At 43.7% G+C, this 576,716-nt stretch overlaps 10 protein-coding genes and 1 long non-coding RNA gene across 35 annotated transcripts; 5 read left to right on the top strand and 6 right to left on the bottom strand.

Moving 5' to 3' along the window:
• Positions 1-19,587: 19,587 nt before the first annotated feature.
• On the bottom strand, positions 19,588-32,992 carry SHQ1 (SHQ1, H/ACA ribonucleoprotein assembly factor). 2 transcript variants are annotated; one of them, XM_061551970.1, is made up of 13 exons: positions 32,836-32,992; positions 31,034-31,196; positions 30,107-30,171; positions 29,160-29,282; positions 28,339-28,508; positions 27,153-27,265; positions 26,459-26,538; positions 24,811-24,965; positions 23,819-23,872; positions 23,526-23,649; positions 23,215-23,335; positions 23,001-23,118; positions 19,590-21,428 (listed from the first exon to the last, which is right to left on the bottom strand). In XM_061551970.1, the coding sequence occupies exons 2-13, from the start codon at positions 31,174-31,176 to the stop codon at positions 20,730-20,732; spliced, it is 1,965 nt and encodes a 654-aa protein (XP_061407954.1). In that variant the 5' UTR covers positions 31,177-31,196; positions 32,836-32,992; the 3' UTR covers positions 19,590-20,729. The 2 variants fall into 2 exon arrangements, with proteins under 2 accessions (XP_061407953.1, XP_061407954.1); XM_061551969.1 differs by lacking the exon at positions 32,836-32,992 and having other exon boundaries at positions 19,588-21,428; positions 31,034-31,213.
• Positions 32,993-37,333: 4,341 nt separating this feature from the next.
• Positions 37,334-48,441, bottom strand: TAMM41 (TAM41 mitochondrial translocator assembly and maintenance homolog). The gene is made up of 8 exons (XM_061551968.1): positions 48,191-48,441; positions 43,791-43,973; positions 42,192-42,284; positions 41,934-42,084; positions 41,268-41,413; positions 39,941-40,106; positions 38,250-38,312; positions 37,334-38,166 (listed from the first exon to the last, which is right to left on the bottom strand). The coding sequence occupies exons 1-8, from the start codon at positions 48,323-48,325 to the stop codon at positions 38,090-38,092; spliced, it is 1,014 nt and encodes a 337-aa protein (XP_061407952.1). The 5' UTR covers positions 48,326-48,441; the 3' UTR covers positions 37,334-38,089.
• Positions 48,168-78,316, top strand: LOC133342659 (uncharacterized). Of its 2 annotated transcripts, none has more exons than XM_061551966.1 (19): positions 48,168-48,277; positions 50,140-50,217; positions 53,451-53,565; positions 54,268-54,442; positions 55,177-55,288; positions 55,709-55,815; positions 57,293-57,419; positions 58,028-58,148; positions 59,764-59,849; positions 60,972-61,111; positions 61,566-61,625; positions 62,030-62,096; positions 63,395-63,489; positions 65,209-65,337; positions 66,816-66,930; positions 67,561-67,698; positions 70,745-70,947; positions 71,793-71,875; positions 75,922-78,316. In XM_061551966.1, the coding sequence occupies exons 2-19, from the start codon at positions 50,145-50,147 to the stop codon at positions 76,118-76,120; spliced, it is 2,145 nt and encodes a 714-aa protein (XP_061407950.1). In that variant the 5' UTR covers positions 48,168-48,277; positions 50,140-50,144; the 3' UTR covers positions 76,121-78,316. The 2 variants fall into 2 exon arrangements, with proteins under 2 accessions (XP_061407950.1, XP_061407951.1); XM_061551967.1 differs by lacking the exon at positions 48,168-48,277 and adding an exon at positions 48,549-48,696.
• Positions 78,317-79,812: 1,496 nt separating this feature from the next.
• On the top strand, positions 79,813-87,519 carry LOC133342516 (uncharacterized). The gene is made up of 4 exons (XM_061551668.1): positions 79,813-79,907; positions 81,864-82,313; positions 83,625-83,754; positions 87,375-87,519. The coding sequence occupies exons 2-4, from the start codon at positions 81,900-81,902 to the stop codon at positions 87,464-87,466; spliced, it is 636 nt and encodes a 211-aa protein (XP_061407652.1). The 5' UTR covers positions 79,813-79,907; positions 81,864-81,899; the 3' UTR covers positions 87,467-87,519.
• A 1,051-nt stretch (positions 87,520-88,570) lies between these two features.
• Positions 88,571-97,001, bottom strand: LOC133342656 (5' exonuclease Apollo-like). Of its 5 annotated transcripts, none has more exons than XM_061551960.1 (7): positions 96,836-97,001; positions 96,196-96,329; positions 94,968-95,028; positions 94,116-94,306; positions 92,422-92,587; positions 91,015-91,197; positions 88,571-90,523 (listed from the first exon to the last, which is right to left on the bottom strand). In XM_061551960.1, exons 4-7 carry the CDS (start codon positions 94,302-94,304, stop codon positions 89,259-89,261), a joined length of 1,803 nt encoding a protein of 600 aa, XP_061407944.1. In that variant the 5' UTR covers positions 94,305-94,306; positions 94,968-95,028; positions 96,196-96,329; positions 96,836-97,001; the 3' UTR covers positions 88,571-89,258. The 5 variants fall into 5 exon arrangements, with proteins under 5 accessions (XP_061407944.1, XP_061407945.1, XP_061407941.1 ...); XM_061551959.1 differs by lacking the exon at positions 94,968-95,028 and adding an exon at positions 95,087-95,147 and having other exon boundaries at positions 88,572-90,523; positions 96,813-97,001; XM_061551958.1 differs by lacking the exon at positions 94,968-95,028 and adding an exon at positions 95,087-95,147 and having other exon boundaries at positions 88,572-90,523.
• Positions 94,102-100,811, top strand: MRPS33 (mitochondrial ribosomal protein S33). 3 transcript variants are annotated; one of them, XM_061551965.1, is made up of 3 exons: positions 94,102-94,182; positions 99,774-100,014; positions 100,512-100,811. In XM_061551965.1, the coding sequence occupies exons 2-3, from the start codon at positions 99,791-99,793 to the stop codon at positions 100,615-100,617; spliced, it is 330 nt and encodes a 109-aa protein (XP_061407949.1). In that variant the 5' UTR covers positions 94,102-94,182; positions 99,774-99,790; the 3' UTR covers positions 100,618-100,811. The 3 variants fall into 3 exon arrangements, with proteins under 3 accessions (XP_061407949.1, XP_061407947.1, XP_061407946.1); XM_061551963.1 differs by lacking the exon at positions 94,102-94,182 and adding an exon at positions 97,217-97,273; XM_061551962.1 differs by lacking the exon at positions 94,102-94,182 and adding an exon at positions 97,436-97,484.
• Positions 100,812-101,755: 944 nt separating this feature from the next.
• Positions 101,756-146,664, top strand: VGLL4 (vestigial like family member 4). 3 transcript variants are annotated; one of them, XM_061551955.1, is made up of 6 exons: positions 101,756-101,844; positions 102,191-102,267; positions 121,140-121,326; positions 136,896-137,115; positions 138,903-139,014; positions 141,383-146,664. In XM_061551955.1, the coding sequence occupies exons 2-6, from the start codon at positions 102,201-102,203 to the stop codon at positions 141,739-141,741; spliced, it is 945 nt and encodes a 314-aa protein (XP_061407939.1). In that variant the 5' UTR covers positions 101,756-101,844; positions 102,191-102,200; the 3' UTR covers positions 141,742-146,664. The 3 variants fall into 3 exon arrangements, with proteins under 3 accessions (XP_061407939.1, XP_061407940.1, XP_061407938.1); XM_061551956.1 differs by lacking the exon at positions 101,756-101,844 and having other exon boundaries at positions 102,074-102,267; XM_061551954.1 differs by lacking the exons at positions 101,756-101,844; positions 102,191-102,267 and adding an exon at positions 110,918-111,638.
• ATG7 (autophagy related 7) lies at positions 141,635-185,991 on the bottom strand. Of its 6 annotated transcripts, none has more exons than XM_061551953.1 (20): positions 185,750-185,991; positions 183,385-183,578; positions 182,841-182,895; positions 182,295-182,412; positions 181,845-181,922; positions 179,819-179,935; positions 176,906-177,052; positions 175,240-175,328; positions 174,128-174,249; positions 172,952-173,042; positions 172,268-172,412; positions 170,933-171,091; positions 168,986-169,180; positions 166,785-166,988; positions 166,338-166,453; positions 164,632-164,707; positions 162,173-162,253; positions 154,521-154,643; positions 150,385-150,463; positions 141,635-141,772 (listed from the first exon to the last, which is right to left on the bottom strand). In XM_061551953.1, exons 2-19 carry the CDS (start codon positions 183,536-183,538, stop codon positions 150,431-150,433), a joined length of 2,103 nt encoding a protein of 700 aa, XP_061407937.1. In that variant the 5' UTR covers positions 183,539-183,578; positions 185,750-185,991; the 3' UTR covers positions 141,635-141,772; positions 150,385-150,430. The 6 variants fall into 6 exon arrangements, with proteins under 6 accessions (XP_061407937.1, XP_061407931.1, XP_061407935.1 ...); XM_061551947.1 differs by lacking the exon at positions 141,635-141,772 and adding an exon at positions 147,648-149,793; XM_061551951.1 differs by lacking the exon at positions 141,635-141,772 and adding an exon at positions 147,648-149,793 and having other exon boundaries at positions 185,795-185,991.
• Positions 185,992-187,247: 1,256 nt separating this feature from the next.
• LOC133342653 (uncharacterized) lies at positions 187,248-196,388 on the top strand. The gene is made up of 3 exons (XR_009755174.1): positions 187,248-187,394; positions 188,057-188,275; positions 190,111-196,388. It is a non-coding gene; the product is annotated as an uncharacterized LOC133342653 (long non-coding RNA).
• A 7,190-nt stretch (positions 196,389-203,578) lies between these two features.
• SLC6A1 (solute carrier family 6 member 1) lies at positions 203,579-227,357 on the bottom strand. 2 transcript variants are annotated; one of them, XR_009755173.1, is made up of 15 exons: positions 226,928-227,357; positions 224,140-224,271; positions 222,810-222,910; positions 221,421-221,530; positions 219,250-219,382; positions 218,461-218,595; positions 218,181-218,284; positions 216,667-216,791; positions 215,775-215,887; positions 215,261-215,392; positions 214,073-214,175; positions 213,128-213,228; positions 209,815-209,982; positions 205,428-208,364; positions 203,579-203,745 (listed from the first exon to the last, which is right to left on the bottom strand). XR_009755173.1 is itself a non-coding variant. In XM_061551946.1 (14 exons), exons 1-14 carry the CDS (start codon positions 227,190-227,192, stop codon positions 208,281-208,283), a joined length of 1,806 nt encoding a protein of 601 aa, XP_061407930.1. In that variant the 5' UTR covers positions 227,193-227,357; the 3' UTR covers positions 204,987-208,280. The 2 variants fall into 2 exon arrangements, 1 of the variants encoding a protein (XP_061407930.1); XM_061551946.1 differs by lacking the exon at positions 203,579-203,745 and having other exon boundaries at positions 204,987-208,364.
• Positions 227,358-236,485: 9,128 nt separating this feature from the next.
• On the bottom strand, positions 236,486-526,633 carry LOC133342651 (IQ motif and SEC7 domain-containing protein 1-like). 9 transcript variants are annotated; one of them, XM_061551935.1, is made up of 17 exons: positions 526,167-526,633; positions 406,715-406,774; positions 345,725-345,817; positions 344,158-344,220; positions 282,458-282,758; positions 278,172-279,445; positions 266,298-266,459; positions 265,052-265,174; positions 256,531-256,697; positions 253,800-253,939; positions 251,911-252,036; positions 251,054-251,153; positions 249,321-249,482; positions 248,386-248,568; positions 243,945-243,994; positions 242,926-243,634; positions 236,486-242,448 (listed from the first exon to the last, which is right to left on the bottom strand). In XM_061551935.1, exons 1-17 carry the CDS (start codon positions 526,409-526,411, stop codon positions 242,387-242,389), a joined length of 4,020 nt encoding a protein of 1,339 aa, XP_061407919.1. In that variant the 5' UTR covers positions 526,412-526,633; the 3' UTR covers positions 236,486-242,386. The 9 variants fall into 9 exon arrangements, with proteins under 9 accessions (XP_061407919.1, XP_061407922.1, XP_061407920.1 ...); XM_061551938.1 differs by having other exon boundaries at positions 243,239-243,634; positions 526,167-526,632; XM_061551936.1 differs by lacking the exon at positions 406,715-406,774.
• Positions 526,634-576,716: the final 50,083 nt, after the last annotated feature.

Genomic DNA, 576,716 nt, shown 5'->3' with positions numbered 1-576,716 from the left:
CATTCTTTGCCGGAATAAAAAAATGGTTCGGCGGCGTCATTGTGTATTTAATGCGTGCTTTAAAATAAATTAGTTTCGAGGTCCATCGTTTTAGTTTTGATCCCAACGCTGACGACACGGACTCAGGACAATGTCTCTGCAGCAGCGGGAGATTCTTGTGTGCAAGCATTAGTCATTGTTTGTGGGGGGGGGGGGGGGTGAAATAGAAGTACACACTATCGTATCATATTTCACCTACTATTCCATGCGTTTGCAGAGTTTTTAATTTTGCACATCCTGCTGTCAATCCACTACTGGATGAAAGGCTTCCCATGCTATGCCAGCCTTGGCGTTTTTTAACCATACTTCACCAGGCTGATCAGTGCTGATTGGGTGAAACGTGGGGGTTTGGAATGGAGGGGTGTGTGAGAACCGGTTCAAATATCATTCACCACCGATCAGCTGTGGCTGGCAATCGAACTAGAGTTGCTTGCTTCATAGCGCAGCGTGCTAACGAATGCGCCCATCTCTCCACGCGAAAAATATATATTTTAAGTGTCTTAGAGCCTTTTACTTTCCTTAAATAATCGTTAAACTTCCAAGGCAAGTCAGTGTGATACTGCCCTTTAACACTATCCTATCCACACTTTCAACAAACAAAGTGCATGTTAAATAGATGGCAGCCAGCGATACCGTGGATATATTTGTGCAGCTATCTTAAGTGACAGCATGCATGACCATCTTTGCGAGTGCTTTCATCGTTTTATATTCACATGACTAAGCGAGGCAAGAGATTGGAGGGGGGCAAGGGAGGGTGTATCACAGTAAAATTGAGAACATTTGCTTTCAGCACACAGATAAGTAAAATGAATTTTACCTTCTTATCTGCATACATTTTCTCACTGCATTGTTTAAATTATTAACATTTACAGTCTCACAAAAAGAAACACAAAGGGGGGAAAAATTGGGGGGGGGAGTAAAAATTTAGAAGCAGATTAACCACAAAAGAGATTATTCATTTGCAAAAATCAATGCCAAGTATGGTTATTTTTTGTGGCCCAAATGCTAATGTGCCTCACATCAGTGATTTTTTTTGCAGCCTCTACCGAGGAAGAAAAACAACACCCCATCCTACCAGGTTGGCTTGTATAATAAGGAATTAAATTATAAATCAAGGCAATGGTCTCTTCTCAGGTAATGATCATGCCCGTGTAAAGAAAATAACAATAGCAACGGCATACAATTTCGAGCAGTTAACGAGGTTGCTGTCTGTGTAGTAACTGCCCAATGCTGCAAGCAATGTGCCAATTTCATGTGGGGATGTGGACAAAAAAGAGAAGAGAATGGGCCCTCATTTATCCTGATGGTCTCGATACAAGCCGCAAAAATAATTCCGAGCCATTTGTTAGCGCCCGCGAGAAACAATCTTGCCTTTCGACTTTTTTTTTTGTTCTTCCGTAAAACATTACTCGTCTAATAGACGGGGAAATTGCTGCAATGCACACGGCACCGTGAGCTGTGAAACAGAATTACAGCAATGCATTCATTTTGGCGCCCCCTGCATTGATTAAGCTTCAGCGGCAATCTTGATCTCAATTTTGGGTCCCACTGGTGCATCAGGAGCGGCGGCGCGATTTGTGAAAGCCGCTGTGATAATGATATTTCGTGAGTGAAATTTTAAACCCGATCTGTCAGGCAGTCGCGTGCATTTTTTCTACCTCGTGGTGGGGTTTTATTTAAAAATGAACGTAACCGCCGGTTGCGATCATTGTTTTTTTTGCGTCCACTTTACCGTTCATCGCCCATTTGAAATATAATGATGAATGAGCCCTCATTCTATGACCCATGGTTGCATTTGATCCCATTTGTGTAAATATTTAGGAAATCGGTCGGTTAATTTTGTTCCAATGACAACTGGTTCCTTTCATCATGTCCAAGTACAGACACATTCCTTATACTTTAAGGTGGCACCATAAGATCACATTTCATTGAATCGAGTATGTTTTTGCACAGTATATAGATTGCTTATGAAATTCAACGGGAACAGAATAATGGACAATTCAGAGGCCAAACAACCACATGAGTGAGCTGGGTTTATCGCAAAGGGGTTTTTTCTACTCTTGCACATACAAACAATAAGGTTCTAGAAAAAAAATATTAGCAACACCATCATTGTAACCATGTGCGGACAATGAAAATGTGTTTCACCCGGTAGAAATTGATGCAGTCATCCAAGCTCTCACAAACCAAGGCCAAAATCTAAACTATTTCAGAAGCACCGACATTGTATGGGGAAGAGTAACACGATGCACAAGCTGCAGTCGTCTCATCCGTGGAGACGCGATTTTTGTTAAAGCTATTCACAGCGACGTTCAAATAAGCAATCTGATATTATTCGACGAACATTAAAATCAACGTGTCAAATATTAACCATCTGAGATTTGCTGATGACAGTCATTGTAGCAACCAACGCAACAACAACAAAAACCCAATCAACTGCAGGAACGAATTGAAGTGCATAGTTAAGAAGGCCGTTAGAGTTTGGGCTCAAGATAAATGCCAGTGAAGCAAAAGGTCACGTACGACACGTTTGCCCAACGACTGAAGATGTCGGTTGGAAGGACACAAATGGGAAACACATCGGAGTGTGGATACCGAGGGCAGTTACTGAAGGTGGACTGAGATCGAAATGCAAAGGTGGACGAGAGCGGGTGACAGTGCTTTTAGAAAACAGATTATAATCCCTCCCTCGCTCCCTATGTCGGGATTGTTTCTCGCGAATGACGCTCTAATGGGTCCCAGCGAATTTTCAATATTAAAAAAACGGATGCTTATCATGAAAAGCAACATATCAATGTGCACAAATATGGAAGTTTTCAATCAGCGCATATTACCTGCTGTAACATTATAACGTATCAGCATGGAAACATCAACATTTACAAATTAAATTAGAACAAAAAACTGAACAGTGTGGCAAGAAGTATGGAGAGGTGCGTGCCTTGAATGACTCTGAAAGACAAATATGAACACACGGATCAGAGAGCATAGACGAGTCAGAGACATCATATTGACGAGTAATATAATCAAGTAGGCTTGAGTACAACACGCGACTATGAGGGATGATAGCTTAATAGAGTATTCAAGACTAACAACCGAGTTGCAGCCAAAGGAGAGAACATGCCCAAAAGGATACGGAGCGATACAATCAGCTCGTGTGTAGGAGCTTCATAAAACATTGAATGGTGAAACTGCGATGGGTGGAAAATGCATGTGGAGCAGTAGATAGATCATGGCTGATGACGACGCAATGATGCCATTTGTGAATGGTATATTGTGACATGAATGTATTGAGGTTATACGGTCATGTAATACATTCATTTACTTGGGGAATTTATAAAATAAATAGTGTGTCAAGCCGCCCTTCCTCCTCCAACCCAGCTTAAATATACGCTGCCAAGCTTGGTGGTGTTCATTCAGACGCTGTCTTTCCGACAGACCTGTTCTTCACCTGTGGGCGACTGCTTGCGTTGTGGCCGAAACGTCGTGAGAATTGTATTTTATAATGTTTTATTTTTATTATTTTATTATTTCCCTTCTACGTGACTTTACCGATAGAACCAAGAAGATGAATCCCTGCAGTCACGAAAGCTTTAAATCGAAAAATAAATAGTGTGCTGTTGTATTGATGCTCCCATGCAGTCAGCTCAGACATGCTTGTTAGTTCAAGTTTATTTTGTTTAACCAGGTCAGAGCTCAAGAGGCCAGGAGTCTCGTTTGCGAGAGTGACTTTTGGTAACCAAATTGACAAAGGCAAAGACCAACAAAAACAAAGCTCACTTCGATTTAAAGATTTCATGACTGCAGGGATTCATCTTCTTGGTTCTTTCGGTAAAGTCACGTAGAATAGAAATAATAAAATAATAAAAATAAAACATAATAAAATAATTCTCACGACGTTTCGGCCACAACGCAAGCAGCCGTCCTCAGGTGGAGAACAGGTCTGTCGAGAAGACAGAGTCTGAATGACACGCCCCAGGCTTGGAGCGTCTATTTAAGCTGGGATGGAGGGGGGAAGAGCGCCTTGACAAAATAATTTGCATATCAAGAGGAATTTAGCATATTTATGGGAAATGCAGATATGCGATTAGTACTAATTGTGAAATGACTTGTGAAATGACTCACTTCTTCAGCTCGACATTTAACCGACGCGATCTGACAACTGCTGTTCGGCTCCACGCCTCAGAATTGCGTCTTCGGTCCGCAACATTGTGCGCGTTATGAATTGTATCATTATTATTATTAAACAGCAATCAGAACAACAACAAAAACTTTCACACGAGGAATACAAAATATTGCACTCGTAACCCAACGTTCGGATTACGTCCAGATAGGTCATGGCACGAATTAATAAAACGAAGCTACAGAAACGTTGAACATGAAACCGATGTAGGGTGACTATCGTAGTGAATATGTAAACAATCGGCGATACATGCAAGAGCAATCGCAAGTGAGGTTATCACAAAGACACAAACATTTTGAATCAAACTGTGAACATTTGGAATTATAATGAGCTCGCGCGTTCAATTAACCGTGAAAGCTTTGCTGGCAAATGCCGACTACTGCTGGCCCTACCAAGCGGTGTAGCGCATTACGAAATTAAGCGTTTGGCAGAAGACAGCAAGTGAGTTCAGCAATAGCTGCAAGCAACAATGTTGAGACAACCTCTACAGGTTCGTCGCATCATGAAGCCGCCACTCGATATTGCTTTCGCAAGAAAGGTCAGCACATTTTTTTTCTCTCCAGCATTGACTTCGGCATTCTTGCCTTTCAAACAGGGGTCCCCAACCCCCGGGCCACGTACCGGTACCGGTCCGTGGCCTGTTAGCAACCGGGCCGCACAGCAGCAGGAGGTGAGAGCGGTGAGTCCGCACGTGGCCCGCCCACCCCATTGTTTTATTATTTACCATAGCCAGCCAAAATGAGTAAAAAACAAACGTCGCTGGAGAGATTCTTTGAAAAGGGGGAAAGACCCAATGATGACCCCCCCCCCTCCCCCCGGTCCGTGAAAAAATTGTCTTCCACGAAACCGGTCCCTGGTGCCAAAAAGGTTGGGGAGAGCGCTGCTTTAAAAGACCTGTCTTATTAAATATTTTTTTACTCACGACGATCTGCGCGTGACAAGATATAACTTGATATGCTTCACACAACAAAATAATGAATGTGTTTAATGTAAAAAAAGACTGTGGATTCACTTTTTTTCTTACGTTGGCCAAGCCATCTGTCCAATATGCCAATACTACTTAAGCAAGCCATTTGTATCGTTCGCAATGTTTCGTCGCAAATTCCGACCTACTTTTCAGCTATTGGCGACGGGCTGTGTTTTAATCTTTGAGAGCGCTCATATTAAAAAAGAACAAGAGCAAACGAGAGACATGTACAAAACTCAGATTTTTTTTAAGTGTCTACATACTCTTCTTGGTTCTTTCGGTAAAGTTACGTAGAAGCGTAGTAATAAAATAATAAAAATAAAACACAACGAAATAATTATTTTATTATTATATAATAACAATTATTTTATTATTATTTTAATTTATTATTTTATTTATTATGTTTTATTTTTTATTATTTTATTACTTCCCTTCTACGTGACTTTACCGAAAGAACCAAGAAGATGAATCCCTGCAGTCACGAAAGCTTTAAATCGAAATGTCTACATACTACAGTATGTCAATGTGTATAATATGCATTATGAATAAAGGTGAATCGTAGAAGAAAATTAAATCTTCATCGCAGTGGAGTTGAGAATAAATAAGCGTTGGATTAAGGATTAATAGTATCAGTAATATTGTTTCTAAGGCTCATGGTGCATGCACTGAAATTCACATGTACGAATGGATGTTTTCTGGTTTATTTATTTGTGTATGTCGGAGGAACAGTGTGGCAGTGGTTAGCACGGTGTCACGAATCTGATACCTGAGTCTGATTCCCAGCCACGGCTAACATCGGTGACGATGTTAGCTAACATCGGTGAAGATGATTGTTGTAGTACAGAGTTAGACTGATGGCCTTAATTTAAGTTGTCTTGTGGTTGTTGTTGGTTGTTTGACTTGCATCCCACTGGGATTTTTTGCACACAGCGTTGGTGTACGGTGTTTTTTCTGCAATATTTTGCTGTCTTTTCTTGAATTTTCTGTTTGCACTTAGTCACATATTCACTTTAACATGTTTTTTGTTCATGTTTTTGTTTTTTGTTTGTTGTGGTTGCACCCGATTCAAGAGCCGAATGGCTCACAGGGCTATACCTAATAAATGAACTTGAACTTGAACGAGTGACATCTGAACCAGTACCAGGGAGTCACCTTCACCAACCCGTGTGGTCGAGCATAACCCGTGACTGACACGGCGTGATGGACCAGGATAGCCACTGCAGACCAAACCCGGACAAATATCTCAGTCGGCCAAATCTGTGCAGTAAACTAATAAAGTTCAACGCGATACCGGTGCCATATCTCTGTGCAAATCACTCGCTGATCCTTGGACACCTGTCGAGGTCAGGGGTCAGCAACCCGCTGCTTCCGATGCGCGCGCGGCTCTTGAAGGGCTTGCTACGTCACGACGTCTCGTGTTCACCACCACGCAGTGCATTGGCGGCTGTTGAAATATTGAGTTGTTCAGACTCTGTCTTCTCGACAGACCTGTTCTCCACCTGAGGACGGCTGCTTGCGTTGTGGCCGAAACGTCGTGAGAATTATTTTATTATGTTTTTATTTTTTATTTTTTTATTTTCATTCTACGTGACTTTACCGATAGAACCAAGAAGATGTTTTTTTCTTTGTTACTACCAAATCCGAAGGAAATGCCTCTTCTTGTTATATTGGTTTCTGACTCCTGGTCTAGGTCACTCGTGAACTTGTGGCAACCCGAAAGCATGGGGTGGTCTTAATGAAAAAAAAGTGGACTTACCTATGGTTGTACATTTTTTCATTATCATTATTATGTGTTGTTGTTGTATGTAATGGATGCAACGATCCCCACCAGACACTACAGGTTGCCACACTCATCACTGTGTAAAAAAATGAAATGTTCTTTAATTAAATCGTGACAATCAATTGAATCACATGGGGTGAAATTTCACAGCAAAGAATATGAGCACTATACGTACGGACTTGCAAGGGAGGGGGAGATGGGAGAAGGTGTCAACAGACTTAGACAGCCATGAAAAGAAAATTTTAGACTTTAGGAGCAACAGTAGATGAGAATTTACCTCCATTTGGTAAAAAAATCATTTTGTATGCTGGAAATTGGTTGGCGGTTTCCAGCAAATGACACTCTGACGAATCATGTCAAGGCCTGCATTAGTTTTGATGTGCCTTTAAAAAAAAAATCTCAGCACACAACGAGCACGCATGACAGATGCATAATTTCACGTTGTCACACAGGTGTGTTACGACTTGATGGGCGACGATTGTTCAAAGGCGACAGAGCTGACATGGTTTGCACCTCCTGAAAAGAGCCGGCATCGGGCTGCCCGGTCCGAGTATGGCGAGTTAAGAGCAAAGATAAAAAATAAAACGATCGGTGATACAAACAAAAATTTGAGTCGAAGAATGTCATCGCTGCCTAGCATTCTGGGTGTCCTTGGTTTTGCCACCCGACGATGACATGGCAGCACTTTAAGGAAGATGCAAGCTTGAACAAACAAAGAAAAAAAATCGCTCTTATTTCACGGACGTGCAACGCAAGGCCTCGTGTCTCTGGGCTGTCTGACACGACTTTGCTCACCGTGAATGAAAAGAAAAAGAAGTGAAAATCGCAGTAAAGCGAACGTCAGTGACAAAACTGCAGCATCACTCTCGTACGCCTTAATAGACTGTCACTGCAGTGATGTCACCAGCGAAACTCCTGTTATTTTCAAGAAAACAATATTCCATGGAGTAATTTCATATCATTTGAACTTGTAACGCACCACAGTACCGTATTCGCTCACTCTCATAGAGAGAGATCGACTCAAGTGGTGCGAGGAACCACAGACAGGCAGGGAGGCATCAAACCATGCGATGAGTCAGTGCCAACAATTGCCCAAACTCTGCCGTCCTGTACATATTAAGGTGTTGCTGGCTAATTCTATATTTAAAAAACTAGTTTCTCTCGATTGCAAACCCAATTATTTTGAACTCTATTTTGTGTTTGGTTTGTTGTCTCTCCCCCGCACCTCCGATTAGCACGGTTGGCGACATACGGTGTGAAAGAAGTTCCAAATCCACACACACATAATTAATTGCTGATAACATGTGGGAGGAAGCTGGAACACCCACAGACATCCCATGTGGACGAGGGATAAACGCGGTATCCCGTGCAAATGGAACATTTCGATTTAAAGCTTTCGTGACTGCAGGGATTCATCTTCTTGGTTCTTTCGGTAAAGTCACGTAGAAGGGAAGTAATAAAATAATAAAAATGAAACATAATAAAATAATTCTCACGACGTTTCGGCCACAACGCAAGTAGCCGTCCTCAGGTGAAGACCAGGTCTGTCGGGGAGACAGCGTCTGAATGAAACAGCATCACGCTTTGAGCGTATATTTAAGCTGAGGACGGCTACTTGCGTTGCGGCCGAAACGTCGTGAGAATTATTTTATTATGTTATATTTTTTATTATTTTATTACTTCCCTTCTATGTGACTTTACCGAAAGAACCAAGAAGACAAATGGAACATGTGAAATCTACATTTTGCCGTTCTGACTTCTCCTGGCAAGCCAGGGTATGATTCCTCGACGTCCACGGGAAGGGAGTTTGGCAACATGCGTGTGATTCACCAACCCTCTCTGCCTCCACCTGTCCAGGATTACAGGCGTGCGTCTGGCGGAGTAAAGTGTCGGTACACCTACCGACCTCTACCGAGGATCTACCCGGGGCTCCCTCTTGTGGAGCCTGCCAACAGTGGCATGAACAAGTCGTTTTCAGGGCCGCGCCTTTATCTCTGTCGTTTGTTTGTATCTTGCAGAACGAACCCTCTCGTGCTAATGCAGACAGGATTCCTTGCAAAGGTTTCTGTTTGGTGTTTTAACATATTAACACCTGTTTTATTACCAGAAAGGGGTAAACCTTGATTTAAAGCTTTCGTGACTGTAGGGATTCATCTTCTTGGTTCTTTCGGTAAAGTCACGTAGAAGGGAAGTAATACAATAATAAATAATAAAACATAATATAATTCTCACGACGTCGAGGCGACAGACCTGGTCTCCACCTGAGGACGGCTGCTTGCGTTGTGGCCGAAACGTCGTGAGAATTATTTTATTATGTTTTATTTTTATTATTTTATTACTTCCCTTCTACGTGACTTTACCGAAAGAACCAAGAAGAGGGGTAAACCTATTGTTATATTTTGATACTGGCAAGAAGGTCCCATATTGTAGCTGCTCACCCCGAGCTATAAATGCCCTGATAGTGGTATTGTCTTTGTGCTGTTCGCCTTTTGACGTTCTCTAGCATTTTGAGACTAGGCCCTAAAGAAAGCTGTCTCTGGTGTGGACCAATCAGTTTCAAAGACAATGCAAATATTATCAGAGCACGTATTGTGTTTGCGTGCTCAACAGAAGTTCGTGTGGTTAATGCAGACAGGATTCTGTTTGTTGTTTTAACATATTAACACTCGTTTTATTGCCAGAAAGGGTAAACCCTATTCTTATAGTAATGTGCAATGTTAAAGTATTTTTTTTTCTCATTAACAAAGCTTCGAACTGACGTTCGACAGTTCGGAAACACAACAGCTTGGGTGCCTATCCACAAACGAATTCCGAGTCATTTTTTTTGGCGTGGGGGTTGTGTCTTCCTTTAATGAGCGCGAGAGATAATTAGCACTGACGCTGATGTAGTGTTGATGATGATGATGATCTGTACACGAACGGGAATCTATCTGCTCTTGAGATTGGACTGCAGAAGGCGTGACATGCAGTTTCAAATTATTAGCACATTGCAACACGGTAGACGTCGTCTTAATGATAATGAGTTATTGAATAGTAATACGCTCAACTAATCAACATTATCCATCTCTTAACTGTCTATGAATGTCATATTGTATAGAATTAGGTGTTCATTCATTACCAGGGATGTAATGATTCATTCGCCGGAAATGTAATGAATTGTCACATTTCGAGGTTTGTGTGTCGGTGATGTTGGGTGCGGGAGTTCAGCTGTGACCAGTAATTCAACTCAGGTAACCAGTATGCTAACCACTGCCCCAGTGCTCCACCACCACCATACGCATACTGGTTTCTGCACGTGTCTTGTTTGTTTATTCATAATCATTAGTCTCAAAATACTTGCATGAGGTTACTGACATATGCAGGATGCGGAACATGTCAGGCACCATCTGTGCACATTTTTGTTTTGAACCGCATTTGAATGTATTCTAGAGCTGGGATATCCAATTATTTAAGTGATCAATTCCTGATTGCTTTTATTAATCTACTAATCGGATAACGCGATAAGGGGCCGTCCATAAATGACGTCACGCACCTGGGGGGGGGGGGTCAAACATTTGTGACGATGTGTGACGAGGGGGTTGGGGGTTGAGAAATGTGACGTCACATCAAAATGCGCAACTTTAAATAAATATAGACAACATGTTCTACTTAATTAAATAGACTTTTTAATAAATGTTTTCTCCTACAACATCAGAGTGCAGTGCCACATTAAATACGCACTACAATGGCAATAGTTTAAAGCGATTTGAAGCATGATTTATTTTGGGGGGGGGGGGGGCAGAGCTTTGTGACGTCATATTTGAGGCGGGGTTTGACTTTTTGTGACGCCGCGTGACGAGGGGGGGTCAAAAATCGTCCAAAATCGCGTGACGTCATTTATGGACGGCCCCTAAGAGGTCAACAAAAAAGTCTGGCATGTGTACCGTCGTGTGCCGCTGGATGGGTGGTGATCGGTGGGGCCTGGTGACGTCATAATCGTCAGCAGCGTCACCATGTGTGCATTATAGGGGGTTTCCCGCCTTCTGAAAGCAGGATGTGGGGGGGGGACATCCACTATTTGTAAAGGGGGCCCAAGAAAATCTACCACGACGAATGTAGTCGATCACAACATCTGGTTGATTAATCGGCTTAATCGACAAAACCCTGGCTCCAATATGTCTCTGAAACATGTTCGTATTCATCTACGGACAGCTTTCCCACAAGCCACATATGCGTACGGCGCGGTCACGAAACGGTTCCTGCTTCTAAACCCCGAACTAAATTCTGCTCGAGTGATCATCATGTCAAGGCAAGATCGTGCTTACTATGGCGTTAGAAATCAGCGGCGGTCCCGAGGGAGTGGAATCTTCGCAGGTGAGACGCGCATGCATTCAGGTGAGCCCTCCTCCTGGCCAATCAGGTGAGCCCTCCTCCTGGCCAATCAGGTGAGCCCTCCTCCTGGCCAATCAGGTGAGCCATCCTCCTGGCCAATCAGGTGAGCCCTCCTCCTGGCCAATCAGGTGAGCCCTCCTCCTGGCCAATCAGGTGAGCCCTCCTCCTGGCCAATCAGGTGAGCCCTCCTCCTGGCCAATCAGGTGAGCCCTCCTCCTGGCCAATCAGGTTAGCCCTTCTCCTGGCCAATCCGGTGAGCCCTCCTCCTGGCCAATCAGGTGAGCCCTCCTCCTGGCCAATCAGGTGAGCCCTCCTCCTGGCCAATCAGGTGAGCCCTCCTCCTGGCCAATCAGGTGAGCCCTCCTCCTGGCAAATCAGGTTAGCCCTCCTCCTGGCCAATCAGGTGAGCCCTCCTACTGGCCACTCGAAACTCGCAATTCCCTCCGATATGAACCTTTTTGGGATTGAGCACGAAACAAAGGAGCGCGTCCTCATTTCTCGCACTTGGGTGCAAGAAGATGAGATGCAAATGAACGTCGAGACGAAGATTCAGTTGGCTTTGCAGACAAGAAAAGCACAGGCAAGAGTTGTTTGCGGGCTACAGAACTATTTAAGACCCACAACTGCCCCCCCCCCTGTCCCCACACCTCACCCCCCAAAACACCAAACTACGTCTGCTGCATCCCCTCCCAAAATATGAAAAACCTTCATCTTTAGCTCTGTAAGTCATCACAGCCTCTCGAGGAGCTCCTTAAAACGGAAGGTGATATCGATTGCGTGTGCCCTTCATTTGAAATGACTTCCACTCCCGCCCCCTCAAGCCAAAGGAGCGCTGCATTATCTGCCATCAATTCAATCTCTCCCCATCCCTTTCATATGTGCACCATGGTCACATCTCAACCCACCTTTCCCGATTCTCCCCCATAAAGCCAAGCCCCATCAAACAGAGGATATGGCATTTGCTCCCGGCGGTGTTTGTTCCACCGGGTGTGCCACTCAGGAGCATTTGAGACGACAATTCTGACGAGCGCATATTAATATTCGGTCTCTTTCTACAATTTCACGTCAGGTGTGCCACTTGGCGTCATATCACGAGGTGAAGTGCACGCTAGGAACTTTTGGCTGAGCAGTGTGGCCGCCTCGTGTTAGCGAAAGGGCCGAGCTAGCAGAACTCCAGAATATTTGGCTGCGGCTGTAATTGTCCACGTGATAAGCCACGTGGTTGAGCTGTCATTTGTGATAACCAGGTCGCTTCTGAAACAGAGCTGTATAGCTCAGTGCGCCCTGGCTGGTAAAATAAAACTTGTTTTTTTAATGTATGACGGATTTGAAATCCCTTCAAGTGACTTTTTGGTTTCCACACACCAAGCGAAACACTTACCCACACACCCTTCGAAAGAGACGAGGTAATCGCACTGCCGTTACACTGATACACATATTACTTCTCAAGAGCTGGAAATTAACCAAATTTAGTTACATGTGTGTTTTTGCATGTGTACTGTAATCACACTGGTCAAAAAAAAAAAACATTTTTTTCTGGCCTGGACTTTTGCAGCTGTTTTAGACTAATTTCAGGGTGCTGATTCCAAATCTGATCTCAGATTTGCTCTATCACATCATTTTAATGCTATCGGCATACCCCATTTTCATTGATTTTACCCGAAATTAACTCCGTCACTTATGATTGCAAGTTGTTGCGAGTCAGTGACTGCTTTAGTGTTAAATATGGTGCTGTATTTTTAGGATAGTGTGTTTATAATATCATTTCATGTAGATATCCACATTTATTTAATATTTTTCTTCTGCAGTTTTTATTGAAAATGCAATATTTGATATCTCAAAAATCTGATGTGATAGACAAAAACTGATGCCAGATTTGGAATCAGCACCCCAAAATTACCTTAGACCCAAAATCAGACGCTGTCGCCTCGACAGACCTGGTTTTCACCTGAGGACGGCTGCTTGCATTGTGGCCGAAACGTCGTGAGAATTGTTTTTTATTATGTTTTATTTTTATTATTTTATTACTTCCCTTCTACGTGACTTTATCGAAAGAACCAAGAAGATACCTTAGACCCGTTGGAATACCTTATGCCAGAAAAAGTGTGTTGCCCAGTGTAATGTATGGCCAGGCTGAGGCCATCAACTGAGAATGCGGTTCAATCACAGGTGGCTGCTCAGATCTAAACACAGATTCGCACCCAGGATCTCAGCTGCGCTGGCTCATTTCTCTCGTCACGACTGCTCTATACATAGGCAGTGAGAGCAGGTCAACGAAATATCTGACACACAGTGGCAGTACATTCTCCATTCTAGAGATGAGAGAGTCGAAGAAGAGGAAAGCAAAGCTCGGGGCGTGACATTTGGAGAGAGAATTTGCAGTGACGCGAAGGTGACGTAAATAAATGTATGTTTACAAGTCCAGCCGTGTCGTATTCTCACTTTACTTTGTTGGCTACGGTGATGGTGTGACACACTGCCGTGATTGATAATGATGGACTTCGAGTGATGACGAAGGCTGCTGCTGCGGTGGTTATGGGGATGACGGATGGCTTTGAAGCGGAGAGGGCCTATTTTCATTTGTTTTTGTTTCATTTTGGAGCCGCATTTGTCTTCATAGTGGGCTGACTCTTGCGTTATACGCAAGCCAACGACGATGAGAACTTCTGCACCAACCCCGAGCATCGCTCTGTGCCCCTAAACGGGAGATTAATTCCTGGGGTGTTTACATTTTCCGTGAATGTGCACGTGTCTGCATGCGTTAAGAGTGACTCAACAATGCACTTCTCTGACAGGCCACTAAAGGTGATTTATTAACAAATAATGTTGGGGCCAAGGCTACAGTTGGGACCACTTTGTGCTTATTGCTTTGGTTGAACGTCAGTGAATATATCTGCTCGTGTTGCAGAATTCGGAACGCAACAACTCATGGCACCGTGCATAACTTTCGCTTAAAAGCACGTCTCGTTGTGAGATCGCTACCAATATTGCACTATTTTGTTACTTGACGCAATCTCAGTACTGTTTATAGCTCTTACATTTTCAAAGGGGGTTTTTTTTATTTGTCGAACGCCTCTTAGAAAACACGTTTTCATTCAGCGCTGGCTTTGTGAGACCTTCAACGACTGCAGAGATTTGCTCGGGAAATAAATGTCCTCCCGAAGTGTACAAAAGAAAGGCATAATGGTTTTTAATTTTCACATATTTTCCAAAGAGCTGATTGATCACGTGTACGTGATAGCTCGTAAACCTTTTCAGAATCCCAGCCTGCTCGTGTGTGGTTTGTTGGTTCTCTACATTTTCAATTCGTCTGTTTCCCTCCCCCAACGTTCTTTGTGAACAATATAGATTCATGCAATGGCTATAAATGTAAGTTGAGAAAACATTAACCACCTCCGATTTGCGGATGACGCATGTCTTCTTCTTGCGTGTGGCGATTGCTGATGACTCATGGTGACAGGCAATGGAAATGAAATACGTACAATGATCGAAAAAAAACGTTATAATGAAAGCATAAAAGTGAGATTCAAGATAAAATTTGCAAAAAACATGTCAGTTCACTCAACAGTTGAAGGTACGTCACGGAGGGACACACGTGGAAAACACATTCGAGTGAAATTTCGATTTAAAGCTTTCGTGACTGCAGGGATTCATCTTCTTGGTTCTTTCGGTAAAGTCACGTAAAAGGGAAGACATGTTCTTCACCTGAGGACGGCTGCTTGCGTTGTGGCCGAAACGTCGTGAGAATTATTTTATTATGTTTTATTTTTATTATTTTATTACTTCCCTTCTACGTGACTTTACCGAAAGAACCAAGAAGACATTCGAGTGAGTTTGTGTACCTTGGGCAATTATTGAAGGTGGAGCCAGGATTACATTTATGAAGTAGAGGTGGACAGCGGCAGTTTGGAGAGCTTTTGGGAAGCTGAACTTAATGAAAAGCAATGCCTGCCCAAAGAAGAAACATCCGAAATCCGTGCGTATTACCTGCTTTGACATATCGATCATAAACGTGGACACTGACACACGTTTTACAAAACTGAACAAAAAGCTGAGAAGTGCGAAAAAGGAGCATTCATAGGATCACATAGCCAAGACGAACATCGAATTGACTGTTTAGGGGCTTGAGCACGACACATCACCAACAGGGTTGTAGGCCTGTGGTAGAGGCTAACAACGGAGCGGCAGCTAAAGGAGAGAACACGCCTGGCAGGTCGTGCACTGCGGAGACGGAGTGATGAAAATCAGCTCGGTTGCAGGAGCTATATGGATTGTTGCATCACAAGACCTTTATTGATGGTGATGATTTTGGTAAGGCCTTCATCCAGCAGTGGACAGATAATGGCCTATGCCGATGGCGATTGAAGTACAGTTTCCATATGTTTCGCCACTCACTTCTTAAGAACCATATATAAAGTAATTATCTATAAGTGACTCGATTTCATTTACCATATTACACTGCCATTTCAACTCTACCCCCCTAAGTATTCTTTGGTGGAAATACATGCTCAAAATATGCTAATTCTTGCAACCAATACAAGATTCCCCATTCTTTTTCACAACTCAATATTAATGAATCATTCCAATTGCTTTTTTTTTGCAGCACACCACTCCAGGTGTTACGAGTGGGTGCTCAGACATTCCCTCCAGGATTAAGCCTCCAAATTGATGACAGAGCTTGGGACGAAGGAACCGCTATTATCCTTATTGATCGCACCCCCAGCCGTGGCCGGCAGACGTTCCACAAGGTATGAGTGTTTAAAATCAAAGCCAACTAATGCCACCGGTGAGTAATGCATCCATGAGCCCCAGTGGACTGTGGCTATGGTTTAAAGGCGCGGCTTGGACAAGGCGACAGGGGACAGCGTTGGATCACTGGCTGCTCGTTGACCTTTCTGGAGCCCATTCTTACAGGCAGACTTACTTGATAGAATTCAAAGTCAAGCAGTCATGTTGATTTATGGTCCACCCTTCACCGACTTACTCCATTCACTCGCTCACCAGTGGTCAGTCCACCTCCTTATCACTCTTGCATTCGCTACTTAAATTGTTACTGCTCCCATGAACTCTTTCGTTTCTTCACCCATGTTCAAGACTCAAAGTCTACCAGACTGACCATTTTGTCTCATCCTCACTGTGTTCAACCACCATGCTGCAGGTCTAAACAGTTGTCTTTTGGCGTTTTTTGCAGTGCGTGCGTTTGAAATTCACTCCCATGATCTCTCTTGACAATTTGTCTAACCTTGCTCAATTCGACAAAGGTGCGAACTCATAAATATTGCTGTTCGGTGTGGACTGCTGGGCATTTGGGGCTTTTGAGCCTGTGTTCAGCAACTGTGGTATAAAACACAGCAACCAGTGTTTCCATCCTTTGAGATAATCCAAAAACCATGCCATATCTATTGCATTATATTCAGTGATAGAAACGCGTGAAATCAAGGCCATGACCATCGTCTATTCCATGGATGCATGGTAGCATTTAACATGCAACAGAAACTGCTGAGGAGTCAAAAGCAGTCCAGTTTGGCTGCTTAAAACCCCCCAAAATCAGCTGGAAAGTATTGGTAGGATAATAGATTAAAATAATTGTTTATTTCCCTTATACGTGACTTTACCGAAAGAACCAAGAAGATTAATCCCTGCAGTCACGAAAGCTTTAAATCGACAAATTTTTATTGTAGTTTTCACGTAAATAAATACCTCCCATGCTTGTTTTTATTTGAGTAGATCCGGCGCTTCTTGGAGAAATGGTAAACGGCAAAAAATGTGAGTAAGCTTCTTAAAATCGAGCGGTGCATCTTTTAATTAATTTTAGAGATTCAAATAAGGGAAGTGGGCAGGTGGTCATACGGGTCAGAGCACAGAGGCTGCATCGGCGAGATCCTGGGGGTCAAACGTGGGCAGCCACTCATGATTAAAACCGAGTCCTCAAGTGTAGGCGATGATCTCAACCCTGTCACCAATAAGCGACCACAAAAAAAAACAAATCTCATCACGGTTTTTTTCCCCGTCACAATTTGGATAAAATACAGCGAGAAGGATAACAAACATCGATCGTCATGTACACACGTTACTATTTAGTAGGCTGCGTGGCAAAGTGCTGCCCCCTAGTGCGTTGATTAAAATAAGTATAACCCGTAAAAACAAAGTTTTTCAATCTAAATCCTTTATATGCGTGGCGGCTAGAGTCCTCTCGTCCTCTGGCTTGAGATGGCTGCCACCTATGGGTCAGATGATTGTCTGCAGTATTAAACAATTGGTAATTAAATATTTAATTTGTTTTTCCTAGACAGTGTAAAATTTTGGAAAAAAAATTTCACGAACATTAATTGTCTCGCACAACGAGTCTGTGTGCAAAATGTCAGCTCGATTGGATCACGGGAAGTGGGTTAAAAAACGACCGAAAGGTTTGCACGGTCGTAAGCAAGCAAGCAAGCACGCAAGCGAACTTAATATAAAGGATTTAAAAACATAATAACGTCGCTGGGTTTATATCGCTGAGAACGGGCAGGATTTCAATGCAACTTCAAACACATGGAGAAGCTGCATGGTTCCATAACCGTTCCAATGTGATTTCCTGCTCAAATGGTCACCGAGGCGGGACTCATCCCCTGCTTACAGCTAAGCCACTGCTGGAAATGCCACACTCCCGTGGCGAGGGGTGGGGTGGCAAGTATATCCATAGATCCACCGCTGTTGACTTCCCCACGAAACGGAACTGTTTTTTGTCAGATGGACGATGCGCCGAGTCAGATCCCCAACCTTCCGATTGCATTGTAAGCCGCTCGCTCTACGAGAGACATCTCGCCGATCATTCATGAGACCAATCATCATCAATTGCTGTAAAACCACACAAGCGGTGATATTGTAGCACCACGAAACACCCTTTGCGATCTTCTTCTTGGTTCTTTCGGTAAAGTCACGTAGAATGGAAATAATAAAATAATAAAAATACAATTATTCTCACGACGTTTCGGCCACAACGCAAGCAGCAGTCATCAGGTGGAGAACAGGTCTGTCGAGAAGACAGAGTCTCTGTCTGCAATCGGAAGACAGAGACTCTGTCTTCTCGACAGACCTGTACTTCACCTGATGACGGCTGCTTGCGTTGTGGCCGAAACGTCGTGAGAATTATTTTATTGGTTTATTTTTATTATTTTATTATTTCCATTCTACGTGACTTTACCGAAAGAACCAAGAAGATGAATCCCTGCAGTCACGAAAGCTTTACATCGAAACCATTTGCGATGTTTGAGGTGGATGAGATGGCTTGTAGGTCAGGTTGGAATTCTGCTCAATCTGCCCACTTAAATGCTATCACTATTTTTATTCTGTCCTAACGCGTGTTTATATTTTTACACGTGCTCTGTACAGGTCACACAGCGTTGCTTGGGTATTTAGTCATAACGTGAAGGCAAAAAGGCAAATATGTAGCGCAGAAATTGTGTTACACTGCATGTGGTGGAAGGGCCTCCAATGAACGGAATTTGGCCTCCTCTCTCGTTCACGCTGGAACCACGGCTTGGTGGAAACGTCCACACTTTAAACCTAGCCACACGTGGCCTGCCAATCGACAGCGTGATGTACCCGTTGACACGACTGAGTGGACCGTAGGCGGAATTTAAATTGCCTATTGTTTCAGCTGCCATATCGGAAGATCAAACCGGCAACCTCTGGATGCATCTATTAAAACGCCATATGAATTCAAATATGTATTATATAAAACCAGCACTTGACTTAAAGCTTTCGTGACTGCAGGAATTCATATTCTTGGCTCTTTCGGTAAAGATGAACCCATCTACGTGACTTTACCGAACAGACCCAAGAATATAAGCGAGTCTAGATTTGAAGCTTTCGTGACTGCAAGGATTCATACTTAGATACAGAAAATCTGGCTGTGACGGTCCCACCTGACGACGGAGACTTGTGTTGCCTCCGAAACGTCGTGATTTTTATTATTTTATTTTTAATTTCATTTTTTACCTACGTGACTTTACCGAAAAAACTAAGAGCATAATATAAGCGAGCACTATCACTTTTGTCCTCATTATATACCTCATCTCTCGACCACTTTAAAAGGTATTACACACGATTCTTTAATAAAGAGCGGTAACATTAAACTGAAGCCAATTTAATAGCGACCTTTTCAAGAGGATTTGCTATGTTAATTTACTGGCGGTGTAAAACCAAGCAAGCTCTGATTTAATGAAAACGAGTGCAGTGGCTTTCCTGATGTGACAACACTCCACTCTGGTGGCTACTGATACAGAACATCGCCTATTTGCACGATGCTTTGGCTCGTGATATGACCGATCACACACAGATTTTCATTGGCAATTTATTAAACGAAAATACAAGTTTTATTACAATACAATATTAAACGGACGTTATCATTTTTATTTCACAACACACCAGGGCAATGAAATATAGCAAACCCGTGTCTCGCGGCTTAAGCGACAGTGATTTTGCACCAAAATGTATTGTGGGGCACAGTTCACTGATTGCGCCCCATGTGGATCGACCACGAGATTCCTACGTGCATCATAACTGTGCTGCTCGCGAAGATGCTGCCGAGTAAGGGGCATACCATAAATGACGTCACGCACCTAGGGGGGCGGGGGTGTCAGACATTTGTGACGAGGTGTGACGAGGGGGGGGGGTGTTTGGAAAATGTGACGTCACATCAAAATGCGTAACTTTAAATAAATATAGACAACACGTTCTACTTAATTAAGTAGATTTTATCCTACAACATCAGAGTGCAGCGTCACATTAAATACGCACTACAATGACAATAGTTTAAAGCGATTTGAAGCATGTTTAAAAAAAAAATTTGGGGGGGGGGCAAAGCTTTGTGACGTCATATTTGAGGGGGGGGTCTGACTTTTTGTGACGCCGTGTGACGAAGGGGGCGGGGTTCAAAAATCGTACAAAATCGTGTGACGTCATTTATGGGCGGCCCCTAAGAACAGTGCCATCTTGTCTCCATCTTCCAAGGCCAAGTGGTGTTTTCCAGCGTCCAGTGGGGCTAAAGGGGTTAAACCACACAATTGTTTTATCATGCAGTATACAGTATTGTACGTGGATACGTGTACAGTACTGTACACTACAATTCTATACATTTACCATCCAAAGTTATATTTTACACAATAAAATATTAATCGCATTTTTTTACACTCAAAATACCGTTTAATGTTTGGGTTTATATCAGGTAACATACAATGAAAGGGGGGGGGGGTGTCATATTACAGACCGTGAATCAAACCCTCGTTTTTCCCATATGCCTCCGAGCCTGCAGATTGCGGATTTGCCGATTGTAGCTCCTGTCAAGAGCGTAGTAACTCCGCGCGACGAGCAAGGCTTTTTTATCCGACGCTATTTCCATGCAAATGTCACAATTCTTCGATGAGCGGTCGTCTCCTCGGTTCCTCGCATCGCTCTGCCTCGTACCCCTCCTCCAGCTGGCCCAAGGCCACAGGCATTTCGACCAACTTGAGGAATTCCGCTTTTGGTTTCACTTCCAGAAACTGGCGTACCTCCGGTGGGGGGCCAGCGCCGATGCCTGGCTGCCTTTGGTCAATCCCGGTCGGGTTGCGAGTGTCCCGTGGACTTCCCTCGTGCATACGGCTATTTTTTTGAGTCGGGGGAGATCGTGCGAGCACCGCAGACTCGCGCGCTTCACCCAACGCCGCCCGGTTCTCTGCCGCTCCCCTTGCCTGGATGTCCAGAGAAGGGGCCTCACCCTGATCCGAGACATCCGATGCCGACATCGCAGCCTCTTGATGTTTCATGGCATCAAAGTTGGCCTCGGTAGTGCCAACAGCTTCGTCCTCACATTCGCTACTGCTGCTGCTGCTCCCGTCTGTAGATTCACTACTACTGCTGTCTGAACTTTCGCTGTCAGAAGACTCGCTCTCGCTTTCCGAGTCCGAACTGCTGCTACTGCTGCTGCTGCCGCCATTCTCGTTCTCTGCCCATGCATCGTGTTGGATGTTGAGACGCTTGAGGTCAGAGGAGAGTCCTGACACCGCACCACTGGCTGCACTTTCATCCGCGTCCTTTATTTCTACTTTCAACTCCTTCTCCTCCTCCTAAACGGATAAAAGCAAGGAATATTACAATGTTACGATGTCGAGGAGACGAGTAAACGCCTGCCAACGGCAGTGCACCACCAAGTGTCAGAAAACAGAACTTCAAGTGACCTATTAATTCAAAGAGTGGTTTTTGCTGCATCTCCATCAGGGCTGATTTATCATTTCAATTCTCAAAAAGCTGCAATGAGGCCAATCTAAGCAAACCAAACATTTAAAATGACGGGTTTTTGTACAGACCTTAGTAAGCCCATCAATTGCCACAGTTGAGGACCTGGTTGGTTTACGGGTGGCTGCCGGATGTGACCCCCAATATATCAGCGCTGCTGACGGTGCTTTGTCCCAGAGCCACCCGGTCACTTAGTACACAACACAGCTGACTACACAACACAACTTGCTACATAACACAATACAACTTACTACATAACACAATACAACTTACTACACAATACAACTACACAATACAACTTACTACACAATACAACTTCACAATACAACTTACTACACAACACAGCTGACTACACAATACAACTTCACAATACAACTTACTACGCAATACAACTTACTACACAATACAACTTACTACACAATACACACTTACTACATAATACAACTACACAATACAACTTACTACACAATACTACTACACAATACAACTACACAACACAACTTATTACACAATACAACGTACTACACAATACACACTTACTACATAATACAACTACACAATACAACTTACTACACAATACAACTACACAATACAACTTACTACACAATAAAACTACACAATACAACTTGCTACACAATACAACTACACAATACAATTTGCTACACAACACAACTGACTACACAATACAACTTACTTCACAATTAAAAAAAAGACACCGTCGAGTTTTCCCCCCAAAAGTTGACTTCTCAAAAGGATGCAGCAACGCCCTTCAGAGTTTTGGCAACCGGTGAATGCAATGTCGTTTACATCAACAAGAGGGGGTGACGCACGGGGGGGTCACTCACAGGGGGTCACTCATAGGGGTCACTCACGAGGGGGTCACACACGAGGGGGTCACTCACAGGGGGTCACTCACAGGGGGTCACACACAGCGGGTCACGCACGAGGGGTTCACTCACGAGGGGGTCACTCATAGGGGGTAACTTACAGGGGGTCACTCACAGGGGGGTAACTTATGAGGGGGGGTCACTCACGAGGGGGTCACTCACAAGGGAGTCACTCACAGGGGGTCACTCACAGGGGGTCACTCACAGGGGGTCACTCACAGGGGGTCACTCACGAGGGGGTCACTCACGGGGGGGTCACTCACAGGGGGTCACTCACGAGGGGGTCACTCACACGGGGTCACTCACAGGGGGTGACGCACGAGGGGGCAGAGCTGTCCTGTATCTCGCTTTTGTCATTTTGACGACCCAGATCACTCTTGCAAAAGGGAGACTATCCCCGGGTCTGTTAAACAATTAAACGTGATGTCTGAGTAGGCTCAAGACATGTATTCTAGCTTTCATTTGACGCCCCCCTAAGCAGTGAATGAGGGCATGCAGCATGGCTGCTGTAGGCACCTGCTCCTTCTGCACCATGAGCGCGATCCTTTCCTCCTCCAGCAGATCGAATCCCAGCTCTTCTTTGCTTATCTTAGCTTTCCTAAGGGCGTCGGCGAGGTTCAGGAGGCGGTGAGGTCTGTGGCAATGAAGGAATTACAAGCAGATCGTCAAGTGGCAATTATAGCAACACTCAAGATTGTGGGTGGGAGAGACTGCAACTTGCACTGCTTACTTCGTCTTCTGGACCCAGATGCAGTAGTCGGTGATGTAGATGTCATTCAGGATGTAGGCAGGGTCATTCTCACGGAACAACTTGTGTGTTGCCAGAAGGCACTTCATCACACCCTGTCTGCCTGCAGGCAAACGACAACGCAAGGAGTTAAAGAGCGACGGCAAAAACGTACACAACACACGCACGCTCCGGTGAGTGGGAGACCAGACATTTCATCACGTACTACATGTGGTATTTGACATCACAGAGTTGAACGTGCATAGGGATACAGTGTTCATCGATTAAAATGATCACCGAACAAAATTCCTTACCCAGAGCAAATATACGAGCTGCATCTTCTACTACCTTCGAGACGAGTCCAAAGTGCCTGTAAAGTGGATAGCAAAGCGCTCTCCTTGCAAAGGACACCAGGACTTCTTGTAGAGTCTCATAAGTCTGAAATGATGCGTAAACAGAACGTCAGTAATAAGCGTGTATGCTCCCTTAAGAGATTGAGGCATCTAAGCATGACAAGATATGTGCACACCAAACTCGCATTTCATCGCAAGTGAATATTAATGATTTTACAAATATATACATATTCAAATGTGACTATATTTCCCACCTCGAACCAGCACAGAGTTCCACTGAGTTTGCGGATGTTCCAGGGTCCCTCCACCTGTGGAAAAACGCCCTGTGAAGAACAACTCATGGGCAACAGAAACCCATCCCGACTGGCCCAAATAATCCCAAATGATAAACACGAAATTAACTTCCCTCATTATTACCACTTAAAATACATACTTGCTACAAGTATGGGCATAGGCCTTGGTTTTTAACAGAGGGAAGGGCAGATTGACGAACAGTTGGAGGTGCCACATTGCACTTTAGTACCATGAGATGCATTGAACATTCAAACCAAGTTGATAAATTACTTTGTTTGATATGAACAGTTCTACACTGGAGGACATGGCGTATATCAGACAAACCCTAAAAAGTCAAACGTATAAGGGGGTTAAAGCGGTAGCAGTGGCAAGTGCACTGCACTTTGAATCCGGCAACCTGAGTTCGATTCCTGGCCACGGATAACATCTGTGGGAAGCGATACCTGAACTTATTCTGGGGCCACCCCTCCTCAACAACCCCCACTGACCCATGACCAACACAGCATAGGAAGGCATTCATCCAGCAGTGGACTGACAAAGGAGAGACAAGTTATTTTATGTATAAACTGTTTGGTTTTCAAATGTGCTTGTGCACTACTGCCCGAGGCCCATATTCTTACTCTCAGCTCGGCTCAGGATTAACTTTGGCACAAATCTAAGTAAGCTCAAAGCCACGCTTCACCTGAGCAGGCTTCAATCATGGTTCCAGCCATGCTCAAGATTTCCATGAGCTAAGCCTGAGCCAAGCCAAGCAACAACAGCTGAGCCACTCAAGCATTTTTGGAAGCAACCGAGTGGCTCAAACTTGAACTGAGCTCCGTTAAGAGGCCAAGCCCAGCCGTGACTAACATTACGGCCCTCAAAGTCTCGTCTATCTAACTAACGGAGCAGAAACACAATGGGATGGCATAGTCTGACCGGCGGAGTCAACACTGCCACTGAGCACCCTTACATGGCTCTCGCCGCCTGTGATGCGGACATCGTAGGCGACGGCCAGGATGATGTCCACCATGCCCAGGTAGGCCTGGCGTCGAGATGTTCGGTCCAGCACAAAGCTCTTGTTGGTGAAACGTCTGAGCTGCTCCTTATCCTCCTCTGTGAAGGGAACTGAAATGACATAAAATATTTTTTAAAACTTTCTTTTTTTAAACACGCTTTAATTAAATGTACTGTCCGAGCTGCCCCTCCCCCTGCCCCCTTCCTCCATCGCCCCTCCCCTCCTTCCACATACCCCGCCCCTGGGCATGGCTCCCCGAGGCTTTCCGTGACGTAAGGGACCACGTGGTGATTTACAGGCAACGTCAGTTGAGCGTGGACAATTAGAGCCGTTAAAAAGATCGTTTAAAAAATATATTTTTTATTTTCAATGATAGAATATAGTATTGTCATCAGTATGACATAGCTATACGAAGTTTGCAGTCGATACGACATTGGCAATACGGTTGAAATTGAGTTACAAGCGTTTTGGATATAACAACACATACAGTAAGTTAAATAAAAGCGTGTAAAAAGTTTTTTAAATATATGTTTTGGATTTTTTATGATAGAATATCGTGTTGTCATCAGTATGACATACCTATACAAAGTTTGCAGTCAATAGCACATTGGTTAGTGTGTAATAATTGAGTTACAAGATTTCTTTTTTGAGGATACAACAGACGAAGTGAGTTAAATAAAAGCATGTAAAAACCACAGCACCTTAATTATTTCCATATTCTTCTTTACCAAGTGTGGGATTCCAGATTCGACCATGTTTAGCATTCTTTTCTCAAGCTGTCCGCCACGCACTACAGCACACATCTTCAACTCCCTAAGACGCTGCAGTCGTGTGTGGAAATGCTTAATACGCGCCCTGACCACACTTGGATTACGAGTGGCTGCGAAAAACCTCCGTGCTAAACTCCTCCTCACCTTCCCCAAGCTGCACTGACCAGCGTGGCGAAGTATGTTCAAACATACCTCATGACCCCCACGACGTAAGGGAGTTCCCCCTCGGGGTGGGTGTACGTGCATATTTTCCTTCACTGTTAACATAGCACGACACTGGCAAAGACATGTTTACCACACATATGCGGTAAACGTCGCACCAATGTCTCTTGGCACTGTGCAGATCAATGGCAGAGCCAGGATTTTCAGGTAGGGGGGCAACCCCTCCGGCAATGAAAAATGATAGGAGTTGTTAGTAAGTAAGGACTTGTCCCTTGCTTTTTATTCGACGCGTGTGCGACGGTGGTGCAACCATCGATCGAGGGTCGAATTCGAACCGTGTGTGATCGGCATCGCGCTCGCTGAAGGTGTTTGCCTTCAGGGAAGTCGTGTACTGTATACGCAACTGCACACAACTCTGTGAGTCACTTATAACTGCTTTGCCGTTACTTATTGCCAATTATGGACTCATGCGATTGTCCTATCATCTCATAGAGTCCCTGGCACATAATAATACGCTACACAGTAGCAGTGAGGGTCGCAAAATGCCGATATATTACTAATAAACCCCAATGATCCGATCTAAATTAGGGATTTCGATCGGATCATTGGGGGGGGGCACGTGCCACCCCCCTCCCCCCACTGGCTCCGCCAGTGGTGCAGATGTTTCTCACCTGCTCCAGCATCGCAGCCGTCCCACCAAGGCCGGTAGCTCAACATCTCCATGACCGGCTCGTCTTCAAAGTAGTCGGCTCTGACAAAGCAGCACATGGCAACCACATGGCAATTGATGGCATTTTACACCACGTCACTGTTGGTAATTACCTGCTTGCTCAATACACCAGGCACGTGCTCATTAAAATGAAGCATCTGCATATTAATGACCTGGGACCTGTGGTGGGAAATGACCTAGAAAATAAATGCTAATCCAGTGCACGTCCACAACAATGCCACGCAATCATAAATAAACACCACCCCCTCTCCTAAGGAATGTAATGAATATGCACTCTACAACGTAATCTCCATATAATTTTAAATATGGATATTTGTAACTACAGTATAATTAATTCATTGAACAATATACATTTAAGGATGTAGCATTTCGCAACCATTTCATAATCATTGTAGTCGTCTGGGTTAGGCTGCGTATTGAATATATCTACTCTCAAGCTTTTGCCATGCACGAGTGTTGGAATCTTAACTTCATCTCCTGATGATGCCAGCAGTAGCGAGCAGTGGAAAAAAGTCGAGCAATGTGAAAAAATGAGTAGCACTATAAAATGAACTCCTATACAGAAGAGTACATTAAAAACTTAAGGATATATATTTATCTATTTTTCTATTTTACACACAGGAACAGCAACTCACAGGTAATGATCAGCGTCAAACTTTGAATCCTCCGCTTGCAGACGGAGTGCCCTGCGCTGTGCCGCTGTGGAGCTCTCTGGACTCTGCAGGTCGATGACATCGCTCAGCTCTTCCTGCATCCAACACATGTGACCCCCCCAACCCAATGGCATGTTAAATTAAAAAATTAACCCGTAAAAACAAAGTTTTTCACTATAAATCCTTTATATGCGTGGCATCGGTTTTATTTTATTATTCATTTCTGTTTTTCTTGAGTAAGAGTTTCATTTTTATCACATTGGTATTTTAAATTAAATATGAAAAAAAAAATTTCCTGAAGTGTCAAATTTTGGAAAAAAAAATTCACGAAAATAAATTGTCACGCACAACGAGTTTGTGTGCAAAATGTCAGCTCGATTGGATCACGGTAAGTGGGTTAAAAAACGACCGAAAGATTTGCACGGTCGTAAGCGCGCAAGCAAGCAAGTGAACTTAATATAAAGGATTTAAAAAGGGCCCAGCCTATGACAATGCTTGCACTGCACTCACATGCCCAGAATCTAGGGGAATACAAAACTTGCTTCTGCACGTGGCAGATTTGTTTTGCAAGAGATTCAACAAGCAAAAATCATACAACCACTCCCCTATCGAAGTCATGAAAAATGCATGGGTAACGCAAAATGTACATGAAGAACCTTTTGCCAAGCCACTCGACACACCGGGTATGTGGGTGGGTTATTTGGTCAGTGTGGGCTGGAGAAGGTTGGAAACATGTGGGAGCACTGAAGTACAGTCAAACAATTTATTGTGCTGGACTGCTCTCTGCTTCCCACAACATAGCTCCATAGCCGATAACAACTATTATACATTGTGGTCGCCCATCCAAGCGGGGTTGAACTTGGATTTGAAAATTGTGAGTGTAATGCAAATTTTCAAATACGAAAAAATGCAATGTACTAGACATTTTGCGTAATATTTGTTTTTACATTTGTCCCACAATTCTCCGTACACTTATGTATTACTAACAGATGCAATGCATGTCTTTGTCTAATAAAGATTATTGTGCCCATCTCATGTGACACATGGCTCCCTTAAGGCAGGCAGTCGTTGCCCTCATGCGCACGCTTTGAAAATCCCAAAGTTGTCTCACAAATCCCGACGGGGGATTTGTGTTTGACACCATCAGCTCGCTCAGTTCTCTCCGGACCTGCAGTCGGTGGAAGACACCAGTGCGTGATCCCCCAAATCCGTAGCCAGTGCCGCCCAAGCATGCCGGCTCCTCATACGGCTGCTGTTCCACCTGCCAGTCAAACTCCTCCTCGTCATCCTCCTCATCGTCATGCTCCTCCACACCCTCCTGGCTCTCACCCAGTGTCCCTGGAGCAGACGGCACAGCACGGCAAACCATGTACTCACTTCTGTTGCAGAATGCGATCAACGAGATGGACTCATTTAACAATGTGAATGCCATGTACGGCCCTTTTGAGAAACCACTGATGAATGGTGATGGGGGATTATGTGGCAATACTTCGCCACGCTAGTCATTGCGGGTTGAAGGCAGGGACTGTAGGCATTAGGTAGAGCACAATGGAACTTTCTGGACTGCCCTCAGGTGACAATACAGCGTCGCAGCAGTTCATGACAACAATTGTAAGCACGCTGGTCACCCATACAAGCATTATCCAGGCACAAGCGTGCTTAGTTTTAGATATCTGAAGAGATTGGCAACAGTGTGGGTGATTTGGTCTCTTCTGTTACTGTAATACTAGATAACATTTTCATGCAGGGATGAATAGAAGCTGACATATGGAAGAGAACAGTCACATTTTTTTCAATCCCGTACAAATCTCCCACTCTCACATCACATCCTGCTAGATTCGGACACATGCATCCATCCAATGGGTATATTAGAAATAAAACAAACTAGCATGCCATTCTGTCACGCCCACAGGTACTACGTTACAGTCGCGCTGACCATGATCATACCGCTTAATTAAGTTTGTCATGTGCTTGAGTTACTTTAGTTACCCATCTCGTTGACAAGCGTCTTGGCTGAGCGGGATCCTCTGGGAGCTAAGAGTGCCGTTAGCATGTCCAACCCTTCAAAGTGCTCCCCCGGGCTCTCCTTGGGGACTCGTATAGTGAACACGCCTGGCAGTTAGAAAACAAAATAATTAGAAGTGACACTTTTACTCATACAAAACAAATTATTTGCTAAAGCTGCACTGACAGTGGTGAACAAGCACAATTCAAAACAATATCAGCAAATTCACATTATTTTGCATTCTATTAATAAGGCTTGTTTCCTGAAAAATCGTCTATTATATATTTTACTTCCAATGCTGATGAATGTGTTGAGTTTTTCTTTAACCCACAGTTTTACAAGTTTTCATGCATATCATGCTATTGAACTCTGGTGGATTTTATTTGAAGACATGTTAATGAATTACACCCAATATGGATGGAATATATCGCATTGAAGTGATACTATTTTAGGTTTAATTGAAACATTTTTTTGCATTAGCTTCATCCTTGAGCTGGATTGATCAGCCAAAGAGTGTTTTTTATGGTAATGCAACCTGGGATCATCTGCATGAAAAGCAATATATAACAGCAAAATGTAAAGTTTTGAATTATTTGGGTCTTTCGGTAAAGCCACGTAGATACGCATAGGGCACGCGAATTGTCACTATCTACATGACTTTACCGAAAGACCCAAGGAATATGAATTCCTGCAGTCACGAAAGCTTTAAGTCAAGATGTAAAGTATTGTATTAGACATTTTACACTATATATGTTATTACCGCTAAATCTTTAATTATGTTAAGAAATATTTCCACTGTAAATGCACCATGTTGCTTTGTGATCAGATCCTCCTTTGACAAAGAGATGTTTCGTTTCCATGGGCTCTCCCACCTGGTTTAACATTAATGGGTGGAATAAATTATTTGTATAATTTGAGTGTAACACCGCACCTTTTTCTGCATCATAGGAGGCCTTTTCTCGTCCATCTTCAATTATCCGTCCTGGCAAATTCAACCTAACAGAGCATTTCAATTTATGAATGAAAATCAAGGGTAGCATTTTTTGATACTGGCTTGAATGTGGAATTTGCAAATATGTCCAAAGAACATAGATAACAAGGGCAAGATGTCACCCAACAAAAACGTAACCTGTTAGTTCATAAAATAATGTCAACAGCTATCATACTTCATTGGAACCTCATTTGCCAGTAAAAAATATAATTGTTTTTTTACCCTTTTATCTGGCAACAAAACTAACACCTTTTTTTACAAGGAGTCATGTTTGTCATGTTTGTATAGACCACAATACCTGCAGTCATAATGCAAACAAAAAACATAACTCTGATCATGTATGCACTGTCCTTGAAGTTGATTGGTCCACACCCGAGACAGCTTTCCTTAGAGCCTTAGAGCCTAGTCTCACATGGGTTGGACCAACACCATGTGAGACTAGGCTCTACGGAAAGCTGTCTCGGGTGTGGACCAATCAAATTCAAGGACAGTGCATACATTATCAGAGTTATGTTTTTTGTTTGCATTATGACTGCAGGTATTGTGGTCTATACAAACATGACTCCTTGTAAAAAAGGTGTCAGTTTTGTTGCCAGATAAAAGGGTAAAAAAACAATTATAGCTATGCTACTTATTGCATATGCTTTTCTGGTTGTGCTGTACAGCTTTCCCATGTGTTTTTGGATTGTACCGCATGTGGTTCGGCACGATGTTCGCCTTCCTGAAGATGCTTCCAGGGTGTGCAGTGAAATGTCGGACATATACCGCACGCACAGTACAGCCCGAAACACATGGGGGAGCTGAACTGCTATCATCCGGGTGTATTTGTGCTCCGGGCAAGGAACTGTGTTGTGTGGCAGCACTTGCCTCAAGAAGTAGGGCTTGGCGTAAAACTTGAAGTCGTGACCATCGATGTAAAGGTCCAGCTCTGAGACACGTGCATAGGGCACGCGAATCGTCAGTGTCAGGTGATCGGTGTCTTGGCTCAACTCGAATGCCGGAGTGAGCATGGTTAGCTTTCGATTCGTCTCTGGGTGAAGTACAGAACAGAGAGGGGAGCCGTTTAATGAACGAATGTGGGTCATCATCAGCCATGTTCTTTTGACTGCTGGATGTATGACTACCAACACTGCCATCAACCTATAAGTTCAGCAACAATCCATCTTGCTCGTAAACTTTGAATTCCACACAATGATAAACAGCTGACATTTCCAGCTGTGCTGTGACAAACTACACGCGCATATAGTAAAACCCACTTGATCAATGATGTCCATCTTTGTTGAGAATCATTTATTTAAATTAGAAACCTCCTTTACAGTATTTATTAGGTCTTTAATTAAATGTACTTTAACAAATAGTTGTCTCACTTGCTCTGCAATAAAATAACACATTACTTAATTTTGGAGCTTTCGTGACTGCAGGAATTATTATATGGTTCTTTCGGTTAAGTCACGTCTAAAGCTTAACCGAAAGAACCAAAGAATAACACATTACTTTATCGAGAAAACACACTTTAATTGCAGTTTGCATTCATCATTCAAAATGCCTTCTCCTGCATCCTTTTAAACTTGACTAGCAGCTGGCACCGGTGTACTGGCATAAACCAATAATTTTGCATCACCAAACCACAATGCATGGGAAAACTTTGAGTGGCAAAGGGGCACGGGACTTTCTGCCCCTGTTAAAACTCAGGGCACTCGATTGCTGACATGGTCATTGTAAATGTCACCATGATTGACACTAGGGGCTATAGCCCAGTTTTTATTATTGCGGAGAGGCCACCGTCAAATTAAAAGCAATGGCGTTTGTTCGATATCCACATGATGAATTACATACAATAGCTAGAGCACAGTTTCCTAGCCATAGTTTCTGCTCCATAATCTCGGTTCTTTCGGTAAAGTCACGTAAGTATAGACAATAATAAGTTAAAATAAAACAAGTAATTTTTTTTATTTTAGGTAAAGAAAATAATAAATAAAAATGTAATAAACTATTATTTCTATTTTAGGTAAATAAAATGAATTAAACTTAATAAACTATTATTTTTATTTTAGGAAAAGAAAACAATAAAAGTAAAATATTTCTTATTTTATTTATTATTATTTTTACCTACGTGACTTTACCGAAAGAACCAAGAGTATGGATCCTTGCAATCACGAAAACTTCAAATCTCGATAGTTTCTGCTGATCACTCACGTTATTACACTGCCCTCTGCTGCTACTCACAATGTACTGTATTAGACATTCGCTACTGTGCATGGACTACGCAGGGGTTTGAGAGGGCCTTGAATGGGTTCTTAGAGGGACACACACGAGCTCAGTAAAGTCCGTTGTACTCGTGCAGGCATCTTCTGCCAGCAGTGGCATGAGGACGTAATTGCAAGGCTGCAACTTTACCCGCCCTATGTACAGTATTGTGATCATACTAAAGCGGCCGAGTACTGTTCACACAAGTACCAAACACACGACTCACGCCTGTCATCCGTCACATTAAATAGTACATTATTACATACAAAAGTAGCAACAACTAAAAACATAAGCAAAGGCAAAAGCACCGCATGGAAATGAATCTGCCCATCACCACAACAACACGTGGTGCCAGTCTGAATGCACGCACGGAGGACGATTTTTTGTTTAAAAACCAACCCCAGATATCAAAGGCTACCTACCCCACGACTTCTTGAACGTGCTGTTGGGGGCAGAGGCAACAGCCCAAACGGGGGCGTGAGCGACAGTGGCAGGAGGACGCGGGCGGCTTAAGAAACGAGGCGAGAAAGCGAGACGCGTGGTGGTGGTGGTGGTGAGCGACTTCGCCTTGGCGACACGTGGGGCGCGGGGCAGGAAGTGACGACACGGGGGGGAGGAGGGGAGAGGAAGGGAGAGGGGAAGGAGGGAGGGAGAGGACAGGGAGGGGAGAGTGGGGGAGGAAGGAGGGAAGGAGGGAGGGGGAAAGGAGAGGGGGGGGGGGAAAGGAGGGGGCGGGGAAAGGAGGGGGGGAAAGGAGGGGGAAGGAGGGAGGGGGGGAAGTAGGGAGGGGGGGAAGGAGGGAGGGGGGAAAGGAGGGAGGGGGGGAGGAGGGAGGGGGGGGAGGAGGGTGGGGGAAGTAGGGAGGGGGGAGGGGAAGTAGGGAGGGGGGGGGGAAGTAGGGAGGGGGGAAAGGAGGGAGGGGGGAAAGGAGGGAGGGGGGGGAAGGAGGGAGGGGGGGAAAGGAGGGAGGGGGGAGAAAGGAGGGAGGGGGGGAAAGGAGGGAGGGGGGGAAAGGAGGGAGGGGGGGAAGGAGGGAGGGGGGGAGGAGGGAGGGGGGGAAGGAGGGAGGGGGGGAAGGAGGGAGGGGGGGGAAAGGAGGGAGGGGGGGAAAGGAGGGAGGGGGGGAAAGGAGGGTGGGGGGGAAAGGAGGGAGGGGGGGAAAGGAGGGAGGGGGGGAAAGGAGGGTGGGGGGGGAAAGGAGGGTGGGGGGGAAAGGAGGGTGGGGGGGAAAGGAGGGTGGGGGGGGGGGAAGGAGGGTGGGGGGGAAAGGAGGGTGGGGGGGAAAGGAGGGTGGGGGGGAAAGGAGGGTGGGGGGGAAAGGAGGGTGGGGGGGAAAGGAGGGAGGGGGGGGAAGGAGAGAGGGGGGGAAAGGAGGGAGGGGGGGAAAGGAGGGTGGGGGGGAAAGGAGGGAGGGGGGGAAAGGAGGGAGGGGGGGAAAGGAGGGTGGGGGGGGGAAAGGAGGGTGGGGGGGAAAGGAGGGTGGGGGGGAAAGGAGGGTGGGGGGGAAAGGAGGGTGGGGGGGAAAGGAGGGTGGGGGGGAAAGGAGGGTGGGGGGGGAAAGGAGGGTGGGGGGGAAAGGAGGGTGGGGTGGGAAAGGAGGGAGGGGGGAAAGGAGGGAGGGGGGGAAAGGAGGGTGGGGGGGGAAAGGAGGGTGGGGGGGAAAGGAGGGTGGGGGGGAAAGGAGGGAGGGGGGGAAAGGAGGGAGGGGGGGAAAGGAGGGTGGGGGGGAAAGGAGGGTGGGGGGGAAAGGAGGGAGGGGGGGGGAAGGAGGGAGGGGGGGAAAGGAGGGTGGGGGGGGAAAGGAGGGTGGGGGGGAAAGGAGGTTGGGGGGGAAAGGAGGGTGGGGGGGGGAAAGGAGGGTGGGGGGGGAAGGAGGGTGGGGGGGAAAGGAGGGTGGGGGGGAAAGGAGGGTGGGGGGGAAAGGAGGGTGGGGGGGAAAGGAGGGTGGGGGGGGGGGAAAGGAGGGTGGGGGGGGAAGGAGGGTGGGGGGGAAAGGAGGGTGGGGGGGAAAGGAGGGTGGGGGGGAAAGGAGGGAGGGGGGGAAAGGAGGGTGGGGGGGGGGGAAAGGAGGGTGGGGGGGGAAGGAGGGTGGGGGGGAAAGGAGGGTGGGGGGGAAAGGAGGGTGGGGGGGAAAGGAGGGTGGGGGGGCTCACATTCTTAGGTTTCAACGCTTGGGGGGCACATTTGCGTTGCCAGTTGTCCGCACGCACGCTGAGTAACGCTCGCTAAGTGCTAATTGTTCACAATGTACCGCGATTTTCTCGTAGGCATGGCCGACTACTTAACTGTTTACAAGTTTTGGCTCAAATCCCTCTCCTGCCTATGACTCAAACTTGGCCATCTATACACAAACCTGTCAACCCATGTGGGTTGTACAGGGACATTTGAGTTTTCAGGTCCATACGGCGTACAGCTGATTCAATACGGGAACATTTTAATATTTGTTTGTGTTTCTCCCTTGTGGTGGAACTTTGTAGGATGAACATTGAGATGTATAAGGGCACGGGGTGACCAATAAGGTCTGAATTGTTCTGTAATAAAATATTACGTGGTGTGCATTCGCCTATTGCTGCAAATGCATGATCCCAAAGATTGTTTCCCACTAATCCGAGCCATGTGTGGGTTGACATGTAGTTGCACGGAGTTCTACGCGTCTCGTTTTATTTGGGACTATAAAATCATTATTTATATCACTATAGTATTCATCTTCACACGTGTTGTGCAATAGACTCACGCGGATACGAGGAATACGATAAGGGCTGTTGCCGTTCATTAAAACACTCTCACACTCAGCATTCTACACAGTGTAGGTGCACTCCAAGGCCGTGGGGACCACATCTTCCAGGGTGTCTGGGGGTCCCCCAACCCAGAAACATATCTAAAATTGAAAACTAATTTCCTGCCTAAAATATAAAAAAATTCACTAACACATGGGATGGACTTTTTTTTTTACAATAATGTCTAATAGTGTATTGTATTACATTGCTCTGTTTTTCCTTTTTGCATTATATGTAATGGCAGATTATGGATTAATAAAGTACAATTATGCCCATAACCACAATCATATAAACAGTAATCTATGCATTGATTTATATGAAGACAAGTCCAGATATTGTGGCCAAGGTTTAGCAAATTGTTGTTTTTATTTACATAGCATAGCAATTTATTATAGCAATATATTGGGAGGGACATTTTGAGCATATTTGAATATTGGGGGATGTGCCCCCCCCAATATATATTATAATTATTATAATTACGGCCTTGGTGCACTCTATCTTGGCCCTTTACCCCGGACACTGAATACTATTTGTGTCCTACCCTCGTCTACCCTTTGGGCTCTCTCACTCGTCTGCCCGGAGCGGGGGGTTCAGCCAACACCGCTCCGCGACCCCCTCTTCAGCCGATCCTTACCCTGGCTCCCCACGACGACCCAACCTTCGTCTGACACGGGGGCCCCCTAAAGAACCCTTTGGGCAGCTCCTCCCTCCAGCTTGGCCCTGCCCATGTTCTCGAAGGTGCTCTCCGAAGCCCCTGACACAACCCGTGACGTTACGTCATCCTTGACCGTCAACCTCCTCGCAATTCCTTCTGTTCGCACCCTCATTGGTTACTCACAATACCCATCTCCACGTGTTAATAATATACTGCAGCATGTGCTCTTATACTGGTAGGAACCTCTTGGTTACACAGCCCACAGGGGATTATTGTGTCCGTCCGTCGTGCAGGGAGGGGCTGGGTGGGGAGGGAGGGGCTGGGTGGAGAGGATGGGGAGGGTAGGAGGGGTGGGGCTGGGTGGGGAGGGGCTGGTCACCCCGTGGTGCCCTTATAAAACTCAACGTTTAACCTACTCACGCCGGCTTGTGCCCGCCCTCACAGTCGGCCATATTTGCGGAATACACCACGCCGCCGTTGACCCTGGCCATTGACCGAGCAACCCAACTCCCTCCGCATGAATGTGTTAAGTACTGCATGCGATGTAACATAAAGCACTTCCATGCCACCTGCTGTACAATATCGTGTACTGCATGCTATGTGCATAGCTATAGGGGAATTAACTTTGTATTAAATATTGAGGTTTAACCTAATTAAATTCGATATAAGGGGCCATAATATCCAATCAGAGGGGAATGTTTAGACTTCAGAGTGCAGTATTCACATGCCCCACACATTTACTCGTATGCATTCGTACTTGGGCATGAGCCCCTTCTCACAAATGTCTGGTCCACAGTAGGAACAGCTACTTATCAATGCACCCTCCCACCAATGTAAGCAAGATCAAGTGTTGGCAGCATCATGTTGTACTTCTAGCAAAGCATGAATAAGTTCACTGCACCGTATCAAACAATGCGTATTCAAACTTATATGTAAATGGTCTCTATATGCTGCGATAGTGTTTATCTTAAGTGGGTTATTTGTGTGTTAAATGCAGACAGTGCAAGATATATTCATTTCAGGTATAGATTATGCAAAAACAAACTGCGGACGGCCACACATGACAAATATTTGTATATTTAATGTGCAATCAACAACACAGGCACCACAGGGAAGGCATACTGTGAGGCAAACAATAGGCAACAGCTACCGGACTAACACTACTTTGGATGTAGAGGCATGAGTCGAGATACTTACTTTTAACAGCAAGATACAAGTTAACATATAATTGTACTGTTAAACATCATGTACGCAAAGCGCCTAACAAATGTAATGCACTGTATTGCAGATGGAGCAATGTTAAAGACCCTCAGAGGGGGATTGAAATTCGTATCCTTTGCACGTGAAATTAATCGGTGTCGCGTTCCGTCTCCTCGGCAAGATTTCCCCACCCCCGACTTAACATCTGCAACGTCACCTCAAACCCACCCCCTGGTCTTTCCTCCCCTGCCCGCGCATGCACAATCCCACCCACCACCTTTTTCTTGACATCACACCCTCCCAGTGAGATGTAGCTCCCGTCCACCCCCACAATTGTAAAGCAGTGGTGCCCGCCAATGTTCACAGTCTCAATATTTTCAACCTCCCATTTCACAAATACAGCACGGTCAAAAGGTGTCATTGTGCCGCGCAAGGCCCAAATACAATATAATGTACAGGTTTAAGTGCAAAAGCACATTGAAGGAAATTTTTCTTAAAACAAAAAAAATCCTTTATGCGTCACAATGGCACTTTCCTTGAGGTTCTGTCAACTTTCCAAGAAAATTGGCCAAAACAAAAACACTCGAAACACTATTCCCATCAGGCAAAACCAGAACTTGACACCCATGAAACATAACACGCAAAAACATCAGCATGAGAATTCATCGTGGCATGCTGATCAATAAACATGTGCTTCTTTTTATACAAGTACAGAATATGAACCATGCAAAATATACAAAACCACAACAGTAAATCAGGGAGGCACATCATTATTTCCAGGTCAAGACACATTATATGATTCTTTTTTAATTCGTGGCAAGACTTATGTACAAAATAATAAAACAAAACTTACAAAATATTGCAACGTTTATACAAGATAAATATTGGCAATTGACTATTTGAACGTTTTGCAGAAGATCGTGAGTGTTCAGCGAGTTATTGAAATTGTTCAGTGGGAAGTTCTTCCGGTGATGTTACCCATGACGGATGACCTCTTGAAGAAACTACAAACTTGCGCTTGTGCCTTGAGGTCATTGCAACGAATCATTTCGTTTTGTTGGAAAAGCCCTTCAACATCTTCCCTAATTTTGTCGCACTGTATTTAATGCTTTTTAACAACCCTGTAAAAACAGCACTGTATTACAATAGGGCATCACACAAAAAAGAGCCTTAATAGTGACTGTGCTCAATTTTCACAACTTACCTGCAGTTGCAATGCCCTTGATGCTTTGAGATAGACTGGAAGATTTCACAATTTGAACAATGCCTGTGAATTTAAAATTAACAAGAGGGATTGGTCAAAAAATATTTTCACTTTCACAAAGCCTTTCTCACCTCACAGTTGCATCATTATTATTTCTGCAATGCTTTCATTTTAAAAGCGCTCTACAGTTTAGCCTAAAAATCCCAAAACAAGCAGAGGATGCAGACGGTCCCTCATCCAAAGAGCTTACATGCTCAATGTGAAGGGGAATGCAAGCTATAGATGAGAAGTAATTATTATTTTTACAGGTACTTTGTAACTTTGAGCCGTGTTCTTTTCTCTCTTAAGCCAGTGTTTCTCAAAGTTTTTGGACCCCGGACCACTCAGCCGATGCAAACATTTCCGCAAACCATACAGCCCCCCACTCCTTGGGACAAAATGCATTCACTTATCTCTAAATAATCTAAGTTGTCTTGTGATTGTTGTTGGTTGTTTGACTTGCATCCCACTGGGATTTTTGCACACAGTGTTGGTGTACCGTGTTTTTTTCAGCAATATTTTGCTGTCTTTTCTTGGATTTTCTGTTTGCACTCAGTCACATATTCACTTTAAGATGTTTTTTTGTTCATGTTTTTGTTTTTTGTTTGTTGCGGTTGCACCCGATTCAAAAGCCGAATGTCTCACAGGGCTATACCTAATAATTGAACTTGAACTTGAAATACCAGTAAATCAAAATGATTCATATTACCGGAACATAAAAAAGTTTTTTTGTGAACACGGCTATCAGGTTTGGGTTTTGTTTTGTTTTAGAGGGGGCATTTCGATCTTTGGGCTTGGGTCGTTAAATCAAAATAATTTACCTAACTTCATTTCTAAATTAAATATTATAAGTAAAATATAAATGAATGTCCGAAACAAAAGGTATAAACATTGCCATTATTTCTGGATCAACCTGTATTTGTGTCAGCCCGCGGACCACATGGAGAACCGTCGCGGACTACCGGGGACTACTCTTTGAGAACCGATGCCTCAAGCTATCTGCTGAAGGGCAGGTTCATGGATTAGGCTCCCTTCATCTTATCCCATCGCACTCCCCCTCTTCACCTCGCAACACCACGTTCCATAACACTACGGTTCTTGAGCCATTACAAGGTTGGTGAAGATGGGGGTAGGTGCATAATAACATTTGATTTTGCTGCACTGGCCCACTACTGACTGCAATGGCATTACACTATCCAGGCGCAATTCTGCTTAGCTTCATTGGAACCTCATTTGCCAGTAAAAAAGTATGATAATTGATTTTTTTACCCTTCTATCTGGCAACAAAACTGACACCGTGCGCCTTTTGGCGTCATCTGGTCCAACCCATGTGAGACTAGGCTCTAAGGAAAGCTGTCTCGGGTGTGGACCAATCAACTTCAAGGACAGTGCATACATTATCAGAGTTATGTTTTTTGTTTGCATTATGACTGCGGGTATTGTGGTCTATGCAAACATGACTCCTCGTAAAAAAGGTGTCAGTTTTGTTGCCAGATAGAAGGGTAAAACAAAAAAACAATTATCTGCTTAGCTTATTAATGAAATTGGAGGAGGCATTCTACATTATTTGGTCAGCGACTCTTTTAAATCCACCAATTCACTCTTTATAATTACACGCCGGTGTGACTGGAGTGTGTGCACCCGAGACAGACCTTGCAGCACCAGACTTCCACAGTCAGGGTTCTGCGCCACCTGCAAGAGCACCTCCTCCACGTCGCGGTTTCTCCCCGGGGGATCCACAAGTAAAGTCACTTGCTGCTGCAGCGTGCGCGGCAGTGACATGAGCTGTAGGAACTGGCTCTCCATGCTCTTGTCAAGCTGTGACGCAGCCACACACAGGACACATCATCATCATCAATGAGTAATCTCTATGCTGGAAATAATAAAATAATAAACGATAAAACATAATAAAATCATTCTCACGACGTTTCGGCCACAACGCAAGCAGCCGTCCTCAGGTGGAGAACAGGTCTGTCGAGGAGACAGAGTCTGACAGGTCTGTCTCCTCGACAGACCTGCTCTCCACCTGAGGACGGCTGCTTGCGTTGTGGCCGAAACGTCGTGAGAATGATTTTATTATGTTTTATTTTTATTATTTTATTATTTCTATTCTACGTGACTTTACCGAAAGAACCAAGAAGATGAATCCCTGCAGTCACGAAAGCTTTAAATCGAAATTTTATCTCTATGCTGTCAGCATCTTTTATGATCTTGTATTGTAATAATACATTCAGCAATATTGAATAATATTAATTAACACGTAGGCTTTAGCGACCAATATTATGACTCAGAATATATTTTTTGGGTCAGATCGCGGAACATTGTACTAATTTATTAAAAGTTGTGAGATTACTCTTGAACATGCCTGTGTGCTGCAGCAGTAATCATTTTTTTACGTGACAACTTTATTAATTGGCTGTGTTGGGTGAAGGAGGGTTTACAACACATATTGTACTTGTGTGATCGGACCCAAAAATACATCTATTATGAATCACAACATGAAAAGAAAATATTTAATTCCTAGATGCATGATTTAATGGATTACAAGAGGAAAAAAACGGACTTAAATTGATTTATCATGTCTATTAGTTATATCACACACATTACCATTACACTTAGGCCTGCTGTTTCAGGGACATTTTTAATACTTTAAAGTCAGGTGGCTAAGTGGTGCACGAGTCATAGCACAGAGTTTGTCGAGCTGTAATCAAGATATTTGGGTTCTCAAAACTGGGATCTCAAGTGCAGTGAGTTTGCTGGTCTCAGACTGGTTTCTAATGACTGCACACATAAAAAAACAAGAGAATCAAAACAGAAAATTGTTGGCCTGCCTGTAATAAAATAAACGCCACGATTGTAGGGTGTGTGGATACAAGGTCAACTGAAATTCAGTTGAATTGGACAGACGCGCTAACCCCACCAGAGAGGCTCACACACCACTGCTAAACATTTGCGTGCGACTGGAGTGCCGGACTGCACCTCGAGCTTGCCCTGCGTCTGCTTGAAGACCACGTGTGGGTTCTCGTGTAGGAGGCGAGCATAGAGCCTGCGAAAGTGTTCAACGTTCGGCTTGACGATATTCTCCACTTTGGACCTGTCCTCTCCCACAGTCATCCGGAAATCGCCTGCAGGAAGAATAATATTGGTGAGAACCACTTAACTCATTCCACTGATGAAGGAAGAAAAAAAATATCAGAGCCAATAAACTATGGACAAAATGTACACTCTTCTAAAATACAATGTTCATCGATATGTAAACTGAAAGGAAGAGCTTGGGTATGGTGGAACACAACTGTAATCCAGAAGATTCCAAGCAAGAGTTGGTAGGTTACACAGGTTTGTCAAAATCCCAAACCCACATGGCTCTAAAGTGGTCAAGAACTGGCAGTCAAGGAAATGTTTGTAAATCGATCTTTGTAAGAAGAAGAAATTCCATCTGTAAGGCACATTTCATCCCTAGATCCCGAAAGGGCTTTTAATGTTTTCCCCCATATGCTTAGACTTTCACTGGGTAGGTAGGCATTTTCTCCTAAAAGCAAAAGCACTCCTTTAAAAGGAAATGGACAAACATTCAAATGCAATACCCTTCTGAAAATGAGCTTCGAGGCTCAATGAGGCTTTTTTTAAGTGATAGTATTCCCATACCTGCATAAGAGAGCCTGGTTATGGCAAGATACAACTCCTCCTCATTGAAGGACTCGGGCAGCATCAGAAAAGCACAATTGATGGCACTCTTCAAGTTGCTCAAAAGCGCAGCTTCTAGTCGGCTATCACTGCTTTGTTTCAGAACCTTCACCTGTGGAATCAATTACAAACGTATTTTGAATCAAACTAAGACAACGCGTTAAATATAATGGCAGTTCCTTTAAAATTCGTACATTTTTTTTTAACTGCACCACTTACTGGTTTATGAAGTCTGCCACTAATGTACATCGTCTTCCAATGAATCAGATCATCGATCAGGTTTTTGGTGCTTATAACTCCATATTTTATCGTCTGAAAAATATATAAAAAAGAACACCATCAGTCACATGGATGCCTGCATTTATAAGACATAACACTTTGATTACAATGTTTTTTTCCCCACTTAAACAAGACCTTGCAGGCCTAGTATAGCTTGAAAGCAGGCACTTTTTATATTTAGCTTTGCTTTGAGGCATTATTTACATTGCCTGAAAGTCACACCATTGTCTGAAAGTCACACCACTGACTTCACTCATTTACCTAAACAGTTGAATAAAAGCTCATTCTACCCATAAGGAACCACAAACCGATGGTATTGATGAGCTACATACACCCCAAGACCTTCGGCACAGGTCAACAATACATGTGATCAAGATTTTTCACCATGCAAATATTAAACAGTCTTACCACTTCTCTAATTTCATGAGCTCGAGTAATGTTTTAAAAAAATAAAATTATGAAAAACCCGAGTAACATGTGCAATAAAATTAAAAATAACCCACAATATAGTTTTTATTTATTGGATAAACTTGAGGGGGTCAAACGTGACTGGTTGATGGAGGGCAAAGCTAAACTTGGCTTCACGTCACTCATGCAGTGCAGTTTTATCAAAGATTGTAGTTTATCAAGAAATTCAGTCCGCCTTACAATGGCACTTGACCGATTTGTTTAAGCATAATTTTATAGTCTTGATTCCTGGATTCTCGCAATATTAAGATGCATCTTAAATATAAAATCTGCGTTAATCTTATCATCCGTTTATCAAAATTCAATTCTATCTTGTTTGTCATTGCTCATTCTACTTATATCAAATGGTAATTACGTTTTTTTTTTGTTAAACCAACGACATGTGCATTATAGCTTATATAAGCTTTATAGATTGTAAAATCCTTTATATTAAGTTCGCTTCTTCTTGGTTCTTTCGGTAAAGTCACGTAGAAGGGGAGTAATAAAATAATAAAAATAAAACATAATAAAACAATTCTCACGACGTTTCGGCCACAACGCAAGCAGCCGTCGCTTGCTTGCTTGCGTGCTTGCTTACGACCGTGCAAATCTTTCGGTCGTTTTTTAACCCACTTCCCGTGATCCAATCGAGCTGACATTTTCCACACAGACTCATTGTGCGTGACAATTAATTTTCGTAAAAAAAAAATTCCAAAATTTTACACTGTTTAGGGAATTTTTTAAAAATATTTAATTACCAATTGCTTAATGCTGGCAGACAATCATCTGACCCATAGGTGGCAGCCATCTCAAGCCAGAGGACGAGAGGACTCTAGCCGCCACGCATATAAAGGATTTAGAGTGAAAAACGTTGTTTTTACGGGTACAATTTTTTTAGTTTTTTACAAGGAAAAAAAAAGGTGTCAGTTTTGTTGCCAGATAAAAGGGTAAAAAAACCAATTATCATATTTTGCTACTGGCAAATGAGGTTCCAATGGTGAAATAATTGTCATATCGTGATATTTCACACACCATCGTATCTTGAATTTTTTTACTGCGGCAACCCTACGTCCTACAGCACGGACGACTTACCCGCCCCTCGCAGGGCACCAGGGTGTTGTAGTAGACGTGGGCTCCGTACTTGTCCTGCAGGTGGACCACTTGCCGTGGTCCCAGCCAGCGCAGAGCCGAGTAATGCTTGGGGTTGCTCTTCAGGTTGGCAGTGTGCCAAGTCAGAGGATTGTCCACCGCCAGCACAAAATCCAGCATGGTGTTCTGGGGAAGAACAGGCATTGCATTGCTCCACTGCTTTAAAGCTTTAAACAAAAGAACTCTACACAAAAGTGAGATTTAGTAGCATTCATAATCATACTGGTAGGAACCTCCTGGTCACATCAGCCCACAGGGGATTATTGTGTCCGTCCGTCGTGCAGGGAGGGGCTGGGTGAGGAGGGAGAGGCTAGGTGGGGAGTGGAGGGTGGGGAGGGGCTGGGTGGGGAGGGGAGGGTGGGGAGGGGCTGGGTGGGGAGGGGCTGGTCACCCCGTGGTGCCCTTATAAAACTCAACGTTTAACCTACTCACGCCGGCTTGTGCCCGCCCTCACAGTCGGGCATATTTGCGGAATACACCACGCCGCCGTTGACCCTGGCCATTGACCGAGCAACCCAACGTTCCCACCAGCTCCCTCCGCAGGAATGTGTTTACACTGGCACTAAGGTTATGCATGTTAAAACCCTGTAACCAGGACCCCATATTTGTGTGTGTGTGTGACCTTCATTCCGGCATCGCTCAGAAGCCATGAGGCCATCTCCCCTTTCTTTGTCTCCAGTGTCCCCACTGCACCATTCTCATATTCCCCTTCTGTGCTCCTCATCACCCACATTGTATCCCCCAGTGTCTCTGTATCCCTGGTGCCACAGTGTCCCACGACTACTCATGCCACACAGTGTCTCTCTCGGTACCCATTGTACATCTGTTGCCTCTATTTGACACTCAATGTGTCCAACTGTTGACGAGTCAACCCATTACCCACCCGGTGCTTTTGATTGCATCTCAGTATCCACCCCAGTCTCTCACACATGGCCCCACTGCCTCTCGCCAATGTCACTCGGTGCCTTCAAGTATCCCCAAGTGTCACCTCGCCTCCCTGTTTTCAATCTCCGCGTATTCCCAGTGTGACGGTGTCAACAATTGCCGATCACTAGAGTATCTATCACCAATACCATCCAGTTACCATTGCACGCGGAATGTCTCTCAACATCTCTCCGTGCCCCCCCCCCCATTACCACTCAGACATAGCAATGCCACAGTTGCCCCCCCCCCCCCAGGACCCCAGTGTCTCCCAAGTCACCAGCAGTCCCTTAAAGCCCCCCCCGCCACCGTCTCTCAATATCACCGCAACGTCTCCACGTCCCCAGTTCAGTTTCTCTCTCCTCTCTCTGTCGGTGTCCCCCCGTTGCCTCATTAATGCGAGCTGTGTGTGTTAGTGTTAATGCGAGCTGTGTGTGTGTTAATGCGAGCTGTGTGTGTGTGGGGGGGGTTAATGTGAGCTGTGTGTGTTAGTGTTAATGCGAGCTGTGTGTGTGGGGGGGGGGGGTTAATGCGAGCTGTGTGTGTGTGTTAATGCGAGCTGTGTGTGTGTGTTAATGCGAGCTGTGTGTGTTAGTGTTAATGCGAGCTGTGTGTGTGTTAATGCGAGCTGTGTGTGTGTTAATGCGAGCTGTGTGTGGGGGGGGGTTAATGCGAGCCGTGTGTGTGTTAATGCGAGCTGTGTGTGTTAATGCGAGCTGTGTGTTAATGCGAGCTGTGTGTGTGTTAATGCGAGCTGTGTGTGTTAATGCGAGCTGTGTGTGTGTTAATGCAAGGTGGTGTGTGTTAATGCGAGCTGTGTGTGTTAATGCGAGCTGTGTGTGTGTTAATGCGAGGTGGTGTGTGTGTTAATGCGATGTGGTGTGTGTGTTAATGCGAGCTGTGTGTGTGTTAATGCGAGGTGGTGTGTGTGTTAATGCGAGCTGTGTGTGTTAATGCGAGCTGTGTGTGTGTTAATGCGAGGTGGTGTGTGTGTTAATGCGATGTGGTGTGTGTGTTAATGCGAGCTGTGTGTGTGTTAATGCGAGGTGGTGTGTGTGTTAATGCGAGCTGTGTGTGTGTTAATGCGAGCTGTGTGTGTGTGTTAATGCGAGCTGTGTGTGGGGGGGGGGGTTAATGTGAGCTGTGTGTGTTAGTGTTAATGCGAGCTGTGTGTGTGTTAATGCGAGCGGTGTGTGTGTGTTAATGCGAGCGGTGTGTGTGTGTTAATTCGAGCGGTGTGTGTGTGTTAATGCGATCTGTGTGTGTTAATGCGAGCTGTGTGTGTGTTAATGCGAGCTGTGTGTTAATGCGAGGTGGTGTGTGTGTTAATGCGAGGTGGTGTATGTGTTAATGCGAGCTGTGTTAATGTTAATGCGAGCTGTGTGTTAATGCGAGCTGTGTGTGCATTAATGCGAGCTGTGTGTGTTAATGCGAGCTGTGTGTGTGTTAATGCGAGCTGTGTGTGTTAATGCAAGCTGTGTGTGTTAATGCGAGCTGTGTGTGTGTTAATGCGAGCTGTGTGTGTTAATGCGAGCTGTGTGTGTTAATGCGAGCTGTGTGTGTTAATGCGAGCTGTGTGTTAATGCGAGCTGTGTGTTAATGCGAGCTGTGTGTGTTAATGCGAGCTGTGTGTGTGTTAATGCGAGCTGTGTGTGTGTTAATGCGAGCTGTGTGTTAATGTGAGCTGTGTGTGTTAATGCGAGCTGTGTGTATGTTAATGCGAGATGTGTGTTAATGCGAGCTGTGTGTGTATGTTAATGCGAGCTGTGTGTGTGTGTGTTAATGTGAGGTGTGTGTTAATGCGAGCTGTGTGTTAATGCGAGCTGTGTGTGTGTGTTAATGCGAGCTGTGTGTGTGTTCATGCGAGCTGTGTGTTAATGCGAGGTGTGTGTGTGTTAATGCGAGCTGTGTGTTAGTGCGAGCTGTGTGTGTGTGTTAATGCGAGCTGTGTGTGTATATGTTAATGCGAGCTGTGTGTTAATGCGAGCTGTGTGTGGTTGTTAATGCGAGCTGTGTGTGTTAATGCGAGCTGTGTGTGTGTGTTAATGCGAGCTGTGTGTGTGTGTTAATGCGAGCTGTGTGTGTGTGTTAATGCGAGCTGTGTGTGTGTGTTAATGCGAGCTGTGTGTGTTAATGCGAGCTGTGTGTGTTAATGCGAGCTGTGTGTTGGTGCGAGCTGTGTGTGGTTGTTAATGCGAGCTGTGTGTATGTTAATGCGAGCTGTGTGTTAATGCAAGCTGTGTGTGTGTGTTAATGCAAGCTGTGTGTGTGTTAATGCGAGGTGTGTGTGTGTTAATGCGAGCTGTTTGGTGTTAATGCGAGCTGTGTGTATGTTAATGCGAGGTGTGTGTGTTAATGCGAGCTGTGTGTGTTAATGCGAGCTGTGTGTGTGTTAATGCGAGCTGTGTGTGTGTTAATGCGAGCTGTGTGTATGTTAATGCGAGGTGTGTGTATGTTAATGCGAGCTGTGTGTGTTAATGCGAGCTGTGTGTATGTTAATGCGAGGTGTGTATGTTAATGCGAGCTGTGTGTTAATGCGAGCTGTGTGTGTGTTAATGCGAGCTGTGTGTGTGTTAATGCTAGCTGTGTGTGTGTTAATGCGAGGCTGTGTGTGTTAATGCGAGCTGTGTGTTAATGCGAGCTGTGTGTGTTAATGCGAGCTGTGTGTGTGTTAATGCGAGGTGTGTGTTAATGCGAGGTGTGTGTTAATGCGAGCTGTGTGTGTTAATGCGAGCTGTGTGTGTGTTAATGCGAGCTGTGTGTGTGTTAATGCGAGCTGTGTGTTAATGCGAGCTGTGTGTTAATGCGAGGCTGTGTGTTAATGCGAGGCTGTGTGTTAATGCGAGGCTGTGTGTTAATGCGAGCTGTGTGTTAATGCGAGCTGTGTTTTAATGCGTGCTGTGTGTGTTAATGCGAGCTGTGTGTGTGTTAATGCGAGCTGTGTGTGTTAATGCGAGCTGTGTGTGTGTTAATGCGAGCTGTGTGTGTTAATGCGAGCTGTGTGTGTTAATGCGAGCTGTGTGTGTTAATGCGAGGCTGTGTGTTAATGCGAGCTGTGTGTGTGTTAATGCGAGGCTGTGTGTGTGTTAATGCGAGCTGTGTGTGTGTTAATGCGAGCTGTGTGTGTGTTGATGCGAGCTGTGTGTTAATGCGAGCTGTGTCTTAATGCGAGCTGTGTTAATGCGAGCTGTGTGTGTTAATGCGAGCTGTGTGTGTTAATGCGAGCTGTGTGTGTGTTAATGCGAGCTGTGTGTGTGTTAATGCGAGCTGTGTGTGTTAATGCGAGGCTGTGTGTGTGTTAATGCGAGGCTCTGTGTGTGTTAATGCGAGGCTCTGTGTGTTAATGCGAGGCTGTGTGTTAATGCGAGCTGTGTGTTAATGCGAGGCTGTGTGTGTGTGTGTGTGGTCGTCTCGTCACTCACCGGCGGCGAGGCGGCATCTGCGGTGCGGCCCCGCTGCTGGAAGACGCCCGAGCCGTAGGCGACTGCGAAGCTCACCTCGTGGGGCAGGTGGGTCAAGATCCTGCGGTAGACGCCGCCGCTCAAGGACAACGACATCGCGACCTCACGACCTCACGACCTAATGACCTCACGACCTCACGACCTCACGACCTGGCAACTTCCACGCTCCGACAAACCTTCACCGCGCAATTCGCCACCGCTGCGCCGCTTACAAAAACCGTAGCCCGCACGCGCGACCGACCAATCACGATCGCCTTTACGGCGGCGGCCGTCCAATGGGAAGCGCAGACGCGGCGCGCGCGCGCTTATCCGCTGTACGGAATGCAAATGGTGCGAGGGCTGTTTTCGTGGTAGCGCGGGTGGATTTTGTGTTCGGAGTCCGCGAGTTTCGTCGAAAATTGCGACGAGTTCGTGTTTTGGGTGGAGTGGGGGGCAGTCACTCATTACAATCAACTTTCTCTCACAAGGCAAGGCGTTGTCGATGTGCTGTCTCGCATTTGAGGGATGTGGTGGGACGGTGGTTGCCGCTGCCGAGTAGCACGCCACGTGGTTCGCACGTGGTTGTCACTTGGAGCAAGCGCGTGGTGCCTGCACGCTTGGGGAAGGTCGCCTTGACCGAGATAACGAATTGTTAAGACGCTTGAAAGTTTTGAAGTGTTTTATACTCTTCGGTTTTTTCGGTAAAGTCACGTAGGTAAAAGTAAATAATAAAAAATACCGAAAAAAAACTAAATATGAATCTTTGCAGTCACGGAAGCTTCAAATCTAGAACTGTTGCACTTTGTTGTGCGTGTTTTCATTTTTGTACGGTGCTGTAGACGTATGCTAAGCATGGGGTGAGCCTGGGTCGTGCTGGAATAAGTGGCTGCATGCATAACAGCTGATATAGGCTGCGATGCTACGTGATGCGCAGAATAGGGGGCAGTTCAGCAACTTAATTCTGTTCTTGGTTCTTTCGGTAAAGTCACGTGGAAGGGAAATAATAAAACATTATAAAATACATTGTAAATACATTGTATTTTATTATGTTTTATTTTTATTAAAAAATTAAACAATAAAATACAATGTATTAAACAAATAAAACAATAAAATACAATGTATTAAAAAATAAAACATAATAAAATACAATGTATTTACAATGTATTTTATGTTTTATTTTAAAAAAATACTATTTACAATGTATTTTATTATGTTTTATTTTAATTATTGTATTATTTCCCTTCTACGTGACTTTACCGAAAGAACCAAGAAGATGAATACCTGCAGTCACGAAAGCTTTAAATCGAAATGTAACTTAATTCTGCTGTACTAAGCTCACATCTGCTACGCTCCTTGGCTTTACCAACTCGCGTTAACCAGCGTGGTGAAGTCATTGATTCCCACGATCTGTACCGCGTCGGATGAAGGTTTCCATGCAGCAGTGGATCGATCCCTGTGCCATGGTCCCAGTGAATTAACAGCACAATTGTCTTGCGTTGCAGATGCTCATAATAGCTCTCATTTGAGGACAAAATGACAATCATGGGCCAGTCACTGATAGCCATCGATGTCATCGAATTTGGTCAATGGAAGCTTTACATCATTCCGATTTATATTCTTGGGTCTTTCGGTAAAGTCACGTGGATAGTTTCAAAGAAAATACAAAAAACTACGACTTTTCGATCGCAACACAAGCGTGCGGGATCAGGAAGATGACGCCCGCTTGTGTTGCGATCAAAACGTAGTTTTTTTGTTATTTTCTTTGAACCTATCTACGTTACTTTACCGAATGACCCAAAAATATTCATTCCTGCAATCACGAAAGCTTTAAGTCATCATTCCGATTTGTCACCTGGCAGATTGAATACACATCTGTTTTTTGGCATGCCTCCTAACATGAACTCCCCCCCCTCCATGCCTTCAAAACCCAGGCGTCATGTTCGTGACATCATTCATGAAATGCCCAACTGCACACAGAGTGCTGAAAATTGTTCACAGGCGATTGCACGGTAAGCTTTCGTCAATACTACACTTGCTTTGAGCTGTATCAGATGCCACTGCAAAGAGCACGGGCTCGTTTAAAGATGTTGCTTTAGATATGATCACGATCATGTTCCTGCAATGTTTATTTTCGGTAATTGTCACTCTTTATTCTGATGCCACAGTCCTTTGCAAACCGGCATAGAAACATTTTATGATGTAGGTGATGGATAAGAATGTCATTGTTTCCTCTACAGATATTCGATGTAATCCCCCCCCCCCTCTCCCAAAATATTCGATATATTGCCATGATTCAAAGTCGTGCTTAAATTGAAGAATAATTTGTACATTTTGGTGAATGTAGTTGCCACTCGTGGCTGCATGGTTAAAGTTTTGCAACGTGTACCAATTGCAACATGTACCAATAAAAAACATTCACTACACGTTATTTTATGCATGTATCAGTTGCTTAAGTGATATTAATCGAGTTGATGCATTATTGCATCCTTCGTAATTCAGGTGTATGCCTGAGATGATGTATTGTATACTGCATCACTAAAAAAGCCTACGCTCGAATCGCCCAGCAAAATCCATTGTAATTTACCACGTAGATCCTCCCCATCTTCAACACGCACTGACCAGCATGGATGACATTGTTTCGATGGTTGCTGGCCACTCCACTGAAGATTTGCACAGGATATTACAAAGCGATTTTAATACCTTTCAACTAATCCCACTTAAGCTGGTTTTAAATGCCAATACATCAAAAGTGATTTTTTTTTTTTTACCTCCAGGGAAAAGGCAACCGGCAACTTTTCCTTAACTATGTACGCTGGAAAACAAACAAATTGAACAGGTTGATCAAATAAATTACCTTGGGGTCATCATAAACTCTTAACTCACTTTCCAGGGTCACATTGAACATACTGCGAGGAATGCAAAATTAAAAACTAACTTTCTCTACAGACATAAACATTGCTTGCCAGCTAAGTTTTTGTTAGAATTGGTAAGGACTACCTTACTACCATTATTTTACTCATGTGGCGTTGTGTATCAAGCCGCCTCCAATACAACACTGAATAAGCTCATTCCCACTTATAATTCTGCTCCAAGATTTGCTCCGGATGCCCATTATAAGTCGACTCGTCATTGTGACGGACAAAAAAACGAAATTAACATCACTCCATGATCGCAGGACGATTTAGCAGGCGTTTATTTACAATATCCTTAATGGTAATTCGGCAGAATATTTGTTGGATTTGTTGACATGACCGGAGGGCAGACCTAACCTGAGGAGTTCATCACTCGTGTTGAGCGTTCCCAGACATAAAACAAGTTTTGGTGAACGAGCGTTTATGGTGGCTGCCCCTCCTTGTCTGTGGCACAATATTGGCACAAAATTTGGACTGCAAATCGCTACTTTCATGTGAATTCGTGCCCTGCTGCCAATGTATAAAGAGTTCGACGAGCTGCAAAATATGAATTTCCTGTAAGCGACCACTTTATCGCATTGCAGGTTTTTTTTATAGATGCTGTTTTATTTATTCCTCACTAATGCCATCGTGTTTTATGCCAAATCTGCATTACAATTATGAATATGGCAGATTTTAATTAGTATTTTTTTAGATAAAGCATGCTATTTTCATAATACATATTTCACTTGTTTTTGTTTCTTTTTTTTTCTTTTTTTCATTGCGATTATGATTTGCTATATTTTTTTTTTCGCTTATCTGTTCATTAATATTTTCTTTTACTCTGACTTGTTGCATATGTCGGGGAAGCCGGTGGTGTTACTTTTTGTTGATGAAACCCGATTTAAGAGCTTATTGGCTCACAGGGTAATTCAAAATAAACTTTACTGAAGAATGTTCAATTAATCTTAATTTTGGAGCTTTCGTGACTGCAGGAATTATTCTTTGTTTTTTTCGGTAAAGTCACGTATAAAAATAAAATAATAAATTAAATAATAGCATACGACGTTTCGATTGCAACACAAGCAATCATCATCAGGTATAATGAAATAGCGACATAGAATATAACCAGAAAACTATAGACAGACATATAAGCAGACAGATATCACCAAGATACATAGAGAGAGCAACCCAGGTACAGAGAGAGGTGATCGTCTCTGTGGGGTGGCCTTAAATAGACAGAGGGGGGCGGAGGCAGAGAGAGGGAGGGGGTAGGGAAAACATTTACATGTCAATGAGTACGAAGGGAGGGGAGTAAGGTAAGCAGGCTTAGAGGGAGACAGAACACACTAAATTAAATAACCTAGCAAAGTATCGAAATGTTATGTAAAACGACACAGAGAGTCGGTCAACACACAATTAACGCATTGCCTGGTCGATTACGTATTTCAAAGATTGCTAAGTTAGAATTTAAGTGTGAAAATTCCAAAACATAAAAAAGAGGTTCTGCTCTGTCTGTGTGTCTCCGTTCCTCTTTTTTATGTTTTGTCTTTCTTTGGAATTTTCACACTTAAATTCTAACTTAGCAATCTTTGAAATACGTAATCGACCAGGCAATGCGTTAATTGTGTGTTGACCGACTCTCTGTGTCGTTTTACATAACATTTCGATACTTTGCTAGGTTATTTAATTTAGTGTGTTCTGTCTCCCTCTAAGCCTGCTTACCTTACTCCCCTCCCTTCGTACTCATTGACATGTAAATGTTTTCCCTACCCCCTCCCTCTCTCTGCCTCCGCCCCCCTCTGTCTATTTAAGGCCACCCCACAGAGACGATCACCTCTCTCTGTACCTGGGTTGCTCTCTCTATGTATCTTGGTGATATCTGTCTGCTTATATGTCTGTCTATAGTTTTCTGGTTATATTCTATGTCGCTATTTCATTATACCTGATGATGATTGCTTGTGTTGCAATCGAAACGTCGTATGCTATTATTTAATTTATTATTTTATTTTTATACGTGACTTTACCGAAAAAACCAAAGAATGTTCAATTAACCCCCAGGGCCCACATGGCGTGGGGAGACCCTCATCCAGCAGTGGATTTCCAAAACAGCTGTACACGTACATTACTTTAAACCCAAACTGTCTTTCGAGTACTTATTCTCTCATTGAACAGGAGTGGTTGTGTAAACAAGTCATCAGTGATCGTATGAGACCAAGAGCATCTTAAATTGGTTCATCATAATTAGAAGGCTAGCTTGACCATTTGCTCAGTCTAAATCCACTCTACGTGAATTAAAATTATGATGTGCGACGTTACGGAGCTGACTTGGAGATGCGTGATCATTGCAGGTGATGGGGTCAGGGTGCACCCCCATGTGGCGGACGCCTTGGCAAAGCAGCAGCCGGTGGTTGCTTTGGAGAGCACCATTGTCACCCACGGCATGCCCTACCCACACAACCTCAGGTGCTTCACGATCACACAATACGCAACAATCCGCAACAATCTCACCTGCAACCCATGTCGGTCACGGAGGGTCAAACAACCCTCCCTCCGTGACGAACATGGCGTGGGGAGGGCCTCGTCCAGAAACAGCACTGTCAATAAGCGTTTCATCATCAGCTCCCATGGTCAATCCACTGCTTGATGACCGCCTCCCCAAACCTTTACCACCTCTCACTGTTGCGCAACGGTCGCCAACGATCCTACCCCGCCTCACAGCACGGAAAGGCCTTCATTAAGCAGTGGACTGACACAGGGCTGTATACTATGAGACCTCCTTTACCAGTGACAAAATATAGTAATAGGTTTTTACCATTTCAACTGGTACAAAAACTGACACCTTTATACAAGGCATCATGTTTGCAATAACTACAACACAAGCAGTCAAAATGCAAGCAAGGACAGTGCATATCATTATCATCATCAGAGTTGTTTCTTTTTGTTTGCATTTTGACTGCTTGTGTTGTGGTTATTGCAAACATGATGCCTTGTATTAAGGTGTCAGTTTTTGTACCAGTTGAAAGGGTAAAAATCTATTACTATAAAGGGCTGAATATTATATTTTATTACTTCAATTAATAATGCGAGCTCAAGAATCAATTTCAAAGGATGTACCGTTACGCCCGAGCTGCAGGTACTGTAATGAGCGTCCGCTGGCGAGTGCAGGACTGCGCTGGAGGTGGAGGCGATTGTGGCACGGCGTGGCGCCGTGCCGGCCACGGTGGGCGTGCTGAGCGGCAGGATTCACGTGGGCCTGGAGGAATCGGAGCTGGCTCAGCTGGCGCAGATTCCCGACGCCGTCAAGGTGTCCCGCCGAGACCTGGCCTACGTCGTCGCCCAAGTACGGAGAGCAGTGGACGTGTAGCAGTCACAGTGTAGCGAAGTGGTGCCGTGGCCAGAAAAACAAGGCTTTGTTGGGTACAGGCCCACTTCCAGTTCGTTTCAGATGGGGGGCAGGGCCCACCAACCCCCCATCCCAGTACCCACCTCGTGCTGGCCCTGGTTGGGTAGGAGGTGTTTTCAGGACGGTGGAGGGCCGGTTAACAAGACACACATTGGAACTGTCTTCACAAATCCGGCGATCAAGGGGAAGACCTAAGAGCAGATGGTGAGATACTATTCGGATAGGTCTTGATGGTCGTGTGTCTATTGTGCAGCAATGGTGGCATCTGACAGAGTAAAAAACGTTGGAGAGGTTTGGTGAGATCAAAGGCTTTGACCATTTCCCGCACCTCTGATTAGCATGGTTGGCTACGTACAGTGGGAAATAAGTTCAAGATACGTACGTTGACATCTTGATCTTCATAGATATTGATAATGCAAATAATCTACGGGTGGGGAATTTTTAACTTACTTAGGGCTGAATAGAAATGGCAGGCGACATACTTCTGTCACTGTAAGCAGTCCTTGCAGTGACAGAAAGTGACTGAGTGTGCTACAATTATAACCGTCATTGTTCTGGCAACTTTTCATTGATACCTGCAGCAACAGATATAGATTTAATCGGTATAAACAAAATGCTTTGTTCACACTGGATATTTCTTGCATGTAATGTGCTGCTTGTGGAATCGGCAGGGATTGTCTGGAGGGACCACCGTGTCTGGTACGATGATAGCCGCCCACAAGGCAGGGATCCATGTCTTTGTGACGGGCGGCATCGGCGGTGTCCACAGAGATGTCCAATCAAGTGAGGCTTTCTGTGAAATTTTCCTAAAGCACCTTTTCGTGTAATAAATGGTAAAAGTGTGAGTTTATTAATAATTACTGTTACGTTTTCTTGGTTCTTTCGGTAAAGTCACGTAGAAGGAAAATAATTAAAGAATAAAAATAAAACATAATGTTTTATCTTTATTATTTTATTATTTAAATAATAAAATAATAAAAATAAAACATTAAAACAATAAAAATAAAACATATGTTGTATTTTTATTATTTTATTATTTTATTGTTGAAATAATAAAATAATAATAAATGCATGTTATGTTTTTTTATTATTTTATTATTTTCCTTCTACGTGACTTTACCGAAAGAACCAAGAAGATGAATCCCTGCAGTCACGAAAGCTTTAAATCGAAATTTATACTGTTACGTTGTTATTTTCCTGCAGGTCTTGACATAAGTGCTGATCTCACTGAGTTAGGAAGAACACCCATTGCTGTTGTGTCGGCCGGCATTAAATCGATATTGGACATTGGAAGGACACTTGAGTATTTGGTACGTTGAATATACCGTCAAAGATCCAACATTATCACATGACATGACCGGGTAGCTCAGGGGTCAGCCATGAGCCAGCACCACCGAGACGCTGCATGTTGATCAGAGGTTTTCGCTACGCAAGTTGTAATGAGTTACTGCATCTCAGCCCAGTCCCCCATGTATGTGAAAAAAAATTTACCCGTAAAAACAAAGTTTTTCACTATAAATCCTTTATATGCGTGGCATCGGGGCGGCTAGAGTCCTCTCGCTTGAGATGGCTGCCACCTATGGGTCAGATGATTGTGTGCCAGCATTAACCAATTGGTAAATAAATATTTATTTATTTTTCCCTAAACAGTGTAAAATTTTGGAAAAAATATTTCACGAAAATTCATTATCACGCACGAGTCTGTGTGCAAAATGTCAGCTCGATTGGATCACGGGAAGTGGGTTCAAAAACTACCGAAAGATTTGCACGGTCCTAAGCAAGCAAGCAAGCGAACTTAATATAAAGGATTTAATAACGTTTTTTCACTTAATTTGGCTTGATTGCCATGTAATAAATACTACAGTGTGCTTCAAAAAATTATATTAGCACTTCCGAGAATTTGCAACAATACCACAAGAAATGTGCACGTACATTTGTTATCATGTTTCAGTGTATTATCTGTACTTTTTCCATTAAAAACGATAGTCTCATATAAGTGTTGAAAAAATGTTTAAGCACCCCGTATTTGCAGGGAGGGTTAAATATTGCACCTCTAGTGCGGATACAGAATTCAGAAGTAGTTTCATGATCCATAATAAAGGTTTTTGGGTTAGATCGCGTAAATATATAAATGTGTCGTTAAAACCCGCCACCACCCGACACAGCCAACTAGTAAGGGTTGTCACGTAAACAGAACGTGGCCAATTCGTCACTAGTACAGCACTAGTGTGTAGTTTAGTAGTGTATAGTGTAGTATTGTAGTGTATAGTGTAGTGTATAGTATACTAGTACAGCACTCGTGTATACTGTAGTAGTGTAGTGTATAGTGTATAGCGTACTAGTACAGCACACCGGTGTGTTGGAGAGCCAAGCCACAACATTTACAATCTGAGTACGACGTTTCACCAGTAATTACAACTAGCTTCATCAGGCGACAGCCAGATTTGTGGAGAAGTCTTACTGTTTCGTTCCTTATATAGAGGCGTAGATGTGTTGACCACGCAGCTGCGCTCTTGCACAATGTGGCGGGTTTTAACGACACATATATTTACGCAATTTAAACCCAAAACCTTTATTATGGATGATATTGGTCGCGAAAGCGTACTACGTGTTAAACTAGTTTCATGATGCCATCATCTGACAGGGTGATGCAATGCTAGTTTCCAGAGTTTCGAATGTAAATGTCATCACTCATTACTGTGCACCTCCCATAGTTTTAACAAATAGAGTTGTCTAGTTTCTGACCGCATTGCAGCCTTATACCGATGTGTGCATGCTATTCACCAGGAAACTCAGGGCGTCTGTGTCACTACATTTGGATCATCCAGAGACTTCCCTGCCTTCTTCACACCAAGAAGCGGCTTCCTATCTCCGTATAATGTGGAGACAGAGGAGCAGGCCGCTGAGCTCATAGGTAACGGGCCACGGAGATGAACCACAATAAAAATTAACTCGTAAAAACAAAGTTTTTCACTATAAATTCTTTATATGCGTGGCGGCTAGAGTCCTCTCGTCCTCTGGCTTGAGATGGCTGCCACCTATGGGTCAGATGATTGCCTGCCACCATTAAGCAATTGGTAATTAAATATCTTTTTTTTTCCTAAAAAGTGTAAAATTTTGGAAAAAAGTTTTCACGAAAATTAATTGTCACGCACAACGAGTCTTTGTGGAAAATGTCAGCTCGATTGGATCACAGGAAGTGGGTTAAAAAACGACCGAAAGATTTGCACGGTCGTAAGCGCGCAAGCAAGCAAGCAAGTGAACTTAATATAAAGGATTTAAAAATCATCGCTCAGTGGAAGGTCTCTGTTGCCTGGCGAGCAGTATTGCCACTCCACCACCAGCAATCACTGCCGGTGTAAATTCGGTTACCTAGAACTTATACCTATGTGACTTTACCGAAAGAACCAAAGAGTATGGATTCCTGCAGTTACGAAAGCTTCATACCTAGAACTTGTTATTCCTGTTGACGGTATGTCATAACCACTGGTCGAGGGTGCATGTCCCGTGTGCTCTGTGCAGCGAGCGGGCTGAGGTTGGGGTTGGGCAGCGGAGTGCTGATTGCGGTGCCCGTGCCAGAGCGTCACGCCGTGGAGGGGCAGCTCATCGAGGCAGCCATCCAGCAGGCCCTGCGAGAAGCCACGTGCGTCGTCTGTTCCGTCAGACATCCCTCTGACGTAGCTCTTCGATGCGTTTTCCGATTGTACCGCGCGCCGTTCGGCACAACGTCGGACGTTTCGCTCCACGTGCTGGCAGCTTCCTCAGGAACGAAACAACAGCTCACGTTATTCCTCGATTACGCAGGGCGTGAGCTGCTCTGTTCAGGTCCTGAAGAAGCTGCAAGCATGTCCCGTGAAACGTCGGACATAGTGCTGAAGAATACACATTACAACCTAAACACTGCAGACCTGCACGACACAACCGTGCAAAACTTATGTAGTAGTTTCCCTCTGATTGCATGACAGGTAATTAGTCATAACATCGATTCACTGATTAATATCGGTTCTTCCACTCACGATATGTGCAGAAATGTGTACGCGTGAGAAGACATTACTGACAAATTCGGATAATTATATCCATGTTACATTTACGATAATGGAGCAGAAACATCGGTTCAAATTAGATAAAAATTTTTACAACCGATACAAACAAAATGCTAAAAGTCAGACATAACAGTAGATTATATTTATTTGAATCCAAGTTGTGACTATGACTCATGGTAATGCATAGCATCACTGTGGGAAATTTTTAATCTTAACATGTTTACAGTTTCTGTAATTCTACATTTTTGCCAATGGCATCTTGTCACGGGACATAGAAATTTGCATTGTCAACATCTAACATTGCATCGCCCTGTGTCAGAGATAGGCCCCCGGAAGATAACGTCAAATTAGCTACTTCCGAGAACACTTCAGTCGGCCTCTATATTCACATTTGGGACGCCCCTGTTACATATCCTGTAAAGTTTTTGTTTTGACTTGCAAAGTGAAAAATGTCTGACAGTGACTTTTATGTATCTGAGCTAGAATTTTGCCAAATTTACTGACAAAAACATGGGTATCAGCTTGATGCAACATATGTTGTGTATTCATTATATCGGTTTTTGGGTTAGATCGCGTTATTTATAAATGTCTTCTTGGTTCTTTCGGTCAGGTCACGTAGAAGGAATGTAATAAAATAATAAAAATAAAACATAATACAATAATTCTCACGACGTTTCAGCCACAACGCAAGCAGCCGTCTTCAGGTGGAGAACAGGTCTGTCGAGGAGACGCCCCTGTTACATGTCAGACTCTGTCTCCTCGACAGACCTGTTCTTCACCTGAGGACGGCTGCTTGCGTTGTGGCCGAAACGTCGTGAGAATTATTTTATTATGTTTTATTTTTATTATTTTATTATTTCCCTTCTACGTGACTTTACCGAAAGAACCAAGAAGATGAATCCCTGCAGTCACGAAAGCTTTAAATCGAAATTTATTTATAAATGTGTCGTAACCCTCCACCACCCGACATGGCCAAACAGTAAAAAATGTGTCACGTTTACAAAGGACAAAATAATTAACTTCTTTAGCCCACCGGTGTGTTGAAGAGTGAATCAACATCATTTAAAATTCGAGTACGACGTTTCGCTGGTAATCCCATCCAGCTTCATCGGGCGATTTGCCAGAATGGTGAGGCTCTCCTCTGGCTCCCGGTCTTAAATGTTGTGTAATTCACCACAGGATAAATATGACCGTTAATGTTTTCACCTTTTACAGGGAACAACAGATCGTGGGAAAGGAAGTAACACCCTTCATCCTGCGACGAGTTAACGAACTCACGCAAGGGCAGTCTCTTGAAGCCAGTATCCTTGTTGGTGCGAAAGAAGTTCAACATACAGTGCATAGAATCTGGCCAACCTTGTGCTCCATGCCAGATGTAAATCCGAAACAAACACAATATACAATGCAATTTGGATTTACATAGCATCCAAATGCAGCTGAATCTCAGGATGCTCTATAAAAGTAAGACGTTCATTCTGGGGAACTGCTGTATAAAGGTATGTTTAAGACATTTCATAGATAGGACACATATATGAGACGAGGCAGGTCTTGAGCTTTGACTTGAACATGAACAGGAAGTTGGCAGCGCTGATGACCAGGGAGAAGGAGTTACAGACCCAGAAGCAGCAGCAGAGAAGGAGGGACCTCCCTTTGAGCAGAGCTTGATGAGGCGATTTTGAGATAATGCCTCGGCTACTGGAGCACAGAAGACGTGAAGGGGAGTGGAGTGAAATGAGAGGGAAAAGTTATGCAGGAGTGAGTCCATGAAAGATCTTGAAAATAACAAAGCACTTGACAGAGAGGAAGTTAAGAGAAGGGGGGTGAAGAGGTTAGTGAAGACATTGAGGGTGATGTAGTGCTCGTGTATAAAGTGTACGCACATCTGCAGCCGTCTGGAATGCTCTTTTGTCCGATATTAGGAAGCCACTGGAGTTATGTACTTTTAAATCATCTGGATTGAAAACTGATTTTTTCAGAACTGCTTTTTGTGTTTAGTTTGTTGTCCTTCCCCCACACTCCGATTAATACGGTTGGCTACGTACGGTGCGAAAGAAGTTTTAATGTACATACAGCTCGCCCTCTGCTGTTAGAGCATCATATTGCAGCGCTCCCAAACGCGAAGTAAGTTCACCACACTTGCGTTTAATATTTGTGTGAGTTTGTTTAAAATTGGGTTTTTCTGCCTCCCCGAGTGTTTGCACCCAGTCTAAACAAGGTGCAGCCACACGGGCAATTTGGTCGCTCGCCGCTGTGTGTGTCTTCAGGGTGCACTGTGCCTCGTACGGTTTTACGTCCCGACCATTCGCTCCGCTCGCTGGGAGATCTTCTTCGGGAGAGCTACACGGGCACAACCACGGACGCAGCAGCGGCGCGGCCATGCTCTACGTGAAGCGTCTCGTTTCTCTACCCTGACGAGCGTTCAGACATCGCGCTGATAAAGAACAATGCGGATGTTGGAGCCGGGATCGCCTGCAAGCTGTCGGAGAAGCAGCATGGGGCACCCAGTGGACGGAGCACCCTCCGCGCTCTTCCTGAAAAGCAGGACAAAATGGAGTTGAGGCCGGTGCGTGCTTTAAGGGATCGATGAACGTTGTTTACATGTTTCTTTATTAGACTCGTATGCGCATTCACGATTTAATAGCAATGATGTTTGCCCCGGCGGATAAATCGGTGGTGTTTTTGTAGTTCTTATGAAGGAACTGCATGTGATTTTGTATGTGCGAGTGTGTGTGTGTGTGTGTGGAAGGTGGTTATTGGATAAATCGGTGGTGTTTTTGTAGTTGTTATGAAGCAACTGCATGTGATTTTGTATGTGCGCGCGTGTGTGTGTGTGTGGAAGGTGGTTATTGGATAAATCGGTGGTGTTTTTGTAGTTGTTATGAAGCAACTGCATGTGATTTTATATGTGCGCGTGTGTGTGTGTGGAAGGTGGTTATTGGATAAATTGGTGGTGTTTTTGTAGTTGTTATGAAGCAACTGCATGTGATTTTGTATGTGCGCGTGTGTGTGTGTGGAAGGTGGTTATTGGAGGCTGTAATGTGGACTTTGTTGCAAGAATAAAATCCAGCAATATTCAGGTGAGCGTGCTTGTGAGCAATGGATAAATGTTAATACCTCACAAATAATCTTTTTTACAGATCTTCAGCATGTTATTTCTAGATGTGGGGAATGTTGTTAGTGCATTGCGCAATCTTGTTTTTGTCCGTGATCACACGCAGATAAACACAGATGATTTGATGCATTTAGCACATGTGTGAACCTACTTTTCCGGGTCACCTTATCTGTGGGTAATTGTGGATAATTGTGAAATTCATCACATCAGATAAATTGAGTGCCAGTGGTAACCACTACTAGATTCCTCTCCTATCAAAGGCAATACTAGGATAGAGTTTGCCATCTGTAAACTCGGCGTTTTCCTATTGGTCATCAGCTTGCTTACCTGTTGCAAATCCTTTCCACTGTCGTGCACGCATGCATGCAGTTTGGTGGCCAAACGAACTACGGCACGGTGCGCCAGTCGTTTGGCGGTGTTGGGAGGAACCTTGCAGGTGAGTTGGCAGGACTCTCCAATGTCTGTGATCCATCCCTGCAATAAAACTCTGCCGAGACAGGTCAGGGGCATTTCGATTTAAAGCTTTCGTGACTGCAGGGATTCATCTTCTTGGTTCTTTCGGTAAAGTCACGTAGAAGGGAAGTAATAAAATAATAAAAATAAAACATAATAAAATAATTTTCACGACGTTTCGGCCACAACGCAAGCAGCCGTCCTCAGGTGAAGAACAGGTCTGTCGGAAAGACAGCTGTCAGACCACAACGCAAGCAGCCATCCTCAGGTGAAGAACAGGTCTGTCAGAAAGACAGCTGTCAGACAGCTGTCTTTCCGACAGACCTGTTCTTCACCTGAGAACGGCTGCTTGCGTTGTGGTCTGTCTTTCCAACAGACCTGTTCTTCACCTGAGGATGGCTGCTTGCGTTGTGGCCGAAACGTCGTGAGAATTGTATTTTATTATGTTTTATTTTTATTACTTTATTATTTCCCTTCTACGTGACTTTACCGAAAGAACCAAGAAGAGAGATCAGGGACACTTATGCCACATTCCAATGAGCAATGCAATTAGTAAATCAGACAGGTGGGTTTGGCCCCCATTTCTCCTCCAGCCGTACCATACCTGTGCCCGGGCTAAGCCAGTCCCAACTGGGCCATGTCACACGGTGGGCAGTGCGTCTCACTTTCCAAAGGAGAGATTTAAGACCTTCACCTCAGTCACCCTCGAAAACAGTCATGTTACATCAGAACGCCGACGTGGAAATGGCACGAGTGTCCGACGACGTCTTGTCAATTGGGCCAACTTCAGGGGCATGTTTTTCGTGAAAGAATCACAGCGTAAAATATATATATTGATCGTTGTTTGAGTTGGCATAATAGATTTTTGCATTAGGCCAAGTTTCTGTCGAAAGACCGTGACCCAAAAATGTATTATGAATCACAATATTAGCTGTGAAAACCTACATCTTAATAATACATATTGCGCCCATAATGTAAAGAAATGTTTTAAAGAATTTTGTTATTATGTCAAGGGGATCCCCGTAATGGGAAATTGTCCCTCAAGTATATGTTGAATTGGTTTTAAAAATATATGATGACTTCCCCTCCGGCTGCACAGGGTAAGGGATAGGGAATTGGGTAGGAATGGGGGGGGGGTATAATGGGAGGGTTGAAGTTGATGGCACCACAAAGCTCTTAAAGCTATTTGGACAGGAAACGAACCAAGCTGGGCCGTTCCTGGCTCGGGTCTAGTTTCTCTACTGGCAATGGAAACGTAGCATCAGGCTGTGTGTTGTGCAGATGGGCTGGCACGGCTGGGCACGAATCCCCTGTTCATCTCGGCCGTGGGCGAAGACGCTCTCGCCCGCACGCTGATCTCCAACATCAGCCACATGGTGCGTGATGGACTGGCTTCCTCCAGCAGTACAGACGCTTGTCAGCAAATGAGAACACAATCCATCTTATTGGTTAATATATTTAATCATTATTAATACGGCATTAATAGGCATACACAAGTTAACCAGAAAAATTGACATTTGTAAAAGTTTGTTGAGAGAGCAACGAGGATGTTTAATTGTTTTTGCAAAAACCTAATCAGCTCTGTTAACTCAGTTAATGTGAACCATTTATATACAACATACACAAAAATGATTGATTATTATACTCACTATGAATGCATGGATTGTGAGAGTGAAAGTATAGTCATATTAATGAATCCATGCATCATGACCACTCGTAAATAGTTTGCACATCACATGTAACGCCTCTGCATTCATTTTGATCCATAACATAGTTTTTTTGGGTTAGATCGCGTAAATATAAATGTGTTGTTAAAGCCGCCACTACCCGGTTAATTTTGACATTGGGCATGTGAATTGTATTGGTATTCTAATTTGCCACACGGGCTCTCTTGTTGGCAGCAGATGGCAGTACCACAAAATCAAATGTTGCAATTGTACGCTCCCATGTCTATGCCCTCCGCCTTCAACTTCCACTGACCGACGTGGTGAAGAATGGTTGACTAAACCCATGGACCCGATGGGATGAGGAAGCCTTCATCCACCAGTGGATTGACAAATGGATGAATACTTATTTTCCATGCAATATTACGTTATAATCAGCTTTCGAAAATGTTAAGTATATACTGTGCTGTCTGAACACTTAAATAGAGCCCTGTGCAAATGGAAAAAATGACCCTTGAGCCCTTGGTCCAAAAATAACTTAGCGGTACCGCCCAGGGTGACAAATGTCAACAATGATTTTCCTGAAGCATTTTAAGCGTAGATTACAAATAGGTTTGATAGCAAGGTCACTGTGGTAGCTGGTAATAGTAAAACAAGGATACCATGACAATATCATAGTTTTTTTGAAAAAACATTTTGGAGAAATGTGTGCTATGACACGGCTACGGAATACAAAGTACGTATGAAATGTGTTTTTTAAAACAGACCGTGAACGGTATATGGTAACACCATTGGAACCTCATTTGGCAGTAGCAAAATATGATAATTGTTTTTTTACCCTTTTATCTGGCAACAAAACTGACACCTTTTTTATGCAAACATGGCTCCTTGTCAAAAAGGTGTCAGTACTTTGCTACTGGCAAATGAGGTTCCAATGGTGTAAATGCTTACCCCGAGCTCTCATACTCTGATGGTGGATTGTCTTTGAGTTGTGCGCCTTTTGGCGTCATCTGATCCAACACCATATGAGACTGGGCTCTAAGAAAAGCTGTCTCGGGTGTGGACCAATCAATTTCAAGGACAGTGCATACATTATCAGAGTTATGTTTTAGTTTTTTTGCATTTCGACTGCAGGTATTGTGGTCAATGCAAACATGACTCCTTGTAAAAAAGGTGTCAGTTTTGTTGCCAGATAAAAGGGTAAAAAACCAATTATCATTATGGTATATGGTAAGCTTGCATTAAATTGTAGCTATGAGTAGCATTTGCCACCCCAGTCGATTATGGTACCTACCGACCCTCTTGGCACATGGGCTACAGACACGTATACACGCGAGAATTAGACACCCGCGGAAGGAGAGCGACGGGCATGCAGCTCTGCGGACGCGCATCCTAACGCGAGCCCCTTAACGCCCGTGCGTGACGGCGCAGGATACGAGTGGGATCGCGCGGGTGGCGGGCGCCAGCACAGCAACGTACTGTGCGGTGCTGGACCACGCGGGGGAGCTCACCGTGGGCATCGGCGACATGGACGTTCACCGGCGCATCACCCACGACTACGTGAGCAACGCGGCGGGGGCGGGGTGGGGGGGCCTGCACTCGTTGGGGCACGGCCTTCATGAGCCGGCAGGCAGGCGGGCGGGCCCCGCGCTGGTGCCCGTCATCGCTGCCCGGCTGGTTGAAGGGACGGTGTAGAGATGGCCAGCTGGGTATTTATGCATGTGACAATGCACCGATTTGAAATCGAGTCATGTGTGTAAGAATTGATGTTCATAGACTCCCGTTTTCATTTATTTATCTTTTTCCATCGATTTCATCACCGATTTCGCAAATCGGTGTCTCTCGAAGTTTTGAACGACCTTTTATTGGAGAGAACAGCCCACAGAAGTTGATATCACAGAGCTACCTCTTGAGATCCCTTCAAGTGACTTCCGATTGACCCAGTTGGAGGCAGCACTTTTCCACCCGCCCTGTCACCCAGACAGGATGGTCAAGCGATATATTTTTCATTCTCCGAGCTGGAATTTAGTGCGGATCCAAATTGCATGTGATGGGTTTTTTGTGAAGTCTTTCGTGACCGGGCTGAGACCGACCATCAACTCTCTATGCTTAAAAACCAAGTTTAATCACAGGCGGCGGCTGCCACGATTCGAACTTAGAATCTCGGCGATGCCGGCCTCGCGCTCTGACTGCTAAACGGCCACCTTTGTTTTTCACTTCTTGTATGTTGTACAGTATGTTGTCTTCAGTCCACGTGACCCCGACAGCCACGAGGGACGTAATACTCGCCACAGTGTCAAAGCAAAGTCGCTATTCAAATCGAATCGTGACCCCAAAATCGTGACAATTCGTCTTACCTTACGTAGATTTATATAGCGTCTTATTCCAAGGTGCTTTTCAACAATGATGAAATTGCACATAGGACTATAGTCGTTGAACTGAAGAGTTGGGTTATTCAAAGTGGTGGAGTCGTTATGGTGACAGGAGAACAGGTGGGAGCGGTTAAGGTGAAGCGAGCAGCTGGTAACCCGAAGGTTCAGATCCCGATTGGGGTTTGACTCAGCCCATCATCCCTCTGGGGGTCGATAAAATAAATACCAATTATCAGGAAGTCAAGGGTGGTTTTCCTATGGATAGGCTCACCCCCATCGTAGGAGTGTGTAATTTCAACCACTTGACTCAGGGCTATACATGAGAAATGAGGACCAGTGCCCCAATGATTATTTGAACAATAAATCTCTTGTTTATGTATGTATAACTTTTGGCACTGTACGTAGCCAACCGTGCTAACCGGAGGTCTGGGGGAAAGACCAGGACGTGGAGAGAGGTTAAGGAAGGGTCGGGGGAAGGCCTGGCTGTAGCTGGAGGGGCGGGGGCATGGAGTAGCAGTAGCAAGATGGGCCTGGGAGAACAGATCGGTTGGGGGGGGGGGGTGAATCGCTGCCCACTTGTACATCCAGCCATGCCTTGCACGGCTGCGCCTGTGCGTCGTCATTGCGGTGGCTCGATGCGAGCGCGTCTGTTCCCCGGGGGCGCAGGTGCAGGGGTTCGAGCAGCAGATCGGCTCCGCCTGCATCGTTTGTGTGGACGGGAACCTCCCCGTCTCCACCATTGACTACGTGTGCGGCGTGGGCAAAGAGCGCGGCGTTCCAGGTAGGAACCGCCAGCGTGCTGTGTGCTGGGAGATTTCGCGGTTAATGACGGAAAGCTGGAGCGGGGAAATGTACATTTCGGACACCAGTAAAGATGCGGGCGCCTATTAATATGTTCAAGAATTGGCCTTTTACTTGGACATAGTATGCCAATCGATTAGAATGCCAATTTAGTTACAAATGTATTGTCCACCTTACTTGGTAAGGGATAATTGCTTTTGAAATACACTGTTGGACAAATTCGGTCGAACTGACTCTTCCACCCGATGTGAGATGGCGATGTCACAGTTCATTTCACTAAAGTGTCAGACCGCTGACTTATTCGATAAAGAAGCCACATTTTACGAGCGGATGGATATTTTTCTGAACTGTTTTTGGGTTGTGCGGCGTGTCGTTTGAAAACAACATCACCGAGCCATACAGCACAACCGTGGAAACCTACATGGTTCTATTGATAACAATCGGCAAAATAATAATGTATTGTTAGGATTGTTTTGGAATGTTGACTGTGTGCTTGACTACTTTGTGAAACTGCCCCTATAGCATTACCCCTGCCCTTATTTATATCCCATGAATTACCGTGGTGCGCTGTCGTGATGACCGATGTCCACTCCACTGCCTCCTGGTGTAGTCTGGTTCGAGCCGACCGATATCGACAAAGCCAAGAAGCCATTCCTGTCCGGCAGCTGGAGGGGTCTCAGCGTGACCTCTCCAAACCTCGCTGAGCTGCTGGCCATGAACAGCGCACTCGGTCTCGCTACACCTGACGGTGAGAAACTCCTAAAATATCTGTCATTAAAACTGAAAAAATACACAATAAGGGAGACGTTTTGCCCAATGGTCATCTTCTTAGCGGACAGAACATTCCTCCGGACGAATGTGAGTTGTTGTTATTTGTGTCAATGCAGTCACAATTTTTGTTGTATAATTTGTACAACAATCCAGGGCCCAAAGCAGTAATTTTTTTTATTTTACAAGAACCCAACCATACAGTCCTTCGCGAGGTATACCTGAAAACCAAACGAGCAGCGATACCAAGGCATCACGTTTACGGGTATGAGACCTATAAGGGGAAGGTTGGATCCGTCACACCGCCACCGTGGGGGCGACGATCATCGTGTGTCACGTATTCATAAGGGGGGAGGGGGGGGCAGGGGATAATGTAATACGACAAAATCGAAAAATAAAGTAACATCAACACGATGCTCGAGTCTAACCAACGATCATTATGCGTTTGCGGGAATGTGGCTGCGTCTCAAGTCCACCTCCGACCCTCAGCTCCCCGTTTGTCCGGCTCTTCATGCTGGTTTAGCAGAAGCAGTGACTATTTATCCTCATATTCCAATTCCTTCCCTTTCAGTTAGTGGCTAAGGTGCTCCATTCCTGCTCAGGTGAGGTTTCTATGCCAGAGTTCCCAAGGAGTGAGTTACGGATGAAAACAATATTAATGAGGCAGATTCACGCACATGTACTTCATTTCATGTCAAGATGCCAACCGTGATAATCGGAGGTGCGGACCAGAGTTCCTTCTGCACCTCCGATTAGCACGCTTGGCTCAGTGCGTACATTGCGAAAGAAGTTCAACATTCATAAGCAGTTATCTTTGTAATTTAAGAAATGTGCCTCATTGAAGCTTTGTTTTAGTAGTGCTAATCATCTGATGAGCTGAAGGAACGTTCATTTGGAACTCAGAGAAATGCATCGCCCCCTGTTCGAGAATGGCCCGCAGAAGTAGATATCACACAACTACTTCTACGATCTCTTCAAACGACCACTTACCCATACTAGGGTTGCTATACATTCCCAGTTTTAGTCCAATAGTGATCATTTGCATCTTGGCATGAAATGAAGTAGCCATTCTAAACTCCCGCAGCACAGTGCGACACATTGTTAGAGAACGGCCTGTGATAAAGAGAGACCATGAAACGACATTTCAGAGCCCTCAAAGTCACCACTTTTATCCACACACCAGGGGAAGCACATTCTGCGAACCCTGCTGCAGAGAAATGTTCATCGCGTGGCAGTCAAACAGATCATTTATTTCATTATCACAGCTGGACATTCGCTGTCGTTGGTGACCTGGCTGAGCCCATCAGCTCACCGCACTTGAGAACTCGTTTTGAATCATAGGTGGCTCAATCCTGGACTTGAAGTCAGGGACGCCGTAGTGCCAGCGCAGTGATGAAGGAGGAACGCAGCACCAGTTCAGATATCACTCGCTGCTGAGGTTAAACCGTGGCCAGGAATTCAACTCGGGTCACCAGTAGTACTAACCATTGCATCAACACTGACAGTCACCAATAGGGTTTTATAAACATGATATGTGCGAGTTAATATATGCACATGTTTAGGAGTATATTTGTACACATGTCAGCGAGTCGTAGGCAGATTCATGATTAGTTCACGAAAGAGTTTGCGGCAACCCCATTGCAAGGCATTTGATTTTTTATTCTTGACATGTAACCTTTAACTCCCATCGTAGGAATGTATCGTGACTGCCGACTATATATTCAACATACTTCAACCGCATTAAAGTGGTTTTGTTTAAAATGGCAAACCTAATTCATGCTGAGAGGCTGTACTTTCGTTTGTAAGTGACAGGACCGTTGTGGAAAAACCGTTCACGTCTCTCTCTTGCGCTGACGAAAGGTTAAGATAATTTCTGAGGCGGGCTGATGACAAACACAAGCCAATCAATGCGGGGCCCTTTTGCAAAAAATCGTCCAATTCTAAGTGTTGAGGAATGTGAACTCAGCTCCGGCTTGCGTGCCGGTCATCCAATTCTGATGTTGCACTCACCTTCTGTTGCGAGGGAGGCATTCCGGTCAGCAAGCACAGGAAACGCTTTTGACAGTAATTGCACGATTAAAGTTGCTCTCTCGCACATAGCAGATCCTGCGCCTATTTGTCAGTCTGTGTCCGTCTTATTATTGAAAAGTGAGTTTGCCGCAATATAATTTTTCGCCAAACTATTCCATATTCAATGCCACAATGTGACGAGTTTCACGCTATCACTTTCCCTTAACACTTTTTTTTTACGTATTTCACGCGTTTATCTTTATTGTTTTTGTGCTTTGCTGTACTTCAAGAACAAAATTGCTTAAGCGTTCTTCAGCCGCAATTGACACATCATAAGTCCGCCGTGAGTCTTCTAATTGACAAGGCTTGCGGAGGCCCTCATCCAGCCGGGTGCTAGTGGTGCGCACACCCGTAATCTGCACCGTGGAGGCAAGGGTTGGTGGGTCACTCAAATTTTTTTAAACTCCCTACCCGTTGTCGTCGAGGTCACCATCTCCTGGCTTACAAGGGCATGGCAGTACAGCACGTGGATACATTTCCGGGCCACTCAGGTTTTCTCTCACGAGTATAAATGCTCGTTAATGGAGTTGGCCAATCATCCAAATATAGAACCACAGAGGTTGGGAAACGACTGGCATCAGTTTTGGCTGCCTTGCCGCTTGTCTGTAGAGTGTTTCAACAGGCACGGGGTGCCTGTTGAAACACTCTTTCTGTTGAAACACTCTTTCTGTTGAAACACTCTTTCTGTTGAAACACTCTTTCTATTGAAACACTCTTTCTCTCCGAGCGTGTACAAGAACTGCGCCCGTCCATTACAGATTCTCAATCATTATTATTGACAAATCACCCGATCTCGCTTGTAAAGCATTGCATGAATCCTCATTAGCTGTGTAATGAGTGCTTATTACACCTGCATGGCTGAGACGGGTCAGGTGCTTCACGTAGCGTTCAAAGACTCGACCGTGTCTCTTCTGCCCCCCCCCCACCCTCTCCTCGCCCAAAACTTTAACAACCAGGGCCGCCCCCAAAGGACACGAGCGCTGCGGTCGCGCTCGCACGCAGCCTCTGCCGCCCGCTGCTGCGACACCTGGCGCTGGTGTTGGTGACAATGGGGCGGCATGGTGTGCTGCTGGCGTCACGCCCGGGGGTCGCCACTCCACCGCTGCTGCAGGGAGCGCTCGGCGCCGCCACAGAGGAAGATGGGCCACGAGGAGGGCAGGTTGTGGAGTCGTCGTTGTCATCGTCATGATCATCAACAACATTGTAACTTCTTCAACGGGGGATCTGTTTTTTTCTTCTTGGTTCTTTCGGTAAAGTCACGTAGAAGGGAAATAATAAAATAATAAAAATAAAACATTATAAAATAATTCTCACGACGTTTCGGCCACAACGCAAGCAGCCGTCCTCAGGTGAAGAACAGGTCTGTCGGAAAGACAGCATCTGAATGAAACACCACCAGGCTTGGAGCGTATATTTAAGCTGGGTTGGAGGGGGAAGAGCGCCTTGACAAAATAATTTGCATATCAAGAGGAATTTAGCATATTTATGCGAATTGCAGATATGGGATTAGTCACTCCTTGGTCTGTTGTCAATCCATTGGTGGACGAAGGCTTCCACCCCACGTTGCCTCAGTCTCGTGGGGGTTGTTTGACCATACTTCATCGCGCTGTGTGTCAGTGCCGGCTGGCGAAGAGAGAGTAGATAGGGGCGGGGGGGGGAGCAGGAGCAGTTCAGTTCAGATATTCGCCACCGATGTTAACCGTTGTCAGGAATCAAATTCGGGTTAATGGGTTCATAGGACATTGCACGATACATTGTGCCACTACACCAACTCATTGGTAAAAATTTTTTTTTAACTAAATCTCTTCTACCATTGTTGGGTTTTGTTATTCTTATTTATCACAGCAGTATACATTTTCCATGCTTATACTTATAAAGGTTCATGTTTGACTTCAGAACAGTCGATACATTAATTGGAATGTCTAATCTATGTCAGGTGCGTGACTTTGGACACATTCGCAGATGTTCTGATCGACGGGTGCCCCGGGCTGTGTTGTGCCACAGGTGGCGGTGATGCGGTGCGTGCATTACCCGGCGCTGCCCGTGTGTGCCGGAGACATCCTCAGCGTGTCTGGGGCAGGAGACAGGTGAGCCCGCCACTACCGTCACCACCACCGACAAATATCTCCATTAAGAGCCTTTTTAACAGACTGTTTAGGCAAGTGCTGCTCGCGGGACCCTAAGAAGGCCGGCACGGCACACACACATGACGGGGTGGGTGTCCAGCACCACGCTCGACCACCTTTGTCTCCCCGGTGTTGACGCTTACACAGCGTTCCAGGTACTCATTTTAGGCTGAATCGACCCAGGGCTGGCCCCAGCACTGGTTCAGATATTCATGACTGATGTTGGCCGAGAACGGGAGTCGAACCTGGATCGCAGGGTTCGTCGCGCTGTGTGCTGACCACTGCACTACCGCGTCATCCACCGCCACCCCTCGCACGCTACCACTACGGCGTACACGCAGCGTGGAGGCCACTCTGCACACTGTGCCTATGCCCAACACTTCTACTCCGCACGTGCTGCTGGCCAATATCTGCCAGGCCACCGTATGTCCAGTGAGTAACAAGGTTAGGTTGGGCGTTGATTATTTGACTAGACGCCATGTGTACGTTGTTAACCGGCCAGGAGCGAGCGGCTGGTATTCCGAAGGTCATGAGTTCAAATCCTAGTTGGGGGTTAACTCAACCCATCATCCGTCTGGGGGTCGATAAAATAAATACCAGTGATGGGGAAGTCAACAGTGGTTTTCCTATGGATAGGCTCACCCCCCCCATCACAGGAATGCTGGGATTTCAACCACTTTGACTCAGTGCTGTAAATGAGAAATGAGCACCAGTGCCTCAATGCTTATTTGAACAGGAAATCGCTTGTTTACGTTGTGAAAAGTTGAAATTGGTATTTAAGCGAATGGTGTCGTACTCTCGGTAATCTTTCTGGGACGTGCGTGCGGAGTCGGACCACGCTCAGCAGCCGCAGCGAGGGGCTGACTGATGACTTCGCTCTGCAGTGCCAAGTAGCCCGCATTCCTCTCCTCGACAGAGGCTGCAACCGGGTACCCGATACCCATACCCTACCCGATACCCGGCTACCCGTACCCGGCCGGATACGGGTACGGGTTCCCGTTTGCGACCCTGGTGCGGCCGGGTATGAGTACGGGTAGACCGTGAGTCACTGGTGAGTAACTGTTTGTCACTCATTTCCCAACGTCTTGTCTCTTCTCACAATTCAAGTTCCTAGAATCAACCCACCCACGACTGCAACATGGCTTCATCCCAGAGGTCGCAATCAGGTACCCGATACCCGTACCCTACCCGTACCCGGCCGGGTACGGGTAGGGTACGGGTACGGGTACGGCCGGGTACGGGTACGGGTACCCGTTTGCGACCCTGGTGCGGCCGGGTACGGGTACGGGTAAGGAATCAAAACCCGTTTGCGACCTTTGCTCCTGGGTATCGCCACCGCTGTTTACAGCTGGGGCCCTACGGTGCCACTGCCGCCGGCAATCCGAAACGGGTTGCTGCAAGGTTTGATGGCAGCACCAACTCTGCCGTGCATCGTTTTTTATTTTGCGCACTTTTTCTAAGCGGTTTGCCTTTGGGTGCCTGCTTCAGACATTGCCCCAATGCAACCGTCAAGATGCCTTTCACTGAAAGAAACGTGCAGATAATTTAGGCGACGTTTCATTTTTGTTATGGCGACAGAGAATAGCGGACCGGGAAATGAGGTGCCCTGCAAATGTTCGTTTGCTCATATAATGTGCTCTCTTAAGACATCTGACATTCGTGTTGAATAAACAAGCAAATGATATTTTAGCTCCAAAAAAAATCCATTTCAAACAAATCACCAGCATGCGTTTAGAGATTTTATTATGTTTTCTTTCCCTCTTTGATGACGAAACATGATGACACACAGCCTGGCCGCCTCACTGCCTCAACGCATGCCGCCGCAGCGCTCGGACTTGCGCCAATGCACATGGTGACGTTGAAGGGTTAGCGCGACGGCGATCAGATGCAAGGGCGCCCCTATGTTGCGCCATGGCGCAGGTGGCCCCACCTCCGTGCCGAGCAGGACACGTGGTTTCATCGGTTGTGTGCTCAGTGCTTTTTCCTGTGCGCGGCGCGCGAAACAGACCCGCTCACACGCATCCTATTCGTGCCAGCAGCTGACAGAGCAGCCACTGCGGCTTTTCTCAGGCACACTGCACGTAGAAATGTTTGCCTGGCCTAATATTTACATGCATTTTCTGATAATAATTGACTGCATTCTTGACAAGGGTGTTCCTGATTTATGTTCAGAGGGAAATGTTGCTGTATTTAAACAGTGCCCTTGCTTAGCTGTGAAAAGAAATAGAACAATACCCTGCGACCCGATAACACATAACAACGAGGTTTGCTATGGCATCTGCAATCATTGTTTTGTGTGTTCAATTACGCGATATCTCATGAATTATTTTTTTCAAAGCTGATTTCTCAAATGAGCATTGAGGTGGTACTCATATCCTGTTTACAGCCTTGGGACAGTGGTTAAACTTCCACATGTCTATGAATTACTCTTTGGTTCTTTCGGTAAAGTCACTTAAAAAATAAAATAATAGAATATGACGTTTCGGTTGCAACACAAGTAACCATCGTCAGGTAAGAATGAATGATAAAACACAGACACGGGAACAGCATAGGCAGACACACACGCAGAGCGAGACACACACCAAGACAAACATGTTTTATCATTTATCCTTACCTGATGATGGCCGCTTGGGTTGCAACCGAAACGTCGTATTTTATTGTTATTTTATTTTATTTTCTACGTGACTTTACCGAAAGAACCAAAGAGTAATTCCTGCAGTCACGAAAGCTTCGAATCTAATGTGTATGAATCTTACCTACAAAACAAGCACTGTTGACCTCACCACAAAGTGGTGCCTACTTTATCAACTCCAGAGGGATGATGGGCTGAGCCAACTTCCAAGCAGAATTTTAACTCGCAAACCTTTCCGATTATGAGCGACTCCCTCTACCGCTGAGCCACCTCCAATTTGCACGGTTAGCTACATACGGTGCGAAAGAAGTTCAAAGACGTTCACCTGGCTGGATTAAAATAAAGTACTAACAATAATAATTCTTCACTTAATAAAGAAAGCCTGCCTCATTAAGTCTCAAGGTCACTTTTAAGAAGGATCCTACATTGGGACTTTTCCTCAACTCAATAGTGAGTAAAGCACACCCTATATAAGCACAGCACTGATGTCAGCAGTACATCCTTACATTACATTGTGAGGGTTAGGTAAAAACCAGAATAACTGAGAAAACCAACGCCTATGAGAAATTAATATAAAAAAAATGTCACACGGACCGGTCCAGAACCCATTTGCTGTACTGTCATCTTGCAGCCACCTTGCAGCGCTGAAGGCTGGGATTTGCACGGCGTATGAGTCGTCTGCATTATTGATCACCTGACCTCAGATTGTTGCACTCCAGTCACGCATCCCCTCATACGGCAATATGTTTTAACCGGAAGGTCACGTTGTTTAGACTAAGTGTAGGATGTGTGTTGCGCAAAAGCATTCCCGTAAAACTTGAGGGTACTTTTTGCCGGATTTTCCTCACACTTCATCAACTTCTCGGCACTGAGCTTACAGCGATGTCTGCAATGGTGTCTCACCAACCCTGAGTCAGGAGCTGACTCTCTTGCAGGCAAAACAAACAGCGTTTTTTCGAACTCGCCTCTATGGCACAAGCACCGTGACTCATTGCACGCAACTTTTTTTTTATTTTTCTTGCTCCACACTGGCTAAGCCGCGGCATTAAAATTGTTTCTGTTCACCAGCGCTCAACGTAACCCACACTGGCCGTTGTGGTCAGACAGCACCCTTGACAAATGATGGTTGATTGAGTTTCTGCGGACGATTATGATGGAATTAGTGGATGTTGATGATAGAGCTGTGGTAGTGGATGATGATTATCGTTATTGATGATGATGGAGCTATGATGGTGGATGTTGATGATGGAGTTTGTATCAGCGGATGATTGTGACGATTGAGTTGGTGGTATTGGATGATCATCATGATTATCGCGGAATTGGTGGACAACGATGATGATAATCCCTCATTTTGCGGTGTATTTTCTTCCGACAGCCTGGTGGCAGGTGTGATCGCGGGGCTGCTCGCACAGAGGGATCTCGACTCGTGCGTGAGAATGGGGCTCATCGCCGCCTCCATCTCCCTCCGGTGTCACGATGCTGTTCCACCATCGCTGCAGATGAATTCCCTGGAGCAGCAGAGCCTCGGTGCACTGCAGTGGCCCCGACCCACGTACTACAACGAGGAGCTGTAACACTTTCAAAATCGTTGATTAGGAACCAAAATGCAGAGCAATTCTCTGCATGGAATTTTACAATCAGTGCCTTAAGCTTGACGACAATCTTACACAGTGTTACATTTTTTATCTCTGGGGTTAGGGGGGCGGGGGGAAGGATTTACAGTGTTACAATTATAAGTTGTGATGGTATACGTGAGAGTGGTGCTCAAAAAGCTTTGGGAATGGATGAGATCCCAAAAAATAACATTTTAAATGTGATTATAGTGCTGTATGAAACTTCAACCACCTTTATATGCTAAAAAACCCGACGTGTAAAAAAACTATCTATCGATTCATTGATTAATATTGATTCTTAATACTACATTGCATTCATCATGATAATAACGTGTAAGAATCAATACTTTTAAAATGATATGTATGTTGTATGCAATGGGAACATGGGGGCGGATCTGTGGTGCAATCGTTAGCGCACTGCACTCTGGACCAGGTTGATCTGAGTTGATTCTCGGCCACGGTTAACATTGGTGGCACGTTCTGAACCTCCCCCTTCACCAACCCACATTGACCAGTGTGATGAAGTGCTGTCTAACAACCACCAAGACTGACACGGCTTGGGGAGACCATCCATCTGTGGCTTAAAGGGATGCACATTCATGGGTTACATGACCCCCCTGCGGATACCAGTGGCCCGCTACATTCAACTCTGTGCAAAAACTTCTTTCAGAATCGAATCGTGTCTCCGAAACGTTCATCAAATCACCGTGGGGGAGGGCAGGAATTTGAATCGTTTTCACGCCTACAATTAGCACAACACATTCGTCAATGCCACAGTTCACTTTCAGCAGTTCTGCTAAGTGTGCGGCATTAAGTTGTGAGCGTGCACTGATTTGTTAATATCTCGAGCCCAAACGTGTTGCCTGGCCGCCGCCACCGTGCGTGCAGCGTAGCCGCGTCATCGCCAGTGCCTGGATGGGCGCGGTGCACCCGGCTTCGAGTGCGGCACCGACAAAACAGCGGTGCCAGTTTGCCAGAGCCCTCCGTCGTGGGCCCGTCGCCTTACCCGCATTTGCCGTGACTGGTTCACGGCACTGGGTCATTCAGCCAGGTTGCCCCCACTTTGAAATTATTCATTGTCGCCCACCGTGTGTGTTCAAATCTTGACTGAGAGCTTTCGCGGCTGCAGGAATTCACATTCTTTGGGTCTTTCGGTAAAGTCACGTAGATTGGTTGAAAGAAAATAACAAAAAACTACGACGGTCATCATTAGGAGGAAAAAAAAAAGTCGTTGTTTTTAGTTATTTTTTGTTATTTTCTTTGAAGCTATCTACGTGACTTTACCGAGAGACCCAAAGAATACGTATGCATTCAGGCGTGTTGCACCTATGATCAAATCGCCTGCAATGCGCCCCATCCCGTCACATCTCTGAATCTAAGCGCCAATTTGTGCCGGGATAGTGCTTGGATGGGAGAACCACCGAGCACAAATAGGTCATCATCGGGGCTGCACAGTGCATTGTATGGCGGTGTTGTGATGCTCTCACGTCAGTTTTGCCCGACGCCACCAACGTGGTGAAGTAGGGTCAAATAACCCTAATGACATGTCGATGGCCTCATCCAGCAGTGGATTGGCAGGGCTGTACGCATGACGTAGGCGTGGTGGAGCACTGTTCCTCAGTTTGTGTGCTCTCCGTACATCGCTCGCTCCCACGAGCGACCGAATATCATGCACATTTGCGTCTCACTTGTGAAGAAAGGCAGCCTGAAAGAAGCCAAATACTAATGTAACACTAATGTTTACCAAGGGTTCTGCAACTTGAGGTGTTGTCTTGGAACATTAAGAGGACTAGAGAAACAAACTTTGCTTTGGAGATTTCTTACACTTCTTACAGTATGCAGATTTTGTTTACAACACTATTGCCAATGCAACGGTTATGTGCCTTGTATTCCTGAGACTTAAAATTGTATTTTCAACTTATCCCTATGCAGTATTTCTTGACCTATAAGCAAAATTGCTCGTCTTGAGAATCAATGCAATATAATTCTTTAAAAGCTGTGAATTGTAATGTACCAACCTAAGTGTGAAGGTTGTTATTTTATTATATTGATTGTGTTTAATGGTGACGTGTTTAAATGAAGGCAAATATACATCTGAAGCACAAATGACTGTAATCTAATTATCTAATAACACGGGGAGATTTCCTTGAAATAAATGTGAAAACAATTTCAACGACGTATTAGTTTCATTTTTTTTATTAACAACAATGTCATCTTCTTGGTTCTTTCGGTAAAGTCACGTAGAAGGGAAATAATAAAAGAATAAAAATAAAACATAAAAAAATATAATTATTTTCCCTTCTACGTGACTTTACCGAAAGAACCAAGAAGATGAATCCCTGCAGTCACGAAAGCTTTAAATCGAAACAACGTCCTTTATTTATAAAAAGAAAAAAGCGTCACTGAAACTCGATTACTTTATTTCTTGGCAGGGGCCCTCCTACATTATCGGGTTGTTTGGACAATCCTATTAATAAGTGTCCGGCTTGTCGGAGGAAACCGGAGCACCTGGAGAAAGACCGCGTGAATAGGGGACAGCACCCAAGGCTCTGCACAAATGAGGTTGGCAATCTTTTTGCCAACCCTGCAAACCGGGGCGACTTTTAAGAGTTTCGCAAAAGTGTATTGTCCACCAGCCCTCGCCTCCAAAGTCTTGAATCACAAGTTGTAACCCACCACAGATGACAAAAATCTCCACTCATCAATTACACTGTCCTAAAGAGAGATATAAAAAAAATATTAAAAGGAATCCGCGATGTTTCGGGCAATGGGCCCATCGATTAGCGCGGTTGGCTACGTGCGGTGCGACAGAAGTTCAACAACACACATCGCAGCAGAGAGACCACTGCAGCAATACATTCAAGAACACTTCGTGGATTTTTTTCAACTGAATATTTTTTTACTGAACTTTGTGAGATTTTTTTTTTTTTGGAAGCAAGCAAAACCCTGCGTGCCCCCTGCACAACGCGGTTGGCGTGTCCATCTCGGAGCTCGACTTCAAACGGGGGTCACAAGCTGTCACAACCGCCAACGCCGCCCTCCCTCCCTCCCTCGCCAGCGTTCGAATCGGTGTGCTCCGTTAGCGAGCGCGCGTCTTTTGGCTCCGCAAATTACACCTGTGGTTCCGCACGTTCCCCGGCCACACATCACGCGATTTCAAAGAACCAAACAAGCTCCCCGTAGCCAGGCAACCGCGGCATAACACGTGTGAACGTATGACTTAAAAAAAATTCTCTCTCGCTAAAATTAAATAAAAACCCCACCCTGCACTTTGTGTGTTCCCTAGCTGTGCATTAGCTGGAAAATGTGCTCAAGGAGTCCGAACCACTGCATCACTTCTTGACCGTTCATTGACACCACCACCCCCCACGCGCCTCGCTGCGGCATTTCGACACGGTGGTGCACCGCTGGTGATAAAGATGTCCAGGAGCATGCCTTCATCCCCCCACCCCACCCCACTCCCACTTTACTAGCGACTCAAATCACATTGGGGTTGTGGCAACAGCAGATTGGGGTCTTTTTTGTTGTTGCGTGGGACCCTGCATATGACAAATAAGTGTGTGTGGGTGATGTGAGTCGTGGTTAGGCGGGGGGGGGGGGGTGTGTGCACGTATATATACGCGGTATTAGAGAGGGTATATGATGCTGGTCTGAATCACGGAGCTCCGGCTTGTTTCTGCAGCAGCGGTAGCACCAGCGGTTGGTCATCACGAAGTGCTGTCCTTGAGGATTGTGTCAGGTCCATCAGGTGAGTGTTACAGACTGGCAAGGATTGTGGATATTTCAGATTATTTTAGGCGTACTCATGAACATTTGTGTCAGTGTTAAATTGGTCCGAATTTTTGTATTTAGTAATTTTAGTCAAAAAGTGTTGCGAACAAAAACCTGGGAATTTTAAAGAGTTTTGCGTGTTGAATTTCAATCAAGCTTGTAGATATCATTCAGTTATTAGTTAAGTCTAAATAGATCAGTAGATAATGTCTCTTTCATATACGTATCTATCTCTCCACATAAAAAATGAAAGTATATTTTACACAGCCCATCAGCCCCACGTCCTTCTGGTAATGGGCAATTTCAGCAACATTTCATTACTAACAGCACACTGATGACCTGCCAGATGTTATAGACAATGAACCTCTCTTTAAGATATGGGTCTCTTAGTCTAGTCGACTAAAGTAATTAAAAGATATACTTCAGTCCACTCTTCAATTATTCAATGTTAGTGCACGTGTTCCCCCAGTTTTATCAGGTCACCAAATTGGTGAACTCAATAACTGTCTTCTATGGCTAATTGCCATTGTTAGGACTTCCTCTGCGTGCTGCAGTCTATAACGTTACAAAATTACAGTATATTCGTCTGCATCTTGAGCCTAGTTAATTTATGTCTCGTCACGTTCAGTCAAGCGTGAGTCTTTGCTGCGGAGTCACGGGCATCGTCAAGCCCTATGATGTTCGTCCAGTCAGTCAGTCAAATACGAAATAATTAAAACCTCAATGACGAAATGTTTCCCGTTGATAATATCACAAGTAATGTTTAAACCGTTTTGCTGTGCTGAATTTCAATATTTTTCATTTTAAAATAAGGCGAATGGTAGATATCTGCTGTTAAGTCGATGGCCCGTGATGGGGATTGTAGACGAAAGGCCACTGACCACTAACATCCGGTGAAACAGAAGTTTTTGCGTTACATTCCTGACTCTACTGATGATCCGCAGAAGGTCAAAACGATGTCAGTGTGTTTACACAAATGGGTGATTAATTTAAGTCTTACTCTAAAAGACTGAACCTTATTTTATTTTTACGCGGTTTTTATCGAGGAGAATGCGCTTTAATGTGACATGTTTGAAATATCTAAATATCTGTATTGCAATCTATTGACCTACACATATAGCATACGTACATACATAAACTGCATCTGCAACCAAGTGGGAACTCATTAAGACCAGACTCATTTGCAACTAATACTCGGATATATTGCTTGACATTATTACCCATACTGTCTCTGATTTATAAACATCTTTAAAATGTTGAAATAACAATAATACTGGAAATACATTCTAACAATATCACAACGAATTAAACTCTGTTTAAAATTATATGATATTCGTGCATATGGGGAATATATTCAGGACCTAAAATGTCAGTATGTTGAACTTCCTTCACACCGTACGTAGTCAACCGTGCTAAACGCCAATGTCGAGGTCTGCTATACAAATACGGTACATTATTATAAATATACATTACTGCTTTATACATATGCATTGCTATAATAACGCACGTAACATCACATCCATTGCGGCAACCGCGTAAGTACATTGTTGCGTCGTTCACCCTACGCCACCCGACGCAGCCAATTAATAAAGTCGTCACTTAAACAAACGTGCCAATCGATGACTGTTGAAGAGCTGTAATAGATTGTTAAATTCACTTCTTTTTTACAACATGTAACAAATAGGTTACGACGTTTCACTGGTAGTAGTTACAAGCTGCATCATAAGGCAGTTGCCACATTTGCAGCGGACATTATTAACTGTGGGTGTACGCGATTGATCCGAAATCAATTATCAATTATATTGATCGCGAAAGCATACGTATTTATGTATCCAACGTTTGAATATCATTGATCACGAACAACTGGCATTGCTCATCACGCTGTGTGTATAATTTCACCGGTGACAATTATCGTTCACCTCTCTATCGGCAGGTGACGGGTGTCGAACCGTCGTTGACTTTCAAGGTGATGTGGCAGCTGGAGCAGCAGCGCGCACAGAGACGCCTGGTCCCATCCCCCATGTGCGCTCTTCTCATCCTGACGGTGGCGGTAACGGTGGCGGCGGCGTCGATTCCTCAGCATGACGACGACCAGCACCACCACCACAAACGTGGTGGCTCGGGCAGGGTCGAGCAGCCACAGCTACAGCCGTTGTCAGCTCCTCCACCTTTGGCGGCGCGCAGCCGGGCGAGCGGCCCAGACTCGGGACCCGGGATGGCGCAAAGTCGCTCCTTGCATGTTCCGCGTCGAAGTCGGCAACCCAACCACCACCAGCAGCAGCAGCAGCAACTTCGAATGGACTACGAAGAGGACCAAGTAGCCCCGAGGGAGCTCGGCTTCGCACCGAGCAGCAAGCACCATGGAGGGTTTAACACGGACGGGGTAACGAGCGTGTTCGTGTCGTACCTTGCACGTGCGTGAATTGAATGCGTAATTGCGCGTTGGTGGCTAGAGCTGCTGCTGTGCAGAGTTCGAATAGAATTGAGATACAATGATAGTTGGTGTGTAGGTGGTGCTGGATGGATTGCCGACATCGCATGACTATGTTGAACTTCTCTCGCACCGTACGCAGGCAACCGTGCTATTCGGAGGTGCAGGGAAAGGAAACCAAACTAAACACGTAAATAAATAAGTTTTTTTATTTAGATTTAAAAGCGCGCAGCTTCAGTGGCTTCCTAATATCGGAAGGAGGAGCGTGCCAGACGGCCGCAGAAGCGCGTCTGAAAGCGCGCGATGCGGTGACTTCATCCAGCAATGGATTGATCGTGGCTGATAATGATGATAATAAATTGATAATCATGATGGGAGAATTTGACGATGATAATTTTGATGACGAAGATGACTTATTTTTTTATGATTACTTGATGTAAAGATGTTGACGATTTCATAATTGTTGCGAAGTTTTGATTACAATTAATATTTTATAGTTACATCCAGTAAAATCACACGACATTGTCAAACGCATTGCAACCGAATGCGTTGTGGTGTTTATTAAGTATATTTTTTCATACCCGATCTTAAAGAGGCGAATTGAAATTCTAGCCGGGGCGTGACTCGGCCCATTATTCCCAGTGGTCGGTAAAACGACTACCGCTGTCCGATGGATGCACACAGCCCCGCCATATGAATGTGGAATTTCCACCACTGTCTCGCGCGCTTTTAAACAGGAGAGAAGCAGCACACCGATGCTCATTTGAGCAGGGAATCACTCTTATCGAGGTCCCAGGTCTCGTGGCTAATGAGTGTTCTCCATGCAGGACCGGATGAAGGCGTGGGCGCTTTCGGGGCTGCAGCTTAGGGGCCTCCCCCAGTTATTTCATTTGTGAATGCTGAATTGTATTCGTTGTTAGCCTTGTAAAAAATACATTGTACTGTTTGGTTCTTTTGGTAAAGTCACGTAGGTAGCAAATTAATAGATCACTACGTTTCGATCGCAATACAAGCAACCTGATGGCGATTGCTTGTGTTGCGATCGAAACGCCGTGATCTATTAATTTGCTATCTACGTGACTTTACCGAAAGAACCAAAGAGTATGGATTCCTGCAGTCGCGAAAGCTTCAAATCAAAATATTTTTTTTATTTTATTTTGTTTTCCTTTTGAAAATATTACTGGGCGGCTCGCAGTCACCGTAGCCCATGTGGGCGTACAAAATGTTAAATCCGGCCCTGTCTCCATGTCTCCGTGAGCGCAGTCCGCGTGTGCCGAGGTGGAGGGCAGGCCTTGTGACCGGGCAGCGCAGTGCGGGGGCTGCTACGGCCTGTACACGTGCTCTCACCTGCTCGGCGGCACGTGCACGCTCAAGAGTGTGTCGAGGAACATCGGTGAGAGGGCCTACACTTGCGTGACCATGATTATCATCACCGTCGTCGTCATCATCATCATCATAACATTCATCCACTCCCACACTTTAAGATGTTTCTTGTTTCTAGATTTGAAGCTTTCGTGACTGCAAGGATTCATATTCTTAGGTTTTTTCGGTAAAGTCACGTAGGTAAAAAATTAAAATTAATAAAAAGTAAAATAAAATAAAAATCACGACGTTTCGGAGGCAACACAAGCTTCCGTCTTCAGGTGGAACCGTCACAGCCACGACAGCTGTATCAAGTAAATGAGAGATTACAAGAGCTACCACTCCGTATATATAATGGTTGAAGAGGGGAAGGGCCAAGCACGGCACACTTTTTTCATGTTTTTCTTTGTTGCGGTTGCACCCGATTCAAGAGCCGAATGGCTCACAGGGCTATATACCAAATAAATGAAACTGAAGCGTCGTCATCATAATTTTCATTAGTATCCACGATCACCAACTTCGTTGCCATTACTCAACTTGGGTTACACATGGCACCAATCATCGCCCCTTACTGGCAGACTAATGCCCGCTTGCAGGCCAGGTACTGAGTTACCTTGTGCCCTCTTGGAAAGCTGCCACTGGTGGTGCCCCCTTTCATTAGTGTTGAGATGAAACGTCATGTCAGTCGTTTGTTGCGTATAAAGCGTTTCTAGACTCAGCAGCGTCGAGGGCACGATATAAAAAAAAATATTGTAGAATTTATCATAACAATCATCCACTATAACCAACTCCTGAATCATCGTCATCACGTTCACCAACTCCATCCGTCATTAGTTTATTGCTATTAGCGCTGAGCAGCTGAAATAGCCACTATCATCAAACGCAGCGAAATTATGGTCAAGAGCACTAATCATCATCATCAGCAGCAGCAGCAATATCATCGTCATCATCCGGGAGACTAATGCCCATTTGCAAGAAGCCGGTGTGCTGAGTCCGTACACATTTTTGCTACACAGGAACAACAGCTGAAGCGAAGGGTGGGGGGGTGGTCTCTCTAGGCAAGACTGCATTCAGAAAGACATCGGAATGGTTGACGTGAGATGTCATGATGTAAGGTGCTATGAGTTGTTGCGGCATTTCAGCAAGCACCCTACAAGTACATGCAGATCCGTACGTATCCTTAGCATGATCATCATCAACAGCAGCAGCACTATACGTAATCCTTGTTCTTCCATATGACGGGAAAAGCTTGGATGGGATGTCACGTTTTGGCCGCCCACTTAATGGTTTCCTGCGCTGCTAAGTGGAGAAATGCAGCGCCTCCCGCGACAGCTCTCAAAGGGCATGATCATCAGCAAGTCAATTAGTATGTATCTCAGAGGAGAGTATCTGACATGAGTCAACGTGCGTGCAATTATAAATATGTTTGTACCTGAATTGGCGAGCACTGGGCATTTTGCGCATTGACCAGTTTCATAAGGACCAGTTTCATAACCCTGATTAGGAGAAAGCAAGGCTTACAACAAGCGCAGTCACACGGAATGACAAGGGGCCGTCCAAAAATGACGTCACGCACCTGGGGGGGGGGGGGGGGGGTCAGACATTTGTGACGATGTGTGACGGGTTTGAGAATTGTGACGTCACATCAAAATGCGCAACTTTAAATAAATATAGACAACACGTTCTACTTAATTAAATAGACTTTTTTAATACATGTTTCTCCTACAACATCAGAGTGCAGCGCCACATTAAATACGCACTACAATAATATTAGTTTAAAGCGATTTGAAGCATGTTTTTTTTTGGGGGGGGGGGGGGGACAGAGCTTTGTGACGTCATATTTGAGGGGGGGGGTCTGACTTTTTGTGACGCCGCGTGACGAGGGGGGAGGGGGTAAAAAATCGTCCAAAATCGCGTGACGTCGTTTATGGACGGTCCCCAATCACATTTTGACTAAGTTAAATCGAGCACTGTTAAACCCTAACCCGCAACGACACACCCCAACTATCTCGTGCATCGGTGCATGGCGAGACAAGATGATATATAGATTGTTTTCGGTAAAGTCACGTAGGTAAAAAATATAGAATAATAATACAATAATAATAAATGAAAATAACTAAATTAAATTACTGGGGCAGTTACACTTGATGGCGGATGCTTGTGTTGCTTCTGAAACGTCGTGATTTAATTTAGTTATTTTCATTTATTATTATTTTATTATATTCTTTTTTTACCTACGTGACTTTACCGAAAAAACCTAAGAGTATGAATCCTTGCAGTCACGAAAGCTTCAAATCTAGAATAATATGTACAGCAGAATATTGCAATTCGCACACCTGTTTGATGTCACGCGATCCCGCCGTTAAACATCACACCTGCAGAATAAATTGACAAAATAACAATGTTTGCTCATTGAGCTTCTCGTGGTATGTTTGGTTGTAATTCAAGAATTCTAATTACTTGCCGTAGCGAAAACAAAACCACATGGAATGCGCTAGATTCCGTCAGACGTTGAATGCTCAGCACAGATTTAAGGTGAGTGTGCCTGGATGGGCGATGTCCATGAATAACACATTGTGTGCAGCAGAGGGCAGTGCTGCAAAGTATTGTTCTGTACTCCCCGCACCTATCAGCATGGTTACGTATGATCAAATACGCCCTCTGACTGCGCGGCATAGAGGCCCTCATCCAGCAGTGGATTGACAAACGGGCCGTGCATGTACATCGTGATTACTAAATGTGTTGCGTGTTTTGCCTTTTTGAAGTCGTAATGCTTGAGTGCCAAATGAAGAGAGACCCCAAATTAAGCTCCGAGTTTTTGTGCACTCATTATTGACTGGGCTCAGACCGTCAACTCTAAGCAATTGTTGAACCGAGTTTAAACACATTCCTTGCGGAGGGAGCTGGTAGGAACGTTGGGTTGCTCGGTCAATGGCCAGGGTCAACGGCGGCGTGGTGTATTCCGCAAATATGCCCGACTGTGAGGGCGGGCACAAGCCGGCGTGAGTAGGTTAAACGTTGAGTTCTATAAGTGCACCACGGGAGGACCAGCCCCTCCCCACCCAGCCCCACCCCTCCCACCCCCCACCCAGCCCCACCCTACCCCTCCCTCCCCACCCAGCACCTCCCTGCACGACGGACGGACACCATAATCCCCTGTGGGCTGGTGTAACCAGCAGGTTCCTACCAGTATCACAGATTGGTTGAACCCTGGAATCAAACTCGGGACCTCAACAGTGCTGGTCCAGTGGTCTGGCTCTTGAGCCACCCAATCGCTTCTAATGTACAGGGCGGTCCAGATATCTTGTGACCACCAATTCTCCAAAAAGTCACGTCGATATAAAAAAAAACATTCTATCTACATGACTTTACCGAAAGAACCATAGAATATGAATTCCTGCAGTCACGAAAATGTTAAGTCAAAATTGTATTCTCTAAAACTTTATATATTTTAAAGATTTATTCAAAACAGAAATGAATATGCAATGGCAACACTAAAATGAGAGTTCACTTAATTTGGGGCCACAAGACATCTGGACCAAGCTGTACATTCAATACGTTACTGTGAAGACTCACGCTAAAGCAACACAGCGGTTACGTGCGAGGCTGTTAAGTATTATGTGGCTGATGACTGATTCTGATGTCCTGCAGGTGCGTTCCGGGCGAGTTTGCGCGGCTCATCGCACATCCTTCACAATCACAGGAGGCAGCGCACGAACAACAGCAACCGTGAAAAGCAGTAGCCGGATGCAACACAGCCCTGCAGAAGACATGCCACCCTATTTAAGCCATTACATAGAAGGGAAGTAATAAAATAATAAAAATAAAACATAATAAAACAATTCTCACGACGTTTCGGCCACAACGCAAGCAGCCGTCCTCAGGTGAAAACCAGGTCCGTCGAGGCGACAGAGTCTGAATGAAACAGCACACGGGCTTAGAGCATATATATAAGCTGCGCCCAGCTTATATATATGCTCTAAGCCCGTGTGCTTCCCTTCTACGTGACTTTACCGAAAGAACCAAGAAGATGAATCCCTGCAGTCACGAAAGCTTTAAATCGAAATCCATTACATAGAATTATAAACATCTGTACGAGAGCTTTATCGTATGCTGGTCAATGGCAAGCCTCGTGAATCAAAGTCCACGATTTCATGGATTAACCGGACGTCTAATTTGTCTTTTAAGCTGGACAATATGCATACGTTTTGATAGGAGAAACATGCGGTACATTAAATTAAATCGTTCTTGGGTATATTCCTCTTGGGTGTCTGCAAGCTTCCAGCACCTGACAGTAGAAATGTTTAACAAGGTATGAACTAATTGGGGTTTCTTTTTGGATTTGATTTTGAAGGTACACCAATTTGTCGTTAAAAAACTGGCATACCTACAAAAAATAAATTATTAATTATATTGGTCGTGCAAGCCTACGTATACAATTAAACGGTGCACTGTTGTCAGTCGCCAAAACTTTATAATTTACTGCCATTTTTGTGAATCCACTGCAGAATATCTCCAACACGTGCCGGCCATAGCCAGGAATTTAACTTTTTAAAAATGTCTTGATTCATAGCGTCGTTCGCGAATCACCGAGCCGTTTCACCCAGGCATAGGCATCATGTCGGTTAAATGCACATACGTTTGGAATGTTTTCATAATTTATTTTGTTTTAGACATCAATGCTTATTGTGCAAATGTTAAATTTACTGTTGTGTACATGGAGCATTTCCCACGTTTTATAAGGTCGTATGGCATATATAGAACTTTGTAATTCGTTTCGGTCTTTTTTTAGTAAACTTTTTCACGTCAACAAGTAATTTTGAAATTGTTTTCATTTTTAACTGGACATGGCACATTGAAGATTTCACATACTTTTTGAGCCATCCCAAATGTATGGCCCAAAGCAGATATACAAAGCATTACATGTTTTAAAATCACAGTAGTTGTAGAGAAGTTCCAGACCCGTGTTTATTCTTTTCAGGTATTTATTGAACAGACCAACAAATGCAGTGACCGAGCAAAAACGCCCCCTTTCAACGTTCCACTCGGCACCCCCACCAAATCCCTCATGTAATGTGGGTGGCTATGTTACGTGAAACATGAATACACCCGGGCGAGTTCTATATTGACGATGGCCAGACTTGTGTCCTTTATGATGATGAAAGACGTGTGTACCTCACACCCCTTTGTAAAGGAGAAATTGGTGATTCAAGCATGTAACCATTACCTACCCCTGCGTGTGCTTCTGTACCAGAGATGAGCGGGTGAATTATGAAATTGAATTCGGGAAGCGTTTTGCAATGACCCTTCAGTGTGAACAAGTCCTTTAATCCCCACAAATACAACTTTTAAACGTGTAAAAAAAAACAAAGTTATGCTGTAAATAATGCAAACAATGAAAACAAGTTTAAAAACAAAAACACAGTTAATAATTTAATTACACATGTACAGTATAATACGTTTATAGAAAGTTATGCTAGTTTCGTTTGCAGAATTAACCTGCTTGCTCCAGCAAGACGCCACCTAACGGTGCGTTCATTTCCTCTGCTGCATGCACTTCTCCACAAGTCGATTAAAGCGCAACCTCTTCTCCTTTTCACTCAAAAAGGCATGAAGTGGGGACAATATGAGGTTACATTTTCCAGCCTGGGTCTGGCTGCAGCTCTGCACTTTTCTCTTGAGAATAACAGAAAGTCTGCCACCCATCAATGGTGTGTGAAAGTCCACAGGATGGTCCTCACTCTTGCACGAAAGTGCACCAACAAGACAGGGACCATCAGCGGATTTAGGAGAGTTTGTTAAAACGCGCGCTTCGCTCGATGCACCTTGCCGGTCGCCTTTGCCGTCATACGGCCGCCGTGAAGGGGGAGGCAACGAGTCAAAAGAGCATTTATCTTCGACGCATGTTGCATGCTTTGTGAAGGACTCCGAGCTCAGACTTTCTGCACAATCAAGTTTCCTTTTCACTCTAGATTTATGGGCATGTGAATGAACTGAAGCCTCAACAGTTGACTTGTAGAAAGACTTTGTGTCCATGATTACTTTGGTCGATTTTGAATCACTTATGTTACCATTCTCAAAGCTTAACTGGATTGCAATAGATTCAGAAGGCAAGGTAAAGGACTTGTCATCTTCATTTTTTACAACACGCATGGAATCATAATCGCCAGCTTCATCGTCATCCTCAGAACTTGAAATTATGACACGTGGAGGCGAATGTTTTGCAATTGAAGATTTTGGACTGTCAAAGCAAACCCCCTTGGGGATGTGCGTTCTGGAGGTCCGAAAAATCTGCGCTCTCCTTTTCGGCAAACAATTATTACTGCAGGCAGAAACCCCGCCTTCCTGCATGAACCTCTGCACCGACTCCGGAATAATGATACTCTGGCTGCTCTGCGCGGTGCTGAGGAACTCCCTGAAGTATCCCTCGCAACTGGGCCCCTTGACGATGGGCACGATGGCTCGCGGCTGCAGCCCGGCGACAAATTGGCGCAGCTCGCCGTAAGAGGAGTGGTCCGAGTAGGGTACGATGAAAATGGAGTCGCACGACTGGCGGCCGGCACGGTTGCCTGAAGGCAGCACAGCGATGGTGGGCCACTCGCAGTTCCAGTGTGCCACGCTGCGGCTGTTCAATTGGTGTGCGTCCACGACCCGTAAGCGGCACTCCTCTATGGCCGTCGTGAACACGTTGGGCAGGCCAAGCAGCTGCAGCGTCTCCATGCGTTCTGGACTTACCCCCAGCCACCCAAACTCCATTGCCAGCTCTACCAGCAGAGACTCTTTCCCGAGTGAATATATGCCTACACAAAAGAGAATTCGGATCTTGAAGAAGCTCCTAGAACGGACAGTGAAATGTAGGACATTGTGCTGAACAATACACACCAAAGGGCTATACAGAACAACCGTGAAAAGATGAGTAGTAGCAGAAAGGAATTTGTGTTTTAAATTATGCCCTTTTCATCGATATACTGTTTTTCATATCCCAAGTTTCTACTGAACATGAGTAGTGTTTTTAACATGGATGATATACTAAGGTAATGCAATATCCACCCATTGTCATTAAGAAAAAGATAATGTTATACAAAGAGTCACTCATTACTGATATAATCGAATAACCATATTTCATAACAAGGGGTTTATAAAAAGCACTGGAACTCAATTCCCACCAGGTAAGAACCAAAAAAGGTGCAGAAATAAACCTAAGTCTCCATGAGGGGTGAATAGTGGCTGTGTGTGTTGCAATTTCATGCATTGAAATGAAAGTTGTTATATGAAGAAAACCAAGTCATACCGATGACAACCTGATGGTCTGGGTGGTTTCGTATTATTATCTTGATCTCTTCTGTGGCATCTTCTCGTGAAGGAAAGTGCCACTTTGAAGGGCAGTATGTGTTATCCAAGTACAGAACATCGATGATAATATTGGTTTGCAGCAGAGGCAGCTTAAGCATCTCTGGAATAAACCTAAAATCACCTGCAAAACGCCAAATAATCATTTAAATCAAGAGAATGAATGCTCAATGTACAAGCAGTTTTTCTTATCTACAGCAAAGGGCCAACATTCAAAATAGAGTCACTAAATAAGTCTCGCATTTGTAAGTATACAAACTCTCATTAAATTAAACACATTTTGAGTCTATAGTTTGAGCACCAATCAGAATCCATCAAATGAAAACTTTAATTCATGAACATAAGAGAACAAGAAAAATATTTTGATATATTTGTATCATTGCTTAAAAATAGAGCTTAATGAGTGCTCATGTTTCTAAATTAAATATTTGATATGTGTAGAAGCATAGGTTCACACTTTCCAGACATAGTTGGTATCTGAGGTGTAACCAGGCTTTGATATATCAACGTCGATTGTTAAGCTAAAACGATATGCATTGTATAACATGATAATAGGTTTTTCCTCTTTTTTCTGGCAACAAAACAGGTGTTAAGATGTTAAAACACCAAACTGAAACCTTTTACAAGGAATTATGTCTGCATTAACCACAATGCTTGTAGTCAGAATGCAAACAAAAAAATACTCTGATAATATATGCATTGTCCTTGAAACGGATTGGTCCACACCAGAGACGGCTTTCTTTTGAGCCTCGTCTCAAACGGTGTTAGACCAGATGACGCCAAAAGGCGTCTAACACCTTTTGAGACTCGGTTCCAAAGAAAGCTGTCGCTGGTGTGGACCAATCCGTTTAAAAAACAATGCATTTCTTATCAGAGTATGTTTTTTCTTTGCATTCTGACCACAAGTATTGTGGTTAATGCAGACATGATTCCTTGTAAAAGGTTTCAGTTTGGTGTTTTAACATCTTAACACCTGTTATGTTGCCAGAAAAAGGGGAAAAACATATTATCATATTTTGGTACTGGCACAGGAGGTCCCATGACATTTTATAACAATTTAAGTGTATCGATTTCAATAGTTGTATGTGATGTGATTCATATAATCACTGTGGTCATTTGTGTCCATTAAATGTAAAAAAAAAAAATCTTGAATCGAATCACTCATCTTCTTTCGTATGGCTGATGTAGATGCAGAGTAACAACTACAATTTCACGAATTATTACAATTGTTGTCATGCAGTCAATCGTACCTCCACTAGTTAGCACCACATGAATTTAACCAAGCATGTGGGGTTATATTCTGGAAGCTATTAAAATGTATTTCTTTCAAATCACACACCACACATACCTGTGTACAGAATGTTGCCAAAGTAACCTTGGAACAGAAACATGACGGCACCCGGGCAGTGGTTGGCATCAATGAGTGTCACCGTCATCGTCTCCTTGCCCACTCCATCTAAGGGCACACAGTGGCTCTCTCCCAGCTCCAGCGGGCGAATGAACTTGTCAGCAATCTAAACAGATCGTTTTAACATCGCCGTCACACAATGCTCGATTATCTCTCACACACGTGCAGTGTATGTACAAACACGTGTTATTTTCATGGTGATGTACTGTAATTCATGTTCCTCCTAGAAAACACTGCACTGGCATTCTCATCAATTTATTTATTGTATCTTACCTCATCTAACGACTTTTTTTTAGGAGGGTCCAACGTTTGGCCACTGCCACATTAACGAAATATTTTTTAATGTGGGTAGAAACTGGATGGAGTAACCAGGGAAATCCCATGCTTATAATGGAGAAAATACTCAACCTTCTGCACAGATGGGTTCACAAATCATTTTCTCAACTGCAACCTCATGACCAACACACAGTTCAGCGAGTTTGGGAGATTTCACAAACCTCCACAGCATTATAAATACTTGTCACCATGCCCAGCTCTATAAATTATGCATTTTTTCACGAAATGAATTTCATGCACTCACATTCTATTTTGATAAAATGGCATTTAAATCTGTTAATGGAACTCAATTTTTTTTATTTTAGTCCCAAAATTATAGAACATTACCTCTAATTATACCAATCATCTGCCTCTGAAAGGCCAGTGTCCAAGCTATTTGTTATATATATATTTGTATTTATACATTAATAATGGTTTATGTGGAAAAAAATAATTCGGAGGCTGCACCTAAATATTCCTTAAATACCATAAGCAATGGCGCAGCCAGGATTTTCAGGTAGAGGGGGCAACCCCTCCGGCAATGAAAAATGATATGAGTTGTTAGTAAGTAAGGACTTGTCCCTTGCTTTTTATTCGACGCGTATGCGGCGATGGCGCAGCCATCGATCGAGGGTCGAATTCGAACCGTGTGTGATCGGCATCGCGCTCGCTGAAGGTGTTTGCCTTCAGGGAAGCTGTGTACTGTATACGCGACTGCTCACAATTCTGAGTCATTTATAACTCCTTTGCTGTTAATTATTGCCAATTATGGACTCAGACTATTGTCCTATCATCTCATAGAGTCCCTGGCACGTAATAATATGCTACGCAGTGGCAGTTGGGGGTCGCAAAATGCCGCTTTATTACTAATTAACCCCAATGATCCGATCGAAATTAGGGATTTCGATGGGATCATTGGGGGGGGGGGGGGGGCACGTACCACCCCACCCCCCCACTGGCTCCGCCAGTGACCATAATCATCAGCCGCGATTAATCCACTGCTGGATGAAGACCTCAGCAGGCCTTCACCATAGCTCATGGTCCTGTACTGAAAGAACCCAACTAGCACCTGTACACCAGCCAATTTCATTGCTCCATCTCCGCGCTGGGACTTATTCTCCAAAGTGTTCTCTCCATTGGCTGCGAATGCATTGTTAGTCTTAACCAATGACCATCATTCCTTAACCTAACGTTATAAGCTAAACATAAAACAGTCCGTTTGGCTTTCGTACATGACTAATATCAGGTGACCGCCTGGGGCACATTTAAAAAAAGACAGACCGCCAACTTCTGTGAGCAAGTGAGGCGCGTGCGCGTACGTTAAATTTGTGTTTGAGGAGCACGGCGGTGATGGGAGAGCAGTAGATTGGCCGGCTCCAAGTCGGGGTGAGTCCACTTGTGTGATCGGCGTGCATATGGCTCAGGAAGAAAATCCTCGCCTCGGGGAACTTGGCCACCCGCCACAAATCCACAGCCAGTGGCGTGTATGGTATGAGCTTGCCATTCATCACTGCAGCCAGAGGGGAAGACGGGGCAAGGAATTGAGTTTCATACACCATTATTCGCCTTTTTGTTAACCGCCATTGTGGCGAGTGTTGTGGAGATGTGACACCACCTAATTGTTGTCACCACCTGCATAAACAAAGGCGTGCAGGCTATTTAAATAATTTAAAACAGGAACAGTTGAAAAGATATAACTGCCAAAATCGCTGTCCGTGGTGCTAACGTTAAGAAAAAACCGCCACTTTTTCTTGCTGTTTTTCACACCTGATGATGATTGCTTGTGTTGAAGTGGAAACGTCGTGAGATTTATATTTTTTATATTTTATTGTTTCCCTTCTACGTGACTCTACCGAAAGAACCAAGAATATGAATCCCTGAAGTCACGAAAGCTTTAAATCAAAAGATAGAACAGGTTTATTCAAAGTACTAAGAATGTTTACTCTCAATGGAAGCCAACTGCAAATCAGGCTATCTTGGTCTCTTGCTTTCTCACCTGGTCTAACAACAAAACAAACTTGAAACTTGGCCTTCATGGTTTGGTGTTGGCGAATACATAAAGTAATTTCTTTCATGGATAATAATTGTTTTTAGTTGAATTCAAATCTCATTTTAAGTGTAACACATAGGCTTTCTATTCTGGCAAATCGCCCGACGCTGGATGCAATTACCAGCAAAACGTCGTGCTCAAGTTGTCGATGTCGTGGATTTACTCTCCAACACACCCGTGGGCTGAAGTAGTAGAGGAGAGCGAGTTAATGCACACGGCAAATGAATGGGATGTGTTTACCTGTGAAGAGTGTCCTGTCTCCACCACTCTGCAGGTAATGCCAGTGATGATGGGTGCATCACTGCCAAATCAAAAACAGTAGTCATGACGTGGAGAGTAAAATGTATTTAAACACATTCCTAACCCCACCAAATATATTCGGCGTGTATGCACATTAACAACCCTTTGGAAAGCCAGCGCAGGACGAGGGCCTCCTCAAGCCTGCGGATCGTGGTTAGCTTATTTGACCACACCTCACCACGCTCAATATAATCTACTGCAGTAATAAACAATACAACAGGGTGGTCCAGATGTCGTGTGATCCCCATTTAATTATCTAAAACGTAATCTTTTTGAAGGAAGGTTTATTTAAAACAGAGATGAATATGCAAAGGGAGAAACACAATTTGGGGTCAATTAATTGGGGGGGGGGGGGGGGGGGGTCACAAGACATCTGGACCGCCCTGTAAATGTAATCTGGTGTACTAAGAATATAAGTGAGCTCCTCGACATAACCTACTTTCTGTTCCTCACTTAAAACCCATCTCTTCTCCCAGGCCCATCATGCTTTCCACCTGCCCCCCAGCTGTGAGCAGGTCTAACCCCAACCCCTCCTTAACCTACGTAGTGTGCAAAAGAAGTTCAACATACACACAGTACATACATACCTGCTCTCATACCCGCCAACCCACGGTTTACCCCGTGTTCTTGTACAGGGAAATTGCGTTTTCACGTCCATACGGTGTACAGCCGTTTCAATACGGGCAAAAACTATTGTTTTGTTTGTTTGTGTTTCTCCCTTGTGATGGGACTTTGCAGGATGAACGCTGAGATTTATAAGAGCACAGGGTTATCAATAAGGTCTGAATTGATCTGTAATAAGGTAGCCACTGATCAAGGGGTTGACAGGTATTGTGTTCTCCTGTCACCACGACCACTTTTAAAAATCCCACCCATTATCTGAACCACTATCATTGTACATACAATGTGAAAACTGCTGCAAAGCGCTTTGGAATAAGGCGCTAATTATACATCTATACATTCTCTAGAGTATACGACACTAGGGCTCCTAACCCTCCTTAGGGCTTCATCCTCTATACACAAGAAGCGTTTCGTCAAGGCGACCTTACCTCTAACATCAGAGGCGGTTCATTGGCATCGATTCAACCAAGCCCGACTGCTGATGAGACAACCGAAGGTCCAAGCCGGTCAAGTTTGCATGTCCTGTGCTCCACGCCGTCGAAATTATGCACTCACTGATGGTCTGTGTAAAAAAATGTATATTTTTTAAAAAATGCGGACAGATACATAGTCTGCTTATCGATGTCTGACCCATATATTCGATAAGCTATGTTCGAGCAGCTCACACAATAGTCGATATCAAGTTCCTCACAATGGTCCACGCTCACCAAACAACGCCTTACGCTCTTCACAAAGCGCCTCACCAGTGAGCTCCTCTCTATTAATCTCACCACACCACCACGCACATGGAGAAAAGCTTCTCACCCTGTACTCTGGTAGTAAGCAAGCTCACACACACACACAAGAGTAATAGTCTCACTCAACCCGTGCCACCTGTGGCAAGTTCACCCCACCTACAACTGTGTTCATCTCACCACACGGTGAGCTCCACACCCACAACTGCATTAATCTCATGCCTACTAAGTAAGATAATTCATGCCTTTACCGGATTTAGTAAGCTCATCATCTCGCAGTGTGAGTGAGCCCTTATGTTGCGTAAGCTCACCTGTACGCGTTATATAAGCTCACCTGTACGCGTTATGTAGGCTCACCCCAACACAGGGAGTCACTCATCCTCTATTAACAGGACTATGTGTATATATAATGTTAGAATGGTGACGTTTGGGACGATCTCGCCGTGATCGCGCAGCAAAATTAAAACCTCAACTCGCGCGCTTTTCTCTTCACGGAATCACGACCGGGGTGGGGGTCGGAGGTGAAAGGTCAAACACGGCGCACGACTCTTAAACAGGAAGTTTTCGAAATAAAAATTTATTTTGTGTTTGTTTTCTATCCGATCGATTAATTATCGTCTGGTTTGGTTGAGAAAATAAAAAAATATCCACTAAAATTTTAATCTAAAACGAAAAATTCCGTGGCGAACAATTTATCGCGGAAGTGTTTCGCTTCCGGGTCGTGTCCGCACGTGTGGAGGTCACCGCACGCCCTCACCAAGGCCGTCATCGGGTAAAGTCGGGGGGTAACGAGACGTTAACGATACGGATAACCATTACCATTATCGTTGTTGCTAACGTTGAATTAGAAAATTAAGCTAAATATGCACACCGTAGTTTGTCAAAGTATGCTCTCAGGGCTATACCAAATAAATGAAACTGAAATTCGTGCGCGTTGACACCAATTGGTATGCGCTCACCGTTCGCACTGTTTGAGCTGCAGGGTATTATTACTTTTTAACGTTGAATAATCTTAAAGGTCTAATGTGTGCATCTTTCGATTTAAAGCTTTCGTGACTGCAGGGATTCATCTTCTTGGTTCTTTCGGTAAAGTCACGGAGAAGGGAAGTAATGAAATAATAAAAAATAAAACATAAAATAATTCTCACGACGTTTCGGCTACAACGCTTGCGTTGTTTATTTTTATTATTTTATACTTCCCTTCTACGTGACTTTACCGAAAGAACCAAGAATGTGTGCATCTTTATTTGCTGCTGCGTTTATGTCTTCGTTTTGTTATCCGAGTGAGCGATGTCAATCTATTGTACTGTACCATGCTTCCTCCGCCTTTAGTCAGCATTGACCAGAGTGGTGAAGTATGGTCAAATAACCACCACCACGACCGACACTGCGTGAGGAGGCCCTCATCCAGCAGTGGATTAACAAAGAGGCTGTGTTTGTGCAACCCGGGGAGTGTGCAGCTCATCAAGAGGTGGCTCAGTGGTTAGCACACTGCGCAACTGAAACTGCCCCACCTGGGTTGGATTCCATGTCCACTCTGCCTTAAATGAGCAGTGGTATCTGCTGCGACTTTGTAAGCGTCAGCACTGTGGGGAGACTCAAAGGCGGCGATGGAACGTGGATCTGTCCACCCTTCCATGGGAACCTCATTTGCCAGTAAAAATATGATAATTGGTTTTTTACCCTTCTATCTGGCAACAAAACTGACACCTTTTTACAAGGAGTCATGTTTGCATAGACCACAATACCAGATGACGAAAAGGCGTCATCTGGTCCAACCCATGTGAGACTAGACTCTAAGGAAAGTTGTGTGGACCAATCAACTTCAAGGACAGTGCGCATCTTCTTGGTTCTTTCGGTAAAGTCACGTAGAAGGGAAGTAATAACATAATAAAAATAAAACATAAAATAATTCTCACGACGTTTCGGCTACAACGCAAGCAGCCGTCTGTTTTATTTTTATTATTTTATTACTTTCCTTCTACGTGACTACCGAAAGAACCAAGAAGATGAATCCCTGCATTCACGAAAGCTTTAAATCGACAGTGCACATTATCAGAGTTATGTTTTTTGCTTGCTTTATGACTGCAGGTATTGTGGTCTATGCAAACATGACTCCTTGTAAAAAGGTGTCAGTTTTGTTGCCAGATAGAAGGGTAAAAAAACAATTATCAGTGTTTCTGCTATTTAAATAAAAAGTTCATTGGATAACCGATTAAGAATGCTGTACAGTAGTAATTCAGATTTTGCATAGAATACTGCATTGAGAATACATTCTCACCAATACGAACCATTTTTCGATTTAAAGCTTTTTGTTGACTGCAGGGATTCATCTTCTTGGTTCTTTCGGTAAAGTCACGTAGAAGGGAAGTAATAAAATAATAAAAATAAAACATAATAAAACAATTCTCACGACGTTTCGGCCACAACGCAAGGACGGCTGCTTGCGTTGTGGCCGAAACGTCGTGAGAATTGTTTTATTATGTTTTATTTTTATTATTTTATTACTTCCCTTCTACGTGACTTTACCGAAAGAACCAAGAAGATGAATACGAACCATATTACAACAAAAACAAGCATGCGAATTTGGAATTCCAAATGTAACCTGCCATGTTGAAATGTAAAGTTGATGCTTTCTCAGCCCTCAATGCTTAGAGCAACTGCCTTGCAGTCGAAACCCTGCAGTTGAGTGCTTTGCCGAGTTATATAATCTTTGGTCCAGATCAGAAATTTGACCTGCCATTGTCACTTGAGAAAGCAAACCCTTAGTTAGATTGTTAGATCACACTGATTTACATTGCAAACCAAGTGACACTGAGGATATTTTATTCAACGAACCACAGGCATCTGACTGGTTGCATAAAAACACATTTCGTGATTTAATACTGTGTATGGCAAACTAAGGCTAAAATGTGTCATGCAACTGGCCACCAAAGAATATGTCCACCAAGTGTTATCGTAAACCTAGGAAAGCCTCACTGTGTTAAGACCTTTCTAGGAAGGTCATGTTATTTGCATTCAGGGAGCAATGATTGATAAGTGTTTCCCAGTTAATGTAACTAATCTGCGAGTAATTAAAAAAAATTGGACCATAATTCCGTTACGAGATCTTTAACACCCACTCTAAAGCCGACTGAATCAGGGTGGTCTGTCAGTCGAACCGTGTGCCTCTGCAGCAAGTGGCAAACACTTCCGCAAGAGCCACTGCCCCATGCGTGCCCCATGCGTGCCCTGAGCATGACTCAATGTCCATCTGTGTCCATCGAGTGCAGACTGGCTGTCAGGACACATGGCGGCGATTCCAACCTTGAGCAACTATGCGCGCCGCATGGCAAGGCTGAGTGCACGCATCTTCGGCGAGGTGGCGCGGCCCACCGACGCACCCTCTATGAAGGTGGTGTCATTGATGAGTGAGAGGCCCATGGCCAAGCAGCCGGACGTGGTCAACTACTATCCAGCGCACCAGGAGTACTCGCAGCTCATGCGTACCCTGCGCTTCCATGGCCTCTACAGGTGGGCAGCTGTCCTTGTCTTAGCTCACGGATGAACCATTTGTTTCACACCTTTGGTCACATAGTTACTAGCAGCAAATTTCGATGGGATGATAGACAATGGTCGAGAGTAACAACCGAGTGGTAGGCAACGGAGGGAACATGCCCAAGAGAATCAAAGAGAACATCTACTGTAATATATAGAGTGATTAAATCAGCTTGTGGCCAGGTGCTCGATGGGTTGTTAGATAGCAGGATGACTTAGACCAATGCGTTGAACAAAATTATACAAACGAGACTAAAAATAGAAACAATGCAAATGTGGTGGTAAAGAGACAAAATCATCTATTGGCAGCCAAAGATTTTACAATTTAGTTTGAAAGTAGGTTCATCATAACATGTCTATTGTTAACACTTTCCTTTGGCTTTCTTTGAGTGATGTTTGTAATGTTTGTAAATCTGTAATGAGTATGTCTGAGACATGGTTGATGGTCCTACGGTGAAACTTTGTTGTTTCAGAGATGAACACGAGGATTTCAGGGAAGAGATGAAGAGACTCAAGAAACTTCGGGGGAAAGGGAAGCCAAAGAAGGGAGAAGGAAAGCGGGCATTACAGAAGAAGTGACCAAACGTGTTTCTAACCACGGTGTTATTTTGTGCCAATAAATTACATTGGCATCTGTGAATTCTCAATGATGTTTTCTTTTTTCCAATGGGGTTGGCAAATGTTGTAGTGTTGTGATATACCATATATTGTATTTACCTGCTTTTGCTTCAAACTGTAAATACTGTCATAACTGAATAAAATTATAAAAATCATGGTGTTTAATGAACAAATGGTTTCCTGTGAACCGGTACATCAACTGTATACAGTGCTATATAGTGTTTGGTGTTGGCGAAACACAAAGAACTGGAGCAGGGTATAATATTCAGTGTTCCACAAAAGGGTTCAGTCGCAATGCCTTTTGAAAAAGTGAGAAGATTTATCAGTGTAAATACAGCAGGGTAGGTTACCGCAGTTGTACGGTATCTTGTGATGTGTTTTTTCGTGGTACAGCAAGTTGCACTTCTGACATTTCGGTTAACGTGCTGGGAGTTTCTTGAATTCAGTTCAACACGTGTAGCGAAACATGCCGTGGTACAATCTGAAATACACACTAAATACATTGGGCAAAATAATGTTTCATTGGATCACGTGAGATTTTTTTCAATTGACTAAAAGCTTAATATTTACATTACTGTGCTTTATAACAATAAATGTATAATCCAGCTGTACTAAAATAAACCGAACACTTTTATGTGCCTAAAATAATAGACATTAACTTGTTTCACGAAGCAATACGCCATGACAGTCTCTTTTTGCAATGGTGACCAAAGAAACATGCAAATCATGGATGTTACACGACTTTACTGTCTTAAGATCTTCGTCGACATTTCAACCTCGCAATCCACTTTCAGATGTAACATTCGTCCTCGGGAAAGCGAACACTGCGGTGACATTTTGTAGGGGGCCTCACTAAACCAACCACCCCTTGCAACAATGGTCACGCTGTGTGATGCTGCCATGGCTGTGTGCCCAGTGTGGCCCTGCCAAGCACCCCGTGGTCCATCATTTGCATGCAGCCAGGCACAATAGAAACACTGGGGCAGCCAATGGCGGTCGCCTCTCTGGGTCACCTGCCCTAGGCATCCCCGCATTCCATGCATCGCTCACATCGCAAGCCGTGCCGTTGGCGGGGAGTTCTTTCTTTCTCTCTCTCTCTCTCTGTCTCCTTTTCTTTCCATCCCCCACCATTAATTACGGTCTGCCAACTTTGGGGTTTTGTGGCCAAGGCATCAGCAGCAGTAGCAGGTAAAAGACGTGCTGCTTGGGACTTTTGTCCCCACATCTCAAACTCTGGTGTGTGTGTGTGTGCGTGCGGATATTTACGTGGTTACTGGTGCCACTTTGGGTGGCAAACGAATTAGTTTTGTGTTCTGACAAAAGGGTCTGGTCCGGTTGGAAGTTTTGAGATCCGAGTCGATGCAATGGGCTGCTTACTGAGTAGTCCTGAAAAGAGGCCAGGAGGGAGACTAATTCGCAGAGTGATGGCGCATACGAGACGATGAGTGGGATAAGGAGAGGTGACAAGACGAGTTCTCCGGCTACTTTGCTTGCTACATCGTGAGTGACAATTCGCCTTATTTGAATGTTCTAGCCGATGAAGGATGACCGAGACACCACTGGACGTTTTGTCTCAAGCAGTGACGCTACTTACGTCTGGTTGCCACAGAGGTGAGTACACGTTTTGCACAACCACTCACTGTCGTTTATCTGTGACATCGTCATAACCGTGGTCAATCCACTGCTGGATGGATGTCTTCCCAAGCCATGTTAATGCTCCCCACCTAACACCTGCACACGAGTTGATTTCGTCACTCCGTCTGAACATTGCTACTATACTGACACCTGAGAATACGATATGCATTTTACGGGCATATACGTTCACGAACATTTATAACGTCCTGTGTGCACAGAGGATTTGTTTAATTCGGTATAGCGGTTTTGGTTGTCATACGATGAGTTTACCACCACTAGAGGTCACTGTAAGACCTAAATAAACAGATGCCGTGTGCTGTAAGTAATGTAGTGTCGTGCAGTTTAGCACGACGCATAATTTACATCATAGTCAGACCCAGACATGTTTTTCCTCCAACGTGTGTTGGATATTAACAGTTACACGGGTGATAACTCAACCTGCTTCTGCGAACGAGACAGAAACATGTCCAATACCAGTCTAGAGTGTTGTTTTTTTTTGCCTTGCATATTAAATCCTGTTGGGTAATATTGGTCTGGAAAGCCCATATATGCTGATGGACTGATAAATTACAGTATGTTTAGTCAGGGTTACTCAACAAAAGATGTTGGTATGCCACATTTTATCGGTGGGTGTAGTCCGTGTCATGGCACTTCAGGGCAGTCCCTGCCAATACATCTGAAAAATCTAGAGAATGAGTCCCCGTAACACTTGCCTAACAACAACACGTTGAAGCAAGTTGTGACGTGGCTAGGTTCTCGTTTTTTGCCAACTTCTGATTTATTTCAAGAAATGAACCGACAGCGCACAGCTATCATAATACAGGTTTTTTTGGGGGGATTAAATCGTGTAAATATATGTGGCGTTAAACCCTCCACCACCCGACACAGCCAACTAGTAAGGCTTGTCACGTAAACAGAACGTGCCAATTCGTTACTAGTACAGCACACCGGTGTGTTGGAGAGCCAAGCCACAATATTTACCATCTGAGTACGACGTTTCGCCAGTAATTACATTTACAATCTGAGTACGACGATTCGCCAATGTTGTGGCTTGGCGAAACGTCGTACTCAGATTGTAAATGTTGTGGCTTGGCTCTCCAACACACCGGTGTGCTGTACTAGTGACGGAATTGGCCACGTTCTGTTAACGTGCCAAACCTTACCAATTGCCTGTGTCGGGTGGTGGCAGGTTTAACGACACATTTATATATTTACGCGATATAACCCAAAAAAACTTGTATTATGGATGATATTTTTCGCGAACGCCTACGTGTTAAAGCACACAGCTATTTAAAATACACACAAAAATCCCCACGCCCTCCTGGACTGAGCCAGTTTTTCTCTGGCTCAACCCAGTTCTAGCGGTATTGTCAAAAGAACTCGTGTCCAAAACAAATACTAGATATCGTACTTTTCCGTTTACTTTTGTATCTCGGCTGTTTTAAAATTGTAAGGGGGTTGTGGACATGCGTCCATGTGTACATGTACAGCAACTTTGCCAATCCGTTGCTGGATGATGGACCCTTCCTCCACGTTGTGTCGGCCACGTCTCTCATTATTAGCCTTTTCTGGAACATTATTAGAGTTTACATCTCGATTTAAAGCTTTCGTGACTACAGGGATTCATCTTCTTGGTTCTTTCGGTAAAGTCACGTAGAAGGGAAGTAATAAAATAATAAAAATAAAACATAATAATTCTCACGACGTTTCGGCCACAACGCAAGCAGCCGTCCTCAGGTGAAAAACGGCTGCTTGCGTTGTGGCCGAAACGTGAGAATAATAAATGTTTTATTTTTATTATTTTATTATTTCCCTTCTACGTGACTTTACCGAAAGAACCAAGAAGAGGACCACCACTGTTGACTCCCCCACAATGTGGCACTTAAAATGTAGGTTTTTAAAATATAGGGCTTTTTAATACGTAGATCGTGGTATCTATTTTAACGACCCCTGAAGAGATGATGGGATGAGTCGACCTCCAACCAGGAATTGAACTCGCAACCTTCTGATTGTGAGCCACGTGGTCTACTGCCACCTGGTCGGATTTTTTATAATAAAAATAAAACATAATTATTATAATTATTATTTTATGTTTTATTTTTTATTATAAAACATAATTATTATGTTTTATTTTTATTATTTTATTACTTCCCTTCTACGTGACTTTACCGAAAGAACCAAGAAGATAGAGTTTACATAATTCACGTCCGTCTATATATTGGAAGATATATGCTACATGTAGAAAACCTACAGTCTATGTAAACATCAGTAATTTAAATCCGTTTGTCAATCCACTCTGTAATGCTTCCAAGCGTGTGTTTGTCCTCGAAAGCAATTAATTTTGCGATAACTCGATACATCAGATATTCTTGGTTCTTTCGGTAAAAGAACCACGAGTTTGAATTCCTGCAGTCACGAAAGTTCTAAGTCAAAATTCGATACATCAGGTCCATAATATCAACGCAACTTTATAATGCTAATATTTCATTTATATTGGCCCATCTTTGCGAGCGTCATCGTGGTCCTCCTATGTTACAGACAGACGGACAGACAGACAAAACAGATGGATAGCGCTAATTCATTGATGCTTATGGCTTGAGAGCGTTCCAACAGATGTTGATACGTGATCATTCTTACAATACAACAATGGCGTATTTTTATTTATTTATTGACTTCTTGATAAAATGTTTGTGTTGGAGCCATTCATAACATTGGCTCTTAATTGTTCACCAGAGGCTGGAAAAAGGGTTGGGTGGGTGGGACGGGGTATACGGAGGGGCGGGCAGCCAAATCACCTGCCTTAGTGGACTTAGGGCCCTAGGGGCTGCCTCGGGCCACGTCCCACCTCGTGTCTCGGCCGTGCCTTTTGTCACGGCGGGGGCTGGTGGGTTGGGGGTCGTTCTTGCCAGCCAGCTGTCACGGAGAAGCTATTTAATGGATGCACGTCACCACTATTCGTGCACAGGCTGTTGCGTTGTAGACTTTGCGCATTGTATTATTTCGTTGCAGGCAAAAAAAAAACCCATGGTCACATTATTATCATCATCAAAGTGTGCCATTGTCTTCCCACTGTTGGATTCTTTAATACCTCCCCACGCTGCGGTCGCCATCCCTCGTGTCACTGCGATGTCATAATGCATCTCACACTCCTTGCACACGAGCTGATTTCACTTCATCTTATATATACACATTACGGTAATAGTCTTAGCTACGGTAGTTTATGTAAACACATGCACGCACACACGCATAGATACGCATGTGAGCTGATCTCAGTGCTCGATGTCCGCCGCATTAGTCCTATTAGGAGTGTTCTTTCCTTTGGCTGTCATTCCGTAACCCAGTCTTGTCCACTGGCCATCAACATGGCCTGCCCCAAGCCCACTCAACTTTCCTCAACAGTTAATGTGATCCGTGTGTTCATCCGTGTAATTCCGTTGTAACATATAATTTATCATAAAACGATATCTTACAATCTTCCGTCATATTTATTTTATATAATGTGTGGTATTAATATATAAATGCGACGTGGAATCATTTAACATTTCGCTTTGATGCGTTGTGGGGGCAATAATATATAGGTAATACATTATCTATACACATTTATCTTTGCCTTGTAAGCTTGTACTATGTACAGATTACACGTTCAGTAGGCTGTGACATCTTTAATAGATATGAGCGTACATCAACGTATTTCCACATTAATATCAAGAAAGGTATTGCATGTGAGTTACGATTCTTGGCCACGTCTAATAACAGTGGCGAGTGACATTTGAACTGGCCCTGGAACCGGACCCCTCGCCCCCTGCCTCACCAAGATGCCACTGGCCAGCGTGGCGATGCATGGTAAAGACAAGCCTCATGGATCGATACGGTTTGGCGAGACCCTTCATCAAACAGTGACATTGGCACAGCTCGCAATTGTTGTTATGATTATTTAAGCCACAGAAAGGGCGGTTATGTAACGGACGCATGGAGGAGGACGCGATGAAACGCGTTGTTAAATGAAAACAAGCTCACGAAAAAAAGCGTGAAAATTCTATTGAATTAATGAGTCATACTTCCTCTATGGCCATTGCATAAACGCGCTGCATGCTTTGTTGGCGCATGTGTGTAGTTTATTCATGTGACCTTTGCGATTTTGAGCACTGTTAATGTGGATCACAATTATGAAGTAAGGCGGATTATGAAAATTACCTAGAATTGAATGCTCTCAGAGAGTTCAATTTGAACAGAACTGGATAATTGATGTGCAGCGTTGTGGGATGCAATTGCATGAATGACGCTATCTAAAATGTCATTATTATTACTGTTTTAATGCCAAGGGAAAACACGAATGTTTACAATCAGAAATATGGACACCGTGGTTGAAAATAGAAAACAGATGAAAGTAGGTGCGCAAATATGCATGGAGAGATGCATGATTGAAATTACAGAGAAATGAACACCTGGATCAGGAAACGGACTCAAAACAGAGACAATACGTTGACTGATAATTGTTTTTTTACCCTTTTATCTGGCAACAAAACTGACACTTTTTTTTACAAGGAGTCATGTTTGCATTGTTGCCAGATAAAAGGGTAAAAAAAAACAAGTATCATATTTTGCTACTGGCAAAGGAGGTTCCAAATGAGTACGCTAACTGTTAAGGAAAATAAGTGGGCTTGGGTAGGACACGTTATGGCTGGAAGGAATAATGTCCAATAGGCGAGACTTGTGAATACATTGGGTAGACAAAGAAGAGTATTTGCCCCAAGGACAACCGCCATTTAGACAAAGTAATACGATCACTTATTGTGAATTTGGCATGGCAGGAACTGTGACGAATGTTGACGGGTTGGGGAGGGCGTCATCCAGCAGTAGATATATCATGGCTGATGATGTGCAGGAGTGAGATTCGTTGTGGAGTTGCAGAACCACGAGGGATGTACACGGCTTATGGGGCTCTTCACCCAGCAGTGGATAGACAAAAAGGCTGCGAATGGTGAGATATCCATCGCCTTTGCGATGCGAAAGGAGCATAAAGTACACCCATCGCTTCCCTTAGGGCACAATTAGAGCACCCGGTCACAAAAGCACCCACGTAGTGCATTATTAAAAGTGGTGTTGGCGTGAGCAGGCGGGATTAAGGGCGTCTGTTGGGGGGGGAAGGGTGGGGGGTGTTGGTCTGTTTTTAGCTCGCAGCCTTTCTGCGAGCGTCGTGGGTTTCGTGGCCAGCTGCCGCGTTCCCTCCGGTGTGGTATGCGGAGCAAATATCCCACATCATTCATTCACTCGGCATTCCAGGTGTCCCCGTGCGTAAAGGACACGGTTATCGCTCAATGGGCTCTCACCTGTGCTCATGTACGCGGGATGCAAAGCAAAGTGCCGTAATTCGACAAGCTTGGAATTTATTTTCCACTATTCTTTGTGTGCCATGTTCTATCCACCGCTTGATTAAGGCCTCCGTACACCCGAGGCAACCCTCAAACTCCTGCGATGCTAGAATGTATTTCAGTCCTGCACATCATCATCAGCAGCTATTGTTTAGCCACTGCCGGATGAAAGTCTTCCCATGCCGTCGCCGTCATCCCTGTCGATCGTGTATGATGCCACAATCCATCTCACTGCTGCACATGAGCGGATCTCATTGCTCTACCTCTAAGGCGGTGGATCTACTCTCGGGCAAATTATCCCTTTCGGTCATTGTTCATTCGCATCCATTTGTCACCATCCTCTTGCTTTACGCAAAAACAACCCTTTAATGCCGATATTTGATCATTTTACTGCTGGCTATTCCAAGTGAGTCATATTGTCCCGTCTGCTGTAATCATTCCAGAAACTCAGTGTTCTATTAGCCTCAATGACTTTCTTCCAACTCTCCTGGGAGTCACATTTGTAAAACAGGAATGACAATGACCACATTTTCAGCTGGTCACCGATTAAAATAAAAAAGGGATCTGCTGATGACAAGTTGTGTGCTACTGGAAGGCAGATGGTCCTTTATGCAATCATGTAGCATGTATATATATGCCGCAGACACCATATGTTGGTGCAGGGCTTAAGTTCATAAACACTAAAGGTAGAGCTTGCATTACAGCACGAGAGAAAAGTATTCCTTGGCATCTGGTAAGAATTCCAAAGTTCTCGTGTTATCAATCATGCCTATATTTTTAGAAGCTATTGCGCAATACCCAGAATGGCACGCATCTATAAACACTGTCCATGACGACACGGTTGTGGGTAAAAGTGTTCTTTCCAGGACGTGTCATATTTGGGGAAATATGAAATATGACCCTTGAGCAACAGTGTGCATGGACTTTTGGGGGAGGAAAATGCTGTTTGCGTACAAAACTCCGACAGTGACGTAGTAAGTGTTTTCGGTAATGCAAGCCATAAACATGCGCAATACTGTGAAGGAGACGCGCATGCTTGTAATGACACGAACAGACATACAGAGGAACGCATGAGTCAATGGTAAAAAATAAGTATAACCCGTAAAAACAAAGTTTTTCACTATAAACCCTTTATATGCGTGGCGGCTAGAGTCCTCTCGTCCTCTGGCTTGAGATGGCTGCCACCTATGGGTCAGATGATTGCCTGCCACAATTAAGCAATTGGTAATTAAATATCTTTTTTTTTTCTTGAAAAGTGTAAAATTTTGGGGGGAAAATTTCACGAACATTAATTGTCACGCACAACGAGTCTGCGTGGAAAATGTCAGCTCGATTGGATCACGGGAAGTGGGTTAAAAAACGACCGACAGATTTGCACGGTCGCAAGCGCGCAAGCAAGCAAGCGAACTTAATATAAAGGATTTAACAAATGACAGACACCATATTGACTGTAAGGGAAAAGTGAGTGTGTTTGGGTAGAACACATAATGGCTTTAAGGGATAATGGGATATTGACAAGACTGGTGAAGGAATGGCAGTCAAAGGAGAGAAACACAACAGCGAGGAAGACCACCATGGAGAAGAATCGATGGGCTAAGCTCTTGTGCAAGAGCGAGACGAGTTGTGGATGGAAACGACTGTGAGAGGCCTTCATTCAGCAGAGGATAAACAATAGCTGATTATAGTGTTAGTTCAAGGACACATTTACTGTTATAATACTTTAATATATTGATTACGTTCATCCAAATGTATCGAATCGCGTAATAAATGTATAGTAATCGGTTCCCATGATCTCTACGGCCACTCATGGCCACACACTCATTCCAGTGTAAGGATAAATCTTTTATGGAATTGTAGCCATCAAAATGGGGCAATTAATTGCATCGAGTGAGGATTAATCTCTAAATGTATATAATCATAGCAATCATAAATTAATGCCCTTTATTTATCCAGGAACGCCTGAGTCTTAAGACTGTTTTTCAAGAGGGTCTTGCAATTGCGATGTTTGGCCAATCTCATTAAGGAGTGTGAGCATGACATGGGATGAAACCAGAGCTGAGTACACGGAGAATACCCACACTTACGAAGTGATAGCTCTGAAATAACCACGTACCTAAGAGGTTTATGAGTTATGAATACCCATAATTTCTAGCGTTATCCTGCATAAGTTAAACAAATTAAATTCGTTACAGCCATGTGCCAATATATGGTGAACTTGATAATTGCTTTTTTTGGCGTCATCTGGTCCAACCCATGTGAGACTAGGCTCTAAGGAAAGCTGTCTCGGGTGTGGACCAATCAACTTCAAGGACAGTGCATACATTATCAGAGTTATGTTTTTGTTTGCATTATGACTGCAGGTATTGTGGTCTATGCAAACATGACTCCTTGTAAAAAAAAGTGTCAGTTTTGTTGCCAGATAGAAGGGTAAAAATCCAATTATCATATTTTTTACTGGCAAATGAGGTTCCAACGGTATATGTTGAACTTTTTTCGCACCGTATGTAGCCAACCATGCTAATTGGAGGTGCGAAGATCTCTGCACGCCGGTTTGCTTGGCAATACTTCACCATGCTGGTCAATGAGGGCCCATGAAGTGCGCGTGTGTGTGAGTGAGAGAGGTTCAGTTATGACCGGTTGACACATCACTCGATATTGATGTTAGCCACGTTCAGGAAGCGAACCAATGGAGCCAGGTCCATAGCGCAGTGGGCAAAGCCACCGCTCACCTCCCTTCCACCGTCATTCGTGATGAAAATCTGTCACCTGTACCAACAGACAGAGAGCCCAACCTTGCCACACCGTTGTCAACTATAAATATATACCATTGGAACCTCATTTGCCAGTAAAAATATGATAATTGTTTTTTTACCCTTCTATCTGGCAACAGTTTTGTCAGTTTTGTTGCCAGATAGAAGGGTAAAAAAACAATTATCATATAAATATATAGATTTGTATCAAACGTAACTTGGTAAGCCGGCAACTTCCCTTCTGTCACGTGGACTGCAGAGCAGCCACCGCGTGCGGCAATGCAGCACCGTGCGTGCCCTCTAACCCCGGCCCTCACCACTGCCAACCACCCCCAAACCCCCTGCCGAGAAGCAGGAAAAGCCAACGGGCTGACATCAGAGCCGAGTGCTGTTTGCCCTCCCCATCCACATCCCCTACGACACTCCACCCACCCACCACACCGCCCTCTCTCTCTCTCTGCTTTCCTCCCCCCACCACCATCACCACCACCACCATCTCCCCCTGTCCCGGTCCGCCCCGTGGTACAGCCCCCTGCTTTTTGTCCACGCTGCCTTTGGAGGCCCCTTCCATACTGCTGCTGTTGCCGTTCTGCGTTCTGTGATCAGCCAAGCGCACGGGGCCGTGGCCATTAAGGGCGAGACAGAGAGAGGGACTGCAGAGAGAGAGAGAGAGAAGGGGAGGAGGAGGTGGAAAGGGAAGAGAGAGAGAGAAAAAAAAAAATTACATCACTGGGCGAGTCTTAATTTGAAAAGGGTGGAAGACGCCGAAGCAGAAGATATTTTAAAAAAGCGGAAATAAATTAATAAAGTCGGGTTTTTTTTGGGGGGGAGGAACAAAACAAAACAAGGAGGGAAGATCTTGGGAGATCATTTCCTCCAACAAAGACCACGGGATTTTCATTCGTTTTGCAACATTGTTCTTCGGAAGACCCCGGCTGCTGCAGCTCCCACTCATCACCAACAACCGGGCCAGCATCTTCATTCAGTGGCTCTTCCAAGACCGTGTTCGGAGTGCCAGGGGTTTCTTTATTTGTATATCTAAATAACAAACGAACAACCTCCCTACACTCCTCTCGTCTCGTTCCATCGATCATCCAGAAGGACACCTAAATCCCTCTTGCTGTGTGCGTCCTTCCACCCAGAGCGATGATGCACCGTTTACACTTCCTAAGCCTCCAATACTTTGACGCCGTGAACAACAACGGGACGCTCCTTGGTTTCAAGGGTGAGTTTTGATCGGCGATTTGTGCTGTCACTTTCTCCCGTGGCATTTTAATTTGTGTTCTTCTTCCTCTTCTCATCGCGTTGCGATTGCGGATTCATTTGTCGTTGCACGTTCGTTTTGGTGTGCGCGAGATTTGATGATATTTCATTAACAACAGCATTTTCCTTGTACGATGTTACGTTTTGCTAGAAAGAGTAGATGATTCTAGATTTGAAGCTTTCGTTACTGCAAGGATTCATACTAAGAATAGATGATACCAGAGTGGATGTCCGGGGGTGTTTAACCATGGGATGAGTGAGTAAGGGTGGCCACAGTTGTGGTTCTTCACCAGACTTTTCATTCTTTTGAAGTTGATCACCGCGTAAAGCGGCGTCCTTCGCTCTGTCTCCACGAGATTTGCGACACTTTGAGATCACCAAACTACTTGCACCGTCGTGTGCATCATTAAGCTTTTCGGGATCCTTGTTTTAGATGTTTGCGACGTTTACACCGCAGGGTTTTAAACACTTTGCTGCTGCTGCTGCTGCTGCTGTGGTCGTGTCGCATTCAATTCGGAACGTGCGCGACATTCAGAACCGACTTCCCTGCTGCCACATTGAAGTCAATGTGATAAACACACGGCTGGCATGCAAAACACCAGCAGCATTGTCCACATGTAGACTTTATTAACAATACTCAAGTTTCATAATAAGCAGTCGGCAGAACGGAACTACGATATCAACCCCGGCGATCTGAGCTCGACTCACGACGAACATCAGTGGCGATTGATATCTGAACCGGTCTTAGGTACCGCTTGCCAACCCGTTAAACAACCTTCATTGTCCAGTGTGATGAAGTATGGTCAAACAAGGCCTCTTAAGCAGTGGTTTTACAAGGTGCACTATTTTTAAAAGGCATAATGGATACATCTGTTCAAGATAATCGCAATTGCTGAGGGTCCTAGGTTAAACCATAAAGGGTTAGCCATTGTGGGCCTTATCTTGAATAAATGTTTACCTCTGAACAACAATTAGGTTTCCTCAGCCACCCTCAGGGTTGCCTCCTACAATAAGAGCCCCCCCCCCCCTTCATTCCAGCCAGGCATGTTGTACCTTTTAAGTCATTAAAGGTCATTTTAATAATCTACAATTCTCAATTGAAACGCGATTATATGCAATTAACTATGAAACACAATTCCATTATGTTTCTAAATATATACAGTTAAATATGTACTGTATAGATTATGAGCCTCTAGGTGTTCACCTGGTTAATTAAAATAAGCTTAAAAGCATTGGCATTATGAGCAAGCACAACTTTGGACCGGTTTTTGGCATTTTGGGTCTCATCGGTAGAGTGAAAGTTGTTATGAAGGGCTGCTGGTTTTCCAGTTGTTATTAGCAGCAAAGAGCACTCCCTCTGAACGACAAGGCCCTGCCACTTTCAGAGATAGAATATAAACCAAATTACCGGAGTGATGTAATGTAGATACAGGCAGCCAATAACCAGCGTTGCATGCACTTTATATACGAGTTACAAATGTATAGGAATTAAATTTGAATTCACAATCTCTGCCTGTCAGCAAAAAAAAAACGTTTATGTAACAGTTTGGTTATATGATTTGTTTTATTTACCTAGCATAATCATAGTTTTGTAATTACTTTTGGAATGTGGGACCTGGTCTGTTAACTGATTCATTATTTGGTTCCGAGACGTTACATTGATCTTTCAAATCCACTTTACAGGGATATTAACAATGTAGGTTTGTAACTGTAATACGTGGATAGTATTTATCTGTTTTAATCTCTGAAATAACTTTGCATTCGAGTCCGTGCCATTATTGAGGAACAACAAACGTTTCCTCTCCATACATTTCCCATAACGGATGCACAACAAGGCGTGTGCAAGAAACCTTTGGGTCATTTGCCGCTCTATTTGGGAGGAAACATTGAAAAATCACTTCAGGAAATGTAGCACTTTTTTTAGATTCACAAGGTAAACATGTTCGTAAGATAAACACGAGTGGGTGGGAAGTATACGATGTCTTAAAGGCACAAGAACACACGCTTGACGATCCTATTCTCCACCAACACGCTCTTAGAGTCTCAGTAAACCGTCAGCTCTTGCGAATGGCTACATACGCAGTGCACCATGAATTTTCGAAATGTAAACAAATCTATTTAGTGTTTTTAATTTAGCGTTGAGGCTGAGGATTGCGAGGGGGTGTTTTTAGAGTGGCCTGGCATTCTTCGCATGTTTGCACATTAAGAGGAACGTGACTGGTTCGTGCTTTGGCGTCACGAAGTGTGAATGAACGGCACAAGTGAGATGTGACAGGAAGGATGTCCGTCACCTCGTGCGTACTTTTGTTAGAGAGTCATTTTCCAAAAAGCTGGTGGGGGGGGGGGGGTGGAGGGTGCAGACACAGGGTATGGGGGGGTCTACTTTCAGGATGCTGAGAGATCGTGCTTAATGGCTGAGGTCTTTACAGTATTTTCAGAAGTGCCTCTGGGTTTTTTGTGTGTGTGTGTGTGTGTCCCTTTCGCCCCCCCCTCCCTCCCCTGTCTCTCTCAAGATGCCCTTTAAACTTTGACCTGACCGGCCGTGAAAGCAAGCAGGCAGGCAGGCGGGCAGTAGCTTTTTCTTTGATTCCCGCTGGCCACGGCTCAGGTTTCGGTGTGGCTTTACGGAGGCAGACGGCCTGTGGGGTTGAGAGGCTTTGGGGGAGCCATGTCCACCTGCTTTCATCGCTCTTGGGATGCGCTGCAGCTTTCGCTTCGGCCAGCCTCAGGAGTGTCGCGTAGAGGTCTCTCTGCAGGCGCTGCGTCTCCATCAAGCGGTGGTCCGCCCCCCTACCCCCGGTTGCTGTCATCAAGCTCTAGGTTCTAAAAGAAACCTCCAGGAGATTCTTCTTTAAGAGTAATAATGCACACAAGGTGATTTATTCAGACAGTAATATGCCCCATTGTGACCATAGGATTATTCCCCCCATCATGCCTTGCATGCTGTGTGACATCACTTGTTTGTTCTCCTTGTCAGCCTGTATATTTCCACTTCTACGCAAAGGTCTCCCACATTTTCTTCCAGCCCTTCCTTTCCTTAGTTGCTCCGGTGCAGTAGTGGCCTCCAAAAATCTTTTGATTTCATCCCGCCATCTCCTCCGTTGTTCATGTTTTTATTTGTTGCGGTTGCACCCGATTCAAAAGCCGAATGGCTCACAGGGTTATACCAAATAAATGAAAACACTGAAAAACTGAAACTGAAACACTGCCTTCATCTGCTTCTTTTGCCCTCTCGCGATCTCCACTCAGTAGAACGTCACGATACGACATGTTTTGACGCACACAGCCTTGTTTTAGACCACTGACTCAAAAGAGTCAACACTGCGGCCATTCTATGTTATACAGCAGCACGACAACGAGACAACTGTGTGGCGACTTCATGCTCGTTAGGAATCACCAGTGCCACTATAGCATCGTTGCTTACTGCTTTGCCGCCTCAGGGGCTTGATGTTGACGAGCCCTCACCAATTTACTGCAGAGACAAGTTTGGCCCTGCCCAAGGGCGACAACATACCGACTCTTAACACTTTCTATGAATGATGAGACATTCGTCAGCCAGTTCTTTGCAGCTGCGATATCAGTTTGAAATTGAATAGCTTTACAACCCGCAGGCCACAGAGAGAGAGATGACACCTACCTTCCAAGTGCCGCCACACTCTTGTGGGCTCCGTGTGGTATTTTGCAGTCGCCTCGTAGGCTTGGCGAACCACAATGTACCTCTTATTCACCGCGTTTGAAGCATGGCGATAACTAGTGAATTGATTAGTCGTATCGCGAGAAACCATGTAACCCAATGTGTAATGGTGTTGTGTCTGTACAGATGATACACCACACTTAGTCAAATCTGCAGATTGCATGTGGTGGTGTGAAGTGTGGCTACTCCCACCTCTTTCAAGATGTCTGGTGAGTGTGGAAGAGTAGGCCAAATGCCCTTTAGAGGGGCTCTCAACAGCTGCCTCATGTGGAAGCCCTTCCGCTAGCAATGGCGTGACAAAGCGATTGTAGGGCTGTATCTTTATCCTTTTCAAAGACAATTTCTTCCTTCTGAATATTTATAAAGTACCATTTCCAATTCGTGCCATGATGGAAGAAAAAAGAATACACCTTAAATGTTCACACAATGGAATAACCCCTCCCCCCTACAACCTCTTACACATTAAAGTTGCCGACTAATCATTTTAATTTGAAACCATGAAACATTCACTTTCATCACTAAAAGCAGCCCGGGCCAGGCATTCGTTCATAAGTGTCAGTTCGGGGTGTAACACTGAGCGTAGATCAAACGGCCACGTTAAAACCGCAAACCAGTTACCCAAGGAAGGGAGGAATGTCTGGCATAGCTGCTACTGCAGAGAGTGCCACCATGGCTGCCACGGGTCACTTGGGCCTGAGGGCCTTTACTGATGGCACCGCCATTGTGGAGCGTATGCTCCTGACAAATGTCCGCGTTTGGCTTTGAAGCTGCGTAGCGTTACGGCGCGAGGGCAGACACGTGTACAGTTACTCTGGAGGGAGAAGAAAGGGCCCGCTGGATTTGATGAGTCTGCAGGGCCTCGGGGCCCCATCGCGTCCCCCCCCACACACACCGTGATTCCAGAACAGGGTTCACCGCGCGGGGCTTGGGACTCATTTTTCGTAGCGCTTTGCTCGATCGCGGTTCTTTTGCCAAAGGTAATGTTGTGGCTGAGTTTCGTATGGCTCGAGTGTTGCCTAATTCCGACTGAATATAATGAAGCCACTTTGTGTTGTGTAACCAGAATGAATTGGGGAGGCAGCACTGGCGGCAATATTTGTTGAGCGCCGCGTTGTTGTGCTGCTGGCTCTTCATACACACGTTCTTCCAGTTTCACTAACTCGACCACTTCAGATGGACACAAGGTCACCCTGGTATTATTATATCTGAGGAGGTACACACAGTCCGCAGTGATCATGAAGTGACACGCACTAAACACAGCATGTGCTGCCAGTCGGTGACCTTTACATTGCAGGGTCAAGGAAAAATCCACTGTAATGTTTTAAGGTCCCTTGCTTGACTAAATTAACAACGCTTATTCAGGCTGTGCCCTGGCAAAGGATATGATTGTAAGTTTCACACCACACCCTTCTCCCTTCCTTCACCTTCCTGCCCACCCTGCTTCCTCTGCCAGCACTGCTGAACAATAGTTCAGATCCTCTTGTGCCCAAATAAGCATCTTGTTTCATCGCCCACGGCTCTCGCTTATATTATATATTTTTAATTCGCTGTAGGATCGGTCCTCATGGCGAACTTTGTCCAGCAAACAGGACCTATATTTTATGAAAAAAGAATTGGCTCTACTAACCCTTCTTGCAATAACACAGGAGGTGTTAAGATGTTCTAACACCAAACAGACACCTATTGCGAGGCATCACGTCTGCATGAACCACACACGCTTGTGCTAAGGCATGCAAACAAACATGTGCTCTGGTAGTATACGCATTGTCTTTGAAACTGATTGGCCTACACCAGGGACAGCTTTTTATATGGCCTTGTTTGACCAACGTCAGACCAGAGAACGTAAAAAGGCAAAGAGCACGAAGTCAATGCATTCATAGCTCGGGTTGAGCAGTTTTATCTATGGGATACTTTTTTGCCAGTATCAAAATTATGAAACAAGAATTATCTTTACCCTTCCCAACATGTTTTACCACAAGCATGTGTGGTTAATGCAGACTTGGATGCCTTGCCATAGGTGTCTATATGGTGTTTGAACATCTTAACACCTGTATTATTGCCGAAGGGTTAAAGCCAATACTTTTTTCACCATTTAGGCACTGCCAAAAAGGGGTCCCATAGAGAGGAACTAAATTGCCAGCATCCAAACACTCTCCGCAAAGCCCCTATTCATGTGTGCTGAGCTGTAAGCAGTTGGGCCACAGTGTGCGACGGCCGGGTACCCAGTGCACCCTTCGCTTGTTGTGAAGTTTTGAATGGGGTCGTATTGAGAGCGATCCGAATGTGAAAACAGAGCCGTGGATTCCCGGGCATGATAAATCGGGGAGGCAGTGAGCTCATGCGCTTGGCACGGGGGACCGGCCTGTTTCGGCGCGTCTGTGGCTGCTAAAGAGAGCAGTGGCCACCGCCAAGCTCGCCGTGAACTGTACGCCCGTGCGGTATCCCCGACGCTGGCGGCTATAAACAAAGCCCCGAACCTCGGCTCAACGCAAACGGCATTCTCTCATTCGCCAATCGTCCGTCCAAAAGTGTCCGTGGTGCCGTCTGGTATGGTAAAGATTCCCATCACGCCCCCCACCCCACCACCACTCTCTCGACTCTCTCGACAAAGTTGAAATCTGCTAATAATGGTAGCGTTATATACGGACAGGACAATGCCAAATGGCCGGGGGTGGGCATTTGAGCATCGTTTTGCTGATGTGGTTTTTGGTGTCTCACGGTATTTGGCCGATCGTGCATGTGTCAGCGTGCTTCAGATATTTATTTTCACTATGAGCATCAGCTAGTTTTGTGTACGCGGTCTTTTCGTTACGTTCGAAATATATGTACAACCATTAGCCACACACTGCGATCCAGAGCCCAATGAATCTGCATGAAAATCTGCCTTAATCGGTTATCTGTATGGTAACGGTATGTATATGAACATACAAGCACAACGTACGGAAATGTACGCGTAGTTATATCTACAATACATATGACAGTGAATGAAATGTAGACCAAGTATTATGCTTTTACGATGGTGGAAAATGAAAGTGTGGTGCAGATTACGACCATTTTTTTTGGCTTCAAAGGCAGGGAACAAAAAAGCCCTCCCTCCACCGCAAAGCCCCGTTATGTCCAAACACTGCCGTGCCGTGCTGTTCCTGCCAGAAATGATGGTGCCGGTTGGGAGCTGCTGAGGAAACACGAGAAATGTTTGCGCCGTGCGTGGCTAGAGGCACGTACGTCTTCTCCCCGCTTCCAAAACGCCCGGTGCTTCCTTGTGCTCCGTGGAACTATTGAAAGAGTTCTGTCCGTTTATTGCTTTCTGGGAAATAAGAGCACTCGTACCACTGGATATGAGTGGGAGTTCAGTGATAAACACGCTGCTATGAACTCGGCAACCCAAATTCGATTCCTGGCCATGGTGAACATCAGAAGCGAGGGATATTAGAACCGTTCCGACCTTCCGTCCTCGTCACCACCCTGTATTGACCAGTGTGGTGAAGTATGATTTAACAAAAAAAACAACAACCCATGACTGACCTAGTGTTAGGAAGGCTTTCATCCATTGGTGGATTGATTATGGCTGTATTTTTGTTTGTTTAATTGAACAAATGTTACTTTGACAATGTTTTGTGGAATCCACCGACTAATAACTGAAAGCACGAGTACTGCAATAATAGTACTAATACTTTCAATTTATATAGGGCCTAAATATAAAAAAAACATTTCCAGATGCTTTACCTAGTAACCCACCCAGCACAAACACAAAAACAAACGTTAGCTAAAGCAAAAGGTGTGGCCCATCTCCACTGCCATTTCTGAGTCGGTGATGATAATTCCACATTCCTATTGAAGGCATCATTGTTGTCAATAGGATAATCACATTGGTAAACAGTGTACTACATCCTATGCTGTACACTATTTAAAAATACATGATCTCTGCAGACATGGGGCTCCATTCTCCAATTTTGGCAGAACGTCATAGCAAACAATTTTACCACTATGATCTTGCCAACAATTTGCCCTGGCATAAACTCCCAAAGTGGCTTCATACTCTCCTTGGTGGGGCCAGTGATCCATTAGCATTTTGCCCAGACCATTGGTGTGAACATGATTTATCTGGCACCATGACATCCCAAAACGATCAGGAGCAAGTATCAGCCCTTGAATATAAGATGGAAACAAACTAACGGTCCGGTCGCCCTCTGTACAGAAACGGGCCAAATAAAGCAAATTGTGCAATTACACAAACTAACGAAATGTGGTTTGAGTTTATTTACTATTTGTGAAATTTTACAGACCATAGCTTTTCAGAAATATTTGAATCTGGGTCATGGTTGATTTTGTATTGTATAATACACTTTTCTGCCAAAGATACATACTTCCTGACTGTCATATACAGTGCAGCATTGTGCGTACGTTCCAAAGCAGTATGTACGTTCTTAAACGTGTTTATACTTTAATACGCAGTATATGTGTCTGAAAATCTAATGTTTAAAATATGATTAATATTCGGAATCCGTATTGGTTCATCCCCTTACATCAATCACAAACCAGCATTGTTAATGTATAGTCACACAATCCCCATGGCTGATATGGGAAAGGGATGTGAATTATTACCGCTACACTGTATATGGATGGAATATATTGAGGTTTATTTCAAGTACTGCACTTTTAAACAATAGTAAACCAAATGGAATTAAGTTTCATGTTGAGAAAAAAAAGTATAATGTTGACGTTTTAATTGTTTTTGGGTTTAGAGCCGCAGTTAAGACTGCTTGAGCATGGGTAATTTATTTTCTGCCCAAGGGTGTTTTTTCTCTTCTGCTGGTGCTGGAGAAATGGGTGAGGCATCATTACTTCAAACAGATCGTGCCCTATTTCCCTGAGGACAGTTATGAGGTGTGGCATTTCTTTGAGTAATGTTTTCAAAAGATTTGTTTAAAATAAAGCCGATCTCGACAGAACCTACACCTTGTAAAAACGCAGCGGCATTAACGCGTCTGCAATGCAGCATTTAGCAATTTTTCGAGCCGAAATTTGGTGGATTGCACGGAAACTTCCGAACCCCCTCTGAGCTGTCAGATGGTCATAAAATGGCAGTGCAACAAGTAAGACCTTTAAGTCCATCTCTGCTGAGTGTTTTACCCCCTTGTCTGTGGGAATTTTATCTTGAGTACTCCAGTTCGCTCCCACATGCCAATGCTCATAAATTAAAATGTATTAAACATCCCAGAGCAGAACACCTTCTTGAAGAAGTGTCTTGAGACTCACTGACGATTTCCTAAGTGAGAGGGCATTCATATTCTTGGTTCTTTCGGTAAAGTCATGTAGAAGGGAGGGCATTATTATCATTTGCTGGTAACTTAATTCGTTTTTCACTTGCTTTAAATTGGATTCCAAGGTTACCTTGTATCTTTATCAAGTTGCAGCAATAACTTTTTTTACCCTACTCATTTAATGGGCAGGCTTGTTGATCTCTAAACCCTTTTGCCACATACCGATTTTCAAAGCAATAATTGCATCTTTTTTTCGAGATTTTATATTGTTATAAAGCTGTGCGATTAGCTTAGAAAATCGGTATGTGGTAAAAAGGGTTCAAAGAATGGCAGCCTACCGCTTAAATCGCTCGGGTTGGCAAGCATGTTCTGCGAACCTCCGGCAAGGCCTGCCAACTCGAAGGCGGACTCGACCGGGTGGTTGCGATTATTTTGATTAAAAACATAATTACAATCAAACGTTTGTGATGGCAACTGCAGCGCTGTGACGCATTATCTCGCGCAGGCGAAACCCTGAGCAACGGTGACCTCCGGCAGGCCATGCGGCTGCCACCACTGCTGCAGGACCCCAGGGCTGCCCTGCAGCCCACCGGCCTCAAGCGCAAGTACAGCGAGGAGCTCTGGCACGAGTCGTCGGACGCCTCCGACGAGGAACAAGCGCCTCGGAGCAGCAAGGTCCCTGCCCTGCAGCCGTAAGCAATGCGAAATCGAATGCCCTTAGCGATCCGCGATGCCGGCACCGCAACCGCTGGTTTTACCCAGGGTTCATCCTGCTATTGAGGTGGCTACTGTCCTGGGAAATCTGTTAAGTCTTTCCCGTGATGTTTTTGTCAGATGCATTATAATACACCATTACCTACTATAATCACCCAGTGTGACGTCACTCCACATGAGGCCCACCCCGCCGTGTGACGTCACTTCACATGAGGCCCACCCCCCTTATTAATATTCATGAGTGGGTGGATTTTTACAATAACGCAGAGGAAGGTCGAGCTGAATTAAATAATTTATTCCGCAAAGTCGCTTCGAATGTGACGTTTCTTTACAGAAAGTGACGGTAAAAAAGAAATCTACGCAGCACAGTGCTACATCCGTGCGTGACGTCACTGCAAAAGAGCCCCCCCCCCCTTCATTAATATTCATGCCCGCGTGGAAATTTACACTAATGCACAAAAAGGTTGCGCACTCCACATGCCGCACCCCTCCGCAATAACAATGAGGGGGTGACGTCACTCCACATGGGGCAACCCCCCCCCCCTCATTAATAATCAGGAGCGGGTGACGTCACTCCACATGCCGCACCCCTCCCCTCATTAATAATCAGGAGCGGGTGACGTCACTCCACATGCCGCACCCCTCCCCTCATTAATAATCAGGAGCGGGTGACGTCACTCCACATGCCGCACCCCTCCGCAATAACAATGGGGGGGGGGTGACGTCACCCCACATGGTGCAACCCCCCCCCCTAATTAATAATCATGAGCTGAACAATTTTTCTATTGAATATTTTAGATTTACTGTAATTTCCACCCGTCCTTGGATGGGCAAAAAAAGCTCATTCAAGATGATTAATTCACATGTGGTTCTCTCTTCTGGTATTTGAGATATAGCTCGTATTTCCATGATACGTCCCGGTTTTCTTGTGCCTCACAGCTGAATATCCTGACATCCATTTACCTCTAGCTCTCACTGCAGTTTTGATCAAAATACACAAGGTTTGCTTCCCACTGCGCTCCTCAAACCTTGTCGTACAGAATGATGAAGTGAAATGGCGTTAGTGAAGGGCAGATGGTGAAGTGTTATATCTTATATAGGCAGAATTCTATTCTTTGGTACAAATATGTTATAGTCCATGGCCTATTGGTTTTTCAGACCAATATCTAACAGCATTTGTTTAAGCAAGCAAACTCTGGACCAGTTTGGATCTTCTGGGTCTCATCAGCAAACTCAGCTTTGCTATAATGAATGCGGCTGGGCTACCAGACCTTAACAGCAAAGTGATCCATCTCAACAATGGGGGCCTGTTTAATTAATACTATTGGTCTGCAAAACCAATAGGCTGATGGAATTTATTATTTTATCATGAGTGGATGCGCAGAAAGGGGTTCCGCTTTTAAGTTATTTGACACGTAATGCTCTGCAACAACTTAGACTGAGTTTGTTAACACCGTGACCTTAACGCACACAATTATTGAGCTTCACTGTGCGGTTGCTGGTGGACTTTAGCAACAAGAAACCTGTACGCGCTGTAATAAGCAGGGCGTCATTTTGCGTGAAATATTTTCTGGGTCACTGGTAAAATGAGAATAGACACATGTGTGTGACGAGTAGCCACGACCAAAGTGAGAGGTATGGTTATTGTGCTGGATGTGGTCTGCCGGGTATGGAAAAATTTTCTGGGTTACCTGACCCAGAGAGACCCAGATGAAACCAAGCCGCAGTAATATGGCTCTTTTTGTAATTGAGCATCTTTATACAGTACTGGGGAATTGTACTTTGCATTTAAGACATACTTTATGCATAGTTTACATGAACGCCTTATCTTCTTGGTTCTTTCGGTAAAGTCACGTAGAATGGAAATAATAAAGTAAGACTAATCGCATATCTGCATTTCCCAAAAATATGCTAAATTCCTCTTGATATGCAAATTATTTTGTCAAGGCGCCCTTCCCCCCTCCATCCCAGCTTAAATAGTCGCTCCAAGCCTGGAGTGTGTCATTCAGACTCTGTCTACTCGACAGACCTGCTCTCCACCTGAGGACGGCTGCTTGCGTTGTGGCCGAAACGTCGTGAGAATTATTTTATTATGTTTATTTTATTTTATTATTTCCATTCTACGTGACTTTACCGAAAGAACCAAGAAGATGAATCCCTGCAGTCACGAAAGCTTTAAATCGAAAAATGAAAGTCTCAGTTTTTTTCACGTTATACATCTCCAATCAAGCTGCTTTATCCCCTGTTTACATGGACGGCAGCTTTTGTTTGTATTCCCTGCCTGAGAGCGGTTTGTGTATACATTTTACTGTCTATCCTATTCACAGTCAGTCAAGTTGTTTTTGTGTCTTGGCTGTTTAGTGAGATGCAGATTGTTGGTCTATCTTCCTGGTTTTATATCTATGGCAGGTTGCACACTGCTGGGGAGATGATTGATTTAGTTATTTTGCTAACGGGGCAGCGTTAAGGTGGTGCTCTCACCATGTTGGGAGGCTTTCATCTAGCAGTGTGTTAAACACGGTCGGAAATAAATAGTTGTTTGCAGACATCCTTTTTTCTGCTTAACATTGAAGTTAATAGGTCTCGGCAAGTTCTTTTTAACTGTCAAGCAGTTGTAACCAGCATATTCTTCATCAGACAGTGTAAAGTGTTGAGGAACATTTCCACCGCCCTAAACGGGTTTGTTATTGTGCACATTTGAATTTGAGATAGCTCTGTTTTTCGCCGAGTGCAAGCTAATTCACAGGCAGGGCAACCGTTTTGTTTCTGGGTTCATTTTCTATCTGGTGCAGCCCGACCCATATCGCGTGTCGTTCAGTCGTGACTTCTAACGCGCTCTTGCAGCCCGACAGAATGTACATTGAGCCGGCTTAAAATCAGCTTAACACCTTCTTCCACGTATAAAACAATGCTCCTTCCATGGCCGCACAATAACAAGTGGGGGGGATGCGTTTCCATTTTGCAAAGCAGTATGGTTACGAACCTAAAATACCTGGATTGTCCTGTCAACTGCTGAATAAGCTTGTGTGCCTTGAACACATTCTCATTTAGGAGATTTCTCATTCAGAAATGCCTCTTTCCCAGTCAGGTTCCTTCCCCCCCCCCCACTATTCTTTACTTCACCACGCTGGCCAGTGTGGGTTGGGGAGTGGGTGGATGGCAGGCCCGGTTCTGAGATCACTTGCCACCGACAGTAGCCGTGGCATTGCGTAGAACTCTGGTCACCGGGTTCACAGCGTTCCGCGTTAACCACTTTACCACCGCTCCGTCCCATTTTTCATCGCTTTACCCGATGTTGTACTATATTGTAAATGCGAAACAGAAAGCTGCTGCCGACTTCCTGGGACATCGTCTGCAGCTCGTGTACGATAAAAGTAACATGATGTTGGCGGTGAAGAACAAGCTGCTTGCACAAGCAGTCAAAAGTTAGACCACGGCTAACAATTTAAAGGTCCCCATTGTATACTGTTTATGACAACAAAGCCAACTGAGCTCACCCTGGCAGGATTTTGAGCAACATTGCTAGGAGGCGAAGATAAAGCAGACTGCTGTCGCTGTTAGTTTTGTGAGAGTGTAACGAATGCCATATATAGTGGCCTTGGCTATCAGCGGGTTTCTGTTCAAAAACATAAAACAAAACCACAATGTTTTTGGATTACGCGAGGCCTGACGAAAAAGAATACGATCATTGTCGGATAAAGGTTTGGGAATTAACAAAAAAAATTCAACATTTTAAAAATGAATCAATAATGAAAAAGGCGAGGTTAAGTGTGTACAATGCATCGCATTCATGCTCAAAACAGCGGACCCATTTCTCAGTGGGCTAGCATCACCCTTTTATGCTGCTGCATTCAGTCTTCGCTTGTTTTACCCTACCGCACGGATTCCGCATGCTTATCCATTCCACGTGCCATATACGACAAATATCCCAGCCAGCTTTTGGGTCATGCTGATGCATTCCTGAGTCCATTGTCAGGGTCCTCTACTGGGGGAGGGATTCTTGACAGCACTGCACTGCGCATTCCACACATGCCATGCAAGCCCAGTTTACTGCTATGTACTTTTTTTTCTGTCCTTTTTTAGGTACTTAGGCCTCTGGCCTTACGTAAGGCCCCATTTTCTACTCATAAAACTGCTGCCAGAACCCGGGATATGTTTACAATCCGCTATTTTGGCTTCTGACCGGAATACCAGAGGGGGGGGGGGGGGTATACATCCAAGAAAATGGTCCCTTAACATTAGGGGCTTCACGTTTCGTTTTTTGGTGTTAGATAGCCATCTAGAAAAATGTAAACACGGTGCTGTTGAAGAAACACGTGCGGGTTCACGTGAAATGCCAGAAACATAAGCAAGTTATTTACCAAAGACAGCAAATTGGGTCATAGATGTTGGGTAATAATACGACTACTGCGTAGGCTGTGCTACACGGCTCTCCGATGTGTTTTCGTGTTGTAACAGTGTGCTGTTCGGCACCACGTATGACGTTTCGGTTATCTGAAAAGGCTCCTAGCACGTGACGCGAAACGTCGGACATCATGCCAAACAACAATCCGAAAGTACATCGCGGATACGTTTCGGAACGTCGCTTATGAAACCTCTAACTCGCAATACAATCCTTGCGCCGTGCTTTTGGGGTGATCCTACGCGGGATCCTCCTTTTTACGCGGCAGTAAATCAGTTTCATGTTTCGGAAAGTTATCTTCCGAGGAGAGCTCACGCTAGTCACCAACTCCCTCTTCAGAGCTCGGTGAATACTCCCTTGTCGTGTGTGTGTGTGCGTGTGGGGGATAGTCGGGCAGCGATGGTGTGGTGGCTTAGCGCTGCTGCACTCCGCTACGAACCTGGCGATCTGGGTTCGAGCCCCGCTCGCGACCAAATAACAGTGCTGAATATTTGAACCGGTCCCGGGCCTCTCCGAGGTCCATTCAGCCTTAAATATGTACCCTGGTGTGTTGCATAAACATCAGCACTGGGCAAGATGGTAACGGTGGCCGGGCGCATGGTGCTGGTCACGCCACGCGCTCGTGTGCCGTGCCCGCTTTCGTAGGTGCCCTCCAACAGCACTTGCCCCAAAAGTCTGTTAAGGCTATACGGGGGGAGGGGGATCTTTTGTCTTGGTAGGGATAGCCGCGCCGGCAGACCGTGGCGGCTCCGTTGCGTGGAAAAAGCGTTGCGGCGAACTTGTTCACCCCCCCAACACCACGTAGCCACCCCCCCCCCTTTCCCGGGCTCTGTCCTCTTCCCCCCCTGTGTCTGTCCATGGTCAACAGCTGTGGGGCTCAGGGAAAGGGTCTCATCCGTGCGCCTGCGTGCCTGCGTGCGTGCGTTCGTGGGGGCGCAGGCCAAGCGATGAAACGTAACCCGTGGCACAGAAAAAGAAGTGCTTTTGCAGCAACCGGCCATGCAAACACGGTTCGGTGTGGGGGAGGGAACGGGAGCGGTATAAACAGATTAGAGGAGCAGCGGGGAACTTGTTTAGCTTAAGCGGAGGATGCGGTCTTAGCGATGTGATGGTGGTGGTGCACAGCACCGCCATGCGGGACGCGAAAGTTAAGAGGACACCCGCCAGGTGTGGCTCCAATACGTCCGGGAGAGGCGCCGAACGTGGCTTTTACACAATTGTGCTGGCGTGTCTGTAATTCGAGTACAGCGGAGGAGACGGACTTTTCGTGGGTACAGAGCGATCCATTTATAGACACCCCACTGATTTCTGATATCTCCCACCCCCCACGGGCCCTCGTGCAGTGTGTGACCGGTCACAAGAGACGTTTGTGTGTGTGCGCGTGTTTTTTTTTAATGGGCCGAGGTGGAACGATATCGCCGTGACCCCCTTCCACCCCGTCCGCCCGCCCCCCCCCAATCCCACTCGAGTTCGCCTGACGTGACCCGGCTGAATGCTCTATCTTGTCGGGTTGGGATGGAGGGTCGCATCACAGCAAGTCACACACAAGGTGTGTCGGGAAAGTGAAAATGTTTAATACCTGTTGTTGAGATTGGTGGAGAGGGATGCTTTGAAATAACATTGTTTTCTGCATAATTCCTCCTCCATTATTGTTGTGGTGTATCTCAAAATCGGATCACCCTCTATAAGTCGCATACGTTTCAATTCACTATGAATTTGGCAATTAAGAAATGTGGCCCTTGATTCAAGTATTTGGGAAATACACATTTTATTGTCACGTTATTGGCAAAAATTACAATGTTTTCCCGTCACCGACACATGGCTCACCTTGACCAGTTCTCATTTGAGGAGCACGAAGAGTGGGGGCAGCATCTCTAAACGCGTGTGCAGGGAACTTCACACCGGCATACTGGAATGTCTGCTAGATGTGCAGCCCCTATGCCACATTTGCCAGGTCACAACAAGACCCATAGCTGCATTTCACCTTCACACGGCCATTGCCCTTGAAATGCTACATCCGTTAAACTCCTCCTGAATAGAAAACACATGTGCCTTGCTGTTCGTGATGTGTTGCTGCTGCTGCTGCTGCTTCCGTGAAGATACTTCCTCAGTTCCTGTACATTCCATTCCTCAACCGGCCACCTACGTTGTGCAGGGCGGGTGAAGTATGCACGGTTAATAGGTTCCTTAATCATCCGCCTGATTATTGCACCCTGGCGCCAATGTAATCCCATTGATGAAAGGTGCACTCGGCACTGCTTGTGCTTTTTGTGAAGCAAAAAATGCCCCTTTCCCAAATTTGTGACTGATTGTGCTCTCGGTGTCATGTCATGAGATGAAAATTCCATGTGGATCTCTTGCAGAGCAGTGCAGCCTTTCGTGTTAGACACGAGCCCTTAGAGACGGGTATCACAGCGCTACCTCTGAGATCCCTTCGAGAGATGCATCTAATCGACACAGTAGGCGGGCAGCACTTTCCCCCACCCACTTTGCCATTGAGAGCAATGTTCATCGCCTGGCAGTCAAACCGATCATTTTGATTTTCAGAGCTGGAATTTATCAAAATTAAGCGCAAAGTCAAATTTTATGTGATGTATGTTTTGTAAAAGTCAATGGTAAAACTAAAAAAAGTATTTTTTTTACCAGGGACTGAGCTATATAACTCTTTTTTTAAAACAACCTGGCCACAAATGATAGCTTATAATGTAGAAATGTATAGAAGCCAAATACTCTAAGTGCACGTTTCTAAATGTGTATGGAAAACCCAGAGAACCCGGAGAAAAATCCATATGACCACGGGGAGAACATGCAAACACCAATTATACAGGTGTCAGGATCAGTATCGAACCTACGACCTCCTGTAAACCAGGCGAGGTAGTTAACATCTCGCCACCGTGGCATCCGTGATTAGACCAGCAATGGTGTCTGGGATGAGACCATCAACCCTCTACATTTGAGAACCCGATTTAATCACTTATGGCTGAAACCTGGATTTAAACCCAGAATTTCAGTGGTGCCAGCTCAAAGCTCTGACCCTTGAGAAACCCGGGCCAACTCAGCACTGCCGATGCATTGGTGCCAGGAAGCGGCATGGATATTTCCATGTGCGCCTTGTCCGGCCTGCAGAGCCACAACGCTGTTAATGTTCTCAGAGTGTGGGGGGTTGACACAGCGAGATTGTGCATTGGCACATGGTTGGCACTGTGAGAAGTTCACGTTGTAAAACTCCTCGCTTTGCACTTCTCCGATCGCCTTATCTTGACAAAGATTTGTTTCTTCGTATGCTGTTTGAATAAAAAAAAAATACAGACTGCGTTTCACATGTAAGTGGGGCATTGAAGGAATGGTACGGCAGTGGTTGATTTAATAAGTTAAGCAAATTATTTGGTTTGGCCTGAAACATTGCCGAATATATCTCCTTATGTGTTTATTTAATAAGTTATTTTCTCACCGTACGTGCATCGAGTCACATGTAAAACCCATCTTTTTAGACGTACGTTGTCATGTTGAGTGAACTTCCTTTCACTAAACAATTGAAGATCAATTCAAGAGAAAACGGAATCGGTCTGTGTGCCTAGGGCAGTGAGTCAATGTGGATAAGGATCTAAATTATTAAATAAAGGAAGCGGACGAGAGCAGGTCTCGGTGCTTTTGGGAAATTGAAGCTAACAATGACAAGTACTTAGCATGTGCCTTGGAGGGAGCATGAAATCAGTGTATATTGTGGTCATCCAGAACAGACTGTAGTACAACATCTAAAGACCCGATTGCCCGATCCACAAATACGACGCAGACATCGCAGCGATAACACTCCGCTATTCCTGACGCGGTTATCTGGCTTGACCGACCTGCATGTGAAATTGTAGTTGTTTGCTCTGCATCTACATCAGCCATACGAAAGAAGAAGTGGAAATCACCTGCCGTGTAACGTGGACCAGAGAGACACGGGGACATTGGCAAAGAACAATGAAACGAGAGCCGAAAAGTGTACAGAGAAGCCCGAGGAGAGTTGCTTGCTAGGAATTACATTGAGAGATCGGCAGATAGGAAGATCACTCTACGCCTATCTTCTGGCTACGTCACAGCCTAAGCCGACATCACCTGTTGTGCACAGACCTCCCATCGTAAATACACTGCAGTCTCTTAAGGGGCCGTCCATAAATGACGTCACGCAACTGGGGGGGGGGGGGGGTTCAGACATTTGTGACGATGTGTGACGGACGAGGTGGGGGGGAGGTTTGAGAAATGTGCCGTCACATAAAAATGCTCAACTTTAAATAAATATAAACAACACGTTCTACTTAATTAGACTTTTTAAATAAATATTTTCTCCTACATCAGAGTGCAGTGGCACGTTAAATCCGCACTACAATGGCAATAGTTTAAAGACATTTTAAGCATGTTTTTTTGGGGGGTGGGCAGAGCTTTGTGACGTCATATTTGAGGGGGGGAGGGTCTGACTCTTTGTGACGCCGTGTGACGAGGGGGGGGGGGGGTCAAAAATCATCCAAAGTAGCGTGACGTCATTTATGGACAGCCCCAAATCCTGCTTAGCTGCCTAGACCTGGTGACATCAGACATTCCCGTGGTGATTGAATGGTCTCATTGGGGGGGGCGGGGGTTGCTGGCTTCTTGTCGCATCATCATCACGAGTAGCCCATCACTGAGCTGGTAATCTTCCGAGAATGAACGTGGAAAGCATCTGAACGCGTGAACGCGCACTTGTTCTGCGTCTCATGTCGCAATGTATTACCGCCCCCGATTGTTTCCAGTGTCCTTTTAGCAGCAAATAACGAAAATTATGGAATGTCGTAATTGAGCAGTGTGTACAATGTGCACATTGCATTTGAAATACCGGGCAGCTTGTTAATGAGAAAAGTTGAGGCTGCACCTAAATCATTATATACGTCAAGTCACAGAGGTCAATGGAGTGAACAATGAGACATGTTTAACGTTGTTGCCGTCATTTTAAACATAGCCAAAAGTTAAATATGGGGCAGTAGTGATTCCTGGCAGGTTCCCAAACCTACTCTTGTGCCATTTTTCCAAAGCACTTACCCGCTCTTACAAACAAAAGAGTACAGTGCGTGCTACAGCGCAAAAACACACCGCTAATGCACACCACACATAAAACAAAGCAGGTCTTCTGTAAACTTTCACTGTAAAAAAGATTAAAGGTGCCACTCTGAAGAAGTTGATGTCTCGCACCAATGCTGGTGGAAGGACCTCCATTCGAGGGAGCTTGAGAAAAAGCCACCTCCTGAGAGGGCATTTGGCCTACTCTTCTGCACTGGAAGAGATGGAACTACCTACATTCTAACCCCCCCCCCCCCCCACCACACAGCATGCTGATTGACCCTGGTGTGTCCCATAATACTTCTGGGTGGGACAGAGGTAGTGCGGGTGGAAGATGGTGGTGGTGATGGGGGGGGGATTAAGAAACTTGCACCAATGTTTCATCTGCCGTTCGATTGAAACGAATCGAATAGCCTTCTGGGATAGCAAGCGCTGCCGTGGCGCTTGCCCCGTACGCCACTGCAGCGTCCCCGACGTCGTCTCTAACTGGGCAGATGAGGCTTGTCGCGGTGAAAATGCAGACGCGCGCAGTGGGTGTCGGACTCGCGCGCGCGCGCAACGCGGAGAGACAATGCGACTGGGTCTTAAATGGGGGATCCCGTTAATGAGATGACCATTGTGGCGCTGGGTCAGGGGAACGTGAGTGAGGGCGAGCGAGGGGCCATTTTCTCATTTTCACAGCTGAGCTGGAGCACAAAGGCTGCCTTTCATTCCCCCCGTTGCCCTCCCCAACACAAGCCCGCAGCTCAAACCCTCTGCCGGGGTTTTTGGCGTCAGCTGTGGCTGGCAGGAAACCTGCCCCAGCCTTCCTTTTCCCCACCCCCCCCTCCCACCTCTCTTCTGCCCCCCCCCCCCATCTCCGCAACTCCCAGGCAATGTCCATCGCAGCCCAAAAGCCTGCTCCAGTTGCATCGGGGAGTGGGGGGGGGGTTGGAAGGGATGCATCACTTTTAGGATGTGAGAAAATATATAATTTGGAGTCTGTTTAAGCGATTGTTGTGCAGCCATGTTGGTGGGGATGTGCTTTGTCGGGTGAACATCACCCACCACGTTCAGCCACAGCCTTCGTCAATCCATGCAAATGGTGATTTTGTATCATCATCATCATTAGGTGTCCGGCTTTCTGGAGGCAGTCTGCATGAAGGGAAATCATAGATAAAAACCTGGACTGTCTTGGAATCAGGTTGTAGTTAATGCTTCTATCTCTCCGTTGTGTTTTTGGTGCTGTGCCGTGTGTTGTTTTTATTTTTTCTGGAGAAAACATCCCGCGTTTGGAGCGAAACGTCGGACGTCATGCCCAAACGACATGCACGTAGGATAATGGAGTCGGGCTCAATAAAGAATTAGCCAGCGGCTCTGAGTGAGTGGGCAGATCAACAGAGGGACCATTTTATCAAAAAGGAAGGCATTAACAGAAGCAGCCAAGGACGCTTTGGTTAAAAAAAGCCCCTTGAGAAAGCCGTAACCGAGCCTGGTTCTAATTACCGCTAATAAATTACACCTCTCATAAACTCAGCTTTCTCTCTTATAAATGAAGTTTGGATATTTTTTTCACATCAAATCACAGATTGTGGAAGTTTCGTGGCCATCCATCTTCATAGGCAAATGTAAAAAATGGCACACATAGCTTCGATGAAGCATTCAAACGTTATATTTTTTGGGAGCAAAAGTTCTGAAGCAAATATATCCATAAAAGCTAATCCCAGGTTGATGAGCCAGCACTCACTGATTCACTCGAGCACTCACTCACTCATCGATGGTCAGTCGAATCGCTGCCACTCCTCTATTGCTACTGCCATGGTTAATGTTCCCATGAACTTAACTCATTGATTCCTCCACCCATGTTGAGGCCTCGGTCTACTGAACACCGACTCTTTCATCTCGTCCACCGCATTGAGTTCCACCACTGCCACACAGCAGGTCGCACGACTCCACTTTGGAATTCCATCCCATCGTCGCTTTGCAAGTTCTAATCACAACCTCGCTCAATTCAAGAAACGTGTTACCACTTTGTCTTTTACAACTTTAATAGTACAATTTATTTGCGAGCCACTTGGCATTTGGGGGTGCGAGATGGGGCCCTGTTTACAGCAACCGCGATTTAAACGAAATCTCAGCTTGAAATAACGGAAGAAATGAGAGAGAGAAACTCACTGCGTTGGCTCGTGCACACACACTGCACTGGGTGGACTTTTATTTTGACAGGGGCCTCTGGATTAGGTCCGAGGAGTGTTTATCTTGACAAGGGCCAGGGCCCCGGGGGTAGCTCGGAAAGCCAGGATAATCATCAACTTTCCTCCTCTCCCATGTACACTGTACAGCGTGGCAGCTCCGGGAAGCACGTCAGCAGAAACCATCGAGGCCAAGTCGTTTTGAGTGGGCACAGTTCGCCCGGTGGGATTCGGTGCCGCGAGCCTTTTCCCGGAGTTAGTTTGCGGGAAATATCACGTTCATGCAACTCGCGGAGTCGTGCGGTCTTGACCGAGTATCCACTGCACTCTTCTTTTGGGAATACACCCCACCGTTGTGACAATGCGTGCGCACGCATGGACCTCGCGTCAATCCACTGCTGGATGAGGGACTCCCCCGCGCTGTGCGGGATCGCCACACCGCTCTGTGTGGGTTGATGAAGAAATCGTCGACATAGGGGCCCATAGTAGTGCTGTACAACAGTGGAGTTTCATATCTTGCCCTTGGCTGCCCCACTACATGTTGGTCACCTATCCGAGTGCTATCCAGGCTGAGTACTGCATAGCTTCCGAGACCTGGTCATAGGCTGTTAAAATAATAATGATAACACTTTAATTTTTTGACATCAAGGAGTCTCAATTATTTTTAGGACTACATTGGGTTGTTTAGCCATTTCCATGAAATGAGCGTTTCATACGTGGGAGAAATCAGGAGTGTCCCGGAGAAAGCCCACACATGCGAGGAGATAACACTCAAAGCTCGTCACCACACAGCGCAAGTCTTACATTACTTGGTACTTAGTCTGGCAGTCTCCCATCCAAGTACTTACCAGGCTTAATCCTGCTTAGCTTCTGTGAGAAGCTCAAGCTCGTTTAGGATTATTTAGCTGTAGACATGAAACCAGCTATAAACCATCCTGCAGCACTTTTAGCTAAATATATATACACATTTCCCCAAGATAACATGCGTTCCATATTAGAGAGGGAACTGATTTATATTTTTTACGACATTCAAAGACTGTTGACCGTTATCAGCTTCGGGAGTCCGCGCCCTGTGATTCTGAGCCAGGGCCATGGATAACATTTTTTGTATCGTGCAAGAAATTCTGTAATGGGGAGGGGAGAAGTCGTAATCGCGGGACAGTGCTGATAACCCTGTCCAAGTGTCAGGTCAGCCACAGATTGTCAAAAGAGGGCTTCCTGCAAACGGGGTCAAACTGGATGCATCCATGTGAGTGCCAGATGGAGGGGGGGGGGGTCGGTGTTAGGATAAAGGAAAAGGGTTGCAAGGGAGAGGTTGGGGTTGGAGCGTTGCTGAAAACACAGCTGTGTCCGTTTATAAAAAAAAACTGTACCCTCTAACACCCCCACCCTCGTTCCTTGGTTTGGGTTACCCCACTCGGTTGTCTGGACAACTTTTTCGGTTTTTTTTACATTGGGATTTTCCACTGTGAAATGGTGGGGGTGTGTTATTAATGTTAAGGGGAGTGGGTTTATAAAAACAAACGCATTGCATATGTATGCACAAAAGCACACTTACCTGGTACACATACCTGGTACACGTAGGGCCCTCGGTTCAGGACCTCTCCATGCTGTGCGGGTCATGGGGTTTTTTTGACCATACTTCACCATTCTGCGCAGTGCATAGGAGTACAGCGCAGCAAGCTACACTCTGCGCTCTGTGGTCCCATCGCACATCCCTATCACAACGTGTCTATGCATGGTTGTCACACAGCCCTATCACAACGTGTCTATGCATGGGCGTCACAGCCCTATCACAACGTGTCTATGCATGGTCGTCACGCAGCCCTATCACAACGTGTCTATGCATGGTCGTCACGCAGCCCTAGATTTGAAGCTTTCGTGACTGCAAGGATTCATACTCTTAGTTCTTTCGGTAAAGTCACGTAGGTAAAAAATGAAATTAAAATTAATAAAAAATAAAATAAAAATCACGACGTTTCGGAGGCAACACAAGTCTCCGTCATCAGGTGGGACCGTCACAGCCAGATTTGCTGCATAACTATCACAACGTGTCTATGCATGGTTGTCACACAGCCCTATCACAACGTGTCTATGCATGGTCGTCGATAATCCAAAGCTCTACCCAGTCTCGAACCTCTCTAGCTTCCAAGATCTGACAAGCAGGCACATTCCAGATGTGTGTATAAAAAATATATATACTTTTCTTTAATGGGCATAGACATACCATGTGCAAATGTAGCACCATTTCTTCCAACAAATTACAAGAGATATTTCATTTGGGCCATGACATACGTCAGCATGCTGATGCGTTGGGAGTCGTGTAAAAGGTGATAAAACTGAAGTGCTACCCAGTCCAAACAGATTTCGGTTTTGTTACAAGTTTACAATGCGACGTTTGTAAATTAAATCTTAACATTTGCAAGGGTGAAATACAAACATAACTTAAAAATAATTATTGCAAAACAGAGCAGATTTTATTTTTAAAGGTGTAATCTTAACAAAAAAATATTCTTCACTGTAACTTGGAGACATACATGCCTAGACCTGTCCCGAACTGTCTGGCACACGTTTTACACTTTGTTAATGAGGGGAAAAAATCATTAAAATCCATGGTCAGTAGTAGGGCTGAACGATTTGGGGAAAATATCTAATTGCGATTTTTCTGACAGATATTGCGTTTGCGATTTGATTTGCGATTAAAATTTTGAAAGTCAAGCTTCAGTTCAACATTCACTGTGTAATAGATTTAAAACATGTGATGGTGCATTACCACGTGATACCATAAAAATATGAACTGCTCTATATATTATAATGCAAGGATGAGAACTTAAAAGATATGAATTGCTTGCAACATATTTATTAAAATGTTTTAATTGAAATAGAACAATCAAACACAGAACAATTGTTAAGTTCAATAAAAAAAAAGTTATAATAATAAAAAATAAAACAATTCCAACAAGAAGGTAATAGGACTTTTCCAATCGCAAAAAATCGCAGCCTTTGCGATTTGCTAATCGCATTGTTTAATATTGCGATTTCGATTTGAAATCGATTAATCGTTCAGTCCTACTCGGTAGCACTCCAGTGACATCACTGCAGTGATATTTTAAAATGTAGCAGTGACTTCATAGTGCCATTTATTTGACCTCTTTTGAGGTTCAATTTGAAGTCTTCATTGTTAATGAAGCTTACAAACTCATGTCAACCAACCCCCGACACCCGGACACGTCTTAAAGATAATGGCAATACTATTTTTGCATCATCCTTTAAAGCAAAGCTCCGCCATTCAAAGTTATTATTGTTACCTATGACCAGAGTTGAGCCTCAATAGTGCTTGTATGGGTGACCACCATACATGCCAGGGGTTATAGGTTGCTTTGGGGCCTACATTTCGGGCAGCAGATGGCAGAGCAGCAGAAACCATTGTTGTATTATTCTTTTATGCTCCCATGTCTATGCGGTCTTACTTCACGAACCTACACGCACACAGGGTGGTGAAGTATGGTGAAATAAGCCTCAAAGCCTGCATGCCCTGGGAAGGCCCTCATACATTCGTGGATTGAAAAAAGGACCAAGGACACATCTTAATAGTACATACGGGATGTTATTTTGAAGATAGTTATCTACAGTTTCCGAAAATATACCTTATTTATTAGAGTCACATGTGCATGAAACTGGATCCACCATCAATGCATCAGCGTGGATTAAAAAGTCAGTCCGAGTACATCCGGCATTTCACGAGCATCTCTCCCGCTGTCATGGAAGGTGGACAAATCACTTCTACCTGAATCGCAGTTTTGATTGATTGACACACCTGGCCGCTTGACGTTCACTCACTCACACGCATGCCCCGCCTCTCTACTTGTACCGCTCTCTCCCCGCCCCGCGTCGGCAGGCGGCCGGGCAGCAACGGGGAGTACGGGCGTAGCTACCCGCTCAGCGGCAGCCCCGGCGAGCCCCGGCGGGCACCGTCGCCCGCGCCCTTCGGCTGCCTGCCCCACGACCTCTCCGTGCAGCCCATGTCGGTGGAGATGTCGCGCCCGTCCATGGGCAGCCCTGGCTCGTCGCCCGGTGGAGGCCCTATACCGCTCCACAGCACCATGCTCCAGCAGCAGGTGAGGGGAGGACGCGCGTGGTGGTCCCAGTCGGTCCGCTGCTCGCCTGGCCCAGCCTCGCCAACAACACTGCTTGCAGGCCACGAGGCATTTAACTAGACGGGTCGAACACCAAAGTGATTTCCTGCTCAAATGAGCATTGACGTGGTGCGAGTCCTGCACTTACAGACCTGAGCCCATGGTGGAAATTATACATTGCTATGGTGGGGGTGAGTCTCTCCATAGGACAACCACTGTTGACTCATACTCTTAGGTTTTTTCGGTAAAGTCACGTAGGTAAAAAATACAATAAAAATTAATAAAAGTAATAATAAAAATAAAATAATAAATCACGACGTTTTGGAGGCAACACAAGTCTCCGTCATCAGGTGGGACCATCACAGCTAGATTTATTGTATCAAGTGAGGCTGTTGACTCCCCCACAGTGGCACTTAAAATGTAGGTTTTTAAAATATATGGCTTTATTTATACGTAGATTGTGGTACCTATTTTAACGACCCCTGAAGAGATGATGGGATGAGTCGACCTCCAACCAGGAATTGAACTCGCAACCTTCTGATTGTGAGCCACTTGGTCTACTGCCACCTGGTCGGATTGGTATTGAACTTTCTATTCTTTTGCAGTTTTACTTGACAGCTCTCCGATGTCTTTTCGGTTTGTACCACCGGCTGTTTGGCACGATGTTCCGATGTTAGTTTTCACATGCGGGGAGCTTCTTCAGGAACACATTTCTCAGAATTAAATTGACAGATGGATAAGACGGTAACATAAAAATATCACAATTAGATGAATGAAATGGACTTTACAGAACGTAGGAGACCATGCAAATGGAACGGTACAAACAGGACAAAAATAACTGATTATCAAATAGCATTGTGAACCCAAATTGTGAAAATTAATCGATTCTTGAGACAGCAGGGTGACACATTACATATGTTGTACAATTACAGGTCACCTTTAGACAGCAGGTGTGAAGAGCACAGTTATATTACAAGCAGACCCACGCCACTATACATATGAACTGACTCATTACTAGCCTCCTGCTATTTCAGCTGCCACGGTTATTGCTCTGGAGAGCTGGTACACCTCATTCTCCTGAGATGTGCGAGAGCTCAGCTTTACTTGCCCTGCTGGGACACCTTAATCGTACCGTTGTGCAGGCTGCTTGTGTATATTTCACCGACTCGCAGTGGAGATATAAATATATGTATATTTATACAGAGACGATCTCTCTCTTTGTGCCGATACGTGTTCTCTCTCTGTGTATCTTTGTGATATCTGTCTGCTTATATGTCTGTCTATAGTTTTCTGGTTAGATTTTTGTTGCTATTTCTTTTATACCTGATGATGATTGCTTGTGTTGCAATCGCAACGTCGTATGCTATTATTACATTTATTATTTAATTTTTATACGTGACTTTACGGAAAGAACCAAAGAGTAATCCCTGCAGTCACGAAAGCTCCAAATTAAGGTTATATTTATACAAATTTAATAAAACGAAAATTTCCTGCACAGCAAGGTGGTGGTGGGGGAGGGTAGATCGCCCCCATCACCCCTACAATTAATTGCGTCCGCCACTGTCTGCAGCAAAGTGGGCCAACCGCCGCGCCACCGCTCCACCCCGGACGGGAGAATATAGATAGCTGCGTGTAAACACACGCAGGAAAACACACGGGGCGCGTAACAGCTGTGAGATTGCCGCGCCATGAGGTAAGGGCCCCGTGGAAAGTGTTTGCCACGGCCGCCGGTGCCACCGGGGATGTGCTCTTCTCTCGTCCGCCCTCAGATGCGACCTTCAGTGATCACCTGCGCGCCGCCATCTCGCAACGCGGTGCGGAGCCAGCCCAAGAGCAGCCCGCCCCTCAAGCTCACCGGCGACTTCGGCAAAGAGGCCGGCTGTGAGTAGGGGGGAAACGAGCGGCTACCCCGCTTCCTCTGCAAAAAAAGTTTAGGCAGCTCCATGGTAAAAAAAAAAAGCAAAAAGCCATACCCATAGTTATACGTCGAGGTATCGGTGTTGGCACGCACGCAGTTGTGGCGCACGAGCGCAAACGACAAAAACTCAACACGGTTGTAATTGTCAATAGCGCTGCTTTAAAGGGAAGCAAATATATAATGGGCGACGTTTTTTTGGCAATAGCCATTCTTCATAGTACGTGAAGGGCTTTTACCCTCTTGGCTATTACCTGACACCGTCACCTGTATAGTTTTTTTTCCTTTTAAGGCAGTGTTATTGATCGATGTGTTTAGTTGTTGCTAATAATACATGTGGGCTGTCATTGTGCAGGTAAATATCTCTGCGCACGTACAGCTTTTTTTTTTCAATCCACTGCTGAATGAGGGCTTTCCCACCCCTCTGTGGGCCATGGAGGTATAGACATGGGAGCACAGAATGATCGTACAATATCATGTTGATGCCCTTCCCTCTGCTACCCACCTTATTGCAGCCTGTGTATGCATGACAGTCACCAATCCAAGCACTTTCCAGGCTCAAACCACCTCAGCTTCTGAGATCTAAGATTGGGTGCACTTTAGGTGATCCGATCAGTTTTTCGTTACAGGAATTACAGATTATATTATTCATTGCACAAATGAACGGCGCGAGACATGCGCAAATCGGAACGCACCATCATTGTTCCGGCATAGATGAAAAAGTCAGTTCGTCTGAATACATAATATAGGTTTTTTGGGTTAGATCGCGTAAATATAAATGTGTCGTTAAACCCGCCACCACCCGACACAGCCAATTAATAAGGTTTGTCACGTAAACAGAACATGCCAATTCATTACTTGTACAACACATCGGTGTGTTGGAGGGTAAATCCACGCCATTTAGAATCTGAGTACGACATTTCGCCAGTAATTATAACTATCGTCACATTTATATTTACGCGATCTAAGCCAAAAAACTTATATTATGGATGACATTGGTCGCAATAGCCTACGTGTTCGTCTGAGTACATCTGAACACTGCAGTAGTTGATGAGCATTCTCCTGTATTAAGAAAGGTGGACACTTGATTTGAATCTGAATTAGAGTGTTAATTGGTTGGCATACTATGCAGCCACTTAATGCTCATATTTAAGCACACCTCCTAACGGTCTGAAAAGTACATCTGAAATCGTGGAAACTAGCCATATCGCGCAATCAGAATGGGAGACGTCAGCAGGGCTTTAATCCACATGTCAAAATAATCGTCATGAAAAGGAAAGGCGTTGACTTTGTGGCACTTTGGACTGGAGTCGTTGACTTTCCCCCACCCATGGCATGGCCCGGAAAGGACCGAGCAAATTTTTTTCACCTCCGATATCGTGGAAGTGACTGGAAGTGCTGTCTGCCAAGAGGTCGTCCCGTATTATTTATCGCGCTTCTCATCGCCACACAAAGCGAGCCCTTGGGAGATTGAGCTATGTAGCCCCGTGGCCACCCGAGATTGAATAAGTAAAATAAGCACTCGTTGCGTGGCAGTATATATATCTTTATTTTTTTACAGTGTCCTTTAGGGAGGCAGCGACAGGAGCGGGTAAATATAGTGCCCCGTGCACTTGTGAAAAGGGTAATTAGGAACATTGCCATGTTAAAAGCGGCATTAGTACAGCCAATGTCGAAAAGTTTTCTTCCGTGGTTTTTTTGGTAGGTTTTGCTTTTTTTATTTTCAAAAGTTGTGACATTTTACCGTTTTACGACTCGTTTTAATTATGTCCACGTAAATATAACCAGGGGTAGAATTGATCATCACTCGTGCTACTGTTAATTGCGTGTTCAATACCGACATTTTCCACTTTGTGTAGCATTACAAAATCACAATGTCCCACAGAACAATATAGTTATAAATATCACACCACAATGTTCTATTCCAGCTGTATGTCATCCCATTTAAAATTAAGGTAAATTACAAAACAATTATTCACTGCTTTTTACAATGAAATCTCCAAAGGGAGATGGAATTTATATTGTTTTAAATCAGACCTCTGCTTTTAATTATGTTGAATTCTTACTTTTTTAAATTGCCACCTCCAAATTCAATCGTGATATCTTATTCATCATCGACCGAAGTCAAATACCTAATTCCTTCATGAATTATGCGATTTTTAATATTTCCTCTGTCCTTTATTTAATCCGACTTACTTATTTGGCTACCGTTCGAGCAACTCACGTCCCTACGACGACAGGAGACTCAAACACAAACCGCAGAGATGCGACACGCCGTGCGATCGACGAGCGATCGTTATCTCAACGATCTTCCTCCCCATTCCCCCCTCCCAGCGTCGGCGCCGTACGACCCGGTGGTGGAGGAACACTTCCGGCGGAGCCTGGGCCGGCACGGGGGCCCGGGACCGGCCGCCCGCGAGGCCGAGCCGGCGGCGGTCAGCCCGTCGTCCTGCGTGTCGGTGACGGGCTCCGTCGACGAGCACTTCGCCAAGGCGCTGGGCGACACGTGGCTGCGCATCAAAGCGGCGGAGGGCGACGCCGCACCGCACCCGGCCGCCCAGTCCTCGTCCTCCTCCTCGTCCCTGTCCTCCTCCTCCTCGTCCGCCTCTTCCCCGTCGTCGTCCGCCTCCATGGGGGGAGGCCGAGGAGGCTCCCCCGGTTCCCGTAACCGCTCCCCGTCCGTCATCTCGTAAAGAGTACGGCGCCTCCGGTCGCTGTTGGCGCCTGCGCAGAGCGTGGCGTTGTGTTTTTTATTTTATTTCTGTGCTGCGGTTATCACAACGCAATTGCCCCCATTGTTGGTTAAACACAAAAAGCCTGTGACGACGATGATGACAATGATGATTTCACTAAGTATGCACACACGGCTGCCCTGGTGGCAGATACTAGGGCACATTTTTATTTGTGTTTATACCAATGTGTTACGCACATTTCGCATTGATTGCCGCCTCCTAATGTATGAGTGTCAAACGTAGGTTTGTACGCAAAGGCCCCAAGGTTAACCTACATGCATTATGGAAAGTGTTAAATACATTTAGCTTTTGTGGAACAAAATGCTCTAGAAAAGTTTATACTTTGAACGTTCTGAGAAAAATAAGGTTATTTTTTACATGCAAGCTATTTTTTAAGAAATATAGTTTTAATAAAATCGGCATGTTGAAAGACGTATGTCTTCCGTATATAGCACATTGCCCTTTCGTCCCGAGTCAGCGATGTCAGTCGCCTTTAGTGAATTGAAATCGCTATTTACGTAAGCAGGTGCTACCGATAACCAGCACAGGGGAATCTGCCCGTGCCTAAGAGGTCTTCTGTGCTGCACTGTGCATCCAACATCCTCCTGTGTACTGCATGGAGCACAGCTGGTCTCTGCTGTTGGTTGGAATGCCGACTTCCATATAAGGGACATTGCTCAAAGGCGTGCATTAACCAGATAAGGTAGTCGCGCTCTAAATAAGGAGTGCCGAGTAAATCGCTGGCGGCTAAAGCTCTATGACGTAGAAACGACAACTCTTGTATCCCACATGTTTTTTGCAATGTTCCCCCATTGCCTAGACACACACACACACAGTCAGTCATTATACGTTTTTTTTATTGCAGCAGGCTGTCTTATCATATATATGAAAACTGCTGGTAACAGGACATTAAGCAACGATTGGCATCGCGAGCGAGTTTGTGTGTGTGTGCGGTTTAACTTTAGCTGTGGCACGTGGGTTTTTATATGTTATAATTTTTAAATAAGATTTCCTTTGTTCGACTGCAAAGCGGGAAATTTGCAGGAACAACATTTTGTAGCGCAGATTTTTTTTTCCTGGTAGAAAAAAAATTGAAGGAAAATAACAAAACGGGCTCTGGGAATCTCTACTCCCAGAGGAGTTTGTATTTCTCTCTCTCTACGGTTCCTTCAGGCATTGGCGCTGAATACAATCACCCCCATGTCTAAGCTTTAAGGGTTCCCTTTTTAAAAAGGGGTGGCCCACTCGCACAGGGTATTGACTGTTTGGGTATCGGGAGGGCAGTTCTTCCCCTTTCCCCCCTTGACTTCAAGGAAATATATACTGGGAGTGGCGGAGGTTGGTGAGGTGGGCTGCAATGTACCTTTGCTGCTGGTTCAGCTTGGTTCAGCTAGGTCGAAACGTGTACCCCCCCCCCCCTCCATTGTTTTGGAACAGGTGTCTGGACACAGCCAACATTCCACCTGTACTGTGCAAAAGGCAGGACCCATAACACTTATACTTCTGCACAACACTTAGGCGAGTAGCTGTAAACGAGAGCATACTAACACAGTGAGGTGGCGTAGCGGTTCTAGACTGAGATTAACTTAAATGCGGCGCACGGTTTGGTTGTGTTGAGAAGTAGTCGCGGGATGTCTCGCGGCCGATAACCCGTACACGGCACACGTCTTGTAGCGAACACTGCGAGTGATTTTTTTTTTGCTGCTGGTGTTGAACAAAAAATAAAATGTAGGACTGGATTTCCTTATTTTTATTAAAATAAATTCCTGAAATTCTAATTGTTTTATAAATCGGAATATTTTTTTTCTTCTAAATTTACGGTAAAATCGCGGCAAAAAAAAAACGGGCTTTGAGTCGAGGGACAGGTAAATTCGCACTGCACGTGAGCCATCAATGGTTCCCCGCTTCAGCCCCTTTTCTCGCAATTGCACCAGCAGTGCACGGTCCCATTCCAGAATAAGCAGCGTTCATGAAGTTACTGCGCACTCGTTAATGTTTGCGTTCACATCTGCTTTGGTTATTTTCAAAATGTATATTTACGAGGCATGTAACGTAAATGCATCGGATTAAACTGGTTCTTACGCCCGCGATATATGTGCTGGCTCGCGCGTCTAAGAATTTGTTGTTTACGATTCATGAAAATTAATGTCCAATGTTATCTGTGGGCTGCTAGAAGCAACAGCGCTGCACAACATAGAGAAAATGCCACTACAAACGAGATGGTTAAAACGGACAAAAACTATATTTTTTGAAGAAGAAAAAAAACTCAAGCGGAGCCAGATCAAGAAACCTATAAGGGGTAGGAAGTCCTGAACATTGTAAGGTTTTTAAATAGGCCATATGTTCATTAAAAAAAACATTGTGTATTTTCTCTAGTAAATATCAATACAAACTCTAAACGTGTGTTTAGAGTATTTGGCTGCTATAAATTTCCAGATGATGAGCCACTTGGTTGAGCAATCGTTTGTGACCAGGTCGCTTCTGAAAAAGAGCTAATTAGCTCGGTGGGCTGTACCTGCTAAAATAAAAAATAGTGAAATACTAAATTTGGGGCCTCAATGGGGGGGGGGGGGGGGGGGGATCGCCTCCCCCACACCCCCCTCCTTGGATCCTCCACTGGTGCAAAATATTCGTCAATAGCCCTGCCCAAAAAGAGGAAGAATTACATAATAGGCGACATTGGGCAATAGGTCTTTCTTCACAGCAGCGATGCGCCACTGCCCAAGATGTCGCCTGTTATGTAATATTCCCAAAAGGGCAGTGTTACAGATCAATGTGTTTAATTGTTGTTACTTGTGCACCACTGCCATCACAGTATGACGAGCAAAAGCATTCTCCGAGTAGAATCAAATCCTTTTGAGTCGTGACAATTCATCAAATTACTCTGGGCAAGAAAGGTGGTTTAATCGTTACATGCCTAAAATTTACTCACTGCTGCGGAAGACCAGACTGTGTGCTGAAGTTGATCTTATAACATTTTGTAAGCAAAAAATGATCTACTTTCCCCCACACAGTTTAGTCTACCTTAGTCTACCTCCACTTCTCACGGGCCATTTGCATGTTTTTATTTTAAGTGGTGGTCTAAGAAAATGTCCTTTGGCAGTGGTGAGTGTTACTCAATTTACGTTACACAATGAGTAAAACCCAGAAATTTCAAATCAATATTTTTTTTCTCTCCACTTTTACAATTATTCGCTTAGTTAAAATATTTTGTAGTTATTTTATTTCTCGTGCAAATGGAATTAAGTTTGCCTTCAAGCTAGTATTACGCTGAGCGTAATCGGTCGCTATTAGATTTTTGGTTGAAGTAGCTGCATTAAAAAATAAACATACATTATGTATTTAATTTCTTTTATTACACTTCTGTTTTGAAAGTTGATTCTTTCTTACAGTTCAGTTATGAGGTATTATATAGTGCAGGAACACAGTATTATTTAGAGTAATGCATGCTATGTACGACGTAACCTGTATACGTTTGGCAGCCACTGTTGTCGCTTGAAGTAACCTGCATCGTAGCTGCGAAACAGTAGTTCCTTCCGAGAGCATCGTTCTTTTAGAAGTAGCAACACGCTCAGGTGTGCTGCTCAAACAGCATGAAGGCACGACTCCCATCCATACGCCTTGCGTGCAAGTCACGTGATCACCACGTTGCATGTACAACGCTCTCAGCCTTGTCCAAACCACCAGCTTCAAAAGCTGAATGTGTGGTCGCATTGTTGTTTTCGAGTCGTTGCTTTGTCGCCGTTTGTTGCGCCTTTGCGTGTCGTTATTTCTGTCTCACGGCCTAAACGCATTTCTCCTTCGCGATGGGGTTTCTCTCATCATGCACAGAAAGTGTGGCATCCTTCTTTGTAGTGCATTTCTAAAATGACTTGAGTGCATGAAAAACTGTGCAGAATGCAGCAGTCAGGCAGGCTCTGGTGTAAAAAGCACAGCCCCCGGGGCACTGCTGGCGTCTTAAGCGATCTGAGATCCGCATCCTTCACGCATCTCTGTAGGCTGGCCCTATGCGTCACAACTAGTTCTCAGTTATGTGGCATATATATTTTTTTAATACACATTTTTCGTGGTCATGTTTGCAAAACGTTTTTTTTTGCAGTAACAAGTGAAAAAAACGGTTAGCAGCAGAGCGACAGGAACAAAACATTTACCGATTTACAAAGCATGGGAAGGGAAAGATAATTAATTCAGCCTCACAACTCCAATGATCAAAACGTGTGCACACCTTTAGGGGTCAAAAGGTTGCGAAGCATCGGCTACATTTTGTATGGTTTTTCCAAACTAAAACGTCCTCAGATATTGAAACCCTAGGGTTGTTCTAGAGGACTGATCACCAAAAAAACTATGTATAGATCATGTTATTGTCAAAGACAAGGGTTTTGTGAATTTAAAATCTGACGGTAGTAATTTAGGATGTCCAAGTTTGAAATGTTTAGATTTGGTAAAGCTGGTCACTGACGTTTGTATTTTAGCAAATTAGGTGAAAAAGTGTGCAGCGTTTTGTATATCGAAATAACAACACCACCAAGGTGTGCTCACAAACAGCAGGTAGACAACTCCCATCATGCCTTGCATGCTCGTTGACCACCACATTGCATATACAATGCTCTCAGCCTTGCCCACACCACCAGCTCAATAACTGAATGTTCAGAGTCCTGCCTTCCCGCTGTTTGTGAGCCAGGGCACCATTGTGTGTTGTTACATCCATTTGTTTCCAGCCTGCACGCATTTTCCTGTTGTGATGGGATGTCCCATAACTTACAGAAAGTGTTGGATTTGAAGTTTGTATATTACTTTTAAAAGAAGGGCTTGGAATGTAAAATCTGTAGTAATGATTGCAATGTGGTCATTTCTCTAGCAATAAAATTCATTTTTAATGCAGAATTTCTCATCGTTTTTTGTTTGCATCCAAGGCGACAACTCGCAAACGGTGTTCCTGGAGGTAATACACTTGGGTAGGTGATGAGAATGTAACCTCCTCTAGGTCAGCCATTCCCTTTTCTGGACCCGTAGACCACTGAACATTCAAGAACTGGTTGCAGGCCACCATGCACAGATAAAAAAAATACTTTCAAACTGCTGTAAAAATTACCGGTACAATTTAACACCACAAACGACTTGCTTTTAATTGACAGTTTTGCAAGAGGAAGATAAAAAATAATGTTTAGTGACAAAAAAATTAAAAGATAATTAGGTTCATTTGCATGCTTGCAATTACTTGCTCACGCCACTGCTGGCGGAAGGGCCTCCACCCCTCTTCAGGGAATTTGGCCTAAATCTTCAACGCGAGCAAACGCAGCCTACCGACTGACTTAACCCTTTCCCGTTCCAAGGTGACTGAAAGTTGCAGGGTGGGTGCCCCGTCCACTGCTGAATCTCGGAATGCGCAAGTGGTTAACGTTAATTTTATTTAGAGTCATAACGCCGTTGTATTTTAAGACATTGTACTTACCGCAGAGAACTGTAGCGATACGACCACACTATATGATAGCTGGCACCAAACTGTGCCACACGCCCTCCCGCATGGCCATGTGGGAGCCTTGGGACCAATAAAAGTTATTTTATTTTAGGTTTTCTTCCGGTTCCGGCCCGATTACGTTACACATCCGTTATTGGAACGGGAAAGGGTTAACAGTGGCATACCCATCTCCATTGCTGGGTGGGCAGAGTCGAGGGGAGGATTCAATAAAATTGCCCAATTGTTTCAACTGCCACCCCAGAAGATCAAACCGGCGACCCCTGGATCGCAAGTCCAGCGTGCCAACCATTACACCGTGGCAGCCTCGCTTCTGTATTATCTTAAAAAGATGGAATCTGTGACCAAACATTAACCGATGATGAAACATAAAAAAACTGCACATAAAACGTTCATGCCATACATTTTAATGACCACATTAACACATTTCAATATCAGACCTTCAAGAGCAGCAAAACCGCATCATTCCATATCTTTCATTTCACCTCATACGTACCAATTAGGGTGTCAATGAATATGAAAATTATAAATTGTGTACCTAAAACAGCGTTTGGTGAGACATGAAACGATAACACGGTGTAGCAAGGCTCATCTCTGGCCACTACTTGTCAGCAACAATGCTCTTGTAGGACAAGGGAGTGTTTTTTTTGTAATCACTACAATGGTATACAGCATTCGCTCATTATTCATGAAACTGCTATCCGCGATTTTGGCTATCCGCAAATCGCATCTGTAATGCTGCACGACTGCATTGAGAGAAAGCGATGAGCGAGAACGTGATGCGAGAAAGTAATGAGATACAGGGATGAGAGAGATAGAGAACTTATCTAAGCTTTAAAAGCATCTGCAGACGCGCCAAAATCATCATCCATTAAATTTGCTATTCACGACCATCTCCGGAACAAATCCCTCGCAATTAACGCAGGAATATTGTATATTTCTTATAGGCAAGGAAAATTATTACAAGCAATAAAAACACCTCAAAGGCAATCCCAGAGAGGGCTTGTTCCAGGTTTCGTCATTGCCCGCGCATATAAATATTGGCAGTGGCAACCATTCGTTCCATCAATATTTCATGGTAGAAAAAGCCAATGCAACTTGGGTTTATTTTTCATATGTTTCTGCGTGGGTTCTGCTTTTCGTAATACTATAAACTGGCCGTTGGCTACCTTCCGCAATGTATATATTTTTTTAAAGGTCAGTCCTGTGAACCCCGCACACCTAAACAGTGGAGGAAAACAAACGGCCACCTCGTGGTGCAACATTAATAAATGTGGGAGGATGAGAGAGAGCGTGCGAGAGACGGGCAGTCTTGCTTCCCCGCAATGCCTTTGAAAAGAAATATCTCTGGCGGTAAACAAAGGCCGCCACCAGCATCGTAACCGTTGATATTTCCAACAAATATATAACGAGTCTTAAAACGCTTCCCTTGAAACCGGAGAGGCGACGGAACTTGTTCCAGACAGACGCATTGCCTCGGCAGTCGCCTCGCACAATTCCGTGACTTGGTAAAGCAGACCCAAATCCACATTTAAACATCGGCAATTGCACAGACTCATAAAGGATAATGGTGCAGCCCTGCAATTGCTTGCTCACGCCACTGTTTGCAAAAGACCCTCCACGCGACAAAGCTTCAAACAGGCCCTCTTGAGGTGAGGGACAAACTGCCATTCGGGGGGTTCACCAAGGCAAAAAACCCCACACTGCACTCTTTGAGATGTTGTGTTCCCCTTCTGTATAACATTAATGGTATTATTACCATTAATGTTATACGTTCAGATATGGCCACATGCCTTGGAAGAGCTCGGAGTACCCACACTTTACCCCAGCACGTGCGAGCTGCCCATCGACGAATTGCTGCTGGGTGGACAGAGGCGGGAGGGGGGGAATTAAAGAAAACTCGCGCCACTGTTTCAACTGCCGTGCCCGGGAGATGGAATCGAACCGGTGACCTTTTGTCCATTACACCACGCCAGCTTCCCATTACATACAGTGCATGTGCTGAACCCAACGAATTGCGTCTGGGGTTGCCTACACGCTTGGCCGCTGGTTTCGGGATCGACGCTTGTTGGAATAGGTGGCTTTTGCTCCAGTTATTGTTTTGTTTGGAAAGAAGGCAGTGCAGATTTGTTTGGTCAGTAAAAAAAAAATTTACATCCCCCCCCCCCCCCACTCACTCATAGGCCATAACATAACCTTCCTACATTACTGTTTTCTTAACCAACGATAACACCGTGGCTGCAAATGGCGCCGTTAAGAAAATAGGGGGCAGCAATCTCCAAGAAAGCCACGTACTGTACGTGTACAATGAACCAAAACCCTTATGTTAACGTGTTAAAATATACATGTACATTCTGCTTCCAGGAATATGAAAAAGAAAACAAACCCAACGTTTTATAGTCAAAACACAGACGAACGTGTGCAGGCATGCATGTGCAGTTCACCCACACACAAGCAATGAGAACCACTCCTGTTGGCTCTTCAACCAGCAGTGACCATCGCCAGGCCGGACCCTCATACACCAATGCTTGCCTAACCTTGAATAAAAATATAAAAAAAGCAAAAAAAATCATCTTCCTTTGAAATATGAACATCACCAAACGCAGCCACTTGCAATTACAAGCCAGGTTGCTCAGCGGTAGAGCGAGCGAGCGGCTCAGCGATGTCAAGGTTGCAAGTTCAAACCCTGGTTGGGCATTGACTTAGCCCCATTATCCCGCTGGGGTTGATAAAACGAGCTCCACTTTGTGAGGAAGTCTACAGTGGTTGTCCAATGGATAAACTCACCCCCACCATATAGGAACGTAAAATTACCATCGCTAGCTCAAAACTGTACACGTGAGATGAACACCGCCGCAATTCTCTTTTGAACAGTAAATTACTGACCTTAAATTCGAATTTTTGCGATTTAAAAACAAAAATCTACAAAGAATACTCACGTTCTGTTTTCTTTTTATTACGGTTTAACATCGTTAATTTATTTTTAAACTTGTTAAAAGGCCGACGACGTTCTCTTGGTTTCAATGTAAACCATGTGTGAAACAAACATATGATCTGAGGGCTCATTAAAAAGTTTAATAAACATCGTAAAAGGTTAAGCACTTGTTTACTTCTGCGATGTCACTGACCAATGTTTTCGTGGTGTAAAGCCGGAGCCTTTGCAGCGCTGCCCTCCTAGATGCTCTCATCGTCGCTGATGTCCCAGATCTAAAAGAAAACAACAGTGAACACGACACGAGGCATCAACAACGACTTCACCATCGTGGGGTTACAAACGCGTTTCATTGCGTCCCCTGTGGCACTTCTTATTTTTTTTACCGCCACCCAATGCCTGCCGAACGTTTTCCATGAGTTGAAGTTGATTTAATTTATTACACGGATGATGCCGTTTAGCCAGTTGCCCAGATGTTTTACAAGGGAGATCCGTGGGGGGTGAGCACAGCAACAACAAAACAAAAACATCGAGATTGCAGAGAACGAGTTCAGGGTCCATCAAGAATATTGCAACCACTGACAAACGGTCATGAACGAAATACACACGAGTCAAAAACAGTGCAAGTGTAACATGAAAAAGTTCAATACAAGTGTAACGGTGACATGAAAGTGACACAAACACACTCACATCCAAAGACACAGAGCCAAACATGTGGGAGCAAGAGGCGTCGAAAGACGCTGAGGTACATGTGCAAGTTAAGCTCTGTGTGTGTGGTTTAATAGAGAAGTAAAGATGGGGAGTGAACGGAGGAGACCAATCCGTAGACTTCTTCTTCTCTGTATGGCTCAAGTAGGTGTAGAACAACAACTTAAATTTTGACATTGAGGTGGCTGAGCCAGATAAACTTGTGTCAGGAGAAGCGGAGGGGGCATCTGTGTGACCACGCGTCCCCATTTCGTATTTGTGAATCCGGGCATTATGGGTGACAAACAGTGGCGCATCGAAGACTTTTCAATATTCCATTTGTGCATCAAGCGCACTGATAAAATGGTCACCGTGCTAGGTTTACATTGCCACGATGCCAAAGGAGCAATTGTTGAATTGTCGTGTTGCACGACCTGTATTGCTGTAAACAACAGAGGCAGACGCGCATTCCGCATGCAAAGAAGAGGGCTCCAGGGGACAGATAAATGCCGAATTTCCCGTGAATGTCATACCAGCAAAAAAAAATACCAATCAAGCAGTTTCATTCCAACATAACAATGCCCTTATTCTTTGGGTCTTTCGGTAAAGTCACGCAGATGGTAAAAAAAAAAGTCAAAAAACTACGACGTTTCGGTCGCAACACAAGCGATGACGATCGCTCGTGTTGCGATCGAAACGTCGTCGTTTTTTGTTATTTTCTTTGAACCATCTACGTGACTTTACCGAAAGACCCAAAGAATATGAATTCCTGCAGTCACGAAAGCTTTCAGTCAAGATTAAACAATGCCCTTTATATGCAGAAAAGCCTCACCGAGTCTGAAAAGCATGGAACCTGACAAATCATTTCGAAATTTAGCGAGAGAGAAGCGTGAAGAGGAATGCTTGGGGAGGCAATCATCCAGCAGTGGATAGAACATGGCTGATGATGAATGCCCAGTAAACTTCATGAGGCTGGTTAGGCACGAGAGACTTGACCATGGGGGTTGTGGAGACAATATTGGAGCGGCATTACACTATATTACACTGTTGTGTATTCTGGATATTACGTTTTAAAGGGCACGGAGATAATAAATAGGCACAGATGGGGATTTAACAGAAAACAGAACCGAGCATCGTAAATATTGGCTATACGGAATACCTAAGGACAATAACATTTAAAAATTACTTCTGCCCTATTACCTGATGCAATCAAAATGATTTTGGCAATATGAAGTTACCATTCTTTTGAAAAAAGACATTTGTTCTACCAAATGGTATTGTGTTACTCACAGAGTAAATTGCCTCTCAAAATTGTGATAACCCAAGACCACCACTTATTGCTTTACAAAAACACGGCCCTTTCTATGTTGGTCAAATGTCATCGTATTTTCGGGACGCGCTGCACTACAAGGCAAAATAAACATTCGTGGCTCGTCCTGGGATTAGTTAACACACAAATCACGTGACGACCACATCTGGCTTGATAGCTTACAACTCTGAAAGCAAGCGCATGCTCAATCGCAGGGGATGGGCTGTGCACATGGGCAGGCTAGCTGGCTGGGCTGGACATAGTCTTGGCCAGAGCAAATGCCCTGCTGTCAAGTGCATGTATGTTTGTATGCTGAACTTCTTTCATACCGTACAAGGCCAACTATGCAACTTGGAAGTGCGCGATAAGGACAACAAACTAAACACAAAAAACAGTTTTGAACAATAGAGTTTTCAATCTAGATTTAAAAGTGCACTGCCCCAGTGGCTTCCTAATATCGGGAGGAGCATTCCAGATGGACATAGAAGCCCACCTAAAAGTGTGCGATCCAGTGATCGTCTTTGTTCGATGGCCAGCCAAAAGATCCTGCGAGAATGAAGGGCAGCCGTTTTTCCGAGCACTTATCGCCAGAGCTGCATCTATCTTCGCACTCAGATAACAAGTCTAAGTGATGGTTTGCTGAAATGAGCATTGTGGCTGTGTTCATCTCCTGTTTATAACCCTGGGTCAGCAATGGAAATTACACATTCGTATAGCAGCGGTGAGTCGACCCACAGGACAACCACTGTTGACTTCTCCAACAAAGTCATACTTGTCGTATCGACCTCAGGAGGGATGATGGGCTGAGTCAACCTCCCAAACAATGTGATTTTGCAAGCTTGTGACTGTGAGCTGCGATCACTTCCGCTGGGCCACTAGGCCCAGATGGAGCATCTCATAGCCTTGACATGTGCCATTATGCCCCCAACACGCCCTCGAGACCTACGCCTTGCCCTTGCGCCCTGCTGTCACCCACATCCACACTTGTGCCCCTAAACAATCGTCCATTAGAGGCCACTGAGAGATTAAAATGATAAACAAGAGATGTGGGTGGGTGGCTCAGAGGTCAAACCGCTGAGCCAACACGCTCAAATCCTGCGTTCGAATTTGGGTTTCAACCAACTGACCGTGATTAAACCGGGGCTCTCATGTTTAGCGAGTTGTTGGTATCAGTCCGGTCATGATATGCTCCATAACAAAACAACACATTATTTTTTTAAACTTAATTTGGCAAAATGCCAGCTTTGAATGGGAAAAAAATATCTCATTTTGACTGTCCTGCCATGAACATTTCTTCATAGCAGGATATGTGGAAAAGTGCCCTGTCCCCATGTGTGTGTGGATAAACAAAAAGGGTCCATCGAGGAATCTCAGAAGTAGTTCGGTGACATCTGCTTTCATGGGCCATTTTATAATACGGTGTGATGCAAAGCTCTGGGAGTTCAGAAAGGACACTTCGTCTCAGAACAATGAGGCCTATGCCACAATGAAAATGAAATTGAGAAAAGGACAACAAATAAACGAAACTGTTGACAGGGTACAACAACTTTACCCTAAACCCCGAACTCACATATTCCTTTGTACACGCTTACGAGTTTGCAGCTAATTTCTGATCACAAATAAAACGAAATTTTAAGTAATTTTGTCGAAAATCGTTTGTAAATCGAAAACATTTATAGTTGCAAATTAACATGGCGAGACTGGCAGGAAGCAGAGAGAAGTGTGGAAGGGAGGTGCCACATGCTGCCAGCCATCTGAAAACTGGGCCGCACTAGACGAAAGATATGTGGAGCATCACATTTGAACTTTGAATCGATAATCGATAAACGATAAACGGCGGCTGTCGTCTCACGCGGTCCCAGCCCAGACATCTTATGGGCAAAGTGACTCGGTTGCCGATGACACATCTCAGAAGAAATTGGCGCTGGTACAACGACTATATGAAGCCAGGGACCAGGGGGTGGGGGGGCTGCGGAAAGAACGCCAGGCACGTCCAGCCAGGCACGACGCGGGAGAGCGTTAGGAGAGCGCGATGGACCGCCTCACCCAACGCGAACTCCGGTCGTCCTTGCAGCAGCTCTTTGCTGGGCACATAACAGAGACGGGTTACCGCAATCACGCGCTTTCAGATGTGCTTCTTGCGGCCGTCTGGAACGTTCTTCCTTCCGATATTAGGAAGCCGCTAGAGTTGTGCCCTTTGAAATCGAGATTGAAAACTCATTTCTTTCGAACTGCTTTTTGTATGCAGTTTGTTGTCCTTTCCCCGCACCTCCGATTAGCGCGCTTGGCTATGTACGGTGCGAAAGAAATTCAACGTACATACGCAACATACATACCTCGGCCGCTTGCGTCTCCTGGTGCAGCTGCGTGAGGCCGGTGAGGTCCTCAAGGAAGGAGTGCGACGAGTCGAAGACCTGGCGGAGGAACGCAAACCCCTCCCGCTCGTAGTGCTCCAACACCTGGCGGAAAACGCAGAAAGCGCAAGGGCGAGCGAGTGGGCGAGCGAGCGGATGAACGGGGGAGCGAGCGAGCGGGTGAGCGAGCGGGCGGGCGGGACATTGTTACGGGCGAACGCCGCCGCGTCGTGTGGGGTGGAAGCCCCACGCTGATGCAGTGTCTGGGTGGTCCGGCACTTAATGTAACAAAGGCCGGAGCGGAATTAACGCTCAACTGCCCCACATTATTGAAGGAGGCCCCTCGCCGATTGTGCTTTTTTTTCGTCAGGAAGAGAGGAGGGGGGGGGGGGCCCTCTCTCCTTGAATTTTTCAAAAGAAAAAAAGGGGGCTTGGGTCAACATTATTATTTTATATAAAAAAATGTATACCATGGTATTGTAAAGCTGCATAAAGGAAAGTAAATGAAATAAAAATGTGGCTTTGACAGACACCGTTACTTTTTGTTTTGTCGTTGGCTAAAAACCAAATGCAGCGTTGTCAGTTTCGGATGATATACCGCAAGTACGATTAAACACGCATTCCTGTGAATAACGAAGGCAGATACGCATTCCACCGCGTGCAATGAAAGTGGGCTCCAGGGGACAGAATAATGCCGAGTTTCCTGTGAAAGTCATATCAACAAAAATGCCAGTGCAAGCAGTTTTCTTCTAACATAACCATGCTCCTTCCACCGAGGATTGAAAGATTCTCACAGACACTTTTTTTAGTCGAGTTCCACATGGGATGTTGAGGAAATTCTACGAGTGAAAGCGTGGCACTGTGGGGAGGGGGGGGGGAACAAGGTGCCAGGAGAAAACCATACGTACGAGGGGATAACACTCAAATAGCCCTACGTAAATAGATTTAAAACTTCTAGATTTGAAGCTTTCGTGACTGCAATGATTCATATTCTTAGGTTTTTTCGGTAAAGTCACGTAGGTAAAAAATAAAAATTAATAAAGTAAATAAAAATAAAATCGTGCTGTGACGGTTCCACCTGAAGACGGAAGCTTGTGTTGCCTCCGAAACGTCGTGATTTTTTATTTTACATTTATTAATTAATTTTTTACCTACGTGACTTTACCGAAAAAACCTAATAATATAGATTTGAAACATTTATTGCCGAATAACTAACGACAGACCACCTTGGCACCCAAATACTATGACAACCTAGCATTCCTAGGTAGTCTCTCATCCATGTATTAACAAGGCTCAACGCTGCTTTGACTCCAAAGATCATGTGCAATCAGGGATATTTTGGTATAAATGCGTTACCTTATTTTTTAAGCCCCCATTGCCCCACTCATCGCATATTTAATCACGCGAAAGTACTACGCGTTAAAATTCACATTTCCATAAATGTGTAATGTATACGTACGATTTTTTTTCGTTATAAATATTTCACTGCAAAAATAGAAAAGAACACCGAAAGCCAAAGATGGGGTTGTGATTTATTCCGAGCCACGTGCAACACAGCTGCAATCGGGGCCCTTACAATTATTCACGGTGTGGCACGTGGTGCGGGTTTACGTGTGCGTCACTCCTCAGCCATCACAGAAATTCTCCCACTTTTTGGCAAAACAGGGCAGGTTCCAATTCCACGTGCACACCAATATATATATTTTTGTATACGTACGCTGTGCGTGTGTTTTCTTCGTTAGCCAAATTGACTCAATTAAGAAAATATTTAATTTACGAGCAACGCTAACATTTGGGATGAAATACAAATAAAAATAATTTGCTTTTTCTAAAGCGCCCTTTAAAACAACTGACCTATCCAACCAACACACTTGCAGCAGTTATGATTTTCATCAACTAATAACTGAAATATACAAACTGCGCACACACACGCACACCCGCAAGTGCGCGCGCGTGTGTAAATACGCGCAGTTCACGTCACACCGTAGAATGCTTTTTGTTACGTACAAAAAGCATTCAACAGTAGATCTCTGCAGAAACAATCTGCCATTTAGTAAGCGGTCAGACTTCACTCGTCAATATATATTTTTTCCTTCCGCAAGCGTCTCTCTGGTGAAGACAGCGTTTAACTAAGCGACTGCTGTCCCTTCACCAAGAAGGCGCCCCGTGGAACTCGAGTGGAGTTTCTTATTCTCATGGGGGGGGGGTCGGCAGTGGACGCCAATATCACTGCCAAAACTAGCGCCAACTCCATACAGTGTGACCAGTCTCCCAGCGCCAGCTCTAGGGGGGAGGGGGGAGAGGTTTTTTTGTAAAAAGACCCCAGGCTCATTGTGTATTAAGCCCAAAACCCACCGGGTATTACGGCAAGGGGATTATAAGTGCAGCTTTATTAGAACGTGTCCACCGATGTTTGTTTTACTTGGGTCGGAGTCTTGTCTCTCTTGTCATGTGGCGGAGCATAATGTAACATCTTAAATTTGGTACTTCCATTGCCATCAAAGTTATGCCCCTCATCCATCATCCATCCACAGTTTTGGGGCAGAGGCGCTATTTAAAACGCCCACACGTGGCCCACTTAAGTTGCGCATGCAAAGCAGCGAACAATGCAAATACAATGCAGTGTGCCTTTATAGCACCTAAAAGTGTGCAGGATTGTGCACACAATGTGCACACGGCAATAGTGTACGCGGGCGTTGTAAACGATACGCGCAGTCGTTTCGCGACGCTGAAGGCAGCGCTCCCGGGAGCACCGCAGCAATAGCGCCAGAGCCCATCTGGTTTTAATTAATGCCCTTGTGCTCGTGAAAAATACTCCGCATTTAATTTGCGGGAAAACACACTGGTCGGGTGCTGTCCACGTTACGGCGTGCTGCAACCATACGGAGATTCTGGGCAAAACGTACCAAGGGCTTGATTTTTCATTGCAACCTTGCCCACGAACGCATTGAAGGGATAAAGTTTCCCTGCTCACCCCCCCCCCCCTCAAGGATGCCCCTTGGACTCGTCACAGCCCCTGGATCTCCACGAGGAGGGTGCCCTGGCTGTCCCCGTGGTTCATGCAAAATCCGGTCATTCTTCGCAGCGGCGGCTTTTGGCTAACCATCGGACAAAGACGGTCACTACGCCGCGCGCTTTCAGATGCGCTTCTGCGGCCATCTGGAACGCTCTTCCTTCTGATATTAGCAAGCCACCGGAGCAGCGCACTTTTAAATCTATATGGAAAACGAATTTCTTGAGAACTGCTTTTTTGTGTTTACAGTAGTTTGTTGTCCTTCCCCTGCAACCTTCGATTACCACGGTTCACTACGTACAGTCCCAACTAAGTTCAACATACATACGTCGCTGTTGGCCCTATGGATACAATTGCTTATCCAGGAGCCATGCCACGGAGTTTCCCTCCAATTATGTCTACCACGTTACCCAACTCTAATCGCTATCACCAAATACCATCCAGCTACCCCGCCACAATCTACCCTAATGTAGCTTTTTCCAATTCTCGTAATTTGCCATTTAGATGCAACATAAACTGTGTTGTTGCTTTCGGTAAAGTCACGTAGAAGGGAAATAATAAAATAATAAAAATAAAACAATACAATTCTCACGACGTTTCGATTGCAACACAAGCAACCATCATCAGGTGTGAAAACCACAGCAAGAATATTTGAAAAAACCGCCAATTTTTTCAAATTTTCTTGCTGTGGTTTTCACACCTGATGATGATCGCTTGTGTTGCAATCGAAACGTCGTGAGCATTTTATTGTTTTATTATTTCCCTTCTATGTGACTTTACCGAAAGAACCAAGAATATGAATCCCTGCAGTCACGAAAGCTTTAAATCGAAATTTGTGTCGCTGTTGTTATAGGATTTGTTTTCTCCCCCTTCTTGGAAGAGCCCCTGACAAGGAGCTGTTGCCCCAATGCTACAGCTGGTACGCAACAGGCACATGACTCTCCTCAAGTCGGTCGGTTTGATCGCTGCCCACACGTACAGTTGCTAAAGCGAGGCCAACGCGGGCATCCATCGATTGCTCTCTTCGGCACGGAGGGGCGCAAACCATTTCCACGTGCACACCCACGGATTTCTCGGCGCACTCCTCAAATTAGCCACCCAGCTATCCAAGCGATTGCCTTACTGTAAGGTTGGGTGCACCAGCACTTGAATAATGAGGGTGCTAATTCTCAGGGGTTGTGGGAGGTGGTCGTGGTGGACGAAAAATAGCCCCGTGTATTTATAGTCCCTATAACAGATGGTACCAGGGAGCGTTTATTTATTGGCGTACCGACAGGTTGTGTGGCCAGGGTAAAACCTTTGCGGATCATAACCGGATCCAGTGACAGCAGCAACAGATACGAATTTCATGGCAAGCTGAGCTAAGATTTATTTTTTTAAATACGTTTCCTCTTTAGCCAGTCACTGGCTCATCGCATCATTATCACCCCTCTATCGCTACTGCCATGGTTACTCGTTCCTGTAAACTGTACTCTTTGATTCCTTCACCCATATTGTGGACTCGGTCAATCACGTGGACTGTTTGATTTCAACCACACTGTGTTCAACTACCACGCCGCAGGTCACAAGACTTCTCCTCTTTCTGCTTCTTGCTCAACCTTGACATTCTCACCCATTGTCCCCTTTTCCAAGTTCTTACTGCCTTGCTCGATTTAGGAGGTGTGTTAACACCTCGTCACGGTGGTGAAGATGTTAACTCCCTCGCCTGGTATGCAGGAGGTCGTGGGTTCCATCCCGACCCTGACACCTGTTGTATGTTTGGGGTTTTGATATTCTCCCCGTGATGGCATGGATTTTTCTCTGGGTCCTTCTATTTTTCACTCGACATTTAGAAACATCGTTTAGAGTATTTGGCTACTATATATTTCCACATTAAAGCCACTTCGTTAAGCTATCATTTGTGGTTGCTTCTGAAAAAGAGCTATGTAGCCCAGTGGGTCTTTTTTTGTAGTCTTAGTTTTAAACTCTTATGTATGAATCCTTCAGCAGCGCTGTTTGCTTACTTGGCATACGAGGCCTTTGGGCCTGTGCTCATCACCCATGATAATAAAACCAAGTGCAACAACAACTAAATTCGATGACAGTGTAGCGATAATTATGAAAATAGAGAGAATATATTTATTTCTCAATCTAAAGCTGGGTCGAGGTCACCCCACGGTTCATATAGCACTCGTCACCGATGATAGCCGTGCACTGCAATCAAAACCAGGTTGCCGGGGTGAACATCGCCGCGCGGTGTGCTAACCGTGGCGCCACTAGTCCACCCCTAATAGTGCAACGGCTTGTTTTGTAAAAGGAAAATAATGCCCTCACAAGGGTAGTGCCAGTTGAACATTATCAGCACATTACCGCTAGGCACAAAGCCAGACATTGTCACTCGAGAGATTGTACACAATAGTACAAAAAGCTCTACGAAATGCGAGTTTTGTAACTTAAATTGAATGGGATTCCCCACCCCCCGAACCCCCCCCCCACTAAATTCACAGCACGCTCCCCTGTACAGCACACACCTGCCCACGCACAACAGCGACCTTATTCCCCTCAAGCTATCCCCCTGTTTCTGCCCACGTGAAACGATACAATGCGTCAGGTTGCCCAAGAGACTTGCCACTCAATGGAAATGCCTACTCTATAACACAGCCACTGAACACCCGGCGAAAGGCACGAATGCACGCACAGCATGGCTCAAAACGTACACTTGCACGTATAAGGGATCAGTTTCAGATTTAAAGGCTTTGTATTTTTGCATGACAATTTGGGATTTTATTCGTGTGCTGGAACAGTGTTTTTGTGACGTGCCAGTTTAAAATGTCTCCGCGTTAACCGTGGTGACATCACCTGATGTCACGTAACATCATTTTGGCGAGAAAACCACAGAAGAGATGGCCTGAAAGTGACTTCAGTTCCTGTGATGGCACGTAAAGGTACGTCACTTCCTGTCAAGGCATGTTTTTGTATCATTTAAAATGTTGTACCTAGGCTCGATTTTTGGATTGTTTGGATTAAAACCTAGAGTCGCAAAACACATCCCCGACATGTTCCTATGAACCAATTCACCCCGAGTATGCCCAGTCTTCAGGCTTTGGAAGCTAAACAGTGTTGAGCCTAGAAAGTGCTTGGATGGGTGACCACTGATACCCCAAAAAAACAGGTGCAGTAGTTATTACGGGCAGCAGAGGTCAGTGCAGCCAAATCCACTGCTGTTCTAATCTCTCCCTCACTGATCAGTGTGAAGTAAGGTCAAACAACCCGGACGACCCGATGCTCCGATGTTTTCACATTGAATGTTTGGGATTAAACCTTTATTGTGTCCATGGCGAGATGAAGATAGGTACTTTCACCCGAAGTAAAGGTGCCACGCTGCAATGGCTTTCTCACACCAATGCTGGTGGCAGGGACAGCACCTCCAGTGTATTTTGACCTACTTTCTACACTGGCCAGGCATCTGAGAATATGTGAAAGTACCCACACTCTATCCCAGCACACGCAACCTGCCGCTCAAACTAATTATTGAGCCATATTCTTGATTCTTTCGGTAAAGACACGTAGAAGGAAAAAAAACTAAATAATAAAAATAAAACAATAAAATTCTCATGATGTTTCGATTGCAACACAAGCAATCATCATCAGGTGTGAAAACCACAGCAAGAAAATTTGAAAAAAGTGGCGGTGGTTTTCACACCTGATGATGATTGCTTGTGTTGCAATTAAAACGTGGTGAGAATTTTATTGTTTCATTTTTATTATTTTGTTTTTTCCCTTCTACGTGACTTTACCGAAAGAACCAAGAATGTGAATCCCTGCAGTCACGAAAGCTTTAAATCGAAATTTAAATGTTGAGCCGTCGCACCTCTGATGAGCACGGTTGGCTACGTACAGCGCAAAAGAAGTTCAACATACATGCATACAACTGTGGCGAGCCCATCAATACTGCTGTGTGGGCAGAGGCGGGGAGGATTTAAGAAAGTGTTGCCATTGTTTAAATTGCCACGCATCCGAGTAACAATTCCAGTGGGCTAACCATTACACAACAGCAGCAGCAGCATCCCTTTCGCCAACGGGGCCCAGGGACAAAATGTAGGGAACAATTCAAACGCCCTATCGGGAATAGTCTCGCAGTCGCGCAGAGCGCCGTGAATAGGAGCAGAAGAACATCGATGCTGACCCTGGTTCTAGTGATAGAATAGCACCAAAGTAACCCAGATTACCGTGTGGGCCAAATGGGACCACCCTGCTTTTCCGGGTGCCTTGCAAATGCACCCGCGCAGGGGAATGAACGGAGACTCGCAGGGTCCGATTCGATGCATCGGCAGTAAATTTTTTGCGCGGTACTTTTTTGGAGGCGGCAGAGATGGCCAGGGAGAAACGATGCTAATTATAGAAACGGAAATGACGGTAGTAAAATGTCCATTAAGTACAATTTTAAAACATCTGTATGTTGAACAGCGCAGTTTTTTCATTCACAGGAACAGTTTTTTTCGTCTGGTTTTACACTTTGTCAAAGATTTCACAAGTTAAAAAAAACCCACCAAGTGAAAATGTGCACTGGCAGCAAAAGTTCGCTGTCGTGCTCGTGCGTGTGTGAGTGTCTTTTTCTTTCTCTAAGCCCAGATTTACTTACTGTAGCTGAACAGGCAGTGCATTTATCAAAGGCCAGGCTGGCAGGGAGCACGTGGTCAAATCTGGACAGAAAACCACGAATCTGGAAACGAGATACAGAGAGCAACGGTGATCCAAACATTGTGCTGTGTCCTTTGTATCGCACTGTGTTGATGTCAGCGACGCGTCACTACAAGCTCATACATTCCTTGACTTTGTTTGACCAGAGGAGATACCTGTTGAGACCTCCCAAGTCCCTGGTGCAAGGAAACCATGGGAGGGAAGTTAAGTGACATCACAAGCAACGGTGAATACATTTCAATATTTCACTCTGTTCCCATATACTTGTTTCATCGATATATTAAGTTAATAACATAATTCAGTGGCATGACAATCCACAGCAAGACGAAGCCCTGTGCTGGCCACGAGGGTTATTTTGGACTTACCTCACCACGCTGCTCGGTGTGTTTTGGTGATGGGGGGGGGGGGTAGCTGCCCAGGAGGTGCTGGTTTAGATACCACTGGTGTTAGCTGTGGCCAGGAATCGAACTCAGGTTTATGGCTTGAAAGCGTTGGGTGCTATCCACTGCACCACCACTATCCCTGAATTTATATATTGCCAAATATAATTGTTGAGAAAACAAAAGACGAAAAAGTTTTGACCAAACCATCGTGAAGCTTTTAGCTGTTTTTTTCTTTCAGATATCAACATATTCATGTTACCGCACTTGGGACTACAGTGCAGTGAAAAAGAAAAAACTGCACGTACAATTCTGACGCACTCTCTTTGCCACACTCTTAGCTGCCTCTTGTGTATTTATATATAATCGCCATGGTTGTGCACGCATTTGCGTGCACATGTTTTTTGTTGTTGTAAAGCAGCCAAAGTATTGACAAAAGACACACGCCCCTTGTACAGTGCTTCGTCTCTGTCTTGGCTGTGGCCGACATCGCCACCTGGCGTAGAAACAACACCGCCCCGATTCGGTTCGCATGAAATCCTTGCCATTCCGTGACACACCACCACGGGGAAGAGGAGTAGTGAAAGGAATGCTGGGACGGAAGTCCACAAGAAAAAGAGGGGCACGGTTCAAGATGAGCACCAGGAAGAAAGAAGGAATGCCAGACGCAAGGGGGAGGTGGGGGAGAAGGAATGACTGGGCCAATGTGTCGGGGATGAGACAGTGATGGGAGGGAGAGGCAGAAGGTACAAGCAGATTTGCTTTTCACAGGGGGCGGGGACAGGGGAGAAATCCAGAGTAGTGGTGGCTACGCATAAGTCATATGATTTACCGGAGGCTTGTGCTTACTATAGATCTAACCCAAAACAACCTGCGTTATGGATAACATTGGTCAACTATATATGTATAGATGGTCCTTGGACCAGAGTAGATATTGGTACCACGTAAGGTCGCAAAACTTTAGCAATTCCACTTTATTTACGTGGCTAATGAGAGTCGATTATTTAATAACCCACTGATTTCAAATGGGAATCCGATACTTCATTGTTATTGGTCCCAACGACATTGGAACCGCTAAAGTGCTAGTTCAGGTGGTACTGACACGTGAAACATCTGGTCAAGGCTCATGAACTCGTACCGCGTTCCAAGCAACACACAGTTACGTGTGCAAAAAGCACTCAGCCGTGTGCATTGTGCAAAAGCCACCGAGAGGTACTGGAGAACTGCATTGTGGTCCTCATGTCTTCGGCCGCCATCAAATACATTTTAGCAAATGTGACAGACTGACAGGCAGCAGCGAGACAGAGAGATAACTGTACTGCGTTGTTCAGAGTTACGTCCGATGTTTCGCTTTACGTGATCGGAGCTTCTTTATGAACTGAAGCCGAGAGCTTCTTCAGGAACTAACGCTCCCAGCGCATGAAGCGAAACGTCAGACATCGTGCCGAACAACACGCGGTAAATTCCGCAAACGCATCGGAGACCTGTACAGCTTCCGAGAGCTGATCGGGCTCACTTTGGTTCGTTTTATAATTTTACATGGCAGTGTTATCAATGAATGCACAGTAAACATAGGTCATTGATGTGTGTGTGCACAAAGATAACAAAAAGATCCCCCGTATAGCCTTAACAGACTGTAGGGGCAAGTGCTGTTAGCGAGCACCTATGAAGGCCGCAACGGTACACGAGGGGGTGGGTGGCCAGCACCACGCCCGACCGCCTTTGTCTCCCCAGTGGCGATGTTTACACACCGTACCAGGTACTCATTTAAGGCTGAGTGGATCTAGAGGAGGCCCAGAACCGGTTCAGATAACTGTCACTGGTATTGACCGTGAACGGGAATCGAACCCGGGTCGTTGGGTTCATAGCGCAGCGCGCTAACCGTGACACCGCCGCTCCCCACCAATTTCTTTTGCACGTACGTATACACACGTATGTACGTGCGCAACTCCGATTAGCACGGTTGGCATACGTATGCGTGCGCACGTCACACAGCAAGCCAAGCAGACGCGAGCGGCACCTGGTGTGGGATCAAACCCAGCGGCGTCGGGGGCTCGTTCATGCGGTCATCTCCCACACTGGCCGAGGCGTAGCCCCTGTAACGGCACGGAGATCAATTAGCGACTCACGTCCCTTCCCAGATGGACTGACGTGAAAGGCTCAGATGCACGAGGGGTGGGCGATGACGCGGAGACGGAGGGGAGGGGAAGGGTCGTCACGAGAACTCACACACTGCGGCGACACCGAGAGACATGTCGTACGATTTACACCATTGGAACCTCATTTGCCAGTAAAAAATATGATAATTGGTTTTTTACCCTTCTATCTGGCAACAAAACTGACACCTTTTTTTTTACAAGGAGTCATGTTTGCATAGACCACAATACCTGCAGCCATAATGCAAACAAAAAACATAACTCTGATAATGCAAAAAACATAACACAACATAACTCTGATAATGCATATATTATCAAAGTTATGTTTTTTGTTGTTTGCATTATGGCTGCAGGTATTGTGGTCTATGCAAACATGACTCCTTGTAAAAAAAAAGTGTCAGTTTTGTTGCCAGATAGAAGGGTAAAAAACCAATTATCATGTCGTACGATATAACATAATTGGACCGCCCAATTTGTTAAATGTCATTATGACGTGGTGACCGTTGATCGATTCAAACATTTTATTTCCCCACAAAATATGCATCAAATATTAGCAAATGCATTTCTGGGAGAATTACCGGAAGTATCTCAAAGCAGTCTGAGCGGAATGTCGTTGTATGTTGTTGAATTCGGGAACAAAGAGTCTCAGGGCGATCGATTAGGAGGAGCTGCATCGGTCAGAATGTGACCAATGCACTGGCCACGTGTATATAATACGGAGTAATAACAATATCTGCGTGAAGGCGGTAACATTCTTTGGTTGGCGGAGAGTTAGCGACAAGAATTGTCAAAATAAATATGTGGCCTGAGCCAAAACAAATTTGGATCGTACATAATATTGGCTACAAAAACCCCATAGTTTGCATTAATAATAATGAAATAACACAATAATCAAAAATATAAAGCTTATGTTCGTTAAGTTAATGCATTTTAAAAGATTTCTGGAGTAATTGTGCTACTGGACATCTGTTTTCTCCAGTCTAAATAAAGATCGTGATTCTGATTCTGCATGGTGGTTATATGACGCCATAAATTTTTGGCAGAGTGTATCATTATAAGTGTTACAGATTGCAAAGTTACAATGATTTGACGACTTACGGGAGGTTTATGTCGCGTGAACTGCAGCAGAATGACTTGGAAGCAAGTATTTATTTGCACATAACGTGCAACAAAGCACAAACAAATCATTGCAAGATACGTGAAAATACAACGTAACCGAAAACCGCTATCACTATAATCGCCGGGCCCAAAGGTCTAAGATTGCCAAGCGGACAGCAAGGACCAGGGACTACTGTAAGAGCATGCAATGTGAGTTAATACGTTTGTTGTATTGAGCGAGGTTGTGTTTAGTTTGTTGTCCTTCCCCTGCACCTTCAGTTTGGCTACGTATGGCGCGGAAGAAGCTCAACATGCAAACACATACATTATGGGAACATGGGAAAAGAGGTAATGATGGGAGGGACGTTACAATGACGGTCATGTCGTGAAATGCACCGCTGTATCGCGTTTTGTTCCGTGAAGAACGCTGTCGGGCCGAGCCGGGCTGACCAGCCGCAGCGCAAGGGCGTACCGCTCTGGATGCTGCAGCACGGAGACCATGAGCTCCACAGCGAGAGCTCCGGCCATCATGGCCAGGCCCGGGCGGCTCACTGTGCACTGCTGGTCCAGGGTGCGGTCTCTCGTCGACTGCTCGCGGATAATAATAATAACAACAGGAATGACAACAATAACGACAATTAATAACGTCGTACACTTGATATTGGCGTCATTATTAAAGAGCAGAGCTATGACGGAATGAAAACGGTGCTTTGTTTATATAACAAACCTTACCAATTGCCTGTGTCAGGATGTGCCGGGTTATCGGCACAATTATATTTACGCGTTCTAACCGATTTTTTTTTTTTAATATCAGAATCAGAATATTGATTTACACCGGAGCAATCCGATGAGCTATAAAGCTCTTTTAATTTCGACACTCATCCCCGTCGCGTTCTCGCTTCACGAGAGAGCCTCTCACGTCTCCAGGTGCCACCACGTCGTTACAGAAGTAGCAGCCGAGCCGGTGGCCGGGGATGTCCGAGAAGAGCGAGGAGGTGGTGGTGGTGGCGGCGGCGGCAGCGCCGAGACTACCGAGTGCGTCTCCCGGGTCCTCCCTAGCTGCCTTCAGGCCGTGCCTCATCACCACGAACGTGTCGAAGCCAAGGGCAGCGTTGATCACCAGCTACGGCACACGAAAGCCGACGACACCGCCACCGTTATCGTCATTGGAAAGGGTCGATCGACTAATGGGTGAAGGCCTCTCCAAGTCGTCCATCATGGTCCTGTGACGATTATGTAGAATGCAGACGAGAGCTGTGGATCCATGTAGGGTGAGTGGGGTGATAGGGGTGATTATACACCCTCCCCCTCAACTTGAGTCCCTGAAAATGTGTTATTTTATTTAATATACATTTTAAAATAATATTCAAGTAGGATACATTTTCAAAAAGTTTCTAGTTCCGCCCCTGCGCATGGGACGTTGTGAACAAGGACATTTACAACACAGTGAAGGTTATTTCGGTTTGCTTTTATGGAATGGGTTCATATAAAAAAAAAACAATCACATGGATTTATTTTCTTGTTTGTGTTCTTATATCGTCAAAAAAAGAGGGGGGGGGAAATTTTTTGAGGTTTTAACTAATTGAGTTTTGACTAATTATGACTTCATATATATTTTTGAAGGCGAGAATAAAATATTGGTTATGAATGACATTTTAACAAGGTACAAAACAACATTGCAAAGTTGATTCTATTTATTTCACAGAAATGTTGAAATTTCAACAGACTGTGACGATCATTATTTCCTCTCAGCAATTGTAAAAACAAATCGCTGTTATTTTTAATTAACCAGTTATTTATTGTCCACGTTGACGAAAGCGGTAACTTTATAACTTCATAGTGTGCATTTTTTGCTTTTTAGTTTCCCTCAAAACTGCCATCAAAGAAGAAAACTTTGTGCGGGGAGATTGGAAGAAGCATAATTGGATATCGTCATTTGTAATAGAGACATCGTGGCTTGTTTTAAAAACAAACGTCAAGACGGAGGAAGGCATAGACACAACAAGTTGTCTTGACAGGGCGAGCAGGTGCAAAGGCACAGTTGACTTATTTCAACGGCTCGACACAGCGGAAAGACACGTGGAATCGCCAAGGATGAAGAGACGGGTAGCTGTACACGAGGCATGAGGCGTGTAATTGACAATGCGTCAATTGTTGGATTAAACCAGATTCTTACATCCACAATACATACCTCGAAGCGTGCATATGAGAAGAGTTTATTCCCAAGTTATGAGAGTATGTTGATTATTTCATTTCTTATGCATACAAGCTAATGAAATGAACAAAAATGTACTGAGTTGAAAACCTGTAAAGCGGGACCATGTTACTTCAATCAAATTATTTTTTATGAAGTCGTTCAGCAGGTCACGTTTGGCGAGGTAAACTGCGGGTACTCCTATCTCTTCAGAGACATCTGAGCAGCATGGAAGAGTAGGCCAAATACCCTCTCTGGAGGGATTCTCCACAGCTCCCTCCAGCGGAGGCTCGCTCTCCCGCATGCAGCGGTGTGGTGAGGCAATTGCAGGGCTGTACCTTTCCACTTACCTTAAATCTAATGAAGCAAACAAAACTGTACGAATGAGATAGGAAAACACGTAAAATGAGACTATACTAACCAGACAAAAAAAATTGTTTAACATATTCGTGGACCCCAAATGTTGGAAATTCAACAAATTACTTCATGGGGGAGGGGGAGGAGATGTGAATTTAACCAAGCATAGCGAACACGTCTAACCTAAGAGCTGGTGGACATGGGACTCCCCGCCCGCGATGGTGGGTATGTGGCGCCACTGTGGCGAGATGTTAACTACCTCGCCTGGTATACAGGAGGTCGTGGGTGCCATCTCGACCCTGATGCCTGTATATTTGGAGTTTGCGTGCTCTTTCCGTGGTCGGGTGGATTTTTCTCCAAGTCCTCCGGTTTTTCCCTCCACATTTAGAATCAACATGCCTTTAGAGTATTTGGTTGCGAAAATGTTCCACATAAACCACTTCATTGAGCTATCGTTCGTGACAGCCAGGTTGCTTCTGAAAAAGAGCTACACGGCTCAATGGGCTTTCCCTGGTAAAATACAAAAATTGTTTCACAATAGTTTAGTATGCGTGGGGGTGGGCACGCACCTTGTGCTTGCTCGCGGCCAGCACAGTCGGCAGCCAGCGACTCTCCCGCGTGTCCATGAGCAGGAAGACGATGTCGTGCTCGCTCACGAGCCTCTCCAGCACCGCCGTGTCCCTGCGCGCCTGCTCCTCAGCCTCCGGCGACGAGCCCACCGCGTGGCCAGGCATGGGGATGCTCAGTGAGAGACCCTCCGACACCTGGGCAAACGCAAGTTGCAGGGAAACCCATCCTCCTTATCTATGGTGGTTTTGCTTGTGTAATGTGAGGATATATCCGGCTCACTGACGTATCACAACTCGTCATGATGATTGGCTCTGCCGGTCCTGGTCTATAGCCAATGGGGGGAAGCCTAGGGGCGTGGCCCTGACGTAATGGAAAGGTGACAGCTGTAAGTAGAGGATTGGTTCTGCTGGCTTTGGCCACAGCCAATGGGGAGATGAGTCAGGGGGCGTGGTCCCGGGAGCTTACGAGGGAGCCTGGAATATTCCATGGAGGCTAACCAGGATTGGTGGAAACGTACCACGTGACCCGGGTATTAAATAGGGGTCGAGACGAACGACACGGGGTCAGAACGGGAACGAACAGAGGAGGGGGGCCACGCGGGAGCGGGGCTCCGAGTTGCCACGTGGCGGTGCGTCTCTCTATCTGTCCCTCTCACGCTGCCTGTCAGCAGCGTGAAGGAAAGCTGTAATACAAGTTGAATAAAAGACGGATTCCAGAAGTCGCCTCAACGACCTTTATTACACTTGGATGCTAATGGTGGTTCCTAAATATACTTCAATACTCTATTGCTTTGTGACACCCAGTCACGGTGGCGCGATGTTATTTCCCTCGTCTCATTTACGGGGTTCGTGGGTTTTATCCCGACCCTGACGCCAGTATATTTGAAATTTGCGTGCTCTCTCCGTGGTCCTCCAGTTTTTCCCTCCACGTTAAGAAACTTGTGTTTTAGAGTATTTGGCTACTCTAAATTTCCATGTGATAAGCCACTTCATTGAGTTATCATTTGTGGCCAGGTGACCTCTGAAATAAGTTTAGTCTTCTGTGAAAGTGAGACTTTTATATATCTTTTTCCACTGAACACCGTTTTGAGACGAGGCTCAAAAGAAAGCTGTCTCTGGTGTGGACCAATCAGTTTCAAAGACAATGCATATATTATCAGAGTATGTTTTTTGTTTGCATTCTGACCACAAGTATTGTGGTTAATGCAGACATGATTCCTTGTAAGAGGTTTCACAGTTTGGTGTTTTAACATCTCAACACCTGTTTTGTTGCCAGAAAAAAGGGGAAAACCTATTCTCAAAGACCATGTTGTTTTACTTCTGCAGGATCCAATCTGTGTTTATAATGTCACACACAACGAACAAGGAGCCTGTCGATGCAACCCATGACGAACATGTAACATGCGATCAAAGTTCTTAAACCCCTCCCTTGCCCTGCTTGGCCACCGGGACAGATACTGATGCCAGGTGAACCAGACTTTCACGGTTCGCTTCTGGCTCGACTTGGCAAAAAGACCTCGTGTCAGTGGGGCTCGGATGTGCCAGAGGGTATATGTCTCAACTGGCTCTCACCTGGGTAAAATAAATCACATATACGCATGTGTCTACGTGTGTTTGCAGGAGGTGGGGGACTGGTAGTGTCGTGGTTAGGGCACTGCACTGTGAACACGGCGATCCGAGTTCGATTGTCGCTCATGACCAATGACGGTAGAAAATGTTTGAGCAACTTCTGGGCTTCCCCTACGTCAACTCAGCCTGGAGTGGTGTGCAAACGACAGCACTGGGGGGACAAAGGCTGCCGGGCGCGGTGCCGGCCTTCATAGGAGCTGGCTAACAGCGCTTGGTCCAACAACCCGTTAAGTCTTTACGGGGGGGGAATCTTTGTATTTTTTGGAGGAGGATGGAGGTGGTAGTGAGAGAGAGGTGGCGGCGGGAGTCATCACGTACGACGCCTGGGAAGATTCGGCGCAGTCGCTCGGCCGCAGCCTGCGCCTTGGGCCTCCCGCCGCCGAGGCAGTCCTCAAACTCGTAGAGCGTCTGCCGCACGGGGTTGGAGTACGACACCCGGGCGTTGTCCACGAAGGTGATGTGACGCACGCCCCAGCCCTGCACGGCAACGGCCAGACACATGCGTGGGGTGGTCAGAGGGCGGAGGGGGAGTGGTGACCAACTGGCGCCATGGCTGTGGGGAACAGACCCAGGTCATGGGGTAACAACAAGGGCATCTAACGGAATGGATGCTTCTATTCAATTGGTGAAATTTATTCATTCAATCACGATGCATACATTGAATCGCGTGTGTCAGAACCGATTATTTAGGATTCGTGTAGATTATATGTTGATGTTGCTAATGTAATACATCGAAGAATACATGGGAAATTTTAAAGAGACTGCAATGCATTACAAACGAGACAGACAATGCAAACTAGACAGTTAATGTAACTGGAACTGTATAAGCAACACAGACCGTACCAACGGGATGGGCAGTATAAATAATAAAGACAATACAAATGAGGGAAAAGATGTACAAGGCAGGTTGCCTGTCCGAGACTAAAAGTTCGAACGAGACGAATAACACAAACGACACAATACAAACAAAATATAAAAATTATTAATCCTTGAATCCAATCATGCCCTCAAATAATTGGCAATCCATGGAATCGCTGTGGGTTGGGGAGAATCCTTAAATTCCTCGCAACAAACCCCCACCCATTCCGCCCCATTGGTTCGAATAATAAAAACAACCTCCACATTGTACACCAACAGCGTGAACCACATGTGCGTCGTTCAATCGAGTTATTTGGTACGGATGTAATAATACTTGGAAGAGCAAAACTAAAGTCATATTTTTAAACAAAAAAATCCGAAATGAATACAAAGGCTTTCGTGACCAATATTATGATTCGTAATTAGTTATTTTGGGTTATATCGTGTATGCTTTTCCACATTTCAGTTTCGCTGATAAACTAAATCAAGTGGCACATTTGCCCATGACGTGACAACTTGATTTGATTGACCCAATCGGGTGGCGGAGGGTTATAGTTAAACACTGACATGAGCATGGTTGGCTAATGGAACACACCGAATAATAAACGGAAAATAAAAAAAACGATTGCAATGCAGTGAACATCAACATACGCACACGCGATCCAACCCAAAAGAAGACAATTATGAATCACGCAACCTTCAGTAACAAGACTCTGTGAGCGGCGCGCACGATGCACGCGAGCATCGTGCTGCACGAGGGAGCGGGTGGCAGCGTGGGTCTGGGGGCTACGGTACCAGCAGGGTCCTGGCCACGTTGCAGCCCAGGGTTCCCGCTCCCAGCAGCAGGCAGCGGGCAGTGGACACGGCCTCCAGGTCCAACGAGGGGACCAGCCGCCACCGCATCAGTTTGAGGTTCAGGTCAACCGACGACTCTGCCAGCCTGGAACGCGCGTGTTATAACCTTACCCGACGCCAAACCCCCGGTACAGCGCTAGCTTTGCGTGGCGAGGAATTGTGGCTCTGGAATGCGACGGCGTCGTGAAATGAACAGCCCAGAGATATCAGTGGTGACACGGCCAGAGCATGTATGTTATTGTTGTTATTATTTACACTCGCGATAGATTTGTGGGGCCGCAACGATTTGGTAGAATTTGGGTTGTTTAGGCCCTCTACCACTTGACGAGGCCAAACAAATGTAGCTGTCACGCAGCGTACAAGCGATTAACTACATACACATTATTATTGTGTCAGCTCAGAAGTTAAGTTGAAGAGAATGATTTGCATGAATATGGCGGAGTCTTAACGAAACAAATTTCTCCGCACCATTACGCGACCTTACCCAAAATAATGTATGAAACATAATGTTAAGATAGTAATACTGTATCGGTCAGGATCCTTTATTTAACCAGCAGATGAAATTAACCCAGTGGGGACCCGTGAAACACTGCCCCTTTCGCAAAGGCAGAAGAGGTGCTGTACCTCTTTGGGTCCATGGAGTCGCTCAAGTTCACCATCCTCGGGGCAAGAACTCCCTTCTGGTTTTTCTCCCAGCCAACACACTTTGGACCACCTGACCCCAAATCATTAAAAATACAAGATGTCATACCCGATTTCCATTCTCACTCACCAGCCCATACAACAGCCTTCTGTGCACAAAAACCTTATATTTGTGTGTACTTTACAAGCAAAAACTGTTCAGAAAAGGAGCTGATATCTACTTGAGTGTTGCAGCGAAGGCATCAAAGTTGGCATTTCTGTAAGCGTGTACACGATTTTATGGGTTAACAGTTTAAATAGCATCAGGAGTCCTTCACTGTTACTGAGAAAAAAGTAATATTTCGACGTTTTGGCCGACTGGCCATCTTCGGTAAATACCTAATTATTTACATTTTAGCAAGTGAAGACCAGTGAACTGTATAGCTCTTTTTTCAGAAGTGACCTGGCCACAAATAATAGCTCAAAGAAGTGGCTTATTGCGTGGAAATTTATAACAGCCAAATACTCTACGAACATCTTGCTAAATGTGGAGGGAAAAACCGGAAGACCTGGAGAAAAATCCACGTGACCGCGGGGAATACACGCATACTCCAAATATACAGGCATCAGGGTCGGGATTGAACCCATTACCTCCTACATACCAGGCGAGGGACATAACATCTTGCCAACGCGGCATGCACATACTCTCACAATCATGCCCTCTCATAATGTAAATTCCTGGTAGTTGTACACATTTAGGACATAGAGTACTGAACTTTCAATGAAGGGGAGCATGACTCAGAAATGAGGCAATCTGGATATCCGTGCCCTCTGTTCTCACTGTACTCCTCTCCACTATGCACTATTCAATCTAGGAACCAAGATTATCTGACCAAGTCCCTGATCGACATTTCTCTCAATGGGAATTCTCTCATTCCCCCACTGCTGTCCCCATAGCATGGAATGCCCTTCCCCCAATCACCTGTGCTGTTTACTCCCTGACTCTATATTTAAGCCCAGGCTGAAGACCTTCCTTTTTCCCTCTGTCCATGGCATGACCATCACTCTCTATAAAATAAATATGCCCGATGTTTCTGTAGAGTGCACCGAGATGTGGCGGCATTTTTAATATACATAAAGAAAACTCCAACTTTAATTGTATAAAAGCATTGTACATACCTGGAATATCTGCAATTGAAGTCATCTTAATGGTGAGGACGATGCTGTGAGTGATGTCTCGGACACCTTGGGTTATTCGGTCCCGAAAGCACAGCACTTCCAGAGACTCCAGAGAGGGCCCCCTGCTCAGAGGCAAAGGTCAAGGTCAATCAGTCATCATGACCAATGCAATTCATGACACTTTTTAAAAAAAAATTATCCTGCAAGTTGCTGCAGCTGCTACAAATCTATACCAACCCTCCGAGGTCTGTTCCATCAATCCTTGTTATTGGGGTGAGGCAACATTATGAGCAGAAATCAAATTGAAGTAATGGCGACAGAAGCGTAGTCTGAAGGTTGTTGGATATCTAGTGTGGTACAACTTTCAAAGGCAGATGAGCCTCCAGTAGTGACAAAGTGACAAGGAAATCCACAGAAAGGTACCTGGACCCAGGGTAATGACAGCACTACCAAAGGCTTGTGAGCATCTCATTGGTCAATGGTATCAACTGGGCATGTGATGATGGACCGACTCATTGATTGCAGTGTATTCTATGGCTGAAGTCACATTCGTTGAATTGTGCATCAAAATAAATTATTTACAAGTTATACAAATTACATGCAACTTTGGGAAATTATTTCGTGTGTAAATGATATGCTCAAAGTGTATTTGGGCTATGGGGGAAAAAAAATTGTATGGAGGAAAAAAAAAACTACAAACATAAAAAATATGATGGTAAAGATGAGACAGAAATTTCTCTGGAATAAATGTTCTGGCAGGGGTCGAGGGGTGGGGTGAGGTGGTAAAACGTTGAATGGAGAGTATCAACAAACACTGGGAGGTTGTTGTTTCTGCGTGTACCACCAATCGCTGTGCAATGGCATGGCAAAGGCCAACAGTTATTATTAAGGAAGTATGGCATTCCCGACAGCTGACAACTCCAGTTCTTGAAGCTCCCAGCACGTGGAGTGAAACGTCGGACATCATGCCGAACAACGCTTGGTGCAACTCGAAAACATATCGGAGAGCCATGCTGCACAACCGCGAAACTCTACGCAGTCATATTCCCAACGTCTGTTAACACTATAATAATAACAATGACAATGCATTGCTGTTTACGTTTGTCTCATACCAGTTGTGTGCCAGAAGAATGAGGAGATTCCTGAGTGGCCATCCAGGGTGCTGCTGGAGCGTGCACGGATCGTACACAGCCACCATTGCCTGCAAACAGTTTTCAAAATCCACAATCTTAACATTACTTACATACAGCAATATTGATAAAATACTGGAAGTGAAATTCCATAATGGCAAATAGTGTACATTTTTTATTATTTGAGAAGTTGATAACATCAATTTCTCTCAGTTTAACACGTAGCCTTTCGCGACCAATATCATCCATAACAGAGGTTTTTTTTTGGGTTAGATCACGTAAATATATAATGTATCGTTAAAACCCGCCACCACCCGACACAGCCAACTAGTAAGGGTTGTCACGTGAACACAACATGCCAATTCGTCACTAGTACAGCACACCAAGCCACAACATTTACAATCTGAGTACGACGTTTCGCCAGTAATTACAACTAGCTTCATCAGGTGACAGCCAAAAAAAAACCTCTTGTTAATTTCTCTCGTTTACAGATATCTGGAGATGCAGAAATACTTTTTTAGGGATTTTCAGAACCAAATTTGTAAGAAATAATCATATATCCAACAAAACAATCATATTTCTCACACCTCCCATGAGCACAGTGGGCTACGTACGGTGCGAAAGAAGTTCAACGTACACACACACAAAACAACTGCAGCAGTTAGCATTACATTGAGAAGTGGCCATATGGCTTAGATAAACCTTGCCCTAGCTATGGAACCCGTTTGCGAGTATCCAGATATAGAATGCTGAAGCATTTTTTTCGTAGCACTCAATATGTTGATATTGTCAAAATGGTCCCATACTATAACTGCTTAACCTGAGCGATTAATGCTTTGGTGTTTGCACTGTCCATGTACTACTTGGCTTTTGGTGGCCTTTGGTCAACAGCACGAGTGAGACAAAGCCATAAAAGAGGCTCTCTGTGCCACAGGCTAATCAGTTTCAAGGGCGGTGCGCACATTACAAAAGCATATTTGTTCGTGTTTTTCTAACCACAAGTACGTGTGGTTATTGCAGACATGATGCCTTGCAATTGGCATCTTGTGTTTGAATGTCTTAACACCTGTATTGATGCCAGTTAGGGTAAAGCCATTTTTACACGCTTTTATTTAACTCACTCTCTGTTGTCGTATCCTCAAAAAATCTTGTAACTCAAGTTTAACCCACTTCCCAATGTGCTATCGACTGCAAACTTGGTATACCTATGTCATGCTGATGACAAGGCTATATTGTATCATAAAAACATCTAAAACATATATTTTAAAACGTTCTTTTACACGCTTTTGATAAATTCACTCTGTCTGTTGTATCCTCAAATCTTGTAACTCAATTTTGACCCACTTCCCAATGTGGTGTCGACTGCAAACTTGGTATACTTATGTCATACTGATGACAATACTATATTCTATCATTCAAAATAAAATATAAAATATTTTAAGCAATCTTTTGTATATCTTATGTTTCGGCTTGGGTCTAATTGTCCACGCTCAACTGACGTTGGCTGTAGTTGGCCAGAGTCCTTTACGTTGTGGCAAGCTTCGGGCCCACTTCCTGGAGTCGTGGAGTTCTTCCATTACTAGTACGGTACATTTCATTAAAGCGTGCTTTTAAAAAAGTTTTTTCAAATATTACTTATCATTCAAACCTTGTTCTGCTGCGGCCAGAAGGTGTCCCAGTCGCGTAATGGGGCAACGCAGACGTCATCCCCAGAGAAGCCCACGAGAAAGCATGGCAGAGCAGTCACACTTTCTTTGGCGCAAAGTCCATCGTAGGAGGTCAGCAGAGCCTGGACCTTTAATCAAAAAACCACAACACTCACGTGAGACTTCATCGCAAATTCACTAATGGCTTTCCGTTTAACTTTTGTGTGCAAATATACGTGCTATTTGTCCCGTTCAAAAGCATTTCGATAAATTACAGACAGCACTTTATTCATTGACTGCTGGACGTGGGTAAACTCTCGCCGTGTAGGTCACGGGGAATTTATTTAACCATGCTTCACCATGCTGGTTGGTGCGGGATGTTGAAGACAAGGAGCATTGATTTAGGGGTAATAGATCTACAATACAACAATGTGCTGTTATGCACCACTTTCTACTGGTCACTCCATGTAACCATGCAATCTGTACTGTGCATGATGATCACTCATCCAAGCACTATCCAGGCCTAAGTCTGCTTAGCTTCTGAGCTATAATGGGATTGGGTGCAATTTGTACGATTTGGTTATTGGTAGAAACATTGGATAGAAAAATAAAAAACAGTACATCCATCCAAAAAACATACCGACTCACAAACAGAATACAAATGTGTGCGTCCTATCATTTATATATATTAATGTACGTAGGGTTCAACAAATGATTTGTAAATAAAAAATCATATTCACATATTGCATTCCATCCAAATCTACGGCAGTTCTAACAATTGCTAATATAATGAGCCAAGAATGTCTGTTTGTTTGTCCCACGCGTGACGTCACTCCACATGCCACACCCCCCCCCCCCCCTCATTAAGATTCATGAGAGGGTGGATTTTTAAATCCTTTATATTAAGTTCACTTGCTTGCTTGCTTGCGCGCTTACGACCGTGCAAATCTTTCGGTCGTTTTTTAACCCACTTCCCGTGATCCAATCGAGCTGACATTTTGCACACAGACTCGTGCGTGACAATTTATTTTCGTGAAAATTTTTTCCAAAATTTTCCACTTTTTAGGAAAAAAAAATTTCATATTTTATTTAAAATACCAATGTGATAAAAATGAAACTCTTACTCAAGAAAAACAGAAATGAATAATAAAATAAAACCGATGCCACGCATATAAAGGATTTATAGTGAAAAACTTTGTTTTTACGGCTTAATTTTTTACACCGACGCAGAAGGTCGAGCAGAATTTTTTTTTTCGCACATTCGCTTTAAGTTTGATGTTTCATTATTGAAAGTGAATCTAATAAATAATGCTACGCAGCAACAAAGTGGATTTGGTGTCTTTATTTATTTCTTCAGCACTTGAGACAAAAGGTAAGTCTCATTTATGCTTCTACATTATGGTGAAATAGACATTTCTCAGCGATTTTCCAGATATTGTATCGATTTCTAATTTATTTCAACCCCAGCAACCGAAAGCAGAAGAGCAGTGAATTTGAACAAATTGAAGGTCAGTTATATACAGTGCTACAGTGACATGAAGCGAGGTGTTTTATGACTTCATTTTGTGCAAGAATCACTAGAATTAATACAGTGCTACAGTGAACTGCAGTGGAGTGTTTTATGACTTATTTTGTGGCAGATTTACTGCCATCAAATTTACACAAGATACAATTATACTCTGCTCAATTTTTTCTAAAATATTACAGCTTACGTCCTAGGACAGGCAAAGAAGCTAATGTGTAAATAAGAGGACATTATGCCAGTCGTGGCTGTTAGAAATAGAGAATTATGTTCTGGAAACACGACACTCAACTTATACAACCAAATAATCCTGAATGGCCCAATTTCATCATATATCAGAAGGTAAGCAGAGCTGAGCCCAATTAGTAGTTGGATGAGTGATACATCAGGGCTATCCATGTGTTTTGTACGCATGGGGGCTACAAAGTAGCCAGGAGAGAGCAGTGTCGAGTGTTTAGCACTAACGCCTCGGATGCGTGAGCTTCTCTCTGGGCACTCTGATGTCCACCCCACATTCCGGACACTGATTAATTGTTAATTACCAAATATCCTAATCGAGGTTCCTCCTAAAAAATATTTTTTTTAGAGTCAACGCTAGTGTCATAGGGAATGAAATAGCATTATAAATTATTAGAATTTGATTCGAATAACCGAAGTTAGTTTTCCTACTTCCTAACAAAAAAATCGGGTAAAATTGGAGTCATATTTGTGTTGCCAATTGGCTGAACTTTGGAAACAACTGTATAATATCAATTGTGCTGTCAGTTATTTAAAGTAAATCATGCTCGCAGAGAGCACAGCTTGTCAGCTTATGGCAATAACCAACATTTTTTCGACTCTCTGTGTCTTTCTCTCTATGCCTCTCTCTTAGATCTCTCATGCTCACATGTCCTTTGCATTGCACTCTCATGCCTTTGGATTGCACTCTCATGCTCACATGCCCTTTGGATTGCACCCGTTGGGTTGCACTCCCTCGTAAAGGAGGCCGCTCTTCTAGCGTACAGTTACATGCTAATTTCTCACATTAACATCATGCTAATCCCTCACATTAACATCATGCTAATCTCTCACATTAACATAGCCACTTCCGTGCCCTCGTCGAGGAGGCCGCTCTCCTATCATACAGTTACATGCTAATTTCTCACATTAACATCACTAGCCCCGGCCACTTCTTTTTGACCCTTGGGCTACACCCATTTAAAACCTTTTAAACAGTCTGCCTCAGCAGCAGACCATGCTTTCCCACCTGATGACGGACGCTTGTGTTGCGTCAGAAACGTCGTGATTTATTTACCTACGCGACTTTACCAAAAGAACCAAAGAGTAAAGAACCAAAGAGTAAAGAACCAAAATGTTCTTGAAAAACAGTCGCATCGCTAATATTCAGAGGCACCTGGGCAGTAGAGCATCTCTCGCCGAGGGGGAGCGAAGGCTTCAGAAGAGCGATACCATCAGGGAAGCACAAAGCCGGGAACGCGAACCAGTAGTAGAAATGGTACTTCTTCAGGTCCTGGAAAACAGACGCGGGGAGATAATTTGAACTTGTTACGAGAATATCGGTGGAGACAGGGAAAAAATGAACAACACACAACATAGAATATGCAGCAGAGCAGAGAACAGGATTGTATTTCACATGTTCACACCAGTTTGGTATCCCCCTCAAACGTAAACATAGGATGTGTATGATTTTCACAGCTCGCTGCACTGCAATGGAAACAAAAAACTATCCCCGGTTTTTACAACTCGCCCACGTCGCCAACGTAGTGATTATAGTTTATTTTCCAAAACATCTGCCCGCTTCACTAAACGGGAGGTCGGAAGGCCGTAAGAGCAGCTGTGAATTTTTGTTCTCACTTAAACACAAAACACAAAGATACCCACACATGCGCACACAAAACAAAGGAAAATTAAATTCATACTGCCCTATATAGAATTGTTGCTAAGTGTTGTCATGGGGACGAGACAAGACTGAAAATGTAATGAATGTTGCTGTGTTCGTAGTGCAGTTCTCTAACCAGTTAGAATATAAGGACGTTAAATACCTCGTTTGTTAGTTGTGTGATATTCCCTATGGACCCTTTACTCGATTTCTGCAATGTTGATGTGTTTTTAGTCTTTGTATTGTTGATTCTGTGTTCACGTGCCACGGATCTCCGTTGTAAAATAGTCGGGCAACTAGCTAAACAGGCACATCCGTGTAACAAATAAAATAAACTTAAACACAGTGCATCACAAGCTGCTTTTACGCACGACCAGGGTGGTGTGGCCAGCACCATGAACTTTGCCTCTCTGGCGCTGATGTTTACATACTGCAACAGGTATTCATTTAAGCCGACATCAAACTATTTGAGGTGCTGGACAGGTTAAGATCTGACGAGCCATGACTGAGAATCATATCAACCTCAGTATTCCAGGAACCACCACCACTCACATAAAAACACAATAATACCCCTTTGAGCATTATAGACTGTTGAGTTAGCCAGCATGACAGATGGAGGGAGTGGTGTGACTACACCCATGTCGGGCCTCCTTTGTCTCCGCAGTGCTGATCTTCAAACGGTGCACCAGGTACCAGAGGTCGCAAACGGGTTTTGATTCTTTACCCGTACTCGGCCGCACCAGGGTCACAAACGGGTACCCGTACCCGATACCCGGTCGGGTACGGGAAGCCAGGTATCGGGTAGGGTACGGGTATCGGATACCCGATTGCGACCTCTGGGATGAAGCCATGTTGCAGGCGCGGGTGGGTTGATTCTAGGAACTTGAATTGTGAGAAGAGACAAGACGTTGGGAAATGAGTGACAAACGGTTACTCACCAGTGACTCACGGCCTACCCGTACCCGTACCCGGCCGCACCAGGGTCGCAAACGGGTAGCCGGGTATCGGGTAGGGTACGGGTATCGGGTACCCGATTGCGACCTCTGCCAGGTACTCATTTGAGGCTGGTTTAGATCACCACTTGCCACTGACGTTGTGCATCATAGCTGGGAACTGAACCTCGGATACTTGGATGGTTGAGCAGGGCACGAACCAGTGTGTAACCACTCCACAAGGAGAAAGATCGCCTCTATAGCCTTTAACAGACTGCTGGGGTAGATGCTGTTAGCGAGCACCTATGATGGTCGGCAAAGCACATGAGGGGGTGAGTGGGCAACACCATGTCCCACCATCTCCGTCTCCCCAGTGCTCATGTTTACACACCGCACCAGGTACTCATTTCAGACCGAGTCATCTTACGGGAGGCCCAGGACCAATTCAAATATTCGCCACTGTTATTGGTTGGGAGGAGGAATGAAACACAGGTCGAACGGTTTTGTAGCGCAGTCCGTTAACCACTACGCCCCCGCTCCCCATCCACAGCCACTCCACAACGTTTATAAGGACGCACGGACAGAGAAATCTCTATGGCCACACTCACGGCGAACGTGAGCAGAACAAACTGGTTGAGGAGGGTGGGGTCCTGCAGTGCTGCTCCAGACGTCACGGCCTCCCAGATCTGCAACAAAAACAAAAGGAAAGGTCCACTCTCAAGGACCCTTTCACCACTCTGTTTGCACACCACCCCCAGGTGGGCTTTTAGAGCAACTTTTTTTTTTATTTTACAAGCAAGAACCAATGACTTGGGAAAAAAATAGTGGGCAGACCTGGTGAACAAACATCGCTGGAACGTAGCATCTATTTTTTTTTGTCTCCACACTTGTGAAAGTTAACGGTTGTTTTAATAATAACAATCATGCAGAATTGCGGCATCATTTATTTATTGCTTGACGGAGCCTGAGCAAGTGTAATGCAGTAAACGAAGGTGTACAAATCCGTGTACCATGAAGGAGGATGAATAGTGAATGGTGTTAACAACTCATGCGTAAACCTTCTGCGCGGCTTGATCCAAAAGCGCTTTCTTGTCGCACTTCTTAAAGGTCTCCAGCGTGTTGGTGTTGTGGAGAAAGCCTGCAATGGGGCAATTGCGGGCAGGCGTGGGGGCTTGCCTGCCCGCGTGCCAGAAACATTGCCGTACAACCCCCGTATTAAAAACACACCATTCAGGGCGAATCAACACCATCAATCAATCCAAGATGTATAATGCGTCACGTTCAGCAAACAGCTGAGATGGAATTGCAGATGACACAGAGGAACAAAAATTAACGAAATTAAACTAAACAGGAGAAAATAAATGTTTTAGTTTGGTCTTAAAGGCAATGACTGTTATGGATGAGTGGACCGTGACGTTGGGAAAACAAACTAAGCTAATAAAAACCAACCTGGCACAGTGCGCAAAAACTAATCCGGCAAAGTATTTCAAAATACGCACCTTGTTTGAAAATATCCCGATCGCCGAAACCAAAAGAATCAGTGTCACACATGCGTACGTGTTTTCCTTAAGAGGATATGTTTGAAACAAAACAAAATGCCGTACGGGTCAAAAGAGTTGAACTCCAGCATCATGCGAGCAGGAAGGCCAGGAGGGTCTCCTGGAAAAACAACCAGCGAACAAGAAAATGTTTAGAGAATTCCAGCACGTCGGTTCAAGCCATCAAAACAACGGCTCTTCAGAACGTGATGATCGTGTCGGCGCGGTTGCATTGCCGATTCGGTTTGATCTCTTACAGTCTTTTCTCCTATAACACGGTAATAGCGATCCTGTAGAACGCCGCGTTACGGAAAAATGCGTTATAATAAATAACATATGACATAGGGTAAAGCAAAGTCCCCGATAACACGTGAGATGCGTACGCAGGCTGAACTAAGGCTGAGGCACGTGGGTAACATCTAGAAGCATCCAGCTGTATCCCACTGCCTTGTGTGATGCTACGCCAAGGCAGCCCGCACAACCGCTTACTCCGACCACTCAACCGCGTTATATCCAATTCGCATCCGCGTTATATATCATTGACAAAAATGCGTTCCCGAATACATTAATCCAATTCGCGTTCTGAAACCCGCGCCCAGACCGTACGAACCATTGTAGAAGAAGCCCTTGAGTTCCTTGGCCGCTTCATCTAGCTTGTACTCGTTCACCTTCTTTTGGCTCAGCGTGTGCCAAAAGCCCGAGTCGAGAGCACTGCTGAACGGACAGAACTGCAGTGGTGCTGGCGCTCCTCCTCCGCTCGCCATTGCTCAAGAGAGGTGGGTTCCGACGAGGTCCCGTGAACAGCTTGCGCACAGGGAAACAACAAACGCAGACATCGGATTTCATTTTGTTGAAACCAGGTTGGGAACTCAAAAGGGGTGTCTGTCTCAATTGCTGGAGTGCACCATGGGAAAATGCAGTGGGCAGCTTTGGCAGGACACGTCACCGTAATGGATGACGGTCGAAATAATAAGAATAAGTGGCAGCAAAGAGATTCTAGATTTGAAGCTTTCGTGACTGCAAGGATTCATACTCTTAGGTTTTTTGGTAAAGTCACGTAGGTAAAAAAATAGAAAATAAAAAATAAATAAATACCTAAGTTATTTTCATTTATTTTTATTTTTTTACCTACGTGACTTTACCGAAAAAATCTAAGAGTATGTAGCAAAGAGATTGTTTTTTTTGACAGGTAAGGCTCACACTGTCCTATGTAGCTCTTTCTTTCAGAAGCGACCTGGCTCTCGCACATGACAGCTCAACGAAGTGGTTTATCGCGTGGACATTTATAGCAGCAGCCGCGTACTCTAAAGGCATGTCCATTCTAAATGGAACTCGTCCGAGAGGACGTCCGGTCAGGAAGAAAGGCACAATGAAGTTGGTTCGTGTGCAAATGCTGGGTGGATTGTTCACATCCCAGGATCGTGAGAGATGGTGGCAACTTGGGGAGGTTTTCATCCAGCAGTGGATTGACCATCATTGACGACGATGATGATAAACCCAACTAAACAACAGCCTTAAACTATTCAACAGAATTGCAGCAAAAGTACCACAACAACCATCTGCTCAACACAACCACCAGCTCAACAACAACACAACCATCAACAACAACACAACCACCAGCTCAACACAACCACCAGCTCAACACAACAACACAACCATCAACAACAACACAACCACCAGCTCAACACAACCATCAACAACAACACAACCACCAGCTCAACACAACCATCAACAACAACACAACCACCAGCTCAACACAACCATCAACAACAACACAACCACCAGCTCAACACAACAACACAACCATCAACAACAACACAACCACCAGCTGAACACAACCACCAGCTCAACACAACAACACAGCCATCAACAACAACACAACCACCAGCTCAACACAACCACCAGCTCAACACAACAACACAACCATCAACAACACAACCACCAGCTCAACACAACCACCAGCTCAACACAACACAACCACCAGCTCAACACAACAACACAACCATCAACAACAACACCACCACCAGCTCAACACAACCACGAGCTCAACACAACAACACAACCATCAGCTCAACACAACAACACAACCATCAACAACACAACCACCAGCTCAACACAACCACGAGCTCAACACAACACAACCACCAGCTCAACACAACAACACAAACATCAACAACACAACCACCAGCTCAACACAACACAACCACCAGCTCAACACAACACAACCACCAGCTCAACACAACAACACAACCATCAACAACAACACCACCACCAGCTCAACACAACCACGAGCTCAACACAACAACACAACCATCAGCTCAACACAACAACACAACCATCAACAACACAACCACCAGCTCAACACAACCGCCAGCTCAACACAACAACACAACCACCAGCTCAACACAACAACACAACCATCAACAACAACACCACCACCAGCTCAACACAACCACGAGCTCAACACAACAACACAGCCATCCACAACAACACAACCATCAGCTCAACACCACCACCAGCTCAACACAACTGTCAACAACAACACGCGGATTCGAGTAAATGTCCTCCCCGCCCACCACGTGACCACCACGTGACCCGGCAGGTCCCAACCTCCTCCTGTGTGTGGCCAAAGGGCCCACCGAGAATTCTACTTCAATAAAGTCATCATCGTCGTCGTTGTCGTCAGCCATGGCCAATCCACTGCTGGATGAAAGCCACCACCGCCGCCGCCGCCTCTCACACGACCCCCCCTCCCCACGATGTAATAATTCACCAAATCCACCCAAACGTCGCTCCGTCTCCTCGAAGTTTTGCTGCGACTTCCATTCGCGGATGAGTCGTGTTGTTGTGGCTGCCCTTCGCACACACACAGATCAGCAGCAGCAATAACAACAGCAGCAGGAGAAGCAGCAGCAGGAGCAGTGAGGCTCCTCCACTGCCCTCTGTGGCCGCCGCTGTCGGGCTGGGGGACCTACACGATTTGATGGCCGATCAGAGGATGATGTTGCTGCTGCCACCACCTTGCGCCTTTCGCACGCCGCGTGTCTCCACCACCACCACCACGGGGTTGATGTCCCTGATCACGGAAGCGAATGGTGGAACCACAACCAACGTCACTTGACATCTGATGGGGTGTAACAAAAAAAATACCACCCACACGCAAGAAAAACCCTCCGTTCTCACAACCAACTTGCGAGAATTCGCAAATAAAAAAAAGATTGAGTGGCAATTGCGGCTGTTTCCGCAACGATAGCGCCCCTGGTGGAGGCGATGAGCCGCTGGGGGCATTTTTTTTGGGGGGTGGTTTGTGGATTGTGCGGTGGCTTTTTGGTTGCTCTGTTGAGTTGACACAAGCGATTGTTTGTGCGGTTGTGGCGTTGTCATTTATCCGTTTCGTTGTTGTTTGACTTGCATCCCACTGGGATTTTTGCACACAGCGTTGGTGTACGGTGTTTTTTTCTGCAATATTTTGCTGTCTTTTCTTGGATTTTCTGTTTGCACTTAGTCACGTATTCACTTTAAGATGTTTTTTGTTCATGTTTTTTGTTTGTTGCGGTTGCACCCGATTCAAGAGCCGAATGGCTCACAGGGCTATACCTAATAAATGAACTTGAACTTGAAATCGTCTTCGTCATGAGCCAAACATAACAACAAACGACATCAGGAGGCATTCACCCAGCAGTGGATTGACTGCTGGGTGAATAACTTCACATCAATGTATGAATTATCGTCATGTAACGAATATCACGCCATCATCAACGACAACATTTAACCATTAATCGTCAATAATAATAATCAAATCTTAATAATTAAAATGTAACAGAAGCAAACTAAGCAAATCGTTGGATCCCAAGAAGCTCAAAGGACCCAAGATGCATGCGAAAAATAGTGTAGAACAAATTGTAAGCAGACATTGAAATCCTATTTAACGTAAAAAAAACATTTAATATACAGTATATTAACCAGCTAATCTCTCTCATCCCTATCATATTTGTGTCTTCACTTATCTAACTCAAATTTCATACCCCCTGATTTAAAGCTTTCGTGACTGCAGGGATTCATCTTCTTGGTTCTTTCGGTAAAGTCACGTAGAATCATTTTATTATGTTTTATTTTTTTTTATTATTTTATTACTTCCCTTCTACGTGACTTTACCGAAAGAACCAAGAAGATTCATACCCCCTGTCTCTTCCATCATCTCAATAGAAGTTTATACATTTAAAGGATGGCCCACCCTCCAAAATCATTTCTGCTTAAGGTCCCCAATGGACCAGCACCACCACTGATGAAAGTTATCATTATTTTGTGTACATTACAACAAGTGTGATAGTGAGCATTACTGAATATAACAATGTCCGCTGCTGTGTCACCTATAGTTTCAGTTTTCATTTATTTCAGTTTCATTTATTTGGTATAGCCCTGTGAGCTCGTGTTGCAAGACGGGCATCTCCATGCTGTGCTCGAGGCTCTGCTCTCAAAACAATGACGAAGTGAAACGCAAGAGCGTGAAAAGTGTCCGCTGTTATTAAGAGCAGCCACGGCCACTTGCCTCCCATTTGGTGTGGACCTGGGACGGCCAACGCAGTTGGAAGACCATCATGGGTGGTGCATGCTGCCAAAGTAAGTTGTTGTTTTATGCACATGCATTTTATATGAAGTATTTCGATTTAAAGCTTTCGTGACTGCAGGGATTCATCTTCTTGGTTCTTTCGGTAAAGTCACGTAGAAGGGAAGTAATAAAATAATAAAAAATAAAACATAATAAAATAATTCTCACGACGTTTCGGCCACAACAGCCGCTTGCGTTGTGGCCGAAACGTTATGAAGTATTTGTTACGGTTTCAAATCGCTGCTGTATGGTCCTAAAGTTTACCACTTACCGCATCGTTTATAGCTGCTGTCAATTTTTTAATTTCCTAAACTGACCTCCACTAGATCTGAGCCATCGTGTGGCTTCATTTTAGTCGAATTAAAATGTAACTATAGTGATAATCTGCAGGATAAAGTGTACGTGCACTGATGTCACTGATACTGACCGCTTGACTCTCTGAGTTTTGCCCCGTTGGCAAGCATTTTGTATGAAAACGTACTCTGTTTGATATACAGTAAAACTAGCTAATGCAGCAGTGAATGCAGCAAAGCATAATACGTGGCGTGCAGTCCCCACTCCCTTTGTCAATTCCCCTTCGCTACAGGGTTGCCCCTTAGACCAAAGGATATAGATTGCACGACAAGCCACTTCCATGTCTTCACACCACAGACAATCGCTCTGTCTTGCTCAGTGATGCGAGGCCCTGGGAGATCCAGGTGCTGTGTACCGGAGGAGGGGACGCAGGGCAGGTTGGATCTGCACATTCGGAGCCCCGAGGGGCAAGTGGAGTCCACGAAGCGCTCCGGTGAGATGTCCCGGGAAAAGGGCGTGTGGCCCAGCCCTCGGGAGGAGAGCTGGAGAGGCCCTCAGCGAGGGGGATGACGATAAGCTGGATGTCTTCACCTGCCCGGTAATACAATAACTATGTACATAGTAGTAGGTTTTTACCTTTTCAACTGGTACAAAAACTGACACCTTTATACAAGGCATCATGTTTGCAATAACCACAACACAAGCAGTCAAAATGCAAACAAAAAGAAACAACTCTGATGATGATAATGATATGCACTGTCCTTGAATTTGATTGGTCCACACCCGAGACAGCTTTTCTTAGAGCCTAGTCTCCATTGGTGTTGGACCAGATGACTCCAAAAGGCGTACAACTCAAAGACAGTTCATTATCAGAGTATTGAGAGCTCGGGATAAGCATTTACACTATGAGACATCTCCTATACCAGTGGCAAAATATAGTAGTAGGTTTTCACTGGTAAAACTATGTACACGTACAGCCAGTGGTCGACATGGCTTGGTATACGACGGTATACAACACCGGCACTTCTTAGGACACCAAACGTGCACAAGGGCACGTTTCAGAATGGTTACTCTTCTTATCTGCTAAAATGTTTCTGCATAGGGGAAGCATCAGTGAACATGGACTGAAAGGCTAAAGAGGTTTCATATCGGGATTTTTATATTTCGGCCGTTGTGGACAGCCCTTTTGTCAATCCACTGCTGAATGAGGGCATCCCCATGCCATGCCGGTCTTTTTGGTTATTTGTCCATACGGCAAGTGACCATGCTGTTCAGCGTCAGTTAATCCATGGGGGGCCCAGGATCATTTCATATCTTATTCACCACGGATATTAGCCATCCCAGGGAATTAAACTAAGGTTACCAGGTTCATTGCATGAAACGTGAACCAATGTAGTACATCAAATTGCGACAGACATTACATTTTACCACAATATTAATTTTGTTGCAATACAGCATCTATATAAATAAATACCTTAATCTGTATGTACGTCTCATAAAACTCTAGGGTACTCACCGATAAGGTAGAAAAATAAAATTTGGTACGTTTAACATGTAGGCTTTCGCGACCAATATCATCCATAATACAGGGTTTTTTTTTGGGTAAAAATTTACGAAATCTATCTAAATATTTATGCGATTTAACCCAAAAAAACTTTATTATGAAATTCGGAACATATGTAGCTTTTAGGACACAAACAACAGGAAAAATCAGAAAATCCGAGATTTTCTATGTTCAGGCTCCCAAATCTCAATTTTAAGTGTCCCATAATCATGTTTGCGTGTGTCATTGAGAAACCATTTACAATATAAAATTGGGGTTTTTTATGTTTGATCGAGCGTTAAACAGTAAATAAAATGAAATGGAGAACCATTGTTCTATATTTTATTGTTTTGGAAATATTTCGGTTTTAAGCGGTTTTGAACGAAAAAATACACATTTTATGATGGTCAAATCTAAATAATTCGAAATCGGTAAATGATAGACCCTTCACCTCAGAGTATTCAGTTCATAAATTGTTGTTCTTTGTCATAAAAAAGAACGGAATCTTTAAAGTGAGCGGCTCCTGATGGATACGTCTTTAAATATAAGAAGTTGAATTAGGTTGTAAACAATTTTTGTCTTTTTTGCAGAAAAATATACATTTTTGGAGTAGTTGTTAGTGTTTGATTGTAGATAAAAAAAAATTCATATAAAGTTAATTATTATATCTATTGAAAACGTTTGCCTGGAAAAGACATGCTTTATGAACCAATATGTGTATAATTCCCAAATCAATAATTTCCTCTCACGAGGATGCTATGCTAAAAATTAAAAATCGACCTTTGAATCCCTCAACCGGGGCTTTAATTTTGCGTGAAATGTTTTAGCAGTGAATGTGTTAGTTAAAAGAAAAACTACGTTTAACTGTGTCGTGCATTGCTGTTTTTCAGCTCTTGGGGCTGCAGTGAAAACAACCGGGCTTTCAGAAGACTCTGGCAGTCCCTAAGAACCATATAAAAAATACAGGGGTCAGGTCTTGCATGGTATTTCAAAAATTCTGTCTCTGTGGTGGTTTTCACATAAAGAAACTCGACATGTCGTTATATTTAACTGCACACGTGCAACACAGCCAGAACTGCCTCTCGTATGATGACAAAAAACTCATCTTTGTAAAAATCTAAATGGTGGCGGATTTAAAATTACTCTTATGTGGAAGGTGTGAATTCCCTAGAATCCTTTCCGTCTTCGTCCATCGGATTAGCATAAGACGGGAATATATGGACATTATGCCAACACCGTGTATGATGCCATCACACGTCTGTTGTGATGCAGCAATGTCACTATAACCACATGTATAGAACTCTCTTGGATGAACCGTCTTACTTTAATTTATGACGTGGATCTCATAAATATAAGCGAGGTTTTACTGATGCAAATAAATGTAAGATAACCCACAGCAGCAGAGCACATTGTCCCCCAGTGAATTGTGACTGCCCCTTAAGAAAAGGGGCCATGAGCAGAAATTGGTATGCATAAGGTGTGGTAGAAGTTTGGTCAAACAAGCTGCCATGTGATTTTGGCGCACACATGTTTATATATAAATTAAGAAATCTACTCTTGTCATCTCGAGGAGGTTTTCCCACTGTAGAAATACAACACGCATTTGCGAAAATGTGCTAAAAAAAGCCTACGATGTTTTTTCTCCCGTTTTGATTATGGCTGTTCCTATCATTTACAGAAAGCGTTGGAGTTGAACTTCCAATTCCATAATATAGGTATTGTTTTTTGGTTAGATCCCGTTAATATAAATGTGGCATTAAACCCGCCCACTGTGGTTGTGCATCTGTCTCAACGCACAAGAAGAATTACTGGGGTTTGAGTTTGATTTATTTAAGCCCGATCTCCGCTGGCACTTTTATTGCTGTGGTTTAAACGCGTAACGGTTAAGCTAAAGTCGGGATCGGCTTCGGTGGAACCCGGCACGTGGCCTCAATGCCTGACGTGGCCTCAAGGCCCCGTTGCCTGTGACTTTGCAGATGGGAAGAGATGGGCTTATCTGTAGGAGAGTGACACCGCCTGAATGGGTTGGAGATGCCTCTTATAGAATTCCTCATGCTTGTCCTTCTCATATTAGTTGCGGTGAACAAAAACCTACACATTTTTATGAAACACCTGGAAGCATGTAATAAAGCTTAAGATGTGATGACATGCTACTGATGATTTCATGGTTAAAGAAATCCACGTGGATGTGATTTTCAACTGTACACATGTACAGGGTCAGGCCTATACAGGTGACGGAATTTACAGTTTGAAAAGTCGATAGGACATATATACTGTTGTAGAGCCTGGATATAAATACATATTTATAAGCACAGTTCTGCTAGAAGGAACATATCCTTACATTACACTCGTGGAGATATGACTTGGGATTTTTTTCACAGACGGGTTCCCAAACACACTTATTGTACTGCAATATTTTGCCACTGTGCGACCCAGCTGGCTTGAGAGTTTCACCTGTAATCCAGCATCGTAGGCGAGGGTTGATGGAGTACACAAATGTCGTGGAGCTCCTTACCGTGGCCGTCGAGTTCGCCATACCCTGGCTTGCCAGCCTATGGCAGCAACGCAAGCGGATTGATCTCCATCTATGTCCATCTATACGGAGAGTGTCGCTACCCCGGGCACGCGTGTTTTTTCTATGACGATTCCGGACCACATAGCTCGGGCAATCATTGGCATCGGCTCCCCGCCTCGCTGCCTTCTCACTTATCTGTCGTTCCTTGTGCCTCCGAGTTCTCTCTCTTCAAGAGAAAATGAGCACTGTGCACATGACAAGTCTAAATGGCACTGTATTGTCATCGTGACCATTGCTTTTGATGCTACCGCACATCGCCAACGTTTTCTATCCTCGGCCAGAGCCTGCAGCTGCTCAACAGTAGACACACGATCTCCAAAATCTGCCCTAACAGTATCCCGCCATCTGGTCTTAGATCTTCCCCTTGAGTTGTCAGACCCATGGACATCACTCGAATGCCTGTTAGTCCATGGGCCCAGACCAAAAAAATGACTTATTGGTACCACCTGAGGTGGCAAAGTCTAGTGATGATCTTTGTAATCCTCCACGTGTGTGGGACATATTCTGATATGATAACTTTTGCGGAGTGGCAGCTGAGTTGTAGTTACCATGACTTTTATACCCATGCCCTATGACAGGCGTCCGGATGATGAAATGGGCATTATTACTGAAAAACTACCTAGACCAAAGCCAGTTAGGTCACAAACTGGTCTTTATTGGTTTAAATACACAATGAAAACACAGGATAATAAGTAATACTATAGTGAGGTAAGGAACTACTGTACTTGAATATTGTAAACATTGCCATTTGCATATAATTAGTCAATGGTACATGTTATCCGATATATATCGTTAGTGATGGGTATATGTATACTATTACTACCACAGTAATACCATCAGAATCACCACCCTGTCACTCATCAAACTGCTCGTCTATCTCGTCATCTGACTCCCCGAGTTCAAAGTCAGATTCTGGATCATCCTGCAGTTTTTGCTTACTGCAGGTCTGTAACCTGCACATGTCTGTGCATGTCAGTCCATTTGACAGGCACGTGCAGCTTGGCATTTTGCATGAATGCACACACTTGCATGCTAGCAGTTCCAAGACCACATCTGGTGCGAGTGGGGAGCGCATCCAGTAAATGGCCAGCTTGCCATCATCGTCTGTCCATCCACACTCAGCAGGGCTTGGCACCACAGGGTTAGCCTGCAGACAGCACTTCCAGATTGCTGCCTGATAATTGGCTCGTTGAACATGCATGAAGATTGAAGAGACAATCTCTACATGGTGGCAGCTGGCTGGACTCAACTTCTCCCCTTTTAGTGCAGAAGAGCTGGTAGCGCAGTTCGTTCATCTCACCAGTGCTGCTATTAGCAACGTACAGGCGACAGGTGAACTGCTCAATTGTCTGGAACAGCTCATCACTCACATTCCATAACTGCCCCAGTCGAATAAAAGTCTCTTGGCAGGAAGTGTTCTTTCTCACCATCTTCAAGGCATTGAGCTTCCCTCGATCGGCGAATGCACTGACAGTGCCGCAGCCTGTGAAAGCCTGTAAGACAATTAGGCTGTCACAGATGCTGTCTCCAAGTGACCTTGCCAGTTTGCTGATATCGACAAACCGTGTGCGGTTCTGTGTCCCGCACTTTTGGTAGATGGGACAGGTGATGTCCTTCTGGAAGCCAAGACAAAGCACCATGACATCCGTGTCCTCAGCTGTGATGATAACTTCCTTTGAGCCCACATTTGCCGCATGCAATGCATGCAGGAGCAGACGGGTGTCAGCTTCTTCGTGCGTGGAGTGCAGCTCTGCTACCTCCTCACACTCATCTTCTGTCAACTTGTAGCAGGTTTCCTCACAGCTCATGTACAACACCTTGCCATGCAGCATCTCTCTGTATCGTGTCAGTTTCCACTCTTCCACCAGAGACTTGATGAGACTGGCCTTGTTGGAGTGACTGCACAGGAATTTTCTCCACTGCTGGACGTGGTGTCCCCCTCCAAGGTTATTGTACTGGAGAGTGGTGTCTGGACCCCGGTTCAGTCGTTCAGCATCTAGCATCTTTGATCGAAGTCTGTCGGTAGACATAAAAAACATCAATACTCTCACTCTGTGCCCCCTCGTGGTGGACCTGGGTCAAGGCTGACTCTGCCACCTGGGCAAAGGTTTTGTTTCGATGTAAAGCTTTCGTGACTGCAGGGATTGATTTTGTGGAGCAGGCTCATCGCATCAATGATGGAAGTAGATGGGGTTGGGATGTCTTCTGCAAGAGACACATTCTTTTCAAGCTCTCTGGCAAGTGCGGCCTTGTTTGTTTTTCGTAGGGACCCAACAGCATTTGCCAGTGCCCATGGCTGTGAGCCCAGTGGGTGGGCAAGGACATGCCTTCATATTCACCTTCCTGCTTTCAGCCACCAGGATCATGTGACTGAACAGGTTTATATCTGCCTTCATAACCACATCCTGTCCTTTCTTTCCACGTGCTGTTTTTGTGCTGATATTGGAGAATGTCTTCAGACTTTGCTTGGTCATCTTGTCGTGGAATTTCACAGATGGTGGGTCCTCAGCTAACCTTGTTTGCTTGAATACCTATTAAACCTCTTCTCCTATCTCAAGAGCTATCAAGAGATCCCTGGTCACATCAGATGGAGCCATGGTGCCAATGGAGAGGCTAACCAGATCTGTCTCATCAGGGGACATAGGATTGATCCAGTTATTCTCCATAAGGTCAATGAGAGACTGGACATCTGCTTCATCTCTCTTGATCCTTGGACCCTGTAGATCTGGATGGGACAGTTTGGACCTGCCATGACCTATCATGTCTCTCAGCTGTCTGAGGTACATGCTTCTGTATTCAGCTGTTAGGTAATATTTGGTCACAGCTCCTGGCTTCAAGCTGAAATCCCTTTGTCCTTCCAGCTGTCTATGAGTCTTTGTTCACCGTCTCTTCTATAGCTTGGATTTGGCCAAAGTGATTGTTGGAGTCCAGTTGAACTAAGAAGCCTCCTTCCATGAATTCCGTGTACACATCTGGGTGTGTGATGGGCAGCTGAGACATCTGGGCGTAGTAGTATATTCAGTCATATTCAGTCAGTTTTCACCTACACCATACAGTACAATCAGAAATCATCATTACTTTCATACAAACCCTGAATTAATCTGTCAGTACTTTGGTTACACATTGACAGCAGCAGAGAGTTACAACGCAAAAGCAAAACTAACATTGATAAAGGGTAAAATTCATCTTAACTAATCTTAACTAAATTAAGGGGAGGTACTACAGGTGAATAGGCAAACAAATTCCTGACCTTGTATCAGAATGAAAAATTACCAGATGAATATACACAAAAATATAAGATTTTTTGTATTGTGACTTCCCCCGATTCATGTATGCATATGCTGTGTTATCGCATTAGATATGCACAAATGTGCATATTATGTAAAACACAATATTGACTTAGTAGATGAAGTTATAACTTTTTGGTTTGTTTTAATTGTGATCAATAACTAATTGGTTGGTAAACTATAGAGGCTTTTGTCAAAATATCGTTCTTTCAGTTAATTATGTTAAAATACACTTGACACGTTAAAAAACTACATTTTCATCAACATTTTTTAGATATAATACCACATAAAATGAAAATGACAAAAGACATAAAAAAATCCCTCAACATTTCTAGCGATTACAAGTAGGAAGCAGTATTTAGAATTATGTGTCTTTACCTAGTATGAAACATGAGTTGTCAAACTCGGCATGCAAAATGTCATTTTGAGAAAAACGCAATGCCAGTTCTGGCATTGTGATGCCCGTAGCAATGATATTTGAGAGTTCTACTTGTGTGTCCCCCCTCGTATTGCCATGACAGCAAAGTAAATAGCCATATATGGCTGAGCTACACATCTGCTCCAAAGAATAAGCTTTTCAATGATATGCAATTCAACTAGGTTATTTCTTAAAATGCGGAGATAAATTGCGATGAAAGATGCTAAAAAACGCTAATTTAAGGCTTTGTTTACTTGGCGAAGTTTGTTTAAAATCGTAAAAACTAACTATTCATAAAATATGAATAGTTATTTTTATGATTTGAATCATCAGTTATTACCAACATCAAAGTTATTGGTAATAAAGGTTATTGGTAATAATTGTGTGCATGTTATGAAAGTTTACAATTTATAGAAGCAAAATATAAACAAATATATAAAAATTGACAAACTGAACAAAAATCATTATATTTGCCTGTAGGACCTGGCCCTAACTAATAAACTTAACAGGTACATTAACAATACATTGAAGGTAAAGTTAGCACTTTAGATATCTCCTGCCAGTAAATTATCATGAGCAAACAAGCTGCTAGGAAGGAAATCAGATGGCGCCAAACTATCCCAGACTGAACTAAGTCACTGAAATTGAAGAACAATCGTGAATAAATGCAAGAATATGTATAAAATACATGCCTTGGGACAAACATCCATTTTGTCAAATTTGTATTGTCTTAATTAACAGCAGAGGTGTTGGAATGTTTTATTTGTAACGTCCGGGCAAATAGGCGTGATTGCGATAGATGCAAAAACAGGTTGCCTGCGAGAAAAATTCAACAGCTGCTGATTTGGAAAGGTAATCATGTATTATTTTACTTGTGTTGGTGTAACAAATAAAATGGCACCATTGAAGTTTTGCTACCTTGGGTGGTACCGATATCTGGTATGGGGCCGTCCATAAATGACGTCACGCACCTATGGGAGGGGGGGGGGTCAGACATTTATGACGATGTGTGACGAGGGGGGGGGGGGTTTGAGAAATGTGACGTCACATCAAAATGTGCTACTTTAAATTAATATAGACAACACGTTCTACTTAATTAAATTGACTTTTTAATAAATGTTTTCTCCTACAACATCAGAGTGCAGCGCCACATTAAATACACACTACAATGGCAATAGTTTAAAGCAATTTTAAGCATGTTTTTTTTTGGGGGGGGCAGAGCTTTGTGACGTCATATTTGAGGGGGGGGTCTGACTTTTTGTGACGCCGTGTGACGAAGGTGGGGGGGGGGGGGTCAAAAATCGCCTAAAATCGCGTGACGTCATTTATGGACGGCCCCAAGGACTATGTCTTGGGAACTAGCCTTCCCCCATCCTGCACACGTATCCCACCCAGTGCCTCATCATGTCGACAACACTCACCTGCCACGTTATTTTGCGGACGTCCACATCGCTTCTCCGTGTCTTGCACTAAAGTTTCGAGCATCCGTCTCAGACACATGTGCTCGAATGCCAAAAACTTTTTTTTGTTTCGAGAGGCTCAATTGTAAGTAAATCAACCGCGTACCAAGTAGAGCCAGATGTGTGCCCACCTCGTGCTGGGTTGATGATGGGAGTCGTGGGGAGTTGAGGAGGAATATGGGACAGGTGGCTGAACGTTGAAGTCAGCAGAGATCCATTTCACTGATGCATTATTGCACCAAAACAACATGGTCAGACAATAAAAACAATATATCATTCTTTATTGCCGATTGTTTTATTTTAAGAATGATGCATGCATATGTTCTTACATTGGATACGTACGATTCAAAGGCTCATGGTACATGCACTGAATCATGTGTGTGAGAACATATATTGAGTATATGCCCAATTGTATATTAAAATACGAAACTGTAATACAACCGTTGAAAAATGAGACAGAACAAATAAAAACACAGTACAAATGAGATTGAAAAATTGACCGGTGAATTTTAAATCGAATCTTCACAATTCGTTGAATCGCTCGAGGGCTGAATCGTTGCAACACCTAACATTTTATTTTCCAATTCTAAAAACATGAAATTGCATCTCAATACTTTTTTCAGGAGAATGCTGAATTGGGATGTCGTGCCAAATATTTTTTTTAAAAGTAGTATTTTGTTTCGTGTAGAATTGGCTAAGGTATTGACGAGGGGCATTGAGGCTTCTCCTGAATAAACGGTGTGTGTGATTGGTGGTGTCGGGGGGGGGGGGGTCACCACTGAGGTCACCTCATACCATGGAGATGGTGGCCACTCACATTCACCCCCTCCGTGTAAAACTCACCGCGTGCGATGGTTAGGGAGCATAACTCAGAGATCAGCCGCTGATTCCATTTGAAACGTATTGACTTTAGTGACAAACTAAGGCAAAATGTAACGCCAGGTGTGTTGTGGCATCAGTTGTGTCTCCCTGTGTGTGTACCTCGGGGTCTGTTTGCCCAACTGTATTTTAAAATACGAAACTATTTATTTTTATTCTGCTACTCATCTTGTATTTCAGTTTCTCTAAATGCCAGACGTTGGGAGTCATATTCCACGTGACGTAATTCAAGCACTCTCTGGAAATGTGTAACAAAGTTGATGTTAAATGACACATCACTTCCTCTCTTTGTTAATGGTAAGGGATTTAATAAAATGTCGTTAAGGCCGATCAATGGATATTAAGAGTTACTGTTCTTTCAACATGAGATGTCAGCTAACATTGTTAGGCCGATAGATACTCGAAAATAAATCGTTTCATAGTTTAAGCTATACAGATCAGGCCCACTCAGCTATATAGCTCAGGCCTATTGAGGTATACAGCTCTTTTTCAGAAGAGACCTGGCCACAAATGATAGCTCAACGAAGTGGCTTATCATGTGGAAATTTATAGCAGCCAAATACTCTAACTGCACGTTTATAAATGTGGAGGGAAAAACCAGAGGACCCGGAGAAAAATCCCTACGACCACGGGGAGAACACGCAAACTCCAAATAGACTGCAGGCGTCAGGGTCAAGATCAAACCCACGACCTCCTGTATACGAAGCGAGCTAGTTACCTCGCTAGCATGGCGCCCATCACCATGTGAGCTGTACTCTTAACACCTTCATACAAAGGTAGGCTCCTCTGTTACCCACACCTTTGTTGCTAACATAACTTGCAGAATGTGTAAGATCACCCGCCCCTCCGTCCTTGGCAAGGGTTTGTACTTGTGCCTCTCCCTCTGACTTAAGATGTCACCAGCCTCTACACGCACTGTCTCACTGGGCATGGGTCACCACATAGTAATTTGACTACTCCAGTGAGTTGTGAGTTGGGGAAGTTTGGCAACCCCTGTAGGATGCAATTGGCCTCATGGCCATGGCATCTGATAGGTGGCGAGGTGTGGTGAAATCAATGACGGCTTTTGGCCATAACCACCACCTTTACTTTGGACTTGGGTGCATCCCCACAGCCACCCTGAAGAGCTACCTCTGAGTGGGGGCGGTGGTACAATGGGGGGGGTGACCTCTGACCAAATCGGGAGTCGTTCGCTTCCCAGACACCACACCGAGAGATTCCCCCACTGCTCACATCGCTGCCGCGACGTCTCACCCCGCGAGACGTCGCATTCGGCGGCACCGCCAGATGTAGCAAAAGAACACGGCCCGGTGCAACGTCGCACATCCTGGTGTGAAGGACAATGTAGGCGGATATGTGAAAAGGTTATATACGTGAACATCTAAAGATAATGAATGACACCATGAAGAAAAAAACGTTATTTGACAAGGATAAAGCACAAACTGCTTTCAACGTGGGAAACGAATGTGCTTATAAGCGAATCTACATGATTCTAGATTTGAAGCTTTCGTGACTGCAAGGATTCATATTCTTAGGTTTTTTCGGTAAAGTCACGTAGGTAAAAAATTTAAATTAATAAAGTAAAATAAAAATAAAATGAAATAGGCATTTTTATTTATTTATTTATTGAACTTTTATTAATTTTAATTTTTTACCTACGTGACTTTACCCAAAAAACCTAAGAATATGAATCTACATGAGTTTAAGAACACAATACTGCAAGTGAAAAGATCATATTTGTGAACATTTATAGAAGATTACAATTGCACCGTGTATAAATACTGCTGCGGTTTGTCGGCTGTTTATTTTGCCAGGACGGATATGTGACGATTGGATACGTGACGTTGCACTGTCGCATTTTAGCTGGTGCATAATTACTACAATTGACTGTGGTTCATTAATAGAATGCGTTGAGCTATGTTTTTTCTCTCTCTAAAAGCCATAACAATTCGCATTTATCACTTATTTATTTGTAATGGGGGACAAGGTTTTTTTGGGGGGGGGGAAACCATAAACATAAGCCATAAACACAAACCATAAACAATAAACAGACCCCACATTAAATGCTGTTTAAGTGGCAACCCGATACTTCATGCAGAGATCCTGGTAAGGATTTTTCCTGATGTTTTTTTGTAAACAAATTTTAAAGTCTGCTTTTAGAGGCACATGACGTATTGAATGCTGACATTTCCTTCCTGCATTCCTGTGAAGTAATGGCCGTGTCTCACCGCGTTATGTCCAAATGTGACACAAGCCCGCATTTTTAGTGTTCCCTTTGCAACAAAATGAGTTGCAGATGTTTGGAACAATTACCCTCCGATGGTAAATTCTGCATACCAGCAAAAACACCTGATTTGTATTAGTGCCACTGAATTGTGCATTGCCTTGCACAAGTAAATCTGGGAGAGGGGGAAAAAGTTGGTGATGGTGACGAGCAGACATATGGGCAATTTCAAGCAAAAACGGTTGTGAAATGAAGTGTCGCTTTTAACCCTGCGTCCTTATTTGGCAAGAGAGTCGTGGGGTGAGGTGGTGCGTGAAAGATGTTGGACTAAAGTCAGTGATCGCAGCGGTGAATATTTCTGGGATATTCCATGAGCTGTGCAAACCAGATGTGTAACAAAAAACTCCCCAATAGCCTAATAAACGGCAGACACGTGGCTTCGTCCTCCGTATCGAGTCAGTGATTTAAAATGTATTTTTTTGGGCAAATAAAGTTACGGATGACAGATTCATTGAATAAAAAGTGATATTGAAAACATCATAGGTATTATACGGTAAATAATATACTCTTACAGGATATATTTTCAAATGTAATAGGTTAAAAGTGCTCTTTTAAATCATATTCTTTCACTACTCATCTTGTATTTCAGTTTCTCCAAGATCTAAATGCCAGACGTTGGGAGTCATATTCCACGTGACGTCATTCAAGCACTCTCTGGAAATGTGTAACAAAGTTGATGTTAAATGACACTTCACTTCCTTTCTTTGTTTATGTAAAGGGCTTTAATAAAATGTTGTTAAAGCCAATCTGTGGCATTAATGGTTACTGTTCTTTAACACGATATGTTAGCTAACATTGTTAGGCCGATAGCTACACAAAAAACGTACAGCTTTACTCAACACATAAAGAATTCCCTTCTAATAAAGATCATATAATCGATAAAGGACACTCCAATAAAGTATTGTTTTGAAGATAGTTTGAAGTTCAGCCCTAATCAGGTAGAACAATGTGTTTTAATCATGTGTAACTATGTTACCTAACCATAAACGTTTCTATATTATAATCGTTAAAATACAACTGCAGGCTGTATGAAAATGGGGAAATTAAGCCAATTAAGGAAGCCCTTTGTAGCACGAATTATGCTTGGAAACCTTTAGGTAAAACACCATTGGTTTGCTTTATTTAAAGTTATTTTATTTCCAATAGCAGATGTGCCTGTCAAGGCATAGGGTCAGTGATACACACGGCTATACATGATGCATAAATGTGTTTAGATAACATAGGTGTGCGTTTTTTTGTAACTGGCAGTAAGTAAAAAAAAAACTACCCCACCAGTGTTGCACTCAACAAGAACACTGGAGTCAAAAACATGCGTTATTCTTCCACAGAAACTTTTTCCCCATCGGCAACTTTTTCAATGACTAAGTGTCCCTGTTCATCTTCTTTAACAGGGTTGGCAATGTCCTCCGGTACGTGAAAAACCCAAGGCGCTTCCAAAAATTCTGTTTTGGAAAGAGCATCATTCCCTAAAAAAGAAAAAAAACACAGCATATGCAGTTTTCATTTGAAGAACACTGGAGAATGCGCAGTAAATTATTAAAATACAATGCTACGGCCTTTGAAGTTTTATGAAGAAAAGAATGTTATATATGTTTCATTTATAAATAATAATGATGATTCATAGCACTTGTGACTCCATTGCTGGGCGAAAGTATCCCTATAATGTGTCAGGTTATGGGGGGGGAGGATTGTTTGACTATACTTCACCATGACAGTCCATGTGAAGTGGGAGGCCCAGGACCAGGGTAGATACCACTCACCGCTGACGTTAGGTGTGGCCGGAAAATCCAATTCAGTTCATCGGGTTCACAGTGTAGTGCGCTAACCGCTGAGCCACCGCATCCCTCAATACAAAGTTAAACACTTACATAATCGTTAAATTAACTAACGTGTTGTTAACCAATCTTGACACATCACTCAGGGTTTTTCTCAAGTATTTTTTTTTTCTCTCTCCAGTGAACAGATGTTCGGATCGTTGTCATTGGGCTCAAACATTTTTTTGTTATATAAGCCTCTAGCTCAATGGTCGGGAACCTATGGCTCGCGAGCCATATATGGCTCTTCCAGTGACGGCATATGGCTCCCAAACAATTTTGAGTTGAAAAAAAAAATCAGTTTGGAACTGATTTTAAAATACTTGTGATATTACTTAATAATACTGTGTCATTTTAAAGTAAACAGAAATTAGTTTTGAAGATAAATTTCACGGGTCACGCCTGCATGAAGCTCAACCTCACCACGTATGAACCAGACTACAAGGCCATCAGCAAAACCATGCAGCACCAGAAGTCGCATTAAAAGTAAGACATATTTAATTTAGTACACGTTAAAAATACTATATGGCTCTCAATGAAATATACTTAGAAATATTTGGCTTTTATGGCTCTCCCAGTCAAAAAGGTTCCTGACTCCTGCTCTAGCTGGAGCAACGTTGCAGTTCAACTGCTGGCACAACAGCTATCTTCCTTACCATCGACGTCCGCACTCTCAAACGGCTTGATGGCAGCGTCTTCGCTCGTCTCCGTCACATTTGAGAGCTCAAGCAATGTTATTTTCCCGTCACCGTCAATGTCAAAAGTGTTGAACTCTGTTGGAAGGGCTGTGTGGAGGAGAGATCAAACGTCGCATTGCACACGCTCAGCAACAACAGCGAAAACATTTACAGTTCTTAAGAAAGATAATTTCCCCGATGTGGATTTTTTTTCAGTGGGAACATGTTAATACCATTTAAAGAGTCCACATTAACAACGCTGCATCTCAATGATGAAATGATGGGGCGATATGATCCAGTGCCCAATGCTGTAGTTACACGGCTACTTTGTGAAGCTCACAAGCTCAAAACATATATCTTTAAGTGTATAAATTATACATGTAAATAAATATAAATTATATCTTCCAAATTATATTTTAATTTGTGATTTCTGCATCATTGATGGCATATTTCAAATGTAAATATAGAACCCTACAGATCGGCGTACATAATAATAATATCATAGAGTTTACAAAGTCGCTTCAAAACGAGCACAACTTTTATATTCCCAGCAACACGTGTCCGTCACGTGTCAATGCTCTCACATCTAAGAACTGAAATAAGCCAAATGAAGTGAGAAAAAAACCTCATTTAAATTCTACCGATGGTACTCTTTGGTTCTTTCGGTAATGTCACGTAGCTAGTCACGAAAGCTTCAAATCAAGATTCTACCGACGGTGTGTGGTATTAGTGACCGCCCAACGTACCCTTTAGCACCCCATTGTAATCACGGGTCGCTTAATCCCGGATTCAATCTCGGGGTTCTCACCTGTTGCCGGCCTCAAGAGCTCTGACCTCCTGAGCCACCCGGGTTCACCCTGTCCCCAAACTTTCTTAAGGACACTCAACACTGAGCTGTCGTGGAATTCGCTTTCTTTAGGTTACTCTCAAAGTAGGGCGGGCGTGGAAGGGGGGATGCCGGTACCTTCCATGTGAAAGTTGTTCACGACTTGCGGTTGTGTGGACACCTCGGGCAGGTCGTCGCCATCATCGTTGTCATCGTCCGCGGCCGGTGGTCGAGGGGAGGCGCACACGAGAAGGAGCGACAGGGAGGCGACTGCCAGCAGCACCTCGAAGCGAACCCAACCGCGCCTGACGGTCGAGCGGTGTCAATGTCATTCACCGTTTGTGTTCGCCGAGACGCGCAAAGCTCGCACCGTTGTGTGCCAAAAAAAAGCTCTCCGCCTCTCAACCGTTATGCAGAAAAAAAAACACTGGTTCCATGATGAACTGCACTGTTGGTCATCTTGTCTAAAATGATTATAGGTTTTTCCCCTTTTTTATGGCAACAAAACAGGTGTTAAGATGTTAAAACACCAAACTGAAACCTTTTTACGAGGAATCGTGTCTGCATTAACCACAATACTTGTGGTCAAAATGCAAACAAAAAAATACTCTGATAATATATGCATTGTCTTTGAAACTGATTGGTCCACACCAGAGACAGCTTTCTTTTGAGCCTCGTCTCAAACGGTGTTAGACCAGAGGACGTCAAAAGGCGTAGACCAATCAGTTTCAAAGACAATGCATATATTATCAGAGTATGTTTTTTGTTTGCATTCTGACCACAAGCATTGTGGTTAATGCAGACATGATTCCTTGTAAAAGGTTTCAGTTTGGTGTTTTAACATCTCAACGCCTGTTTTGTTGCCAGAAAAAAGGGGAAAAACCTATGATCATATTTTGGTACTGGCAAAGGAGGTCCTATGATGTGGCTACCATCAATGGTTCGAGCAAATGTTCGTAATCAACAGGCAGCCGTGGGACACGGAGACAACTGTCGAGCAGTTTTGTTCTTGTGAGTGCTCATCAGTACGGCAGTCACCGATGCTTACTGCTGCCAAGTCTGCCTCTTCTTTAGTGATGGCTTTTCTCATCATTTACAGCTTTGAAATTGAAACCTCTGCATTTTAGTCATAGTCTTAGCCTAGTCCATAATAACATGTGGAACTTGAATGACGTCTTAGATTGTCTTTTCTTTAAATCATACTTTCACCACACTTGTCAGCGTGTGTTGATGAAGGGAGAGGGAGATCGATCCCAGGACTGGTTCGGATATCACTCAAGCTAGCTGTGTGCTGGGTATCGCGCTCATGTGGCTTAGTTCATAGTGCAGTGCGCTAACCACTGTGCCACCACTCCACCCGATAAAGACACATTTCAACGAAGAATGTGACTCAATATTGTTTGTAATGTATCAGACCAAGCAAAAGCCAGCCAGATACGACAAGTTCGGCAGTTTACATTTGATGAATGTAAAGAAGAATGACCAGATAATGTGTATTCTGCAGTAATCCGAATAGCATTTGCAAACAATCACATTGGCAACACCATGTATTGACGTTCACATGTATTTATCACTTTATTCCAAGTGTCCTAGCTATGGTGCGCGTGCTATACGCAGGGGTGATACATTCAGAGATATGTCACTGATTTCTAATGACTCTTTAACTTCTCAACAGCTGATCGAAAATCGTGAAAGCTCCATATCTTACAGAGGAGTGCGTTCAAATGAGTTTATTCACATTGGTTTGTAAGGGGACATGCGACGAGGCTTGGGAATTAAACGTTGTTTCCTCAAAATGTATCCGTTGTATTTTGTATATACACACACGAAAGCAGCGGACACAAATGCTAAAAGCAAAATGGGTTAAACGAAACGCCTATTGCCTCGACATAAAGCATGAAGCCAGTCCAAACACACGCGGGCTGTCTCTAACAGTAACACAAGTGGCTAATAACAGTAACACAAGAAGAAGCCTTAACATACTCACATGGTTATGACCTTCAAGCGCACGGACGGAGACTTGTTATGGAGATGTGTCTTACCCAAATTCCGAGGCAAACTTTCTCAGTTCTTTAAATGGTTCACTCCCAGGTTTTTACGCCGGACGGTTCAATTGAGTGCGCATCGCCGTGATTTCGTTACGCACAGAGGGGGTGGAGGGTGGATGACGTTCAAAAGAGAGGCGTTCCGTGAGTTTTTTTTTAGTGGGTTACTACTTAAATAACACAAGGGCGAGGCTACCATCTCTCGGACGAAATGTATCATTGCAATTTCACGAGTGTGCATAATGCAGGTTTTGTTCGGGTTAGATCGCGTAAATATAGAAATGTGTCGTTAAACCCGCCACCACCCGACACAGCCAATTAGTAAGGTGTGTTACGTCAACAGAACGTGCCAATTCGTTACTCGTACAGCACACCGGTGTGTTGGAGAGTAAACCCACAACATTCACAATACTTACTAATTGGCTGTGTCGGGTGGTGTTGGTGATGGGTTTAACGACACATTTATATATTTACGAGATCTAACCCCCCCCCCCCAAAAAAAAATTTATGGATGATATTGGTCGCGAAAGCCTACGTGTTAAACTACATAAGTGTCGTGGGAAGAATTACAGTTTGCCAAATGCACTGCCCCCATCATCAACTTGCACTGGAGTGGACCGGCGATGGTGAAGAATGGTCAAATGCCCTCCCCACCAGACCCACCCATGGCGTGTGCTGGCCCTCGTCCAGGGGACCGTGTGTGTAGAACACAGTAGTAGCTACTACACATGTAGTAGCTACATATGTAGTAGCTACGGGCCACGCACTTTCAAGGGCCCCGCGCTAAATGCTTTCAAGCTATCAATTCCAGTTTAGTGATTCTGCACTTGCTCTATTACTATAGTACTATACTGCCTTCAACTTTTATGAACGACTGGGTGTTTAAGGTTAGCGATTTATCGTATTATCTGGCTGTATGGCAAATGAAAAAATACAATTGCTTTACTATACAAGTAAAACATTTGTGTTTTAATATTTACGTCTTTTTAGGGCCCCTTTATAACATATGCTACAGGCCCCGTACTAGCTTAATCCGGCACTGATTACAAAAAAGTAAAATGAGGTTGTTCCCGAGATTAACCTTTCAGTTTACAAACATATTGCCTCTCAAAACAGTCTCCGTGATGTCCTGCTCAAATGAGCATTGGATTGGTGCTCATCTCCCATTGACAGCCCTGAAGCAGTGGTGGAAATTCCACATTCATATGACCAGGGCAAGTATATCCATAGCACAAACACTGTTGACCCCCCCCCTCCCAAAAATTTGTTTTACTTATTTTATTGACCCCAGCGAGGGGAACGATGGGGCTGAGTCAAGCTCCAACCAGGATTTGAATCCGGAACCTTCCAAATGTGAGCCACTCGCTTTACCGCTGAAGCAGCAGGTCTCAACTCATTAAAAACACAAAAGTAGCAATGGAAAGAGAGTTTAAATATTTCTAAAAACCCCATAGCATGTTGAAAATGTTCTATTTTGTTCGTAGGTCACACGTAACTCATCATCGATACAACACTTCCCTGCCCGGTTAATTCCAGGCCAGAATTGAATATTATTTGAATCCGCGTAAACATTCATTAAAGTGCCACGACTGACAGTGCATGATGCACCCTGTAATTTTCCACTACTGCACGTGTCAGTTAATTGTACTTGGTAATCGATGGTGGCCGAGTAACACGGAGATTTGAACGTCACAAATTTGTCATATACATTCAAAGTCAGGTACAATACATTCCAATAGCTATCACTGGCATAAATATGCATTTAAAGAAACTATACATCTTGCTAATACAATTTTCTTAATAATTTATATTAAAATATGGAATATATAGAACTAGTCAAATTTTATATTGCTAAAGTTACTGCAGTAATACAGACTATCACAGGCAATATGAACCATCAAATTGACATTGAATTGGTTGTGGGCACTGGAATCAGATCACTCACATTTGCCGTTAATCATAATGGATTTGTTTATCCCACTATCATGGAATCTCAAGACTAATTTAAAGGAGGGTTCTGCTAGGGGATGATAGCCAAAATTCCTCGTGTTGGTATTAGGAGAATGGGAAAATTAAATACACTGACTGCTTTGCAGCGGTGCACAAGCACAAAGGAAAAAAAGTGTTCGTTACTTTACCTTTGTTATTAACACAGCATTCTACCAGAAAAGTACATCGCAATCTAACATGCCATTGGTGGAATTATAGCTTACAATGGCATAGAGCTGGGACAGTTTAATCGGATTAAAAAATAAGTTGACTACTATTTTGTCATCGATTACTTGGGCACTTTTAAAAACGCTGGTCACCCTCCACATCCTGCTTGTGAAAGCAGGAAACCCCCTGGAAGCCACGCCCCCATCGTGACACACCACCTCAAATGTTTTCGTGTTATCCAATTAGTTAAGAAATTTTACCAATGATCAGTAAAGTAATGTATGCCTTAAATAATGTGATAGTCCAGCTCTACTCTAGCATATTTCCTTCATAAGGCAGTGTTGATGAGGAACGTGGTGCATTTTTTAATATTGCTTATGCTACCCATGGCTACAATTCAATTTCGCCTGGGGGGTATTACAGGGGCTAACATTGCTTCTTCAGTATATTTTGTAAATTAAATGCTGCCTCTTGCCAAAACACACTGTGCATACTGAATTGAGAAGCTCTATGCTCAAACATAGTACACATCACAAGGGCTTCAGTTATACAACACAATGAAAGGAGACCACATTCTCGGTCTGAACCAAATGCACATCAAATTTTGAACGTATATCAATAAATGTGTTGACGAGCGCTCAGAACGTGACTTCATTTTCATAGCATTCTCCTCCATTGTCTTGGCGCTTGGTGACTTGAACTCTGGACATTTGGTGCCATCGCTGCCAAACGAAGGAAACGAGAGAATATTAAAGGCAGTACACGTTGCAATACAGGGGAAGAAACTGCGACACAGTGGTCAGTGCGGCGTTGTTCTGAATCTGAGAAAACGAGTTCGATTCCTGCACCAGTAGCTAACTTACATTGTGAGCGATACATGAACATGTCTGGCCCTTGCCACCACCCACAATCCCCAACCTGCATTGACCAGCATGGTGAGGTATGGTCAAGCCACCCCAATTATTTATATGATGGGGGGGGGGGGGGGGGGCTTCAGCCAGCAATGGCTTGACAATGCATTGTATATTGTTACTACAATAATTGTTTTTTAATAAGTACATTTAATAATACATATCGCTTAACATATACGCCTGTATGGCTCACGTAAAGCCACATGTGTGAAACATTTGACAATCTGCGCACACGTGAAATGTGGCACTTTCCTGTATGGAAAGAGAAGGCGCATTTTCTACCCGTTGTCGGTATTCGGTGGTAAGTGACCACGTAAGGCAGGGTTTTAGTCAGACCCGTGCCTCATAACCGACTAATGCCCACCTTTCCATACCCACCAAACATCTCCACTCAAACAAAAAAAATGTAGTTTCTAACGGTGCACGTACATGATGATTGTAAATGCCGATCATCATGCATGTACGTTGAACTCATATTCTTGGTTCTTTCGGTAAAGTCACGTAGAAGGGAAATAATAAAATAATATTAATATATTTATATTATTTTATTAAAATAATATAAATATATTTATATTATTAACTCACGTAAATATATGTATATTATTTTCTTATTTCCCTTCTATTTCCCTTCTACGTGGTGACTTTACCGAAAGAACCAAGAATATGAATCCCTGCAGTCACGAAAGCTTTAAATCAAAATTTGCGTTGAACTCCTTTCGCACTAAGCAGCCAACCGTGCTAATCTCTTAATTTGAATCGGCACTCACTGCGTCAGGTGGGAGACACCACGCGTGCCCACACACTTGTACAACATAGACAAACGTCTGTATCGCAACGTGAGTCAAGCGTTCTCCCCGCATCATGCTGGGTATGTTCATCGGTGTCCACGTGCGGCCTGTAACGACTTCAATATTCTAATAGGGGTTTCCCCTTTTTTCTGGCAACAAAACTCACACATTTTGCAAGGAATCATGTTTACGTTAACACAAAATATTTGCAGTCGAATGCAAAAAAAAGATCAGAGTATTGTTTTTTGTTTGCATTTGACTGCAAGTATTGTGGTTAATGTAAACATGATTCCTTGCAAAAGGTGTCAGTTTTGTTGCCAGAAAAAAGGGGAAAACCCCTATTAGTATATTTTGGTACTGGCGAAGGAGGTCCCATGATGACTTCAATATTGTTCAGCGATTCATATGGCTTAATAGCTCTTGACTACGACCAGCTACAACGATGAACTGCGGTGTGGACATCGCTTTAGTACCTGTCGCAGAGTTCCCTTGCTGATCAAGAAGAGGTAGACCATGTATCCAGGGATGAGGAGCATGGACGACAACGCCATGAACCAACCCATGCCCTGACCCCACATCGGGTACGTGTAGCTGCCCAACGTCAGCGGAGTCATCTCCACGACGCTGAACATGAACACGCCCTGCAGTGGCACCCGGCATACGGCGCGGTTAAGAGAGCGGTGGAGAATAAAATTCAATTTCTCAACGATTCATCTCGCGAGAGACGGTCGCGTTTGTTGCGATGACCCCGCGGTGACCCCCGCTTCTCGCTTCGGCTTCCGACCACTTAATGACCACAAATTAATGGGGTTGTCCATCGAGAGGGCCTATCTCAAACCTAAATAAATAATAGTCCGAGGTAAGGTAACAAAAAATAAAAGGGTGCAGCCCTGGAATGTGTCGCTTACATCACTCCTGGCAGAAGGGCCGTCCGCTACAGAGGCTCCAGAGAGTCCCTCTTAAGAATATTTGGCATATTCATATTCTTGGTTCTTTCGGTAAAGTCACGTAGGCAAAGAAAAAAATAACTTATTTAAAAAAAAAATATTTTCTTTGCCTACATGACTTTGCCGAAAGAACCAAGAATATGGATCCTTGCAGTCACGAAAACTTCAAATATAGAATATTTGGCATGCTCTTCCATTCTAGTCAGACGTCTCGAAAGACGGTGGGAGTACCCACGCTTTACTCCACCACAAGCGACGACCTGCCGATTGACTGACTCGTGTACCCATTTATGCTACTCGGTGTAAATGTTGTGGGTTTACCCTCCAACACACCGGTGTGCTGCACGAGTAACGGATTGGCACGTTTTGTTCACGTGACAAATCTTACTAATTGGCCGTGTCAGGTGGTGGCGGGTTTAACACTAAAATCATATTTACGCGATCTAACCCAAAAAAAATTCGGTTATTTTTTAGAAACCTATTTATTACACAGTATTTTATTTATCCTATCAGTTACTGACAATTTCTAAATTTCCGAGGGCGGTTTGGAATTGATTTCATACCAAGGAACCAAAAACAATGGTTCTTGCTAGAAAACGGCTCGGCTCACCACGTTCATCGATCAACAACCAAATGCGCCACTTAGGAGGGAGAGGCCGCATTGTCATTCCCTGCAAGAAAAACAAAGTGTTTCTTGGAAAGACTCTTTGTTTACAAAGGTCAAACCCTTTAAAATGCCCCATCACCACCACCACCACCTGCACTTGCAGACAGGGCAAATGGGGACCCACAAGATGCCATTTGTAAAGGGGACAGTGTTTGTTTCTTCATAAACAGCAACACTGCTGTCAGTGTTCCGCCACGGAGGAATGTGCAGAGTAAACACCGTGACGAGGTTCACGGCTCAGACTTGTGGAACACCCAAGCTGTGGTGGTTTTCTGTATTGTGCTTTATTTATGGATGCCAACATTCTTCCTGATGATAAGATGCAATGGAGGAAAACATGGGTATTGTACACAACGACTAGATCAAGTTCGATGTAAACAAAGTGTTTAAAAGGGACAGAATGTGCTGCTATTTTGCAATGTGAGTGATATAATATGAATAATCATCATCATTATCAGCTGTAATCAATCCAATGTGGGATGTAGACCTCCTCCACATTCTATCGCTATCTCTCACGCTTCTGCCAAATAACAATTCGCATAGCTTCTACACATGAGCTGATTCCATTGCTCCATCTCCTCTGTAGATGTGCTCTTGGAATGCGTTCCTTTCCTCGCTGTTGTTGAACACTGCCCATCATTTGTTTTAGCGGTGTAACCTGGCCCAAGCCCACTTAACTCTCTCCTGAACGTTTTTAACGAAGTCTCTAGCCTGCCTGCGTTCTCTATTTTGTCTTTCAATCTAATTCCGATCGTGAATAAAATAATAACGTCAAGATTAGACAACAGAGTTGTTCCACCACAACGGAACAAAACGAAACACAATCCAGAGTTTTCCAGCAGTATTCGCTGCATCGACTTTCTCAGCCTCACGGTATGTCAAATACATTCTGCTTCGTCGCCAGATGTTATAGCCAACAGCTCTCCGAGTCGTGTTTATTTGACCCTTGTCCATTTTTAATGTTGCTATTTTATGTCCCACAACCGACCGTGACAGTGCATCATGATGCTCTCCGTCGAGCCTTAAGCTCATGGAAAGCCCCTCCCTGGGAAATGAGAAAAAAGCAAACCACTTGGCAGCCTTTAAAACTGGACTGCGGCAAACATGTTTACTTGTGAAAATGCATCGGTCAATCTTTTAAGCAGTATTTGATTTTGTTTTAAATCCCAAAATAATTGTGCAACTGTTTAGGTTTTCCGCGGTTGCGATGTTCTCGCCCTCCGATGTGTTTTCGGGTCGCACTGCGTGTTTCTCAGCGCGGATGTCCGACGTTCCATGTGCTGGACGTTCAGCGTGATGTGCGACTAAACGTCAGATATTATTTCAACTCTGAACAACACGTCGGTGAGCCAGAAAAACTTGGCCTTCCTTGATTTGAAGCTTTCGTGACTGCAGGAATTACTATTTGGTTCTTTCGGTAAAGTCACGTAGAAAGAAAATAAATTGGTCTTCCCTATTTTACTTGTTGATGTTCAGCATACTGTATATGTTTTATATACCTCTTGCATTCATTACTTGTACTATATTAATTAACAGGGGTTATATATTCAATGTACTGTTTTATCTGCAAACGGATGACTGGTTCATGGAATATAAAACGTAAAATGGTGGGGTTTATGGAGCTTGCACATTGAAACCTGTATTATTAAATGTTATTATAAATAATGTCGATGACGATAATATATTTTGAACAATTCTTCTATACTTTGGAATCAAGTCATACAGTTTGGAGTTGTGCGGCATTAATTGTACAGCAGAACATTGCATATCTGATTCTTGGGTACTGTGACAAGGTCAGATATCTGAACATCCAAAGAAAAAAAGACAGTTACAGAAACCGTGCATAGAGAGTTTACTGGACAAAAATGTACTCTAGGAGTGAGCACATGTACACGAGATTAAGAATACATTACAGCGTGTGAAAAGGTTAGATTTGTGAAAACGTAGATAATAATGGCTACACCATGTAAGAATATTGCACTGAGTGTGGGCGGTTAATTGGTCAGGGCAGATGTGTGGTGGTCAGATATGCAATGTCGTGCTGCGGCATGATGTGTAAAATAATGATTTGATATTGGAAAAAACACATTCTAAGTTGCTATGCTTCTGTGTGCTTAATGGACAGAAAATAAATTCCATGTTCTGCATTGCAATTAACCCTCATATCCTCACCACGACCACGAGTGGAGTGAAGAAGACCCAGCAAATATTCCACCATTTGTGGACCTTGTGCCCAATCATCTCGCAAATGTTGTCGTTGAACCTGTCAACACCTGAAAAAAGATTCACGCATGCTCGTGAGATGAAAGTGTTTTCGCCTGTCACTGTTGTGTTCGCTTGAGCAGCAATGTTTATTAACGTAACACAAGCCTCCGTCATCAGGTGAAACTGCCACAGCAAAATTACTGTAGTGATCAAAATTAATGTAGTGAGTAATTTTGCTGTGACAGTTCCAACCTGATGACAGAGGCTTGTGTTGCCTCCGAAACGTCGTGATTTAATTTAGTTGTTTTCATTTTTATTTCATTTTATTTTCACCTACGTGACTTTACCGAAAGAACCAAAGCGCATGGATCATTGCAGTCACGAAAACTTCAAATCTAGAATTTATTAACGTAGGTGAAAATGTTTTGTCGCGAGGAGACAAATGCAACGCCATCTTACAAAAAAACATTCAACTACGGTGTAAGTGTGATGACACATCGTAATTTTTCAATATTCAACCGGTTTATCTTATTTTTCTTATAGGCAGTTTATTTTCACGTGCATGTTTTATTTTAAATTACGGTTGCCTAGTAAAGGCGCAAGATGTCAACTTGCCAGCAACAAACAGCACTCTTGAAGGTGTAATAGATGATGATTAATACTGTAGAGTTATTAAATTGAGTGACGTCATAAGAATTTGCGAAAACAAGAGTGCATGGAATTCCTGCTTTTGTGCTTAGATGGCTGTCCTTCCCCTGCACCTACAATGAGTACGGCAGGCTACGTTCAACATAATACCATTCCAACGCGAAATAAAAGTTATGAACATCTATTAAAACGAGAGCTCTACTGCGCCACAGTGTTCTTTCTCAAAAGCCACTAAACAAAGATTCAAATGTTTAAACAACGTACCGTAACACCAAGATATGGCTATCGTTTCAAAGAAGACAAGGAAGAGCAGGCTCATCCCACTTGCCGAGTAATAGTCAAACATCTTGAAGACATACAGCCCGCCCTGTGGATCGGCAGGCAGTCAAAGCAAATTCACGTCATTTCAGGGTGGCGACACAGGCCAGCGGTGACGCGTTCGTGGCTTGCTGCGAGAGGTTCAAGCCTCCTAGCCCGGCGGCCACCCCGGTTAATACTGCAGTGCGTATTAACCGCTGAAAACACGCGTGCCGTCTGCTTCACGGTGGGCGCTTAAAAAACCACGTGACATGATTTGTGGGCTATTGTGTGCCGGTGTCACAGTCCTAATCATTGACAGATTGCGCCCCAAATTCCTCAGTTTGAATCGCCGCAGCGAAATCTTGGCAGTGCGAAAACTTGGCAGGACCCTCCTGAAAAAGAGTCATGAGACTCACTGAGGCTTTCCTGGATTAACAAGCACAATACATGAAAGCAAATTGTCAACTTTTTCGAGATAATACAAAATTCACTGCATTGTGTTAACGCTGGTCTATGTCACCCATGAAGAACAATGTACTGCTAAATTTACCAACTAAAAGCCACAACATCGCTGACATATTTATCGAGTATGACATTTAAATAATACAGAGCAGGGCTTACTTTTAAATGAGACACTGAATGTCGAAACTGGTCCACAGTGTGTTTGTGCTGCTGACATTATGCACTCCCAGAAGGCCGTGCGGCTGATGAGGTGTGTAAAAATAACTTCCTGTATTTTTTTTACGTGAAGGGACGGATATGTGAAGGTGTAGAAGTAGAATTTGCTTGCTTCTTTATTTTTGTTATTTGGAAACTGAGCATCTAGTCGGCACTGTTCAGATGATTCTAGGCTTGAATTTGGGTTTCAGCCACACATAATTGTTGATGATCTTAATCACCAATCAATACATCAAGTTAAATGGTATTAAAGTAGATTTTTTTGTTAGTTATTTTGGGTGAATTCCTCTTTGCAATGGTTGTCAGATGAATGTTGTGGCATGCACTTTTCGTGGGCTGTTCTCTACCACACAGGGTGATGTATTAGTACTCTGAGAAAGTCCTAAATGGAAACGTTGCTTTTTATCATGACACCGATAGCGCAAACGGATTTAAATTGTAAAAAAAATACAACAAAATAGCATCGCACTTAACCTGTGTGATGTTGGCGAGTCCGATGATGTAGGAGATAACGCAAATGACGGCGATGAAAATTTCCTTATGCCCACGGAGGTACTGAGGATATTCATCAGATAGGGCTGTGACGAAGCCTTCCACCGTGCAAAACTGCAGGAGAAACGTAATTTCACAGCACTTTCAGTGTCAAAAAAGTTAATTTACGGCTCTGTAATGTCTTTCTCGCACCCATGCTGGAGCAAGGGGTGTCCACTAGAAATAACTCTGTAAAGTCCCTCCAACAGGGTGTGTTGGTCTACTCTTCCATGCTGTCGACACATTATCACAAATAGTACTTTTTTGTTTATTTCGTTCAACCGGTAAGAACATAAAATTCAAGGATAGTCTCATTTGCATGAGTCGCATGGGTTATAAAAAATTACAAATTGGTAAATAAACACAATTTTTTTGTATATTAAATAAGGACACATTGAACAAATGTATGCACACCCCAGTGGGCAGGTATTGCCTGATAAAAAGCCCGAAAAATTACCTGACTGTCCAGTCCAAGCATGAGAAGCATGGAGAAAAAAAGAATCGACCAGAGAGGCGATATGGGAAGTTGGGTGACAGCCTGTGGATAAGCCAGGAAGGCAAGGCCTGGACCTAATCACGCAAAAGAGAAGCACAAAGGAAAAGAGTAAAATAATCCACTTTATGTTGTAACAATTGACAATAACACGAATGACAGATCGTGGTGAGTAGAATAAGAAGTACGGCTATACTCGGCTTATTCACAATTTACATGATGCACGTTGGCTTGGTTATTTTCCCTCTGTTCTGGTTTCCCAGGATCAGCCTCTTTGCTGAGGCAGACATTTTGGAAAATGTGTCAGTCTTCCTGGGACATGAAAAATCCTCGCTTTTGTGAGTTGCGTAATCATGATAACAACATGCCACTCTAGACAATGCAATTAAAAGTAGTTCTCGCATATAGTGGTATTGTGAAATATTTGTCTTCCCAAGATATGTTGTGGTGTTTGTGTCTCAAGAGATTGCAGCCCTATCTGATGACAATCACAAAAATTGGCACATTTTCACCAAAAACGAGACGAAGAAAAATTGAACACATTTGTCAAACAAACAAACAAAGAGGAACGCTTGCCAAAACGTGAACGAGACAATCAAATCTGTAAAAGATTGAGAATATCCGTCATAAGAGAAACATTGTGAAAAAGACACTTTTTTTGCAGCAAGGCCATTCAAAGGCGGTGGGGGCAAAAGTGGCGGGGGGGATTTGCCTCCAGGCCTCACACAAAAGAGGGCTCCACATGAGGCCTGTTTTTTTTGTAGGTGTCGGTAATGGTCATGAATAAGTATGCCCCACGTGGCATTCTGCCCTGGGCATCCAGGAATATTGTGTGCGGCACCCTGCGTCTGTTTACCCGATGCGGCCAGCTCCTTCACAGGCTTCTTTGTGATGTGAGACATGAAACCCACGATGGAGAAGATGACGAATCCAGCGAAGACGCTGGTGACCGAGTTGATGCAGCACACAATGATGGAGTCCCTGCCGATGGAAAACAAAGAATTGTTGTTTGTCGCAGCCCCATGCCCTTTAGCGTAAATTTGAAGTGATCTCCTGCTCAAATGAACTTTGTTGTGGTGCGTCATCTCCTGTTTGCAGCCCCGAGCTGGTGGTGTAAATTCCACATTGATGTGGCGGGGGCGAGTGTATCCATAGAACAACCGCTAATGACTTACCCAGAATGTGGTACTTATTTTATTGATACTACAGGGATAATAGGCTAAGTCAAACTGCAACCAGGATTTGAACTCATAACTTTACGATTGTGGGTCGCTCACTCTACCACTGAGCCACCTGGCCAGTTCCTTTAGCCACTTGTTTAACACTTATTAAACTGTCAAGCTTTCATAAATAAATGCAACAGTGAATGGTAGTTTTTCCAATGGGTTAGCTAATCAAGTCTCACAGAAAGGTGTCATCGGACACTTTAATGTAATCCTCGTAATCATAACATTGCGGTTTCCGACGTACTCCTGCAGCCTCCAACGCCCGTTAACAGTTACGCTTGGGTTATATTGGAACCATTATGCATGTATCCAATTTTTAAATCCACAGCGGAATAATAAGATAAAAGACACCACATGACCAGATGGAATCTAGAGCGGATGACGTCACAGCAGAGCGTGCTCTACAAAACAACTAAACAAAATCATGAAAGATCTTGTGTCGCCACGTGACAAGTAATCACGATTTCGTTGCGATGGCCTTTGCTCCTTCTAGATTCCTGTGCTCAGCAGCTTGCGGTCTGCTCAGCAAATGCTCGCAATGCACCAACAAAGTGAATCGTCAAATGTGAACAATGCTGCCGTTGCTCCACAAAATGGGTCTCAAGGTGTTTGTGCGGAGCAATTCTTTCTCGCTTACAGCATCAGGGATAACACAAATTTGAACGGGCCACGCACACCTCAGACGAGACAGGCAAAGTAAAAAAAAACCTGTCCAATGTTTGATTCCGCTTAAGCAAAATTCTGCTCGAAATATCACGACCCCCCCAGCTCCGACAAGGCCTCCCTCAACCGCACCTGAACCTCTCCCACCTGTTCTGCCACCATCAACTATACCGGCACTCCGTAATAGAGTCCATAATAGAGAAATATAAATGTGTCGTTAAACCCGCCACCACCTGACACAGCCAATATTAGTTAGGGTTGTCACACAAACTAAGCATGCCATTTCCTTACTAGTTCAGCACACCGATTGTGTGTTGGAGAGTAAACCCACAATATTCACGATCTAACCCAAATTTCAGGGCTCCACCTCTACATATAAATGTTGTTGAACCATGCCCTTTTCCGATACTTTTTCACCACAATTAACCACGACAGCACGGAACACATTCAGTGTAATTCAAATCAGGGTACGGCCGCTCACTTGTAAACGTTGTTGTGGAAGGGGTTGTAGCTGCCAAGAGCGACCAGAGAACCAAGGCCAAGGCCGTAGGAAAAAAATATCTGCGTCGCAGCATCCAGCCAGACCTTGAAAATCAATCAATGAGTTATCTATATGCACAGCTCACACACACACACACATGCATCACCACCCGCGTGCTCTTAATTCTAATCAATACTTGGCCTTAATTGGAGGGCAATGAAGTGTGATTAGCATGATGTACCCTGCTATGTGTGTGCGTTTGTGTGCTGTGTTTAGTTACCACGGAGTCTGTGAGCTTGCGGAAGTCTGGTGTGATGTAAAACAGGATGCCCTCTTTGGCGCCCGGCAGGGTGATTCCACGGAAGAACAGCACAATCAGCATGACGTACGGGTACGTGGCCGAGAAGTACACGACCTGCACACGGCAACCCAACGTGGATTCGAGATTCTTGTGATGCCACCCACCGCATCGTCATGGTTACCCAACACAATCTGTCAGAGCAATGCCCGCAACGCTTTGTTAACCTGTTCGCGAATTACCGCATGTTGCGTCGATGAAACAGTGGAGTGCGGAACAATTTTGGTTAAATAATAGTAGTGCTAAAGGGAATGTTTAGCACTCTGCCAATCCACTGCTGAATGAGGCCTCCTCTCCACGCCATATGATTCCGAACCCGATTCAAATATCGCTGCCACTGGTGTTAGCCATGGCCAGGAATTGAGCTCAGGTCATTGGGTTCAAAGTGCACCATAATTCCATCTTTACTATAAAATAACAAGTTGATAGTATTAGTGTGCTCTAAGACGTGAATTAACAAATGTAACCATTAAACATACATTTTAATCAACAAATGCACTGTTTACGATTAACCATTTAGAATAAATAAATCTGAATTTAACACTCGCAGATTTTTTGTTCCACTAAATTTGCTAAATTTAGATATCCGCAAAAACCAGAGAACCGCTACGACGGCCCGATGTTATATAATCATCCCTTGAATGGCAGAATGCTCATTCTAAAGTCATCCATCAAATCCAGCAACATTTGGAGAGCTGAGACGCCGCATACCTTGCCAGTCCACTCAACTCCCTTCCAAATGCAGAAGTAGACCAAGACCCAGGAGATGGCGAGAGTGACGGCCAGAGGACCTCTCACTTCACCTGGCTCATCCAAGCCACTGGACAACTGGTGCATGTTCCGCCTGCATTCGTGGAAATGCAAGGCACGCGTCGTCTCTGCGCAAGTTCAACAATTGGCATTGTGCGGTTGTGGATAAAACAACGAGCCGATGGCATCACGGGTGTACTTATTAATACGACCATTCCTTACTAAAATGGCTCTCGAAGTCGTTGATGTCAGTATTGGGTCACTGTAGCCGAGACGTCACCCCCAAGATTTAAATTGCGGACATCTTTGACAAGTACAGTAAAACCTTGGATTGCGAGTAACTTGGTCTGCGAGTGTTTTGCAAGACGAGCAATTTTTTAAAATAAATATTCATTTGATAAACGAGCGAGGTCTTGCAATACGAGTAGTAAGTGTACACGCTTTGTCTGCCGAGCGTCACGTGATCACCACTGATGTACGAGTGCTTTGGATTACAAACACGTTTCCGGAACGAATTATGCTCGCAATGCAAGGTTTTATTGTATATACAAATGAGTTAGGACGGGATGGCAGCGGTGGCCATTAAAAAGTTAGTTTTCATTTATTTATGGGGCTCGTTCGCTTGGATCATTATACAAATTTATTATGTTTTAAATCAGTAGGTTACGGACTCGTGAAAATGTCAAAAGTGGCCCAATGAAACCCCCCTCTCACATGACTATAAACATCTTTTTAGAGTCACTTTCTGTCAACGGATGTAATGCTTAGCCTCCAATGTGTTGTCGGGTCGTTCGCCATGGTACCTGACGTTTCACCGCACGTGCTCAAGAAGTCACCAGGACGTGGAGCGAAACGTCGGACATTGTGCCGTACAACACGCGGTACGTTCTACAAAAATACGTCGGAGAGCTGTACAGAACCATCGCAAAAACGACGTAGTACATTTAAGACTTTGTGTCAACCCCAATGAAGCTGCGTGAGGACCAATATCTCCCTCCGAAATCAACTTGACTCAGTTCTAAGTTCATTGGTATCAAAAGATGAAAACCAAAGGTCCCCAACGTTTGCTCAAATTCGCAACATCAGCTTGCTCATGCCACTGTTGGCAGAAAGGCCTCCTTAAGACAAGAGTCCTGTTGAACACCTCGAGAGGGTTTTTGGCCTACTCTTCCATGCTGGACAGATGTCTTAGACGAAGTGAGAGTGACCACACACTTTGCCTCGCCATACACTATCTTCTGATCGACTAATCGTGTGATACACAGATATACTGCTGGCTGGACAGAGACGAATTTAAGAAACTTTGCCATTGTTTAAACTGCCACACCGGAGATTAAAGCTCTGGATTAACACATTCCTGCGGAGGGAGCTGGTAGGAACGTTGGGTTGCTCGGTCAATGGCCAGGGTCAACGGCGGCGTGGTGTATTCCGCAAATATGCCCGACTGTGAGGGCGGGCACAAGCTGGCGTTAGTAGGTTAAACGTTGGGTTTTATAAGGGCACCACGGGGTGACCAGCCCCTCCCCACCCAGCCCCACCCCTCCCACCCCCCACCCAGCCCCACCCTCCCCACCTAGCCCTCCCCACCCTCCCCACCCAGCCCCTCCCCACTCTCCCCACCCAGCCCCACCCTCCCCACCCAGCCCCTCCACCCTCCCCTCCCCACCCAGCCCCTCCCTCCCCACCCAGCCCCTCCCTGCACGACGGACGGACACAAGAATCCCCTGTGGGCTGGTGTAACCAGGAGGTTCCTACCAGTATAAAGACAGCAGTCAAGCACTTCCCTGCATGAGCGCGTGCTACACATTAGGGGGCACAGTCGCTCCACCGAGGCTGCTGCCACTGTGCAATGATTGTGAGATATCACCGAGCTATGCTTTTGGTTTCGATTTAACTCCGCAAGCACTTGTTTAGGTACACTGAAGGTACTCGAACTTTACACGAAGTGACTGCTCTATTATTTACACTTTAGATTGCTTTCCAAATTGGACGGAAAATCTATGTAATGGAAGCTTTTTTTCACAAAGTGTTTTTTTTATCATTTCCAAGTGGCAATAACAAAAAAATACTGCTTAGTGTATGTATCGACGGAAACGCTAATGTCTCTATTGACGGAGCTGTTGGCCACTCACTCCCAGAACTCCACAACGGTGCTTGTGAGGTTGGTGGTGTCAAGGATGCTGTAATTCGAGAAACATTTATCTGTGTTCCACGGGTTATTGCAGTCTTGCCATGGCAGCACCTGAAAACACGCAGCACACAGCAGTTGGAAGATACGCACTTAAAATAGAATCAGAATCATACTATGTGTTTATAATGGAGGGAATCCGACGAGCTATAAAGCTTTTTTTCACAAAGCACAGCTGCTTTATTTGTGATTATTAAAATAATGCATATTCATTATACTAATTGACAGTTCTACTAACTGTGCTGGTGAATGCAGGTTCGTAAAGAGGTGGGGGTGACCACAATCAGTTAATTGTTCACTCACCCACTGCGGTTAGCTTTGAGCAGTAATCATACCACGTTCACAGAACAATGCGCTTACCACAGTGCCATCACTCCCTAGCGCCCCGTTCACATTGCAACATGTGGAAACGTCTGATAGCAGGCATTAATGCAGCTGGTTTAATTATGAAAACGTCAACAAAATTTGTTTGCATTGCATTTGATGTCTAAGTCGCTAATGCTATTTCAGTTTTTCTGTTGGTGCTATGTTTGTGAGCCGACGGTATATCCAGCCAGAACTTTCGCAGAGCAGTGCACCGTCCCCTGGTAGAGAGGCCTGCGAAATTGAAATGTCATAGAACTTCTTCTGAGACCCCTTCAAGCGACCTCTTATCCACGCACCCGGCAGCAGAGATGTTTGCAGCGTGGCAGCCAAACTGAAACCGATTCGATGTGTCGGTCTTCGCGGTGCAGTCATTGGCGACCAGGTTGAGATCATTGACCCACTGGGCTTGAGGTCATTGATTCATCACGGGTGGGCCAAACCCAAGGTCAAACTCGGTTCTCAGTGGTGACGGCTAAATGTTCCAAAACTTGGAGCCAACAGGCACCCTCTGGCTTGAACAAGTAAAAGATAATATAATTATTTCGCATGACACGGAACTATGATGCGGACAACATGAATATGAAGTGGAGAATTTAACTTGTGGCGTATGCTACCGTTATACACAACCCTTTGTCAACCCAGTACTCTCCACGCTGTGTCGGTCGTCAGGGTCGTTCGATCATTATTCAGTGTGGGGGTTGGTGAACAGGCAGGGAAGAAACCAGTTCTGGTTCTAACATTACACGTCACTGATGGTAGCCGTAGTCAGGAGATTAACTCACGTTAGCAGTACGCTAACCACTGCGCCGCCGCCCTGCCCAAATGTCACGTGATTTTCCATTGCACATGTCGATGAGTTTGATGATTACACCTGGCACGTGGTATTCTGTGTGCTACTTTGCTTAGTTTTTTTCTGCCTCCTCTACATCAATTGGTCAACGCACAGCACCACACGCGCACTACTCACAGAGGTGAAGGAATGGTAGAGGTAGTAGATGGCCCAAGAGATGATGACGATGTAGTAGATGTTGAGGTAGAATGAGATCACGACTGAAGCAAGCCCAACTCCTACATGCCAACACGAGTACAATGACATTTGACCGTGGCGAATATCATAAACGAGCAACAAGAGAGGGAATTGAGGAAGACAGTTTGCTGTGGCATGGTCACGTTATAAGAATGCCACCGAATATGAATGTCCAGCAAAAGCAATGACAACGCTAACGGAAGGCAATCGAGGGAGAGGTGGGCGGAAGAAAAAAAAAACCGCTGGGCTGATGGAGTGGATGAGGACGCGCTAAGGTAGAGAGGAATGACACGGGAACATCAGCAGCAGATGGGATATGAGACGATGGCGATTGCAACAGTGGAGGGCGGATAGGGAGAAGAGAAATAAATATCGTAGACAGTAGATTATACATTCGTCAATAATTTATGTGTAAATATTTAAAAGAAATCACGACCCTTAACCACCACACATTGAAAGTCGTCGGCGTACAATATTAGGACAATATTATCATTGATTTGATTTATCAGTGGATGGTGCAATAGCTTTTTCAAAATAAAATTGTCAAGATAAATAATTGTATTTAGCAGACCACATAAATCATCCTTGCAATGTCACACTTGTGATTTTAAAGCTGTCCTGTGAAAGGATATATGAAATAATATTTTTATGATTTTGATAAAGGGTCGAGACCACTGAAGTACTGGGCTTTGGAACAGATTGGGCTCACAGCAGAACTCCATCTACTTATCTGCGAAAACAATTGCAGATAAAAGTAATAATGACAATTTTCTGCAGTGATTGCCAGAAAACTGCTGTTCAATTCCTGTGGATAACCCGCAGATAGTAAAAGGAATTCGCTGCGTGACTCAATTTTTCAACAACAAATTTCGGACAATAGGAAGCCATTCCGTGGATAATAGGAGTGGTGGATAATAGGATGGCAGATAATAGGAATTCGAATTTAGAATTGAAAAATATATACTTTATTAAGAAAACCAAGGGGAACATTGCCCCTGACTTCCAGACTAAATTCCAATTGCAGACAGGAGCTTTTCCACCCTTTGCCAAACAGGAAAAAATACCACCAGGGGTCCCCTAGGAAGAGAAAAACTATCGAAATATACAGCTGGGAAATGAAATAATTGAGATGACACGTGATGTCAGGCACGTTGAGATTCTAGGGCAATCTAAGCGTCCAATATGTGCAATTCTTTATTTGTTTCTTGCATCGCACAACCTGGTGTCCACTGCTCCTCGGTAAAAGGGCAGAGTCGTGACCGCCGGTCACCTTTAAACATGGGAGCCAGCTTCCAGACTCCCAGGCCGCCTACGGAGGTGTACTGCCCAAGGGAAGTCTCCAGCAGGAAGAGCGGAATTCCAGCAAACACCAGCGTCAGGAAGTACGGGATCAGAAACGCCCCTGCAATGTGTCAGATGTGAGCAGCATTCACATTCGGAAGTTGTCACATGGCAAATTGCACAATTTGAATAAGTGCCCCGTACTATGGGAACCTCATTTGCCAGTAAAAATATGATAATTGGTTTTTTACCCTTCTATCTGGCAACAAAACTGACACCTTTTTACAAGGAGTCATGTTTGCATAGACCGCAATACCGGAAAGCTGTCTCGGGTGTGGACCAATCAACTTCAAGGACAGTGCATATTATCAGAGTTATGTCTTTTGTTTGTATTATGACTGCAGGTATTGCGGTCTATGCAAACATGACTCCTTGTAAAAAGGTGTCAGTTTTGTTGCCAGATAGAAGGGTAAAAAAACAATTATCAAGTACCCCGTATTTTAGCTGAAAACAACGCGCAAGTTTCTTTAAATCCACCCCCGCCTCTGTCTGGCGAGCGGTATAAAAACGGGTAAACCAGTTCGTTTATCGGCAGGTCCGCGTGTGGTGAGGCAAAGTGTGGGTGCTTCCACCTCACCCATGATGTCTGGCCAACGTGGAAGAGTAGGCCAAAACACTCTCTCGTGGGACTCTCTGGGTCGAGAGCTCCCTCCAGTGGAGACCCACCGGCCAGCAGTAGCGTGTGTAAGTCGAGTTGGATTATTCTGATTACGATGTACATGCGTTACGACGGCCCCATCGTAAGTCAAAAATATCGTAAGTCGAAGATGGCCTAGCCTACAGTACCGTACTGTATAAACTATATACTGTATGTATTTATTAATTACAATACTGTATTGCACAGTAAAATGTAGAGTAATAAAAACCAAAGTAAATTCTTAGCCTGTCTATATGAACTGCAATTTAATAGAAAGTTGTTTCAGGAAACAATCCTATCTGCTTTAAAAACTTTTAATATGCATTGAAGGTATCGTATTGTGGTAATCCTGAAATAAAATCGCTAAAGCTACGTATCATAGTGTAGTGTATAGTGTAGTGTATAGTGTAGTGTATAGTAGTGTAGTGTTTAGTGTAGTATATACATACATTGAACGTATTTTAACGTATCATATTGTACTGTACTCACCAAGATTCGTATGCTGCTGCGTTTACCTGCCGCGCGAAATTAAAAATATTTTACAATTTTGTCGTATTGCTATCGTAAGATCGAAATATCGTAAGTCGGAGCATCGTAACTCGGGGACTATCTGTCCACAGTTGAAGGGCTGCACCTTAACGTTTTACATTTACGATCATGAGTACCACTTGTTGAGAAATCAACAGTGATCATCCATGGATCGATTGGCTACTGCCATGGAAATGTGGAATCTCCACGACTGCCTTTGGGCCACCAACAGAAAATAGCATCATCCCACTGTTAATTCGAGCAACGGAGACAATTTTACTTGAAGTTAGATTGGACGAACAACTCGCATAAGTGATTGTTAAAGCAGAAGAACACCCTATGGGGACCTCATTTGCCAGTAAAAATATGATGATTGGTTCTTTACTCTTCTACCTGGCAACAAAACTGACACCTTTTTACAAGGAGTCATGTTTGCATAGACCGTATTGCGGTCTATGCAGTTTTGTTGCCAGGTAGAAGGGTAAAGAACCAATTATCAGAAGAACACCATTGGAGAATCATCCAAGAAGCGGGTACAAGATCACTCTCAAAAGTCTTAATTTACAACGGGTTAAAATACATGTCATTCAAAAGTTCTTGTTGCTACATAATTACACGAAATGTGTATTCCCTATTTTGTCTTGTAATAGTTTGGTAAAACGTATTAATGAAGCAAAGGAATCATGGATGACGTAAAATTCAATGTTATATCTTTTCCGTGGCAATTTTGGGCCAGAAAACTTGAACTTTAACGCGTATATTTTAAAGGGAACATTCATCACCACTTCACAATCTGGTAAGAATCCACTTTTGATTCAATATTTCTTTCTCAGAAACAATTTTGCAGAAAAAAACAAAAAAGTCAAACATCAATCACAACCGCAATTGCAAGTCGTGATTTGACAAATGGTGAAATGACTCACGTAATGGGGAAAGAACTCTGGAAGATAAATGCGCACAAAACACTTTTTTTTTACATTTATGTACCCAGGAAAGTCTCACTGAGTCTCAAAACTCTATTCTAAGAGGGTTCTGCTACGTTTTGCAGTAATGGGGTAATGATTACTACGTATCTTTCCAAAATAATAATTTGCAGGTAGGGTATTTGGTTTATGTATTGGGGCGTATTGGGGGTACACCGTTGCAGCAATAACTCACCGGTCCTCATAAAACAGTCCAACATCAACATTTGAACTGACATTCGTTTTCCGACTGCTTCGACATCACGAGAACTCACTTTGACGCATCCCGCAAGATTTTCTGACGGCGTAAAAAACGTGCTTTAGTTTAATACTGCACACCGGTGTACCGTCACAACACGTTCATTTTGATAATTTGTAACACAACGTCGGCACACGTGGCCTCGTCTTATTCGAATGACATCACTGGATCATTAACGGCCGCTGTGAGAGCAGACGGCGCTTATTTGTTTGACGCTTCATGCACCCACAGCATTGACCAGGGCCGCCCGCCCGGTCTCAACCCGTGAACCGTTCCACAGCGAGCAGCAACACTTTGTACGAAACGCTCCGACTGTCTCACGCCCGCTCACCTCCACCATTCTTTCCACACAAGTACGGAAAGCGCCACACGTTGCCCAAGCCGACGGCGTAGCCCACGCACGACAGAAGGAAGTCAAACCTTCCCTTCCAAGCACCTCGCTCCGGGAACTGTTTCTTCTTGGCCACGGGAGCATGGCTGCTGGTGTCATCGACTCGCTCCAGATTTGGTAGAATCCTCTCGCGGCTGTTGAGTTGGGACCCAGCTCCAATCTCAACCGCAGCGTAGCCCTCCGCGTCTGAAACGGTGTTTGGCATCTTGAGGTCGCCTTCGTTTAAGCTCAACAAATCTCGCTCACTAAAGCGGAGTTTGAGGATGGGTGGGACAAAAAAATGTAATCACAGCGGCGCTCTCATCTTAGCGGTGCTTCAACTGATGCCTTGAAGGTTGCTTTTGTTCCTGGTTTCTCTTGGGTTAACCGGTGCCTGCAAGACATAGGCGGTCAGTAAACATCGAAACAGAGCGGTATGACTGTTTAAAATAAAGTTATTTGAGCAACAACTTGCAATTATATTACAAAAAACATCATTACTTGAGCAACAACATGCAATTATATTACAAAAAAACTTCTTCAAAATGCTCATTCCAACGTTTTGCTCAACGTTAGACCTGATGATGTATTTGACGTTTAAACAAAAAAAACATTGCGCAAGTATTTTATTTGTCCTTTCTTTTTTTTAAAGTCTCATCATCAACCTAGTCTGGTGCCTCGATTGCATCAACAGCGGCAAGTCCAAAGTGGGAAAGCCAGCAGCTCCCCCCGTGGTTGGTGCTGGGCCCTCCGTGGTGCCTCACCTCTGTGCCACTCGTTGGACAGGCGTTGAGCCGGTTGGAATTCCAGAGTCAAGTGGGCAGAGTCGTGGTGAGCTGGGGTGGTGGGGGGGAGGTGGTACGGAGCGGGCAAGCGAGAGTTTTTTTGTTCTCGAAAGTTGCCATTCATTGCAGGAGTGGGGGGGGGGGGGCGTCCATAAATGACGTCACGCGATTTTGGACGATTTTTGACCCCCCCCCCCTCGTCACACGGCGTCACAAAAAGTCAGACCCCCCCCTCAAATATGACGTCACAAAGCTCTGTCCCCCCCCCCCCCAAAAAAAAAACATGCTTCAAATCGCTTTAAACTATTGGCATTGTAGTGCGTATTTTATGTGGCGCTGCACTCTGATGTTGTAGGAGAAAACATTTATTAAAAAGTCTATTTAATTAAGTAGAACGTGTTGTCTATATTTATTTAAAGTTGCGCATTTTGATGTGACGTCACATTTCTCAAACCCCCTCCCCTCGTCACACATCGTCACAAATGTCTGACCCCCCCCCCCCTATGTGCGTGACGTCATTTATGGACGACCCCAGGGGACGGACGCGGCTTGCGGGGCGACGATGCCCGCGCGTGCCGTGCGCGCAATGGAAGTTCAAGTTCATGTATCAGGTGTAGCCCTGTGAGCCATTCGGCTCATGAATCGGGTGCAACCGCAATAAACAAAAAACATGAACAAGAAACATCTTAAAGTGAATATGTGACTAAGTGCAAACAGAAAATCCAAGAAAAGACAGCAAAATATTGCAGAAAAAAAAGCACCGTACACCAACGCTGTGTGCAAAAATCCCAGTGCGATGCAAGTCAAACAACAACAACCACAAGACAACTTAGATTAAGGTCATCAGTCTAACTCTGTACTACAACAAACAAACATGGCTAAACCAATACAATTGAACCTCATGGTGTGACCCCGGGGCCCAGCCACGAGGTTCAATTGTCGTGGGTTGTGACGTGGAGAGAGGGGGGGGCGTTTAAAACGATGCGTTTGCTTGTCAAACCGAGGCTCCCTTCGATTAAAAAGCCACTCGGAATGAAGTAAGCCGTGGCGATGAGGCAAAACGTGCGTGACTTGTGAACTTACCCTATTTCGATTTAAAGCTTTCGTGACTGCAGGGATTCATCTTCTTGGTTCTTTCGGTAAAGTCATCACGTAGAAGGAAAATAATAAAATAATAAAAATTAAACATAATAAAATAATTCTCACGACGTTTCGGCCACAACGCAAGCAGCCGTCCTCAGGTGAAGACCAGGTCTGTCGGGGATGATGATAGTGTTTAGACCTGGTCTTCACCTGAGGACGGCTGCTTGCGTTGTGGCCGAAACGTCGTGAGAATTATTTTATTATGTTTAATTTTTATTATTTTATTATTTCCCTTCTACGTGACTTTACCGAAAGAACCAAGAATAACTTACCCTATGTCGGGCCCGGCTAAAGGTCCTCTCAGATGGGGGGGGGGGGGGGGGGGGGGTACCAGTGGATCTGTGTGGGGAAAGGGGGGGGTGTAACAAGGGGACCAGGGGGGGGGGGGGTAACGGGGGGTGGTAACCAAAGAGTAATTGATAGAGACAACATTTCAATTAATTATCAAAGCTACGTCGTCATGCATGTGACACCATTTAACTGATTGAAACATGCAGTGGGGATCTATATACAGTCACCAACACAATGCAGACATTAAACAAAACATGCCTTGAGCGTGTTTGGCAGCTGTTACAAATGCAGCGGATGGGTTCTTTCATTACAATTTGTAGCTGATTTGTGGCATTTTTAAGTTGTCGTATTTGCATACCGATCACATTGCAATAAAAACAATAATTGAAATGCAATCGTAAGTAATGAGAGTTAAAAGACTGGAAATTAATGGTCTGATGTGAACTGTATGATCTAAGAATGACCGATCCAAGACTGCAATATAGGACAACGCACTTTGGATGTGTGCAGCGTCCAAGAAGACCTTTAAGGAGGAGATGGAGTAATGAATCAGCTCGTGTGCAGGCGATATGTTGAGTATTACATCCCCAGACCGTGAGAGATAGTGACGGCTTGGGCGGTCTTCATCCAGCAGTGGATTGATCATGCCTGGTGATGATGATGATGATTGTGTTTAAATGCAAGTGCCTCTCAAAACCAGGGGCGGTTCTTCATTAGGGCGATTGGGCGACGCACCACCAATCTCATTCAACCACAGAGTTTCGCGAGCCGTTACTGTGCCTCTGGATATAGTCCAATCAGCGTCATGCTACGTTCTGTGGAGTACCGCCTCTTTTTGGGCGATTTCCCTCCGGCTGAGAATCGCCCAGAGTGGCCCCATAGACTTACATTCAAATATGTTTTTTTTCGAACGGCGGGCGCTGCAATGCATTCTCTATGGCTTCCGGGAGGGCTCGCACTAACGTGCTTACGTCATCATACGTAAGCACGTTTCATCCAACAATATTATTTGTCGCCACCTAGTGGAATCTTTAATAAAAGAAACTGAGTGGATTGTAATAATAGTGAGTATAGAAACAAACAAGATGTATTGTAAGAGTCACTTTATTTAGCATTAATATTAAATAAGTGAAGTTGCCTTTACATGGCTTACGCTGTTAATGTATCCATTGCATGGGTGGACCTTATCCTTATCAATCATCCAGACATTTGCCCCCCCTGAGAGATTTTGCAGGAGCCGCCACTGCTCAAAACGTTATCCGGAAGTCGTGGGAATAGTTCTTCCACAGAAGGAGGCGGTCAGTTGCAAGCAGAGGGAACATCTGGTCCAGGAGCCTGCACCTGAGCTGAGCTAGGAAGTTGACAGCACGGATGCAATGGGGGGGGTGGGGGGGGAGTTCCTGGCTGTGAGGGGAGAGTGGTGGGAGAGTGCGTGGAGGGGGGTAGAGCGAGATGAGAGGGGAGAGGTAGGAGAGTGAATGGAGGGAAGTAGAGTGAGATGAGGATAGGGCAGTAGAGTGAGATGAGAGGAGAGAGGTAGGAGAGTGCGTGGAGGGGAGTAGAGTGAGATGAAAGGGGAGAGGTAGGAGAGTGCGTGGAGGGGAGTAAAGTGAGATGAGAGGGGAGAGGTAGGAGAGTGAATGGAGGGAAGTAGAGTGAGATGAGGATAGGGCAGTAGAGTGAGATGAGAGGGGAGAGGTAGGAGAGTGCGTGGAGGGGAGTAGAGTGAGATGAAAGGGGAGAGGTAGGAGAGTGCGTGGAGGGGAGTAGAGTGAGATGAGAGGGGAGAGACAGGAGAGTGCGTGGAGGGGAGTGGAGTGAGATGAGAGGGGAGAGGTAGGAGAGTGCGTGGAGGGGAGTAGAGTGAGACGAGATGGGAGAGGTAGGAGAGTGCGTGGAGGGGAGTAGAGTGAGATGAGAGGGGAGAGGTAGGAGAGTGCGTGGAGGGGAGTAGAGTGAGATGAGAGGGGAAAGGTAGGGGAGTGCGTGGAGGGGAGTAGAGTGAGACGAGATGGGAGAGGTAGGAGAGTGCGTGGAGGGGGTAGAGCGAGATGAGAGGGGAGAGGTAGGAGAGTGCGTGGAGGGGAGTAGAGTGAGATGAGAGGTAGGGCAGTAGAGTGAGATGAGAGGGGAGAGGCAGGAGAGTGCGTGGAGGGGAGTAGAGTGAGATGAAAGGGGAGAGGTAGGAGAGTGCGTGAAGGGGAGTAGTGCGAGATGAGAGGTAGGAGAGTGCGTGGAGGGGGGTAGTGCGAGATGAGAGGGGAGAGGCAGGAGAGTGCGTGGAGGGGAGTAGAGTGAGATGAGAGGAGAGAGGTAGGAGAGTGCGTGGAGGGGAGTAGAGTGAGATGAGAGGGGAGAGGTAAGTCCATTCCTGAGTATAGTGAATACGAGCATGAAATTAATCCAATACTTGATTGGGAGTCGGTGGAGGGATTGTAATATGGGGGGAGTCTTGTTTATGGGTCTTGGAGAGAAATCTAGCAGCAGCGTTGCTAATTATCTGGAGGAGGTAATGATGAGGAATTTGTAGAGTCTGTTTGAGAGGGCTGTAGTTAGGTGCTTGGCATATGTGGGAAACTGGCATCAGATCACTCACAAACCTTGCATGAGAATGAAGGCATGTCCCCTGATGCCACTGATATGGCAAATCCATAAATTAAGTTTGTCATGTTCCACAAAAGCTTTGATGTATTGTTTGTTCAAAGTAGATGGTAGTAAGAAAATACCGCAAATGTGAACTTGTGATGTGGAATGAGGGAATTTAATGAAATAGCTATTTTCTGTGCCGAGCTAGTATACTCAATCAGGGTTAACTTGAGATCAAAATATGTATTTGTAAGTGTTCCTTGTCTACAATACCGTACAATGTATAAAAGGTAAAATTATACATTACGTAAGAATAACAATTTGCATATATTCAGAACTTATATGCAACAAGTGATAGTAATAGTTATTTGTCAAACCACCGCTGCATGATGGTCTCATTCCATGTGTCTCAACCACAGATGTGTTTGACCAAAGTTTACCACCATGGTCAGCGTATGTGCAAATATTATATAACTCAAAATCAAATTGTGGTCACCGAAATTCCGCATGTGTTTGTTGTTGTTGTTAAACAATTCTGTATACGCTATATATAAAAACTCGTGATGTAATTTACCCAATGTGACCTATTGCGTAAACATATGCATTATCGGCAATCGATAATTAAGAAATCATTTTTCAGAGCGCACTGATGAAAAAGTAATCACATGTCAGAATGATTTTAGAAATGCGCACACGTTGTACATACGCGGTGTGGTGTTCATGGCCCAGGGAACCAAATGCCATTTTCGTTCGTCTCTTATTTTATCAACGTGGCAGAATGTCGCAATCCAACCGCAATTTAATCATTTAATTATATAGTTCCATATAATTTGACGTATATTTGTTACGTACTATTTTTGCAGTGTTCCAACAGATGGCTCGCGTTTCATAATCAAGGTTTTTTTGGGTGAGATCGCGTAAATATCAATGTCGTTAACCCACCACCACTGGATACAGCGAATTCGTAAGGGTTGTCACGTGAACTAAACGTGCCGATTAGTTACTATACTCTTTGGTTCTTTCGGTAAAGTCACGTAGGTGAAAAATAAAAAAAATAAAAACCAAAAAGAACCAAAGATTCTTGAAGTCACGAAAACATCAAATCTAGAATGAATTAGTTACTACTTCGCCTACCCGTCACATATATGATAATGAGGTATCATTGGATACCTCACAGGTTTCATCCAGATGTTGAAATGTCCACAGTGATTTGATGTTGCGAGGCATCACGTTGCTTGTCCATGTGACAGATGGGTGTGCTAAACAAAACCCTTCTGCTTCGATTTAAAGCTTTCGTGACTGCAGGGATTCATATTCTTGGTTCTTTCGGTAAAGTCACGTGACTTCAACGAGTGCTGACCAGCATGATGAAGTCGCGTATAAAACAGACTTCCAAGGCCTGCATGGAGTGGAGAGGCCCTCATCTAGCAGTGGAATGACAAAGGGCAAAACATTTGGATATATATCTGTAATTGAGTCGACCTATACTGAAATATATGGGGAATTTGGAACACACTGCAAAATTGATTTTCTTACCTCCATCAATAATATTCATGACTTTTCCCATGGAATTATATAGCAACCCAATTAGAGCCTCACTAATGACAGAGGAGAGTAATTAAAAAGCAAGGAGCCCCAATAAACGTCATTAGGTTACAGAATTCAGATAAGGTGATGAATATTGCGCTGCGGTCTACGTGAAATAGCTTGCGCTCAGAATAAAAACAGCGCGTGAAAATATGCAGTGTGGGGTGAGTGGGTGAGTGGGTAGGTGAGCGGTTGGCTGAGTTGATGTGACCTGCAGGGTGGTGTGAGTGGGTGAGTGGGTAGGTGAGCGGTTGGATCAGTTGTTGTGACCTTCAGGGTGGTGTGAGTGGGTGAGTGGGTAGGTGAGCGGTTGGCTGAGTTGATGTGACCTGCAGGGTGGTGTGAGTGGGTGAGTGGGTAGGTGAGCGGTTGGCTGAGTTGTTGTGACCTGCAGGGTGGTGTGAGTGGGTGAGTGGGTAGGTGAGCGGGTGGATGAGTTGTGACCTGCAGGGTGGTGTGAGTGGGTGAGTGGGTAGGTGAGCGGTTGGCTGAGTTGTTGTGACCTGCAGGGTGGTGTGAGTGGGTGAGTGGGTAGGTGAGCGGTTGGCTGAGTTGTTGTGACTTGCAAGGTGGTGTGAGTGGGTGAGTGGGTAGGTGAGCGGTTGGCTGAGTTGTTGTGACTTGCAAGGTGGTGTGAGTGGGTGAGTGGGTAGGTGAGCGGTTGGCTGAGTTGTTGTGACTTGCAAGGTGGTGTGAGTGGGTGAGTGGGTAGGTGAGCGGTTGGATGAGTTGATGTGACCTGCAGGGTGGTGTGAGTGGGTGAGTGGGTAGGTGAGCGGTTGGCTGAGTTGTTGTGACTTGCAAGGTGGTGTGAGTGGGTGAGTGGGTAGGTGAGCGGTTGGCTGAGTTGTTGTGACCTGCAGGGTGGTGTGAGTGGGTGAGTGGGTAGGTGAGCGGGTGGATGAGTTGTGACCTGCAGGGTGGTGTGAGTGGGTAGGTGAGTGGTTGGATGAGTTGTGACTTGCAGGGTGGTGTGAGTGGGTGAGTGGGTAGGTGAGCGTTTGGCTGAGTTGATGTGACCTGCGGGGTGGTGTGAGTGGGTGAGTGGGTAGGTGAGCGGTTGGCTGAGTTGTTGTGACTTGCAGGGTGGTGTGAGTGGGTGAGTGGGTAGGTGAGCGGGTGGATCAGTTGTTGTGACCTGCAGGGTGGTGTGAGTGAGTGGGTAGGTGAGCGGGTGGATGAGTTGTTGTGGCTTGCAGGGTGGTGTGAGTGGGTGAGTGGGTAGGTGAGCGGTTGGCTGAGTTGATGTGACCTGCAGGGTGGGGTGAGTGGGTGAGTGGGTAGGTGAGCGGGTGGATGAGTTGTTGTGGCTTGCAGGGTGGTGTGAGTGGGTAGGTGAGCGGTTCGGCTGAGTTGATGTGACCTGCGGGGTGGTGTGAGTGGATGAGTGGGTAGGTGAGCGGTTGGCTGAGTTGATGTGACCTGCGGGGTGGTGTGAGTGGGTGAGTGGGTAGGTGAGCGGTTGGATGAGCTGTGACCTGCAGGGTGGTGTGAGTGGGTGAGTGGGTAGGTGAGCGGTTGTCTGAGTTGATGTGACCTGCAGGGTGGTGTGAGTGGGTAGGTGAGCGGTTGGATGAGTTGTTGTAGCCTGCGGGGTGGTGTGAGTGGGTGAGTGGGTAGGTGAGCGGTTGGCTGAGTTGATGTGACCTGCGGGGTGGTGTGAGTGGGTGAGTGGGTAGGTGAGCGGTTGGATGAGCTGTGACCTGCGGGGTGGTGTGAGTGGGTGAGTGGGTAGGTGAGCGGTTGTCTGAGTTGATGTGACCTGCAGGGTGGTGTGAGTGGGTAGGTGAGCGGTTGGATGAGTTGTTGTAGCCTGCGGGGTGGTGTGAGTGGGTGAGTGGGTAGGTGAGCGGGTGGATGAGTTGATGTGTCTTGCAGGGTGGTGTGAGTGGGTGAGTGGGTAGGTTAGCGGTTGTATGAGTTGTTGTGACCTTCAGGGTGGTGTGAGTGGGTGGGTGGGTAGGTGAGCGGGTGGATGAGTTGATGTGTCTTGCAGGGTGGTGTGAGTGGGTGAGTGGGTAGGTGAGCGGTTGTATGAGTTGTTGTGACCTTCAGGGTGGTGTGAGTGAGTGGGTGGGTAGGTGAGCGGGTGGATGAGTTGATGTGTCTTGCAGGGTGGTGTGAGTGGGTGAGTGGGTAGGTGAGTGGGTGGATCAGTTGTTGTGACCTGCAGGGTGGTGTGAGTGAGTGAGTGAGTGGGTAGGTGAGCGGGTGGATGAGTTGATGTGTCTTGCAGGGTGGTGTAAGTGAGTGAGTGGGTGGGTGAGCGGTTGGCTGAGTTGTTGTGACCTTCAGGGTGGTGTAAGTGAGTGAGTGGGTGGGTGAGCGGTTGGCTGAGTTGATGTGACCTGCAGGGTGGTGTGAGTGGGTGAGTGGGTAGGTGAGCGGGTGGATCAGTTGTTGTGACCTGCAGGGTGGTGTGAGTGAGTGGGTAGGTTGAACACAGTGTAGATGAGGCGAGACAGTCGGTCTGATAGACCGAGTCCTCAACATTGCTGGAGGAATCGAGTGAAGTTCACGGGGCACCGTGATCGTGGTAGTAACGATAGAAGAGCAATAGGGAGGTGACTGACCACCGGTGAAATAATATTCTTAGGTTTTTTCGGTAAAATCACGTAGGTAAAAATTCAATTAATAAAAGTAAAATTAAAAAATCACGACGTTTCGGAGGCAACACAAGCTTCCGTCTTCAGGTGGAACCGTCACAGCACGATAGCTGTATCAAGTGAGAGAAATTCCAAGAAACGATATTTGTATATATACTGGTTGAGGGTGGGAAGAGCCAAGGTAGGCCCTGAATATTATTTTTGTTCGGTGAGATAATGTTGCTGGGAAATCGCCACCATCACGTGTTGGTCTTGGAAAGTAGCACGGGAATTAATAGTTTCACAAATATTAACACACACACTTGTTTATTATTGTACGTCTAATGAACCAAATTGGTAATATTTGCATAGTGGTTACATTTCATTGACGATCATGTATTATACATACAATATATATCCACAGTTACTGAGTTGAATTAAATAATAGGTAATTATATCATCTTCACCACAGATAAAAAAAAGTGTTGGAATGTTAAAACGATTCAGTCGAACCGACAAATGAAAACCACATGATGAGCGAATGTTTTAAATAAGTAAATTTATTCGATTACTGTACATTACAGCTTGTAACGTTTTGTGCTATTTGGAATATCAAAACAAGATTTGAGATATATTTACGTTTATCTGTACACATTTTTGTCCCGGCATTCTAAATCTTTCCAATGTGCTTCACACGGTGTCTCCTCGCATGTCTTTTTCTCTATGGCACAAACAAACGAACGCAAAAGACTTTGCCGGCTTGACGAAGAATCAGGTCCCGGGCCACGTGAGCTCGTATTGCACTGTGGGACTGACATTTTTCACGGCAGCATACTAACGGAACCCCCCCCCCCCTCGAATTATTTCTCGCCTACACAAACCAAAAAAACCGAATGCCCCATTGTTGGCTGGGATACTCAATAAATTAATGGACAATAGAGAAGTCAAAAAAGTTCAATCGTTTCAGAAATACAATATTTTTTTAATATGATTTTAAGCATTAGCTTGCATCCATTGTACATATTCACCAGATTGACTTGATATTGCTAAATAACGTTAATCACTTCTGAAGTTCATGATCGGTACGCAATCGATTGAGATTTCAATAGTTTGAAATGATTCTTTAACGACGGTATGATTATCTGAATGCAATGAAGGAATTAAATCGGCTTGGTGAGGACGTAGCGACGTGGTTGAATTTGCGCACACCAATCACCCCGACCTCGTGTCGGTGGCACTCAACAGGCGTTTGACGCAGTCCTCCATCACCATTTAGTCATTTTAGAACAAAGTGTGTAAGCAACTCGAACATATTACCTTCAACCTTTAACAGGCCTTTCACACAGCTGGAACCTTCCAGATTATACTTTGGTTGGGATAACACTGAATGTGGCTCTTCTTTGTCTTTCTATACGCATAACCAACCATAGCACACACTTTGACAAAAATAATAATACGTATATAATACAAGTGGACAGAACATTTGAATATAAGAAAACATCATTCCAGACATATGCTTGCCATGTGGTACAGAAAAAACACATTTAATACAAATATCTACTGGCATCAATTGAGTATGCAAAAATGTGTTGTTTTTAATACTCTTATGTATTGCACACAATATAACAAGCATCACAAAGCTATACATTTTTTGCTAGGGTTTTTTTTAATCTACAAAGTGCTCATATTTCTCATGTTTTTGCACATTATTGCAATATTCCAAAAAGTCCACTGCTCCCGTTCGTTGTTGGAAATGCAACGTGCAAACTCAGTGAATTCAAACTCCTTTTATTTGAAATGCTTATGTTTTGTACGGCTGTTGCACTCCGTACGATAGAATGTCCACGCGTTACCTCTTCCCTTAAATTGAGCACCAAATCAGACGGCCAACTTCGGCTTTAGACACTGTTTTTGGAATCTCCCGTCTCTTTATAAATCACTAAATATCATCACTTTGCAGAAAGGAATTGTGAAGATTATCAATGGTGTTGCCAACACAGCTATGCACGGTGTTGCATATCTTAGGTCAGCCTACCAGGCCATTGCACCAAACTACAGCAGTACGTTCCGTGTTTACTTTGGGCCAGCAATTCTCAAACTGCACAACCCAGGATGATGAATTCTCACCTTACTTTATTTTACACATTCAGTCGTGTTTCACATGCCCACCGCTCATCCTCACTAATAACAATTATAACACAATTTTGATGAATGGTAAACATTGGAATTTGCAAGATTGGTATTTGGGAAGTGTAAAGGGCTTCATTTGCTATGGGCAAAAGTCAGTCTGAAGATGTCCTGATTTCATTTACACCAAATTCCACTTGGTAGTTGGAAGTTCCTTATTCCACTTGAAAAAAACAATGTGTGAGCCCTGTTTGCTAATTTAAAATAAGTTATCTCGACAAATGTGTCTTTGCTAGTCACAATCGTTGCTGTACTTAGTGGACGTGTGACGTTTGCAGTCAACAATTTGTAATACATTTGCCACGAAAAGGTGCGGGGACTGTTACCGCTCAGCGTGTAATGTATAAAGTGTAGATAATTAAAATGCCAGAATTTAATTGTCCCGAGTTGAACAATTGATGTTCTTGGACTCAAGAAAATAATGATAGACATAAATACGCTATACACATCCCAATTGTGTGGTACTGTACACACAACATGGCTGGAAATGTGTCATTTGCAGTCATGATATAGGAGAAGGCCTTCCACTGCCCGATGATATAGGATGTATCCAATAGAGATTAAGTACACCTGGAGTACTGGCAGGTGTGCTTTATTTTTAGTTCAGATAAAATCCAAACGGACAGGGCGATTTAAAATAGCGTAACATTTAATAACATCATACACCACAATACTGTACGGTATTTGGTAGTTTTGGTAAACAAACAAAAAACCTTACCGTCACGTGACTAGCTACTGTCTAACGCTTAAATAAACGTGAAAAAATTAATTAGCTTATTTTATGCTCAAGGCAGAATCACCATTCAAAAAGGTAATTCCCTACTCAGCCAGCTGAATAAGGTATTTACCTTTAAAATGTAACTGTGTAATCATTTCCTCTTTAAAACAGGATACACTTTATTTGGATTGCGATGCATCAGACATGGACCATGTGCTTGGAATATGCTGCAAAGCAATTTCTTTGCAATGCTGATTTTAACCTTCAATCAACTTCGATTAGCATGGTTGGCTACGTAGGGTGCGAAAGAAGTTAAACATACATACAGTATCATATACATAACCCTCCGTATAACCATTTCAAATGTGATCAGCTCCACTCTGACATTAAATGTATGCGTGACACATTGAATCTGTGACAGTGTAATTGCCCGTTAATGTGATTTTTGAAGATGTGATATAATAGATTTATAAAAGCATACTGTGGTGAATTTCAGCTCTCTTTCTACGCCTCAAAGACAAAGTTCCCCCGTATAGCTTCAACAGGCTGCTGGGGCAAGTGCTGTTAGCGAGCACTTATTAAGGGCGGCACGGCACACGAGGAGTCGTGTGGCCAACACCACGCCCGGCCGCCTTCGTCTCCCCAGTGGCGATGTTTACACACCGCACCAGGTACTCATTTGAGGCTGAGTCGACCTAGGAGAGGCCCAGGACCGATTCAGATAATCGTCACCGGCGTTGTGCCGTGAGCGGGAATCGAACTCGCGTTGCCGGGTTCGTAGCGCGGCGCTCACCCGCTACTCTACCGCTCCACATCTTTATGCCTCACACACGTGGACACAGTCCCATGGGGGCCCGCTTGCTGTTAGGTCAGGTACGTGTGTTGCAAAACGATGTCCATGCTGGACTCCATCACGCATCGCACAATGCTAAATGCGTATAACCCCATTTGCACGCACGCCACGTTTCAGATCGACAAAGTAAAAAAAACCAAAGCGAGCGGTTTCACCAACAGAGGTGAATTTCCCAAAGGTAGGCGTTTAAACCACGCTACGACTAATGTGCGATGCACAATGATCAAGCCAAGGGATGGAACTCGCCCAAGGGACGTACACTGAAGAGATGGAGTGATGAAATCAAGTTCATGGATCGTTTCATCGCAGGATCGCGAGAGGTTGGCAGTGGCTTTGGGATGCCTTCATCCAGCAGCGGGTGGGCTACGGCTGACGATGTTGGTGACAATGGGATTAGTTTAAATTCGAATCCCTTTTCTGCCTCCAAGGCATTGCTACGTAACGTCAACCGGAAGCATTGGCTTTCGGTTGCCGAACAGATACATTGGAAGGTCGCACTCATTACACACAAAGTGCTCGCCACAAATGAACCACAATACCTTGCTGGTCTCGTTAAAGAGCACACACCATTACGCAAACCTCAGTCATTCTCGCAACGGCTTTTGGATAACCATCGAACAAAGACAGTCATTCCCGCAGCGTGCTTTCACATGCGCTTCTGCGGCCGTCTGGAACGCTCTTCTTTCCGATATTAGGAAGTCACTGGGGGCTATGTACTTTTAAATCTAGATTTTATTTTATTTAGAACTGCTTTTTGTGTTCAGTTTGTTGTCCTTTCTCTGCACCTCCAATTAGCACGGTTGGCTATCTATAGCGCGAAAGAAGTTCAACATACCTACAAGTGTCTGCTATTTTAAGCCTCGGACACGTAGCTGAGCATTTGTAAATGTTGTGGGTTTACTCGCCAACACACCGGTGTGTGCTGAACTAGTCGCGAATTGACATGTTTTGTTTACATGACAAACCTTACTAATTAGCTGTGTCAGGTGGCGGCGGGTTTAACGACACATTTATCTTTACGCGATCTAACCCAAAAAAAACCTCCATGGATAGCCGAGCATGATCTGCTAGCGACTGCAATCGTTTTTGTTGCTGTTGTTGCGTCTTCTCCAGAACTCGTACCAGACCTGAATTAATCTTGCTGACTTCTCAGCGAAAGCAGTGGACGGAGAGGAAAGAAAACAGTTTCATCAACACTCTGCCTGCAGCGCGGAAAGTAATTACATGGAAACGTGTACGCAAATGTACGGGGGGGGGGGAAGGCTTTTTGTTGCTGCGACCACGGTGTGTGCCCTGTGCGAATGTCTTCCGCGATGACCTCGCGTTGTTTGGCTGTCGACATAACCGCAGCGTTTTTTTAATTTATCTGGACTTGTTATTCATTTGTGACCGGACCACAGCAAAGGGGGAATACATTCGTGGCATGGGTGTTGGGTAATGTGGCGGGGCTTCCGTAAATGTGTGATGGTGTTTCAAATATATGGATTTGAACAAAAATTAAACCCCAATGCAATAACGACACAGCACTGTACTAGAGAAAGTTTACAAAGGTCCTCGAAAGAATAATGAGACCGGAATAAAGAAACGTCAAATGCAAGTTCTTTAGTAAGATACCGTATACTGTATTTCCTTTAGAACACATACCGTAATAGTTCAATAGACATTAAACGCGACCTCTCATCTCATGCTTTAGCATTTTCTGGTCATATCAGGACCATGCAAAAGGTTGCCTTGGCTGAGTGTGAGCCACTAGCTCTTTGACCTTTGACCTCACACAACGTATTTGTGGGTCCCGACTTCGAGTTTGCACTCACGCAAAGATTTCGTGAGACACGACCGCCCGTGATAAAGTGCCCTGCTTGAGCCCTTGGCCTTCGATAAACCTTCTGCACCTTCCTGAGCTCTCGCCTTTTTGTTGTTGTTCAATTTCCAGCTGAAGAATATTATCAGATCACCTTTTAAATTAAGAGTTTTTTTTTTATCGTTTGTAATATAAATATTCCCAGCCACTTTAAAATGATTTAAGTATTCGCTACATTTTTTGTCGACGTTGAAATTTTTAACAAAACATATATTTTCATGACGTATAGCTTCCTCGTTGATGAGCCCGAATGTATCAACACCGAATGCACCTTTAGGTTGTCAATGTCCAGCTGTTAATCAAACCACACACAAACACGCCATCATTGCCACCGCTAACTTCAGCCACAACGCAAGTGGAGTTTAACCGAGGCGTCCGTCCTTGGGCAGTGGAACGTTGGAGTGCGCTTGAGGAAAGAACAGAGGCGTCGTTCACGGTCAGGCTCTCTCTTGCCCCCTCCACCAACCCGACCCTCCTCGCTGGACCCAAATTGACGGCACCTCGACGTCAAAATGTCAGGACGGATGCCGTGAGTGCAGCCGCTACACAAACATCGCTTGTCATTCGAGACCGGTTCCTTCTAATGCACAGCGCATCATGTTGTCTCTCCTCTTGCGGGCGGCTCTCACTGCTCATCCTGGCATGGCAGCCGATGATGTAACTTGGTCGACGGCAAAGGATATCGGAAGCAGGTCCCTATGCTGTGAGTGTACGCACATCGCCTGGCTTGCACCATTTTTTTCCCCCTGCCCGATCGCCTGACGACCGGCACAGGGTTCTCGCTGAGGATTACACAGAGACAACTTGGCCTTCCAAGTCCTCTCTTAGCTCTTTGGGAGCTTATCTTGTGGTTTCATTCTGGGTAGAGTGTTGGCCTTCGAGGACTCTGTGAAATACAACACAATAAACGAGTATGTTTCATGACTGGCTGACACAGAATTCCATAAGAAGTTAAAGGGCATCTTTCTCCAATACAAATTCAGTGTGTTATTATGAGCATTTTAAATACAGTAATTGGCAATAACTACAGCGCAGAAAAAATCTTTTGAAAGAGAACAATGTTCTGGCTTTTAGGATTGTGTTTATTGGCAATGAAACTGCAGCATTATGTAACTTTTACACCATATTGCATTTTCTGCATCTGATGTAGTACTTTGGAGAGCATAGCGCATGCATTTTTGTTAAACTTTCATATGCCCTCCGCGAAATTACCCTTGCTCTGACACTGTCTCGAACCACGGTAAAACTAAGCCACTTAGGCGAGAACTAATCCATATCAGCAGGAAAGGGTTACGGCGCATTCCTGTAAGCAATAAGAGCATTTGCCATTGTGAGAAACAAATATGAAAGTGGCTGTTTGTACCCAGGAGCGTGGAGTTGGTTGGCAGGGGGAAGGGTGGCAGCTGGCCTAAGCCGGGATTCTGCCGGGTGGTGGCGGCCGCGGCGGCGGCAGAGTTGAGGGGAGTGGGAGGGAGGGAGGAGGCGGTGGCGGCAACAATGCTGACGATCGGGAAGGGATGCGGGGGGAGCACCCGCACGGCGTCTACGGGAATGTGCGGCTTAGCGCGCGAAGGCGAGGAGCAGCCAGCGGCCCGAGCGAAGCCGCCGCCCCCCTCCTTAGCTAGGACCGACGATCGCTCGCACAACTGCGGGAGGGCGTGGGTCCCCTGCGGCACCTGCTGCTGCTGCTGCGGCGCCGCCTTGTGAGCGTACTGGCGCTGCTGTTGCTGATGATGCTGCTGCTGATGATGATGCGACGGCGGCGGCGGCAGCCGCTCGGCCCGAGCCGACCGGGGACTGTGCGGTGGCGCCTGGGCCGATTCTGCCGGCGACGCGGCGAAAAGCTGCTGAGGTTGCGCTACGAGCGGGGCGGCGACGGCCGCCGCCGCCGCGCACGCGGCGATTGCCGTCTCGGATTGCTGGGAGACTGACTTTCCGCGCAGCGAGCCGAAGATGGTCCCTAGTCGGAAGGAGGACGAGTTGGACAGGCGGGAGTGCGAGGAGGCCGTTAGGCTGTCCGCGTCTGCCGTTGATGCCTTCCTTGGCGGGGTTGGGCTACTCATTCCAGGGCTCTACAGCGAAACAATACAATTGCACTACTCTTAGAGGTGGCCCAGCGCTTATGACCGTGGGCAAAAAAATAACAGATCAAGATTTCATGACTGACGTTAACCAATTACTGCACCAGTCCTGAGGAAGTCTTGTCAAAGCCATGCTAAAATACATGTATTTGATGCACAGACGTGACGAACAATGGTTTAAAAATCGATGCTTCCAGTCAATACGTTAAAACGTCATCAGAGTTCTTCATAAACTACCAGCATGCAAGCATACGTTAGGGATGAAATGTGTTGAACTTCAGCAGAGCAGTTAAGTCCTTACCTCTGCTTGGCCATCAAGTGTGCTTATACTTCCATGCCGTCCTCGCTTTCCTGAAAAGGTAGCACAGAATTCGCTCTTAATGGATTTCATCCATAGGATTCTGCTGTGGTGTAACGGAGGAAATTTCACCAAAAAGGGTCTTTGGACCTTCCACTGCAACCAGGACCATCTCCAGTCGTCTTGACTACGTCTTGCCACTGGGTACAGATGGGGCTGGTCGAGAGAGTGAGGTTGACGCTGCGCAAATCACCCTCACTTAAATCCAAGTTCTCTGCGCAAGTCATGGCACTAAAGGCACTCATCAAAACCCAACAAAATGACAAACGTGCCATGGTCATCATCAACTATGATGGACGAACAAAATAGAGAGAGTGCACCTGACTTGCAATGCAGAGGTTGCCGGTTTCATACTCCAGTGCAGGAGTTGAAACAATGGACAGGCAAGTTTCTTAAATCCCCACACCTCTCTCCACCCAGTAGAATAAACGGGTAAACCGCAGTTAGGCGATCGGCAGGTTGTGTGTGGTGGGTTTAAAGTGTATGCACGTACATCGCACTTCTTTCGCACCGCACGTAGCCAAACCTCGATAAACGAAGTGTGGGCACTCCCACCCCTTTAAAGACATCTAACCAGCGTGGAAGAGTAGGCCAAAACACATTCCCTCCAGAGAGGCTCTAGAGGGAGCACTAGAGAGCCCCTCCAGTGAAGGGACCTTCACATAGCGGTGGCGTGAGCAAGCAATTGCAGGGGTGCACCTTTACTTTTTTACATCTTGCGTATTAGCACCGTCTTGTGGAATTCATTTTTCCATGCTGCAGCATTTAATAGCTTTCTTTTACTCATTGTATTCTAACTAATTTTACTGATCCTCGTTTAGTTTTCTTAACTCTGCATTTTGTATTTGTTGCACTGGATAAACTGACATTTACTCTTTTTGCCTTTGTTCTAAAAATCGTATTCCATCTGTGGTTTTTGGCATCATGTAATGAGATGGATGAATCGGGATGGGTTATGGAATCTCTGCGGCCTCTGATTGGATGATTATTTGGTTCTCTACGATCGTCATGACCGTTTACATTCATGCGAGACGAGAAGAGTACGACAATAATTCGTCAAATCAGTGTTGTCTCCCTTTTTGTACAGATGAATGAATGACGTATTATGCTATGAGTGAACCACTTAATTTATGTGTATACAGCAAAAAAAAAGATGGGTCTGCTAATTTTCACCAAACAGCTGGTTCCACTTCCTTGGCGATGTCTATATTTATTCCATCTGGTCTGGAAATTGTCCCTGATTTCACTGCGAAAGGGCAGCAGATACCTCTTCAAGTGCGATGAATGGAACACCCTCCTCACATGAAAGATGGTCGATTTCCATGTGTATACGATATGCATAGAAATCCTACAGTAGTATATTATGGTTCCATCTTTCTATCCAATGGCTACTCTGAAGATATTTAACAATCATCAAGTCTCTTTTCGGCTTTCATGCTCAGATTAAAGCAATTTTATTGCATTATTTAAAAATGTTCTCAATGATTTCCTTCACTCTTTCCTGAGTGGTTTTCAGAGTTTGGTGTCTGATATTTTAATTTTACATTTTTTCATTTTCACATCTCTTCTTTCTTCATCGTGCTGTTTGCGGTTTGAGATATCTTGTTTTCTATTTAAACATTTTTTTAGTGATCTAATTATTGAAAGTGATGATAACCATTCCATCATTTTAGTTTTATATTAATTTTAAACCTTGCTAAGGACCAGTCTAATCCATCAGCGATATCTTTGATGAGAACTGTCTTTGCTGTAACTAATTCTGTCTTACATTAAATCAAGCAAAACGAATTTAATTCAACTTAAAAACATTGTATTCCGACCGTTTCAAGTATCGTATATCAAAATATTAATTGGCAAAGGCGATATACCGCAATTGTATTTAAACCAGCAGTACCTTGGCATTCAAGGAATTTATACATTCACTTGCTTAGCAGCGTTGGGAATACATCTGCAAATTTAATACTGAGGCACCCATAGGCCAGAAATGCTCATCTGTACAATCGATGATCACCTTGCTACCAATTAATGCCCTGGACAGCCCCATTCAGCCAGCCAGACAGCAAGGTTGCATTTGCTTCTCTTGACTGCTAATGCACAGCAGCGCTGCAGGAGTTGTGACACTTGCAATGTCCTTGTCGAACCATTCTTCATCACATGTGCGGGGCAATGTGCGTTTTGCTCATGCCTGGGGGGTTTTTCATCACACCCCATGGGATTCTCCTCCAGAAAACAGGGAATGCTTTTCGGAATGAATCTGCTGCAATACGCAGGAAGAATTGGATTAAATGTGTTTCAGATAACAATTTAGTGTTTATTTATTATCATTATTCGGCATGATGACTCCGCGCTAGAACAATCGGACGGTTGTAACTTCAAATCTCGGTTTTGGAGTTGTCTCAGCCCATCATCCCTCTGAGGTCGATACAATTCGTACGCACCGCTTTGTGGAAAAGTCAACAGTGGTTGAAATAGACTGCCCCCACTATGAGACACCTCCTTTACCAGTGGCAAAATATAGTAATAGGTTCTTACCCTTTCAACTGGTACAAAAAACTGACACCTTTATACAAGGCATCATGTTTGCAATAACCACAACACAAGCAGTCAAAATGCAAACAAAAAGAAACAACTCTGATAATGATAATGATATGCACTGTCCTTGAAGTTGATTGGTCCACACCCGAGACAGCTTTTCTTAGAGCCTAGTTTCCAATGGTGTTGGACCAGATGACGCCAAAAGACGCCTTTTGTTTGCATTTTGACTGCTTGTGTTGTGGTTATTGCAAACACGATCCCTTGTATAAAGGTGTCAGTTTTTGTACCAGTTGAAAGGATAAAAACCTATTACTAGACTGCCCTCCCCACCCGCAAGAATGTGGGATTACCACCACTTCCTCAGGGCTATTAAACGAGATGTGAGCTACACCTCAATGCTCATTTGAGCACAGGGCATCACGTTGATGTGACCAATATGTTGGCACGTAGTGTCACGTGCCATTAATAAAAAAAAGGAACAAAGAAAGGTGCATTTCCAATTAAGGATAAAAAATCTGACGCTCATATTGCAAAAATATGTTTATTTAATAGTCTTATTATTTTATTCAGCTCAAGTGCGGAAGCTGGGTGGATTGTTACATCACAGGATCGTCAGGGTTGGTGATGGCATATGGAAGCCTTCATCCAGCAGTGGAGTGGCCATGGCTGATGATGACGATTGTTTATTTTATGCTATTCCAAGTAATGCCTTGTCGGAAATTGCCATAACATCCTCAATATCCATCGCATACAGCCACGCACAATCACGCTTCTCCCGTATTGCACCCAATACACCCTGGAGACAACATCAGGCAACCCGCCAATGAGCCACAGGGGTTGATCAGTCACCACCTGATGTGTTTTTTTAGTAAATGCACAAATGGCTGAGCTTTTTTTTTACACACTTTGAGTCTTGTTCAAAACGATTAATAATATTGCAAACATTGTATGAAAGCTTACCATCGAATAGAACTACAAACGACTTTCCCCAATTATCATAAAAGCTTTCTCTTAACTTGGCGTAAAATATGAATAATCATTGAATGAATATTGGGCTCGTTGTAAAATACGCTTAAATATTATGAATGCAACGTTGCATCAATGTATCGTTCACATGTATTCTTACACTGAAGACACGTGCATTTGTTTGTGTAAGAATCGATTATTTACCACGTAGTTCTCCTGGATAAATACATTTTTAGATAAAAAATAAATCACACCTGTGCATATATTAAGTGTGCTTATATGCAACTTCAACTGTACTATTTATGCATCGTGTATGCACATTTTATATTAATGGCACATTCGTTCACATGAAGCGTCCACTGGTACTATTTGTGCACAGCATGTGCAAATTACATACAAACGCTACGCGAGCAAAAACCTTACAGACGAGATGAACAACGGTCGAGAAACAACACAAATGATGCAGCAAAAACATGACGGAAAGAATGGGTTCTTAATTTCGACCACGACTGGCACTTCACCGAATCACTGGTAAAAAGTCAGGGGAGTAGAGGGGGTAGCATTTGGCTGCTATAAATTTCTGCACAATAAGCCACTTCTAGTTGAGCTATCGTTTGTGGCCAGGTTACTTCTGAAAAAAAATCTATATAGCTCAGTGGGCCTTACCTGGTAAAATAAAAACAGTTTTTTTTGTTCAATTGGTGGGTTGGGGGTTTGGGGGAAGAGTGGTGGGAGGGGTAGCTGGGTGGGGGGAGGGGAGACATTACTATCATTGAGGAAAGGAGTTTGGGGGTAGGGGCATGATGATGTTATAATTCAGAGGCAAATTGGCATTAGTGTAGGATGTGGGATGTCAGCTTTGCGTGACAGCAGGTGCTGTTACCTCCGTCAGTGAGGTCTCGCAGAGAGCTGCTCAGTGCACTCCTCTTGAGGCCCTCTCCGCCCACGATGCAGCTGTCATCCAGGCTGCCTCGGGGCATGCCCCCATTTGTCGCTTCCTTCCTCTTCCCAGCATGCCCCTGTGCTGACGTCTGCCTCATGATGCCCTTCTGCTTCTCCAGCTCGACTAGACGGATCGGTTGTCATTTGTTTTTTGTTTCGTGGAAGAGAGACAGAAAGAGGGAGAGAAAGAGAAATACAAAATCCACACGGCCAAGTTCACACACAAGGGCATTGAATCGTGCCGCTTTGTGTGGGAGCGCTAATCCAATAAGCCGTGTCCCTGTGAGCCGGGTCAGCACACGGGAGCGCGTAAGAAACTGCGCACTCATTAAGTGACTGTTGTGTTTTGCTGTTGCCTGCAGCATTCTATAATTGCAGAGGAAATAATATATATTAAAAAAATACACGTGAATTTTACCAAAATTGAGAACTATTCTGCCTCGTTGCACCCGTTTCATAGCTTATTTTCGAGAATCTACGTGAAGTCATTCATAGAGATGCACACAGTCCACTGCAGTTCCTGAGACTTATTTCTTAAAAAAAATAATCCATCACCTGAAAATATATCTGGCTTGATGTGGACAGCAAGTACTGGGGCTAGCAAAATGCATATCTGAAATCACCAGCATGGTTCCACATGCTGTTACAGCACTTTGTGAATGTATTTACGAAATGCATGCAATGTTTTACGATGACAAGAGCATTTATTTGCTTTCAAATAGAACACTGTCAAACATTTTCATTAAATTCACTTGCACCCATATTACAGACATGTTAGCTGAAATGATGACCGTCGCATATTTCTTTAGATTTTTGATAAACTTCTTGAAATATATATATTTTTAAAGCAACCCTTGCTTTTTATACCATCCGTACCTTCTATTCTGTACTTTTCCATCTCTTGCACCTCTGAAGTCGACTCTTTCAGATCCTCCACAAATTTTTTGCGGTCTTCAGGATTGGGAGCATTGAAGATGACGAGGATTTCTGTTTCTGAGCCAGGCGTTGATGAGACGAGCCTTATCCCGTGCTGATAGTCTGCAATTACAAATACAATACGCCAACATCGGACATCCCCACTTTCAAAGCGACACAGGGAAGGTGTACAATACGGTCGGCATTAATGCTGTCCTGTAAAAGGGGCAGTTACAAAAAAAAGTACACAGCCACATAAGGAAGAGTTATTATCTAGTACGTAATGAGGTCTAATTAAAAAATAACTGTGCACCGTATTCGATGCACATGGCCGCTCAGTGAGACTAAGGTTTAAGAATGGCCGTGACTTGTGTCTGGAGACTTTTCCAGCTGTGTTGGGTCATTTCCCCTCTATACTCTCCATGTACTCTTATGTTGTGGCATGGGCTTCGGTATGCCCTGTCGTATGCCTCTCTGCTCCGAAATGCGCTCTTAATCCCTGATGTCATCCGAGCCAACTTGTGTAACTCAATAAAAAAGCATGGTAGCGCAATTTGCTAAAACATTCGGTCATAAGACCCTCAGTGATATGAAACGTGACTTTGTCTTGCCAGGTATTCAGTTTTGCATAAGAGACCAACATGCTCCACTCAACAAAAACAGGCTCTGATAATATATTGCATTGCCTTTGAGACTGATTGGTCTACACCAGAGACATCCTTCTTTAGGGCATAGTCTCACCAGTGTCAGACCAGAGAACGCCAAGAAGCCCTTTGGCGTTTTTGTTTGCATGTTCACCACAAGTACGTGTGGTTAATGCAGACTTGATTCCTTGTAAAATATTTATATTTGGTGTTTGAACATATTAACACCATTTCGATTTAAAGCTTTCGTGACTGCAGGGATTCATCTTCTTGGTTCTTTCGGTAAAGTCACGTAGAAGGGAAATAATAAAATAATACAAATAAAACATAATAAAATAATTCTCACGACGTTTCGGCCACAACGCAAGCAGTCGTCCTCAGGTGAAGAAGACGCTATCTTTCCGACAGGCCTGTTCTTCATCTGAGGATGGCTACTTGCATTGTGGCCGAAACGTCATGAGAATATTATAAATAACGCGATCTAAACCCAAAAACGTTGATTATCAATAATATTGGTCGCGAAAGCCGACGTGTTAAACAGAATATTTTTTATTATGTTTTATTTTTATTATTTTATTATTTCCCTTCTACGTGACTTTACCAAAAGAACTAAGAAAATCTTAACACCAGTTATATTTCCATAAAGGCTAAAACCTATTCTTACTTATCCTAGCCCCGTGACTCATTGGCAGCATCATCATCATCCTTAGCAGAAGCATCAGCAGCAGCGGCTTCAATATTATTACCATTGTGATCAGCAGAGGCATCATCATTTGAAGCAGCATCATCATGGTCAGGAGGAGCAGTATCAGACAGTTTATCAAAGGGATTATCATTATGTTTTACCTTTGTCAACATCACCATCATTAGCATAAATCATTCCTGTAATTAATCATTCATGTTTGAGCTTGTTTACCACAAGTCTCCCTTGAATAAGATACATTTAACTCTCAATGGGCTCCCCATCTGGTTATAAAGTAAGTATATCATTGGTAAAATTATTACTCTTATTACAATAGTTTTTGAACGCATTCTCTGCTGAGGACTTACACTGATTCTCAAAGAGATGGACCTGCATTCCGTACAGGGGGAACGACTGGCGAAAGCTGTAACTCGTCGAATGTTTCCGCTTGTGGAAGATTTTTGTAACCTGGAGGAATTAAAAAAAATTGTGACGCAACAGTAATGCTCGAACATATATAAATACATTTGAAATGTACTGACATGTGGATTATAAAACGATGATTGTGCTACACGCTATTGCATCGATCTATATTTGTAAGAATCGCTTAATTAAAAATGTGCGCATGCTGAATGTAATCGGTTCGAGTGGACCCTGCAATCCACTCAAGAGTCCACATGACATGCAGTGGCACAGAGAAAACAAACTAAGGTTGAACTCTGACCCATAATCCTGGCAATATGTTGAACTGAGATAGGCACGAATGGATATGTACATAAACAAAAAACACGTTTGCACAAATGCCCCACTCAGATGCACATTTCTATTTGTTCCTTGCACACATCTGGCATTCAGAAAAAAATCTAAATTAGATGGTGAAGTTGCGGAGAAAACTTCATCATTTTTTTTACATTTAATGCGTCTATCTTTTCCCTCAAATTGTATCCTGACTGGGCTATCGAAGTCATGCATATAAGATCAAGAATCCATTTAAATTATTCGCGTAAAAGTGCAACCCTTCGTGTGACCCAGGACAGCGGATATCACAGAGCTCCACCTCTGAAATCCCTTCAAGCGACTCTCTGGTCTACGCAGAGCGAAATAAAACTGGATTGTTAGTTTGTGCAGCCATTAGTTATTGGGCTAAGGTCATCAACTCAGCACACTTGAGAACCCGGTTTTATCACAGGCGCGGTTGCCTGGATTCAAACTCGCGGACACTTACCACGAGCAGGTCATTGAAGAGGAAAATCTCTCGCTGATGGAGGCCCAGTTTCTGAGGTCGGTTTGGGTCTGGCACCTCGAACAGGCGGCAGTAGCACACGAGGCGGCGGTGCGGCAGCGAGAGCACCTGCGGCAGTGAAAGCAGCAGCAGCGCAACATCCAATGAAGCTCTGCAGCAGTACGGAGGCCGCCACCCGTTAAAGGAATGCGTTTCCAATAGAAACAGAATACATACTCATCTTCTTGGTTCTTTCGGTAAAGTCACGTAGAAGGGAAATAATAAAATAATAAAAATAAAACATAATAAAATTATTCTCACGACGTTTTGGCTACAACGCAAGCAGCCGTCCTCAGGTGAAGAATGAAACACCACCAAGCTTGGAGCGTATATTTAAGCTGGGTTGGAGGGGGAAGAAAGAACCAAGAAGATGAATCCCTGCAGTCACGAAAGCTTTAAAACGAAAAAGAATACATACTCATTGGTTTTTTCGGTAAAGTCACGTATGTTGAAATAAAATAAAATTTAAATAAATAGAATTAGATTAAAATAAATCACCAAATAAAAATAGCTTTTAATCTAATTAGATTAATCTAATACGTGACTTTACCGAAAAAAACAATGAATACGGTTAAATCACTGGACTACCAAAGCGTTATTTGTTCAGCAGTGGACTGCTTAAAAAATAATCCACAGCTGTGAATCGATCTGCAAAAAAACTCCCATTGTCTGTGGCTCAATCTTCTGAATTTTCTCAATTTCCTTGTGGATAAGTAGAATTACCTGGAAGTGGTGAGGGCAGGTGCTAAATTCCTCTCACTACCTGGAAATTCCCACGGATAAAGAGGAGTCGCGTGGCAAATTATTGTGTTCCTAATAAAATTTGTCAACACAATATATGTGTGTGTGTGTGTCATAATGGGCTAATTGGGCTGTAATTCTTCAAGTCAGTTTTATCACTCCTTTGAATAGACGAATGATTGAGGCATCATTTCATTATTGAATTATTTTGTGGCTGATGAAGATGCTGGTTCCTGTGAGTGATGTGTAACCTCACTAATGGAGTGATTACATTGAGCTCTACAATCAAATTTCACGGTGGAAAGATGTCTCGTGTGTCAGGACTCACTGTGGTTACACAGTGAATGAGGTCATGCAGGGCCATAAGGGGAGGGGAGGGGTGGAAGGGGGTTGGAGGGGATGGCAGGTGGGATAATTTTCCCCAAGCCTCGGATCTGAGGGGCTCTTGAAAAGGCCGAGAGGGCCTGAAAGGGGGTTTTAATTAAGGGCCTATGTGGCCTCATCTGCCATGTTGGCTCAGGCTTCCAAAATTCGTATAGTGCCCCTCTGAGGTTATAGGCCATGTGTGCCACAGTCAAAATTGGCCCAAATTTGAAAAATTACTCGTAAATTACCCAATTGAGAAAACACATAGAAATCATCACCCGCTACCACGAAACATACCAGGACACCTCCTGGATAAAAAGTTTAGAGAATCTCCAGTGATGTGTTTTTTTCTGGGTACGTAAATTTTTCTCTGCCCCCTCCCTCTCTCCGCCCCCGCCCCCTCTCTATATTTAAGGCCTCGTCACAGAGACGACCCCTCTCTCTTTGTGCCGATACGTGTTCTCTCTCTGTGTATCTTTGTGATATCTGTCTGCTTATAAGTCTGTCTATAGTTTTCTGGTTAGATTTTTGTTGCTATTTCTTTTATACCTGATGATGATTGCTTGTGTTGCAATCGAAACGTCGTAGTATGCTATTATTTAATTTATTATTTTATCTTTATACATGACTTTACCGAAAGAACCAAAGAATACGTAAATGTTATTCTAAAAATAAAATAATAGATCATCCGGCAGAAGCGGTGTCGCGCTTCGAGCTGTCCGTACCGGCTTCTTGCCCACGATGGTCTTCTCCACGTTGGCCACCTGCGTAACATGGTCATCGTTGGTCTTGAGCTCTCCACGCTGGATCCTCTCATAGATGCCCACCAGGATCTCCCGAGGGATGTCCGCCCCATCGTCGACTCCTACAGCGACAGAGCGGCAGCCAGGACACGTTTAGAAGGAGGGCACACGGTGAGGTCATCAGGTCCGGGGCTGGATTAGCGCATGGGGCTTTAGAGGCTGCAGTCTGGGGCTTTGGACTTTGAGGGCCCTGCCAAAAAAAAAATGGATTTAAATTTCTAAAGGTTGCATGGAATATTGTAATTATATTAAATTAATGCAGATACCAAAAAACATAATGATGCATTAGCACAGTTCCCTGAGTGCTGGGTGCTGGAATGGTGTTCTAATGTCTATGTTCAGAGCATTTTGGTGACCATTGTATGAGTAATCCTAGAGGTAATTTGGTAATTAAAGCCGTAACATCACTATGTTTATTCTTGCCAATTAGAATGATTTTGCTCATGTTAACTTGTACGTAGCTTTACAATCCACGCATCACGTAAAAAAATTGAATGTTCGGCATTGGGCATGGGTGGTGTTAAAGAGTCAAGGGAAGGAATTGACATAACATAGAGGACCTACCCACCCACAGCAACAAGCCCCCCACTAAACTTCATCTGGTGCTGAGCATGTGGACAAATCCTAGGGTGATACCTGCTTAGCAAACATCATTCTACGTAATTTTCCAAACAAAACGAATTATTTCTTTATATAGGCATATTTCATAATTGCAATGCTCGTTTGGTTTGGGCAATACAAATATGCACCAAACTGTTTCCCAGAGATTATAATTTGTTATTGTTGTGATGGACCAAGTCTAAATCCAGGATATGTAGATTAATCACCACATTAATCTTGACTCGATGAGAAAAAAAATGCAGAAGGCAACCAGCTTCTCACTCATATCCTCCCCGCCAAAATAAACAACAAAAAACCGCCACAAATAAATAGAGCATTAAAAATGGCACGTGAAATAAACAAACATTTATCTACAACTGTTGAGCGTGTCATTCGTCTACCCGTGGTTATGTGGCGATACATATCAATTACGTTGCGTCATCGCATCAAAACTTCACGAGGGTTAAATTGCGTCCGGGAGAGTGAAGGTTAAGTTGTCACGGTGACATGTTCCGAGCGGTCGTGGGCTTTGCCACTTGTTGCAAACACGTTCGCGGTTCGAGCCCCGCGGGCTGCCCTGGCTAATGCTCGCGGGTGCATTGACCGCAAGAAAGCGACGTCTGCCCAGTTTCAGTTTCATTTATTTGGAAAAACCCTGTGAGCCATTCGGCTCTTGATTCGGGTGCAACCGCGAGAAACAATAAAATTACAAGATACATTTGAAATTGTATGTGCGCAAATTGAAGCATCCCCTACAAAAACAATACAATCTTCCAGAAAAAGCACCGTTTGTTTATGCTGCATACAAAAATGTGCAAAAAAATCCCATATTGATGTTAGGTCACAATAACAATCATAATACCAATATAGATTAAAATAAAAGTATAACTCCATAAAAAAAATCGGGCTAAACTAAACCTTTCTAGAAATTACAAAAAATAATGCTATAAAAACAATTTAACGGTGATCATAAGAAATGTGATTGAAAGTTTACAATAGCGACATACATAACATATATTACTAAGCCTAGCATCCTTCGCTAGCTGCACGAGTCAATCCATAATCGCAGGAGTAACAATAGTAGTAGCAGCACACTATAATCAAAATACATGATAATTTCTCGCATTGGTCATCTATAGCTATATATTTTATTTCAGGCCACTGGATAGCAGTGGCAGCTTTCCAAAAAAAAGAAAATCCAGTAAAGGGGCATGTGTGCCGGCGTCACAGTCTAAAATATGATAAATTATAAAAAAAATTACCCGCTTAATTGGGTAAATCCAGAAAACTAAACTGTTTATTTTACGAGGTAAGGCCCACTGAGCTATATAGCTCCTTTTCAGAAGTGATCTGGCCACAAATGATAGTTCAACGAAGTGGCTTATCGTGTGCAAATTGATAGCAGCCAAATACTCTAAAAGCATGTTTCTAAATGTGGATGGAAAAGCCGAAGGGCCCACAGAAAAATCCACGCTTGCACAGAAAGAACATGCAAACTCCAAATACACAGGCGTCAGGTTCGGGATTGAACCCACGGCCTCCTGTATAACAGGCGAGGTCGTTAACATCTCGTCACCGTGACACCCTTTCAATTTCTGCACTCGTGATAACCTAGGTTATAAGAGTTGAGTATTTATAAATGTACTTACTTACTATTGGCTGACAGCAGACTATACCCGTCTAAAAAACATACCGCCTTCGTGAGAGCCTTGTCCTATAAAAATGGGCGTCGATACCAAATGTACGAAATAATTATTATAATCATGGGGTTCCATTCTATCGACACCATCATCCATCCCTCCCTTCTGCTCGCTTGCTCATCTGCTCACCCACACACGCGTTCATCCAACACGCGCACTCAGAACCGGCCCTAGACCTTTGGGGGCCCTAAGCAAAATTTGGTTGGAGGCCCCTTTGATGTTTGATTTTTTTTCACCCACTAGCTAGCAGTGACTCTAGGGGGCCCTCTGCTGGCCACGGGGCCCTTTGCAATTGCAAGGGTCGCTTAGTGGCTGGGCCGGCTCTGCACGCACTCACCCTCTCGCCCGCTCACCTCTCAGGTTCTTGACAAAGTCGTCGAGCTTCATCTTCCTCTCTGGCTTCACGTTGGGGCTGTACATGTCGGTGTTGAGCAGCACGATGGCGAACGCCAGGATGAAGATGGTGTCTGGGTTCTGGAAGTTCTTCACCACGCCCGGGTTGCACATGCAGTAGCGCTGGCTGCCAGCGGAAAGAAAAAAAGTATACAAGAGTGATAATTTTTCATCCTAGATTTGAAGCTTTCGTGACTGCAAGGATTCATATTCTTAGGTTTTTTCGGTAAAGTCACGTAGGTAAAACATTAAAATTAATAAAAGTATAATAAAATAAATATTTTTTTAATTAATAAAAGTAAAATAAAATAAAAAATATTTTTATTTTATTTTACTTTTATTAATTTTAATGTTATACCTACGTGACTTTACCGAAGAAACCTAAGAACATTTTACATCCATTATTCACGATCTTGGTTATTACTTGCACACTGACTTTTCACTCTGGCCAGCTGCTGTGCCAGGAGAATTGTACCAGTGCAGCAGCAGCAGCAGCAGCAAATTAACCTGCCACCTGTGTGGGTGCGAAAAATGATGCTGTGATGTAGTTTTCAAGAGCAAGGTGTTTAATACGTGTCTCGATGTGTCTAACTTTCTAGAATGAACCTTCGCTTGTGGAAACTGCTGCATGTACATGAAAACAAATCTCGCACAAAACGCTTTTTTCCTATGAAAATATTCCTTTCGACTGAAAATATAACTACACATGGCACACCACGTTCTGGTATATCTCTCGCGATCGCTGCTGTGGCTAGAGAGGCATGTGCCACCGACTCTGGTATACCAACGACCCAGAAAATATTTCCGTGAGATATCGCTTTTCGTGTTTAGTTTTGTTGTCCTTCCCCAGCAACTCCGATTAGAATGGTTGGCTGTGTATGGTGCGAAAGAAGTTCGACATACATACATACATACAAGCCCCCGTCAACCCGGCGTGTGCCCTATCTTGCCAGATCTCAGAAGCTAAGCAGGTTTGAGCCTGGGCAGTTGCATGGAGGGGGGGATCACCCATGCACAACAACTATTATAGGCTGTAAGTACAGCGCAACACATTCTCTGCTGCAACGTTTATAATCTCCACTAACACGCACTGCCTGGTATGGTGAAGTATGGTCAATTAATCCCCACGACTCCGCACGGTGTGGGGAGCACACCGTTCAGCATTGGATTGACAGGGCCTGTACATGTGCACTGTACAACCTCGGCTTTTACACGTTCCACCTCTAGAGTTATATATTCTCACACTCAATCACGTGGAAAGATTACACTGGCTCTCTTCAGGGAATGCTCAGTATTGAACAATATCTAACTGTTGATATTAATATTTTCTGCACACGGAGAGCCTTGACACCTATAAAAAAATATATGGCGTGGGACCTTTAAGAATACTCATATGGAGGTGGCATTATTCGGAATAACGTCCTCTTTTGCCGGAGTCACTGCCTCGACCGAGAGTGGCTTACACGTACAAACGTGTGGTAGCAGTACAATCACATCTGACGGCCCACTCCTGACGAAATACAATCCCATGAAATTTGGATGTACTGCATGCCTCTGCGTTGGCGAATGTTGTTTTTTTTTTGTCGGGGGCTTTGTCGAGGTCATACCGGACCCGATGCTCAAATACAAGAGTGGGATTCTGTGGGATTGAGGTCAGGCCTTCGGAAAGACAAGGTTGGGGATAGATGCCACTGACGCTGAGGGGTGATACTTCTCTGTATTATAATATATATTTTTTGAGGCTGTCTATATCTAGCTTGCTGTATTTCTTTCAAATTGCTGTCCATTGCAATAAACTACCGCTGGCCTCATTGAAAGTCTTGACACCGACAACAAAAAACCATTGCACAGAAATGTGTTTTTTCCCACTTTGTTCAAATGGAAAGTTGTCCCGATGAAATATGTAATTCTCGAAGCGGCTGAATGACTGTGCAACGGGCGCTCAGCGTGTAGAATGCAACAGGAAGTTCACAAATTGGCCAGAAGGGGGTGGTATTGGAACGCGTTGATTTTCAGTGTTGGATAAATGACTCGGTGCCACGGACTCATTTGTATCATCAGTTTCTATTTCACAACCATATGCCGCTCAGAAGCAAAGTAATCTGGTGAGAACTCTCTTGACGGACTGTCTGGGATACTAGATGTTGCAGGCTAGAGCTGCGAGTTTGGCCACAAATTGCAGTCCAGCTATGGATAATTTGAATCTATCCATGTAGAATTGTAGAGCTTTGAATGCGACTACTGCCTTCATTATATTCGTCGGTTTTAGTCCAGATAACCTGGCTTATTCCTAAAAGCCAAGTACTCATGAATGGAATTGGTCGAACATTCCAATGTAGAACCCTCATGAAAGTCTTGAGACTCAGTGAGCCTTTCTTGCATTCAGGACATTATTCTTATCATTATTACTACACAAAGTGGGATTTGAGTGAGGGCTTTCAATGCTTGTATTGTTTCAATTTTTTTCAATCTACATCAAGGACATAAAAGCACTAATTCTGCCACAGTTTAAATACTTTTTGTGATATCTGCAGCTCCTAGTGCATGTATGTGCCTCTGTAAAAGAGGTTTTTGGGTGAGATCGCGTAAATATATAAATGTGTCGTTAAAACCTGCCACCACCCGACACAGCCAACTAGTAAGGTTTGTCACATAAACAGAACGTGCCAATTCGTCACTAGTACAGCACACCGGTGTGTTGGAGAGCAAAGCCACAACATTTACAATCTGACTATGACGTTTCGCCAGTACTGTAATTAGAACTAGCTTCATCAGGCGACAGCCAGATTTGTGGAGAAGTCTTACTGTTTCGATCCTTATAGAAACGTCGTACTCAGATTGTAAATGTTGTGGCTTGGCTCTCCAACACACCGGTGTGCTGTACTAGTGACGAATTGGCACGTTCTGTTTACGTGACAACCCTTACTAGTTGGCTGTGTCGGGTGGTGGCAGGTTTTAACGACACTTTTATTATTTTCACGCGATCTTACCCAAAAACCTCTATTATGGATGATATTGGTCGCGAAAGCCTGCGTGTTAAACTATGTGCCTCTGCTTGAAACAATCCATCTAAACAAGTGACGTTGAATGATGTTGTCCCTATGCTCACTGAATCACTCAAAACACTCTCTCATGGTCATTCAAACCGATCGCCTCGTTGTCACTCTTTAATCGCTACTACAACAGACATTGTTCCTACAATCTTCACGCTATGGTAGCCTCCCCTCCCCCCGCAAAGTTAAGGGCTTGTTTGAGCTGATTGTTTATCTCAGCTAATTTGTGTCCCAACAACCACGGCAGTCCAACCACTTTCCCTTCCTCTTTCTTCTCTTTTGGAATTCCTTGACATCGTCTATTCTTCCAAATTTCTTACAACATTGCTCATATCAAGGATGTTATTTTACCATAGGTGAAGTTTCACTTCTATATTTGGGGGCGGGGGTGGGGTTCGCTTTGTCCTTCACATGAGGAATTGTGGGTCCATAAAATTAATACTTAAAAAAATAATAATTGTAAACTACTGAAAGTAAACTAATAAAGGTGTTTGGCATTTTGTGGTATTTGCGCTGATTGAATATGTGTCCAGCCAATGTTTCTGCTTGATCGTCATCATCAGCGCTGGCTGTGGCTGACCACTTTGCGTTGTAGCCCTGTGCTCAGGATCTGTGATAAAAAGAGAACACAGTGGTGCAAGTGCCTCCAATGGGCCAAGTGTTGAAAGGTCACCTGCGTAAGGTTTTAAAAATAAGCAGGTAGCAGTTGCGTAGATACGACACTCAGGTGGCAATAGATGTAAAGAAAAGAATGCTTCCATCTAAACTTCATGACATCCAGCATAAAGTCCAACCAAAGGTGCATGGCTATTAGTGGTGTCACGTTACCCCCCCACCCTGCCATCCCACCCTCAGCGATTCTATGAATTGTGTCAGAGCCACAATCTTAATTAATAATTGATCTTTGTTGCACAATGGTGGTGAATGTAGCAGCTAATAAGAGGTTGCAGTTCTCACTTGGACACGTTACAAACAACTGGCCCTTTGACAACGCAATGCTGGATAAAGGTCTCTTCTCTGGCATAACAGACATTTAGGTTGTTACTGGTAGGAACCACCTGGTTCCACCAACCCACAGGGGATTATTGTGTCCGTCTGTCGTGCATCACAAAATGGGAGGGGTGGGGCTGGGTGGAGAGGGGAGGGTGGGGAGGGGCTTGGTGGGGAGGGTGGGGAGGGGCTGGGTGGGGAAGGAAGGGTGGGGAGGGGCTGGGTGGGGAGGGTGGGGCTGGGTGGGGGGTGGGAGGGGTGGGGCTGGATGGGGAGGCGCTGGTCACCCCGTGGTGCCCTTATAAAACTCAATGTTTAACCTACTCACGCCGGCTTGTGCCCGCCCTCACAGTCGGCTATATTTGCGGAATACACCACGCCGCCATTGACCCTGGCTGTTGACCCTGGCCATTGACCGAGCAACCCAACGTTCCTACCAGCTCCCTCCGCAGGAATGCATTTTCAGCCATACTTGACCGTGCTGATCAGTACAAGTTGATGAAGGGCGGTTGCCAGACCGGTTCACTCACGACTGATGTTACTTGTGGACGGATTTTATGGTGCAGTGCACCGCCGCTCCATCCCATCGCACAAAATCTCACACTGAGGGTTTTATGCTTGTATCATGAGCTTAGAGAATCAATATGAATCAATGCATCAGTATACCCCGAGTGTTTCTCAGTCTTAGAAGTTTGTATCGGCCCTTGACCAAATCACCCGTAATGCAACCGATCTCATTAGGTCTCGGAAGATAAGCAGGTTTGAGCCCGGATAATGCTTCGATGGGTTGCCACCATCATAAAACAGGTGTTATAGGCTGCTGTGGGGCTACGGGGTGGGAACCACAGTACAGTGCAGTAAAATCCATTGTTATACTATACAATGTTACAATGTCTATGCTTCCCTTCAACCGCGTATTGACTAGTGGACGATGCTCAAATAGCCTCAAACGGTCTGCAATGGTACAGGGGGAGGTCGTCATCCAGCCGTGGATCGGCAGTAGATTGATGAATATATATTTGTTCATAGGCCTCGTGAAGTGCATTATTTTATTCAAACATGGGTGTAGGGGCTGGTGCCCGTAGGGGGGCCCATGTGTGAAGAGGCAAATCCTAGCTTCTAAGGCGAACTCACTATAGCGACTGTAAGTCACCTGCCAAGGCAATCCTTCCTCCCCCAGGGAGGAGGCATTTAGCACAAACATCCAGATGGTGGCTTTCCGACCCGGTTATTTATTTATTGTATTTGCATTAGATATTTTAATCGTGGATGCATCGCCGAGATGAAAGCGTTGCCGCCTGCAATGAGGTTTCACCCTTGCCCTACGATGGTTTGGTCAAGGTGCTGTCGAGTACAAACGGGGACTTGTCCCTCCCCTCAATGCAAGGTGGAAGCTCTTCAACCCTTGGAACTGGTTTGGTCTTTACGCTCAAAGCATTCGGGTGTAAGGCGTTTGACCGCCGTAACTTTGCCAGCACAGAGCGGGTATATTTGGGTTGTATTTATTTAGCGTCCGATTCAGCAACGGTTATTACTGGGACCCGCATGTACAGTGGGACTTGACGTGCCGCCAAGTTCACTTTACGCAAGATCATGCCTAAATTTTAGATTTGAAGCTTTCGTGACTGCAAGGATTCATATTCTTAGGTTTTTTCGGTAAAGTCACGTAGGTAAAACTTTAAAAGTAAAATAAAATAAAAATCACGACGTTTCGGAGGCAACACAAGCCTCCGTCTTCAGGTGGCTGTGACGGTTCCACCTGAAGACGGAAGCTTGTGTTGCCTCCGAAACGTCGTGATTTTTATTTTATTTTACTTTTAATGTTTTACCTACGTGACTTTACCGAAAAAACCTAAGAATATCATGCCTAAATGAGACCAAATCTCTTCCTCCGTACTGCTATTCCAAAAATCCACTGTGTTTATAAAGGCTGCCTATCTTTGCTTCGTGAAAAAAATAAACATCCATTTGCCCAAAACATTGCATTTGTTTTATTGTTGTTCTCGCGCGTTTAACAATTAAACACGGTTACAAACAAAACTAATCGAGGTAGGCTGAGTGATAATGAGATGTATGGATTTGTTTGGGAACTCTCAGCGGGCCGTTTTTTTTCCACAAAAAGCACTTGGCACCAGTTCATATACTCTTTGATTTTTTCGGTCAAGTCACGTAGGGTATAAAATATAAAATAAATTAAATCACGACGTTTCGGGCGCAACACAAGCATCCGTCATCAGGTGGGACAACCACAGCAAGAGACAATTGCTGCAGTGGGCAAAATAGCTGCTTCTTTTGCTTACACTGGTCAACAAAAAAAACTTTTTTAGTGGCCTGGACTTTTGCAGCTGTTTTAGACTAATTTCAGGGTGCTGATTCCAAATCTGATCTCAGATTTGCTCTATCACATCTCATTTTTATGCTATCGGCATACCCCATTTTCATCGATTTTACCCGAAATTAACTCTGTCACTTATGATTGCAAGTTGTTGCGAGTTAGTGACTGCTATAGTGTTAAAATATGGTGCTGTATTTTTAGGATAGTGTGTTTATAATATCATTTTATGTAGATATCCACATTTATTTAATATTTTTCTTCTGCAGTTTTTATTGTAAATGCAATATTTGATATCTCAAAAACCTGATATGATAGACAAAAACGGACGCCAGATTTGGAATCAGCACCCCGAAATTACCTTAATACCATTGGAATACCTTATGCCAGAAAAAGTGTGTTGACCAGTGTTATATAGCCCCTTGTCACAAACAGCTCGTTTGCCCACTGCAGCAGTTGATTCTTGCTGTGGTTGTCCCACCTTGTGTTGCATCCGAAACGTTGTGATTTAATTTATTTTATATTTTATACCTACGTGACTTTACCGAAAGAACCCAAGAGTATGGATCCCTGCAGTCACGAAAACTTCAAATCTACAGTTCATATGTAGCAGCTTCCTCAAAAGGTGAGCATATTGCAGTTTTATTTATTTCCTTATTTTTTTTTAAATTTAAACGAAACGTGTATCCGTTGTGCATGTCTACTATATATGTGATATCGAACACATTAGAAGCTGGACACGCATGCACATTGCGAGTAAGGCAATTTTTGTTGTTTATAACTCAAGTATAAGAAGCTGGCCTGTGTGTTATTCCCTGTGCACCAGTGGTATGTAAAGATATAAGCTTTATATCAGAACGCTGTCTTACTAGGGTGTTCTTGCACACATATATAAGCAGAACTCCATTCTCTATCTCGACATATAAACACATGTTTTGGCTGACCGGCTTTGCAGACGAATTTTTTCGAGCAGAGTTTGTTTAAGCCAGCAAAACTCATGAGCAGTCAGGCTTGTTAAACAAACGCTGCTGGATTAACAGAAGTTATTGGCAAGATTACTCCAAATAAACTACGGGACCCTATTCCATGCATAAAGCAATACTTTACACAAACCTATTGTAGATATAGTGGGACTGAGGCAACAGTAAAGGGATAGAAACTTGTTTTGTTAAACCAACATCGCATTCTGCATTGAGGGATAAGGGAGTGTATACATTTCCTGGATTTTATTCTGACTTCTTTGATTTTCCGTGAAGATGTTTGATGTCATTTCAAGAGAAACGTCACATCTTATCGAACATTTGGGTTACGAGCACTGGCGGAGCCAGTGGGGGGTGGGGGGGGGGGTGGCACGTGCCCCCCCAACAATAGTCTGAGTCTATAATTGGCAATAAGTAACGGCAAAGCAGTTATAAGTGACTCACAGAATTGTGCGCAGTTGCGTATACAGTACACGACTTCCCTGAAGGCATTCACCTTCAGCGAGCGCGATGCCGATCACACAACACGGTTCGAATTCGACCCTCGATCGATGGCTGCGCCATCGCCGCACACGAGTCGAATGAAAAGCAAGGGACAAGTCCTTACTAACAACTCATATCATTTTTCATTGCTGGAGGGGTTGCCGCCCCCCCCGACCTGAAAATCCTGGCTCCGCCATTGGTTACGAGAATTGTCAATAGCTCAGTGGTGCGTCGAAACAATAATCATCAGTGTTTCAAATGCTTTTACACCACGTGACAATTTAACGACATTGGTTTTTCTTCCGGGAAAAAAAAAATATAATAAATGTATCGGTACGTCTTCAAGTTGAAGACTATAGAGGCTCACATAAGGTCACAGAGAAGGGCGTGTGGCACATTTTGGTGCCAGCTATCATAGAGTGCGGTCGTGTTGCTCCAGTTCTCTGCGGTGAATACAATGTCTTTAAAAACAACGGTGCTATGCCTCTCCAAAGTAAAATTAACGCTAACCGCATGCACGTTCTGAGATTCAGTGGCGAACAGGACACTCACCCTACAAACTTGCAGACGTTTCGGAATGTAAAAGGGTTCATTTGTTTGGCATGTTTAAGTCCTGGTTGTGGCTAATGTCGTGAGTGAGCACCTGAAGGCCTCTATGAGCCTCTCCACCTTCTGCGCCTCTCCCTGCACGCGGATGTGAGCCTGGAACATTCGCAGTGCCTCATCCAGCTCCATGCCCGAGAAGTCCATCTCATCCACCACGCAGCTACAGAGAGACAAACGCAAAGATCCCCCGGTATAGCCATAACAGACTTTTGGGGCAATTGCTGTTAACGAACACATACGAAGTCCGGCACAGCACACGAGGAGGTCGGTGGCCAGCTACACGCACAAACACACACGAAATACACTCTACCAATGTAACTTCCTCTGTAATATTCTTCCATACCAACCAGTTTAGGCTGGACACTTGTGAAAAATTACTTCATAGGTCCTCGCATTCTTCGAGCCTGCATAAGATGTCTGTACAAAGATGATAATAATACATTTTATCTAGCGTCATTCATGCAAATTGCACATCAGAACGCTGTAGAATTTCCAAAGCATATAGTTCTCGTATGGAGGCATGTATTGAGGCAGCCAAAACCTCCGCCATTAATTTCCCAAGCTCCGAGGTCCTATAATGGGATGTTATACCAACTCCATTAATGAGTATTTATACATGTGGGAGGACATTTGGAATACCTGGACAAAATCAATGTAAGCAAAGAGGGTAACAATCAATGTATTGCAGTGGAGGCTGTTTAGGCAAGTGTTATTAGCAAGCAGTTATTAAGGCAGGCATGGCACATAAGGAGGTGCAGTTGACACTGCCATGCATGGCTGCCTTTGTCTCCCCAGAGGTGATGTTTACACAGCACACCAGGTACTAATTTAAAGCTGAGTTGACTTAGGTGAGGCGCAGGACCGATTCAGATATTCACCACTGAAGTTGGTCATGAGCGAGATCCGTGGCGCAGTGCGCTAACCACTCCGCTCCTGTTCCTCCCAAAGACAAAGATCCCCCCGATAGCCTTAATAGGATGTTGGGGCAAGTGCTGTTAGCGAGCACCTATGAAGGCTGCCATGGCATATAAGGAGATGGAGGTGGTCAACACCACGCCAAGCTGCCTTTGTCTCCCTAGTGGCGAAGTTTACACATCGCACCAGGTACTCATTGAGGCCGAGGACCGACTCAGCTAATCGTTACTGGTGGTGGCCGTGATCAGGAATCAAACTGCTACCCCCACAAACACACACAAACTCGTCGACGCACACGCGCAAACACAAAAACACACGCGCGCGTCCACGCAGACACACACACACAAACACTCGCGACGGACACTCACTCAAGCACGTCGCGGTTGAAGGCGCGCTGCCGGTTGCCCAGGAACTCTCCGATCATTTGTCGGCTGAGCCCCTTGCGCTGAAGGAGGAAGTGTGCGACTCCGACGGGTGTGTCGGGCACGAAGCCACGCTCCATCAAGTAGGCGACTCCTTTCTCCGGCTTCCTGCGAGGGGCACGGGCAGCCTGGGTCAACTCAGGCAACGCTCACAATGCAATTGCTTCGCAGTTTTTGTGGTTTGCATAGAATCGCCCCGCACGTCGGAAGGGCGAGGCTGGCGTACGTACGGTGCGAAAGAGTCACGACACGCATACATTTGTATACAGCTGTCCAATTTGAGAAATTAAATGGTTGAGATGAGATGTGATGTTCTGTGCTTTGAGTCGCTGAGGCATCTGAGTGACCTATACATGGAAATCCGTATTCATTAGCATCATCTTCAGCTTCTTCAGATGGTGCACCTGCCACATGGAAAGACATTTTCTTCTCAGTTTTTTTTTCCCTTCAAATTACAATTGTGCTATTCATACTCTTTGGTTCTTTCGGTAAAGTCACGTAGGTATAAAATTAAAGCTTTCCCACCTGATGACACGTCGTGATTTATTTTATTTCATGTGCTATTCATGTCGTGATATGCAAGAGAACATCCATTCGGTGTTAAAGAGGACAAAGCAATGCATCATCCGGTATTAAAGAACATCACACAGAAGTGAATCTCACAAAACTACTTCAGAGATCCATTCAAATGAACAAGTCTAATTTACTGTTATTCAAATGGCCCTTTTATCCACACTGAGGGAATTACACTCTTACACAGATCCTACGCCTGACATGCTTGTCAAACTGACATTGAAATAAAAATCCCTCAGCTGACATGTAACCAAATTAAGATAAAAAAAACTAATTTAACATAAAGTGGTTCTCTCTGCGCAGACAATGGTGAGTGGGCCGGCATGATAACCTCACTACACTTGAGACACCCACCCCCCACGTGTATTCAAGAGTGGCTGCCTTGATTTGAACCCAGTGCCTCCAGCCGTGCCACTTCTGAACTCAGCCTCCCTCTGTGGGAAAATTTTCGAAGTAATGAAAGCAAATAGCCTTGGTGAGGGTAGGGGGCAAAGGAATCGATGAAAGCTGTTGAAGAGATACCTCAAACGGTTTGACCTCTCTCTCCATATTGTAAAAAAAAATGGGGTGGTGGCTTCCCTCCCTGACCTCTAATGTCCAACATCCAGGGTGTGTGTACATATATATATACTCTCCAACACACCGGTGTGCTGTACTAGTCACGAATCGGCACCTTCTGTTTACGTGATAAACCTTAATAATTGGCTGTGTTGGGTGGTGGTGGGCTTAACGACACATTTCTATATTTACGTGATCTGACCCCAAAAAAACCTGTATTTTGTATTATACCTGCTGCCTCTCGAACTACTGCTGACCTGTTCTTAAATGAGAACTGGGAAAAATTGTGGCCGCATCATCTTTGATGATCATCTTTGAGATTCACATAAGCGTCACGGCCCTGAGCTTGTTTCATCGAGGAGGGACAGGTAAACCGTGGGTGCTGGCTAATAACGAGATCGCATAGCGCAGCACACACGGGCACACGTGTTCAAGGGCACACGCGTTCATTTTACAGGACATACATGTTTGTTCGCGTATGCTGGTTGGTGCCGTGTTTACAGAAACAAAAGTGTTTATTTTTGACAGAGGAGACCTGGGTTCTTCTTTGTTAAACATCACCATGAAACATTTCACCTTCGGCCAATCAGGAGAGGCTCTGCGAGCAACGACCATGATGCTACCTCTGCACGTGCTGCTCGAGCAACAATGTTTCCTGCCAATTTCGGAAGAAACGTGCTTATTTTGGAAGTATGTTTTCCTCGTGTATGCCGAGCTGCAAGGGTCAAAGTTTGCAGACTAAATTCCCGTTGTGCCGTAACTGTCAATGCGCTGCATTGGATGCGCGCCTCTGCTTCGAGCGGCCGGAAACACAGATGCCGGCACTCGACGGCGGCTATGAACGTGGCAGCACGAGAGATGCACGCACGCAGTCAGTAAACTAAAATGTAAAGGAATTCATCTTCTTGGTTCTTTCGGTAAAGTCACGTAGAAGGGAAATAATAAAATAATAAAAAGAAAACATAATAAAATACAATTCTCACGACGTTTTGGCCACAACGCAAGCAGCCGTCCTCAGGTGAAGAACAGGGCTATCCGACAGCCCTGTTCTTCCGACAGACCTGTTCTTCACCTGAGGACGGCTGCTTGCGTTGTGGCCGAAACGTCGTGAGAATTGTATTTTATAATGTTTTATTTTAATTATTTTATTATTTCCCTTCTACGTGACTTCACCGAAAGAACCAAGAAGATAAATCCCTGTTGTCACGAAAGCTTTAAAAGGAAATATAAAGGAATTGCCGAAACTACAATAAACGATTTTTATTTTACCAGGTAAGACCCACTGGGCTTTGTAGCCCCTTTTTCAGAAAGCGACCTGGGCCACAAATGATAACTCGACCAAGTGACTTATCACGGGGAAATTTACAGAGGCTACACACCCGAAGCGCACGTTGATTCTAAATGTGGAGGGGAAAACCGGAGCGCCCGGAGAAAAATCCACGCGACTACAGGGAGAGAGCGAGAGAGAGAGACACGCATGCAAACTCCAAATATACCGCGACTGTGGTGAGGCCCAAACCATCCAACACATCACCGCGGAGTGCGCCATCCACGCCAAGGGTGGCACAGTCGGGTTTTTTTACAATCGGGTTTAATTGTCTTTTAATATTAAACCCGATCATCTGAGATTGGGAGAAATCCGGTTTAATTGGTTCTATTTGCAGAACCGCACTTCGCCAACTTCTCAACGATGGGCTTCATCCATTCCAAGCTAAGGAACTCACTGGCGCCCACGATTGTGGGGGAGAAGCTCGTGTTCATCAAGACCAACCTGCCCGCCGCATTCTACGACTACCCCGTGCCCGACGGCCCCCCCGAGTACGATAGCAGCACCGACGAGGAAGCAGCCTAAGCCTTGGATCAGAGTTTCTTATTCATTAAAGCAGGTTTTAATTCCCCGAAATCGGGTTTAATTGTATTAAAGAAAAAACCCGATGCATGCCGCTGGAAAAATCGGGTTTTTTCCACCCATGATCCACGCACATCCTGGTTGAAGGACCTTAACATTGAACTATGACACCAATAAAAACGGTTGCCTCCCCCCGCCCCCATGCCTTGAGAGACAGAGAATGATATAACATGTTAACATAAACAATGGATGTTAATGATTCATCCTCCTTACTTCCTCTTGTGATTCAATGATTGTTGTGATTCAGGGTGATGGTTCAAGAATTGATTATATTTTTTTACATTGCGGTGAATGTCGCATCCATGATACGCAATGGCATTCATAATTTTAACAAAACAAACATCAATTATTACACGTGTGATAAAGTGCACGTATCATAATTTGCTTCAGAATGGATATTAATCAATGAATCAATGCGTCATCATGCCCCTCATGTTAATGACGGCACATTCGTTGGGAAATATCAACACGAATTACCATCGAAGATAGGAATACAATACTGATAATCATGGGACCTCCTTTACCAGTACCAAAATATGAGAATCGGTTTTCCCCTTTTTATCTGACAACAAAACAGGTGTTGAGATGTTAAAACACCAAACTGAAACCTTTTACAAGGAATTATGCCTGCGTTACCTACAATACTTGTGGACAGAATGCAAACAAACTCTGATAATATATGCATTGTCTTTGAAACTGATTGGTCCACACCACAAACAGCTTTCTTTTGAGCCTCATCCCAAACGGTGTTAGACCAGAGGAGAATATCTAATTTTTTGGTACTGGCAAAGGAGGTCCCATGATGTAGATGCTCACCCCGAGCTCTCATTACTTTGATGGTGCATCATCTTTGAGCTGTACGCCTTTTGGCGTCCTCTGGTCGAGCACCAATTGAGACGAGGCTCAAAAGAAAGCTGTCTCTGGTGTGGACCATTCAGTTTCAAAGACAATGCCTATATTATCAGAGTACGTTTTTTGTTTGCATTCTGACCACAAGTATTGTGGTTAATGCAGACATGATTCCTTGTAAAAGGTTTCAGTTTGGTGTTTTAACATCTTAACACCTGTTTTGTTGCCAGAAAAAAGGGGAAAACCTATTCTCAATGCTGAAAATGTTTTTTTTACAGTACAGTATCTGGGATGACAGTGATAAATGTTGTTAAAGGATTTTAGTTGTTTTTTTTCTAAACATTCTAAAGGCGTGCGCGTTGGTCGGGTGACATTAAGTGGTCCTCTTATTACTATTGACAAGAACATAATTCGTTATTTTTTACTTTGTTTTCAGTGTGCACAGTACGAATGACTGCAGAAGCGATGCATTCGTCACACTTTGTCTAATATTCGTAGTAGTAGTAGTAATATATGTCTCTTAACAGAATGTGCATACTGGATACTGTGAAATATGACGAAGCTGGAACGCACATTGGGATTTACAATGTTATTTAATTTAGTCAGTATTTTCTAGAGGAAAAAAAACCCTACATTTCTTCCTCGGGGCATCCAGCAGAGTTTGTTCAACATAATTCACTACAGGGGCTTGTTTTTCCATGCAATTTTCACTTGGCCAAAAGATGCGCGTAGCTTAACTCAACGTTAGAAAAAGCCATCTGGTCATTACATCACTTCAAGTATAATGATTTCAAAAGCGTCATTTGCCACTGTATTACATTGAGAGCAGCGGATAGGTAAGCATTTATTTCCACACTCACCGTCGTCGTAATGAAGTTTAGCAGGTACATACGCTTAAGTCTACATTTACCGTAACGTGAAATTGAATAAAGGTCAACCAATTTCTCAGCTAAAGTAAAAACATAAATCTGCCCTGGAGACGTAAAACTAGCTAATTAGGTAATTACATTTTCTCTCAACATTCCCGAATCCTGTCTTCCTCTTTGTCTTCTCAATGTGATCCTAAACACGCATCCCTCAATGCTTCTTTGTGCACTTTTCACATGTTGTTCCATTTTCTTTGTCAATGTCTCTTTGAAATCCATGTCATAGCAGGGGATATATCAACTGATAACAAAAACTAGTTTCTATTCAGGCGCATTGGTATGTTTCTCTTGTCATCATCAAGGTCACTTTTCCCAAAGCACTCAAACCCCATCTCATCCACCTATTTAATAATTTTGATCCCGTTCTGCCTTCAAGAGCTGGCAATATGGCTCTCCAGAGATATGATATTGCACTGTTTGTGTTGCTCTTTATAGTGTGAATGCAATATTGCTTTTTTTACATTGAACAGGGGCCCCATCATTTAGACTGAGTGGCTTTTACCTATGACATCTGGCAAACCAATAGTATTTGTTTAACAAGTCTGTGCTGATGAGACCCAGAACAATAAAACCATCCCAGAGTCCAGTTGCTTAAACAAATGCTGCTGGGTAATATTGATCAGGAAGGACAATTGGCCAATGGACTGAGCCATATTTGTATCTCTGCGTGGAGAAAAAAAATGGAGTTATGCTTATAAATCTCTCTCTCTCCAAAGTGTGCTGAAGGGGTGCCTTTCTCACACATTCCATATCACCGGCGAAGCGAACCGCATGACACTGTTATAAAGGTGAGCTCCGCAAGTGAAGATCGTATCGACCGGGGTGCTATATTACCTCATACTGAAGGTAAGTAAGCCGTGCCTGTGATGATAATACCACTGGAGGGCCATACTGCACCGAGTTAAAAGTGAGCCTTATCGCCGAAGATCATATCACTGGAGAGCCGTATTGCCCCTCGCCTGCTTTTGCCCCTACCTTGTCTGAGCTGCCTGATTTATAGCAGGGGGCTATTGGAGTGCTGTGCTGAGCCGGGGAGAGCCAGGCACGTCTCAAGAGCCATTGAACGGAGGGTCTAGGTGCGTGTTGCGGCAGTCGTGCTGACGATTTGTCGCCGCAATTGACAAATTTAGTCTGCAAATCCCATCGATGTCACACGAATGGAGAATGGTGGCTGTCAACATAAGGCAGCGGCGGGCATGGACGCTGTCGGCCTTGATTGTCGAAACCGCCCGATTAAATGATAATGTGAAAAGATAAAAGTGCAGCCCTGCAATTGCCTGTTTGGTGGCAGGGCCTCCACGAGGAGGAGCTCTTGAGAGCCCCCTTAGGGGGTCTACTCTTTCACACTGGCCAGACATCTTGGAAGAGGTGTGAGTATTCACACTATACTCCACCAAAAACGAAAGCTGCCTGTCGACTAAGAGTAGTGGACCTATTTATAGTGCTGGGTGGACAGAGGCAGGGAGGGGGGGATTTAAGAAACTCGCTCCATTGTTTTTAGCTGCCGAGCCGGGAGAATGAATCAGAACCGTACTCGTTGGTTCTTTCGGTAAAGTCACGTAGGTATAAAATAAAATAAATTAAATCACGACGTTTCGGGCGCAACACAAGCGTCCGTCATCAGGTGGGACAAGCTGATGACCGAAAGAACCAAAGAGTATGGATCCCTGCAGTCACGAAAACTTCAAATCTAGATTGAATCAGAACCGGCAAACCTCTCGATTACAAGTCCAGTGTACTAACCATTCCTCCATGGCAGAATCCCTGTATATGTGTAGACTTCACAACGAGTGTGTGCTTAGTATCGGTGGAATGATGCATCGATTCACTGATTAATATTTGCGTTTAAAGCTCATGATAAACGCGTTGAATCACATGTGTAAGAAACAATCTTTTTCAATTTTCTGGATAATTGTTGTATGGCGGGAGGGTGGTTAATGTACTGCATTATCAACCCAGTAACCTGCGTTCAATTCCCAGTTGTGGCTATTATCAAGTGGGTTAAAAGTGATGCCTGGACCGTCCCCTGGAAACCCATCTTCACCAATGCACTAAATAGCACGGTGAAATTACAGGACCATGACTTCTTCTGTTATAGTCAGTCGAGACTGCTATATTTACCACTGCAATGAATTAGTTATGAAGTACGACTCTGAACCACCATAATATATAAAATCACCAGGGTCAGGTTAATCGTTCAGTCCCCACTGATCAGCCAATTAAAGCATCATCATCAACATCATAATCAGTCGTTTGCATTGCTGAGGCCGAGACGGATTCTGTGGGATGAAGAAATCAGTCAGAGTGCCAATGTGCCTCTTATCTGCAGGAACATGAAAACAGGCTATTCAATGTTACAGAGTCTAGTCTTTGGGTCAGCATATGTTTTTGCTTGGTCGAAAACTGTGGTCATATTAAATGTGCAAAAGAAAAAAATACAATGCAATATAAGGTTTATTTTATGCCAAATGCATTTCATACATTGTGTTTTTCTCTTGCGTCGTATTTATGGAATGTACATATAAACCTATTCAGTTTCTGCTAGAATAAACTCCCTTTTTTCCTTTTGGATCTCTCCATGGGACTATTACAGATTCCATTGTCGGAATGGGCTGAAGGTAACGGTCTGTTTCCGATCATACCCAAATGATTTGGTGCAGCACAATTGTGTAAGTTTAGTGCTGCAACCGCATTGCCTGCAGCCAATTCGGTTTGAAAAGGCTGATAAAAATAGTGACATCCACCAGGACAAAACTTAATTACTTGTTTATTTTAAACGACAGTCATAACACAAGTATTGCATTATTATTTTGGTGGGTCGCTGCCCCTTAATGAAGTTCCATTACAACGTAATGCATTATATCTGTCTTGGCAAGCCCATTAAGTCTCTGTCACGATATACTTTATTTATTGCGTGTTAGTTTAAGCGGAAGCTCCAGTAGGTATACCTTAACTATTTATGATCACGTTCATAAGGAACCTCTCACTGATCGCAAAAACGCTTTCCGCCACGAAAATAATGCATTCGCAATAACGCGCCCGAAACTACTTTGGACGGTGTTAAGTCACGATTTAGTCTCGGCCACTGAAGCATCGATTCTTAGTTGCTGGCAGCGGCGATGTTTAATTCAACATGAAAACTGCTGCGCACAGAGAGTCTGAGTGATTGTAAAAATAATAATTTACTGCCTATTGTCAACCCCTCCGCACTGTGTCATTCATGTTTTTTTTAACCATACTTCATAATTTTTCGATTTAAAGCTTTCGTGACTGCAGGGATTCATCTTCTTGGTTCTATCGGTAAAGTCACGTAGAAGGGAAGTAATAAAATTCACCTGAGAACGGCTGCTTGCGTTGTGGCCGAAACGTCGTGAGAATTATTTTATTATGTTTTATTTTTATTATTTTATTACTTCCCTTCTACGTGACTTTACCGAAAGAACCAAGAAGACATGCTTCATAATTCAAGAGGGGCCAGATATCACTCGACATTGACATCATCTGTAATACGGAATGAACCCAAGTTGCCGAGTGCGCAGCGCGGTACGCTCGCTGCTGCGCCACAGCTCCCAAGCGGTATTTCATTTTCTTCTTCGAGCGCTGTCCATCTGCTCAGCAGCAATGATGGGTCTTGGTGAAGTCACTCTATCGCTGTCCGCTCTCTACCGATTTCACCACTTCGGTCACCGCCAATCCCCTCCACCCACCTCCGCTTTGTCGAACGCACGCTCCGTTTGCCTCTACTTCTCAATCCTTATTTTCTGGTGTGCATTGCCATATTTGGTAGTCATTCTCGAGACATGTCCCAACCACTGCGGTTTCCTTTCTTGGATCATTTGTAACGGCAAGTAATTTGTATTTATTTATTTAGTTGCAATAATAACACACACACACAAACATCTCAAATGTCGTCCCCTTTTGAAACCTAGGGAGCAATTATGGGACCATTTGTTCCACTTCCTGAATTTTTTGACCGTTGTGAACAATGGGGCACTGGACATGCTTTATGCATGCGTAACATTTGCACTGGACAGATGCAGTTCATGCAGTTGTATTAAAAGCACACATCACTTGGCTTTGGTCAACATGCACATCGGCATGCTGTTATGTAAACAGCAGCAATGTTTTGCAGCAATTACAATCGAGCTGACTTTTACAGACCGGCTCAACTGGCAGGGTTGCACACTTTTGATGCTAAACCGACCTGAACTATTCGGACAGAAATTCTCGCTGCAGACTCCAAACATTTCTGTACAGTACAGCCAGTCGCCCCTCACGTCGGTGATGTCTTATGTGGGCATCCATTGAAAATTGATATCACGTGTCTCCTTTGTATTGGCATTTGTTTTGGTCCAGCCTAAACGTGGGTTACGAGATTGACGCATGGTTATTATTAAAATAACAAAAAGCTATTTCCTCCTGGACTTTCTACCTAAACTTGGCCATGCTACATGCGCAGAGCGAAAAGGTTGAGATGCAAAACGGGTCATGTGATGTGTGCACTTGGGCACAACGGCCTTTGTCGAGAGGACTAAACCGGCTGGGGAAGTCTGCTTCTCGCTTTTATCCCGAGTGGATTCAGCAGTACATTTTGGGTGTTCCATCATGCATTTAGCAACTGTCGAATTTCATCAACGAATTAATACAACAATATATGAGATACATGAATATATATAACACCTTATAAAAATGGCAAATTTGTAATTTTAAACATGCAGTGTGGGTAAATTTGAGTTTACGTAAAAGTTAAGTGAAAGTCAGCCACAACACTAAATTAGTATCATCATTCATTTGTCAGCTGCACACGCGGATCTGCACTCTCTCCCTCTCTCTTACATTACATGTCACGAGGTGATGAAGACAAATGCTGCTTTTCACAGTGCATCTGCTCGCCATTTAAGTGATTGTTAAACAGTTGAAGGATTATTGGCTCAAATGTCACACGGCATTGTGCACGTCTTTCACGGTAATATTTAAGCCCTCCATGCATTTCCTTGTTATTGATGAGAACAGATGTCGCTTATGAGGCCTGCTAGGCTTTATATTAAACCATACACGTTGTTTCCTGGCTTCCCATTGAACGTCTTGCACGATTTATGGAACAGGTTGTGCAGTGTGCGCTGTTCAGCATGATCCGAATAAGAATCTGTATTCATCCTGGAGAAATCCAATGAGCTATGAATCTCTTTTTCAACAATAGTCCAACGCTGCACTCCACGGGAATCCAAAAGCCAGACAACAGCCCGATAGATATGTGATTCCGTTCCTGAAGATGCTCCGGGGACGTGGAACAAAAGATCAGAAGTCATGCCGAACGACACGTGGTACTAACTGTAAAAAACAACATCACGTAGCTATACAGCCCAACCGCGAAAACCGACGCGGTGAAAATTTCTTGAGTGTAAAAAAAATACGAATCGCGTGACTGGGGCCTCTTTTTTTCCTTTGCTCAAGCTTCATTCTGCCGACGGATTATCACGGTTGGCTGCTACGTTGCGGTGCGAAAGAAGTTCAACATACATGCACACAATAACTTAGGGGAGTGAAAGAAGTGACCGAATAATCAAATGCATCACCCACACAGTTGATGATTTGCACCTGCGCCGCTCCACAGAGACCTCTGTGCTATGCACAGCTGTGAGGCATTAATAATGGAGCGTGTCGGGTGTTTTTGGCGAAGCTAAACAAAATATATATTTTACAATATACATAATGTAATACAATTTGGATTTATATCGCGTCTAAATGCAAAGGCACCTCAAGACGCAGTGCAAGATAGTGGGACGTGTGCATCATGGGTGAGAATACACTGAAGGAGAATATTTAAATATAATTTAAAGAGAAGAGACAGTCAGTTCTAGCTACAGCCATGGTTTTATATATATACACTGTATATAAAGCACCATTGCTCAATCTGAAAATAACTTTTAAAATCGTAATTGGACACAAATTAATTTCCCTTGAGGGTATATATTTGTCATATAGCTGTCGACCCTAATTATCTCACATCTGAAAAGAGAAATGGCAATGACAATACGATAATACATGGCCTTTCTTTTTCCCAGGAGAGCCTCACTAAGTCTCGAGACTCTTTCGCAGGAGGGTCCTGCAAGTTGTATCATGGCCAATTCCATTCACGAGTGTTTTGCATGTAAATGCAAAGAGGGGGTAGCTGGAGAAAACCCGTCACACATGCGAAGAGGAAACACTCAGAGCTCCTCATACACGCGGCACACCGCTGTGCTGCCAAACGCCGGGTATTTATTCCCTTGGATTCTCCCAGCTCAGTAATGACCCAGCCTCAACCCCTGCTTCGGCTTCTCAAAGGACCCAACGAGATCCATACATTTCAGGGTCATTCGGTTGAATACATTTGGAGAGTACTCCCAGCGATGTGAGGAATCAGGAGGTGCCACTGCACCGGGGCACACAGGCTGGGGGGAAAAAGAGGTAGAGAAACTGGACAGAGGGTCCCCATCTCGTTACTTGCGCCAGGGCCCATGCCAACCACGTTCCACCAACTGATAGTAGTGGTCCGTGCTAAGGATTTCAGCTGATGTGGGCCGTATAGGTGGCTGGTAACCGCCGTGTTTGGTTATGGCTAAGGGACACCCACAATATTTTGGACAATGTAATCATTGCATTGCTGAGTCCGCGTTTTTCTCCCTTCAACAAGCTGACGTGAATGCTGATTAAGCTGAACATGCTGATGATTAAACCGTTAAATACATAGCCACGGATGACCGGTAGGCTCCATACTAAGCCAGTACGGTAATTGTTCTTTAGGAGTCGGAAAGGGATTTTTTTACGATCGCTCAGGACTCGCAACCGCTCGGAGAGACAAGCACGTGCAAAACGATTCAGTTGCGTGCAGCTGATCTCTCAAGCGTGGACCGGCTTAATCAATGACAATTTGACAGCCCCGCATCCCCCCCTCACCACCCCCAAACTTCGAAAGTGTGTCCACGCGCCTGTCCGACCTCCCCTGCGGGGTTGCCGTCTTACTTGTTGAAGAGGTTGAGTCCGATGCGATACTGCCGCTTGCGGATGATGTCGTTGCTGAAAGCGGGCGAGTCGCAGCCCCCCTGCGCGTCCTTGTGGTAGCCGGGCCGCGTGAGCGCGGGGTCGCGCGCGCTCGTGTGCGACGACGTCTCCGACCCGTAGTTGATGGTCTCGTTGGAGTTGGACGTGCTGTTGATGCTGTCGTTGTCGGCGTCCGAGAAGTCCGAGTCGGCCTTGCTCTGCCTGCTCCCGTTGACGCCCAAGCTGAGGCCCCCACCCTGCCGCAGAGAGGAGGGGGCCTCCGGCGGCAGGACCCGCACCATGCTGGCCCCGGGCAGCGAGCCGGAGTCGACGGATCCCCGCGAGGGGCTCTTCGGGCTCACGGGGTGGCCCGAGAGACTTTGCTTCCTCAGCACATCCTGGCTCAAGGAGTCCATGAGAACCTGGGCCTTCTCCACGATGGGCATCGCCCGCATGTCTCTGGCCGTGTTCACGGTTTGGGAGGCGACGGTCGTTTTGGGTAACGTGCTCCTGACGTACGTGTGCGTCTGGCTGCCCTCGGAGATGCTGCACCCCGAGTGGAATCTGTCCGGCGCAATAAACGACCCGGCCGCGGCCGCCGCCGCCGCCGCCGTCGCTACTGCTGGCGCGGCAGAGATACGGTTTGTCGGAGACGGCGGCGTGATGGCGTCCTCGTCGATGTACAGCGTGATGTCGCTGTACGACGCGGCCAGCTTGTCCTTCACGATGCCGTCGTCCGCCTGGCTGGGGTCCTCCGCCAGCTCGTCCTTGGGGAGGAGCGTCAGCGTCGAGGAGCTGCCATCGTTCCCCGCTGACGGCGAGTCCAGCTTCTCCTCGTCCGACTTGCTCAGGCCCCTGCAGTTGAGCGCATCGTCGATGGAGGCTGCGAGCGACTTGACCTGCTTGGAGAATGCGTCCTCCAGCTCCGTGATTGTGTCTCCCTGTTGCCGCCCGCCATGCCGCGTCCGCTTCGGGCCCTCTTTGGCCTCGGCCTTCCGGTCTGCGGAGGCCACAATCACGGCCGTCACGGCCGTTGTGGGTGCAAGCCCTCCTTGTGGTGGTGCCTTCCCCGCAACGGGGGACTCCTGGGTCGGTAGCTGCATCCGAGTGCCCTTGGAGACACGGCTCTCACACATGGAGTCCCGGATCCTCCGGAACTGCTTCTTCATCTGGTATTCTCGGAAGGCGGTCTGTATGGTGCACGCTGCACGGCGGCTGATGTAATGGCCCCCGTATTTACGCTCCAGCATCTCCACCTGGGAACAAACGAAAAAATAACAACGTGCAATTCTCGGGCGAGTTTGGCGCGGTGTCCGACGTTTCACTCCACATGCTGAGAGCTTCAGTCGCGGTCACGAAAGAAGCCCCCGGGGCGCGTGGAGCGTTACATCGGACGTCGTGCTGGATAACGCGAGGTACAATCTGAAAACGCGTTGGAGAGCGGTACAGCACAACCATGAAAACGTAGGCGGCGAAAATAAAAATACGCGTGCACTCTCAGCAGTTTACTGTCGAGCGAAAACACTCGTGTCGGGTGTGTTCAGGCAGAAGCATCACTTTCAAATGCTGAGGTACATTTGTCCTACTCTTATTACAGTAAACCAATGACCGCTGCTTCGCTGAGCGATTGTGATTGGCTCACAAGATTCGATTCCCACTTTAGGGATCTGTACACGAGGCTAAAATGTCAATAAAAGCAGGCTTGATGCATTCCTTTTACTCGGAATGCATGGACTTGGCAAACAAAACAACAAGGGCAGCCAATACGAGCAACGACTGCGAGTTCACGCAATTCGCATTAAATTTCCAGGACCACTTTGGCGCTCATCAATAATTGTACGCATTGTGAATCAAGCCAACGTTGTGGCTGCTTGAGCACAAGACGTTCTTTGCTCATGACACCATGACACGCTACTTTGCCACGGGTAGTGTGGGTGGGGGGAGGTGGATTGGTGGAGTTATTTTTCTCTCCTCTAAGTGAAACACTCCTAACCAAAGGAGAGACATTCTACTCGCAATCAATTTCCATCACACCAACGCGTGTCCTCAGTGCATGCCTCCGGGTGACAAGATGTAATAACTCGTTGCTGAATAATGGAAAATGCAGGTATCCATGCATATTTTTGGGAGTATATTTATTATACACTACTCTGACCACATTACCCGGAATGCACCCGGCCTCATCGTATCTCAGGAGCAATGTGGGGCTAAAGTTTGAATAGTTCTTGACTGAAAGACCACCGTACAAAAACAGCCGTTTAGTGGCTGCTGCAGGACAAATGTTGTGGCCAGAACTGGGTGGTGTAGAAGAATCCATCGCTGTACTGTGTACGAAGTCCCCCACATCTGTGCCCACTGCGCCATTCACCACCCTGCACTGACCTGCGTGGCAAAAAGAAACCCTCACGACCCACACGGTGTGTGGGTGGCCCTCATCCAGCGGTGGATTTACAAAAGTTTCCGTACGTGTACATGTTATGAGCAGTGTAGCACTTGCACAAGTGCTGTAATGTTTTGCAAGTTCTTTTGGGACCATCGGAACAACCACTATTAATCATAGCAGCATTTGGTTTGGCAGTGTCCATACATCACAAAGTACATAAAAGTGGCCTATGACTCAACAGAGCCTTGCTTACTGGTGCCAAGCCTGGCATTTGGCACACACAGATAAAGTTCACTGCTCCAATTAAGCGTCCATGTGGGCAAATGATAGGGCTACAGTGGTCATTTATTATTCTGCTTGCTCAGTTGTATATGTCTCTACTATTGCGTGTCACAACGGACAAAGGCCGTTTAAACACACGTGAAATGATGACAAATGATATACCGGGTGGTCAACAAATTGTACGCTGAGTCATAATAGCCAGTTTTTAGAGTGGCCTGCATTATGACCGTATTTGCTCGGACGATTGAGCAATCGGACCGGAATGTATTGGTCAGCATGCTGCCTCACCAGGTTGCTGGTTGGTCAGTCATTGCCATTGATTGACCCAATCCTGTTGCGGTGTCGGACCAGGTGGACGTGATTGTGGCTTGCTGTAACCAATTGTCAGAGGCAGTGTTGGACTCTCCAGCGATGCCTCTGGGGATTACCGAGAGGAGCCCCCCTTCCCTCATAGGCATCTTTGGGCAATCAAAGGCAGTTCTGATTTAATGACTGCAAGAGTTAAGGTTGTGAGGCATGAAAGCAATTTGAGGGAAATCATTGCCGGCGATCATCTCGCTATTGGCAATGCATCTACAATGGGTAACTATATTAACATTTACAGCAATGACAGAGCATGATGTAATTCTTCTACCTTGAAAACAAAAATGTATGCAGCAACTACTAATGCCAGTGATGATTGACATTAGTTGCCCTATTGTATCAAGGCATTTAAGGATCAACTAAATGCCTCATTATTATCAAATGTATCCCATGGAGGTGTACACAATGCACTTATTCATTGATTGAAATCCATGTTGTCTGCTCCAGATACGTGCATCGAATAGTTGCTGTGAGAATTAATTATTATCGATTTGTCCATGCGGTATTTTAGGAATTATTTCATGTCACCCCGGCAGCCACCAGAGGAGCTTTCATTCGCTAAAAAGTTTTAAGATCATTAAATCTTGAACTCAATTGTGATATTTCAATCGTGACAATTCATCAAATTGTTAGGAGACCAAAATCAGGAGCCGGCTAAATCTCTGAGAATCCATTCTTTGCCATCGGTGCTGGCAGCCATATGGCTTGTGAGATGGAGTTGCCACCTGTCCTGATTTTCCCAGGATCCTCCTCTTTTTGCGGTGGAAAAGCTGAAAGTCCTTTCAAGTCATTAAAAATTTCAGTTCATGTCAACTGCATATAAATACACTGGTCAAAACAGCGCATTTACATGTGGTTCTTCGCTCTTCCAGTATTGTGACATATTCTTCTTCCAAAGATATGTCCTGTTTTTAAAGCCTAGGAGGTGGCAAGAATAGCATGATCTCTGCTGCAGTCACACAACTATCATTGTCGCCATTGACCTGGCCCCACGGTGTATGTATGTATGTTGAACTTCCTTCGCACCGTACGTTGTCAACCGTGCTAATCGGACGTGCGGGAAAATAAGCAACTATATTAACTGTTACAGCAATGATAAGAGCACGATGTCAACATTCTCCTACCTTGAAAACTAAAGAATTAAGCAGCGACTACTACTGCCGGCGATGATAGACACGAGTACAGGGCTCCATCACGAATATTGATAACGGGGCGCAGGAAAGCGAGGGGTGAACGTCACCTGTTTATCCTGCAGGTCGGAGGAGAGCTCGTAGCTCCCGGCGAGCGAGTGCTTCCGCCGTGCAGCGGCCGTCGCAGCCGTGGTCCCGTCGTCCCCTTGCTGCTGCGCCCGGCGCAGCGCCGAGTTGGATCGCTGGAAGCTGGCCCTGCGCGACGTCGATTGCCGCGATTGGGCGGAGGTGCCTGGCAAGGCCGAGGTGTCGTCGGACGCGCGGGCCGGGGAGCAGGCCGCCGCGGCGTCTCGGCTGAGCGAGCCGTCTGTGCACGTGACCGTCTCTGGGCCCTGTGCCTCAACATCCACGCTGCGGTCGGTGAAAATGAAAAAGAGACATAAAGAGGCATGGTTTGATATCAGGCGCAAGATTTCTCTCCCCGTCGCCGGTCTCGACTGGCACTGCCCACGCCTTGCAAATTCCTAAAGTTACACACAGCGGAGTCGTGACAACTCATTTTGGTTAATTGTACACTCGATTTAAAAACGAGATGTTTGACATCAGGTTGAAGTATAAAGCTGTACTTCCAGCAGGGAGAAGGGAACGTCGGACATATATACATCATTTGGGTACAACTGAAAAACACATTTTGGAGAAAAATTAGTGGTAGTCAGCTTGTTAGCTACGTGTAGCCCGATACCATTAAATATCTACATTTATTTTGACAGTCAGTGTCTATAATGAGCTATCACAGCCAGCTAGATGGCTCAGCAGTCTTGCGAGTGGCTCACAACCAAAATATTGCGAGTTAAAATCCTAACTTTGGCACGACACATTGAGGACCACTTTTTTGGCAAAGTTAACCAGTGGTTGTCCCTTTGGAGAGACTCACCCCCTCCCCCCCCGACCATGGGAATGTAGAATTTCCAACACTCGCTCAGGGCTGTAAGCAGGAGATGAGCACCACCTGAATTCTGATTTAAGAAAGACGTAACTGTAATGTTTGTGGCTGTTTAGTGCGAAGTGAAAACCCACCAATGAAATTCACTGGACCTGATAAATAGTTAAATTAAGTCGCGCAGCAGATGATTGGCCATTCCCATTAACAAGGGTTTAGGATCTGCGAGTAACACACAGCTAACCACCACATTAGTACGGCACATAGCATGATCCTGTCGAATGTGTAAGCCATGCACCAAAACATGACTACATTTTTTTTTATGTATGAGTGCTGGTTATATATATATATAATATTTGCTTAGTTTTCTGAGTGAGCATTGCAGTCCACCCCCTTTCTGAGCACGGACCCCGGTTACGAAACGCGCTTGATGGAGTGGGGTGCAGGCACCTTGCCGCAGGCTCTGTGCTGCGTTACTCTGTGAGCACGCGATCGCTTTGTCGAAGACCTTCTGACCCTGTGAGCACGTGGCTGCGTGAGAGTGCACCAGGACGCAGATTCAAATTGAAAAGGCGCCACGTAATCATACGATTGTTGACAATAATTATCGATGCCTTGAGTTTTCTGGCTGGCTGCTGGCCGGGCTCCTATCCACCCCGACGATGTATCTATCGTGAGTGGCTGCTGCGAGCCGTTGCCACGAGAACTATCTCGGTTAACTGGATGAATGGGATTTTCCGTGAAACGCCTAAACATTTAATTGGGTTGAAACGGCGGAAAGAAATTCGGAAGACGTATAATAGAAGGTGGGAGTCAGGGATACAGAGGAATAACACGGATCATTTCACATTTGCCTAGCTGATCAACTTGTGCTCATATTAATGTTATTCTTTCACCAGATTATTCTTTAAACCCTCGAGATTATAAAAAAACAACCCTCGCAATATGTATTATTTTGCCATTTTATTATGTTAAAAAGTAGATTACTTTTAATAAGAGGCAGCTGTCATGAAAATGGCAGCTGACTCTTTATTTTCCATTGCAGAGCAACGGGTTCTCTATCAGTAATAATAATAATTATCTTTATTTACTCATGTAACCCTCACTGAGCCTCAGGACACCTTTACAAGAGGTTCCCACCCACCAGTGCACATGGGCACGCCACACTAGATCGATCGGCAGGTTGCACGTGGTCAGGTAAAGTGTAGGTATTCCCATATCTTCCAGGATGTCTCGTCAGCCTGGAAGAGTGGTACAACGCACACTCTAAAGGGGGTTTAACACGTAGGCTTTTCGCCATTCTGGCGAATTGCCCGATGATGCTGGATGTAATTACCAGCGAAACGTCGTACTCAAAAACTGTAAATGTTGTGGAGTCACTCTTCAACACACCGGTGGGCTAAAGCAGTGAACTATTTGTCTTTTGTCAACGTGACACTTTTTTGCTGATTGGCCGTGTCGGGTTGTGGAGGGTTACGACACATTTATAAATAGCGCGATCTAAACCCAAAAACGTTGATTATGAACTCTAAAGGGGGTAATTTAGAACTCCCTGCAGTGGAGGTTCTTCTGCCAGAAGTGGTATGTGCAATACACCGCAGGGCTGAACCTTTACGTTTTAGGCTGCAGCCGGATGTTTGGCTAATTCAATTTAATAAGTGTTTGGCATGCAGGAATAAGCCGTAGTACCTGGGGAATGTCTCACAAATATAAGGGAGGTAAGACCTAAAGCTCTGACAGGAAAGATTATCAAGAATCCACAGATGTACTGCCATTCACTGGTTACCCCACAGCCAAAGCCTACAACAACCGACGTTCATCGGCAGTGTAACCATGAAAGTAGTAACTGGATCACATAGCTCTTGAGATCTGACCACATTGGGGCACATTTAGAGTGATTTGGTCACGCGTGAACCGGTGCTGTTGATATGGGAGCAGAGATTGGTTGCTAACTGGTGAAGGAACAGAAACACGGCCTAATTCTTACGTGGAACACAACACCACCTCTTATAAGTCGACCCAGCGCAACTCACAGCTGCTGCCAAATGGGTGGCAAAACACGCGCCAAAGATAACGTTTTAACTAAACCTTAGGGGTAGGGGCTTTTTGTCATCGTCTGAAAGTTTGACATCGTATTCTCCTGGGCGTCCGACTTTGGGGGACTGACCTCTTGCGGCAGCTTCAGTTGAAGTTGCTCCGACGGACAGATGGAGAGGATTTGGCAAAGCACGCCTGTACTAACGTAAACATGTCTCAGAGCTTACAGGACTCAAATTGCGTTTGAAAGGCTGCTGCATTATTTTAGGAAAATCAATATGTCCGGGACATTTTATGCAGCTCATGTTTTGTTTATTAGATTCTTCCTCTCAAGGGGAAGACGTGTTCTTTTTAAAAATATATATATTCCAAGTGTAGTACGAGTATATACAGTTTATGTTAAGAAAGAGACCATATAATGTATACAGATGCATGTAATATATGTCTCTCTGTGTATAAAGTGGGAGTGTGGGGAGCAGTAGTGGAGCGGTTAGCGCGCTGCACTACGAATCCGGCGACCAGAGTTCGATTCGCTCACGGCCAACATCGGTGACGAATATCTTAACCGGTTCTTGGGCTCCCTTAGGTCGACTCAGCCTCAAATGAATACCTGGTACGGTGGGTAAACATCGCCACTATGGAGACAAAGGCGGTCGGGCGTGGTGTTGGACACCCACCCCCTCGTGTGCCGTGGCGGGCTTCATAAGTGCCCACTAACAGCACTTGCCCCAACAGTCTGTTAAGCCTATACGGGGGGTCTTTGTCTTTATTCTAGTCATACAGCTCATTGTAACAAAAGAGAACATGCACTTCAATGGGCTTTTTTCCGCCTTAAGTAAAGGACGTCATTGTGCACTACTGTATATGCAAAACATCAAATAAAATATTAATGGCCCGCATTAGCAGAGGCACGAATGGACAAATACAAAGGCCAACCGACATTCATCATAATCACGTCCTTACAATAGCAAAGGAACGCGTCCCTGGTACGACGGTTAGCACGCTGGACCTTGCAACACAGAATTTGTCGGTTCAAGTTCCTCTATTTGGCACGGCAGTTGCAACAATGGTACAAGCTTCTCAAATCCCTACTCAACGCTTTCTGTCCATCAAATGACACAAAGCAGTGACTTGATCCGCAGGTCCCATGTGGAGGGGTAAAGAGTGACGGGTTGTTTCCCAGCTCTTCCAACATGTTGTTGGTCAACGTGGATGAAGAGAGCAGGCATCCTCGAGTGGCATGAGCAAGCATTTGCAAGGCTCGAGCTTGAACTTTTATCAACAGTAAAATGTAAGAGCCTTCTTCACGCCTGAGAGCGAACAGAAAGTTGGAGGTTGCACTAAACACGAACGACTAGACACTCTTAAGCAGACAAAGTTAAACGGGTTTTAATTGTTGTGATGCAGTCATGAAGTCTCAGACGAACATGTACTTTCATTTACAACGGTTCGTGTTTACATGATTTGACTTGCATGTGCTTGTCAATTGATTTTTGTGAAATAAAAAAAGTAATATATCAGTTACGCGTTGTAAATTAAAATGCATATTAATTTGAGACTGCATAACTGCTTCACATTAACAACAAACAAAACCCAACACGTGTCATTCGTCAACTCCACAGTTTATTAATTGTCAAGTGCGATCTCCAACTTTAAGTTGGTTAGTCACTCTGCTCTTAAACGTCTGTCTATTATAAATGTTTGCATCGTCAAGCGGGGATGTGGTGCCATGGTTCAGCACACTGAACGTGCAAATCCAGAGGCAAACCAGTTCAATCTCACGGCGCAGCAGTTGCGACAATGGTGCACGTTTGTTAAATCTACCCAGTGGTATGTTGCTCAATGGGCAGTTTGTGTGTTTAATTTGGAGCTTTCGTGACTGCAGGAATTATTCTTTGGTTCTTTCGGTAAAGTCACGTATAAAGATAAAAGAATAAATTAAATTAGGTATGCTAGTATTTAATTTAATTTATTATTTATCTTTATACGTGACTTTACCGAAAGAACCAAAGAACAGTTTGTGTGTTGTGGGGTGACGTGTGGGTACTCCCACCGATTCCAAGACGCCTTGGCCAGCCTGGAAGAGTAGGCCACATACCCTCTCCTGGTGGGTCTCCCTAGAGCTCACTCTGGTGGGGGATCTTCTTCTAGCTGTGGCATGAACAAAACGTCTCAGGGCTGCACCTTGTCTTGTTTATAAATCAATGTTCATGGTGAGTCTGGTGAATTTCCTTGGCTTGTTTTCTAGGGTGAAGGTTTCGAGAAGACATTGCGTGGCTCATTCTGGCTAAACAGGTCTGCCACTCAAAGCTTCACTTGTGACGTTATCTCCGGTGCCACACACTGCTCACCTGTCCGTGCTCTTAACATTGACGACACCATCTGATAAGACTGCATCACATTGTGTGGTCTTTCACTGATGTCAACGCGGCTCGTATTTTTTGTTCCGTAGGCTCCCTCCAATGCTATATAGTTTCATTGGCAGACGCAACATTTCATGCAACGGAGCTCCATACACATAGCTTTATATGATCAAAAATGAAAAGCATGGTTTACGATGAATACTTGATAGATCATTTCAACGACTCCTCCAGGGTTTGAAGTACAACACACCTGAGAAACATTCAAGCCAAGACGAGCTAAGATATTGCCGATTTTCCTGAAATGTCGTCGGACATCTCATTCAGTTTTTTTCGGCATTTCCATAATTCACTCGTGATGCAGGGAGCTAAGCTCACAGGACTCATTAAATCAGCGGTGCCTGAAAGTCACCTTCCCGAACCGGTGCTGGCGCGCCTGGTCAGCATAAAAAAAACAATTCATCTCATTATTTAACAGCTTACTGCCGGCGGAAATTGGGGAACCTTGCAATGGTTTTGGCAGCGGCAGAAAGGCCCCCAGTACGAGCCATCTAGATAATGTATCCACAAAGACAACTGACGTCTGACTCTTTTATGCGTTTTTTTTTATCTGCCGAGTTACTTAGCCGAATTGAAAAGCCACTGCGGTGAATGCTGTTTATCCGTAATTGTGCGTGCGTATTAAATAAATATTGATCGAAATGAAATGGCTGATATTGAATGCTGTCAGGTCAACTTTCCGCGGTGACAAGAGGGCTCTTTTCACATAATGCAATGTGACACTTTGCGTACTAAAGTATGATATAATCTCAGTAACCCTTTAAAATTACATATCTGCAGTACTGTATGTATGTACAGCACATCAAGTATGCCATCTCTAACCGTATCTATTTTGAGTTTGTTTTCAAAGATAATAAAAGACTTCAACGCATTTGAAATATGAATGTGGAAAAAGTATGATCAGGGGTTTAATTTTAGCCACGTCTGTCCAGGTAGGCGACCAGATATGTATGATCATACCCAGCACACCACATCCAGTATACCTATCGCAAAGACCATAGCGAATAACCACGTGCCACTTGTACTCCAGGGCTATCAGCAACCCAGAACATTTCGATTTAAAGCTTTCGTAACTGCAGGGATTCATATTCTTGGTTCTACGTGACTTTACCGAAAGAACCAAGAATATGAACGCAGAACATATTAATTGAGAAATTAAGCTCTGTTTATGATTATTCGTAAAGTCCATCTTGTTCAGCCTATGCATGTACTTTCATTGAATGCTTGTCTCTTGCACAACATCTCCAAGGGAGTCACGGTAGTGTTTAGTCATAAGTCACATGAAGTGATACAATGCCCTGTCAGCACGCGGTGGCCACGAGAATATATCGACAACCTGTGCTTGTCTGAAACCCTCTCTCGTTAATGAGATTTCTGTGGCGACAAGCCAGGGATGGGCAGGAAGCGCCAGTCAAAATCTGCGTCTAAATACACACATTTTACTGTCGTCTTGTACGAGGCACCCCATGGGTGTAACGCGATTCCCTGCATTCCAGCAATTATCCAAACTCCCCGTTTGTCCGCTAGCTTGCTCGCCAGAGAGGGTGCCCCAAGTGAGTGACCCCGCATGTGCACGGTGCAGCGAGTGCAGTTTGTGTTATGGCTAAATCCTGCCTCACGCATATTTCAATCAGGAGTACATATACACCTCCCGGCTTGGCACATTAAATAATGCGCTTCTCAAATCCCCCACGCCTCTGTCCACCCACCAGTACGAATGGGCACGCCACTGATAGTCCGTCGGCAAGTCTCGTGTGGTGGGGAAAAGTGTGGGTCCTGCCACCTCTTACAACGTTGCTGGCCGGTATGAAGAAGAGTGAGCCAAAGTATACTCTTATATGGGATCTCTAGAGCTCTTTTGAGTCGAGGCCCTTCTGCCGGCAGTGGCTTGAGCAAGCAATGTCAGGGCTGCACCTTTGCCTTTTTACAGCCCTTTTGACAATCCACTGCTGGATAGGGGAATTCCCAAACCACACGGAGGCCTTAGGGCAGTCATTTGATCATATTTCACCATGCCGGTCGGTGCAGGCTGGTGAAGGCGGGGAGCATGGATGTAGGTGCATAGAAGTACAGCACGACATCGGATTTCGTCACTGTCCTCTGCTTCCCACAACGCACGGAGCCCCCGCAACCTATGAGACCTGTTTTGCATGTGGTCGCCAATCCAAACGGCATGCAGATTCAAACCTGCCGAGCTGCCAAAATGTGACTAGATCTCCCGTTGAGAAAATGTCACACAGGAGGTGCCTGACTTTCCTCAATAGAAAGTGCTCTGAAGTAAAGTGTCTATTTTAAATTCAGACCAAAACTCATTAAAGTAGATATTCCATCTCAAGGGAGTTGTAGCTTGGTTCTAGCATTACTTGTTTTTGCCACAGTAAATGTGGTAAATAAAAGAGTGCAGAAAGTGTTATGTAAAGTGTTGTTTGTGCACATTGCTGACTATTTATCTGGATGCTTTCCATATCGTCTGGAGAGACATTTATTTGTATTAAAAAACTTTGGAAATTCAAATTACGACACCGATCATTCCTTCATTTGTTCAAATTCAGATAGTCGTTAGTCAATCCACTGCTGGATGAAGGCTGTGTGGGTCACTTGTTTTTTTTACCATACTTCACCACGCTGGTTAGTCCAGGTTGGTGAAGGGGGGACCAGGATTGGTTCAGACATCAATCATCGCTGATGCCAGCCATGGCGTGAACCAAACTCATAGCATAGTGCACTAACCACTACATCACCGCTACCGCATTGTACTCTTAATAACTATTATTAAAATAATCAATTCTGACAGCTCCACTCTTTGACAGCCCAAACTGGACGCTGGTTAATCAAGTGCCCATCTAGAGCCGCATCATTACAGGACATGTACTTCACAGTAAATGCAAAAAGTTCCGCAGTGCGATGTTGTAATAGTAAGTTGTCAAATCGGACTTGCAATCCGGTGCGGCAGTTGAAACAAGGGTGCAGGTTTCTCAAGTCCACCCATCGCTGTCCTTCAAGCAGTACAAATGGGTTCACAACAGACAGCCGATCGGCATGTCGCGTGCGGTGGGAAAAAGTGTGGATTACTGCCACCTCTTCCAAGATGTCTGGCCATCATGGAAGAGTAGGCCAAATACCCTCTCTTGAGCTCCCACTCGTAGAACCCATTCCACCAGGAGTGGTGTGAGCAAGCAATTGCAGGGCTGCACCTTTACCTGTTATGACAGTATATATATTTTTTTCTATTGTAGCACAATAGCTTTCTGCTGTAGTCAAGCAGCATACATCGCGGAAAGCTCTTCCTTCCGTTATTTGGAATCCACTGGTGCTATGCACTTTAAAATCTAAACTGAAAACTTATTTTTTCGGAACTGCTTTTTGTGTTTAGTTTCTTGTCCTTCCCCCGGCACCTCCGTTTAGCACGGTCGGCTACGTACGGTGCGAAAGAAGTTCAACATACGCACGTACGGCGAGCACGATGTGTGTCAATGTCATCTACACGGGTATGAACGAGATGTCCGTTCATTCTCGTCCCCTTACAAGCTGGTTATAGGTTTGTAACAGGGTGGCCAGCAGTCCATGTTTTGACTACAGCTGGCCTGTGGCCCTGCATACCTCTTGTGCCGCGCTGTAGCAGGAATGCTCCAAGGCTTGTGGGCTAGCGAGGTGAGCCAACTCCCATGGCCCGGCGTTGTGAGATTCCTATTTTTGAAAATTCACCCCTTGGGTCCCTCGTGCGTGGCGGGCGGCGCTAAACAAAGTACAAGCTGTACGCGTTCGCAGGCGATCGTTTTTTTTTCTTTTAAAACCCTCCGGCCAACTTCACAATAACGGACGAGCCCTCATGCTAATTTTGTGTTTAGAACGTAAAAGCCACCACAGCTTTGCTTGTGCAACCGAATCCGTAAGGTTACAAAGATATTTTCTTGCCCGGCGAAGCATTCTGCGGGTTTATAAAGCCTTCGCCAGAGCCGTGACCGCCGCGCTGTAATTACATATTCACCAAATGTTTTTTGCACTTGGGACCTGCGACACGTGTTTGTGATTCACGCGAAGAGCCTCAAACGGGCTCGTAGTTTTGTTTCCACCGTTTCTCGGCACACCGTAACTCACCTAGAAGAAAAAGCCAATCGGCGTATCAATGCTTGCATGCCGTATTGAAAATAACAAAGGGGTGGTGAAAAAGTTTGTAAGTGTTTAGAGTGCGTTGAAATTGCTCACACTCGTTCTAGTGCAGTATTGTCAGCAGTATAAATGGGTACCCAGCAGTCAGTCGATTTCGAGGTCTTGCGTGTGGTGGGGTGAAATGTGGGTACTCCCATCGCCACCAAAGACATCTGACCGGCATGAAAGAGTAGGCCATGATGCCCTCTATATGAGCTCTCTCGTCCTCCATTTAGAGGAGGCCCTTCTACCAGCAGTGGCATAAGCAGGCAACTGCAGGGGCCACGCCTTTACATTTTATTTACAGTTTTTAGCTTTAAAGTCTAAATCATTATTATTCAACCACAGTGTATGGTTAATAGGAGTCAAGAACAAAAGTGTATCCTAATTTTAAGTACACGTGGCTTTTGTATCCCCCTTGTTTTGAATACTTTTCAATCAACCCCCATATAAAATAAGGCTCCGGGCACATTCAGCCTATAGAAACTAAATCCAGACAGTTGTGGTGTCTAAGTAGTTGGATATGACTGCCACAGGGATATTTCATTATCGTATGCTTCGTGACTTTGACCACTGTCATGGGGTGAAGACAGCTGCTTAAACCATCGTGGAAGGATTTTTTTTTACTTTGTACTTCCAAGGTGCCTTCTGACACTATTTTTACAGTCCTGTGCACAGTCTGCTTCATCTGGAAGTAATGCATGGACCATACCATGATTTACAGCCAATGATAACATTCCCAACTCACAGCACAAATAAAGCATTGCTTTTTACAAAAATTACCAAACTGGCTGAAGCGGGAGAGAGAAAAAAAGTCCAGTTACTACGAATTTTAAGCTGCGCGCGGCTATTGGAAAACAGAAAGGTCCATTTTTCTCTTTTTTTTGTTAATAATCGTTTGAGACAGCCGGCGAGCGAACGTAAAAGTCACACTCGGACTAAAATTCACAATAGGGAATATTGTGCCTCTGGCTGGCTGCGTTAGTGGCCATTACTTGCATTCGCGGTGACTCAAGCAAGCTGCCTGCGAGTAAACAACAGACGTTCAGTGTTGTACTAATAGAGCCCATTTCCAGCTGTGCCCGGCTTATGTGAGGAATGCACGTACGCATGGTTGAACTTCTCTCGCGCCGTACGCGGCTAAGCGCGCTAATGGGAGTTGCCGGGGAAGGACAACAAACTAAACAGAAAAAGCAGTTCTAAAGAAATTAGCTTTTCAGTCGACATGATTTAGAAGTGGGCAACTCCAGTGGCTTCTAAATATCGCAAGGAAGGAATGCTTGAACCTCGCCGCCGCCGTTGCCGCTGGTACATTAGTCGTGTTAACGCGACGCGCTGTGGTGAGGAAGGCTGGCCTGCAGCCTACTAATAGCTGAGTGGGCTTCACCTGGTAAATTAAAAAAAGGTTTTTTTAGTGATTTGATTACCTTTCCTATACTTTGCAACTCCTATCGTGAGTTTGTATTGTTTCTTGTTGTGACGTTCTTACCCCGTGCCCCGACTGGGTATCTGTGAAAAAGAGCTTCATAGCTCATCGGATTCCTCCTGCAGTCTAAATAAAGAATCTGATTCAAGAAAGAGCCACATTCACTTGTATCAAAAATTTATGCACTTTAAAACAAAACAAAAAAATTATGTACAATTCTTTTTTTTTTTTTAAACCTTCTATATGAAAAAGTGCGTTCATACACGCTGATCAATGTAGAAATAGCACACGTCCTTTGATTAATGAAGATTCGAAAAATGCAATCAATTATATTTTCAATTAAGCAAATTGATTACATATGATCGATTCCCAATGAGTGCTGTACGTAAACACCGTTAACTAGAACAACAGTATCCCCACACTCATCAGCCGCCCTAAGAAGTGGAAACAGAGGGTGAAAAAAAACTGCAACAAAAAACACCAAGGTGAGCAGACATCGCTCGTGGCGCAGGACTCACCAGTCGTCCACAGCGAGCTCCAGCAGAGACTGGGTCCTCTCAGCGGCACAGTACAAACACCAGAGCGATGACATTTCTCGAGCAGCGCCGCCTCCTCCAGCCGTGGAGGAGAGGGCTCAAGCACGCGCCGGCGGGCGGCGTCCAGTCGCCGGCTAAGGGAGCGCAATGGGCGACCTTCCGCCAGCGTGGAGGGAGGTCTCAGAAAAGAAAAGGACGGACGAAGAGGCGAGAGGCCATCCAACGGGAGAAAAAAAAGAAGGGCAGCGATCGATGGAAACCCAAAAAAAAATCGCAGGGCGCGCACGCACGGTCACGCCGGGCATTGAGAACGATTGTGCGGAGCGAACGAGGCCATGGCCCCTTAAAAGCGGCTCGCAGAGAGAGAAAAAAGAGAGACGAGACAGCTGATGTAAACTTCACAGGGCACGCACACGGGCGGGACAGGAGCGTTGTGAGCGAGCCGGACGCGCGTCGGCGAAAGTAAACCGCGTTTATTCTTAGCCGGTGACTTTGCGGAACATGTGACGGTCCGAGAATGCAGCCTTTTTCCTTTCCATTCCTTTCTTTCCTCTTGAAACTCTGTCTCCTTTGCCCATTGCCAAATTCGCTGGAAGGAGTGTGCGGCTGGCTTGGTGGCTCGCGCATTCCAAAAGCGATGTGTGAGCTAAAAGGAAAAGGGGCCTCAGAGGGAGGCTCCCAAGGTAAAAAAAAATATCGCAGCCTTGCCTCAAATTGTTCAACCTTCATATTGAATGTACGAACTATCTTCAGAACTTCTAAGCAAACTAAGTGAGTAGAACATTGAAACAAGACTGGCGGCCGTGTGGAGGCAAATCGGAGAGCTACGTGGCGGTCTAAGTTTCAGTTGAAAGCATTGACTGAGAAGACATCACACATGTTATCCTGTTTATTAACTACATTTATTATAAACTCTTGAAATTTTAGTTGTTCACTATTAACCTTCCATGTTATGTTTTTGAAGTAAATACCACACGTTTGAAAACCATACCCCCCCCTACTATGAAGCACCTCATATATGGAATAATATTGCAACCCTTTCAAGTACTGTACTGTCATTTCTCAATTATATTTTAATGGGAATTGGACTATGTTTGCCTCAGAAATTACGGATTTTCGTGCTCTGAACAAAACCTTAAACATACTTTTATAATCTTGATTTGAAGCTTTCGTGACTGCAGGAATCCATACTACTTTTATCAGTACATTTACTGATAACTACATGTATATGCTCGCCTTTGATTGGTGTTGTACCTTAAGGTTTGTGAATCATCGCATGCTTTGCACACTGCTGTTATTCACTTAGCTGTGGGTGTTTCCCACACGGTGAGAGGGCCTGTGCAGTTTCAAAAGGAAAAACTCAACCAAGAATATTACAAATAAAAACTCAACCAAGAATATTACAAATAAAAACACGACCAAGAGCCTTCGTCTTGCTCGCACTGAAACCTGTTTTTTTTTTCCCCCAGGTCTCCCATTGGACATTATTCTCAATCAGCTACCATCAGGCTACAAGTAAGGTAAAATTTAAAAAATGTTGACATTTAGAAGTAAAGATCTATAATAGCGGTTTTGTTTTGGGTTAGATTTCGTAAATATAAATTTTGTGAAAAATATAAATGTCGTTAAACCGGCCACCACCTGAAACACAGCCAATTAGTAAGGCTTGTCCATGTAAACAAATCATGCCAATGAATTACTAGATCGGCACATCGGTGTGTTGGAGAGTAAACCGACGACATTTACCATTTGAGTACTGTGGAGTTTCGCCGGTAATTACAACCAGCCTCATCAGGTGACAGCCAGAATTGTGAGAAATCCTCCTCCTGCTTCGGCCTTAAATAGAGGGGGGGGGGGGGGTAAATGTGATGTAATTGTGGGTTAATCAAGTGCGAAGACTCAGGTGGGGGGGTGGTTTATGTAGTCATATAAATTACAATGGATGTCTATTGTTGGTTGGGTGATTCACAGCTAATCAACATGTATAATGTATCTACGTTATGTACATCATGGATGTACATGACCAATGTTTTAAGATGATTACTTTAGAAAACTTTACATAACGAGTCCCGAATAATAGGGTTGCTTGTACAAAAATAATGTAACTTTCACCCCTTCAAATCAACGTAGAGAAGTTCATGCAAAAGTGATGCATGGTTGCAACGGAGTGAGTCACACAGCCCCAGAAGCGTGAGTGTAGCGAGTGACCTCTTGATCACAGGAGTCTCTGTGTAAAAAAAAAAATGCCTTTTGGAAGTGAAGAACTGCAACCAAAGCCCTTTCAAGGGGTACCCGGTGGGACTCGAGAGAGATTTGAAAGGCAAAAGACAGCTGGATGCAACAGTTGCATTCAGTTGCGCATGTGAGTTGAGGTATGGCTTTTGCGATGAGGACAAACCGAGATGGCATACCCCGTGCTCAGTTCCAACAGTGCCGTAATGCGGGAACGACTTCTCACAAGAATCGGACGTTTAAAAAATAAACAGCTCCGCTCAAGAGATTTCGGTCAGATCAGCAGAGGCAGCTGTAAACGAAGGTCACAGCCTCTCGTGGACATCTGTGAGAAAAAAAAGAGCTTTGGAGCTCAACGGATTCCTCCAGTATTAATCAATATTCTGAAGGTCTCAACTGCCAATTTGAGGATGACTCATTATTCTTGTCCTAATGAAGCCTTGCCAAGTCACGGTACATTGTTTTTTTTACTTGGGAAATCTAAATGTCTGCAACGAAGTAACTTCAAAACATCCGCTGGCAGCATGTGTAGGGATTGCACTGCGAGAGAATCGGTGTGATCTTCTTGTTGTGACTTTGTGAGTTAAGCCGGGATCTGGAGAGTATAGCCCGACTGGATATAAGAAGTGCTTAATTCTAGACCAATATCATCAAGCAGCATTTGTTAAAGGAAGCAAACACAGAACTGGTTTCAACCTTTTTGGTTTCAACAGCAGATTCAGGCTTCAATTTTGATTTAAAGCTTTCGTGACTGCAGGGATTCATATTCTTGGTTCTTTCGGTAAAGTCACGTAGAAGCAATCATGGAAATCCACAGTGGATTTCACACCTGATGATGATTGCTTGTGGTGCAGTCGAAACGTCGTGAAAATTTTTTTTGTTTTATATTTATATTATTTTAATATTTCCCTTCTACGTGACTTTACCGAAAGAACCAAGCAGATTCAGGCGTGTTAAACAAATGCTGCCGGATTGCCATATGTTATTGGTAAGAGCACTCCATGTAAAAAAACGGGTCCCTGTTCATCACAAAAAAGCAATACCGTACACAAAACTTATTGTAGACATAGTTGGACTGAGAGAAAGTGAAGGGCTCAGAGTCATTGTTTTTCAAACCAACACTGGGTCCATAGTGCCAAAGGGATAAGGGTTGGGATATTGTTGTGAAGTCAACAGTGCTTGCAGACTACAATTGCTCACTTCAGCTTGAAACTCAGGGATGGGCACATAGCCTGTGTGCATATTTCTGTTGACTATTAAAACATTCCGCCAAAGACGACATACCGAAACCCAAATATAAATGCAGATGAAATGTTCGGGCACATGCTGCACATTTTTAAAAATCAATTAAATAAGTCAACACCTTTGGCACCAAGTAAGAACGCATTATGCATCTGGTGGACCTCTCAAAGCCCTTCTCGGCTGTGCGCTGGTTTTTCAGCTAACTTTAGCTTTTTCATTGAACACGATAAACATCTTTTTTTTATGTTAGTATCAAAGCAATGCAACTGGAATATGCAATGTTTCATTAGTTCAATGGAAATATTACATTCCAATGAGGATTTAGTTAAGTTAAGTGTCAGGTTGGTCCACGGGTATGATTTAATGAGTGGTTACTATCATGCATTTTGTACGGATCTATCTCTTTGTTGTTTAACAATATCATGGCATATGTAGTAACAGTATAGCTAAGAGGGGGAAGTGGTGGCACACGAGTTTGCGCAGTGCGCAATGAACTCGGCCACCTGAGTTAAATTCCTGCCCGTGTCTAACATCAGTGGCGATTGAGATCTGAACTGGTCCTCAGTTCCCTCTTCACCAATCTGCACTGACCAACCTGGTGAAGTATGGTCAACAACAAAAAAACTTTGACCACCACTGCGTGGGGAGCTCTTCATTTCAGTTGTGAATTACCAAAGCAGTTAAAATGACATCATTATTGAGTACACCTATTAAAATCACACTGCCCGTATAAGTGTGGCACTGCATTATTTCTACAAATATATCACAGTTTCCAGCAACTATCAAAACTTTCCGTGATTACCATTTGCTGTTTATCGGTTGAACGTTCTGTATTCTATTGAGCAAATAGATCTTAACGAAAGAGAGCTCCAGAAACAACGGCGAGCTTTGGTACTTTACCCGAAGAGTAGTTTTCTCAGGAAGATGTGGAAGAGACGACATCCACACTGGATGCCGCTCAAGAGGTTTAGCACTCTGACCATACGCAGAGGCATCTCGGCAGCATCGTGGGCATACTTGTGATTTCTTGACAGCTATACTCCCCACAAAAGAACATCGGACGAAAGGAAACCGCTCGACCATTCAGGACCGAGCGCTAAATGCCGCTCACATCCAGTGGCAACTCTGTGCTGAACAAGTCTGCATTAAGGGAGTGGGAACGTGGGGTCAGGTGACGAGGCAGGGCCAATGATTAACCCTTTGCAGTATCTCCAGTGCGGAAAAAGTGGCCTCGTCGGCTGCAAGAGGCGGCCCACCCTCTCGCGTGCAGCGTCAATTTTCGACGATCTGCGCAGCTGTCTGTGATTTACCGGAGTTTACATTGCATAGCGCTCGTTGAAAGGGCATTTTGAGTGCTGAATTGGAGACCAAAAATGTACACGGGCTGGGTTCAAATGGGCGAGTGTCTGGCTTCTAGGGCGTTTGGGCATTTTTCACACAGGCAGCAGTTGTGTGTTTGCGTGCAGTTAATGGTTAAGAAGCTGCTATTGGCTTCTCCCTTGATGCCTGTGCTATCCAGGGTAACGCCCTAGTGCTGCAGTGGAGCTCGCCATAGCGCTGATGTAATGCGATATTTAAATTTGCTGCACTTCCCACCTTCGTGCAGCTGCACAACATAGACAAGGCATCGCGTATGAAGATGGGAATGAATTCAACTATAGAGCTCTTTTGGGCAGATTGATGGAGCTTTTCTTTAGCAGAGGCATTTGTTTAACATGTTTTTTTTTATAACCATGAATGCAAAGGCAGCCCAATCATGGTGCATAATTGGTGAATATCAGCCCTTCCATTAAAATTGAAGTTAATAAAAAGGGCTATAATTTACCGTGTTTACAGAGCCACATAATTTTACATTGCTGATAGTAAACTGGCTGTTTAACAATTTTCAAGTGAGAATTCCACCTGGAATTTTAATGTGTTGTTGACATTAAACAATTTTGCTCGTGCTGGGCAAGAAACCCTAATTCTTAGCTATGTGTTGGTACAAGTGGAATAGCTGCGTCCACTGATACATCCACTTATGTAGATTTACAACGGTAGACTTTGAAAACACCACTTTAAAACTGTTCTGCAATTTGAGCGATCATTTTTGCGCCAGTGATAATATTTATTGTACCAAAAAAATCTGGAACCCTCTCAGACAAAAAGAAGCTATGCAGGACTTAAAAAACATCTCTGTTTATTGACATTTTCTCAAAATAGCTGAGTCATGCAGCAGATCTTTCAGCTTGCAGATTTTTTTTGACAGCGAGTTGGCGAGTTTACTTATTTGCTTGTTTGCACGTAAACCGTCGAGAGAACATTAACTATGTTTCCAGGTTATATGTACGGCACGCTAACCACTGTGTCAAAAAATAGCTGGAACGGAGCGTCATTGATCACTACATCATGATTCATGCCTTAACCTCTAGGTTAATGGCATTTTCCATGCCAGTGTAATTCTTTAAATAAAATCGATACATTTAAAATGAGCGTGTAAAACTGTGGGGGATGAAAATAACCAGTTACACGGTAGGGTGGAGGGGCGGTGTTTGGTTCAATTTATAGTGCCACTTTTAGCCCAATTCCATTTGTAGGATTTGTGCCGAAATTTAAGACTTACTGAGAAATCCCAAATCCCACACAGTAGCCAGTCCAACAATAATACAACGCTTGACGTACTATTTTCCAAACATTTTGAGAGCAGGCTAAACTTTAAAACATTTGGTTTCGTGAAAATGACTTGTATTTTCCATTTGTCAGGCTTAACTCCTCTTACAGCCATGAGTATATGCTGGCATTTAAAAAAAATTGTTATTAAACTTAAAATTTAATTATCAAGATTTAATTTCCAACTAAGAAAGAAATCCATAATAGATAAATGCATAACTATAACTCAAATTAATTCCATATGAAACAAAAAATCACCAAAATGTCAACTGTCAATCTACTGCCAGGCATTCGATGCAGATCGTGAGGATTATTTGACCATGCTGGTCAGCACAGGTCAGTGAAGTCGGGCAGCAGAGAAGTGGGGAGATTAGATGTTCAGTCCAACAATGTAGCTTGCTGCACTACTCTCTGCTGCACACCACGTAGCGCACAGTGGCCACCCATGCAAGCACTTACCGAAGCTCAACCCTGCAAAGTTCTAACGAGAATTAGTCACTTTCCACGTGGTTTTGTCATAGGCACACATAATATAAATATAAAAAAAAACTTACCACTGTATCTTCAAAGCTCTCTGTTATTGAATGATAATTCGGAAAGGGCCAGCCATTAACAAAACTGAACACATTTGGATAATGGTCTCGGACACTGCAGATGCGAGTTTTCACCTGCGACTCTGAAGGTGCCCTGCCTTAAATACACCGCGCTTCCCCTTTTTGTTCTCGTGCTATGGGTGTGCACAGGCCACCGCGGCACCTGACAGGCTGGTTGAGAGATTAGTCATCTCAATTCATGCATTTTTGCTGTCTCCATTGCGAGTTCCTGTGGGCTGTCTGCTGCTTGGTGACTGTGGTTGAATGAGCGCCTCTAATGGTGTAGATGCCCGTACACCGTGAGACCTGCGATTGCCTTATCTTAGGAAACCCGCAGTTACAATTTGTATACGCTAACGACTGGAAAAACGGCATCTTTACGATTATCACTTTTTACCCACTGGGGTGGACTGATGGAACAGTGGTTCGCGTGCCGTACCTATGGACCCATCAATCAGACTTAAGATTCCCAGCCACAGCTAACATCAGTGCTGATACCTGAACCATTCCAGAATCACCCCCACCACTACCCCCCACCTTTCACCAACCTACACTGACCAGCATGATGAAGTATAGTCAAACGACCCCACAATGATCACTTTTCCAAGTGGCTATTTTACTCAAAGTGCTCGAAATACCCAAATATTGTGCATGGGTATAAATTTAATAACGTTTTAAATTTATGAAAGTTTGCCAGCAGTATCCTGGGAACACAGAATCCCCAAAAAACACTAAAACCCTTCCTACGCTCCTTGTTAAAGCAGGATGGTATTCCAGTAATTGTCATGTAAAGATGTAATAATATAATTCGAGTAATAACCAATTTCCTGCATTATATCTTGTGTCCGCAATTTGCACAGTGGGTGTTCAACCACAAACGCGTTCATCGCACGGTGGCCTTATCCCTTTCGGGGATTATGGAAGGCGACACGCGGCAGGGTGAGGTATGAAGGTGCAGTGTGGTTTGGTGGGTGGCGGGGTGAGTAAGAAGTTGGGGGGGGGGTAAGGGCTAGATGGAATGGTGCGTAAATCCTTGAGCTTTCCATCAAGCACAACAGCTCCTTGCCAATAGGTGAGCCGATGATTTCCAAAGGGACCGAGGTCCGGGTATGGTGGAGTGGCAGGGGACATCCCTGTCAAGGTTATGGGCTGAAATTAAAGAGAATGGGCTGCTGTTCCCGGTGGCTTTCTCACCAATGTGCAATGACACCCAGTAACACAAGGCCACCCAGGTCCAGTGGGAGATGAGCCATTTCTTTTGCTTCCAAAACAGGTGCTCACATTTTGAGCAGATTGTGCCATTGATGTGGGTGGAGATGGTCAGATTAGAATGCTGTGTTTTTATATTTCGAGATCATATCTGTTTTTGGCCCAAAAACTTCAAATGCATCTTACCTTGGTGAGTAATGTGCCGAATCTTATCGGCGGGGAAAAGGAAGGAAAAAAAGCAAAACATAGCCGAACACATGATCGTTTCATTTATCGGGAAGGATTGCTTTACCGAGGTGCCTCATCAAGTCGGCTATTCACACCTACTCTGCCTCTTCTGTTCACGAGCAGGAGCCTGAACTTACTCGTGCGGCACGCAGCAGGGTAGCCGCGTTGGCTAAAACAGTGCATCAGCCCATGGGTCCTGGGAATCCGAGGCTCAAATCTGGCTTGAGGAGGGGAGATTATAATTCATTCCATTCTGATGGATGCTGGATCACGTGCGCCGTGAGATATGGTTCCAGCGCAACGGAGCGTGGTCTCCATACCGCAACATAACGCCCTTTCTGAAATTGTGGTATTGATACACGTGGCAACATCCTCCACTCTTAGGAGGCTTACCAAGCCGCACGGAGGGAAGCGAAGCGGACGGGCAAAGAGCGAGCGGCAACTCTTGACATTTCAGAAAACTGGAAAGAACACTTGCGAAAAAAAATATAGGTGGCGAACGCATTATCAAAGGTCAACGTCAAAAAGCATCACAAGTAATACCACTGATGCCACCAAACCACGCCATCAACTTCCATATTTCCGCTAGATTTATTTGAATAAAGTCTCCATTGCTGAGCACAGGCCATGAGACCCACAACTTCAAGCGGCCAGCAGCAAACAGAACGAGTGAAGGTGCAACAGGTAATCGATAACGCTTCGAGAATTGAGTACGGTTATAACACACAATGCGAGGAAATTCCAAAGTGGAGAAGTAAGGGAAATCTTGCAGCAAAATAAGTGACAGCAATTTGCGGTGTGGTGCTTGACCACAGTGCGGTTGCGATGAAACAGTCTGGTAGACCAAGTCCTCAACGTGACTATAGGAATCAATAAGTTCATGGGAACAGTAACAGTCGATACTGTAGCTGTGGCAAAGTTGACACTTGACTTCTGAGTTCCGCTCCTAGAGTATGCCATCATCTGGCTGCACATCCACCACTTGGTTATCAACCTCTGGGTGCCACGCCAACGCCCATCTCGGTAACCGGCCCTTCTCCATCCTGCACCCACGCCCCACCCATCTCAATCTTCTCCTCGCCCTGATTACATGTATCCCAAGGGCCTATGTTGTTTACAATATCCTCCTATTAAATTCCTCGCATTATTTGCACCATGGAAACAGAAAGAAAACATCTCCGCAAGCAGCATAAGTAAGGACGTAGCGAGATTTTCTTTTAGCCAATAAAAAAATATACGTGAACTATTGGGGATATAGGGCTTTAACGAACCTGCAGTCTTACCATATACGAAGACGTTATTTAGCATCTGTCAGAGCTTAACTGCACATACTTTCATGCATGATTACAACCCAGTTAGCGTGACCCCGTTCCAAGGGGGGGGGGGGAGGGGGCGGCTACCAAAACCTCAGGGAGCGGTGGATGGGTGGGGGGCACGATACAATCGATGTTAAACATCGTGCATTGCATGAAGGGGGGGGGGGCTCTCATTAAACAGTGAATGTTTAAAAAATCTGCACGTGCACGATGTGGAGTTCACAAACGAAGGCTGCTTTAAGCGGAGTGGGTTTTGTCCATTGGCAGCGGACAAGGTTTGTTAACACACCGCGGGCCAGATTCACATCCCCGTCGCCTTTGGCAATTCGCCCCACTGCCGGTAATGGAGACATTGGCACGAATTCACCATAAATTGGACGAAAAGGAACATTTGCCAGCACGTGAATCAAGCCCCATTGTCTTTAAGCCACGCACACAGTCACAGAGCTATCCTGAAACCCAATCAACAAAAAAACTGTTCATTATTTTGAAATGGAGTATTCCCAAGGAAGCTTGCAATCATGTGACCAAGCACGGCAAACTATATGCAAATGCGTTTTGGATTCCAAACAACTGGTGAGCTGACAATGATGGATTCCAGGCTTCAAACGTCAGCCCAGAAGCTAATGAAATAGCACCTTCCAGCAAGGAAACAGATTTCCTCTCGCGAACGCAGACAGACGCCATTTTTGTATCATTGGCTCCAAGTTCCGTGGAAGATAAATGCAATTCTTTTTTTTCATGCGAGACATATACGTAAGGAAAAGAGATTGAATAACAATAAATAATATCGTGCGTGCATATTTACAGTTATCCGAATCATTGGCAAAGTCAGACGGGGAGGGATGAAGCTAAATAAAGTACGAATAACGTTTCATAACGGTAGAAAAAAATCACCTGGTAAAATCATGGTTACTAAAAGTTATACGGCAAACAAAAACACGCTCTCCCCCCTTCCCCGGAGTCAATCCAAACCTCCGGTGCTTCCTTTCCACAATCACCATCTCACTTCAATCTGGTAAATAACACCCTTCTCCTCCGCCTCTTACCAACGATCGAGACGTCTCTGGTGGAAATAAAGCCGCAGGGAATAACACCCTCCTCAAAATGTTTAACATCACAGCAAGGAAAACCGTTGTGGTCACGTGGAAGGAGCGCGGACCTCCCATCTACAATGCATTGGTACAGAACTCTTTACCAATTGGCCTCCCTGGGACACCTCGGGTATACGTTGAGAGGGACGAACACGCGAGTCCCAGAAGATCCGGCGTCCTTTCCTTAGACCAGGGGTGGGGAACGTGTGGGCCGTATAAGGCCCGTGAAATCATTTGGTCTGGCCCTGCCAAGGCAACCGCAGGCGGGACTCGAAATTCAATAAATTTAGGAGCAAACCTGGAAAAGCAGTTGCGAGTAGCAACATCATCAATGCCAGCTAACATCTCACAATCCTCACCAAAGAGAAGCAGTTCCAGCCATCACATTAGGGGTGAGTTATTTAAATGTTTGACGAAATATAACGGGCTAGTTTTTAAGTTGATAATTTTGTATGGCCCGCGAATGATGTTATACATATCCAAATGGCCCTTGGCAGAAAAAAGGTTCCCCACCCCTGCCTTAGACAATCCCTTCACTCCTAACAAAACTTAACCCCAACTCTACCCTGACATTTCCAGTCCAAACCCCATGGACACAGAAACTCATAGATAAAAGATAAACAAAACTCGGGAGATGCTAGAAAATATATTGCCTCCTTACAATTAACCCCCCCCCCCCGGCCAACCTCGTCCCCCCACTAATCCTCCTCCACTTCCCTTCCACCCACCCTTACTACGTTTGGCAAGTGGTTTGCTAACAAGAGAGAAAGACAAGCCACTCCCAGGGCGAACAGAGAGATGCAATGAGAGCCAGTCGAGTCGGATCTCTCCGATGGGTTACGGAAGGGTGTATTGGTTCACACCTCCGATGAACACGATTGGATACATACGGTGCGGAAGAAGTTCAACATAATGTGCAGTCCCATAACTATAAATATTCAGATGACATATATACGGTCGAATATTACAGCTTTCTATGCTAATGTGATGTTTATTTATGAATTGATATAACCGTGCCGGGAGATCAAATCAAACTGCAAAACTCTTGATTGCAAGTCCGGTATACGCCACGGCACTATTCGTGTTTTTGTACTTTTATTTTCCTGCCGTCAAGCAAAAAAGACATCGGGGCCATAATTTCTGCTTTCGATTTTAACACGGTTAATTGGTTTAGAAATGCCACGTGGGTGAGAATGCTGGCAGCATGCCGTCCAGACAGGCGTATCAGGTGACTAAAGTCGGTGGAACGCTGTCTCTGGAAAACCAGGGAAAAGCTGATTGATCATGCCTTGGATGAATTCCTGACCTGCTTCACATGCCACTCACTGATGGGCAGCAATGGGGAAAATACCTTTTTGGCAGGTGAGAAATAATGAGCAAATGCTACTTTACATTGTTTTTCCTTGTCTTGCCGGCATATATGTTTTGACAGGACAGGCACATTCAGCTAAATTGATACTTAGCATTGCTACTTTAAGCATTATTCCGTGGCTCTTGCTTCATGCAAAGAGACATGGGCATTTCTTTTCCGTGTCAAAAGGGCGGTGACACGGCCTAGCGGTGCAGCATTCACCGCTTGTTGTAGATGTTTACGGTTTAAATCCAGTGGCCGCCCTGATTGTAAATAAGCATAAAAATATACTCGGTCTCTTTCACAGTGGACGTGAAAAATTACGCGACTTCATTCGTCATGGACCCAATTTGCAAAATGACACCACAAATTTATCAATTGGAATGTACTGCAAACATCTGGTAGGACCATCCTGTCTCAGGCTTTCAAGGGTAAACAAGCATAATAATGAGTGCATCATCCCGTGTTCAAGAATGACCCACAGAAGGAGATATCAAAGAAGTATTTCTGACGTTCCTTCACATGGTGGGGGGTGGGGGGGTGCTACAATGGCCCATGCACTCTGCTGCAGAGATATTTTTTACATTTTTAAACAAATCTTTATTTTTTTATTATCAGAACTGGAATTCTTTCCAAATGAAATGAACATTTTCCTTTAATATGAGTGGATTTCTTGCGTAGTAATTGGCGACTGGGGTGAAACCATCATCTTACTAAATTTGAGAACCCGTTTTTAATCGGTGCCGGCTGTCTGGATTTTAAATTAAGATCCCAGCGGTGCCATCCCATTTCTCCAACTCCTCAGCTACTAATCCACCTCTAAAACTATGTATTAATAACAAGCAACATATTTCAGGAAATTGTATCATGAACCTTTTAAAATATACTATTTTCCATTGTAAAATCGTGTTGGTTTTTCTATGACATCAGTCCCAAACAATTACGTAAAGTTATGAATGCTACTCCTGAAAGCTCCAAAAACACAATGGGCTGGCTTCCTCTTAAGCCCTGGGACTCATATCATGGGCTCACAAGCATCATTTTAGGCGCATGAACAAATACCGTACAATGATCTGGATCCACTGAGCTGTGTCCTCTCATCACTTTTATAAGAAAATCTTCAAACAGTTTTGTCATTTGCTGAGAAACTGCAGGATATGCTCATACTGTAGATACGGCGTGGGTCAAGAATTCCACAGGGCCACCACTGCCGAGCTCTGAAGGAGATATCACTGAACAGTTTTTTTTCTGCAGATGTATTGATGTTGAACTTTTTTCTTACAGTATGTAGCCAACCGTGCTAATCGGAGGTGCGATCCCTACACCTGATCTATTTTATCCTTATCCCATGCACCCAGCTGTAGAGAGGGCGTTTGTTGCTTGCAAACCAAACTTAAAATTAAGTCGAGAAACCCATTCATGACTTCTCTTTGGAGATGCAATGCTCCATATTGTCTACTTGCATCTCACGATTTAACCCCCTCCGCCCCACTCCATAAATTAGTCTAAGAATTATTACAATTAGCAGTCACTATTAGATGCAATAATGTGTAAAAGTATAATTTGTAATGCCTTGCTTGCACTGTCTGTCTTGTACAGACTTGTATTTTTTTCCTGTTCATTCCATTAGCCTATATATATACTGTATTGGCACAAAGTTTACATAATTCTTAAATAAGTAACATGTATACGCGTGATTCAATTCACTTATCATGAGAGTAAGACAAGATTAAATCTGGCGGAATCGATTAATCATTACATGCCTAATGGCAACATTTAGAGGCAATTATTCTCGCTTGGGTTTCTAGATTAAGTCTACTGCAAAGATTTGCATTAAGGTCCATCATCTAGATGTTAATACAGCTAATGGCAGTTGTGAAGCTGAGCGGGCAGACTGTTCCATGAATATAAATCCATATTGGCTACAGCACAATGTTACTGGCTATACTGCAATTCTGGCTGTATCTAAAACTATTGGCTGTATTTTAATGTGGCAGGGTGTACTTTGTGCATGGCATTAAGTTGGGCTTGAAAGTATACAAATATTCTACACTATGGGGACCTCATTTGCCAGTAAAAATATGATAATTGGTTCTTTACCCTTCTATCTGGCAACAAAACTGACACCTTTTTGCAAGGAGTCATGTTTGCATAGACCGCAATACCTGCAGTCATAAATACAAACAAAAGACATAACTCTGATAATGTGCACTGTCCTTGAAGTTGATTGGTCCACACCCGAGACAGCTTTCCTTCACTATGCATAGTGTAGATGCTTGCCCCGAGCTCTCATACTCTGATGGTGCATTGTCCTTGAGTTGTGCGCCTTTTGGCGTCATCTGGTCCAACCCATATGAGACTAGGCTCGAAGGAAAGCTGTCTCGGGTGTGGACCAATCAACTTCAAGGACAGTGCACATTATCAGAGTTATGTCTTTTGTTTGTATTTATGACTGCAGGTATTGCGGTCTATGCAAACATGACTCCTTGCAAAAAGGTGTCAGTTTTGTTGCCAGATAGAAGGGTAAAGAACCAATTATTATACAAATATTAGCAAATGTGTCTGCAGCTTCAAATTTTGGTGTGGTTCAGGAATATATCTCAGCTCATATATGTTAATATACTGACACCATTAAATACCACAACATCTGCTCTCTTGTTCTAGTTTCATGGGCACATTAATTCAGAATAAATGTGGTGCAGTGGTTAATATTGCATGCAACCAAACTGGCCTCTCTGCAACATTTATATATATGCATAAACCAGTTCCGTATAATATTTACTGGCTGAGCCTTTTGACATGTAACAGCTAAGACTTGGAATGCCTTTAGAATGTATCATGCATTGCTTGTGGTTTTCTGAATATTTTCACAGTGGCTGCACATGGCACTGTCATTCATCTCCACAATAATCCCACGAACATCTCATTACCAGCTTAACATGTATCTGAGTTGTTTTGAATACAAAAATATCCCATAAGGCCACACATATATGTAAAGAAACGCATGCAGACATTCGTAAAGGTCATGGAACCATCTAACTCCAAGAGGGTACGCAGCAAAATAAAAAAAAATCCTTCATTTACTCCGCAAAGCTGACAAACGTGTCTGACCATGCGAGGATTGTAAAGCTACGCTTACGGCAGCTGATTTTTTTTTATGTACATAAATAGACACACGCTCGAGAGCAATTGGCCACTAAGGGATGCAGCACCAAGAGTGATCAATGCCACTGACCCAGGATCACAGACTCCACACTCTTAATGAGAGACCTTGAGCAAACTCGCCAACACCATCACGAGCGTGCAAATGTAACAGGACGCCCTATTCTCACAGCAAATGTAAATGGACCAATTGGAATGGTGACAACGGGTTTAAGATTAACATTTACATTTCTAAAATGCATTCAATTCACTTTATCATACTCTTAATAGACCAGGAGCCAGCGACTGAAATCCAATTTCCTAATGCAGAGTGAGTTTCCTGCGGTGTCAGTGGTGGATGCAGTGAGTGGCGGATTCTTTGAAGAGAAATGGGTTGTGGCAACTTGGCAGGACGCATCACCGCGTGGAACGAGACAGTTTTATTTTAACTGTGTCCGGCTAGATGGGCAGGCTGTGCCGCCAACCTCTGATTTGTGAACACAATGAGGAATAGCTTACTTTAAGGCAAAGCGTGTAGGTTGGCAGAAAATCACATGAACTGTTCAGTTTGCTTGATTGTTAAGTTATTGGATTCGTTACATGTACCAGATTGATGCTGTAAAGAACATCGGATAAAGTCCATGATGCTGCACACGCTTTTCCATATGAACTTTATGGCGAGATCCGAGGTCCCATAAGGCCCTGGCTCGTGCATAAACATTATATTATAATGTAAACAAAAACTTTGCTCTTTTTCACCAATGGGTTTAAAGGATGGTGGCAAGTGTTGTCCTGTTAAACTACTTATCTGCAGTACCTATATTTAAATACACTATCGAAAAAATAATTTACACCCCTCTGTCGATCATCGTGTTTCTCAGTGTGGATTTGTGAACACACTTCGTAAACGGTGCGTAAAATAGTAAGAGGTTTCAATGCGCTGTTCATATTGTACTAAGCGTTTATACCAATGTTACTCTCCAGAGTAGTGGGTCGCCGCTCCTCTTATCCGCATTGATACGAGCGGTATGTGGGGACTATGCCTTAACCGCAAAAAAAACTATCTGCACAGATGCATACGGACAAGAGAAGTCTTATCAAACACGAGGAATGAACGATGCGACATATCTCATCTATTAAATATCTGCAGGCGATAAGATTGTCATCGATTGATTCTGGCTGCAAAATTTGGTAGGTCACAAATAATAATGAAGACAAGAGAGCAGTTTCACTCTATTCGTCCTCGCTGCTGAACTTGGACATGACATGACACAAGAGAATGATCCGCGCCAGGTGGGTCGCGGTGTTTTAGTTGCGCGGTGGGACGGAGTCGTCGAAAATACATTAATTAATGACCATTTTGACTTCCGTTTATTCGGGACCCCGGGATCCCGACATGAGGTTCAATTGTTGTAGTTAACACATTGTCCTGCGGAGGGAGCTGGTAGGAACGTTGGCTTGCTCGGTCAATGGCCAGGGTCAACGGCGGCGTGGTGTATTCCGCAAATATGCTCGACTGTGAGGGCGGGCACAAGCCGGCGTGAGTAGGTTAAACGTTGAGTTTTATAAGGGCACCACGGGGTGACCAGCCCCTCCCCACCCAGCCCCTCCCTCCCCACCCAGCCCCTCCCTGCACGATGGACGGACACAATAATCCCCTGTGGGCTGGTGTAACCAGGAGGTTCCTACCAGTATAACAAAATCTTGACTGCTGTGCTGTCAACTATTGACTGACTCTTGTACCATGTGCCTTGAAACACAAAGGTCAACTTACCTTCTCCCCGTAAGTGTTTTTACGTGAATCAGGTGATATCACCACAGCGTATAGGCTGACATATATCGTTTTCATTCGAGAGCATGGGAATTGAACAATGAATAATCAACGAGTAGAGATGTGATGATTTACCCTGCTACCCTACTGCAACGAGTCAGTGAATTGTCAGTTTGATTCAATAATCAATGACGATTTAAGATTTTGTGGCGAGTGTGTTTCCTGACCACGAGTAGCTGCAGGGGTCGTCTAATTCTATTAAAAAAACAATGCACACGGAGGGATAAACAAGAAGTATTGCACGTGCCGGTGATTAAATATATGCAATCATACTGATACATCAGATTATTGATTTTAAGCGATTGATACACATGGGGCCGTCCATAAATGACGTCACGCATCTAAGGGGGGGAGGGGGTCAGACATTTGTGACGATGTGTGACGAGGGGGGCGGGTTTGAGAAATGTGACGTTGCATCAAAATGCGCAACTTTAAATAAATACAGACAACACGTTCTACTTAATTAAATATACGTTTTAATAAATGTTTTCTCCTACAACATCAGAGTGCAGCGGCACATTAAATACGCACTACAATGACAATACAGTAGTTTAAAGCGATTTGAAGCATGTTTTATATATTTTTTTGGGAGGGGGGGCAGAGCTTTGTGACGTCATATTTGAGAGGGGGTCTGACTTTTTGTGACGCCGTGTGACGATGGGGGATGGAGTCAAAAATCGTCTAAAATCGCGTGACGTCATTTATGGACGGGCACCATATACTCTAAGATCCATACCTATAGGGTCATTACACTAACATTAACTTGTTGTGGCTTGGCTCTCCAACACACCGGTGTGCTGTACTAGTGACGAATTGGCACGTTCTGTTAACGTGACAACCCTTACCAGTTGGCTGTGTTGGGTGGTGGCGGGTTTAACGACACATTTATATATTTACGCGATCTCACCCCAAAAAAAAACCTCTATTATGGATGATATTGGTTGCGAAAGCCTGCTACGTGTTAACTCGTTATGGTATGAATAATGCTGCATTAAAATATAGTATTTTCATAAAAGGTGTGTGTAGGGAATTCGTACCCAACGTTGCTTCAGAAGTACACCGTACGTGTGTGCAGTAGATACAAGTTAAGGCATTAAAACATGCTGACACATCCCTCACTAGACAGTTACTCAAGCCTTCTTTATACTTATGATTGTAATAATTACCGTTTCAAACATTCGTAAGGTCTTATAACCAGACTTGCTCAAGTCAATACGACTATAACACATTCCTGCGGAGGGAGCTGGTAGGAACGTTGGGTTGCTCGGTCAATGGCCAGGGTCAACGGCGGCGTGGTGTATTCCGCAAATATGCCCGACTGTGAGGGCGGGCACAAGCCGGCGTGAGTAGGTTAAACGTTGAGTTTTATAAGGGCACCACGGGGTGACCAGTTCCTCCCCACCCAGCCCCACCCCTCCCACCCCCACCCAGCCAAACTCTCCCCACCCAGCCCCTCCCCACCTAGCCCCTCCCCACCCAGCCCTTCCCTGCACGACAGACGGACACAATAATCCCCTGTGGGCTGGTGTAACCAGGAGGTTCCTACCAGTATTAGTGCTGCTTGTTGGTGGCTACTTGCCGTTTTGGGCCTTTGGACCTGTGTTCAGCTTCCGTGCTAAATCTTATATATAGAAAACACAAAATTAGGTAGCAATATGAGCCAGTGGCAAAAATACAGGTTCTTTGTGGTCTTTCGTTAAAGTCACGTAGATAGAACAATAAAATAATAAAAATAAAATTAATACAAAAATTATAAATAAAAATAATAAAAAATATCACCTGATGACGATTGCTTGTGTTGTGATTGAAACGTCGTGATATTTGTATTATTTATTATTTTTTATTCACTTCATTTTGTATTATTGTTTTATTGTTCTATCTACACTTTACCGAAAGACCCAAAGTTTCATGAATTCCTGCAGTCACGACAGCTTTAAGTCAAGATTTTAAAATACAGGTGTTAAATTAAAAAGGCAAGATCACAAAGGCATCGAGGGCGAGACGCACGAGGGCTCAGGGTCGATCACGGTTGTTAACAGTGGTGTGACTCCCGAGATAGCTATCGAGTACAAACGCAGCCCACGTTGCCAGGACAGAAATTGGAGGAAAAAAAAATCGAGGGTGTGACATTTTAACTATGAGCGCCACGGAAGTCTGCGTGGAGGAACATTTTTACAAACGAATTTTCACCACAACGCGTACAATCTCTGACAATACAATCGAGTGGTAGTGTCTATAAACATCTTTGTTTGGCGGCACAACGGAGGCAAATATAAAAACGCACTATTTTGAGACTTTAGTACAAGGTATATTGTTACACATTTGCGGCTGCATGTTGTGAGATGATAAAGGGCCGACGAAGCAAAGGAATAAACACTGTCGTCCCCCCCTTTCCACTCATAGTTTCGTTGCCTTCTCGTAATTTCGCAAAACACACGATTTACAGGCAGTCCTCGACTTACGACGGAGATGCGTTACGACGACCCCATCGTAAGTCAAAAATATCGTAAGTCGAAGATGGCCTAGCCTACCCAGCAGTCTTAAAAAATCGTGATAATTTAGCAAAACAGAGCAATTCACAGTACCGTACTGTATGAACTATACACGGTATGTATTTATTACCGTACTTATAATCATCACAATCACCCTGGGGAGAAAAAAATAAATAAAAAGTCTGAGATGCGAGATTTACCTGAGCGTGCGCACGCTGATGCACACCTTCCACATGTTGGCCACGCTTCGTGCTCGCCAGAGACATAAAGGCAACGAATATGTTTTTATTTTGTTCCAGACCACAATTGCAGCAAAAGCGAGCAGCCGAGAGAGCTGGTTTCAGAGTGACATTGAAAACGATCTCCTCCTTGACGCGCCGACACCACCAATCCACAATGGCAGCTTAGGGCAGTTGTTGTTGTTGTTGGTGTTGTGGCGTCGTCCACTGGAGCTCTTTAAAACAAACATTTCCAAAGAAGCTCTCTCTTATTTCTGGTGAGGCTCTGCGAAAGGTGACTCATGCGGGTGACCACGCGACTTCGCTCATGGAAATACGCCGTATCGTTTACACAAAATACAACGACTAAGCAACTCGTGTAATGTAAACTTCTCCGCCTGCCCTCTGCACTGTACCATTGACAATTAACAGATGTTGGAACTTGTCAGCACTGACTCTGGAACACGGCCCAGTTTCCTTAAGAACTCCCCCAACTCACCTCCACCCCTCTCTTCCTCCTCTACACCCCACCTCTGCCCACCAGCCCCTTGCCCAGCCTTACCACTAACCCTGCCCTTTCCGCTCCCTCGTTGTGCAAAGTCTGGCCTCCGAAACTTGTTTCGAGATGAAAGTCTGCAATATAATTGCATCTGTTTGCTCTGTGTGCCGATCATAGCATAGACGTTCAGCTGAGCGTGAGAGGGTCACTCACCTTTTGGGGGAAGCTCATGCATTGGGCAAGTTTTATGTGATTGGCTTGGTGACCCTAACCCTCAGAGGTAACAGAAGCCTCCAACACCCTTAGGATGAGCCGCAAGGCTCCACAGTAGCAGCAGCTGTGGACTTCGTTTTGGGAGGAAACTCACTGAAATCCAGATGAAGTTTTGCTCTATTATTAATGATATAATATATCGTATGGAACTAAGTGACAAATACTACATTTGGGGATGCTTCCGTGGTATAATGCTTAGGGGTCGGCCATAAATGACGTCACGCGATTTTGGACGATTTTTAACCCCCCCCCTCCCCTCGTCACACGGCGTCACAAAAAGTCAGACCCCCCCCTCAAATGGGACGTCACAAAGCTCTGCCCCCCCCAAACCATATTTATCATTTAAAAAATAAAACATGCTTCAAATCGCTTTAAACTATTGTCAATGTAGTGCGTATTTAATGTGGCGCTGCACTTTGATGTAGGAGAAAACATTTATTAAAAAAAAGTCTATTTAATTAATTAGAACGTGTTGTCTATATTTATTTAAAGTTGCGCATTTTGATATGACGTCACATTTCTCAAACACCCCCCCTCCTCGTCACACATCGTCACAAATGTCTGACCCCCCCCCCCCTAGGTGCGTGACGTCATTTATGGACGGCCCTTTAGTACACTGGACTTGCAATCCAGAGGTTGCGAGTTTGAAAATTATTTTAGATAATCCCATGTCTGTTCACCCAGGAGAATAGGTTGGTCGAGCATGGTGGCGTAAAGTATGGGTACACCAATCACTTCCAAGACATTTGGCAAGAATGGAAGAGTAGGCCTAAAATATCCTCTCGTGGAGACCCTACTGTCCACAGTGGTATGAGCAATAAAATACGGGGCTACGCCTTTACTTGTGCCTTTTATTACCTTAAAGTTATGGGTTCATTTTAAAGTCAATGGGTACGTTTTAAAGTTAGATTTAAAGCTTTTGTGACTGCAGGGATTAATATTATTGGTTCTTTCGGTAAAGTCACGTAGAAGGGAAATAATGAAATAATAAAATATCTATTTAGCTTCAGCTTAAAAAACTTACCGTTCTAAAATGAAGCTAAATCAGGTCCTATGCAAGTGCAAGTTGGATTGTTGCATCAATGTATCATGATAGGTGGTGGTGGTGGTTCAGGGAAGTCTTCATCCAGCAGTGGGCCGACCATGGCTGATGATAAAAAAAGAGCCACTACCTTTGAACATCTTTATAGGTTCCAGAGCACTGCTTAACGATGACAGTTTGAAACGTATTTTTCTCTAAACTTAGGCTGCCCCATATCCTACATAACTGACCCAGCACTGATCGGTTGGGAGTTCCGCGACACTTTTTCTACAGAGAGGTCACCGCTTGGCACTGGAGCGAGGAATTGCGTTTTGAACTAGCGAGCTTTGAATATAGGGGCACTTACTCATCTGAGCATCCCTTAAAAAACTTGAAAAACCAAGCTAAGAAGACTTTGATTTAACCTATGAAGCATTGGGAATTGTGTCCACTGTTATCATTGTTCTGTTAAGAATGGCATTTTATATATAATGAGTTTTAAATGTACATTTTAAATGCTACATATTTGTGGTACCACTCTTGATATAGTCTTTCTCAGTGGTGAGAATTAAAACGAGCCCCGAGATGATAATTGGACATTCGTCTGGCTCTGTGAGTCTACAACAATAACAATGAACCTGAAACATTCCTCTATTCTTTGCATTATGGCATCAATTAGTGTGTTTATGCGAGGATAAACAGTATATGATACAGTCGTTTGCACAATGCGCTATGAACCCAGCGACCTGAGTTTGATTTACAGCCATGGCTAACATCAATGGCAAGTGATATCTATAGCTGTCCTGGACCCCCCCCTAGGTCCACTCAGCCTAAAATGTGTACCTGGTGCAGTGTGTGAACGTCATCACTAGATATATAAAGTCAACTGGCCATACCACCACCTCAAGCACAATACTACCGTTCATAGATGCTCGCTAACAGCACTTGCCCCAATAGTCTATTTACGCTATAGGGAATCTTTACCTTTGTACTAGTATATTTGCGTGATGATGCACATGTGTGTCTACTCGTTTATATATGGAATGTAATTATAAAAAGAGTTACATTTTAAATGTGTGGTGACAGCATGCAAGTTGTGCCATCACAACTTGCCCTGTGCTTTTGCCTTATTAATGAGCATTTAAAAATGTTGGCATCCACAAAAAATCTCGGGTAAATATCTTCTTAAACTAATGCATATTTTTTTCACGCTAAAAAGAAACAACGTCATAATTCACAATGACTTTTCAAATTGCAACATTCAGTACAATTCGGCATCTTTGTGGGCTAACATCAATCTTTTTTTAAAAATTTCACTCCCACAAATGCAAGGGAAGTCATTTTTAGAACTTACAATGGGTTGTCTATCTCGCTTCATGTGGTCGGAATGGGAAGATCGCATGAAGAGTTTGGCTGACCTTGACAACATTTTCACTGACAGTGTGGGAGATAAGACAGTGACATCCAGAATTGGATGACTTTATTTTTTAAACAAATACATGGCCGACTGGTGTCCTTTACTTAACTGAGTGAGATCCCTTTAACATTCATTTAATGTTTTTGTGTTTAAACACAGGTGCCCATGACAATGTGAAACAGGTATAAATTTAGCTGTTTATTTACAGACAATGTTATCAATGTAACTAAGGCCGTGATGCAAGACATTGGTACACTCTTGTGACTGTCATGTGCTCTCAAGCATACGGCACATTGGAATTGCTGGGACATTGCAGTCAACTAACAACGTTTAGCCAGCTCATAGACTACTTGGCTATTCAATTGTGCAAATAAATTCCTCTATTAGCTCTTGTAGGGTGTGGCAGGAAGGCATTCTTTCTGGAGAAAAAAAAATCCAAAAACACCGTTTAGTTTTTTTCCAAAAGCTGTACTTATCGGTGACTATTAAAAATGGTGAGTCAAATGTCAGATTCAATCATCATCATCATCATCGGTCAACATCTATCCATTTCTGGATGAAGCCCTCATGAAGTCGTTGCAACCTCTCACGCTCCTACTATTCCACAAATCATATAACTTCTGAACATGAGCTGAGGTCATTGCTCCATCTCCAGGGTGGTTGCCCTCGCCAGAAAATCCCATTATAATTAATGGACTGCCAAAATGGTGATATAAAATTAAATGTCCTGCATCTAATTTATGAGTTCGGTTATTTTTTTTGCACATAAATCATGCGCGTGTGCATTGTTTTGCTCTGGCAGACTGGTTGAGCTTGAAATATTTCTGAAAAGCGTTGCGTACGGTCTGTATTGTACATCATTTTCAGGAGACGTGTGGCACAGTGGTGACACTGAGGTGGTCCTCATCTCCTGTTTTACAGCCCTCAGCCAGTGGTGGACATTCCACATTCCTATGGTACGGGTGAGGCTATCCACATGGCAACCACTGTTGACTTCCCCACAAAGTTGTAATTTTATCAACCCAGATGGATAACACTGGTCAACAAAAAAAAAGCATTTTTTTATGGCCTGGACTTTTGCAGCTGTTTTAGACTAATTTCAGGGTGCTGATTCCAAATCTGATCTCAGATTTGCTCTATCACATCTCATTTTATGCTATCGACATACCCCATTTTCATTGATTTTACCCGAAATTAACTCTGTCACTTATGATTGCAAGTTGTTGTGAGTCAGTGACTGCTTTAGTGTTAAAATATGGTGCTGTATTTTTAGGATAGTGTGTTTATAATATCATTTTATGTAGATATCCACATTTATTTAATATTTTTCTTCTGCAGTTTTTATTTAAAATGGAATATTTGATATCTCAAAAACCTGATGCGATAGACAAAAACTGATGCCAGATTTGGAATCAGCACCCAAAAATTACCTTAAACCCGTTGGAATACCTTATGCCAGAAAAAGTGTGTTGACCAGTGTAACCATCGAATTGGTAAGGGCGATGACTAAACCACCCTCAAATCGAACTAAATTTAACACCACCTGACCAGCGCCATAGCATTGAAGGGTGTTGAAGTGGACTCAGTCCACCTACTCGTTTTTTTCTTCACAATCAAGTAACAACAAAAGTCGATGCAAAATGCAACACCAGTGGCAATTAAAGCGGATCGACATCGCTGCCTTTCCTCGTACACACAGGGTGCGAGAGCTCGAGCAGAAAGCACAAAGTTCAAAGTTCATTTATTTGGTATAGCCCTGTGAGTCATTCGGCTCTTGAATGGGGTGCAACCGCAACAAACAAAAAACAAAACATGAACATCTTATAGTGACTATGTGCAAACAGAAAATCCAAGAAAAGACAGCAAAATATTGCAGAAAAATCACCGTACACCAACACTGTGCAAAAATCCCAGTGGGATGCAAGTCAAACAACAACAACAACCACAAGACAACTTAGATTAGACCATCAGTCTAACTCTGTACTACAACATGGCCAAACCAAAAAACTTTTCGAAAATCACCAAAATAAAGCCATAAAAGCAATGAAACAGTGGTCATAGGAACTGTGACCGAATTTTCACAATAAACGACCAAAATAACATGTACTACCAAACTCTGCAGTCATAGCTGGCTGCATGAGTCACTCGATAGACGAAAGCAGATCGTATCACTACTCATTCTGTTTAGCGTTTAACATTTGGTTAAAGGTTGTACAACACTGACTGTGCCGTCCACCCCTGAGTTATTATATGCCCCCCCCCCCGCCGCTGCCTCCTCCGTTAAAGAGAGTCACGCTACTGGGGCTGTACCTCATCTCGCTTATCCAAAAATATGACGGTGATGGATAATGAAATACAATGTCTTTGCTAACTGGGCTAAGAAAATGAGCTGATTTTTACCCTTTCAACTGGTACAAAAACTGACACCTTTATACAAGGCATAACCACAACACAAGCAGTCGAAATGCAAACAAAAAGAAACAACTCTGTGATGATAATGATTTGCACTGTTCTTGAAGTTGATTGGTCCACACCCGAGACAGCTTTGTACCAGTTGAAAGGGTAAAAACCTACTACTATATTTTGCCACTGGTAAAGGAGATGTCTCATAACATGAGCTGAATTGTACGATATGAGACGAGGACATTCCACCGACTTAAACGCTGCTCTATGTGTTGGAATAACCTAAGATTTGGTGTAAACGACTCCACCACCGCTCAGCTAAGTAAAAGGAGCTGAGCCGGTCCTGACAATGACCGTCTGGGATTTCACAGAGAGACTTGAATTGTGTTTGAGATGTTTGGGCATACAGTAGTGGTGGCTCGGTCATTTGAAACTTAGCAAACTGTACTTCTGGAGCATATACAATGCACCGTCTTACTCATTAACAAGACATTATACCAGAAACAAATTGCACGTTAGGCTAATATTTATGAGAATGGCCCTTATTCATAGGGGATGTTTTTCCTATTATATATTTTTGTTGTTGTAAGGCATCGCTAATGATGAAGGTGGCTAGTTTTTTTTTTCTATTTGTAATTGGCATTCCTACATCAGTAGTTTCTTATTTACTTTGCAATGTGACAGACAGTAACATAGCGAGCTTTTATTTTTTTTTATCTGTTCCCTATCGTCTCTAAAGATGAGACATTTCCTGAGATATGAGCCTACTATGAACGTTCGTGTTATCATCGTCACCATCATCAAGCCCTGGTCTATCCAGGATTCAATCACTCTACGAAGCATATACAGACAGGGTGCTTAAAAAATGTAAACATTTATATGGGACTATCGTTTTTAATGTAAAAATAACGGATAATACATTTTCATATTCTTGGTTCTTTCGGTAAAGTCACGTAGAAGGGAAATAATATAATTATTTATTTTAATTGATTTTCATAATTATTTTTTTATAATATTTATTATTATTTTATTATTTCCCTTCTATGTGACTTTACCGAAAGAACCAATAATATGAATCCCTGCAGTCACGAAAGCTTTAAATCAAAAGGATAATACATTGTAACATGATAACAAATGTATGTCAACTGGCTGTGATTTTACATTAACAGGTGAAATTTCTCACACCAACACAGCCACCTCAGTGTGCCCGCCGTGGTGGCCACTCTCCTATCTTACATTAACATGCTAATATTTACCTGGCAGCCCCTTAATTGGTGGAAACCCACCACCAGCGCCGTCGTTGACCATCACTCACATTAACATCAGCTGCCCCGCCCACCACTCACATTAACATCAGCTGCCCCGCCCACCACTCACATTAACATCAGCTGCCCCGCCCACCACTCACATTAACATCAGCTGCCCCGCCCACCACTCACCTTAACATCAGCTGCCCCGCCCACCACTCACATTAACATCAGCTGCCCCGCCCACCACTCACATTAACATCAGCTGCCCCGCCCACCACTCACATTAACATCAGCTGCCCCGCCCACCACTCACATTAACATCAGCTGCCCCGCCCACCACTCACATTAACATCAGCTGCCCCGCCCACCACTCACATTAACATCAGCTGCCCCGCCCACCACTCACATTAACATCAGCTGCCCCGCCCACCACTCACATTAACATCAGCTGCCCCGCCCACCACTCACATTAACATCAGCTGCCCCGCCCACCACTCACATTAACATCAGCTGCCCCGCCCACCACTCACATTAACATCAGCTGCCCCGCCCACCACTCACATTAACATCAGCTGCCCCGCCCACCACTCACATTAACATCAGCTGCCCCGCCCACCACTCACATTAACATCAGCTGCCCCGCCCACCACTCACATTAACATCAGCTGCCCCGCCCACCACTCACATTAACATCAGCTGCCCCGCCCACCACTCACATTAACATCAGCTGCCCCGCCCACCACTCACATTAACATCAGCTGCCCCGCCCACCACTCACATTAACATCAGCTGCCCCGCCCACCACTCACATTAACATCAGCTGCCCCGCCCACCACTCACATTAACATCAGCTGCCCCGCCCACCACTCACATTAACATCAGCTGCCCCGCCCACCACTCACATTAACATCAGCTGCCCCGCCCACCACTCACATTAACATCAGCTGCCCCGCCCACCACTCACATTAACATCAGCTGCCCCGCCCACCACTCACATTAACATCAGCTGCCCCGCCCACCACTCACATTAACATCAGCTGCCCCGCCCACCACTCACATTAACATCAGCTGCCCCGCCCACCACTCACATTAACATCAGCTGCCCCGCCCACCACTCACATTAACATCAGCTGCCCCGCCCACCACTCACATTAACATCAGCTGCCCCGCCCACCACTCACATTAACATCAGCTGCCCCGCCCACCACTCACATTAACATCAGCTGCCCCGCCCACCACTCACATTAACATCAGCTGCCCCGCCCACCACTCACATTAACATCAGCTGCCCCGCCCACCACTCACATTAACATCAGCTGCCCCGCCCACCACTCACATTAACATCAGCTGCCCCGCCCACCACTCACATTAACATCAGCTGCCCCGCCCACCACTCACATTAACATCAGCTGCCCCGCCCACCACTCACATTAACATCAGCTGCCCCGCCCACCACTCACATTAACATCAGCTGCCCCGCCCACCACTCACATTAACATCAGCTGCCCCGCCCACCACTCACATTAACATCAGCTGCCCCGCCCACCACTCACATTAACATCAGCTGCCCCGCCCACCACTCACATTAACATCAGCTGCCCCGCCCACCACTCACATTAACATCAGCTGCCCCGCCCACCACTCACATTAACATCAGCTGCCCCGCCCACCACTCACATTAACATCAGCTGCCCCGCCCACCACTCACATTAACATCAGCTGCCCCGCCCACCACTCACATTAACATCAGCTGCCCCGCCCACCACTCACATTAACATCAGCTGCCCCGCCCACCACTCACATTAACATCAGCTGCCCCGCCCACCACTCACATTAACATCAGCTGCCCCGCCCACCACTCACATTAACATCAGCTGCCCCGCCCACCACTCACATTAACATCAGCTGCCCCGCCCACCACTCACATTAACATCAGCTGCCCCGCCCACCACTCACATTAACATCAGCTGCCCCGCCCACCACTCACATTAACATCAGCTGCCCCGCCCACCACTCACATTAACATCAGCTGCCCCGCCCACCACTCACATTAACATCAGCTGCCCCGCCCACCACTCACATTAACATCAGCTGCCCCGCCCACCACTCACATTAACATCAGCTGCCCCGCCCACCACTCACATTAACATCAGCTGCCCCGCCCACCACTCACATTAACATCAGCTGCCCCGCCCACCACTCACATTAACATCAGCTGCCCCGCCCACCACTCACATTAACATCAGCTGCCCCGCCCACCACTCACATTAACATCAGCTGCCCCGCCCACCACTCACATTAACATCAGCTGCCCCGCCCACCACTCACATTAACATCAGCTGCCCCGCCCACCACTCACATTAACATCAGCTGCCCCGCCCACCACTCACATTAACATCAGCTGCCCCGCCCACCACTCACATTAACATCAGCTGCCCCGCCCACCACTCACATTAACATCAGCTGCCCCGCCCACCACTCACATTAACATCAGCTGCCCCGCCCACCACTCACATTAACATCAGCTGCCCCGCCCACCACTCACATTAACATCAGCTGCCCCGCCCACCACTCACATTAACATCAGCTGCCCCGCCCACCACTCACATTAACATCAGCTGCCCCGCCCACCACTCACATTAACATCAGCTGCCCCGCCCACCACTCACATTAACATCAGCTGCCCCGCCCACCACTCACATTAACATCAGCTGCCCCGCCCACCACTCACATTAACATCAGCTGCCCCGCCCACCACTCACATTAACATCAGCTGCCCCGCCCACCACTCACATTAACATCAGCTGCCCCGCCCACCACTCACATTAACATCAGCTGCCCCGCCCACCACTCACATTAACATCAGCTGCCCCGCCCACCACTCACATTAACATCAGCTGCCCCGCCCACCACTCACATTAACATCAGCTGCCCCGCCCACCACTCACATTAACATCAGCTGCCCCGCCCACCACTCACATTAACATCAGCTGCCCCGCCCACCACTCACATTAACATCAGCTGCCCCGCCCACCACTCACATTAACATCAGCTGCCCCGCCCACCACTCACATTAACATCAGCTGCCCCGCCCACCACTCACATTAACATCAGCTGCCCCGCCCACCACTCACATTAACATCAGCTGCCCCGCCCACCACTCACATTAACATCAGCTGCCCCGCCCACCACTCACATTAACATCAGCTGCCCCGCCCACCACTCACATTAACATCAGCTGCCCCGCCCACCACTCACATTAACATCAGCTGCCCCGCCCACCACTCACATTAACATCAGCTGCCCCGCCCACCACTCACATTAACATCAGCTGCCCCGCCCACCACTCACATTAACATCAGCTGCCCCGCCCACCACTCACATTAACATCAGCTGCCCCGCCCACCACTCACATTAACATCAGCTGCCCCGCCCACCACTCACATTAACATCAGCTGCCCCGCCCACCACTCACATTAACATCAGCTGCCCCGCCCACCACTCACATTAACATCAGCTGCCCCGCCCACCACTCACATTAACATCAGCTGCCCCGCCCACCACTCACATTAACATCAGCTGCCCCGCCCACCACTCACATTAACATCAGCTGCCCCGCCCACCACTCACATTAACATCAGCTGCCCCGCCCACCACTCACATTAACATCAGCTGCCCCGCCCACCACTCACATTAACATCAGCTGCCCCGCCCACCACTCACATTAACATCAGCTGCCCCGCCCACCACTCACATTAACATCAGCTGCCCCGCCCACCACTCACATTAACATCAGCTGCCCCGCCCACCACTCACATTAACATCAGCTGCCCCGCCCACCACTCACATTAACATCAGCTGCCCCGCCCACCACTCACATTAACATCAGCTGCCCCGCCCACCACTCACATTAACATCAGCTGCCCCGCCCACCACTCACATTAACATCAGCTGCCCCGCCCACCACTCACATTAACATCAGCTGCCCCGCCCACCACTCACATTAACATCAGCTGCCCCGCCCACCACTCACATTAACATCAGCTGCCCCGCCCACCACTCACATTAACATCAGCTGCCCCGCCCACCACTCACATTAACATCAGCTGCCCCGCCCACCACTCACATGAACATTAGCTGCCCCGCCCATGCTGCTGACACTTGGGCTACGCCCATTTTAAACCTTTATAAAAAATTTGCCTTTAGAGGCCAACCCCCTTTTCCTGATGATGCTTGCTTGTGTTGCAAACGAAACGTCGTGTTTTTTTATTTTTATTGTTATCTACGTAACTTTACCGAAAGAACCAAAGAATATGAATTCCTGCAGTCACGAAAGTTTTAAGCCAAAATTTTGCTACAAAAAGTCAAAGAGTCTCCGCTTGTTCGCCATCATCGTCAACACATGCCTGGAATCTTCTCCAGGTGGTCTCCACAGACGAGAGGCACATTTCTGGTGGTATTGTTGTAAATTCTCAGAAGTGTTCAAACATTTTTGAAGCACCCTGTAAATATTCTGTACTATTTGTCAATTATTCCCCCTTCTACAATTCTTGCATATCTTTGCAAAGTATTCTTTGTGACCATAGTTTTGCTCATGTGTATTTTAGCAACTTTCTCTTGTTAAATGTTTTTTTAAAAAATTCCTGTCGTTCATCGTCATTGGTCGCTAAGACAATTGCCGTCAGCAAGTGTGAGGTGGTTAATACTTTCTCCAATTCACGTGCATGCCTTTGTTTCTCAGCTGAAATCTTCTTAAGACATGCTCTAATGTTACTGTGAATAGCCTCCACGAGATGGTATCTCCTTGCCTGGATCCTCTCTTCTCATATGTGATTTGTTATCTTCTTCATTAAATGTCAGCGTAGCTGTTTCATTTTTATAAATGGTTCTGATTTTTTTCTATATGCTTTATATTAAGAAGTTGATTCATGAGGAATTGGATGACTGCATCAACTCGCATTGAATCAAATACCCTTTCAGAGTATGCAAAAGCCAGTTTTAACTGTATTTGATATTCATTATTATTTTTTTCTGATAGAATTTGTAAGTTGTTCAGATTATAGGCGCTGAAATAATGGCCAATTTTAAGGTTTGTTTTCTTGCATGGACCAGATTAAATTCGCTGTTATAAGGCAGCGTTAAAAATGAATGTGGTTGTTTTTTTCTTACTCTATCTTGTGTTTGTGCACCACTGCCTGTGCAGTATCTTAAATTATAACGTATACTCCTCGAGGCATTTCAAACATTAAACATGTAACAAAAATAATAATAACCCCCCCCAAAAATATGTAATTTGCTTAAGTCACCACAATTAAAATGTTAATACAACAATGTCCAATAATTTTCGCTATAAGTAATTGTCAGCTTCATGGCAAGCAGCTTATTGTCAAGTTTATCACTTCCGTGTGCACTCTGCTATGCAAATGACTGCCTCACCCGCTCCTCCTGCCAAATACAAACGCAAGCAGCCACGCGAACCGAAGCCATAAACATTGGCGTGATAAGCCGCTTGAAATTGGATAAATTTCTAATTATGTGTAAACTCATTTAAATACTCGCTTTTATCGTCGGCATTAGCGCTGATTTTCAAAACACGTTTCCCGTTGCTTTTTAACATTCACAAGCAGGCGCCAAACAAAATTCTTGTAACTTTTGTGTGAATTTTACGCACGCATTAAACATCCTCTGATCGCTTCGGGGCATAGTTCAGGGGGAGTGAGAATATGTAATCAGCTCCATATGTACAAGATGCATCATAGCTAATTACAATTGTGCCACACACTGCTTCACATTTGTTTCTTGTGTGAAGTGTATTGCCCTTCTCCCGCACCTCCGATTAGCATGATTGTCTACGTATGGCGTGAAAGAAGGTCAACATACATTACATTCATGGTAGCTTCTAGTGTACGTGCCGGTTTAATTACAAAATCCATAGAAATACATTGTTACAGGAGTCATTTACTCTGGCCAGATGTATAGTAATTGAATACAAATTTGACCTTTACTTGCAGATGACAAAAAAAACTACGTATCCACGTTACATCCTACCATTGAGTAAGATAGGAATATCTCTGAAGATATATCGCCATGTCGTTATATATTTTACATTATTTCCTATTTATTCAAAGTGTTGTCCTCAAATGAGTGGAGGCGATGCTCATCTTCTTTTACAGCCTTGAGCCAGCGATGGAAATTCCACATTCCTATGGTAAGGGCGGCATCAACCACACTGGGCAAACCACTATTGACTTCCTCGTAAAGAGGTTATACATTTTTTTTTCGTATCAACTCTGGGCTGTGTCAACACTCAAACATTATATAAGAAACCTTGTTATAGGCAATATAAATCGGGAAATGACTCAGTTGTAACTATATTGTGTATAAATAATACGTGGCTCAATATAAGGCCATACAGTGATTCTAGATCCAGCCAGATGGGACAGCACTAGACTGAGTTGCTTGAAATCGGAAAGGTTGCAAGTTAAAATCCTGGGCGGGGGTTGACTCAGCCCATCGTCCCTCTAGGGTCGATACAATCAGTACCACTTTTGGGGGAGGGTCAACACTAGTTGCCTTATGGATAGACGCACCCTTAACAAATAAATGAGAAATTCCCTATGAATGGCTCAGTGGCTGTAAAGGAAATCGGACGACATTTGAGCGAGTCCTGTGGTGTATTTTCAAGCAGCAATTGGAAAGGGAAATGCAAAAAAAACTCTGTGATTCTTTCATCAGCAAAGTTTGTATTGTTAAGACAGTCTGCTGTTTTAACAATGAAAATAATTTGCCTTATGCCCCTCAAACGTATTATTACAAGTCTCACTTTTCTTGAATAATTTAGTTTTATTCGTTTGGGGCTTCTATAATTATCCCCCCCCCCCAAACGAGCTATTGCTTTGCCGGTCCCAAGCTGCCCGCTGTGAAACAAAGAAGAATTGCCGTACTGTACACGGAAGAGGAGCTCTGACAAGACGTGGGCCTTTCACATTGCGCCAGCTGCATTATTGAATTTCCATCGTGACATGGATATTTCCTCTTGCAGATAAGAGGCCCTACTTGCAAAGCTCAGAGCAGGAGGTTAAAAAAAAAAGTCTGGTTATGACCCTGATTTTCTATTTCATACGGAGGCTGCAGTCAGAATTTGTAATTAGTGCTCTTGGAGGATTGCGCCTTGAATACTGATTATGTTTCTTTTTATTGCAGCTCTGTATCACGTAAAAAAAAGATTTTGCGAGCTCTTTTGGAAATTGTTGGTCATAATAAAAAGAAAATATTTACTTATTTCTCACAGAGAATTTTTTTAAATATGACAAATCTCCATCATGTGCAAACTCTCAGTGTGTATATGCATATGATTTGCCCCTGATATTTATATGCTTGTGTAAAAAATTGAAAATTACACAATTGTTTTAATTTGCTCCAGTGTCATTTGTCATTCGGAAAGGGTTTTTCATATGGATTATACTCCAAGCATACATTCATAGAGATATTGCTGTACCAAAAATGACACTGTATGAGCATCTAAACATCTTTCATCAGTCTTATGCCTTTCTTCAAACATGTCAGATTGAATTTACTGGTACTTGCAAAGAAACAGAATGTTATACGATTGTTACCTAAAAATCTACATTTTCTATGCATATTGTCCTCCACAAAGGGTCATTGTTTAATTTTCAGCTGAAACCCTTTTGCTTTCAATACATCCAACGGCAGCTTGTGTTTGATTTTCAATTGCGAAAGTTCACAAATATATGCTGTTGATAAATGAACAAAGGCTACATGGACACGCGCTTAATCTGTCCAGATGTACTCCTCCACAATAACTCACAGCATCAACAATTCCAATCTGCACAAACATTCTTTCATGCCGAACGCATTTGTCTAACGCAACCCGTCGCAAGTAAGAAACATCTGTACAGTGGCAGTGATGCAACGATCAACGCACAATCAATTCATCACGTTACAACAACGGTGCAGGATTGCCTACCTTCTTAGCATCGCGCTGTTGGGATGAGAGCAGAGCATGTGCCAGTAATCCAGGCAAAGAGCTTTACATCTCCACATAATCTAGATCCCTCCTCTGCACGACTGGAACCCTACGTGACCCATCGGCATTATATCTAAATGTATTTGTTTGCACGCAACAATTCCGAAAAAAAAAACACGCATCCGTGGCTAACGCCCTGCTTCCCGGCTTTTACCTTAAACCTTCAGCCTGCTCTCGTGACTACACCTAACCGCCGATGTCAAGGCGCACCCCCCCCCAACCCCGACTCACACGGCGCCACGCGGAGCAACGAGCGACGCGTTCGCAGGCCGGCTCACGTGTGCATTCAACGGGGACCATCTCTCAACCACACCCCGCTGCACAGGAGCCCGGCCACTAACTCCTTGGCCGTCGCCACCCAACGACGCATCTTAAACACTCGACCGCTCAACTGTGAAAGGGAGAGGGAGGAAGTGACATTGCCACGTCAATGAAGTCGTCCCCCCGGTTTTTTTTTTGGTTCTCCCGCGGTCTCATTTTGGAAGAGCCGAGTGGCAAGTTGCGTCTCGGGGGAGTGCTCTGTATTCATCCTGCCTCGTAATAATGCTCTCTGGCCCCGCAGAGAAATCAACCATGCCGGCATAAAATAAGCACGGGCATTCTATTCTTTATGCTTTTTCTCTCTCTGTCGAGTGCCCCTGCTGCTGCTGCTGATGAAAAATTAATGTTCTCTTATCTAGCATACTGCTGCCAAAGTCTATCCTAATCAGGACATAATACATTTTGGCATTAAAACATACCTTGCCATGGGTGTAATTGCATCCTGAATTTGCCGTGGCATCCAAAATTGTACTAACATAGCCACAAATGTATTGCATTTTTGGGGAGTTATAAAATATGAATTGGTCACCAGCTCCATGGTCTGCAAAGTTGTCTCACCACACGATTATTGTGTTTAACAAATGATTTGTATTCACTGTAACAAAAACATACCATACATCTTCTTGGTTCTTTCGGTAAAGTCACGTAGAATGGAAATAATAAAATAATAAAATAAAAATAATAAAACATAATAAAATAATTCTCACGACGTTTCGGCCACAACGCAAGCAGCCGTCCTCAGGTGGAGAACAGATCTGTCGAGAAGACAGAGTCTGTTGACAGACCTGTTCTGTCGACAGACCTGTTCTCCACCTAAGGACGGCTGCTTGCGTTGTGGCCGAAACGTCGTGAGAATTATTTTATTATGTTTTATTTGTTATTATGTTATTATTTAATTATTTCCATTCTACGTGACTTTACCGAAAGAACCAAGAAGATGAATCCCTGCAGTCACGAAAGCCTTAAATCGAAATATAGCATACCATACATATCAATCACTGAATATCCTCGAAAAAGAATAATGCTTTTGATACTAAATTCAGGTAAATAGCTTTCCGATGTGTTTTGGGTTGGATCGCCTGTTGTTGAGCATGATGTCTGACGTTTCACTCCGCATGTAGGGAGCTTCTACAGGATGTGTTACTGAATAAGCTCACACCAGTTCCTGAATAACCCCTTGGCAGGCAGAGCAAAAACGTCGTACATCATGCTGAATAGCACGTCACATCACCTGAAAAACACATCAGAGAGTCATTTTGATCGTCTTTGTTTTTCTAGTTCCATGATATATATATCATGACTGTGATTAAAGTGTTTACAGCACAACACTGCAAACCTTTGCAGTTTAATTCCATGTTAATATCAGGTGGCAATAAGCGATAATTTAAAAAATGTGCCAGTCGATTTTGAGCCGACAGAACTAGATATACTTTAGATCTAGCACACAGTTATCTGTTGGATTCAAATTGTACGCATTTCTTAGACTTTAAATATGTACTCAAATTCAAGTCCTTCCTAATACTGCACAAAGATAGCTCCCTGGTGTTAGACAAAAGAACAGAATACTGTATTTACTTATATTAAAATTATATTTTCCCTCTCGAGTGTATGTGTTTTTATAGCAAGGAACAGCTTTAGATTCAAGGAACATTACTCATTTATAGTTATGTTATTTATTTTAATTGATCATGCGGGTTATATTTATTGGGTAGGGATTGGAGCGGTGATGCAGTATTTAGCATGCACTGTGCCTCTGAACCCAGCAATCCCGAGTTTGATTCCTGGCCACGGCTAACATGAGCGGCGAGCGGTTCTGAGCCGAACCTGCACCAATTTGGACTGACCAGAGAAATAAAGTCCTCTTCTTGGTTCTTTCGGTAAAATCACGTAGAAGGGAAATAATAAAATGATAAAAATAAAACAATTCTCACGACGTTTCGGCCAAAACGCAAGCAGCCGTCCTAAATCGAAAAATAAAGTCCTGTAAGGGTAAACAACCCCCATGGCCTAAAGGTGTGGTGAAACCTTCACCCAGCAATGATAAAACAGAAAATTGATTTCATTATTATTATGTAGTATGCATGTTTAAGGCATAAATAATAACGATGTACTTGTACCCTAAGGAAATAATGTAGCAATGTCTACACAAGCATCTTTAGCAAAAAAAGTAATAAAAAAAACGCATCAGCTGGAGTTTCATATTTATCGTTGTTATTTTTTTTGTATCCATATAGCCACGCATGCAAGTACGTGCAGTTAGGCTCTGGCAGATGCTCAATTAACACTTTGGTAAATAGTAGAATGCATGTTCAATTCAGTCCTTTATCCCCAACAGAAAACAACAAAGTTACAGAGCACTAAAGTAAACGTTTATATGCAGAGCAATTTTGTCAATCCACTGCTGGATGAGGGACTACCTAAGCCATGTGGGTGGTCGTGGTTATTTGACTGCTTCACCATGCTGGTCACTGCCCGTTGGTGAAGATGGGTAACTTAAGACGGGGGGGGGGGGGGGGGCATAAAAGTACAGAACGATGGATTTTGCTGCACGTCCCATAGCCTATAGCAACCCGTTCTGCACGACGTTCAACCCTGCAAGCACGATCCACACACTCAACCCAGCTCAACTTCCGAGACACGATGAGATGGGGGCGCATTCCGGCTGATTTGGTCATAGACACACGGCACTGCTTTGTCGCTAATTCGCTAGAAAGACATCTACCACGGTTTTTAACTGTTTAAGTTTGTACAAATTTCTTCATTTATTAATGAGGTAGGAGTTTTATCCCGAGGGTGTGTTCGGACAGCACATGCGGCTTGGACACTCCAAGTCAAATTGGTCCACGGCACGGAATGTTAAAACGACGCAGGCTTTCTCCCACCCGGATTGTTTCAGCCACGGCGCGCACCGAGAATAACAAACTGCTCAGAGAAACCACTGGGCTTGACTCGTACCGCACAGTCTTCAGCCCTTAATTTAAGGTGGGAAGAACATCAAATGTGAGTGGCATCTTTGTGAGGCTTATCGAATAAAGCATTCTTTATTATGCCTGCCTGGTGCTGTTCCTTCCCCAGCGATATCTTTGTAACATTCTCCTTAATTATGCAAGCCATTGTGGTTGGGGTGCACTGGGAATGAAAGTCGCCTTTTTCGTGCGTTTCTTCTGTAAGGGTGACCTTGTCTTTATGGGGTAGGGGCAGGTGCTGGTAAGAGTGTGTGTGTGGTAAAAATTAAAATTTGGATCTATAAAAATGGTAGAAGCAATCGCACGCATCACATTAATTGGATTTTATGACAGAGGACTTAAACTCGGAGACCCCGAGGAACATTGTGAGAAGTGTGACCAGGGATATGTTTCTTCGTCTTATACGAGAAGGCATTTGCGGCAGAGACCGTGGCCGCTTGCATTTTAATTTCCCCAGCGCTGGGATTTGACCACTTTGCACCAGGGATGCAGCCACTGACATAACCTAAAATTAAAATAAAAATGCACCAGACACAGACTCAAAACTGTCAGAAAAAAATAAATTAATAAGTGTCGAAAACCACAATTTTTTTTAATAGAATACCAAAATACCCAAGGGTTTACCAGTCAAGGAAGATGAAAAGCCATCGTTTGGCCTAATTTAGAACATCCAACGGAGTTCACAGGTGAAGAAGCAGGTGGAATACCTAGCCATTCGTTCCTTCAGCACCAATATCCTCTGAAGGTTACAGCAGGAGACTGCTGTAAATACTTTCTTTAACATGCAAATGAAAGTGAAATCGTGGACTGGAAGTGACGAAGCGCTCCCATGCCTGCAGGCACGTTTTATTCTATTAGTCTCTGGCAGACACCATGGGTGTCGTCGACCCGCCCCCCTCGCGCAAGAGCCACCCTCAGCAGTTTTGACGAAATTCATGGTATTTTTTAAGTTAGCATTTTCCTCCCTTCCAGAAGGTCACATAAATGCCGCTCATGGCGATGACGGAACCTTTAAATAACAACCGCCATTCGCCACTAAGTGGCGGTAACGTCACCCCGACGCTTGCGCCAGGCTATGTGCACGTCGAGGCCACGTGAAGTGTCGAATGCCCACTGGCAGGAGGTCACAGGGCAGACCCAGGTGCCACGGGTCGACTGACTGAGATGACTGGCTGATGCACCACCTGTGCTCCCTACTGTGCCAACTTGCTGTGCTTTAGCCACAAGGCGCACCGCTCGTTGTTGTGAGCGTCGCTCCTCCGCCCTCCGTTTTTATTGGAAGGCGACTGCCTCCAACTGCCCAGTAGCGTCCTTCACGAGCCTCCTCCACAGAGGTCGATCTTAACACCGCTGGTACCAGTCATTGTCAAGTCCACTCAGCTCCACATCCTCTTGTACCACATCACTCCATCTCTTCTATAGCCCGTGTCACGCCTGTTTAGCCACCTCGATCCGGCCGAAGAAAAGCTGTTTAGGCATGCAGTGGCTGGGCATGCGGGCTACAAAACCTGGCCAACGCAGCCTTGCCTGAGCTCACCGATGGGACTTTGTCCAAATCTTTCAAAGATTTGTGAGCTGCTCACACAATTCAACCTGGATACACCCAGGATGGATAGAGTACGCTGCCAAGGTATGAAAAACTCTCCATTCTCTCCACAACTGCCCTATCACCAGTTGGGAGTTGTGGGGGTGGAGTGTCCGATGGTACAAAATACCCAGGAAGGTGCTTAGTTTTGGTGGGGCTGATGGTGAGGCCCCACCTCTTAGTGGCAAACTCCAGGTTTAGCAGCAGCGCATCCAACTCTTCCTCTGAGTGAGCAGTAATTATCAGATCATTAGCATACCTAACATGGTTGAGCAATAGGGAGCCATCCCTTATACGCACCGGGGCATCGATCAGCTTCCCATTGTATCTGTACCAGATGGAAATTCCTCCGGTACAGCTATTGAAGGCTTCACGAACTACGTGGTCGAAATAGATGCTAAATAATGTGGGAGCCAGAGGATATCCCTGTCGCACCCCAAAGTGAACAGGGAATGGCTCCAACTCCCGGCCACGTAGTTTTACCCGGGCCCGCTCACCATCATGAAGGTCCTTAATGACCGTGAGCAGAGGGTCAGGGACTCCGAAAGCACGAAGAACAACCCAGAGCCCAGGCCTACTGATGGTATCATAGGCCATGACCAGGTCAATATAGCAGAGATGTAGGTCTTGTTGGAATTCCCTACACCTCTGCGGTAGCAGACGGACAGAAAATATGGAATCTGTGCAGGATGGCCCTTTCCTGAAACGGCATTATGGCTCCACAAGCCTCACCTAAGCGTGCCTGGCAAGGCGATGTTGAATAATCCTTGCCAGGACCTTTCCCGGCACACTGAGGAGTGAGATGCCCCTGTAGTTGCTACAGTCTGTGCGGTTTCCCTTCGTAAAGAGTGGGGCCACCAGGGTACCCTTCCAATCCTGTGGAACCTGTCCAGTGGTCCAGACTGTTGTTATGATGTCATGTAGGGCAGTCTGTGTACAAAAGCCACCCTCCCTCAGCATTTTACTTGGGAGATCATCTCTGTGCAGTGCCTTTACTGGTCTCAGACTCAGGATCACATTCAGTACTTTCATAACAGATGGCACCTCAGCCAGCCACTCACAGGGGGTGACTTCCTCTTCCAATAGTTGTGGCACCGCAGCCTCAGCAGGGTCATTCCCACTTTGTTCCATGATGTTTTCCAGGCTGAGGGACTTCCCCTCCCCCAGGATCTGACAGAAATACTCAGCAAATCTGTGAACCTGTTCCTGGGGGTCAGAGATTGGATTGCTGTTTTTTCCCCTAATGATGGTAATAGGTGTGGTGCTGCAGGTTACTTTTTTGATGTAGTTAAAAGAGCGATTTGTGATTGCGGGCCATTGAGGCAGAGTCTATCTCCTAAGCAACCCGCGACCACCACCCATACTTGCAGCACCTCATGGCTTTCCGAACCTCCGAGCGAAGGCTGCGGTAAGCCTCCTCATTCTCTGATATGGGATGCTGTAAACGATGAGAGTGGGAAATGTCGTTTTTTCTCAGCCAGCCTGAACACCTCCTCTGTCAGCCAGGGTCTCTGGGGAGGTCTGGACCATGTACCCAAAGCTGCATGAGCCACAGTCCTAAACCTCACCCATTTCCCCTCGACATCAGGAGGAGTGGGGGATGATGTCAACCCCAGCCGCAAGTGATGATGAAATTATCGCTTGCAACTTTCATCAGCTAGCTGAGACCATGCCACTACGGGTTTGAATGGGGCCCTGGGTGTACACCCACCACCCGAGTGGAAGAATGGCAGGCGCATCTTACAGATGACAATTCGATGGTCAGTGGACACGGTAGGTCCTGGTGTAAAGGACATGGACCCGCATCCACTGTTCCATCACTATGTAGTCCATTAGATGTTCTTGCTTGGACCCGGCATGCATCCATGATGTTGTGTGGATTCGCCGATGCCGAAACAGTGTGTTGGCAATTACAAGCCCATGGGCTGCACAAAAATATTAGCAGCCTCCTGCCATTGTTATTGAACTGATCTGGCCCGTGCCTTCCAATCACTCCGGACCAGGTGTTAGCATCATGACCAATTCGGGCATTGAAGTCACCAACAAGATGACTCTATCCCAAGGGGCCACTTTAGCCAGAACCTGTGACAGGAGGTGATATAAGGCATCTGACCCATCGGCCTTGCCTGCATCCCTCCACGGATATTCGTCTTCGGTGGGGGCATAAGTAACCACGACCACCACTCCTCGCCTCTGGTTGATGGTAAGGCGAGCCCAAAGTAACCTGGGGCTTACGGCTTCCCAAACTTCACTGTCATGTTCCCACACCCCCTTGATTATTTTGTTCAGAAGAAGAGCCACTCCCTGTTGTTTGGCAGTATCCTGCCCCGAGTAGAGAACTGTCTACCCCTAAGTGGCAGGAGCCAGAGCCAGTCCACCGGACCTCCTGAATACCGCAGAGATCCAGGCGGTACCGGTCCAGCTCCTGACATAGGAGTGGCAGCCTCTCCTCCGCAGTGAGCGTTCGAACATTCCACGTGGCCATCCGTAGTAGCTTTTTGTTGTTTCTGGAGGAGCCCCGAGGGTAAAGATTCAGTCTCCTGGCTCCGCCAAATGGGGTTTGGCCAGGAAACGTCATAAACGCCTGTCCCCTGGGGCCTCCTGCACAAGCTTAATTAATTTTTATAATCGTAGTTTGATGGTAGTTAATTGAAGGTGGAGGGGTTACCAGCCCCTCGCACCCATCCAGAGTCCCCATTTGGCCACTGTGGTGGTTACAACCGCCATGAAGGGACAGGCCAATCTAAATTAACCCTCTCCCCATGGCATTGCCCACCACAGCATTGCCATCCGGCACCACGAGGAGGTAGGATGTTGTTTTTTGCCGGACTAAAACCTTTAAATATAAAGTTGAGCACAAGCAGCAGGCTCGGTATTGAGTCGGTGGCCAGAAGTCGCGCAGATTTAATGTAATTGTAATACCTTCGTTAAATATGGTTTTCCAGTACTAGGGATAACACAATCGTTTTCCAGTATTAGGTACGGCAAGGCAAAAGTAATTAATTACAGCATTAGCAAGTAATGGGTCTCAGTGCATCTGTAATCTAACAAACAAGCACCAGAAACAATTCATGCGTGTAAAACACTCGCAACCGGGCACCTGCTTGGCATTAATTTGAATTTCAGTTTACCCAAGAGCTACTATCACAGGGTACAGATGACCAATTAAATTGCCTATAAACCCAAGGCTATTTCAACTGTCTATAAACTTCATCCTGGGAGACCACAAATTTGGTAAGAATCAATGGGATACCACAGCGCTTACTCTTCAATGCATGTTGGTCAAGCTGACAAACAACAAATCACAAGCAAGGGATCAAAAAATGTAGTTAAGATGGATTGCACTCACATACATTACCTGCAGGTATTTTAACATTTTGTGAAATAGCAAGGCACCTTCCAGATTCAGGCAAATAAAAAAAACACATTGTACTTTTGCGTAGGTTGTCGTGGTTGTGCTGCATAGGTGTCCCATAAGCTTTCGAACTGAACTGTCTCCGACACTTCGCACCACATGCCAGGAGCTTCTTCAGTAACAGTTCTTGCAGAAGCATGGAGCGAAACGTCACATATCACACCAAATATTTGACTTCATAAGGCAACATATTTAACTTAACAAGGCACCATGTGTGCAGAAAAGAAATATAATTAAAGCATACAATGTAATAGCTTGTCTTCGTTAATAAATGTTCACAGGCACAACTAAAAAAAAGCCTGATTTGGCCCCGGGAGATTTAATTTGTGAGTCTGCTAGGACAGTTGGCCACTGTGCCAGAGGGCAATAATTGTAGGTCTTTATTACAGCAAGAATCGTGGGCTTGGCTGCGAGACTCTGCGTTATGCAGCCGGAGGCACCATTCGTGTACATTATACAGCTCTTAAGAGCTTAACTGGGCAGAGAAAGGGGGCCGCGTGCGGTGCGCAACTCCAAAGTCCATTGCGAACAAACACAGCTATTGCTTTAACACCCGCCGTCAAAGTGTAATGACTCTATGCAATGTTAAAGATCCATGATCACTTTAGCGTTGCTCCAAAGAGTAAACAAGGTGGGACTTGCCGAAATAAAGCGGTTTATGTTATTTTTGGTTACTAAAAAAAAAAATCTTAATTAGTAGACAAACCCCGTTGCTCTGCAATTGAAAATAAAAGGCAGTTTTCATGCTCTTCTCATAATCCTCCTGTGCTTAATAATAATTACATTTTCGTCGCGTTTTTTTAAATCAAGGATCTCAAAATAATGTACAGGACACAGCAGCAGCAGACACTCAGCATAAAGTAATATTATAAATATAGTAAAAAAAAAATGTACTAAATTAATTAAAAGTTTAATAAGCAGAAGCGTACACATAGGTTTTAAGACACATTAGAAAAAATGTCCACAAACTCAGAGATCGTTGATATCTCGTGGAAGAGCGTTCCATAGCCTGGAAGCTACACGTGAAAGATCTCGGTCACTCATAGACCGAAACCTCGACCTGGGAATACAGAGAATTCTGCATCCCCAGATCTTAGGGACCTCGGGAGCACTAAGGCATTCCCTCGTTATACAACAACTCGCTGTCCGAGATTTTAATTATCTGTGAATCCCATCTGGAACTCTACACGACTGCACTGAGAGAGAGAGAGCCTGATGAGATTAAGTGATGAGAGAGAATGTGATGCGAGAAAGTGATGAGATCAAGTCATGATGTGCAGTATCATCATAATTTAAGTTAAATTGATTTATAAACGATTTTCTTGGTTCTCTCGGTAAAGTCACGTAGAAGGGAAATAATAAAATAATACACATATTTTTTTTAAATGTATTGTTTTATATTTCTATTATTTTTATTGTTTTATATATTTATTATTTTATTATTTCCCTTCTACGTGACTTTACCGAAAGAACCAAGAATATGAATCCCTGCAGTCACGAAAGCTTTAAATCATGATTTATAAGCTGTTATTTAATATTTTAATATTTATTTTGTATTTACTTTATGTTGATTATAATTCATTATTTGTGTTATGAAAATTTTCATGTATTTAATAGCTTATTTACATACTTTTTTAAAGGTAATTCGTTAAAAAGATAGGCTTTCATAGGCCAATGTCATTATCTGCGAAATTTGCTATTCACCAGCATCTCTGTAACGCATCCCTCTTGAATAACGAAAGAATACTGTTCAGCTAATCTGCTTTTTAAATCCTTCATATTAAGTTCACTTGCTTGCGCGCTTACGACCGTGCAAATCTTTCGGTCGTTTTTTAACCCACTTCCCATGATCCAATCGAGCTGACATTTTGCACACAGACTCGTTGTGCGTGACAATTTTCCAAAATTTTACACTTTTTAGGAAAAAATAAATTATATTTAATTACCAATTGCTTAATGGTGGCAGGCAATCATCTGACCCATAGGTGGCAGCCATCTCAAGCCAGAGGACGAGAGGACTCTAGCCGCCACGCATATAAAAGATTTATAGTAAAAAACTTTGTTTTTACGGGTTATTTTTTTATATAATACAATGCCAAGATAATATATACGGTGAGATCTAGGATTTAAAGAATATTCTGGTAAAATAATAACAGTAATAGGCGCACAAATTTAAAGGTTAGAGCAATTTATAGAGAACCATGTCGTTCTTCTGTAAACGCTACAGCCATCTCTTCGGTGTCACTATCGATTATATGGCTTTCCGATCTTCTGCTTCCACCATTTAAATGTAATTTCAGTGTTTATTTGTTACATTGAAAATGCCGTTTAGCCAGTTACCCAGCTAGTTATGGTGGCAACGGCTCACAGCCACTTAACAATGGCATTATATTTGGGGTGCAAAGGAACCCAGCCAGCCAGGAAACCTGAGGCGTAGATTGTTTCGAATAGGAGTATAATGACATTGCGATTGTGCTTTTGGCGTCAAGTCATTTAGACAAATGGATGCGTATGTAGAGATATTAAAAGTGGTTTAATTCCTGACCGTGGGAAAAAAAATACTTATTAGATTTTCACGGTTTGCGCTGCAAAATCTCTTTGGTGAGTGCTCGCGTTCTCCCTCTGTGAACATCTCTGAATGGACATGTATGCACCAGCCTATGCCGGCCAATGTTCTCAGAATAAGACGTCGTATAATCGTTTCAACAGACCTGTTTATCCACAACTACTTAGCGGCGCACCAGCGACATCTGCATTGCAAGTCCACTGTGCAAACCGATGCAGCACGAACATAGAAATGGGTCGTTTCATTGAATCGTGACAACTAATTTAGTAGCAAATGGGGAAACTTTATAACAGTACCCTGGGCAACCCAGCCACCTCAGTTACAAAGTTTACATGTAAAATACACGCGCGTGTAACTGGCAAGAGTGAATTGAAGATTGTCACAATCTCGCTGAAGAGCAACAGGGAAAGTTATTATATAAGACGTGCACTACTGCAGAGTCATTTCAAATTCATGAATATGCGCCTTTAGAGGGATACAAATGGTTACAACTTGCTTCGCTATACTCTGTTGTACGATAATGAAAAAACAGGAGCTATTTAAGTGTGCCATTTTATGTTTAGATGCAATGATGCTGAATGTAAGAACTATTAATGCGGCAAAAACGGAAATGGCAGCTTTGAATTCCATTTGCAGTCCCAACTTCATTTAAAATATGTCAATATTACATGAAGCAGTCTCTGGGAAGGCTGGTAAAAAAAATAACTCCACGTAGGTATAATGCGTATTTAAATAATCAAATTCCATTCTGCAAATATACGACAAATCTAAAATGCATGTTCTAACAATGGAATAGAATGCCACAACCGGCATATACTACAGCAAGTGGTTGTAAACATATATTGGGGGGGGGGGGGGTGAAATAAAATGTGGAAGGGGCTGAAATAAATATTTAAATAAAGGTAATAAACGTCATTTATTTTTTTGCAAAATGAGTGTCCAAAAATAAGAGAGTGCAAGGTTTCCAGGAGCAAAGCACGTGGTACCACGACACACCCAAGGGCGCAAGCGGTCTCACCGACCGCCGGTCGGTCACGTGCTTTGCCAGCGGTAACCACGTGCTCTGCTAGCGGCAACCACGTGCTCTGCCTTGCCGTAACCACGTGCTCTGCCAGCGGTAACCACGTGCTCTGCCAGCGGTAACCACGTGCTCTGCTAGCGGCAACCACGTGCTCTGTCAGCGGTAACCACGTGACGCTCTCTCGCTGCGGTCGGCTCTGAGCGGAATTTACTGCCGAGGCTGTGCCTGAATGCGAGCTGGTAAATAGGTGAGCGGCGCTCTGTTAGTCTCAGCGATCCGCTGCCTATGGTGTAAACAATAAAAGACACGTGTATTTCTTTTTAACAGCCGTTTGACAATCCACTGGGGGAATTGTTTTGACGAAACCACGAAGGGCAGTGTAGGTTGGGTGTCGTGGCGTGCCCAAGACTCTGTCACTCTTCTTCACTGTTGGTAACCATGACCGGGAATTTAACCACTCCACCACTGCTCCCCAGCACCCTACCACGACATAGTGTCTTTACTATATTTATAAAAACGCGTAAAGCCATCAATAGCCCGAATCCATATATTAAGAAGTACTTTAGCGTAATACATTGGAATATATAGCTTTAATCTGAGACAGATGGGGCCCAATCATGAGACTTGTATCCCACGAGACTGATAAAGCATATGACATGGTGCAAATAAATAAAATATGTTGGTTATCTGACAGCAAGTTCACGTCCAAGTCACCAATGATCTCTTAACAGCCCTACCCATTAAATATAACATAAACATGATAATTAATAATTACACGGTCAATGATCTTAACTGTGTAATATTACACATTTATTTGTACTTTTTTGTGCAACAAAGCTTTTACTGGTAGGAACCTCCTGGTTCCACCAGCCCACAGGGGATTATTGTGTCCGTCCGTCCGTCGTGCAGGGAGGGGCTGGGTGGGGAGGGTGGGGAGGGGCTGGATGGGGAGGGTGGGGGGTGGGAGGGGTGGGGCTGGGTGGGGAGGGGCTGGTCACCCCGTGGTGCCCTTATAAAACTCAACGTTTAACCTACTCACGCCGGCTTGTGCCCGCCCTCACAGTCGGGCATATTTGCGGAATACACCACGCCGCCGTTGACCCTGGCCATTGACCGAGCAACCCAACGTTACTACCAGCTCCCTCCGCAGGACAATGTGTTTTCTTCGAATACAAATCTGCAATGGCCGCACGTCATTTTTCGTGTGTACATTTAATTGAACAAATCGAGGCGATAATCGGCCTTAAAAGAACACACACACACATGTACAAAAACCAGCAGGGTATTTCGGTTGTTAACATACTGCAAAGAGCGGCTAGTTTTGGCCGGATTGCATTTTCTGGCGTTGGACGCTGGCGTATGTCGGAGGCTGATTTGCACGCTGTGCTTGTCACCGCAAGTCGCTCACACACTACCCTCGCTTGCCAGCGCCCGCAGCAGTGTGACCTTGCATATATAACCGGCAGCAAATTTGTCACGGTGGTAAAGTATTAATCAAATGAATGATCACCGTTGTCCTTGAGCTTGAGCGTTAACAAATGTTAACGTAATTTATCAAATGAAAGCCGCCAATCACCCTCTCCTTACGCTACTACCAGCGACTGATTATTAATTGAGTTGGGTGTCAAATCAATTAGGCGGCACAAAGACTTTACGAAAAAAAAGATACCCGTTCATATGACAGTATTTAAAAATGTAATATATATTTTTGACGTTCTAAAACATTCAACTAAAATGTGATGTTAGACGTCACTCTTACTGATGGTCTGTGTGTGCAATGGCAAAGCGAGGCTGTTACGTGGCCTGGGTATAATGATAGCAGTGAAATAAACGTGTGTCTAGACGTCACAGTGTTGTCAGAGTAAAGTGGACAGCTGAAATGTAGGTGGAATCACGAGAGGTCGTTCATAATAAAGGTATGTGACGAACGGGTGCGCCAATGTAACGTAATACCATCTCTTGGGTGACATCTACTGGAAGGGTCGTTTTTGCTGCGTCTATAGTTTTAAATGTCTGCACGCATTTACATATATTACGTTTTTCGTATTATATTTCTCTGGATTGCATAAAATCTCCCAGAAATTACGAAGGGCCCCGAACTTGCGCCAGATGTTAATTAACTTCCACCAATCCAGTCACACACATACAGGGATGCACCGTCCAGACTATAAGACAAACCCTCAAATATGCGTTCGAATACAGGAAAAAGTGCATGAGTAAAACTCGTAAAAATGTGTCTGTTTTACAAGGTAAAGCCCACCGAGCTATTTAGCTCTTTTTCAGAAACGACCTGGCCACAAATGATACCTCGACGAAGTGGCTTATCACGTGGAAATGTATATCAGCCAAATACTCTAAACGCATTGTTAATAAATGTGAAGGGAAAAACCGGAGAACCCGGAAAAAAATCCACGCGACCACGGGGAGAGAGACACGCAAACTTTAAACATACAGGCATCGTCAGGGTCGAGATCGATACCCACGACCTCCTGCTGAGGAGGTGAGGGAGATAACATTTCGCCAGAGAATATGGTAGCAATACTGCTATATTCATGAGAACATTGTTCTATGTGACGATTGCAACAACATGGCTAATCAATTGTGACCGAGGATGAGTATGCTGTTGTATGTATAGCTGGAAGTGAAAACTATTACAGCATTACTGCTTCCTCTCATCAGGCAGAATACCAAGTAGTTCTTGGTGCAGCACTGTGAATTTTGATTTGCATCGTCCATTATTTTATGAGTGTGCTTCATGGTTGGAATTATGCAACATCATAGCGGGCATTGATGCATCTGGGAAGATCGTTTTAAGCGTGTGGTGTGGCGATGGACTTGTTAAAGGATGTCCCGGTACAATATCTGTGCTGTAAGCTGGGGGGTTTTGAAGGGTTACCAACCCTCATCAAGGCACAAAGCGTGATTACATTTAGCCATCGCTGTCGCTTATAAGCACACGAGTGTGCAAGTTAAACAAACCATGCTCATTAAAACGCAATGATATCACAGTTCACAGTTCAAGGTGACATCAGCTGGCACATTGCAAATTTGAGAGAGCCTGGGTAACCGAGCACTTGAAGCTTTAACTATACGGGCATCAGTATTCGGACAAGTCGCACAATTTATGTACGCAGTAAAAAAAAAAACCTTGCGTCACCACATTTGCTCGTATGGCCCAGCGCCAACGTGATTAGCGGAAATGAAGTGAAATTGTATGGACAGGTGGCAAAACGTTTGTAAAGGGATTATGAGACTGCATTTGTTCTGCCTCCATTGTTACCCACGAGGGAACTGGAGATGAGAGATTAAAAAAAGTGAGAATGATTTACCTGGTCAACTTCAGGGCTACAATGTCAACCGACAAATGAACGACAAGCTTGAGCCAACACAATGTCATGCTCCTTGCAGTATTATTCATTGATTGGGATGATTAAATGAATGCTATCGTGAACTTTATGAAAATGTTCATTGCCATTGCATTACCTTTAATGCTTGGCTGTGGTAAAATATGTATAATTATATATACAAAACTGGACAGCCTTTCTGTGTGTTCACATTTGTGTCTTTGCTGGAAGGTGTACAGCTTTTATTATTTGAGTACCCACATAATTTAACAGGTAGGCTTTCACGACCAATATTATCCATGATGGAAGTTTTGGATGATGCTAGTTTGTTATTTCTGGCGGAACGTCGTACTCGAATTGTAAATGGTGTGGGTTTACTCTCCAACACACTGGTGTGTTGTACTAGTAACGAATTGGCACGTTTTGTTTACGTGACAAAACTTACTAACTGGCCGTGTCGGGTGGTGGCGGGTTTAACGACACATTTATACTTACGTGATCCAAGCCAAAACACTCTATGATGGATACCCACACAATGTTACACATCAACTGGTGCAATGGGGGGTGCAATGTCTTACCTTTTCGAAGGGCTTTGAGAGGTGGTCTGTGGGCAGCAGAATTGATGCAGGGTGTTCTTGTCCCTGTATGAGCATTAAACGAGAATGGCACACATTTCTTAAGAGAAGTGTAGATTTATTTTATGGACTTTACAGATTGTTTTAGCGCTACCCTGAGATATATAATATTCTGGGACCGCAAGAAGCTGTGCTTATTTAAAGAAATATCCCATTATTTCAAGTGAATTTTAATGGCCATGCAGCTGTGTAGAAAAATAGCCTTATTGTATTCCTGACTCTCTCACAGTGGGAGCTAAAGTCTAAAGTCATTCAATTTTCCCATCGTCTGAGTGTTTGTCCATAGGTCTATCCCTGTTCAATGCCCCCTCTGGCACAGAGCTAAACAACCACAACAATGCCTCTGACCGGTTTTAATCATGCTGCAATTTTCATCACGCAACTGTGAATATTAGCACCACCTTGCCGATGTGTTTCCAGGTTTCCATCGCGCGCCGTTTATCGATCGGTATGACGTCCGAAATTCCGCTCTATGCGCTAAAGCAGCTTCAACCACGTGAAACGAAACGTCGGGACGTCACGCCAAACGACACACAGCGGTGCGACCAGAAACAACCACGAAAACCTGCGCAGGTAGCATTGACACTACAAGTTTGTCGCAACATGCCACCAGCCTCTTAGCTTTCGTAACATCTACTGCACCAGCAGCGATGCACATTATCAAGCACACTATAGGTTGGTTAAGCATACAGAACATGGGTTTTTTAAATTTGAATTAATGTATGCTTGGCTGGTTGATCAGATGCGTTGTGGTGCATTTGTTTAATTACACGCATAGTATAGCTGTAAAGAAATTACTTCACGTGGACTAATGATTGTTAAAATAATTTTCTGCTTTATGGACTAAAGGGTATAAAAGTTTTCTTCTTGAGGCTTGTGCAGAGCAAAGTAATGGACTTGGTGTCACTTTTATTGAGTTATTTGCAAATAATTTTACATTTTTCCCAGGAACTTTCATTGCCTAATGGTCGGATGCAATAAATCAACAGGCTTTTATGATGATGTGGGTTCAACTCTACCACAGCTGAAAATACATCTGTGGCTGAATCCATTACAGAAATTAGATTCCCATCGCATTATAACTCCAAGAGCTTTGCGGTAGAATGTGGATCGTATAAATGCTTCATTGGATTGAGTTTTATATGCCTTATTTCTTACATTATTTATTTTATATTTATATCTTCAGAATTTTCTTCACAAACTTTTTTCCCCGTGCATTAGTATGCACAGATGTAAATGTGTGGACCTGCCGCCTTCTAATTTTAATGTTTAATTATTCATTTTACATCCCACGCCTGCTCTGCTTTGACAAATGGCAGGAGTTTCATGCATCATAAGCGCAAAGATTTTTGTTATTAAATTTTTTGAACAGTTTTTTTGTTAATTTTCTTCCACTGTGTTTTGGCATTAATAATATAATCCGAGCACAACAGTATACTCCTTGGGTGATTCTGAGCACGGGAGACATTTCATATGGCTGGTGAATACCAAGTAGAAAAGTTACAAATACCTGCACTCAGCGAACTTTGCTAAAATTGGCTTGGCTGGCCTGGGTGGCACAGGAGGGGCTGGGCAGCAGAACAGATGCAATCGGCTTGGCGACCTGTTAACACAAAGGTAAGGAACTGAGGGACGCCTGCATTGCCACGTACCATTACCAGCGTCCCGCTCATGGCAATTTCATCGTCGAATACCGCTTAGTATTTACACTTCCATAATGTTGACACAAGGAAAAGGTTACAATCGACCATTGCTCAATGAGATGGCCGCTTCTTCTTCACAGCTGTTGCCTCGTAATCGCTCCTCCTTTTACAGTTCTGACTTCCTTGTGACTTTGTTCAGGCCCAGACTTCGACTACGGTGCGGGTTTGCTGAGTTGTACTGGACAGCGCTCTCTCATGCTGTTGGGGTGTCAGGGTGGCGAGGGGTTAACTCCCTCACCTGGTATGCAGCAGGTCCTCGGTTCGATCCCGACCCTGATGCTTGTATATTTGTAATTTGCGTTTTATCCCTGTGGTCGCGTGGATTTTCTCCATGTCCTCTGGTATTTTTTCCCGTTCACGTTTAGAAACGTGCGTTTAGAGTATTTGGCTGATATAAATTTCCACACGATAAGCCACTTCGTTGAGCTATCATTTGTGGCCTGGTTGTGTCTGAAAAAGAGCCATATAGCCCAGTGGGCCTTACCTGGTCAAATAAAAATAGTTTTTGCTTAGTTTTTAGTTTGGGGGGCACCAGCGTCTGGCTCGACGTGGCGTCCGACATTTAGCTGCACGCGCTGAGAGCCTCTTCAGGAACTGAATCGGTTCAGGGACTGAATTCGTTCCTGAATAATCTCCCAGTGCGTGGGGCAAAATGCCCGCTGTCATGCTGAACAGGACGTGGAACGATACAACACACATTGGTCTGAATTATCGAGCCATTCCCCCTTCCCCGCTCTGCCTATGACTGTTTCTTCTCTGTGAAAGGCCTCCCATTGCACCATGCAACAACCGCCTTCTTTTACTGTTCTGTAGCCTACTATACCCCTTCACTACCACCCAAAAAAACGAAGATAAAGACTTCCTTTTTTTGGTGTTCCCATGATGTACAATTATACATGTCTTGCTATAATGATGATGATGCTCACACCAGGCTCTGATCACGGTACCTCGAGTGAGTGCATGTTAAAGACCATGGGGTTGATTTTGGTAGTTCTACCTAGACACGGATAGAAAAACTCGTGACTTAAGTGTAAAAATTCACACTCACCTTCCCTAAACAGATGTACATTTGAAAATCCATGGTCGCGATTCAGTTCAACAATATTTTTTTTTATGTTGCTGAGAAATTCAGTGGCCACCAGTGAGTGCATGAGTCACATTAATCCAATGCATACAACATTTTTTCAATAATAATTACTAGACAAAAGGGGATTCCGAATGCTTGTTACACAATCACTTTGCCTGCACATACAGGTGAACACCACCAGCATGCATACCCACCGAGTGAAAGAAAGGGCAGGCATTCACATTTGTACAAAATGTGCCAGCCAAAGCAAAGGGTTTGCAGTTCAAGAGATGTGAAAAGAGCATGACAATTACTTCGGGCAGAGATTTGGGATAAGGAAGTTTGGAGTATCTGCACAGAGGTTGTCACCGTGACATCGGTGTACGGTGGCTATGTTTGGAGATCTTGATTTCATTCGTTGATGGTCCAGAGAGTCAGAGCACTCGTGCTATAAAACCTCTGGAACATGGCTAACTGCCACATAATACAGCGGAATGATTTATCTTCAGGAGTGCCGCTGTTCCCTGCAATAACTGACACGCCACTCACAGAGACACCTGTCACAGGCACTCCTTTGTCTCACCCCTGCACAGGACTGCCAATTACATGCACCCCTTATCTACGCCTTCTGATGTCGCCAGGACATGCTTGGTTTGCAGAGCTGGCCACGCCGAAATATCTCATTTTTCTTGTACTGCAACTACAAATTTCACAAGGTGACATATTTTTTTGAATGCACTGCCGTGTAGCTGTCATATAATATCTATTTATTGTTTCACTCAAGTGATTGTTAGAACAGCATGCAAGAGAGAGAGGCATTCTAATGCAGCGTCTGGGCCAATCAGGAGGGGAGGAGGAAGAGTGAACAGATGGTTCACACGGTTCATAGATCTTTGATTGTACTTCACAGAGACTGAATACATGCGTTACGTATGGAAAGGAAGTTAGCAACCCTTTGCGATGAACGAGTCGACCTGAGTTAGATTCCCGGCTACAGCTGAGTGACTCATTCACTAATCCGTATTGACCAGTGTGGTGAAGTATGATCAAACAAATCCTTATAACCGACGCGGAATGGGGAGGCCTTAATTCAACAGTCAATTGACAAAGAGCTGAAATTTATTATGTATCGTTATTATTAGCAATTCCTCGTAAGAATAACTAAATTTGTTGTTGTCTGTTTGAGAACGTCGCATCTATTTCATGAAGGATCAATCGCGAGCAGGTAATTGTCTCTATGTTAATTAAACCTTGGGGAATAAGTCTTAGCATATCAGTCTTAGACGGCACATAATTGGGAAAAGATTTTTTTCTCTTCACATCTTCATGTTTACTAATAGGGTTTTCCCCCTTTTTTCTGGCAACAAAACTGACACCTTTTGCAAGGAATCATGCTTACATTAACCACAATACCTGCAGTCAAATGCAAACAAAAACAATACTCTGATAATTTATGCATTGTCTTTGAAACTGATTGGTCCACACCAGAGACAGCTTTCTTTGGAGCCTAGTCTCATATGGTGTTCGACCAGATGACGCCAAAAGGCGCACAGTTCAAAGACAACGCACTACCAGAGTAATGAGAGCTCGGGGTGAGCAGCTACATCATGGGATCTCCTTTGCCAGTACCAAAATATACTAATAGGGTTTTTTCCCTTTTTTCTGGCATGTTTGTTTGTTATCTGGCTGATTTCAGGAATGCATCTGCATCACTAACGATAAATACCTCGCCGCTGGTGAACGAAAACTCCTCAGCGCATTTGCGTCGGCATGCACGTCCACTCAAAACATTAACAAACCATCCGTTCCGTCGGATGCCTCATTGGCGGAAAATCGATTTGTCACCCTGGCTCCCGTGTAGGCTTCACACTCGTGGTCGTTGTAAGCAGGTTAGTTAATCAATGGGTGAGAAAATGGCACAAACGCAATAGGTATATAATGCCGCGGGAGATGAACGACGTGGAAATGTGTGATCCTCGGCAGGGCTATGTTAGGTCACGTCCCCTGCAGAAATACCTCCTGGTGTTCCATGAGATTGTAGCATTTCTATTGTAATATTTTCAAAAGATTATAGATTGCCTCAGAACCCAGCATGAGCATGTATATGTTACGTTGTAGAATGGAATACAGTTCGGTTTTCGATGGGATTGGGGGAAAGCTCTTTAGTTATAGTTTAATCACAGCCTAATCCTTTTAAGCACTTTTCAGATGTCCATGAAAAAAAACGCTATATATTTCACAAAGGATTAAGAACACGAGGACTTAATTAACTTCAATTTGCTTTGCAATCCATTACCGGTGCTCCTTAAATATACGCACATAAATACATACAGAACAAATATACAGGAAAGCGCAAGAAACAGAGAACACGGCGTCCGAACGACCGGCATGGACGCGTGAAGCATCACGTGCCGCTAGATGTGATATGGAAAACGATAGAGGAACAAGGGGAAGGAAAGAGAGAAATTTGGAAGAATAGAAAGATAAAGGAAATGTAATATGTATTGCTGCTCATTAAACATGCGTACTGTCCCCTGACATTACAAATTGTATGTATCATTCCCAATCACCTTTTGGTACATTTATATCCCACAATAAATATTGTTTATTTTATATGATTCGTATCTTTATTGTGATTTTTACAGATGTTCATTTTATGAAGAAAAAAAATAACGTATAACGGCACAAAATGTGCGGCGTAATTCCGCTGCAGGACTCAAACCGAAAGAAGGGAATCCTCAATGCAGGCTGCCGTGTGTTCTTGTGAAAAGAGATGCACTTCGTTTTGATGTCACGCAGTGTGTGGAGGAGGCAGCACACGGTCTCATGCTGTGTCATCCAGGGTCACTTAGATGGTTTCCTATTAAATGTAACGATGGGCGAATTGTATCAATGCTGTTTTTAATGGATTCGTACACATGCTTTCTTTCATAAATATTGTTCATGCTAAATTCATTCTCTACATTTTATTTATCAAAAAACCAGGCGAATTACCAAAACAGACATATTTTTTCTCATAGATGAAACCCATTGAAAAAGGTAAATAGAACTATGTAACGTTTATGGATATTCACATTAAAATGTGATGCAATATTCTAAAACATCGGCTTAGAACTCAGAAGTTGTTGACCACATTAAAGCACAAGCGCTCTCCAAATTAGATTGGCCAGCAGATGGTGTTGCAGCATCAAAGTCAGACGTCATTAGGTACGGTTGCACTAAATAGGATCATTTCTTCACAAGCTTGTGCGGAAGACTCGAACCAATTAAAATTGATGTATCATCATTAGACCAAACCAGACCAAGCAACGGGGTTCGACGTCGACTCAAATTGAAATTTTTTTTACGACGAGCTAAACAAAAGTCACTAACTCAGCAGCACGGGCAAAACAGTCCCTGGCGAAGCATGTATTGTAAGATTCCATTCCAATGTTTTATTTAGCGAAGAGCCTAATCCACACACCACAACAGATGGCACCTGCTTGGATTGTGTTGTTGTTGTAAAACTGAGAAACACCGTCATCTGTTAATCCAACCACGGATGTTCTTCCATGCGAAGCTGTAAGCATTTGATGTGGACGTCGCCCAAATGTTTTTGCTGCGACGCTTTACCCCTCCACACATGCTGCCACCGCAACCTGTTACGCAATCTGCTCCTCCTGCCCGGCTTGTGGCCACGGGGAAAAGCCAACGCACGTGTGCAGGTTCACAGCCAACGAGATCGAGAGCGCACATTAGATCCCGTTCCAGCAGAAAGCGGAGCACAAAAAACGTCTTTAAATGAAAGCGAAAGTGATGTTCTGGTCGAATGAGCGTTGACGTAATTGGTGCTCATCTTCTGCTTGAAACCGGAAACAGCGGTGTAAATTCCACATTTCCATGGGGGGAGGTGAGTCTACCAACACATTTACCAGGCAAGGCCCACTAAACTGTATAGCTCTTTTTCAGAAGCGCCCTGGCCACAAATGACACCTGAATGAAGTGGCTTATCACGTCGAAATTTATAGCAGCCAAATACTCTAAACGCATGTTGATTATAAATGTGGAAGGAAAAAAACTAGAGGACCCAGAAAAAAATCCACGCGACCACGGGGAGATCATGCAAACTCCAAATATACAGGCATCATCAGGGTCGGGATTGAACCCACGGCCTCCTGCATACCAGGCTAGGGAGTTAACATCTCGCCATCGCGGCAACCCCAGAGGGGGTGATGGTTTAACTCAACCCCCCGCCAGGATTTGAACCCACCAACCTTTTTGACTGCAAGCTCGCTCTGCCGCTGAGACACTTGGCTGAATATTTTAGTTACCCTCGGTTTATGCAGAAAGCGTAAAAGTGTTGATGGGATAAAAAAAGACCAGTTCATTAGCGGATGTCTGAAAAAAACAAACAGAAGGCCCATTCACTATAATTATTGCTGGCACTTAAAGCAATTAGACAATACTAACCGGGAGTAAAAGCAACAGAAACTGGGAGCTCTGAAACCAATAAGCAGTTATATTCTTTAATGTTTGACTTTTGATTGTCTAGAAATGTTTAAATTTAAAGGAAAATGCAATCCAAAAATACAAACAGCTTGTGACTTTATAGGCACTGTATGTACTGTGTGCCTTAGCTGTTCAACGGCGAGTTTGAAACTATGTTAATGAAAAATAAGTCTAAAATTACTGCCAAGCACTTTTAAGAGTGCTCCGGCAATTAAACTGAATTTACAGTTTTATTCAAATGTATGGGAATGATGTTACTGCGACTGGAGTCCCATACTGATGCACTTCATTCTATGATTTTACCTTAACAAAGCTTCAAACTAATCATGTTGTTTTGGTTCTAGATTTGAAGCTTTCGTGACTGCAATAATTCATACTCTTAGGTTTTTTCGGTAAAGTCACGTAGGTAAAAAATATAATTAAAAACTACTAAAAGTAATAATAGAAATACAATAAAATAATAAATCACGACGTTTCGGAGGCAACACAAGTCTCCGTCATCAGGTGGGACCGTCACAGCTAAAATTACTGCATCAAGTAACCAATAAGCAGTTATACTCTTTAGGCTAGGGAGTTAACATCTCAAATTACTGCATCAAGTAATTTTAGCTGTGACGGTCCCACCTGATGATGGAGACTTGTGTTGCCTCCGAAACGTCGGGATTTATTATTTTATTTTATTTCCATTATTACTTTAAATAATGTTTTATTTTATTTTTTACCTACGTGACTTTACCGAAAAAACCTAAGAGTATGTTTTTTTGGGTTGAACAGGGTTCCACAATCTATACAGAATGCTCGTGCCAAAAACATCTTGCAATTCGGCAGCATTTGATTAACAAGGCTGACAGCTGATGAGACTCAAACCGTCGAAGCAGGTCCAGAGTTTGATTACTTGAATAAATAATTATAATTGTTGGTATAATATTGGTCTGGAATGGCACATGGCCGATGACTAAAACGATAATTTTAAAATGTTTGTACATGTGTCATTACGTCTTTGTTATGTTTGTATCAGTTGACTCCATGGACACTCTTGCAAATGAGATGGTCCATCTCAAGGGATTATCCAGGTGAAAGATGTAGTTATAAAAAAAAAACATTTGTGGAGAGAGAACGCAGGTCTGCTTATATGCAATCAACTCACATTGAATTATGTGCGAGAAACAGCCTAGGCATGCCTCCACAAAATAATAGCAAGTTGGTGTTTAAGTTGCCTCTCACTTCAAGATAATACACAATTTAAGAAATAAAGGTTACTTACAAATATACAGTAATATGTGAGTTCGTTATTATTTTAAAGTACACATTTAAACCATTGCATATATAAGCCTTCCCAAGCAGTCCTGAGGCAAGTTGAATTTAAAATAAAATAAAAATTAATGATTAGTTTCCACATCGATGTATTTAAAATATTTCCAATGAGACATTACAGCAATTAATAATAATCGAATTGTAATAATAATAACAACTATTCAAAGTGTGTAATATATCAACTGCTAGATAAGGCATCCCCAACACTTTATCTGTTAGTAAAGTCATGTAGGTATAAAATAAAATAAACATTTAAAAAATATATATTTTAAAATAATTAAAAATTAAAAATAATAAAATAAATAAATTGTGACTGGAGTGCCATACTGATGCACTTCATTCTATGGTTTTACCTTAACAAAGTTTCAAACTAATCATGTTTTTGTGATTGAATTTATTTTTTGATTATTTTTAATTTATTAATATTAAAAACTTAAGATCTAAACTTTGTCTGTTACGTGAATTGTTTGAGACTACTTCCCCATGTTGCTCAGTGCAAGTTTTGTGAAGGGTGTCCCCAAGACCGGTTCAGACATCACTTGCCACTAACGTCAGCCGTGGCTGGGAATCAAACTCAGGTCCACTGGGTTTATAGCGCAGTGCGTAAAACTGCTGCCCTGCTGCTCCTCCCCAGCAGTAAATACACAGTGATGATGGTTATTATTGATTATATAGCGCTGCTGTACAGAAGTTCTTGCGCATGGGCTAATGTAATCTTCCCAGTGCACGGCGGTTGAAGGTGATATTTTTCTCAGGTTAACACCAAATACTCACTTTGCCTCCCTGTCACGCATCATAAGTGCCCCGCCAGAGGCTGTGAACACAGCCAGACATATGGAGTGTTTAACCAAGGAGCTTATTGCATTTGTATTATGGTATAATGCCCAAAGAATCAGCTCTGAGACAGCTCAGGCCTTAACTCTATATTGCTATTACTATCGCACGTAAATAATTGATACGGTCATGATATCAGTAAAATGGCAAAAGAACACTGGCATTGATTGCTGGCTGAGGGATGTCGGGGTGTCGGTGTTACACACCAGAGGTGAGAATAGGCAAGTGCCCTTGCTCTGTGTTTTTTGTACCATTTGCCATGAGACTTAATGTGACTGCAAACACATCACCAGGTGGTTTCATATGGGAAATAGGGCTCGTGTTTGGATTTACAAAAAAATTTCCTTTGTGGATTTTCAGATTCCAATACCTGATATGATTGAATCTAAATTTATCGATGCATTGAAGTAGGATGTGTGCAGAAACGGAAGAATAAAATTGCAGTGTTTGCGATGAGTACTAAAACGTGGACAACAATGAGAGAACAGCTTCACAGTAAATTTCGATTTAAAGCTTTCGTGACTGCAGAGATTCATCTTCTTGGTTCTTTCGGTAAAGTCACGTAGAATGGAAATAATAAAATAATAAAAATAAAAACATAATACAATAATTCTCACGACGTTTCGGCCACAACGCAAGCAGCCGTCCTCAGGTGAAGAACAGGTCTGTCGAGTCGTGAGAATGATTTTATTATGTTTAATTTTTATTATTTTATTATTTCCATTCTACGTGACTTTACCGAAAGAACCAAGAAGAAGCTTCACAGTATTTTATTCGTTTTGCTTTTGTAACTTGAATCACGATAATTGGATATCTCATTCGACCATTATAACAGTATGGACATTATTCAGTCGGAGTTTATTCCGGTACAACTGCTGCACGTGACTTTGTCACCAGTTATTTCTTACGTGAGTCGCGCGATGTATTGATGCCCAACTAAACCTAGATTAAGAATCGCTATCAAGGCTGTGGAAACTTTCAATCAGAGTCGCAATGGAAATGGCACTGCCCCACATGGTGCTCAGAACGATGTCCGACGTTTCCTTCCACATCCTGAAATATGCTCCCAGAACAAAACGTCAGACATCATGCTGAACAATCCGCCAAAACACATCGGAGAATTATACAGCTTCAGACGCTGTCTCCCCGACAGACCTGGTCTTCACCTGAGGACGGCTGCTTGCGTTGTGGCCGAAACGTCGTGAGAATTATTTTATTATGTTTTATTATTATTATTTTATTACTTCCCTTCTAAGTGACTTTACCGAAAGAACCAAGAAGAATTATACAGCTGTGGACGCCTATGCAGTTGTATTATAGTATGATTGAAGTTGCGGAAGAAATGTGAACAATTGGATGCAAGTGAGAGTATCTACCGCAAAGTTGATGAGTAAATATCATGGACAGAGATCAATGAAAGGCCACAATCACTAATGTCTTTGAGAAAGGATATCGCACGTAGAGATAATAATTTTTTTCACAAAAATTTAAGAGATAAAGTTTAAACAGTTCATGCCAGAAGTTGGACAAATTCATGTGCATTGCCATGAGGGTGATAACATAATGGGTATATTCACTTTTGCTGCTATTAATCAATAAATAATGTCATATTTTTTTTAAACTGTATGGAGTTCTGAGATGCAAAGAATAAATTTACTTAATTTTAATAGTTTCTAAGTCTGATATCAATTCTTAATAATTGTATATTAGCTGCTGTGACATGGATGGGATTACTAAATATATTGACAGAGAAAACAAAAATACAGGCTGATACGTGGAAACGAAGGTGCATGATGGGAAAATCACACTGATAGAAACAGGGACACATAGGTTAGACAACACACGCAAGTCACAGACGTAATATTGACTTAAAAAAAATTCAAGTGGGCTTGAACAGGATAAAGGAAATGATAGCCAGTGGTCGAGACTAATAACAGTGGTAGCCGAGTGAGAGAAACATGCCCAAGAGGATGCCTCGTGAGAGATGCTGATAGCTTGGGAAGACCTCCAATCAAGCAGTCGACAGATAATGTCTCGTGAGAATGGCAACGAAGTTTCACATATCAGATGCAATTAGCCAATCAAAAGCATGACAACTGATTATTATTCCTCTCCAATAACCACTCGATGTTAATATGATCGCCCTTTCATTGCCTACCTCGTATGTGTATAGTCTGAGGTCTGCCCATTTTCTCTGTCTCTCTCTGTCTTTTTGCCCGCCTTAAATTTGATGTATTAGTCATCGAGGTGGCATCTCACAACATGCAACTTTTATTTAGTTCAGTAAAGAATGCCTCTTGAGAGGCTTCGAAGTCTTTCCCAAAATGGTTGAGTCGTGCAAAGTACATGGGAAATAATTTTCCATCACATTCTTTGTATTATGATTTATGTATTCAGATTCTCCTCGTGTCCTGTAAGGTATTGCCCTTGATTGCATACCTTCAAATGTTTAAGCGCTTACTATGTGTTGAACATTGTTTTAAATAATTGTTATTCTGTATTTGTGTGACCTATTTGTTGTTCTGTATTTGTAACTACTTGTTTGTTCTGTATGCGAACGATGTCACATATCTTGTAATATAATCAGTTGTGTCTCTCTTGCAAAGCAGCCAGCCTGTGGCTGAATGTTACTCAGCTGCATTACCAATTAAAATTGAGCTCAACTCTTAGCTGGTGCAACATCGTGAAATCATGGGCATAGCTACTTTGTTGTTCCGCGGGTTTCTGTGACACCAGGTTTTTTTTAAAATAAATAACCGTCAACAATTTGGAACAAAAATTATGGTATTTTTACATCCACATTTTTCTCCCTCCCTTGCATTTAGTTGGTTGTCTTTCACCACCCCCCCCCGCACCTCCGATTAGCACGGTTGACTATGTACAGTGCGAAAGAAGTTCAACGCACGTACATAAGTGCCGATTATCTTGAAAATGAAACGTTTAAATACAGAGTGCAGCACGAAGAGCAGGCTCAGTGCTGCGTCGGTAGCCACGAGTTGCTTAGATTTAATATAATTATAGTGCAGGAGACCTCCTCTGATTCATGCATGTTGAAGTGGTCGAACTTTGCCGATCCTGTCTGTTATCTAACCAACAAGCGGTGAGAAGCACTTGCGAGCATTCGCCCACACACCCAACTGTTTCAGCGTGTGTTGGCCACTCCTCTGCATGAAATACGTTCATGAATGTCAGATGGATGGGAAGGTCCCTTTATGCAATCACGAAGAATTCGCGCGGGAGAAGGCTGCAGGGCACCGTGTAGTGATGGCAGTAGGGACACAAGACAGGCGGGTGTTTAAGGTGCCAGACTTTATTGTGGATAAGGGCGTCAATAGTTACTGCCTTGCTATAAAGTGTGTAGGGGGCGGGGGGGGGGGGGTAAGGTTCCGTTGGTTTTAACAGCACAGCAATGTCCATCATGAAACAGGAATCATGGTCTTTCTATTGCCGCATCTAGCAAACGCACAGGATGTGGAAATAAAACCTTTACAGCACCACCTTAGATGCTGCTCGCCTAAGGCACATGCCACGAGTTAAATAATAAACAAACGTCTAGGGGATACCATATTGCAAACAGCGCTGCACAGATTTATACGTTTCCGTCAAAAGGATAGCGACCCACAACTTTTCGGGTTCACCTTGCATGTCAAGTAAACGATCAAATAATAAATCTGTGATTGAAAATTACTTTCGCATATAATGAATATGACTGCTCAAGTGGCAAAATGATCTTAATCGAATATAAATTACTAATTCAGTTTAGTATAGGTCACTGACAATATTGGGCAACTCAATGCCTCCACGTGTCAGTCTTGTGCCAATCACTCTTCCCATGCTCTTCCCACGTGTTCACGTAACGTGAAATATTTTGACCAATGCAAGGCCTAAAGCCAACTCACCATGAATGTCTCTAATCTTGTCAGATCTCAGAAAGCTAAGCAGATTTTAGCCTGGTTAGCTTTTTGGATGGGTGACCAGCAGGGCTTGCCATGGGAATGGGGTGGTGAGGTAGCCAGAAGATGGCTGTGCCGAGTGTTCACCTGTGGAGACTCGGGACTTGTTCAACACAAAGCCAAACACTCATCAGTAGAATTCGCTAATCATCCCAATAAAGTCTGAGACTCAGTGAGGCTTTCCTGGGTAAAAAAAAATGCATTATACAAGGTGCTTAAATTGTTTAAACACTTATGTGGGACTATCGTTTTTAATGGTTAAAGAATGGATAATACACTGTAACATGATAACAAATGTATGTTAATAGCTTCAAAAAGTCAAAGAGTCTCCACTTATTGGCCATCATTGTCAACACATGCCTGGAATCTTCTACATGTAATCTGCAGAGCCTGGAGGCACATTTCTTGTAGTGTTGTTGGAAATTTCAAGAAGTTTTTCTTTGGTTCTTTCGGTAAAGTCACGTTCGTCTCTGTGTGTCTATTTTGTGTCTCTCTCCCCTTTTTTGTCTCTCTCTCTGTGTGTCTCTGTGTTGTCTCTCTCTGCTTGTGTATCTGTCTGTGTGTCTCCGTGTATGTGCTTTGTCTCTCCCTCAAATTTAGTTCTTCCTGATGACGATTGCTTGTGTTGCAATCGAAACGTCGTATTCTATCATTTAATTTATTTTCTTTCTACGTGACTTTACCGAAAGAAAAAAAAGAGTAATTCCTGCAGTCACGAAAGCTTCAAATAAAATTCTCAGAAGTGTTAACATATTTTTGAAGCACGCTGTAATATCCTGTGTAATGGAAGCTCAAAACCAACGATACATCTATCAGTGGTGAAAGAATTGAAAAGGTGTTCCCTGTAAAAAAAAAACATATAATCAGTGGGAAAACACAATTCCTTCCATGTTCCACCCCAATATAACCTCTGGGCGCACAGTGTTAGCCCCAGCTGTGAGATGCTCCAGCTGCTGCACTCCATTAGAGCCAGACACGCCACAAGCGGCACGATCACAGGTTAATATACAGGGGAAAGAGAACGGGCCTAATGCTCGTACATAATGGACACGACGATCGACGATTATGTCCCCACGCCTTTGCGGGCAAGCGGCCCGCTCGCAAACGGATGGGCACGAGCCACTGGATGCTTGCCGTACAGAGCGCACCGTATATTGTGTTGGGTGTTTCCATTTTTTGGCCCCCCCGTCACCGCGCCCCCGCAACGGGGCACAATTATTGACCCCGCTTGACCCGGCAACGTGCTGCGTGTGACGAGCAGTTTCCCAGATCCGCCAATTTGTTCACATGACCCCCCCCCCCACTTTCCGAGCATGCACGATGTATATACACACACGGTCCGTGTTATCACCAATTCAACGGGATGATGAGCTCTCACTCGGATGGTCAAGTGTTTGCGCTGCACCACCTGTGACCAATACTATCCTTCACCCCCGTGGTGAGAGATTATGTTATTGGAAAAAGCCTAATGGTGCCTTGCAGATGCCAGTGCACGTCACACATTTGTAGGTTTTTCAAATCGGTCTGCCCCGGTGGGTGACATTGACCAGACACCGATGACAGCTGAAACAAAAAAAACAGCTGGTGTCTTTACAAACTTTGGTGTATTGACTTTTATCTGCGTGTTCAGTTGTGTTGAGTACCTATATGTCTGACCTCATCCTCATGCCTCCAGCTCACTGGCGGCACGGTACCTGAAACTGAACAGTGCCAGGGAATCGGTGAATCTGCTTCGGATATGACGCTGAAGTGCAACATGCCACGTGATGATCAAAGTTGGGCTTCGGCAGCTTCGCCTCCGAAAGATGAGTAGCTTTTGCCGGAGAGGTCTGCTGTGCCCCCCCCCCCCCACTCCCAATTGTGTCAGCAAGGCCGCACGCGAACACCATCGTTGCACTTGAACGGAGGGCTTCAGTGTCTCAGCGCACTAATGGTTGATTGTACTTTACAACCCACGCTGGCTGCGAACCTTTCCCAAGCCGGGGATCCAATCAGTGCCCACACAGATGCTGCAATTAAAGAATGCACCGAGGCATGGAAATTCATTGATCTGGCAATTTTCTTCAAAACGTGTATCCCAAATTCCGCCCTAGTACGCAGACCCCAGAGAAATTGTGTATAATTATACTCCTCTGAAATTGAGCCAAAGTAACGGTTGTACTCGCTGTCACCTAGAGATATCGACGAGATTCTCATCTCGTTACCTTAATACGTGAAGGGCAATGTTTAGGTTTTTAAAGGCAAATCAAATTTCAATACAATCGAGCATTATTGAACGTTTTTCCTTGTTCGAGTTAGCGAATAATTGAAAACTGTTTTCTGATATTCACTAATGCCTTTACCCACGTATATATTTTTAAAGATAGCAATGGCAGATAAAACATGTACGAAATAATAATCATACTAAAATAATACAACCTTCGGTAAAATCTGGGAACAAAAATAACTTCGCCTCACGTTCACTATACAGGCTGCTTGCAAGGGGAGGAAATGTCACCTTAATTATCTCTGCTCAGAACACAGTGAGCCATGGGTGACAGAGTAGTGGACAAGGGAGGTCACCGCACATGCGAACACATCTTCTCTGAAGCCCTCTCTCACCGGACCCAAGAATTGCGTATGGCCAATTCCAAGGTGGCAGTGACCAAGGAAATGTGGTCGCTGCTGAATCAGCTCTTTTGCTTCTTATTTGGTTAAGATCCTTCCTCGGGGCTGAAGGCAATTGTATTGCCTCAGCAAGAAGGCTGTTTGGTAGGCAGTTGTGTGCGTGCGTAGGCACAAACATTCATCATTATCATCAGCCATGGAGAGCCTGCTGGTGGATGAAGACCTCCCCCTATTCACCACCAACTGCACTCGATCTGACTTCATCCCTCCATCTCCTGTTATCGGACGCATTCAATTCCTTGGCTGCCATTTTGTCATTATTCTTGACCATCGTCGATAATCTCTTCTGGTGACGTTTCTTGCCCGTGTCCGCTTACTCTTACTTGAAGAGAATGAATTATAGACTTATACCTCCGTATATTTTATCATGCATGTGTTTTTTTTATCCTTCTATCTCAACGTAATTCCACGCATGCATCTCCCCACGCTACCTTGCGCCCCGTTATTTGTTTTGGTTCCAATGCTTTTAGAATTGCCCATGTTTCTGAACCATATATTACAGAGCAGAGTACGCAGAATGAATATTTATTTTCAGTTGCAAAATCAACGTCCGAGATAAATCAGGGCATCAAGCCCTTTAAAATGTTGTGCACTGTTTGAAACTAAAATTAAGTGTACAGTTCTGTGTATTGGCTAAAAGTCTTTCTGCAGGTCAATAGCTCTCTTTGGCCTCTGCATAATTCTTGAACATCGATTTCCCCCTGTGGGCGCTGGGTATTAATGTAAATGAGAAGTGCAATAATTAACATTTTATATACAGTCCTCTGTTTAAGAATTAACAAGTAAATGTGCTATATATATTGCACAGTCATATATCAACAGACATACAGACGTTTGTCAGTCCACTGCTGAATGAAGTCCTCTTCTTCATGTGGTGACCTTCATGGGTCATTGTTTGACCAAACATCAGCATGCTGGTCAGTGTGGATTATTAAAGGGAGGGGGCCCAAGAATGCTTCAGATATCAATTACCGCTGATTTTAGCCTTATGCGGGGATTGAACTGATGTTACCGGGCTCATAGCGTGGTGCACTAACCACTGCGCATCAGTGTCCCCCCGCCCACATATTGCACGTACGACATTACTTGCTGTTGGTGCATTGACTATATTGTAAATAGTGAGGGAATAAAAATAAATGATCAAAGGGAAATTGTTCAATAAAAGAGAAATACAATATGAATGCATGTCATTTCCACTCAGGTAGTTCTGTTGCATACTGTGAAACACCCCCCCCCCCCAGTCTTTTTCAATCATATAGCCTACATTCTCTTTGTGAGTCTGAATATCCACCACTTGAAAACACGAAGATGCAAAAAACATGACTCTCTCATTCAATGGATCCTTTTTCCTCGCGGTCCTTTCAACTTGTTTTTTTTTATTTTGGGGGAGGGGACAGGTTAGCAGCGGTATCAACACTGCGAATTATTTTGGTGGCTTTTAAAAAATTTGAAATGTATAAAGGTGACAGACAGAGGTTAAATGGCTCCTTACGCCTCCAGTACTGGACTTTACGAATATCCCCTTCAGGTTAATCCCGGACAGCTCTGGTAGGTTTAGGTTAATCTCTCATTTGTCCCACCCAGAGGGTTCAGTGATCAAATCCCTGATGACCAATGCTGCTTAACCAAAATTGATTTCGAGGCAGATTTCCACCTCATTCATATTCATCCAACAGACTATTACATAGGCTTATACACAACAGCATGGACGGACTCAAATATGATCAGCGGGCGCCTATGGGATACTTACTTATCGTTTATAGGGAAATGAAGTGCTTGTACCACAAAACAAGGGGAAGGGAAGTGGGAGGGAGGGAGGAACAGGAGTGGAATCACGGGGGTATGGGGCAATTGTAGAGTGACGATGGGATATTGTGCTGCCTCATAGTAGCAGCCGGGCTGTCCATTCCCATTGCTGATAACTCACCCCCCAACACCCCCTCCTATTAATTGCAAGTGTTATATTCGAAATAAAAGCTGTCTGCAATATTTTTCGATTTAAAGCTTTCGTGACTGCAGGGATTCATCTTCTTGGTTCTTTCGGTAAAGTCACGTAGAAGGGAAGTAATAAAATAGTTAGAATGGGGGGGAGGGGGTTATTGGACAAAATGCAAAACCGAGGAGAGAGTTAAGTGAAGGGTGAAACGGTCTTTTCACGGACACAGGGGCTGGGAGAGAAGAGCGGACTGCGGAATGGACAAACACTGATCTCGTTTTGCTGAACATGACCGTGGCGATTATTGCTGCTATTATCCCCTTTTAAGTATTTATAACGCAATTCACACCTGTGCAAAATACTCGTTTTACTAAGACGTACTTATTCGGTTTAGCGTTTTAACATTTGTTTCATGTTCACTGTGTTGTGCTCCCCACTGTGTTTCTGTACACTGCGCTCCTCCTTTAAAAAAAATATGTCACGTGACTGGGGCTTATATTGGGGCGAGAATCTGGATAATACTCTTACTGGCTGTAAGGGGATTTCCCTCTGAGGAAATAAAGGCAGGCGGTGAACAGACAGCGTCTGCGTCCTTGTTCCGTCCGTCGGCTGATAATGGTTTACACGCTGCAAGACTACACCACGATCAGTCAGCAGCCACATTAGGGCAGCCGTACTAATTATTGTGCTCTGCAAAACAGCAAACACTTCCCGCCTTGACACTCCCCTTAGTGATCGACCTAGCACTTATTTACTGGAATTAGTATAAATGCGTTTTTTTTTTTTTAAACAAACACATTAATGTAGGGACTGCTTGTTCTTGAATTGGGGGTTTGACCGTGCCTTTCCTATTCATCAGTAATTGATGGAATGGGTTCCACTTTATGAGACGACGATAATGTTTGCCCTTTTGAGAGACTGACTCCTGCTATCATCATCACTCATGATAAATCCACTGCTGGATGAAGCCCCCCTCCCCCACCGCAACCACTACCATCTCTCACGGTCTGGCAATGCATCAATCCACCCAGCACCTACACACAAGCTACTTTCCATTGTTCCATTTACTCCTTGGCTTCCACTCTGTAATTATTCTTGACTATCATCCCTTCAAGTGAAGTGTCCTGCCCAGGCCCACTTAAGTTTCTTAACAATGTTAATGATATAGTAGTAGGTTTTTACCCTTTAAACTGGTACAGAACTGACACCTTTATACAAGGCATCATGTTTGCAATAACCACAACACAAGTAGTCAAAACTTCAAGGACAGTGCATATTATTATCATCATCAGAGTTGTTTCTTTTTGTTTGCATTTTGACTACTTGTGTTGTGGTTATTGCAAACATGATGCCTTGTATAAAGGTGTCAGTTCTGTACCAGTTTAAAGGATAAAAACCTACTACTATATTTTGCCACTGGTAAAAGAGGTCTCATAATGTTAATGATGACATTACACTGCCTATGCTCCCTAAGGCACGTGGCTTGTCTCTCAAAGTAATTCCAAGCAGTCAATGGGTCGAGTGCTACATAACAGTCGTATGAACGTGGAGGCTGTGCATGTAGCTATGCATCAATCCTCTGATTGAAATTGATTCTTACTCTAACGATAAATGCATCGATTTAGGGGCACACGACTCAATTATTTACAATGCACGCTAACTCTATGCTACTGTTAGATTTAGGATAGTTAATTGAATGAGGCAGTACAACAAGACCGAAAATATATGAAACAATACAAATGAGATGCCGTAGTATGAACATAATAGCCTGGGAATTGAATCATGATCATCAATGGCAGCAACTCATTGAATCGACAAAATAAGTTAATCATAATACACCAAGTGGAGACATTTTCACTTGTGTGTATGTACCAAGTGCTCACGAATGCCAACTACAATTGAGCCATTTATCTGAGCAAATAAACTAGAATCCACCGAATGAGACTGTAAAGCAATGGGGATTGCAGCACCTTGCCTGGCCTGGATGTCTAATTGTAGTTCTAGATTTGAAGCTTTCGTGACTGCAAGGATTCATACTCTTAGGTTTTTCGGTAAAGTCACGTAGGTAAAAAAACCCCAATAATAATAATAATCATAAAATAAAATAATAATAAATGAAAAATAACTCAATTAAATCACGACGTTTCGGAGGCAACACAAGTCTCTGTCTTCAGGTGGGACCGTCACAGCTAGATTTGCTGTATCAAGTGAAGAGAAATCCAAGAGACAAGATCTTAAATATATACTGGTTCAGGGGAGGGGGGAGGGGCTCATCTAAATGTGGCAGTCAGGGACTGGGAGGGTGGGCGGGGCTAGAAGGGAAGGTGGGCGGGGCTAGAAGAGAATGTGGGCGGGGCTAGAAGGGAAGGTGAGCGGGGCAAGAAGGGAAGGTGGGCGGGGCTAGAAGGGGAGGTGGGCGGGGCTAGAAGGGGTGGGTGGGGCTAGAAGGGGGGGTGGGCGGGGCTAGAAGGGAAGGTGGGCGGGGCTAGAAGGGAAGGTGGGCGGGGCTAGAAGGGAAGGTGGGCGGGGCTAGAAGGGAAGGTGGGCGGGGCTAGAAGGGAAGGTGGGCGGGGCTAGAAGGGAAGGTGGGCGGGGCTAGAAGGGGAGGTGGGCGGGGCTAGAAGGGAAGGTGGGCGGGGCTAGAAGGGAAGGTGGGCGGGGCTAGAAGGGGAGGTGGGCGGGGCTAGAAGGGGAGGTGGGCGGGGCTAGAAGGGAAGGTGGGCGGGGCTAGAAGGGAAGGTGGGCGGGGCTAGAAGGGAAGGTGGGCGGGGCTAGAAGGGAAGGTGGGCGGGGCTAGAAGGGAAGGTGGGCGGGGCTAGAAGGGAAGGTTCAGGTGAAGAACCTCCACAGGGATTACGGCCGATGTTGGCTTCCAAAACCAAAACAATAGCAGCACCGTTAAACGCGGTGGATGTCAACAACTCGGTAAAATAGAACAGTACCCGTCAAATAAGATGGTACAAATATGCGTAGTCATTTTTTTTTTTACATGGTTAATAACATCTTTCCAATGATCGCTCAATGTGTACCCATCATCACGGTTGAAGTCATTGTGGATTGCAGCGCCTTGCCTGGCCTGGATGTCTCATTGTGGATCAGCACTTTGGTAGCCTCCTCAGGTCATCCGCATATTTGAGAGGGCTTCTATTACGAGTTTGTAAAATGGTATTTTCCCCAAAGTGTTTTGTCCCACACGTGCACTGATATCGATCGGCCCGGCAATTGTCGTCTACCAGTTATCTGGAAATGAATACAAACCCATTTTGGTCCTGGTTAGCGAGGCATCCTCTAGGCAAAAGGCAACTGCAGTGGCAAGTCTATTTCTTCCCGCCTAAGTTCCCCGCAGGAGTTATGTTTACAGTGACATATCTTTATTCTCCAACTGATGACGTATCCCAAGCAGGTGGGGGTTTAGTAGTAAGTTTTTACCCTTTCAACTGGTACAAAAACTGACACCTTTATACAAGGCATCATGTTTGCAATAACCACAACACAAACAGTCAAAATGCAAACAAAAAGAAACAACTCTGATGATGATAATGATATGCACTGTCCTTGAAGTTGATTGGTCCACACCCGAGACAGCTTTTCTTAGAGCCTAGTCTCCATTGGTGTTGGACCAGATGACGCCAAAAGGCGTACGAGTTGAACCAGTTGAAAGGGTAAAAACCTACTACTATATTTTGCCACTGGTAAAGGAGGTATCATAGTGCAGGTGGGGGTTGTTAAATAAACAAGTATTTTCCTGCAAATGTAAATTCACGCTTCAAATAATTAAAAGCAGAGAGTGCAAGCGGTGATAGTATTTTTTGTTCGGTGTTCTCTGGATTATTTTCTAATTCTTTTTCCTCGTAATTTCACAGAAGAAGAAGCAGCCAAATGATGGACTGACCCAAGAGGATGTCAAGTGAGGAGATGATGGGATTAAATCAGCTCATTTCGCAGGAAACTAAATGGATTGTTTATTGCAGTCAAAATAAACTGTGAGAGATGGCGATGGCGTGAGGCGAACTTAATCCAGCAATAGAGAAGCATTACATCTGATGATGATGAATGATGAAACCTATTCATCCAAATGGATATTAATTGTCACAACAATTTCAAGTAATGTGCAATGCAATCCCAATGGCAAGGATTTGCACATCGCACAACCATGCGGTGTGGCCTTTACCACCATCTACAGCAGCAGGACCCTAGGCAATGAAAAGGGAGTGCGATTGACGAATTTTAGGGGCCACCATTCATTGCCTTGGGAAAATAAAGGTGCAAATTTATGGGCTGTGGCTATAAGAGCAGCAAGAGCCACCAGCACCATTCTGCACGGAGCCTGATCTGTAGACCCAGGCTGTGGGCCGGTGGCATTATCAGGCTTTATGAGGATCTATTCGTCTGTCTAAAGGTCAGTGACCAGTGGCCACCCACTTGCCCAAGAGCAGACACGTTCCCTTTGGCTATCGGCTATTATTTAGAACATAACATTGGCCGCTCTTCCAACTGCCGTAGCCTGATGTGCACGCTGCCAATCCCGTTGCATCGTGTTTACAGGGGATACTTTCGAACACAAGAGTCCGTGTTAGCCCTGAGCTGTGTGTAACTACAATGTAAATCCTGTTTGCGATGCATACGAATAACGTGTTGCCCTCTGACATCACACATTGCATCGACGACAAGACATGGCCAGGGCCAGACACTGCTGGTTAATAATAAATATGAACATTTCTCAAGCACAAACACATCGCGTGCTTTCGTTATTTAAATCTGTGGCTGTATACCCAACAATGAATGGTGTTATTGGAGCCTAGTGATAGAGTAGAAATCGTAATTAAGACGCCAACAATTATTGTCATCTTTGTTTTGGCTCCGTGAATAACAATAAAAAATTAAATAAACGTAATTGGCCCAAGACGCCACATGCACAGAATTACGATGTTGCCACTATTTACGAGCATTATGGTAATTCGTTGCTGAATTGACAAGGTTGCATGCCTCACGTGCATTGCTACGGAGCAAGTTGTCACTCAAAGGACATTTTAAACGTATCTGACCGTAATGGACTAATTGGCATGCTTGTGGCTAGAATTTGTTCAGTCCACCAACCAAAATACAAAGCATGATCGTGACAATTACGTTACGCATACATATTTATAAACACACTTAAAATATTGCAGTGACACCCTTTACAAATGCACTGATTGATGTACCTCGTTTCATTTGCATTCCACAGCAAAATCTCTGGGCTGCCTTATTTTATTACACTGTATTCTGGTTTCAATTTGCCTGCAGCACTATTATAGGTTGCCTTTTATGAGTCAGCATTAGAATAAAGCAGCTTCAAAATCCAATTATGGCACTTTGAAGGAACACTTAAGATGCAGATATGCTTCATGTCACTTGCTCACATCCGCAAGGAATTACGAATCAGATCAATTAAAAGCTCCACTGTGTGGACATGCGACGGATTTAAAAGATGACAAAACTGCGTTCATCTTCGTGTCTCGTGCGTGCCGTATCCTATAGCTAATTAATTTTATAGTAGCGGACTGATAAATCAGCTGAGTTGGGAGAATTGTGGGGTTGTGGAATATTGATTCATTCCCCCTAGTAGGTGGGCTGCCTCAAATTATTCATGGATGAGCATGCAGAGTTTTTACAGGGCAAAAAAAAAACCTCGCGATGTTCTACAGAATCTTATCACACACCAATTACATGCCCAGCACTGTAGAACACTGATAAGGCAATTCCAGCATGCTTCTTTGATTCACACATCGTTTGGCCCGTAAAGTTTGTATTTTATTTTATTCAAACAACTTGACGAATTGTTATCAAATTACTTTTCATTCGAGCACTTAGATAAAAAAACACACAAGTTAGATTTTTTAAAATTAAATTATATTTCAAGGTTACGTTCATAATGAATGCATCTGGATAAAAAAAATCTGCCCCCCATCCCGTTCCAATAAATAATTATAAAAAATTGAGAATTTAACAAACAATAAAATCATGTTCATTCAAAGTAATCCACGCAACAGTATATTCGCCTTGGCATTTTCGGTTTGCCAATGACGCAACAAAAATCAATGGAATCAACTATTTAAATAAAACACTCCCCTACGAGGAGTGGGAGAAGGTTATGCAGTATATATGTTAGCTTTCTTATCTTCAAAGTGTCATTTTCAAAGCAGAGCAAATTAATTTGATTGTAAACGTTTAATTGAGCACACTTTATAAATTGTAATTAATTTACTTATAATGAAGAGCAGTTGAATGTAAAATGTTAATCACCCAGCTTCATTGTTGTAACATGAAAGTCCGTGGCTGAGTCACACACGGTCAAATAGCAATTACATAAAACATGGACGAGAATAACCTGAAATGTGCCCCATCTCGTCGTCATATTTGAAACGCTAAGAGGGGATGAATACTGCTCGTATGGGCAACCAACATGCATAGGTGTTGTATGATGCTATGGGGCTATATTGTGGGCTTCAGAGGGCAGTGCTGCAAAATACACTGCTGTACTGTACTTCTATGCTCCCACTGCTATGCTCTCCACCTTCACCAACACACACATACCAGTGTGGTGAAAAATAAAGTCTAATAAACCCCCTCATCCAAAAGTGAAATGATAAATATCTGCATGTATATCTTCTCGGTTCTTTCGGTAAAGTCCTGGTTTCACCTGAGGACGGCTGCTTGCGTTGTGGCCGAAACGTCGTGAGAATTATTTTATTATGTTTTATTTTTATTATTTTATTACTTCCCTTCTACGTGACTTTACCGAAAGAACCAAGAAGATGAATCCCTGCAGTCACGAAAGCTTTAAATCGAAATCTGCATGTATACTTTGGGGCAGTTTAACACGTAGGATTTCGCGACCAATATCATCCACAATATAGGTTTTATTTTGGGTTAGATCGCGTAAATAAAAACGAGTGTAATACCGCACAAGGCTACGGCACAGGTATGTGTGTATATATATGTATCATGATCGCCAAGGTTAACACCATGGTGTGACTCGAACTACAATACCACGTGCACAAGACTGCGATGTTACACGAGACTGCCCGTGTCACCCAACTGTGTCTCTTTTACTCTCCGGCTGTTTGACCTCGGTCACTACATAAATCCACGCTCCAGAGGACATCTCTCCAAGGGCAATCCGGAGCAAGGAGACTGTCACAACACTTGTGTCAAGGTCTGAGGATCCGTGTTTAGCAGGCCAAGAAGTGGTCGGCGAGCAAAGGAAATGGTTGCGAGAAAATTCTCGCAAGGTCCTGGGTTTTATTTGTGTTTGTTTCCAGCAGCAGCAGCAGAGTTCATTTGTTAATGATATCAGTAACAAATCCACAGAAGTGTTATTTACTTTTGCCAATGATGACGAGAAGAGAGCAAAAACGAATAAGCAAGCATGACGACGGCGGTAAGTACCGACCAAAAAGCGAAAGTATGACGGGACGGAATTAATGAGTGCAGTCTGAAACCAAGATAATCCAGTCGCGTCATTAGAGACTGCAGTGCTTCAAGCGAAGCCACAATTTGTAATTGGCGAGATATATATGTATATAAACAAATTGGGCTGACTTGTGAGAGGGGGGAGGGATTATTGACTAGCAAGGCGACGAGACGACGAGAATGACGATGCGAATTTCTCTGCAAAAAGGTTTCAGTTTGGTGTTTAAACATCTTAACACCTGCTTAATTGCCAATATATATTGATACTGGCAAGGGAGGTCCCATGAGGTGTGAAAGAAGTTCAACATCCATAATAGAGGTTGTGTTGGGTTAGATTGCATGAATATCAATGTGTCGTTAAACCCGCCACCACCCGACACAGCCAATTTGTAATGTTTGTCACGTAAGCAAAATATGCCAATCCGTGACTAGTTCGGCACACCGGTGTGTTGGAAAGTAAACTACACAGCCTTTACAATTCGAGTACGACGTTTCGCCGGTAATTACAAGCAGCGTCATCGGGTGACAGCCAGAGTTCAACATACGACGATAAAAAAAATCCTACAGGTTGTCATTAATTAGATTGAGGGTTACAACAACAACATCAACCAAATGACATTAATAATTCTGCTCAAATTAACGCTGCGCGCCCTTGCACCACGGATGAATTCCTCCCTCCCTGCTCGTGCGAGTGTGCGCTCGCTTGCGAAACACGGCACGCGTGGCGTGTCGTCTCATCGCACGCGGTATCGACTGCACTTTACTGCCACCTTCTCGCGAGACCCTTAACTTTGCCCGCTGCAAGTTTATTTGACAAGTTGGACGCATTTACCGCACACGTTATTTATTGCGCGTTTACAGTTGAGCAAAATAAATAAATCATTAAGTGGGATAAGCAGCCACTTGTTTTTCGTTGTTGTTGTTGTTGCAAAAAAAATAACCCGTAAAAACAAAGTTTTTCACTATAAATCCTTTATATGCGTGGCGGCTAGAGTCCTCTCGTCCTCTGGCTTGAGATGGCTGCCACCTATGGGTCAGATGATTGCCTGCCACCATTAAGCAATTGGTAAAAAGTGTAAAGTTATGGAAAAAAAATTTCACGAAAATAAATTGTCACGCACAACGAGTCTGTGTGCAAAATGTCAGCTCGATTGGATCATGGGAAGTGGGTTAAAAAACGACCGAAAGATTTGCACGGTCGTAAGCGCGCAAGCAAGCAAGCTTAATATAAAGGATTTAAAAAAAGAACTGCTTTGCGAACACCATGAACTCCGTTTGCATATGTGCGCGAAGCCGTTCAAATGTGGAAACACAAGAAAATGTGCATCGCGTGCATGTTATTTTGAGCTTCTGCTGCTGCCGCTACTTCTGCTGCACGGTCGACCACATGCATTCAGCTTCAATCGGGCAGTATCCGCACATTATAATGATCATGTTTTGCCTGTTGACGTCAACTCCCTTGCCTGCCCTGCATCTATACATGCCAATGCTTGCTTTCACGCGCACTTCTTATAACGCTCGCAAGACACACGTTCAGTCGAAAGGAAGCTGTGAGCGATCTCATCAGATCTCAGAAGCTAAGCAAGTAGGAGGCTGTGGAGGCTAGGTATTGGGCAGCCTACGGGCAAAACTATATTGTTGTACTGTACTATGCTCCCAGGTTTATTTCTCCATCCCCACCTACATCGATGCGCAATGATCAGTGCGGTGAAGTACAGGGATGCTCTCATCCAGCAGTCGAAAGGGCTCTACGCATGCAAAATCTGACGCCACTTAATATCACTCTGTGATAGTAACGGACCTCTTAAAACGTGGTCTACTTTTAGACAAGCCTCGGGACCGCAATGCAAAACAGTGCCTCCTAACACTGCACTTGCACTGTGTTACAGGTCTATTGCTGATAGGAACCTCCTGGTTACACCAGCCCACATGGGATTATTGTGTCCGTCCATCGTGCAGGGAGGGGCTGGGTGGGGAGGGTGGGGCTGGGTGGGGAGGGGAGGGTGGGGAGGGGCTGGGTGGGGAGGGTGGGGCTGGGTGGGGGGTGGGAGGGGTGGGGCTGGGTGGGGGAGGGTCTGGTCACTCCGTGGTGCCCTTTTAAAACTCAACGTTTAACCTACTCACGCCGGCTTGTGCCCGCCCTCACAGTCGGGCATATTTGCGGAATACACCACGCCGCCGTTGACCCTGGCCATTGTCTGAGCAACCCAACGTTCCTACCAGCTCCCTCCGCAGGACAATGTGTTAAGCTGAATGCAGACCGAGTGCGGTGGCTGGTGGGAGGTGAAGGACAAGAACAGGGAGAGAGCATGCGTCCTCCTTGGGACGTGTCCAAACCTCCTGGCTGCTCCACCCCCCCCCCGCCTCACTTGAGATTGTCGGCAGAATGTTTAAGCTCTGTTGAAAGAGGCTGTGCCCACCTTTGACATTAGGCCTGATGAAACAAAAAATAGTTCACCACGCGCTATTAATACTTTTATAATTGAATTGCCTTAGTAGTGCTGTTCGCTTTTTGGCGTTCTCTGGTCTACCACTGGTGGGACGAGGCCATGAAGAAGGCTGTCTCTGGTGTAGGCCAATCAGTTTCAAAGACAACGCATATATTATCAGGGGTTGTCCATAAATGACGTCACGCGATTTTTGACGATTTTTGCCCCCCCCCCCCTGCCTCGTCACATGACGTCACAAAAAGTCAGACCCCCCCTCAAAGTTGATGTCACAAGGATTATTGCCCCCCCCCAACCATATTTCCATTTTGAAATTAAAACATGCTTCAAATCGCTTTAAACTATTGTCATTGTAGTGCGTATTTAATGTGGCGCTGCACTCTGATGTTGTAGGAGTGTTGTTATAACAATTAGTGTTGTTATAACAATTATATATTTCTTTAAAGTTGCGCATTTTGATGTGACGTCACATTTCTCAAACTCCTCCCCCTTCGTCACACATCGTCACAAATGTCTGACCCCCCCCCCCCCCAGGTGCGTGACGTCATTTATGGACGGCCCTTCAGAGGATGTTCGTTTGCATGTTTTGCCACAAATATGCGGTTGAATCAAACTCGATGCCTTACAATAGCTACCTATTTGGTGTTTGCACATCTTAACACGCCCTATGTTATTGCCAGAAAGGGTAAAGCCATTATTATACTGACAAAAAAGTCATATATATAACATTATACTAGTGAAATTTCGATTTAAAGCTTCCGTGACTGCAGGGATTCATCTTCTTGGCTCTTTCGGTAAAGTCACGTAGAAGGGAAGTAATACAATAATACAAATAAAACATAATAAAATTATTTGTATTATTTTATTACTTCCCTTCTACGTGACTTTACCGAAAGAACCAAGAAGAAGATTATACTAGTGCCCTCATGGAATTACTTGCTGCATTCTTTTGCAGTCACTATCCATGTCCAAAGCGATATTCATTTTAAAAAGATGCAATGGCCAATGTGCTAACCCTTACACTCAGGCAACATCCATTGTAGGTGTACACATTTTTAGGTTTTGTGTGTATATATATATGCTTTTGCCAATTACTCTACATTCCAGTCTACTGTAATCACTATATTATTATTATGCTTGTTTACCCAGAAAAACTTCACCATGTCCCAAGACTCTTGTTCAGGAAGGTCCTGCCAGTTGTTCACAGTATTGGTTGATGGTTGCTATGTATGCTCCACATCATTAGTTTGTTTATCCCCATTGTGTTATGAGATGTAAATATATCAATTCCAATACTCGCTGCCTCGAGCAGTGCACCGTCTCCTGTCGGAAATTTGCTTTTTGTTTTTGAGAAAGGATCACTCAATTAACTTAGTTTCGCACACTGGCAGAACAGATTGTGCGCGCTTCCCAAATGGATGTTCGTTTCACGTCAATTTGCCAAATTGGGTGACAAATAAACACATGCGTCGGTGTTTTGGGCCCATCGCTGCTCACCAGGCTGAGACCGTGAAGACACTGCACTTGAGAACTCAGTTCAACCACGAATGACTGCTCAGAACCAAAACCCAGAATATCTCACCAGTTGCCCTGCGATGGTAATAGAGGTCGCAAACGGGTTTTGATTCCTTACCCGTACCCGTACCCGGCCGCACCAGGGTCGCAAACGGGTACCCGTATTCGTACCCTACCCGATACCCGGCTACCCGTACCCGGCCGGGTATCGGGTAGGGTACGGGTATCGGGTACCCGATTGCGACCTCTGGGATGAAGCCATGTTGCAGGCGCGGGTGGGTTGATTCTAGGAACTTTATTGTGAGAAGAGACAAGACGTTGGGAAATAGGTGACAAACGGTTACTCACCAGTGACTCACGGCCTACCCGTACCCGTACCCGGCCGCACCAGGGTCGCAAACGGGTACCCGTATCCGGCTGGGTACGGGTAGCCGGGTATGGGGTAGGGTACGGGTATCGGGTACCCGATTGCGACCTCTGCATGGTAATGAATGACCTCCTGCGCCACTGGACCACCTCAGCGTTAGAATGCGCGGGGCCTCAGCAAGAAAGAGCGATGAGCCGCAGGCCCCCTGGTGTTCCTGTTTGTTTTGCTGACAGGGTGGATCAAGCCATTGGGGACAGCAGTAAGCTATTGTCAGGGGAGGGGGCAACAAGCGTGGAAGGGAAGAGCGATAGAACGGCACCGTGCCCACAATCCTTGCCGCAATGTGGGCCCTTTCAAGGGACCGCCGAAAAGATGCATCACCACCGTCCAATTGGCCACAGCACCGCAAGGGGAGGGAGAAAAAAAAAAGCACTTGAATGAGAAGATGCGCAAAACAAATGCACCCATGATAGCAGCGGTTTCACATAACGGTGCTCAGGTCACAGTGGCGCGCAGATGAGGCACGCGTGCTCACCCATGTACGAAAGGCGCTCGCTCGGTGGTCTGCGGCAGCCGATAAAAATAGGAGAGGCCACTAATGTCCTCATGTGCACCGGCGAGTGGACAAAAGCCAGTTCAAAACACGCCGCGTCTGGCGCAGTGTGAAGAGAGATGAGATGTGCTCGCCAACACGCTTCTCTGAGCTCGATAAGGGGTTATAGTCGAAAGTGGTTTCACGGTCGCAATGGGAAACCTGACCATGGTCCATAACTTCCAGGCAATATCCCGAGCGCTGAGCAGAGGCAGAATTGAAGCAGCATTATGAAGGTGAGCCCCCTCCCCCCCCACGCTCCACCTCCCACAGGTATCCACGTTCACTCATAAAAGCAATATTGCAATAAACGCTCCCCCACGAATGCATGTAGGTGTTGTTGTTTGCGCGATTCCTGCCGTGTCGGATTTTTACTAATCTTAATAAAACACCAGATAGCCAATATGCCATCTGTAAAAAGCACGGCTCGCATTATGCATTGAGATTGACTGATTATAATGGGACCAATCTGATGCGATAACAGGCATCCCCTCCCTTCCACCTGTCTCCCATATAAAGATTTGACCTCGGTGTGTGCACGCGTGTGTGTATGTGCGTGGGTGGGTGGGTGGGAATGGTGGCGCAGCGATTAAAGTGTGCGACAATACAATCTCGCCACCCGGGTTCACATCACCGCCTCCCCGGAGATGATTCGGCCTAAAACGAGTCACTTGTACGGTGAGCCAACAACACCAGTAAATAAGTATTATTTACTTGCAGTTCTTTGTCCACTGCTGGATGAAGGTCTACGCGTGTCATGTTGATTACATTTCACCACGCTGATGAGTGCTGGTCGGTAAAGGCTGCGTGGAGTGGGGGATCTGTACAAATTCAAATATCACTCTCCACTGATGTTTGCCATGACCGGAATTTGAACTTGGGTCACCGGGTTCACAGTGCCCCGCGCTAACCACTGCGCCACCGTAACAAAAGGGTCCCAAAACCCAAATGTGCTCTCAGCCAGTCATAATTGGTGCTCAATAACAACAGATTTCCCTCCAGTGTAATAACGAGACGAAAAGGTTGCGTCCGTGCATATAGTTTTGCCCACACACATTGTTTAAAGCCCCAAATGTGCTGGATGCCTAGGGAACTGACAGAGCGCAATAGGAACTGACGCAAACAGACGACTGAAGGATTGTTGTAATCTGGCGAAGAAATGAACCCCTAAATCACACGGACGAGATTACGTGCCAGTTTATTTTTTTGTTATAAAGTAGTGGAAGGCCATGCAGCCGATTGCGATCGTTTGATCAACACTGCGTTGTGATACTTCTACTGCCATGTTGCCCTGTTCCGAGACGGGTATGTTTCAAGCTCGAACACAGCTCTCATTATGGAACCCCCCAGATGTTACTGCAGACATGATGTGTGCCACGTAAGAATGTGTGTTATTTATTTGTTTCCGTCTTAGGGTTGAATCTCCATCCCGTTGTTCTTATTTACTTACGAAATCATGTATATCTACAGGTACAGCGCTGCTGTTAATCCACTGCTAGGTGAGGGCCTCTCCACACCACATGGGCAGTGAGGTTTTTTCCCCCATAACGTCTGGGAGCATCAAGGTGGGAGTTTAGTGCTGTATCGTACTGACATGGATTTTGTTGCATTGCCGTCTGCTACCTACAATGCAGAGATGAAGCCTTTAATAACCCAACTCTGCTTAATTTCCAATGTTTGACGAGATCTGGTGCACGCAGAGTGATTTCGGTCACATGGAAACATGATAATGCAGCACATTTTTATTGTTTAAACCTTGAAGCGTCCAATGTAAATTGAACAGCATGAATAATTCAAAAGCACTTCCCAAACAAAATACAGTGACCTTTGAAGAAACTATTTGCTGTTCTAAACCATTTTGAGGCAATGTTCCACATGCATTATTGCTCCCATGGATTTGACTCACTGGGTATGGTTACACTGACATTTGGTGCCTTAAAAGATTTGTTCAAATATTCATTAGCAAAACCCAAAAAAAAAACCACCGTCGATAGACTCGGTGGAGCATTTCCCCAATCCCATCAAGCTGGTACGTAATCCCATATTAAATATTCTCCCAGCACTTGAATGCAACAAGGCAGTACCATACGATTGCTGCGCTCACTGCGAACTGCCAAGACTCCCTTTGGAGGCTGCACGCACGCACGTGGTGGGACTGGCATTACAAATAACGCCGGACGCCACGTGGACGCGCCGCGCATGAAATGAAGCTCCCAGGGACGAACAACTGAGTGTTCTCTTTGGGTAGCGCTGACCTATCCCGTGCAAGTGGCTTTAATATTTTATGAAGAGGTCCATTGGGTGAAATGGGTTTCCTCAGAACCTCGAAATCACTGCTTTTGATTAGTTTGTTCTCACAAGCATACAAAAGGTAACCGTGAGCCATATTATTATAACAGTATTTTTCTGGCACAATGACCGCGATGGTCCCCGGATTCAAAATGCGGCTGGGTGGGCGGTGGTGGAGGTGGGGGGCGGAAGGTTGCTAGTGTAAAATTACATTCCGTGGGAGAAAAAAATACGAAGTTAATAATTGGTGGTCATTAATTCTCAATTGACTGCGTGAGTGTGCTCTGGCTATTACGAGCAGCTGTGTGGAGGGCAGCAAAGTGACTTCGGCAGTGAGATTCAGTGGGGTTTAATTTGGTTGACCCAGCTAGATAGTCGAAACTTCACTTGCGTCATTTAGGGCTCAGTGGAAGGACCCCCTGGTGTCATTACGTGAGCCATCCACTAAGCTGCTAGCAAATGCCTTGCTAAACTTAAATAGGATTTTAACTGCTGGGGGTGGGGTATTTGTGCGCGCGTGTGTCGATATGAAGCCAATGGGTTTCTAGATGAAGTGTGAGCAAACGTTTGAGTGCGCCCAGGTGTGTGAAATAATTAAGTAACGCAAGCAATAAACTGACCAATTCAGCGAAAAAAAGATTTAATTGCCCACGATGCTTTCTACAATATACGAGCACGTATTAAGCATGACACGAAAGATAGATTTTTCCATTAACATTGATTCTCATGGTCATGATACACATGTATGGAATTATGCATGTGTGTAATGACCAAAAAATTATCCCAAGCCATATGCAGCCTAACGGCTATTTAAAAATATACAAAGGTCTCCGAGTGAAAGAAAGAGGCCTCCACTGTTATTGGTCGGGAGGTAGACTTTAAAGGGATTAGAGAATAAGGGTTGAGCGGGAAAACAAAACGAATCCGTCCATAATAAAGGTTTTTGGGTTCGATCGCGTAAATATAAATCATTCGTAACCCTCCACCTCCTTAAGTAACCCTCTTTACGACGCATTTATACTTACGCGATCTAACCCAAATCCCTTTATAACGAGTAATTTTGGTCGCGAAAGCCTACGTGTTAAAATGGAGCCATTAAAGGGAAGGACAGGGATTGGCTAGAGATAAAAACAAGGGCAAGAAGGTTCGAGAAAGGGGGCTGAGGGATAGATAAGGGGGGAGCACGAGGAGTGGGGTCGCTCGGAGGAAGATACGAGCAGGAAGACGAGGACGAAGCCTCGGGTCCCTCATCGTAGAAGTCTAAAGTAGGGTTCCGTACTGTGGGAATCTTTAATAAAAGTGGCTCTTCTTAGAATTTGTCGTCGGAGTCGTTGCACTGCAATAAACGTGGCAATGTTTGGACTTCTATCATTTCAAATAGGGATGGACATAGGCATGATCACTTCACTGCTGCGATATAATTTGTCGCAATACGATGCGATAAGACATTGATGTTCACGTTACAATGGTTACTCTGATATCAATTTCACGCGGCGTTGTAATTGTATTGCGCACCTTACCATATTGTATTTGTACTATGCTGCACTTCCAGTACAAATTATGGTTACTTAAAAAATAAAAATGCAGTTCACTCAACAAAATCCTATCACAAGTCTTCTTATGATTGCAACTTTACAATCTAACATGCACAAAATATATGATTTAGTAATAATTGTATGACTAAATGAACCATGCAACTATCATTTCATCAATGACTGCAGAAAATATATTTCAACGCACAATATTAATGGGCAAAAACGATGTATTTAGAACCTTAATTACCGTGCTTTGGGTATGCTATAAATACTTTGTAAGCAAATGAGCTACAGTTTTCAACCAAATAATTAGCGTGACACGTGGCTGTTGTACAAACCTGGACGAACGTGATTACCGTGGATATATCGTACGGTATATGAAACTACCGCCCTGTAGCAACAACAGCTGAGCTCACGTACCGTCACGGCCGCGCTCACGCGTGTGACATTGTGTGGCGCGTTGCTCGTTGATTACGCGACTTCACATCTGCGCAGCCTTAATGTGTGCTGCGTGCCGGCTTTGCCCCGGCACGCGGTCAGTATTGCGAGATGATTTTGTTTTAAATTCACAGCTGCCACGTACGCGCTGCGCGTGCCTCATTAGGGGGGGAGGGGGGGGCATGCGGTGGCTGGAGCGCAAAAGCGGGGGCTTCGGTTACATTCGAGTTATTTATTTACTTTCTTATTAAAGTGATGCGGCCACGGTGCAATGCGACGTTAAGGTTGAGTTCTGCTGAGTGGAGTGAGTAATCCATTAAAGATAAACTCTCACAATAATCCTCAGACATGAAAGTGAACCGGCAACGTACAGAAGCATAATTTTTTTTTTAATATATATATTTTATGAGCTAGGTACATTAAATAAAAACGAAGACATTCAAATGAACGATGATATGAGGTGCCCCGTTGGGATGCTGATGGTGACTGGAAAGAAATAAGATATATAAGTGATTGAAAACAAAACAACAATATTTGAAATTCACAACTAAATGTAAAAATTACAAATAGTGTAATGTTGTTTTAATTGTTTCACAAAATAGTTATTTATATGCAAAACAACATAATAACACAGTTGATGCGGTACCCAAATGGTGTCTTAAAATAAATATACTATAGTATACGTAACTTGTAACAATAGAGTTCACCATTGGTTTAATGATTTTTACTTATTGCTGGATCCCATTGATTATCAGGTTCTCATGACCTCTGTATCATCCAAGTCTTTCATTCTCAATATACATTACAGCAGAATCTAGATATAAGCACACACATAAGCACAGTTCTGATATAAGCAACACGTGCATCCATTGCAATGGTGGGTGGAAGGCAATGGATAACTTCTGATTCAAGCACACTACTTCGAATATAAGCACAACAGGTCCTGCTCCTAAGCGATATGCATATATTCATATTCTACTGCACTTGATTTATAAACTTAATTCCCTATTTACAGAGCCGTCATCCTGCATCAACAGTGCCTCTTGCTGTCAATTTAAGTTTCAGTGCACGGGAGTTACTCGGGGTGTTTTATGATAACAAATTGGCAATGTTTCTTGAGCTTCCATCACGCTGAGCTATTACAGCAGGCAGCACTGTTTACGGCCGGAGCGCTCAAGGTCATGCCGCAGCCTCTCAGTGACCTCGGTGCTCAAGACGGGACCCTGAGCTGAGCAATGCGGTCTCATCGGTCAGCGGGTCTCAGATTAGTCACCTGCTGGGTGGCTCAGACTCAGAGGGACAATGCCACTTCAGAGCATTCAGCTGGCACGGCTGAGATCGTTTTGGTTAAAAACCAGGCAGCCACCGGTTCTCAAGTGGGCTGAGTTGATAATATTGATTCTAGATTTGAAGCTTTCGTGACTGCAAGGATTCATACTCTTAGGTTTTTTCGGTAAAGTCACGTAGGTAAAAAATTAAATAAAAAAATACTAAAAGTAATAATAGAAATAAAATAATAAATCACGACGTTTCGGAGGCAAGACAAGTCTCCGTCATCAGGTGGGACCGTCACAGCTAGATTTGCTGTATCAAGTGAGGTAGTATTGGCTTGGCTTGGCCACCAATAAGAGCATAATGCAAGAAATTGAATTAACTATGGGTTTTCATTTTTTCGCTTTAAAGCTTTCGTGACTGCAGGGATTCATCTTCTTGGTTCTTTCGGTAAAGTCACGTAGAAGGGAAAAAAAACAATAAAATAAAAAAAAACTTGACATATTTCTAGTTATGGTTAGAGAAAAAATCGTGCTGCGATTGCCATGTGATGAACACCTATGTAGCAGGGCTAGCGTGAAAGTGTTGCACCTCTCCTGTGAATAAGAATCAGTTCATAGGCATCTGAGACATCGTTCTATACCATTTTACAGAGGCCTTCACCAACATGACGTGATGCACTGCTTTCTGTGAGAATACCACGTAGAAATGTATCTGTCTCGTGACACATTGCCGAAGCAAAAAAAAACATTGCTCGTTGCCAATCAGTGGACAGGCACAAATCGTATTGATGCTGACAAAACGAAATATCTAACTACAGCTCATTGGCATCATTGTGGATATGTACAATTACATGCTCTTTGATGCGTTCCAAATGCATTGCATGCCACGCACATGCATTTGTGTGTCACCACCAAAAACAAGCCCCCTCCCCCCCATGCATGACGCCATGCCTTCCCATTGAATGTGGCAACCCCCCTTCCACTGCTCCGTCGATCAATGGTCCTCAAGATGCATCAAGCACGCTGATGACCTCGAGATGAGGAACATGGGGATGGGTCAGGTGGCCTGGGAAGGCAGGGACCGTTGTGGTGAGGAATGGAGATTAAGAGGAGGGGTGCAGAACGATGTCCCCAGGGTGGCTTTCCCGAAAGGATCTAAACAATCCAATCCAGATCAGATTTACCACGAAATATTTGACTACCAAAACAAATCTACCAATAATTTTGAATTTTCTCCTCTACGTTATATTTCGTTAAGGTACAAACATAATCTACCAGCAAATTATTGTTATTATTATATTCTAAACATTCGATTTTATTCAGGTCATTAAATATACGTTCATTCATTTGTTTGTCAATCCGCTTGTCCTGATGAGGGTCGCGGCGGCAGCATGTTGAGTACAATTATATATTGTTCTTCATAATCAGGGATAATATTTAAACATTTCATTACATAATACATGATTCGGAATTAAATTATTAGCTTTAGGTAGCCAATGAAGTTTGTAACACCACAGGAAGCCTGATTATTCGATTACACTGGTCAACACACTTTTTCTGGCATAAGGTTTTCCAACGGTTTTAATGTAATTTTGGGGTGCTGATTCCAAATCTGGCATCAGTTTTTGTCAATCGCATCAGGTTTCTGAGATATAAAATATTGCATTTTCAATAAAAACTGCAGAAGAAAAATATTAAATAAATGTGGATATCTACACAAAATTATATTATAAACACACTATCCTAAAAATACAGCACCATATTTTAACACTAAAGCAGTCACTGACTCGCAACAACTTGCAATCATAAGTGACAGAGTTAATTTCGGGTAAAATCAATGAAAATGGGGTATGCCGATAGCATAAAAATGAGATGTGATAGAGCAAATCTGAGATCAGATTTGGAATCGGCACCCTGAAATAAGTCTAAAACAGCTGCAAAAGTCCAGGCCAGAATTTTTTTTTTTGTTGACCAGTGTTATCGAATGCGCAATAAATATTTTAATTAATAAAAACTAGAATAAACCTATTTAGTTGTATTGCTCACGATCCTAAAAATAAGTAATATTGACACCAAGCTGTATACACTGTGGTATCATGGGGTTCAAAAGAAATGTGCAGAGCGATTTATTTGTGTTACCCCTGCAAAGCATTTGCCAGGTGGAAATGCAACCCCCTTTCTTATGCATGGAAATGGCCCCAACCTTTAAAAGGTCCACACTTCGTGATTAGGATCACATTTGCATTCGGAGCACAGGTGGATCATGTTCACACACAACGTAGTCCTGTTCATAATAGTCTTCATTTACACCCACTTTATATTCATTTGATTATTTTCAATGTTAGTTGCCTGCGTTGTCCGAAGTTGTCGTGACCCTGACTTAAATTTGAAGAGTTTGGCAAACGTACAGCGGAGGCTTTTAGTACATACTCTTTGGTTCTTTCGGTAAAGTCACGTAGGTATACAAATAAAATAAAATAAATCACGACGTTTCGGGCGCAACAGGTGGGAAAGCATGGCCTGGTGCTGATGCAGACTCTTTTAGTACACTTTGGTGACAAAATCACACCGCAGGTCTCCAACTCTTACTCATCGCCTCTACCTTTCGTGCATCTGGTGCGAAGTATAAACATCAGTCTGGAGACAGCTGAGGATGGTGCTGGCCACACCACCCCGTCGTATGCTGTGGAGGCCTTCATAGGTCCTTGCTAACAGCACTTGCCCCAACAACTGGCGCAGGGTCCACGCAGAGTGTTCGTCTGTTGTATATGCGTGTTTTTTTTGCAAAAACTAGTGGGATTTCGATTTAAAGCTTTCGTGACTGCAGGGATTCATCTTCTTGGTTCTTTTGGTAAAGTCACGTAGAATGGAAATAAAAAAAAAAAAATAATTCTCACTATATTATATTATTTTATTGTTTTATTTTATTATTTCCATTCTACGTGACTTTACCGAAAGAACCAAGAAGATAGTGGGAATTTGCAGGGGTTTGCAAAAATGTTCAGGGTCATTGCTGTATCCATGCAACTTGCAATGCAAAAGGATACTGATCCAGGATTAAATATTGCAAATATGGTATCATTTAAGAGGTTAATCTAGGCTTGGGATGAAGGAGTGGCACTAGTGTTCAGAGCACTGTGCCATGAACCCGGTGACCTGACTTCGATTGCCAACCATCGCTGACAACAGCGTTGAGTGAAATCTGAACGGACCTGGGTGCCTCATATCACCATCCGCAACGACTGGCTTTGTAAATGATGGTAAAAATAAATAAAAACTCCCATGGCTAGTGCAGCATGTGGAAGCTTTTATCTAGAAGTGGATTCATACAAAGGCTGAAATTACAAATCAAGTCACGACCCAAAGTGGTTGATGACATCTTTACAATGATTGCTGAGTTTATAACCGTCTGTGTCTATGAATGTGGATGGCTTCATGAATGAATCTTTGTTGATAGCCAGTATGCTTGCAAAGTACCATCGTTTTAGAGAAATCAATTTCGTGTAAGCCAGCCACATTAAAATAATGATCAGCTACGGCAGAAGTATGTTCACGAACACGGTCCGAGACATGTCGCTTAGTGTCCCCAATGTAATTGCTGCAGCAGATACAGCTTAGTTGTTATAAACAGTTGCATAACTGCTGCAGCAGATACAGCTTAATTGTTATAAACAGTTGCATAACTGCTGCAGCAGATACAGCTTAGTTGTTATAAACAGTTGCATAACTGCTGCAGCAGATACAGCTTAGTTGTTATAAACAGTTGCATAACTGCTGCAGCAGATACAGCTTAGTTGTTATAAACAGTTGCATAACTGCTGCAGCAGATACAGCTTAGTTGTTATAAACAGTTGCAGTTGGAGGCTTGCTCCCCTTTTCTCTCAACCTGATGACGACCGCTTGAGTTGCGATCGAAAAGTCGCGAGTTTTTGGTTTTGTTATTTTGTTATTTTCTATCCACGTGACTTTACCGAAAGAACCAAAGAATATTAATTCCTGCAGTCACGAAAGTTATCAATCAAAATTATGAATTATGTCCAAGCTATCACATTTAGATGCTGCCGTCATGTAAGGGTTGCCGCACCGTCACTTGCATTCCAGACGCTGTTGGTTTGGTTCTATGTCCAGTCACGGTCGTTAAAACAGCGGTGAAACGTTCTTAAATCCCTTCTGCCTCTGTCTACCCAGCCGTGTAAACACATAGTCGATCACGTGGTCACACCACCGCTTCCAAGACGTGGAAAAGCAGGCCAAATACCCTTCGCAGGCGCTCTCGAGTGCTCCCTCTTAATGGAGACCGTTCTGTCAGCAAGAAATAAATTGCAGGGACGCACCTTTACCTATGGCAATTAAGCGAGTAAGATATGCTGACGTGGCCAGATTTGTGGGGCGCTGCGACGCATCGGCGTGAAGCTGTGGAATTTATTCAGACAACACAGAGTGAGCCCCGATCTTCAAGTGACTGACGGCAAAATAATGCAGAAACAGTAATTGAACCGCCATCTCATTTGCTCTTGCAAGGGCATTGTGTGACTGATAACAAATAGAACATGACAGGAATTACAAAATCAGCCCTTGCTGTAAATAATGCATGCTCACCTTTGCGGGGATTTTTTTTAATTAAACACCATCTGTCTCTGTCAACACATTTAAACTTAATTTACTGTTTTCTATACAGAAAACTATGTACGAGGGTTGGAATCAATATTTGTGTGCGTGCGTTTTTCCCCCTATCCATTCCATCTCTTGTAATAGAAATGCTGTTTAGCATCACATCAATAATCATGCGTATGATCTTAAGAATTGCATTCTATTCCCCTTGTGCATAATTTGTCATTTATGTAAAAAAAACCAGCACGTGTGTCGTAACTCTGAGAGGACTGCGAGGAAGCAGTGCAACTTGATGCAATGCACAGCATTGTTAGGAAATGCCTGTTAGTGCAATGGTCATGCCTCATCTTGCTAGGAGCCAATTTTTTCACATCATCGTTGACCTGCATTGACAAAGTCTTCCTATGAAACAAAGTTGCGGGATTAATGAGGGGAAAAAAACAACGCACGCTCACACACACACACAACGCAAAGCAAAATCAATGGGAATTACTTTGCGAGATGCACCCTCACAATCGCCTGGCCATTGGAGTGAGCAGTGAGGAAGGCCGACTCCAATCTTGTAATTAAAGCTGTAAATTTCTCATCAGCCGACAAGTGCTGTGAATTTCTTGGCATCCCTCGCGAAAGATTCAGTGAAGCGTGCCACCACTGGCATATTAAGCCCATAATTTTGGCTCTGGGAAGCAAAGTTTGGGCAGGAGGAGTGGGGGGGGGGCGTGTGGGCGGTGGTGTGAGTGGGGGGTGTGGGAATCCACAGGGACTGCTGGAAGGGAGGTTGATTATTCGTTCTTCACTTGCCTCGGCAGCTCCTGGCCAGGAAAGGGCCGAGACCCCACTGCCCAGGAAACAGACGCTCGGGAAACTGGGGGCGTTTTCTCCTCGGGGATGGAAAGGGAGTGTCCATTGCTGAGCTGTCTCGCAGAGGAGAGCTCTCCCGGTTCCATGTTTTGCACACAGGGAACAAGGCTCTGATCTCGAGGCTCGGCGGTGATTGAAAGGAAGACGCAATCCCAAAGAACACATAGCTCTTATCTTATAGATATGTGTCTAGGCTGTGAGTCTCAGGCTGTCAGATGTGGATTTGAAGCTGGGTCGATAGGGGGGGGGGGGAATATTAATGTAAAGCACATCTAGTTACGTCACTTATGTCACAGCTGCGGTGGATGGACAGTTGCTGTTGATGATGATGGATGTTGCTGTAATGACACTCCCTTGGAGTTGAAAATGTCAATGCATTGACATCACTAGGAACACACCCAAGCGTAACTTTTCAATCATTATTCTCCCAATTTTATTCTAAACGGGCTATTGACGTCATATCACGAGACAATGCAACCGTTCAGAAGCCCCGTGATTATTTCAGTGGCGTGAACCCCAGCTTTGGTTTACACTGGAACTTTGGAAGGATCTACCATATTGCTGGTTGCCAATCACGTGACAGGAACAAATATGATTGATACTGATAAAACTAGATATATTACTACAGCTCATTAGCATAATTGTGGATATGTACAATCAATGGGCATAATATGACTTTGAAAACCCCCCGCCCACCTCCTACGCATTTCACAAGTAGCACTAGTCGCATTCCTGCATTTGCCATAAATATGCTAAAGTCCTCTTCATATGCAAATTATTTTGTCAAGGCGCTCTTCCTCCTCCCTCCCAGCTTAAATAGACGCTCCAAGCCCAGGACGTGTCATTCAGACTCTGTCTTATCGACAGACCTGTTCTTCACCTGAGGACGGCTGCTTGCGTTGTGGCCGAAACGTCGTGAGAATTATTTTATTATGTTTTATTATTATTATTTTATTACTTCCCTTCTAAGTGACTTTACCGAAAGATCCAAGAAGATGAATCCCTGCAGTCACGAAAGCTTTACATCGAAAATTAAGTTGTATTTTTAAAAACACATTATTATTATCATATTGTCCATCATTCCTTTGTCAAGCCACTGGTGACTGAATGTCCCCTGATGCCCCCTTGGTTTTCATGGATTTTGGGCCATTCCTCACTCTGGTCAGTGCAGGTTGGCACGGGGAGAATTCCCGGTGTAACAGCCTAAAACAACCCCTGCCCCGATTAAACCCGGGTATAGTTTGGCCCAGGCCAGAGTATACCCGTGGGGGATAAAGTGTCCTTGGCTAAACTAAACCCCCCGGGGGTTTAAACTCGACTGGGCCAGACCATACCCCCCCTCCAGGCCAGAAGATGCCCCATGTGAAAGTTCAAACGAACCTCAATCGATATCTAAAAAGCGTATAGATGGAAGTAAGAATCTCAATTTGATCAATTGAAGCATTTTATGGTTAGGGAAAGGGTTAGGGTTAGGGATAGGGTTAAGGATAGGGTTAGGGATAGGGTTAAGGTTAGGGTTATGGATAGGGTTAGGGTTCGGGATAGGGTTATTATTAAAAATGTTCTGGTTGAAGCAAGAAAAGTCTATGTGTTTACAGTTTTAAAAAAATGTTGGAAAAATTTAGTAATTCATGTTTATATCGCTCCACACTATTACTATCATGGGGGTATGATTTGGTCTAGAGGGGCATAATTTGTCCCAGACCATAATATACCCAGGTATAATCTAGCCTAGGCCGTTTTAACCCCGGGTATACTACGGCCTGGGGGTATACTACGGCCTGTTACACCGGGACCAATTCCTATCTCGCTCATCACTTGCGTTAGCTATGGTGGGAAATCAAGCTTACATTGCCGGGTTCATGGCACAGCGCGGTAACCACGGTGTCAACAGTTCTCTGGCAAGCAATTATCTAGAAGTATTTCGCACTTTTCCACCTTAAAAGTACAACCCAGGCTATAACTTGCCCCCATAATGTATGAATGACCTCTCATGGAAGAATGTGGTGAACGGTTAATATTTGATACACCTGTATCGTCTTGCATTTGCTGTCCTAATTTGGAATAACAGCCCTGCACAAAAAGGTCTGATTTATATTGATGCTGGCAATCCAAAATTACCAGCGAAACGTCGTACTCAAATTGTAAATGTTGCGGATTTACTCTCTAACACACCGGTCGGCTGAAGTAGTCAACTAATTGGCACGCGTTGTTTATGTGACAAACCTTACTGGCTGTGTCGAGTGGTGGAGGGTTACGACGCATTTATACTCACGCGATCTAACCCAAAAATCTTTACTATGAATAATATTAGTCGCGAAAACCTATGTGTTAAACTCATGTACCAGTGTAAATGAACACTAAATGGCATAATCTGTCACTGGAGCAGGCAGATTTCATCATAGTTAACTGTTCCATTGGGTGGCAGCATGCGCAAAATATGTTTTATTTAACAACATATTTCTCATAATTGTGCTTAACTGGAACAAATTGATGATTACAGACAGATAAACTACGTATAATATTTGCTGGACCAATGTAAGCAATCTCGATCAAACGTAAACCATCGCTGGAATCAGAGACGAACGCAAGCCAACATAATAACATGGCAATATTAAATTTGAAAACGGCCACACTTCTACAGGTACAGCAGACCATTCAAGCTCCCCCAGATTGTTCGACATTGATGTTCTTTCATAGAATGCCAAAGTTGATGGAGGACCTTGCTAAGATGGCATATACCTCGGACATCTCTGCAGCCAGACCTTCCAAACACTGACGTAACAGACGTAATATTCCGATATCTTTTTAAGATTGTAAGGCCCATATTTTTTTGAGCGATGTCCGTCGCTTCGCTCCACGTGTTGGGAGCATATTCAGGAAAATCATACGAGTTCCTCGAGACGCTTCCAGACAAGTGGAGCAGCGAAAATCGGTGCCGAACATCGTGCTGAGACGTCACAAGGCATCACAACCCGAAAACATGTCATCATAGAGCTACGCAACCCGAAAACATGTCATCATAGAGCTACGCAACCCGAAAACATGTCATCATAGAGCTACGCAACCCGAAAACATGTCATCATAGAGCTGCGCAACCCGAAAACATGTCATCATAGAGCTACGCAACCCGAAAACATGTCATCATAGAGCTACGCAACCCGAAAACATGTCATCATAGAGCTACGCAACCCGAAAACATGTCATCATAGAGCTACGCAACCCGAAAACATGTCATCATAGAGCTACGCAACCCGAAAACATGTCATCATAGAGCTATGCAACCCGAAAACATGTCATCATAGAGCTACGCAACCCGAAAACATGTCATCATAGAGCTACGCAACCCGAAAACATGTCATCATAGAGCTACGCAACCCGAAAACATGTCATCATAGAGCTACGCAACCCGAAAACATGTCATCATAGAGCTACGCAACCCGAAAACATGTCATCATAGAGCTACGCAACCCGAAAACATGTCATCATAGAGCTACACAACCCGAAAACATGTCATCATAGAGCTACGCAACCCGAAAACATGTCATCATAGAGCTACGCAACCCGAAAACATGTCATCATAGAGCTACGCAACCCGAAAACATGTCATCATAGAGCTACGCAGCACAACTGCGAAAAGAAACGCAGCGGTAACAGACACGATCCGGAAAGCCACAACGTTTCAGACACCAGTATATGAACCTCCCCCACAGGCACAATGGTGGCATACTGTGATAGGGCAAAACCGTATTATGAACTATATAAATGCATTAAAAATCTGCAATTAAATTAAGAAGAAAATGACAAGAGTGACCTTGGCGTTCTCATGGATGTGCCCCTCTGCAGGCACTGCATTGAAGCAGCTTCATCACTCAACAGAGTAAACAGCATCAAGGACATGAATTGCCAGGTGTTAATATTTTCTGGTTGTCAGGATCTCTGGCAAATGTCCTGGGAAAGCCTCACAGTAAAAAAGAAAGCAGAATCACACGAGCCTCTGAGTCAAAGGACGATTTGAAATGCTTTCGTAATTCTGGCGAAGTGCATGGAGTTACTCCCAGGCCATGCTCTTTGCCACTTGGAAAGGAGTTGACAAGTCCACTGTTTTGTCCACATAAAGACAAGAAAATCCAAACTCCAACAAGAAATTCCTATGTGTTATACAACAAAGATGTCAGGGGCTTTGTTTTAAGCCGTCCTTCTTTTTGTTTGCAGTGCTTGAATGAATACAGTTTTGAGACGTAGTCAATGGAAGAATGTTATTGTTGAATTATTTTCCGTCGGGGATGGGAGTGTGAGTGGGTTGAGAAAAGAGAGGAATTTATAATACAAAATCAGCCTGTGTATTGCTCATAATGTCATGCATATCTATAACAATAGCTGAATCACTACGCAACATTTCTCGAAATTTTCCACATTCAATGTTCTTTTAGAATTTTCCATACTCCCAAATATATACATGCATATCAACAATATATGGGGCATCTCTATTTAATGTCTATAATGCCTATTGCTCTAGTATTGGTTGATTAATCCTCTTTCCACTGATGACAGATATTGCTTGCATTGCAGGCGTCACTTCTCCAGTTGATGCCAAAGTGTGTCAGACATTTAAGGAGCTACCTTTGAAAGTGGATGACATTCATGGACCGATTTTAGTAACAAAATATCGTAAATTTCAGCAATATTATCCATAATAGAGGTTTTTGTGTTAAATCTGTAGAAATATAAATGTGTCGTTAAATCCGCCACCACCCGACACAGGCAATTAAGGTAAGGTTTGTCACGTTACCAAAATGAAGCAATCTAATATTTGTGCCGAGACTGCTATTCAGGTCATTCATTTTACACAGCATTATGTAGATTGATATTAGTGGGGATGACAGATGAATAGCGCATGGTGCTATGGACCGGGGGACATGAGTTTGATTTCCGGCCTCAGCTAACATCAGCGGCGAGCGATGTGCAAACCAGTCCTGGGAAACCTACCCCCCCCTCACCTTCCTTCACCAGCCTGTATCGATCACCGTGTGAGGTATAGCCAAACAACCCCCCAAGACCAACAAAAAAAAAAGCATTGATAAATGACCATACATTATTATTTATCACACAACAACCTTTTCCCTTTCAAAAAACAAATGCAAAGATCCCCCATGTAGCCTACACATGCTGTTGGGACAAGTGCTATAAGTGAGCACCTTTGGAAGGCCAACACAGTACATTAGGGGGTGGGTGGACAGCACCATGCCCAGCTGTCTTTTTCCCGTCATTGCTGATGTTTACACACTGCACCAGGTACTCATTTAAGGTTGAGTCGACCTCGGGGAGGTGCAGGAGTGGCTCAGATATCCATCACCGACGTTGGCTGTGAACGGGAATTGAAGTCAGGTGGTCGGGTTCGTAGCAGTGAGCGCTACGGACTGTGACACAACTCCCCGGCCCCTGTTATCAACTATTTCTCTATTCACACACGTAATCGCGAAGAGAATATTCCCCTGCCCTTTGCTTAGCCCGTGATTTTTATTTTCTCGCAAGCATGACCGAAGTCAAAGCGTGACCCCTCCAGTCCTTCAATCGCTCATCAACGCATGAACAAGACGACAAAAATAGCTCAATAAGAAGGGAAATGTATGCAAGGGCTTTGAATCAATGTTACCTATTTGACCGTGTGCTGTTATTCACCGCGTAATTAATCCCCAAACGGGGCCAAAATGCCATCTCTTCGAAACACAGGCGTGCAAATCTAAAAAAACACTCTTGATTTACCCAAAAATCGATCGTAACAAAAAATTATAGTTCTCAGCAGCAGGATGGGGAAATTGGGAGTTTCAAGGTGAACTTTTTTTATGGCAGGATCCCAGAGGGCCTACGGACCACACTCTCTGCAACCGTTAGCGTAGCCGGGGCCAGTCCGTAATTTGTTGCCTGAATAAACAATTACATTGGAAGATAGCGGTAAATATTCAGTTGCTTTACCATTCCTGTTGACTTTTTTTTCTGCTTTCACAGCCACACATTTATTTCCCCTCTCAAACAGGGTTTATATTGCTGCGAGGCAGGGATACGAGGAAAGGTTAGTGTTTGAAAACAAAAACGTTACCCTTGGGCAAATTGGCCGTATGTGCAAAGGGGGGTGAGGTTCTAAGGGGGCTAGGGCATGCACAGAATTGCACCGATTTTATTTCAAATGAGGATATAAAACTGGGGCTTGCTTGCCTCCACAAGTACCAAAGCAAGTCGGGAAACAAATCCTTTTGATTATTTGCTGTTTCTCAAGAATAAACAAAAGTTAGAGAGCAGCCGTGAGCTGTGAGCCAGTGGCAGAGATGTTTTTCAATCACAAATGATAGCACTGCTAATATTGTCAGCGCGAAATTTATAACAAATAATATCCAATGTGCCTTCACCCATTCTTGACATTTGCACAAATGTCACGTTTTATTTAGTTATTTCTCCCCAAATGAATAAATCACAATGGATGTTGTACATGCAATTCTGGTTTGATGATGTGCTTATGAATGTGTGTATACGACGAGTGTGACAGAAATCCACAATGTCATTGCACACAGTTGTTCGTCACCTTACGTTTTAAGTCAGATGGTACAGTGCCGATACAACGTGGGCGATATTCAGATCTAAGCAACACTTACGACATGATCCGCCCCTCTTAAACAATTGCCTTAGAGAGCTGTAAAATAGGAATGACTAACCGTCAATCAGTGTTGGTTTCATCAGACGGGTATGGAAAGTAGCAACACGTACAGTACGTGCATAACTCAACATTCCTTTAACCAGAAAATTCACTCACGATCTTTCGAGGGCCTGTTAATGATCTCCATCCTTATTTGTTAGCCGATCATTGTTAGTTTGCAACCCATTTTGTTTCTTACAAATAAATAATACGTACAGTTCAGCCCTTTGGGGCCGTCCATAAATGACGTCACGCGATTTTTGACGATTTTTGACCCCCCCCCCTCGTCACACGTCGTCACAAAAAGTCAGACCCCCCTCAAATGTGACGTCACAAAGCTCTGCCCCCCCCCCCACCCCCAAATAAAACATGCTTCAAATCGCTTTAAACTATTGTCATTGTAGTGCGTATTTAATGTGGCGCTGCACTCTGATGTTGTAGGAGAAAACATTAATTAAAACGTATATTTAATTAAGTAGAACGTGTTGTCTATATTTATTTAAAGTTGCGCATTTTGATGTGACGTCACATTTCTCAACCCCCCCCCCCTTCGTCACACAAATGTCCGACCCCCCCCCCCTAGGTGCGTGACGTCATTTATGGACGACCCCTTTGTCAGTTAACTGCTGGGCGAACGCTTCCTCACGCTGTGTCAGTAGCGGAGGATACGGTACAGGTGTTTGACTTTCCTTCCCCACGCTGATCAGTGTGGGTTGGCGAATTTGGTCGACCGGTTCAGATCTCACTCACCACCTGATATGTTAGCCAGGGCTGCGAGTCGAACTCAGGTGAGCCGAGCTTCGAGGCGATGTGCACTGAGAGGGATAACGAAGCCACGACTTGCCTATCCCTTTTTATTAAATCCTTTATATTAAGTTCACTTGCGCGCTTGCTTGCGCGCTTACGACCGTGCAAATCTTTCGGTCGTTTTTTAACCCACTTCCCGTGATCCAATCGAGCTGACATCTTGCACACAGACTCGTTGTGCGTGACAATTAATGTTCGTGAACATTTTTTTCAAAAATGTTACACTTTTTAGGACAACATTTTTTTCATATTTAATTTAAAATACCAATGTGATAAAAATGAAACTCTTACTCAAGAAAAACAGAAATGAATAATAAAATAAAACCGATGCCACGCATATAAAGGATTTATAGTGAAAAACTTTGTTTTTACGGGTTAATTTTTTTGCAATCGAGTTACGTGCGGTCTGGGCTATGGGTTACGATGATGAAACTCAGTGGCCTACCCTCGTCAATCAAGTCATGGGGATCTTCAACATCCAATTAATAAAACGACAAAGACAAAGATCCCCCGTATAGCCTTAACAGACTGCAGGGGCAAGTGCTGTTAGCGAGCACCTATAAAGGCACACACACACGCACTAGCAACTGCCCACAGACGTCGTGAGAATCAAACCGATGTCTCCGTGCAAACTGGCTAACGCAGTTGGTGCATGCTCACTGCTCGGCAACGTGTGCACGAGGCAAGGATGGCATTCTTGTGAAATGTGAATTCTGTGCTTCACAAACAATAGACTGCATTTGCGTCACAATGGCTACGAATAATGCCCCACTGTTTTGCTTTGTTGTTCGTACAAGGTCACAAGCCTTACAGCAGGCTGCTTGCTGACACCTCTTCCACTCTGTAGACTACAAGGGCGTTGCTCCTATGCCTGGGCACACCAGATCGCGCCCCTGATTCGTCATAGGTGGATCACTGATTCGAGAGAAAAAAAATTGTAAGTATACATTTATTCATACTCTCTGGTTCTTTTTGTAAAGTCACGTAGATAGAAAAAAAAATATCAAAGACGTCTCGGTCGCAACACAAACGGCTGCTTGTGTTGCGGCCGAAACGTCGTGTTTTATTTTTTTTATTTTTATATCTACGTGACTTTACCGAATGAACCAGAGTATGGATTCCTGCAGTCACGAAAGCTTCAAATCAAGATTATGCATTTATTATTTAAGAAATTCATACAAGAAGGCTAACGCATTAGTCGACATTGTTCTTATTTAGGCCAGTTTTTACTATTCACAAATACAAGGGAATTTCCAATTTTGTCTTCATTTAGCATAATGGAGAAAGTTTCATATTCACAATATTTTATATTGACTATTTAATGCCATTTTTATTTGAAACATAATTAGAAAGATTGCAAATGCATTTCCCTATGCACTTTTCTAAACTCATGCATACAGGCATGAACATGTGTGAACACAATAAAAATCAACTCATCATTTTTTAAAGTCAAATTACAAGAGGTTACTGCGGTAGTAATCCAGTGGCTCCAGCGATGGGTTTCAGTCCATACAGAAGATGAGGAAAACATAACCAACTCCATATATAATTCTGCTAAAGATGTGTTCACACACGACTTAACATTATCAGGACAATTAGGTTCTGCCCATAGTCGGAATGTCACATCTTACATTTTTTTTACTTTTAAGGCCACACAGTGTTATCGATGAATTCGTTGAGCTTTTTGTTTGCCTGTTGTATATGTGCTTGTGCATTTCTGCAAACGCGATATCACCGAATAACTTGCAGAGGTAGCGCGAAAATTCCATCCATGGAGGCGTTTCACCAACTCTGGAATGCAGAGCATTAGAACTCGATGCCTGCAGAATATCTGATGATCTCAGTTCAACCGCCAGGAAAAAAACAAAATCAATTCGCACTCATATAGGGATTGCACGTGCATATAAAAACACAAGTTCGACATTTTTATTTAAACTGGAATTGTTTTGAACTCATAGATATGTCTATTTGTAGAGAACGCACATTGACTCCCTGCAAATCATGAACTTGAATGCCATTAGTTATTCCTTCTGACCAATAAAGAATCATTATCATACGTAATATTGGAGATACACATATAGCTGTGTATGGGGTGCAACGGTAGTGCACTCGTGCCGTGGTTAGAGCACTCCGCTACGAACCCCGTGAGATAGATCCAATTCAGCCCCGTGCACCCCCCACCCTTCACCAACCCCCACTGACCAGCATGGTGAAGTATAGTTTAACACGTAGGCTTTCGCGACCAATATTATTCATAATCACCGTTTTTGGGTTTAGATCGCGTTATTTATAAATGTGTCGTAACCCTCCACCACCCGACACGGCCAATCAGTAAAAAAAGTGTCACGTTGACAAAAGACGAATAGTTCACTGCTTTAGCCCACCGGTGTGTTGAAGCGTGAAACCACAACATTTACAATTTGAGTACGACGTTTCGCTGGTAATTGCATCCAGCATCATTGGGCAATTCGCTGGTAATTGCATCCAGCATCATCGGGCAATTCGCCCGATGATGCTGGATGCAATTACCAGCGAAACGTCGTACTCAAATTGTAAATGTTGTGGTTTCACGCTTCAACACACCGGTGGGCTAAAGCAGTGAACTATTTGTCTTTTGTCAACGTGACACTTTTTTACTGATTAGCCATGTCGGGCGGTGGAGGGTTACGACACATTTATAAATAACGCGATCTAAACCCAAAACGTTGATTATGAATGGTGAAGTATAGTCATACAAGCCCCTTGGTCGACACGGTATGGGAAGGCACTTCCAGCAGCGAATTTTACAAAGGACTGTGCTAATATTATCATTTCGTAGATATTTATTGTATATGTATACAATGTTATAATATGAAATGCAGATATATATATACACCATACAGTACTGTTTTTGTTTCATTTGTATATATGTTTATAAAGTAGAAAACATTGTTTAAAGCAGTAAAGAATCAATACCAAAAAATTAACACTGCCTATGACATGGAACTCATCAGATCTCAGAAGCCAAGCAGGTTTAAGCTTGGGCAGTACTTGGAAGGGCAACCACAATGCACAGCAGAGGTTGTTATATGCTGCGGGGGCTATGTGGTGAACCACATAGGGTTTCGATTTAAAGCTTTCGTGACTGCAGGGATTCGTCTTCTTGGTTCTTTCGGTAAAGTCACGTAGAAGGGAAATAATAAAATAATAAAAATAAAACATAATAAAATCATTCTCACGACGTTTCGGCCACAACACAAGCAGCCGTCCTCAGGTGAAGAACAGGTCTGTCGGAAAGACAGCGTCTGAATGAACATCACCTGAGGACGGCTGCTTGCGTTGTGGCCGAAACGTCGTGAGAATTATTTTAGTATGTTTTATTTTTATTATTTTATTACTTCCCTTCTACGTGACTTTACCGAAAGAACCAAGAAGATGAACCACATAGGGCTTTGTAGGAAAAAAGAAAACCCATTATTGTTGTATTGTACATCTATCCTCCCCACCGTCGCCAACAAGGACTGACCGGTGTGGTGAAGTATGGCAAAATAACCGCCAGAACCCACATTGTGAGGGAAGCCCCTCATTTAGCAGTGGGTTTGACAAAGGGACTGAACATGTACGTGCACACTGTGTCTGTTGTTGCATTGACTTCAAATCAGGCTCTCACCTTGGCCCTGTTATGCAATGTCTCAGCGATGTCGTGTCACCTCGTGCCTTGCATTTAGAATCCTCACACTGTTTAAACGTGAGCAATGTGCCGTGGTTACTTGCTCGGCTATCTGCACTGACTTTTTTTGGTCTTCTCGTAAAAACAGCGGCACAGAATCAAGCAGTGAATATCCATTGTTTGGCCACGTATATATTTGATGCATTGTCACTTTTACAATGGGTACAACTTTAACATTCCCAACAATACAGGTAACGACTATTTTAAAATATATATTCTTGGTTCTTTCGGTAAAATAATAAAAAATAAAAGAATAATATTTTTGTAATTCCTTTTATTTTTTATTATTTTATTGTTTCCTTTCTACGCGACTTTACCGAAAGAACCAAGAATATGAATCCCTGCAGTCATGAAAGCTTTAAATCAAGACTATTTTACAGTGAATAGAGCAGGCGAATACTGTAATACAAATCTATGCATTGCTTGATATTTGGGGAAAACATTTTTTGCCATATTCGGCATTGTTATATTACATGAGCTTCATGTCAATGTTTTCTCATTACCAATGTATTGAGCATCACACAATTCCCCAGTGCCAGAGCTTCTCGAGATTTTATAGGATAGTTTGACGAAATGTGCGAGTCTTGAAAACCTGACAGTTGTTTGGTGTGGCAGTGCAGATGATGGGCTGTTTGGTAAAACATATTACGGAATAAAAAAATCACCTCATTTGATATTATTTTGTTAATCGACTATTGTTTGTCTTTGCAAGGGGTGCTTGCATGGTTTAATGGTTAGCACACTGGACTTGAAATCATAGAGGTCGCAAGTTGGGTTCCATCTCCCAGTGCAGCAGTTGACAAAATGGACAAGTTTATTAAATCCCTCTTACCTCCCCTGGCCTATGACCACCCAGCAGTATAAATGGGTAGACCAGAGTCAATGCTTCGTTAGGTGGAATAGTCGGCCAAGAAATCCCATAAAGGGGCATGAGCAAGCAATTTCAGTGCTGCACCTTTAACTTTTAGTCTTTGAAATTTACACACACATATACAACTGGTGTATCAGCTAATGAAAAAGTTTATTTTTTTACTTTTCGATTTAAAGCTTTCGTGACTGCAGGGATTCATCTTCTTGGTTCTTTCGGTAAAGTCACGTAGAAGGGAAATAATAAAATAATAAAAATAAAACATAATAAAATAATTCTCACAACGCAAGCAGCCGTCCTCAGGTGAAGAACAGGTCTGTCGGAAAGACAGAGTCTGAATGAACCTGAGGACGGCTGCTTGCGTTGTGGCCGAAACGTCGTGAGAATTATTTTACTATGTTTTATTTGTATTATTTTATTATTTCCTTTCTACGTGACTTTACCGAAAGAACCAAGAAGATTATTTTTTTCACGTTAAGGTCCTAGACTGCAATGTTCATACTTACGGAAAAATTCGGTTTCATAACATAAATTATACTCCCTTAATTAATCATTACCTCCAAGCTCATAATCAGGTCTCATGCGCTGGAGCAGCTTAGACTTTCGGAACCTGTGTGTTCTCTTGCGTTCATTTTAGAAACATCAGAATTATCAAGGGGGTCTCAGGCCTCATTGGCGACGTCCACAATGACAGCTTTTTAATTAGTCATCCAACACGAGTCGTTCACCAGGACCTGCTAACAAAGGCACCATGAAGATTAGCATTTAATTAAAACTAAAAGCCAATCAGCCCTAGAAAATGAGCCACTGTCACCCACCTCAATGGGTCATTTAATAATACACGCAATTAATTGAGGATGTATTTGGATAACTACCATCGTAAATACGTGTGGATCATTTGACTTGGAATATAAGTTTGTAACAGTTTTTTTTTCTTAAATGAGGAAAGTCATTAACCCTGTGTCATCATAATTTGGCATAGCTTAATCTTTTTCCCCCAAGCTGCTACAAATAAGTCCTCTGGTAAATTAAGTGTTGTACGTAACAATTTGCATAGAGAGTATCACGCATTATTATTTTACTTATTGCAGATGGGCGAACTTCCATTTAATAGCCTCTGTCGTGTGCCTATCCAAAGTGAAATATTTCTTTATTATTTTGAATATTATTTAACAAACATACATTTACAAGTCAACTTTTTTTAAGCTTCATCTGATTAAAAAGAAAAAGTATATCAATTCTCGCAAACAGCAGAACGGTGTGCCCGAACACATTTAACGTAACAACTGAACTATTAAACTTAACGTACGCCTCATTTTACTCACGTATTCAATATGAGGAGAGCTACTCTATGAGACCTCCTTTACCAGTAGCAAAATATAGTCATAGGTCTCAATACTCTGATAATGCGCTGTCTTTGAGTTGTACGCCTTTTGGCGTCATCTGGTCCAACACCAATGGAGACTAGGCTCTAAGAAAAGCTGTCTCGGGTGTGGACCAATCAACTTCAAGGATAGTGCATATCATTCTCAGAGTTGTTTCTTTTTGTTTGCATTTTGACTGCTTGTGTTGTGGTTATTGCAAACATGATCCCTTGTATAAAGGTGTCCGTTTTTGTACTAGATAAAAGAGTAAAAACCTATTACTATGAGTAGAGCTAGTTTTTACAAAAGGCCCGGTTGACAAAGTTCGAATGCATTCACTGTAGCCAATAATTGAGACATTCGGTTATTGATGCCTGAGTCAGCTGCCCGAAAGATTACATTTCAAACAAATGCTGCTGATGGTACAACAGTCCACGGTAGCCACTGGCGCCCCGGCAATGATCGGACGCCGACAGATTTCTATCGGCCTTCGTGCATCCTGTCGGCCTGCAGCCCAATCCCACACGGCAGCCCAGAGCAACAGAGCTCAGTCTTGCATATGCATGGTGCAATGTGTCCAGGGCAGTGTTTTTTTTTTTATCCCCCCCCCCCCCCCACAATGCGCTTTTATTTTCTGATGACTCATCAAAGAATAATTAATAACAATAATCCTTGCATTTAGGGGCCATCCATTTAGTAGGTACGCAAAAATCTGTCAAAACTTGACCCCTCCCACCCTTCCTGTAGGCACGCGTACTTTTGAACCCCACCCACCTGCGTACGTACGCCTGACGCACCCCCCCCCCTTCTCGAATCCTATAGAACGGCCGATATTTAATCCACGCAGAAACGATCAAGGATTAATAATATTAACACGTTTAAGCAAACAGATTGTCCACCGCCGGCTGCATTAAAGAATTAAGTTGATTACCTGTAAAAAGGTTTGTCTCGTGTCCGCTAGGTTCAAACGCCGACTGAACCCAGTCGAACAGGTGATGTGTAATAGGGATTTCGTCAACACGTGCAGTGTCAGGCTGCAGCACAGCAGCGTGATAGCCGCAGTCAGGGGTACGGTGGCATACAAGTGACACCTCTCCCACAGTCCCACTTCTCCCGGCAGTACTTGTTGTCTGACAGCTGAATAAACTGAACTGTGGCTCATTTGAAGGCCAATGTAGTCAAATTATTATCGAGGCTTCACCCCCGCCCCCGTTTCCTATACGTACATTGTCAGTAGAGCCCCCATACGCAAGCGTATGCATTTGGGTTAACCCCCCCTCTCCCCTCCATCCGTACGTATGAAATGGATGGCCCCTTATATGACATTTATATTGGTGCTTGTATTCCTCAGAAACTGAAATGAATTAAAACAGACTTTGCATCACGTCTCATTTCAAAGAATCGAAGGGCAAGCCTCAGTGGCTGCTAGCCCTGTGCAGCACAATGTGACTCGGAATAAACCTGCAAGTGGGCATCATTCCGTCAGAAGGCGGGCCACGATGATGACTATTTGTAATTCCAATTGACAAATTTGCAAGTGTTTGTTTATTTTGTAAACGTGGAACATGTTACCGCCACACAATGGGCTACTCACCTTTAATTACATCGCGGTATTGTTAACGTCCACTGTGAAGCAGATGGCGTGTGTGTTTTACGGTTTAACAATCCTGCAGCATTAACCAGGGTGGCCTGCCAGCCTCGAACCGCGCACCTCTGCAACAAGCAGTGAACGAGCTACCACTGGGCCATGTCGCTACTTGCAAATTGACTTTTTCTTTTGACCAGCATTGGGAAATGTATCGTTGTGTACAAATATGTTTGCTTATATTCTTGGTTCTTTCGGTAAAGTCCCGTAGAAGAGAAATGATAAAATAATACAATTAAAACTATTACATTCTCACGACGTTTCGATTGCAACACGAGCAATCATCATCAGGTCCGTCTCAACAACCGCTAGTCGCTGTCCGTGGTGCTAACGTTAAGAAAAACACGCTGTGGTTTTCACACCTGATGATGATTGCTTTTGTTGAAATCGAAACGTCGTGATGATTTTATTGTTTTATATTTTTCTTATTTTATTATTTCCCTTCTACGTGACTTTACCGAAAGAGCCAAGAATATGAATCCCTGCACACATGAATAGACTGCATATCTGTGTTATAGGTAAAGATGCAGCCCTGTGATCCCTTCATCGCACCACTGTTTGGCAGAAGGGCATCAGCTACAGGGAGCTCCAAAGATCCCCATGTAAAGAGAATTTGGGCCACTTTTCCACGCTAGCGAGATGTCTTGGATGATTTGGGAGGACCCACCTGTTATCTCACCGCACACGACCTGCCGAGTGGATTAACTGTGATGAACTCATTTATGCTACTACAAAACTCAAATAGTTTTATTTTTATTTTATTTTACCAGATAAAGCCCACTGAGCTATATAGCTCTCTTTCAGAAGCGACCTGGCCGAAAATGATAGCTCAACGAAGTGGCTTATCATGTGGAGATTTACAGCAGCCAAATGCTCTAAACTTACGTTGATGCGAAATATGGAGGGAAAAACCGGAGGACCCAGAGAAAAATCCTACGCGACCACAGGGGCAACATGCAAATTCCAAATATACAGGCATCAAGGTTCAGGATTGAACCCATGACCCCCTGTATACCAGGCGAGGTAGTTAACATCCGGCCACTGTGCCCGTGAGGGACCACAGGCAGAGGGGATTTAGAAAACTTCCACTCTTGTTTCTACTGCCGGCGACGTTTGGATAACAAGTCCATCGTGCTAATGATGAGATCGTGACAACAGCCCTATTTGCTGTGTTAGAGTGTTCTTAATAAATAAATAACCTTTGCAAAAAGAACATTAAAACAAATTAAGCTTAAGGCATAAAACAATTTCATTTTGGTGAGAAAGTTTACTGTATTCAATTGCCCTAATGTATATTTAGTTCATTGCTAATAAAAGCCTTGCTTTAGACTGGGGTATGATGCAATTGGTAATGCATAATTACTTCTGTGATTTAATTTGGCTTCATTGTTACTAATCCCATTGATCACTGTAATATTTGTAGAGATATAGACAGAGCTGCTTTTGTTAACGAGCAGTTAATTTCATTTCGTGACTTTATGTCTTCATGTCACTGGCAATCTCTATGATATTTAGGGTAGTATTACATTATTTTTGATTGCATCACGAGTGGGCTTTAAGTTAGTAACTGTCAGAGTTTCTAAAAATGCATTGATCAGCACCCGTTGGGTTTGCTGTATCCTGTATCGTGGATTCGTTCATTATTCACAATCAGCATCATTATGTTTGTGTGTTTACGTTGCAATCCACATCTCAGGCATGAGCATACAATGGATGATGACGATAATGCTTTGAAATTTAAATGCTAACAATGTCTGCTTTCTGAGTGCTTTATTTATCACATCTTCCTGAGACGAAATAATAATCGAAAACGTAACTTAGATTGTTTGAATAAAATGTATACAATATCAGCATGATGGAATATTACGATGTGATTGGAGTCCTATTTTTGTTCTCCAGAAGTAAAAATGCATAAACGTAAACTTTGAAAACTGCATTAAACAGATCACAAAACACACAGTGATTCCACAAACACTGTAACTAACCTGTCCTCAATGTGTCTAAGCCTGTTTGGAAACCCATCTTATGAATAAGCTGTTATGATCATTCCATTATTTACCATGGAGGCAATGCTACAGCTGCCAATTTCTTATCCAGCAATACCTATTAGTTACTCAGAAAAAACATCTTTGTTATGTCTGAAGCGCCTTTTCTCAGGAGTGTCTTGCATTGAAATGTTTTGTTTCTGATAAATAAACTTGAGAACCTGGATAAAATCCACTTCGCATACGAAGGAGGTCATACTCAGCACTGCCATCTCCTGGCCACACCTCTCAGCCCCACGCCTACAACACCCGGCAAGTCCTGCCAGTCGCTGCTTAGCAGAGGTCGCAACCGGGTACCCGATACCCGTACCCTACCCGATACCCGGCTACCCGTACCCGGCCGGGTATGGGTACGGGTAGCCGTTTGCGACCCTGGTGCGGCCGGGTACGGGTAGGCCGTGAGTCACCGGTGAGTCACCGTTTGTCACTCATTTCGGGTAGGGTACGGGTACCCATTTGCGACCCTGGTGCGGCCGGGTACGGGTACGGGTAAGGAAACAAAACCCGTTTGCGACCTCTGCTGCATAGCTTCCAGGGTCCACATTGAAACTACCATTTTTATTTATTTAACTAATAAGAGTGATTTGATTCAGTCACATTTAGTTATAGTGCCCAATCACAGTATTAATGGCTGCATGTGCAGCCCTTACAATTGCTTATTTATACGACTGTTGGTGCTACGGCCTTTACGAGGGGGAGTTCCAGAGTCCTCCTCTAGAGCAATGGTTCTTAACCTGGGGTGCACGCACCCCCTGGGGGTGTGAAATCCTCTTTATGGGGGTGTGAGACATGGCCAGATTTTCTTAGAAGGTAAATCAGCATGGCCACGTAAGTGCAACTACTTTATTTCAACAAACCTATGTACTGATTAACATTATACATGTTTAACTATTGAGAACCAAAAGGGGTGCAAGGCTGCAGTAAAGGTCAAGAGCCACTGCTCTAGAGGGCATTTTGACCTTTGCTTCCACATTCGCCAAATATATTCGAAAAAACGAGATTATCCACATTTTACCACACGTGACCTGCTGGCAGACTAACTGTTGTGTACCCATTTATACCACTGGGTGGACAGAGATAAATGAAAGGGGGGGGGTTTCGAGACTTGCAATATTATCCATAATAGAGTTTTTTTGGGATTAGAGTGAAGGCAATATTGTTTCCGCAGCTTCAATAGGAACCCTCTGGGTTGCAATTCCAGTGTGCTGACCATTAACACCATGGCAGCATCCTCAATCATAGTAATGCACATTTTATTTTTGACGCAACGGAGCACAATTGACATAGCTATAATAATCACACTTTGATGTATGACGTACAATGCGGAAGATGTTTCTATGGAAGACGGAGTTTCCGATGAGAGTGCAAGGCAATTAAGCTCGTCGCTTTGCAGGAAAGCTCCAGCAGACCAGCGGAATACAATTTTCAGACCGCTCGTGGGCTCAAAAAATAGTTTTTAAAATATATATATATTTTGAACCACTAGATGACTTTTGCAGAACAAATCCATAAAAAAAACATAGCATAGAAAATATTGGATTGCATTCGCAGTCATCTAGAATAATAAGAAGAGTGATTGAGTGGCAGTCATAGGAGGGGAACACGATGGTATCAGACGCCCGAAGGATTGTTAGTTACATCACGGGACCATGAGACATGGTAATGATGGCTTGAGAAGGCCTTCATCCAGCAGTGGATAGATTCCTTTTGATGATGAGTTTTCACGATCAATAAATCTACAGTATACCCTATGCATTTAATTTTTCATCTTTGATTAAATATAGGTTGGTGAGAAGGTACCGTATTTTTTTTACAAATACTATTAATTTTTTCATAATTCTCACGTTAAAACAGATTTGTTCAACTGCGGGAACAGCTTAGACTTTAGATTGATGGTGTTCTCTTGTTTTAATTTCAGAATTTATATTTTTTCTGAATTTGTATTCATCCTGAAAAAATCCAGGATTTTACCAGAATATTTATTTGGCCACCTGGGATTAATTTGAACCTGAAAAATAAATCGATATTCTCGCTGAGTTCTGTAGAGAGTTGGCTGTGCTTCTCGGTTAAGATTGCGGTAAAAGTGAGAAAGCCGTCTGATACTTTCTTTATAAGTGTAAAGCTTGTTTTACCAGTGGCACACCACACGAAGGGGAGTAGAGTTAAGGATATCATATAGATGTCGGGGGTGAGAGGGGAGGGAAGAGAGGGAGAGGTGAAGGGAAAGGAGCCAGCAGAAGTTGGCTGGATGCATCGTCTGTTTCTTACAAGAGGTCGAGAGAAGGGGGGACTCAGAGTGGAGGTGGCCAAGCACGAATCACCTTATTTACAGGAGACTTGGACTGATTGAGATATGTAGATGGTCTCGTTCAGCTTGCGATATTTAGAATTGCATCTTCAAATGTTATTATCAGAACGCCACAAAATAGAATTTACTAACGAGTTAACGTTATTTATCCAATAATGTGTCTAAAGTGATTACATCCTTTCTGTATCCATTAGCGTATTAAATCAAGCATTTTGCTATCGTTCAGAAAAGCCACCATATAATTTTTAAAGTATATTATCAAAAACATTACCTTTTTTCAGGTTGGCTTCAGGTCCAATACATACTTCAAAGTGTACAATTTGAAAGTATACAATTTACAAATTGGTAGACACCTCCTCCACTTCAGGAGATTTGTAAAGGCAAAGGTGCAATCCCTGACGTTGCTTGGCAGAAGGGCCTCCACTCAAGGGAGCTCTGGAGACCCCCTTGAGGCTTTGGATGATATTTTAACACCAGTGCGACATGCTGGAAGAGGGGGAATTACCCACGTTTTACCCCGCCGCATGGGAGCTGCCGCTCGACTGTGGTTGTACCCCGTTTATACTGCTGGGCAATGGCCCAATATTTCAACTGCCATGCCGAGAGATATAAAATGTTATTTTACACAGCAAATGTGAGAATTTCCACACACGGCCCATAGTTTGTCTTCTAATCAGGTGTGCATATGGTAGCAGTTTATTTAATTGCTCATGCAAGGTCTAGTGGTTAAGGCAGATTATCAAAAAACTACATCATGTAATGTATGTGCTATTAAAACGGACATTGCCTGAAATATCCCATAATTTTTGGTTATTTTTAAGCTAGTATTACTGACGAATGTTTTGATTTTTTAAAGATATTGTTTGAAAATACACTTGTACGTGTGGAGCAGTTGGCAGTGCTTAATGTACTGCTCCATCATCACGGCGACCTGAGTTTAATTCCCGGTCTCGGTTAACATCTTATGAAGTTGCACTCATTATGCACAAAATGCTTGCCACGAATGCATAAACCATCACGCACACTCCGGTCATCCTGGCAGCGGCTTTTCGCTCGCCATCCAACAAAGACGGTCACTGCATCGCGCGCTTTCAGATGCTGTTCTGCGGCCGTCTGGAACGCTCTTCCTCTCGACATTAGGAAGCCACTGGAGCTATGCACTTATAAATCATCCAGATTGAAAACTAATTTATTTAGAACGGCTTTTTGTGTTTAATTTGTTGTCCTTCCCCCGCACCTCCGATTAGCATGGCTGGCTATGTACGGTGTGAAAGAAGTTCAACATACAGAGATACATCGATATCGATTGATACGTGAACCAATCTGCATCCACCAACATGCTGAAGTATGGTTAAACAGCACTCATAACTGACACAGCACCCAGGAGTGGATTGACATTCAAGCCGTGTTTTGAATAACTGTGACCATCAACCAACAGCTTAAAAGGGCATATTTATTTTATGTATATTAAAACGCTCTCAGCTATATTGTTCCATATTATGAAAGATGTAGCAAATGCACGCATGAAAATAAGTGACCATATTTTGCACAAACAATTGTTTGTATGTTAGCTACATACATAATTTCATTTCTGTGGATTTCCTATTCGGTCTCTTACTGTCACATCCTATTCATCGGAATGTGCCGATGTTTGTTAGCGTCGCCTTGACGGCCCTAATGAGTCATTATTTTTTACAGTGATGTACTGGAATTGAAGAGACCTTGGAGGTAGAGCACAGACCCCTGTAGATCTCATGACAGCTTCCACTTGGTCCTCGGCACTAAAACAAGAGGGACAGATGGTGTCCATTAATTTCGTTTTGAATTAATGATCGCACGTGAAGATTCATTTCGCAAAAAGCTGTCTGCTTTAGCACAAGACGGGACCATTTTAGTGAAATAACATCACCCGCCATTGCTGGTTTCGATTAAAGTAACAATGTGGGAATACACAGATTAAGCCCTCACAGTTTTTGACCAATCAATGTGCAAGGAATTTTGCAAGACCCTTTATTTAAACAAAAAAAAACAGATATTTTTCATACATTTCTCACTGGCGTTCGTGACTTTCAATTCTAACGTTCCAATTAATTGGTCGTTTATGCGACATTACATTGTCATTGGGTGACAAGGCAGTAGCAGCAGCAAGGGCACTTTGCCCTTTCGAGTCGGTGCGCTTACCATGCCTGGCGCCGTGCCGATGACCTCGAAAAGATTAAGCGCAAGCTCTGTGCTCTCCTCTATTTCGAACGTGAGGGTCACGGCAAAAGTCCCTTTTTGATGCACTATCAGCAGCAACGGACGCCTTGAACTGACTGCGGCGTTAACGCGCGCAAGAAATACGCGGAGCGAGTTTCTTAATTAACAACGGCACGTTTCAGGACAGTTGTACAGCCGTTTTCCGGTGGAGAAATTTACATCGGAGCAGTTCTAAATTGTTTGCGCAATAAAACATCTCATTGGGAGCGACTACTCCGTAAATTAGCAGCGCGCTAAACCTCCAGGAGAAGCCTCATAAATCGAAGAATGTTTCCGCAGGCAAATCCACAGCAGCGAACGTGATATTCACTGTACTAATAGACGAGGCATTGCTTGTTTTGATCGAAACGGTTGGATCTCATCTTCTTGGTTCTTTCGGTAAAGTCACGTAGAAGGGAAATAATAAAATAATAAAAATAAAACATAATAAAATAATTCTCACGACGTTTCGGCCACAACGCAAGCAGCCGTCCTCAGGTGAAAAACAGGTCTGTCGGAAAGACAGTGTCAGGTGAAGCACCCCGTATATTCTGAGTATTGTGCATGCACAAGAGCAGACAACTAATAAAAAAAGACGTGCCGTGTTATTGTTCCCTTGCAGTATTTAGCTAGACGCAACATACAAAGGGGTTCCACGCAAGCAAAAAGTTATCAATTTATTATTAAATGGTTATGCTGAAACATTAACAGATTGGTCATCGTGGCCCCACGTCTGTGGATGGTAGTACACACCTCCCTGCACCTCCGATTAGAATGTTTGTCTACTTACGGTGCGAAAAAAGTTCGACATAACCCATTGCAACCAGTAGGAACATGCCATGGTATACCTACAGCATAGCTGCCACAGTGGTGTTATGGGTAAAACTGGACATCTGTGAAAAAGCGCATCACAGCCCATCGAATCCCTCCACAATAATTCAAATATTCCGATTCTGATTCTGAACGCACTGGCCCTGCCGTCGCTTCTATTGCACCTCTCGGCCGCGGCATGTTGAGAACATGGTGCAATTCCTTCAAAGCCCCCCCCCCCCGCGCGCCTCTGTCCACCCAGCAGTGTGATTGAACGCATCACGGGTCGTCGTGTGTGGTGGAGGGGAGGGGGTAAAGCGTGGGTAAGCCCACATCCTCCAACGCATCTGGTCAACATGGGAAGAGAGTCGTTCGAATACCCCCCTTGCACGAGTGGAAAGCCCCCTTCCGCCGACAGTGGCTGTTAGCGAGCAATTGCAGGGCCGCACCTTTGCCCTGTTTTCCTAGAGCCATCTCCAAGCATCCGCACTGTTGCGTTCCCAATTGTTGTGCTTTTGCACGTGACAAAACCTGTAGGCAATTAACACGTGGTTTCAAGAAACAATTAACACGTGGTTTCAAAAAGCAAAAAGTGTATTCAATAACGTTTTCCATGAGATAAAATCTTTTGTTCTGATAAAGTCAAGGTATGACCTTTTTCAAACAGTTAAGGATGGCACATTTAGGTGAAAATTTCAACACTGTCACCCACACCTTCCCCCCTTCCACAATGGCTTCATGTATTCCGTGCTTCAAAGCATCTGCCCTGGGTGCAGCACTTAAACTGGGCAATATCTAACACCTGCGATGCTTGGGGGGAAAATGCGGCCAATATGCTCAACAGACTGTGACCGGCTCTTCTTGTTCTGTAAAGCCATTGTGCATGGCGGATACGTTTCTTTTTCCACACGGTGTGGATGGCAAGTTTTCTACAAGGGGTTAAAACGTAATTCTGAGCAAGCGTATCACTCGAAGATAGAATATATACAGTGCATACCATTTTTGTTTATAGTAGAAATATTTACTGTATTTAGTTCATACTTTAATCAGCGTCGCAGACTGTACAGCATTCCTCCGATTTAAACACTCGAAAGTAGTTCAGCATATACAACTCTTTGAACATTTTTAGTAATTATTTATAGGTGGTTTCAATACCACAATAGTGCACCGTTGTCTCGCACATTACTCGTGCAAAGCGTGTCTTGGCATGTTTAACGTCCACTAAGAGATGGAACAGAAAGCGTCATATCCTCTCCGATGCAGAGAGCAGTTTGCGATACTGTCTTTCGCACGCAACCCAGGGGCATGATTACACTATGTAACACGATTTTTGTTCCTGGGTCTTAAGTGTTATATTCTAATTGCTTATGAAGTATAGAGATTGTCTATTATTCCCCCACAAACTTTGCTTCTGTGACCAGGACTTCTTGATGTGAAGGAATGACACAAATGCACACGTTTTCTCATTGAAAATAGGTATATTTAAAAATATCACTGTCCTGGTCACAAAAGCAAAGTTTGTATGGGAATAATAGCCATTGTCTGTACTTGTGAGGCATAAGCAATTAGAAAATAACACTTACTACCCAGGATAAAAACAAATGAAAAAAATTGTTACACTGAATAATTAGAATTATTTTTCTTTTTTCAACCAGAGCGCGAGCAGTTAACTTGTATGCCGGATCTGTATCGGAAACGACGATGCCGACGGCGCACGCGTGCAGCATTCCAGCACTTCAAAGTGTGCCGCGGCTTCGGTGACTTCCAAACTTAACGTCACCCAGCGGATACACCAATCTTAGTATAGTCTCTGCCATGCGTCCTTAATAAAGCCAGAAGCATTGCATACACCCTGCCATACAGTTGAAGCGAATTGTAAAACAATAATAAAGAAATACAATTCCAAATATATATTGATTGCGCCTCTTTGATGCTTCACAACTTGCTACCGCAAGCGGTTAAGAGTGGCCCAAACAGTTGCGTTGCCAATTCAAATTTGCTGAAATCGGCAACTCGCAGGAACAGAAGCTCATTTTGGCCGCCACTGTAAGCGCAATGCATTTAACGAGGCCAGGACACTGTCAGCCCGCTGGCAGAGGTCTCCGTTAACATACAAGACACGCGGGGAGACGTGGACATTTTACCGGTGCTCGTTAATGAATTATATTGAAAAAACATGAGCAACCAGCAATCAAAAGCATGCATATTTTATTGTGCATTTCAAACCAATAATGAATAAACATTATCTTGGGTGCGGAATTGCCGGATCTCGGCAGGCGATGTGACCCACGGCAATGCTTTATTTTGAAGGAAAAGGAGAGTGCCAACAGAATAAATGATGGCACGAGTGAAATAAAACAATAATGATAATTCTAAGCATTATTTGCTAAGTAAATCATGTTCCTTAAAGGCGTACATGTCAGAGTCTTAATATGAACGTGTGTCTTTACTAATGAGTGGAGAATATATTATTCTCAGCGAGAGAAAATGTTTTTTTTTTATGGACGCAGGATCATGTTTGCGAGTCATGTTTTAAAAGCCCCAGGGGAATGCGATGCCATGCAAATTAACAATTTGTTGCTTTAATAAAACTGTGAACACATACATGTTTTCACGTTTTAATTGGAAAAGTTATCTTCTTCTTTATGTTTGAGATGATGCTGTTGACGAGAGTGACCACAATGTTGGTTCTCAAGAAAATTAATGCCGTCACCTCTTTTTATGAAAATCCTTGTGGTTGAACAACGATCGGCCTTTCAAATAGGGAGGATTGCTTTGCATTAAAAAAAAGATGCATTACCTTTCATACTGCATGGGCTCTGTTTAATTCACACTGGTTGACATTCAATTTCTGTTTGGTTGTAATTTGCAATTTTATTTAACTCCCTAGAGGAGGGGGGGGGGCATTACTGTATTGATCTCTTCACATTTCTGTTCATCCCTGCCCTAGCACGGCTTGGCTTAACCAAAATTTCAGCAATTGTTCTGGATAGACTTTTAGGTCATCCTGACCCATTTCCAGATTAAATAAACCCCACTTGGGTTATACTTACATGCGCTCAGTGCTCATTCGCCCATTATTTTCAACAATGGTGCACCGTCCACATGAATGCATTTTCGTCTATTTTTTTGATGGACAAACAATCCACCTGGGCAGTCAGGAAAATTGTTTTTTTTTGCCTCAACCAACCACTGGCAGCAAATCTATCAACAACATAATGGAATAGAAATGTGCCCTTTTTGTGACATTGAAACATCGACGCATACAAAACCGCTCCTTTTATCTAGGTTTAGGCTTCTTATGGACGATAAAAAAAGTGTGGTATAAATCGATGGCCAAGTCTATTTCAGCACCAGGACCTTTGATAAAATAACTTATTCCAACACTTCATGAATGTCATCACGTCAATGTACAACAGATACTTCTAATTATTTCACATATTTATGCAAGGTAGAGACATGTATAAGCTTGCATCTCTTTCAGGGTGATGCTCAGCCTTTGGGAACAAAAGGCGAGAGGCATTTTTTCAATTAGCCAGGCAAAGGGAATCATATCAAACAAAATACAATTTTACAATTTAGTGGTTGTGCTTTGCAGTTCTCCGATGTTTGCTCTTATTTCTATTGCCTGTTGTTTGACACGATGTCCGACGTTTCACTCCATGTGCTGGCAGCTTCTTCAGCAATGCACTATTACCACCGACTTCTTTTAGATAAGAAACTCGACATGATGATTGCGCAGTCTTTGCGTGATAACGAACAATAACGTTCCCGAAGAAGCTTCCCTCACGCGGAGTAAAACGTCGGACATCATGCCAAACAATTTGGAGTAGAATTCAAAACACATCGGGGAGGTCACGAATGTGTTTTCTATTTGTACTTGTAATTGGATGTTATCCATAAAATAAGAACACATTTATTACATGATAAACAGCTACAGTGAGGGAAAAAGTATTTGATCCCCTGCTTATTTTGTACGTTTGCCCACTGACAAAGAAATGATCAGTCTATAATTTTAATGGTAGGTTTATTTGAACAATGAGAGACAGAATAACAACGAACAAAAATCTTAATGACTAGGAGAAGATCTGCAAAGAGGAGTGGGACAAAATCCCTCCTGAGATGTGTGCAAACCTGGTGGCTAACTACAAGAAACATCTGACCTCTGTGATTGCCAACAAGGGTTTTGCCACCAAGTACTAAGTCATGTTTTGCAGAGGGGTCAAATACTTATTTCCCTCATCAAAATGCAAATCAATTTATAACATTTTTGACATGCGTTTTTCTGGATTTTTTTGTTGTTATTCTGTCTCTCACTGTTCAAATAAACCTACCATTAAAATTATAGACTGATAATTTCTTTGTCAGTGGGCAAACGTACAAAATCAGCAGGGGATCAAATACTTGTTTCCCTCACTGTGTCTTGCACTTTTATTCAAGTGTTGGCGAATGCAGAACACACAAGGTGCGGTGGATAGTAGAGACTCGTGAAGCCCTCAAAACTGCTGAGTGGTGCCGTGCGGAGGAGAAGGCAGAATAACAGACGGGTGAGAGAACCCATCCATGTGAGCCTCTGTGTATGTCCGTATCTCTCTCTGCCTGTATGTATGCATGTATTTTCTCTGAGTACTCCAGTTTCCTCTCACATACATGACAACCTCTTGAAGGGGAACTGAACAGAACAATGCTGGACTCGACATAGTTTTGAGACCAACTGTGGCTTTTCATGAACACATCGATTTTTATCCATGAAAGTAAGTTTTCTACAGAAAAAATAGAGTCATCACACAATTCAGTTCAAGAATATCCTGAGCAATGAGTATCGGCATCTGTTTCTACAAGTTATAAATTTAAAACATAAAATCCAGCTACATTCCTGTACATCATTGACCTTCCTTTGTAGGCTACTTTGAGTGACAATTTTTTAAATAAAATGTATAACTCTCCCTGCGATTTTAATAAAGTTGAAAGTCATGCTGAATGAAATTATCATCATCAACTATGGTCAATCTACTGCTGGATGAAGGTTTCCACAATCTGCTGCCACCATCTCTCATAATAGTACTTCGCGTAGTAATCCACACAGCAGCTGCACATGAGCTGATTCCATCGCTCCATCTCCGGCACGGTATGGATATTCTCTCGGACCTGGTCCATTAATTGGCTGTCATTTTATCATTAATTCTTGGCCATTTGCCATCATCATCCCTTCTGTCCTGCTCAAGTCACACTTTTAACCGCTTGAAATAAAAATTATACAGCAGCAACAATGGCTTTTTTGAAAGCATTAGAATCAGCGTTTTCTGCTCAGGTTTGCGAATGGGGGGTGAAACACATTCAAACACGCCGGTCGGCAGGGAAGGGGGTTCCATGTCCGGTGTCGCTCGTTCACAATACATCGCAGCAGTCCACTACAAATTAATATCCCCGGCACAAGGCCAAGCTGTACGGTGTATAATTTGCAAGGTTCCATTTTCTGCTTGGGTTACACTGGGATATACAATCCCAGGGGTTGACAGCATGGGGTGCAAACACAGTGCTCTAGGGGTTATTCATTGTACAGAGAGAGCAATTTGATGATAATATGCCACATGACACACATATATACGTGAACATTAAAAGCATAGTATATACATATATTACATGTGTTCAGTATGTATTTCCAATGGTAGATTATTCATTATATGTAATTGCACGAAATGTGATGTGCGATTATTATTTTTCAGAACAGTTCATGGAAAATCCCCAATGGGTGTGGATGTATTTTATTTTACTCGTGATATACACGTAACATGTCATTTGTAATGGGTTATATGGTAATGCGTGCGTTAAATAAATGGTTTCATGCACATGAAAGCTGTTAGAGAAACAATAAAATGACAGCCTTCCGGGTTAGTAAAACCATATGATTTCTCAAGTGGCAGCAATTCTACTTACTGCAGTATTAATCATAAACGATTCATACTTCACAGCCCCTTTGTCAACCCACTTCTGGATGAAGTCCTTCATACACCACGTCAGTTTGTTTGACCATACTTCACCAGTACTACTCAGTGCAGGTTGGTGAATGAGGTGGTAGAGCCTCAGGACCAGTTCAAATGTCACTGACTGCTGATATTCGCTGTGACCAGTAATTAAACTAAGGTCGCCGGGTCGTCGGATTCATCGCAGAGTGCACTAACCAGTCCCATTGCTGCACTTTCCTACGGTATATATGTCATAATCAACGTTTTTGGGTTTAGATCGCGTTATTTATAAATGTGTCGTAACCCTTCACCACCCGACACGGCCAATCAGTAAAAAACAGCAATTTGTTATCATGTTACAGTGTATTATCCGTTTATTTTTCCATTAAAAACGATAGTCCAATAAAGTGTCACGTTGACAAAAAACAAATAGTTCACTGCTTTAGCCCACCGGTGTGTTGAAGAGTGAATCTGGTATATAAGTATTCAACATTGCAATGAAATTTTACTTAACAAATAACAATAAACTTTCCATCCTGGTAAGCAAAGTAAATTTGCAAATGGCCATCACTTGAAATCATGTTGTGTGTGACAAGTTACTCTAACACCCCGGCTAACATTTTTGTGTCTCCTCTACGACAGCGAAAACCCGTCACATTTTTTTCTCATAGCTTATTATTGTTCCAAGGTTATCCTTTTCTTACCTATGAAAGTAATTTTTTGTCTGTCTGTGTGTCTGTCTGTGTGTCTGTGTGGACGCAACTTGTCACGAATTTAACTTGCAAACTGTGGGGTTCACGTTTAAAAAAAAGTACCAGATACCACATGATAAGCCCCGTAGTGAACTAGCGCTATTGGTATTTCACATCCGTCTACTTTAAAGTAGTTAGATCAACAATGTATTACTATGAATTATTACATTACTACACTGAGCACGCACCAAAGCACACATCTGCGCATGCGCGAAACGCTGACCGGTGGTAGCCCGAGCAAGCACACACGCGGTGGGTGGGGACAGGGGGGAATTCTCATTCGCAGTAAAATGCTAAAAAGAATACACACAAAGCTGAGATTAATTATTCAAAGTGTGATGTACTTTTCTTCCCCCACCCCAATGTATGCACTTACTACTATAGGGTCGGTAGATACTACTATTATAGCCCTTAAATACTATTACTGTAGAGCAGGCGGTGGGATGTTTGTGGAGGGGGTAGCGCCCCAGCCCCAGCCTGCAAAGGTGCCACCTCGGCCGGCTGGGCAATCTAGGCGAGGCCGGGGGCTCTGCACGGGACTAGGCCTCACCACTACACTCTGTGAAGTTAGTACTATTATAGAGTCGATAAAACTATTATAGAGTCGGTAGATATTACTATAGAGTCGGTAGATACTACTGTAGAGTCGGTAGATACTACTGCAAAGTCGGTAGATGCTACTGTAGAGTCAGTAGATACTGCTATAGAGTAAGCAGATACTGTTATAGTCAGCAGATACTACTATAGTCAGTGGATACCAGAGGTGGGACAAAGTCATTGTTATGCAAGTCCAAGTCGAGTCTGAAGTCATCAAATTCATGACTCGAGTCTGACTCGAGTCCAAGTCACATGACTCGAGTCCACACCTCAGAGGTGGGACAAAGTCATTGTTATGCAAGTCCAAGTCGAGTCTGAAGTCATCAAATTCATGACTCGAGTCTGACTCGAGTCCAAGTCACATGACTCGATGTCCACACCTCTGGTGGATACTACTATATAGTCAGTGGATACTACTATATAGTCAGTAGATACTACTACAGTCAGTTTATACTGCTGTAGAGTCAGTAGATGCAATTATAAAGTTAGTAGATACTGCTATAGTGTCAGCAGATACTACTATAACGTTAATAGTTACCACTATAGTCAGTTGATATTACTTTAGAGTCAATAGATACGACTATAGATTCAGTAGATACTACTATAGTCATGAAAAATTACTATCGAGTCAGTATATGCTGCTATAGAGTTGGTTGATACTACTATAGAGTCGGCAGATAATACTATTGAATCAGTAGATACTACTGCAGTCAGCAGATACTACTATACAGTCAGTAGATACCAGAGGTGTGGACTCGAGTCATGTGACTTGGACTCGAGTCAGACTCGAGTCATGAATTTGATGACTTCAGACTCGACTTGGACTTGCATAACAATGACTTTGTCCCACCTCTGAGGTGTGGACTCGAGTCATGTGACTTGGACTCGAGTCAGACTCGAGTCATGAATTTGATGACTTCAGACTCGACTTGGACTTGCATAACAATGACTTTGTCCCACCTCTGGTAGATACTACTACAGTCAGTGGATACTACTAATCAGTCAGCAGATACTACTGTAGCGTTAATAGATACTACTATGGTCAGTAAATACTACTACAGTCAGTAGGTATTATTATAGAGTTAGTAGACACTACTGTAACGTTAGTAGTTACTACTATAGTCAGTTGATACTACTATAGAGTTGGTAGATACTACTAAAAAGTCAGTAGATACTACTGCAGTCAGTAGATACCACTACGGTCAGTAAATACTGCTACAGTCAGTAGAACCTACTGTAGAGTTAGTAGTTACTACTATAGTCAGTGGATACTACTATAGAGTCAGTAGTTACTACTATAGAATCAGTAGATACTACTAGTGAGTCAGTAGATACTACTGTAGAGTTTTTAGATAATACTACAGTCAGTAAATACTTCTACAGTCTATAGACATGACTCTAGATTCAGTAGATACTACTATAATAATTAAGTACTACTAGAGTCAATATTCACTACTATATAGTTGGTTGATACTACTATAGAGTCGGCAGCTACTGCTATTGAGTCAGTAGATACTACTGCGGTCAGTAGATATCACTACGGTCAGTAAATACTGTTAGAGTCAGATACTACTATACAGTCAGTAGATACTACTGACTGTATAGTACTACTACTGAGTCAGTAGATACTACTATAGAGTCAGCAGATACTCCTGTAGAGTCTGTAGATACTACTATTGAGTCAGTATATACTACTGTAGAGTTAGCAGATTCGACTATAGAGTTAGAAATTACTACTATAGTAAGTGGATACTACTATAGAGTCAATAGATGCTATACCAACAGTAGTCATGATATTCTACTTTAGATATACATCATTAGACCTCCTTTGCCAGTACCAAAATATAATAAGGAGAAACCCCTATTATTCTACTGTAGAGTTAGTATTTACTGCTATAGAGTGGATTTAGACTACTATAGGGTCAGCAGATACTACTATAGTCAGCAGATACTACTATACAGTCAGTAAATACTACTACAGTCAGTTGATACTACTATAGAGCCAGTAGATACTACTGTATAGTTAGTTGATACTACTGTCAGTAGATACCACTATGGTCAGTAAATACTACTACAGTTTTTAAATGTATATTTTTCCCCCGGGCAACGTCAGGTAATTCCCGTTAGTGTCTGATAAGAATAGCAAGCATAGGGTCTTCGGCTCCATGCTATTTTAATATGACCATTACCAGGTAGTTCTTGGCAGTTTAATAATTTCGTGAGCTGTCCGGCTGTACAACGAGGGCGTGCAGAAGTCAGGTGACAAAAACATATATTCTGAATGTAACTTTCAGCCTGGGAACGTAGGCACACCTTGATGTAGTGCTCTTGTCAGGGTAGCAGGGCCACCGTGGACTTTTTAATGTAGCAATGCTTTATACTCCTCTCCGGAGCATCCTCCGAGCTTGCCGATGCCCAGCACATTTGGTGCCCCGCAACTGCCAGTCGCGCGCGCTGTGTTAAACATATCGCCCGCAGCTAACTTATTTGTCGATTGAATGGCCCATGGGAGGGCTTCACAGCTGAGACGTCGCACAGGATGTGCTGAAGCGACACTCGCCTGTCTCTGAAATCTCGTCTGTAAAAGCTGAGTAATGTCTATGGCTGCGGACGTAATCTAAGCCTCTGCCACTCTCCATCCAAATGCTTCCCTCTTTACTCCCCCCCCCCCCCTTTCGCCTGGTGATCTGCATGTCTCTTTCTTCAATCCCGATGAAAAATGTTCGCCAAATATAAATGGGTTATTAAATGTATTGCTTTCACTATATATTTCCGGCACGAATTTAATTTCCTTTTTTCTTCAACATATAATATGAACAAGACCACAGCAATGAGCCACACTATGGCCATTACTTTGTCCTAGCGTTGGTACTGTTTGAGTACGTATTCACATATCAGAGGCATCATCTGCACTTGAAAAATACCATATATATCCCTGCGTTTAGCTGTGTATATATATGAACATGCCCGCACATGAGGACGCACAGCTGGGCCACATCATCTCAACTGCAACATGTTCATTGGATATGATCAGATACGTAGCAGGCATGAAGTGGCAGATTTAACAATGTATATCTGGCAGACGCCCAACTTAATCCTGTCTGGATGCATAATCCTCTCTTAGAATACTGTCACCAAGCAACGACCGATAGTCTGTCATAAAATATATATATTTTAAATCGTACATCATTTACGGTTAAAATGTCGTTCATGTAATTGCTGCCAGTACAGTTATTTCATTTCCACCTAAATGTGTCTATGAAAGCAAATCTGATTGATTGATATAATGATGTGTAAAAATGCACAAAAGCGGTTGTTTTACGTGTAAATTGAAAGTGAAAATCGAGTGAAGGTTTATATTATTAAATCATATTTTTTCAGTGGTCTAAACACACATATATCGCTCTAAGACTTCCAAAAAGGGCACACAAAGCAAAACTGCACAAGACAGCTGGCTGCCAAGTAGTGCATACATTACACACGTACAATGTTGTCCCAAGTCCAACCGCACGGCCACATATGAGTGAATTCAAACCACATAGAGAAAATTTTGGGTAGAAATAGGTTAGACGTATAGACACGAATCGCATAAACCGAACCGCCTTGAGCGAGGGGAACCTCTATCTATATTCTTAGGTTTTTTCGGTAAAGTCACGTAGGTAAAATTTTTTAATAAAAATTAATAAAAGTAAAATAAAAATAAAAATCACGACGTTTCGGAGGCAACACAAGCTTCCGTCTTCAGGTGGAACCATCACAGCACGATGGCTGTAAATGTTTACTTGATACAGCCATCGTGCTGTGACGGTTCCACCTGAAGACGGAAGCTTGTGTTGCCTCCGAAACGTCGTGATTTTTTATTTTATTTTACTTTTATTAATTTTAATTTACATTTTTTACCTACGTGACTTTACCGAAAAAACCTAAGAATATGAATCCTTGCAGTCACGAAAGCTTCAAATCTAGAACCTCTATCTACTGAGAATGATATTGTCATGGTCTGCGATGGCTGTCTCATTAAGTGGTAAATATTTGCATTTCGTGCTTTTTAAATGGCTCAAACATGCATATTGCAAGATGGGGAAATTCATAATTGGTGTGCAAACAATATACACGGTACGCTGCTTGCTTTTTACAGTCCAGTAATTTAACATTATTTAGCAAGGATTCAAATGTCTACTGGCATGTTCATGAAGATGAACAATACATAATTGTGTCACTGCAGTAAGAATACATGTTTTGAAAGTATTTATAATAATACATTTTTCAACATGTTGGTTTTGGTGTTTTTTTATATACTTCATCACTGTGACCAGTGAGAATTTGTGACTAGCTTATATATATAATATAGCACTGACGCTAAACCATGGTCAACAAAGGGACTCAGGTCACCCACTGGTTTCGTAACGCAGTGCGCACTAACCACAGTACCAACGATGCACCCCATGAATATACATTTAGTTATATTCGATTATAAACTGTAAAAAAACGAACATTTAATGGTCGTGATGTCTCGGCCAGAAAAAGATTTGGCGAGAAAACCTGCTCAGATGGAATTATTCATTTTCATCACAAATAAATGAGATTGTGTTGTTTGAGGATTTACCATCTCTATCAGAACAGCATAGTCGATTGGACACTTGATGACCCAACAAAAGAGCGTTTGCAAGTTATTTCTCAATGAATAAATTCAAAGTCTCCTAAGTGTATGGTGAACAAAAACGTGTTCCAGAAAAACAGACAAATATAGCACAGCATTTTGACGGTATCTACAATTACGTATTGTTATGATTATTACTACACTTTTCTATCCAAAATATACCCGCAGTGTGTATCACAATGTATTGTCCATGGAAAGTGATGGCTCTGCACATTACATAAGAGGTTTATTAACTCTACTCGGAGATGCTTCCACTTTATTTCCTTCATTTTTTTCTCTCCCTGTCATCTGCCTTCATGAAGGAGGGTTTTTTTTTTTATGATACCGCATTGGCAGCGGTGCACAAGCACAAATGGCAAACCACTCAACACATTTGTCAACACTGCCCCTAAAGAGGAAACCAGAGGAAACCAGAAAATAAGCGACGCTTTTGACAAAGGTCCCTCTACTGTTAACAGCCCCTCTGCTATGAAGAAAGGCCTTTTGCCCCAAATGTCACCTACTGAATATTTTGTCTTGTCTTTGAGGCAGTGCTATTGATAAATGCGTTGAGTTTTCTTTTTTGTATGACAAACGATGAAACATCCCGTAGAGATTTCTTCTGATAGGCAATTTGTAACGTTTAATTTTTCTCGTACGGAAGTGGACTAAATATTTGAGCGACTACATCGACGCACCGAGAAGAAGGCAAGAAGGATGATGGTTTCAATTGTGCCAAACGTTGCTTGCTGTTTATTAAACATCTCCATGGACAAATCACACTGAAGGTGCCAGATTTCAGAAATGAAGCAGGCATGGGCCTGGTTAATACTTGGTCAGGAGACTGCCTGGGAATACCACGTGTTGCATGCTTGGGCTTTGAAGTGGCTAGGATGTGGTGGTGCAGTTGTAGATTCTTGTATCTATCAGTGCAGACCTTAAGAGTGTTATTCCCTCGCATCACGTGGGTTTTTTCTCCTTGCATCCCAGTTGTATCCCAAGTTGAAATGAACCATGGCGAAACATCGTAACGCAGGACGCTCCTGAACAGGAATCTCGAATGTCTATTTGGCTAAATATAGGAGCGAAACATTGATTTAGATATTTATATGCACAAAGTTAGTTTGTATTCTTCATCTGAGCACGTTCTTTTTAAATCCTTTATATTAAGTTTACTTGCTTGCTTGCGCGCTTACGACCGTGCAAATCTTTCGGTCGTTTTTTAACCCACTTCCCGTGATCCAATCGAGCTGACATATTGCACACAGACTTGTTGTGTGTGACAATTTTTTTTTCGTGAAATTTTTTTTCCTAAATTTTCCACTTTTTAGGAAAAAAAAAATTTCGTATTTTATTTAAAAGTGATAAAAATGAAACTCTTACTCAAGAAAAACAGAAATGAATAATAAAATAAAACCGATGCCACGCATATAAAGGATTTATAGTGAAAAACTTAGTTTTTACGGGTTAATTTTTTTTATACAAAATACAAAACAGAATAGATTGTGAAGGTCAACACAAACGATCCATGCGTGGCAATAAAATAAAGTTGTATATGCATTATGCCGGTTATGCAGTCATTGCGATAGAAGCAATCTCAATTCACACTGCCTCTTAACTCTCATTTTTATCCATCTATGTCACTAATGTGGTGCGTTTTTTTTTTCAACAGCATAATGAGAATACACAAGTCATTAATCATGCATCCCCCATGTCATTCAGATATGAGACGAGATGGGGTGTCAAAAGCAAACCCAAAACAGATCCTCGTCCGTATCCCTGGGCAGTTGACTCCCGTGGGAGCCAAAAGCTGCAATCTGCAAAGTTCAATTATCGCAACGCCACGGTGCTGCCTTCACGATTCACGTAGCCCGCGAGACACGTGACACATTGTGCAAATAGAGTCTCATCACAAGAGTAACATTACGCATGTGTACCTTGCGGAACCCATTCGCATAAATATGTTAAAGATGTGGGTGAAATTTGACAAGCGTATTTTCAGATACATTTTTTTTTACATTATGAATATTGGATTACTCCGGTAACCATGGTAATGCCAATCTTTATTTCACACGTGATCTAACATCATCAACACCAAACGAGGAGACGTCATACACGACAGGCAACTTGCGTCATGGGCCGAGTCGGGTGTGGATGCCACGCACTGATTGGCTACAATGGATCCTCGACCATGTGCACAAAGACAAAGATCTCCGTGTAGCTCTGACAGAGCATTGGGGGCAAGTGCTGTTAGCGAGCCTCCCACGAGAGCCGGAACGGCACACGAGATGAGAGGTTTGGCCAGTGTCACGACCTTTGCCTCCTCACTGCCGATGTTTGCACACAGCACCAGGCGCCCATTTAAGGCTAAGTCGCCCTAGGGGGAGGCACATGACTGGTTCAGAAATATTCCATTGATGTGAGCTATGGCCGAGAAATTAACGTCTCGCCCAAGTGTTCGTGTTTACACACTGCAACAGGTACTTATTTTAGGCTGAGCTAATTTTAGGCTGAGCTAACCTAGGGGGAGATGCAGAACCAGTTACAGATAGAGTCCACTCATGTTGAAAGCGGCCAGTAATCAAACTCATGTCGGTGGGTTTGTAGCACAATGCGCTATGGGGCCGTCCATAAATGACGTCACGCGATTTTGGACGATTTTTGACCCCCCCACCCCTCGTCACACGGCGTCACAAAAAATCTGACCCCCCCTCAAATATGACGTCACAAAGCTCTGCCCCCCCCCAAAAATAAAACATGCTTCAAATCGCTTTAAACTATTGTCATTGTAGTGCGTATTTAATATGGCGCTGCACTCTGATGTAGGAGAAAACATGTATTAAAAAGTCGATTTAATTAAGTAGAACGCGTTGTCTATATTTATTTAAAGTTGCGCATTTTGATGTGACGTCACATTTCTCAAACCCCCCCCCCCCCCTCGTCACACATCGTCACAAATGTCTGACCCCCCCCCCCCCCACGTGCGTGACGTCATTTATGTTTGGCCCCTATCTACTACGCCATCCCTTCCCACCCTGTGTACAAAGACAAAGATCCCGTGTACAGCCTTAACACACTGTAGGAGCAATTGCTGTCACCGAGCACCTATTAAGGCCAGCATAGCACAAGAAGGGGGTGGGTGGCCAGCACCACACTTGGCCACCTTTATCTCCCTAGTGGCGATGTTTACACACCGCACCAGGTACATATTTGAGGCTGAGTCGACCCTGTGTACAGACATATACACACGTGGCCTGTGTGTGTGTGTGCAGCTTTTACATGGACTGCACATGCTTTGTCCATGGCACAGAGTGCTTTGGGGTAGAGTGCTTTGGCGGAGGTCCGAGCTAAGCTTCAGGGATAATGTTCCGTTAATACCCGTTGCCATCACAGAACACAGACTGCAATCTCTTGACTGATAGAGTTCAAGTTCATTTATTTCATTTCAAGTTCATGTATTAGGTATAGCCCTGTGAGCCATTCGGCTCTTGAATCGGGTGCAACCGCAACAAACAAACAAAAAACAAAAACATAAACAAGAAAACATCTTAAAGTGACTATGTGCAAACAGAAAATCCAAGAAAAGACAGCAAAATATTGCAGAAAAAGCACCGTACACCAACACTGTGTGCAAAAGTCCCAATGGAATGCAAGTCAAACAACAACAACCACAAGACAACTTAGATTAAGGCCATCAGTCTAACTCTGTACTACAACAAACAAACATGGCCAAACCAAAAAACGTTTCGAAAATCACCAAAATAAAGCCATTAAAGCAATGATAAACATGGAGTTGTTTAATACATATATATATTTAGGCTGCCATGCAGTAACGGTTTGCACACTGAGATAGCAATCCAGATGTTGCCATTTCACTTGATATCCGGATTCAGCAGTCGAAACAATGGGCAACTTCATCTGTGTAGGCAAATAAAATAAATATAAACTATTAAATCTCTCCTGCCTATGTCCACACAAGAGTAGAAATGGAAACGCAACAGTGAGTTGATTGGCAGGTCACTTGTCGCGGTGTAGCGAGTGGGTATGCTCACCTCTTCCCAGATCTTTGCCCAGGGTGGAATAGGAGGCCACATTTTCGTTAGAGGATTCTCACTAGAACTCGTGGTGGAGAGCCTTCTGCCAGTATTGGCATAAATTTCGATTTAAGCAAGCAATTGCAAGGCTGCAACTTTACCTTAACACATACGTAACTGTAAAAAAAATCGGACTTTTAGTTGTGGTGGTGTGTAATCAATAAATAATGAAGACCCAACAACTCAATCTCTCCACACAGAATAACATTGATTGTTTTTTGTTCGTAGCCCCATTGGCCCTTTTTAATAGTTCTTTATGGCTGCATTTGTTTAAGCAGGCAAACTCTGGGCTGGTTTCAAACTTGTGGGCCTCATCAGCAATAGTTGGGCATATTTAAATAAATTCTGCTTGTGTCGCCAGGTGTTATTGTACGACAAAAATACATCCATTTAAGCAAAGGGGCACATCAGTGTAAGATTGCAAATATTGTATAAAAAGCCACTATGCACTTAAGTGGAAGGGAAATGGACGAATAGGAAGGACGTCACTTTTAAAAGCTCTCACTTTTGCGCGGTTAAGTGAAATATAAGATGATTTCAGAGGTCTGAGTTTTATTACCCGCACAATAAATAACAAAACATTCTCAAAATGCGATCTGGACATGGCCCGAATCTCCACTTTACAACTCAGCCAAAGGCTCAACACACATATTCGTCAATAACACTGCCTCAAAAATAACATAATACAATAGGTGACATTTTTGGGGTAATGGCCCTTATTCACATAGCGTACCAGTGTTATTAACGAATGGGTTGAGATTCCGTGTTGTTCACTACGCTTGTGTACCCGCCGCCAATACAACAATGTTGTTAAGTATGTTGTTAAGTACGTTGTTAAGTATGTTGTTAAGTACGTTGTTAAGTATGAGCACTTAGCACGGCAGTGATTTTCAACCTTCGGTACGGTAGTATAGTAATATGCTTTTACCCTTTCAACTGGTACAAAAACTGACACCTTTATATAAGGCATCATGTTTGCAATAACTACAACACAAGCAGTCAAAATGCAAACAAAAATAAACAACTCTAATGATGATAATGATATGCACTGTCTTTGAATTTGATTGGTCCACACCCGAGACAGTAGCGGAGACAAAGGCTGAGCAGTGCTTGACCACACCGGCCATCGTGCATTGCGGCAGCCTTAATAGGTGCTCGCTAACAGAACTTGCACCGATGATAATTGAACACCTGCAGTGAGGGCGTCTGGCTTTTTTGTTCGCTTTCCTGATGTTTTCACACTTGTTTTTACTCCCATTGTTCACTTGGCGCCTTTTTTCTCTGCAGCGAGAGTTATTGACTATCTCGTGAAACACTATATTTAACTGTCAACACTGTGGATCGTTTTTAAATTGAAAAAGGGTGGGTTTAACCATATTTCCTTGCATTTAAAATACCGGTTACGTGAGACTCAACACTTTTCTACTTTCTTTCAGGAGTCATTGACCTCTGCAGTACCAGAGCTCATGCATCAACGTAAAGATAACTCATTATATGCTAGGGGTGATTAAAATTTATAAAATAGCATAACAATCATTAAAATTTCAGCGCCGAGTTCTGCATTGCTCTTTCATCACGCTGTTGCTCGACGCGTCATTCACAACGCTTGCCGTACACTGAATTTCCAATGAGATTTTTTTATTATGTTTTATTTAATATTATTTTATTATTTCCCTTCTCCGTGACTTTACCGAAAGAACCAAGAATATGAGATATTAATGATCTTCTTTTGTGCTGGTTCAGCCGTTTTTAAGTGATATCCAAATATTGGCGGACTATGTCGGTAAGGGTTAAGGCTAGGGCTATAGTATTAAATTTAAATTAGTCCAAGTTGCTTAATTCTGTTTCATTCTGCTTTATCTTTGGTTGCTGTGAGCAATGTAAAATGTTAGTTTCCAGAGGCAAACTTTTTGCAATATACTTTTGAAACACCCTGCATACTTGCTCCCACCACACGAGACCTACCGATTATCTCACTGTGCTATACTCGTTTCTACTGCTGGGTGGCCACAAACCAAACACAAAGATTCCCCATATAGCCTTAACAGACTGTTGGGGCAAGTGCAGTTAGCAAGCAACTATGAATTCCAACACGGCACACGAGGGGGTAGGTGGCCAAAACTACGCCCGGCAGATTTTGTATACTCAGTGCTGATGTTTTTTTTTATATAAACACCGCACCAGTTTCTCAGTTGACCTAGGGGAGGCCCATGTCCAGTTCAGATATTCATATTGGCCATGAGTGGGAATCAAACTTGGGTCCTCTGGGTTTTGTAGAACAATGCACAAACCACTGCACTATCGCTCTCCATTGCAATACACAACACAGGGAAAAACAAGCTCTGAAGGACATTTTACAAAGCAAAAAAATATATATATCCAATTTAACTCTGTTCCTTTCCTGAACTTGTTATTATGACTTTGACTCACCTAACTATATGAAAAAAAGCTCATTAAAATAAATCTGGATAAACCTCGCACATTGTACGAGTGCGTTTGCAAAGTAAGGTAATTTGCCCGCATGATTAATCCATACCACCCCCCACCATTATGAATACACTGCCAGGGTGTGGTGTCCTACATTTATACAGATAATAACACCGTGTCCCGGCAGGTAAAATAACATGGAGTTTGTTTTTTGCAAAGTCGTTGAAAAACAAATGCAGAATGCACCTCGGGTACAGTCTGTTGCTCATTACACTGCCCTCACCGCTTTTTGTCATACCCTGCAGGCAGATTTTGGAGTAGGCAAAACAAGGAAGAATGCCCACAATTTGTGTTGATTTTGTGCACACACACTGGCCCGTCAACTTGGTGAAATCAACTCGAAGGCCCCGTCTTGTTTCAGGAGCCGCAGACGTTTCGCCCCGACTCACAATTACTTAACGGCAATCGCGACGGTGTTTCACTGAGTGCCGTCACTATAAAGTGTACAGGCGGTGCTGTTGCAGCGCAAAGCTCACGTGCCGGAGATGCCCTTGACGAATGGGGGGGAAAAAATGAACAGGTGGCCCCATTTCGTTCCTCAAATCAGGCCCCATGCCAATCGCGCTGTGCCACTGAAATAACGGGACAAGATACGCACAGGGTTGTTCTCCACGTTGTCACCCTCCACCAAATTGCACCTATGCCATAGCAGCCCACAAACTTCCACATGCCAGCAGCAGAGGTCCTTTGGTTGCTTGCCTGCTGCTTTGTTGAAGTGATATTCACATGAGAGCATCATTATCGAAATGCACTGGCTTCCCATCTACTCCCGGTGTCTGTTCAAGCTCCTTACACTCGTATTTAAATCTCTTTATGGCCTTGCTCCACCATTACCTCGCTTCCCTCGTCTCGTTTTACGTCCCCTCTCGCTCGCTCCGCTCTCAATCGTTCCTACAACTCCTCACCGTTCCCCCCGCTCCCTTGTGCACAAGCACCGTTTACCGCTCCTTTTCCCTACTTGCCTCCTTGCACCGGAACAAACTTCCCCTCCCCAATAAGCAGCGAGAAGCACCCTCTCCCTGTCGAGTTTCCGCTCCTCCCTCAAGACCCCAACCTCTTCTCCCTGTCCCCATCCTTCCCCTCCATCCCTAGGTACCCACCATGATTCCCGTACCCACTAACCTCCCTCCCATACCCCATCCCTATTCACCGTATCACTTTTAGCTACCCTAATTGTACCACTCATCACCCTTGTAAAGCGCCTTGGATAAAAGCGCCGGGTGAGCGGTGAGGGAGGGAGAGCGGTGAGGGAGGGAGAGCGGTGAGGGAGGGAGAGCAGTGAGGGAGGGAGAGCGGTGAGGGAGGGAGAGCGGTGAGGGAGGGAGAGCGGTGAGGGAGGGAGAGCGGTGAGGGAGGGAGAGCGGTGAGGGAGGGACTCAGCCTCAAAACGAGTAACTGGTGTGGCGTATTAACATCGCCACTGGGGAGACAAAGGCGGCCTGGCGTCGTGGATCCAAGACCCGGGCGAAGCCGGGTAGTACAGCTAGTATAAATATAAGATAAGAGGTCCACACAGACAGATGGAAGCACGAAGGGGCTAGGTGTGGGCTGGCGTGTCCCGCACCTCCAATTAGCATGCTCGGCTGCGTACGACGTTAAAGAAGTCCAACACACGTATCGAATGCACTTTTCTTTTTTTAACCATGCTTACCCTGGTGCCTGCTAATATGTGCGTGCGTAATTCCTATTCACCCTGCCATACAAATGAACCTCCCGGCACAATTCTAGATTTGAAGCTTTCGTGACTGCAAGGATTCATATTCTTAGGTTTTTTTTCGGTAAAGTCACGTAGGTAAAACATTAAAATTAATAAAAGTAAAATAAAATAAAAATCACGACGTTTCGGAGGCAACACAAGCCTCCGTCTTCAGGTGGAACCGTCACAGCCACGACAGCTGTATCAAGTAAATGAGGGCACGTGTGATGTAGGCTGGAGTTTGAGCGTCAACTCACCTGCCTCTTCTGACATCACTGCGAGCATGCTAACGTCCTGATTATAGTCGTCCCCTCCCCCGTAAATATTGCCTTGATTTATCAAGCTGTCACTGCATTCCACTTGTCTGTTCATTCTTACGGGGACGTGACTTATATAACAGCTCACCGCTCTTCCAATGGACAGTTATTCAAGGACGCCACAAAATGTTTCGATTGTGAGATATTTCGGTCGTAGAGTGGACAAATCACGAGAAAATATATTGCCGAGGGAGTACTTTGGTCATGCTCCCGAATCACTTGCACCTTTTTTTTGTTACAGAAATCACTCTGACAGAGGTCACAGAATCATCAAAGTCTGTTTTACTTATTGAAACTCCCATACAAAATATATCGGGTGTGCATGAAGGTATTATCCGTGATGAAAGGAATACAATTTGAAAGAGGGGTGGAGCGATGGCCTAGTGGTTAGCACATTGTGCTATCAGTTGATAGTTGTATATTTGGTCTCGTGTAACACTGTAGGCGAGTAATATCCGAATCAGTCCTGGGCACCCACTTTACCAAACCGCACTGAATATCCTGGTGAATTACGGTCAAACAACCCCCGTGACGGAAAGGTGCAGGAAGTTCTTCTAACCAGCGATGGATCAATATAGGGCTACAAATGTAATTAGATGGCAGTTTAAGCAAGGTCAATAAAACTCCCCGTATAACCTTTCACAGACTGTTGGTGCAAATGCTGTTGAAGAGTACCTATGATAAAACTATACACGCACACGTACACTTAGGATTGTGAATATTGCACGGCATTAGCGTCATCCTGACAAACCTCCACACGGCTACCATGGAATTGGCGCCACACAGTGTAACAAGAGTTCAACATTGATTTGAAGCTTTCGTGACTGCAAGAATCCATACTATTTGGTTCTTTCGGTAAAGTCACGTAAGTAGAAAATTTAATAAAAAATAAATCACGACGTTTCGGGCGCAACACAAGTGTCCGTCATCAGGTGATGGTGATGATCAAAGAGTATGGATTCCTGCAGTCACGAAAGCTTCAAATCAAGATCTAAAGTATGATTTGTTTTCAAACGCTTCTGTCGTTTATGCTATGGAAGGTCACTCGAGGATATTTTGTTTAGATTTTTGTTTTAAATTACAAAATCCCAGTCTTCGATAACGCTGTTGTATAATTATAATTAGAAGTCTACACTCGTGGATGGGAACTTTATGGACACCCTGAAAATTTGAGATGAAATAAATAAATGGCTCACTTTCGAACATATCTTCTGACAATTATCAATGCCACTAATTGTGAAGTTTAAATATATCAGTTTGAGTCTTACTATAACAATACAAAATATTCCATCTTGCCTCAATAGAAAGAACATAAATCATCTGTAATTAAAAGCTGACTGCTATTCTGTTTGGAACATGGTTTATAAATGTGGTCATTAACATAAAACAAATCTTAACTGCACAGTGATCATAGAGACATGGACAGAGGATTGATTTTTTTCAGAATTACATTGGGAGATAAGGAGACCAACGCATTGATGAGAGAATATAACAGGTTAAATGGCCGCATTCAACATTTAAGGGGGTTAACCGAGCTAGCACCAAAGAGTGAGGTAATCAACAAAGTATGTGTCCTTCATACAGTGATCTCAAGATAACATGCCTTGCTGATTCATATACGGAAGCTGTCCTTTCTATCACTCAGTCACTCAGCGGGTACACATCCTTTCTCTTGACAATGTAATCAGTTTGCAGCAAGAGAAGGTCATGGAAAGCATGCACAACTTTAGAAAGACTTTAGTCCACAACTTAAAATAGTTTTGCTTAAATAAGGAAACAATACAGAGACAATCTTGATTTGAAGCTTTCGTGACTGCAGGAATCCATACTCTTTGGTTCTTTCGGTAAAGTCACGTCGTTAGAAATAAAATAAATCAAATCACGACGTTTCTATCTCAACACAAGCGGTTTTATTTTATTTCTAACTACGTGACTTTACCGAAAGAACCAAAGAGTTTGAATACAGAGACAGACGAGACCCGATTGGGGTGCTTTTGGAAACCCGAAAATGATATTGAAAAGTAACGTTCCCACGTGCCAAGAAAAGAAAGTTTCCAACATTGCTGCTGTGACACACGGTGCAGAAACATGGTCATTAGTGGAACAAAAAAAAAATATATAAAACACAAATTGGTAAGCGCTCAACGAGGCAAGGAGAGTTGCGTGCTTGGAATTACATTGCAAGGCAGAAGGACAAACCCATGGATGAGAGAGCACACGGGAGGTTATTGACAGATTGGAAACTAATCTTAATTTTGGAGCTTTCGTGACTGCAGGAATTATTCTTTGGTTCTTTCGGTAAAGTCACATATGAACATAAAATAATAAATTAAATAATAGCATACTACGACGTTTCGATTGCAACACAAGCAATCATCATCAGGTATAAAAGAAATAGCAACAAACATCTAACCAGAAAACTATAGACAGACATATAAGCAGACAGATATCACAAAGATACACAGAGAGAGAACACGTATCGGCACAAAGAGAGAGGGATCGTCTCTGTGACGAGGCCTTAAATATAGAGAGGGGGCGGGGGCGGAGAGAGGGAGGGGGCAGAGAAAACATTTGCATGTCAATGAGTGGACGACGACGTGGTACGGTACGCAAGCTTGGAAATTAGGAGAAAGACACACTAACTGTTAAGGGAAGTGGGCTTGGACAAGAAACGTCACTAGCAGGGGGATGAAGGTCGACACTCAATGGTGGAGTGGCAGTCAGGTAAGGAGATTCATCTTAGAGGACGTCCACTGGGGAGACGAAGCATTGGAACTATCCCGTTTGCAAGTGCCAGATGGATTACTACAACGAGAGTATGGCGGTGACTTGGGGTGGCCTTCATCCAGCAGCGGATTGACCATGGCTAATGATGATGACATGTGGGCAATTATAAAATGTATTTCGTCAATTGTCTTTTTTACGTTTAAAATGTTTCAATAAAGTTCTCTGTTGCAGAATGAAATGTTGTTAATCACGACTCCAAACGATGATGATATTAAATTTCGATTTAAAGCTTTCGTGACTGCAGGGATTCATCTTCTTGGTTCTGTCGGTAAAGTCACGTAGAAGGGAAGTAATAAAATAATAAAAATAAAACATAATAAAATAATTCTCACGACGTTTCGGCCACAACGCAAGCAGCCGTCCTCAGGTGAAGAAGATATTATGGCAATGATGACAATGATGATTGTTTGAAGAATAAGAAGCCATTTAATGAATATAATGTCATGAATTACGTCGAATATGATCAAGATATGGCGTGCTGCACAAGAACGACCAACGTATTAACCTTCTGTAATTTCACTGTCCAATGCAGCCTGTCCAGCCTGTCCAGGTAGATCAGTGGCAGTGAGTAGCTCGCAATCAGTTGTGAGTTCAAATCCCGACTCTTGAAATGAATACCACTTTGTAGGGAAGTCAACTGTTGTTGCTCCCATCATAGGGATGTGTAATTTCCACCCCTGACTCAGGGCTGTAAACAGAAAAAGAGCACAGCCTTATTTGCTCATTTGAACAGGAAATCACTTTTGACTTTTTTTTTATATAGTCACTGACAAATGTTGGTGGCTCTAATGTAAATGCTAAAAGAGGCTGAACGATTTGTTTAACTCCTTTAGATGTATCAGTGGGTCAGCCCAGACTTAGCAGTGTCTGCATACACCACATGCAACTTGTGATTTACAACTCTCCGCTCAACTTACACTCCACACTGAATGGAGTGTACATCGAATGGCACAATGGAAGCCCACAATATTGCTCATTTTGTTCCACATTTGAACCAAACTCAACAAGTTGAAAGGGTAATTTTGCGCAGTCTCAAAAAAAATGTCAATTGCCAAGTGATTGCCCAGGTAACCACGTTTCTCCTGAGCCAAGCAAACATTTCAAGGAATTGAAAATTAATCCCGCATTAACGCTACTCTGTTTTTCCTGTGGCTCCCGTTGCTAGAAGTCGCGGGCACCTGTTTTGCATGCAGGATATCATGAATAATAGCGACGTTCTCTCGCCAGTTGACATTATTTGTAAACGGCGACACACTTGTTTTTTTGCTGCGATTTGGAGCACACGTTGAGGTAAAGTTCAATCCGTTCTGTGCTGAGACAGAAAATAAAAGCAGTAATCAGCGTTGTCCTTTACGCAAATTGTGAAACGAAAGCCAGTGTTTGGAGCTTGAATGTCACAAAAGGAGGATTCTACGGCCTAAAAAGATGTGAAAATATGAAGCAACATTACAAAAGGATGGGTTTCGATATGAGTCCAAAAAGCACTTCTACGTGACAAATTTATTGTAAATAAAACAAACTGCGATCAAACACTAATTGCACTTAGTGTGGCCTATAAGAGAATGTGCGAACAAATGTTGAGCATAATTAACTTTTAAGTGGTTTCCACTAAAACATGACCCTTTATAACATACAAGGGCTGGGCTGGTCATGTTGCATTTGTCTTTTTTTACACGCAATCTGGCGTTGCAATTGAGTTTTAAACTGAAGTCAGTGCTTCCATTCCTACTCAAGCTTTCCACTTTAAAACAAAAACCGCACACTAATTGAACAATATTGGACCTTCATTTGGCCGGGAAAGCCTCCATAATTCCCAAAACTCTTACTCAGTGAGGTCTTACGTTGGGATTTCGATTTAAAGCTTTCGTGACTGCAGGGATTCATCTTCTTGGTTTTTTCGGTAAAGTCACGTAGAAGGGAAGTAATAAAATAATAAAAATAAAACATAATAAAATAATTTTCACGACGTTTCGGCTACAACGCAAGCAGCCGTCTTCACCTGAAGACGGCTGCTTGAGTTGTAGCCGAAAATTATTTTATTATGTTTTATTTTTATTATTTTATTACTTCCCTTCTATGTGACTTTACCGAAAAAACCAAGAAGATTACGTTGGGATGTTTGTAAAATACAATTCACGAGTGTTTAGCGTACGGGGAGAAAAACGGAGCACCTTGGAGAAAACTCACGTGCACTGCACGATAGCACTACGAGCTCTCAATCCAAATTCAAGAATTTACTGCTGTGCAGCCATCGTTTGACCACCATGCCGACCAAGTGGACACCTCCTGGTATATTCCCAGGCAGTGACCCAGGCGGTGACCTGCTTAGCTTTTGAGATCTAATGAGATTGGGTACATTCAGTGCTATATGGCCAGAAAGTATTGGTTAAATAGCATACCACAGATAGGTTGTGGGCTCATTTCCCCAAGCACTATAAGAAGTCTATTTCCTCGATATAACTAACACCCATCTAAGAGTTGACCGACGCGATAATAAGATCCACTGACATGCAGTTCAGTCACCAGCACATTGACATCGTCATGTGCGATGTGCAGGGAGCTGAGGTGGGCATACGACTGACAAAGATGAGGTTTGAATAAGACCAGTGCTTGATATTACTCGGCTGAGTCCGGAACACTGTTCTGGATATTATTTGGCATGCCACATCAATCTCTGCCTGCTCATGATACTGCAGTGGTGTGCGCGGCGGAGCGCAAATATAGGTGCGTATGATTCCCAGATGTCCTTGAGGAACGTGCTTAAATTTAACTTCCCTGTCCTTGAGGTAGACTTAGAAAGGACGCACAAATGTCCGTAACGTTAAACCGTATTGGGACATGATGCATTCCGAACAATTAGAAGTGAGAAATTGAGCCCTGAATAAGACAATGTTCGACCAGACACGACACAGGTTTATTAATAACATGGGGTGTTAGCTGACACGCATCCTGTAAAAACGAATGCTATAAATCAGGGGTCCTCAAACTTTTTAAACAGGGGGCCAGTTCACTGTCCCTCAGACCGTTGGAGGGCCGGACTATAGTTAAAAAAACTATGAACAAATTCCTATGCACACTGCATATATCTTATTTTGAAGTGAAGAAACAAAACGGGAACAAATACAATATTTAAAATGAAGAACAAGTAAAGTTAAATCAACAAACTTGGCAGTATTTCAATGGGAATTATGGGCCTGCTTTTGGCTAATGAGATGGTCAATGTCCGGTTCCATATTTGTCACTGCTAGTCGTAACAAGTGATGCAAGTGTGCATCCATTAGTCTAGATCTGGTTGGAGATTTCAAATGTTTCATTCAGGAAAAAGTCTGTTCACAGACATAAGTGCTGCCAAAGATGGTTGCCATTTTGAGTGCATGGTTCCTGAGATGAGGATATGTCTCAGAGGGGAGAGATGCATAGAAATTATGAAGGCTGCTTGACTTGAATGCGTCTTTCAGAGAGTCACAATTCTGCAGTTCAGCCAGTTCCATTTGGTAAATTGTATCCACATTTTCAATGTCAATAGAAAATGGGTTACGGAAAAGCTATATGTCCTGTTCATGGAGATGAAGCTATTTAAATCCAAATTGGAACTCCTTTTGCAATTTTTCCAGTGAATCCACACGTTTTGTTTGGGAATGCAACCAATGGTTTTTCCGCTAACAGATTTTGAGTTGTGGGGAGATGGCAGAAGTTTTCCTCCTTCACTTGTTTGATGAGGAGGCCTAATTTTACTTCAAATGCTTTGACATGTGATTGCATATCACAGATGAGCTTCCCCTTTCCTTGAAGTTGCACTTTGAAACTGTTGAGTAGCTCTGTTACATCTGTCAGAAAGGCAAGGTGCCATTTCCATTCTGCATCATTGAGCTCTGGTACTTCTTTGTTTTTTTTAAGCAGAAAAGCTGTAATCTGTGGAAGTAAGTCATAGAAACGTTTCAAAACTCCCCCTCGACTCAGCCAACGGACTTCTGTGTGATACAGAACATCTTCATAGTCAACATTTAGCTCAGACAGAAATGCCTGAAATTGTCTGTGGTTTAGTGCATGAGCTCTAATGAAGTTAATACAAGATACCACAAATTTCATAACCGAGTCCCACTTCAGTGATTTACTACACAGCGCTTGTTGGTGGATGAGGCAGTGTATGGCTATTGGATGAGAATGGTTATGTTTGTCCATCTCTTGGTTAATGCGAGCAATTACTCCTTTCTTAGACCCCACCATGCTAGGAGCACCATCAGTTGTCACACTGGCTAGTTTAGCCCAGTTCAGCTCCAAACCATTCACAGTTTGGCAAACTTTTCATACATATCCTCTCTTCTTGGTTCTTTCGGTAAAGTCACGTAGAAGGGCAGTAATACAATAATAAAAATAAAACATAATAAAATAATTCTCACGACGTTTCGGCCACAACGCAAGCAGCCGTCCTCAGGTGAAAACCAGGCCTGTTGGGGAGACAGCGTCTGAATGAAACAGCACACGAGCTTGGAGCATATATAAGCTGGGTTGGAAACGGGGGAAAGAGCGCCTTGACAAAATAATTTGCATATCAAGAAGAATTTAGCATATTTATGGGAAATGCAGGCATGTTATTAGTACTAAATATGCAGCACGGGCATATGTAGTACTAATCACATTCCTGAATTTCCCATAAATATGCTAAATTCCTCTTGATATGCAAATTCTTTTGTCAAAGCGCTCTTTCCCCCGCTTCCAACCCAGCTTATATATGCTCCAAGCTCGTGTGCTGTTTCATTCAGACGCTGTCTCCCCAACAGGCCTGGTTTTCACCTGAGGACGGCTGCTTGCGTTGTGGCCGAAACGTCGTGAGAATTATTTTATTACTTCCCTTCTATGTGACTTTACCGAAAGAACCAAGAAGATGAATCCCTGCAGTCACGAAAGCTTTAAATCGAAAGATATCCTCTCCTGTAGTTGTTCCTTTGATGCTTTGCAGTGCAGCAAGCTCTTCTGTGACTTCGAAATAGTCATTCGTCCCACGAATAAAAATTTGAAGTTGTGCAGAATCACGAACATCTCTTGCTTTCGTCAAGTGCCAAGGAAAAATAGGAAAGTTTTTTTGTGGAGTTTTGCAAATGCTAATACAAATTGTCTCCCATTTCTTCAATCCTCCGTGTAATTGTAGGTCCTAAAAGACTCACTGTACTAAATAATAGGCCTTCTCTGGACACATCTCTTTGGCAACAGAAAGAAGGCATTCTTTAACAAATTCTCCCTCCACGAATGGTCTGCCAGTGCACGCTATTAGCTTGGCAACTTGAAAACTTGCTCGCAGTGATGAAATATTTATCTGCTTCTGCTTCACAAAAGTATTTTGCTGAGTTGTTAATGTCTTTTTCAGTTTTAATATTTTATCTTTTCTCACTTCTCCGACCAAACAAGCATATTTATCTTCATGTTGAGTTACATAGTGTCGACGTAAATTGCATTCTTTGAACACAGACACTATATTCTGGCATATCAGACACACAGCTCTTTCCTTGTACTGCATGAAAAAGTAATCATAAGTCCACTGTTCTTTGAATATCCTACACTCCGAGTAAATTTTTCTCTTTCTTGACATCATTGTTTCCTAGGGAGTCAAAATTGATGTTAGTAAAATACCAATATATATATACAGCGCTACAAAAACAATATACCAGCAATAACTTTGCCCACACAGAGACATACAGACTGCACTGCCCATCAATGCAGTCTGATTGGGGGGAACTCCGCCCCCTCTCCCTCTTCCACCAATGACCGTCCTTCTCATGTAGAAAAAAAGTAACAGACAGGCAGCGGCGGCAAAAACACCCGGCGGGCCGGATAAATGTCCTCGGCGGGCCGCATGTGGCCCGCGGGCCGTAGTTTGAGGACCCCTGCTATAAATCGTATGCCAATGGGTATAAAACAATATTCACCGTGGTCTTTGCTGCGGACAATGCTAATCTTAGCATTTCCATTTTCTGGACTGTGCAAAATGTTCATTGGACAATCCAGTCTATGTAAAAATTAACCCGTAAAAACAAAGTTTTTCACAATAAATCCTTTATATTCATGGCATCGGTTTTATTTTATTATTCATTTCTGTTTTTCTTGAGTAAGAGTTTCATTTTTATCACATTGGTATTTTAAATTAAATATGCAATTTTTTTTCCTAAAAGTGGAAAATTTAGGAAAAAAATTTTCACGAAAATAAATTGTCACGCACAACGAGTCTGTGTGCAAAATGTCAGCTCGATTGGATCACGGGAAGTGGGTTAAAAAACGACCGAAAGATATGCAGGGTCGCAAGCGCGCAAGCAAGCAAGCAAGTGAACTTAATATAAAGGATTTAAAAAGCACCACATTGTTTTAATTGCTTTTCATTGACATTGCGTATGCACACGCTACACTAACATATGATCAAATATGGATGCACAACCAATTATGTTTACTGTACACAAGCAGTTTCGGTTTTAATCTTGAGCACAGAAAGCTGATTAATGGTGATCATTTTAATCGGGCCACGAACATTACCTATTAATGGCCGTTAAAAAAAGTGGGCTTGGGCAGGAGACGTAGCTGGAAGGGATGGTGGCTCGTGGTGGAGACAAACGAGATGGATGGAGTTGCAACGAAAGAAGGAAACACGCCCCAAGAGAACATTCTACCGTGGAGACGAAGCAACGGAATCAGCTTATACGCAGAGGTCTTGATGAATTGCTGCATCAGCAAGACCACGAGAAATGGTGACAGCTTAGGGAGGGGAGGCCTTCAATTAATAGTTGATAGATCATGGCTGATGCTGATGATCAGTGGTATGTCTTAATATATACCGTGATAAGTACTTTGTATTAAGAGGTTTCAATTGCCTTTTGGATCTCTATTTTAATACTCTGTACAGCCCAAATGTTGACTAATATAATCAATGTAGCATTTGCCTATAGGCTGACACTCGCGGTGTTAGAAAAATAATGTGTTTGTACCAGGATAATGATTGCACTTTAGCCAAGGACTGAATTTCCATCACCTCATCACTGCATATGAGACGTGCTTTTATACAAGATGAAGATTCAACCATACCAACAGGACTCTTCTCGTAGATACATACCCTTCCACTCGAGATCCCTTCTCGCAATTATTCGGCCTGCTCTTCCATGCTGGCCAGATCATTTGAAAGAGTAGGAACTACCCACAGTTTAAGTGCACGACCTGCCAACTGACTAACTACTAAATTAACATACGATAGTGACACAACCGATCATATTCCCCAAGAAAGGCTGAAAGGGGACGAGATTTGGCTGTAATTACAACTAACTTCATCAGGCTAGTTGTAACCAGTATATATACGGGGTAGTATCTCTTTCATTTACTTGATACAGCAAGCGTGCTGTGACGGTTCCACCTGAAGACGGAAGCTTGTGTTGCCTCCGAAACGTCATGATTTTATTTTATTTTACTTTTATGAATTTTGATTTTGGTTTTTTACCTACGTGACTTTACCGAAAAAACCTAACAATATGAATACTTGCAGTCACGAAAGCTTCAAATCTAGAATCAGATTGTAAATGTTGTGGCTTGGCTTTCCAACACACCGGTGTGCTGTACTAGTGACGAATTGGCCACGTTCTGTTTACGTGACAACCCTTACTAGTTGGCTGTGTCGGGTGGTGGCGGGTTTTAACGACACATTTATATATTTACGCGATGACTGTGAGAGATGGCGACGGACTGGGGATTAAACCAGCAGGTGGCTGATGGTGACCCAGGCTGCGTCCCGGGTTGTCTAAAATAAGCATGAAGCCTAGGTAATGATACTCTTAGTTCTTTCGGTAAAGTCACGTAGGTAAAAAATGAAATTAAAATTAATAAAAATAAAATAATATTTTTATTAATTTTAATAAAAAATTTTACCTACGTGACTTTACCGAAAGAACTAAGAGTATGAATCCTTGCAGTCACGAAAGCTTCAAACCTAGGTAATGAGTAAAAACCTAATACAATCCTTTAAAAGTGCTGTCAAGAGACAACACTGCAATGTCTGTCCTACACTTTCTAATACTGACGAATGTGTTGGGTTTTTGGTTATTTATGTTTTCTAATACATCCTTAAATTTTAAATCTGGTTGCTAGACATCTGCAGTTACAAATCCAGTCTTATTACAGTATATATGTTTAAATTTAATATAATGGTCGTTTGTGCATGTCTGATGTGTACAATACTATACTTTATTTGATGCGCTTTGGTATGTTTTGATGCAGTATTTTATTTATGTGTTACGCTTTATAATTGTTGCTGCTTTTTCCTGTTTGTCCAAGATCTCCTTTGAAAAAAGTCACAAAGCCTGCTTAAGAAGTAAATCATTATTTTCACAAATCATTAATCACTGAAGTGATGTCACTGGAGCCCTTCCAATAATCATTTTAACAATATTTTCCTCATTGAGGAAGCTTAAACATTTTAACAGACAGCCCAAGACACACCCTAGGGACTAATCTACAACGATAAGAGCCTTTTTTGTTATTTTGAGTCACGTGTTCATTTCAGTTTACACTTCACACAAATGAAACCCGCAATTGCTTCCTCGTGCCACTGCTGGTGGGAGACCTTCCACTTAGAATGAGCTCTCTATAGAGCTCTATGGGGTACATTGGCCTACTCTTCCATGCTCGCCAGACATCTTGGAAGAGGTGGGAGCACCTTTACGCGACCTGCCGATTAACTGTGCGGTGCCGATTGATAATTTTCGGTGGTCACACACCAAAGATGAAGACAAAATATTCTTCCGTGTAGCGTTCAACAGACTGTTGAGGGCAACTGCTGTTAGCGAGCATCTACGAAGACCGGCAGGATAATCGACAAGGTGGGTGGCCAACATCACGCCAGGCCACATCGATCTCCCATGTTCATGTTCACACACACACACATTCAAGGCTGAGTCGACCAAGGGGAGGCCCAGGACAGGCTCAAATATTTGCCACTGTTATTGGTCATGAACGGGAATCGCCACCACATGATACCCCACACGCAACTGGCCACACTTAACGTTTTATGTAACTAATCTGACGATGACAACATTTTTATTAAAGACATCTTTTGGATTGTAAAACTGCCACATGAATATTTCGAATAACGAAGCCAAAAGCACCGGCCTTTCTGCAAACGTATCAGCAATTGTTTTGACGCGTTTCATTTTAATCAATTTTGTACGTGCAAGTATGCAAAAAAAAATACCCTAATATTACCACATTTCTGTTAAGAAGGACACACACCACCCACAAAAAAAAACACTTTGTTTATAAGCAATAAAAAAAATGTGTGGTCCACTCCCGAGTAGAGATATCCCTTGAAGATTATGTCACCACGCGGGCACTATTGGGACGTGGGAAGCTGACATCTAATACCTCGCTCGTGGAGGTTAGGGGCGGTTTTTCATTTGCAGTATAACGCGGGCTGAGAATAATTAAAGGAATGGTGGTGGCACGAGTCCACCGGCGCTATCGGGCACGCCGAGAAGAATGGAAGGATGATGGAAACATCTTTGTTTCAAGGATTCACGGCAACGGGCTAAAGATAATGTACGCACGGCGTGAAGATTTTGCCGGCGTAAGAACGGCACAATTATTCGCAAAGTTGCTTAATTCGTAAAACGACCCCGATATTTTTTTGTTGTTGTGTGGCGTGAAATTTCATATTTCAAAGAAATTTGTGAAGCGTAATTAGCGCGGATTAACGATGCAACTATGGGGTGATTCCATTTTTGGGATTCAATGCGTCAAGGATATTTTTTTTTACATGTAATATCTTAATGGAACCCTCTGTATTGCGTAATTAAGACTTCCTGCTTGCCGTCGTCACACGAGATGCGTCATGGATGTTATGACGCGTAAGCGTGTAGACATTCAAGGTAACATAATTTAATCTTTTATTTAAATAGTGTATGTATAGTCAGTCCTGTTTTTTATACACCGCCCCCCACCAACGCCCAAGTGATGTTTTTTTTTATCAACGTCGTTATTAACATTCATTTATTTGAGGTCTCATTACCAGCATAATTTCTTGCTTTTTATTTTCTGTCCAGCTATTAAAGTTTTGTTCACTCCGTCCCATTTTTGGCCACTATGCACCTTTGCGGGCTGAGGGGTATTCGACCATACTTCACCACGCTGGACATTGCTGGGGCTGCTGAAGGTGAGGAGATGAGTAGAATTATGAAAATTGGTTTTTTACCCTTCTATCTGGCAACAAAACTGACACCTTTTTTTTTACAAGGAGTCATGTTTGCATAGACCACAATACCTGCAGTCATAATGCAAACAAAAAACATAACTCTGATAATGTATGCACTGTCCTTGAAGTTGATTGGTCCACACCCGAGACAGCTTTCCTTAGAGCCTAGTCTCACATGCGTTAGACCAGATGACGCCAAAAGGCGCACAATAAAAAAAGGTGTCAGTTTTGTTGGCAGATAGAAGGGTAAAAAAACAATTATCATATTTTTTACTGGCAAATGAGGTTCCAATGGTGGTAGAATTATGAACTTTGCTACACGCCCTCTACTGGACACAACGCCTATTACACGTGTTTTTTCTCGGACAAGGTGATCACCCATCCGAGCACCATCCAGGGCCCAACCTTGCCAAGCATCCAAGATCTGATGCCATCGAGCGCATTCTGGGTGATTTGACTGTAGGAATTGGCACATCACTTGCATATCATTCGCATCAATAGTAAATTGCTTCTCACATGCATTATTCTTATGCTGTGAACATAAGAATCGATTTTAATTAATAAATCAATGAATTGTTAGATGCCTATTCAATATTTAGACAATGTGGCTCCCCTGCCGCATCCTTTTCAGAGAATCCGATTTGTGGCCTTGATATCGCCGCAACGGCGATTTCTCCGATGTGTTTTCAGGGTTGTGCTGCCAGGCGTTCTTCGAAATTAATCGATTTCAGTTCGCGAAGGAGTTGCCAGCACGCGGCGTGAAACATTGAAAAAGTGAAGTGAAACTAGATTTGAAGCTTTCGTGACTGCAAGGATTCATATTCTTAGGTTTTTTCGGTAAAGTCACGTAAAGTAAAATAAAATAAAATATTTTATTTTTTATTTTATATTTTATTTTATTTTCACATAGGTAAAACATTAAAATTAATAAAAGTAAAATAAAATATTTTATTTTCAAATAAAATATTTTATTTTATTTTACTTTTATTAATTTTAATGTTTTACCTATGTGACTTTACCAAAAAAACCTAAAAATAAAAAGTGAAGTGAAACGTCAGACGGCACAACGCAACCCCCCAAAATGCGTCGGAGAGCGATTAAATCACGTGCAAAAATGTACAATTTTATAAAGCGCTTCCAGTTAGATTTTCAAAGGGACAAATTGGGTCCTTGAAATCTGTGATTCTTGTCAAGCGGATGGCATCTTCCTCGGGAACCTTTGCTGGGTTTTATTCTGCTCAGAGGGAGCTGTCCTGCATAGTGCTGGTTACGGGCACATTTGCCAATGTGATTTGTAACTTTTATCATGACCTGTGTGTCGATAGTTCAATGTTAACGTGCCATTTCATTGAGGGACTACTACTGTGTGATGTTATCTTTGTGTGGTCCGGGACTGTTTGTTGTTGTTTTTGCTGCCTTGCCCAATCTTGATAAATCGGACTGATATAATTAATAAATGTACAATTTTTTTCGTATATATTTGATACCTTGCTTACCATTTTTTTATATTTTGCACTGCTACTGTGTTTTTGTACCGTGTCCAGATTGTAACTTACCGACCCGCCCATACTGGACACGTATGAATAAAAAGAAGCTTCATAGCTTATCGGATTCCTCCAGCCTATTTAAAAAATTCTGATTCTAAATTTCGATTTATTTAAAGCTTTCGTGACTGCAGGGATTCATCTTCTTGGTTCTTTCGGTAAAGTTACGTAGAAGGGAAATAATAAAGTAATAATAATAAAACATAATAAAATAATTCTCACGACGTTTCGGCCACAACGCAAGCAGCGTCTCCCCGAAAGACCTGGTCTTCACCTGAGGACGGCTGCTTGCGTTGTGGCCAAAACGTCGTGAGAATTATTTTATTATGTTTTTTATTTATTAATTTATTATTTCCCTTCTACGTGACTTTACCGAAAGAACCAAGAAGATGAATTCTGATTCTGTCCCGTGGCAGTGACCGTCACACACTGCTGTGGCTGGGATCCACTGCAGTCGCTCCCCGCACCTCCCTCCGATGCTGCCGTATCCATCGCGCCAGAGGCAGCGCGCTCCGAGCCCCCGGCAGCTCTTCGGGTCGAGCGCGCGTCACCGTTGTTTTTTGTTTGTTGCCAGCGGAGATATTTTCGAGGGGCGAGTCGAGAATCTCCTGATCTGAGAATCTGTGGCACGATAACGTCGATCATTCGGACGTCTTTTTGTTGCGTGTTGATTTCGATTTTGCGCGAGTTTTTGCCGCGCCATTTAGCGAGAAAGCAATGGAAACATGACATTTTCTCATTATGAATGAGCAATCTTTTCATGATAAGGGTCGAGAAGGACAGGTTCGGGGGGGGGGGGGGGTGACGCGTGGATACTTTGAGGGAGAGGATAGTGACGTCTCACAGGCAAGGTCTATAATGCACGCGCCACATTCTCCACTAAATGATGGCTATGGCACCAAAGTGCTCGTGCCAGGCTAGGTGCACTTTAGAACTGTGTAGTGTCGAAGGTTTGCTGGCAGGAAGAGGCTCAGGGGTTATGGGTTATCCGAGATGACTTGGCAAATGAACCACCTATGTTCCCCACTGGACCAACTTGCTGTGTTTTAGCCGCCCGGCACTCTGTTCTTTGTTGAGAATCACTCCTCCACCCTGCTTTGTTGTTGAAGGATGACTGCCTCCAACCACTCAGCGGCCATGCGGGTTACATATGACCCAACCAACGCAGCCTCGCCTCCTGGTGGAACTTCACGAGCGGAACTGTGTCCAGATCTCTCAAGGATGTTGTGAGCCTCCTCACACAATCCAGCCTGATTTAAAGCCAGGCTGGAATATAAAAAAACCTGTGCTATATTCCATGTTCATAGGGTTGCACTTAAACATGTACAAAAAAAAATCTAACTATTTTACTGAGCGCAACATGATCTTTGTTGCAAAACTCCTTCACTTATTTGTACATCGACAAATTTTCAAAGGAGAGAAAATAAAAGTAATACTCAGACAGATCATCTAAAACTAGTACATCAGGGTCCAATGCCTGGACAGAAGTCCAGCATGGATGGAGAGAGGTGGGTTATCGATTTTTTTTTCTTTTTGCAAAAGGTAATCATGGAAAAGATGGATAGCGAGAGAGTCAGAGAAACCTAACTCAAAACTCTTATGCCTACATACATCATAGCCTTGAGAACACTAACATGTGGAATGAATGTAAGGTGTACATTGAAATAATCACAGGTGAAGTATAATCTGCTCGAGTCAATGAGATGGAATTGTACTTTTCAGGAAGGAGCTCAAATAATTCCAAAAATATATCTTAAATGTAAATTAAGATGTGTGCAATTATTACTGAAAATAAAATAAACCGTGATGAAATATACGTCATATAATATTTCACTACAAAGGATTATAGTTGCACATCTCAGTTATTCTGATTTAGTACACTTGTCCATTGTTTCAACATTAACCACACAACTAAATCCAATTCGTGCGGGTTAAAGGTGATATGTAAGTTGCGTCGTCGCTGAAAAACTCACAAGTCAAGAGACGAATTATCAGCAAATGAACATGGTTCTTCTCGACATAAAGTTAAACAAAATAAACAGTCACCCCCCCCCGGCCCTCCAAAAAAAACACATTCAATACACCAGATCAGACACTCTCACGGAGATAAGACTGCGCAGTGTTGTGGTATCCAACCGCTGACCTCTTTTGCCTCTTCGCCCGTAAGCATCAGCCACGAGGAAGCGAAATCTTTTTTTCCCCTCCACGATAATATCCCCGGGACACTTGCACGGCGTGACGAAGCAGCTTCGTAAGAGTCAACATTCAGATGGAATGCTTGGCTACAGGAGCGCTCAAGCACGGCGACTTTATGCCGTCATTCGTCAAACATTGTAGCGTTATTCAAATTGCACGCGGTGACACCTGCACAGGAGGGAAATATAAAATGCGTAAAGCGCAAATGCGTGCGTGTGTGTGCACGTGTGTGTGTAAGCGGTGGCGCAGCTAATCGCATGCTGTGCTACGAACCCGGCGACCCGAGTTCCATTTCCACTCACGGGCGATTATCTAGACCTGTCCTGAACTTCCCCGAATTCGAATCAACCTCCAATGTGTACGTACCTGGTGCAGTGTGTAAACATCGCCACTGGGGAGACAAAGGTGACCGGGGGTGGTGCTGGCCACCCACCCCCTCATGTGCTGTGCCGGCCTTCATAGCTGTTCGCTAACAGCACTTGCCCCAAAAGTATGTTAAGGCTATACAGGGGACCTTTGTCTTTGTGTAAGCGGTGGTGCAACGGTTAGCACGCTGTGCTACGAACCCGGCGACCCTGGTTCAATTCCCAGCCTTGGCTAACAATCGTGGTGAGATTGGAACTTGTACTGAGTCTACACGAAGTCGACTCAGTACTTCGTGTGGTGTGTACACATCAGGATTTGGGGAGGCTAAGATTGCCTGGCATAGTGCTGGCCACGTCAAAACATGTGCGTGTGTGTGTGTGTAACGCGCGTTGGTACCAGCGGTGTCAAGATCGGCCTCAGTGGAGGAGGCTCGTGAAGGACGCTACTGGGCAGTTGGAGGCAGTCGCCCTCCAACAACAACGGAGGGGGGAGGAGCGACGCTCACAACAACGAGCGGAGCGCCGGTGGCTAAAGCACAGCAAGTTGGCACAGTAGGGGGCACAGGTAGTGCATTAGCCAGTCATCTCGGTCATCTCAGTCTGCTGGGTCTGCCCCGTGACCTCCTGCCAGCGGGCGTTTCACACTTCACGTGGCCTCAAGGTGCACATGGCCTGGCACAAGCGTCATGGTGACGTCACCGCCACTTAGTGGCGAATGGCGGTTGTTGTTGTTGTAACGTGCGTGTGTGTGTAACGCGCGTGTGTGTGTGTAACACTGTGTGTGTGTGTGTAACGCGCGTGTGTGTGTGTAACGCGCGTGTGTGTGTAACGCGTGTGTAACGCGCGTGTGTGTGTAACGCGCGCGCGTGTGTGTGTAGCGCGCGCGTGTGTGTGTAACGCGCGCGCGTGTGTGTGTAACGCGCGTGTGTGTGTGTGTAACGCGCGCGTGTGTGTGTAACGCACTGTGTGTGTGTGGTATTGTTTCTGTTTTCGTATTATTTTAACGTAGTGTTGCCGTTTCTCTTTAAGTATATTTCTTCATTTGCACAAAAAAGCATTCCCATTTTGTCTCATTAAAGTGTTTTAGTTTGGGTCCCAAGGGGCTTGAGCATTATTATTGCCTGATGAAAAAACAAAAAAATCCAGTTGCGGAATATACTAACCATTCATTTTATTAAAACATCGCTGGATAATTGCGCGTGGATGATATGGAGAAATGCTCTACCGTTCTTACACAAACCATGACCACTGATGTGAATGCACCAATGCAAATATGCACGCTCATCGTATTTATTAATAAACACTAAACATATTTTGATATAATACACCATAAAAATGGTAACACTGAAAGGGCTACACATCTGATTAGCACAGTTGGCTACGTACGATGCGAAAGAAGTTCAATATATATGCGTACAAAATGCTGAATATTTATAAGAGGAGATCTATTAAAAACATTAAAGAGGCAGTATTGCATATTGCAGCAGTGAGGGCCGAGCAATACTTTGGAAATGTACATTTTGCATGGAAAAAAAGCACAACAAATGCAAACACCGTTTTGTATAAATGGCGAAAGGGCACGTGTTTCATAAAAAATATGATTTTGAGTGCATCACCAAGAAGACTTTAGATTTTTTTATATATACTTTTACATATTTTTCATACGTTGATCCAAAAAGTATGCACACTACTGTGTCTGTGTTAACAGGCAATGCTTCTGTGTGCAAAGGTACTGTGTCTGTGTGGGAAGCGGTAGTGTAGCGGTCAGCGTGCTGCACTACGAAGCATACGACCAACACCAGTGACGCGTATCTGAATCTCGAGGTCGACTCAACCTCGAATGAGTACCTGGTGCGATGTGTAAACATCTCCACTAGGAAGACAAAGGTTGTGGTGCTGGCAACCCATCCCCTCGCGTGCCAGCCGGCCTTAATAGGTGCTCGCTAACAGCACTTGCCCCAACAGTCTGTTAAGGCTATGAGGGGGATGTTTGTCTTTGTGTCTGTGTGCATAGGTTGAGTGGGCAGGGGGGAGGTGGCATGGGCGGGCACTTAGTCTGCACAGCACCCGATCCCAACAACTCTCTCTGCACCACGTTCCTGTGACCCGGATAGGATTTCTCATTGTTAAAATTAACTAAGTGATTCGTGGGCGCTTGCATGGATGCAGAAAAAAATGTGTGTGCACATCCATTAGTTTACATTTTTTTTTGCGATTGGATATCAATATTTTGTACACCAATAGCAACACTTTTTGCTATCGATATGAGTGCATTAGCGAGGCACAGGCAATTATTAAATCAATTCCCATTTATGTACATTTTTCTTCATATTGACGTCAAATACATGACATTAAGCCCATGTTCCGGTTTGTAAAATATATAGCTGTAGGTGAACATTCAATCTTTCTCGTGCAGCCTACAAACAATACGCACATGAAACTGAAGCGGGAGAGTTGATGACAATATATTTAGAATAAAAGCCTTCATCCAGCAGTGGATTGACCACGACATGATGATGATGATGAGCAATACCACCAGTTTACAAGTCTGACCCTACAATGGGATCTGGGATAGGGGCGGGTGGTAGCAAGAGGTGAGTGAAACCCAGGGGCCCAGCGATGGACATCCTGATACCCCAGCCCTGCCCCTGACGTGAAGTTGACAAACAGCACCTCCAACGCCTCCGCTATGGAGGAGCGAGGACAGCACATGATGCAGCTTCCTTTTAAACATTGCAAAGGAGTGGATTTTAATACCTGACTCAGATCTATTACATCATCAGCAGTAGCAGCAGCCATGATCAATCCACTGCCGGAGATGAAATCCTCCCTAAGTCGTCGCCTGCCACTGCTCACAGTTCCGTAATGCAAGCGATGTAACAATCCACAGAGAAACGTGTACAAGAGCTGACTTCACCGCTCCATATCCTCAGTGGACATCCACTCGAATGCGTTCCATTCCTTGGCTGCCTGTCTGTTTACACTATGAGATCTCTTTTACCAGTGGCAAAATATAGTAGTAGGTGTTTACCCTTTTAAACTGGTACAAAACTGATACGCCTTCTGGTGTCATCTGGTCCAACACCAATGGGGACTAGGCTCTAAAGAAAGCCGTCTTGGGTGTGGACCAATCAACTTCAAGGACAGTGCACATTATTATCATTATCAGAGTTGCTTCTTTTTGTTTGCTTTTTTGACTACTTGTGTTGTGGTTATTGCAAACATGATGCCTTGAATAAAGGTGTCAGTTTTGTACCAGTTTAAAAGGGTAAAAACCTACTACTATGCCTGTCTGTTGTTATTCTTCACCATCGGTGCATCAGCCCCATGAGTGACGTGTTCTGGCCAGAGTCCGCTTTTTGTTTGAATAGTTTGGATTATGTCAGTAACCTGCGTATGGTCTCCAAATCCACTGTTACTCCTTCCGTACCTCGGTGTAATTCCAAGCACGTGTCTGTCGATGCATCTTTGCACACGTACAATTTTTGTTTCCTTTTTTTTTATTGTTCATGGCCATGTTTCTGAGCCATGCCAAAGTGAATGCAGTCCTTGAGGTACAGTCTCTCAGCTAAATCATCGCTCCGCTGCGCAATGGCCCTCAGCTAAATCCTCGCTTCACGTAGCGATGGTGTTTTTTTATATATATCAGATTCCGTAACATTTTAACGCACTATAGTTTTTATTTCAAACGTTGAAAGCTACGATAATAATACGTACTTTTTACCGTCAAATTAAGCCAAACCTCCCTCGACCTCCGCATTCACTGAAACATTCATGGTGATGGCTAAAGTTTATTGAGAGATAAGTAGATGGCTATTGTGGAAATGGAGCAATTCAATCAGCTTGTGTATGCGTGCGCGCTTTCAAATGCGCGTCTGCGGCCGTCGGAAACGTTCTTCCTTCCGATATATTAGGAAGCCACTGGAGCAATGTACTTTAAAATCTATATTATAAACTAATTTCTTTACAACTGATTTTTCTGTTCAGTTTGTTGTCCTTCCACCCAGGGGCGGTTTCTTCATTAGGGCGATTGGGCGACGCACCACCAATGTCATTCAACCACAGAGTCACGCTAGCCGTCACTGTGCCTCTGGATATAGTCCAATCAGCGTCATGCTACGTTCTGTGGAGTACCGCCTCTTTTTGGGCGATTTCCCTCCAGCTGAGAATCGCCCCGAGTGGTCCCATAGACTTACATTCAAAGATGTTTTTTTTCGAACGGGGGCGCTGCAATGCATTCTCTATGGCTTCCGGGAGGGCTCGCCCTAACGTGCTTACGTCATCATACGTGCTTACGTCATCATACGTAAGGACGTTTCATCCAACAATATAATTTGTCGCCACCTAGTGGAATCTTTAATAAAATAAACTTGAGTGGTTTGTTTTAATAGTGAGTATAGAAACAAACAAGATGTATTGTAAGAGTCACTATATTTTTCATTAATATTAAAGAAGTGAAGTTGCCTTTACATGCTTAAGCTGTTAATTTATCCATTGCATGGGTGGACCTTATCCTTATCAATCATCCAGACATTTGCCTCCCCTGAGAGATTTTGCAGGAGCCGCCACTGCTTCCACCGCACATCCGACTAGCACGGTTGGCTACGTACAGTGCGAAATAAGTTCAACATACGAGTGGATTATTACATCGCAATATAATGAGAGGCGGTGGGAAACATCAGACAAAAGTGGGCCGGCACGGTGGTGGCCGCACAATCTCTGGTGCTCACTCACAGGAGGGCCGCGGGAGACGATGGCAACTTGGGGAGGCCTTCATCCAGCAGTGAATTGACCATGACCGATGAGCTGTTACTGTTCACCATCCCCTTCGACCAAGTGAACAGGGAGGGTGTAGTGCTCTACCCCGCACAGCTGTGCCCCACCGTGGCGCTGCCGGCGGTTGAGAAGCTGTCAACTTTGCATGTGAAATGACTTTCCCCAACACTTGTGACATTCCTTCATTTGCAACAGCCGTGGATGTGTAAATGCGTGGTTATGGCTGTGTAATAAAATGCTAGTAAAAATAAATTAAGCGGAGGGGGGGGGGGGGAGAAATGGAATATTTGACAGAAGTGTTTTTAGATGGGAAAATGTGAGTTTTTTTCGCGTGTAGCACTGAAAATAATTGTAATTAACTGCAGACCATACATTCCTGGCTGATATAATTAAAACGCTGAACTCATCAAAAATAATACATTTTGATTTTCAAGTAAACATATTTATTATTTCGTGAGTAGTTCACGACGGCTGAACAGCATTCTGAATACCTTACCTCGAGAGAACATAATATGCACCTTGGTTTTATCATCATCATCATCAGTCATGATCAATCCACTGCTGGATGAAGGCCTCTCCCAAGCCCTCACAATGCTGCGATGTAACCGTCCACCCCGCTCTTGCACTCACACGGGATTTAATCCACGTGTTCCCCTGTTTGAGTCTAGACGACATTACGAGCATTGCATCTCTCAATGTCTCTTATGTATCCTTTTCATATTTGTGTTCTATATTTTTCCTTAATGCACCGTATTTCTAAAGCACGTCACAGCAAAACTTTCTTCCCATGGCACATTTGTCTGTTACTTTTCATAATTAAGTTCAGCCTTCAAAAAAGCACTACCAACCTGCTCTGTGTCTGCCTATATTTTGTTGTTCCTCGATTAAAAAAAAGAAATACTTTAACATTCTGTGCAAAAGTCTGCTCAAGTTGTGGACGCTTTTTTATGAGCTCCTCTTACTCTTGCCAACTGATTGCATTGTCGGGAGAAGCGGATGTGTACCCGCTGAGTAATAAAGAGAACAACTCTATGTGTGAATCAGCAGCAAGGGCCCTTTTTTAATCTCGAGATCACTAGATACGAGGGACGAGCACGGCTGTTGATTGCCTCACTCTCTGTCTGCTATCTCTCTCTGTGGGGTCAGAGGTACCTCGCTAGAAACGCCTCAGGGAGAACGATACCTCGGATTAAAGACACGAATTGACATCACCCCGACAACTTTGCATCAATGCCAAAGTGCGCTATGTTACGTTTCATCCGCCCGTGTAACAATGTTTCGGGAGCCGATAGCCTAACGTATGTTACAATAGCAGGCCACTCTCTGTCATGTTCAAAACAACGCGTATTGTCAAGCCGCCTGCTGCGTGAGGGCCTCTGCGCTGCATGCAGGTCGCGGGGGTCATTCGACCGTCCTTTACCACACTGGGCAGTGGAGGCTGGTGAAGGCAGAATGCCAGCGCAACACGCAATTTCACCGCATCGTCGTCTGCTGACCACCACGTAGATGCAATCTATTTGTTTACGAGCACTATCCATCCGAGCACTGTCCATCCGAGCACTATCCAGGCTCAAAGTCTGCTGAGCTGCCTAGATCCGACAAGCTCGGGCAAATTTGCTCATAACTTGCGAAGCGTAACGAATAATTTATGATCTTGCAATGAGTGAAGGATTTAAAAAAAAAAAGTATATCATGAAAGTGTTGCTGAAAAACTAGTGACCGCATGAGCGAATGTAAATATCATATATCACGAAATGGCACCGGTAATCAAATGTGACGTGACCTTTTCTCTGTGCGTTAATATGTACAGAGGCATGGGGAGCTTTACTGTTGATGTTTCCAGTGTTCAATCAAATGCTTTCCTGGGGCTGCTCGAAGCATTTCTTTTCATCGCCAGTTTGAGTTGTTCTTAAACACGAGTGTTTATTAATTCATCGGTTAACTAATGTATCTGCCAAAATGTATTTTGCATCAAACATGTACACAACACTCATGCGTGCAATATGCTTTGTTGGCTAAATTTTTTTTAATACATAGTTGTGGTGCAGGAGTATGGTTTAATTCAAGCATTGATTCGCACAGTCCTTCAAATAATTTAAACACAACAAGCACTAGCCAGTTGCTTTGTGCAAGTCAAAGGCAAAACATGTTTGGATGCCAAAGACAATTACGCAATTCTGTAATGGTAGAATTATCTTCGTAGATACGTGCACGATATTACTAATATCAAAGGTTGGCGCTTGACTTTACAAAACCTTGGACTCAGTGGTGACCTTGCTGCTTAGCAAAACTCGTCCAAGTGGGGCCAAAGTTGTGCCACCGACATCATGCCGTGCTTTCGTCTTTGGCTGGGACCTTGAGAGCCGAGCCAAAATAATTAATTGGTAAATTCTCACAGGACCCATCGCGAGCAGGTGCCCGAAATGTGTGACTTGTTATTTTATTCCGCGATTCTTTTGGAAATCGGGGTGTGCGTCTAGCCGCCCGCTCCCACAACGGCATCTCGTCATCGTGTCTCGGACGCGTTCACGTCTTTGCGAGCGCTCAGGACACCGGCAGTTTCTGTGCGTTGTCAGACGCCCTAATGACCTGACATCTGGACGTCTCTAGATGGGGCTCATAAGCTTCCAACAAACCTGTTAATGAGGAGAGGTAAGCATCCCGCATTGTTTAGAGTAATCCCTTCCATTGTTTTTCCATTTCCATTTCTCCCCAACCTTTTATTTGCTCCTTCATTTAAATTCTACCGTGACCGTTCGTCCCTCGATTTTCCCACATACTGGTGCTTGTGTTTCCACAGAAGAGACATTTTCAAATGAAGTGGAAATGGAACAAATGAGAAAATAAATTGCATCTCAATCCCGATTTATGCCCTTGTAAATAACTTGCAGATAATTTAACCGGAATGTTTATGTAAACAATTTCACTGCGTAAGAAGCAATATATTTGTTTTGAGAGTAAGAGGAGCCTTTCCACAATGGATAAAATCCTTACAATGACCACAAGGTACGAATATTTTCTCATCAAAACTATTCGGCAAGACATGTCTTGAGAAGTCAAAGGTGACAAGGTGGTTACTTTTTCACAGTTTTCCGTTGTGAAAAAATGAAACTGTGGGATCAGAGCCTGAAAACATTACTTTGTTTTGTGGAATAGTTCATGCAAAAATAAAGGGGCGCTATGGTGATGAGATCTTAACTACCCCGCCCGGTATACAGGAGGTTGTGGGTTTCATCCAGACCCTGACGCCCGTATAGTTGTAGTTTGCATGATCTCTCCGTAGTCGTGTGTATTTTTCTCCGGGTCCTCCGGGTTTTCCTTCCACATTGAGAAACATACTTCTAGAGTATTTGGCTGCTATGCATTTCCACATGATAAGCCACTTTGGTGAGCTATCATTTGTGGCCAGGTCACTTCTAAAAAAATACCTATATAGCTCAGGGGGCCTTACCTGGTCAAATAAAAATATGTATTTTTCCTTGGCAATTTTGTGCTGGAATATACAGTGAGTAGTGTGCACCAGTGTGCTGTGCATCACAAAACAGAACTGGTTAAAGTTGAGACCGTTCTGTCAGAGGGCAATGCGTGTGCCTCCTTTTCACCACAAACTCACTTTCCCCGTGGCCTTTATCTTATAGTTTTTCATTACAATGAAACTTCTATAATGACCTCTCACAGCATGCTAAGGACCTTCCTCCAACTACCAGCCAACATCTCCCCCCCCCCCACCCCTTCTTTCTTCACGCCATGACTTATGTGAATACAACACTACCCCACTCTACTCCCCCCCCCCCCATGAAAAAAACCATACAGGGCACTGCAAAGTTTTACACGCAAATAAAACCCATCCCGTCCAACCCCTCAGGTGGTTTGCGGTTGGCAGGAAACCTTTGCGGTTATTTATTCATTGCGACGTGAAAAAAGTAAGGATCCGCTTCATTAGGCATTACACATTCTCGCGAAATATTTGCACTGTTGCGGCTACACTCACCTCAAGCCCGTGCTTCTTCCTGGCAGTGTTTTGGAGAAAAAGTTCCCAACCAACTCGAATTTTTATCAAATATTCCGTCCGCCTCTCCAGGTCATAACAGCCCCAGTAAGAAAAACTACAACCTCGCACTACGTGGGTTAAACATGCATAATGTAAAAAAGTCTAGGGAGCCTTGCAGAACATCTTGCAATATGACTATCTCCTCCCCCTTTGGAATCTTCAACGCGTTGCTTTAGTTTGGCTGTTGGAACCTTTGAAGGTGACAATGAATCTCAAGAAATGTGTGTCACCATTCGGTGGAGCGGTCACTCAGCAGAAGCTCCCGCTTTATTGTTTTTATGTCTTGGCAATAACATGTAAAACAAAATCGACATGTGCTCACGATTTGATTTTCTGCCTGTTGCAACACTACGTAGGAAGACGCGTTAGTTTGTGACGCTGCATTCGCAGGGGTGCACAGGGATAATCAAAACAACAATAAACACACTGAACAACAACAACGCCTTCAAAGATATAGCGTATACGGTATATACGATTGGCAACATTTCATAGCACATGAATGTGCTTGGTGCACGTGAATGTTCTCTGTCGAGAAGGGCCATTGCCCGAAACGTCAGCATCTGTGGGTATCCCTCAATTTACGAAAGGGATGCGTTCTTTAAAAAATACACGCGTCAAACAAAGATTTAGTACTCTTAGTTCTTTCGGTAAAGTCACGTAGGTAAAAATGAAATTAAAATTAATGAAAATAAAATAAAAATCACGACGTTTCGGAGGCAACACAAGTCTCCGTCATCAGGTGGGACCGTCACAGGCAGATTTGCTGCACCTGATGACGGAGACTTGTGTTGCCTCCGAAACGTCGTGATTTTTATTTTATTTTTTATTAATTTTAATTTCATTTTTTACCTACGTGACTTTACCGAAAGAACTAAGAGTATGAATCCTTACAGTCACGAAAGCTTCAAATCTAGAAAGATTTAGTACATCGGAAATGGCTTTTTCATTAATTGATACAAAAAATTAGGGATGTGTTCATCTCATTCTAACTCTTCTCCAAACCTCTTCACGATAAAAAAATTTAAGAAAATTAATATTAAAATGGTTGAACGATAATTGACAAATAAAGACCTTTTCAGGGAACTCGCCAACAAATCTGCATGTTGGAATGCCTGTAAATGTGATTCGGAGACGTTGCTGTGGCACTGTAGGGATACCGTGATGCTGTCACGAATGGATGATCCAGCCTCTTGGGTAGTTCTTCTTTAATCTCGTGGCGCGCGTCCTTTGAAATTTCGTTCACGTGGAAATTCGATTTCGTTAATCGAAAAGTGTCTATAATTTGGCAATTGCGCTTACACGAAATCTCGTTAACCAAACGTGCGTGTTGTGGACGAGCGCATTGAGTGTTCCGTGAGATGAAAAGAGTGTCTCTGTTTGATATAAACTTTACATGCAACGGTCACGTCTGGGCAGAGCCATCAGCATGCAGGTATAAGAGTTGATATCCCCGTATATACATGTTTTCTCGTGGGAGGAACTGGGGTAAAAAAAAATGCACCGAGGTTGTCTTTTTCGCTGCTTCTTGCTTGGTGTTTTTCACGTTTTTCTGCCTCTTGCAGGCAAACCCATTAATATTGAATGTTCAAATGTTGCACATGCATTGTGTTGCACTTACGAGTCGTACCTTCTACTCCGCTGTCATGTGAGAGTTTTAATTATACATGTAGTTATTGGAGTACATCTTCAGCTGTCTCACTACATTGGTTTCTCACAAAAGTGCTTCACATATTGCAATTCAGTTCACAAGCCCGCACTAAAACCTAAGCGTTCGAACATTTCCGCTCCTTACGAACTCTGATAGCATTTACCCATGGGACCCTTTTGCCAGTATCAAAGTATGAAAAATAAGAATAGCTTTTACCCTTTCTGGCAATAAAAGAGATGTTAAGATGTTCAAACACCAAATAAACACATTTCGCAAGGAATCAAGTCTGCATGATCACCACGAATGCATTGTGCAGTTAATGCAGACTTGATTCCTTGAAAAAGGTTTTACATTTGGGGTTTAAACATCTATACACATAGTAATAGGTTTTTACCCTTTTAACTGGTACAAAATCTGATATCATCATCAGAGTTGTTTCTTTTTGTTTGCATTTTGACTTCTTGTGTTGAGGTTATTGCAAACATGATGCCTTGTATAAAGGTGTCAGATTTTGTACCAGTTAAAAGGGTAAAAACCTATTACTATATTTTGCCACTGGTAAAGGAGATCTCATAGTGTAAATCTTTACACATGTTTTATTGCCAGAAAGGGTAAACCCCTATTCTTATTTTTCACACTCTGATCTCATTTTAACTGCTTTTCCCCACGTCGTTATATCCATCTATGAAGCTTCATTGTTGGCAGAAAATAAATGTTACACACGCCTGAGCTAACTTGGCTGGAAACTCATAATTCACGTGTGTAAAGTCAAATAAACAAGCCAGGTGATTGGTGAACATGAAGCAATCTCCAGAAACAGAAACGTGTATAAATCTGACCATTAAATACACATATACGTGCTTAACCACATAGGGCATTATTGCATTTATGAGTTCGACTTTTATCATTTCAACGATAAAGCACAGACATTGGAGAGATTGCGTGGCTCACCATTCGTATTCGGCATTATAACAGAACATGCAATCAGATGTTGAATAACATGTACAGTATATGAAATCTTAATTTTGGAGCTTTCGTGACTGCAGGAATTATTCTTTGGTTCTTTCGGTAAAGTCACGTATAAAGATAAAATAATAAATTAAATAATAGCATACGACGTTTCGATTGCAACACAAGCAATCATCATCAGGTATAAATGAAATAGCAACAAAAAATCTAACCAGAAAACTATAGACAGACATATAAGCAGACAGATATCACCAAGATACACACAGCGGGCAACACAGGTACAGAGAGGGGGGATCGTCTCTGTGGGGTGTCCTTAAATAGACAGAGGGGGGCGGAGGCAGAGAGAGGGAGGGGTTAGAGAAAAAAATTACATGTCAATGAGTACGAAGAACGCGTAGTAAAGTACGCAGGCTTGAACATTAGGAGAGAGGGAGAAAGAACACACTAAATTAAATAACCTAGTATATGAAATGTTTAAAAAAGGGGAGGATTGCAGTTTAAATAATGTACTTTCCTATAAACGCCCGCCTGCCTGTGTCCACACCACAGTAGGAATGGGAACGCCACAGTGAGTCGATGGGCAGATAGCGCGCGGTGGAGTAAAATGTGGGGGGGTACTCCCACCTCTTGCAGTATGGGAAGAGTAGGCCAAACATCTTCTCGAGGAACTCCATAGACGGCCCGCGAGTAAATCTTTTTCGCCAGCGGTGACGTGAGCAAGAAAATGCGGGGCTGCGCCCTTGACCGTTTACATTCGAACCGGGATGTAGGTCTCCCTCGGGGGTCTCTGAATTGGCCAGCTCGCCGTGAGAAGTGGTGGCCACCGAGCATGAGTTCGTACCCGTATGTTAAACTTCTATCGCACCTAAAGCTTTCGTGACTGCAGGGATTCATCTTCTTGGTTCTTTCGGTAAAGTCACGTAGAATGGAAATAATAAAATAATAAAAATTATATATTTCGATTTTAAGCTTTCGTGACTGCAGGGATTCATCTTCTTGGTTCTTTCGGTAAAGTCACGTAGAAGGGAAATAATAAAATAATAAAATAAAACATAATGAAATAATTCTCACGACGTATCGGCCACAACGCAAGCAGCCGTCCTCAGGTGGAGAACAGGTCTGTCGGGGAAACAGCGTCTGAATGAAAGAGCACCATGCTTGGAGCGTATATTTAGGCTGGGTTGGAAGGGGGGGAAGGGCGCCTTGATATGCAAATTTTTTTGTCAAGGCGCCCTTCCCCCCCTTCCAACCCAGCTTAAATATACGCTCCAAGCATGGTGCTGTTTCATTCAGACGCTGTCTCCCCGACAGACCTGGTCTTCACCTGAGGACGGCTGCTTGCGTTGTGGCCGAAACGTCGTGAGAATTATTTTATTAGTTTTATTTCATTATTTTATTATTTCCATTCTACGTGACTTTACCGAAAGTTCCAAGAAGATTCTATCGCACCGTACGTCGCCACCGCGCGCTAATCGCAGGTGCGGCGCAGGGACAACAAATTAAAGATACAAATCGGTTGTAAAAGAAATTAGTTTTCAATCTAGACGATTTAAAAGTGCACAGCTCCAGTGGCTTCCTGACATCGGAGGGAAGAGCGTTCCAGACGGCCGCAGAAGCGAATCTGATAGCGCGTGATGCAAACTTAGCAAACGCTTCGGGCTCTAATTAGCTCTAGGGGCACCGGATTCATGGGAAAAAAATGGGTGAATCGAATACCACTTCCAAGTCAAATTCGAATAAAAGATACATAAGCTAATTAACATACAAATTATCCAATTATCTCTCTCGTCCCTATCTTGTCTATATCTAGCTTCTGTCACCTAACTGCATTTTTAGCGCTTGTCAACACCTCTCTCCTTCCACTCCCTCTTGGCCTCGTCTGTATCTCTCTTCATCTCACAACCTCCATCTCTTGGCCATATCCATCGCGTCCATCTCACGAGGAGTTTATGCTTTCTGTCTGGATTGAGGTGGGGGGGGGGGTGACCCCCCGGCACATTTGGCGGCGCTGCCTCGTGCGATCGGTAACAGATCAATAGCTGTTCAAGCCCGCGAGGCTTCGGCGCACACGAGAAGCAAAACCGCATCATCTCCCGGGAGAGTCACAACGGAGCCCTGATTTGTTTTCTGCACGGAAGATGCATATCCGGCCCTTGCGGTGCCTTTTTGCATGCTGCATGCTGCAGTGCTGCGCCCTCACGTGTGGCGCGCGAATGAGGACATGGAGCGTGCTTGCTATGTTAACAAACAAAACAAAACATCAAATACAAACGTTCCCCAAGATTGCGTGAGCTCCGTTTTGCGAGGGCAAGTCGGGGAGTAAATATTGTCGCCCGCCAATATTTCACTGAACCCCCAATGTTCTGTGCCAATGTTTATGAAAAATATTAAAATCTACATCATGGGACCTCCTTTGCCAGTACCAAAATATGAGAATATGTTTTCCCCTTTTTTCTGGCAACAAAACAAGTGTTAAGATGTTAAAACACCAAACTGAAACCTTTTACAAGGAATAATGTCTGCATTAACCACAATGCTTTAAAGAAAGCTGTCTATGGTGTGGACCAATCAGTTTCAAAGACAATGCATTTATTATCAGAGTACGTTTTTTGTTTGCATTCTGACCACAAGTATTGTGGTTAATGCAAACACGATTCCTTGTAAAAGGTTTCAGTTTGGTGTTTTAACATCTTAACACCTGTTTTGTTGCCATAAAAAAGGGGAAAACCTATTAAAAATATGAAAAGTTGATTTATCCACGAAAGCCCTCACTGAGACTTTCAACTGCTTTTAATGAGGCGTCTGCTACACTGGGATATTTTTTCCAATTCCAATGCAGCTCCTCATCACCTCCAAGTCCAAACTTACAACCACTTTACATTCCCAGGCAATCTCGTCATCCAAGTAACTAACCGCGCTCAAAAGTGCGCTTAGCTTACGAGACCTAACGAGACCTAATGCTTTGGTGAGTCGGTCGTAGGCTACATGCATATACCATAAGCGGCTATTGGTGCAGTCAATGACGGTTGGCGGTTTTATTTGTTGGAAGCAGTGCTTACATTTTCTATGCCGAATTACCATGTTTAAAATTACCCATCTCCTACCGGAAGATTTACAGCAGGAAAACCTGTTTACATGAGTGCACCGGGAGGTAAATCAGAGCTTTTCACATCACGCAAGAGCGCTTGTCTGTAAAGGCCAAAGGGCCAGGTGTGCGTTTCTTGAGCGCCACTGTCTCTCACACAGACATGCCATTTCAATAATGAGCTGCGTTTTCACTTGCGCTTCTCTTCGCCGATTACCCAAACAGCTTCGACGCAGTGGCGTGTGAAAAATACAATTAAGGCCTGTACACTGATTGTGAACCTTTTTGGTGTTGATCACTGATCGAGGCATTTTATTTAACACGCATTCAATGGTATTTTGCGTTTTAAAACAGTCGAATGTGTACCTCGGACGGCTATTGAAGGTGGACTGGAGTAAAAAGATGATATACTGTAAATAGGTGGCCATTCGCAGGTTGGAGTGCTTTTGGAAATTGGAAACCGGAAAATCAGCGCGTACAGAAAAATGGTCATAACATTTAACAAAAATATTGTAAAAAACTGAAAAGTGTGCAAACAATCACTCAGAGATGCATGCATATTCTTGGAATTGTATTGAGAGACAAAGAGGAACACATGGATCAGGGAACATTCAGGTTAATTCAACTTGTTCAGAAAAAGTGAGCGCGGGCAGAACACAAGGGATTTATTACCCGATCAAATGTTTTTAACCGAGTTGCGGCCAAAGCAAAGGAATGCATCTGAGAGGATGCCCGCTGAGGCGATGGAACAATAAAATAAAATCAGCCCGTGTGCGTGTGCCGGGTGGATTGCTACGTCGCAGAAATGTGAAGGGATGTCGACAAATTGGGGAGGGCTTTATTCAACAGTGGGCTAATACATCATGGCTGCTGATAATGCAATTCAATTTCCTATTATTCATCTAATTAGGAGTTGCATTTTTAGGTTGCTAGTTTTTTTCTTCTTCTTCTAGCAAGGCTGATTTGTTCACTTGCACACACTGCAGGGAAGCTGTTCAGCGGTGCTCACACAGCAGGGAGAAGAAGACATGCTTAGCCACGCAATTACTGCAGTGTGTTTGGTTACTGCCAAAAGGCGCATTTTGGTTCAATTATAAAGAATTAATGGCTATTGTTACTGTTTTTAGCGTCAAAATAATAAGGCAATTAAGTTAAGGGAAAGTTTGGAATTGATCCAAAATGATCCGTCATTTCAATAGGATCCCACGTGGATATTGGCGCTCTGAGGTTAGTAACCCAATATTGAGAGTCCTAGTGGGTTAGGGTTTTCAGAACTCATTGACACGAAAGCCTTTGAGCTTCAGCATCCTCTTCACTGGGTTCACTGACTGAGAAAATGTTCAAGCAGTGACATTTGTCAATGCACAGCATCGCAATTATGAGCAGCCATTAACTAACAATAAATGCATCATCTTTTTTATTCATCTAACAATTTCCTGCTGCTGCCCATGAAATTTTACATTCACCTCGTAAATGTTAGGCGCGCATATAAAGTTAAACAATGGCAGCGGTGTCAACGATTTCACGTAATGGCTTCACTTTTGAAATATTTTTTCACATCAAACGTTGTTGCGTTATACATGGCTTGACACTAAGGACCACCGACCGACTGAGAAGTGACCACAACCTGTCAACAAGTCTATATAAAGCTCGGCCGGAACACTGGAAATGTCTGGAGACCAAACAAGCAAACACGACTTTAAGATGAAATCGCGAATGTCACGGTCTCGTAGCTGCCGTGGAGAGCTGTCCCATGTTCTAGCACCACTGTTAAGGGACACAGCAGCTTTCTGCAGCTGTAAAACTATGGCCGTGTACGGTAAAATTCGAATATATATTTTTTTATTCTTCCCCCATCCCCCACCACCACTACCACAAATAGATGCAATACATGGATGGTAAATATTTATTTTGGTGTCTCATTATGTACAGCAATTACAATTCAAAGAAAGTACGAAGGCTTTCTGTTGCTTCGGTGAAACAAGATGCTCGTGGCGTAATAATATTGCATTTAAATTTTTTTATTTTGTTAAGTCAAATGTAGAAAGAGGGAAATACTTTGGCTCTGATTTATTCCGATTTCAATGGAAAGGCCCAACCCCATCACCGACGGTCATTTACCCAATGTGATGAAGGCCTCCCCAAATCTGTCAACATCTCTCTCAATACCACAATGTTACCGATCTACCTTCCGCATCATGCACTCGAACTAATTCAGTCTTTGCGTGTCCTTGGAAGATGTCCTCCGGGACACGTTCCATTGCTTGCCTGCCACTTCACAATTATTCTTGACCATCAGACATTTATCCTTACGGCGACGTCACCTGCCCTTAGCTCTCTTTCTTTTCTTAACGAGTTTGAATCAAGTTCGGTAGTCATCATATACCTACAGCAGCCGATTTAAACAAAAAATGGCTACACTGTAAAGTCAATGCATTTGGGGCAGTGCAGATATTCTGCATTGCCGACCGCTGAAGAAGACTGACTTTCTCATGGTGTGCTTTATGGTTTGAGTGTTCAATGTTCAATGGTGCAGAGTGCCCCGAAGCTGAGTGTTAAATTTACCTTGGAATGCCTTCGGTCCAGAGCCAAGTGCTAATTTAGCACACAAAAAATGTAATTAAATATCTTGTGCACACTCGTGGGCACCGGGGACTCAAACCAGGGAATACTCCATTCCTTAGTGTCAATCAGTCACGTTCTAGCAGGCAAGAGGCACAGATGCATATACATATGCAAATTAACGTTCACATATATACTGATATGCGTATGTATATTCAAACATGCAAACTGTGGTTGTCCTTTTCATATTTGCTTCAAATTTACTCCACGAAGCTCTTACATAAATTACGTACCTCCAACACTTTTCCACTTAACTTATGAATATCTTACGTGTACTCAGCCTCTTGGGACATGTTTTTCTGTGCGGAGCGTAGCCTGCTTAAAATTTTCTTGCGACACTCATTTGCAGCCAATAAAATAACTTATAATTTCCTTCCCCCAACCTCGAAAAAAGAAAATGTTTTTTTTTGTAAAAGCACCAAGGGTGATTAGAATTTTAAATATTCATGAATAAATGCATGCTGGCCACTGATTTGCTGCTGCGTTTCATGCCAAGAGACATTTAAAACATTGGCTATCACGCAAAATGACCGAAAAAAATATGCACAGCGTGGATATCGACCTTTCACGCACATAAGTCATTGTGTGCATGAAAATCAATTTCACACATCCACGTTAATTTGAATTTGTATCTCATCGTGCGGGGAAGCACACAATGAAAGAAACCGCGCCCGTAAATGCCTATTAAATTAATGTAGCCAGGGTGATCAATAATTACATATGCAAATTCGTTAGGGTTTTTTTTTTACTGTGTACGTGCATTGCGTTCTGTAAGTCTGCACGTGTGTATGTTGAACGCATGTAATATTTATCGCAACAGAAATTTCCACACAAACCATACTTGCTTCCCTACCTTAATTCACAAACTCCCATGCAATCTCCGACATGGTTAATTCGATCTCAATGTCAGAACACTTTACAAAAGGCAGATCTGAGCAAGTGTTACATTTTACAAAACTATTTTCATTGTTTTTACAACTTTCATGATTCCAACGCTGTCTTTGCACGACCCACTCGTGCCCAGAGTGACCACAAGTGGATAATAAACCAGACGAACCCACCCAGCACATCTCTCATCTATACTGAGCACAGTACAAAATGTGTCTGTGTACAGAAACAACACGTGATGTCACGGTCATCATCGAATTGCCTAATCAGTAACTCATATCGTTGACTAATTAGATGCTTATGTTAGGTGTTCGTGTATTGCGTTTCAGATTGCCGCTGCTTTATCCTGGCCTCTTTTAGAGGCAGTTGTCCTGAGGAATTGGGAAGTCCTTCTGGGCCATTGCAAGTCCCAGTTGATATCAGTCGCATAATAATTCACCACGCAAGACATTGCAATTAACTGTAGTTTGTCCCCTCTTCTGGTATTGTGAGATATTCTACTCTCCTCATGTGCATCTTAATTTCTGTACCTCAGAGATGGCAAGACCTAATTCCGTTGTATTTCCTATATTGTTGCATTGTATGTGTTGTTGTTGTTGTTGCTATTGTTGTTTTTGTATTCAGTGCCCTCATTTTATTATATTGTGCTGCTAATTGCGAGACATCATGTTCTTGCTGCGTTGGATGCCCACGCGCTCGCACCAACGACAACACCTCGTGACAGAGCAACATAAAACATTTCAAAACTGGTTCTGTACGTATGTATGTTGAACTTCTTTCGCACCGTACACAGCCACCTGTGCGAATTGGAAGTGCCCGTGATAATCTCCTCTAATGAAAGTTCACAAGACTGGCAAAATTAGACTGATTGAGATCTGCGTGTTTTTTGCTGTTGTTTTTATTCACCGCGAATCGTCGGAGACGCTGACACCTCCGCTGCGTGGATATTCGCGGTTGCGCTGCTGCGATGCTCTCCATTGCATGTTCGTGGTTGCACCGCGTGCTGGTCAACGCGATTGTGTGTTTGTTCGATTTCTTTCGCACTGTACGTAGCCAACAGTGCTGACTGGAAGTGCGGTGACGGCCAAACATTTCTCACCACGTGCTGGCAAACTCGCCAAGCACCTCCGTATGCACAGCACTCGCCATCATTTAACGATCAGCCGGAGTAGAATTTGGTTGGAAAAACCCTGCCGCTCAAAAGGTTAAAATGTGCACATTTTTCAAGCGGCGCTTCGCTTCCAAAGGTTATTTTTTTAATGTATTGATCGTGTGGATTAGGGTTGCCACCTCTAAAAGGACGAAACACCAGGGAATACCATGGGAGGAGGAATGTCTCACAATGCTCGGAGAGAGGGTAACGACCTGTAAATGCATTGTTCTTGAGCAGTGCATTATTATATGCCACTGCCAAACGCTGCATAGTTTAATGTCCTGGGAAGATTTACGCATTTCCAATATTCAGCCACCTCAAAAAGAGAACGGCCGTGGCAAAAACCAGCACATGTGACGAAACGCGAATGTGGATCGGTGGCTTCCTAAGGCTCGTCAGCGTTGACTCCAAACGCCGCACCTGCCGTGATGACGTGACGCGTCACAACAGCACGGAGGTAAACTGCATAACATTCACGTAACCAGCCCAGGAGACACGTGCTTTGTGTCAATGATCGCAAAGTGCTCCGGAGTCCATTTCTTCACTATAATGCTTGGGTAAGAGTACCCAACACAGCTGGGATATATATATATACCCATATCTGTCACAAACATGTTCTAGGTTTCAACAAGAAACACCCCCAGTCATTGACATGGGTAGCGACGAGAGGCACTTTACAGAAGACAGGTTGTTATTTACACTTGAACGAAAAACGTCACCAGTGTGGCACAGCAGGTGGGAAACAAGTGAGCGATTCACTGAGATGTGATCACATGTGCTCAATGCAATGAATGTCCTTTGATAAATGCGCACGTGCGGAATGCACGCAGTGCCACTGGTGGGCAGTGCTTTTTAAATCCTTTATATTAAGTTCACTTGCTTGCTTGCTTGCGCGCTTACGACAGTGCAAATCTTTCGGTCGTTTTTTAACCCACTTCCCGTGATCCAATCGAGCTGACATTTTGCGCACAGACTCGTTGTGCGTGATAATTTATTTTCGTGAAAATTTTTTTCCAAAATTTTACACTTTTTAGGGAATAAAATATTATATTTAATTACCAATTGCTTAATGGTGGCAGGCAATCATCTGACCCATAGGTGGCAGCTATCTCAAGCCAGAGGACGAGAGGACTCTAGCCGCCACGCATATAAAGGATTTATAGTGAAAAACTTTGTTTTTACGGGTTAATTTTTTATTGGCTGCTTTAGACACCGTTCGACTATGGGGATCGCAAACTGTTGAAGCTCATGATCACAATTGCTTTGTTTTCCTCTTTTGATTCGCAACCTCCTGGACGCCGAGCCACTTGCACACTGAGTAATGGACGATACAGCGTTGGTTATTTGACCTCTGCTGGAAACCACGACATATGGAATGAGTTCAGCTTGTAGAGACATTGCCGTTTTGCTTCATGGTGTCGTTAATTACTTATTTCTCGCTCACAATGGTGCGGTTAAGTTATATCAGGGTCAAAACAATGGGTTTTTTTACAGTCACATGTCAATTACATAAATCATCCACAGCTGCTGAGAGACGTAGGCAAAACACCAAAGCAGACAGCATTGTAACTAAGCTGAGAGCCATCGTCATCAGCTATGATCTATCTACTGCTGAATAAAGGCCTCCACATGCAGTCATCGACCGTCGCAATCCTGCAATGCCACAACCCACATCGATTGCTCCTGAACGTAAGCTGTTTTGCCTTGCTCCATCTGCACAGTGGCCACTCTGCAAGATCCGAACGTGTCGCCGAGCTGCATTGGCTTCCAGTTGGCGAACAAACGCATCATGAGGCCGCACTAATTGCACACAAAGTACTTGCCACAAATGAACCACAATATCTTTCTGATTTCGTCAAGGAGCATCAACCATGACGCGTACTCTGGCCATCCACCCAACGGCTTTTGGCCGGCCATCGAACAAAGACAAAGATCCCCCGTATAGCCTTAACAGACTGTAGGGGCAAGTGCTGTTAGCGAGCACCTATGAAGGCCGGAACAGTACACGAGGGGGTGGGTGGCCAGCACCACGCCCGACCGCCTTTGTCTCCCCAGTGGCGATGTTTACACACCACACCAGGTACTAATTTCAGGCTGAGTCGACCTAGGGGAGGCCCAGGACCGGTTCAGATAATCGTCGCTGGTGTTGGCCGTGAGCGGGAATCGAACCCGGGTCGCTAGGTTCATAGCGCAGCGCGCTAACCGCTACACTACCGCTTCCCACAAAGACGGTCACTGCATCACGCGCTTTCAGATGCGCTCTGCAGCCGTCTGGAACGCTCTTCTAATATTATGACGCCACTGGAGCTACGGATTTTTTAAAATCTAGATTGAAAACGAATTTCTTTAGAGCTACTTTTTGTGTTTTAGGTTAGTTCTCCTTCCACCGCACATCCGATTACCACGGTTGGCTACGTACATTGCCAACGAAGTTCAACAATACGGCAATCCCTCGCCACTTCGCGGTTCAAGTTTCGCGGCCTCAGTGCATCGCGGATTTTTCGAACTGATTTAAAGGCCTCATTATACCTGTGCAGTAACACCATCATCATCATCATTCATCATCACATTCATCGAACTGCACAGGTCTGTCATCGTCGTCATTGTCATCGTCATCGTCGTCGTCGTCATTACTGGAGTCAAGTCTCAAGATACTACTGTCATTGGTGAGTGTAGAACACCATAATACGTATCGTATGAGAGAGAGAGAGAGAGTGAATGTATAATATTAAGGTTTTATAATTAAATAGATTTAAGTAAAAAATATATATATAAAGTATAAATATACATATTTTAAACATTCTGGTACCCACACACACATATTCCTAGGGGGCCAATCCTACTTCGCGGATTTTCACCTATCGTGAGGGGTTCCGGTCCCCATTAACCGCGAAAAACGAGGGATCACTGTACATACAATGGCCCACCCTCATCGGCATATTCCTGCCTATACTGGCATTACATAGCCAAGTCACAACCGTGATTACTTTTGAAAATGCATCCAGCCCAAGCCGATTATAGTTTTTTTAAACAGTCTATATGACGTCCTTAATTAGCATTTGCTCTCTAAACCACGTATTTCTCTTCTTTCTCAGTATTATGTCGAACATACATCTCTCCATGCTTCGAAGAAGAGAATAGCCGTATCAAATTAATGGCCTATTTTGTGACCTAATAGTTAAACAAGGCCTGGTGAAGATCGTTTTATGTAAAAACACAAAAAAGCAATTTGACCTCGAAAAAAGGACCACTATCCCTTGATTTTAACCTCCCTCAGGGGGCTCTGTAGGAAATTGGCTGAGGGTCAGAATTGTGTTCTTTTGACTTAACCTGTTGGCTGTGTGCAAGCAAAAGTGCCGGTCTCTCCGGCACACTGCGGGAAGTCTGAATTGGAACTTAGATTGTAATTTGGATAATAGAATTGAGTAGCCTTAGACCACCAAATTCCTCCAAGAGGTCCAATACTACAGCACCCATCTGCACTGGCAATGGCCAATGGTTGTCTGCGATGATCAATTGAAGTACAGCAGAGGATGCTGATTTAGTGCGAGCTCAAATCTGAACAGCAGAAAATTCTCTCCGGAAAGCCTGACAGCTGGTAGGACACAATTTTCCTCTCAGGTTGTAGCGAAGAAAACAAGAAATGAAATTGACCTGGACAAGATGCCTCTGTATATTTTAGGCTGTCAGTGAATATATGTCTTAAAGTCTACAGTGATGCTTTAAAATAAATCCTCGGGTCAACAACATTACAGTTCTAGGATTACTGGAGTTACCGTCAACCCATTCCGCTGAATACATTACGGGATTCTCAAAATAATTCAATAAAGATTCTGTTTTCTGGTAAGAATAAGGTAATGTTTTTTTTGTTTCAAGTTCGCAATCTGTAAACAGCTCATCTCCTACAACCATTATCAGCGCGTACTGATTACGGTGATATTAAACATGCCACCTCTAATTACAAACTTAAATAGCTCTCGGCCAAAATTATGTGCTGCATAACATTTCACAACTGGAACAATTTTTTGTCCATTATTGTCATCTTTAAAAATCACTTCGAATGTTTTCCCTATAGCAATGAAAACCTAATAACGCAGGCAGATTAAAAGAGCTACTGCAAATATATTTCATTAAATTAAATTATTTAAATTGATAGTCGTTAAGATGTATGGCTTTCATATCAATATTCAGTAGTTTATTATAGACATGTATAGCGACATCAAATTTTAGGTAATGTTTTTCACTTGTATTATCACAATTATTTTCTTTCTTTGTACAATCAATTTTAGTGTTTTTATTCTGCACTGGAATCGCACCCTGCAATCATTCTCCCGGTATTTCCCTCCGGGCATGCTTGCAAAAGGATGTTTATTTTACCATTTCACAAAGGCTTTCAATCTGCTTCTAAATAACTGTCATTGGTGCATTTCTTTGTCAACACTGAGAAGAAGTATGTATCGCTAAAATGCACACATGGTATATTGGCCATGTTTCTAAATGTGTCAGGGATACTGCTGTGGCATAATGGTTGGCACACTGGACTTGCAATGCCAGAGGTCACCGGTTCAATTTGATCTGATGGCATGGCAGTTTTTAAACAATGTTGCAGATCTTCTTGGTTCTTTCAGTAAAGTCACGCAAGCAGCGTTGTGGCCAAAAGGTCGTGAGAATTATTTTATTATGTTTTATTTTTATTATTTTATTACTTCCCTTCTACCTGACTTTACCGAAAGAACCAAGAAGATGAATCCCTGCAGTCACGAAAGCTTTAAATCGAAATGTTGCAAGAGTTTTAATCACCACTGCCCCCCCCCCCCAAAACCCTCCACCCCCCACACACACACTTCTGTTGACCCAGCAGGAAAAATGTGAACAACGCAGCTATTAGTTTGGTAGGTCGCACGTGATGGGATAAAGTGTGGGTATTCCCCACATCTTGCAAGATGACTGGCCAGTGTGGAAGAGTAGGCCAAATCCTCTTTAGGGGGATCTCGGGTACGCCCTCTAGTAAATGCCCTTCAGCAAACAATGGCGCGAGCAGGCAATTGCAGGGCTGCACCTTTACTATGTTTAATCTAAATTGTTCAACAAGAGTCACGCCTCTTTGGTTCTTTCGGTAAAGTCACGTATAAAGATAAAATAATAAATTAAATAATAGCATACGACGTTTCGATTGCAACACAAGCAATCGTCATCAGGTATAAATGAAATAGCAACAAAAATCTAACCATAAAACTATAGACAGACATATAAGCGGACAGATATCACCAAGATACATAGAGAGAGAGAGCAACACATAGGCACAGAGAGAGAGAGAACATCTCTGTGACGAGGCTTTAAATAGAGAGAGGGGGCGGGGGCGGAGATGGAAGAGTCATGCCGAAAAAAGGACTACATTTGTATTTGCAGCCAATACGATTCCTATTGTTTACCACAGTAGTATGTGACCAAAGCAGAGGAAACAATTTACTACTTAATCATCTTTAACTTAATTCAATAATTCCACTGTTACCACAATGGGTGGACTATGCAAGCATAAAGCAGCGTACGCCGTGACCTTCTTCACGGGATCCTCTAGTTCAGTCAGGAAGGACACGCACCACGTGCACACAGAGAGTTCAAACTAAGCTTTGCGAGTGTGTTGCATCTGTCCGCCCAGTAATTACTGTTAATGCTGGAGGTCAAAAAGCATAGCCACCCATCGTGGGCTACAGCATTGTTACCTCGAATAGCCATTGCGGAATCGAAGGGTAAACACCGCTCAAAAGTAAGGCCCTTTAGCCCACGTGGATATCCGCCTTCAATAATTTACTTACGTAATGCTAAATTAACTCTTTAAATGGTGATAAAAAATCATAGTACCTTTGCAACTTTCAGTAAATAAATAAGTCATGGGCATGAATTAAAATCACTGCATAATGCACCGAGGCAAATGAAGCCGGAGTACTTTTCACCTTGAGGAAATGCAAGTTGCACGAAAAGAAAAACTGTAATCAAATGTAAATTTCGATTTAAAGCTTTCGTGACTGCAGGGATTCATCTTCTTGGTTCTTTCGGTAAAGTCACGTAGAATTTAAATAATAAAATAATAAAAATAAAACATAATAAAATAATTCTCACGACGTTTCGGCCACAACGCAAGTAGCCGTCCTCAGGTGGAGAACAGGTCTGTCGAGGAGACAGAGTCGTGATAATTATTTTATTATGTTTTTTTTATTTCAATTCTACGTGACTTTACCGAAAGAACCAAGAAGAGTAATCAAATGTGTTTTTTTTCTTATTTCGGTAGCCTGAAGCCAATATTAAGATTTTCAGGTTATAACAATCGTTATACTCCTGATATTGGAGACATTCCTCAACTTGGACCAGGCCAGGCTACCTAACACTTGCTTTATATACCAATTCATTTTAGGCTGATCTACAGCGAAGACCTTAACATATTTGATAGCAAAAACAAGTCTACTGTGCAAAGGAGACTCTCATCTTGTAGGGATTATGGGCAATGGAGATTGGTGATGTTCCTTCCCTGAAAAGTTGGCAATGGCATAACAAACCTCTTGTAAAGTCAGCCATTGGCCCCCCTTGATTTTATTTTAGTCTCATTGTCAGCAACAACAAAAGAAACATCGGAAAGCACAGGACAAGAGGAGACCGAGGCCAGACAACCGGCACAGACGTGCGTAACAATAGGGCCACCCCTTGTCACGATATAAGAAACAATATAACAAACTACTCTTCGGTTCTTGCGGTAAAGTCACGTAGATGAAAAATAAAAATAATTATAAAATGAAAATAACTAAATTAAATCACGACGTTTCGGATGCAACACAAGCCTCCGTCATCAGGTGGAACAGCCATTTTTATTATTATTTTTATTTTTCATCTACGTGACTTTACCGAAAGAACCAAAGAGTATGGATCCTTTCAGTCACGAAAACTTCAAATATAGAATATAACAAACTATAGAAATAAATTGAGAAAGGCAAGAACAGGAACGAGATAGAAAAGAGAAAAGTAAAGTAGAAAAAATGGGAGTGAAGGCATAAACGTATGGTCAAACACCACGCAGGATCGACAAGGCATGAGGAAGCTTGGATATGACTTTAGATTCCAGAATTGGGAATGTATATACTGCATATAATTCTAGATTTGAAGCTTTCGTGACTGCAAGGATTCATATTCTTAGGTTTTTTCGGTAAAGTCACGTAGGTAAAAAACTACCCACGTGACTTTACCGAAAAAACTTAAGAATATACTGTATATACTTTGGGGCTGTCCATAAATGACGTCACGAACCTAGGCGAGGGAGGGGAGGGGGTCAGACATTTGTGAAGATGTGTGACGAGGGGGGGGGGGGGTGTTTGAGAAATGTGACGTCACGTAAAAATGCGAAACTTTAAATAAATATAGACAACACGTTTTACTTAATTAAATAGACTTTTTCATAAATGTTTTCTCCTACAACATCAGAGTGCAGCGCCATATTAAATACGCACTATAATGATAATAGTTTAAAGCGATTTGAAACGTGTTTTTTTTGTTGGGGGGGGGGGGGCAGAGCTTTGTGACGTCATATTTGAGGGGGGTCTGACTTTGGAGTAAAAAATTGTCCAAAATCGCGTGACGTCATTTATGAACGGCCCCTTTATGTAAATGATGCCTGTAACACCTTGCAGTCGCGACATGTACCACAATATTAAAAATAATAGATATAGCTTCTTGAATGGAATGGTGCCCTTGAATTTAAATAATACGCGTTTTTTTCCCCCGCCCAATTTCGAAGACGATTTCATCACCACACGAGGTGATGGTCATGCATACACCAGACATTACTTTCGTGCACCAGACTTTTTGTTTCGTCCAGTACAAATTGCCAAATGATTATGCTCTACGATTCCGTGTAAGGCACGGCAACCAGCAACACCCAGAGAGTTTGTGGATTTTTTTTTTTTTGCTCAAATCAGCGATCATAAAGACGTGCAATAACAGTTAAAAATAATCTCACTCTTTTCTGGAAGCTTTATAAGCAAGGGAATGTAAGTGTTATTGCTGAAACTCATTTAGCCTTTTAATAAACTAAATCAGGCGGGTGTAGAGGGAATACAATATAAGCATACAACCCCGTGAACTTCAAACCCCTTGGTGACATATATCAACCACATTGAACGCCAGAGGAATTGCTGCTGCGAGTGTATATGTTGGCTCTCTGTTCATTACACAATTGTAAATATTGGCGATTGCCTTCCATGGTGATGAGCATTACCCAGTTGTGTTTATATAAATTATGGGCTGTACAGTATTACACTTTCCATGGGTTACGGAATTACGGCACGTTGCATAGGGCCTAATCATCGCGCGATAATTAAAAGTAAGCCTTATTTAGGCTCTTACTGCTCTTCATAGCGTTCCTAAGCATCGGATTTGTGCAATAAATATACGAGCCCATCTCGTCACCACGTCCAATGTACTGTACCCGCATCGTCATTTCATTCTATTACCATTCAATAGTCCACATACATGTACGCAGCAAGGAGGCAAATGTATAATTACAAGGAGTCGGATCGCCAGTCACAGCAGGGGGTGAGAAGGTTGGGGTGGGAGAGGATTTCTGTGCACTTAGGCAGTAAGGTCCATAATGCAGGGGGGGGGGGGCTGTGACGATGAGGTCAAAAGGCGCATTGCTTCAGCAGGGCAGGTTTTTGATGGGCCATGGAAAGCACTTTGGAAGAGAAGATAGATTAGTCGGCGTGTAAAGAAAAGGGTAATTGAGGCAGGCGTGCTATCTCTATTGCTGTATGGATCAGAGAGTTGGAGCCAAACTAAGCAGCTCGAAAATGAGTTGCAGACATTCGAGCTCAAGTGTCCGAGAAGGATGCTGGGAATTTCGTGGCAAGACAGAACAAGCAATGTCGAAGTCCGACCGGGAACTTGGTGGATAAGTGTTGTGGATAGTACTGGTAGGAACCACCTGGTTCCACCAACCCGCAGGGGATTATTGTGTCCGTCCGTCCGTCGTGCATCCAAAAATGGGAGGGGTGGGGCTGGGTGGAGAGGGGAGGGTGGGGAGGGGCTGGGTGGGGAGGGTGGGGAGGGGCTGGGTGGGGAGGGGCTGGGTGGGGAGGGGCTGGGTGGGGAGGGTGGGGCTGGGTGGGGAAGGGCTGGTCACCTCGTAGTGCCCTTATAAAACTCAACGTTGAACCTACTCACGTCGGCTTGTGCCCGCCCTCAGTCGGGCCTATTTGCGGAACACACCACGCCGCCGTTGACCCTGGCCATTGACCAAGCAACCCAACGTTCCTACCAGCTCCCTCCGCAAGAATGTGTTTATTGTGGGGGTAAACGGCTGCGCTGGGTAGGACATGCTTGCAGGATGGGGGGAGCAGTGATTTGCCAAGACATTCATGAGAGTGATCTGAATAAAAACAGAGAGCTGTCCCAACAGAGTGCGTATACACGTAACTTAAGTGCATAGCTCATATGTTATAACCACGTGGAAACCAAATTCCGATGGCTCTTTCTGTCTGTTGGTTGAGCACGTGAGGCTAATCCACAGTAACGGACTCATCTCTGTGTTCTGATCATTAAATGAAGAGCAGACTTCTCCGATGGAGTGGCGGCCTTTTGATCATGCAACACGAAAAGCCCCGTGGCGATGAGTTGGGGTGGTTCTGTTAGCCGAAGCCGTGTCCACTTATTTTTTTATGGCATTTGGCGACGCGGAAAGCTTTCCTAGATTTTCGGAGAAGGAGTGAACCTTATTTCGAAGCCACCCTTGCACCTGTAGCTCCGAGGTAAATTGTCTTGAACGTAATAGGATTTTGTGGGACCGGCCCCACTGTTGAGCACGCGTCGGAGTTGTTCGCGTACCCCAAAATTACGAAGCGTGGAGAATCGATGGGCACATAATGAGTATTCGGCCACTCCGCTACGCTGGTGGGTTGGTGTTATCTCTCAGCCGTCACCATAAGTGGCCATCGCTTTACACTTGGGCGGGATCGGGGATCAGTTTGCATTTTTCCGTTGACCTGCGAGTTGAAGGTCAACGCTGATCCCACCCCCCACCCACCCACCCCCCCCGGGATCTCGTTAAGGATGAGACGCACACACTTGCACCTCTGGCCACATGGCGGCACGGATTGGTGGCGGTGGTGGTGGTGGGGCACGATCACGCTGTCAGCTTCGTTGCCAGGGACGGGCCGTTTAATTAAATATCTAACTCGATCATCATTCATTATTCATCGGTGTTACAGTGTGTTCATTATTGAATTTACATAGGTTGAATAAATAAGACCGCTGAGCAGCATGCAGCCACGCCACACATGACAGCTCGATTATTTAACTGTCTTAGGTAAAGCGGCACATGGCAGGTAAAGTATTTTAAAGTGCCCGCATTTATTAGACGTCACATTTACTGGAAATGTGAACAGTGTAGGTTACGCGTTAGGGATTTATGAATGCACGGCTTTTTTTTTGTCTTGAGACACGGGTAAAATTCATTTTTGCGCGAATGTCCCGTCTATGTGCCAGTCACTCAACGTGGTGCGTTGCACACATCCTAGAATTATCCGCACGTCAAATGGTGCACTTTCGTGCACGTATAACTTGAATCACATTACGATATGTTTTACATATTCTTGGTTCTTTCGGTAAAGTCACGTAGAAGGGAAATAATAAAGTAATAAAAATTAAACATAATAAAATAATTCTTGTGACGTTTCGGCCACAACGCAAGCAGCCGTCCTCAGGTGAAGAACAAGTCTGTCGGAAAGACAGCGTCTGTATGTCTTTCCGACAGACCTGTTCTTCACCTGAGGACGGCTGCTTGCGTTGTGGCCGAAACGTCGTGAGAATTATTTTATTATGTTTTATTTTTATTATTTTCTTATTTCCCTTCTACGTGACTTTACCGAAAGAACCAAGAATATGAATCCCTGCAGTCACGAAAGCTTTACATCGAGATATGTTTTACCTTAAATGGCTTCAAGTGCTTTCTCTGCCGTTTTCTCTTTCTCTGTTGTACATTTAAAATATTATGATGCTCATTCATAGAAAATGGATCAACCAAACCTCGTCAGGACCCTCCTGATAAAGCCTTGAGACTCAATGAGGCTTTCCTGTATAAGCCAATGGCATTTTTATCCCCAAAAAACTCATAAAAGTACAACTGTAACGTTTTACCCCTTTTCTGCACGCAAAGCAGTTTTATTTGATAGCTACCAATATGAATGCATCATACCACGTGAACAATACAGTAATATACGACTTAATGTGCAGCGGAGAGGAGTGACACAATGTTTAGTGTACTGCCCTCTGAACCCAGCCACTCCAGTTTGATTCCCAGCCAGAGATAACATCCATGACGGATGATATCTGAACTGATCCTAGGCAACCCTCTTCACCAATCTGCACTGACTAGTGTGGTGAAGTATGGGCATACGACCAAACTTGCACTGATTTGGAAATGATACCTACTGAAGACTTCGTTTATTTTTTCAATTTCATCGCAGGCTCTTAAAGGAATTTCAGATACAAATGCTTTATTGTACATCACAGGTTCCAGTTGGGTCAATTCATAGTCAGTTGACTGAACACATAGAATGATACTTACTGTATCTTATTTTCACAACAAAATTAATCGGCTTGAGTTGGTACCCTATAATCTAGCTTACAATCCCCTAAGGGAACTGGTAAGCAGCCAGAATGCTTTCGATTGACCGTGCATACCTTTCCCCCCACCTCCCCCACGGCCGATATAACACGGCGATCTAGCCATAAGTCATATTTAACAGGTCTCGGTGGACTTTCGCAGAGCAACATTTACTTGCTATTGACTAAAGCCTTCGGCGCAGGCTCCAAGGTGACACAATTATTTCAGCGTGGCCTTTTTTGCGGATAATTTTAGAATTGTACGATATTCATGTTCATCACATTCACGATGCTTGTGACAGATTTAATTTCTCCATTGCATCCAATTTAAGCGCTCACATCGGCTTGTGTTTTCCCCTCTGTTTGTGTTTTCCCCTCTGTTTGTGCCTTTTGTTTGGTCGTCAACCAAATGTTTTTATATTACGCAAATTAACGTATTTTTGTCTTTATTTCCCTCTATTGGAAGTGCGCTTCGAGGTTGTTGCATTGATTGTTTAATATTACATGCCAAAGGTCAGCGTTTGTGTTCATTGAACACCACCTCCACCACACTGCAAAACAGCTACGGTTGCCGTGTGCAAAATTAGATGGCATTTCAATTTCATCACAGCACCTCGCTTCTATGATTAGGAATCAGAATGAGGGCAAATGAATTTCACGTCGTTCATGCCAGGAAAAGATCACACGGCGCAAGAAAAGTCTATAATAAATTAATACGCTGGTTTACGCTCGTGCGTGTGTGGAGAGAAGTGTCTGATTAACCAAATTTGCCTTCGACGAAGGCTCGTTCGGCAAAAATCTTCACGGAGCCCGCTAAGAAACGACACGGGAAAAGCTTGCACATTGCAGCGACAGAATGTTGGCAGGGGACTTATAAGGTCTGGGGGGGATTTTGAAGCGGCTCAAGCACGTTAGGTGATTCCACTCTATACGGTAAATATTGTGCGTGTTGACAGAGAGTAACATAAATCTAATAGGTTCAAAATAAAAATAGGAGAGAAATATGAGCAGAGAGACTTACGGTGTCTGACATGCTACCCCCCCTCCGCCCAGCCCTACTTCCATCACTACCACCATGGCTTCAAATCCTCCCACTTTGGCAATGCTGGACAAATGACCAACATGACACGGTAGATTTTTTCTGAAATGTCATCCTATTTTCTGCTCTTATCTGTCAGAGAGCTCATCGTTTTGATACAAGGTCCTGCCATTTGTCTTTTTTTTTTACAAGAATAAAACTTTTAATAAAGGCCAACATTCACTTCACACCCTTGAACTGTTGCTGCTCACAATTATACGGTTACCTCAGAACCAAGTTTACATACTGATTTTAAACATATTCGCAACGTTGAATGGTGCATTGTTTAACATCGCAGATGCTTTACCGTGCACACATTTTAGCAAGCATTGCATCTCTCCCTCTCTCTCTCTAATCTATAGGCGGCGGATGAACAGATTCTTTGGGATGGCTGAAATAAATGTTAGCGGAGGATGGTGCTTTTATCATTTCAAAATATTTTTTTTCATGATAAAATATTGATTTACTTTATTTAACATCAAAACATGAGAGAGCACGAGGTTGCTGGGCACCGGTTCACTTGTGGCATCGAACTACCACGTGGCCCCGCTCACGGTACCATGGCATTGCCTGTGTCCACGATGATTCCGTGTCCTACTCTGAGAGGGTTTACCTGTAGGCTCTGCGTGAATGCGAGCTGGTAAATAGGTTTCGAGGAGGCTATGCCCTTCCTATTAGCCCCGTGTTACTGTTAGCCCTTCACGCTCGCCAACCTATAGGTGTCCTTCTTGCCTCATTTCCGCTGCCAGCAATATAAGTCAAGTGAAAAAAAATGCTTCAGTACAACTTGCACGTCGGTGACTGGCGCTAACCTTGGCAAACTTTGAAGGGCAACATTATTTGAAAAAGAACAACTGAAAAAACACACACGGGCATCCGCGTATCGGCCCAATGGATGAGTAAAATATTTGTTTAAAATCATACCGTTTAAACATTTGTACGTAGTGTTCTGGAATTCAAAGCAGTCTCCAAAGTTTTTCTTTCAGGAATTATCTGGAATCTGCATCTGCATGCGGCTCAGAATCTGCGCCACTATTCTCCATTCACAAACGCACGTGCAATGCTAATCACCCCAGATGGAAATGGACTGAAGATAGTTAGAATCTCTTCCTGCCACTGCCCCCCACTTCCTCAGCCCTCTCACCCTCATCTTCCCCTTCCCCCCACCCCACCTCACCTCATCCTTTTTTAAAATCCTTATTATTAAGTTCACTTTCTTGCTTGCTTGCTTGCGCGCTTACGACCGTGCAAATCTTTCGGTCGTTTTTTAACCCACTTCCCGTGATCCAATCAAGCTGACATTTTTGACACAGACTCGTTGTGCGTGACAATTTATTTTCGTGAAAATTTTTTTCCTAAATTTTACACTTTTTAGGAAAAAATTAATTATATTTAATTACCAATTGCTTAATGGTAGCAGGCAATCATCTGACCCATAGGTGACAGCCATCTCAAGCCAGAGGACGAGAGGACTCTAGCCGCCACGCATATAAAGGATTTATAGTGAAAAACTTTTTTTTAAATCCTTCATATTAAGTTCGCTTGCTTGCTTAGGACCGTGCAAAGCTTTCGGTCGTTTTTTAACCCACTTCCCGTGATCCAATCGAGCTAACATTTTGCACACAGACTCGTTGTGCGTGACAATTTATTTTCGTTAAAAAAAAATTCCAAAATTTTACACTGTTTAGGGAAATTTTTTAAATATTTAATTACCAATTGTTTAATGCTGCCAGACAATCATCTGACCCATAAGTGGCAGCCATCTCAAGCCAGAGGACGAGAGGACTCTAGCCGCCCCGATGCCACGCAAAAAAAGGATTTATAGGGAAAAACTTTGTTTTTACGGGTTTACTGGTTACGGGTTAATTTTTTTTACATTAACCCTCCTCCCGTCCTCGTAGATGGAATTATATCAATCTGTGTCGATTTATATCCCTGCCCTGTGCTCGAGCCAATTCAGCACGTGTTAGGGCCATTAAACATCTCCGTTTGAAACATCATCAATCCCACTTGTTATTCCAAAATCCTACGCGTTCCAATTGTAGTCTCACCTCACACACGTTACTTACTGTTTGCTTCCATCCAGTGGTGAAGTTTCTATTAATAGACGCAAGCTATTGTGACTTAAGTGGTATTTTCTATTCCGCTTGTGTTAATGTTGCACTATATGCTTGTATTCAATTACTCTTTTCAGCTTTAACTGCTTTATTAGATTGACCTACTCTGAAGGGAGGGTGTTAACCTATTCAACTTAACACGTAGGTTTTTATCGCTAATATAACGATTCAAAATTAGTTGTTTCGGTTAGGACACATTATGATCTAACCACATGTGTGTCAATAACCCTGTATAACCCCGACAAGGCCAAAATAATTTGTCACATGAATAAGCTTTCAGCACACACATGATAGTTTCATCTCACTAGAAAGCCGAAGAAGAACGACTGAATAAAATTTAGCATTTGCTTAATTTGATTGCTAAAATGTTGGTCGTATGAGAATAATTTTTCAACAACTCAATGAGCTGAGAAAACAATCCTCATTGGCACATTAAACGCTTGCGCACCACGTGACAATTTAAATGTTATTTGGCTGTGTCGGGTAGTGGAGGATCTCAACAAAATAGATTTGCTTCGATTATTAAGTGGCCTAACCAAAAAAAACTATTACAAATCATAATATATTAATGATGGTGAATATTAACCTTATTCAGTTCAAGACAAATGTATAACATGTTGGTTGTGTCTTTCAGCTTCCATGAATAGTGATGGTGCCAGCCCACTGGGGACTCCAAGCTGAAATAAAATCCCTTTCAATGTTACTACTCTTAGTGAGATGCCAGAAGAGAGAAAGAGATGCAGATGTAATGAGATAAGAGACACGTAGACAGACAGAGATTGAGCGAGATGACAGAAAACAGATGCAGACAAGAAAGAGATTACAGAGATTAATGTACGTATTATGGTCACGTGTACGTTGATAAAAAATTATAATTCAGCTATAGGTTGATGCACTCTATTTTGTCATGAGTCCAGTGCCCCTTGAACTACTTGAGGAACTCAGCTTATGCTTGCTTTGCTTTTGCTTTATTCTTCCACTGCCCATGGGAAATAGATTTGTCTTTACCAACCTTATATTACAATTTTAGTCTTGGACTATTGTCACATCCCTGTTTGCCAGAATATGCATTGGCTTCAAAGGCTTTAAGGAATTGGATAGGAAATTGAAATGTGAGGATTTTCGACAATGGTCTATTAAGGTGATGGCTTGCCTGGTTAAGCTTCACTGTGTCCCTGGTGCATCAAAAAACCAAAGAATTTTGTTGCCATTAAATTACCATTCTCCTTCATTTGCTGCCTGTTTTTATTCAAGGCACCGCATAATTCCCTTGTTTTTTAGTGCACATGTTACCAACATCACCCGACTTACTTTTAATACCTTGGCAATCAATTATGCCCACATATATTAGCTATGGACAATCTGTCTTTTCTGATCTATCAATTTAGAGGGGAGGGGGGAGGGGTCAACATTTGTATTGTCGAATAATTATATTCATACTCTTTGTTTTTTTCGGTAAAGTCAACGTCGGTAAAATATAAAATAAATTAAAAATGAAAACAACTAAATTAAATCACGACGTTTCGGGCGCAACACAAGCGTCCGTCTTCAGGTGGGGACAACGCAGCGAAAGCACAACCGCTCAAGTGTGTGTCTAGGAGATGACTGTGAAAATATAATTACATTCACTTTGCCGATGTCCACAATGATTCTGCACTGCAAAATAAAATGCCACTGCATATTTTTTTTTACAAACGAGCAGAGTTGTCATCTGATTGTAAAATGTAACGTATCATTCACACATATGTAAAATGTCATGAAATGTGAATCATCGTGATCATGAGCCATGATAAATCAACTGCTGGATGAAGGCTTCCCAAAGCTATAATTAATCCAGTGCTATACATAAACTTATCTAAGCGCTCTATCTCTCGGTGTATGTCCTCTCAGATACGTGAATATTTTTGTTCACATTATGTTGTATATTTTATGCAAATGTGCCACTCATTTCAAAGAGTAATATCAATCATTATGAATGTAACAATTCACCTTCACAATCATTAAATTGAGTGTCACGATTCTGGGGGTCATGATTCACGGTCACGATGTGATTCATGAACAATTATTATCTGCCCTTGTGGTGCTTGTAGACTTTATTGTGCTATAAAAACAGGAAAATATAAATACATCGGAAATAATCGATTTTGCAGGCACAATTTGACCCACGTATCCACCGTTACCACCTGTTCATAATTAGCGTTTCCACCCGTGGGGCACTTTCGACGAACTGCATGGGAGGTACGGTTTTAATAACGAGTGATAATGATGACGATACAGTAAATGAAAAGTACACATTTGATAGGTGTTTCCTCTCGGATATTCAGACTCACTTTGACTATTTCAATAGCTTGAAAGTATTTGATACCGTTATCCCAAACACCTATCTGCTAGGATATGTGATTTTAATGTTAAGTGCGCGATTTCTTTCCATATTTTATTAAAGTCAATGAAGACCAACCTTGCATATATATTAGCAGCATCATAATGATCTTTAATCGATGAATGCCTGAATCATTATACCCACCCATGTCAATGAATTGTTTATGTCAGTGGTCCTTTGAGATTGCCCAGAGTTTTGCTCCGTGTAGAGAAATAGATAAAAAAAAATCATTAAAGTAAAATAAAAATAAATAAAAATCACGACGTTTCGGAGGCAACACAAGCTTCCGTCTTCAGGTGGAATACAGCTATCCTGCTGTGACAGTTCCACCTGAAGACGGAAGCTTGTGTTGCCTCCGAAACGTCGTGATTTTTATTTTACTTTTATTAATTTTAATTTTTTACCTACGTGACTTTACCGAAAAAACCTAAGAATATGAATCCTTGCAGTCACGAAAGCTTCAAATCTAGAAACAGATTTAAGTTCCGTGGCAAGTCTGAGCAGTGACTGGGGAATCCGGAGAACCCACGTAATCCTCAGTGGCAGCTGGCGAGTGGCGATTTCAAATCTCAGCATTTACCTTCGCGCCAACATCGTAAATGTGACAACATTTACATCAATGGCTCTAAGCAGTCTTCCCGGCACCTCCGATAAGCAAGGTTGGCTGGGTACGGCGCGAAAGAAGTTCAACGTACGTACGTATAAAATAAAAAAATGGATTTACTTAAGTCACCGTAATGAATGTCATTGTGCTCATGGCAAAGATAAAATCATACCACGGGGACACTTTGACCATCGACCTGAGTACACGAGTCCTGAGGTTCTTGCTTGATGACCCCTGAGCGTCCCATAATCCTGCGTATAGCATCAAAGCAAGTGGCACCGCTTTGGGTGTCTTTTTTTTATTAAAACTTATTTGACGTCGCAAGAAATGAGAGTGAACCGCGCGTGAAAAACGGCAACTGACAACCGCGGTGGCAGAGCGCGCTATTTTTGACAATTGACCATTAATTATAAATGATCGTTTCTTACATCACACTCACATTTATGTATTTTTACTCATAACAGATGTCATTGCTGCTTTTTTCCCCTCTGCGCCAGAAACCCAAGTTTAGCATGAACATTGTAACACAGGCGGCTGAAGACGCGTAAATTAATCATCCCCCCCTCTACAATTACAAATGTAAGTTGTTTTCGGCACAAAGTGTTTTTTTTTCTGTTTCGTAGCAGCACGTCACCATTTCTGGTGACAAGGACAAGAGGTTCCAGATGATGTGACAGGCCGGCTAAGTAAGGCATGTGTTACCCCCCCCCCCAACACACCACACACACAAACCCCTGCAGGCAAACAGACCAAGTTATCATCTTGTCCTACACGATTCCGCTGACAGATTAGAAATGGGACGGATAAAGGGGTACCACGTTCAACCAAATCAGGCGCGTGGCCTGATCGCAATGACAGATATTCATTTAAAAGGACAATCAATGTTAGTTATAACTCGCTGACACGTGCAATTTTAAACGTGGCTCAATTCTGTGGAGGTGTTATGTTAAATGGACCCCTGCCGGGGAAGCTGACTGTGAAGAAAAGAGACCGATACAAACTAAGCCGCAAAAGATACAATATTAATTTGCTTGACACTTTGTAAATTCTCAAAACATATAATCTCCGATTACAATTGTTTTTTTGTTCAACATGATTTCTAATATGTTAGCTTATCAACTGAAATAGCCCCTTTGTCAATCTACTGCTGGATTAAGGCTTCCCAACCGCGTGTGGGTCACGGTGGTTTATTGATATACTACTTCACCATACTGGCCAATGCTGGATGGTGAAGCAATAGCAGGGACAGGGCTGGTTCAGCCATCACTCACCACTGATGCTACCCATGGTCAAGGATTGAGCCCACGTTACCAGATTCACAGTATAGTGTGATGAACTCATTTCTTTAGAATTGCTTTTTGTGTTTAGTTTGTTGTCCTTCACCCACGTTTGACTGCGTATGGTGCGAAAGAAGTTCAACATACATACATACTCTTTGGTTCTTTCGGTAAAGTCACGTAGGTATAAAAAAAAAAAATATATACATAACCACTGCGCCACCGCTCCACCCGCACGTTCATTTATATGCAGAATAAAATGTGGTAATTATAAAGTCATTCAGAAATACGGATATTATTTTTTTTCAGTCATTTACGAATTAACATTTCATACGGTGGCTTTACTTGGCTGCACAATGCTTTTTTATATCACAATTTCCGATTATTTTCCATTGCGGTGAATTTACAAACACAACAGATGCATTTTATTAGCGAATTGTAAGAGTTGCACGCAGGAGATGGCGAGAGTTTGCAGTGTGGTGCCGATTTCGCAGTGATCAGTGATCGTTAAGGCAGTAAACATTTCACCCCATAGCATCCACTACAATTCTCCCGCTACCCATCTTCGCCCTGGCTAATTACATCCTCAACAACAGCAACAGCATGGAGCGTACAGAAGATAACAACGCGTTTCATTTTTAATCTCTGGCAGGCCACAGTGGTCTTTTCACGTGCGTGTTTCGAATATCTTACACCTTTAAGCACATCCATTGATGAGCAGGGCAATGATGAGGGTTTGATATGGGCATGTGGTCATTTACGCATTGATTGCCAGTTTACTATTGGCACAGCGTGCGCAGCCATCAGATACTTTAATGAGATGCTGTAATTGGGTCCAAGGATCCTGCCTGGAGACCTGAATGTCGTTTCATTTTCCTGGTTAACAATGACATTTATTTCTCACGATTTTTTAATTACGCAACTTAAAGGACATACAGTGTGCCGCGATATTGGCCAAATAATGATGGAATATCAAAAAAAACCCTTCTAACTCCAGTTGCAATGTTCGCTTCAGAAAAGAGTGCAGAAAAGCTATCTTTCGGAGGAGAACATTGCGACGAAATCCAAATTCAAGTGCCTATATTTGATGGCGAAGTCATATCAAGAGGGAGCACCACACAAGGCAGTGGAAAGCATTCAATCTCCACCAGCTACTCTGTCACCCAACCTTGGCAACAAATTGTTCTGGACAATAGTTCTGAAGCCAGTGGTGCAACTGTGCAATCGCTTGCTCACACCACTGCTACACACACACACGTGTCACACACACGTGTGTGTGTGACATGTGTGTGTGTGTCTCCACCAGCGATCGAGAGCCCCTCCAAGAGTGTGCGCCTGCCCCACTCTTTCACGCGAGCCAAGACGTCTTGGGAGAGGTGAAAAATACCCACACTTTAACCCACCATACCCGACCTGCTGATAAACTTCACTGCGGTGTACAGAGGGGGGGGGGGGGTGTTTAAAAAAAGAAGAAGACTTGCCCCATTATACTAATAGGGCTTTTCCCCTTTTTTCTGGCAACAAAACTGACACCTTTTGCAAGGAATCACGCTTACATGAGACAGCTTTCTTTAGAGCCTAGTCTCATATGTTGTTCGACCAGATGACGCCAAAAGGCGCACTATATGAGACTAGGGTCTAAAAAAAGCTGTCTCTGGTGTGGACCAATCAGTTTCAAAGACAATGCATAAATTATCAGAGTATTGTTTTTTGTTTACATTTGACTGCAAGTATTGTGGTTAATGTAAGCATGATTCATTGCAAAAGGTGTCAGTTTTGTTGCCGGAAAAAAGGGGAAAACCCTATTAGTATATTTTGGTACTGGAAAAGGAGGTCCCATGATGAAACTTGGCCCATTGTTTAACAACCGCTGGAGGGGTTTAACCAGTGATGTTTGGACTACATGTCCAGTGTGCTGACCATTACACCACGGTAGCACCCACCGAAGCAGTATAACAAATTTACTTTTGATTTAAGACGCACAAACCAGCGCACTCTCGGAGCGATGTAACTGAACCTTAATATTGTGATCAATGTTTAAAATTACTGGCATTTCAAGAAGCCCCGCGCAATCTCACATTGTAATGCTGGAAATAAATATGAACGTGGATGGGCTGGGAAAAGCATAATGGTACGCACCGTTGCTTATCTCCCACATAGACACTCAGGCAAGATCCATAGAGCACAGCCGTTGCTAATAACAATTTGGAGCCTTAATCAGATGGATTTTGACAGCCTCGTACATTGCACGCTGTATACGAGTCTTGAGGGAGTCACAGTGTACCCACTAATTCGAACTGAAGGCTCCGTGAAATTTAAAATGTTCTCGCTTGCTGCATTTTTTGTGTGTGTGTGTGATGGTCTTTATGCATGCGAGAAACTGGAAGGCAGTTCTCGGCCGTTTTTGTTTCTTATTATGCGTGTGTTAAATTACAGAGCTAATGTAAAAGAAGATAATTATGTTAAGCGATTTTATTGCATAATACTTAAGTAAAAATAATGCGTCCAATAGCAAATATTTCAGTGGAAAGAAATAACAGTGCAACTAAAACATTAAAATGTTGGGCATTTTCATGACAAAGCCAGGTTTTCAATGTTTAACTCAATAGTGGTAAGATTGAAAACTTGAACACATTTGCTCTGTCCTGTCTGTCTTGTCTGTAACATGGGATCACGATAACTCTCGTTCAGATAATAATCCAATATAAATCATATTTGATTCCAAAATGTTCTTACTATTACGAACTGACCCTGGAGAAAACCAGCCAAACTGATCAATGGCGTCATATCACGTGTGACACCATTTTGTCCAGTGACATGAAACAAAACGCGATTATTCCTAGTAAAAGACAAATGCGTTTTGGAAAGCCTTAACATGTACCACGCATATGCGTGATTTTCTTCCCTACTCTTTGGGTCTTTCGGTAAAGTCACATAGGTATAAAAGAAGAAAAAAATCACGACGTTTCGGGCCCAACACAAGCATCCGTCATCAGGTGGGCGCTTGTGTTGTGCCCGAAACGTCGTAATTTATTTCATTTTATACCTACGTGACTTTACCAAAAGAACCAAAGAGTATGGATTCCTGCAGTCACGAAAGCTTCAAATCAAGATTTTCTTCCTTGTTTAAACCTGACTCAAGATTCTTAGTCAATACCTTTCCAAAGTCAGTCAGAACATTTATTTCTGATCATGTGAGAGCACAAGTCTCTCTCTTCAAGAGAGATGTGTTTCAAAAAAGAAAGCCATTACAAGAACATCAATGCAAATGCAAGAGGAAATTAAATCAGGTAAAAACCTGTATTCATATTTAAAACATCGCTTGATCTAAGAAAGGATACTCCGACTAAATGTGCCTTTTTGCACTGTAACCTCTGCCTGACGCCTTTGCTTATGTAGAACGAAGCCCAAGAAGAACACTTGGCATGCATTGTGGTGGCCTGATTCCAGGTATGGGCATTTCAATAAAGTCATCACATTGAGGTTAAAGAAAGTAGTTTGTGCATATTTTTCCTAATTATCATTAATATTATTATTATCTAGGCCACAGTTTGACATGTGTGTTTTTTGGGTACATATCCACTGATCAAAGCCACCATCCATCATCTGGCAGATGGCCCTTCTAAACCTCTGGCCTGGTTCCGAGCCTCTTGAGACACCCGCATAAGTTAAACTAAACTCACGTATTTTTTTAATTACCAGGTAATATCCCTCTGAGCAATAGAGCTCCTTTTCAGAAGAGGCCTGGCCACAAATGATAGCTTGACGAAGTGTCTTATCGTGTGGCAATTTACAGCATCCAAATACTCCAAACGTATATTTCTAAATGTGGAGGGAAAAAAAACTGGAGGACCCGGAGAAAAATCTACAAGACCACGGGAAGCACACCAAATATACAGGCGTCAGGGTTGGGATCAAACCCATGATCTCTTTCATACCAGGTGAAGGAGTTAACATATTGCACCGCGGCACCGCAAGTTAAGGGAGTCACTGAACTTCAGATGTCCCACTCAGCGAGACTATAGCCGAGATCGAGACACTCTCTGCTAGGAGACCTCCCCCCCCCCCATGGGTCACTAGCACACAGGTGTAGTGACATAGAATGGGTCACTTAGGCGCGTAGCGCTGCTTACTGACAGAGAGAAAGAATGTGGGCGTAACAGCCGACCTGCCAGCAGAGCAGGGTGTGGCAGCCGTTCTGCCAGCAGAGCATTGCAATGCCACGGAGTGGGTCACTAGGGTGCGTGGCGCTGGCTGCTGGCAGAAGGGGGCATATGAGGACGTGGCACCCCGGCCGGCTGGTGGAGCACGTACAAAATGTGGGGCAAAGGTGACCGAGATGACACGTGAGGGTATAGCCCAGAACCTTCTGGTGGGTTTCCGAAGGAGGCGTGGCCGAGTCAGGCCACGCCGGGGGGCATAAAAGGGAAGCCCTGAGGCTCGATAGGGGCTGTCTGTCAGTGGGGTGGAACCGAAGGTGCTACGTCTCCGGCGTCGTGGGTCAGACAGCGTGCTGGCTGTTCTGACCCGTGTATAGTTACCCCGTGTGTGAACAGTGTCCAAAGGTGTAGAATAAACGTGTGTTGCCTCCTACTATTAAGTGTCTCAGAAGTGACTCACTACACATACTTGCATGTTTTTGGTGTTGCATGTCTGCTCTGTTAGTTTCACATGTTTTTTTAAATATAATAGTATATTCAGATCAATTGCTTTTCGGACATATTTTTAAGTCCCACCACATTGAGATTACAGGTTTCAAAATCGATGGTTAAACCAATTGTATTTTCGAGTAGTCAATTTTTGGATCAATGTTATTCGGAATACATTCATTTCGAGCTCGTTTTTGAAATAGTAACTGCTAAATATATTGGTCCAGAAAGAAAATTTACAGCCAATGTTATTGCAACTGGTGCATCAATGCCGTGTTCATAGGCGGAATGTAGATATATAACCTGTGCAACTCTTGAAAAATCCTTCATATATCTCTGGAAAACTTTTTTTTATTTCCCCAGAGCAAAGAAACGAGAGAAAAAAATCAACAAAAACAAATGCGGCGATACAAAAAGGAATTCGAGACAGCACCAGGGTAAGAAAATCAGTATGGGCTTGAGGGTGATACAAAATGCCTCTATAATGCTGTGAAAGGCACAGTATATTGCATGTATCCAATGCTCATTTCCTCCCTCCCTCCCTCCGACCTTTCCTTATAACCACACTGCACTTGACTCAGCCATCGCTCAACATCAAGCCCCCGCCTGCTGGCTGACAGAGGCACAGACTCTTCACCTTTGTCACAAACCCACCAGCTGGAACACACTCGTTTTCTGTAAAAATGGGAGAGCTAGGGATATTTTGTTAAACGTGTTTAGTTTCTGAAATACGAAACTAACAAAGTTTCTCTCCAATGTGTTGTCGGGTTGCGACGCATTGTTCGGCATGATAAAATAACATAAAACGCTTAAAACATACATTGTAACTGGTATTTTGCTAAATATCCCGTTGATGAAACATTACCTTCAAATGACTCAATTGGGATTACACGTAGCAAAATTGCTCCGACTGCGAAAACTTGGCAGGATCCTCCTGAAAAAGTGTCGTGACACTCCGTGAAGCCTTCCTGCGTAAACAGGACAGGTACTGAAAGATCCGGCCGTGTCTGTTCGGTGCTCACTGAGCTGCATTGGAATTCTGTTGCTGAACGAATACATTACAAAATCTCACTTATTACGCACAAAGTGCTTGCCACAAATGAACCACGATACCTTGCTGATCTCGTCAAGGAGCAAAAACCATGATACAACCATCGAAAAAATTAACCCGTAAAAACAATGTTTTTCACTATAAATCCTTTATATGCGTGGCATCGGGGCGGCTAGAGTCCTCTCGTCCTCTGGCTTGTGATGGCTGCCACCTATGGGTCAAATGATTGTGTGCCAGCATTAACCAATTGGTAAATAAATATTTTAAAAAATTCCCTAAACAGTGTAAAATTTTGGAAATTTTTTTTACGAAAATTCATTGTCACGCACAACGAGTCTGTGTGCAAAATGTCAGCTTGATTGGATCACGGGAAGTGGGTTAAAAAACGACCGAAAGATTTGCACGGTCCTAAGCAAGCAAGCAAGCGAACTTAATATAAAGGGTTTAAAAAAATTAACCCGTAAAAACAAAGTTTTTCACTCTAAATCCTTTATATGCGTGGCGGCTAGAGTCCTCTCGTCCTCTGGCTTGAGATGGCTGCCACCTATGGGTCAGATGATTGTCTGCAGTATTAAACAATTGGTAATTAAATATTCAATTTGTTTTCCCTAAACAGTGTAAATTTTTGGAAAAAAATTTTCACGAACATTAATTGTCTCGCACAACGAGTATGTGTGCAAAATGTCAGCTCGATTGGATCACGGGAAGTGGGTTAAAAAACGACCGAAAGGTTTGCACGGTCGTAAGCAAGCAAACACGCAAGCAAGCAAGCGAACTTAATATAAAGGATTTTTAAAAAGACGGTCACTGCATCGCGCACTTTCAGATGCACTTCTGTGGCCGTCTGGAACGCTCTTCTTTCCGATATTAGGAAGCCACTGGAGCTTTGCACTTTTAAATCTCGATTGAAAACTGATTCCTAAAGCACTGCTTTACGTGTTTAGTTTGCTGTCCTTCCCCCGCACCTCCGATTAGCACGGTTGTCCACGCACGGTGCGAAAGAAGTTCAACATACATATATAACCCAGTGGCGGCTCGTCAATAGAGGGCGCAGGGGCGCCGCCCCCATCAATATTCAAGAAATATACATATGCAAAATTTATATAAAAATACATAAATAAAATATTTTTTTCATACGATGTGCCGGCTGGTAGTAAGAAAAGCATCAGCATTTAATAAAAACTGGCTTTAATCGGTCAACTATGTTTTTCAATGTGTTTCATGCGGGGCGCCGGACAAATGGATGTCTATGTGAGACTTTACATTTTCGGACAGCATGTGACCTGAAGCTGGTCTCTAATTGGTTTCTTAAAGATTCTCCTCGGGGCGCAAGTCGTTGCGTCCCTGGCCAATCAGAATTGGATACATGTTATTTTATCCAATCTGATTGGTTCTCGTCACCTGTCATTCAAATTTACGCTGTAGGCCACTACTGCGAGTGCGAAGGCGACACCACTTTGACACTTGCTAGGCTGATCAAATTTTTTGTGTAAACAATGGCAGCAGTTCATCCAAATTCTGTAATTTATTTACAAAAAAACCCTTTCACAAGGCTTTCGCTGGAAGAAATAAAAAAGATAAAGGATCTCGGACCGGACCAACCCGATTTACAAATCCAGCAGCAGGCCAGTGACAGAGGACGAAGCTACACACGAAGCTTCACCCGCGCTTGTTATGAGAAACGGAGGTGGCTGGCTGGATGTGATGTTAGCAATTCTCTTTTTTGTTTTCCCTGTCTTTTATTTCAAAGTGTCGGCACTGAAGTTTTGTGGACAACGACGGGGGTAAGAGACCTCAAACATCTCTCTGACAAATGCAAACGTCATGAAAGTAGCCGCAGCCATATTGATAATAGCATGAAACTAACGTTTTTATGTTCAAGTAAGAAACATGCTTTTTGGTACTTTGGTCTGAAATGTATATAAAAGAGAAACATTTATGTTCAAGTAGGAAACATGCTTTTTGGTACTTTGGTCTGAAATGTATATAAAAGAGAAACATTTATGTTCAAGTAGGAAACATGCTTTTTGGTACTTCTTTTGGTCTGAAATGTAAATAAAGATCATCAAAATTTATATTCAAGTAGTCAAAATGGTTTTTGGTACTGCTTTATATTTATTTGCCCCCCTCAATAAAATAAAAAAAATGCGCCCCCCCAAAAATAAATATCACCAGCCGCCACTGATATAACCACTGCGCCACCGCTCCACCCGCACGTTCATTTATATGCAGAAAAAATGTGGTAATTATAAAGTCATTAAGTCATACGTACACACCTGAACAGGACAACCTTGGAGACCTACCTCGTAAACAAAACACCCCACTCCCCCAGCACCATCCCACAACCCTGCCTATTCAAACAAAGTTTTAGTTTCACCGACTCGTGGAGTTGTTAGTTGCTTGTGCCACCTGATAATTATGACGACGCAATTTAGAGAGTGATACAGGAATTCAATTTGACATACTCTAGATTTGAAGCTTTCGTGACTGCAAGGATTCATATTCTTAGGTTTTTTCGGTAAAGTCACGTAGGTAAAACATTAAAATTAATGAAAGTAACGAAACGTCGTGATTTTTATTTTATTTTACTTTTATTAATTTTAATGTTTTACCTACGTGACTTTACCGAAAAAACCTAAGAATTTGACATACTCTTTGGTTCTTTCGGTAAAGTCACCTAGGTAGTTGTGCTAATTGACACAGCTGACGTGCTTATGTGCAGGGATGGAATTCATTTCCAGCTCAGACCCCACCTGCTTGCCCTTTGCCATATATATACAACCTCTTGTTGTAACAGCTCTCTCGCTGTGTTTCTTCCTGGTTCAGTAGTTCTACTGCTGGGTTATTTGTTGCACCTGAGGACGACCGCTTGTGTTGCGATCGAAACGTCGTGATTTTTTATTTTATTTTTCTACCGACGTGACTTTACCGAAAGAACCAAAGAGTATGGATTCCTGCAGTCACGAAAGCTTCAAATCAAAATTAAACTTTACTTTTATCCCATCCTGTGCCTTCAGAATTGTTCCCAACTCAGGCCGTACATGCAGAGAGACTTTGGGCAGTCATAGGGGCAGTTGAAACGGTGGTGCAAGATAAAAAAAAATCCCCCCACATATGTCCATTCAGCAGTATAAATAGGTACACCACATTTAGCTGGTCGGTATATTGTGTACGGTTGGGTACAGTGTGCGTATTCCCACATCGACCAAGACATCTGGCACAGCATGAAAGAGTAGGCCAAAATACCATCGAGGCAGGCTCTCTGGAGCTCACTGATGGAATCCCTTCCGCCAACAGTGACAAAAACAGGACATTGCCGGGACTGCACCTTGTTCCTGTGTTCAGATAGTTTCCTGTTCAATGACTTGAACAAATTAATTCCCCATCCCATGAGGTTTTCATAGAGAGAAGTTTTTTGAGACAGGCACCAGCACAGCACCGATTACTAAAAGACGAAACAAAGCATTCATTGTCATGATAAATCAAACCAAACATTATGAGACTGCATTGGCAGTGGCATATAAACACAACCCTAAACAAGTGTAACCCGTAAAAACAAAGTTTTTCACTATAAATCCTTTATATGCGTGGCGGCTAGAGTCCTCTCGTCCTCTGGCTTGAGATGGCTGCCACCTATGGGTCAGACGATTGCATGGCAGCATTAAGCAATTGGTAATTAAATATAATATTTTTGTCATAAAAAGTGTAACATTTTTGAAAAAAAATTTCACGAACATTAATTGTCACGCACAACGAGTCTGTGTGGAAAATGTCAGCTCGATTGGATCACGGGAAGTGGGTTAAAAATGACCGAAAGATTTGCACGGTCCTAAGCAAGCAAGCAAGTGAACTTAATATAAAGGATTTAAAAACCTTGCTACGTTCATTCATGAACACTTTCTTGGAACAGAAAACACATGATAGGCTGACGATCGAGGCAGTGGACCTGCTACAGAGCACAGTGACGTGAGAGAGATGGACTGGCTTTAAGTTAGTCTATTCCCATTCCCCTTCTCTCTCCCCTCTGAAGAAGGTCCTCTACGCTAAAAACATTATCTTACCAGATAGTTTTCTTACACGAATCAGTGATAATCATCACCATCATCATCTTTCGTTTTCCAGTTTCTGTGGCAAAAGTTTCTTCCCCTCATCTACCCCCCGCCCCTCCCCCATTAACTCAATTCTCATCCCTTATTGTTAGCTGTTAAAATGAATAATCCCATTCCCATCAATTCCGTGACTATAATGCCTATTCCTGCTCGTTCCCATTTTATGCTCATTCCCACTCCTGTCTCTGCCATGGACCCCACGAAATCCCAGAGGAATTCCCATCATCATAATGTTACTCTCTCGTGCAATATCCTGTGATCGCATCCTTTCCGTTAGCCTTGCCTCTGCCACTACACAGGCACTTCCTGGGTCTGAATCCTATGAAGCTCCTGAAGTTGTTGCACAAAAGCTTAAAATTATGGGATCAGGGCCTTAAGCTGAATCCCAAAGAACGTGACCAAAGGTGGATTATTTTTAAATGATGGCCTTGTTTAAAGGATGGGGGGGGGGGGTCACGTAAAAACTCCAGGGCGTGGCTCATCACAGCAAACGTTAAACACATTTTAAATTAATTTTAATCACCAAGTGGAATGATCTGATTTTGTTTATTTTTGCAGTCTGCGTTAAGCATTGTGCCCGTATGCATATGAGTAAAGACTTCAATATTAATTGCTTCATTAACAAGTATAACAATTTTTTTTTATTTAACTAGATAAGACCCACTGAACTATCTTGCATTTTTTCTGAAGCAAGCGAGCCGCAAATGATAGCTCAACGAAGTGGCTCATCACGTGGACATTTATAGCAGCCAAATACTCTAAACGCGTGTTTCAAAATATGGAGGGATAAACCGGAGGGCCCGGATGAAAATCCACACGACAACGGGGAGAACACGCAAACTCTAAATATTCAGGCTCCAGGGTCGGGATCGAACCCACGATCTCCTGCACACCAGGCGAGGAAGTTAATATCTCGCCACAGTGGCATCCAAGTAGTCTTTTGTCGTAATTTTTGCATTATTCCCCACCCCTTATAACTACTTGTAGACAACTTATTTAGTGTATATCAAATGAAGCTTGAAAATTCATCGAAATAAACTACAGCAGTGCATTTGGCAGAAGCTTCGATTTTTCTTTTTAAATACCACCAAATATTGTATCAATATTTTTCTATTTCACGAGATGAGTTTAGAAGGGGGCTGAACCTTCAGCAGGGAGTGTGGAGCAGGCCACCGTAGCCCCCCCCCCCACCCACGACACCACGACACCACGACACCACGGGGCTGTCCCTGAGGTTGGCAAAGAGTTCTTGACCAGGAAAATACCCGAGAGCCAGTCATCGTTTTGAACGTACGTTTTTTTGAAGCGCAGTTATTTTTTATTTTTAAAAAGGTCAAGTAATTCCATATTATGTACACGTTGCGTGGGAAAACACTGATGACCTGTAATGCTGCATTTTGCTATCGTTGTTGGTACGCCAAAATAAAAAATAAATAAATGCGTCCAGTCAAAAATAATTGACAAATCATATTTCCCATCATCGTTGACAATAAAAAAAAACCCGTGGGAAAAAAAATCACAAAATGAATGTTCACTTGCATTGCATGCACACACATACACATCGGCTGTTAGCAAACTGATTCATACATTTCGGCAGCGTGGCCTTCAAACGATTGCACTTTGCCTTGACAAAAAAAGGCGTCTTTTGTTCCCACTAACAGAAAAATAATGCAGCGATTCTACACGTCTCTACGTCATCCACCATGTTCACGGACTTTTTCTTTGTACTCTTTCATTGTGTTCTCGACATCATCATTGACTTGGGCCCCCCTAATTATGAGCGAGCAAGGCTGAAGACGCGACGACTTTGTTTAAAAAAAGAAAGCGACAGCTGGTCATCATAGTGGTGACATGGCCCTGTGATTGAACGACTTAATCGTTGTGCAGCTGCCATTTCACCGACGGCAAACAAATGCCACACAGGAATCAATCAGCCGCGGCATACCGCAATTAATGAGTTATGATTTGGGGGGGGGGGAACACAATAAGTTGTAGTTAATTTGGGAGTTCAAGGTGGCAACCTGGAGCCTATTTAGGATTCTTCCGTGCACTTCTCTTACGCACGAAGTGACGGACAGACGCATGAATGTAAACCTTGATGCACCCACGCTCGCTGTTTGTATTTTCAAAAAGACCAACATATCTTCTTGGTTCTTTCGGTAAAGTCACGTAGAATGGAAATAATAAAATAATAAAAGTAAAACATAATAAAATAATTCTCACGACGTTTTGGCCACAACGCCAGACCTGTTCTTCACCTGAGGACGGCTACTTGCGTTGTGGCTGAAACGTCGTGAGAATTATTTTATTATGTTTTATTTTTATTATTTTATTATTTCCATTCTACGTGACTTTACCGAAAGAACCAAGAAGACCAACATAATCATCAGCATCATCATCACGATCCATGGGCATATAGTGTTCACTGCACATGTCGTCATTTACTTTCCACTGTCTTGTGCCAACATGCTCAAGTAGTGCCACATCTTTCTGGCACCGAGTCGTTCTCCGTGACAATGGCTTGGTGCCTTTCTTTCCTGTTCCTTCCAGTTTGTCGAACAACAACACTTTTCATTTTCCTGTTGTTGTCGATCCTACACATGTGTCCAAACAGTACCCGTTTCCGTCTCATCACTGCCTGCATCATCAGGTCTTCTTCTATATGCAACCTTTTTATGTATTACTTCTGCGTTGGTCACTCTTTGGATCCAGCTTAGATGAAGTATTCCTCTGTAGCCTTACATTTCGAGTATCAATAGATTATCTATTGATATAAACGTCGTGAGAATTGTATTTTATTATGATTTATTTTTATTATTTTATTATTTCCCTTCTACGTGACTTTACCGAAAGAACCAAGAAGATGAATCCCTGCAGTCACGAAAGCTGTAAATTGAAATTTAACCGCCTCTACGGAGAGGGATTCCACATAACTTTGAGATCCTTATACGCTGCCAAGCTTGGTGGTGTTCATTCAGACGCTGTCTTTCCGACAGACCTGTTCTTCACCTGAGGACGGCTGCTTGCGTTGTGGCGAAACGTCGTGAGAATTGTATTTTATTAAGTTTAATTTTTTTATTTTATTATTTCCCTTCTACGTGACTTTACCGAAAGAACCAAGAAGATGAATAGATTATCTGTCAGTCTTTTTTAATGTCCAAGTCTCGCAGGCATACAAAGCTGTAATGGACACGCATGTTCTTTCAATCTTCCGTTTGGTATAGCTCATTTGCTTGCTTCTCCAGACGTTATTGAATCTTGCCATTACTCCTGTTGCCTTTGCGATCATCGCTCTTATATATCTTTCTTGCAGTCGTCCCATGTCAGTAGACTTCCCAAGTATACAACTTCCTTAACATTCACAATCTGGCCACTTTATATGATTACTTCTTGCTCAATTTCCTCCCTTCCAACACAATAGGACCGCATTTTAGACAACCGGATACACAAAATAATAAAGAGACACGAAAACTGAAAGCAGTGTAACTTCCCATTTGTTAAACCGACTTGCCGATTATATTTTGTTGCATTTACGTCACTCGCTGAAAACCATTTCCTGAAGTCCAGTGAGATGATTGGTCAATTTGCTTTATCCTGTGCGCCATCGTTAATACCTCGGTGGGCTTTGCCTGGTAGGATGGGATGGTTTAGTTGAATTAATATGTGTTTGGGTGATGTATTTACCTTCCTTATACTAATAATTTTTTTGTACTGTTTGTTGTTGTGGCGTTCTTACCCACCCCTACTGGACATCTGTGATGAAGAGCTTCATAGCTCATCGGATTCCTCCAATATAAATACATATTCCGAATGAAAACGTATTGCTTTACAACTGCTTTTTTCTGTTTAGTTTGTTGTTCTAACCCCCCCCCCCCCCCTGCACTTCTGCTTCGCGCGGTTGACTACGTACAGTGCGAAATAAGTTCAACATACGTACACATACATGGTCAGATGTCCATGGAGCACACTTCTGCAAGCCATTTCAAGACAAAGTCATCCCAGGGGTGGCTCAGAATAAGTCGCAAATGACGTTTGCCCTTGGCCGGGAGTCAAACTCAGGTGGCCACGTCGCCTCCCACGTGCAACTCACTTGCACGTGTTCGTCCCCTCCCCGCCATCCCATCATCTCTAGAGTGCTCTGGAAGATATGCTCGAGATTTTTCCGTCCTTTAAAAACCAACGCAGGCATGCAAAGGGAACACGTTGCCAACCGTGTCGTTCAAATCCGCTAACCACTGGGCCAGAGCTCAAACCTGGAGGTGTAAAAAAAATAAACATTTGCATCGCATCACTCCGCGACTCCTGTGGTTGGCGGTCCCGTGCACGAGACGGCATCTTCCGCCGATGTTCCAACCAGCGAACTCCAGCAGCAGTATTGGAAGAAGAAAAAAAAACCCCACTGCAAGCATCTGTTTTTTGTTTCTTTAGCCCAGGGAAGGTTTCCCTGAGCACGCAGTGTATTCTTTTAATTAGTCTCGCGTGGCAACCACAACCGACTTAAGACATTCCGATAAAGCGGAGAAATCTGTCACCCATAAACCTGTGCGCTCTTTTTCACAGGTTCGATGTTGCGCGAGACATTGCCGGCGGCGGGGCTACTTCGCCTTCGGATGTGTGTGGCATGCGCGCACGTCAGCTGATCTGAATTTCGGTCACGAGTTCTGTCAAATCACTACCCCACGTCACTTGCAAATGCATGACGCATATCAGACCTGTTCGTTCAAGAGTGAGAGAATTGAAAGTTGGAGCAAACACCACACCACCAACGTGCCAGATCTATCATAGCCGTGGCTTAATAGGCTCGTGAAATATCTAGAGCACGAGCTCCAACATGAGTGTGGCTCTTAGCTCCGGCAAGCGACGTGGCCAGCGGTGGTGCCTTTCGTTATTTTTTTTGCATTTGGCATGAGTGCACTGTTGTTATTCACAGGAGTTCAATATATTTGCAGGATTCCACTCTGTGGATGGACTGAGTGACTGCTATTCGCCTATTACGCACAGTTTTCCACTCGCTATTCCGCAACATGCGACACAAATGTTTGCCTTCATATTAACACCACGAGAGTCTGGGCTGGGGTGGAGAAAACGCCACAAGTGTAGACAAATGCCCCAAGCACAAGCGAAGATAAACATCCTCCGTGCGGCCTTACAGATTGTTGCGGCGAGTGCTGTTTGCGAACTCCTATTACGGCTGCAACGAAACATGAGGGGTGTTGTCACAAGGACCACACCTCATTACCTTTATCCCCCCCCCCCCCAGTGATGATGTTTACCCACTGTCCCAAGTGCTCATTTAAGGCTGAGTCAACGTAGGCGAGGCCCAAGATGACCAATTCAGATATCTCTTTGTCACTGATGATAACCATGCCTGGGAATCAAGGTCGGGTGGCTGGGTTGGCAGTGTCGGTGAACACATCGTGAACACATCGTGAACACCTCGTGAACATAACGTGAACACATCGTGAACACAACGCGAACACAACATAAATGCGCGGTGCAATGTAGACGTAAACATGCACAGGTTTACGTAAAATGTCAAAGCAACATTTTAAATTGGAATTGTGAGGACATCACAAGCTCATTAACTCAATGCATGCAAACAAAAAATATACATTTTAAATGCACGCAAGCGGCCTCACGAGTCGAATTTAAATCGCTCTGATCTGCAGCACATGGACATACATTTAGCAAATTTTAAACAATTATGGACACACGCATGCAAAGAGAAGATATTACACACTGCACTCAGTAAACCCTAAATTTATTTTATTCAACTTACATTTTCTTCTTCCATTGTGTTCTAAGTTGTTCGCTGCTGCTTGTCGACTCAAATTTGATGAAGTAGCAAAACACGTTTTACATCCTGCAATTTTCCCTCTTCTCTGCGTGAAACTCAATTCCATTGTACGTTTTGTTGTTGTTGCTCTGCATTACTAAACGCTGACGTGGTAACTGTTTCAGTAATGATCGTCACAACTGGCAAGTTATAATGTGACCAACATTCCTCCAGCTGTTACTCGGTGCCTCAACGGGGGATATCGGGTCCTTGGCCTGGTTAATTGCACGGGATATGTATTAGTCCACACACTTTGTGCCACGCTCACCTAATTTAGTGAAAACTTTACTGACCTTCCCCTGGCTCCAGCCAGGAAATCTATTTTGCATTCAGGCCTTTGAAAACATACAAACAACAACACACGCACACTCTTGCATTTTAAAATGTGCCGTGTTTGCGATAAGGTATCCTGCCCTGTTTTTCCTTCTCTCTTACCACTGTGTAATACCTATACAGGTTTAACGATCGATGCCACGTCAGTTCATCGACTTTTTTTAATCTCATGGCACATGCATAGAAATGTGTGAACAGTGGTAAATGTGTAAATATTGTGTCCGTTATGGGTTCACATGGACCCAGCAGCCACCAGTGGGCCCCTACATTCGCCACAATGATAAAAATTAACCCGTAAAAACAAAGTTTTTCACTATAAATCCTTTATATGCGTGGCATCGGTTTTATTTTATTATTCATTTCTGTTTTTCTTGAGTAAGAGTTTCATTTTTATCACATTGGTATTTTAAATTAAATGTGATTTTTTTATTCCTAAAAAGTGGAACATTTTGGGGAAAAAATTTCACGAACATTAATTGTCACGCACAACGAGTCTGTGTGCAAAATGTCAGCTCGATTGGATCACGGGAACTGGGTTAAAAAACGACCGAAAGATTTGCACGGTCGTAAGCGCGCAAGCAAGCAAGCAAGTGAACTTAATATAAAGGATTTAAAAATGCAACGCATCCTTGAATCATTTCACGGAGTTGAATCTCAACTATTTAATGTGGCGATTCCCTGAGGGCGGTTAGGAATATTTCCTACACGTCTAAATCATCATCACAAATCAGCCATCATCTATCCTCTGCTGGATGAAGTCCTCCACGAGCCGTCACCATTTCTAACGCTCAATTCGATGCCACACGACGCATCTGACAACTGCACATGGGCTGGTCTCAAGCCGATGTCAACATCAATGGCACCTCCAGATAGCGGTGTTTAAAGCCAGACATGAACAAAAACATCACCGCCTTTGCCGCATAGGCAGTTTTGCGGTCGTCCTGTCAAGCACTCTGATGATGCAGCACGTGGAGAAAAAATATCGGATCTCATGCCAAACAACACGCGATACAACCAGAGGATGCATCAGAGTGCTGTCGCCACTCTCCGTTGGCGACAACCTCTGCGTACCGCGGCACACTGAGCGGACTTTACGAGGCAACAATGGTGTTCGACCAATAAAAGTAGCATTTGCAGGTGATGCCTGGCCCCAGCACGGCGCTAAAAATGTATGGATAGCAAGGGATTATTTACCACGTCCTTTTTTAAACAAATTCTCAGGCTGAGCACACCTGCCGGAACGTGGACTGGAAAATTCCACTCGGCGCGGATCAGAGAGAGCGAGAGCGAGCGTGGAATTTTCGAAGAGTGTGGCGGCAAGCGGCAAATTATTTTGCAGACAATTTTTTTTGTGCGCAGTCGCTAGTGACTGAGCTGACACCATCAAATTCCACTGCAAGTGAGAAACACCTCACTTGGCCGATGAGAAATTTTCATTTTTCGCTCGTCTGCCCCATGGCATTTACCTCGGCTTGTCTATTTATTTTTCGTTATTTTCCGAGAAGTCCACCTGGGGAGCTATTGGATAATAATAATAATCATAAAACATATATATAGCTAAATTGTCCGTATGCTCGGAGTATGTTAAAATATGCAATTGTATTTGTTGTTCTGTAAGCAGAAGGGTGAATCCACAACACCTGGGCTACCTTCTCCCGAGAGACAGATATATCTCAACTCTCACGTTTAAATACTTTCCCCCATTTCCTCTCCAGAGGTGTAAATCTAATATTATTCCATTAGTTTTTATGTGCACGTGCAAACACAGTGTGTGCACTTGAGCTGTGCAAATGTGTAACACCGCGTAGAAATTAACCCGAGTTAATAACTAATTAGGCCGACTCAACATTCAATTAATGTATGTACGGCTACACATTAACGACACATTTTGTGAGAGAATGCATATCATTATGAGTCCAGTCAAAGTGCTGTTTTTTACTGGTAGGAACCTCCTGGTTACACCAGCCCACAGGGGATTATTGTGTCCGTCCGTCCATCGTGCAGGGAAAGGCTGGGTGGGGAGGGAGGGGCTGGGTGGGGGGTGGGAGGGTGGGGCTAGGTGGGGAGGGGAGGGTGGGGAGGGGCTGGGTGGGGAGGGTAGGGAGGGGCTGGGTGGGGAGGGGCTGGGTGGGGAGGGTGGGGCTGGGTGGGGGGTGGGAGGGGTGGGGCTGGGTGGGGAGGGGCTGGTCACCCCGTGGTGCCCTTATAAAACTCAACGTTTAACCTACTCACGCCCTACTTCTGCCCGTCCTCAGTCGGCCATATTTGCGGAATACACCACGCCGCTGTTGACCCTGGCCATTGACCGAGCAACCCAACGTTCCTACCAGCTCCCTCCGCTGGAATGTGTTTGGTAAAACTAATAATGAGGTGGCGGTCATCTCCTCTGCGTGCAGCACTGAGCAGGGGTGAGTGTCTCCCGTAAGGTAACAAATGTTGACTTACCCACAAAGTGGTGCACTGCTAATTTTTAAATCCTTTATATTAAGTTCGCATGCTTGCTTGCTTGCGTGCTTGCGTGCTTGCTTGCTTACGACCGTGCAAATCTTTCGGTCGTTTTTTAACCCACTTCCCGTGATCCAATCGAGCTGACATTTTCCACACAGACTCGTTGTGCCAGACAGGTATTGTTCGTGAAATTTTTTTTCCAAAATTTTACACTGTTTAGGGAAAACAAATTAAATATTTAATTACCAATTGCTTAATACTGCCAGACAATCATCTGACCCATAGGTGGCAGCCATCTCAAGCCAGAGGACGAGAAGACTCTAGCCGCCACGCATATAAAGGATTTATAGTGAAAAACTTTGTTTTTACGGGTTATACTTATTACATCATTCTTGATTTGAAGCTTTCGTGACTACAGGAATCCATACTATTTGGTTCTTTCGGTAAAGTCACGTCTGCTGCCGAGGCAGACTGTTTTTCAAACCTTTTAAAAGTCTGCCTCAGCAGCAGACCACCTGATGATGGACGCTTGTGTTGCGCCCGAAACTTCGTGATTAATTTTAGTTTTACATCAGTGTTAGGGGGATGATGTGCCGAGGCATCCAGCCCCCAACCACTGATTACGATCCATCCACTCTACCGCTGAGCCACCTGGCCGGTACATTGTGGTATTCGCGTGCTCGTCTTTAGTGAGTGTGTACCGTTGAATGCACACATCCGTCTATGTTAATAGCTCTGTCTGTGTGACCTAAATAATGATTGCACTGAAGATAGCTTTGCTGGTAGTTGCAATTTCTTGTTTTAATATATTCGACTGCAAAGTTAAATGTTTTTTTTTTAACGTTATAAAAGTGAAGATGTATTTTTTTTTGAAGATGTATTTTTTTCGCATTTCATGTGGCGTACGAGCATCTTTAAATTTGATTTAAAATCACATGGGATCCGGATTTTATGAGCATGTGCCCGCATACATGAGTAACTATGAAATGCATATTACATAAGACATAGACATCCATTAATAATACAAATCTAACAATTAATCTCAAAGTGTTTCCTATTCGGTAGAGTATTTAGCATGTAGTAAATCTAATATAGAAACTATGTAATGTTGGAATTATATAGGCTCGCAATTAAGCACACTATGTGCTGAATATTCTTACAAATATTTTCCCAATAATTACATAACTGTGGTCGGAAATGTGGCTTTGATGAATGTACTGCGTTGCATATCAATTACATATCAATGTACTGCAGTATATTCCCGCACCTCTGATTAGCATGGTCGGCTACGCGCGGTGCGAATGAAGTTCAACATACATTAATACCTTTTATGAATTGCGAAAACAATATACGGATAACATTTATAATACTATATCTTTAGCGACCACTGACATTGGTATTAATTTCAATGCAAGGGTTTATGTTAAATGGGCAAGGGAGCGACAAAATTTTGTCCAGCGTGGCCGTGAAAATATCATCCATTATTATTTTTATTTAAATAATGATTACTCAAGCAGCAGCTTAAACTTCAGTGCCCAAACTACACACACCTTGAATGTATTTTGAACTTAATTCCCACCGTACATAGACAACAAACTAAACACAAAAAGCAGTTCTAAAGAAATACGTTTTCAATCTAGAATGGTTTAAAAGGTGCATAGCTCCAGTGGCTTCCTAATATCGGAAGGAGGAGCGTTCCAACGGCCGCAGAAGTGCATCTGAAAGCGTGCGATGCGGTGAACGTCTTTGTTCGATGGCCAGCCAAAAAGCCGTTGCGAGGATGGCCGGAGTTCGCGTGATGATGGTGAATGTTCCTTGACGAGACCAGCAAGGTATTGTGGTTCGTTTGTGGCAAGCACTTTGTGTGTAATGAGTGAGGCCTCAATGTACAATGAAGATGTTCTTTTCGATTTAAAGCTTTCGTGACTGCAGGGATTCATCTTCTTGGTTATTTCGGTAAAGTCAACCCAGCTTATATATATGCTCCAAGCACGTGTGCTGTTTCATTCAGACGCTGTCGCCTCGACAGACCTGGTTTCACCTGAGGACGGCTGCTTGCGTTGTGGCCGAAACGTCGTGAGAATTATTTTATTATGTTTATTTTTATTATTTTATTACTTCCCTTCTACGTGACTTTACCGAAAGAACCAAGAAGATGAAGATGTTTTTGCTTCAGGTTCATTCCTCTAATTCCCCACATATCCACCATGGCATTGGTGACTATGGTTGCCACATCTGAATGATAAAAACCGAGAAATATAATGAGAAGAATCTTTCAACAACCACAGCGTGCGGCGGCCCAACAGACTGGTCATGTAAATCCCTACGATCCACTTGCACACCGTGCTGTGGGCCTTCATCCAGCAGTGGATTTAAGCACCAAAAAAAACTCGAGTACTAATGTAATGGACAGAGCACGGCTCTCCCTCAGGGCAGCAGTGGACAGAGCGCGGCTCTCCCTCAAGCCAGCAGTGGAGAGCACGGGGGTCCCTCAGGGCAGCAGTGGACGGAGCATGGCTCTGCCTCACTCTGACTCACCCGTCTCCTCTGAGCTGCATGCGATTGTGTGTGAGTGTGTGTGAGTGAGCTGTGTGTATGAGTGATTGTGTGTGAGTGTGAGTGAGCTGTGTGTATGAGTGAGCCGTGTGTGAGTGGATCGACCGTCAGCTTTCCGTGGCTGCGTATCCGGCGCTGTGTCCGTCATGTTGCTGCTTCTCGGGCCTCCGAGGTGCCGGGGCACACCACAACAACACGAATTGGGCCGCTCGTGGTCACGTGACGCACTTCAACCAATCCGGGGGCGTTAATCACAGTCACAGAAGGACATATCTGGGCTATTATATATGTGTATTGGGGAGAACTACATGAATGTGCAATGTCTTGAGTCGTGTATTCTTCGGCCATTGGCAAAAATCATAACTTTTAATGTCCCAGGAAGACAGATTTTGCAGGACAGCGACCTCAAAATAAGCTGATTCCATCTTACTACCTCGAAATAAGATGATTCCATTTAATTTTGAGGTCAACTAATGAGTACATATGATTTTTTTAAAGTTATTTATTTCTTCCAGACGCAATTTAGCCCACAATTGGTGACTATGGTTGCCACATCTGAATAAAAAAAAAAACGAGAAATATAATGAGAAGAATAATATTTCACGACAATTGAAGAGGGGGAGAACTTAATGAATGTGCAATGTCTTGAGGAGTGTATTCTTATGCAACTGGCAAAAATGATAATTTTCAATGTCCCATGAAGACAGATTTCCCAGGACAACTAATGAGAACATCTTATTTTTATTAAAGTTCTTTATGTGTTCCAGACGCAATTTAGCCCAATAACCCGAGTCAATATTTTCAATGTAAAAGCTCACAATGAAACATTAATAAGGATATACATATTTACAGTAATTGGAAAAAATCCAATCCCAAAAGTATGTAAAAATATGTAATTGGCAACTTTGTTGGGTGTCGCTTAAAACTGTTGAGGCTCAGCAAAAACATGCAGAAAGATGTAAAGGAATGTTTAAGTGACCCCTGAATAAAGACATGTATAAACCGTACTTTAGATGAAACGTAATTATCCGACTTCTTATTGGACGTCAAAGGGGGTCAAGTGTATCTCTCGCCAACCTCTTGACGCAACAAGGCTGAGTAAAACAAGAGGACATTTTTTTTTATTCGGTTTGGCGACAACGTGACACAGCCCAATCTCCCCCAGGCGCCAGCTAACAGCCGGTGACGAACAATCTTCAGGCTCTCAGCGATGGAGCCTCACCCACAGCCGTGGCGGCACAACAGCCGACTGAGCAGCAAGCAGAGCAATCGACACGCGCTGAGCAATGGCCAGCAGACACAAATGTCCCCAGGCTCTCGTTCAGCACACTCTTCGGCACACAAAAGCCCTCCTTGATTGTGATGGATGTGATCAATTAACTTCTGGCTGTCTAAAGGCCAGCGGCAGAGGTGCCGTCTTGGTCACAAAGTATTTGGGCGCATTTTGGAAGTAGGTAAACTGACAATTTGGTTCGGCCTGAATTTGGCGGAAAGTGTCCAAAGTTACCCCAGAAGCATCACATTTCAATTTGAATGTCCTAAATTATTTTGTCACTAAATGGATTTGAGATGGGAAAACTTACATTTTATTTTCTGAGGAGAAAAAAAACGAATTCGTAGGTATGGGAAAGTTGTAAATAGAGGGCAACCATTGACAATTCCAAATTCAAGACAAGTTGATGGATTTCACGCCTTCTGGCTTTCAAATAAAAAATAAATTGGAATTTTTATACTCCACATATTGAAACGTACAGAGAAATGAATTATATTTCTTAGCAGTACATAACTCTATGAATATTTGTTACAAAAATGAATAGAGATAATCATTCACACCGCTTCGCAACAAAGGTAAGTGTAGCATTTTTTTTTTGCAGGATGATTATATAAATTATCACGGTTATGAATATCAATCGGGACAAAATAAGATTTTTAATGGTTACATCTAAAACACCATAGACTGTGACATCATGTGCGAAAATACGACGTCACTTTATTAAAATAATAAATTACTATTTTGGTTTCTGCATTCGCATAATTTACTGCAATTAATATGCATAGCTAGTCTCATCAAAGTTCTTCCGAAATAACTGTATTTTCTAAAGAAGAGTAGACTTTATGTATGTACACTGGTAGCTGCACAAGAAGGGACTGCTGCAGTCGTATTAATCAACCTGGAATGACCAGTGTGGTGAAGTATGGTCAAATGACCCCTATGACTGACACGGCAAGTGGAGGCCTTTGTCTAGCGGTGTATTGACAAAGGGCCCTTATATTCTTTATGACTTTTTAGTTATATATATGTCCTGTACGATTATTTAGATGGTGGTAATGACACATGTTTACGTGAATAGTCAGTGGGGCCTTAAAAAGTGGCTTCTCAGTGAATATATCTGGTTTCGTTTGGCGAGTGAATCAGAATCTTTAGACTGGAGGAATCGGATGAGCTACACAGATCTTTTTCACAGATGTCCAGTCGAGGCTGGTCATTAGTGTGTATATATACATTTTAACAGGTAAGCCCCATTGCGCTACATATTTATTTTTCAGAAGTGATCTATCCACAAATTATAGCTCAATGAAGTGGCTTATCACGTGGGAATTTATAGCAGCCAAATAGCTCTAAACGCACATTTCTAAATGTAGAGGAAAAAACTGGAGGACCCGGAGAAAATGTCACACAACCACGGGGAGAGAGAACATGCAAACTCTAAATATACAGGTATCATCAGGGTCGGGATCGAACCCACGACCTCCTGTATATCTCGCCAGCGTGACAAGGTGTGGGAAGAGCATGCCATTACTGAACATACATGAACCTTACCACCTTATACTGTAAACCTAAAACTAACACATTAACGGTCAATAGCAAGTCGAGTAACTATTGTCGGCAGCTATATTTAGAGACTATACAATTCAAAATGTATTGCATTGTTACTACTTGACCGTTATGTCATTGTTATAACACTGTAGTACCAATGCCATTAATTTACCCAGGAAAGCCTCAATGGGTCTGAAGACGACAGTATTTTTTCAGGGGAGGGGGGGGGGGGGTTCTACATTGGGATTTAACACGTAGGCTTTCGCGACCAATGTTATTCATAATCAACGTTTTTGGGTTTAGATCGCGTTATTTATAAATGTGTCGTAACCCTCCACCACCCGACACGGCCAATCAGTAAAAATGTGTCACGTTGACAAAGACAAATAGTTCACTGCTTTAGCCCACCGGTGTGTTGAAGCCACAACATTTACAATTTGAGTACGACGTTTCGCTGGTAATTGCATCCAGCATCATCGGGCAATTCGCCAGAATGGTGATTATGAATCTACATTGGGATGTTTGGTCAATCCCATGAATCATTGTTTGGCTAAATGTGGAATGAAATCGGAGAACGTAAAGAACATGCAGCACGTATACGCGGGGATGAGTCACAGCTCGTGACAGTTACATTCAATCCATCACTCCGCTGCCATCTCCTGGCAAGTCTCACAATTCAACGTCTACAACACCTGCCATTCACAAGGAGTCTCCCTTCCAAGTAATTAACAAAGCGGCACGGCTTCTGAGATCTCGCCAGATCGGGTGTGTTTCAGGTCGATTCTCTGGTAGGTTTAGAAACATTTGCAATCAGGCCTGAAGAGATGCAGAAGTAATGAAAGGAATTTCAAATGCGAGGCCCAATAACGCATCTGGGAACAAATGCTGTATTCAATTGACCCTTAATGCAGCATTATAGAGATACTGGCATTATAGAGATACTGGAATTATAGATAGTACTGGCTTGTGGCAGTGGTACACGAGATACAATCAAAGAATTACATGTTATCTTTTATCATCGATGCTTGCTTTGTCCATAGCACTATACCAAATAGATTCCGCTGGTGACATGCAAGATAAAGTCTCTGAAATCAGTTATTGGTGTATTACTAATGACTGCAACACTCTTTATCACTACCGTACATACTAATGAAAAACCACTGCATTAGTCCGACATTGATTTCAGGGCCAACCCCGGACACCTCTTAACGTATGGGAATTGTATAGGCATTTCACTTTCTCTTCAGCTCTGCATGCAAAACACAAGACGCCCCCTTTGCATCCCCACTAATGACAATAAATTACACCGAGGCACTCATTTTACGGCGTATTTATCTACAACGGGGGTTTTGTGGCGATGCAGTGGTGAGCAGCACACCGCACTATGAGACCCAATTGTCTTTGCTTGATTAGCAATCAGGCTTTAGGGCAGTGCCGAGTGATATCATAACTAGTATCACAGGGCTTTGAACCCAATGACCTTAGCTTGATTCCCAACCACAGCTAACAGCGGTGGGGAATAATATAAAAATTGGTCCTGTGTTTGCCTTAACCAACCCGGAATGACCATTGTGGTGAAGTATGGTTAAAAAAACCGTGACCAGCACGTTCTAGGGAAGCATTAATCCACCAGGGGAGTGGTGGCGGTGCTGTATTTTATTTTTTATACAAAGCCCAGGACAGGCTCACATATCAATTGCTACTGAATTAATGCATGACTGGGAGTCGAACTCATTAAACTAGGTTCGTTGTGAAGTCCACAACCACCGCTATTGCACGCGCTAGGCACGCGTATGTGTTCAATCACCCTTGCACCCTTGTTTATTTACCAGAAGGTTCACCAAAGGCGGCAAAATGTTGCATCAAACCAATGTTTGGTTACTGCCAACATACAATCACAACCCAAATAAATTATATGGCTCTATAATTCTCTTTGCTTCATAATTGAGGAATAATTTTGCCATGAATCGCCATGCCCTTCAGCTGGGCAATGAGTGGATGATTTAAACATTCTATAAACATTGCTGTGCCTTCTGAATTCATATGTTTACAGTGCTTATGAAAGAGATGTATGTGAGCGGGTATGTGTATTCACTATATATGCACACACACACACACATTATTCTTATACAATCGTATTTTTCTAACGTTCCCCGACATCAGCAGAATTTGGCGGTGACCAATGTTTCGCCGTTGCAGGTATACAATCATAATCGTAACAAATAATATGTCCGAGGTACTTTCAATTCACCGCACAATGCCGCTCCCTCTGCAGAGTGATGCAGGGACAATGTGAACGGCTTATATGCAACACGGGTGGCATGCCGATAAAACAGGAATGATAAACAACTCTGAGAGATATACTGTACATCAAATACACGTTGGTACGCTCGAAGGCCGGTGCGATTTCCTGTGAAATGCACAGCATGTATCGGTGTGCATTGCAAAGTTGCTTTAGAATTGATTTGCATTTCAATTGACGCCGTTCTCCCTGCATATCGAACACACAGTGTTACGGGCAATAAAGTTGTTGTTGTTGCTGTTAATATTCATTCCATAGCTCGAGCATTTAATAGTTCACATTTGTAACTGATTCACCCAAACAAAGTGGCATTGAACTGCTGCGTTAAGATACAAATTAAATCATTGTCTGTTCTGATTATTGGGTACTTTTGTGCGAAGTAAATAAGTATGTATCACCAGATACGAGTTACCATTGAGACTACAAGTCTATTTGTTTCTAAGTGGGAGCTCAGTTATACGAGCAAATACAAAAGGCAGATACTACACGACTGCCAATAAAGTAGAATGCTCGGGAAGGAGCGGTGGCAAAGTGGTTGGCACGCTTAAACATGAACCCGGCGAGCCAAATTCAGTTCCCGGCCATGTCTCACATCGTGGCGGGAGAAGTATCATAACTAGTCTTGCCCCCCCCCCCCTCTAACCCGCACTGACCGGCGTGGTGAAGTATGGTCAAACAACACCACGGCTTAATATGGTTGTGGCGAGGCCTTCATCCGTTTGTGGAATGAGAATTGATGGGATGTTTGTTTAAAATGTTGTTTTTACTTGCAATGTAAATATTAGCAGCAAGCGAAAACATTTTTATCCAGACACGAGTTAAGTATTTCCAGAGTGAAACATTTAATCACGAATTAATAATACCAGCAAGATACAAAACTAGATGAGGCGGAAGGTCATGGAGCAAACGTATCCACATTTCACATCGTCCGTGCCATCAGTCCAGCCGATCGTAGGAATCCGATCGAGAAGGAACTGGCCATTTAATGTAAAAGAGACGCGAAATTGTTGACCGTTGAGAGATGGTGTTGCCGAAGGTGCACGTATAACACTTGAAGACCATTATTATCAAGCACGCTGCACACACACACACATCCATTTCAGACATGAACACATACACAGCTCTGGAAGAGAGAGAACACACACACACACACGGGACAAAGGGGGAGCTTCGTTCGGCGCGATCATACATTAGGTGAGCACTCAATTAGCTGAGCACTGAGCTGCCACGCTGCCTGATACATTGAGCAAGAAAGGAGAGTAAATGCAATATATTTATTTAATTCTGATGACTGCCAGCAAGGATTAGGGGGAGGGGGTGGCTTTCTTCAGGAAAAAAAAAGCATTAGCATATTATCCTTGACATTGTAATGCTTTGCATTTGCCATTTTTTTCCTACCACCGTACTTTTTAAATTCAATTTCTTCCCTCTGCATTGCTTTTCATGGGAATGGAAAATACCACTAACGTAGGTACTCGCAAGGGCACCGTAGGATGTGGATAGGAAACCTGGATAATGATCTTTCAGCATCTTTACCTACACATATAGTTCATCACAGACATGCCCAGCAATAATCTTTCTGCATCTTACATCCGTAGTCCATCACAGGACCCTGCCATTGCCGTACCTATACCACAATTCCTTCTACTCGCTATTTCACGAATGTTTAACTGGATTTGCTTGAGGACATGTGCAAATATCTATAGATTTAAATAACCTTGCTTTATTATACATCACAGTTATGGTGATGCAAGATCATTTGCATCCTGACATTAACAGCAACATGATTGTCGTTTCATGAATAAAGCAGTGATAATTCTAGCTATAAATGTATATCTTGTCCTGGTTCAGAAATAAATTTCAAGAATACCCCTATTAGTCCGTTTCAGTTGCCACTCATTACAAAAAAGTAGGCTTTATAGTTTAGCAAGACTGCATCCATAGCAGCTGAGCAACACATTTCTGTGGAGGGAGCTGGTAGGAACGTTGGGTTGCTCGGTCAATGGCCAAAGTCAACGGCGGCGTGGTGTATTCCGCAAATATGCCCGACTGTGAGGGCGGGCACAAGCCGCACCTAGTTTACACAACAAAGGCTCATTCCTAACAGCGTGCTTCAGCCGCACCGAACCTCACAAAAATAATATGCAGGGCCTACCTTGGCTCCTCCCACCCTCAACCTGTATATATACAAATACTGTTTCTTGGAATTTCTCTCACTTGATACAGCTGAAGTACTCTTGAAGACGCTTGGACACCGTAGTAAGGCACACGTGTTTATTTACACAATGGTCGTACAGCACTGGAGGGGTGTATCGGCCCCCTCACCCGTATAACTGGGGATACACCTCTAGCTATCCTTCCTACCCCGAGTCCTCCACTAACGGGCTAGGGGAGGCTGTCTGGCCCGACACTGGTCAGTCGGGCTACGGTACCCGGAGTCCCAGAGTACTGACTCTGGTTCACGGGACCACGCCACTGGCTCCAGCCTGCGCTGCCCTGATAAGGGCGGCGTCCCAGGGGGAGTCCAGGGCCTATCTGGTCGGTCTTCCGTCTTCCCCTAATTACTCTAAGACTGAACCCCGAGCTCTCTGGCTCATCCCTTTTTATACTCCCCTAGAGGATCACAACCCCCCTCACGCCGTCCGGTGCGGACGTCGTTGCGGGCACCACCCCGTGTACTCGCGGAGTCCCCGCCCACTGTGTTTGTTATCCGTTAGCTCCTATGCAAACAGCCCTACACAAACAGCCCCTCTGTAACAGCCCTACACAGCTATCGTGCTGTGACGGTTCCACCTGAAGACGTAAGCTTGTGTTGCCTCCGAAACGTCGTGATTTTTATTTAGTTTTTATTTTACTTTTATTAATTTCAATTTTTTACCTATGTGACTTTACCGAAAAAACCTAAGAATATGAATCCTTGCAGTCACGAAAGCTTCAAATCTAGAATTTTATAAGGGCACCACGGGGTGACCAGTCCCTCCCCACCCAGCCCCACCCTCCCCACCCAGCCCCTCCCCTCCCCACCCAGCCCCTCCCCACCCAGCCCCTCCCTGCACGACGGACGGACACAATAATCCCCTGTGGGCTGGTGTAACCAGGAGGTTCCTACCAGTAATATATGCATCCAGTGGATTGCACTCGCTAGCTAAGTAGATGCATGCACACTCGAACACACCACATTGGATGGTGCTTGCTTGTTCACCGTTCGCTTCACCTTCACTAACATGTCTGCAATTAATCACAAGTTGCCTTCGCCACGATTACTTTGTATACAGCACGTGTACCGCCACTGTCTTGAAGACGGGGTAATGGCAGGCAGTGCTGCGGCTAATGAGATAGTTGGGGTTGGGGGGGGGTGTAAGATAGAGTGGGCGGGTTAGGGTCCCAAAGGGCGACAGAGGGAAAAAGAAAAGAGGGCATTTGGGAAGACAAGGCACAAAAGATGGATGGGCCCACCAGTGGAGAATTGCATGGTGGGAGGTAGCAACGGATGCCACTGGTCGCTCAGCTTGTCTGCCCCACTGCTGCGTTCTGTTATTGTGCTGTGATCTACCAAGAGCGGCCAGCGTCAAACTCCATTGCCTCTCCCCCACTCTCGGTGCTGCCCTCCCACTGTGTCCCCCATAACTAACACTTACACATCCCGTCCTCTACAGAAGGTTGGGATCGCCATGCGGTTATGGTACAGATTGCAGAAGGTAATAACAAGCGGCGTTCTGTTAGCTTTGACATGGCAACTGAAACACATTGCAAGGCGAGTGCAAGCGCGCTGCCCTGCAATCCGTCTTTCGCGTTCAGTGTCCACATGGCACTGACAGGAACTGCCAAAAATCGACAATGCCTTTAGGGCCGGATAAACTGAAATAAGTCAATTTCTTGTCAATACAAGCCCCGTGTAACAGGGGACACTTTTGTGCTTTTGCATCAAGTGTTTTGAATGGGTTGCTGTGGGAATGAGATGTTAAATCTGAAAAATGTCAAAGTGTACACAGCATGCTTTGCTGGAAAATAATTGTATTTATTCATATTAAAAATATGGTTTGGCTATGTCCATGTTAATAATTGTGTGCATTGGACATTTGCCCATCATGAGCTCAGCTGTCGTCATTGAATACAGAACCTGTTCAGCGTTGGTACCATCGCATCCCTTGCATATAATAAAGATTGCCTAGCAAATATAAAATATTCACGAGTGGAGTCTGACTTTGTATTTGATTTTTAAAAGCCATACTTTTATTTCGGAAGTTCACACGTAAAAGAAGACGCCAGGCACAGTGTACGATTTGAATGTTAACTCGACCGATAGCAAAATGTTCTCACTTTGGTGTGCACATTGTATCTCCAAACATCTCATGTGGCGATTGATATCGCTAGGATGTGTTTATATATAGAGCACGTGTTGAGAGCAACGTTTTACAGACACTCCACTGCATAAATACACCCAGAGCTTTACAACAGAACTGTGAAAACAATAGGCTCAGTGGAATCATTGATTGATACGTTCAACTTGTGATTCATAATAGATTTTTGGGTTGGAACGCGTGAGTAAAAATGTTGTGTCGTACAGCCCACTCCACCCGACACAGCCGAATAATAAAGTCGTCACGTGAACAAACGTGTCCATGTATGACTGCCTCAGCAGCACCACCGGTGTGCTGGAGAACAACCTGTGTCGGGTGGATGAGGGTACACGACACACATTTTACTGACGCAATCCGACCAAAAAAAAATATTGTGAATTATGTGAGACTAGGCTATAAGCAAAGCTGTCTTGGGTGTGGACCAATCAATTTGAAGGACAGTGCATACATTATCAGAGTTGTCTTTTTGTTTGCATTTTAACCGCAAGTGTTGTGGTTAATGCAAACATGATCCCGTGCATAAAGGTGTCAGTTTTGTTGCCAGTTAAAAGGGTAAAAATCTATTACTAAATTATAATATTATACGTGTTAAATTCATGTTCGACTTTATTTATTTTTGCTCAATCTTTATTCAACGTTAATCTGTGCATGCTGTTTTGCATTCATGTTTATTCTTGTAAAGTTTAACACTCTATTTTTGTTACAATTTTCGAAAAGAAATACATCATTATTATGTTTGTGCTTGTTTTACCCGGATCGACCGTGAAAGAGAAGAATGCTATTCTCGATGGACTCTCTTCTGGTTATGAATAAACGATGAGCGAGATGAATCAGCGCATCACAAGGTCGCGAGCGATGGAAATGATGATGATGGAAATAGGAAAACCTTCATCCAGCAGTGGATTGACCATGACCAGTGATGGCCATGATGATTATTAATAATAGACGCAAAATAAATAAATATAATACCTCTTCCTGCACTATATCCACCCATGGATGATAGTTATTTATATGACCTTGCAAATGTCGGTCATGGAGTTATTTTCACCATACTTCACTATGTTGCTAAATGCGGGTTGGTAAAATGGGGGGGGGGGGGGCGGTGCGGGGGGAGGTGCCACCCAAAACAATAACCATTATCGTGTAAGTTTATGGAATGTCACGGTAAGAAACACTGTTCGGACAGCCTCTTTGCATGTTGGGAGCCCAATTGTCCATTCAGAGGCGAACTGCGCACTTCGTGACCTAGGCAAGCATACACAGCAGCAGGAGACGCGGTGACACGTACACCCCCCAGACCCCCCCGTCTTATACTATACGGTACATCGGTGTGCTGGAGGTCTCTTTAACATGGGCCTGGTAATCAATGATGAATGTACAAAACACCCAGGCGGAATCCCTGCAGGTCTCTTTTTTGTTGTTTTATTTCCCAGCGAGATTACAACAGGCATCTGGTATGATAAACGAAATGGAATACTTTTCGGCTTAATTGCACAAAGACGCTAGGTTTTTTTTTTCACGTCATTATCTATTTTGTAATTTATCTTTTTTTCTTTCTTAGTCGTGCCATCTGTGACCTGTTGAGAATAAATTTTGCCGATGTTGCAGGGGGTGTGGGTAGGGGGTGGAGTGGGATGCGGGGGAGTTCACGACATATCTCAGTGGTCTCACTTATTGTCGCGCGTGTCCTTGTCAGGCATCCAATATAAACGTAACCCTGCCAGATGTTCGCGGAGAAAGACACATTTCCTGCAAGATGGCAAACCATTATGCCCGAGTTGCGCACGAAAACAGCCACAGTCTGGACTGTGATTGGTGTGTTTAAAAAGTAGACTTTTCTTGCTTTCCGTATTTGCTTTGACACAGATCACACTTCTGATTAGTGATGAGACGGTCTAAACGAGTGGTTCCTAACCTGGGGTGCACGCACCCACTGGAGGTGGCGAAATGTCCTTTCTGGGGATGCGAGATGTGGCCAGATTTTTTTTTTTTTTTATGGTAAATCATCGAAATACAAATCACGTACGGGGACGTAAGTACAACTACTTTTTGATTTAAAGCTTTCATGACTGCAGGGATTCATATTCTTGGTTCTTTCGGTAAAGTCACGTAGAAGGGAAACAATAAAATCATCACGACGTTTTGATTGCAACACAAGCAATCATCATCAGGTGTGAAAACCACAGCAAGAAAATGTATTATTTTATTTTTCCCTTTTACGTGACTTTACCATAAGAACCAAGAATATACCACTACTTTGTTTAATCAAACCTGTCTATTTATTAACATTACATACTTTTTACGATGGAGAGCCAAAGGAGTGCAAGACTGGAGTAATGGTTAAGAACCACTGGTCCAAACAGTAGTTGAGTATTCCTATTCCAACATTTAAAATAAATACAACATTACGATATATATTCATGGAGAATAGTCAAAACGGTTTTGAAATGTGAGCGATGAAATTACTCCGCAAATTGTTTAACTTGTATACTGTTTATATGGCATTGGCATAGCAATTACATTTCAATTTTTGACATCGTTGGTAGATGGTGGTGGTGGGGAACAACCAGTCAGAGGGAATTGAAATATTCTCCTCGTTTACCCCAGGTGTTCCAAACCGACTGACCACACGCAGTACAATGAGTCTGTGCAGAGAACATTAATTCCACTGGTCACACATGACTGGAAGATTTATGAACAGCAGAGGTGATTTTCTTCTCGTGGTATAGCTCGCCTAAACCGAGGTCTTTCCGGGTTAATTTCCCAATGGTTTTAGAACCATCATACCTGAAGAAAAATCCATGGCCAGCTTTAAAATGTGCCCAGGCTTTTAGATTGTGGCCGGGATTGGCCGCAGTAGGTATCCGTTGTCTCTGGATTTGCACCACATTTTAAAATGCAGCATCGCAATTACTTGCTCACGCCACTCAGACGAGAGAGAGAGCTTCAGAGAATAATTTCAGAGAATGTAGTTTGACCTAATATATAAACTCTTTTTCAGATGCTGGCCACAAATAATAGGCCAACCAAGTGGCTCATCATGTTTATAAATGTGGAGGGGAAAACCAGAGAAAAACCGAAATCCACGTGACCACGGGGAAAACATGCGCCAGGGTTGGGATTGAACCCACGAACCTCCTGCATATCAGGCAAGGTAGTTAACATCTCGCCACAGCGGCGCCTCACCTTCCACACTGGCTAGGTGGAAGTACTCACACTTTACCCCACCACACAGGACCTCCTGATTCAAGAATTGAAGAAATCGAATAGGTGATCGATGGATTGGACGTCTCGCGTTCCAACCCATTCCACCTTGGCAGCATCCCTATTGATGTAATGCTACCGTTATGAATCTGGTTAACCGCGTACTTTTTACTTATAATTTAAACCTAAACAACAACAGTTACGCCAGAATTACCAACTTCAATAAAAGCCTAAACATAACAACGATAAATAACTGTGCAAGCTCAACAAAAAATAGTATTTGCTTAGATCTGTACAAACTGGAAACAACGTAAAAAAACATTGTGTCATACACTATTCTGTCTGAGCATGGTTTTAGATTACATGTTAAGAAATACAAATAATAGATATTATAGATTTAAAAAAATTGGCCATGCATTTATCTCGCACACATGTTTACATTGTGTGTGTTGCTGTCGAAATCGCAGTGGTTAAGTTGTGAAATATAAGTGGTTGGAAAATGAGGCCTACTGCCCATGTTTTATTATAAGTTCTAAAGCGCTGAACAACAAAAGTTATTCTAAAAAAGAAGCTGTAATTGTTCTGCCTCATCCGTTAATAAATGCCTTCCATCACAAACAAGCTGCCAAATGAATTTCTTATGGTCTTGTGATGCAACAATCTATCTCTAGCACATGCACGCTCCATCTCCGTGGTGCATGTCCCCTTTGGAATACATTTTTTTACAGATGAATATGCATTATAGGTGCTCTAAATACTGGCGAATTTGTATTCAATTTACAGATTTCTATTTTTTTTTACAATAAAGTGATACAAATTTTTTATTGTGCTTCTTATTTATTTGTAAGCATTTTTTTCCACAGTTGTATTCAGATAACGACATCAGCCCCATGTTACGAGACGAAGCACTATCTAACCATTACTCTAACAGCGAGCAGTGCATCACCTTGCCCAGAGAATAGCTTCAGCGTATGACATCACGGAAACACTTCTGAAGTCGCTTCTATAGGGCCAGTTATCTACACTCGGTATATAACGCACCTTTGTGCGTGCCGTCAAACAATAATCCTCAGATCTGGAACATTATTGCATTAAGTTAAAACACCTGATTTAATTTGGAAATTGTTTACTCCCGGTGGTGATTACGGCCGAGGCATTCAACTTGCAACACTCAAGAACTTGTGATTGCCTGGATATGAACCTAAGCGTATGGAATTAGTGCCTCGTGTCCTGACAGTGAATCAGCCTCCTTAGTCACCCACCCATGTCTCCGATTATGGTATGCATACCGCTAAAGAAAAACAATGCATATGTTTGCACAGCAGCCTGGTTAAAGAGCTATGTTGAATTATAATCGAGGGTGTAAACAAAATCTAAATGGTTTCTCACTCAAATTAGCATGGAGTCATGTTCATCTTCTGTTGACAGCCCTGTGCCCATGGTAGAAATTCCATATTCCCATGGCAGAGGTAAATAATTATATATTTTTCCCAAAAAAAGACTGTAACAGCTTCTAGTGTGAGTTTACTACTAGTGTGAGTTATGGGATTTTTTTTGGAATAAAAATCCAATTCGGCAAAAACTAAATTATAATCCAGACACAAGGACGGGAACCATCCTAAATCGAATTTAAAATGCTCCTACAGCCGTACAGTTACATAACAGTCGGATTTTATCCCCTAATCTCAATTAAATTCATTTAATCTTATGCAGCGAACTGACTATAATCCAAGCCACCACAACTTGACTAATTAACCCTGCCCATTTTGCCTCCACCCCATGGGTCTAATTAAAATTTAATATCTACCAGAAATTATCCGATTTTTTTTAAACAGCTCCGAACATGAAATGAAATGGAATTACCAGCAATATTATGCTATTCATTTTTTTTAAAGGTGTATTTATACAGTACAATTTTTTTCCTGAAAAATTCTGCCGCAGTCCTTAATGCTTAAGGATCAAAGCTACACGTTTATCCCTATAGCTGCGGTGACAGTGGTTGCGAGTTAAATCCGTTGAGCAGAGTCGGTTTCTTTTGCTCTGTATGCATGTTAAACTTCTTTCACACTGCACCGTACGTAGCCAACCGTGCTAATAACCACACGGTTACAGTTGTGGAGTTTTCATATTAGACGTCATACCCGGTGTGCGATCATAAATACCTCCATCAGAAGTTGAACGGTAATGGACACCAACTTGTAAAGTTTCGCCAACATGTGCTGTACCGAACGAGCAAATTACCCCGCTTCTCGCTTGCTCGCGGAGTCAACGCTGAACGCATTTGGGAATCGGACCGGCCGCGCGTGCATGCAGTGTCGTCACGTGACAACAGCGGGCGGCTATCTCGTCTGTCTCCTGCTCTTTTTCGTCGTTTCTCTTCTTTCAGCAGACAATTACATCGGAAGAAGAAAATGGTTCACATTACACCATCGACTACAATGTCATATGTATGCGTTAAAAAATGTATGAACGTAGTGCAAACGCATGATTGCAAACACAAATCTTAAAGAGTTTGGCCGGAAGGAAAAAAAAGGAAAGACATTTAACCTATTGGGTCTCATCAGCATTTAGAATCTCATATCTGGCTATATGATTAATGCCCTTTCTTGTTCATCGAGAAAAGCCCCACTGCGGCTTAAGACTCGTTTTTTTAGGAAGGTCCTGCACTGGGATGTTTGCCTTATTCCATTAACGAGCATTTGCCAGACAACCCAAATCACCTGGAAAAACCTACACACATATAAGCGGATAACACCCAGAGCTCTGCTCAGGCAGATTAAATCCATTTGCGGTCCCGTCTCTTGGCTACCTTACAGTCCATCGGATTTGGTAAGTCCACAACAGGTTAAGGGGGCGGTTAAGTTATCATCAATAAAGATACAGTCTGCAGTTGTTGCCCATAAATAAGGAGGGGGGGTGCTTGTGTGGTCAGGATAATGCACTGTGAACCCTGCGATCCAAGTTCAATTCCCTGCCATGGCTAAAATCAGTGCTAAAGTGATATGACAACCGCACCTGCCCCTCTCCCCCATTCATCAACCAGCATGGAGAAGTATGGTCGAAAACCCCCATGATTGTCATGGAATGGGGAGGCCTTCATCCATTGGTGGACTGAGAATGGCTGAAAATCTCCATTATTTCTTACAACATTCAGTCATTGCTACATATTAAAAACCAGTACTTGTTGACTTAACTTTTCCAAGCAGCTGTATTTAATTCAATACAAGAACCAGGAACATTGTCGGCAAATATGTGCGCCAAATAAACAACTTAACAGGAAGTAAATGTCACTCTTATTCACAATCGATTGTAACCACCATCAGTTTATAAAACGCGTGTTCTTTTCAAACATCCAAGCGTATTCTCACACGATTTTCATGAAGTCATACCTTCAGCAAATTTCATACGCTTCGGCGAGAATTTACGTGAGAGGACATCGGGTTAATCCCGTTTTAGATGGGGGGGTTTCTTTTTTTACGACCAGTCTTGTTTCATAAAAATTTCAATAAACGAAAGAGAAGTCAATTTCTTGAAAGCGTATATTTCCATTTATCTTTGTGCATTGCAATACTTAAAAAAAAACACACCATTCATCATGAAAATGCAATTACAGTCAACAAACACATTGTGATTCAATACATTAGAGCTCAATCATTGAAAAGTGGCTCTTGGCAACGTCTTACTATCTAGTCAAAACGTAGACATCAATTATGCGCACTGTTATAAATGCACCGTGCGGGAATGTACTGACCGTTATCGTTTCCTGCTGCCGGTTAAGCAAATTTCATTAAAGGGTTCGAGAAACGTCATGCCTTGACCCTGGCGCGAGGTACAGAAAGGAGATTATGACCTTGCTTCTAAGATGCCCTCAAGCAAGGGCAATTGTGATCCTTCCTCTCACATAGCAACAAGCCGCAAACATCGCTGCGGTCTCTTATTTTTCTCCCCCTCCACCGTCACCACCCCCAACCTCCCCTCCCCAAGTGACTTCCTCAAGGAGAGAAAAACATATCCCTACAGGAACTGAATCTGCAAAAAAAAAAGGTTTCCCCACGTGGTGCCTTGGTAAACAGCAGGAAACTGGCTTTCCCACGTGTTAATCTCCACAAACGGGGTGGTTAAGCTCCCCGAAGGGAGGATGTGCACGGAGAGAAATAGAAAACTAATCCGCTCATTATGCAGCAGTTGTCTGATTTGCGGAATTAAAATAGGACTTGCGATCAAGGTAATGAGGACGCTTCGCCACGTTTCTCAATGTCACCCCGCCGATCCATTCCCGCGGACCTCACCAACAATACAAGTTTCACGTCTGGAAACTCGATGACGCAATGAACGCAAAACACAGTTCACAACGGGGGCTATAGGCACGTGTGAAGTGGACAGGGCAGAAACTTTGAAATTAATTCATTTGCAACGGCTGGCACTTTCACTGGTGGCGACTTTCTGAATCTCTTCATCACTACTCTATTTAATTATGCACAAATGCGATGTTTTGTGTGTGTTTTATCCCAATAGAATAATAACAATAACAACATTACATCTAGCACAGAACATGCTCAGGGAATTGTAGTCCATCTTGTCTGTTCTTTTATGTAACAATGCACAATCATTTGCAATTCATGACAATTACACATTGCTATGAAAAATATTTCCAGAAAATCGCCTGAAACGCTTCAGACAATTTAGAGACAAACTCAAAATTCAGGTAGACTCCCTGAGAATTCATTGGGAGTGCCTGGGCATTTCAAAGACTGCCTTTAAGCAATTCAGATAGCCTCAAAATTTCGAGATTTGCCTGGATGTTTTTTTATTGTCCTTCATCTCATCATCATGATGATAATAAACTGATAAATCAAGACCTCCCCAAGCCGTTTCTTTCTCTCACAATCCTGTGATATAATAAGCCACCTAGCACCTGCAAACTAGTTAATTTCATCACATTGTCTCTTTATCTACCAAACACATTTTTTTTGAGAATGAAGGTACATTTTCGGGCTCTGAAATTCGTGCTATAACAAAACTAAAACCGGAATGCAAACTTATTCTGCACAGCCATCAAGACAAGGAACCCCTGGTGATTTAACAGACTGTTGGGGCCAAGTGCTGTTAGTGAGCACCTGTGAAGGCGAACACCGCACATGAGGGTGTGGTGTGACTAACAACACGCCCCAGCTGCCTTTTGTCTTACAAGTGATGCTATTTACATGCAGCAACAGGTACTCATTTCAGGCTCAGTTGACATACATGGAGAGGCCCAGCACCAGTTCACATACTCGCCACTGATCTTGGGCGTCGAGCTTGGGTAGTCAGTCGTGATCGTGGCTGAGTTATGCCACTCCAATGCCTCTCCACCACGTGCACGCGCTAAATGATTCACGTGGCTCATCGGTACATTTAGAAGTGGCGGTGCGTCGCCTGCTTAAGCACACCCCACTTTTGACAAATGTACAGATATTATTATTATTCTGCAGACGGTATGTATTTTCCCGAGGAAATGTGCTCATTATAAGAAATATATATGCGCGCGTGTGTAGGTGTGTATTACGTATTCTTAACCGGTGCTATTTAAGCTTTCCAACCAATGTTGAAAGCGTTAAAACATTCACTCGCTGTACAGAAGGGATCACAACACTCGTAAGGCTGATTAATTATCAAAATAATTTCGGGGATTTTTTTGTTTTCGCATATTGTGTTACGATTAGGCACCTATACTTAGTCCGCGTGCATCAAAAGGTTGGGACCAAACGTGTCCTCCGGAGACGAGCACGTGTCGCAGACAATCCACGCGCATCGTGCATCGTTCTTCTCGTTTTTAATTCATGCGTGGCACGCGCCGCGTTTGGGCGCATCCCTGAACGCGCATGGCATCTCGCTCGCTCGCTCGGAATGCCAGCGAGCAGCAACTTGAAGGAAGGGTATTGCCGCTCATACGATATTATAAATGCCGTGGGGCCCGGCAGCGCTCGCTCGGATCCATGCGGCGTAATTCGCTGCGGGCGCACGAGGAAGAGGCGCGCGACAATGCAAGCGACTAACAAAACAGTTGAGCCTGGCGCAGTGATAAATATCAATTTCTCCGATCGATACAGCGCATTTAAGCAATGCCAACAGATTATGGATCGATCGATCAAACCGCAAAGCGATGTCCCACCCACCCCGCCGCTCGGCAGTAAAAGGACGCAGGTAAAGATTGTTTTTCTCTCTCTCTCTATCGTGAGCCTCGTGCATCGCAAATCGCCGCGCCACCTTCCTCCCCCCAAAGATCAACGACGGCGCAGCGCTTCGTCCGCACGGGATGTTGCGTTTCTTTTCGGACGGGGAATGTCCCCCGAGTGTCGCGTCCGTCTACTGCGAGTTTAACCCCCCCCCCCCCCCCCGCAATTCACGTTGCGCATATTAATTTTAATAAAAAAATTTTACCTACGTGACTTTACCGAAAAAACCTAAGAATATGAATCCTTGCAGTCACGAAAGCTTCAAATCTAGAATTAATGAGCCTGCAACTCGCAGTATGTTGATCGTATTAAAACAAAACAACAACAACTAAAGGTTTGAATTTGTAGAGCTCAGCCCGAGGAGAGGAGATCATGTGCCAAATAAATGTCGCCTTCACCTTGACTGGGGATGACCCCCGAGGGTCGAAGTCTGGATTGCTGAGCGCTGCAGACAAAATGCGTTCGTCATTATCAGTAACGGCAGCCCTTGGTCAATCCACTGCTGGATGAAGGCCTTTCACCCAGGTTTTGATCTCCTACGATCCCGTCGATGTAACAATATACGTATCACCTGGACACGAGGTGGTGATCTCATCGTGCTAGCCATTGCGTCTATTTAGTCATCCTTAATTTAAACGTTGTTATACTGTATTACCATTCTCGTAAACTTCAACTTAAATATGTGAGTATAGTTTGCTTCATATGAACGACGTTTGAGTATTGCAAAGTTTTTTTGACTTTTATGAGAGTGTATGGCAATGATTAGACACACTCAACTTGCTTGGATGTGATGTTACTAAGTTAACTGATTTGGAAATATCACGACAATAGCACAGCATGTCGTCTGCTCTCCATCTTCGAATAAAAAATAGGCCGATGGGGTACAGCCAAAACCATGTTTTGATTTCACACAACAGCATCGCACAGTCCACGCTCTGCAAGTTCATAGTTTAGACCCACAATAACAATTCGGTAAACAAAATAAGCATTCAATATGCGATGTTATAGAGTTACTACCGGTTAAAAGCAGCGTGTGGCGATAGCACAAGTCCTGTGTTGCGTCCGTCATGTTTAAGCTCATCAGCCTTTTGGCTTTCCCGAAGAAAATGTATCCGGCAGTATTTGTGTAAGCAAACAAATCCAGTTCCAGTTAAGATTCTGCTTGAGCTCGTTCACGAGACGACCAAAACAAACCCGGGATATCTCAATAGTAAAACAAATATACATTCCATTTAAATAAAAACCAAACACCCCACGTATAATTTACTTCTATTTACCTTTGAGCGATATGCAAATTCGTCCGCAGGTGACGCACCGTATGAAATGCATCGACGGCTGGGGTCTCGTGGCCGCTGCTGTGTGTTGTACTAATGATGTATTGTGTTGCCGGACACTTAAAAAAATCCTGGAGCCCCAGTATCGCACTGTTTATTGATGCGCCACACTGCGTGCGTGTGTGTTTTTTTTTGTCTCGTCCATCAAATTAATGGCGCAGCTCCATAGTTATGGCTTGTGGTAACCAGTAAAACGTCGGCAGGGCCCTCCCCGTTGTGCAGTCGAATATATTCCGATGACATCTCTCTACCACGCGCAAGCGAGTGCGCATTAACAGTGGGGGTTTTTTTTCGTGGAACTTAAGTTTCGCGGATAGCAGAAGGGGAAAAGAACAAAATAAACCCACCACACATTCTCGTAGATCTCGGCACGCTTCACTTTTAATGCGCGCGGACACACACACACACACTCCCCAATAAAACAGTTACGCACTTTACTGCGAGCACTTCTCAGCACGCAGCGTCAGCATCTATACAGGTAAACAAGAACTACTATGCCGGCACTCAATCCACTGCCACCACCACCACCACGACAACCTCATTGCCTTACATACAACCGCAATCGTGATGAACGACAAGGAACAAGAGCGCGCTTCGACCATTGGAGCGTGGCTGGATCGCATGCCTGTGCGCGCGTGTGTGTGTAAGTGTGTCTGGCTGGGGAGCGGTAGTGTAGTGGATTAGCGCTCGCTACGCTACGAACCCCCGAGTTCGATTCCCGCTGGCGGCCAACACCAGTGACGATTATCTGAACCGGTTCTGTGCCTCCCCTAGGTCGACTCAGCCTCGAATGAGTACCTGGGGAGGCAAAATCGGCCGAGCGTTTTTTGCCGGCCACTCAGCCCCTCGTGTGCCGTGCTGGCCGTCAAAGGTGCTACTCGCTAACAGCACTTGCCCCAACAGTCTGTTGAAGGGGGTGGGAGGGTGCATGGTGGTAGTGGTGGTGAGGTGCGACTCACGAATCAGCCTTCATCGCGGGTAGAGTGGCCACGGAGCGTAAGAGGCACGGCTCAGCAGGGGGCTGCTGCTGCTGTTCGGGACCGGCTCTGAGCGCCGCGTTCTCTCGCCCCAGCTGCGCCACCAGCCTCTCAAGAGCCTCCAAGCGCCTCTGCTGCCGCTCGATGACCTCCTGCTGCGCCCCGATCAGCTTCGTGAGCTCTTGCAGACAGTTCGCCGCTTGTGCCGGTGGCTTCCTCGCCTCCATCTCTCTCTTCTCTCTCTTCTGCGTTGCGCCTCAACGCTATCGCCTTCCGCTTCCACAATCTCCAAGTAAACTACCGCTAATGACAACGGTCACCGCGATATACCAAGGTGAAGAATAACGCGTAAAAAAAACCCCCCACCAAATCCGGCGTGGCTCCGGAAAAGTCGGCGCTGCCCAAGAAGTGGAGTGAGCGTTTGGTGTGCGCGGCGTCAAGCGGCGCTGCTGCCCCTCGGAAGAAGGCGGAGGGACGGGATGGAGCGCCCGCTGGAAGCCGAGCAGCGGGGGGGGGGGGGGGGTAGAGGCGGGCGCTTGTAGTGATGCTGGGAGCGAGGGGCGCAACGCACTCACTCGTAGCAGCAGCAGCAGCAGCAGCAGAAGGAGCAGATCGAGAGCGCTGCGCGCGCGCTCGGATCTCCGGCTAGCTCGCGTCCCTCCCTGCTGCCATCCTCGGAGTGCCGGCTCCAGATGATGACATTGGCTCCGGCTATCGACCCGATCGCCCCCACCACCACCACCGCCGCCACCACTACGGCGTCGCTAGCGACAGAGATCCGAGCTCAAGATGATGCTACAATAGTGCGTAGGAGGACGCCGAATGCACCCAGTGCAGGCATCACCCCCACCCCCGTGCGCCCCCCCTCTCCCCGACCATGAGCTGCTTCCCGCACTCCCCCCCCCCTGTCCTACGGTTCCTCGGCGTAGGACTCCCCCTCTTGAAGAGAAGCGAACAGCGCAAGCGAAACGGCTCCTCCTTTGCGTTCAGCGCTGCAAGCGCGACCCGGTCGCTCGATCGGCAAACGGCGAGAGCGAGGGGCAATCGTCTGTACGTCCGAAACGCAGCGATCATCACAATTACAGAGCGGAAATGAAAAACGCACACGAAGACATCTTCTCTCGTCAACGCCGCATTAATAACGCAGCCAGCGCTCAGTTGCGTAATATTTTAGCTGCGCATAAAAAAGGTGTACATCGATAACAACAACAACAACATCACAAACAACCTCGCTAGATAAGATTGCGCGTCGCATCTTCGGGTTTGCTTGCAAGCGACACAGACTGAGTGCGCGTTCCGTGAGTGTGTGCGTTCAGCTAATGCAGAGCCCCAACCGTGTGTGTCTGTGTGTGTCTATTGCCATTACAGCTTCATTACGGTTTCTTTCTGCTAAGAGAAGAGGCGCGCGCATATGGCGGTCACCCATGAATGTTTACGCATTAATCGCAATTTCAGGACCGCTACCTGCACAGGATGAGATGGACTTGCAGCGCGGGCTCTGTAGCTAAACGCCGAAGCCCAATTCACGGACTGATTTAACAGCACAGTTTCGTGGCCCACGTGCAACACACATCACGGCTCGCCACACGAGTGTACGTTTAGAGTGGGAATTATTAACTTGAGAACATGTCCTTGCATATTTAAGTTGACATGTATCTACAATGTGTTCAAATAACGGGTTGTGATATGCACCACTAACAGCAAGTGGTGTCAGCTGACACAATTATCCCCGTGTCTTATATTATATAGAATTGTTACAAGGTAAGTTAATTAGTTTTTTTTTGTTTCACTCTGAACATTGACAATACGCGATTATAAGCATTACCTCACGGCCCAGTGGCGTTAATCATGCTGGTGAACGTGAGCAACCGCATGCCATGGAATGCATGGCCCTGACGCAGTGTGTGTGACACCAGCCAATATTTTATGACAGGTAAAAATCAGTCTCCGTACCACGACACGGATCGTAAAAGCACGCAAGTGTGCCGCACTAACACGGGTGATGCCGGAGCACCTGGCATTGGAATTATCACGGAGACATAAAACGCAGCAAGAGCATGACGCATTAAAATGTATTTTTTTCCACCCTCAAGAATAACAGTTTAAAAATAATGAAGTCTTTGCGTAATATAATTTTTGGCAACAAAAAAAACCTATTCAAAGCTGGTGTGCAATTGAACTCAGTACTCAAGACGTCATAAATGATGCAATGTCCCATCAATTAATCAATACGCCATTAAAAGTGATTCGATGAGAAGCATACTCCTACCAAATAAAAAAACACACACGCAAAAAAAAAGACCTGAAACCAAGAATCATCATTTCAAGTAAGACTCATGAACCTTTTCCCTGTGATGTGCTTACCGACGTAACTAATTTTAAGTTATGCATAGAAAAACGACGCAAGGTGTGATGCATCCGTGAACCTCGCTGGGGACTTCTGTTTTACAAGGGGCGTCACAAGATGGAATAAGAACACATTCCTGCTACCACTCGCCAGAGACTGCTGCTGCTGCTGCTTGTCGTGGCTTTTACCAACACCCAGGGACCTGAGTTCGATTACACTACGTAACACAATTTTTGTTCCTGGGTAGTAAGTGTTATTTCGTAATTGATCATGCCTAAAAAGTATAGAAAATGGCGATTATTCCCCACAAACTTTGCTTTGTGACCAGGACAGTGATATTCTTGGTTCTTTCGGTAAAGTCACGTAGAATGGAAATAATAAAATAATAAAAATTCAACATAATAAAATAATAGTATTTTATTATTTTATTTTATTACTTTATTTTGTTTTATTTTTATTATTTTATTATTTCCATTCTACGTGACTTTACCGAAAGAACCAAGAAGATGAATCCCTGCAGTCACGAAAGCTTTAAATCGAAACAGCACAGTGATATTTTGAAATTGACCTATTTTCAATGAGAAAATGGGCAAATGTGTCTTTTAGTTCACATAAAGTCAGAAAAAAACAACATATGAATAAAAATTTACATGTATTTATACTAAAGTAATGCTAAAATACTAATAAATATTTAGAAGGGAGTAGTTTTTCGAGATTTACGAATATACTGTAAATCACTTTCACGAATCAGCCCCCAAATGAAGTTTCCCATCATGTTCTCATTATACTGTCCGTGGTAGCGGCATTGAAAGTCCAGTATATCCTGGTGGAAGCGCTCGCCTTGCTCCTCCGAGTACGCTCCCATGTAGTCCTTGAATTTATCAAGATGAGCATCAAGGATATGGACTTTGAGGGACATCCTGCGGCCCATTCTGCCATAGTTCTTCACCAGTCCCAACCAGCTCCACATAGTTTTCAACCTTGCGATTGCCCAGGAAGCCACGAATCACTGCGACAAAGCTGTTCCAAGCCTTACTAGTGAGGTTCTTGGGGAATTCATTGCACTCCAGGATATTCTTTATCTGTGGTCCGATGAAGACACAGGCTTTGACCTTTGCCTCAGACAGCTTAGGGAAGAAGTCTTGAAGGTACTTGAAGGCTGCCGACTCCTTATTCACAGCTCTGACAAATTGTTTAATAAGGCCCAATTTGATGCGCAGTGGTGACATCAGCATCTTCCGGGGGTCCACCAGTGGCTCCCACTTGACGTTGTTCCTCCCCACAGATAACTCGGTCCGCTGTGGCCAGTCCCGCCTGTGGTAGTGTGCCTTGGTGTCTAAATGTTTTGTTGTAATCTTTATATTACTTTAGTATAAATACGTGTTAATTTTGATTAATATTGTTGTTTTCTGACTATGTGAACAAAAAGACGCAAATTGGCCCGTTCTCTCATTGAAAATAGGTAAATTTCAAAATATCATTGTCCTGGTCACAAAAGCAAAGTTTGTGTAGAATAATAGCCATTTTTTGTACTTTTGAGGGATAAGCAATTAGGAAATAACACTTACTACCCAGGAACGAAAAATAAATAAAAATGTGTTACACAGTGTTATCAGAACCGGTCCTGGGCTTCGACTTGGTCGCGATGCGGCGTCAAGTGTGTTCCTGTTGCGTTGTGTGAATATCACCTACTAAAGCAGCGGTCGGGAACCTGTGGCTCGCGAGCCATATATGGCTCTTCCGGTGACGGCATATGGCTCCCAGACAATTTTGAGTTGAAACAAATAAATAAGAAAATAATAAAAATAAAATCAGTTTGGAACTGATTTTAAAATACTTGTGATATTGCTTAATAATACTGTGTCATTTTAAAGTAAACAGAAATTCGTTTTGAAGATAAAATTTCTCGGGTCACGGGTCCCGTGACCAGAAGTCGCATTAAAAGTAAGACATATTTAATTTATTATACGTTAAAAATACTACATGGCTCTCAATGAAATATATTTAGAAATATTTGGCTTTTATGGCTCTCCCAGTCAAAAAGGTTCCCGACCCCTGTACTAAAGAGATGAAGGCGATCTTGATTTGAAGTTTTCGTGACTGCAGGAATCCATACTCTTTGGTTCTTTCGGTAAAGTCACGTAGGTAGAAAAAATAATAGATCACGACGTTTCGATCGCTACACAAGCAATCGTCATCAGGTGGGACCAACGCACAGCAAGAAAAAAACTGCTGAAGCAGTTATCGAAAGAACCAAAGAGTAGAGATGAATGCGGCCGTGGCATGTTGCTGACCAGCCATCCCCTGGTGTGCTTTGCAGCCTTCATATGCGCTCGTTAGTCGTACTTGACCCATCAGTCAGTTACATCAGCCGCACCTTAATAACTCTTGGAACCTTCCATTTCAACCAGTCTACGCAACAAAGGCTCATTCCTAACAGCGTGCTTCAGCCGCACCGAACCTCACAATGGCTCCTCCCACTCTCAACCAGTATATATACAGGGACTGTTTTCTTGGAATTTCTCTTACTTGATGCAGCAGTCGTGCTGTGACGGTTCCACCTGAAGACGGAAGCTTGTGTTGCCTCCGAAACGTCGTGATTTTTTATTTTTTTATTTTACTTTAATTAATTTAAACATTTTACCTCCGTGACTACCGAAAAAACCTCTGAATAAGAATAGTCAGTTAAGGCTTTAAGGGGGATCTTTGCCTTTACTTAAAAACATTGCCCCCCTCCACCTCTCCTCTTCAAAGTTCAATGTGTTTACCGCTAAGCAATTATCGCGGGGTGGTTCACAAAGACAAAACATAAAATACATTAGCAAAAATACACAGGCCTCGCCTGGATTTCAGAGTAATTAGGAGCTACGGTTAAAGCCCTCAGCATTGGGGAATTAGAGGGTGTACTCGTAAAATCCAGCTGGTGCCTTTTATGCGAGTCATGGGTGCTTTGGACAACATTAATTTAGGCGTATTAAATGGATTACGTGGCACAGTTATCATGCTGCCAATACATTTGAGAGAGTATCAAGCGGCAGTGGAAATGTCGACAGAAATTTTTGGATAGTGTGGAAGTGAATGGCTTGCCTTGCGATGGTAATGTTTTTTTTATATCTCTGAAATCAGCTTGAATACAAGAATTAGGATTGAATGAGCTACTTTTCATTGGTTTTCATCAGCAAAGGGCTTACACACAAATATAAGTTACACGGTTGCAATTGCATTCCTTTGTGTGTATATATGTATTGATTAATTTTCTTACTTCAACATATTTAATCAGACTTGCTCACTCAAATATTCCCTTCAGCCATGGCCGGATACGATGGATATCAGAGATAGTGGCATGAGTTTAGAAAGGAAATGACGGACTGATTAGCAGTTGTATAGGTCACAAGTTATGCCCTCGGCCTTTAATCTATTAAAGCTCCTGAAAAAACCCTGGACATAGAAGATGGGCGAGTAAGTGTTAACTAAACCGCAATTCAAGCACCAAAAAAGACTATTAACGAGGGTTCTTGCATCATGTTATAATTTAAGCAGTGTTGGTGGAACAACACGATTCGCATGGATTAGCCATTCCATGCCAGGTTTTGCTCTCTCGGTATTTTCAATAACATTCAATCAGTAACTGCACTCTCCCTCTGGGCTCGTGTAACATTTAAAAACCTGGCATGGATACTATGACTTTATTGTCGTGGATTGTTCTACAGTCCACGTCTCTGGGCACGTCTGAAATATCCTCAGTGAAAGTGACGCGTGATGTCATGCTGATGCCACATCCTTGCTATTAAATTCGTCAGGGAAACTTTCCTCTGACAAAGACAGGGTGGGGGGGGCATACCGAGTCTCGATTGCGTCGATAGTTCAACTCTGCCCTCGATTTACCCTAGGCGAGAAGAAGGAACGGTGGGGGAGAAAAGTTACCTTTTATTCTTTGACTTCATGAATTTTTTTTTTTTTACAAATTTCACGAAACCATTATAGGGTCATTAATCTTGCTGTGTAACCCCCAGGTTTTTAAGTGACACTTAGTTTTACATAATAAAGTAATTAGTTTCTCATATATATGTCCTCATGCATTATTTCACCAAATAAGCAAAGCTAGGGTAGGCGAAGCTTCTAATTTATGTTTTTTATTTAAGTTGTCAAACATTTTGGTTGTTTTTATTTTCGGAAATTTGTTTGACCCTTGGATGCTGGAATTTTGGAGATGAATCTAATAACTACACCTGAGAGGCAATTAGTATACGTTAAGTAATAACAGATGCTTTGAAATGCTGCATGAGCAGATATCTAGAAAGTCAGAAAAAAACAACATATGAATCAAAATTAACATGTATTCATACTAAAGTAATGCAAAAAATAGCAAGAAAATATTTATAAGGGAGTTGTTTGTCGAGATGTACGATTATACTGTAAATCTATTTCACGAATCAGCCCCCAAATGAAGTATCCCATCATGTTCTGATTATACTGTCCTTGGTAGCGCTGTTGAAAGTCCAGTATATTCTGGTGGAAGCGTTCGCCTTGCTCCCATGTTCTCCTTGAATTTATCAAGATGAGCATCAAGGATATGGACTTTGATGGACATCCTACAGCCCATTCGGCCGTAGTTCTTCACCAGTCCCAACCAGCCCCATGTAGTTTTCGACCTTGTGATTGCCGAGGAAGCCACGAACCACTGCGACAAAGCTGTTCCAAGCCGCTTTCTCCTTACTAGTGAGCTTCTTGGGGAATGTATTGCACTCCAGGATGCTTTGAAATGCTGCATGAGCAGCTATCAGGAAACACGAAAAGCAGATATATAAATGTAACGCATAATTCAGTGAAAAAAATATTCAAATATTTGTGATTAGCTAATAATTGTCACATTTAGCAAGGGAACCAATCCAGAATACAAACATAAACTATTGGTCAAATCATCCAGAATACACGAATTGCAGCATGCAGCATTCATATCGTCATCGTCATAATAATTGTTTACGATTATATTGGTAATTTAATATACATTATATACATCGTTTTCTAAACAGTTAAAGATATCTCTCATGACACAACTCGAAAACACATCAGAGTGTTTGTGTGTGTTGCTCCCTGTCCTACGTCCTCTCTCAAAGATGTCGACAATCATGGCATTTCCCTTTAGCTCTGTCCACAATATTACACAAGAGCGATGTATTAGATACCCCCAACTGCATCAAATGGTTTTAATTTGTTATGTACTTAATTCTTTCCCAACTTCTTTCAGCGGTATCTACCAGAGTATGTATAATGATTAAAAACAAACGAGAGGCATCAAAGAGCAGGTTGTAATAATTGGGATAAGTTCAATGAAAATGAATGTGCAAACGTGCCTTAAGTAGTTTAACACGTAGTAGGATTTCGCGACCAATATCATCCATAATAGAGATTTTTAGGGGTTAGATCGCGTAAATTTATAAATGTGTCGTTAAAGCCCGCCACCCCCCGACACAGCCAACTAGTAAGGGTTGCCACGTAAACAGAACGTGGCCAATTCGTCACTAGTACAGCACGCCGGTGTGTTGGAGAGCCAAGCCACAACATTTACAATCTGAGTACGACGTTTCGCCAGTAATTACAACTAGCTTCATCAGGCGACAGACAGATGTGTGGATAAGTCTTACTGTTTCGATCCTTATAGAAACGTCATACTCAGATTGTAAATGTTGTGGCTTGGCTCTCCAACACACCGGTGTGCTGTACTAGTGACGAATTGGCACGTTCTGTTTACGTGACAACCCTTACTAGTTGGCTGTGTCGGGTGGTGGCGGGCTTTAACGACACATTTATATATTTACACGATCTAACCCAAAAAAGCTCGATTATGGGTGCCTCAAGCAGAACTAAACTCAACTGAACTATTTGTATTTTACCAGATTAGGCTAACTTAGCTATATAGCTCTTTTCAGGAGCTTAATATAAAAATAGCCGTATACAGTATCTCAGTGGGCCTTACCTGGTAAAATAAAATAAAAATGGTTTATGTTTCTTTGTCCATACATTCTGATCCCATGAAAGTTTTCCCCATCTAATAATGCGATATACGATATTGTCTCGCGATGTGAAATAATTTAGGAGAAAACATGTCTTATTTCACACACTTATTTGACATGCAGACTTCCATCAACAATTAGGTTATTAATAGTAGTTGGCTGCATTTGGATTTATGTTTCTATTATGTTCCATTAAATCAGTGCAGGGCTATCATTGCCTCATTATCGAATAAATATAAGTTCATAGAAAAAAATACACAATATTAAACTGTCACACATTGTTAAAACAATTACGTAGATAATGGTGATATTGGCTTCAACCTTATCCAGACATTATTTCTGCAAGCCTGACCTGAAATGTCCCATATTTGTAAGAAGTTGTTCTGCCTAACCTATGTTATCTTTGTTACGTGATTTTTACGTAATCATTCAGGGGTATCTACAGTGACATGTCACCCTTCTCTGTCACAAAGTCTGCACTGGAGATGATTAAATGAAAGCTATATATATCAGCTATGCATTCTCCCTGCCCATACATTTTAGAATTGGTAAAAAATGTATCAGGGTAATAAATAAAAAAACATTCGCACAATCTTATTTTGAGCCTCCGCTTATGCTGTATTAAATGCATTAGCATTACAATAAAAAAGTGCATTGGTGGAGATTATACCATATACGATCAATCAATTAGGAGAGATCACTCGGCAGTCAAAGCGCTATGCCAGCACCTCTGAGAGCCGTGGTTTAAATGTGGGCAGCCATCCGTGATTAATACTCTTTGGTTCTTTCGGTAAAGTCACGTAGGTAGAAAATAAAATAAATCACGACGTTTCGGGCGCAACACAAGCGTCCGTCATCACGTGGCAGGCCATGCTCTCCCACCTGATGACGGACCCTTGTGCCCGAAACGTCGTGATTTATTTTATTGTATTTGAAACCTACGTGACTTTACCGAAAGAACCAAAGAGTATGGATTCCTGCAGTCACGAAAGCTTCAAATCAAAAATCATCCGTGATTAAGCCAGGTTTTAAAATGAGTGAGTTGACGGTCTCTGCACCTAGTTAGCCCATTACGTTCGTTTGGTTTTGTTCGACGATTTCACAAACTTCGTGTCTCTGAAAATCGAACTCCTCTACCGCGCTTGTTATGTTGCAATCTCATTGTGTGTATTTGCGTTGAACTTCTTTCGCACCATACGTATCCAACCGTGCTAATCGGAGGTGCCTGGCCAACCGTGTCAATCATTGGAAAGCACGTGGGAAACTGTGCTCTCTACCGTATACATTTTGTTTTTTTGAAACACACCTGACGGATTTTTTTGGGATAAATGTCATTCACGAGCCATGCCCTGATCTGATTGCTCGAGGCGTAACACGATGATGACAGCTCAATATGAATACATTTGTATAGGGCGGGGGGGGGGATAATAAATAAAATAATATACGTTTGCAGAAGTAATTTCCTATGATTTTCTAAAGGCATGTACCACTGCAGGTGTTGTTGTCTTACCCACTTGTGTGCAACAGGGTTATATACTGTATAATGACTTTTGGTAGCATATCCGCTGCACAGTTGCTCATCCTCGGGATAATAGTGTAATGATGAACAAAGCGATTAAGATTAATCAATAATGAAATGATGATGATGATAATGAAAGATAACTTCGTATAATCAGCAGTCGTATGAGCAGTATGCTGATGACTCAAACCATTGTAATTCATCGATCTGTCAAAACATGTCTATCTCTCGCACGCAATAACAGCAAACCAATCACTCCATTTAAATATTTACGTCTGCTCTGCAGGTCAGGTCATGCCCTCTCAAAAAACAAATTAGAATTTTGGAAAAGGGAATTGCTGATGTGCTGATTGTTTTGTTTGTGTACTGCTCATCCTTAGTACCGATTTTAGTTTTTTCGTTATGAGAGTTGTAAGCAGAATGACAAATTTATTTTAAAAAATCAATGGCTCTATGATAAGGCTACAGTTCTGTTTTTACCTTATCTTTGGATTATTCAGTGGCCCATATCCTTTGTGCCATTTTATCTATCATGAAGGTTATGTCCAACCCATCTGGCTGTGGCATTGGGGTTTTGTATTTATTGTTAAAGAGTGCATTGGAATGGCATCTGTCTACCAGTGGCGCTGCCAGGTATACAAATCATCATCATAATCTGGTAAACAAAGCGGTTTGCCAACGTAGCATCGCATTTGACAATTTTAATTGGGTAGCAAATTCCCGCATGTCAGACACTTGGCGCGCCAGGGACACGTGGGTGACATTCAAGCGGGCCGCCGGAAACAGCGCCGGGAACTCAGCGTTGCTGAGCTTTTGAGCCCCAACTCACGGCGAGGCGGTATTTTTATTTTTTCGCCTGCGTCTCGCGCAAAGCCAGGGCATCCATCGTGCGCTATCTCAGGCTCGTGAAGCCCACCCCCCCCCCCCCCACAGGTGGGAAATTACGTGCGAGTTTAACTTCATTAATCAGTGTCACCGCTGACCCATTACCGAACAGGGGTTTTTGAATCGCCGCACGGACGTGGCACTTCAAGGCAATAGTCGCGCGCGTGCTCGGCACGGCGCACAGGTGTGCGGAGCTTGCTGCAGGGCGTCACGTGACATGAGAGGTGGAATGAGGTCACGTGCTGCTCTCAGTGACCTTTGCAACTTTGTTCCATGACTTCCTTTCTATTTTTGGCAAAGTGCTTAAAAGGCATACATTAAACGCGACAAAAACACGCGAATCGAGTTGCCTTTCGAGGGACCGCATCAAGGTGTCCGTTGAGTTGTACAACCTCACAATGTTGGTCTTGCAATATGTGCGTATATGTCAAGTGTCTTTTTAAAAATCATGATTGTTATCTTCATTGCTGGAGTGCTCACATTCCGTTGTCCTCTAGTGCCGATTAAATATGTATTGTTGATTTTATCGAAATGTTATAAATACATCCTGCGTTCCAAATGAAAGTAAATTTGTTCGAGAGCTTTATCGACCTTTTATAATTCACCAGGATTAGAATGAGAGCTATTTTAAACAGTTGGACAAAAGCAGCGATTTCCCCGTGCATCACTAATTATCAAACATTTCCCACATCTGCACCGGGCGTGGTTTTGTTCATCAGCTCAAAGGCAATTAACACCTACCACAAGGCATGTGTTTTTGACAAAATAGGGCTGTCATTGGATAGTAGCAACTTGGCCACTTATTCATGGGTTTGACTTTGAAAAAGTGGCATCCATGACAGCCTTCCTTTTGTAGAATTGTCTAAAAAAGAATTTGATCACAGACCAAGTTTAACTTCCACTGGAGATGAGTTTAACAAATTAAAATGCAAGTCTGCAGTGCTTGATCAAGCATTTTTGTTTTCCCAAATTGCTAAACTGTGGCCCAATTATATCTGGCCGAGTGTGCTTGACATTCATAATATACGTGCTCCGAAAATATACTGGGGACGTGCAATGGAAATTCTGAAACATGCAGTAACATTTTATTAGGTTAACGATCTGGTAACACTTTGGCGCCCCTGATTTTGAGTGTAATTATTTAGATTGTACAATAAAACCCTGAAGCAGAAGTTTACTGCACAATGCATGAATGCAATTTACAGATGCATGTGTAATAAAAGGACTCAGACACTTCTCTCTGACTCCGTGTCCTTTATTTGGGGTTCGCGTTCTCCTTCCCACACGGCACTCCTCCTGAGACTCTCTCCCTGGCAGCCCCACATCTGCCTTCGCTCCCGTAGCCTTCCACGCTCCTGCAGCTCCGCTGCAGGCTCTTGGTGCAGCCCTCCGGCTGCCCCCACAGCAGCTCCATCGCTGCTCCCTGTTCCTCCGTGCGTGGCGATCTCGCCACCTCCCAATGTCAGCCCTTCGTGGCCTCTATGGCTATCTCGCCATTTCCTACCTCAGCCCTTCGTGGCCTCTGTGGCTATCTCGCCACTTCCTACCTCAGCCCTTCGTGGCCTCTGTGGCTATCTCGCCACTTCCTACCTCAGCCCTTCGTGGCCTCTGTGGCTATCTCGCCATCTCCAACCTCAATCCTCCACTCTCTCTTCCACCCCGCTGGCTGGCAGCCGTCATGAGCCCCTCAGCCACCAGGCTGAGGCACGGCGACCACCCAACGTGTTCACCACCCTTCACTCCCCCGACTCACCCAGATAGCTTCCTGTCTCCCCGCTATAACTTCTCCCCCACGTCACCCTGACTCCTCCCTCTCGGATCGTCATATCCGCCCCGCCCATTTACGCCCGCATTACACTACCCTCCACCGTAGAGAAAATCCCAGCCGTCCTCGGCTGAAACAGAACAAAATAATGCGGGCGAAGGCATCACAATCAGGAGTCCCCCAGACACAACGGAGATTATAACAACAACAACACAAGCAACGAAAGGGGAGGTATCAGGAACTGGACCAGAACACCGGCCTGTCCTCCGCGCAACATCAACAAGAATAAGAATGGCACAATGAACAAAACGGCAACTGACACGCAAGAACGGCCAACGCGCACAACCCAGAAATGTGATGTTTTAGTGCGTGTCCATGTTGCAGTTCCATCCGCTCGGCTCAAGTCCAACGTCAAAGAGCAAGTGGTAGAGCAGAATGACGAACGGCGCTCAATTGCTCCTTCAAGTCCTCATCCAGCTAGCACACCAGGTAACACCCAGTGCGACGGGAGCTGAAGAATCTGTGACGAGAAGGAGAATCCAATCCCCTGAGGCACAGCACAACAATGCACATCCGCATGTCGTACACGACAGCCACCCGGCCTCAGGGTAGTGGAGATGATGTAAATTCAGCCCGCTTAAAAAAAACTCCCCATAAATACCTAAAATAACGCAATGGATGCCCCAGTATTTACATTTTAACAACAATATTATTTACACGTGACAACAACAACAACAAAATTTCCTGCTCTTACCCACCAGCAGTCCTCCCTTGAGGACCAGCACAGACATCGCACGTACACAGCATGTACCCACGGTCACTCTCAGCAACCCAACAAAACACCTAATCGCACACCCTCGCGTGGAGAGAGCCACGCTCCCCAGCGGTAACGTTTAACTCGCCCTAACCCCCACCGTGGTCGTCAACCCACAGCAACATCCACTGACCATACTCTCAGCTAGTGCAATTTCGGGGATGAGCAGCAACTCGGCCACGCTCCTCCCTTACTATCCCATCAGAGATGGACACACACCAGCCTCGTATAGTCCGATGCTTTATAGCCCAGGGAAGGTTCATCCCCCAGCAATGCCAGACCCCCTGTACTCCCCCCACGGGGCAATGTTCTCTTATAGAGACAATAACACCCTAACCCAGATCCCGTGAGCCCCCGGCACACCAGGTTCAGTCTGCCACCGCACAACTGAACCATGACTCCCCGAGCCATATGAGCACATGGCCCATTAGTTTAAGACATACCACGGAGGTTTCGCCTCTGGGCTGTCAGGTCAGCCATCAGCCATAGGCCGATGTGACCACAACTCGTGCATCACCCAATCAACAATGGCAGGCATAACAGATGGAATATTTGCCCCACCCCGGTTTTTCCCGCGCGCTCAAAAATGGCGTCCCCCTTCGCCCAGCGCGTTCGCGCAATCTCTCGCGCGCACTCAAAATGGCGGCCCTTTCCGCAAAGCGCATCGTCGCCATACCCCGCGTGCGCGCAAAATGGCGGCCCAACGTGCGAACACGTGGCCAGTTTTCTCCATTCGTGCACCCCAGCTTCCCTTAGCTGGGGGTCACAAGACGCATCCCCCGTCACGTTATAACAACCCCACCAACGATAGACGCACAGCCCCAGCTTGCTGCGCACAGCTGTCATATCGTGGAATTTTTAACCAATATTTTACCAACCACATTGGTTACACAACCCAACTCGCCAAGCAACTCGTGGTTGCATGCGATCAACCGAATACGCGACGCCACTTGGCGCCAATTTACGATCCCATTAGCATTAACATCTAAGCCACCCACAACGGCGTCATCGCGCACCCTCATTCTCAAAAAGCTCAATTACCCCTATAATATACACGCAATCTCGTGTGCACAACACCCATACAACCAAATTTTTGGGTCCCCCTCTATAATATACACGCAATCTCGTGTGCACAACAACCATACAACCAAATATTTGGGTCCCCCTCGAATTTGTTACCAATTTCCAACAGGTACGCACAATATAATAACAATCTCAATTCCAATAGTCAACCACTGCATCGCACCCCATAACCATACAGAACGGTATAACAGCACATGCAATCAGCATATCGCGATCACACGCGTACATTTAAGCACAATAGCAAGCAGATCTGCAGGCAACCAACACACCATTAATCCTGTCGTAACTTTGCAGCAACAACACAATTATTCTCTCTCTTGCAACAATCGCATCGCACACAGCACCTCGCAGCACAATACACCAAAAAAAAATATTTTTTTTTCCAATTAAGCCCATCACACAAGGTAACCCACAAATAATACAGCGCAAGATACCCGACGCTCCCAAGTTAATAATTAACTTCACCATCAAGATAACAACTCCACGCAGCAGTGCACACACACAATTTGACACTCAGCAAATACAGCAGACTCTCCGTCCATTCTCAACACACGCACACACTTACATTGACACCAAGCAACAAGCAGATAGCGCGTTCATCGTTATTACACACACATACACACAGTCCGAACCGCGCTCCGCACAATCGAGTCATAAGAGAAAACCAAAATAGCCCCCCCCCGGCCCTCGAAAGATGAGTGAGGTGTGTGTTAAGGCCGGGTGCGTATCGTTATGACTCGCCCGGGGCTGCAGCAAGAAGAGGACGGCAGGGTGGCAACTTGAGACGCCTCGCAGAACTCGTTCGGCGACTTGACGGCTCCGTTGTCACGCACCCGAACCAGGACGGGAAGCTCCCGCCCCAGCAGCTGCAGCATCGGCGTCTTCTCCTCGCAGCACCCCCTCGAAAAACAGCAGCTCACAGCAGGCTGCTCACCCCGCGGCACCTCCAGATGGCAGCGCAAGGCTGCCTCTCCGCCGCGATGTTGAAGATGGCGGCGTCCTCCCGCCGCGGTGAAGACAAGATGGCGGCTTCCCGCCGTTTCTCCCCTGCCACGCCCAAGATGGCGTCTTCGTGCCACGTGGCAATGGCGCTGGCAGCGCAGGAAAGGCAGAGGCCTGCGGATCACCACCGGGCCTCCCCGACGTCGTCCTCGGCGTGGTGAACTCACACAGTTGCGCCAGCACGATTTTCAAGGTCCCCATCTGCATCGCCATCTGTCTCCATCGTAAGTTGGCATCCTCCGGCACAGACAGGTCCACCGACGCGGCGACACCTTGCTCACCCGGACCCGTACTCGTTCCAGAACGGATCTCCTCTTCCATCGCAGGCAGGTCCACTGTCTGAGGAAGGTCGTCGTCGTCGGATGATGTAGCAGGAATATTTTTTTTTCTTCTTTCTCTCAGTTGTTTTGAGATGCCGTTTCACTTCTGACTCCAGTGTAATAAAAGGACTCAGACACTTCTCTCTGACTCCGTGTCCTTTATTTGGGGTTCGCGTTCTCCTTCCCACACGGCACTCCTCCTGAGACTCTCTCCCTGGCAGCCCCACATCTGCCTTCGCTCCCGTAGCCTTCCACGCTCCTGCAGCTCCGCTGCAGGCTCTTGGTGCAGCCCTCCGGCTGCCCCCACAGCAGCTCCATCGCTGCTCCCTGTTCCTCCGTACGTGGCGATCTCGCCACCTCCCAATGTCAGCCCTTCGTGGCCTCTATGGCTATCTCGCCATTTCCTACCTCAGCCCTTCGTGGCCTCTGTGGCTATCTCGCCACTTCCTACCTCAGCCCTTCGTGGCCTCTGTGGCTATCTCGCCACTTCCTACCTCAGCCCTTCGTGGCCTCTGTGGCTATCTCGCCATCTCCAACCTCAATCCTCCACTCTCTCTTCCACCCCGCTGGCTGGCGCCGTCATGAGCCCCTCAGCCACCAGGCTGAGGCACGGCGACCACCCAACGTGTTCACCACCCTTCACTCCCCCGACTCACCCAGATAGCTTCCTGTCTCCCCGCTATAACTTCTCCCCCACGTCACCCTGACTCCTCCCTCTCGGATCGTCATATCCGCCCCGCCCATTTACGCCCGCATTACACATGTATAAACACGAAAGCATTTAATGCAAAAGGTATCCATACATAAATTCCGGTCATTACAGAAACAAGAATAGCTACATATGTGGACATTTCTATCCCACTGTTTCTCGTAATTATAATTATCCATTATCTATCCACCACTGGATGAAGGCCGTCCTCTGTCATTGCCACACGGTCAAAATCTAGTTTTGCTCCTGCACACGATCTGATCTCATCATTCAATCTCTGCAGTCACCACCCTCCTGTAAAGTTCCCTCTCCTTACATCACTTTCTATAGAGTTCTGACGAATATCACTTGAACCAGAATAAAGGAAGACGTATAAGACAATTGACCATACGAGCAAGCCAGATTTAGGAAAGATTGCTCTACCTTTGACCACTTAATTCTATCAATCATATTTTATAAACGAGAATAATGAATATGAAATTCCATGGTAAGGGGGTCGGTAAAATTGTAATAACAAGGTGAGGAAGCATCACTCGATAGAAATAAAACATTATTTGTTAATTCCGCTTTGGCAATGGTACTCCAGCACAAATAACAAACAAAGCCCGCAATACATTCATCAATAACACTGCCTTAAAAGTAAAATAGGCGACAAATTGGGCAATGGTCCTTCATATCACAGCTGTCAGTGTTATTGATGAAAGTGTTGAGTTCTTTGATAGAAATTAAACGATGGTTGTCACACAACAGGGAGACTTGCTCCCTGCCATTGGGTAGAATGTAGACTTTCATCACCACCATTAAAATTCACATGGGCAGAGGAGCACTTTGACTTCAACGTTGACTTACATATTAAAGGGGCAAGTTGAATGGCGGTGATGTTTCTTCCACTCAGAGCCGCGAGCACTGCTCTCAGCCATGGGTGGCATTTTCAGTTCTCAAACCCTCAGTCTGTCAGTGTGACCTCAGTTCTTATATCACAAGCACACTCCCACACTGGCACTTTCGCTTCAACTCACCAACTGTCATTGGGTTAAAAGTCACACGTCTGTATGACACCATGAAATTAAATATTACTGTCAATATCAGATGTACTTGTGTTTTGCTATGCACCCATCAATTGGCTGCTTTGGGGACCTTGAGACTAATTAAAATGTAAGAACCATTAAAGAATGAGCAAAACAATTAATCTTGTTTAACTCTCCTCCCTTAGAGCTCAAACTTAAAATCATTAACCCATAGTCAATGATAACAAACAAAAAACTCAACGGCCAGTTATATTTGCAATTTGTACTTGCCGTTGATAAAGTGTTGTTCTTTTGTTCAAAGGATATTCATTCAATAGATAAAATATTGCTCTCGGTCTTCTTTTTCAGTTACACATCACAGCCTTGAAACCATAACAGAGTGAAAATGACTAAGTTTAACATCGGGGATGATTCGAAAACTAAAATCAATGCCTGGAGAACAAAGGTTAATAAGGCAATAACCCTTAGGAGCGTGTATTGTTATCGTGTGCCACCAAAGAAAATGTACCATGTGGATTTGTACCCCAATTTGGGTGCACATACTTCATACCCCACGCAGCCTCTCACTTTTAATTAATTCTCAAGAGCCTCAAGCCTGTGGATTCATTTTTTTGGCTGAAAAAGAGCGCTGCAAATCAGTGTGTGGCTGTGACACATTTTCCAGGCGCCCACCAACTCTCATTTCGCACGCTGTGGCCGTTTGGCAGTGAAATAGTGCCCAGTGGTGTAGGAGCAGCAGCAGCAGCAGCACCATCGTGCTTGCCGCTTCATCACTGTTGCCACCTCCCTGCAAAAAAAGGGTTGGCCACAAAACAAGTGAAAGTTATTTTCTGCTCCAATGAGCATTGAGGCGCTGCTCAATCATCTGTTCACAGCCATGAGCTGCTGGTGGAAATTCGACATTCCTATGGCAAGCGGCAAACATCTCAATGGGACAACAATTGTTGACTTCTGCACGAAATTGTAATAATTGTATCTATCCCAGAGAGATGATGGAGTGCAGTGAAAGCACCAACCAGAATTTAGAGTCTGATTGCGAGCCGCTCACACAACCACTTGAGCCACATTGGCACCAAAAGAAGCTGATGTTCACTTATCAGAGATTAGGCGCCACGGTGTTGAGATGTTAAACACATTCCTGCGGAGGGAGCTGGTAGGAACGTTGGGTTGCTCGGTCAATGGCCAGGGTCAACGGCGGCGTGGTGTATTCCGCAAATATGGCCGACTGTGAGGGCGGGCCCAAGCCGGCGTGAGTAGGTTAAACGTTGAGTTTTATCAGGGCACCACGGGGTGACCAGCCCCTCCCCACCCAGCCCCACCCCTCCCACTCACCACCCATCCCAACCCTCCCCACCAATCCCCTCCCCACCTTCCCCACCCAGCCCCTCCCCACCCTCCCCTCTCCACCCAGCCCCACCCCTCCCATTTTTGGATGCACGATGGACGGACGGACACAATAATCCCCTGTGGGCTGGTGGAACCAGGTGGTTCCTACCAGTACTTCCTCACCTGGTATACAGGACATCGTGAGTTCTATATCCCTACCCTGTCGCCTGTATATTTTGGAGTTTGCATTTTCTCCCAGTGGTTGCGTGGATTTTTCTCCAGGTCTTTCGATTTTTCCTTCCACATTTAGAAACATGCGTTTACATTTCGATTTAAAGCTTTCGTGACTGCAGGGATTCATCTTCTTGGTTCTTTCGGTAAAGTCACGTTGAAGGGAAATAATAAAATAATAAAAATAAAACATAATAAAATAATTCTCACGACGTTTCGGGCACAACGCAAGCAGCTGTCCTCAGGTGAAGAACAGGTCTGTCAGAAAGACAGACCTGTTCTTTCCGACAGACCTGTTCAGACAGACCTGTTCTTTCCGACAGACCTGTTCTTCACCTGAGGACGGCTGCTTGCGTTGTGGCCGAAACGTCGTGAGAATTATTTTATTATGTTTTATTTTTATTATTTTATTATTTCCACATGAGCTATCATTTGCGGCCAGGTCACTTCTGAACCAGAAATACATAGCTCAGTGGGCATTTCCTGGGATGATAAGTCGACAAATGCGTCACCTAATCCATCATGCAGCCATGATGTTGATAATAAGCATTTGTTAGCACGATCACATTCTCTGCAGGCGAACGAATGGCGATGGGTGCCAATGACATTACCAGAAAATGTTTTGCAAATGCTTCAAATTAGATCTCGATGGCAGAAGATGTGAGGGGAGGGATGGGGGGAAGGGAAAACACAAAGTAAGATCTCATTTTTAAGCTGCTTCTCTACAGCGGTCACAGTTTCTTTAAAATAATATATTGAGAGAGAAGACAGATAGGCTGATGTAACGAAGAGCTTGTCATTTCTTTGAAAGTGTTATTTAAAAAAAAAAGTTTTACATGTGTAGGCAATTGGATTAAAACCAGGACAGTTTACATGATGTGGAACATTTCGAGTTCGACATGCCCCATTAACTGATCTGAATTTAAAATAAAATGTCCACAGTTGTTCACACTTTGCGGACTCTTGTTTAATTAGTAACAGCTTGTTAACCTCCAATGGCTTGGCTGATATTCCAAGTTTTCAATTGGGGAAACTAAAACAAGGGGAGTGTGATTATCATAGAATGTTTTGTACATGTAATTACAATCTCGATCAAAAGACAGTACACCAATGTTGTTCTTATTCAACCGTCTTGCAGTTAAACTACATTTCTCCCCGCTCAGCATTGTGCATCTTTATGATGAAACATCCCCCCACCCCCGGATCATGACCAGTGGCAATTACGGCGCAAAAAATTTCATTCCGCAAATACGTGACTTAAACAAAAGCTTGCCTATTGGAGCTTGTTCCAAATAGTTATTGAAATTATAGTTGGGGGGGGGGGGGTTTGCAGGCAGTGAAAAATATATAATCATCAGTAGCGATCTTGATTTGATCTTTCGTGACTGCAGGAATCCATACTCTTTGGTTCTTTCGGTAAAGTCACGTGGGTAGAAAATAAAATAAATCACGACGTTTCGGGCGCAACACAAGCGTTCGTCATGAGGTGGGAAAGCATGGTCTGCTGCCGAGGCAGACTATTTTTAAGATTTGAAATGGGTGTAGCTCAAGGGTCATAAAGAAGTGGGCAGGGCTAGTGATGTTAATGTGAGAAATTAGCATGATGTTAATGTGAGAGATTAGCATGTGAATGTGAAATCGAAGAGTGGTGCAATCCAAAGCAGCCTCCTCAACGAGGGCACGGAAGTGGCTATGTTAATGTGAGGCATTAGCATGATGTTAATGTGAGAAATTAGCATGATGTTAATGTGAGAGATTAGCATGTTAATGTGAAATCGAAGAGTGGTGCAATCCAAAGCAGCCTCCTCAACGAGGGCACGGAAGTGGATATGTTAATGTGAGGCATTAGCATGATGTTAATGTGAGAAATTAGCATGATGTTAATGTGAGAGATTAGCATGTTAATGTGAAATCGAAGAGTGGTGCAATCCAAAGCGGCCTCCTCAACGAGGGCACGGAAGTGGCTATGTTAATGTGAGGCATTAGCATGATGTTAATGTGAGAAATTAGCATGATGTTAATGTGAGAGATTAGCATGTTAATGTGAAATCGAAGAGTGGTGCAATCCAAAGCAGCCTCCTCAACGAGGGCACGGAAGTGGCTATGTTAATGTGAGGCATTAGCATGATGTTAATGTGAGAAATTAGCATGATGTTAATGTGATAGATTAGCATGTTAATGTGAAATCGAAGAGTGGTGCAATCCAAAGCAGCCTCCTCAATGAGGGCACGGAAGTGGCTATGTTAATGTGAGGGATTAGCATGATGTTAATGTGAGAAATTAGCATGTAACTGTACGCTAGGGGAGCGGCCTCCTCGACGAGGGAGTGTAACCCAACGGGTGCAATCCAAACGACATGTGAGCATGAGAGTGCAATCCAAAGGCATGAGAGTGCAATGCAAAGGACATGTGAGCATGAGAGATCTAAGAGAGAGGCATAGAGAGAGAGACACACACAGAGAGACAGAAATAACAGCTGACATAGGCCGGTAGGATGGAAACATCACAGTCAGTAACGCTTTAATCAGTCATTTAGTCACTGATCTCATTGAACTCATTGATAATGAATGAGTTTTTTTTCAGTGTGAGAAATAATGTGGAACCAACAAACCATAATATTGCATAAAACTGTTTACCTAACTGTATGTTAGATAAACACTACGTTGCAATCAAATGATTTGATATTCCACCAGCGCAGTATCATGGTCTCCCACCTGAAGATCTGGAGCCAGTTACCGGCAGATGTCCGGGATCCATCCTGGAGTCTGAGACAGTTTTGCAACAGACTTAAAACGGTGTTGCTATTCCAAAAGGCTTACTACGTGTGATGAGCGCACAATAACGATGGACTGGACTTACAAAGTCTTCAGGCTTATTTACACTATATAAATGTCATTGAATGCGATTATTAATTAATAATTCTCAATTCCTTTTCCTGCGAAAATTTGGGAAGAAAAACGTCGGCTGCATACACAATCCTGTGCGGAAAAACACTTACATAACTAGCGTTTTTTAAAAATATATATATAAGTGGTGGAACGCTGCATCAATTTATGACGCGTCGAAGATTTTTTTTCTTTTTAAATATCCCACGTGCAAGGGTTAACCGGCGGGTAGCGCGCAGAGGTTGCAACCGGGTACCCGATACCCATACCCTACCCGATACCCGGCTATTTGCGACCCTGGTGCGGCCGAGTACAGGTACCCGTTTGTGACCCTGGTGCGGCCGGGTACGGGCAGGCCGTGAGTCACTGGTGAGTAACCGTTTGTCACTCATTTCGGGTAGGGTACGGGTACGGGTAGGGAACGGGAACCCGTACCCGGCCAGGGGAACGGGTACCCATTTGCGACCCTGGTGCGGCCGGGTACGGGTAAGAAATCAAAACCCGTTTGCGACCTCTGGTAGCGCGTTGTGGGGTAAAGTTAGGATACTCCCACCCTCCTTCCAACATGTCTGGCCAGGGTGGCTGAGCACGGTCACAACCACCCTCTCGAGGGGAAGCCCCCTCAAGTCGTGGAGGCCCTGCTGCCAGGGGCTTGATAAGCAAATCAATTCCATTGCTGCACCTTTGTACGCATGTATGTATGTTGAACTTCTTTCGCACCATACATATTCAACCATTCCCCATGATACATTAATAAATACTGATTCTTAAATTATTTTGTGAGCTTGAATCATGATAACTCGTTGAATTACTGTTGGTGGGGGTTGGGTTTACTTAAAATAAAGCAAAAATGAGGACTAAAACCTGCATTTGCATTGGAGCTTTGATATATTGCGCTGTTGTGTCGTTTTGAAATAGAGGAAGACGATTATGGTGCAAGCTTTGATATTATTGGTTGCTGAAATTTTGGTTGAGTTAATAAGAAGTGTCCTCTTGAGATCTCCCCTCATAAATACCTAACTATGTATCCACACAACAACAACAACAAAACCCGACGAGGATTGCAAAATCCATACATCATTTATTCACCTTAACAAATACATAAATACGGGTTCCTAATTTGTAATTTTCAATGCACGCAACAAAGAATTCGCTGGAAATTGTGTCGCTGAACGCTTAAAATAAAACCAGAAAGATTTAATATTCACATCACACGAACTCAAGGTACATATTCCCCTTGGGGTCACGTATCTAGGTTTTGGAACAAGAGGGATTGGGGTGACCAACATCACCACTGACCTCTGTTATTCCTTCTTCATCACTTGCAGAATGGGCATTGATGTGGGGCTGAGTCAATCTGTGAGAAGGTCTTTACTGAATATTGACCCTTCCGTGGAAACCAGGTCACACGTTGAGTAACACAGAGTGCATCAGCAAAAAAAACTGTACATCTGCTGCCCCTATTGATAATATGGATCATAATTCAATTTTAGTGATTTGTGCTTAGACTATACTGCGTCATTGTTTTACATGGACCTGCTTAACTGTCATTGTGGGATTGATTGACCATTGTACATTATCTTGGGACAATACAGTTAAACATTTCGCATTTCTCAAAGAGCAAGAATATCAATAAAGCAATAGATGTGCTTACGTAAGGCAGTAAATTATACAATGCATTATACTTGAAAGACCGGCAAAGCAAGAGGTAGTGAATAAATAAAATGTCATCATGGTGAGATGTTAACTACTTCGCCTGGTATTTCCACATGATAAGCCACTTCGTTGAGCTATCAATTGTGGCCAGGTCACTTCTGAAACAGGGCTATATAGATCAGTGGGCCTCACCTGATAAAATAAAAACAAAAATATGGTTAATAGTTTTTATTTGTTTACCAACAAAATATGACCATTTACATATATGTATTTGAAAACGTTACACTGTAAAATGCATATATAATTGTGCTCTATTTGGATAAATAACATTTGAGACACAGGAAGAAGATACTTTTATTGTAGACACCAATAATATATTCCCATCTCACCGAAACACCGCCATCGAAGAATATTGACTACGCACCATTGGCCCTATAAGAGCTTGGAAAACACAGGCACCAACATTAGGAGAGAAAAAAAACAAGCAAATAATACATTGTAGATATGTTGGCTTTCATTGTATTCTGACATTCCTATATAGGTCTTACAGACCATTTTACTGGGATACTCCAAAGTAATTGTATTTACAATAAGTTGATTAATTTGAATGTGCACCATTAAAATGTTTCATATAGTACGTGTGATGGTATTTAATGGTTAGTTAGAAAACTATTTTCCTCACCCAATGTTTATAAATGTCATCATCATCATTATCATCATTCTTCCAAACTGGAGTAGATAAGCATCATCATCATAAATCATTCCGCAATGCAGTAAATCATCACCATCATCTCCACTGAAGTATATTTAATACACTTAATTGCACATCATAAAACATTACCATTAAAATAGCCGTGATATATATTTTTAAAAGTAAAAATTGCTCAAAACTTCGTCAGGTGACAACATGAAATAGCATCCTGGCACAAACACGTGTTTCCTACACCTCAGGAGATATGTGAAAATGTATATATTTGAAGCATGGCTGAACATACGGTCTGGCTATTTACTCATTGATCCATAAAATAGGTCATGCCAACAACCACAGATGCTATTATCCGACATTTGATGCCCTTAAATATGGAAAACAATATTCCAGCTCATGGTGGTATGCCTAGTGAAGACCAACTCAGTCATCTTCATAATAAAATGTAACTTGCAAAAATATGTTACATTTAGAAACCTTAAATGTATCTAATTATATCAAATCAGGCTCCAAATTGAGTAGCATATTGAATATTGAGGTAAAGGTACAGCCCTGCAATGCGTGCTAATATCACTGCTGGCAGATGAGCCTTCACTAAAGGGAGCTCTAGACCCTCTAGTGGGAGTGTTGGCCTACTCTTCCACACTGGCCAGATGTATTGAAAGAGGTGGGAGTACACACAGGTGACCACACATTACCTGTGTGGATCCACCCATGTGTAGCAACTGACTCAGATACACTACGAGTAGGAGGCACTCTGTTTATTAACACGGCCTTAACAGTTCACACTTTAGCAACTACGGTTCCCAGTCAGGACAGCTGGCAGACTGCCTGACTGGCGACGCCGAGATGGTGAAGACTCCAGCAGCAGCAGCACGACAGGGACACCACTCCAAACGACAGCCTCGAGGTCCCCTCCCGGGGCCCCTCTTTCACTGTCAGCGTGGCCTGGCTCCGCCCCGCCACGCCCCCCTTCTGGAACCTACTCGCGGGTTCTCGATGTGCCCCTTCCCGTAACCTTTCCCCCAGATCCCTCTCTGGTCTATCACGTGACCTGCTGTCAGTCAGGGCTGCTGTAAGCTGCAGATCCCTTTCTCTGCCAGCAGCCAGCGCTATGCTGCCACGTGACCGATTCTATGTCACTACACGTGTATTCTGCCGGCGAGGACAGCGGTGGCGAGGGGGCAGTTTAAATCGCACATCGTTCCAACTGCTGCAATGGGACATCCAAGGGGTTGACCTCTGGATTGCAATTTCAGTATGATAACCATCACGCACCCCAGCAGCATCCCATATATTGACTGTTTATTCCATCTTATACGAATTTGGATGCCAAAAGCAATGATGCGTAATTGAAAACATGTTTAAAGCATTCAACTGTTTTTATATATTCTTGGTTCTTTCGGTAAAGTCACGTAGAAGGGAAATAATAAAATAATATAAATATAAAACAATAAAATTCTCACGACGTTTCGACTGCAATACAAGCAATCATCATCAGGTGTGAAATCCACAGCAAAAAACATGTTACATTTTTTAAATATATATGCAGTTCCAAGTACCTGCTCCACATGGTCATCATGGGAGCAGAGATGAGGACTCAAACCTTCATGACTTAGTTTGAAAGGCAACGAGTCATCGCCAGCCTTTAAAGCCACCCAGGAGGTGCGCTATTAAAAACACAACAATCATGTAATAAGCTGGCATTGCTTCGTGACAAATAATATCGAGCATGTGTGAGGTGCTGCCACCTCACACGTGCTCAGTAAGGCTGAGAGGTGCCCGGATGGAACAGAGGTCAGAGGTCTGAGCTGGCACCACTGAGAGCCTGGGTCTTGAATGCGTGCATCCACTTGTGATTCAAACCAGGCTCTCGAGTGTAGCGTGGCGATGGACTCAACCTGGTCATGAATGACTGAACACAAAAAAAACTCGCATTCAATTTGGTTCTGCACTGATTTTGGCTAAACTGCAGCTTTCAACATACAAAATATCAGTTTTGTAGCATCGTTTGATGACCATTGCTCTCTCTAGCATGGTGTGCGGGAAAGTGTGTCGTCTAGTGGTGATTATAGATTACTTGAACAGATTCCAGAGGTAGTTCTGTGACATCCACTTCTGAGGATTGTTCTCTCACATGGGGAAATACATTGCTTTGTGAGAGTTTCGAATGGGTTCTTTGTTTCACGATTTGATTTTGACAGCACAATTGGAAAAAAAACGCTAGAGGAAAAGCCAGAAATATAAAAAGACAAAAGCAAGCGAGGTTATTGTGAGCTGCTCCCATAGTTCAGATGCAATGGCATTTGTGATAGGCATCCACACCATAACCATAATTACTCTTGTCATTATTACAATCACATGTATTAAAAAAAAGTCTAAAATATACAGAAAGTTACAGGTTAAAGAGACAGAATTTTATAATTTCACAGAATAGCTTGGCTATGATAAAAGGCTGTCACTTAGTAGGAAAAAAGCTTTCAGAACATCCTGTTGTTTAATGTTCACCCAGGAGAATTGTGGGAAATGAGGCAGGATTTATCATGAAACGGTAGGAAGGTGAATCTTTTTCTATTATTTTACATTTTTACCTTTACATTCTATAACCTTGAAAAAAATGTTCAAAGAAACATTAATTGATGCATTAGTATTCATATTAGGGACGGTCTGTTTTTTTTTTTACTGCTGCAAGCAAATTTGGAGGTGCATTTGGACATCGCACGTTACACATTGGCCTCATATTTCTTAGAGTGCTGTGGGAGCTCTGCGTTCATGGGGAAACAGATGGGACATCAGTCTTAACGTCCCGCTGATATCAAGTACCTGCTGCACATTGTCATCATGGGAGCAGAGATGAGGCCTCAAACCTTCACGACTTGGTCTCAGAGGCAACGAGTCATTGCCAGCCTTCAAAGCCACCCAGGAGGCACGCTATTAAAAACATACCAATCACGTGGCAACCTGGCATTGCTTCGTGGCAATTAATGTAGCAAACCGGGACCTGGCATGTTTGGATGTATATGATAATGATAAGAAAATGTGCTGTGCTGTGTGGTTCACAGCAGTATGCAGCAATTTTATACCAATTACTCCCAATCATCTTATTTTAATATCACCAAAATATGCTCCTGGGCATATGCGTGTGCATAAATTGAAGCACCGAATATGCGTCTCTGTCTCATCGTGTGCACAAACATATGCCTGAGCAGCAGCAGGAGCAGAACTGCCGTTTCGCAAGAGGAGACAGCCTCCATGGGATCTTCTTCGTAAACCTCCTCGCCCAAACGGCCGAGATTGTCCCGCGAATGCCATGACCTCGAGACGCCCGTGTCGGCATCGTTTGGAGGCAGCGACATCGACGACAACGGTACACCCCAACCAATTACCTTTTTAATTGGAGTCAATTAAAATGTGATAAGGACAGGGACGATAAGTTCACGGCATTGCGAATTTGAAATCAACGGCCACAGATAATTGTTGTGAGAAAAAAAGGGGTGAGTGAGATTTTTTTTGCGCTGCGTGGGTGGTTTTTTTTTTGGGGGGGGGGGGCTCGTGCCATACGGCCCTGCGATGTGTCTCAAGCTTGGGTTCTCTCCGCGACAAAACGCGCTACAACCCAACAACGCACTGGAGAGCTACCGGAGCGTGATGCAGAGTGCCGTGTTCCACAGGTGCCCTACCGCGCCTCCGATTCGCGCGGTTGGCTACGAACGGCGCGAAAGAAGAAGATCAACATACGTACATCCAATTCGGTACAACACTGTCTGATGACGACAACCCTGGACACAAGATGAGTCGTGCACGCAGCCGACTTAAATACCATTGAGGAAACGAAACTTCACGTGAAATAGTAATATCTGTAATCGTAATTTAAGATCGATTAAATATATTCCCTATACTTTCGTGGAATGCGTATCCGTTTGGCACAAGTAGTATTCTTCGCAGGGAATCAATTTCTGTGAACTTTTGATACGAATCATTTTTTTTTCCTTTCCGCGATTGTGCTGACACGAGCGCGATGCAAATTGTAAAAGATTGCAATCGCTCCACGAGTGTGCGGCCGGGAGCCACATCGATCTTCATTATTAGCATTGAATATTTGTCTGTTCACAAAGTGTTAAAAACGAAGAAAAAGGAAGTGCCCTGATCCTCTCCTTGTTGCCATGATTAATGGCTTTAATTTGGGGAATCAACTCAGGTGATTGGTCCTTCCTCGCCGGAAGAAGGGAATGCACGTCGGTTTGATCCAGGTTATCGTGAAATCGGTCGTTTTAGTTTAGCACGTAGGCCAGCGGTCGGGAACCTATGGCTCGCGAGCCATACATGGCTCTTCCAGTGACGGCATATGGCTCCCAGACAATTTTGAGTTGAAAAATTAATAAAAAATAATTAGAAATTCAGTTTGGAACTGATTTTAAAATACTTGTGATATTGCTTAATAATACTGTGTCATTTTAAAGTAAACAGAAATTAGTTTTGAAGATAAATTTCACGGGTCACGCCTGCATGAAGCTCAACCTCACCACGTATGAACCAGACTACAAGGCCATCAGCAAAACCATGCAGCACCAGAAGTCGCATTAAAAGTAAGACATTTAATTTATTATACGTTACAAATACTATATGGCTCTCAATGAAATATATTTAGAAATATTTGGCTTTTATGGCTCTCCCAGTCAAAAAGGTTCCCAACCCCTGACGTAGGCTTTCGCTGGCTGTAATCGTCAGCGAAACGTCGTACTCAAATTGGAAATGTCGTGGGTTTACTCTCCAATGCACGGGTAGCAACTGATTAGCACGTTTTGTGTACGTGACAAACCTTACTGAGTGGCTGTGTCGGTTGGTGGTGGGTTAACAACACATTTATATTTACCCGATTTAACCTAAGTTGAGTGGTAGAGGCAACGTTGAGGCGAATCTTGTCGTCACTTGCTCATGCCACTGCTGGTGTAAGTGTTGTATCCTAACCCTTCTTCCATAATTGAGATTAATAATATTTGATGATTTTTATATATTATCTTTTTACTTGTTTTTTTAATGAGTGAAACACACCAAAGCGCACCAAACTGCAAAACACCAGGTGTTGTTAAGTAATGAACGAGAGGAGGGCTAGGATGACAGAATTGCAACCTTGCTTCAAGGCAAAGGCAGTGAAAGGAAGCAGAGGGCCTTTGTCTAAGTCATAACCACAGAAAGCCAGGAATCATCACTGATTGTGTGTTAGGGATTCCGAGCTAATTAGAACACGTGCACACAGGAAGGGAGGTAGAAGCACGCCTTGTTCTCCTGCAGCTGAGGAAACAAAGATAAACCCAAAGAGGCCTTGGACCTGAAATTAAGAATAACATTCCCAGAGCAGAAGGTTGGAGGGACAGGGGAGAGCTGATTTAAAAAAAAATGTTGTATATCTCTCAAGGCGGGCAGACCCAGCTAAATAACACGGCTGCGGGGGTCACCAGAAGTTCGCGTTCGCCTAGTTAAGACAAAAAGCTCAATTATTCTGTATTGCTATTAAAGTAACGTTAAAGTCGGAATTTAACAACAGGGTAGGCTAAAGTTATTGATATTCACACCCACTCCAATTAAACCAGGTCACAAGTACGCCTACTGAACCATCACCATCATTAAGTCAATATGAAATGTTATTTCCATACTTTAATGCTTTCTATACAACTCGACCCGAAGCATATGCATGAAAAGACAAAAGTAAAACTTATGGAAAAGCCAGGATAACGGGATGAATCACCACCAGGTCGAATATAAATACATAGTAAAAAAACGATGTTAAACCCAGGGTCGGAGAGAAAGGGAGATCCCGGCCGTCTTTGTATCCCCGCAGCGCGGGAGGGGAGTGTGTGTACGCTCGGGGAGACGCCTCCACTTGGGTCGGGCACCACGATGGGAAACGACAGACCTTGGGTTACATGCGGAATCATGGCTGTGAAATAGTAAGGGACAAATGTTAACTTAAAACTTTTGGCCATTTCTTTGTGCGCCGGGTCGGAGAGAGCGTTGCCCCTCCCTCCAGGTGGTGCGAACAAAGACGCCTATGAGACATTTGTGACGTCTGTGTTTTGGGTTCATGGGGAAGGCCAGACAGGAGATAATGTTGCGCCCAGACAGAGAGACGACCTCGAGGCAATTTGTAACATCTGATTGTTTGCTCGTGGGTTTTATGGAGGGAGTGTGACAACGAATATACCGTCAGTGATGCACACAAGGACACACGGACGTACGGACACACACATGGACACACCTGCCTACGGACAGATCCTGACACAAAAAAAATTCGAAAGAAGTCCCGCCTTGTGGGCGGGATCCAGGGGGATTTTTCGGCATAAAGTAAAGGATCCTGAGCATTGGAAACCAGTGCGACGGGAGGGTCGACTCAGGAACGAGTGCGACCAGAGTGGGTCCACTCAGGAGTGCGACCAGCGGGTCCACTCAGGAGTGCGACCAGAGGGTCGACTCAGGAGCGAGGGCGACCAGCGGGTCGACCCAGGAGCGAGCTGCGACCAGCGGGTCGGCTCGACTCATCTTCAGCTCGTCAACCTCTGCCGAATCGGGGGTCTCTACTGCCACCGGAGTGGTGAGCATCGCGGATCGGCGACAACCCAGAGCTGCACGCTACGAGCGAGTTGTGGGCGCCACCTACCGACCGGGTTCCGAACTGCGACAGCGTATCAACAGCCATCCGAACCAATTCGCCACGGGATCGACTGATACGTATGACGCGCACCGCCCCCTCACCACACGACCACCAGGCGTCTGTTTGACCTAAAGAATCGACTCCGAACACTGACTATTCAAGACAACTCTTACCACTCAAAAACACTCGAACCCATAAGCCATCCGTGGCTGGAAAGCATCACAACGAGACCGAGTGATGGCCCTCCGTCGTTTATAAGAGTATTCTTAATTTTTATCTTTAATATTTAGTGGGATGTACTCTTAATCGCATAAATTCCCAACAGATCCATCAATACGAACTGATTCTTGGCACCTCCTTCCGCCGAGCCACGCTCACGTGGGGAGTGGTGGCCCACCGGACCCTTATCAGGTGATCCGGTCCCCAATTAGTAAACTTGGTATAAGATAACGAGCTTCGGAAAAGGAGCACCGTCGCAGGCCCTTACTCCGAGCCGTTCTGTTGTCAGATAACCTGCCGATGTATCTGTTGAGATTGGTGCCTTTAAGAATAATAACTGTTTTTGATTGTAATTTTTTTTTTATCGCCGTATAATCTTTCAAGTATCTTTCAGTCATAATCGCCGCACGTACTCGCATCCTCTACAGAATATTCAACTGTTCCGTGACCCAAGGTGTTAACAACGTGATAAGGGTTGCGTATGATCAATAAGGAGTGCGGTACTGCGTGAACAATATTGAGTATAATCATTCATTAACGTTAAGGTTTTCTTAGCATAGTATTTGCATGTTTTAACGACTCTCTCTCTCACTAACAACCATCGCGTTATGCGGGATCCATGTGCCGTTGTCAAAGTGAAATCAGACAATCGTTGATGATACTGTATTGATGCCGTATTGACGTTCCGGGATTGAGAGTTCGCATACTATATCATAGTTAAGGTTGAATTAGTAATAAATTGATCAATACAGAAGTGGTTGTGTGATTCTTTCCTGAAATCTATGCATAAGATCTGCTTCTGCGTTGAGATTTGAACTTGGTGACCTTAATAAACACACTAATACATACTCAGTAAATGTTAAAGCGATAACGGGGTGAACCGGGGACCTAAATATAACCACGAATACCCACTCTGGGAATGTTAAAGCGAGAATGAGACGAACCTAGACAACGATGCCGAGTTAATCTAAGTTAATCTTGCATACTTACACCACACCTGCATAACCGCATACGATTAATTGCCTTATTCCGATCGATAACCCACCCTCGTCACCGAGGCGGGGTCTGGTTATCATAACGACTTGCATTATCATAATTACACCCACTCGCATAATTAATACGATTACCTCTCGAATTGGCATAATTAAAATGTGCGTAATTACATAAATTAACATATTTCCGGATAATTACACATTTGGCCAAATTTCATTTAATTATTATTATTTCCACTGAATATTCATAACCCACATATACAACATAATAATTTCACCCACGCACGCATACAACATAACAAATTTTCATACCCAACATATACAACATAAGAATCTCCAAGAAGAAAAATCTCCAGACAGCCATTCTCAGAGTAATTTTACCCCTCCAAAGCTGGCCAGATGTTTATCAAGAGATTAATGTTTAATATAGCTCTAAATATATATAAAACATCCAAGAAAGACCCGTGCATGAAAATATGAGCGCTATTATTTTTACACATATTCAATACTTTAATCTCTCATTGTTTAGATAAATATCTTTAAAAATTAGTCACACATTGAAATAGTTAACATTCTTTCAACACTCGCATCTTATTTTGAAAATGTTGTTATATTCTAACGACATACACTGTAAACAAAACAAATGCTCTCTATTCATTTATATATGTTGTATTTATGCCTCATGAATACTATTGGCCAGAGTATTAACATTATACATGGATTAATAGTTAATTTCATCGTGGTCGTTTAATGAAAATGAATGACTTGTATGATAATATTCTATCAGACATCTGAGAAACTCAAAATTTAGAAGCCTTAGGCAACCTCACAGACAATCCATTAAGTGAACATTTGATATTTTCATTACAATTGTATGCAATTTTGTAGACGAAAACTCAAGCATTATTTATTTTTATTATTGTTATTTATGTTTCTAAGGTTTGATTGCTGCCGTGGGGTAATGGTTATCCCACTGGAATTGGAATCCCGAGGCAGCCGGTGTGATCTCCCGTCGCGGCAACTGAAACAATGTTGCACGTTTATGAAATCCCATTTCCGCCTCTGTCCACCCCACAGGACAAATGGGTTCACCACAGTGATGTCGATCGACAGCGAGCACGTGATGGAGTGACGTTTCGGTGCTCCCATCGTGTTTCGAGACGTTTGCCCGGTGTTGAAGAGTTGGCAAAAATGCCGTAATGCCCTCTAGAAGTTCAAGTTCATGTATTAGGTATAGCCCTGTGAGCCATTCGGCTCTTGAATCGGATGCAACCGCAACAAACAGAAAACAAAAACATGAACAAGAAAACATCTTAAAGTGACTATGTGCAAACAGAAAATCCAAGAAAGACAGCAAAATATTACAGAAAAAGCACCGTACACCAACACTCTGTAGAAGGGCTCGATAAGTAGCTCACACAGCTCTGTGTTTTTATCATAGAGTGGAAGAGTAGGCAAAAGTACCTTCCAAAGGGGCTTTCTACACCTCCCTTTTCGTGGAGGCATGGACAAGCAATGCAATGGCTGCACTTATTCCAGTAACCTATTTATTTCTCAGGTTTCTAACCACAATTAGAAATAAGTGCGCCCTCGTACAAATTAGAAATAAGTGAACTGCTGGTGTTTGCTGCATATTGAGCCCATTGGCATGCCTGAGATAGAAAGTTTGGTAAAACAAAATCTTGCACGTTTCTCCATCCGTACACCATACGTGCATCCATGTATGTATGTTGAACTTCTTTCGCGCTGTACGTAGCCAACCGTGCTAATTGGAGGTGCCATGGTATGTGGGTGGATAAAAACATTCTTTTCATCAACAGATGTTTCCTTTAAAAAATGTTTCATACGTAATTTTGCTAATTACTCAAACGCATGATTATACATGTGCGCATTTGTTGAAAGCAACAGATGCAAATGTATTTCTCTGAGAGGCATAAACGTGGGCTTTTTTTTTCATTCGCCTCCGTGTCAGCCCAACGTTCAGTCACCCGTAGGTCACTCAGCATCAGTGTCTTGGCATTGTGGTCTGTGACAGCAATTCGAAATGACTCCGAATGTTCTGCTGTATTTTTAAAGAAAACACATTTATGCGTGGATGAGCCCTGGCAAATATTGCCAAGAGTATGGTTTAACTGGGATTATTCCTCACAAGTCAATAGATGAAATGTCTGAAGTGCATGTGCTCATTGTGTGCCAACACTTTTGGAATCCTTTTGCTCCATGCTCTATTTCAAATAAATACAAACTTTGCAAAAAGGAAATAAATACATTTTCGAGGGAATACGTTTAATACAATTTTGATGCGCACGAATGCCCACGCGCGCACCCAAAGCACGCACACATGTGCGCGGACGGACAACTGACACCACGGATTGCATTTTTGCACACAGCTTATGTAAGACAAGGGTCAGATTGTGTGCTGATATCGGCTCAACGATTACAATTTGCTTTCAGACGGAGCAGGCCGATTGCCTCTGCGGGGTAATGCACTCTGTCAGAGCACCGAGCCAGCAACTCTGCGGCTGCTGCTAGGAGCCACTTGGTGGACACGTGAAAAATTAACGTGGCCTCATTGATGGGGGAGAGTCTCATGTGCAGCATGCTCTAGTTTCTCTCGCACATTTACGCAGAGAAGAAACTCCCCAACATCGGTGTTTGATCCGGCGGCAGTTTTTCACTAATTTGTGAGAGCACTTAAGAGCTGCTGTCACAACGAACTCAACATGCCCATCAAACAACACTGCCTTAAAATTTTAAATATATACAGTATATATATACAGCAGACTCTCGATTGTATTTATCCGCGTGCAGTTTATCTGATTTGCAGGTTCACCGTGCACCTGAGATTTTGACGTAAATTAATAACTCATGAATTTGCCCTTAAGCCCAAATTAATCATCTAAAAATATAATATTTGAAAATGTTGATTACAAGTCATGTGCTTGAACCAAACAAATATTTGCTCCGGTTAATACAAAATGCACGTAATCGCCTCTACAGTACAGTAGTTGCATATCTTTATGACAGTGGGCGGAGTTTGATTGATGTTGATTGGCATGGCTCTGCTATCCACTTAGTGGGCCGAGTCTTCTGCGCGAGAGCAGGAAAGTGTTATCACTGAGCACGCGCATCGATCAGTCGATTGTTAGTATTCGTTCCAAATTTTCGTTACTTAAACATAATTTATACCTATTTATCACTAGAGCGGTTAATCGAGAGTCTACTGTAGTTGGTGACATTTCTGGCAGTGGCCCTTCTTCATAGAGCACATGTGCACACGTTTTAGTTTTTTTGTAAATTGTATTGTTTTTTTTATAAATGTGCTTTGTGCACCACTGCCAACGGCAGCATCGTCAAATAATTTGCCGTAGCAATGGGGTTGTTCATATTGACTCTTAGGGAAAGGAGTCATCTCGAACTGGGGCAAATTAATTGAGTTCACGAATCGATCAAACATCGTATTCGACTATTTTTTTGTGCTCGATTACTGGGACTACAACAAGCCATGCCCAGCGTTACACAGGTAGCGATGATGATGATGCTGCTAATGAGATCGCCAAAGCACTGCTCATCACCTCCCGTCCAGTGACACATGTGGAAACAGAAGTGACAGTTTCCCCCACCTCCAGCTAATTTCATGTTATCCGATTATAAGAGTTATAGAACCAATTATTGGTAGAGTAATTGACTACCTAAATAATCGTATTGCAGCCCAACTCTAGGATTGCCTTGTGATAGACGTGTGGCTAAGGCAAAGTGTAGCTCATTAAACTATTTGTACCCTGAATAATAAGATATAAATTACATCATCTTTCTTACGTGCTATTTATGTTCATATGATTGGTCTGTACTGTATTTTTGAGATGCTTATACATGCACTTTCTAAATCAAAGTATAATGTTTTATACACATAATAGATCTAAGAGCATATCCGGTGTCTTTGATCTAATGTGATATAATAGAAGTGGAGAATAATAAGTTTGGTCGTATTAATTATTTTACTGCTGGAAATATATGACACACATAAAAAAAAGTGAAAACATCTGCTTAGCAACAGTAGAGTAAATGAATTCGTTGCTGAAAAGATATAATATGAAACATTGAAAAAAAATGTAAAACAGGTCAAGCAAATATGAACAAGTAAAATATTCTCGAAGCCCTCTCTGAATAAGCTGCAATCATCCGACATGCCCTAATAGACTGCAGAGTATAAAGAATAACTAGAAAATGTAAAGAGGAGACCACATGAATGTATATGAAGCTTAAGTAAAACGACCAGTTGAATTTGACAATTGCGAAATTGCCTGGAACATAATTGACTTAGTGGGAGGAAAATCTTGCTGAAGATGGATAATACATCTTTCCACCAAAGCAGGAAACAATCAACAGCTCCTACAAAAGCTTCAATTGACGACATCAAGAACTTCGTAGAAGAGTCCGCAAAGCTAAAACAAAGTATAGTTTCGGGATAGAGCTTGATATGTTCTACAACACTCACAAAATCAAGGCCAGACGTGACCTTTGAAATATTCCTCTTTTTTTAGCATGAATTCGGCCTCTCAGATTGTATTTCTCCCCGTGCGTCTCCGCTGTGCCTCTTCTCTAATCACATCCACCGTCTTCACATCTCAACCCATCGGATCCTCCATGGGACAGACTCGGTCTCCCCTCGCTTCTGCCTGCCTCGTGCAAGCGGCATCTCCATAGCCCCATCCAATTGTAAAAGCTTCACTTAAAATCATCAGCAAAATACACACACAGTTCAAAAGAATCACACGAAAGCGCGCACTCGTCGCGGCTGAGAAATCCTCAATGATGGAAGCAAGCAACATCGTGCCCATAGTAATGAGCATTGCTCTTGCACAATCCAACAAGTACAGGGACATTTATAATATTATGTTTTTTACGATAGCGCCCTATATGCCAGGACATCTGAGAGTGCTAAATACACTAAAAGCAGCTTGCATCACAACTCAAATGTTTGAATGGGATCCTCCCGGTGACAGATGTCCATTTGTGGCACAAATTGACTCAGTATTTAGTCTGTCGTCGGCGGCGATGATTGATATGTGAAATCTAAATTGAGTAATTTTACTTTCAACTCAGTGCTAGTTAAGCTTTATAATGCAATCATCTTCGATGGCCAAACCACTTCTCACACAAAATCTAAATGGTTTAGACGAGACAGGTCAACATTAGCACAAACATATGGCATTGAGGAAAATTACAGAAAGGACACGCTTTCCAAAAACTTGTGACAGCATCCACAGAGGAAATATGTTGAAAATTTGTAAGTAAAATTGCACATCATCGGAAGGCATTTAACTCCACATGAAATATGTAAAACACCACTAAGGCTAAACCAAGTGATCTCACCTGATGGAGGTGATTTTATGACATCTGTTCAGAAGTGCTACGTTGATAATTAATGACTTCCTTTTCACAATTTCCCTGGACTTTCGACAGATAAACACGGGCAATCAGATGGAGTTTGGTTCTGGCATTTATTATGACAAGGACTCGGTTGGGTTGTATTGTATTAGCCAACTGGCCAAACCTAGACTTCGCCAGATGCCATCGTGCCCAACTGTGTAGCAACATTTAACAAGTAAGAAGCTGAGTGAAGAAGACGTAAGTGTCCATATTTTTTGCTGAGCATTATCTGTGAAGTCTTGGGGAAGGGGAGACCCCCTCGGCCCAAACAACATCATGATACAACAAAAGAAGTGTGTGGGCCTTGGGAGCGATAGTGACCCTGATAAGATGCAGAGCCTAAAAGGTTGGGAAAGTATCAGACCACCTTGGTGCCAGCCAAGAGAATCGGACTGCATGTGAATGCCAAAAAATAACACATTGCGTGACTTTCAAATATGATGATGAGACCATCCTGTGAGCACTGCATGGTAGCATTTTTTGATACACTCAGCAAATCAAAACACCTTGGAAGCTTGGATAGCGAATACAAAAATCAACAGGAAAAAGCGTGGAGTGAATGTAACGAGCTGCGAAGAATGCGGGAGTCTCACCACTACCCTGGGAAGTCGAAAAACGTAATTACATGATGCAAATGTTAAGAATTTCGAGGAAACGAGCTCGATCCGATCGGACTAAGGTTGCAGAGAGCATCAAAATACGCGAGCAAAGAAGTCTCTAATGAAGAATGAAGATACATAAAACTATTAAACTAAACTATGGTTATTTTAGCAGGTAAGACCCACTGAGTTATATAGCTTTTTTTAGAAACGAACTGGTTACAAATGAAAGCTCAACGAAGTGGCTTATCACGTGGAAATGTACAGTATAGTAGCCAAATACTCGAAATGCATGTTTCTAAATGTGGAGGGAGTAACCTGAGAACCCGGAGAATAATCCGCGAGACCACAGGGAGAACATGCAACTCCACATATACATCAGGTGTCAGTGTCTGGATCGAACCCACGAATTCCTGTATAACAGGTGAGGCATCTCACCACATTGAGGCCCTTTCTATGAAGGCCTTGCTGAGCAACACCAGGACAAGTGGCTCACGTTCTTAGTTGTCACATGGCAGGGTGATTAGCAACGCTATTCGTTGATGTCGAGGTTGCCGAGCCAATTGAGGGCTATGGGATAGACTTTTTTAATATGACTTTGAAACCCCCCCGCCCACCTCCTACGCATTTCCCATGAATATGCTAAAGTCCTCTTGATATGCACATTCTTTTGTTAAGGCGCTCCTCTTCCACCTCCTACCCAGCTTATATATAAGCTCCTAGCTTGGCAGTGTCTCATTCTTCACCTGAAGACGGCTGCTTGCGTTGTAGCCGAAACGTCATGAGAATTATTTTATGTTATTATGTTTATTTTTATTGTTTTATTACTTCCCTTCTATGTGACTTTACCGAAAGAACCAAGAAGATGATATGGGATAGACGTCGTGGTTTGGCTTTGATCGTCACGGTCAGGATTCACTTGGGCACTTACTGGAGAAGGAACAGTTGAAAAAGTAACGTTACTAATATGGACGCTTAACACAGATTTATACAGACATATAATAATAATAACGTACTCTAAGTGAACATGCAAACAAAAAGAATGCTCTAAAATTATTTGCATTGTCTTTGAAACTGATTGGTCCACACCAGAGACAGCTTTCTTTAGGGCCTAGTTTCAAAGTGTTAGAGAACGTCAAAAGACGAACAGCACAAAGATAATGCCACTATCAGGGCATTTATAGCTCGGGGTGAGCAGCAGCAATATGGGACCTTCTTGCCAGTATCAAAGTATAACAATAGGTGTTTTTTTGTTTGCATGTTCACCAAACGTACGTGTGGTTAATGCAGACAGGATTCCTTGAAAAATTATTCTGTTTGGTGTTTTAACATCTTAACACCTGTTTTATTCTAGATTTGAAGCTTTCATGACTGCAAGGATTCATATTCTTAGGTTTTTTCGGTAAAGTCACGTAGGTAAAAAAAATAATTTAAATTAATAAAAGTAAAATAAAAAATAAAATAAAAATCACGACGTTTCGGAAGCTTGTGTTGCCTCCAAAACGTCGTGATTTTTATTTTATATATATTTTACTTTTATTAATTTAAATTTAATTTTTTTACCTACGTGACTTTACCGAAAAAACCTAAGAACCTGTTTTGTTGCCAGAAAGGGTAAAATATATTGTTATATTTTGATACTGGCAAGGAAGGTCCGATATTCTACACAGACATGCTGTGCAGAGGCACCGGGTCAGAACTGGAGGGCATTAACAATAGTAATAGGTGCCAGGAAACTGTGGACATTGTGCAATATGCTGGCAAGCCAACGGACTGACCAATTAACCAATATTCATGACCATTATTTAGTGTAAAACAAAAATCTCGTTTCATTATGCTGTGACTGAAGCAAGTCTATTTTGTAGTGGCATTTATCCTTAATTATGCTTCTCAGCTGAAAAATGTTCACGTAATTTCTCTGCTTGTATAAATAAACAGCTGTGACATTACATAATCGTGGCATATAGTGAATACAGTACATTTGTGCGAAATTCTTAATAAGAACGAAAACCATTGCATTTTTGGTTGTTTTCAATCATAATAGACATGCTTGTTAGAGCTGAACAATCCCCAAGATGGCATTAAAGAAATGTCAGCAAACACGCAGAGTTTTTTGTTGTTGTTGTAAATAATATATACTTAGACCCAGAGAGGCCAGTTTATGTGATGCGGCTGTCAAAGAAATCGCTCGAAAATGTCTAAATAGCATTTCGTTACGTTGCGTTTGGAGGAATATGCAAAGTGCTCACACCTGCATGTCGTACAATGAAGCAATCTTCAAGTTCATTTCAAGTTCATTTATTAGGTATAGCCCTGTGAGCCATTCGGCTCTTGATTCAGGTGCAACCGCAACAAACAAAAAACAAAAACATGAACAAGAAAACATCTTAAAGGGACTATGTGACTATGTGCAAACAGAAAACCCAAGAAAAGACAGCAAAATATTGCAGAAAAAGCACCGTACACCAACGCTGTGTGCAAAAATCCCAGTGGGATGCAAGTCAAACCTTCATGCTACACCGACACACCTGTACCGTACGAGCTGCGGATGAAGGACACGTACTTTGCGGAACTGGAGAGCCACTCCGAGTGCACGCAGTGAAACCTTTTCCCACGGCCGTGTCAAAGTCGCGACAGAACATTTGCAGTCACTGCTAGTAGTCATAGAGATCCAGGATAATAGTAATAATAACGTTACTTGGCCAATTTTATTCCCTCCAAAAATTGTGATGAGTTGGAAGCAGCAGCAGCAGAAATTTGCTACACCGTGGGTTACATTTGTATACTCTTAGTTCTTTCGGTAAAGTCACGTAGGTAAAAAATTAAATTAATATTAATTTGAATTTCATTTTTTACCTACGTGTACGGTGTTTTTTTCTGCAACATTTTGCTGTCTTTTCTTGGATTTTCTGTTTGCACTTAGTCACATATTCACTTTAAGATGTGTTTTGTTCATGTTTTAGTTTTTTGTTTGTTGCGGTTGCACCCGATTCAAGAGCCGAATGGCTCACAGGGCGATACCTAATAAATGAACTTGAACTTGAACCGAAAGAACTAAGAGTATGAATCCTCTTCTTGGTTCTTTCGGTAAAGTCACGTAGAAGGGAAGTAATAAAATAATAAAATATATGAATCCTTGCAGTCACGAAAGCTTCAAATCTAGAAATGCATTTGTATAATTGTCACCGGTATGGGGATTTTGAAGAATATCTGGCGACGCATTGGGACGTGGCTGAATGTTAATTGAACTGTTCTGTAAGTCCCGCTTGATTAAATTACGTATCAACTGATTCTCTTTTGGGGGGGGGGTTGTTGTAGGATGGGGTAATTATAAATGGCTGCAATATAACTGTTTTCCAGTGCAAGGGACTGGTTTAATTAACAGTGATGCACACGTGTAAATGCAGCATTCTTTTGTTGTTTGCTTATGCGTGTGAAAGTAAATCGAGTAGATGAATCATTAGTTTAGATAAATAGCCCTTTCATTACAATTCACGCAAATACAGCACTTTCGGCATAAGCCCTTGGTCCCAATTAACTGCACTGTTGTTATACTCTGCTGATATATATTCATAAAATATTAAGTTAATTATAAACCCTTTCTTTAAGCAGTATTACGTAAAAAACAAAAGCAATGTAAAAGTATCTATGTATGTTTTTATTTTTGCAAATCTAATTTGAAAAAAAGCCTACGTGTTAATTCTGAAGCAAATACATCGTACAATGCAGCAGCCGTTGCAACTCGTGAATAAAAGACTCAAATTAACAAAATTATATTAACAAAAATCCAATCACTGAACTAATTAAACCAAAGCTGAAAAGAGTCAACATGTGTTTCAACAGTGACAACTTAATTATGCTCGAATGCACTAAAAACAAGCCCCAGCTTATTTATTCTGCGTAGCCCTTGCAGTCCATCGCATTCGTAGGCGGACGGATCGAGCAGTATCACGCATTTGATGTACTTTGTAAGTAAAAAATAGAGGTGGGAGTGCGTGGGATGGATCCAATACATTATGAGACCGGCCTATATGACACGTAAGATTTAATCACATCGAACCTGACGACGAGACATGTATTTTAATACCTTTAAAGTTGCACCCACAAAGCAACCCAGAACTTTAATTTGATGACGCCTCCTCCTCAACCTGAGGAGTAGTTTCGGGCGATAAAACTGCTGAATGAATGGCGGGTCACACGTGTTCAGTTTTCCATCCAATAAAGATGAATTTGCCAGTTTAGTGACCACACTCGGAAATTAAATGGCATGCCCAAGTGTGTACGCGGTGAGTCATATTCTGCGCGCCACAACTCCATTTTATTAGCGGTCAACATTTCAGTGGTGATGAATTAAATTGTTTGTGTGTGTGCCACTTATTTAGCATTAATATATTTCACCCTCCGTTCATACTCAAGCTGACTGCGTATCTTGCGAGGTGCAGCGGTCAGGATGTTTCCCAGGGGTGTTACTTTCGAAAATAATGTTGGCTCAAGAACAAGCTATGGCTGTGAAGCGTAAATACGAGCAGAACACTATGCTGTTTCTCGGAATGCAAGTAAAATTACCTTTTAGTTGTTTATGCAAGGAAACTCCGTGTCGGTTTTGACCTTTTGGTCTCGTGAACAGATTCAGACTTGTTAAGCAAAAAAATTGGTCTTATTAGCCCTAATATATAAGCATTTACCCATAATTTTACACAACAACACAATGAGTTAATACCATTGCATGGTGTGATAAGAATAGTCGTTATATCGCTTGAAGTTTATCGCAGTGTTTAAAAAAAAGCCTGTGTGTTAAGCTATTAACTTGGCTTTTTTGTAACAAATTAAACTAAGCTTCTTCACAAACGCACACTTTTTTATCTTCACACGGAATTGTGTTAAAATTAGTGCCACTATTGATCCAGGGCTAATTTTTTCTCCTTATCTCTCAAGTATCTAGGGCAGTGGTTCCTAACGTGGGGTGTACGCACCCCTTGGGGGTACGAGATGCCCTTTCTGGGGGCGCAAGACATGGACAGCTTTTTTTAGAAGGTAAATAATCGAAAACCGAAACAACTTCTTAATTTCATCAAACCGATGTATGTATTAACATTATACTTTTGTTTTAACGATTGCGAATAGAAGAAGGTGCAAGGCTGCAGCAAAGGTTAAGAACCACCAAGACCTCCTACCTTCCGCGTGCACAATATCTCCTGCATCTATGATTTTCTCATCTACATACGTTGCTGAGACCCTAATTCATACCCTTTGTCACTGGCCATTACGACTGCAATTCTTTCCCTCCCCAAAAGCCTCCTAAAATCTCCCCCCCCCCCCCCCAGTGAACACTCTAGAAACTCCAGAATGCTGCTGCCACCAGGCTTGCATGCACCTAAATGTGATGAATTCTCATCAATCTGAGAAATTAAATATGTAATTGCAATCTCACTCTCAGTGTTGATATGGGCCTAAACAAGATGTTCTCAAACCTAGCTCTCCCATATTGCCTCTTGCTACTCTATGGGATAGACGTCGTGGCTTGGCAGATGCGTATACCTGATACACAAATGGAAAATCAAAAACTCTCCAGTGTGCGACTGTGGTCATCCAGAACAGACCATAAAACGTTTAACGACGCAATGCCCTATCCACAAATACGAAGACACCCCAGCCACGATACCCTCCGCTGCCCCTGACGCAGCTGTCGGGCTTGCCCACGTGACTGTGTTGTTGTGCATCTACATCAGCAGCCGTACAACAAGAAGAAGACTGTTGAGTGCACTGAGTTATTTTGGTACTCTCATTTTATATCGCGCCGTTGATGCCAACAGCATCCCACTAGGCTGTAATCCAGCCAGCCTTGTGACACATTCACATTCAACATCCAAACTCAGGTTGGTTGCTCCTTGTCTTGCAATGGCCTTGGCTGTCTGAACTTTCCTCTCCCTCACCATCTGTTCTACCTACTCTCTGCCCCCTCTTTGTATACAGGCATTCGCCCTTCATTGTCTACTCCGCCTTTGGCAAGCCGCTTCCCCACCCTACCCTGCTCCCCCCTGATCCTTAGCCCTTCCCCAAGCACGTGTTGCCCACCATGCATTGAAATAAGAGGTTGCATTTCGATTAGCACGGTTGGCTACGTACGGTGCGAAAGAAGCTCATCATACATGCATTTCAACGTTTAATCAATTCACATTTTATTGTTCTGTGCTGCACTCCATGTTACTGTATGGATGTATATTGAACTTCATTCGCACCATACATATCCACCCGTGCTAATTGAAGGTGCGGGAGAAGGACAACAAACTAAACACAAACAGCAGTTATCAAGAAGTTAGTTTTTAATCCAGATTTAAAAGTGCAAAGCGCCAGTGGCTTTCTAATATCGGAAGGAAGAGCGTTCCAGACGGCCGCAGAAGCGTAGCTCAAAGCCCGCGAGGCAGTCATCGTTTTTGTTCGATGATTAGCTATCGGGTAATGCAGTCTTCATTCTCTGCTGTTGCAATCAAATGCATTCGCCGCTGAGGTTTACTTCTTAAACATAGGACAATAAATATATATTTCAGTGAACAATTAATGGCTTGGATCATCGACATCAACATCATTGTTACTATCATCATCATCATTGTTGTCATCATCATCATCATCTATGTACCGGGTAGAGATTTGCAGCAATTGTTTGATAGTCTTAGCTGAAGAAAAAATACATTTGAGATTTCATCAAAATCATCAGCCATGTTCAATCCACTGCTGGATAAAGGACTCCCCCGCCCCCCAAGCCATCGCCCACCTATTATGTTCTTGTGATGTGATAATCTTGCGAGCACCTTGCACATGAACGAATTGCATCGCTCCATCTCCATGGTAGACGTCGTCCCGGCGATGTTCCTTAATTTCACGCAAGTCTCATATATTGTCCCCGACTTGTGCTCATTTATTATTGGACAATTATAGTGGCATAGCAAAAGGCTGGAGTTAAATTTTAATTCGCAAATCTTGATGCCACAGGCAAACACACAAACCACTAGGCAGCACAAATGATGCATTGTTCTATGGAATAATTCCTCCTGTTCGAACGCAACACACCTGTAAACCACAGCTCCAGATGGTCGTATCTGCTTTGTGTAATCTAATCCGTACTTCCGTGCTTATATTCATATTTGTAACCACTGGTACTTTATAATGCTGGCAATATCCGGCTGTCTGGACAGCTGCCAATGACGTGCCGAACGCAGGACTGCTCGTTCTGTGTTGTGCACGTCTTCTAGTCTCTGAGGGCACTTTGACTCGCAATGTTTCTCACCTCACTCTGTGTGCCGAAACCCTTTAATGTCAGGCTGTGTGCGAGCTTCTTCACCATCACGCGGGGCATCCAGTCACATTTATTTCCACTAATTTGTTTTTGGCTGTCGAGTTGGGAATGGTGGCAAATGCTTCTTTTTTCTTACTGACTTTCATTACAATATATTAAACCCCATCTGTCCTGCATCAACAGCAGAGTTGAACCAGGTGGATCAGATGTCAAAAGCTCTGAGCAAGCAACCACTGAAACCCTGGGTTCAAAGGCAGCCAAGCCTCCCGTTTATATACAACTGGATCTACGTCAGACGCATCACCGAACACTCATATATAAAACGGTACATAGAGACCCATGGAACTAAATACAGTCGATTGAGGGTACAATGTCGGATTTCAAATGCAGTATATTGGTGATCTCATCGTCGTCTCCAATGATTGGATGCACACAAAAATTGCAACATATTGGTTTTTGCACCTAATATAATAAATGTTTAGCCGAGAATATAGAAAATATCGGTGAACTGATGGATAGATATGTTGGATAACAATTAAAAATATATATTGGTTAGCTGATGATTGGTTAGACTGTCACGTTATGAATTTTCTCATAGCAGTGTGAGGGAAATTGTAACCCCAACTGTATGAATTATGCAAAAATAATGTTTTTGCCAGAAGTTCCGTGAAAAAAAATATTCTGCAGCCATTCTATAACCATACAGGTAGATTTCTCTATTTTGTAGGTCATGATGCTAACGGCACAATTGGAATAAATTAGGGAGGAGGGAGAAAACATCAAAATGTACTTTCTTTTCAATGACAGCAGTCTTCAGGTTCAACACCTCTAAAAAGTTGCTAACCCAATTCCAAACCTTAGTTCCTTCTTACTACTATGTTAAACGTCTCTTTAATCAATGGCGACCATGGCTTAATGGTTAGCACACTGGGATTGCAATCCAGAGGCTGCTGGTTCAATCTCCCAGCACAGAATTTAAAAACATAAATGGGCAGGTTACTTAACCCCACAGATGCTGTCCACCGAGGAGTATTGATGAGTTCACCACAGTCAGTCAATTAGCAAGTTGCATGCGGTGGGGTCGAGTGCGGTTAACCCCTACCTCTTCCAAGATGTCTGAACGAGCGTGGAAAATTGGGCCGAAGTATCATTTGGACGGGATCACAAGTTCTCCCTCTACTAGAGGCCTTTCCACCAGCAGTGACGTGAGCAAGCAATTGCAGGACTCTATCTTTATCTTGATCTCTTTAATATAGCCTCAACCATTAAAAAGTTTGGTAAAAAAATAACACACGGGTGCCAGTCTTAACGGTGTCCGGGAGTAGCAAGCATATGGCCGCAACCCACAGGTGCAGATATCAAGCAAAAGGTCACCTTGATCTATTTTCCTAATTCATTGGTGTGTTAAAAGCATCGTGTTAAGTGGAACATATGATAAAAGGGAAAAGTTAAAGCTCTCTTGCTTTGGACTTTATTGTTAACTCCACTGCTGACAGAAGGGCCTCCACTTGAGGGAGGTCAATCGAGCTGTTCTGTAAGGTACTTGGCCTACTCTTCAGGCTGGAGAGATATTTTAGAAGAGATGGGAGTCCCTATATTTTACCTGACCATGTATGTGACCTGTCATTCGACTGACTGTGTTGTACCCAGCTGCATTGCTGGGTGAATAGGGGTCGGGCATTTAAAGAAACTTGCCCCATTGTTTTAGCTGCTGCGCCCGGAGATCGAACTGCAACTTCTGGATTGCATGTTCAGTGTGATAACCATTATTCCTGGACATTATAATATTTTTGTTATTTCGATGGGTATTTCATTGTATATAAATGAGAGGCTGTTTTTGGTAGCTTTACGCATTGCTGGTGTCTTGCTGTCGTCCAGAATAGTGACTTAATGCCCTGGTGGGCAATAACATGGCCCAAATGTCCTTCTGTTGTAATTTTAATTACTTGTGCAATTATTTGCTTCATTTGCAATGCCACTTTAATGCTCAATAAATGTATAACATAAAGCCCCACGGTCCCTGTATTCTGCGTCATGTCAGTGCGCTGACAAGCTAGAAATATATCTGCATTTCACTGGCAAAAAAGACATTATTTCGTGACAAACTGCATCATGCTCTTCAAATGAAGAATTTAAATTTAGAGTTACTAATATTTTATTGTTAATATTTCATATTTTTGTTTTAGGTTTGTTTAATTATGTAGAACATTTATTTCTGAAGCACTTTCATGTTAATGACAGTGAAATAGTGGTAATGTAATGGTCCGATGCTCTATTAAAAAAATAAGTGGCAGCACAAAAGGCAGCCAGTTGTTTGATGATTGCAGCAATTTTCATTTTGGGCAAATCTAGCGGGGAAAACCAGGAATGACATATAAAAGAGTCATAATTTTTCATCCATTTATTCTCTGTAATGAGGTCAACAAAGTAAGAAATGTGGTAGAAACAATATTGTTTTAAAATGTATTACATTTTGAACCATCATTAACTGATTACATTGTGTAACAACAAAATGTTTGGGCAGTAAGTGTTATTTCCTAATTGCTTATGCCTGTAAAGCACATAAAATGGCTATTATTCCCCACAAACTTTGCTTTTGTGATCAGGACAGTGATATTTTGAAATGTACCTATTTTCAATGAGAAAACGGGCGAATTTGTGTCTTTTCGTTAACATAAAGTCGGTAGAAAATAACATATGAATAAAAATGTACATGTATTTATACTAAAGTGATACAAAGATTACAAGAAAACATTTAGACACCAAGGCGCATTACCACAGGCGGGACTGGCCACAGCAGACCAAGTTCTCTGTGAGGAGGAACAATGTCAAGTGGGAGCCACTGGTGGACCCCTGGAAGGTGCTGATGCCACCACTGCACATCAAATTGGGCCTTATGAAACAATTTGTCAGAGCTGTAGATAAGGAGTCGGCAGCCTTCAAGTACCTTCAAGACTTCTTCCCTAAGCTGTCTGAGGCAAAGGTCAAAGCCGGTGTCTTCGTCGGACCACAGATAAAGAAGATCCTGGAGTGCAATAAATTCCCCAAGAAGCTCACACGTGAGGAGAAAGCGGCTTGGAACAGCTTTATCGCAGTCATTTGTGGCTTCCTGTACAATCACAAGGTCGAAAACTATGTGGATCTCGTTGAGACTAGTGGAGAACTACGGCACAATGGGCTGTAGGATGTCCCTCAAAGTCCATATCCTTGATGCTCATCTTGATCAATTCAAGGAGAAAATGGGAGCGTACTCGAAGAAGCAAGGCGAGCGCTTCCACCAGAATATACTGGACGCCGCTACCAAGGACAGTATAACGAGAACATGATGGGAGACTACATTTGGGGGCTGATTCGTGAAAGTGATTTCCAGTATAATCGTAAATCTCGAAAAACTACTCACTTTTAAATCTTTTGTAGTCATTTTTGTATTACTTTAGTAGAAATACGTTAATTTTGATTCATATGTAGTTTTTTCTGACTTTATGTGAACGAAAAGATACAAATTCGCCCGTTTTCTCATTGAAATAATGTAAATTTCAAAATATCACTGTCCTGGTCCCAAAAAGCAAAGTTTGTGGGGAATCATAGCCATTTTATATACTTTTTAGGCATAAGCAATTACAAAATAACACTGACTTCCCAGGAACAAATCGCACAGAGGAGTCCCACTTAAGGAAAAACACAATGTTCACTATCTTCTTGGTTCTTTCGGTAAAGTCACGTAGAAGGGAAGTAATAAAATAATAAAAATAAAACATAATATATTTTATTTTATCTACGTGACGTTACCGAAAGAACCAAGAAGATGAATCCCTGCAGTCACGAAAGCTTTAAATCGAAACAATGTTCACTAGTTCTTATATATGATTCCTTCATGAAGGCCGTTCAAAAGGCAAATTTAATTTAATAAAATTCCCTGTAACAAAATCTGATCATCACAGTGGACTATCGTGTTGCATTTTTTTAAATCCTCATTGTCATGGTCAGTGTGACCTTGAGAATTATTCATTGTAGCTGTTTTTTTAAAACAACCATCTGAAGATGTAGCAAAGTTATGTTTTCTTTCATTTCGGAAGCATTTGTGCGACGCAAAGTCTCATAGTGCTGCATGTTAGTTTAATATATCAATATTAGGGCAGATCATCCGGCTCATTTTTATCTTCAAGATTACAAAGAAATGCATTTATTTGCTAGTTATTTGAAATGAAATGAAAACGTAATAATCTCTCCATGTCTTTGCGGATTACACATTATGAGAATAGAGTACGATTTCATTTCCATTGCAAAAGACCCAGAGTCAAATGAATGTGATGATTATTTCCGTGGAAATATTCAGCTCTAGAGTAATGTTGACAAAGGATTTATTTTTCCAAAGACAAGTCAAGAAGAGTACAGTGCCATACTGTACATTCATAAAACACAAATGTTGATTTTAGTTTGTAGTTTGCTGGTAAAATGTGCATAAGATGTCAGATTACTTCATATGACGTAAACTCAAGCACGGTTTAATGATAAAAAAAGTCGGCCTGCTTCCTTTGTCGTATTGATGTTTGAATAATGTATCATCTTCTCTCGTGCTAAATGTGTCTGCAGAGCAAGTTTGAGTTTACTTGAAAGAACCACGCTCAGAGTCGCGGTAACTCAACAACTTTGTGTGCAAACAACCATCGTCTCCACAGCCCCAGTAGTCAAATGCCGCATTCATCAGCGTGATGCATTTTTAAACTGCAGCCGTGATAAATTGTGCATAGGTGAAAATAAACACGCCCTTTCATGAAAAAAAATCAAATCCAAATATTTCCACGGGTGGTGAATTTGGAATTAACCATTCTCTTGCAGCTGCTAGGTTAATAGCCGTATATGCTAGCTAAGTAAAGGAGATGAAAGGTAAATGTGGAGCCTTGCAATTATCTGTTCATGTCGGTGCTAAACAAGCATTTCCACTCGAGGGTACCCCCCTGAAGGGTATTTGGCCTTCTCTTTCATGCTCCCCAGACAGGGTTGGAAGAAGTGTGAGTACCCACGCTTTGCCCCCGAAATTTTTAACTTTAAATAA

The sequence above is a fragment of the Lethenteron reissneri genome, chromosome 15 (assembly GCF_015708825.2).
Source record: "Lethenteron reissneri isolate LAM-NWPU_2019-01 chromosome 15, ASM1570882v1, whole genome shotgun sequence".
Lineage (NCBI taxonomy): Eukaryota > Metazoa > Chordata > Hyperoartia > Petromyzontiformes > Petromyzontidae > Lethenteron > Lethenteron reissneri.
This window is presented reverse-complemented; position numbering and strand designations above follow the sequence as displayed.

Coding starts and splice junctions, on each gene's coding strand:
- SHQ1 (XM_061551970.1), bottom strand. CDS start 31,176: ATGCTCACTCCGGCATTCGAGTTGAGCCAAGACACCGATCACCTGACA. Junction 29,283..30,106: donor CTCCTATGATGCAGAAAAAG/GTGCGGTGTTAC, acceptor TCTAACTGCCAG/GCGTGTTCACTATACGAGTC. Junction 24,966..26,458: donor CGGCTGCGATGCTGGAGCAG/GTGAGAAACATC, acceptor ATGTCATTTCAG/TTCCCTTCACAGAGGAGGAT.
- TAMM41 (XM_061551968.1), bottom strand. CDS start 48,325: ATGTCGTTGTCCTTGAGCGGCGGCGTCTACCGCAGGATCTTGACCCAC. Junction 43,974..48,190: donor CAGATGCCGCCTCGCCGCCG/GTGAGTGACGAG, acceptor GTTCTTCCCCAG/AACACCATGCTGGATTTTGT. Junction 40,107..41,267: donor AGACGCAGGGCAAGCTCGAG/GTGCAGTCCGGC, acceptor GCTGCGTCACAG/CTTGACAAGAGCATGGAGAG.
- LOC133342659 (XM_061551966.1), top strand. CDS start 50,145: ATGTTCGTGACATCATTCATGAAATGCCCAACTGCACACAGAGTGCTG. Junction 50,218..53,450: donor TGTTCACAGGCGATTGCACG/GTAAGCTTTCGT, acceptor TGATCATTGCAG/GTGATGGGGTCAGGGTGCAC. Junction 58,149..59,763: donor CAGGCCCTGCGAGAAGCCAC/GTGCGTCGTCTG, acceptor CACCTTTTACAG/GGAACAACAGATCGTGGGAA.
- LOC133342516 (XM_061551668.1), top strand. CDS start 81,900: ATGTGGCAGCTGGAGCAGCAGCGCGCACAGAGACGCCTGGTCCCATCC. Junction 82,314..83,624: donor GAGGGTTTAACACGGACGGG/GTAACGAGCGTG, acceptor CCGTGAGCGCAG/TCCGCGTGTGCCGAGGTGGA. Junction 83,755..87,374: donor GAGTGTGTCGAGGAACATCG/GTGAGAGGGCCT, acceptor GATGTCCTGCAG/GTGCGTTCCGGGCGAGTTTG.
- LOC133342656 (XM_061551957.1), bottom strand. CDS start 94,355: ATGGTGTATGAAACTCAATTCCTTGCCCCGTCTTCCCCTCTGGCTGCA. Junction 91,198..92,421: donor TGGCAACATTCTGTACACAG/GTATGTGTGGTG, acceptor GGCGTTTTGCAG/GTGATTTTAGGTTTATTCCA. Junction 90,524..91,014: donor AGACCATCAGGTTGTCATCG/GTATGACTTGGT, acceptor TCTTTTGTGTAG/GCATATATTCACTCGGGAAA.
- MRPS33 (XM_061551962.1), top strand. CDS start 97,451: ATGCGCTCACCGTTCGCACTGTTTGAGCTGCAGG. Junction 97,485..99,773: donor CGCACTGTTTGAGCTGCAGG/GTATTATTACTT, acceptor CATCGAGTGCAG/ACTGGCTGTCAGGACACATG. Junction 100,015..100,511: donor CGCTTCCATGGCCTCTACAG/GTGGGCAGCTGT, acceptor TTGTTGTTTCAG/AGATGAACACGAGGATTTCA.
- VGLL4 (XM_061551954.1), top strand. CDS start 111,560: ATGATGCACCGTTTACACTTCCTAAGCCTCCAATACTTTGACGCCGTG. Junction 121,327..136,895: donor AAGGTCCCTGCCCTGCAGCC/GTAAGCAATGCG, acceptor CCGCGTCGGCAG/GCGGCCGGGCAGCAACGGGG. Junction 137,116..138,902: donor GCACCATGCTCCAGCAGCAG/GTGAGGGGAGGA, acceptor GTCCGCCCTCAG/ATGCGACCTTCAGTGATCAC.
- ATG7 (XM_061551953.1), bottom strand. CDS start 183,538: ATGGCGAGCGGAGGAGGAGCGCCAGCACCACTGCAGTTCTGTCCGTTC. Junction 179,936..181,844: donor TTGTTCTGCTCACGTTCGCC/GTGAGTGTGGCC, acceptor TCTGTTTTCCAG/GACCTGAAGAAGTACCATTT. Junction 154,644..162,172: donor GCACTGCCTGTTCAGCTACA/GTAAGTAAATCT, acceptor GTTTTCCGCCAG/GTGTTGGAGCACTACGAGCG.
- SLC6A1 (XM_061551946.1), bottom strand. CDS start 227,192: ATGCCAAACACCGTTTCAGACGCGGAGGGCTACGCTGCGGTTGAGATT. Junction 213,229..214,072: donor AGCCATATCTTGGTGTTACG/GTACGTTGTTTA, acceptor ATCTTTTTTCAG/GTGTTGACAGGTTCAACGAC. Junction 209,983..213,127: donor TCACTCCACTCGTGGTCGTG/GTGAGGATATGA, acceptor GTGCCACTGCAG/GGCGTGTTCATGTTCAGCGT.
- LOC133342651 (XM_061551935.1), bottom strand. CDS start 526,411: ATGGAGGCGAGGAAGCCACCGGCACAAGCGGCGAACTGTCTGCAAGAG. Junction 266,460..278,171: donor GGACTCAACCTCTTCAACAA/GTAAGACGGCAA, acceptor TGCCCCTCGCAG/GAAGCCGGAGAAAGGAGTCG. Junction 252,037..253,799: donor CCATCGTGGGCAAGAAGCCG/GTACGGACAGCT, acceptor TCACTGCCGCAG/GTGCTCTCGCTGCCGCACCG.